Source organism: Panthera onca, chromosome A2 (assembly GCF_046562875.1).
Source record: "Panthera onca isolate mPanOnc1 chromosome A2, mPanOnc1 haplotype 2, whole genome shotgun sequence".
Lineage (NCBI taxonomy): Eukaryota > Metazoa > Chordata > Mammalia > Carnivora > Felidae > Panthera > Panthera onca.
This window is the reverse complement of record NC_138340.1, coordinates 152140675-152627240: the sequence shown is the minus strand read 5'-3', so window position 1 is coordinate 152627240 and position 486566 is coordinate 152140675. Positions and strand designations below refer to the sequence as shown.

Sequence of the window (486566 nt, the reverse complement as noted above, 5' to 3'; positions counted from 1 at the left end):
GCACTCAAGCAGAATAATGATCGTTCCATTGCAATTCCAGCATTCAAATTTAATTTTCTCCACCCAGAGAGAGTGAGGCTTCATTTGGCCTCAAAAAGAGTACCCAGGATGTTAAGAGATGAAGGCCATGGACTGGGCTTACCTAAAAAACACTTTTTTTTTTTTTTTTAAGCAGCATGTCCATCCCTGCTTTGGTCTCCAGGGTGTATTAGTCTCCTGTTGCCTTTCCCCTCAGAGCACCTTGACCTTCTCTTCTGATCCTACACAAGGGGCCTTTCCCTGTGAAAGCTTTTTAGTAACTAACAAGAAAGGGAATAAAGGACCAGATGCTGCATTACTGATGGGACTGGGAGGTGGGAGGGTGGTCAGTTTTGCCCTGAGTTACAGGAATTGAGAGGCTTGAGTAGGGAGGCAGCCGGCTGTGAGTGGTAGAGGCTAGATGCTGATTGCCCCTTGCACTGTATGAACAAATGTGTATTCTGGGGTCTCTTCTTCTTAGTCCGAGAGATAAACCTTCGTCCATCTCAAAAATTGTATCAGAAACTTTTTAGGGATCCCCTTTATATAAGCACTTGTGCTATACCTAAAGCTCTTTCACGTGCCATCTAATGTACTTGGAGATCATCCATGAGGAAAGTGAAGTCAGTATTGTCCTGTTGTTCAGTTGAGGAAATGGGGGCTGTGGAGACGTGAATGGCCCTACGTTAAGTTACACAGCGAGTGCAGAGCAGAATCACAAAGCAGCCGTCCTGATTTCTGTTCCAGTCCCAGTCCCATTAGCCACGTCTCATCTGGGCAGGTGACACTCTAGCTAAGTCATCCATGACCCCTCCAGTGGGATCGCTTTCAAGGTGCACCTCCATATTCTTTTCCCTAGAATTCTCAGAACTAAGACTTAGCTCAGATACATCTATTATATCTATAGATCTAGATCTATATTCTATAGATCTATATAGATCTAGATCTATATAGATATATATATATTCTATAGATCTATATAGATCTATATATATAGATCTATATCTATATAGATCTATATATATATATATCTATATAGATCTATATATATAGGCATATATAGGTATATATATCTACCTATATCTATATATATATAGATATAGATCTATATATATCTATATATAGGTATATATAGGTATATATATAGATCTATATATATAGATCTAGATCTATAGATATAAAAGGTGTATATATCTATTCCCCAAAGGCTCCTGGCTTTACAGAGAAGGGGGGACGGGGAGGAAGATGGCTCATCTGATTTTTTTACAAAATAATCCAAATCCCCATTTGAGAGGCTGGTTACCCTTAACCCCCTCATTATTTGATGAGCTTGGGCAGGTGGCACAAGTTGACCTTGTCTTCCGGGGGGCCCAGCTGCTGCTGCAGCTTCTGGCAACTTTAAAGAGTCCTGCCCCCTGCGGAGCGGGGTGTTCTCCTCCTCCCTCTGTGCTGTTGTTTTTAGACGGAGGAACAAAAATAACCATTGAGGAATACCGTGAAAGCTGCCAGAAAGGCTGTTGTGCTGTTCTCCCAGAGTCTGTTTCAAAATGTTTCATGTTTCTTAAGTGAAAAGTATTTGGGGACTGGGGCTGCCAGAGTGTTCATGAGTAATGTCCTCCCCAGTACTCCTGCTAAAGTCGCTGGTAAGCTGGGTTTCCTGATGCGTGCCTGAGAGGTTTGTGTGCTTGGGCTGGCTCAAAGAAAAACCCTTCCCCAGGAAAAAATGTAAATACACAACCACCCACATGCTTGGAGACCACGAGGACAGAAAAGGTGCCCTCAATCCCCAAGACGCTTCCTTTCTCGACTGAGTTGTCATTTAAATGCTTTCCACGGTTGATACAGCTTTTTATCATGGTTTGAGATGGTTTAAATTGTAAATAAAGGCAGCAAAGAAAATACAGTTGAAATGGTATGTGCAATATTACACACATAATTCCATAGAATGCCCCACCCCAGGGCCAGTACTTGACTGGGGGTATAAGTTGAACTAGGTTGGGTACTATAGGGAAAGTCAGATAGGGACCACATTATGGCATAACAGGGATAAGAAAGAAGTAGATAGAATGCTATTGGAGCCAATGGCAAAATTTTCCTGCAATACAATGAAATTTAAAAATATTGCGGTTATATTGTACGTAGCTAAAAACTTAAGGTACTAAAAAGCTCTTATGGAAAAGTAGCAGTCCATTTTTCTGTCTTTTCTATCCACCAGTCCTACTTCTTGAAAGTAACCAATTTCAATTTTTTTCATATTTACCTCTATAGTTCCAAATAATGGGTTTATGCTGTTAATACTTGGTATATCCATTTTAGAAATTTACCATTAGTTATTCTTACGGTTGTAAGAATTTTACCACCTCCAACACACACACACGTGCATTTCTCTCCCTATTTTCTTTCCATTTGGTCTCTCTGTCATGCTATCAGCCTCCCTCAAAGGTCTGATTGGCCACTGGCCATCATTGTACAATGGTGAATTATTCTAAATTTGAGAGTTAGGGGTAGGGGATATTCGTTTCCCTTTAGCCTAGTGTTCTTCAAACTGAGGGTCGAGGGGTTGGGAAATCAATTTAGTGTGTTTTGACCAACTAACAATTTAAAAAAGAAACGGAATGGAATAGAACAGAATGAGATGTGTTGGAATGGAATGAGATGGAATGGAATTGCACAGAGTAAAGTAGAAAATATAAGCATCCAGTGGAGGTTAACACTCTTTCATGTAACTTTAATTTCCATTGTGTGTGTGTACATGTGAATATTGTTCTGATCACAAAAGTTATACCTTTCTGAGGGTCACGATAAAAACGTTTTAAATTCTCAAAAAAAAAGCATGAATAATAACCTCACTTTTAAAGAATTAAAGAATTCTCTGTAAGGAGATAAGGTGACAAGTTAGGCTTTTTTTGTTACGGTTCCCAAAGGGTAGCATATGAATATCTGGCACCATTCAAGCCTCTCAAGAGGGGAACATTTCAGTCCTGATGGTAACTGCGCAGGGACCCTGGGATCAGCGTGGGGAACAGCACCAGGGAGAGTCAAAGTATTCAGTACATAGTTTAGTGAATCCTGTTTTGGCCCCATGCTTCACTTCTGCTTTCTTCTGTCTCTGGTGGCTTAAGCTGTGTTTTATTTGGATCATCTCAAAGAACCTCCAAGAATTTTCTAGATGACTCAGCACTTGCTGTCACCCCACCATTGCCTGATTGTTGTAGTAAAGGGCTAGCACCAAGGATTAACAATGAGTGAGTCGTCCTCTCCCCTGCCCCAACTCCGTCTCCCTCTGCCATGGCTAAGCCTTTCGTGGTCTCTCATTGCTGTTTTCAGTGCTCTACAAGTGCCTGAGTTTTTGCACAAACAGAGGCAAAATAGCTCTGCGTGTCTACAAGAATAAATGTCATTAATAATTAAGAGCTAGAACTTTTGGCACAAATTTTGAAACAGTTTTCATGCTGGGATCAAAAATATATTCGAAGCTGAACAGATCCTGCCTTAAGTGGGGGGAGAAGTTCATATGGCAAAGAGCGGACCAGGACTGCATGGCATTTCACACATCCTTGTAAGCTTTATTCCCTTTTCCTTTCTTGGATACCTGATTGCAGCAGCTTTGCAGGCAGAACTAAGAGGTAAAGTGGGTGGCAGCAGATAGCAGATCACTTGGTGATGGAATACCTATTTTTAGGGCCCAAACCTTACCTTTCCGAGAATAGGTTCAGGAAGCGCTGGCTTTGCGATATATCTAAAAGTTGCTGTTGTACATTAGGATGTGACTGTCAGGAAGTGAGTGCACTTAGAACCCGCTTCCGGTCAAAGGAAGCAAGAGTCCACTCTACCCTAGTCGATTCACATGTGTAGTATTTCAGGCAGTTCTGGCTATACGTTTTAAAAGCACGTTTCATAAACCTTCTTAGGTACTGACAATTTTTTATCAGAATTGTTATATCCGTGTATTTTTTTTTTTACATTTATTTATTCTTGAGAGACAGAGTGAGACAGTGCATGAGTGGGGGAGGGGCAGAGAGAAAAGGAGACACAGAATGCGAAGCAGGCTCCAGGCTCTGAGCTGTCAGCACAGAGCCCGCCATGGGGCTCGAACCCACGAACTGGGAGATCATGACCTGAGCTGAAGTCGGACGCTCAACCGACTGAGCCACCCAGGCACCCCATGTATCTGTTCATTCTTGCATCCGCAATATATGTGTTCCTGCTTCCCGGTACTAATATCAATGCTTGACTTTTTTTTTTTTTCAATTTTAATTTTCTCCAGTCTGATGGGTATAAAAATGGCATGTTGTGGTTGCTATTGTTTAAAGTAGAATACGTTGTATTTTTTTTCAAGCGCGCTATTTTAATTCTTTTCCTGCACATTTGACTTAAACATTTGAAATTAGTCAGTATGTTTACTTTTCTCTTGAACAACCTACAGACCTTGGCATGCCTTAATTCTGAGCAGCTCTTCTGTTTTCATGCAATTTCTGTGCAATATTTTAGTTGTAAAGTCGATCTTCATTATTCACAGATAGCTTGTTTGTGAATTCGCCTACTTGTTAAAATTTATCAGTAATCCCAAAATCAATGCTCACAGCACTTTAATGGTAATTCATGGACTTACACAGGACAGCAAAAAAAAAAAAAAATCTGAGTTGCCCGATGTACCTGTTCCCAGTGGAGGTCAAACAAGGTGATATTCTGCCTTTTTGTTTCAACTCTCATATTGTCAACAACTTTTGTGTTTTTGTTGGTGATCTTGCTGTTTAACTGCCCCCACAAGCATGTGCTGAAATTCTGTCTAGCGTTCCTAACTCAAAAAGCAGTGATGTGCTGTATGGAGAGAGTATGTATCATATAAGCTTCATTCAGGCATGAGTTATAGTACTGTTGGCCATAAGTTCAATGATGATAAATCAACAATACAGTATATCCAGAAAAGGAAGAGGAAATCCTGATCTGGATGTGAGGCTACTCTGAAAAGTGCTAAAGTAACCTCTGTAATGAATGATGATGCTATTGAAAAGATGGAAAAGCAGCTAAGTTTCTGGATTTATGAGATGAGGGTTCATTAAAAAAAAAAGCATAGTGGGCAGCATTGTTATGAAGTTGAAAGTCAAAGAAATTTATGGTCACATTAACTATAGTCGGGATAACGTTCAACCCTTTTCAGCTAGTGCTGGTTGGCTCACACATTTCAAAAAGCAATAAGGTGTGGAAATGTTAAGCTTGCAGGAGAGGCAGGTGCTATAGATCAGGAGGCTACAGAAGAATTTTTAAAATACCTGCTAAATGTTTCCCAGGAAAAGGGGTATGTGAGGGTCTCGTCTTTAATTTGTCTGTAATTATCTTTTATTCTTCCTAATCCTTAAAAGATAGTTTTGCTGGGTATACAATTTTATTTTTTACTGAGCTATAATTGACATACAGCACTGTGTAAGTTTAAGGTGTACAATATATTATTTTGATATGTTTATATATTATGATTTTCATAATAGCTAACACCTCTGTCATGTCACATAATTACCACTTGTTTTGATAATTTTAGATTGTCAGTTATCCTCTCTCAATATCTTGATTCCACCATCTTTAGGGTTCCAATTTTGCTACTGAGAAATCAGTTTTTTTAGTTCTTGATTATATGAAGGCAATCTAGCTTTTTCTTCTGGCTGATTTATGATCTTTTCTTTGTCTAATAATAAACTTGATGTATTTATGGATCATACTTGAGATTCATTGTGTTCCCTTAATCTGAGGATTGGTGTATTTCATCACTTTCAGAAATTCTCTGCCATTATCTTTTCAAGTATTTCCTCTTCCCCTTTGCCTCTATTAACTCCTAAAGGAATTCTGACTATTCTTTTTTTTTTTTTTTTAATTTAAATTAGTTAACATCTAGTGTAGTATTGGTTTCAGGAGTAGAATTTAGTGACTCATCATTTACATATATCACCCAATGCTCATCCCAACAAGTGCTCCCCTTAATGGCCATCCCCCATGTAGGCAACCCTCCCTGCCCCCACAATAACCCTCAATTTGTTCTCTGTACTTAAGAGTCTCTTATGGTTTGCCTCCCTCTCTGTTTTTTTTTTTTGTTTGTTTGTTTATTTATTTTTGGGAGGGGGGATGGGCAGAGAGAAAGGGAGACAGAGGATCTGACAGCTCAGAACCCTATGCAGGGTTCAAACTCACAAACTGCGAGATCATGACCTGAGTCGAAGTCGGATGCTTAACTGACTGAGCCACCCAGGTGCAACATGCTTCCCTCTCTGTTTTTTTATCTCATTTTATTTTTCCTTCCTTTCCCCTATGTTCATCTGTTTTGTTTCTTAAATTCCACATATTAGTGAAATCATATATTTGTCTTTCTCTGAATGGCTTATTTCACTTAGTTACATCCATGTTGAGGCAAATGGCAAGATTTCATTCTTTTTGATTGCCAAGTAGTATTCCAGTGTGTGTGTGTGTGTGTGTGTGTGTGTGTGTGTGTGTGTGTGTGTATACCACATCTTCTTTATCCACTCATCACTTGATGGACATTTGGGCTCTTTCCATAATTTTGCTATTTGTGATAGTGCTGCTATAAACATTGGGTGTATGTGCCCCTTTGAATCAGCATTTTTGTATCTTTTGGGTAAATACCTACTAGTGCAATTGCCAGGTCGTTGGGTAGCTCTACTTGTAATTTTTAGAGGAACATCCATACTGTTCTCCAGAGTGGCTACACCACTTTGCATTCCCACCAGCAGTGCAAAAGTGTTTCCCTTTCTCCCCATTCTTGCCAACATCTATTGTTTCCTGAGTTGTTAATTTTAGCTATTGTTTTATTTTTGAAAAAAAATTTTAACATTTATTCATTTTTGAGAGACAGAATGTGAGTGGGGAAGGTGCAGAGAGAGATGGAGACACAGAATCTGAAGCAGGCTCCAGGCTCTGAGCTGTCAGCACAGAGCCTGATGCAGGGCTCAAACTCATGAACCGCTAGATCATGACCTGAGGTTGGATGCTTAACCCACTGAGCCACCCAGGCACCCCAATTTTAGCTATTCTGGCGTGAAGTGGTATCTCATTGTGGTTTTCATTTGTATTTCCCTGGTGATGAGTGATGTTGAGCATTTTTTCATGTGTCTGTTGGCCATCTGGATGTCTTCTTTTGAAAACTGTCTATTCATGTCTTTTGTCCATTTCTTCACTGGATTATTTGTTTCTTGGGTGTTGAGTTTGATAAGTTCTTTATAGATTTTGGATACTACCCCTTATCTAGTAAGTCATTCACAAATATGTTCTCTAACTCTTCTCATTCCAGATCTTGTTTTTTCTGCAATGTCTCTTAACTCTCATATTTGTCTTTCTGTGGACTGTCATTTCAGATCTATTTTTCAAGTTAATAGGTCTCCTTATAATAGTGTCTCATCTTCTGTGTCATAGGTTGAGTTCTCTTGAAACAGATACTGTAACTGAATTTGGGGTATAGGCTGTTTATTAGAGATCAAAACCTATGAAAGGAGAGAACAAAGCAGAACTAGATGGAGGAATAAGGCAAACAGCAAAGGAGTCCTAACAAAGCCTTGGCTAATCCGTGAGGGAGCTCTGTCCCATCATAGTCGTCCTGCAGTGGGTTAAAACTGTCAGGGTCTTTGTATACCTCATCACTCAGTCACTGGATACAGGCTACTCCAGTGACCTTGGGAAAAGCAGCTGTTAGCACCTGAGACAAACTCTGAAGAAGCTGACCACTGGAGGCTGTCTGATGACATTTTTTGCAGTTGGATAAGTCCTTCCTTGAAGGGGAATCTTGGCACATTTGTGAGTCTACCACATGTTTAATCTGGCTGTTGCATTTCTATTTTTAATTATTATTTTTCCTGAAACTCCATTTGTTTTATTTTTGTTTTTGTTTTGGAAAATGATTAGTTGTTTTGATTGTCATTTGCTCTTATATCACATGTTCAATATCTTCTTTTATTTTTAAACATATTAAACATAATTATTTTATATTCTGTTTTTATATTTCTCAGATCTGAATTTTTTGCAGGATGATTCTGCTGTTTGTTTTTTGTGGTCTCTTTCTCGTGGTATTTTGCCTCTTTATGGCTTTTGTGATTTGATTGTGAGCTCAACTTTTTTGAAACTTCATCAATGGACATTCTTTGAGACTTAAGTTTAAACTGTGTCCCTCTAAAGAAAATCTGCTTTTGTTTCACAGGTGTCATGATTCTACCTACTTGGCATTAATACTTTGAGCTCTCAGTTTGTATTCATATAATTAGTGTGTTCATATGTTTAGTATGAATTCTCACCCCAAATTGGCACAAATATAATCAGAAATTTCCTGAGAATGCTTTTTTTATTTCACTTTTTCCACTCCTATCACCTTCTTCTCCTTCTTCCTCCTCTTCTCCTCCTCCTCCTTCTCCGTCTCTTCCTCCTCTTCCTCCTCCTCCTCCTTCTTTGGATACTTTTTTCTTATTTCATCTTTTCCTCTCCTACCACCTTTTTCCTCTTCCTCTTCCCCTCCTCCTTTTCTTCTTCTTCTTCTTCTTCTTCTTCTTCTTCTTCTTCTCCCTCTCCTTCTCCTCCTCCTCCCTCTTCTTCCTTTTCACTTTCTTCTTCTTCTTCTTCTTCTTCTTCTTCTTCTTCTCCTCCTCCTCCTCCTCCTCTTCTTCCTCTTCCTCCTCCACCCTCTCCTCCTGCTTCTTCTTCTTCTCTCCTCCACTGCCACTACTGTTGCTTTTCCTTCACTTCCTCCCCCTTCTCTCCTTTTCCTCCTCTTTCTTGTCTTCCACTTACTTTATTGTATTTTGTTGCTCACCAAGGATCCACATTGCACTCAACCCTACCAACTTCCTCTGTGATGTTGGTTTTTTCCCTAGATCTTCCACTGTGGATGCAATACATTGGGATCTTGGCTATGTGTGGGTCTTCAGTCCAACTTATCACCCTGTTTAGGCTTTATCTTCTATCCTCCAACTCCATAGTCCATTAATCATCCACTCCTAGTTAACAAGGGGTCAGCTTAATGAGTGAATCAGACATTTATTTTGTAAATGTTTTCTATATTTTATCGAGGATTATAGGTGGCCCACACCAAGGGAAATGTCTTTGGACAGCTAGTCCACTTTATTGCCAAGAATGAAGGTAATTAGCTGTGTAGCCTTGGAAATCTGTCAAATATTTTAGTTCTCAGTTTTGCCATCTTTAAAATGCAAGAAAAACACTGGTTGAAAAATGAGGCCGTTCCAGCCATAACATCCTATAATCCTAAATATATGAGTTCTTCATTATATGACAGATTTGTTCTCAAAGGGTTAAATTAGAACCCATAAACAGAGGTGAAAAAGAGGAAATGTTTAGCCTGGTTTAAGGAATTATACATGAATTAATTGGTTCTATAATGGGATTCTGCCCAAGAGATATACCTACTATCTTACAGTTACTTAAGGCATAGATCCTGGAGCCAGACATGCAGAGTTCAAAGCACTAACTCTGCAGTGCACTATCTTTATTATCCTGGGAAAATCTCAAGCTCTTTGCTTCAGTTCCTTTGTGGGAACTGAAAATGAGATTTAAAATATTACCTACCTTTCAGGTTATTGTGAATATAGTGAGTTAATACAAGTAATATGTTAGTAATTATTACACAGTATTCATTGCATATGTTAGCTATAACTATTATTGTGTATGTAAGATTTCTAGATAGAGATTCCTCATTGTATAGAACTGTACCTATAATTTTAAACCTTCTACAAATTATCACGTATGCCACAAAAGTTTCTTTAATGACTCTATCCATCCCAGAAATCTCTCCTGTCTGGAAACTGCTATAACCACCATTGGTTCTGCTGCAAGGGCGTTGGAAAACCATGCTACTTTATTAGATACTAACATTTGTGAATGTTAGTAATCCTATATCTATACTATACATGTCAAGTGCCCAGATTGTTGCACCCAGGAGAAAGCAACAAGCTTCCAGATCAATGTTTCTCAAACCTGCCTATCCATAAGAATTACTTGGGAAGTTTTTCTCAAAATGCCGATGACTGGGTTCCATTCCAATAGAATGAGAATAATTTGATCTGGGGTGAAGTTCAGTGATCAGTATTTATTACATGCTTCCATTGAGACACTCATTCTTTAAAACATGTAAACATTCTTGTCTAGCTTAATGGCTATCCATGTACAAAAGAATGCACAGGCAGGGAAGAGGAAAGAATTTTTTTGTTGGTTTTTGTTTTTTTAATTTTGTTGACATTTATTCATTATTGAGAGACAGAGAAAGACAGAGCATGAGCATGGCAGGGGCAGAGAGAGGGGGGAGACACAGAATCAGAAGCAGGCTCTAGTCTCTGAGCTGTCTGCACAGAGCCTGATGCGGGGCTCAAACTCACAAACCATGAGATCATGACCTGAGCCAAAGTCAGACGCTCAACTGACTGAGCCACCCAGGCACCTCTGTTTTTGTTGTTTTCATGGAAAAAAAAAAATGAGTAGTTGAATGGACGGGTAAGTGGCACAAGTCAAGCACCAGGAAATGAAAATAGGCATGTGAAATTGTGGGTGGAGCAGAAAATGAGAGAAACCAGTAAGTGAACCAGAGGTTCAAAGAATTCCTCAAAACCATTGTAACATTTCCCCAGCATTTTCTCAAGCTTTATGTTAAATTAATGCCCTGGAAGATTTGAGGGATATGATGAGTGTAGATTTCAGACTCCCTGACATTTCTGCTTTTTGCACAGGCAACTCAAACCACTAAAGTAACTGTGGCCAAACATTGGAGCTTGGTGGACAGTCCATACAGGATGATTCCTGAAATCAGGAACCTGAGGGACAGTCCAGATGGCCATACCCGATGGGATTATCTCCAAACCAGAAAGCTGCAAAGGAGGCCTGCAATCTTCTGAGGTACCTTGGGCAACCAACTGGACCATCTTGGAGCAGAGGCTGAAGAAGTTTCCTGGCTGGGAAGAAAGCTGCCTTTTCCTGCTTTCTCTGGCAAGAGCTTCCAGCATCAGAGGGGCATTTAGTGTTCCCTTCTTGACCAGCCTTTTTGCTGCAAGCCCACTGGAGAGAGAAATGATACCCTCATTACTTTCACTTCTTGACTATCCACTTCTATTTGAGCAGCCCAACAGCTTGATTGCACTGTTGTTGAGGATTACTATAGGCTGGCTGGCACAGGCAGGCAAAGAAACATTACTAGCCATTTAAGAGATATTTGAAAAAGGAAGTTCAGCCTGAATAATCAGATTAAGTACTTTCTATGGAAGAACTGAAGACGATGTTAATAAAAATGAAATGAGAGCTTTTCAGGATAGTTGCTTAAAGAACAAATTAGAGTTTCTGGAATCAAAAGAAATTCTGAATTTAAAAATTCATTAGAGACATACAAACTGTTCATTTTCTTTTGCTTTGTCCCCTGACACTCCCATGGACGTTCCCACAAAATAGTAATCGTTGGCCAATATCTTTATCCTTTTCAAACTCGAAAAGCATTTCTTATTCATTTCCCTATTTCTGTTTTTTTGGTGGTCTTTATTACTTGCACTGAACTCTTTTAATGTCTCCATATCTTCTTCTAAAGAGGGAGGACAATTTAACCAGCCCAGTGGAGCTACCGCGTTCAATGTGATTATATGTCTCTACAGAAAGGCAGAAGCTCCCACCTCATCAACTGTTGGAGTAACACTCTAAAAAAGTCAGCATTCACAGATTCAAAGCAAATGACCCAAGTCCATTTGGCACCTCCCGGGTTGTGAGGAACAAACACATCCTTTTTGCTTGAGTTACAACTTTCAGCATAATGCGTCCTTCCCTCTTCCTTTCTATTTCCTTCCGTCTCAAAGAACTTATCCAGAGTGGTTTTAATAGTATCATTTCTGTTATTGTTATTTAATGTTTATTGAGTAATGGAGCAGGAAACCCATCAGGGAACTCTTGGACTTTAGTCATCCATTAGCTTTGATGAAGTGATCTTTTGGAAATAGTTCAATGTTCAGATTGGCAAACATGCTCATGAAATTACTTTATGAGACAAAAAAAAAAAAACATCGAAAGGATCCATATCTGCTCCTCAGAGAAAGGGAACACACTGGTGTCTTTAAGAAGTTTCTGTAGTGTTCTTGGTGCCATTTCCCATTCTTCCCCGATGATGATAACTAAGGGAAGAATAAGAGAGAGGGAGAAATAAGAGAGAGGGAGAAATGGGGTGGGGGGAGAGATGTGAGAGAAAAACAGAATGATTGAGTAGTAAGGGTGTCATTCAGGCTGCTGTAGGACGACAAAATGTATGACACGATGGCAATCTACCTCAGCTCTCCAGTTTCTACTTCATTCACAGGTCTTGGATTCTTGAGGTGGGAAAGAATCTTAGAGAATATCTATTTCAACTCTTTCATTTTATAAATAAGAGAACTAATTATAAACAGAAGTTTGGTGACTTGCCCGAGGCCACACAACTACTTGGTGATAAAGGTAGAACAGACAGGGCGAGGCTGTCTCATCCAGCATCATTTCCATGACAAAGTCCTGAGATGGTGCTTTGACTATGAAAGGTATGGTTGTAGGTTTTCCCGGATTTGCCCTATTTAATTTAACTTATTTTTTTAAAAGAGGGCACACACCCTACTTTCTCTTTTTAAATTTTTTTTAATGTTTATCTCTGAGAGGGAGAGAGAGAGAGAGAGAGAGCGCGAGCGAGCGCTAGAGCTGGGAAGGAACAGAGAGAGAGGGAGACACAGACTCTGAAGCAGGGTCCAGGCTCTGAGCTGTCAGTACAGAGCCCTATGCGGGGCTCGAACTGACATACAGCGACATCATGACCTGAGGTGGAGTTGGACATGCTTAACCGACCAAGCCACCCAGGCGCCCCAGACTTACCCTATTTTAAATCTGGTTTCCACTTTCTAGCTAAGGATTTTAGTTGAATGAAAGTCAGGAAGTGTGAGTGCTCAGGTGTCCTGGTCTGAACACAGTGGTAAATGGACCAGTACCTGTAGTGCATCAAACAGAATCGAACCCATTTCCTGGGCAAAGTGGTAAGAATATCTTCTTTAACCCAGTGATCAACTGGTACAGATTCCAAAGCAGTAGATACTCAGGAAACCTGCATCAGTTCAGCAGCCTCTGAAGCAAGGAAACAATTGGTCAATTATAATTGGTGTCAGTGGGTGTAGTTTTATGGGTATAGGGAGAAGTCACAGAACCAAAGGACTTACTGCCCTCAGGTGACTGACAGGCAGACAGAGATAGATAGGAAACAAATGCTTTCTTGGGTATTAAGTAGATGCTGAGGGAGGGGTCGTGTAGAGTAATGTTCTTCAACTGATTCTAAGGACCTAGAGCTTCTGTTATTTCTCTTCCAAACTAAAAATTTTGCTTTCATTTATGTAGTTATCTAAAAAATTAATATAGTATATGCCAACTCTGCAAGACCTAGACTATCCTCTCAATACTAAAAGACCTGTGAATTCAAAAGCCCCATTACACTGATCACTTAGTAGCACTATTTTGCAACCGTGGGCCAAGGAGCAAAGAACAGAGTTGGAATTATTATGTAAATGATGCCTTGGTGCTAAGTAAGGCCAAATGGCCTCAGGACAGGCTGTATGAGCAAAAGTTTCACAGTAATTGCAATATAGAAATAAGACCCGAGAGCTGAATATGCTCAAAGCACCCATCTCAAAAGAACTTGCTCTGGAGCAAACAGGGCCATATTTTTGTTGAAGGTGGTGATTCGCTTTGAGGAAAACAACGTTATCCCTCATATATTGATACTGTGATTTTTGAATCCTTGGGTTGTGCGCTTTTGTATTATATTTGTTTATTGAGTAACGGATTTGGGGCTTATTGTTACGTAACTGATGTAAGGACTCGAGGCATTGTTTTGTAAAACAATTAAGATGATAATTGAAGGAAGGTAAATGAACCTGTAGAAGTCTGTAAGAATCTTTTTTTCCTCTGAGAGAGTTCAGGATATGAGTGACGCTTGAGAAACAGTCGTCGAAACTATCAGTCGGATAAAAAGTTCAAATAAATGTAGTAGGAAGTGTCTTCAAGTCCCTTGGACAGCAGAAGCAATGGTGGACTGAGAAGGTTAAATTACTGCAATTCAATTAACGACCTGACTCACTTGCAACAAACGGGGAGATGCGAATGTTCTCGTGTGCCGCCCCGACCGACCGGTGGGTTGGACTGCCTGCGTTTTGCTAATTGCACTCCGCACCCAAGAGGGACTGTGAATAACGATGACGAAAGCCATCCTCTGAACACGCCGTTCGTGCTGCGAGTAAGTTCTGATCCTAAGAGCTGGAGCATTTGTCCTCAGGGGACTTTTCCCACTCCAATCAGTATCATCTCAGAGTGGCAGAAAGTGGAAAACTCTAGTAATTCCACCCTGCGATCCTGCATTATCTTTGATTAATGAAGAGCAAAGAGCAAAGGCTCCAACCTACCGAAATCTGGCGCAGGGCTGGGCGCGGTCGGTAGCTTAGAGGGCTCCGTCGGGAAGTCGGTTCCTGCCTCGCCTTGCCCTGCCATTGCCCCCACCTGACTTCTGTTCGTTTGGACCCGTCTTCTTAGGAGAATTTATTCTTCTCGCTCATGGTCTGAGACTTAAAGTCAGACAAACTTCAATAATTTGTGGCCTCAGCATGAATTCATTTTTTATCCCCCCCCCACCCAAAACATGGCTTTTTTTTTAACCTTTGTTTCAGAGACTTTCCACAAGTTTGTTTTTAATTTTTATTGTGGTAAAAATGTATAATATAACATTCACCAGCTTACTCTATCTCCTTTCTTTCTCTTTCTTTCAGAAGCAGCTCCTTTGGGCCAATATTTTCAAATAATTTTTTTAATGATGTTTATATTTGAGAAAGAGACAGTGTGCGAGCAGAGGAGAGGCAGAGAGAGAGAGAGAGAGAGAGAGAGAGAGATGGAGACAGAATATGAAGCAGGCTCTAAGCTCTGAGTTACCAGCACAGAGCCCGACGCGGGCTCAAGCCGAGCTGTGAGATCATGACCTGAGCCAAAGTCAGACGCACTCAGCCAACTGAGCCAGCCAGGTGCCCCTGGGCCAGTTTTTTAAAAAAATGTTTATTTATTTTTGAGAGAGACAGAGAACACAAGCAAGGGAGGGGCAGAGCGAGAGGGAGACACAGAATCTGAAGCAGGTGTCAGGCTCCAAGCCATTAGCTCAGAGCCCAATGCGGGGCTCGAACCCACGAGGCCATGACCTGAGCCGAAGTCGGACACTCAACCGACTGAGCCACCCTGGTGCCCCTGGGCTTAATCCTTCTAAGCGTACAGCTCCAGAGTGGTAAGTATATTCACGCTGTTGTGCAAGCAACCTCTAGAACTCTTTCATCTTGCAAAACAGATACTTTGTCCCCCGTTAAACAACAGCTTTTCATTACTTGCCACACGCAGCCTCTGGCAATCGCCAGTCTACTTTCTGTTTCTGTGAATTTGAGTACACTAGGGTATGTCGTGTAAGTCAAATTGTACACTACTCGTCATTTTGTAACGGGCTTATTTTGCTTCGCAGCATGTGCTGAAGGTTCATCTATGTTGTGGCATGTGTCCGAATGCCCTTCCTTTTTAAGGCTGAATACTATTCCATTGTATGGACGGACCACATTTTGTTTACCTATTCATCCATCAGTGGACACGTAGGTGCTTCTACCTGTTAGCGCTTGTGAATGTTGTCTCCGCTATGAACGTGGGTCTGCAGGTCTTGCCTTCAGTTCTTCCGGATATATACCAGAAGTGGAATCGCTGGGTCATATGATGATTTTATTTTTAATTTTTTGAGGAACCGCCACACTATTTTCCACCGTGTGTGCACCATTTTTTTCTCCCAGCAACAGTGGACCTGTGTTCCAATTCGTCCACATTCTCACCAGTTCTTATTATTTCCTGGCATTTTGTTTTGCTTTGTTTGGCTTTTTTGATAGTAGCCATCCTAATGGGTGTGAGGTAATATCTCATTGTGGTTTTGATTTGCATTTCCCTAACGATTAGGGACATTGAGTGGATTTTCATATGCTTGTTGGCTATTTACATATCAGTCTGTCAATTTTTTACCCTTGTCGCTTGTAGTTTGGTGTCGTGTCTAGAAAATCCAACGTCATGAAGCTTTCTCTCTCTGTTTTCGTCTAAGAATTTAGTAGTTTTTTGCCTTGTGTTTCAATATTTGATCCATTGGAGTTCATTTCTGTGTCAGGTGTAAAGTGAATATTACAAATTGAATGTGTTCTCCCCGAGTTCATACACTGAAGCCCTAACCACCAATGGGATGGTGTTAGGAGGTGAGACTTTTGAAAGGCAATTGGGTTTACATGAGGTCATGAGGATAGAGCCCTCGTGATTGGATTCGTGCCCTCCGTCTAAGAAGCAAAGACACCACAGCTGCTTCTCTCCACCATGTGAGAATACAGATAGAAGGAGGCTGTCTGCAAGCCAGAAGAAGGGCGCTCATCAAGAACTGAATGGCCAGCACCTTGATCTTGGATTTCCCAGCTTCCAGTACTATGAGAAATAAATGTCTGTTATGTCATCCCCTCTATGATATTTTGTTCTAGCAACTTGAGCTGACTACGGGAGTACAGGTCCAAATTCATTCTTTTTTGCATATGGATGTCTTATTTTCCCAATACCACTTATTTAAAAGACTATCCTTTCTCCATCAAATGATATTAGCACCCTTGCTGAAAGTCATTTGACCATATATATGTAAGTTTATTTCTGAGCTCTTTTTTTCTATTCTGTTGTCTCTGTGTCTGCCTCGACACCAGTATTTCACAGTTTTGGTTACTGTAGCTCTATAATAAGTTTTGAAATCAGGAAGCGTGAGACCTCCAACTTTGTTCTTCTCTTTCAAGATTATTTTGGCTATTCAGGGTCCTTTGAGAATCTAAAATGTTTTAAGATGGGCTTTTCTATTTCAGCAAAAAAAAAAAAAATGCCTTTGGATTTTGATAGGGATTTCATTAAATCTGTAGATTGCTTTGGGTAGTATTGATATCTTAATAATACTAAGTCTTTTAATTCATGAACACTAGATCTATCTTTCCATTTATTGTGTCTTCTGTAATTTCTTTCAGCAACATTTTGTAGTTTTCAGTATACAGGTCTTTCCCCTCCTTGGTTAAGTTTATTGCTAAGTAGTATTTTATGCTTTCTGATGCTATTATTAATGGAATTTTCTTTTTTTCTGATTGTTAGTGTATGGAAACAACTGATTTTTGCATGCTGATTTTGTATCATAAAATTTTGCTGAATTCCTTTATTAATTCTGAGTGTGTGTGTGTGTGTGTGTGTGTGTGTAATCCAGGATTTTCTACACAGAAGATAATGTTGTCTGTGAACAGAGATAATTTTACTTCTTCTTTTTCAATTTGGACACCTTTTATTTCTTTTTCTTGCTTATTGCTCTGGTTAGGACGTGGCCATCTTTGTCTTGTCCTGATCTTAAAGGAAAAACTTTCAGACTTTGACTAATAAGTGTAATGTTGGCCATGGGGTTTTTACATGTGACTTTTACCACACTGAGGTAGTTTCCTTCTACCTCTAGTTTGTTAAGTGTTTTTTTTTCTTACCATGAAAAAGTGTTGGATTTTATCAAATGACTTTTCTACATCAAATCAATAACCATTTGGTTATGTGTTTTTAAAATTTCTTTATTCTGTTATTATGATGTGTTACATTGATTGATTTTCATATGTTGTACCATTCTTGCATTCTGGGAATAAATCCCATTTGGTCATGGAGTATAATTCTTTCAATGTGTTGAATTCTCTTTGCTAGTGTTTTGTTGAGAATTTTGTATCAATATTCATCAGGAGTATTGCTCTGTAGTTTTCTTATCTGGTGTCTTGTGTCTTGTCTGTTTTTGGGGCTCAGGATAATGCTGGCCTTGTAGGATAAGTTTGCAAGTATTTCCTCCTCTTCAGCTTTTTGGAAGAGTTTGAGGAGGTTTGGTATTCTTCTATAAATGTTTAGTAGAATTTACCAGTGAAGCCATTTGGTCCTGGGCTTTTCCTTGCTTGAGGATATTCTGATTACCAATGTAACTTCATTGGTAGATAGGTCAGCTCAGATTTTCTATTTCTTTGTGATTGTGTCTTTTTAAACATGACCGTTATTTTTTTATTTGAACTCTCCCTTGCATAATTCATGTTTGATTAATCAGGCACTTGGTATGCTAGATATGGAAGTTTTGAGCATGATATATAGTTAAGACTATGTTAAATTTACTAGGTTCTTTGTGTTATTAGAGTCTGCCTAGAATTTCTGGAACTAATTGTTGTATTCAGCCTTGATTCTACCATTTCCCTCATTCTCTATAATTAATCCATTAAATACCTTTGGTTCTATCTCGGTAATGTCTCTCAAATATTTCAGCAATATGTATTCCTCTCCCTAGCCACTGCCTTAGTTCAAGCCCTTGGTATTGCTTGCATGGATTATTTCAATAACCTCCTAATTTGTTTTTCTGCTTCTTCTTGTTCAGCTTTGTCCTCCACGCTTTGATAGCTTTCTGAAACTTATATTTAATCATACCATCTTCCATGCCTAGAAACAACCCGTGATTTTTATTTGCCTATTTCACAAAGTTCAAAATACTCAGAATAGAATAGAAGGACTTCTTAAAGTCTGTAACTTGCCTCCTTTACCTCTACTTCTCCCTTGCTCCTTCACTCCAAGTCTTTGCCATAGCAAAGTATTTGGTATTCTATAGCATAGTTCCTTCATTTTTCTGCGCTTTTGCAATGTGTTGTTTTGGATGGTGAAATTCCGCTCAAACCTTTAGAAACAAGGCAAAAGCCACTTCTTCCCTGGGACTCCTCAGATACAAATTATTAAATCTTCCGAGGTCATGTTCTAAGGTACTTGGAATCTAGTAGAACATAAGCACTTAGGTCAATATGTCTTATAATTATTATATTATTGCTTACCCCGTAAGACTCTGATCCCAGAAGAATCGTACATTCCTTAACTTTAATACAGTGCCTAACATTGTCCAGTACATGGTAGTACAGAGTAGCTACTTAATAAAAGCTTATTTAATGAAGAATTGTTTATTCTGGGGGATGAATAATGTTAAAGAAGGCCTGAACTGTACTCCTTCACTAACTATGTACCTGGCCTTCAGTGAATCATTCAACGTTTCTAGGTGTTAGTTTCTTCACTTGTGAGATGCAAGGTGGGAACAGATAATCTCTCAAATCCTTCCCAACCCAGACATTGTATCATTGCACGCTTTATTGGTACAAAAGCCAATCTAATCATTAACATAATTTTATTGTCCATGACATGCAAAGAAGACATAAACCCAAATCAAATTCTTTAACTCATTCGATTCCACATTTCATGTTCATTCTTGAGAGAAGGAACCAGTCTAATCCTAGCGAGCTTTCCTGATATTACAAATATTCACAACTGCACTGAATTAAAATCTTTTATGTTTATTTATTTAAATGAAATATATAGATTCGTTTATATTTCTAGCAACTCCAAACCAACAGTTTATGATACCTCTATCTTTGGTAGAGATAGAAAAAGTATTTTTGAAAGAAATGGTACTTAAGAAAATAATATTTATCTTTAAAATGTCTTATCATTGGGGGCACCTGGATGGCTCAGTCAGTTAAGCATCCAACTTTGGCTCAGATCATGATCTCATGGTTTGTAGGTTTGAGCCCTGCATGGGGCTCTGTGTTGACAGCTCAGAGCCTGGAGCCTGCTTTGGATTCTGTGTCTCTCTCTCTCTCTCTCCCTCTCTCTCTCTCTGCCCCTCCCCCGCTCATGCTCTGTCTCTCAAAAATAAATAAACATTAAAAAAATTTAAATGTCTTATAATGTAACCATATAAATAATTTTGAAAACAATTAAAAGTCATCTGAAAGAAAACTATTTTTCTAATTGTGCATTCCTTTTCTGTCTTATATACTCATACTTTATCTAATTTCCACTATGATGTCATTCAACTTTATGTCCTACTGTTTTCATTCAGCACATCATCAGCAGTTTGGATTGGTTCTATATTGACTCATAATTATTATTTTAGCAGTCTGCATAACATTCCTTCAATGGACATTGGAAAATTTACTTAATTATTTTCCTATTGTTGATTTCTTAGATCACTTACTCATCAATATAAACAATTCTACAACAAATATTTTCCTCTACTCAGGATCTGCCTACTAGGGATTTCTGCTTAGGATCCATTTCCAGAAATGGCATTATTTGCTTAAAGATTGTATTTTAACTTTATAGTTAATTTTGGAAATTATTTGGAAAAGTATGGTTTTGGGGGGATTTAGCCCAACTACCAAATTTGATTTAGGTTATTATAATATTTCAATTTTTTCCGGATTCATTTGTGCCAACTAAAAGTTATGAATGTATTTGGCTACAAGCAAATGAAAACATGAATTCAGTCAACAGTGGCTTAAATAGATTGGATTTTAATTTTTTCTTGTAATGAAAAGTCTAGTAGTAGGCGAGCTGTCCTAGGCCGGCAACTGCTCAAGAAGTCATTGAGGACCAAAGACCATTGCATCTAACTTTTCCATCCTTAGTAAATGGTTTTTTGTCTTCATGGTTGCAAGATGGCTATTACACCTCTAGGCATTGAATTGAAGGAAGAAGAAGGGTAAAGGACTAAAGGGGCATATTATCTTTCTGTACTAATAAAACACCTTCCCAGAAGCCCCATCTGGTTATTTTGGCTTTGATCTCATTGTTCAGAACCAGGTCACATAGTCGCACTTCACTGCAGGGCAGTTTGGGAAAGAGAGTATTTTATCTTTTGTATCTTTGTAGTCTAGGAAGATGAGGGAGAAAGGGGATGTGAATGGTTTTCAGTAAAAAGATCATGGTTTCTGCCATATTACTTTTATTACTTTCAGTGAAAAAGAAATGTGTTTCATTTATTACAATTAACTGGTAACCTTGTTCAGAGCATTTACTGAATCCATCTTCGAACCCTTAGTATTAGCATAGTTTCCACATAGAAGAGGCTCAAGAAGTGCGTGTAATATGTTGAAAAGTAAAGATATGGGGCGCCTGGGTGGCTCAGTTGGTTGAGCGTCTGACTTCGGCTCAGGTCATGATCTCACAGTCTGTGAGTTCGAGCCCCACGTCGGGCTCTGTGCTGACAGCTCAGAGCCTGGAGCCTGTTTCAGATTCTGTGTCTCCCTCTCTCTCTGACCCTCCCCCGTTCATGCTCTGTCTCTCTCTGTCTCAATAAAAATAAAATAAATAAAAAACATTAAAAAAAAAAAAAAGAAAAGTAAAGATATGATCCCTGGAAATGAGACTAGGTTAATTCAAATGTCATTTTGGATTACCCTCATTGTCTTTACTATGGTTTCTTGTCTGATATTCTGGGGAAATGCCATAGAAATAGTATTGGACATAGTCCCTCAACTGGACTTAGGGAAATATGGATTCTGTAAAAGTCCAACTTGTTTTAATTTGGATTTCAATAACTATTCACAAAAGTTACTGATTGGAGCACTAGAATGTTTAGCACCAAGAGAGAAGTCTTTAGGTTTTCCTTGGTGAATTGCTAATTGCCTGGGATGGTGTATATCACATGTAGACAATGAGTAACTACCTGTAAAACAAATGACTACCAGCCTAGAGTGAGGTTACTGGGGATACACCATGCGTTCCCAACCTTACACTTTTTGGGATGTTTATAGGTGAATTCACAGTATACTGCAGGTCAGATCTGTTCCTGATAAGGAACCGGGAGGGATTGTGAATGTAAGACGGACTTCAGATTCCAAAGAATTTTGGATGGTAAGTGGTGGTCAGATCACAGCAAGAGGAACTTGAATGGGAATAAATGTTAATTCCTTCAATTCGGCCTCCAAACAAGGTGCTTCAGAATAGGAACATCATAAATTATATTATTTGGGGAGGGGGGAGTGTACAACAATTAGAATAAGGAATGACAATTTAAAACTGGGAAGAATTTTGGGGCGCCTGGGTGGCTCAGTTAGTTAAGCGACCGACTTCAGCTCAGGTCTTAATCTCACTTTCATGAGTTCGAGCCCCGTATCGGGCTCTGTGCTAACAGCTCAGAGCCTGCTTCGGATTCTGTGTCTCCTTCTCTGTCTGCCCCTCCCCCACTCGTGCACGCATGCTCTCTCGCTCTCTCTCTTTCTCTCAAAAATAAATAAACATTTTTAAAAGATGGGAAGACTTTTATGAAATAACCTGTTGAAAATGACTGTGTTGACTGCTTCGTAACTTCAACTGTTCAAGGTTAAAATGTATCACATGAAGGGATGCTGTGGGAGCAGCAAGGATGGAAGGCCGGACTGAATGTCCTAAAGACTCCTTGCAACCTGGAGTGATAAGAGCTCTACTTTTAAAAAAAAAAATTTTTTTTACATTTTATTTATTTTTGAGAGACAGAGAGAGACAGAGCGTAAGCTGGGGAGAGGCGGAGAGAGAGGGAGACGCAGAATCTGAAGCAGGCTCCAAGCTCTGAGCTGTCAACACAGAGCCCATTGTGGGGGTCCAGGCAATAGACTGCGAGATCATGACCTGAGTAGAAGTTGGACACAACTGATTGAGCCACCCAGGTGGCTCTAGTTTTTTTTTTTTTTTTAATGTTTATTTATTTTTGAGGGAGAGAGAGAGAGAGAGAGAGCATGACTAGAGGAGGGGCAGAGACAGAGCGAGACAGAACCTGAAGCAGGCTCCAGGCTCTGAGCTGTCGGAACAGAGCCCAGTGCGGGGCTCAAACTCACAAACCACAAGATCATGATCTGAGCCAAAGCCGGATGCTTAACTGACTGAGCCACCCGGGGGGCCCTGATAGCTCTATTTTTATTTAATCGTAGCCCAGAGACTGATGTACTAGAACATTGCTACCAATTCCTGTCTGTAGAACCTGAAAGATCCTCTCCATTCTGATTCATCAGGCTTCGACTACAGCTCCATATTTTGTATGGCATTGCTGTGAGTGTGAGAATCTGGGCTTTAACACACATTCCTCATGTAGATCCCCTCTTCCCTTCCTGGCTGGTAAATTTACAATCCCAGAACCCTCCTGGCTCGTTCTCAGATTATCCTTCTAAGCAGATGAATGTTGGATAACATTTATTTATTCATTCAGTAAACATGTATGATGTGCCTAGCACAGTTTTGTGGAACACATTAAGTAACATAGAGCTTATGTTCTAATAAGAGGAGAAAGACAAGAGTAAACAGATGACACGACTTAGACAATGGGGCGTGCTATGAGGAAAACAAAACAAATAAAAAGAAAACAAAGTCGTATGTCAGCTATGACCGAGAAAGGCATTTTAGGGAGTGTCAGAGATACTCCTCTGAAAAGGTGACATGTAAAGTAAGACCTGCATGATGAGAAGAAGCAGAGTGTATGGGGCCCAGTTTCTAGGACCTCTCCAGAATGATGTGGCCCCGCCTGTCCTCCCACCCCTTTGTTCATTTTTTTGCCTAACAGTCCCTTCCACTGACATGGACATTGTCTCCTATCCTACCCCTGCCAGCTTTCTCAGCTTCCCCCAAGGAGGGACGAGCTCTGGCCCAGCCTCCACTGAGACGGCAGGAGACTCACCAGCAGCTTGGTGTTCAGGTCCAACCAGTCTCTATCCTTAGAGGTTCCTCCCATCACTTCCAGGAAGAGATGAGGAGTCATGCTGTGGGGTGGGTTCTGTGTTCCCAAACAGTTGCCATAATGAGCCAGTATCACAACCTGCAAGTGAGGGTGAGTTAATTCCTTGAGGGACAAACTTCAACCCGTGAGAGACAGGACCCAAGAAGGAAGTGGCAGAGAAATGCCTCTTTCTCCTGCAGACAGAGTGTTCCCAGCTGCAACGATGATGTAAAGCCTGCCTGGAAGAAGTTCTGGTGACCAAGCAACCAGGTGCATTTATTTGTGAGGATGCAGCCGTCTCATAACTCACCCTCTTGGATTTATTTCCCTCTTTTTCTGCCGTCTTCTCTTTTCCCTTCACAAAGTGCTGGGATTATAATTCCCCCTAACGCCTTGGCTTGTGAGATTTACATCAGGATCTCTTTGTAGGGGACCCACACGAACACAAACACCATGGAAACACTTGAGGGCAAAGCCACTGTTCCAAACTCTGCACGGAGGTGCTCAGGTTTCTGCAGTGAATTTACAGGGGCATTGCAGGATATTGTAAATTTTCAAGGGAAACGCAGTGATACTCAACAGCTGTCAGATGCCATGCAAACTACTAGCTCAAGGTAGCTGACAGCTTCAACAGTGGATCCACGTCCCTTTCTTTCCATGACATCATTATCTTGGCGGAGCTGGGTTTTCAGTGCTTGCTCTGATAAAAAGCATTCCCAGGTACAGGAAATGAGAGTGCTGGTATCTGACAGGGTTCCAAGGTTTGAGTTGTGCCATGCCCATTTCATCCCACTGATGAGTACTTGTGGCTATTTAAGAATGAGATACAAATATCATTATTGCTTTTCAATGTATGTGTACTGTTGTTTTTTTTTTTAAACAACTGCTAAAGAGACGCAACTGCTTAATAAATTGTTAGCACCTAACTCCCTAAGAAACAAAAATGTTAGCTTCTTTTTTTGGCTTAGTTTCCAGGAAAATTACTTACTGCGACGCTAAGGGTTATATGACCTGAGAAGGTTTGGGAAACCTCCGAGGTAGAGCATCGCAGGCAATGCAAATAGCAAGGCTAAAGATGGGAAAGCAGGAATAAGCCTGTACACATCAGCCCAACTTAGCTTTTTTCCTTTAGTGACAGTATTTTCAAAAGCTCTATTATCGTTTGGTTGGTCTACACATAACTGAGATCCTAAATGTGTGTGTTTGTGGGTTTATGTGTGTTACCGGCTTTTTAAAAATACACGATTCTGTGTTATTTCCTGAAAATTCTCCATCGCTACCAACATTTAAAAACACGTTAGCTATAACGTTCTCTTTATACTGGTCTTGCAGTCTTTTCTAAAGTCTAAAAAAAATTTGTTCTTTCTTTAAAATTCCACACTTGAAGACTTTTTGAACGGGCTGGCATTTGGAGACTCAAGTTTGGTATTTAAGACAGAGATGACACCTGTTTTAGAATGAACAGTGGTTGATAACAGAAAGGCGAAACAAGTAGGTTTAGATCCAGGGATGGAGAGATTGTCTAGGTGAGGTCTAGCATTAGGAGCACATGTTGCAACATGCTGGAAGAAGCTCATTTTCTTGTTTATGTACTTTGTTACTCAAAACACAAGATGAATTTTTAAGCCTGAATGTCAATTTCCTTTCCTGTCAATTTCCTGGAATGCTTTTGATCCATTTCTAAGGATTCCACTTTTTAGAGTCAAGGTAACCAAGAAGTTGAATGAATAATTTCAAGGTTGCTTAGTGACCATTGAAACCAAAAAGGAAAATAAATTGCCTGAAAGAATATTGATCTTTTAAGTAAATTCTTAGAAAACCACCTACAACAAGAATTCATTTGTTTTGTGCTGGAATTATTTGTACCTCTTAGGGATAAGGTTTCTCTCTTTCTCTCTATTAAAGTGGGCTGTGTATTCAATGTCCATTTTCTTAACCCTACTTTCCTTTGTTTAGCAGCCCCTCTTTGTTGATACACTCTTTAAAAATGCAAATACACAGCTTATTGGCCCAGCTGGCTTTCCTGTTAGCTGGGGAGACCTTCTGTCTCCTGTTGGCATGTATCGATTTAATTGAGTAAAACTCAAGATTCTACAACTAGGGCCACTCTAGTGTGAGTGTCACTGTTTTCTTCTATATCTTCCCTGAAATACTTTACCTGTAGCTATTCTCTTGTTTCTGTAAAGGATAGTATCCTAAGTACTCTGAACCGTGTTTCTCTTTTTTGAGCTAACATTTTTGAGATTGTTATGTATCAATATATATCAATTTGCCTTATTCCTCTCAATGGCTGCAGAGAATTCCATTGTTTGGATGAATAATAATTTAGGTAATCAGTCCTAAATTAACACTCAGGTTGTTTCAGTCTTCAATTTTTGGTGTGCAGCTACACAAATATCGGAGGACAAATTCCTAGAAGTGTACTTGCTAGGTTAATTAGGTTGTGCATTTCGTTTACTGATAGATAGTGGCAAATTTCGCATCAGAGACACTGTATCAAACTACACCAACAATTTGAGAAAGTGTTTGTCTTCCTAATCCCTCATCAATGCCATCTATTAGAGGGAGGGATGTGGAAAAGGAGGCAGCAGACCCATGCGTGCAAAGATGGGAGCAGGGAGTATCTGAGACTTATACATAGTCCAGTTCAGAGTGGCATTATCGAAATAGTAAGAAGGGGAGGTGGTCAGAGCTGGCACGCCACCCACTAACATGGCCTTGAAAATCAGTTCTGGGGTTGTTTGAACTTTGCCTTAATGACACCATGGCATAATTGCAAGATTTTCATATAGAGGATAACATATCGGAAGTATCTTAGGAGCTGAGCTAGAGAGTCGATTGGAGAAGTTCTGGTGGGCAGTTAGGAGGCCGTCCAATAATTCAGGTAAGATGATGGTTTTAAGATCATGTGGTTTTAATGATACACTATATATTCATATATCTCATTTAATCTTGCTATTGAAGAACGTAATTCTCCCAGGCCCCTCTGAAGATGAGGCAGACTGCACAGGGGTGAAGAGTAACCAGACAGCCTGGGTAGGATTCCTGTCTCTGCCAAGTTCTAGTTGCATGAGCAAGGTGTGTGTGTGTGTGTGTGTGTGTGTGTGGGTGTGTGTCGGGGGGTGGAGTTACTAACACATGAGGGGGGCTGTGAAAGTGTAGATATAGGCATTGGAGTGCTTAGCACCACACTTGTCATATAAAAATGAAGGCTTAATAACCACCACCTGTTTTTATCATTTTTATCGTTACCTTTCCTCATTCCACTCCGGAAATGTCCTGACCTTTGGCTTACTATAATGTGCATATAGAGAGAATTACACAATGTGGAGTTTCGGAGAGACTTGAGGTCTGTTGTTCCATCTCTTAATTGTAGTTATGAGAAAACAAAGGGAAAGAAATCAAGCAATCTGGGGTCCCCCAGCACCCACCTGCAATTCTTTTACCACAGGTACGTGTAGGTGTGTATTTTGGCGACTACACTTAGCCTTAAGTATGGATCTTTTTCCTATTTGTTAACAGCCGCGACTTCCGGAGTGGAAACCCTTAATTTGGAAAACAACCTGTCTTAGACACTTTGTAGCGCATCATTCAAATCCCATAGAGTTTTGGGTAGTAGGCTTAGAAGCAAAAACTCGGGGCGAGGTGGATGACTAAATCTATAGAGACTGCAAGCTTGGCGTGTTTTTTAGCAGTGGGGTCTGACGTGGCTCGAAACCCCTCCTTGGGCGAGCTCCTCCTCTCCCGGCTCGACCCGGCGCAAGCACCCTTTGCGCCCATCCTCACTTGCCTCCTGGGTTCTCTCAGTCTTGCCGTTCGTTTCCCTGGCGGCCCTCCGATCCCAGTCAATCGAATTCACAGCCGTTTAAGAAGACGGCTGCGTGTAAAGGAGACGATGGCCTGGCTGGGCGACTCAGGGATGAAGGGGTCCCAGCCCTTATCCGGGGAAGGGAGGGAGGCGCTTCGCCCGTAGCTTCAACTTGGCCTCCCCCCTCACCGCTTACTTTACACCGCGCACGACTGCTCCCCCGGTTCGCCCTGAACTCGCTCCTACACCCCCCTGAGGTTTCCAGCGTGGGGCGCCGTCTGCCTGGCTCGAGCTCAGCCCAAGCGGGGAGCGGGGACGGAGAGAACGCCGCCCCAGGCACCGGGCATCAGGGCACTCCCGGGGACCCAGGTGGGCGCTACCGCTCCAGGGCCGCCCGCCCGGGCAGGGCACCTCGCGCGTCCGGGTCCCCGCCTTCTCGTGTATTCACCGGGGCGCGGCACGCTCTCCTCCGAGTTTCCCTCCGGGGCTCTCCTCTCCCGACGCCGGGGTTCGCGCCCGGCGCCCTCCTGGCCCCCTCCCTCCGTGCTCCTCTCCGGCAGCCCCCGACGCCTCAGGGCAGAGTTCAGGTTCAGCTCTGGCCGGTGCCCCCGATTTAGGAAAAGGCCAGGGTTGGGGGCGGGGGGGGGGGGGGGCGGAGGACGGAGGGCGCGGGTTGGCGGCGGGGAGGCAGAGGGGGGCGGAGGGAGGTGGCCTCTGATTGGTCGGGGAGGGGGAGTGGAGGCACGGAGTTTCCCACAATGCCCCGGTGCGGTGCAGCGGCGGATGGATGCTGCGGGAAGGGGCTGCCATTTGCTGCCCCTGCCAGCGGCGCGCGGACCTGCTCGCTCTCCTGCGGTGGCGGCCGCCGCCCGCGCCGTCAGCCGGCCCGGCCTCTGCAGCGCCGCCGCCTCGGCTCCCTCCGCGGCCGCCGGAGCGGTCGCCATGAACCCCAGCTCCTCGGCGGGAGAGGAGAAGGGGGCGACGGGCGGCAGCGGCGGCGGCGGAAGCGGCGCCGGGAGTTGCTGCCTGGGCGCGGAGGGCGGCGCGGACCCGCGGGGCGCGGGGGCAGCGGCGGCGGCGGCGGCGGGGGCCGCTGCCCTGGAGGAGCCCGCGGCCGCCGGCGCGAAGGAGAAGGACGAGGCGCTGGAGGAGAAGCTCAGGAACTTAACTTTCCGGAAGCAGGTCTCTTACAGGTAGGCGCGGGCGCCCGGGCGACCGGGAGACAGGTGCCGCCGCGGGGCTGAGACCCGCTCTCGTCCGTCACACGGGCGCTTCCGCGGAGTTGGGGGCACCTGGCTCGCTGGCTCGCTCTCTGTTTCTCTCTCTTCTCTCTCTCTCTCTCTCTCTCTCTCTCCCTCTGTTTCTCTTTCTCTCTCCCCCTTGTGGGGAGACGTATTCTCTTCTCATCCTATCATTCTGGGCTGGAGGGAAGCTGGGTGCGCCCGGTTTCCCTCTGGAACAGGACCGAAGACTGGGTCTCTGAGATCAGAAAACAACAAAAATGCGTGTGTGCGCGGGAGGGGGGGGGGTGTGCAGACACAGACAAGAGATGCCTAGTTTTCTTAAGAGAAGTCCTCGAAGTTGTCCCTAAGGCGGTGTCATCTGTAACCACTCCCCCCTACCTTCCAGATTTCCTTGGATGAACCTTTGGCACTAACTTGGTAGTTGAGATCACCGTCCAGGCAGGAAAGAACAGCGCTGTCCTGAGGGGAGATCCTTGTGGAAGTCGGACCTGCAGGGAGACCTCCCGTGAAGGAAGGGACGGTGTGGATCGAAGTCTGTAGCTACTCAGCTGGTTAGGGGGTTACCCGTACCTGTGCTCTCTCCCTCTCTCCTGGGTGTGCCCAGCAGGAGGAGGTGGGCAGCCCGCTGGCCAGCCATGGAAGAGTGAGAGAATGGCACCATGCTTGCCCCTGAGGGTGGATGCATTTGTGAGACAAGGACGGTGTAGGCTAAATGGCCGCCAAATTATAATAAAAGATTAGCCCCAATTGTCTCAGGATCCAAAAAACGAGAACTGAGGATCCATTAGGTTCTCTGCTCCACCCCCAGCCCCCCACCCCCGGGGCAAGAATAAAAATGTCGAGAGATTCAGAGAGTTTCAGAGATTACCCTTACTGCTTTGTTAGTTTGAAAGTTCAGGTGATAAACGCAGCACAGAATGACGACAATTTGCACTTGCTAGGGGTTGGAGTATTTCTCGAAAAGGGGTCAGTAATAACAGTAGTGTGACCCTGTCCTTTGAACTAGCGGTCCTTTCCAGAAACCCCTATAAAGTATTAAGCCTGTCACACCATGTGCTGTTATGTAAGCAAAGGCAGATGACAGAGGTGTGTGGGTTTGTGAGGGTGTGTGTTGTATTTATGGGGGCATGTGTGTGAATCATTGGGATCCCCATAGGCATTGCCTGGACCGGAGGCCCCAGTCACTAGGGCATGTGCTGTGTGTCTAAGCGTTGGCTTCTGATGACTCTGAGACGGTCTTCCTGGTCAGGTTGTGGTTCCCGCATTCCTTGCGTGCATTTTGTTCTCTGTGCGTCGAGGGAGTTTCCCACTTGACTTGCTCTTTTAGTTACTAGCATAGATGAGGATCAAATGAATCTTTCTCTTTATATTTTTTGGTTTCCAAAAATAGGCAAGTGGTGGAGAGTGGGGTAGCTCTAGGGAGGTATGCTGGGACACAGGCAGCTCCACTTCCTCGTAATGATGGCCTGCCTGGCCCTTAGGGGAACAGGGACTACATTCAGCCTAATTTAGGAACTGTGAGTTGGAGGGGGCTCATTACATTCGGCACATTGTGGGTCTGGGCTCCTGAGCTGAGAAACTGGCCTGTGTTACTGGTATTCATCAGACTCCTCACTAGGTAGGGCTCCAGAGGCAGAGTTTGCAAGGGAAATCATTTCAGCTTGCCTCTTGGCAGGGGTCATTCTCTGAGCTTCTCTCCTGGCCACGGGTGCTGTGTGGGCCATGGCTTTCCCGGTTGCAAGCTCACACATGCATGTGTAAGTGTGTGCACACACAAACAGAGACATGAACACAACATTTTTCCATAAAGGAATAATAATCCTGCGTTTGCCTTACGAACCATAGAGGTGGGTCCTACTTTGTGAACATTCCCTTTTCAGTAAAGCTGTATAATCTCCAATTCAGGGAATCACCTCCATCAGCATCACCTCAGGTGGCTGGTTCAAAATGCCTGCCACCCCAGCCTTAGAAAATCAAACAGTCTGTGGGTGGGGATTTTTAACAGGCTCCCCGGGCAGTGCTTAAGCACACTAATATCTGAGGACCTATTTTTTCCCAAAGGCTGAACAATTGATCTTTGAGCTCATAAACGGTGCCTGGCCAAACAAGACCAGGCAGTCCCAAAGTCAGAGGAAAGACAGTGAAAAGATAGTTGATTTCATCTGGCACATGTTTGTCTTGGATAACCTGGAGAGTGTCTCCATTTTGATTCCCATTATTAGTTTTTTAGAGTCATGGTGAATGGTGGACCATTCACCGTGGGAGCCATTCCTGCCAGATTCAGACATAGCTGGGCCTCACCTTTTGCCGGTGGGTCAATAAATGGTCTGTAAGGAAGTACACCTCTGGCTGGAGTTGGGCATTGGCCCTTCAGTGGCGACCACCCCACCTCACTTCTGGGGGCACTCAAGGACAGTGACTGGTTGGAGTTCATGGAGAGAGGTTGGGAATACCTCACAGGATGGAGTCTGAGTGAAAGAATTCGGTTGGTGAATGAAATGTGGCTGCTTGTGTAAGGGTGGGGGGAGTCATTTGAGGTGGGAAAGAGGAGATTTGCAGGTAGGTAAAAAATATCTTTTGAAGAACATGGGTATTTGCAGAATGACACTTGACAGGAAAGAAGAAGGGGGCTTTGGGAGAGGGTGTGCGTGTGCGTGTGTGTAGGGGGGGTCTCATCTGCTCCTTCTGTTGCTAAGGAACATATAAGCTAGATTTTAAAAATAAATGAGGAGTGGGTGGGCATATGCAGTGACTCCTGTCTTTTTAGGAACTGGAGCCCTTTACAAAAAGCCTTTAAATAACCATTTCTGGAGGCAGATTATTCATTTTGCTTGACTTTTACTTTGTTAAGTAAAATAAACTCCTTTATATACCCCTAGATTTCCCCTCATTATCTTTTCTTTCTTGGCTGTTTTTGGGAACCATTTTTCCCATGAGAATTTTTCCTTTATTTCAGATTCTGCTCCCCTAGAGCAAATAGTCTCTGTAGACTGTAAAGCTGAAGGTTTTACAAGGCAATGCAAGTGAGCTGGTACTTTTCTCTTCAAATTACTACTTCCTTTTTCTTTGCAAATTATGGTGCTGCAACAGATACATATGTGCCAATGACTATATAATGTGTAGGAACTGTTTTTTTTTTTTTTTTTTTTTTTTCCGCTGTAAGAATTCCCTTTTAAGTTAGTAAAAAAAAAAAAAAAAAAGTCTTTCAGAAATGCACAGTGGAGGGGAAGGAGAAAGTAGCTGATGTTTATTGCCTTCTATGTACCAGGCACTGCAGTAAGTATTGTTGTATATTCCATCCTATTTACTCTTCGTGACCGTCCTATGGTATGATTATGGTTATGTCTATTTTATAGAAAATGAACGTGAGGTATAGAGCTTGGGTAGGAGGCAGAATTGAAACCCAGATCCAACTCTAAAGGACTCTCTCCTTAGACCACATTCTGCTTCTCTAAATATTCATTTCAGGTTGGAAGTCTCTCCGTGTGTATGTAAGTGTGTGTGTCCGTGCGTGTGCAGCATGAGCTGTTCTTTCGCCTCCTCTGTAATATGTAATACAGGTCATTATATATTATCTCTTGTACACTTTGGACCATATTCCTTTGTGTGATTTTAAGGATTTTCTCTACTATTTCAGAAAGAAAAATGAGTATAAATCCATGATCACCAAAGCTAATATTGGTTTCGCTTCATAGAACAAAACCACCTACATGACACCTGCCATCATTGTGGATACCCATGTTAGAGTTTTAGATGCTTTTGGATAAAATGACACAGATGTTGTGTAGGTGAACCTAGATCTGGCCCGTGTACCTCTTTGAGCACCCCCGAAAAAACGATGAGGTGTGATTTCACTTATAAGAAGGCCTGGGCGATTAATGGTACTTATAAAATGTTGATGACGTGGTTCAGCTTCTCTACTTATACACCAGAATAGTAGTACCAGACCCTCAAAGGGAGATTTTGGTACGAGACAGGCATAGCAGCAGGGAGTATTAAAATACTTAGGTTAGACAGCCAGGTAAAAAATCTTTTCTTATTTACACGTTGGTGATTAGAACGTGGTAGTATTTCCCTTTGTGTTTTGTCCTGCAAAGCAAGATTATGTGATTCTAAGAAAGACAAGTGGAGTGTAAGAAAGCCAGACAGGACAGCATGGGCATTTTTTCTCCTTGCGTGAGAATCAATCCTGGGAGCGGGGAGTTTTCTTCTTCCGAAAACCAGTGTGTCAATATCCTCCTTTGTAAATCAGTTTTAGTTATTTTATGTTTTTGTCTGTGCTTTATACATTTGTTCACTATTTCGAGCCTTTAGGGTCAGAGGAAAACTTTCGTTCTGATTTAATGTTTCCTTCCTCAGTAATCACTTCGGACTTAGCTAAAGGTAGACTTCCTCAATCCAGACACAAACTGGGCAAGATTGCACTTGAACTATTGTCCATAGTACTTCACCTGTTCGAGTTGACCTTTGAGAGCCTTGGTTTTTACCTGGGAGCGTGATGGCATCGGACCCTGTGGCATCAGGGGGTGGAGAAGTTGAAAGGAGTTTTGCTGGTGTTCATTTTTGCCGCGACAACCACAGCATTGCCTCATGGGGTCAAATCAAATTAGAGTAGAGTTAGCTCTTTGAAACATTTTACTGTCTAATAAGAGAAAATGAGGACTCTTAGTGAGGGCCCGGGCTTATTGCACCTTCCGCGTCCTTCTGGGCTGGGCTCTGGGATACGCACACCCTTTAGGCAACCCCGAATTGTTCTTAAAGTGGGCTGAGAGGCACTCACTCTGTGAAACTGGAAGCATCTAGAAGGACCACTGCCTAGATATTGTTGTGATGTTTGTTTTCTTACTTGGGTTTATGTGGGTTAACACCTGTCCAAACTATTTTTTCTGAGACCTTGTAATTTTTGCTTTAGGACAGCAGTTCCTCCAAATTAATGGTGGGTAACTGAGGGAAGAAGGTAAGGAGCGAAACAAAGTCTAAGCTGAAAGGTTTCTTTCTTTTTTCTTTGAAATTTAATTTGCATGACATAACTATAAATGTGGACTAATTTCTAATTGTTTGAACTGGCTGGAACCATTTGCACTGTTGGAATTGTTTGAACTGGTAGGAATGTTATGCCTGCTGCAAGGCCTAACAAACCAATGCAGTGCAGGAAAAGATGAAAGAAATTAAAATGGCGGGGTACCTGGGTGGCTCAGTGGGTTACGCGTTCGACTTGGCTCAGGTAATGATCTCGCGGTTCGTGAGTTCGAGCCCCGCGTCAGGTTCTGTGCTGACAGCTCAGAGCCCGGAGCCTGCTTCGGATTCTGTGTCACCCTTTCTCTCTGCCCGTCCCTTGCACATGCCCTGTCTCTCTCTGTCTCAAAAATAAATAAAACATTAAAAAAAAAAAAAAAAAGAAATTAAAATGGCAAGTTAGGTCTGCTTGAACATGCTGCTCCCTTAATTCCTCTCTGGCCTGTTCACCAGGCAGACTCCTCTTAGGATTGCTCAGAGGTGTCCACTTTCTGTGGTAGGTGGTCAGTCTTCCCATGTCCTCACACGGCACTTGCAAAAAGCCATGTTAGTAGGAGTCAGTTGTAATTTTCTGGTGTGGGAGCTTGACCGGGATTTAAACCTGGCACCTTCCCGCTGATCTTGGGCGTGTTGTGTAATCCCTTGCAGGCTCAGCATACTCCTCTCTGAAATGGGGGGAATCATAACACGTACCTTAGAAGTTTCTCATGAGATTTGAGTGAGTTACCTTATGCCCAGGGTGCAGCATAGCGCCTTGCAGCGAGTTAACTTTTCTAATTATTATTATTTCCTGCTAAGTTGTTAGCCCCTTAGAAGCCAGAGATTGCACCTTACCATTTGAATCCCTGAATCCTGTTCTCATTACTCAGTAGGTGTTGCATAAATATTTATGGATGAACGAATCTAATTGCCTTCTTTAAATAAACTACTGCTTTTACCATTCCCTGTCCATCTCGGGTTGTGATTTCGTTTCTCCTGAAAGAAAGCTTTGCCTTTTTTCTCATTTACACTTTGTCCAACAGCCCAGAACTGTGTTTCCGTTTACAGCTTCCTGTATGACTACCTGCACCAGCCGTTCGGCCAGCTGTTCGGGGCTGGAGAGGGGTGGCAGAGCTCTTACTTAACCAGCTATTTGCAGCTTGTCAAAGAAAAAGCCTTAATTTGCCTTCTGAGTAGCACTAATTAGCTCTCTGGCTCTCTTTCTGTCTGTCTCATCCCTTTCCAAGGGGGCATCATTGATTTCCTCCTCGGGGAATTTTCTGTTGACTTTTTTCCCTGTGATTAGAACTTAGAAAGGCACAAAGATGGCTGCCCCGCCGTCCTGGAATCTGGCCTGACCGCTGTCCAGCCAGCTGGAGGTTTTTACTCCCTTGGCGGCCTCTGCTCTGCAGTTCTTCGCTCTCTCCTTCCAGTTCACCCGACTGACTTTGGCGGAAAAGTTATTATAGGAAGAATTCCTTTGTCTCTTTGTAACTCTAAGCTTTTGCTTTGTTTTCAACTCGCTTAATGACAAATTCTGCAAAAAAGGGCCAGCTACTTTTTATGCACCTATATTTATAGCACACTTGAAGGGTGGCCGGTGAGTGTAGTGTTCAAAGAGAGGTGGCGGGAACGCTGCGGTGTTCTTTTAGAGAAAATCAGATCATCAGGTGTGTGTGCGCTGGCTGGCTGACGGAGGGGGCTGTGGTTGGGTAGAGGTGGGAAGAAGGGTCTTCGCAGATGAATTTTAATGTTCTTTCCTTGCAGCCCTGAGGTTTTGTGAGTCTCTGAAATGGAGCTGATACTGTTTTCTAAAGGCAACAGCTTTCTGACAGGGACTTGTGTGGTCCTTAACCTCTAGCCATTTTGCTTAAGTTTAGGAGATTTGCCGTTAGATTTTCAGATTCATAAATGATGCTCTGATAAGAGCCAATTCTGATTTAAGCTATAACATGATGGTCTGACTTGCTGGATTGCGGTTGGGGCGGGGGGTGGGTGGGAAACAACCAAAACTTAAAACAGTAAGAAAGAAACTGCAACCAAATCTCATTATTCTTACTCTTCAATGTCGTGAGAGACAGGTGGAATGATGGTTAAGAGCCCTGACTCTAGAGCCCTGCCACCGGCTTCAGTTCTCCCTCTATCTCTGCCTGCTGTGTGACCTTGGGCACGTTGCTTCATCGCTCTGTGCCTTAATTTCCCCTTGTATAAAATGGTAGTGACAGTGGGACCCTCCTTGTAGGACGGTTTGAAGGCTGACACGCATCATGCTCCCTGTCACAAAGTTAAGTTAAAATAAACACCCCGTGTTTATTCCGGTGGTATCACCCATCCTTAAGTCCAGTTAGGGAGATCTGTTTATTAATCTTCAATGTGTTGAACATTAGTCAGACGTCCGTGGCCAGTGATAAAATTATTCAGATAATAGGAAAATCAGATAGCTGTATACTTGGGAAAATAAAGGTACAGGTTTTGGCATTCACTGAGGTATGGGATCTGTACTTCTCCTTTCACAACTTGTTAAAAATCAGTTGACTCTCGCTAGAGGGTATGGAGAGGATCGAGCTGCCTCTGAGTGCTCTGGAAATCGGAGGAGGCAGGAAGCCAAGGTCGGAGAAGATGGGCATGGCCAGCGTGCAGAGGAATCAGCGTGCAGCGGCCCACACCCCCAAACTGGTCATCCGGGAGCAGGAAGCCAGACGCGGAGGATTGGGTAACAGGGTCTCAGAGCTTCGAGTGTCGGGAATAGATAAGTAGATAAAGACAGAGGTACTAGAAATAGAGTTGCCACCAGGGACTCCAGGACAGAGGTTATTTCTCCTCTGGCCCGGCTCGATGCCGTCTGCTTTGTGTGTCCAGACAATGGCCAGCTGCCGCGTCCTGGCAATCAGAGAAAAAGCTTCCTGGATGCTACCTGTCCTGGATTATTTCAGAAATTGAAGGCTCAGCCTTCTGGGATGTTATGTCAGTTTTCTCAACCAGGCCAAACAACAGAATTTACTTTTTAAAATTGTAGGTGATTATTATTAAATATTTGTTGAACAAATAAAACTGGCTCAGGACTGTGAAATAAGTACTGAGGAAGTAAATTCTTTTTTTTTTTTTCCTATAAAAGATAAAGGAAAGGCAGTTTGGTCACTTTTGTGTATCATGTAGATTTTCAGGAAATAGCCAGAAAATAGACTTCTTGAACACTCCAGAATACATTTTTAAAATGTGTCTTGCCTTTGTGTATCAGAAAGATGTAAAAAATCCTTTGGAAGAATACATTTTTGTTTTAAAAACACTTGAAAGCAGTTTGTTTAAAGGTGAAAGGGGTTTTATATAAGCGTATGTGGATGCAGTTGGAAAGGGTTCCATGTATCACTTTGAGACAAACTTCTGGAGCATTCTTCAAACCGAAAGGATTGTGTTCTCATCACTGTCCTTATGTCTGTAACTGGGTTTGAGGCAATCTCTCTCTGAGACAGAGAGCATTCCCTGTAGGGGTTTTTTGAGAAAAGAGCCTGATTTAAAACGGTTTCTTCCTTTTAAATTGGCCTCCTCTCCATGCAAAGACTAAGCCATGGCATATTTTTGTCTCTCTCCCATTGAAGCACTGTCCTCAGCATCTAAAGTGAGACAGGAAGTAGAGAAACCTTGAACTCCAGAAGCCTCCGAGCATGATCTTCTCTGGCAGAGTGAACACCCATGGGGCTGCTGAGCCTTCCCGGCCTACCCTGCCTTTTCTCACAGTGGCCAAAAAACAGCAGCCACCGCTGTTCTTGTCCTTCCCAGTGGCCTCTGACATACCATTCCCTGAGGCAGCAAAGACAGCCCATGTACTTCCCAAGTTTTCGTGCAGTGCAGCTAAGAGAAGAAAAATGCTCTCCTTGGTTCAGATCTGGGCTGCAAGTGTTAATTTACTTAACTCTCTACTTGTGAATATTAATCAGTGTGAGGTACTGATTTTAGTAAACATTTCCTCTGAGCCGTGAAACATTTTATTTATAGCATTTTCACTTAACCCTCAATTAAGTAGGGGCTATTATTATTTCCATTTTACAGATAAGGATATTGAGGCTTAGAGTTTAAGCAACTTGCGTGAGGTCATAAGGCTTATGGCAGAGTTCAGATCCAGTTCCATATTTGCCAACTGCTTCCCCAGTGCAGCTTTTTACTCTGGTTCTTTCACCCATTCCCACTTCCTATGTACAAATAGCCGTATTTGCACTATCTAGTGGTTTATTAGACCAACATCCTCTGAGAGGAGAGACCCGTGGGCCCATCGTTTTGGGGGGCCCAGCCAGTCCTAACACAGGACATAGATAGAGGTTGATTGGCCGAGAGACCAAGAATTCCTTCCCTGTCCAAGCATGGACTCGGCTCTGTGAATAGCTGTCTGCTACTGGCCATTGTAGGCAGGTGAAGACCGAGCTCTCCTTTCTGAAACTATATGATTTTTCTCCATGGCATGGGGTGGAGGAAAAAATCCAGTTTCCTGGGGCCAGGGAATGCTCTGCAGGGATTATAGCTCAATACGTGTCCCCTCCTTCAATATCTATCTCCAGTACAAGACCTTGTCATATGTTGTAAGCAGAGTGGAACTTGAGGGGCTGGTGGTTAATGGTACAATGGCGTGGGGTCCGGGGAAGAAGTTCGCACCGATTTATGTGTATTTTGTGTGGTTGAAGTGGCACAGTAAAAGCATCATCTGATTTTTTTTTTTTTTTTTTGAGTATCCTTAGAGTGGAGTCTTCACCTTTAACTGGAGGGCCTATTCAGGCTGTAAGTACTTTCAGTGTAAGTTTTTTCATAGCAACACCCTTCAGAATTCATAAGTATATGCATGTGTGCTGTTATAGTCACCTAGAAAGTTCCAAAGGATGATTTAAAAAACCTGAGTCATTTTTTCCTATTTGAAGAAAACCTTCAGAATTTCTTAGCAAAATAAATCTCTAGTTCAAAAATAAACGACAAAGCTATTTAAAGATTAAAACAGAAGCTTTCTATGAGCCAGTGTGGAATTATAACAAAATCTAAGGGATTTTTTTTTCTTAAAAGACAGATTTCTGGAGATTTCTTACACTGTTAATACCAACTAAATTTAAGTACTTCTAATAAAAACGTGTGTGGCGCTTTTAGGGCTTTGCCATTTATAAACTGCTTTCACCTGCTTGATCGAATTTTACTCTCAAAACACTTAGGCAACAGGTAGAGCGGGTATTGTTTTTTAGAGCCATTGTACATTTCCGGAAACAGGCGTGACCACTAGGTGACTTTCCCAAAGCCACAAGCCGGTAAGGGGCGCTGCCAGGCTTAGGCTAGTGTTTGGATTTGAAGTCCCATGTTCTTTTCACTTCATTACACTGCTTCCATGCACCGCCGTATGGAAAGGTAGATAGCAGCGTTTCCCTTTCGTTAATTTTATTTACTTGACTTTATCTCAGTTGTTAATCACAATGGACAGAGTTGGAATCAGTCACTGGCTGGCCTACGAAACCCATATGGCATTGATTTGGAGGATGACCTCATTGTCATCCTCGTGACTCTTTCTGTATATTAAAAAACATGGAACCCCCAGCAGCATGGTATATGTTTAATACACCTTCTGTTGGGGAGAAAAAAAAGAAAAACATTCAGGCTCTTCCTTTGCATTAGTTGCTAAGCAGCAGCCATTTCATTGTAAAGGAGATTCAGTTCAAGTAATGACATAGGTATTCCAAGAATAGCATTTCATTTTTACAGCAACTGCATTTCACGTCTCCATATAGCATATGCTCCTGTGGCTCAGCGATTTTAGGGGGAGCAGTGGGCACCTCAACACATTTGTTGAATATGTGGAGAAAATTCAATATAGCTGATCATCTAATAACCAAACTCCCATGGTCTGTGACTAAGATTGTGCAGCAAGCATGGGCTGCCTGCAGTTTTAAGGATTTGGAAGCGTCTCCAGAAAATACGACTGCCAAACAGGTATGTTTTTGAGGCCACATTTGACATTACTGAGAACATCTCGATGGAATACTCTGGATAATTTAGAATTCTAAAGGTTTTTTTCTTATTAAAAATTTTAAGATATTTATTTATTTATTTATTTATTTATTTATTTATTTAGAGAGTGAGAGCGAGCACGAGCAGGGAAGGTGCATGGAGGGAGGTTGAGACAGAGCATCCCAAGCAGGCAGTGAGCCCGACGCAGGGCTCGGTTTCCCCTGAGCTCATGACCTGAGCCGAAATCAAGGGTGGCACACTTAACTGACTGAGACACCCAGGTGCCCCTAGAATTCTAAGATTTTGAAGTAATATGACATAGAATATAATTTGGTTGCAGCAAGGAACTGGATTGTGGGCAAAATTTAATTGTATTGAGATATGGCTGGCAACTGAAGGCTCTTAAAAATGAAGATAAAAGCAAATCCTATGCAAACCTGGCAGAAGTCTAGGAGTTCAGTTTGATCAGCAAAAAGGGGGTGAGCATGGAGGAAGACGTGTGTAGGACGCGTGTGTGTATAATTCTTCTGTAGGTGTGTGTGTAAAAGAGGAGATTGTCAGATTACAGAGCTGCCAGGTGACATTTTTCTGATTGCACTATCATGAATTTTGGAGGGTGCATGATCTGTTTGTGGAAGTCCATGGCCCTGCTTCTCAAGGCATTTCTGTCATCTCTGTTCTAGCTGGTACTGGCTATTGTGAAACTTAGGGGTATGTAGACAAATAGATTTTCTTTAGCGAACTGCTTCGTGGGAATTGTTACAGGAGCAAACTTTGTTGTTTTCTAGGAGTGTGCTGCACCACCACCAACCCCCCTCCCCTGCCCCTCCCCAAGCCATTTGAGAGAAAATACCTCTTTCCGGGAGCAGATGGGATGCTTGGAAGCTGGTCTTTAACTTCCAGTAAATTGACCTCCCATTTATGGCAAAGTACTTCTTCCAGGAACTAAAAGTAATGTTCAGAAGAAATAATACATGGACGAATCCACAAATGGCGAACAGTTATTCCCACTGTGGCGTGGGTTCATTAGTATAGTTGTTCTTAGCATCTCTCCAGCAATTAGTGCTTCTCATCTATTTCATTGTGCACTTTTTACAATTACTCAAAACGGCTTTGGTGGAGCAGTTGTGGTGTTCTAGGAAACCATTATCTACATGGGGAAATCAAGTCAAGAGACCTGGGAAGGAGAGGTCTGGAGCCGCTGACTTCCCTCCTGGCATGAAACCACAGAGGAATAAGAGCCTAAGTGTCTTTCAGGAAAAGCACTTCTGAGAGGTGCTCAATGGTGTACCTTCAGCGTTAGTAATAGTAATATTACTAATAGCAGCAATAACATTTATTGAGGTCTTATTATATGTGCCAGGAACTGTGCTTAGCGATTAGCATACTTTATTCCAGTTAATTTTTACAACAACTTTATGAGGTAGGTACTCTTACTATTTACAGTTTTATAGAAGAGGAAACCAAGGCACAGGGTAATGAAGTGCCGTCTCAGTACGTCACAGCTAGCAAGCAGTGGAGCCAGGATTTGAATGTCAGAACTCCTTGGCCAGTGCACTTAAACATTGCTGTGTGCTATATCCCAGTATAAATCTGTAGATACACCCTGTTTCCGTATTGGAAATCACTTCTCCCCTGTTGTGTGCAATCTTGTGAGACTGTACATCCAGATACCTGGCTCTGTGCCATGGAGGCCAATGAGTTCTTTGGAAGGTGTCACAGGTGGCTTCCTCTTACTGCACTGAGACTACTGTAGGGCATATGACCTGAGCCGGTACATTCAGACTCTTTTGGGTCTGACCTCTTCAAGGCTATCACAGGGTGTGCCAGTTTGTTCGTATCCATTAGCAGTGCCCTCGTAGGACAGTTCCTCCTGCCCTCACTGCTGTCTATTCCCAACATGGATCCCCAGCTTTTCTTTTTTTTTTTTTTTTAATTTTTTTTTTAACGTTTATTTATTTTTTGAGACAGAGAGAGACACAGCATGAACGGGGGAGGGGCAGAGAGAGAGGGAGACACAGAATCGGAAGCAGGCTCCAGGCTCTGAGCTATCAGCCCAGAGCCCAACGCGGGGCTCGAACTCGTGGACCGTGAGATCGTGACCTGAGCTGAAGTCGGACGCTTAACCGACTGAGCCACCCAGGTGCCCCATCCCAGCTTTTCCACTAAATTGTGAACTATCCAACATCTTCCCAGTGAACTTCCTTGTTGTTTAAGTAAAACAAAAAAAACACCAAAAATGAAAAAACAATATAAAACAAACAGAAAAAACCCCCAAACACACAAAAACCCCACCAAAAAAACCCCAGTACCAAACACAGAAAAACAATGAAACGAAACAAAACAAAAAAACTCCAACCTAATTGATAAATATCATTGCCAAATGGTCCACCAGCAGAGGCTGGTGAAGGTCTTCCATGTTAGGAGTTCTTGGCTGCATTAGGGAGAGTGTTATACCATTGGTTAGGTCTGATTGTTGGAAAGTTTTTGTTATAGAGAAAATTAGGTATTACCATTTAATGAATATCTAGCATGACTTAGGTACTTTGTGCTTCCTGTTTTGTTGTTCTCCTATTTAATTATCACAACTGTCTAAATTAGTTATTTCTATTTTACAAACGAGGACACTAAGTCTTCCAGAGGGAAACAATTTGCTTAAACTCAAAGAGGTATTAGTTGAGTCAGAATTCAGACTCAGTTCTAAGTTGCCCAAGGCTTACATTTTCCTCATGATCCTGTGCTGCCTCCATGTTGAGGCTTAACCCAACTCCTTTATTTTTTACCTACTGGCATTTACATTTGCACTTCTGGGGGATATTCAGATTAACCCTCCCCTTTGTTTCCATATGATAGTCTTCAAATATTTGAAGTCAGGTATCACATTTCTCTTTGGGTCTCTTTTCCTTGAACTAAACCTTTTCCACTTTTATTCTTCAGTTATCCCTTATCTAAAGATGATTGCAACGCCATTGTTCTGTCTGTCCCTAATTTGACAGTGTACTGGTTTATACGTGGCTTTCTTCGTAAGAGTTCAGCAGTAAACTAAAAACATGGCCCTGGTCTACCATTAGCACATGTGGAGTCTTTGTTTGAATTAGAAACAGGTTCTAAGTCTAGGTGGACAGGTTAACAAAAATCTTCCCTTACTCCTGACCTCTGTCAGCCCCGGAGCCAGGATCTAGCATGTGGTGGGTGGCACTTAGGATAGGGTTCATTCTCCCACCCCCTCTGGGTGTCCTAGTGCAGGGCACAACCTGCGTGTATGTGTGTGTGTATATATACATATACATACATATATATACACACACACACACATATATACGTATATATGTACATACGTATGTATATATGTATATATGTATATATGTACATATGTACATATATATGTATATATGTGTGTGTGTGTATATACGTACATATATACGTATATACGTGTGTGTGTGTGTGTGTGTGTGTGTGTATATATATATATACATATATATATATATATGTATGGCTCTCAGGACTTAGTTCCTTTGCTGTGGTCATCGGCTGCCATGAGTATATGGATTAGCAAGGGTTCAGGCCAATTGCTGTAAAACTCATTCCAAGAGCCAGATTTCTAGATTGGCGATTCGACAAGTTACTGATGACATTTCCAGTGTCTTACTTAGATTGCAGCCATTTCACTTAAGGTTTGTGATTTCAGTTTGGCTACATGTTTATTTGTCACGTTTCGTATTTATTTCAGACACCAAGCACCTCTAGAATATTCAAGATTCCTTTTCCTTTTCTCTCTCCCTCCTTTTCTCCCTCCCTTTCTCTGTTCTTTCCTAAATAAGAAATGTCAAGCTCTCTCTTAAGAACTATTTACTGTTATCTCTATTTTTCAGACTTATGCCTTCATTGCCCTCCCCTTGACCCTGCTGCTGGTGGAGAAATGCCTGTGGTCAACCCTTCTAAAACTGGCTTAAGCTGTTTGAGAGGTTTTGGTGAACTTTCTTTTAGTGAGTTGACACAGAGCTTATAAAGAAATCCATCTGTACTTTGGCTAAACCTATATTTGGTGGCCAGGAAGATTACTTATTTTGTCCAGAGGATAGCGTTCTACTGTTTCAGATACGAGGGCTGCCCAGTACAGTAGATGGGAGCCACATGTGCCTATCAAAAGTAATTAAATACATTAAATTCAAATCAGTTCCTTAGTCACACTAGCCACACGTTAAGTGCTTCATAGCCACGGTGACTGGTAGCCACCATATTGAGCAGCACAGATACAAACCATTTGTATCACTGAAGACAGGTCTGTTGAACAGTGCTTCTTTGAGAGATTAGTGTCGAGTCATTATCAAACCTCTAGAAACCTCTAACCAGCCATCCTTAAATGACAACCTTGAAAGATATAGTTCTTGAATTAAGAAGTCTAGTTCTCTGATTAAAAAGTTACCCCTTAGAGGTATAAGTAGGAAGAAGAGAGCATTGAAGACAGGGGCAAATCATTGTTGGTGTTCTCCTTCATTTTGCTTGTCGTGTGTTCCTCCTCACTACAGTGGTGACTGATTTCCATAAGGGTAAGGACAGGAAATTTGTCTTCTTTGTAATCTTCATCTTCCTCTAAATTGCCAGACATATGGGGCTCTGTGTAGGAAGGAACAAGTTCTATAGCTTTGGTGTAGACTGGCTGTTTTGCCGTCAACAATACTTAGTTTGTAGTAGTTGTTATTTGGAAGTAGAGTGAAGGGTGGGGGAAGAGCATCACTGCTTCTCCATCAGGAGGTTCCTGAAATTTGGCAAAGGCATGGTCCAGGATGCAGGGTATGAACTTGGAATACGGATGTGCAGCTTTAGGTTCTATGTGGCAGAAATTGCTTATTGTGCTCCCTGTTTTATTCTTATATTAGTTCCCATCATGTTCAATAAATATTTAGTGTAAATTCACCAGGGAGGCATGGAAGTAAAAATGCATGGACTTGAACCTTTAATGTGGCTCACCTGGTTCTTATAGGAAAGACCATAGGAGTCTATGAAAAGGGCTTCAAGGACAAAGCAAAAGCCCCAGGAGAATCCTTGTGTTTGTGTGGATTCTCTGGTGCTTTGAACTGCCAATATTGCACACAAGGGTGTTCTAAAAATAACCTGAGTAATGTGCCTCCTCAGCTGAAGGGAGTGAGATAATTTGTGAGGATGATGAGAAATTGAAAAGGAGAGAAGCTTTAGAACATGAGAAATGAAATACATGAATCTCCCTGGTCTCTGAGGCTCTCCCACGCATCAAGTGCTTTCTTTGAAGTCTTGATATTGAAAATCAAGAAAAAAGTACTAAAAAAAAAAAGCATCAAGGGGAGAATCATTGGGTTTTTCTCACCTATGTTTTATAACATGAGCAGTTCCCTGGATAAAAACTTACCAGTTTCATAGGAATAGTTGTGGAATACTCACGCGCCGTATGTGCAAATCACTATTTCAAGCCCTTGTTGAGGAATCCAAAGTTGAATAACATGGTTTCTACCTTAAAATCATTTCAGATTGATTATAGCTTATTGGAGAAACAACAACAGCAATAACAACACGTGTTGAGTGCTTACTGTGTGCCAAATGCTATGCTAAGTGCTACAAATAAGAGAAGTAAGAAGTTCTGCTATGAAGAATGTATGGTCTAGGGAGGGAGAGGGACGGAGTTGACCCGTAACAGTACAGAGTGATAAGTTCAAAGGTGGAGGGATGGTTGGGGGCCCCAGAGGAAGGGTCCCTACATCAAATGGAAGAGTGGAAAAAGACCTTTAAGAGCAGATAATGGTTAAATGTGCTTTCAAGAAAGAAGAGGGGATGGCCAGGTGCAGATAAGTGTATTTATTCATATCACTGATACAGTGGAGGAAACATACCCTAAGTTCCAAATGGCAAACTAGAAACAATTTTGGAACACAGTACATTTGCTTCTTTTTTCAACAGCCCCTGAAATCAAACATTTGAGTTTTTTGGAGTGGAAGCTTTAAACAGGTTTCTAGCTTTAAACTACCTAGAAATTCACATATGAAGGGTCTTTACTAGGAGTTATATATCTTCTCTATACCTCTTAGACGTCAGAGCTTGAACAAAGGTAAACAACAGGCATAAAGTAATGCACATGACTATTTCTGAGTTGTAGAAAAACCAAAGTGGGGGAGAGAAGTTAGTTCTGCTTGGAGGTTTTCTTGAGATGTTGGCTTTGATGGTTTGGTAATATTCCAGCAAGAGGAAACAGGACACAAGGAGAGCAGGTATGGACAATCCAGGCAGAGGGATTGTCTGAGAAAGGACTTGGTGGATGGAAATGAATAATGTACTGGGGAAGCCATGTGAATTGTGGGATAATTTTGCTTTGAGCATGGAGATATGTAGTGAAAAGTCAGGCAAGAGAGGTAACTTAATACTCTTTATAGAAAGCCTTGAATGCCATTGGAGGAATTTTAATTTTGTAGTTAACAGAGAGCCATGGGAGATTTTGGGAGAAGAGAGGTGGTGGTCTGTACCCAAATGTGAGAAAGTCTTTGTTCTTGCTGGATCCATTGCTAATTCGTCTTTCTGGAGACACTGTTATTACTACAGAAGCCATTGCTGCAAAAGTGACACCTCTACCCTGCCCTGCCATGAAACATTCCAGAGTGGACAAGAGCTTCCCTCCCTTCCTCCCTCCCTCAGGACATGAAGAGGGAAGGGAGATCCCTGTTCTCTCTGCAGTGGCCATGGTGGCTGAGAGCCGTGTTCCTCTCATGCGTCTGGGACAATAGGAAGGAGGAAGGAGGACACGAGGAAGGAGGGTGAATCTCAAATCCATAAGAATCTGGGAAAGGTTGAGTAAGGAGAATGTGGGGTAGCCTCAGAACCTAAACATGAAACTAATTTTTACATAAAATAGTGTAACAAATGGTTAGATTTGATGTCATTAATTAATACTGTAGCTAGACAACCTTATCCTAAGTTCTAACCTGGTAACTATAGAGAAAATTGGGGAATTTAGATTGTCTTAGAGCTGGGAACTTTTTCTAGTCTGTTTAGAGAAACTCCCCAAATCACATCAGTGAACTTTTGTTAATGAAGTGGAAAGTTTTTTTCCAGATCCCAATACCTAGAAGTCACTGAACAAATTAATAGAGAAATGTGTGTTCTGAATGTATTAGAAAATAGTAGTCGAGCAGCTTAAACATTGTTCACTGTCAGAGGGCTGTGTTACTGTCTAACGCTATTACATGAATAGGGATTGGCTGGACCAGTTAATAGAAATACAGATAATTTTGCAGCTTGGAAAGATTTGCTTTCAGCTGCGAACTGCACACTCTTTTCAGACCTAATCTTCAGTAAATGGAGTGCAGCAATGTGGTGGAAAGTCAGTGTGACCAATTCTGTCCCCTGGCTTTCACGCCTGCTCCTGAAGGATCAGGACAATGCCCAGCTTATTCTGTGCATTATGTACGTTGCATTGCAAGGCTTGAGAGCTGGCCCACACTCTACATTTTGGAAAACCATTTTTCCCATATAAATGGAAAATAGAGAAAATTGGGTAGAACAGAGAGCACCTTTGAGATCAACTTTGAGCAACTTCTTTAATATGCAAGAAGGAATAGGGGCTCCGTTGAGGACCCCCCGGGAGTGATGAGTAGTCTTGGGCCCACAGGCACACATGACCTGTGTGACGTGAGGATGCAACCTGCAAACGAATTTCAGAATTAAGATTAGAAAACTCTCTTTGTCCACCTTTCAACAGACCCAGTTATTAATGATGTGGAGACCACCACTACCAAGCAGTGTGGTAATTCAGTCTGATAACAGTGAACTCCAAGACGCAAAACTTCGTATTCCTTTCCACGTTACTCAATGAAGCCACTTTTGTTTTAAATGAAAAAAATATAGATGACCCTCGATTTTTTTCCTGATAGCCTTCTTTCAAAAATGTTTATTCCTCACTCTCTTAGATCAACAGAGGCATAAATAAAATTAGAAAATAAGTCTGCTAACGTGACCTTGTTTACCCCTGTTACCGCGTGTGTGCGCGCACGCACACGTGCGCACGCTCACAAATGGAGTTGGATTGTTTGCGTGTCACTTGTTAACCCTCGGAGAGGTCTCACTCTCTCTGAAGTCCAGTGTCCTCGTTTGAAAAATGAGGCTGGTGATACTTGCTGCACAGCACGGTTGTCGAGGCCGCATTGAACGATGTAGGCACTTGGTAAATTATAAACCCTATTGAGATGCAAGACACTGCTGCCCTACCACCATGTAAATCATGTGTGTGCCATCTGCCGTGGACACATGGGAAGACCTTGTGAACTTCCCAGGGTAATTACGTTTCTTCACGACAGCTCCGGAGCATAGGTTTGCACATCATTTTGGAGAGGTGCTAACGCAGGTAGTGAGGATTAGCCAACTTTCTGCTTTAGTTTTTGAACATAATATTTATTTAAATCGAGTGGTACATAAGTACAGCTTAATGCACAGTTCATAGCTAGCACAGGCTTAGAGCAAAACCATGATCCTCTTCTCTGTGTTTCTCCCATATTCCCATTTCCCCACAGCTGGTATGACTTGTTAGCTGTTTCTTCTAGATTCGATATTTCTATTTATAAATAACATGTTTTGTAAACTCTCTCAACTGTTTCCTCTGAGAAGGTGAGGATATCATTCTTTTTTGTCCCACCTGCATGTATCCCTTCTTTCATCTCTCCAGTATGCTCAGATCACAATTTTATTTGAATCGTTCATATATGCTTCTGTTACCGACTTTGTAAATCTTATGTATGTCTGGGCCACCCAGTGGGCTACTGAAGACATTTCCTTCCTTCTATTATTGGTCACATTAAAAAAAAAAAAATTATGTGGACTTGTTCCTAATTCTTCCACAAACATCTATTTTTTTATAATTTGTTTTGGTTTTGGTTTTTGGTTTTTAAAGTTTATTTATTTTGAGAGAGAGCACGAGTGGAGGAAGGGCTGAGAGAAGGGGAGAGAGACAATCCCAAGCAGGCTCTGCACTGCCAGCACAGTGGTAGACACGGGGCTCGATGCCACAAATTGTTAGATCATGACCTGAGCCCAAATGAAGAGTCAAATGCTTAATGGACTCAGCCACTCAGGCACCCCTTCCACAAACTTCTTAAAAGAACCATACAACTTCTATGGCTTTTAAACATATCCAGAAATGTATCATTTTCCTTGTTTTTGAGTAGATGACCCTCCCAGGTCCCTCACATCTCCCCCTTTCTGGGCTGGTCGGGACCACAGCTCTCTTTCTTCCTCATTTTCTAGTTTTCCTAGATTTCGTCTTTGATTTATGCCTCATTTGGTGGAATATACGAGAATTTCAAGAGCAACAGTACCCACCACATTCTTGGTTGGGTTTTTTTTTTCCCATCATATTTTTCTTTATTTTTTTTATCTTTTATTTATTTTTTTCCCCATCATATTTTTAGATGACCAAGTGGAAAAAGTTTCCCAAGAGGTGGCTTCCTTGGACTGGGTGCATAGGAGGTAGATATTTTGAGTCCTTTCATGTCCCAGAATATCTTTTTTTTTTTTTCCTGACCTCACTCTTGATCAAGAGTTTTTCAGGGTATGGAGTTCTAGACCGGAAATACTTTTACCTCAGAGTGACGAGGGTGTTTCTGGGTTGCTGCTCTGCTTCCAAAAGTTGCAGTCGAGAAGTCCAAATCCATTTGGTTCTCAATAACTTTTATTTTCTCATTCTCTGTGGATTTAATTTTTTTTCTCCTTCTGGTTAAAGAGAATATGTGCCTTAGCATGGCTGCATATATTCATGGTGTGGGAACTTTTTAGATCTCTTCAATCTGAAAACTTTTAGTTCTAGGCAATTTTCTGGTTTTATTGTCTAGGGATCCTCCATTTTATCTGTTGGTTTTCTCTGGAATTTATATTATATAGTTACTTGTATCTAGTGGAATATTCTTCTAATTTTCTTTCCTATTAAAAGTTCTCTTTTCCTTTTATCTGCCCTCTTGGGAATTTCCTCATTTATTTTCAATCCTTATATTGATTTTTTAATTTTTTGTGATCCTACTTTTAATTTCTAAGAGTTCTTTCTTAATTTCTAGAGTTCTTTTTTTTATAGTACTCCATTTTTTTCTATGGCCTTAATATCTTCTTTTATTTCTCTAAGGATATTAATGATAATTTTTGGATGTTTTGTTTGGCCTAATATAAACTCTTTTTTTTTTCAAAAAAAATGTTTTTTTGTTTTGTTTTTTTGTCAGTACCTTCTTTTCATGTTGGAGTTTCTATTCAAGTATCTGATGATCCATTCATATTTAAGAGAGAGGCTCCAAAAGGCTGAATGGAAGCTCCATGTGTACATGTATGTGACTTGTGAGGCCACTAATCTTCATTACGGAGTGATTGATGAGGGACATGGTTGGTTTTATTAGGAAAACCCTAAACATTAATATTTTCTGTACAGTTCTCTGAGGAGAATGGTCTACTTTTGTTTTAAGAGGTTGATACCCATGGTTTCTCTGTGACCGGAACTTTCACTATTTGGCGCGTAGATTTTTGGTTGATCTTTCTGCCCTAGGTGGAAGGGCTCAGACTCAAACCCAGTTATGACTGGTGTTCCTGGTTCTCTCCGGTTTAGTCTCTTTAGGAACTAAATCTCCAGCTTCTTGGCCTTGTGCTGCAGGAGTAGCCACCAGGCCTCTCAGGGTGGGGATCTGAATGGTCTCTGTAAAGCCTACTTCAGGCCTTCTCCCACCCTCATGTTCAGGTATACCTGGCACCTCCCATCCAGAACTTTCCTGGAGCCCTGCAGGGGAACCCACCTCCCATTTGCTTCTCTTGCCTCTGCCCTGCCTGCACTCAGTCACCTCTACTCAGTTCCCTGTCCATCTTCCAAAAATCTTGTTGTCATCCCTTTTCTGTTCTTGTGAAATTATGTCTCTTATTTCCTTTACTTTCATTTTAGCAGGAGTTTCCAGAGGGAGTTGGGATAGAGGTATGTGTCCACCTCACCATGGCTAACTGGAAGTTGTTCACTCCGTTCTTCCTCAATAAGGACGATAGGAAATTTGACAAATCAGTACGTTCCTTTAGAATTTTTGAACAGACAGTAATGTTTTTGGTTCGTCTAAAAGTTTCAGTAGGTATTTCATGCTACCTCTCTGTGATGGGGGAAGGGATGGGTCATTTTACATCATTTTTCAAGCATCCAAGTAAAGGAGACACCTCCTGTCACATTCCTCAGGCATTTTGCCACAGCCCACCTGCATTCATTCAGCTCACCATTCACCTTGAGCCATCGACTTGAGTTTCATAATATCCCTTTGATTTCTAGAACCTCCTAACCTCCAACCATTGGTCACTGCCAGACACAGCGTTCTCTGTCTCCTGTTGGTAGCCTGTGCTCTCCTAGTTTTCTAGGAAGCCCTCAGACTTGTCATTCTAGCAGCTCAGATGCCATTCTCCCCAAGCACCCAGCTTTCATTTAGCACCAAGGAGGTGCTCAGTCTGGAATTTCTGAGGGACTGTCACTGGGGAGAGGCTGTTACTAATGAGGTGCAAATTGGCAGTAGCTGGGGAGGGGCTGCTCTCTCTGGGCTAGGCCCCATGGGAGGGGTGGATTGCTATGACACTTGCAGAGGAGGCTGGCTGTGGGCTGGAAAGACTGATTCCTGGCAACGGGAACCCCTTACACAGTGCTGGGAGATTGGTCTGGGCTCACACAGCCACACCCCTGGAGCGGCTGCCAGCTGGCTAATCTCTTGGCTGGTTTTCTTGGCCGGCTTTTCTTGCAAGTAGGAGAGGCCGTGCTCAGTCATGGGGCTTTCCCAGACAATGGAGAGACAGCCAGCAAGACCCACAGTCCCAGAGACTGTCCTTGGGGCTGGTATGCTGAAAGGTTAGGAGGTTGGGGTTTGGTAGTGGAATAGCGGTTCCGGGAGCAACTGATGGGAGAAGGGAGTGTATCTGTTGTTCTTGAGCTTTTGCCCACCAATCTTGCATGGAAGACTCTTATTCACTAAACTGCTCACCTGAGTGACCTCTTCAGCTGCTCTTCTAAGGCCCTAGAGGGTTCAGCCTTCTGACAGCCATTTTCACGTGCAAGTGTTCCCACCAGAGCTATGGCAGAGCTGTGGGTAGAAACTATGCTCAGCACCAGAAACGGTGTCCTGGTAGAGCGGAAATGGAGGGAGATGGGTGGATGTGGGATGTGGGATGTTGTATAGATGGCAAAGTGACTTTGTGCCTCCTGGGCTATATGACAGAGTGTGACTGATTAGAGTCCCTGGATGTGCAATCCGTGTGTCTGTTTGGATGATCTTGAGCAAATCTCTTAACTTCTCTGATTTTAGCGTCCACTGCCTTTTCTTCTATTTCTCTTTATCTCATTTCTTCTGACTTTATAAAGAACTCACTGGGTGTCAGTCTACACACACAAATGACAGAAATGAATGAAATAAGGCCCTATCTTCAAGGAACTCACCTTCTAGTGGCAGAAGACAGATATGCAAATAACATAGATTTACGCATGATGAGAGATGCACTATGTTAGAGGCATGTAAAAAGTGTCACGAATGATGGAGGAAGGGGCGATAATGCTTTCTGAAAGGGTCTGAGAATGCTCTAGAGCAGTGGGGATGCTCAAACAGATTGTTAAAGCTCCATTCTGTACAGGGACAAGGAATGAAAGTGTGCTCTAGAGAAGTCAGAGCATAGTCATGGTGGTTTGAAAAAGCATGGTATTTTCTAGGAAATTCAGGTTATTTGTTGATTCTGGAGTGCGGGTACAAAGTGCCTGGCAGACGGTGGGTCTGGAAATAGATAGGGTCAGATTATGGAGGGTGCTGCTCGCTAAAGGAGTTTGGACCTCACCTTATTGGTGATAGGGCACTGTGGTGGGTTGCAGAGAACTGAGATAACTTACTAAATGAGAAGGCAGGGCTAGATCAAGATCTCTTGTAGTCTGAAATCCTTGGATTCTCTGTGTGGGTACAAAGATGTGGGTCTGGGAACACGGCTTCGTTGAAGAGTGTTATCTGGTGTAACGTCTGTGAGTAGGTGTTTAAATGTGGGCTGGACTCAATAGCTATATTAAGAGGTAACATCAAGTGGGGTGTGGAGCTCCAGGTTTTGAGTTAAGCTAAAGTTTAAATATCCAAGTGTTACTTTATTGATCATGACTTTGATCCTGGCTAAAGCCCTTGACCTGTCTGTGCCTCAGGATGGCCACTTGTGAAATGGCACTTCACTAAAGTTGGAAGGGTTTTTTGTTGTTTGTTTTGCTTTTTGTTTTGGAATAGTTGCATTTGATAATAACTTTGCTGTGGCTTTGGGCATTTGAGGAAAGCAAGTTATTAAAAGTTTAGCATTATTTCCAATTGTATTTCTAGTTATCAGTGAGCATAGATATAAAAGCTATCTGTGCATGAATTTTGTGTTAGACACTTGTGATGAGTTTCTCTTGAGTTTTGGCTCATATTTAGAGTAGGAATCCATTGGGAGTTAGGGCAAGGAGATGGGAATATGTGCAAAACAGCACTGCAGAAACTAACTTAGTGAACCATACAGACACACGAAGCTTTAGCTTAGCGTTCCAGCTGGGCCATTTTAGGAATGTACTTGTGTGGCTGATGACACATTCCTGGACTCCTAAGTGTTAGTTTATGCTTGTTGAACTTTAAACCCCAGGGGATTATTATTTTCTGAAACCACATGACAAATACTTTGGCCTAATTCCAGAGCAGTTCCCACTCTCCAAGTTGCCTGTTTGCTTTTGAGTTGGGTGTATTTTCTGCAATTTTGCCTGAAGATTTTTTTGGTCACTAGCCTGTCCATTTTCTCAAATTACTCTCCAGTTAGCTCATCTTTGTAAATAAAGGGATAAATCGTTTCTGTGTGGTTTGGTCCTCCTGCTCCGAGACAGTGTCACTGATGATCTGACAGCCAAATATGGGTATAACCAAGAAGGATGTTCAAAATATGGAGCAACCAGCAAAATGTGGGCATGGACACTGGCTGTGGACAACTGATGGCTTCCTACCGGCATACACACTGTCTGGTGTCTGCCCTGCTCTGGCTCCAGAGGTGTGGGACACGCATACAGGGATAAAACTTAGTAGATGTTATATCGTAAAGAGACTGGGCATCAGAAGATAATTTTTGGCCCTGGCCTAATTCAGACACACAGCTCGGGTCCCCATATTCTTAGGGTTCTTAGCGTTGAAATACTTCGCTGATATCTGCAGGTTAGCTCTGCAGTGGGAGTGATCGTATGAACCACAAATATCCTCACATCTGGTCTGTGAGGCCTTTATTGATCACATGGTCTGTGACTATAGGAGTATGTTGGGGGATTGAAGGAGTTACAGTTTAACAGCATACAGTATTTACTTTGTTCTGTGCAAATGAGTAAATACTCAGTGGAAAGTAACTTTTCTTGAATCTGAACTCTAATAAAATTTTGTTGTTATTTCTCTTATGCCACGTTTTATTTTTTGTATTATTTGAGGGTTATATCTGCATCTATCTTGTTGGCCTCTAAGTGATTGTAGTATCCTTGAGGGCACAGCAGTTCATTTATTCAACAAACATTTATTAAGCACCAAGGATGTGTCAAGAACCCGGTGTGTTTTAGGCATCAAACATAAATGAATAAGATCCATTTCCAGACCAGGAGAATCTCACTGATTAGTAGAGGGAAATAAACAAGTCGACCGACAGTTATAACATATATATTATAGTGATAGAGATATGTACATGGGATACTTTAAGTATTAAAGGATGAGGAAGAACGATTCAATTGAAAAGGGTGGGAAGGGTCTTCCACAGAGGTCAAACGGTGAACATAAGCGAAAACGTGGCTTAGAAATGATATGATTGTATAGAAAATTACAAGTGAGTTGATAATCCGGGAATATAAAGTAATGGCTTGGGTCAATAAGTGAGACCAGATGATCGCAATTGTTATTCAATGAGTGTGATTTTGCCACAATCCTGGGGATGCCACTAGTATCTGTGGTTAGAGGTTAGGGGCACTGAGAAACATCCTACAATGCATAAGACAGTCCCTCACAAAAAATGTCAGTAGTGCTAAGATTGAGCACCCCTGCTCTTGACCTTTTCATGTCTGGCTTTTATCATTCAAGTCTTAGCTCAAAGACTTCTCCTTTGAGTGTTAGCTCTGAGCTCAGAATCTTCTTGAGTTTTTGAGTCTTAGCTCCAGGCCACTTTTTTGGGGGCTGCCTAGTCACCCCACCTGCCATAGGAAAGTTTGCCTCTTCCTCTCTGTCACTGTCTGTCATCCCTATTTTCTTTTCTTGGTACCTTTTGATGCTGTCTGATATTATATGACGTGTTTATTTATTTTCATTATCTGCCTCTTCCTCCCACTAAAATATAAACGTCGTGAGCTCTTTAATTTCTTTGCTGCTATGTCCCCCAAACCTAGGATAGTGTGGGGCACATAAGCAAATGCATGGAAAGGTTTGGTATCTGCGGGTTCTGAGTGGAGACGTGCAGCAAGTTAGATGCAGATTCTGTGGTGCTGGAATAATAACAGTGGTTAACATTTATTCTTACTATATATACACACCAGGCACTATTCTAAGCATTCTATGTATATTAACTCATTTATTTCCCAAAACAAGCCTCAGGAGTAGGCATTATAATTATTCCCATTCCACATATGAGAAAACTGAGATACTGACGTAGCAGTGCTAGGGAGGAATAACACGTCATGTGATCGTTGTGTATTGGCCCAAGCTCTTTATGGTTATTAGTCTGAGTATGCTGTAGGGGGTAGGTAGGGGCTTGTGAATCAGATCTGAGGAGTTTCAAATAAAAATGTGCCCCAAAACAGAGATGCCAGGTAAGATAGAAATTCGAGGGTTGAGTGGTTGGTGAACATAGGAGATTTAATAATGAAAAGATTGGTTCCTTGCCAAGGATGGAGTTTGCTACCCTAGTGAGGGCGTCTGCTGACCCAGATAGGTCAAAGCTATTCACTAGAGGGCTCTTGTTTAAAGGAATACCCTGGTTAGGAGGGCAGATACCATGAGCCCTGGCATCCATGACAATCCTGGGCTTGGGAAAAAATGTGTCTTAAGTAGTGGCATAATGCTGAGCAATGCTTCTGACGTAGGCCCATCAGAAGTTTCTACAGATCATTTCACTGTCAGGAATGAGCTACAGAGATAACTAGGATGCCAGCTTGGCTCAGAGGCAACCTCTGGGAGGGTCTCTGTGGCTAGGTAGCAGAGGATGCTTCTCATCACTGTGAGGTCGCTCCCTGCTTGCATCTACACACTTCCTGTCCTGGTGGCTCTGGAGTTCTCAGAACTAAGGACACACAGCTGGGTCATTTCATTCTACTTCCTGTGTGAGCACCCCAGCCTGTGTTTTGCAGGAGGCCGTGAATCTGACCTCCACAGATGACACTGCTGGCCTAGTGTGGCCCTGCTAGGATGGCAGTTGGTTACTGCTGTCCACTACCTGGAAACAAGGAACATGACAGCCTTGTCTCCTCCCCCTCCCCCTCCTTCTCCTCCCCAACTTCTTCTCCTCTTCTTCCTCCTCCTCCTCCTCCTCCTCCAGTTCTCCTTCACCTTCTCCTCCTCCTCCTCCTCCTTCTTCTTCTTCTTCTTCTTCTTCTTCTTCTTCTCCTTCTCCTTCTCCTCCTCCTCCTCCTCCCCCTCCTCCTCCTCCTTCTTTTCTTTTGCCAATGGTGGGACTGCAAGTGGGAGCTCAGTGAATTCTGGTGTAAATACATTTTATGGACAAAAAGAGGGGGGGGATTTCTGAGTCTTTAGTACATTTTACCTCTAGCTATTGGGGTTAATGGGGCAGGGCATATTGGGTTTTGAGTTTCTACCTTCTTCGCATGCAGTTAGACCTCATGACACTGGAGGGCACTATTAGGTTATGAGGAGGGGCAAAAGAGGGAGGTGGCTGTACCTGTATCAGTGGGGGCTGCTGGTACTGGAATATGAAGAGCTTGGGGCTCCGTTGTTGAAAGCTGCAATCTCCTCTACATCCAGTGGAGAATAGTTCAACTGGGGCAACATGTAGATGTAGGTGATAGTGGTGAGCTAGGACCACCGTGCTAGGCCTGAACCCAGAAAGGGTCTTGATGTTTATTCTGCATCATGGTTTTTCCTCATGTCTAAGTTGTGTCCCCAGAAACTGGAGCCGTTATGGGACTGGCTGGAACCAATGTGTAGCGGTGGAAGGCAGCATTGGAGACTTCCAGTCTGAGTTATCGGTATAGCTTGTCTGGATGCAAGGACTTAAGTCAAACTGAGTTTGTCAGACAGACGAAGTCTGGAAGAATAGAGTTGGGAGGTAAAGACTGGGAAATTCTTGTGAGAAAATTATGCAGAGGGAAAGCCCTTTATAAGAAGTCCTGGGCCCTGGAGGCTGATGCGAGGAGCACTGAGTACTAAAAATGGAGGATACGTTGCTTTTTTACAGCTGGTATAGGTGGCTGTACATAGCAAAAGGCTGGTAGAGCGAGGTTTAGATAAAGGAGTGCATCTTTCAGATTCATGTCTCAGATTATTCAAATGACTGCAGAGGATGGGTCAATAGAGAATCTTATGCCAGTGTAGCTGAGGGGAAATGGGGCAAGGACAGAGCTAGAAAATGGAGAGTATGGAGGAAGTCTTCAGAATTTAAAACAAAGAGCACTTACAGACCAAGTGAGTGAGATTTATTGGGAATGAAGGAAGAATCAAAGGTGACTTCCATGTTTCACATTTGGTTGGTTAGTGGAGCTAACACTTCAGATAAAGAGTAGAGGATGATGAACTACAGTGGATGGGGAAACGAATGAACAAAATGTCAGTCTTATTGCACGCAAGGTACCTGTGTACCAACAGGATGAGAAAATCTAATGTGCAAGGGAATCTGACATTCAAGAGAACAGTCTAGTCTGGATGTGTAGATTTTGTAGTGGGAGCTGAAATTACGAGAATGAACGTGATTGTCTAGGGAATAGTCTATAGGATGAGTAGAAAAAGGACATGGGGAGCACTTGAAGTCACGTCAACAGAAAAGAGCCTGTAAGGAGCCCACACGGGAAACAGAAAGAGCGTTAAGAGTCACATCAGTCTGGAGTCTCTCCTCTCTGTTATAGAATTAATTTTTCCTCACTTTGTTCTACCATCTTTTTTTAAATTTACGGTAGGATAAGTGATGTTATAGAAACTTTAGACGATAGCTAGTGTCATGAGTTTCATGCATGCTGCCTGTAAGCTTCTTTAGGCCTAGATCCTCATTGTTATCGATGTCCCTGGTATGAACTTGAGTGGCTCATGGGTAGTAGTAGGCTTTCAATAAATACATGAATTTGAAAATGTTTAATGAGAGAATGAATGCATCATTTTAGAGAATTTGTTTTTAACCCACATCAGAAGAATAAATTTATGGACCAATTACGTGTTTTTTTTTTTTTTCTCTCAATTTCACAATGAAATCAACCCCCAGTTGAGCAAACCAGTTAGCTAGTGTCTGAAATTAGCTAGATTGGTGCTGTCGTTTAGATCAGTACTATAGACTTTGGCAGAAGCTGAACCAGCCACCCCCAAAAATATGATCCTCTAAAAGGGATCAGGTGTGCTGGTTTCTCATATGCAGAAGGCTTTCACAGTCTCCTAGCTAGCTCTTAGGTGCGTACACCATTGTCTTTTCTTCACTTTTTCCAGGGCAAAAGAGGCAATGGCTTTTTAAAGATTTAGGGGAAAGAATGCAGCTTCTGTAAATACTCAAGAAAAGTAATGATAAAACAAATATTTCTACTTTCATGAACCAAAAGCCAGTGTTACTTAGTGCTGTTTATTACTGGGAGGCAAAAAGAGAACAGATCTTTTGGGTAATTATTGGTATTTCCATGTTTGCAGTGGGATTCAGACTAGCAAAGGAGAAGCTTACCTTCCACTGTCCAAACTTGGAGAAGTCTTAAGTAATCCAGTACTTGGAGAAACTGCTGCCCAAGGAATTGTTTTGTTTTAGTTTATATGCTTATTTGACCTAAGAGCAGCGTACCATTTGTTTTTAAATATAAATGATACACCTACATAGTTTGTTCTGCCTCTGAAATGTTTGTAGGCTCAGATTTCTTTCCATACGTCTTCTCGGGGGAGGCTTGCACCAGTTAATAACACTTAGTCTGGGGCACTTCTTAGTCTAGTTTCAAGGCTCAACTGTGTGCCAGGTTGCTTGGAACAGCTGAAATCCCTGTGGTCAGAGAAGCTAGAAGCTGTCAAATGGTCACAAGTGCAAGAGAGTCCCCCCTTCTAAGAGCGATGAAGTTGATGATGGAATTTTAACCCATTTCCCCATTTTGTACGCACAGTCTGCAGTGTTCCATTCCGGTGCCGAGAAGTTTTTCTTAACTCTTAAACGGAAAGCCCTGATATTAGAAAAGGCTTCATGAAGACTTTCGTCAATGGGGGTCATCATGCTTCACTGGTGGGTTCTCCTCATTCCTCTCCTCCAACCTTCATGTACCTCCATACCCACCCTTCCATCCCACTACGGAGAGCCTTTGAAAGCAGAGAATTGAAAAAACAAGCCATTGATCAAAAGAGGCAGCAAAGATGCCCTTTGGGGTTTAATAATGTGTCCTGCACTATTTTTGTATTTAGCAAAAATCAATTTTGCCTCATTATAAACGTATTTTCCCTTGGGCTTTCATTTCTGAGATTATTTCAAGGGAAATTATATCCATATATTAGTCTCATTTGTCCATATCTCACTCAATAACTATTAGAGTTATTAAATATCTTGAACCAGGAAGTTGTATATTGCCAGCATTAAATGCAGCTTGAAATTCTGAGATTCAATTTGGAGAAAAATCACTACATTTGAGTGGGTTAGAATATTGCCAAAAATGCATTTTCCATCTGTCTCAGGGTAAGAACTGTTTTAGCATTTGAAATTTATAGCCAAGGACTTTCTGCCATCTTTGCAAAGTGGTCTGGCACTGGAGAGTGTGACAAAGATTGTAGGTCCTTGGGAGCTGTCCTCATCGTGGAGGACAAAGTGGAGCGTAGAGGTCAGTTTTAGTTCCTTAAATGGTAGATGTCTTTGATGTCTCTAATACAGTCAAGCCAGCACCAGCACAGTCAACACCCAAGAGCGTGGTTCCCAGAGTGTTTGTGCTCAGAGCCTGCATATTCCCATGTGACGTGACCCACAGTGATGAGCATGGTTACTTCTCATCCTTTCTTCCTGACCTGCATCTGCCCTGGAAATGTTAGCGTTGGAGTCATCCTTACTCAGCGACTCTAACGCATGCAAAGAAGACTTTAAGTTTGCCAAAGCCAAATAAGAAACCAAAGGCCAAGTCAGGAATTGGTTTTTGGCCTCTTTGCTAATGTGGGCCCATATGCAGTTGTTCTGTATTGTCAGGTGACGCCCCTGAGAGCGATCTCTTCTCTTTGCATTGCCATGCTGATAAAGCTGTGAGTACCACTGCCTCCAACTGTAGCTGGTTCCCCGAAGTCTGTTCTTGTGTGGATGGATCCCGCCTCTTACCATTGTCAGTGGTCTATTTACCTGGCTTAAAAAGGGAGGCTCCCTTCCTTTTGAGTGTGTGTCAAGTTATGTCCCTGCCATACCTCACAGTGTCATTGTTTGGGGCTCTGCTGTGTAGAATTCTTGATCATTTCTACTGTTCTCACAAGTTATGCCTCACTTCATCATGCAATAACAACTTAAGAAACTGCGGTCTTTTGTTTTACACAGCATTTCACAACCTGTATTATTATTGCCTCCAATATTATTATACACCTAATCAATATTGCATAGAGGCAGTCTGGCAGAGTAGGTAGAATGCAGGCTTTCTGAAAGTAGATCTTGACTCTACCACTTTGTAGGTGTATGGAGTTGGACAAATTATCTAAGTGCTCTTGGCCTCAATTTCCTTATCTCCAAAATGGGGATGTTAACAGAATCTGACACAGAAGGTTACTGTGAGTGAAGATTAAATGAATTAGTACATGCCAATGGCTTGGTATAGTATCTTTCAGACATCAAGATACCAAATTTTAGAAGAGCAGGATTTCTTCATTAAGTCATTTTGCCCAGACACTTTACTGTTTATTGACTTCCAGAAAATATATGTAAAACTGCTTAAGAGGTTTGGTATAACTTTTGCCACAGTTAAATGCCTCTCCCCTTTATACTACATGGAACCTACATGATAATGATGTTGATGACAGCCAACATTTATGGAACTCTTATGATGTACCGGGGCCCATCCTACACATTATATATAATCTTACTTATTCTTCATGAAAACCACATGGTGGGAAGCTTCTCTCCACTTTACCATTGAGGAGGCTGCAACTCAAATCCTCAAATTTGTGTAGTCTTGGGGCTGGGTTCATACCCAGGTCAATTCTGCCCAAAGCCTTTTAGCATTATTATAAACCATTATTATTAACCATTATTAACCATTATTATAAACTACCTCTTTTGTATCAGTGGACTGGTTGTCCTTCAAAGCAGAAGCCTGGGGGAAAGGGAAGAGAAGTGGTTCTTTCTGGGATCTACTGCTTAGGAGCTATTGGATCTTGAGCAAGGCACTCAACTTCCCTGAAGTTCAGAGTTTTCAGCTGTATACTGAAGAAGACGATTACTTTGTAGGTTGTGAGAGATGTAGAACAGAGTAATATACGTAACAAAGCAAGAATAGGTGGGTACTTCGAGAGTTGCCCCCTACCTGGTTTTGCCAGGGCAATCAGAAATTATGAAGATTTTGTTTTATATACAGGTTTAATGTGTATGATGAAGGCAGGGCCGCTCATCCTGAGATTAGTTGACATTTGTCTCCACAGTGAAATCAGAGCTCAATGGCCATTAAACAGTATGACCTGGGGAATGATTTTGGTCCAAACTGGGTGCACATGTTGCAATTGTCCTGCACAGTCTGACTGATCTGGGAGGCTGTGACACAGCCATTATACTCAGTCTCAGACTTTGTCAATATCAAGGAATTTACCTGACAGATTTCAGTTCTGTCTGATAGGCTTTGCAAGAATGCTGGCACTTCTCAGTGTTTCTAACAGAATATTTTATGATTGTTTCCTTCTGAGGTTGGTCAGGAAATTATTTTGGGGGGAAGCTGGTTTTGTGGGCTGTGATTTTGGGTGATGGTGATGGGAGGGGGTGTATTAAATCCTTTTTGTCAGTTCTTGGTCAGAATGGGGCTTAGAATGGATTTTGCCATTTATGAAACCCATAACGCTTCCAAGGTAATACCATTAAAGAGCCTCCTGATATCAGTAGGGAAGGAGTAACTCAGGGGTGTTTCTGTTTAATCACTTCAGGCTCAATTTCATGTGTTTTTACATATCTATCCCCCTTCTTTATCATTTCATCTGTGGATAGCACACCATTACTTCAGAAGCAGAAATGCAGCAACAATTTTAGTTTCTTGACAATGAACATGTTAGATTGTCTGATCAAGTCTGATGCGTGAGCTTGATCTTTGGAATCGTGGTTAGTTAAAACAGGGCCAACTCTCCCACATCTCTGTGGTAGTCGTTGGTGCTGTTTGCTAAATATTCTGTCTGTCTTCACTCTGGAAGCATTGTAGGTTGTACTTCCTGGCTTTTTTATATTTGGGTGGGGCCATGTCAGTAGTTCTGGACAATATGTTGTGATTGTACATCATTCAGTCGTAATGTACTCCTACCGGGGATGGAATGTTTATTTGCCAACATGAGCCTATCCAAGGATCTCTTTTCCTTCTGTCATAGTTACAGACAACATTCTCGATTTTTGCCTTGGTCCCAGAGAGCCCCAGCCAACCCTTTATAGAAAGGCCGCCCTGACTGTGGTTATTTGAACAAATGAGATATTGGTTATGTGCCTGCAGGATATCCTACTCCTCTCTGTTAATGCAGTGATCCATAGTCAAGGGCTTGCACTTTTGGGGGCAGTCAAGATATAACCTTGATCAAATTTGTTTTCTCTGTTTTGCTTTTACCATAAAATCTGTCTAGTGGTCTGAGAAAATGTAACACCTTGATAATAAATGCTTTAGGGGCAATCAAACTTGCTTCATAGTATAACTGTTTTCTTTTTCTTAAAAAAATTTTTTTTTCCTGTATCTCTTTGCCCCAGCTCCTAATATTTTGCCTGGCACATAGCAGCCACTCAATAAATGAATCGTGAATGAATTTGTACAAAAATCTATTAATTTGAAGAGAACTTGCCATTAGCATTATAGAAGTCTTTGCCTTTTCTGAACTTACTGTCGCCAATTATTCTGTTACCAATTCAACCCTAAATCATACTATTTTCCATTTTCAGGGCTCCCCCAATAACAGGAGCCCTGCTCTGGCTTTATCAGTAGCTGCAGTGGCCTCTCTTGAGAGAGCAGCACAGGGCATCTCCAGTTTCTAAGCTCAGCAAACCCAGGAAATGTATGGGAGTCTTGCTCATGCAAGCAGGAAAATTCCTTTCTCTGGCATCATTTTTGGCCAAGGACACAGCACCTAAACTGCGGCCGGCTCTGGGAGAATTTTCACCTTTTTAAATTTTCAAATCTGTGTAGTTTCGATGCTGACCCTAGAGAGTCATGTCTCTAAACTTCTTCCCATTAGGACACACCTGAGATGTCTGTCAGACATGCTGAGAGGAAGAGGAACAGGGGTTAGGACAGCCCAAGACTTCAATCTGGTACCTGGGGACAAAATACCAATCTTTTTAACATTAAGCACATATCTTGCCCAATTATAGATCTCCCTTGAAGCAATTCCTTCTCTCCATTTCTCCTGACATCACTTCAGATCAGGCTCTCAAATCTGTTGATTGCACTATTAAATCAGAACAGTGCCTGGGACACCAGTAAGTACAAGCTATTATTATCTGTATTATTGCTATTTCGGCAGCCTCATGTGTCCACGTTTTCTACATTCTAATCCATACTCTGCATCTTCTAAAAATAGATCCAATTCTGTCATTTCCCCATTTCTAAAGCCCTCTGGTCTTCACTGCCTAGGGGATAAAGCCCACAGTTCTCAGCACATCGTACTTTTTCAGCGGGGACTGTCACTCATGGTGGCCATATTGGAAAACACTAAGGGAGCTTGTTAAACTCTCCATTCCCCAGCTGTCTTCTTCAGGAGATTCTGATGAACTTATGGGTGATGTGGAAGGGAGACACATTCCTGGGGTGGGGATGTGCAGTTTGAGAAAGGTTCCATACCTAGCAACCCCCACCTCCCCAGAGAAAATCACTGCCCCCACGCTGCTCTCCCACCATGCTGCCACGTGCAGTGTGGGTTCCAAGCTTCGGGGGCCTCCTCAACCTTACCATGCTCTGTCATACCCCCTTGCTCTGCACATGCATTATCATTTCCTTTTATGCTCTTCTACCTTTCTCTGCTTGGACCCATGGTTTTTGTTTCTGTTTTTTGTTTTTAAACATTTAGTTTGAATGTCAGTTCTTAGGCCTTTCCCAGTGCTATTGGATGGCTGTCTCCTCTCGTGGCAGTGTGCATTGACCTGCATTATTATACTTGCCAAAGTGCAACCTCATTATTTGTGCCTGCAGCTGCCTAGAGAGCAGAATAATGTCTTGTTCTGTGATCTTCTACAGATTTTAACTGAGTTTTGGTACCTGGTAGGTACTTAATGAGAGGCAGCTCTCTGTTGAAGTGTGAGCTTTGGAGGTTCCCCTGCTAGGGCCCTGTGACAATTAAATGAGACAGCGCACAAGGCAGCCCAGTGCCTGACTCTTAGTAAGTGATCGATAAATGGCACCTATAATTTTGAGAAATAAATGTTTAGCAGTCAGTATGTATGTAATTCTCTCATTCATATGCTGAATTGTCTGCACCTTAATACCCATACCAGGATGTGTATTTTTCTCATCCAGATAATCAACTCCCAAGAATTGATTTAGCAATACTGGTTGCTGTGGAGAGTATATTCTACATTATCTCTGCTTTCAAAGAGATACAACTAAACACCACCGACACCCACACAAACACATGCAAAATAGCCGCGAGGCAATCCTAGGCAGAGAGGTTAATTGTGTAACACACCTGGGCTATGAGTGCGCTGAGAATGAAAGGAGAATCAGCGAGGTCTCAGAGACAAGATTCACCCTTCTGGGAGCTACATTCACACGCACATCCCCACACTCACCCCTCAGGAAAAATGGCGGCAAGAGGGGGGTAGGGCTTGATGAGTAGGGGGAATACGGTAGAGCTGGCAAGTAGGCAGGTGAAAGGCTGGGCTGCACTGGGTAGGTATGGGTCAGGGGCTGCTGCTGAAGGGTGTCCGTGCAGGGCGGCATCGGCATTCCCTGGGAGCCTGCTAGAAGTACAGAGTTTCAGGCCCGCCCCCCAGCTCCCCTCCCCTGACCTGCCCATTTTAAAAGCATCCCCAGAAGACTCCTGAGCACATGAAAGTTTGAGAAGCAATGACCTACAGGATGCTCAGGAATTTGACTTTATTGGCGGCTCATTTAGGGTTCTCCCGCGAGGTGCTGGAGATTATAGGGGGTCTGTAAATCCATCTGCACTCCCAGTGCAGTCTGAAAACTGCCCAGACTATGTAGCTCAGGCATAAATGTAATATTTCTTTGTTCCAAGTGTACCTAGATGCTATTATGACAAAATGCAAAATTCACTTGGAAGTGTTACTGGTTCCTAGTAGCTTTTCATCATCATGTAGTTTCTTAGGCATCCAGATCTAAAAGAAAACAGCTCTTGAGTGAAGGTTTTTGAAACAATTCATATTAAAAAGAAGTTTCAGTATTTGAAAACCAGTATTGGGAAACAGATATACATTCAGTGCTGTGTGATGCACAGTATTTTGAGTCTTCGCAGACAGGCGTGGGAATCAAAAGTGAAATGCATCCCTTCGTGAAAGAGAACAAATCACCTAACATATAGCCTGTTGTTCCAGTGACTCTGGACTTAGGGGTTTGGCATAGTTTTTACATTTGTGCCTTGTACTGTGTGAGCTTTTCCTAGGGCTCCTGGGATAGGGGAAGCAAGTACCTGCACGGTCCAATTCCTTCCCCTTTCCCGGTGCCTTCTGTCCGTCAGGCTGGTAGTGATGATTGGTGTGTGGGAGTGGAAATTTAGGGATTTTATACAATTCACGTTCCACTTCTTGGTCTCGGTTGGGTTACTGGCTTGGACGATGTTATGCTTGGTGAGGAAGAGAGCAGAAGAGAAGTTTGGCTGTGTTAGTGATCTCGGTCCTGAGCAGAGTGTTAGCAGATGCAAAGTGTTAGCCCCTGGTTCTTCCCAGTCTCGTGGGGCCCTGACTTTGAAATCAGCTAGACCTCGCATCAAAACCTGTCTCCATCGCTTTGGGCTGGTTGCTTAGCCTCTCTCAGACTCACTTGCTTCATTTGTAAAATAGGAATAACAAATCTGATTCAGAGAGCTCTTCTAAAAAATGAAATGCAAGTTGCATGTCATTTGGCACATATTCACCTTCAGTAAGAGCCCCTACTATTGCTATATTCATTGTTACCGTTTGCTCTGCCTTCTAAAGACATCCCTTCACCTGTCTTTCAGGTAGGGGACCCTCCTGTGGTAAGTCAGAATGCTAAAGAAGAATAGGCAGGACAGGTAGAAAAGGGAGGCTGGGCAGTTACTCTTGCTCGCAAGTGACTCACAGTAGAGGCCAAGAAGAGGGAATGAAATACCCTGTCCCCTGGTGCTTACTCAGCTCAAGCCCTGCCTGTATGATCACTTAGCATCACAGAAATTATCTTCTCATGCTTTGTTTAGTTCACCCCAACTCAGGGCCACAGCGCTGACGTTGGCTTAGCCTTGACTGACCTGTCTGGACTCAAACAATTTCCTTCACCTTCCTTAGCCTCAGTTTCCTTATCTTTAAAATGAGACCGTGAACCTTTGTGATCTCAAAGTACTTCCAATTATAAAATTCTAAGAGATTATGCCCATCTGGGAGCAAGTGGAATTAATGAGATGAAGGGGAGCCCTCCAGGGGGAAATGCTGGAGATGAGAGCAAGAATAGATGTGAATCATCTCGGTTTTGGGGCTCAGGAAAGCTTATGGCAGGTTTTGTATTTGTCTGCCTGATTGCATACTTACGCACTGCCCTTGTTTGGCCTTGAAGAACCTGGTTTTTTTCCATTGTTTCTAGTGGGGACAATACTGTATTGTTACAAATCGTTGTGTCACGTCTGCTTGGGAAAGCAAGCGCGGCTGCGTCTCTTTGGATCCTTGTCCAGGAAGTTCTCAAGCCAGCAGATTGCCTCAACAATTCATGATGACTCCTGGTGGCTCCTCTCTGGCCAGAGACCTGTTCTCCCCACTGCCCCAGACGCCAGAGGGGATGGTAGGCGTTTTCTCTCCATTCACTCCCTCACCAGGAACGGCACTGGGGATTGTCAGGCAGGTAAGGAAAATGCTGTCATGCTCAATAGAGATGTCAGACCAGAAGTGAGTCAGTGTTAGCTTCCCCCAAGCACAGCTGAGAGACAAAGAAACGGATTTACTGGAGATGTACACAAACCAGAACCTATTGTGTTAAAAAACATAAATAAAATGAAAGAAAAGGCATACAGAGTGAAATTATCTTTTTAAATCATCTTGGCAAAATAGCGCTGAATACACATCAGTACAATGGTAGAGTCATCCATGTGTGTCAACCTGTAGTTTTTAATGACAGGGATGTATAAACAAGTAGGTAATATACAGCCCAGCTGCTTCTGGGGTTTTTCTTAACCTGCTCCCTTTAAGAATGAGTTGGTGGAAACACAGCTGAAAGCACAGACTTAGAAAATGAGTAATTTAAGTTCAACATAGAAAAGGAGACGTGGATGAAGATTTAGAAAGAATATCTATTCAACTCCATAAGCCTACAAAGTAAGATTAGGCTAAATAGAAATTTTACTCTGCTCTCAAAGGATAAATATCATTTTCCATTTCTTTTTTTTTAATTTTTTTTTTAACATTTATTTATTTTTGGGACAGAGAGAGACAGAGCATGAATGGGGGAGGGGCAGAGAGAGAGGGAGACACAGAATCGGAAGCAGGCTCCAGGCTCTGAGCCATCAGCCCAGAGCCCGACGCGGGGCTCGAACTCACAGACCGCGAGATCGTGACCTGAGCTGAAGTCGGACGCTTAACCGACTGAGCCACCCAGGCGCCCCTCATTTTCCATTTCTTTTGGTGGATAGGCAAAGCTATGTCGTGAACAATTTTTTTAATGCAGGATTCTTTATGAAAAGAAAAATACACCCCATTGTTTCTCCTTCCTGGTGTCCACTCGGGCTCTTAGCTCAGGAGTCCCTCTGTGTCTTCTCCTAGCCCGCCCCACTGCTAACACCCAGCACAGAAACACCAAAAAAGTTTAAATCTTGTGATTTTTTTCCGAGCCTGTGTTCTTACAGATAATTTGTAACAGCAGATGTGTTTTTATTTATGTTAAATGAATGTGTAGGGGGCCAAAGAGACTCATGGATGATAGACTGAGAAAGGGACTTCTCTTCCAGAGAGGAAAAAGGGCAAAGAACCAATATGAAGTTTTATTAAATCTTATTAAAGCAGATAAAACTTGCTTTTATTTATATGCCTAGAACATTCCAGATACTTTTCTTATAGGATCTCCTTACAGTACTTTAAAGTGGTAACTTTCTTCATTTTTGAAGAGAAAACTGATGCTCAGAGAAGGTAAATAAGTGGCAAAGCTCCCATATCCCATAGGGAGGCAGGTAGAGTGCAAGTACAGCGGCAGTGCCTCCTTGCTTCCTTTTTTTGACAACAAGATCAAAATTAGGCACTAGGCACCTACTGTGTGCCAGCCATTTTGATGGGAACTGGAGATGTGAAGAGAAAAAGAACCAAATATTTACTGTTGAGTGCTTCACAGAGCATTTATTGAGCGCTTGCTGTTTTGTTAGGCACTCCCACAAAAGGGATATTGCAGTCAAGCCTCACAGTAGATAATTGTGCAAAGTGCACATACTTATTAGCTTATTTTTTAGGCAATGAAAAGCACATGCTGAGACCATTTACCTTACACGGCTAAGATCATCCAGCGAATGAGTGTTAGAACTGAGGTCTGGATTCAGCTGTCTCTACGCCTCAACTCTTGCTCTTCTCCAGTATGAATTTATTTATCTATCTATTTATTTATTTGTTAAAATTTTAAACGTTTATTTTTTGAGAGAGAGACACACAGAATGTGAGCGGGGAGGGGCAGAGAGAGAGGGGGACACAGAATCGGAAGCAGGCTTCAGGTTCTGAGCTGTTAGGACAGAGCCTGATGTGGGGCTCGAACTCATGAACCACGAGATCATGACCTGAGCTAAAGTCAGACGCTCAACCAACTGAGCCACCCAGGTGCCCCTCCAATATGAATTTAATGCTTACTGAGTTCTCCCAAGATATTTGATATGGACTTGGTATGTTACACCTGCAGAATTTTTTGTATTTTAATAGGAGATCCTGTAGGTGAAACGGCGTTTGTAAGTAATTCATAGGTGGTAAGTTGGGGAAATCACTTTGCTCAGGGAAAAATGTTAAGAGTCATCAAAATGACACTCGGTGTCAACTCTATTAGACAAAGACACCTAAATGTGAAAGGTGGATTATCTTAGCTAGTAGACCACATAAAAAAATGACATCAAAAAGAAATAACATAACATACAAAAAAACTTTTTAAAAATATTTATTTATTTGGAGAGAGAGAGGGAGAAAGAGAGAGAGAGAGAGAGAGAGAGAGAGAGAGCATGCACCCACGTGAGTGAGCAAGGGGAAGAGAGAGGGAGAGAGAGAATCCTAAGCAGGGTCTTTTCTGTCAGTACAGACTCTGATGTGGGGCTCGAACCCACCAACCATGAGGTTGTGACCTGAGCTGAAATCAAGAGTCAGATGCTTAAGTGACTGAGCCACTCAGGCACCCAATGGTGATATAAATAGTATACATAACTCTTGAGAAAATTCGAAGTCAGTAAGGAGGATTCCTCTGAGGATCTATTTAATATACTCACTGATATTAGAATCATAAAATAGAGCTCCAGTCTTGGTACTTCCTTGTATGAGTACCTTATCTGACTATTACAAAAATCTCATCTTCTCACCATAATTTGAGATTTGTTGTCTTGCCTCAATTCCTCCTTTGGCTAGGACCCTTCCATCTTTTCTCTCCAAACGTAGAAACATTTTAACCCACTTCTGTCTCCAAGATGATTTGGCTGTTATTTCCTTACTGCAAGTGACCTGACGTGCCTTTCCTTTGGACTCCTGTTTGAAGCGTTGATACTCACCTAATGATCCTTATTTGCTTTGCTTTGTGTTAATTGCTTTTAGTATTCATTGTGCTTAACCTCCTAAACTGTAAGTTTCTTGAGGGTTTTTCTCATCTCTTTTTATTCTTTGTAGCATCTGGCAAAAGGGTTTCACAAGTTGTGTTAATGAATATCTGTAGGTATTAGTTAAATGAAACCCAATTAAATAAGGGCCAGAGTAAAATATGCAGGCAGAACAGCCATGCGTCAGACTTTCTCTGACTGGTGCATAACTTGCTTTGCAGCAAGGGGAGGAGTTGGAGGAGAGAGGAAGCCAGGAGAAGAAGGACCCTCTGTAATTTACAATGGAAAACCAGCATGTCTCCACAAAGCACCTTCACTCATCTGGTGAGGGAGAATATCTCCTCATGAGGCAGGATCTTACACAACTCAGCGGGAAAATCTCATAACCCCCTAAAGCCGGAACCCTACTGATGACAGCACATGTGGTTACGTAGCAACAATTATGGTATCACAAATGGAGTATTATTATGATTTCAAGTGCGAAAACAACTGCAACAGAGGATTAAAGTTAGTAACGAAAGAGAGAGATGTAGTAAATTTAGAACTAGAATAGAGTTCTTTCCAAAAACACATTTTGCATAAAGTTTCCCACATTTTGCAGTGACAAGGGGCACATCTGAAAGTTAAAGCTTTTCCTATACAGAGAGAGCTGAGGCCTGCAGGTTTTCCAGATAGCATATTTTGCAGACACAAACCCGTATTTGTTTCTTCCAGAACATTTACTAATCCTCTTCCTCCTGCCCTCACCCCCAGTGTGTGCATGGTTGGGCATGTAAACACACTTTATTCTTTACTATTCAGGATTAGGAATAATCTACATCATCAAAGAGAGTGGTCTTCGTTCGGTTCATAGAACTCGCTGTGAGGACTCAAATCACATTGTGCAGTAGGTGGCTGAAAGGGTGATAGTGTTGCTCACTATATAGTCAGTCATAGTAATTATCCATTTTGTGGTTGGTGAAACTGAGAGCTGAAACCTACAGTTTGACTTTTTCAAAATTGAATGGTTGAGAACTGGAGGGTCAAAGCTTTCTGCTCCTAGGACAAATGGGCTCATGTTTTTGTTGTTATTGCTCTTTGCTTTTGCCATGTACTTTATTTTTTTTTATTTTAAAAAATTTTTTATTTATTTATTGTTTTAACGTTTATTTATTTTTGAGACAGAGAGAGACAGAGCATGAATGGGGGAGGATCAGAGAGAGGGAGACACAGAATCTGAAACAGGCTCCAGGCTCTGAGCTGTCAGCACAGAGCCCGACGTGGGGCTCGAACTCACGGAGCGCGAGATCATGACCTGAGCCGAAGTCGGCTGCTCAACCGACTGAGCCACCCAGGCGCCCCTGCTTTTGCCATATACTTTAGAGCTAGAATGAGGTAAAAGACATTGTTGTTACTTTTTTGATATCCAGTCCTCCTTGCTTCTTCCAATCTTGATTTTTTCCCCCTAAATCATGAGATTCAGAAAAGCTGATCCCATTTCTAGCTCCAGGGAGTAGCTAGAGCTACTCTGAGCCCAGATGGGCCTGGAGAGGTGGTAGTTTCCTTCATTCTCTAGCTATTCTTCCATCCATTTACCATTGTTCTTTTTCTTCCTTTCCTTTTCTTCTTTTGTTTATTTATTTTTGCCTTCTTTCTTGTATGCTCAAAACAACATCAAGAATATCTTTGCAGGTTAAGAAGACGCCTCCATGTGAGGGGCACAGTACGAGAGCATAGAGAAGGAAGTTGGATGTTGACTTGAAAGTTAGGGGGTCATTTGACCTTCCAGCCTTTCAAGCATCAGCTGGTACTTCCTTTTCTTCTCTCGCTCATCCACGAGTCATGCCTCATCAAAAGTTTCCCAGGCCCCTGAGGTAAAAATGACAAATCAGTGGGTACGAGTGATAGGAGAAGTACAAGATTTCATTAGATGGAGTAGAGTGAAACACTGCAAAATGAAGAATTGTAAAGAGTACTGACACTTGTACTACAGAAAGGGCATCAGCACTTAGCTACCACTAAGCTTTGCATTTTAGGATGAAACCCTTGAAACTGAATATTATCTAAGGTGAGGCAGCAATTCTTTGCTGCAAGTTACACAAAATTCTTGCTTTAAAATCTGATGGTGGGGCTCCTGGGCGGCTTGGTCGGTTGGGCGTCCGACTTCGGCTCAGGTCATGATCTCACGGGCCGTGAGTTCGAGCCCCGCGTCGGGCTCTGTGCTGACAGCTCAGAGCCTGGAGCCTGTTTCGGATTCTGTGTCTCCCTCTCTCTCTGCCCCTCCCCTGTTCATGCTCTGTCTCTCTCTGTCTCAAAAATAAATAAACGTTTAAAAAAAAAAGTAAAATAAAATCTGATAGTGTATAATTGTTGAGGATCAACTGACAGTTGATTAGGCATCATGAGCATTGGATGGGGGCAGAGTATTTAAAGATAGTGCGAGATATCAAAGAATTTACAATTCCAAAATAAGACTTGAATATCAATAAGATTTAAGCCAGAAAGTTTGAAAAGAATCTCTGCTCTTCCATTCTTGTCCGGGTCTAGATTTATACTTATTAATGATGAGCACCAAACTGTTTTATTCCTTTCCTGAAACCAGTGAGAAGCCATCTGGATAGTGTATCACTAACTTGTTCTAAGGAGGTAGTAAATATTTGTCAGTTCTGTTGAGCGACAACCTCACACCCTATCCTGCCACATTCTCTAATGGAGAAGCTGGCACCCTCCTGTCTCCTGGGTACCTGAGATTTCTCATCCCTCTTATAAAAGTCCTGGAATTATTTATCTAAAACAACCATGCCCTGTGTTCCTGCTGTCTCTGGTACTTTCTTCCTGCTTTATTCCCAGCAGTCATCTGGAGACAAGCATGTTGAACAGTTGAAATAGGTGATTTCTGATGTCATTGAATACCAAAAATCAGTAAGGAACTGATCAGTACAGAAGGAAATTTCAAAAAATTAAAGCACATGGTTCATAATCACAGTGAGTTTAAAATCTAGTTAAAGATTCAAACTTGATGCATCTGACGGGAGAGTAGGCAGACTTATGTTGTATGGGAGGTATTGTAACTAATTTCTCTTTTGGTCATTATTTTATTCAAGCATCCCTTGACTGAGATGGATGAGGCTGATTGCTTTACCATTTCACATTGGCTTTCATGTTCTGATTTTAATTCTTGGAGGTTTCAAAATGTATTTTGATCCCTTTTCCTTAGGAAAATAGGTGATCAACTTCCTAACCAGTCTAGCCCAAAACTAATGAACCATAATGTCAAAGTGATTACTTTAAAAGGCATAAATTAGAGGCAGAATAACTGAACTCAATCTGTTCTTCTGAGGAATTTGGCTGTTATTTTTTTAATAGCAGCTTTATTGAAATACAATTTACATACCATAAAATTTACCCTTTTCAAGTATACACTTCGGTAGATTTTTAGTACTGTATATTCACAGAGTTGGGCAATCATCCACACTATCTATTTTTGGAACATTTTAATCATCCCCCAAAGAAACTCTGTACTCATTAGTAGTCTCTCTCCATATCCCTATTTCCTGCAGCTTTTGGCAACCTTAATCTACTTTCTGTCTATGTATTTGCCTATTCTGGACATTTGGAATAAATGGAATCATGCAATCTATGATATTTTGTGGCTTTCTTTCTTTCTTTCTTTCTTTCACTTAGCATGATGGTTTCAAGGTTCCTCCATGTTGTAGCATGTATGAGACTTCCTTCCTTTTAATTGTCAGCTAATATTCCATTGCATGGATATTCTGCATTTTGTTTGGCTATAATGTACTGCTCTGAACATTAATGTAAAAGTTTTTGTGTGGACTTAGGATTTCATTTCTCTTGGGTTTAAACCTAGGAGTGATATTGCTGGATCTCATTTGAAGAACTGCCAAACTGCTTTCTAAAGTGCTGCACCGTTTTATAATCTCACTAGTGATGAATGAGGGTTCTATTCCTCTACATCCTTGACAATCTATATATCTCTATATATTTCCATGTATATATCTGTATATCTCCTACTGGCTCTGTTTCTCTGGAGAACCCTGACTAGTACACAGGGTAATACTGGCCAAATAGAGTAAGCTGGAAAGGGCTTCTTAGTCTTCTAGTTTTTGCAAGATTTTTGAAAGACTGGTATTAATTCTTCTTTAAATGTTTGGTAGATTTCACCAATGAAGCCATCTGGGGCTAGGGATTTTTTTTTTTTCTGTATGTGAGAAGTTTTTAAATTACTAATTCAATCTCTTTACTTGTTATAGGTCTATTTAGATTTTCTGCTTTTTTCTTCAGTCTTTTTCAGTAGTTTGTTCCTCTCTAGGAATTTTTCCATTTCATCTAGGTTTTATAATTAGCATAGGGTTGTTTATAGTATTCCCTATATTTATGTGAGGTTAGTAGTAATGTCTTTCTTTTATTCCTGCTTTCTACAATTTCCTTCTTTTCTCTTGGTCAGTCTAGCTCAGGAATTTTCAGTTTTATTAATCTTTTCAAAAAAAATCATTTGATTTTGCAGATTTTCTCTATTATTTGACTAGTCCCTATTGCATTTATTTCTGCTCTAAACTTTATTCTTTCCCTCTGCTTGCTTTGGGTTTAGGCTTATTTTCCCCCTAGTTTATTAAGGTGGGAAGATAAATTATTGATTTGAGACCCTTCTTTATATATTTTTTGCTATTGTATTTCTTCATTACTGCCTTCTTTTTATTAAATATATATTTAAATATATATTTCTTAGTGTACCATTTTAATTACCTCCCATTTTAATGATATATTTTTTACTTATTTTCTTAGTGGTTGCTCGGGGGATTACAGTTAAAATCTTTTCTTATGAAATCTAGTTCAGATTAATACAAATTCAATTTCAATAGTACACAAAGACTTTGTTCATATGTAGCAGCTCAGCTCCCACCTTCTCTTTTGTGCTGTTATCATCATACAAATCACCTCCTATACATTATAGCCACACTAACACCATCTTGGAATTATTAATTGATGCAGTTCCCATTTAAATCCGATAGAAAGGGAGTTATGAATAAAAATACATTAGTACTATCTTTTGTATTTACCTATGTGGTTACTTTCACTGGTGATCTTTATTTCTTCATGTGTATTCAAGTTACTGTGTAACATCCTGTTATTTCAGCCAGAAGGACCCTCTTTAGTGTTTCTAGGGCAGGTCTGGTTGTGATGGGTTCTCTCAGTGTGCAGTTATCTGGGAATGTCTTTGTTTCTCCTTCAAATTGCAGGATGGTTTTACTGAATGTGGTATTCTTGTTGAGAGCTCTTTTAATAACATGTCATCCCATTGGCTTTTCGCCTCTACAATTTTGATGAGAAGTCACTGTTTATGTCATTCAAGACTGCTTGCATGTGATGGGTCAGTTTTCTTTTGCTGCTTTCAAGATTCTGGTGTTTTTTGGTTTTTGTTTTTTTTGTTTTTGTTTTTTTGTTTTGCTTTTGCAGTTTGTGAATCTCTAGATGTGGGTCTCTGAGTTTATCCTACTTGGAGTTCACTGAATTTCTTGAATGTGTACATTAATGTTTCCATAATTTGGGACATTTTGAGCTATGATTTTCTTCAACTACCCTCTATGCCCTTCTCCCTCCTTTCCTTTTGGGACTCCCATTTTGCATATGCTGGTATGATGTTCATGTCCCAGTCTCTGAGGCTCTGTTTGTTTTTATTATGTTCTCTTTCTGTTCCTCAACTGACCTGTCTTTAAGTTTGTTAATTCTTTCTTTTCCCCACTCAGTTGGGCTGTCGGTCCTCTCCAGCAAGCTTTTCACTTCTGTGATTGTATTTTTGAACTCTAAAATATCTGTTTGACTCTTTCATAATTTCTCTTTGTTAATATTGTCTGTTTGGTGAATTATCATTCTAATATTTTCCTTTAATTCTTTAGGCAAGATTTCCTTTAGTTCTTGGAACATACTTCTAATAGTTCATTTATAAGTTGCTGTAGTAACTCCCAACATCTGAGCTTTTCAGTAGTTTCTCTTGATGTTTTTCCTATTTATGGGCCACACTCTCCTATTTCATTATATGTGTCTTTTTTTATGTTTGTTTTTTGTTTTTTGGTTAATGAAATTGGGCTTTTAAAATAATTTAATGGGGCATCTCTAGGAGTCAGATTATCTCTGTGCCCCCCATACTCAGTTTGTTTTGTTGCTGCATGTAGCAGTGTCAGTTATTGTTATCAGGGCTATTTGTTTGATTAATGACTTTATTAATTTTTAAAGTCGATATTTCCTGTTCTATGCACCATCTAAAGCATCTGTTTAATTAGCTTAAAGGTCAGCTAATGAGTGGACATATATTTCCTTAAATTCCTTTAACTAATAAGTTCCCACCCTTTTGCTACAGATATATATGTGTGAATTGGGGCATGCCTTCAATTTTCTGGCAGTTTACAACTCTGCCTTAGCCTTCACCTACTTCGTGGCCAGCCATAGGTGAGAGATTAAAGCCTTCTCAGGTCTTTCCCAAGAATATGCACATCCCTGCACACACATATGGCTCTCTAGATTCCCAGGAATATGTCAGAACTTTACAGATCCCTCTATGGACATCTCATATCCTGGATATTTATTTTAAGTTTTTTGTTTTTTTCTTTTTTAATTAAGATAAATCCTATGGGTGGGACTTTCCAGGGAGCTGCCAGACAATGGTGATAATTCTCTGAAGATGGGGCTTTTGGGGGAGCTTCAGACCTATTCTCCTCTCTCAAATGGGTGGTAGAACACTGTTTTTCACAGCTATCATGTTTGTAAAGCTGCTGGTTTTCAAGGCTACAGTAATGCTGGGGAGAGGGAGATGGGAAAACAGCAAGTTTAAATGCCACAGGGCTTGCTGTTCTTCTATAGAAACAGCCATTTTTCTTTCCATCCTTTGGTTAACTCATAGAATTCTGAAAATGTTTATTTTGACTGTTTTGCCACTGCTCTCATTGTTTTGATGGAGCACCATCCTGGAAGTGTTTTTCTTCCGGAGTGACCTTGATATCAGGGCTGCTTTTGAGACCTAGATTTCAGACCCGAAAGTTGTTTGGTGAATACAGAGCCAGAAAAATGGAAATGGGTGTACTAGCAGGGTACAGCTGGATGATTAAGTCTGGTTCTTGTTTCCACTCTGGGGAGATTGATATTTATGTCTCCAGGGGAATGTTGTACCTCATCTTTCTGTGTACAAGAGCCACCATGATGAGATATTTCCCTTAAGCCTTGAGATCACAAAAGAGGAGGAGGGGCACTTGCTGCTGCTGAGAAAGTCTGAGTGGAAGTCTCAGCTGGGAACCCTAATAAGGCAGCAGAACAGAATTGTGGCAGTGAGGCTTTGGAACGGACGGGCTGATCGTGAGCTGTTGACTGGGGACCCTTGAGATGTGCCTGCTGTTGATTGGCTACTTGATGTGTAGCTCAGCAACCACAGCATCCGCAGCACCCGAGAGCTTGTTGGAAATGGAGAGTCTCAAATCCCACTCTGGTCTTGCTGAATCAGAATCTGCATTTTAACGAGGCAATTTGTGAACCTACTTAAGTTTGAGAACACATGCCTATAGCATATTTACATCTTTATGTGGTTGTCCTGGGAAGATTCCTGTAATTGGGGAGCCAATCACCATCTATTTCATGTGATTTTTATCAACCTAAATCCCTGATGTATGTCATCTGCTTTCCTAAAACTTCAGAGAATACCAGTCTTCACACAGTCTTGTCCTTGTAGTTTTTCATAGTGAAGATAAAGAGTTGAACTTCAAGATCGCAGAGAAGCAGAATGTGTGTGAGCTGGAGTGGTCCAGAAAGCGTTATTTAAGTTGGACTTTGAGGAAAGGAAGGGGAGGAGGTGAGTGCATATCAAGGAGATGACAGAACATGGGCCAGCCTACAGAGGTGGGAATTATCTGTCATAGGTAGTAGATCTTCAAACTGCAACATTTTGGAGGGTGTAGATTATGTCTTGTTCATATATACGTCCTCAGTGACTGGCATAGAGTAGGCACTCTATGAATTCTTTATGAACTAAACAGTGGGAAGATTGGCATCACCAGAGGTGAGGATTTATGTAAGAATTATGGGAACTGAGGGGCGCCTGGGTGGCTCAGTCGGTTAAGCGTCCGACTTCGGCTCAGGTCATGATCTCACGGTCTGTGAGTTCGAGCCCCGCGTCGGGCTCTGTGCTGACAGCTTAGAGCCTGGAGCCTGTTTCAGATTCTGTATCTCCCTCTCTCTCTGCCCCTCCCCTGTTCACGCTCTGTCTCTCTCTGTCTCAAAAATAAATAAACGTTAAAAAAAAATTAAAAAAAAAAAGAATTATGGGAACTGATACAAATTGCTTAGGATATGACCAGGTGATGGGGACCTTGAAAGCTTGGTAGGAGTTTGTATTTATGTTTGTTGGATAATTTTCAATAAGGCATGTGGAAATGGAAGGAGGCTTATTTGGGGCTTATTAGAAAAATGATTAAAAATTAAAAACTCTATTCAAACTGCAGAAAATAAAGCCTTCTAAAATCTTCTTGGCTCTTCTAGATATGCATAGGTTTGAGTGAGAATGTACTATGGGAATCACCCATTTAGGAGAAAGAAAATTGGAGAAGAATGGTAGACAGTAGTGGCACATTTCAACTTTTTGTGTGTTGTAAGATCTTAGGCGGGGGATGCAATGTGAAAAAATGATGTTTGGCAGTGATTAAAATGCAGCACAATGCTAGCTGGATTGGAATGGGAAGAGAATGGAGTCAGACGGATCAGCTAGAGGACTGTTTTCAGAAACTAGGGAAGAAGGCAGGTGGATGTAGACCAAGGTCTGCAGGGCAGAGGATAGTTGCTACTGGAAGTTCCTGGTTTTATAAAAGAGACAAATCTTATCAAGCAATTTGGGTCTTATATTAAAGAGAAAGAAGAAAGGAGAAAAGAGAGAAACTACCTGATGCAGTACGAGTTACAACCACTTTTCTTCACCATTCTTATAAGGCAATGGTAAGAATTAAATGAGCTAATTCTTGTAAGTTGCCTGGGTTAAAAGCCTGGCACAGAGTAAGCATTCAATGTAAATTTTAGGTCTTACCTATTGTTTCCTGAAAGAAGGGACCACCTGGTGCTGTTAAGTAGCACGTTTGTTCCTCAAAATCAGCAGCCAGCTCAGTGCTTATTTGTAATAGATGCATAATAAATATTTGATGAATGGGAAATAAAAATATCTGTTAACGTAGGAACTAAATATATTGATTCCAAATAAAGACACATTTTACTGTTGATATCTATTATAAAATATTATACCCCAGTGTAGGTTTGGGGGAAGGTGGTTATTTACCTCCCATCTTCTGCTCTCCAAACCAACTTTATCTCTTTCTCTTTCTCTGTTTGTCTACTCCCATCCTAATGGTTCCTGTCATAATACCCATAACTCCTGTAAGCCAGCTTTCCCTGTCTGTCTGTGTTTGACAGTAGGTGCTCAGTAAACATTTGTATTAATTGGTAAACCAATGTTTTCTAGACCTGTGGCTCACCCCTCACAGCATTGCTATCAATGCGAGAAAGATATCCTCGTTTCTTTGCCATATGTAATCCAGCCCTTTTAAATAGTTTGTCCTCTCTGAATGGTCAGTAAAATGTTTGGTACAACCAACTTAATGACTTGTGACTAAATTCCTCTATATCATGGGGCTGGAATACGTTGAACTGCACATTTGTGCATGAGCCTGAATCTCTAGAAGTTTCATGATTACTTGACAGGATAATTGAAGAAGAGGGAAAGGACTGAGTGGCTCATTTTTGCATATATTTTTTCACCCGCCACTAAAATAAAATATTTTCCTGAGCAAAAGTCAGGAACTTTTCCCACCCCTATCACTGTATGATGGCAAGTTGGAGCGTGGAATTAAAATAGAGTTATCTAGCAACCTTTTCCAAGAAGCTAAAAGTTCTTTTTATGCCTCACCAGAGAATCTCTGTGATAAAAAAGAGGTTTCCACATGTGGTGATGGCTGATTTTCATACGTGAGGAATCTTAGAGGATCTTACAACTTTGAAGGGACTTAGTTTCACTGGAAGTCTACAGAAACCTGAAGTCCAGCTCTTCTGATCTCTTTGAATCCATTTAAAGTTGGCTTGCCTTTTGCCATTAAACAATCCTTTTCTTTAATGCTTAACAATGGTGAGCTTTTTGGAAGAGATTTGCTATGGAGATTTTTGAACATGGGTAGAGCATCTATATCAGGGAAACCGACTCACCAAGAAAGATTAATTAGGTGCACTTAAGAAAGAGCAACCTAATTTAGGTTATTTGAAAGGAAATGTGAAATCATTAAATAAACATACTTTCTATCATGTCCAATTGAGAAAGGTGAGGCAGGAAACATAATGGAAGAAATAGAATGGATCAGAAGAAGGAAAAAAACAGAGGAAAATATGCACTCAGAAGTAAAGGATGCCCATAACTACAGAGAGGGACAGCAAGAAGGGAGGGGCTCTGTGAGTTCTGAGGTGAGATGCTTGTCCCATGCCATTGCTCACTTGGACTGATTTCTGTGCTAATGAGTTGTTTAAACATTGCTTATAGCTCCTTCTACAGCAGTTTGCCAGGAGGAAGAAAAAAAAGTGTTCTTTGGACTGTGGCAACACGGACCCAAGTGCTGTCTCTCTAAGAGAACAAATTAAATTAAGCCAAGAGCCGAAAGTTTGTCTGCTCTCTTGAAGGGAACGCAAGTGACACAGTTGAGCCCTTATTCTGTAGCACATGTTCTCCATAGGTTATCTCATTTAATCCTCAGTGAGTCCAGCAACAGGCATTGTTAGACCCATTCTACAGATGATAAGACAGTCAGTCATGCAAGGACTTGGCAGGCAGCACAACTACTTGAAGGAGGAGACGGAATCGTTACCATCCGTCTCCTGAGTCCTGTACTTTCTGTTTTTACCAGCTGTATCCAAGTGTCTTTCTAGAACTTAAAGGAACTTCAGAAAAGCATCCAGATTGGCAAATTGGTTGAAATTTCTCCAGGCTTCACACTGATAATAATTTGCGTTATTGAATAGAGATGCATCACTGGGCCCCATGCCATCTGGTCGGGCTTCTTATCCATTTAAAGTAGAACAGCATCCAGTTGGTTGTAGGGAGTATTGTACCTACCCTTCTCTGACAGATGGCTTTCTATTTGGCTTTTGAAATTTTTCTGGGAGGGAAGTTCACAGTTTCTCTCTGTAGCTTATTGCAGTCATTTCCAGAGTCCGTGTTAGGATCATCAATACGACAATCCCTTGTTCCTCCCTTTGAGTGCGGCACACTGTGTGGGCCTGGCTTTCCTGCTGGGCTAATGATGGTGGGACGGTGTTTCCCAGACACACAGAAACTGTGAGTTTACAAGGAATATGTGTGAATAATGAGTCAGCAAACTGTCACCCTTGGGCCTGATTTGGCTGGCTGTTTTTGCAAATAAAGTTTTATTGGAACACACTGTGCTTATTCATTTGTGTATTGTCTACAGTTGCTTTTATGCTTCAACAACTGAGTTTAGTTAAAGTTGTGACAGAGATTATGTGACCAGCGAATTCTAAAATACATATTACTTGCCTTTAAAGAAGAAATCTGTGACCCCTGCTATCGATTAACAAGTCACCTAGGGAATTCTTGAAGGGAAAAGGGAGCATGGATGTTACCTAGGCCACAGTACGATGAGAGTCTGCTATGTTTTGAAGGTGCCCCTGTTTGTTTGGGGGAATCCAAAAAGGGAGAGTTCTCTTGGCTATGCCCTCGTACTAAGGATCGAGAGTCCCCAGTAGAAATGTTACTTGTACAACAAAATACGGAGTTGTGCTGCTCTGTTCTGTGGTTCTTGTCCAGACAAGTTTGGAAACTGTGACTCCTTGAAACCATGTAGGAAGCCAAGTATTCCAGCTGATGTTTTGTGATTTTCCCCCCTTTGTTTAAAAATAAACTTTGTAGAATCTTTTTTTCTTTTTTTTCACGGCTCTCTAAATATTCTGTTTTGAAACATTTAATTACCCAGGTTACTTATATGGAAAGGTCTGATAATGTTTCTATGGGAGTCTGTTATTTATTTCTTTTGCTAAATTTTATATTAGGGGAAGGGCTGGTTGGTTACTATGACAACGTTCTCAAAACTGCAACAATCCTATTATGGATGCTAAAACTATAGTCATTCTGGTGGGAAGGCAGCATGGGTAGTGGGTGGTAGTCTTTTTATTTTTATTTTATATATTTTTTAAGAAAACCGCTCCCACTTCCAACTCTTTTGCATTCATTTATTTTAAGCTTTACTGTGTAGGGTACTGGAATGAGAAATGAACAGGAAAAAAAGGGTGTCCTGTCTGTCTCCATTAAATTTCTGTAGTCTTTATCTGCTCCATTTGTAAGGATACCCTGCTTTCTATCTGATCTTTTATTCATTTATGCCTTCATTTATTCACCACTCTTTATACTGAGGCATACTCTGGGATAGAAATGAATAAGACAGAATCTCTTCTCATTTCTTCTTTTAAATTACAAATTCCTTGAAGTCATTAATTCACTTCGCTTTAATTCAGTTAAATAAATATTTATGAGGACATATTCCAAACCAAGCCTCATGCTGGCATATAAAAAAAAGGGGGGTTTGGTCAAGGAACATTGTTTTGTTTTGTTGGGTAGCACGAGGAAGGGCGAACCATTATGCACTGAGGTGATTAAAATAAAATTTGATCACTGCTAACACAGAAGTATGTAATCCACTTAACTCTCCAGCCTGGAGATCAGAGGAAAGATTTTGCAAGGGAGGTAACATTTGGGCTGATTCAGAGACAAATGGACATTTTCCAGTTAGGGCCCTGGGGATGGGTAGGGCATTCCAAGCAACTCTGGACCAGCAAGAATGGGAGTATGGCGGTGAGGGAGCCCTTGGCAGTGTGCAGATGTTTAAAAACATGCAGACAAATGGTATTGGAATAATCTGGAGGTGGGGGTTAGACCCATCAAGAGATGTTATGTCTGGAACGTTGGATTTTGGAGATTGGGAGCCACTGAAAAAATACAGATAGAGTAGCAAATTGAATGTTCTGGTTTAAAAAAGATCTTTTTGTTAGTGGTGGGTGGGATAGTAGATAATGAAGGGAACGGAGCATATTGGGTTGGATAGAAAACACGGAGATTTGAAACGATGGCTGGTTTCCTCTTGGGATATGGTGAGCTTCAGATGAGCCCCACCAAATTGGACTGTCTAGTAAGCAGTTGGAAATACGGGTCCAAGAATGAAGGAAATGTGAGTGGGAGCCAGAGACCTGGGTGCTGTCAGAGGCTTGTGGGTGGGACGGAAGCAGCTAGAACAGGAGCTGTTCATTATTGTATCCTCATAGTGCCTAACTCGGTGTTGTACTTTGAGTAAAAGATTAATCATTTGAAAAAAAGATTCTGAAGGACTGATGTGACCAAAAGAAGAAGAGTCATTCGATTCACAATTCTTCAAGATTCACTTGGGACTTCTAAGCTCAACACATGAGACATAACCATAAAACAGGCTAGCTTTCTCCTTCCATTCCTTCTTTAAACAGAGGAATGTGGTCAGCTTCTTCTTGCTTTCCCCATGATGCCTTTTCACCTTTGTCTACTATTTGCTAGCGTCAGTTGCAGACCCCTCTCTAGCTGAAGCTGTACTGGCAGAGAGGAGGAGGGAGGCGACAGTTAAGTTCCTACTTGGCTAGTGATGGATTGTCCCCGTACAGTCAGTGCTCTCTGAATCTTGCAGATATGTAAGTTGATTTTTTTCTCTTTGGAGTTCTTCTGCAGAGTTTTTACAGTCTTCCCTTTGTCATTGCCGACAATCTCATATTTGCAGTTCCCTGAGACAAGGGCAATGCATTGCTCTCCTGGCTACAGTTTTCTCAACCCTTAGGATCCTGGTAGTGCTACTAGCCAAACTGCTGTGGTGTTTTAGGTAGTGTCTAAGCCAATCTTGAGATGACTGTCTCTAGCACAGAGCCCACACCTTGCTCCACGGGACACACAAGCATCCTCTTTTAGAATCTATTATCTCTTGTTTCTTGATGCCTCTCAGAGAGAATATTCATTGAAACATCTTGTTGCATATATATAACTGCTCTCTCCTTGTTTCCTTTAAACTTTCCAATCTTGTGGAGACAGTTTTGTTACACAGACGTAGGATTGACTGCTTCCGTGGTGGATTTAGTGGATGACAAGTTTGGAACCGGGTCATCATTGTGGGGCTTGTGTGCATACCTTCCGTGTAGATAGGGCGTCCTTAGATGATAAGCTGTGCATCTAATAGGAATGCAGTTTACAAGATTGATCTCCTCCTCTCTGCTAATGGGTCCCAATCTCTTTGCAGCCCAGACGTCTTCCTGAGATGCAGACCCATTTATCTGACAGCTTACTGGGCTTCTCTGATCAAAATGTTACAGACTTAACTCACATCATTACTATGAACCCCACTCTTTATCCTGAGTACCCGTTCATCTTCATGAAATTTCTCTTTAGTCTTAACAAATAGCCCCTAGAAAACTCACTTAACTGCTCAAATCAGAAACCTGGGAATGATCTATAAGTTCTTAAGCTCTTATGCACCATGGGTGCCCCCTTTAGCAATCTAGTGCAATCTATGGACACTTTTCAAAGTCATGTTTTTAAATATAGAGAACCATTATGGTGATATGAAAATACAGTTCTATTCTGGATGACTTGGAATCTATGAATTTCCCCTTTTCTTTTACCTCTCACCTGGGTTTAGTTTCAGCCACCAGTCACCTGGGTAGCGGTTAGACTCATTTCATCTTGTCTCACTTTACTGCTACTTTCTTCATTCAGACCTTCATCATCTCTCACTTGAATTGCTGCAGTTAAATTTTTAAAAGAATTTATACTGGAAAATTTCAAATATGTACAAAGTACACAAAATAGTATAATAAACCTACATATAACCGTCATCCAGTTTTGATAGTTATCAACATAACACCTCAACCCATTTTCCACTACCTGCTTGATGATGGTGATGATGATTTTATAAGTTTTTTGTTTGTTTGTTTTTAGAGAGAGAGAGAGAGAGCATGAGAAGGGGAGGGGCAGAGAGAAGAGAGGGAGAATCTTAAGCAGACTCTACACTCAGTGCAGAGCTTGTCGTGGGGCTCCATCTGATGACTAGGAGGTCATGACCTGAGCCGAAGTCAAGAGTTGGATGCTTAATTGACTGAGCCACCCAGGTGCTTGGCCCTTCAGAGGGAAACACTCTGATATATATATGTATATGTATATATGTATATATGTATATATGTATATGTGTGTGTGTGTGTGTGTGTGTGTGTGTGTGTGTGTGTGTGTATATATATATATATATATATATATTAATCTTAGTTTAGTTTTGCCTGTTCTAGAATTTCATATAAGTGGAATACAGGATATATTCTTTTGTTTTCAACGTCTTTCACTCAGCATAGTGTATGCAAGATTCATCTATGTTGCTGCCTGTATTGGTAGTTCATTCTTTATTAATGCTGAATACTATTCCATTATATGAATAAATTGCAATTTGCTTGTGGATCTTCTGTTGATGGACATTTTTAAATTTTTGTATATTGTGACACCTAGGTGGCTCAGTTAGGTAAGTGTCTGACTCTTGATTATCACTCAGGTCATGCATGATCTCAAGGTTTGTGAGATTGAGCCCCGCATCAGGCTCTGTGCTCACAGCAAGGAGCCTGCTTGGGATTCTTTCTCTCCCTCTACTGCCCCTCCCCCACCTGCATCACCTGCATTCACTCTCTCTCTCTGTCTCTCAAAATAAATAAATAAACTTAACAATTTGTGTATACTGTGTCCCTGAACATTCTTGAAATCTTTTTGTGGGGATATGTTTTCATTTCTTTTGGATAAATACCTAACAGTGGAATTTGGAAGTCAAAGGGTAGGAATAATGTTGATATTATTTAAAAAATGGCTAGATCTTTCCCAAAGGTACCATTTAGCTTCCCACCAGCAAGGTATGAGAGTTCTAGATTTTCCACATCCTCACCAATATTTGTTGTCAGTCTTTAAACCTGGCCATTTTGGTGGGTGTTAATAGCATCTCATTGGGGCTTTATTTTGCATTTTGCTGGTAATGTAAATGATATAAAGCATTCTTTCTCATTGAACATTCACATACATAATTTCTTTTCTGAAGCATTTTTTTGCCTATTTTAAGTTGTGTAAAAGTTTTTTTTATTAGTGAGTTTTAGGATCTTTAAAAAAATTCTCTATATAAGTCCCTTATCAGATATATGTTTGGTGAATATTTTCTCCCAGTCTGATATATATACCTATTCATTCATTTTCCTAATGTTAATTTTCTTTTAATTTTATTTATTTATCATGAGAGAGAGAGAGAGAGAGAGAGAGATGAATGTGCATGGGGGAGGAGCAGAGAGAGAGGGAGAGAGAGAGAATACCAAGCAGGCTCCATGCTGTCAGCCTGGAGCCCATCATGGGGTTTAAACCCAAGGACAGTGAGATCTGAACCTAAACTGAAATCAAGAGTCTGACATTTAACCGACTGAGCCACCCAGGTGCCCCTAACATTATTTTTAATAAGCAGATAATTTAAATTTTTCTTTTATGGTATTGCTTTATATATATATATATATATATATATATATATATATATATATATATATATTTTATTTTTTTTTTTCTTGTTTTTGTTTTCCATATTTTGTCTGAGAAAACTTTACCTTATCTTCAGGTCATGAAGATATTCTCCTCTGTTTTCTTCTAGAGATTTTATATATAAACTTTAATATTTAGATCTGTGATCCACCTTGAATTAATTTTTGTGCATAGTATGGGGTAGCAGTAGAGTCTCATTCTTTTTTCCACAAAGGATATTTAGCTGTTCCAGCATAATTTGCTTTGGTTTCAAAGTTTCCCATTTTGTTCTTTCTTCAAGACTGTCTTACTGTTCTAGATTCCTTACATCTCTATTTTTTAAGTATATTTTTTTATTTTAAGAGAAAGAGAGAGAGAGAGCTAGGGAGGAACAGAGATAGAGGAAGAGAGAGAGAATCCCTATGTGGGGCTTGAACTCAGGAACCATGAGAATATGACCTAAGCCGAAACCAAGAGTCAAGCCTTAACCAAATGAGCCACCCGGTGCCCCATTTTATATCTACATTATAAATTAGATTTTAGAATTAGCATGTCAATTTTTATTTTAAAAGGCACTGCTAGGGAAGAAGAAAAACAGTTCATACGCTGCTGGGATTATGATTGGTGTTGCATTGATTCCATAGGTTAATTTGCATGCATAGTTTATTGGTTAGCCAGGGATTTGGGGGAATTTTATTTGCAGACTTTTGGGCTCACTCCCTTTGACTTCCTCCCTTCCAACATTTCCTCCTAACTTTCTGACAGTTCTGCCTTCCCTGAAATCATCTGACATCTCAGTCAAGTAAGGAAGTTGTGGTTTTCTGCAGCCCCATCTTTGTGTGAATTGGGAGTGCCCTCAAGCAAGAATTTGCAAATTTGCACCTTTATCCTTTGCAGTTTGCCATTTAATAGTTATCTCTGCTCCAGTTTTTGCCTGACCTTGGTCACTTTTCAGTGCTTTTAGGTAATATTTTTTTAATAGTCCAGATTTTGTCATTGTTGTCTGTGGAACAGCTATTGTGCCCAAGGTGCTGTGTGCTGTGTGCAGGGGACGACCCCCTTCAACTGCCCTACAGTAGTTTTCTGGCCTCGTTTTTTTACCTCCATGAATCCACTTGTCCGTGGTCCCCAGAGTGATCTTTCAAAGATATAAACCTGAGCAAACCATTCCCTGACTTAAAGCCCATCAATGGCTCCTCATTACTTTCACTGTTCCTCATTGTTTTCCCATCTTTTTTTTTTTTTTTTAAGTTTATTTGTTTATTTTGAGAGAGAGAGCACAGCAGGGGAGAGGCAAAGAGGGTGGAATAGAGAGAATCCCAAGCAGGTTCTGTGCTGACCAGGGACTCCATCTCACAAACCATGAGGTTGTGACCTGAGAGGAAATCAAGAGTTTGGTGCTTAACCTGCTGAGCCACCCAGGCACCCCTCCCATCTCCTTTTTCTAGATTCATCCATGTTTATTCCATGAGCTTTGTAACTTTATTGAGCCATTAGGCATTCCTTAGACACATCATCCTACCCTTAAAAATCTCCCCTCCTTTGTACATGGTATGTTCCTGGACTGAAATGCCTCTACCTTCTTCATAACCTGACTAACTCCTAAGATCCTTTAAAAGTCAGCTCAAAGCATCAACACTTAAGAAAAGCTTCTTCAAACTGGGTTACTCATGCTTTCTTACATTCCCATTGTTCTTGTTATATTTTAGTGTCACAAAGCTTGTCAACTTGTATTTAATTGTTTAATCACTTGTTACCCCAACCGTCAAGGCTCTGAGGTCTTTGAGAATAGGGTTTTACTCACACTTGATTATCCATTGGGCTCTCTGCTGTCAGCACTAGCATTCATGTGAAGGAAAGACAGGAGAATGGATCGACTTAATAATTAAATTATGGTTGCATTATAAATTGTAGGTAACTGACCATCTCCAAATATTTCCCCTCAGTCCTTTTGCTCATGGGTCTGGATATTTAAATGTCAATAAGATACTAAGAAGATAAAGTTAGAACGACAAAAATACAGTAAAACTTTGGTTTGTGAGAAAAAGTTGTTCCAGAAACATGCATGTAATCCAAAGCACTTGTGTATCAAAGTGTATTTCCCCATAAGAAATAATGGAAACTCAGATGATTCGTTCCACAGCCCAAAAATATTCATATAAAAATTATTACAATACTGTAATATGATACAAAATAATAAGGGAAATACAAAGTATAAAGAAAAATAAACAAATTAACTTGCACTTACCTTTGAAAACTTTCATGGCTGGTATGAGGGAGACAAGAGAGAGTGGGTTATTGTGTAGGACGACTTTTACCATCACTAATGGAATCACTGCTATCTCTTGGCTCAGTGGAATCTTCTTCTGCATTGGGGACATGGTATACACTCGCATGGATGTTGAGTACAGTACAGTATTATTAAGTACGGTATATTGAGTACAGTCATAGACTGTATTAATGTGACTGGCAATAGGACAGCAAAGCAAAGGGTCTACATCTGCAGGCAGCCTGACCCAGAATGAAGCAAAGCATTCCTAAGCTTATTCTTATATGGAAAAGTGAAGGAATGTCCATGGGTGCTTGGAAATGACAAAAAATTCACTAGTGCCAGTTGTGGGCACTTTCCAATGTTCTGAGAAATCATTTATTTCTGCCAAACACCACGGCCTGAGACTGAGCACCTGAGCACGGGAGATAATCACCCATAATCCTGTAATGAGAGAGAGAAGCAGATAGTCAGACAAAGAAAAACCATTGGCTCGGTTGTGATCACATGACATTCGTCATCACGTACTACTCCTATTGCAAGACATTGCTCGTTTATCAAGTTAAAACTTATTAGAAATGTTTGCTCATCTTGTGGAACACTCACAGAACAAGTTACTTGGAATCCAAGGTTTTAATGTACCTCAGTTATCCAGTGTGTGTGTGTGTGTGTGTGTGTGTATACATCCAGAGGAAAAAAAATATAAAAATACATACACTGGGTGGCTCAGTCAGTTAAGCATCTTACTTCAGCTCAGGTCATGATCTCATGGTTCATGAGTTCAAGCCCCATGTTGGGCTCTCTGCTGTCAGCACTAAGCCTGCTTTGGTCTTCTGTCCCTCTCTCTCTGCTTCTCCCCTGTTTGCACTCTCTCTTTCTCTCATTCTCTCAAAAATAAATAAATAAACAAAAAAAAATACATACAGTTGATTACACATTTGTAAGTGTGTATGTGGGTTTGTACTCTTTTTTTAGCTTTAATTACAAAAACAATAAATATAAATAATAATATATACAGTATTATATACAATAATATATAGATACAGGGTATATAACATAATGATATATCACTATTATATAACTATGTATTTATAAATATATATATTTAAAGAGAATAAAGGACATCTATGAATAGAAAGCAGTGACAAAATAAAGAGCCAATGATGCAAAATATTTTGCCTGTTGAAATATGATTTAAACTATTGTGGACAGAAAGAAAAAGGTTGATAATGATTTCAGAAATAAAGCGGCTCTTGAAGCTTTAATCTACATGGCCAGCTATGTGATACAGGGGAACACTGACAGAAGCTTAACCATAGTTGACAGTCTTGTGGGACACAGGAGCACATTAACTTGGCCTTTTCAATCTTTATTCTTTCCTTTTCTCTTTCTTTTTGTACTGCTACATAATCATATAGGCATTACTTACTTTTAATTTTTTTAATGTTTTTATTTATTTTTGAAAGAGATAGAGGCAGAGTATGAGTGGGGGCAGTGCAGAGAGAGAGGGAGACACAAAATCTGAAGCAGGCTCCAGGCTGTCAGCACAGAACCCAATGTGGGACTTGAACTCGTGAACTGCAAGATCGTGACCTGGGCTGAAGTTGGATACTCAACCGACTGAGCCACCCAGGTGCCCCGGCATTACTTACTTTCAAATGGGTTCTTTCTTGGTGGAATCCCAATTTAAAATACTGCTTTCATGAGACGTCTGGGTGGCTCAGTCAGTTGAGTATCAGGCTCTTGATTTCGTCTCAGGTCATGACCCAGGGTTGTGAGATGGAGCCCCATGTCAGGATCTGTGCTGAGTGTGGAGCCTGTTTGAGATTCTCTCTCTCTGTCTCTCTGTCTCTCTCTCCCTGTCTCTCTCCCTCACTGTGCAGGAGCCCCCCCTCTCTCTAAAAGAGTTAAAATAAAAAATACTGCTTTCATATAAGTCATTTTTGGTGGGCAGTGACTTTTCCACTTAAAAATTTTTTATCCTTCCATATCACCATCTTGTGCAACAACTAACTTGAGAATTTCTCCCAGTTTTTCAAAGGCCTTTCCTTGCAATTAGATATGAACTCATTATTCCCCTTTTTCTTTTGCATTTTCCCCTTCTTCTCTCCTTAGAATAATCTGTGAAAATTACCTTTCTATGTTCATTCCACTTTTCCCTCAAGCCTTCCCACAGTACACCTGGACCTTCAGGTGACCCTTGTTTCATCGAGTTTTACAACGCAGATGCCCCATTTCCTCCATTAAGTTCACCTGCACTGATCATAAGTTGTTGATTGCCTGTTTCTAAGTGTGTACGGGGGTGTATGCTCTTTTAAAAAAAGCTTATAATTATATAAACAACAAATTTATTATTCATATCGAGTAGATAATAAAGAGTAAAAATGGAAAGTTTCTCCTGCCCCAAATGTATCTCTTCCCCCACCCCCAGGGATAACTGCATTACCTTTTGCAGTTGTGTGTCTTTCCATATTCTTTTCCTCAGCATCTGTGAATGCACACGTGCTTACATATAGGAAGATAATGATGAAAATACTTGCCCACTGGTATGGTAGTATAAATAAATATATTTAATTCAGCACTTAAAAACATGTTCTATTCTCTAAGTAAACTAACTACATATAAACTGTATATGGCTGCCAAGAGTTATAAGTTAGAGGGCAAATCATTCATGAAATCATAATGGTAATTTCCAAAGCATTTCTTGATTTGTAGCAGGTATGGTGCAGCTGTCTGTAGCTAAGTGCCAATGCTCTATGAACCATGATTTGAAACAGGGAAGCGCATGAATCTATTCTGGAATTTGCTTATTGCATTGATAAGCATCAGGTCCCTGAGCCTAGAGTTTTCTTATAGCCAGAAGGTGGCTGGACATGCGCCTGAATACAGGGACTTGTGCAGCTGCTGTCTTAGCCCCAGTGAATTGCCATCCTGGGCACTGCCTGCCCCTCTGTCTCACTAGTGCTGGTCTCCGGGACCTGGCCCAGTCACCTGCCTCCGTGGCCACCACTGGACGGTGTCACTGAGTGATTTGTAAACTCAATAAGCATAGGATTTCTGTTTCTAAATTGACATGAAGTATTTAAACAAATGGGCAACTGGTATGGTTGTACCAGTGTGTATAATCTGTATATAAACCTTGTGTATATTCTACATGTATTAAATTCTGTGTGTGTGTGTGTGTGTGTACACAAGCATTTATGCATCCACAGACCCCAAATCAGGGGCAGAAATAGGAATGGCAAAGCTACCTGTGCAGAAGGTAAGGGAGAAGAAGAAAGACTGCAGGTGCACAGAAGTGTCAGTATTTACCTGCCGGGAACGAGAGTCTGTCTGTTAAACTTTGGGAAAATTTCTTGAGTATTGTTGTTGTTCGTCATTGTCCTTCCAAGGATACTCTTTTTTTTTCTCTCAGCATTAAAGATCACAAACTCCTCTCCTTGATTTTTCAACTGGTTTTCCTCCCATATGTGAGAAGAACTAATCCTCAGCGAAGCATACATTTTCAGGAGTCAAGGAGTTAAAAAAAGAGAGAGAGAGAGAGAAGTGAGTCAGAGAGCTGCTGCCTGTGTGTCTGAGTCAGCTTAGTGTGTTAAAGAAAAAGAAAAAAAAAAAGCTGTATGCAGAGACCTGCCTGGAAAAACTGCTGAATGGAAAGACTTGAGCATAGCTTATAGACTCTGATGGTGAATTTTGATGTCTTTTCAGAAATGGTTAGCAGCCACTAATAACGCTCCATGACATCACAGAAATCTTGACTCCTGCTTGTCCTTCTCATGCTCTTATTAAGCCCATCCCACTTCCTTTTCATATAGGATTTCAGCACAAAGGGGTCAGGGAAAGAAGAGGAGGGAATCAGGCAGGTGCAGCTGCTATCCTACCTGGCAGCCCAGGTTTCCTCACAAATCAGGTGGTTTTTATTTCGGAGGCCATGGCCTTTGGTAAAAGTGATCTGTGAGTACTCGATGACTACCAGCAACTCGGACATGTGGGACCGCTGGAAAGAAAAACACCCCTGGATGGGGGGAAGGTTGAGTTGGATTTTGTGTTTTTATTGTGTGGGGGAGGGAGAGGGGGGAAGGGCAGGGGTAGATGTATCTGCTGTGGATGCATGAACACGCAGCAGAATAGTGGCTGCGACTTTATTATATTCATGCACATAAATGGGAACGTTCTAATTTTATTTACAGTAGAGGAAAAAAAAAACCTTCAGAGTTGAAGATTTGGTGACATGGAAATTGCATTGAAGCTCCTAGTTTCACTCTGTTTTCACCAACAAGTAACTTTCTGAGAAAAATGTCCCTTTTGACTGACCTGTTTGAAAGCTTGATTTTTAAGAAAGCAGTTTGGCAAATTAATCCCTCCTTTTGAAACAGTGAAATGCTTTCAGTGTGCTTTTCATGTTACCCAAATTATGACCATCAATTCTTTCTGATTCCATATTAAGTCTGTGGGAGAGTTTAAATACAGCCCACACGGAGGGCCTCCATTAACTGCTGTCTGCTTCACTATTTTGTTTTTGTGAAAAGTGGAATTTATCTTGTTTGAATTGGTGATTACTTTCCCCTCCAATGTTAACCAGCACAGTGTGCTGTGTCAGGTTCTGGGTCATTCCTCATTAGCTTGTCTTTAAGGGGTAGTTGAGTGTGTGTTACCACCTCTCCCATTAAATGACACGTGGAGGCTCCAGCCGAGGGCACAGACCCCCCAGAAGGCTTAATCGTACATGTTCTTCTTATTAAATGCTCTGTAAAACAGAGTTCACTTTTTTTTTTTTAGAAATAAAATTGCACTTGAATGTCAAAGATCCTCTAACCAGAATCTAGCAGAATTTTAAAACATTGGCCCAAATTAGTCACTCGGGAGGTATTTATTAGGCATTCAGTTAAGAAAGTAAGTTTAAGGGACTGAAAGTTGTCTGGTAAAGTTTCATGGAGACAGACTTGCTTATTTGTTTATAAACCTCAGAGGTATTACCATATAGGATGTCTATGCACTTAGGTATATGATTTTTCTCACCTTCCAGACGTCTGCCTTGCCATGACAGAAAGAACATGGATTTAGTGTTGAACAGTCTTGGATTTGAGTCACTATTAACTTCTGTAGCCCTGTAAGCCTTAGTTTCCTCATCTACAAAATGGAAATAATGTCTATAGGCTAGTATTGGGGTGAGGGTTATAGTAAGCTTCAGTTCCACTATGTTTTCTTGTTCCTTGGTTGTCATAATTTGTTTGTCTTTTTTTTGAGCCTTGCGTTTCTTCTCCAGTGTAGGTAGAAGGTGATTTTCTTGTAGTATTGAAATCTGGGTTCTGCTAACAGAATCTTTCTGAACTGGTCTCTTGTCTTCTCTCAACAAATAGCCACCCATTCAGCCCAGCTCTCTGATCAATATCTAGTTCCTCAGTTCCCGTGTGCCTCATTGAATCTATGGAGGCACCATTATAAGGGTGTCCCTCTGGGTCACCGTTGCAGGACTCCAGCATTTCCTGGGGTCTGGTCACCTTATCAGGCTGACTCTGTAAAACGGTAATCTGTTTGTCTGGCATAGAGCCTAATAGCGTCTTCTCTGCAAGTTAATCATATTTATTCACTCTGATCAGTGAGGATTTCCCCAAATTGTCATGTCTTTGCAGAGTGTTTCCTACCATTATGTGCTATAAATGTGGCATCATTTCATGTTCCTACTTGTTTTTGCTAATATTGGAGAAACCCCATTATAAATAATTCCAGGAGATTTTGCAGATTATTTTACTGGTTCAAAATAAGAGAACCGTTCCCTGGAATGTGGAGCTGCTATGGTTGACAGTTTGCAGATATGAAACGGGGTACAGTACGACTGCCCTGTGGGTTCCATCTTGTACAGAATGGCACCCGCTGGGAGAAAGTAAAAAGGGGAGAAGATCTGTGCATCTGGCAGTTCTCCTCCTGCACCATTAACTCCAAGCACTTTATCCCATTATGATACTGACTCACCCTTTCTCTCCACCCCCATTGTCTAGTTCTGATGTGCTCTGTCCCCACTAATTCTAGGGTTGCAGTGACTTATGCCTTCTGTGTCCTGAGGGGGCAAAAGCTGGTCTTTACTAATAAAAGTATGAAAACAGAAATGCCACCACTTCTGATGTGAACAATATATGTTTGTTGAATACATGAATACAACAACTTGGAACAACTGCCAGCAGTGTTTCCAAATATTTTGGGCCTATTTAAGTAGAGACATGAATAATTTGAAACTGGCACCCCTTTCTTCCTCTTCTTCTTCTCCTCCTCCTCCTCCTCCTCCTCCTCCTCCTCCTCCTCCTCTTCCTCCTCCTCCTCCCCCCTCGCCTTCCCCATCCCCTCCTCCCCCTCCTCCCCCCCCTCCTCCTTCTCCTTCTTCTTTTTCTTTTGTGTTAGCAATAAATATAATGAAACCTTAAAGAAAAACTTTCTCAGTTAAGACTGGTTGTCTCCAGGGGCGCCTGGGTGGCTCAGTTGGTTGAGTGTCCGACTTTGGCTCCAGTCATGATCTCGTGGTTCATGAGTTCCAGCCCCGCATTGGGCTCTGTGCTGACAGCTCAGAGCCTGGAGCCTGCTTCCCATTCTGTGTCTCCCTCTCTCTCTGCCCCTCCTCCACTCATGCTGTGTCTCTCTCTCAATAAATAAAAACATTAAAAAAAAAAGGAATGGTTGCCTCTGGGGACTAGAAGAGGGAATAGGTCTGGGGACTTAGGCTGTTCATGATAAACCATTCCGCACGCTTGTATGTATTACCTTTTTTTTTGGATACCTCCCTTAAGTAGGCTCAGTTCATTTAAAATGAAATCTATTGAGTACCTTGTGCCAGACATTGTGCTCATCTTCTGAACCTAAGGATGAATAAGGAATACCTCTTGCTTGTGAATTCACATTCTAGTTGGAGAGACAGAACAGGCCAGAGGCATATTTAAATAGATACGATTCTGACTTAGAGAGGGGTAACCATAAAGTTAAGTATCTTCCTCCCCAGATGTTTTATTCATACTTAAAAAAAATTCTGCCTTTACGATGAGTGTATCTCGACAGTGATCTAATGATCACCATTTTGGTTTTAGTGGAAAAAAATAGATGAGATCTTATCTTCACTTCCCCAACATGGAAGATTCTACAATGAGGCGGCACACTGCAAAGAGAGAGGCATAAAACCCATCACAAGTTTATTTTGCTACTTTCTTTCTGGGTGCAAGTGCACAATAGTGTAGAGCAGCCCTATGTCACAATTCAGGATGAGACTGTGTAAGTACCAGGACACTCTTTATTTCCTGAAGCACACAGCTGCCAATTCCTGTGTCCACACCCAGAGGTTTCCACCGCTTTTCAATGATTCTGGAGCACCCAGGAACAATGGCATCTTATTATTAGAAAGTGTTTCCAGCTTGAGTTGGAGGCAAGCTGAGCAGCTGTTTCGGGTGCTAAGTACTTCTGGTTTTCCCGACAAAGCTTCCAAATTCATCCAGGGTCTGTTAGACACATTTAATTCAATCTATCATAGTGTTCAGGAGTTGATGAACAAAGAGCAAAGCGACATCACTCTGCATATCATCAGAGTGTACCAAGTCATTTTGGAATCTATCATTAAAGTGTCATTCAAATAAAGATTTATGTTTTGTGGTGTCTATCCCTCTGTCTTGTTCAAGAGAAATTTACTTAATTTTGTATAAAAATGCTTTTTGGCTGACTTAGTTTTATCGGTTTGTGATTTCCACAAAACTAAAAATATCTGCAATGTGTCTGATGTAGTAGGACTCTTGTTTCCACTAACTGGTAGGTAAAGGCTTTGTTAGAGATTTAAGAAAGAGTTTGATTTGTGCAAAAATAAATGAATTGACTTTTTTTAATTTCAAAGGTAAAACGTAAACTCAGATGGGGAATAGAGAGCAGAATTGTACCAAAATGGAAGGTAATGATCATGTGGATTTAACCTTTACTTATTTCATTCAAGGGTTGCCTTAACATCACAAGTGCAGTAGGTAACTATTGGTGTTTTATCAGTTAGCCCTAAGATTATATGATACCAGGTCTTTAAATAAATAAACTTTAAAAACTCCTAACATACTGTAGCGCCTGGGTGGCTCAGTCGGTTAAGGGTCTGACTTCGGCTCAGGTCATGATCTCACAGTTTGTGGGTTCAAGCCCCATGTTGGACTCTGTGCTGACAGCTCAGAACCTAGAGCCTACTTCGGATTCTGTGTCTCCCTGTCTCTCTTCCCCTCCCCTGCTCATGTTCTGTCTCTCTCTCTCAAAAATGAGTAACACACACACACACACACACACACAATATGTATATAGGGGCACCTGGGTGGCTCGCTTGGTTAAGCATTCAACTCTTGATTTCAGGTCGGGTCATGATCTCATGGTTTGGGGTTTCAAGCCCCGCATTGGACTCTGGACTGACAGCTCAGAGCCTGGAGCCTGCTTCAGATTCTGTGTCTCCCTCTCTCTGCCCCTCCCTTGGTCATGCTCTGACTGTCTCTCAAAAATAAACATTAACAATTTTTTTTTTAAATAAAAACTCCTGACATAATTAAAATCTACTTGGGTAAAATTTATTACTTTTATTTTTTTTTAATTTATTTATTTTTTTTAAATTTATTACTTTTAAAAACTAATATTTAATTGTTACTAGGCAGTGAATAGTACTGGATTTATCTTCCCTAATTAGAATAACTGGTCACACAGTTCATTTTGAACCCATTTTTTTGGTTGCGATAATTTTCGTTCCAAAATTTCAGGTACATTTGGGGCCAAAATCTTTTTTTACTGAACTTTGCCTTCAGCTGCCCTGGCTGGAGTCTACCTCAGCCAGAGTTAATCTAACCATGTTTAATGTGCTCTGGCTTCTCTGTACTTGCTCTAGATTTCTTTTTCTTTTTGACAGTGGCAGAAGCAGAAAATGGAATTACTATCGTGTTGTTGGGCCCCATAATCAGAATGAATAATCCCTCTGCATAAATGCTGTCTTTTCTCAGAATTTCCTGACCCATTTTCCATTTTTTTTTAGAAGACAAAATTGTCTTTCTTGCCCTCCTGACTTCTTCAGAAATCTCTTATATTAACTTGTATTTTCGTTAGCTGGCACCTCAACTATTACAATGTGCTTCTCCGAGTACAGAGTGGCCACATTTTATCTTATAAAAGAAAGACTTTTTCTGCAAGAGTTAGTTTCTCTGATGAAACCACCATATGGATCATTTAATAGAAAACTCAAAAGTCTTGAGAGCACAATTTAACAGCCATTCAATCAAGCTGCAGCCATTTTTTTTTGTCCCTCAGTGTGAAGGAGGCACCCAGGGAAGGTTTGGTTTGGGAGGTGGAAGGCAGGAATACAAGAGTGGGTCCTGAGAAGGGAGGGAAGAATCAAGGCACATTGGTACACTAAGTACTGCGTGATTTTTCCCAGGGGGCTGCACACCAAGTCCAGGCCCTCCCTTTCCCCTGGAAACACTCCCTTTGCTTACTTTTTGTTTGAAGCAGCTGGAAAGATATTTTTTTTGCTCTGAGTCAGTGCTTAGCTTTGGAGAAGCTGCTTCTTCAAAGTCACCTATTGTCATCCTTCTGGGTGTCAGCTCAGTGTGATAAGGTTACTTAAATATGTGTGTGTTCTTAAATGGTTATGAAAATAAACTGTTGGTATCAGTGCGGCTCACCCCCTCCCCACTATTGAGTCTTGCTCTCCCCGGCAGCAACTTTCAGTTCTTCTGGCTGTTCGCGCTGGTATCCATTTATCTCTACATTTTTGGATACTGTGCGTGTTACTGTGACCTCATCTGCCATTGTAGACGGTGTATATATACTCTCTTCTTCCTCGGAATGATAAGGTTTCAGACTGACAGCCTTGTGCGTCATCTGATGTCCTTCCTCTTTCTCTCTCTTCCTCATATATGTGCATCAAAGTGTTGGGTTAAATTAGTGATTGTATTATTTGCACTGTGATATTTTATAACATTTGAAATCCTAGCTAACATTAATTGGTCACTTCCTAGGTGCTTTAGATACATACGAACTTACTGTTATAACAACAGTATCAACTAGGTCTATTTTTTTTTTTTTTTCATTTTGCAAACATGGACATTGAGACATAGATTAAATACTCTTTTGAAGTCCTACAGGTAGTAGTTGGTGGAGGCAGACTTCAAAGCAAAGTAAATCTGGCTCTAGAATCTGCTTTTAACTGCTGTACTCCTTAAATTACTAAGTTTTTATAAATATGACTCATAGAGGAACAATATGTATACTTTTTAAAAAAATTCATTTAATTTATTATCATTTCATGTTTTTTTCACTATTGCTTCATTTATTTTGTTTTGTTTTATTTTTCTTTTTGGACTCCTAGTAGCTGGAAGTTGTGTGTCCTGAATTAATCCTCGATATTTCAATCTTTGCATCATCAATATCTTTTGGCCTGTATTCTGGGAGATTGCCTAAACTTTGTCTTTTAACTCGTCTGTTGACTTTTCATCCCGTGATATTTTTAAATCCCAAGAGGTGTTTCTTTTTGGCATGTTCCTTTATTTTTCTTGTCCTTCTTCCTGACTTTGTATTTTGGTCCTGTCCTCTGTACTAGTGGTTTTCCTCCAGTGTCAGGAGATCTGTGGCCATCAGTTTGTATAGACGAGTGAGGCTTTAAGGAGCTGAAGGGATGTACTCTGAGGGTGGCCTGGGCTTATCAGCCCATTGGCCTCACTGCCAAGTGAACTAGAATCCACGTCTGTTCAGTTGGAGAATCCTCACGTGTCATCTGGAAGCTTTTCCCATGGGCAGGTCAGACCAGCCAGAATAGAATCTTGCAGACTTGTTCCTGGGAACACGTTCTGGCACAGGTGTTGTGGGAACCAAGTTGGGGAAAGGTGTTGACTTTCACTCACTTCTCCCTTTTCAGGCTCATACTTACCTTTTCAGTTTCTATAGAAAGAAAATCCCTCCTCTCCTGCACTGATGGGGAAGGCCTGGTCACATGCTGAGTGGGGAGTACGAGGGGGTCAGGAGGATTCTTTGCACCTTGCAGGGGTTCATGGTGCTACTTCTAATTACGTGGCCCTTCAAGGACCTGCATTATTGACTGTCTTGCCTTTCTGACTTGGCTCTTGGAGAGTTTTAGCTTTCTTTGTTCTAATAGGTAAGTTGTGCCTTGTTTATTCGATTTCCATCGTCTGGGAGACTGTTGACATGTCTTTCTTCCTGTTTCCACCTTTCCTTTTCTCTTTGTCCTTGTGGAGCTTTTTAAATTTAATCACTTTCCTTACACTGTTCGGGAAATTTGTTTCATTTTTGTATTAGGCTGGAGACCCCCACAGTAATTGTTTCAGGACAATAGGGTGGGTTTGCTTTTCTTTCTTCCTGGTTGAGTTTTCCTAATGTATACCTTTCTTCCTTTTTTCTCAGGTCTGTAAATCCTGTAGGATCCCTTAGCAATTTTCCCTAAAGATCTTCATCTGTAAATGAAGGGGACTGAGCATCAGGTTTCAGGAACCAGATCCAACATTCAGGGAAACTTGTGCAACAGGATTTTCTTGGCCTTTTCCTTTCAAGGACATGCTCTGAAAACATTTCAGTATCATACTGAGGTATAAATGTCAGCTATCAGCTTAAGGTAGAAAAGGTAGAAATGTAACTTCTTTTGGGAACGTGGATAAGGCCTTGGGGATGAAACTCCAATAATGAATTTTTCTCTCTTAGCCAGTTGGAGGGCTGGTCTGCTTGAGGACTTCAGGGCCTTTTTGGAAAATAAGTGAATTATTCAATGGTGCGATTCAGCTCCATCATTTCTAGGAAGATTCCCATGTTCACATTTCATTGCAGAAAACTGGGGAGAGATGGCTCTAACCTTTGACAAGGAAGTGCTTTCTGTAGGAACATTGCTTGGCACAGATAAGATGAGGAATGTCACCAGTAAAATCATTCTGAGATTTCTCCTTCTTGGGCTTATGCTGAGCAGTAACTTTACCAGCAGGTTGGAAGAAGACACTAGAGGCGTGTTGATCAAACTTGTAACCGAGCTGGAAAGAATGGCCAATGTAATCAATAACAAAAATACGTTTCAAAATGATCTGGATATGCTGGAATGCTGGGTTAAAAATAACAAGATGACATTTCAAAGAGATAAATGTAAAATCTGATTTGGAAGGTAAAAAAAAAATCAATGGAACTGATGGGAGAAAAAAATCTGGCAGTAGTTCTGGTAGAGAAAAAGACATTTAGGTTTTGTTTGACTGAAGGCTCAATATAAGCTGCTAAATCTGATGAGGCAACTAAAAAGCTGCATTAATGGAAACATAATGTATCGATCTCAGGAAGAAACACCTCCTTCAATGGTTAGATGGCACCCGGAGACTTGTGTTTACTGGTACCTTTGATTAGACAGAGCAAGTAAGAATTTGCCAGAGAAGAGCAATTAGCAAAGAGCCTGAGGGTCTGGAATCAGCGTCTCAGGAGAAACCATTGATGGAACTGGGTATATGTGGATGGATAAGAAAATTGCCTACTTCTTATTAGCTGTTAAAACTTCAGGCAAGTTGCTGCCTGTGCCTCAGTTGCCTTGTGTGTGAAAGGGGGAAGGGAGAGCATTTCTGTGTAGTAGGAATAGGGGGTGCATGGCAGGAATGCCTGAATGAGACTGGAGAGGTAGGAGGTGGGGACGCTGTTGTATCTCAGGACAAGGGATTTAAAGTTTATCTTGTGCTGTAAGTAAATTATAAGGTCATCCTGTCTATTATCTTCCAAACCACGACATTGAGAGTAAGGGGGGGGGGGGGGCGGCTTCCTAAGTTTTGAATCCATCAGATATAAAATGCTACTGGCAATGGTCAAAGGCACCCCAGGCAAACCGGTAATGCGCTATTGGGCGGGGAAGACTGTCTTTTGGGATGTAAATGACCTGCCTTCGGAGGCATTTAAACAGAGCAGAAGAACGTGTGTTTTGGATCAGCACTTCTGCTTTAGGTGGGGATGAACGAAATGAACTCAAGATCCTTTTTAACTACTGCTACAAGGGATGTTCAGTTGGGGGTGCACGAAGCACTTTAGACTGAAACCATCCTGCCCGCGTTCCCCGCCCCCAACTTTTCTAAACGTGTATATTTGGCAAAAAGAGGGCAGATAGTCCATTCTGAATTATGGAGCTCAAGTGTCAGAGTCTGATCACCTTGAACAATCATTCTAGCGTGTTGCAGGGAGCTTCTTAAAAACACTAATTCCCAGGGTGCCCCCCTGGACTCACCGAGTCAAAGTAGGGGTGGGTCACATCGGGAAGCATCATCTGTTCTAGACTGACACCATTCCCATCTGGGATGAGCAGCAAAACGCATTTATTAAATATTTGCTAGATCTGTGACAGGATTTGATCAGTCAGCCCAGGAGCCATCACTTGGCACCTTTACAGGCTTAAAATAAATATTATGATGAGGTGCAAACACTGAGCAAATGCCAAAGCAGTTGGACACCCTGTCACTTACTCAGCGCAGTGGTTCTCAGGCCCCGACTACTGTGTTCTTACCGGTTAGAGGTAGGACGGCATGCTTTTATCGTTGTTACCTGACAGTGAAGAGTGCTCCATGAAGGGTGGGGAGGGCTCCCCGGGGACCAGGAGCAGGCAGGCACGGCCTGTGGTGCTGGCAGATCTCATACACAGAACAGTTCCTCTTACACAGGCAGGGACCTGGACCTCTGCGCCGCCTTGATAGGAACGTAAACATCCAAGCAGGTCAGTGAAGAACACTGGCCTTCTCACGACTTCTCTCCCATCGAGCACTGAAGTCATTACCGTGTCCATGAACTGAACAGCGGACCTTGTAAAAGGCGGGGTTCCCTCAGTCCAAGAGATCCTATGTGACCTTCTCTTGCCTTTCGTTTGCACATGCGAAAGGGACTTTTCTTGAGAAGGAAGAGCTCTGCCCTTGAGGATGGGTGACACTGGACCTAAGAATTCTACACCTTCTAGTTTTTCAAATAGAAGGATTTTATCTCAAAGCCTAGAAAGGAGTGTGAAGGGAAATTAGAGAAAAAGGTCAAATATGCTGAAGAAAAGAACAATTCCCCGTGAAAGGCAAATCAAAATTCCCAGACTAATTATAATACAGTTTCTATTTCAGAAGGCTAGGGAAAAAAAAAGTGGTATTTTTTTTCCTTGAAACTTGAATATACCTCAGTGACCACAGGCATGTAGAAAGGCTTAAGAACTCACGGTCCATCCAAGTAATGGCTGGCGAGCTGACTTCTGTAAGGACTCGTATTCCTTCCTGTATCTCACACTTTAGCGGATCCAGCCTGACTTGGCTCATTAAGAAGCAAGGTCGCTGAAGCCCTGGGCACCCGAGCAACAGCTAATATACATTTCAGCTATTTTTGTATCTGAAAAATAGTTCTGAAAACTGAAGCAGGAATTAAAAGTTCAGAAAGCTTTGAACATTTCCGTCACAGACCCTCCTTAGGATGCCTTCAGATGTGGATGGATCTGTGTTTCAGGAACGCACAGCTGACGTGATGGCCCCCGAGGAGGGAAGAGCTCAGTACAGCAGGATTTGCCTGCCAGGAACTACACACCGTTCACCTGCTCTTTAAACTCTTGGCTTGTGGCTGTATCTGAGAGCTCTTAGTGGGGTCTGAGCCTCACGGTCTCCTTCTGCCATTGCTTAGCTCTATTCTAGGTAGTCTGTGTTGGTCTTTTTTTTTTTCCTTTATTTTCTACAGAGCCTTCCAGTATGCAAGGGGGTTTACCTTACTCAGGCGTTCATTGTGAACCTCACATCAAACGTGTTAAGAAAGTTAAGATCTATGGGTAGGTCGTTCCCAGCAGTTCTTTCGGGGAAGTCTGCCACACTGTGCTTGATGCGTTTAATTCTTCCTGTCATTTGACTCCTGACATTATTCTAGACCCTTTCGCATCAGGAATTATGTGCCCCAAATTACTCCTATGGCTTGAAGGAAGGCCTGGTGGCAATTTCGGTAGCAGGCGCCGTTTCTAGGAGCCTTTGTACTGATGTCTTAAAGCTATCCCCAAAGATAGAGTTATTGTTCTCCTTATTTTGAAAATGAAGAGATTGAGACTCATGGGGGTTAATTGTCTTGCCCATGGTGTAAGATGTAAGGCCACAAGGTAATGAAGCTTTGATTCTTACTTTTGGTCTTTCTGACTCCACTCCTTTCTGTGTGTGTGTGTGTGTGTGTGTGTGTGTGTGCATGTGGTTATACCACTCTGCTTGGGAAAATCAATGGATGATTGATTTGCCCAACTCTATGAAGTAACCATAGAAGAAAACTAGTCCTAGTCCTTTTTCTCAGATTCTCCCCGGATGAGCTACATGATTCAAGCCTGTTGGCCTGGATGAATTACATTCTAGATAATGTAGGGAACCAATTGAATTACTATTTAGAATCTTTGGAGAACCGTGGATAATAAATGGAACAGGAACTGGAAAACTGAGATAGATGTTTCTTAGTTTTCAAAAACAGGAGGACTCAGATGAGAGAGTCTGGCATCATTTCTACAAAGCATTCTTGAACAGGGTATGAAACAATTTGTAAGTCCTTGGATGGGAAAGAAGTAAACCTAAATGCAAATACTGGCTCACAGAGTACTTCTTATCCAGGTTACATGACTCCTTTTTAAGAAATTTAAAGTTGCAAAGCCTAAATAGAGTTAAATACAATAGATATGCTATAGGTGGGGTTCAGCAAGGCATTTGACACTGGCTGTGTCAGGTCATTTCACACCCAAAACTTCCTGGACAAGATTGATAAGTATGAACTGCATAAAAGGACAGTCAGATACATCATCTCCATTTGAATGACTTCTCCAGGGTCCTTACATTCAGTGCCTCACTGATGCACAGAGTTTTCTCAGGTGGATTCTGTGCGTTGGGTCCCCCATTTGAAACTTTATAATCATAACTTAAATGAGGATAAAGAGAACATGATACCAAAGTTTTAGGCGATCTGAATTTGCAGTGAATACTTTTGATGAGCTGATTAGGTTTCAAACAGATGTGAACAATTGTGACGATGGAGCTAAATCCTATGAGATCATTTGTCATTTACTCATCAATATTAAGTTCGCTGGTTGCTATGAATTGGACCAGAATCTAGGGTTAAGAAATACGCAGCCATAGGGGCTGTGGCTGGCTGAGCCTGGATGGCTAAGTCAGTTGAGCAACCGATTCTTGATTTTTGGCTCAAGTCATGATCTCAGGGTCGTGGGATCAAGTCCTGCACTGGGCTCCACCCTGAGCATGAAGCCTGCTTAAGAGTTTCTCTCTCCCTCCCTTTCTCTCTCTCAAAGAAAAGAAAGAAATACACAGTTACAGAAGGGAGAACCAGACACAGACAGGATCCTATAAAGGTGCTTTGGTGGAGGTAGACCCAGGATGCTGGAGGACCAGAGATTCAATGAACCCCACGAAGCCTGGGGGAGCTCCTCAACCAAGCAAGTCCTGGAGAAGGTGGTTATCACAGCAATTTTGAAGAATGAGGAGTTGTTGGCTGTGGAATCAATGTGGGTATGAGTGTGTTCCACATTCAGGGAACAGCATGAATGATGGTGTAGTGACCAGGAGCAGTAGGGACTGGGTATGAGACACCATGCAAAACCAGTTTACAAAGGTCATCAATGGTAGGGGCGCCTGGGGGGCCCAGTCTGTTGAGTGTCCGACTTAGGCTCGGGTCCTGATCTCACGGTTGTGGGTTCGAGCCCCGCGTCGGGCTCTGTGCTCAGGGCCTGCAGCCTGCTTTGGATTCTGTGTCTCCCTCTCTATCTCTGCACTTCCCCGGCTCATGCTCTGTCTCTCTCTCTCAAAAATAAATAAACATTAAAAAAAAAATAAAAAAAATCAAAAACAAAAAGAAAAACAAAGATTGTCACTGGCAGGGATCCAGAACAGAAAGATGTGTTACAGTTTCTTCACTTTTTTGCTGTTGGATTATAGAATGCCACTGATGGTTTTTTTAGTGCTTCTTGCGAGTGCATACTTTCCTGATCGTGTTACACGTGTTGCCTCACATAATCATCACAATAACCCACTGAGGTAGGTACTGTTATTACCTCAGTGGTACAGGAAGAAACTGAAGCAATAGAATGGTTACATACCTTGGCTAAAATCACCCAGCTGATAAACACTAGGGCCGAGATTTGAACATAAGTAAAAGGGCTCCAGGGGCCTATCTGTTAACCACCATGACCACTTATTGGGGAGTACAGCAGCTAGGAGACTAAAAAGTGTCCACTGAATTTAACGACAGTGAAGTTCCTCATAACCTGGCCTCTGCCATGGCGCTGGCGTGAGTTGATGCAAAACAAGGGAGTAAAGACGGGGAAAGGAAGATGAGCGGGCTTTACTCAGAGGGTAATGGGGTCAAAGCGGATTTTGTTTTAAGATGGGAAATGGTGTTTACATGCTGCAGGGGAAGAATAAGTAGAAGGAAATTGGTTTATGATTCAGGAGGCTGAGACATTTTGGTTGGATTAGATCCCTAAGTGTCCTTACCACACAAATGAACAAACAAAAAACAAAAGAAAAGAAAAAGGAAAAAAAGGAAGGAAGGAAGAAGGAAAGACAAGAGTAACTATGTGAAATCACTATGTTAATTAGCTTGATTGTGGTGATTATTTCACAATGTATGCACATGTCTATACATTGAGTTGCGCATCTTAAATATGTACAATTTTTAATGTTTCTCAGTAAACCTGGAATGGAAAAAGAAGTCCCGAGGGAAGCGGGAGGTAACAGAATCCAGAGCATCCAGAAAGGGCATTGCCCTGGACCACAGGAGGGAATGTCAGCCCTGTAGGCTGGAGGAAGGAGGGATGTAATGGGACAATGGGAAGAGATGGAATAGAATAGGATACAAGGTCTTGCTCCGAGGGGAGACCACTGGGTAGAGCGGCATGATCGGACCTCAGTAGGCTGAGCATGTAAGTCTTCTAGATGTCAGCCTCTTTTTGCCAACTGAAATAGCTCTCACTGGACTGACCCCTTCTTGCTCCTTTTTCTCCTTTTTCCCCCTCTCTTTCTAGAACTTGTGTAGAACCTTCCTTTCCAATCACTGGTTGTTTCTGACATGAGTGGCACTTTTCCATTTAGGAAGGTAATAGAAAACTCTCCTGATAAGATCTGGCAGACTGGGGGGGGTGGTGGGTGGCAAGGGAGTAGTTGAATGCATTTTCTTTTTATCCCCCAGGAAAGGAAGGACATGAGGACAGGGAAGGAGGGAAGCAATGAAGGACAAGGAGGTGGGGGTAACCCGGAGGTGGGTTGGAGTGAATGCAGCTTGTTTAACAAGCAAAGCAGATAAAGATTAGAGTAACCATGACAACAGCCTTCTGGCTAAGGCACTCAGGAATTGGGGAAGAAGGAGGGAGGTGGAGGGGAGGTGGAAGTTGTTGGCTGGGTATAAACCTAGAGTTTTGGAAAATGCCATTTCTTCCCTCAGAGCCCTTGGCAGTTACAGAAATCACCGTAGTCACCAACAGTGGCTGGTAGGGAGGAAAGGAAGTCCATCAGGAAAGATCAGCAGGTGCGATGGGTCCAGATGATTCAAAGAAAGAGGACTGTAACCCATATGGACTAAGCACGGTTCCTGATGGAAGGTACAGAAGAGGATTTGGGGTGGCCGCTATTTGGTGCCTCAGTCTACCCCTGTGTCTTCCAGGCACAGGTGCACTATCCAGTCCTGTTTCATCTCTTACGCTGTGGTAGCAAAGGTGGCACAGACCAAAATGCCTTTTGTCTTTAGCTTCTCAGGATATCACCTTTTCCACTTCTAAACAAGTGAGGTATAAGCCTCTCAAGACTCTTTGCTGAGGCCACTCAAAGTCTATGTGTGTGTGAGTGCGTGTGCACACACATCCACATGTGTGGATGTTTGTGAGTTCATATTTTTTACGTAGAATGCTTCCTTAGTTTCAGGGGTGCAACTTCGTGATTTGACCAGGTTACACATTATACTGTGCTCACAGGGGTAGCTAGCATCAGTCCCATACAGCACCATTACCATACCGTTGACCATTCCCTATGCTGTGCCATCTAGTCTATGCCTCATTCAGTCCTGTGAGTTCATGTTAACGCAGCTCTTCACACAGCCCAGGCCTGTAATTATCTAAGAACTTCTTGGAAGTCTTTTATCCCTGTTTTGTTGCCAACCACTTCTAAAGCTGCTGGAGAATCTCTATCAATATAGAGTATAGATGCTTTAAAATACGTGAATGCAGTTCCTTTCTGAGTAAGCTCAAAGCGCTTGAATGGGAAATGTATGAAATTGCCGTGATCCCCCAAAAATGATGCTTTTAGCCTAAGTATCTCCTCATCGCACCTCAGTAGCCCCCCCAGTAGCACTGTTGAGGATATACATGGCAGAGTTTCTCTTAGGCACCTTTAAAGCGATTTGCAAACACGGCCTTGAGAGTCCACTCCCTTCCTTCCTTTCCAACCAAGTCTTCCCCTACAGAGATGAAAGCTGGACCCACCATGGAATGGGCCATGTTCTGAGGTACAGAGTAACCTCCGGGGGATTGGAGCCCATGCCTCACCCAGGGGCTCTTAGAACCATGTTAGGGACGTGGATGTAGGTGTCACCGATGTCATTTCTGACATTTTGCAATTTTGACAGGGAAAGAGGTGATAAAGTAGATTTGTATCCAGTTCCCAATCTCTTTCCCTCCAAATAAGCATGTATAGCTCAAGCCATTGGAAAAAGAAGGTTCTTTTGCCCAAAGGGAAATTAAAACAAGAGACACAGGACTTGAGCTCTTTGTTCCAAGCTGTCATAAATAGCTGTGAGAAGAGAAAACAGAGGACTGATTTCCCCAGGGTGCAAAGATCTTTCTCAGAGCTGGAAAGAGTGTGCACAATTCTCCAGTTTTGCTATAAGCCTAAAGCTTCCCCTGGCCCTCCCCATTTTTAAAAAAAAATTTTTTTTTTTTTTTGAGAAAACAACTTCTGTCAGGTAGATAGAGCCATCTTGTTCTTCTTGGCTACATTGTAACTTGTAAACGTGTGTAGATCTGTTCAGAGGTGATCCAAAGCGTTCCCAGCCCCCTGGGGAACAGGCTCCACATTGAGATTTCAGTGCTTCTGAGGGACTTCCAGAACAAGTGACTTCAGTCTGGCCTCATGTTGTCAGTACCGGTCAAGGGAAGCAGGGCCACATGCAGTGGGAGGTAACTGGCTAAGTGCTCCCAGTTGAGGGAGCATAAAGGACGGCACTGTTACGAAACGATACAAGGTGATCCCCTTTGGGTGGGAACTACATTAGAAAAATTCAGGAGGATTTTGGGAGGGAATGGAGAAATGGTTCTATAAAAGAGTCTAAAGTGCATTGATTTACTCCATTGTCCCCACTTGCAAATAAATCTCATTGTATAGACACTCATGCACGTACAAACCAACACACATATCTGTGCACATGAACACCTGCGTGTAAATCCAGAGGCCAACAAGAAATTCAGTTTTGCTCATTTCATTTACTAGGTCATTAATTCACCCCACAAGCATTTGTTGGACATTTTCTAAGGGTGGATCCTGAGCTAGACCAAGAAAAAGCATGACGATGCGTGTGACACTGTTTCCGCTCCCAGGAGTTTATGGTTAGTACGTGAGAAGGAGCCACAAGCATGTAGTTTTATCACAGGATGGTGGATGCTATAATAGACGGGTAGTTGTACAAGCTATGAAAAAGCATGATCAGCTCTGTGGGGTGAGCAAGAGAGGGATTAAGGGAGGCATATTAGACCGCTCTGGATACCGTAACAAAATACTACACACTGGGTGGATTAAACAGCAGACATTTGTTTTTTCACAGTTCTGGAGGTTGGAAAACCCAAGATTAAGATTCCAGCCGTGTTTGGTTTCTGATAAGAGCTCTCTTCCTGGCTTGCAGACAGCCACCTTCCTGCTATGTCCTCACATGGCCCTTTCTCAAAGCATGTGTGTTGGATGGAGGGAGGGAGAGAGGGAGAGGGGACTCCCTAGTGTCCCTTCTTATAAGGACACTAATCCTTTGGGATTGTGGCCCTACCCTTATGACCTCATTTAACCATAATTACTTCCTTAAGGGCCCTACCTCCAAATACAGACACACTGGGGATTAGGATTCCAACATATGAAATGGGGGGAGGGGACACAAACGTTCATTCCATAATAGAAGGCTTCATGGAGCAGATGACAATTGAAATAACATTTTAAAAAGTTACCCGTATGAAGGAGAATGGGGATGCATTCCTGCCTCTGAAAAGGAATAGACAGGAAGGGATGGACTGACTTTATGCATTTTGGGGGGACTATAAATAATTTTAAGATATATGGAAGGTAGAAAGGGAAAGGGTAAGGGCATATCAAAGGGCTCCCATTTACCTTGTAATTGATATGGAGCCACTAATTCATGTTAAGGTGGGAGCAGCATGTATAGCCTCACTGGAAGCAGAGAGACAGGTGGGATGGGAAGAGACAACATCCCGTTACTGTGGCAGCAGCAGAGGGGAGGGAGGACTGGCTGGGTTTGGTGCCTGGATGTAAGAAATGAAGAAGAGTGGAGGGTTACACCTATTAAGCTGCTGTCCTGGCTTGAGCTATTTGTTCTCATAGGGAGTACGGGGCTGGGGTGCGGGGTGGGGGGGGGGGTTGGGGGGGAAGGCACAGGTGTGGAGGGACAGAGAACGGGTGTAGTTTTAGACAGCTTGAATATGAGCTGTTCACAGGTAGCTGGCCAGGAGGGAGGTCTCAGCAATGAAATGGGGGGCCTCCTGGCCATAGGGGAGTAGCCAGAGCATGAGGATAGGAAATGATGCAGAGGAGACAGGAGGGCTGGGCACCACAGCTGAGGAAGGAAAAAGAGAAGCCTGGGAAGGAGAAGGGTTAGGAAAATCAGGAATGCATCATGCCTGTAAGTCAAAGGAGGATATTGTGGTCAGGAGGAGGATTTGGTTCCCTGAGAGAGAAGTCAATAGAATCTGGCCCTTGAGGCAGAACTGGTGGCTTTGGTGAGAAGTTTCCCTCAAGTGGAGGAGGACGGAGGGGAAGGGGAGTCTGAGGACCTCCTATGAAGGAGTGAATCCAGTTCCAAAGGCAGCAGGATAGAGTGTAGGTACCCAGGAAAGCAGAGTTTGAAGTGTGAAAGGACAGCTTTCCTTTGTGTTAAAAGGGGCTCCTAGAGAATGTTTATTGATACGATTTAGAGGAGAAAAAATACAAAAGGGAAATATTAAAAAAACATTATATATGCAGAAATATATTCAAAATATATGGCACCCACATGGTTGAGAAAGATGGAAGGTAAGTAGATCTACTGGGGAGAAAGAAGCTGAAAACTGAAGGGGGTTGCAGGTCTTAGGGAAGGGAAGAGAGGGGAAGGGGGGAAGGGAAGATGTTGAGCGTTATGAACACTGTACAAGTCAACTCTTAAATCTACCCAATATAGTCTCTGAGGCAAGTTCATTTTAAAATTGGAATTTAAATAAAAAAAAAACCTCCACAAGTCTAAATACTTAGTCTTTTAGATCCTAGAGATGGATGAAGTTAAATAGCTCTTTTAAGAACAGCACTGCATGGAAAATAACTAGGTTTACCCAGCTAAGTTTAGCATATAAAGCTCTTTACTGAATGGCTTCTTTGTCAACCTCAGGCTGGAGGAGTTCAATTCCTTTTTATTTGGTGAATTCCTTAATTGGATTTTGTTTGCCGATCTTACTTTCTCACATTGTAAGATTTTAATAAATCATTATAATCATTCCCTTATGTCTTGCAAAAATAACCTTTCTGACAGTTCCCGAATGATTTTTTTCCCCCTGCGTTTGCATCATGGGATTATTAGTGTAGCTTACAAATGAATCAGAAAGGGCTGTGCAGCCAAGGGTATATTTCCATCATTTCCTAGGTGTGAACTGGGGCCATGATAACCAGGAGCCCCTGAGGTCATGCTTGGCTGGGAGGACACAGCAGGTCTTGGCATATTATCTCCTGTCTGGATTATTGATGAGATGCTCTGCTTGGAAACAGGGCAGAGATCGCCTATCTGCTTGGTTATTAAGGCCTCTGCAGGAAACAGGTGTATTGGTGATATAGGTACACTAATGTTTCTGTTGTGTTTTCAGCTCTGATTCCTCCCTCTCACTTATGGTTGATGGCTGGTTTAAGGAAGAACTTTTTCTTTGGTTTAACTGATGTGTTTGTTAAATGTCTGGCTTGAAGTATACCTTTCCTAAGACCCTTGCATGACTGATCTCTTTTGCTAGGAGGAGTTCAGGGGCGTTCTCAGTCACCCTTCAGGAACGGAGCCATGTGGACCCAAGCCTTTTCCTTCAAATTTCAGCGTATTCCACTTGGCTGCTTTGTTTGTAGACCCCAACACTTAGAGTTTATGTAGTCAGTATCAGTGATCCTGACATGTGGTGATCCTTACAGAGACTGGAATTGGTCGACTTTCTACAATTTCTGTCCACTTTCTTCCTTGCCCACTATTCTCCCAGACAGACCTGAAGTGAGCACAGGAGAGGGTCACCTTCTCAAGGCATGCACAACTTTCACTGCCTCCTCCTTGTGGGTGGAGCTTTGGGGAAGCTGGGTTTACTTTAGGGGGTGGGATTTTCCAGACTAGACTTGTTTATTTGGCAACTCAGTGCCCTCAGAGAATTAAAAGGCTTCAGATCGATTTGTTTCCAGTTTGTTCCACATGGGAGTAGCCAAGCCGAAGATCTCAGTGTTGACATAGAAGTAGTTTTTAAGCCCGAAAGTTCTGTTCATTTGCCTCTGTTCTCTGTTGCTTTCCCTTTGTTTCTGTCTCTCAAATTAAAGGCCACCATCTTGAGGCCATCTGAGAAAAAAAAAAAAAAAGGCTTGGTTGGGAAGGTGACACCTTCAGAGCCCTGGACTGGCTCCCTGTTTGGTGATGAGCTTGTCATAGGAGGTGTTGAGAAAGGCCTTGCATCCTTATAGTTTGTTCCATTTATATTTCAGTTTTGAATGGGTTTTTGCTACTTGTAACACAGAGATTCTCGATGAATGCTTCATGAGGCTGGAGGCTTTATTTTTCCTCTTTTATCTGCAGTGTCTAACATGTACCTCATTCATAGTCTCCCCGGGTACCGATTATGTATTTTTTTTTAAGTTTTTAAAATATTTTACTTATTTTTGAGAGAGAGAAAGAGAGCATGAGTGGGGGAGGGGTAGACAGAGGGGGAGACACAGAATCCGAAGCAGGCTCCAGGCTCCGAGCTGTCAGCACAGAGCTCGACGCGGGGCTTGAACTCACAAACCGTGAGATCAGGACCTGAGCTGAAGTCGGATGCTTAACCGATGAGCCACCCAGGAGCCCCCCGATTCTGTATTTGTTTACTTGTATGAACGTATATATGCCCTTGAGAGCAAAGTATAGAAATAAAGTTCCTAAACGCACACACACAAAAGAGAAAAAAGAGAATATGGGAGGAAGAAGGCAAACGTTTTAAAACATGTGTTGTTTGAGCTTCTCTGCCGCATCTGTCAAACAAGCCTACAAGTTCCCGCACGTGTGGTATTTTTAATTTTGCTCCCAAATGGGGAGAAGCATCGTCTTCCCAGCCCTCTGCTGCTAACCAAAGCAACTCGGCAGGGCTGCGGTTGCCAGAGTGAAGCCGGCTCTCCCAAGGACCCAGGGGGAGCTTCTGGTTCTGCTTCTGCCATTCTTTGCTCAAAAGTTGGCAAATGCTGGTCATGTCGTGGGTCTATTTATAGTAGGCACACGTCTAACCACCTTGTTCTTTTCTTAGCATCAGCTTGACATGCCATCAATTATCCATGAGGTGAATGACAACACCAGGGAAGTTATTTGAGGCAGGTGCCCTGAGGTGAGAGATAGAGGGGGCGGGGGTCACACTGGGACAGCTCCAGATGAAAAGGGCAAAATGGATATTCCTTGCCGTATCTAAGCCAGTGAATGGTTCCAGACAGCTGGGGTGGGGGACGGAAATCCTGAGCTGATAGCCCAGCTGACTCTTACTCTGCCCTTCTTACCTGTGTCTGCTTACATTTGAAAAGCCCATTTGAAAACTACAAGGAGCGGGAGGCGAAGACACGGTGATCTCCTTCCAGAGGTCGTTTTGTTACACTCCAGTCCCCAGAGGGATGGAGAGGCCCCAGCTAGGAAGCTGGGCGGTGGGGGTTGGAGTGGGTCAGGCAGGGGCTGGACACCCTCCCTTCCCCTGGAGCATTTCTGGTGAGAGGCAGCAGCCGGGAACAGAGGCAGGAGTTGCCCAGAGGCTGCTTTCTGAGCTGCCAAGACTGGCCCACGGTGGCTCCCCACCTCCTTCCTACACCCTCCCTTTGACCTCTCGGATTCTAGACTCGGTTTTGTCTTTTTGTTTGTTTTTGTTCTTGCTGCTCTTGTTTTGTTTCTCCTCGCTGACAATTTAGATTACGTTTTTGGAAACAATTTCTCTTCCTCTTCTTCCTCCTTTTTTTAAAAAAAAATATTGTTAACAGAGGGGCCCCTGGGTGGCTCAGTTGGTTAAGCGTCCGACTTTGGCTCAGGTCATGATCGCACGGTTCTGTTTGTGAGTTCGAGCCCCGTGTGGGGCTCTGTGCTGCCGGCTGGGAGCTTGGAGCCTGCTTCGGATTGTGTCTCTGTCTCTCTCTGCTCCTCCCCTGCTCGTGCTCTGTCTCTGTCTCTCAAATATAAATAAACATTTAAAAACAATATTGCAACAGGGGTGCCTGGGTGGCTCAGTCGGTTAAGCGTCTGACTTCAACTCAGGTCACCATCTCGCGGTCCGTGAGTTCGAGCCCTGCGTCGGGCTCTGGGCTGATGGCTCAGAGCCTGGAGCCTGCTTTGGATTCTGTGTCTTCTTCTCTCTCTCACCCTCCCCCACTCATGCTCTGTCTCTCTCTGTCTCAAAAATAAATAAACGTTAAAAAAAATTAAAAAAATATTGCAACAGAAACATTGATTGCCCCATTTCAGTGGGACTGGCTGCCCTGGTGTCGTCTACTGACTTACCTGCCCTTCATTTGGGCTGCTGTGCTGTAGGAGCACGTGTAATATGCCACCAGAGCTGTTCTGATGATGCTGACGTCATTGCTTTAGCTCCGGGAGTTGAGTTGCTCCCCGACATGCAGGGAGGGGGGCTTCTTTTCTGTAACCCCTCACTATCAGCCTTTTAGTCCCTGCCCTCTGCCCACCTTGGACTTTGGATCTGAATGAGAGAAAGACTGAGTTGGAGTCAAAGAGAATGGGAAGCGAGTTTGCAGAATCATTCTGTCAGCCTCGACTTCAGGTATTAAGTGACTCCAGTTTTACAGCCCATCCTTCTCTAAAGTTTCATGATTTTCTTCTTGCCGCCTCCCTACCATTTCCTTTGACCTTGAGGGATTAAACTGTCCCCTTCGTGTGTGCTCGCGAACTTCTGGGGGACACAGCGGCTGGGTCCTGAAGGGCCTTGGAATCCTTGCGAGGTTCCTAACTCTGTGTGGTGGGCACTGTGACGGTCACTGGCAGCCTCTCCCAGGGATCCCGGCCCCGGCTCTGTTACCATCTGTCCAGCGAATCCACTTTCCAGGCTGGTGCCTAGCGCCAGAGAGTGTCTGGGGCTGCGAGAGTCCTGGTGCCATTTAAACCGACTCCAGCTTCCCGGGGATCAGTTTGCAGCCTTCGTTATCTTTTGGCAGAGCTGCCCCGTCTTTTTCTTTCTCCTCCTCTTGGGAATTAGACCACTCAAATTGAACTTGGTTTATTATTTAGGGACTTGATGGGGAGGAGTTGAGACAGTCACTCTGAGCACAGAGCACTAAGCTTCCAGGCAGATATTCTGTGTGTGTGTGTGTGTGTGTGTGTGTGCGCGCCTGTGCACACTTGTGCACAAGCAGCACACCCAGGAGACCGGGGGTGCTCTTGACTGTCTTGGAAGGATGAGTCCAGGATGGATGGATGTTTTTTGTAGAAGCTGCCAGAACCAAGACAGGTGCACAACACCAGTGTCACAGGCCTCGGATGGCCGGTAAGTGAAGAGGAACTTCTTCCTTTTCGTTCTTTGTTGCAGGTAATAGCAAAAAATTTAGTTGACAAATATTAGATCTTCCTGTTTCCTCTTCACAGATGGAAGTTTGTGAACCAGAACCCCCTATTTATACTTGTGTGCGATTGTGTGATCTGAGTTTTTCTTTCTTTTTTTTTAAATTGTTGATCAAGTTATTCTCGAGTGGTGGGAGTTCACCACCCACAGTTTTGCATTGCTATTATTCACCCAACTTTTCTTCATTGTTTCCTCCAGCTTTTACTATCCAGGGGGAGATCTATTTGAAGATTTCTGGCTAGGGGAGGTTTCTTCTGGGGATAGGTTTTGGAAATAGCCAGATTTTTAGTGTGAAGGTTACTGTGGAAGGCCTTATGATTTTGCCACATGTTGATAAATTGTGTAGAGCGATGTGTTTAAATCCATGGTCAATCATAGATACATTGTAGTAAAATACAGCCGAATGATTGGCTAGTGCCTAGATATAATCAATAAACTGAGAGATGTTGCTCTTTGGTTTTTTTTGTTGTTGTTTTGTTATTGTCTCTTTTCTTAACCTGCTCATTAAGAGTCCATATCAGATCGAATCTTTCTTGTTGAGATTGGCAAAATGGTAATAAGTTGTTCTTACACTTGCTTTTCTGTTCCAAGATTTAACTTAGGAGTTGGAAAACTGTGGCCCACAGTCATTCTGGCCCATTGCCTGTTTTTATAAATAAAGTTTTATTGAAACATGGGCAGACTCATATATATGTAAATATACTATCTGTGGTTGTTTTTGTGTTACAATTGCAGAGTTAAGTAGTTGTGACAGAGACTCTATGGCCCCAAAGCCTAAAATATTTCATATTTGACCCATGCTCTAGTTTGATTTCCTCTTTTACATACTTTCAAGAGATCTACAGTGATATTAAATGGGGTGTCTTTAATGGAAGAATGAATACTAGCTGTACTCAGGGAGATTTTAAACCAATCAAAATAGGAGGAAAGATATGCCTGAAACATGTATAGGAACACATATGACAAAAATATATGAAAAACTACTCAACAGATATTTATAGGACTGACCAAGTGCAAGTAGCCTGTCAGGGGCTAGGAGAGATAACTCAAGTGAAGAGAATACAATCCTATTCTCAGAGTTAACTGTTCAATAGGAGAGATCTGCTAACATAACTAGAGTGTCTAACAGGCTTTACTAGTGGCTATAGAAAAAGACACATCATAATGGGATTCAAAGGAGGTATAAATGGCTTTTATAACCCAGTCTAGTAAGTAGGTAGAAACTTTGGAAGGGAAGTTTGGAAATGATAGTGATGATTGCTTCTTCTAACAACAAAGGAGATCTTCATCTGTAGCCTCCAGCTGTTTGCTGAAGTAGACCTTTGCTTCTCTAGTACAGGGAGCCTTGGTTTTCCAAAGAAAGGATAGGAAGAATCTTAGTTATTTGATATGAGATTCACAGTTATAATAGACTCAGAGATGCCTCATTTTAGGGAGTAGATAGAAACAAAAATATGATTAAAACCAAAGTTTGCCTGGACCTAGAAGTGATATGTAGAGATCATCTACTGGTACACCACTCCTTTTACAGCTAAAGAAACTGAGGCTAAGAGATCTAGTTAGTTGTACAAAATTGTCTCCGGAGCCTAGGATTTCTGACGTCTAGGTCTTTATTAAATGTCACTGTAGTTTTCTTTCCAGTTTTTAAGCCAGATTCTCTGTGGATGTGGAGAACATCTCAGAATTATCTGCATGAAGTCTTTATGGCCTTAAACACCTTCTTTAACATGCTTGTTCTTTCCTTGATCCTCCTGAATCCCCAAATCACAGATGGGGGAGTAAAGTCTTGACAAAGCCCCTTAGGACTCTACCTGCTCCCAGCTGCCCTGTGGGACTGCTTGTTGGGCAGACTTTTCCAGGCTGGGTTGGGTGTTCTGCTCTACTGGGGCACCATCTGTTTTATACTGCTGCTGATTGGACACCCACATCAGGGTTTATTATTATGGAGGAGGATAGGAGTGGGTAGGTGAGAAAATGACCCACAGGTAGTAACAGGGGAGGGCTTGATCTTCTATTAACTGCCAACTAGTGTTCATTGTGTGTTTATTTGACAAGTATTTATTAAACACCTACTTGATTCCAGGCTCTGTTTTAGGCACTTGGGATACAACAGTGGTCTAAACAGACAAGGATGTTCCCTTTATGGGTCTCACATTCAAGGGTGCTTCACGATGGGAGGACGTTTTTCACGGGGCCACAACTTGGAATGTGGACAAGTTGATGTGCTGAACCTGAGGTAGGAAGGCCTGGGTCTGAGCACAGCATCATCTTTTTGCCATCTCCATAAGTCTGTGCATCTCTTTACTCCTCATGTCCTTTCCCTGTTGCTGAGTGTCTGTCTCTATAATATCTTCACCCTGTTCCTCTAGGAATGTCTCCTCCCTGCCTTCTTTCCTGGTTCTACTCATTCTGCTTGACCTTGGGTTCTCCTGTTAGGTTCTCCTTTCATCTCTTGCTAGAGGCCCTGATGTCAGTTGTGTGTCCTTGTGCTGGCTTCTGTGATGCTGTGCTGTCTCAAGTTTTCCAGCACCAACCCAACCCTGCTAAACGTGTTTGGCTCTGGATCCAGGGTCCCACCCAAGGGTCAGCTCACCTCGGGGAACAGCTCCATCCCTGACTGTCTGTGATCAGGACTTTTATCAAGCTGTTTCCACTTCTGTGACGGTATTTATTCACTGTGTACTAATTCACTCATTTAACAATGTTTATCGGGGCCTCCTGGGTGGCTCAGTCGGTTGAGCGGCTGACTTCGGCTCAGGTCATGACTTCGTGGTTTGTGAGTTCAAGCCCCATGTCGGCGTCTGTGCTGGCAGTCAGATTCTGTGTCTCCCTCTCTCTCTGCCCCTTCCTCACTCATGCTCTGTCTCTCTCAAAAAAAAAAAATAAAATAAAAAATAAAAATAAAAAAATTAGAAACAAAACAATGTTTATCAGACACAATTCTAGGCAGGGACATAATGGCAAAGAAGGTCAAATCCCTGTTCTCATAGATCTCATATTTATGGATGACAAATCGGGGTTGAATTTTGGTTAAGTTCGGGGACTCATTCCTCATATGCAAAATGATGAGTTTGGAGTTTATAAACATCCTTTTTAGCTCAAACATCCATCCTTTTCAGCTCAACAATTTCTCCTTTTCAGTCACTCACTCTCTTACTTCCCACTCTCTTACTTCCTTTGCCTACAGCTGATTGATTATTATATTCAGTTAATCCTATAAAAATGACTGGGATTTTTAAAGGTGACCTAAATGAAGTGAAAGAGAGAGAAGAATGAGAATTCTTTACTTCCTGGATAAGACGGGCACCACGTGGATAGCAAAGTGGGAAGTGCTTGCCCTCCGACAGCTGGGAGTTGGGGTTCACCAGTGATTTGAGTGGGGACTCTGCCTGGGAAAAATTAACAGCGTCTACAGAAACGGTGGAGGGTGTAACAGCTGAGGGCAAGCGTGTAGTAGGGCAGGGAGCTCCGTGGTCCTCACCTTATTTTAGTGTTCTGCTCTTGTACATTTTGCAAATGGAGGAAACCCAAGCAGTGCATGTTTTATGGTTTGAGAAGAGGAAAGAGAAGACAGAGGAGCTGTTTGAGTTTATCTTAGGTGAAGTTAAGAATCTTGTTTTACTAGTTTGTTGGTAATAGAATGGCTAGAGCTGGAAAAGATGATTAAATTCATAAATACTCGATGATCATTCTGGATCTAGCAACCATGCATGCCAATTTCAAATAGCGTATTCTGTTGTCTCCATAAATAATCCTGTCGTCATAACCTGCATGTCAATATTTAGTTCAGAAAGTATAATGACTGGTTGCTATTATTGTCTACAAGGCATGCTACTAAATTATCTTGTCATCCAATTCAATTTTTACCATTATCTCTTTGGCAATTTTGTTGGAAGAAACTAGTAACTTGTAAATCATAAAAGGCTAATAATTCCAGGCGTAATTTCTTCCTTTACCAGGTGTCTTTAAGATGCCTTATATCAATTCTGACTACTGTTTTTCTAAAGGTTTTTAAAGGACGGGATCATGATTTGTATGATGGGATTAGGTGGAGAATGGTGGGTTTTAAATTAATTTCTGATAGTGTGTAAAGAGTATATTCCTTTGAGAGAATTGAAACCACAGAAAAACATACAGAGGAAAAGAAAATTTCCCATGCCTTGCCCTTTCCCAAGAAATAATACTGGAACGTAAGAGGACATGAGGAGGAGATACTGCCTGTCTTATTATGCTCTGTTTCTGTGCCAAGAAGTGCTTGGCAAACAGCAGACATGCAGTAAATATTTGTGGAATGAATAAATGACTGTTTTGTGTATTTCCTTCAAGTCTTTTTTTCTATATACATATGTATGAAGATTATATAATAATGATTACATTTACATCTTTGAATCATACTCTGTATTTCAGTTTTGTATCTCCCTTTTTTTCATTCCAACCAGGGGTGTGTTTATATTCAGGAGGTCTTTGAGGGATCAGAAGAAAGTACAATGAAAATAGCATTACATATGGAATGATTTAAGAATGCTTTGTTTATATTTCAACTCTTGGTGATTAAGAAATCTGAAGTTGATGCTTTTCTTTTGGGCTTTACTTCACCATCTATGCAACTGTGTTTGTAGAATCCTTACTTAGGTGCAGCTAGTTACTGTTCCACGATGATGGTGAGCTGGTGATGTATAGGCAAAGTTAAGAGCTCAGATTCTGAAGTCAGAAAAACCTAGATCTGAAATTTTTCTCTTCCAGAGGACGAGATTATGTGACCTTGGGCAAGTGTCTTGCACTTTATAAATCTTATTTCCCCGTCTGTAACATGGGTTTGCATTTATTAGATAGGCTAGCTAGAGTATGTTGCCATTAAAAAAAATAACCCCTGGAATCGAATTGGTTCAGGACAATGAGAGTATTTTTCGCTTACACAAGTCTGAGTCAGGTCTGGGCAGGTGGTGAGGGCAGGGAGGCTGGGGTGGAACGCTCTCCTCTTTCGAATGGCTCTGGATCCAGGTTACTTTCTTCTTGTGTTGCTGCCATCCCATCTCCGCGTGTGACCTTTAATGTCTCTGCAGCAAAGGAGGAGAGGGCCTGGTGTGGCACCCAGCTCTGAGCTGTCTCAACATCAAAGTTACACATTCGGTATCATCTCTGCTCACATGTCATTGTGTAGATCTAGGCATAGAGCCGCACTCAAGTACATGAACCGGAAGTAAAGTTTTCAGATGCCGAGGAAGAAAAGGAGACCCAGGCACAGGCGAGCGCTAGTAGGTTTTGCAACAGAACCTAATAGCTGTACCTTCAAAAAATGTTGGTATAATCCAAACCTTCACCAGCCTGTGATTGAAAAAGAAGATTAATGCTTTGGTTTTTAATCTTAAATTACTATGACAAGGGACCTCACTAGCCAAATTGCTAGAAATTAACCCCCCTCAAAATACCTTTCAGTGATTTGAGGAATTCTCGGGGTCCTACTCCTGGGTATTTTCTAAGAGGTCTTTTAGATTTCCCTGTCCTCGTGCCTCCTCTTACCCTTTGGCTAACTCTGCTACCATTGAGAGGACTGTGCCTGCCTGTCTGTCCTGCACTGGTCACTGCCACTAAGTCTTCTTCTCATGTTCTCCCTGGCTCCCTTTAGGACAGTCACCATGAGCCTCAGTTTATTTATGTATTTATTTTTTTAAATATGAAATTTATTGTCAAATTGGTTCCCGTACAACGCCCAGTGCTCATCCCAACAGGTGCCCTCCTCAATGCCCATCACCCACTTTCCCCTTCCTCCCACCCCCCATCAACCCTCAGTTTATTCTCAGTTTTTAAGAGTCTCTTATGGTTTGGCTCCCTCCCTCTCTAACTTTTTTTTTCCCCTTCCCCTCCCCCATAGTCTTCTGTTAAGTTTGTCAGGATCCGCATAACAATGAAAACATATGGTATCTGTCTTTCTCTGTAGGACTTATTTCACTTAGCATAACACTCTTCAGTTCCATCCATGTTGCTACAAAAGGCCATATTTCATTCTTTCTCTTTGCCAAGTAGTATTATATCGTATATATAAACCACAATTTCTTTATCCATTCATCAGTTGATGGACATTTAGGCTCTTTCCATAATCTGGCTATTGTTGAAAGTGCTGCTATAAACATTAGGGTACGAGTGCCGCTATGCGTCAGCACTCCTGTATCCCTTGGGGAAATTCCTAGCAGTGCTACAGATGGGTCATAGGGTATGTCTATTTTTAATTGTTTGAGGAACCTCCACACTGTTTTCCAGAGCGGCTGCACCAGTTTGCATTCCCACCAGCAGTGCAACAGGGTTCCCATTTCTCCACATCCTCTCCAGCATCTATAGACTCCTGATTTGTTCATCTTAGCCACTCTGACTGGCGTGAGGTGGTATCTCAGTGTGGTTTTGATTTGTATTTCCCTGATGAGGAGTGACATTGAGCATCTTTTCATGTGATGAGGCTCGGTTTATAGGGCCATACTGAAGCCTTGAGGGTAAAACAAGCAAGACCCAGAGAGTAGCTCATCCTCATTACCGGACGTCTTTGGACTCACGGAGATTCTGACCTAATCCTAACTTCAGAGTCTCGTGTTATGCTGATTCGGGGCTCGCCTCCACCTCTTCTCACTAGTTTAAGCCTCTTCATGCCTGAGAGTCAGACCCTTAGTGGCCTGGGGAGAGGACCAAATTAACAGACTTCCCTGCCCTATTTCAAGGCATTAAAACAAAACCAAACTAACAACAATAACAAAAAACCGTATTCTTCCCAGGATGGCTGCCAGTGAGAAACTCATTTCCCGTCAGGGTCGATTTCACAGTGTGGCTTGGCCCCCTTATCCCTGAGAATATGATGCAATAATTCACAGTGCATGAATCCAAATCTGGGTTATTTGCACTCAAATCATGTCACTCTGGAATCCAACAGCCTATCCATGTTGTTCTTGGTTAAGTCTGTATTACCTTCCCGTGGCTTTTCCTCCAGGGGCCAGACGAGGGAAGGTGGGGCCTTATCTCCTGTCCTGATATCCTGACTTCTGCTTCATCTCCCGAGAGCAGCTACCTGGACAATACAAGCATGGTATCTCAAGAACAAACCAGAATTTCAAGGATTGGTCAGTTCTAAATCAAACTTGGGAAAAACAAAAACAAAAAACAAAACCAGTTCTGTGTCTGCAGACACAGTTCTGTTAATGCAACCAATTTCCCATTATTAAATAGATGCCTAATATGTTAGAGTGAGTTTTCACCCTGGATGTCTTCTTTGGATTCAGGCTTTCCCAAGAAGAATGGGAAGGTATGTGTTGCCTTCCATCTGTGTCTATGAAGGGCTCACCAAAGCAATCCTTTCTGTAACAAAGATTCATGCTGCCCAAAAGATTAAAAAAAAGAAAACAAAACAACATTCTTCACTTTCTAAGGGAGAACCCCCAAAAACCCCTTTGGATGTTTTTACAAGCTTCATGTCAATTTTAGTCTGGTTTGTACCAGAACTCCCTTACATTAGGTATTATCATTATAATAAAACAGATTTACATTTTTCTTTCTTTGTCTTTCCCTGCATCACTTTATTTAGTCAACTCTGTTATATATAGAATTTTAGTCTTGCGAGTGGTTACTTCTGGGGTCGAGCCCTTTTTGCTCACACATACACTTAATTTTTTCTTCTCAACTCCAGTTTTTTTCTTAGTAACTTAATCCCCTTTCTTGTGGTAATATTGAGTAAAGCATAAGCTATTTATATCCCGGGGTCTTCATTCCATGAGCATTATGTTTGTGGTTTGCCTCTCAGTCTTGTCACGTGGGTCAGCCTGCCTCTGCACCCGGCTCTGTGTGCGAAGGTCCTGTGTGTCTGTGGGGCAGGGTGGAGGCAATGCAGAGCTCCCATAGATGTTCTCGTGCACATCTGGCCACCGTGCTGGGTTCCAGCACTTGGGTTTGCCAGCACTTGTCTAATTGAAGCTCTGTTTCTGCCCAGAGCGACTCTCAGGTTTACTGCTGCTGCTTCTAGTGCAAGGAGACCCTAACTAAGAAGGATTTTAAAGTCCTATTTCTTTCTGCTTTTTTCCCCCTTTTGGAGGTGAGAGCTCACCCACCACTGCCAGAGCTGACAGAATTGGAATGGCAGTAGGTGGGTGAGGGGGGTGGGGGTAACAAGAGAAATGGCAGTCATCAGTCTGGGAACAATCTCTGAGCCAGAGAACTGCCTTTGGCATATAAGAACAATATGAGAGAGTTTGTCTGTGCCTCCTTGGAAGGGGCTATGCTATAAATCCGACTCAAGCCAGGAACTGTTTATGGGAGATCATTATTAAAGAACATATACCTGCTTTTTCAATTAGTATGGGCTTGGTGAGATAAGGAGTTGGGCCACTAAGAACTGTTGTTCTTTGGTAACTTTCCCCAGCTATCCATAAGGCAAATCTAAATTCTCGACAGGAATCTTTTTCTGAGAATCAAGATAATGCTTATGTATTGCATTAGTAGGTGTAAAAGCACTAACAAACCTAGGGCTTTGTTGTTAGATGGCAGCCCTGTGTTTTTCAGCATGGCTGGAATAAAGAGGTTTTATTTGTGTTAACTGTTGACTGTGTTTTCCCAAGTCACCCAATGTTTCAGATTCATGAAATTGGAATGAGCTTCCACATTTGTCAAGAGAGTTAGAGTAACTGGATTCAACCCCTGAGCCCATAAGGGCCTGTCGTTCTCAGTGATTCAAATGGATATTTGGGTACAGGTGGGCATGTGTGGTAAGCAGGTGCCATGCAGATTCTGCACCTGTGGTTTGTTTGGTCTTATCAGGCAGGCACAGATGCCTCTTGGAGCGTCGACCGCATCGTGCTTGTGGATGAAACCTTTTTGCGGAAACCACGACCTCACCACGATCCTAACAAGAAGGAGTCCGTGTACAGAGGGATGTGACATATTAAGAATCAGAAGCTGGGATAAGCCAGAAGGAATCTTGTGGGATTAACTTTCTTCTTTAAGTTGGGTAATGTTTTTTACATACCCTCTTTTCAAGCTTCAGCATTTCACTTGTCCATCTGCATTTTCTCTAACTACTGCAAATGTCAGGTTTGTGTGAAGAGGCATCTGTAAAGCTGTTGGCATGAATAATACCCCTGATATTTATGTGCAGGAGAGAGTGCCTGTGGTGGGCTGACTTTCACACACTTACTATCTTTTACTAATTAGAACCAAGAAGATAGCGTACCAAGACCTTTAATGTGCACACCACCTCTGATGTGCAGAATTGGTTTTCTCCTTCTTGGTTTTTGTTTTGTTTTTTAATTTTCTAAATTGTTTTTATTATTTATTTTGAGAGAGAGAGAGAGAGAGAGAGAGAGACAGAGCGTGAGTGGAGGAGGGGCAGTGAGAGAAGGAGACAGAATCCCAAGCAGGCTCCAGGCTCTGAGCTGTCAGCACAGAACCCAATGCGGGGCTCGAACTCACAAACCGTGAGATCATGACCTGAGCTGAAGTCGAATCCTCAGCTGACTGAGGCACCCAGGCACCCCATCCTTTTCGGCATTTCTGATCGGGGAGGAGGCAAGATTGTCGAATGGCGTGCAGCAGGCTGCAGTGGTGATGTCCTGCTACTCTGGGACAACTCTTCACTGGTCTGCTGATGTGTATTTTTCTATCTCAAAATAACCCTGCAAGTGGGGATTTATTAGCCCTTTTTATAGATGAGGAAATTGAGGCTCAGAGAGGTTAACTAATTCACCCAATGATGCAGAATGTGATAGACTGGAATTTCGACCCAGAGCCACTTCTAAAGCCCATTCTCTTTATTTTTTTATATGTTTATTTAATTTGAGAGAGAGAGACAGAGACAGAGAGAGAGAGCATGCAAACTGTGGAGGGGCAGAGAAAGATGGAGACAGGCTCTGTCCTGTCAGTGGAGAGCCCCATATGGGGCTTGATTGCGTGAAGCGTGAGACTGTGACCTGAGACAAAAACAAGAGTCAGATGCTTAACTGACTGAGCCCTCCAGGCGACTCTGGAAGCCCATTCTGCTTCCAGTGTCATAGCTGCCTGACAAACAGTGTGGCGGGGTAGTCAAGGCAGCTTTTGCAGGAGAGAAGCCTCATTCTACGTGGATTTAGTGTATGTTGGATGGTTATTTAAAATTACAGTCATCAGCTGAGCATGGCAATACCAGCAAGTCACAGAAGCTTTCCAGAGATGTTTCCTTGGGCTGAATATTTGCACAACTTCTGAACACACTGAGCAACCGCGCCTGGAGCTGATTGTTGTGTAGGTGGAGAAGGACTGGGCCGGTCAAGGTAATTGCTAGTTTCCATTCCTTACGGTGAGACATTCTCTGATTCTTTAGTTTTGAGGCAGGGAGGAGTGTTTGCGGTGAATCCCAGGAGACAACTTGATGGACGTTCCCTCTACACCTGCCCCTGCTGAACCGCTTTGCTGGGGGCTGAAGTGGAGACACAGGGCAGCCAGGCTGATGCCCCCGGGGAGTTTCTTATGCAGCCTGACCTCAGGCATCCTCCCTGTGCAGATTCCTCACATCAGACATCTTGCATTCATGCCAAGCAATACTGATTCAGTCTCCCTCCCCCCCCCCCCCCCCAGAATAATGGGAATAAAAGCAGAAGCAGGAGATAGAGGAAGCTGGTCTTTCATCCAGAATTAATAAACCAAATAAATTTGTTTCTCAAGAATGTAGATTTCTACGGCGTGTCTCTCAGGTCTGCATAAACAGAATTTGTGCTTCAATTTCTCAGAGTCCTTCATTTCTAAATTGTCTCATGGGGCTCTAAGTAGAGGAGATCGCCAGATTTAACTTGCTGTGCAATGCCGTGTGGGTTTGCTCTTTGACTTTTATTCCACAGCAAGTGCTTAGTGGCTGTTGTCTGTGCAGTGAGATGCTTCTTTTTTCCTTGCCCAACCTTGAAAGTTGTGTTTGAGTGGAGCTGCTGGGCAATACCAGGAGGAAGAATTGAAAATTAGAGTAGTTAGTTCTCAGTAACCGGAGAGAGACCGCAGCATTGCCTTCTCTGGACTGTCGGTTCCATGCTGCAAGTCGCAAACACAGACTGGAAAGCAGATGCCCACTCGCATATACTCTATGGGCAAATAGGAAAAACAGGAAAGAAGGGACTTGGGAGGCATATCACCGAAACTAACTGTCTCCGGACAGTCTGGAGGATAAAAGCCACCGGGAGGACCTAATACACATATTCCTGTAAAAACATTGCACATTTTACATGTGCCCAGAACCTTCATAGCCACCTCTCGTTGGCCATTCTGACTCTGTCTGTTCTGTCGGCAAGAGGGATGAGAGCTGAAGGCAGCTCCTTGGGAAATTAGCAGGAGATCCAGAGATCAGTCCCCAGAGAAGTCCTGCACGAGGTCCCACACGAAGCCTCTGTGATCTCTAATTCCTGCTGTTTTATTATTTTTTTCTCTTAAATCACACTGCAGCTCTGAAAAATCCAGGGAAGACTAAGCTTTTTTAAGTTAGAGTTTTAAACATGGAAGGGGGCTTAGAACTTATTTTGTTCATCTTTTCATTTCAGAAATGAGGAAAATGAGACCCAGGGAGATGTGACTTTTACAGAGTTGAACAATGCTGAGGTCCCAGCTAGTCTATAAAATACCTGGTGTGAATTTACAAAAATGCACCATGGGAGAACACGGCCCTTCGGGGCACATGGCTTGGCAAGCTGAGGTGTCTTTGTGCAAAGGAAAAGATGCCCTTCTTTCAGGTGGACACAGAGCCAGGCAGGACATGTGGCTTAGATGGCTGAGCAATGGGACAGATCTCAGCTCCTGATCCCTGATTTGAGATGCACTAACTGCACATACTGTCTCAAGTGGTTCTGCATCGTTTTCCCAGTTCATTTAAAACAGATTTGGATGGAAAACAATACTGGGTGAGGGAGTAAGCTTTCCATTAGGTAGATGTGGGTGTCCATATGTCTACTAATTGCCCTCAGTTGGTATAAATCAATCAGACCCGGGACACAAGGGGTGAATCTTTCTTTCTTTGCAGTTATAGGCATGAATAATGAGGATGAAACCAGACCTGAATGTGCTGGTTTGACTGATGATCGACATTTTCAAATTGTAGCAAAGAAAAGAGACTTAATGAAAGTCTGGCAAACTTCACAATGAATATCTGGTGAATTGGATGTGAAAAGGAAAGGAAAAAACCCTCACCTTTTCAGTGTATTAAAAAAGAGCATTCATGCAAGACAGGGCTGGTAAGTTTGAAGAACTGTTTTCCAAGCTTCTATCAACACCAGAGAATTTTCTCTGGGGGCCAGAATCTGAATGGACAGTCAGGTTGGTGTCAGTGGTTCATGATGAAAGCTTATAAACATACCTCCCCTCCACCCACATTACTACAAATACATTTTACTAATAGGACATTTTATATTGGGAGACAGATGTCACTGTAACATTTACCAGTAGTGAATCATTCTTTGGGGGTGAAAATAGCCCCGCATTAGAGTGACTAGACCCTTCTCGTAAACTGCCTTCGAGTAGCCCAAAGTTCCCTTTTGTATAACTCTTTACTCTTTTAACGTCAACAATTATTTGTAGGTATGCATTTAGTGTGTGTCTTCCACAGTAGCCTGGAAAGGCCGTATAGCACAGTGCCTAAGGGTTTAGACTTCGAGGCGGTTTCAAAGCCACTTCTGTCACTCAGCAGCTGTGTGACACCAGTTAAGTCCCTTAATCTCTCTGTGCTTCATTCTGCACCTACAAAATGGTAATCCTCATAGGACATATTTCATAGGGCTGTATACTGGGTGTATTAAATGAGGCCGTCCTGTGATTGTTAGCCGCATGGCCGGAATGTGGAAGTCCCTGACAGAAGTGTCGGCTGCTACTGTTGATGGAACTGGAAGGGACTGTTTCTGTCTTAGGCCCTCTGTTATTCGCAGAGTGTGGGGCACATAGATAAACATTTGGTTGAATAAATTAATGGTCTCATTTCTTCGTAGCTCTAGTGCAGTGAAGCCTCAGATTGCCAACAATGTTACGTGTGAAATTAGCTCCCATGTGGCTGGGCCTTTTCCGCGGTTGGTGTATCTATTCTGTCACACTTCATTTAACTCCAGATTGATCTGCCCTCACATAAAGACAGTAATCTATAGGGAGCTGGAGCTCTGGTTCTTAGCTTCTTAAAAATTGACAGCTATTGTTAAGAGGTATTTCAAAATATGGTATCCAAATAATATGCAGGGAAATAGGAGATGTGTTTTGAGCTGATAAGTGCTGGAGAAAGGACCAAATCAGGGATTCTGGGTCGCAGTCCCAAGATCATCAGTGATTTCACTTCACCTGTTTAAACATAACTTTAGTTTTTAAATTTTTAAATTTTTTAAATGTATTTATTTTTAAATTTTTAAAATGTATTTATTTTGAGAGAGTGAGCAGGGGGAGACAGGGAGAGTGAGAGAGAGGGGGAGACAGGGAATCCCAAGCAGGCTTTGTGTTGTCAGCACAGAGCCTGACGTGGGGCTCAGACTCACGAACCGTGACATCGTGACCTGAGCTGAAATCGAGAGTGGGACACTTAACTGACTGAGCCACCCAGGCGCCCCAAACATGCCTTCATTTTTTTAAAATGAAGGATTGATTAACCTGTATGATCCTCAAGGGCTTTTCTTGTTTTTATATTTTATGATACTAAGGTTTTAGTTATTTTTGTTAATTCCTTAAGTGCACTGATACAGATACAGCTTTAAATAACAGATAGAATGCAGATTCGGTTTCTGCAAATAGTGTTTCTTTATATTCTGAGGAATCCTTCCATGAATATTTCCTGTCAATCAAGAATCTTTTCTAATGTGAATAGTTTTCTTCCAATGTCTCTGCTTTGAAAATTTGCATGCATTGTGTTTTTTTCTTAAATAAAGCCATCTAAATGTTTTCAAATAAATCTAACACCACTTAGTGAGTATATACATGACCAGCGTAAGAAGCTAAGTATTTTGGGATTTACATTTTTTAAAAAACACTGTCACATTTCTTGCCATCCAGTTCTGCTCCTGATCAGCATGGAGCTTCCTGACCAAGTGTTTTGGGCCTCTAGTTTTTGGAGTTGGTTCACAGATCGCTCCAACTTCTGGTTCACCCTGACTTACAAGAGATAAGAAATAAAGATCATTTAAAAGCACTATTATTGACGAGGTGAGGGCAGGTATTAAAAAAAACTGGACAGGGTGCTTATCGCTTCCTGCAGTCCATGTGACTTCTGATTAATTTAATCACAGCTCTGTATCTAATGTCAAGGGCCTGACACAAGGTCTTGATTGACAAAATCTATTTCCTCATATTCATTCAGGCCCCTTGGAAGCTAGGGACTTCTGATTAAATTAAGCTATTTTTTTTTAAAAGTTTATTTATTTTGAGAGAGAGTGAGAGAGCGAGTACACGAACGGGGGAGGGGGCAGAGAGAAAGAGAGAGAGAGAGGGAGAGAGAGAATCCCAAACAGCCTCCGCGCTGTCAGGGCAGAGCCCAACGCTGGGCTCGATCCCATGAACCAGGAGATCATGACCTGAGCTGAAATCGAGAGTTGGATGCTTAATCAACTGAGCCATGCAGGCACTCCTAAAATAAGCTATTTTTATAACCTGCAGAAGATCCTGTATGGTCAATCTCAAGTTCCCTTTGCTTCCAGTATTTGTCCTAGATGTTTGTATGCTTAGGACAAACATCTAGTATGCTATTTGTGGGTTTATTGTTTGACCTTCTCATATGAAAAGGTTTTAAGTGTTTTCTGTTTCCGCTATTTTAAAAGTTAAATTTATTGACTGCCAAACTCTTGGGTGTATTTTCTCCTTTATTCTTCAGAGCAACCTGATGAGGTAAGAATGACTGTTAATCCCATTTTACCTTTTCAAAAATAAGCTGCAGAAGAACTAAATAATTTTCCCACTGTCAAACAGCTAGTAAGAGGTTGGGCCAGATCTGAAATTCGGATTCATTTGTCTCCAAAACCCTTGCCTAAGCCTTAAGATAGAAACCTAGCCTCTTACAGAAACCTAGCTTATTAAGAGATTGCATCCTGGGTATATTCTGTTTTAATATTGGAAATGGTTTATTAATGTTCTCGGCATTTATATTGGTCAGGCTGCAAAATCTGTTTGGACATTTATTAAGAGAGTGAAGCCAAATTAATGATGTCTTCTCTGAATTTTCCCTTGGCTTATCTTGGGAGAAGTTAGAATAAGCCAAGCAGGGAAGGAGAAGCGGGAGGAGTGCGTGTGTGTGTGTGTGTGTGTGTGTGTGTGACGAGATTAAACAAGTTAACACCGTGTTCCCCAGAGTTGACTGGCCCCACACACAGCACATATGATCTGAGTGCCGAGCCCTGTGTAGTGTGGTCAGACACGGTCATTCTTTGTTTTTAGCCATTGTTCTATGCTGTGATCGCTGTGCCAGAGGCAGGGGCCAGGAGAGTCCAGCATCGCTGACATGGTGTTCTGCAGCCATCGGTATTCAGCATGGGTCACTATCCTGGGCTCCCAGTCCCTTCATTTTTCAGGAGTTGTTGCCCTTCCTGTTGTTGGGCTTGGAAGGACCCATAGTGTCTGTTCCGACTAGTGTTTTTAATGTCACATTTGGAGGACTGGGAGTTAGGGTTTTTGCTTCCTTCCTTCCCAGAATTCCTTTGGGCTTCATACATAATTTGGTCCACTTTCTTCATAGGGACCAGTTTTACATACTGGCACTTCTTAATCCCAAGAAAATGGCTTGCTATTCAATTGACATTTCAATACCTAAGAGGTGGCTTTGTGCCACCAAGAAAATATAATTTCTTTTAAAGAAAAAGTTAAAGGAAGAACCCCTCTACCTCATAGATACTATAAGTGTATAGCAGAAAGTGCTGGAACACAGGTATATCAGGGTCCCAGGAGAGCTCAGAAAGGGCCCCCTGACTAAATCTGGAGGACTCAGACGGAGCTTTCTGGAAGGATGACTTCTGATCTGGTCTTGAAGAATGATTAAGATTAAACAAGGTAGAAAAAGGTGGAAAGAGTTTTCAGGTAAGAGCACGGTGTGAACAAAGAAAAAGGAACAAACTGATGGTTTGTAAAACAAAATCAAAATAGATTAATATCACTAAAGCACAAAACACGTGGTAGAGGATGGCAGATAGGTTTGAACACATGGTAAAAGTTCTGATATGGAGCCCTAAAATGCAATGCCAATGAGACTGGAGTTTATTTTAGGCAATTGGACACCCCTGAAGGGTTGTCAGTGGGACAGATATGTTTTTCATGTTGATAACTCTAATGGTAGCGTAAAAGATGCATTTCAGGAGCAGTAGCTAGAGTAGAGGCAGAGAGACTTAGTTAAGAGATAGATGAGAAAGGGCCCACCCAAGTAGTGGTCATGGTGATGCAGAAGATTTTCAGATTATGTAGAAGGACTAATTGACAGGCCTTGATGATTGATTGCGATGTGTAAGGAGAGAGAGTAATTACCATATATTTATTGACCATTCTCCTTTGTGCCAAGCATTTTAAAGTTCTTGGGATGTAGAAGTCTGGAATTCTAAAAACCTAGAGAATAGTTGCAACATCTCCCCTTATGGATGAGTTATCTATCGCTTCATAAGAAGTAACTCCATGCATGGCATAGTAGAATAATTAAACTCTCAGCTTTCTGGCCAGTTAACTGAAAAAGGAAATCCCGTATAGCCAGAAAATAGTAAGGAAACAATGAAAAGGGAGAAGTTTTTAAAAAATGGCACCACAAAGTTGTTTATAAACTCCCAGGCTCACCCCCAAGCTATGAATGAAGGTGTCTGACCCTAGTCAGCACGCCAAAGTCTTTGAGAACTGAATTCACCGACAGAGCACCATTCAAATGTCAGAGTAGCCATTGGGTGGCACACGCTTGAGACAGGTCTAACTAGTGTGCTGCACACGTTTTGAGAACTGAACTAATTGAACTAACATTGAATCATATTACACAGAAGACACAAGCTTGTAGTAAGAATCTAATCAGGTTGATTGCCCATTAAACCTGATTATGTTCCACAGGATTCAAGTAAGAACCAAAATCTCATAACATAATATTCAAAGGGTCTAAGTTAAAAAAACGACTCCAAAACTTCGTGGCTGAAAAAAATCTATTTGTGGGTTAGGGATCCAGGAATGGCTTAGCTGGGGATCTCTGTCTCAGTGTTTCCCATGAGGTTGTAGTCAGCCTGTTGACTGGGCTAAAGTCATCTCAAAACTTAGCTGGATCTGGAGAATCTGCTTCCATATCACTCATGTGGCGAATGGCAGACCATGGTTGGTCTCTTGTCTTAGGGGCCTTCCCATGGGGCTGCATCATAATGTGACAGCTGATTCCCCAACAGTGGAAGCAATTGAGAGATGTGAGAAAGAGTGCCCAAGTCAGAAACTATAATCCCCATCTTGGAAATGACATCCTGTCACTGCGGCTGTATTCTCTTACAAGGAAGTCCATAAGTCCAGCTCACACATAAACAGAGGAAATCACACAAAGGCCTGAATGCCAGGAGATAGGAATCCCTGGGGACCATCTAAGGGGCTGCCTATCACACCTGTCTGAGTACAAGGCAAGACATTAACAAGATCAGGAGTACAATTGAAAAAGTAGATTTTAGGGGGCTAATGAGTTCTGTTTCATAAGTGAACTGTTGCCTATTCAAGTAGACATTTGCAGCAACATTAGTACTGGACATGTAGACTGGGGAGGGGGTAATAATTATGTTATAGGTGGATTTGAAGCTGTCAAAGTGGTGACCACCGTACCTTCTTCAGATCATTGCCCAGAGGACACCCTTCCAATGATGTCTCTCCTGACTAATCAAGTTAAAATTGTAACCCTTCTTTTTCACTCTCAATAGCTCACCTCACTTATTATCTTCTATCATGTTAATGCTTAATTATTTGTTTTTTGTCTTTTTTCCCCCACCTAGAATGCAAGCTCCACAAAAGCAGAGTTCTTTTTGTACACTGATATATCTTAGTGCTTAGTAGAGTACCTGATGTATAGTTAACAATAGTTCTGGAACAAAGGATAAAGTTTTCCACAGATACAGTATCCTAGCCAAAAGGTGGAAGCAACCCAGGTATCCACTGATGGATGAATGGATAAAAAAATGTAGTACCTACATACAATGGAATTTTACTCAGTCTTAGAAAGGAAGAAAATTCTGACACCTGTTATAGATGAACCTTGAAGATACTATGCTAAGTGAAAATAAGCCACTCACAAAAAGGACAAGTATTAGGTGATTCTAGTTACCTGAGGTACCTAGAGTAATCAAATTCACAGAGACAGAAAATAGAATGAGCATTGCCCAGGGCTGAGGCTAAGGAGGAATGCGGAATTAATGTTGAATGGGTAAGAGAGTTTCAGTTGGGGAAAATGAGAAGTTCTGGAGATGGACAGTGATGATGGTTTCACAAACAATGTGAATGTACTTAATACCACAGAACTATACACTTAAAAATGGTTAAATGGTACATTTTATGTATATTTTGGCACAAAAAAATTTCAGAGTTGTAAATGTACTTAAATAAGATAAGCACCAAGGATGCCTATTGGATTTACCAACACTGAGACCACTGGGGACCTTCATGAGAACAGGCTCAGTGGGTGCTCATAGTAGAGGCTAGATTGTAGTGGGTTGAGGAGGGATTGAGAAGCTGGGGGATACAAGCTGCAGGAGCCTTCTTTACAAAGGTTGAGTGAGATTTGAGAATGTTTTCAGCCTGGGGGGAGTAGTGGCAATGTGTGTAGTGTGTGTGTGTGTGTGTGTGTGTGTGTGTGTGTATGTGTGTGATGGAGAGAATCAGTGAAGGGTTGGGAGGCCACTTGGAGATACATCTACTAAATCATAAATGAACAATAATTTAAAGGTGGGTCAGAGAAAGCGAGGAAGGATACTAAAGCAACCTCTCACGTCCACCCTTTTGTACAATGTCCAAGCTTTCCAGATAGCTAGAGATGTGGTACATGGGGAGGTTCGAAGCAAATAGTATAGTGACTTCAGATGAGTCACACAGTCTGCATCATTCAGAGGGTGTCTGTCAGATCCCAGGAACTTCTTTTAAGTCTAAGCTCCACTGCACTGTGGACAGAGGTCATTGGTTTTGGGCAGTTAGGACCACAGGTAGTAGGGCAGTTGTCATAGTGAAAGCCTTTGATAGAAGTGAATAACCTATTGATCATTCTTCTAGTAGGTGATAATTGTGAGAGCCTCTGATTAAAATATTTTACCATAACAAATACATTCATTGTATGCAAAGTACTCAGGCGTTGCAAATCAGGCAAGGTTTAAAATGAGTCAGGATTACATTCCTGGTCTCTACCACACAGACTGCAACATGACCAAACTCAATTTAAAATGTTTTCGTAGAAGAGCTGTAAGACTCCACGGTATGAAAGGCATAAAAATGTACATTTACAAGTGTCTATTGAAAAGCAGTTATAAATACTATTGTGAGACTAGATCACTCTTTGGCCTACAAACTAGTATTTACATAACTAGCATTAGCTTAGCAGGTGCCAAATGCGATGGAATGACAAATGGCAGAACTACAGGTTTTTAAGAACTGTGAGTAGGTTTTTAAAGTATTGTTGTCAACAAATGGAAACTTTTACTAAGACATGAAATATTTACCACTGAATTAAAGACTGTTTGGTAAACATGCACGGTTCATTTAGAGTTACATGGTCCGACTAGAGCATGAGCAGTTAGTTGTAGGGAAGGCCTGACCAACCAGGGTTTATAATAGAGATATGGTCTGGGTTTTTATTGGGGGACCAGCAACCCTGGGGTTAATTTCAGCAGATTCTGGAGGGTCATATGGGCCAAACTCCACGTAGAAGATCTGTGGTCTGTTCAGTGGCCAGACTTAGGAAGCTGAGAAAGGAAACATCATGGGAACAACTAGTTCCAGAAATCAAGGTTAGGCAAGATCAAGGACTTGAGGAGAAAATGTAAGTTGAGATAATGGCATTGACATCAGAATACAGATGTTGGCCTGAATTTGGGAGGAAAGGAACTGGCCCACAGTTTATTTTAGAGTTGGGGGTTTAGTTGGTATGGCTGTGCTGGGGCACATCTGAGGATAACGATGATGACCAGCACATTACTGATAACGTCTGACATTTCTTAGGTCTGTTTCCTGTGCCAGGCACTGCTAATTCAACAAATATTTTTAGTACCTAGTCTGTGCCTAGTGCTGAAGAAACAATAAATAGACAGAGTTCTTGTTCTCATGAAGATTGACAATAAATGCATAGGCAAATGTATAGGAAATTGGAGAGTGATAAGCACTTTGAAAACCAGATGAAGCAGAGTGAACAGAACAGGGCTGGGGAAGGGGGAATAATCTCATGTAGGATGCTGAGGAAAAGCCTGGCATTTTGAACAAAGATTAAATATTAGTATGGGAACAAGCCAGACAGGGTTGGGGAAGCATGTTTTGAACAGAGGGAAGAACAGGCATTAAGACCCTACGGTGGGGAATTGCTGACAAATATGAGGAGCTGTGATGAGGTGAACCAGTAGGAAAGGAGGGCTAGATCCTGCAGTGCCTTGCTTGTGGTCATTTTAAGGGCTCTGTTTTTTAATCTAATGAAACAGGAAGCCATCGGAGGCTTCTCTAAGTTTTCTGAAACTTTAGCTATCTTATCCTCCCCAAACTTGTGTAACATAGACAACATTATTATCCCCTTCTTATTTTAAAGAAGAAGCTGAGACATAGAGAACTTAAGTGAATTGCCAAAGCAGCAACGAAGGTTTGGAACGAAGACGTTAACCCAGGCGGTCTGATTTTAGAGCACGTACAGGTTGCATAGGAGGGATTACAAGGAGATGCAAGGGAAATTTTGAGGGTTGTGAATATGTTCGTTATCTCGATGGTGGCGATAGTTTCATGCACGTAGATGTATGTTAACACTCATCAATTGTACACTTCCAATATGTGATGTTTGTTGTGAGTCAAATACACCTCAGTAAAGTTGTAAAGAAAAATGTTTTTAAAATGTGGGAGAGGCCCTCAAGTGTTTTAAAGCACAGGAGTCACATTCATATTTTGTGAAGGATGGACTTGAAATCAGTTAGAGACCCACCACAAATTGAGGAATTGAACTAAGGTAATATAGAGAGGAAGAGGAAGCGGGCTTGACTGGAGGGTTGACAAGACCTGGAGACTATTTGGAATGAGGGGAGAGAGAAAGAAGGATTCCGGAATGACTTCCAATTTGAGGGCTTCATCCGAAGTGAACTCTGGTGCCATTAACCACAATGTAAAACTGGATGTTCTGAAGAAAGATGGTGGCAGTTGTAGACATGCTGAAATTGGGGTGTCTGTTAGCTGTGCAGGCCAACAGATAGTTTAACTTGGGGAGACTTCTAATCTAGAAATAGAGGTTTGGGAGTCAGTATGTGAGGTTATTTAAACCATAGGGCAGAGGGGCGCCTGGGTGGCTCAGTCGGTTGAGCGTCTGACTTCGGCTCCGGTCACGATCTCACGGTTTGTGAGTTTGGGCCCCGTGTGCTGACAGCTCAGAGCCTGGAGCCTGCTTTCCATTCTGTGTCTCCCTCTCTCTCTGCCCCTCCCCTGCTCATATTCTGTCTCTCTCTGTCTCAAAAACAAATATAAACATTAAAAAAAATTTAAACCATAAGCAGAAATGACATGGTTCTGAGATGAGAAAGAAATGGAGGGGTAAGGCTCTGAGGCATATCAATACTTAAAATGAGATTAAAAAAAAAATTGGCATGCATTTTGCTCCATGCCTTTTTTCATGCTCATGAGAAACACTGCTCATCAATCATAACACTCTGTCCTTTAGAAATCTCTCAGCAGGGTGTTCTTAGAACCCAGTGCATTTGATCAGTGCCAGGAAGGAAGATGAGTACTCTTTTCCATCCCTGGTTTAAGCAGTGAGTATGAAACCGTTAAGGGAGGTGAAGGAGTGTGCCCTGGAAGCCAAGAAAACTTCAAGGAATAGGAAGTCTTCAGCATAGACCTTAATACTATAAGAACTGAAATGTATTCATTGGATTTAGCCATTAGAAGGGTAATAACCACGTTGAGAGCCATTTCAGTGGCATGTGAGGGCAGAGGCCAGATTCAAATGGAAGGAGGCATGAAAGGGACCGTTCCTCCCAGAAGCTCAGCACTGAAAGGAAGTAAGCATTTTATTGAAATAGCCTATATTAATTTTGTAAATTTCTTCCCCAAAGAGTTCAATTAGTTTTTGTAGATTATCTCATTTGTTTCTTAAATCTAGGACGATCCTTGGAATCTCTCTGTTAGGAGACTTGAGAGCGCAAGGCAGGTGCCCTTCTATCTGGGCAACATCCTGCCCTGTGGTCTGGGAGGAGACTGAGTGTTAGAGCCACTAGAATGGCTTCCCAAATGCTGGTCTGCCAGCCTGCACCCACCCCAGATCATACTGGAACAAAAAGAGGTGCTTGTGGTGCAAAGAAAAGGAAGAAAACTAGGGGCACCACCAGATTCTTAGATTGTCTTTTTTCTTGTTTGGATTAAAATATTTTTAGTTAATATTAGTAGATGATGTTTTTGTTCTTTTACTTATCATTTAATTTTTTTAATGTTTATTTATTTATTTTGAGAGAGAGACGGAGCACAATCAGGGAAGGGGCAGAGAGAGAGAGGGAGAGAGAAAATCTCAAGCAGGCTCTGTGCTGCTAGCAACAGAGCCCTACCTACATAGGGCTCCATCCCATGAACCATGAGATCATGACCTGAGCCAAAACCAAGAGTCGGACACTTAACAGACTGAGCCACCCAAGTGCTCCAATGCTATTTTTGTTCTTTTAAATGCTGTTATTCAGCAAAATAAGTAAGTTGGCAACCCTTGATCAGTCATCTTACTTTTTTCCTCAGTGATTTTAATTTCGTGTAAATAGCCATCTTTTAAAACATACTTATCTTTTCTGGGCCAGAATTAATTTGGACAAAGTTAACTAGCTAGGATAATGAAATCATTAGTCCTTGAGAGCTACTGACATGTAGCCTAGCTCCCAAGACCTTCAAAATAAAGGATATGAGATTACCCATGGAAATTGGATTTCAAAAGCTGTAGTAATGGAGAAGTAGAGTAGCTGTAGAAATAGAGTAATAGAGAAATAGAGAAAGTTAACTTAAAGATTCAGAATGGCTCCCCTGTCAGCCAGACTTGACTTTAATTGATTAAAACTATTAGTATGTTTAATGGAAGAATGTTTGATGAACAATGAGGCGGATTGGCCAAGGGAACATAGAGAAGCCACTGGGACAAAGCTGGTGGCGCCTGTCTGAACACTGATTAGACAACAAGAGCATGTCTTTGGGGACGGGATACACTGGCAGAGACTCTGTGGGTGCTTTGGGTCAGAGAGGCTGGGCTGTGTGAGCCTGATGTCAACCGTCCCAGTAACTGCATCTAACTGGCCTTCATCTATTTCTACCCTCTTTTTTCCTAGTTTTCTAAGTAGGAAGAGAATGCCATGGTGCTAGGGGGTGAGATATTACTTCCCTAACAGACTGACAATTCAAGGGCCTGTGTGGATCTTTCCTCAATAGAAATTAATAAACTGGCATTCTGGATTTATCCCTCAGTCTCACCCATGGGAAAAGGATTCTTTAATGTGCTGACAAAGTCTGGTTCCTGAGCCTGTGGGGGTGAGACTCTGGTGTTATCAGCCAACAGGACTCTGAGCTGTAACTCTCCCCAGGTGGGAACAAACTCTGGTGTCGCCACTGTTATTTTTTTGTTTTCTTCTCCCACCTTTATTGAGGAAAATTGACAAATACAATTACATGTTTTTAATATGTACAGTGTGATGCATTGGTATACATACACATTGTAGAAATATGGCCAAGATCAAGATAATTAACATACCCATCACCTCACACACTTAACTCGTGGGTGTATTGAAAATGTGAGATCTACTCTCAGCAACTTTCAAGTATACAGTACTGTATTAACTACAGTCACCATGCTGTACATTAGATCCTGAAAAATCGTTCTTCTTACAACTGAAAATTTGTACCCTTTGACCTGTATCTCTCCATTTTCCCCTTCCTCTAGTCTTTGGCACCCAGCATTCTATTCTCTGTTTCTATGAAATTGACTTTTTTTTCTTGATCCCACATATTAAGTGATACTATATATAGTATTTGTCTTTCTCTGGCTTATTTCACTTGAATTATGCTCTCCAGGCTCATCCATGTAGCCACATATGGCAGGATTTCCTTGTTTGTGGCTGAATAATATTCCACTGTAAATAAATAAATACACACACACACACACACACACACACACACACACACACACACACACCACATTTTCTTTATGCATGCATCTGTCAGGGGACACTTAGGTTATTTCCATGTCTTGGCTACTATGAGTAATGCTGCAGTCAACGTGGGGTTGCAGATATCTCTTCAAGATACTGATGAAGGGAACCCTTATACACTGTCGGGGGGAATGTAAATTGCCATGATGGAAGACAGTCTACTCCTGGGTGTATATCTGAAGGAAACATTGCCAGTGTTTTGGACTACATTGTGACTTGCCATAATTTTTCTTTTGGAGTTCCCTCCAAAATTACCATTTAGAAGAAAATACCAAATTAATAGAATGTTTATTGACCAGGCATTCTGCAGAAAATTGTGTTAAAGAATAACATTTGCCATTTTTCGTTGGGCAGTTAGTTTGCAGTCAAAAATTTTTTTCATTGTTTCTTATAGAGAATAGCTTCAAGCTTTTGTAAATTTTTTTTTTGCACATAATTTTTTTCACGTGATTTTGGATTCTGTGGTGATAACCCCAAGCTGGTTCCTCTTTCTTTGTCCTTAATTCTGACAGATTATTCGTCTTGCAGATCTTGAAGGAGGTGGGTAGAGAAGGGTATAATCATAACAAGATTATTCTTAGATACCCAGTTCTTATCACACACAAAATGTTTTAAGTTTTTGCTATAAAAAATTATATGCATTTTTCCTCACGGTTTTCAGATTATCTCACTCCTGAGGCTCAAGGCTGTTGACGTGACGTGGAACATTTGGGGGGGAAATTTTTAAAAATATAGTTATTTGAGAGTTTGACGTACATTTGGAAAAGTTCACACACTTGTAAACATTCTGCTTTGAGTTATTTGAGTTATTTCCCTACTTTCTTTTTTTTTTAATGTTTATTTTTTATTTTTGAGACAGAGAGAGACAGAGCACGAGCGGGGGAGGGGCAGAGAGAGAGGGAGACAGAGAATCCCAAGCAGGCTCCAGGCTCGGAGCTGTCAGCACAGAGCCTGACGCGGGGCTCAAACCCACAGTGAGCTCGTGATCTGAGCCAAAGTCACTCAACACTCAACTGACTGAGTCACCCAGGCGCCCTTCCCTACTTTCTTTATCTGCTCATTTGTCATTATGTAAATAGAGCCCTTCAGAGAAGGAGAGAGGGAAGTAATTTTTTGCCCAAATATCCCCTCTTTCTTTTTTTTCTTTCTTTTCTTTTCTTTTTCTTTTTTTTTGGATTTGATCAGAATGCCCTCTGTGCTTGATTCTGGGTGGGTATAGAGAGCTTTGTAGAGGAGCAGTGGGGTTAAGCCTGGGCCTTATGGGTGTTACCTAACCGGGCAGTTTGGAACAAAATCTTTTCTGGATGACAACCTTTTTGTCCTTTTCATATGATGTAATTAGAAATGAAAATAAGATGAAATACCAACTAGTTGAAGTCTGCTCTTCTCCTAGATGAGGGTCATGTAGGAAAGAGTAGCTAGTAATTTTTGTCCCCTTTTCTTTCTTTTATATGACTTTAGACACCTGATTATTAATGTCATCTCTGGCAAGGATAAAAGTCCTGTTTCCATGGAAATGGCATTAGGAAGGAGCTTTGGGAGCTAAACATCTCTTCATGAGATAATGTTTTGTTTTCTTTTGCAGATCTTGAAAACAGTAGTACCTTTAACTAGCAATATGCGTAAATCGATGCTTTGACACATAAAATAGAAGTATATAAAAACTATTTCATCAGAGTTTATATCAGACCTGTAATAACAAAGTAGCAAGATCATTTAGGAATGAGGAATGGACTCCCAGGGGAAGTCACAAAAGCTTTACCAGTATGCTTAAGATAAGAGGTTTTTGAGGAAATTAAAACAGAGGAAGCGATATACCATCATCATCTTTCATAAATGTGTCTGGTCAATGGTAGAGGTCAATAGGAATATAGCAACAATTATTGAACCTTAAAAGATATTTTTTAAAGGGATAAAGTTTTAGAAATCACCTCACTCTTAGGTGACTTCTTTAAGAAGTAAGGGTTGTTGATGATTTTGCCTGATATGTGAATCTTTCCCCCCACCCCCAACCCCCCCCCCCTCAAAGAACTCATAGTTAGAAGGACAAAGCTCATGACCATATCATGTGTGAATTATCAAATTAGAATCTGCATTTTTCTCAGATTTGTGGAATTCTCAGATCTTTTTAGCAATTAACATTGTAATGTAGTATCATTGTATTTTGATGAATGATTTTGGTCTGGCAGAGTTGTTTTTGGTAACCACGTTATTAGCTTACTTGATGTTATTTCTCAGAATGGTGCCCATGAGAAAAATATTTCGAGACTGTACTCAGACTGGAAGAAGAAAGTATAGAAGAGGAGAGACCAGTTAGGAAGTTTACCCAGTGATCTAAGTGAGGACGGCATGGATTGGTGGGGGCTGGGTGGGGGGGTGGAAAGAGGAGGTGTAGGGAATGGAGAGCTTCAAGACATGTTGTAGAGGTAGAACTGCCTGGATTTAGTGATGATTGGTTGTGGAGGTTGAACGTGCTAGAGTCCTCCAGGAGGATTCCTAGCAATTGAGCAGGTGAAACGATCACTAACTGAGACAGGGAAGGACCAAAAGTTGGGGCATGATCGATATAGGATCTTCAGAGTGAGACACAGCACACAATGGAAACTGAGTTGGAGCTTAAAAATCTATGTGACCACCAATATGGCATGTTACAACAGCTGACATTCAGTGAGGATTTGAGTATTCTATTTAGTGACTGATTTTAGGTACTATGTGACAGCTATAAAAATAAGAGATGATATAGTTGATAATAACCCTCCTCCTCCCCCCCCCCCAAAAAAAAAAAGAAAAGAAGGAAACACATCAGGTCAGGTCCAATAAAAATAGGTCAACTGGACTTGAAGAGAGTAAGAGAGGCTCAAAGAGAAATGTAAAAGTTTACCATTTTGTTCTCTTTTGGTTTGATTTACATAGAAATTCATGCTTGAGTGGGAAATAGACGCTGTCATCAGAAGTCAGGAAACAAAAGCAGAGGAAGAGCAATTAAACAGATTGCTTTACCACCAGTTTTGTTTTGCTAAGGTTAATTAAATCTATTTATGTTTTATAATGAGGAAAATGTAACAAAAGTTATTTTTTTAATGACACAACCATTTTTAAGTTATTTGAAATAGAAATACGTCTGTTAGAGCCTCTTTTTCTAGCTGAGAGGAAGTTTCTCAGCAAGCCTCAAAACTTGAATGGTATCCTGTGATGTCACCGGGTCACCTCAGGGACATAGTGATATAATAGGAAAAACCAAAGTGAGGATGTTATAGGCCAGAAAATGTAATGAATTGGGGGAAGATTTATTGGTGTAGGGAAACTATGCTTATTTCAACCATTTGCCAAGGTGGTCCTGCTTGTATCTCTGCCCAGAAGCATATATTTTAAATATCTTGAGCTATAGACTTATTTTTTTTAAAAAGTTTTTTTTAATGTTTATTCATTTTTGAGAGGGAAGAAAGAATGCATGTGTGGGGGAGGGGCAGAGAGAGAGAGAGAGAGGGAGACACAGAATCCAAAGCAGGGTCCACGCTGTCAGTAGGAGCCTGGTGTGGGGCTGGAATCCACCAACCTTGAGATCGTGACCTGAGCCAAAGTCCAATGATCAACTGACTGAGCCATCAGGCGCCCCTTGAGCTATAGACTTCTTACACAGAAACAAACAAACAAACAAACAAACAAAAAACAAACTCCAAGAGCAACAATTCCACTGATTTATCATTTCTTCTCTAGGTTGAGTTTTTGACCAGCTCTATTCTTGGCTTTGGTGTGTGCATGTTTGCACACACACACACACACACACACACACACACACATATTTAGCGCAGCAAAAATGGAGAAAGGGAAGAAGTATGGGGTATGCACCGGAGAGAAACCATGGACTATGGGAGGGAGTGTGATGAAAGAGCAGAGGGGACATGGTATTAGCCGAATACCCATGATGAGGTTTCCAGGAAACCTTCTCACCTCTCACCTGCTTCTTACCTTTGTGAATACTAACAACTTTTTTTCCACTCTGATTTTCCTCCTCCATCACCGGCTGCTCTTTTTAGCCTTTTTTGCTGGGACAGTCTTGCCTTTCCAACTTATAATTGTTCAGAGCCCCAGGAGTGGCATGAGCACTTCTGTTCCTCTCTGTCCTCAGATGCTCCCCCCCGGGACCTCACCTGGCCCAGTGACTTTACCTTTATGTGCTGAGGACAACGGGATGTTTGTTTCCAGTCCTTATCTGCCTCCTGAACTGCAGACTACCTACTGGACATCTTTGTTTATGTGTTTTACAGGCCTCTTAGACTTCATTTGTACAAAGCCAGATTCTTGGTTTCCGTGTCTCCCAGCCCTTGGTCTTCCCTCAGTGTTCCTATCTCAGTAAACGTCCTGCCCTTTGTCCTGAAACCTTGGGTCATCCTTGACTTCTTCTTTTTGTTCGTTTGTTTGGTTTGGTGTTTTAACTCATAATCCACCTTCAGTCCATTAGCAGACAGCTCTGCTTTCAAGATATATCTTGAATCTTAACTTCTTCTTGCAACTGATGCTGTTACCATTCTAATCCAAGTCACCATTGTCTGGACTATTGCAGTAGCCTCCTACATGCTTTCTCTGACGACACCTGTTCCCTCCCACAGACACTCAGATTTATTTTCTACGCACCAGCAAATGTGGTTCTTTAAAACATAATTCTGTACGTACCACTCCCTGGCTTTTTAATGGTTTCTTTCCATACTTCGAAAATCCAAAGTCCTTTTCATGGCCTAGGAAGCCCTATGTGTTCTGGCCCCAGATGCTGCCTCAGTGTCTTCCTGTGGCTCTTCCTCACTCACTGAGGTCTAGCTTCACTGACTTACTCGAACAGGACAAAAATCTGAAGTCCTTTGCCCCCCTGAGTTATGTCTGTCTGGTGTTCTTCTGGCTCTCTGTCACTTCATCTAAGGCTCTGCTCTCCTTCTCTGAGAGAACTTTGCTCACATCTTATCTAGAACAGCCTTTCTTACTCCGCTCTCATCCTTGTTTGCTACTGCTGCCGTTAGGATTTAAGTCTACATTCCAAGTGTGTTTCTGTTGTCTGACTCTCCAGCCAGTGGTAAGCTCTCTGAGCCTGGGGCTTGGTCAGGCTTTCCTGTTTCATGTGTCATATTCAAAAGACTGCCTGCACATGAGGCATAAGTGTTAGCTTTATAAATATTAGCTGTCTGAACAGCAAAATCGATAACCAGGGAGATAGGATTTGATGTGTGTGACTGCCTATTTTGGCAGCCCCTGGGAAAGATAAGTCTTCCCAGTGCTGGCAGGTGTCTAGCATGGTGCCTGGAGCAAAGTTTGCACATATAAATATGTGTTGAGTAAGTGAACAAATGATTAAGTGAGTGGATGAAGTCACGTTGGTAAATTACTTACCAGAACATCTTCGTCTGCTCTTTAGATCCATTCATTGTGGGAGGGTTAGTATTGCAAAGGAATGCAACCTTGTCTAAAGGGCCCGTGAAGACCTCTTTAAGGAGGGTAGATAATAGCATTCTTAATCTATCACGTACTGAGTGCTTATTGTGAGCCATCTGCTGTGCTTAGTGTCTTATGTGCCCTAACCAGTTTACCATCAGTCCCATTTTACAGATGGAGAAAATAAAGCACAGAGAAGTAGACTGATTTATTTCAAGATCTATGGCTAGTAACTGATAGAGGTAGACGCAGGCTGTCTAGTTCTAGAGACTGAAGTCTTCACTGTGGTGCTGTATGTCTAAGCAGAGGACAGAATAGAAGAGTATCTTGCTAGAAGGAGGGTTGCAGTTAGGTAGGAGTTAGTGTTCGGGCAAATGGAATAATATGTACCAAGGGCCAGATCATGACCAGTTCCATTAAGTACATAACAGAGACATGCAAGAGGCTAAGAGATGAGCTTTGTTATTAATCAGGGACCACATTGTGGAGGCCCACTAGGCTGTGGAAGGAGTTCAGACTTACCTTTGGCAAAGAGAAACATTAAGTGATTTTAAGCAGAAATGTTAGGTGTACAGATTTACCCTTTTAAATAGTCACGCTGGTGGCTCTGTGGAGGATAGGATGGATGGCAGGCAGGTGGAAGGCATGGAGACCAGTTAGAAAGGTCTTGCAATTGTTCTAGAAGGGATCATCAATACCTGGTCTAGTGTGGTGGTGGAGACCATGGAGAGGTACTGTAGATTTGAGGTTGAACCAACAGGCTCAGTGATAGGGTGAGAAAGAGGTAGGTAGGTAGTGTCATTTAGAGGGACCAGTTAATCACTTTGCTTCTAGGGCTTTATTCTATAGATGGAATAGTTATTGGTAATGTACACAGGCTGTATTTACAAGGATATTCATCGTAGGACTGTTTGTAATAGAATTAGACACAATTGCATGACTCCAAGGACTGCCATTCACAGAAGAGACAATGTGGAGGGCTCCCTGAATTGGGGCAAGTGGCGAATTAATTGCTAAGTTACATCCAAACAATGAAATATGATGCAGCAGTTAAAAAGAAAGGCTGCAACTCTTTGTGTATTGATGAATAATGACCTGCAAGATAATGTCATTAAGTAAAAAAAAAAAGGTTCAGAACAATGACTAGTTTGCTCTGATTTATATTATAACAATCTGTACACACTCAAGTGTATACCTATAAATGTGTAATGTAGTTCTGGAAAGATACATACAATCTTTTAATGTAAAGTTTTATATAAAACTCTAAAGGGATTGGAGGATAATAGTAGGAAGGAAATTAACTTCTTTGTGCTTTTTAAATTGTTTAAAAATTTTTATTGATTTTTAGAGAGAAGAGAGAAAGTGTGAGCAGGGGAGGGGCAGAGAGAGAGAGGAGAGAGAGAATCCCAAGCAGATTCTGTGCTTTCAGTGTAGAACCTGACATGGGACTTTATCTCACAAACTGCGAGATCATGACCTGAGCTAAAATCAAGTGTCAGACACTCAACTGACTGAGCCACCCAGGTGCCCCTTTGCACTTTTCAAAATCTATAGGTATTAACTATTAAAATAATGAAATTTAAAAGCAAATAATAGAGACTTTATGATAATGTACTGACAAATAATTAAGCAAATGGGAATAAAGCAAACATTATTACTAGTTGATAACCACTTTTCTATTTAAAAACCTCTGACACAATTAAAATTTAAACCTTAATTATAAATTTCAAAGCAGAATTAAATATGGTTGTAATAAATACGGGATTTGAAATAGTGTGGGTGGAAGGTCAGCATTTGAAATTTTGAAGTATATAATAAATTGTAACAAAAATTATAAATATAAAACATTTGTTATAGCATGTGAATGTAATTAATTGACTTTAAGGATTCAGGTGCACACACAGGATCAAGATTGGGAAGAAAAGAGCTGGAGTTAGAAATACCATCACAGAAACTTTAAGTGTCTAATAATTTTACCAGAAAGCCCACTTTGCGAATTACTGTAGGGACTTGAGGTTCTTTTAAGTGTGAGGATTCTTAAGATTGATGAATTTGAGATTATACTTTCAGGCCTAAGATAACATTAGTTCCTTGGGAGGTGTGCAGAGCTCAGCGTCCTGCACTAGGTACACAGCTGCTATCAGAGCTTTGAGGCTTTGCTGTGTTCACCAAGGCACGTGAGAGTCTTCTGCAAGATGAAGGTGCATCGTAAGCGAGAAGAGTACTGTGGGCAGGCCCAGAGTACTAGGCCATGTCTGCCATTCTGGACTCCTTTATATTCTTATCCTGTAAGTAATTGTGGCCTTTTGAGAAGGGACAGAGTTCACCAGCCCTCCTTATCTGTGTATCCACAAAAATGCTTTAGGACCAGGTTGGTGACTTTTTTCAGAACTTACCTGGGTTCTGGGTGAACTTGGAATTGTAAAACTTTACGGTGGCAGCAATAAAATTCCCTATTGGCATTATGTAGATGTCAGAAAACCTTAAAATTAGTTTTGAGGAAAAGGAATGACCAGTTAAAGGCAAATTCCCATTAGAAAATATTTTTTCTCCTCAAACTCAATTGAAAAAAATATATGTATATAATAAAAAATAAATATACTTGTCTGAGTATCATTTCTCTCTAATCATCCTTTCAGAGACAAAAGTCCTAACATTGTGATGGCCTTGTCAGAGTTATCAGCGTAATTGTCTGTGAAGAATGGTGGTTTATGCCATTTTAAATGCAGAGAGAAGCAGGAATGAAGCTTAGGGTCTTTCCTTGTGTCCTGACAATGAGTCCGTGTAGAATGCACAAACTTCTAAATTCCTGTCTTCAGCTTCTCACTAGGAATTCTTCTCTCTTGAGATCTCTTGGTTGGTCTTTCTCTTGCTACTGGTTGTCATAATCAGTGAGAACAGTGATGGTGGGTGGCATGAGATAAAAGGTGGTGGGGCACTTGGTGTACCTGAGTGAAAAAAAAGAGAAAACGATGGGCCAGGGTCTATTTCCTGTGAAGACCAAACAAACAGACACTTGGACATTTAAGGAACTCAAAAATATAAAATGCAACAATCTCGAAGGGTATAGGATATTTAAGTTATTCCCCAATTTTTAAAAAATGTTTGTTTATTTTTGAGAGAGAGAGGAAGAGCTGGGGAGGGGCAGAACGAGGGGGTGGGGCACAGAGGATCCGAAGCGGACTCTGTGCTGACAGCCAAGAGCCCAACGCGGGGCTTGAACCGTCGTGGGGCTCAAACCCATGAACCGTGAGATCATGGTCTGAGCTGAAGTCAGATGCCCAGCTGACTGAGCCACCCAGGCATCCAAGTTACCCCCAAATTTAAACTCCAGTGCTTCCTTTTGGGTCTGTCTTCAACCTATCTGTGGAGTTTGCTCTTCTGGAACCTATGCTGTGTGGGGGAAAGTGCTCAACTTTGGGGATTACATGGACAAACCTGGTTCAAAATGCTATTTGTACCTAATCAGATGTGTGAACTTGGGCATGTTCCAAAACTAATGTGAACCTCAGTTTCTGTATGAGTATAATGGGGTTAATAATCCTGTCTAAGTCAGAGAGGTCTGAGGACTGAGTGAGCGGATGTGTATCTATCTATCTATCAGTATATGTAAGTGGTCCCATTTAGTAGACATTCAGTAAGTGTTCATTCTTTCTTTTGGCCACCTCCTTTCCCCCACTAGGGCAGTGTGTTTTTTAGATGTGGTTTGTGGATAGCTGGCACCAGAACCTCCTGAGGCATTTATTGGAAATGTCAGTTTGTGGACATCCCCCACCCAAAAGCCACTGGGCCAGAATTCCCCTAAGGAACTGGGAATTTTGGGTTAACAAGCTCCCTTGGGGATTCTGATAGAAATAGTTTGGGGACCTTGGTGCTAAGGGGTGATGCCTTCCCAACCAGCCTCAGATGAATCCTGTCGAGGTCTCATTTGCCCACCTTTTTTCTATGGCCCATTCCATTTTGGGGCCTCCGGAGGAGTGAGCTCCACTGGAAACCTGGGTGAACTCAGCTCAGAAAGTGATGGATTCATGTTCAGGGGGAAATGGAGACATATTAACTCTTAAACTCTGTGATCTATTGACCAGATGCAGCAGGGCTCACCAAGAAAATCATCTGGTTTTAAGAGATAATCCTGGCAGAGTTGAGACGGTTGTAACTGGTCCTCGGCTGAGGAGGCTGCTGTGACACTTTGCTGTGGGAGGAGCTCCCTGAAGGGACAGTGTCCCCACTGCACCCCTTGCAGCTCTAAGTCCATCAAGGGATCTGGCAGCACACCCCTTTTTACAGAAAGTGTTTGTGTGCCAAGGATCCTAGCTGGGCTGCAAATAACAGGTGCCTTTTAGGGTACATTTGGTGTGGATTCAGGTTTTAGGTCCTGTTTAAATTTCAGTGGCATTTAGTAAAGGTAGGTATAGAGTAGCAACTGGATACAGCTAATCTAGTCATCTAAGATGTTAAAATATTATGCGCTGAAACCAAGAACTCTCTGCTGACCAAAAAAAAAAAAAAAAAAAAAAAAAAAAAAAAAAATTGACAAAGTAAAAGACCATGTCCCTTGTGTATTTTATACACAAGAAATCCATCCCAGTGAAAAATCTGGCCCTTTATATTGTGATCACACTTGTTATAAGTCCCTCCAACAGGAACATTTTTACATCACCAGCTCTGTGCTCTTAGAGTCACTGGTGCCTCTGCTAGAAGCTTCTTTGCTTCTTTATTGCTTAGGGCTGGGGAGACCACTACCAAAGTCCTAAAGACCACTGTTCTCATTTGGAGGAATTATGAGCCCCCTGAAACTGTGATTTTTCCCATGTTTTCCACCATCCTCCCTGGAGACTCTGGGTTTTCAGAGGATTTCCAGGGGCGGTGGGGAAGTCTGGCCTCAGCAAGTCTCCTGTTCTCCTGAGGCTTTGACTTGATGACTAGAGACGGGTTGGTTGGAACCTTGTGTGTTTTATAGAGGAAGCTCTCAGGTCCCTCAGACTGTCCTGAGTCAGAGAGAGTGCCCTCCCATTTTTAGTGGCATCGTTACTGTGCCTCTTCTTCACTGGTCTTGGTTCCTTTCTTAGCAACTGCTGACAACCTCCTGGCAGGGTGGCCTGTCTTCTCCAAGGGGCTGTCTTTGAGGTTCAAATCCCCACTCCATCCTTTTTTAACTTGCTAAGTTATGTAACCTCCCTGGGCATCATCATACTAATCCAGAAAGCTGCTCTAACAAGAATGATACCATTGCCTAGTGTCGAATAGAAGGTAGATGTTCAACTGCTCATCATCATTATCCTTACAAGGCTAGGAGCCATCGCCAGTCCAGTTGGTTCTTGGTCTTTTGTTTTGTTTTTAGTTTATTTGTATCTTATCAAGAGCTATCCCTGTCTCACATTTTCTACAAGTACAGAGAGTTTTCTTTTTTTTTTTTTTTAAGTTTATTTATTTTGAGAGAGGGAGACACAGTGCGAGCGGGGAAGGGGGAGAGAGAGAGAGAGGGAGACACAGAATCCTAAGCAGGGTCCAGGCTCTGAGCTGTCAGCATAGAGCCTGACATGAGGCTGAAACTCATGAACCACGAGATCATGACCTGAGCCAGTCAACTCACTGGGCCACCCAGGCGCCCCTCATTTTCATTCACTTGAGGTGCCACGAGTGGGTGGCAGCACACGACTAAGTCCTCACTCCTCATTCTATATGGGGCTGCTCTCTGAGCACATTCTCAGAAGGCAGCCTCTGAGGAGTTCCTCTGTCCTGGTGGAAGGGCGTTGAGCTCACAGTCCACTGGTGGGTTGCATCATTTACAACAAGGATGTTAAGGGGAAGTTTAAAGCCATTGGAAGTGGTACATATGGAAACAGTTTGATGCTGAGATGTTTTTCAGCCAGGAATGGCTGTTGGGCAGCAGGCTTTGTGTGAGAAGGCTTCATGAAGTGTGAAGGGGGGTGTGAACCCTGCTTGTCGTATTCCCTTGTCAGAATTTCCTCCTTTCCTCCTTCCTGCCTCATCGCCACCCCACATGATATTTCTCTTCTCCCTAATTTTCATGGAAACCTAATTTAACACTTCCAAATATCTATGTAAAAAATAAAAACAAGGAAATAAAGAATATTTCTGTATGACCTTGTACACACACACACACACACACACACACACACACACACACACACACAAAACGCGGCTGTTACTGAGTGGACCCATGCTTGATAATAAATGAACAACTTTAAGCCTTGCAGAGGCTCCATGGCATCTTCTAAAATGCTGATGTCACCTAAAATGTGCTTGTCTACTCTTTGATTTTATTTCATTTTTCATTTTCCTGAGAACTCATCCCTGCAACCAAAATGCCAAGTACTCAACAGAGTTCTGGTTTCTCCTTCTAAGTTACAGAAAGAAAAAAATACAATTTTTCTTTTCCTCCTTCTTGAGAGCCCAAAACGCATGTCTGAGCCATTTCTGGCCATGATTTAGTAATAGGGCCTCCACACCCCACAGAGTCTAAACCACCACATTGAAGAAGGCATCCCTGTTGGAGTTTCTCTGTGTACAAGGCAAATTTCTTCCTGTACTTCCAATCGCATTCACAAATGTTGGCCACCTAGTATTTGCTTCTCACTTCATTTCCCCGAATGAGACAAGACCCTGTCCCCAAGGATTCTATAATCTAATAAGAAAGGTTAGAAAAAGTGAATTGATCTTATAGTCTAAGTGGGATAGCACGAGTTCCACAAGAAGAGATAAGAGCCGGTCTTGAAGGAGAGACTCAAGTTAGCAGTGAGTAAAGGGTGTTGACATAATTTTCTGCAAGAGGCAGGCAGAAATGGAATAAAAACATTAGTGGAAAATTTTGCTTAAGCTGGGAGATAGAGCTGGTTGTTTGTTTTTGTTTTTGTTTTTTCTGTTTTGCTTTTTCAGAAGGAGAGGCAAAGGAGTAGGTCAGTAATGGTGCTGAAGCATGTTTAAAGTTGAGGAGGGAAAGATTAGGGAGGCATCCACTCGACCTTTGGGAGTTTGTGCAGAGCCTTTTTGCAAGGGGTGGGGATGAAGTTTGGGACTGGAGGAGAGAACCTTTCACGGTCAGTGATAAAATGTTCACTCTCAGTGTCCCCTTCAGTTTTCCAACACATGCTGTATGTATTCAAGAGTCTACATTATCATTTGCTTTTAAAGACCATTAAGAGAGTAGTGATTTCATTTTTAATTACCTCCCTGCTGAGTTTTCCTCCACTAGCGTCTTGTGCTTTACATTTGGCTTAACCTGTTCTGGATCCAGCTGTCTTTGGGTTACTGGTGTGAAGCAGAAGTGAGTGGCAGGCTATTATAGCATCGGAATGTGAGAGCAGTTGGGGATACCTGTGGGAATCGATCATGAGCTTGAACAGTGTGCGAGCTTCACTTAGGAAATTTTACAGTCATTTAAAGTCCTTTCGTGCAGCTTTTATTCTGACAACGAACCTTTTCATGAATGTTCACATTGTCTGAAGATGTTGCAAATTTGTACTAAGACAGTTGTAAGAATGTTCCGTGATCCCCAGGAAGCTATAACATTGAACATCCTATTTTGGTTCCATTGAAGTTCTATTAATAAGAAAGATTTGGCGGACCAGAATGAGAATGGGTTCTCTTATTTGGTGATTCCCATTGTCCGTGACCTCCCTAGTAGGCCATTCAAGGCTTCACTCTCTTGCCCTCAGCCATGCAATGCAGCTTTATGCTCTGTTTCTTTCCTTCATGTTCCCTACGAGTCCCCACAGTGACTCTTTGTACCAGCCCAAGACATTCGTGGTCACAGCTCTGGGCCTTTGCTATGCTTTCGCCGCTTCATAGCAAAGTTTGAACCTGATTCTTCATCTGGTGAAATTCTTCTCAGGCTGAGCTCAAATGCCATCTCATCCCTGAACCTTTCCTACTTCCTTTCCCGGCAGATTTCGCTCCCTCTTCTGTGCTCCTTGAAGACTAGCCATACCACTGATGTAACAACTTAGGGATTGTGTCATAGTTATGCGGTTCGTCTTCAGAGAGTATGGAGTGTTTCTGGGTAATGCATGTTTTTCCTAGTTGCTCTGCCTACTCTTCTTCTTTTTGTATTATTTTTTTTAAGTTTATTTATTTTGAGAGAGAGAGAGAGAGAGACACAGAGAGAGACAGAGAGAGACAGAGAGACAGAGAATCCCCAAGCAGGCTCCATGCTGTCAGTGCAGAGCCCAACTCTGGGTTCAAACTCATGAAATGTGAGATCATGACCTGAGCCCAGATCAGAATCAAGTTGGATGCTTAACTGACTGAGCCGCCCAGGCGCCCCTACTCCTCTTTTTCTTTTGCACAAAACAGGGCGCTTTTGCATGCGCCCACACTTGCTTATTCTGTTGAGCATATGTCACAGTGCCACTTTAAATGAAGTTGGGCCTTAAAAGTTTTTTTTAATGTTTATTATTATTTTTTTTTTGAGAGAGGGAAAGAGTGTGAGCGGGGAGGTGCAGAGAGAGAGGGAGACACCGAATCCAAAGCAGGCTCCAGGCTCTGAGCCGTCAGCACAGAGCCTGACACTGGGCTCAAACCCACTATCTGTAAGATCATGACCTGAGCTGAAGTCGGACTCTTAAGCAGTTGAGCCACTCAGGCACCCCTCACTGGGCCTTTATAATGACTTTATTGGCGGGGGGCGCCTGGGTGGCTCGGTCAGTTGAGCCTCTGACTTTGGATCAGGTCATGGTCTCACGGTTTGTGGGTTTGAGCCCCATGTCAGGCTCTGTGCTGACAGCTCAGAGCCTGGAGCCTGCTTCAGATTGTGTCTCCCTCTCTCTCTGTCCCTTCCCTGCTCCTGCTCTGTCTCAAAAATAAATAAACATTAAAAATTTAAAAAAAAAAAATAATGACCCGATAGGGCACCATGTAATACCCACATGTTTTGGAAGATGTTAAAAGGGCATTATTTCTGGACTTTCAGAATGAGAGGGAAGAGGTGAGTGGGCCTCATAGACTTCCACCCTTCTTCATCATGAGACTAGCATACTGTTTGGGCCTAGGTTTCTCAATTTAGGCCTGGTAAGAACTGTTTAATAATACAAATGCCTAGGCCTCAGAACTTCTAATCTGGTAGGTCTATGGATGACCCCTAATTAAGAGCATGTTTCCGAAGCTTGACTAGAGACTCTGTGCACAGCTGGACTGAGGAGCATTGATCCCACAGTGACTTTTATCCCTGGCTGCATATTAGATCCCCACAGGGAGGTTTTTCAAATATCAGGTCCTACCCACACCATTTAAATTAGAATCTTTAAAACCAAACCACTGATCTAAAATTTGGTTTTTATTTATTTATTTTTATTAAATAATTTTTAAAATGTTTATTTATTTTTGAGGGAGGGAGAGAGAGCACGAGCAGGGGAGGGACAGAGAGAGAGAGGGAGACACAGAATCCAGGCCCCAGGCTCTGAGTTGTCAGCGTAGATCCCGACACGGGGCTTGAACCCACAAACTGTGAGGTCATGACCTGAGCCAAAGTCGGATGCTTAACCAGCTGAGCCACCCAGGCGCCCCTAAAATTTAGTTTTAAATGTCCTCCTTTCTACCAAGAAAGAAGATATGGAAAGGAGCATAGCAGTAACCAGACAGGGGTGATTTTATTATAGGAAACCACAGAGGCTTATTCTTAGTAGTTTTTATGGTGGTTATTTTACTTTTTGTTTTCTGTAGGAAGGAGAAATGGAAGATAACAATATGAACAGCAAGAAGGTAAGGATAAGGCCATTTCAGGTGGCAAAATTAGTATTTGTGAAGGTATGGAAACGAGCGATTTACTTCAGCTGATGGAAGAACTAAATATGTGAATTAGCAAGGTAGACCCTTGCATGAATGGATGCAGGGATGCAGTGGGCAGGGAAACTCAAAGTCTGGGTTGAGAATGTGGATTTAATGTCAGAGTTACTTTGTTTTTCAGCGGGGAAGTAATTTTACATATAGCAGTTCATTTCAACAAGATATCTTATTGCTATGGGTAGGGTGTGTCTTAGCTCATGCTGCATAAAAAAATACCAGAGACTGGGTGGCGTAAATTACAGAAATTTATTTCTCATTGTTCTGGAGGTTGGGAAGTCCAAGGTCAGGGTGCTCCTTGATTCATTTTTTATAAGGACACTAATGCCATCATTGGACCTTATCTAAACCTCCCAAAGGCCCCACCTTCAAATACTATAACATTGGGAGTTTGTCTGATAGGTCATTTGCAAATATCTTTTCCCATTCCGTCGGTTGCCTTTTAGTTTTGTTGATTGTTTCCTTTGCAGTGCAGAAACTTTTTCTCTTCATGAGGTCCCAATAGTTCATTTTGGCTTTTAATTCCCTTGCCTTTGGAGATGTGTCAAGTAAGAAATTGCTGCGGCTGAGGTCAGAGAGGTTTTTTCCTGCTTTCTCCTCTAGGGTTTTGATGGTTTCCTGTCTCACATTCAGGTCCTTTATCCATTTTGAGTTTATTTTTGTGAATGGTGTAAGAAAGTGGTCTAGTTTCATTCCTCTGCATGTTGCTGTCCAGTTCTCCCAGCACCATTTGTTAAAGAGACTTTTTTCCTTTGGATTTTCTTTCCTGCTTTGTGAAAGATTAGTTGGCCATACTTTTGTGGGTCCAATTTTGGGGTCTCTATTCTATTCCATTGGTATGTGTGTCTGTTTTTGTGCCAATACCATGCTGTCTTGATGATTACAGCTTTGTAGTAGAGGCTAAAGTCTGGGATTGTGATGCCTACCGCTTTGGTCTTCTTCTTCAATATTACTTTGGCTATTTGGGACCTTTTGTGGTTCCACACAAATTTTAGGATTGTTTGTTCTAGCTTCGAGAAGAATGCTGGTGCAATTTTGATTGGGATTGCTTTGAGTGTGTAGATTGCTTTGGGTAGTATTGACATTTGTGTTGGATATTTTTAACACTTAGTACCCTTGAAAGAATCCTAAATTCTTTTTTTTTTAAATTTTTTAATTTTTTTAAATTTTTTTCATTTATTTTTTTTCAATATATGAAGTTTATTGTCAAATTGGATTCCATACAACACCCAGTGCTCATCCCAAAAGGTGCCCTCCTCAATACCCATCACCCACCCTCCCCTCCCTCCCACCCCCCATCAACCCTCAGTTTGTTCTCGGTTTTTAAGAGTCTCTTATGCTTTGGCTCTCTTCCACTCTAACCTCTTTTTTTTTTTTTCCTTCCCCTCCCCCATGGGTTTCTATTAAGTTTCTCAGGATCTACATAAGAGTGAAACCATATGGTATCTGTCTTTCTCTGTATGGCTTATTTCACTTAGCATAACACTCTCCAGTTGCATCCATGTTGCTACAAAGGGCCATATTTCATTTTTCTCATTGCCACGTAGTACTCCATTGTGTATATAAACCACAATTTCTTTATCCATTCATCAGTTGATGGACATTTAGGCTCTTTCCATAATTTGGCTATTGTTGAGAGTGCTGCTATAAACATTGGGGTACAAGTGCCCCTATGCATCAGTACTCCTGTATCCCTTGGGTAAATTCCTAGCAGTGCTATTGCTGGGTCATAGGGTAGGTCTATTTTGAATTTTTTGAGGAACCTCCACACTGTTTTCCAGAGTGGCTGCACCAGAAAGAATCCTAAATTCTAAGGAAAGTAATATTAGTATTTTATATCTATAATGGACATGAATTTTTGTCCAGTATTGCTTCAGATAATTCCTTTAGGGAGAATTATCTTAAAACTGGAAGAGAGGAATAAATATTGATAATATGAAAAATCCAAGATCAAAAAGAATGTATTTCAAAATAATCTATTTTTTTGAAGAGGTAAGCTTTCCACATTCAAGTAAATTATACACAGATAGAGATCTTGAAAATTTGATCATAGGACCATGGACCAATAATGTCTGAGAAATATTGAAAATGGTAGAGTTTCTGGAAGACTGGTGATAGGAAAATATTCTTATTGTCAAAACTGGGGAGGTGAATTTATAACTTAATAAGATTAACAGCAACCTCTACAAAATTCCTCTAAGAGTCCTTATATGAATGTTTTATGTAGACTTAGAAAGGAAAAATCACAATGAACTAGGCATGAGTTCCCTAAGAGAAATATATGAGGTTGGCCTCATTTCATTTATTGGACAAGGTTACTATAGTGATAGATTTGGGAAATTCCATAGATAAATTATATCTAGATTTTAGCAGTGCATCTGATAGTTCTTCCTGATTTCCCTATGGACAAGATGGAAACCATCCCCATGAATATTATTAATTAATTCCAAGCTGGAAGCAGGTTTATGTTTGAGGAGGACTTCTTTACTTGGTCATGTCCTGGTTGCTTCTTTCATTGATGACTTCGGTGAATCATACAGGCATGCTTATCAACTTATCGCCTTGCACTTTTTTTCCTCTGGGAACTAGAGTCAGTGCACAAGATGATGGAAATCAGATTTAGATACCTATAAACTGGAATAATGGACCAACAGTAACCCACAAAATATAACAAAAGATTATACATTTAGAAAATGTGGCGATTAGATTAATTGGTAAATATTCACGCTCATTACCACTGGTGTCCTAGGGTATTTTGTTGTAGTTTGTGCTACTTGGAAATTCCAAACTGAAGCTTGGTGATCATTTATCAGGATTCTTGGTACAACTAGTTTCTGAGTTGGGGGGAAAGTTGCATTAGATTACTTGGTTTGCCCCAAAAGTCTGTTATTCTTTGGAATTACTTTGAGAAGCTGTTTTATGAAGCACATTGTCACCTCACTTATCTATTATAGAACTAAATTTCCCATCTCATCCATCACATTTGATTTCAAGTAGCTTGTTGCTGTTTGACGAAAATAAAATCTATCCTCAAAGGATAAGGACTGTTACCAGTGAGACCGTCAGAAGAACGGCTGCAGGTTCAGAAGACATTTCCAAAAAAAGAGGAATCTCTAAACTTGCGAACAAGATATGAGAATCTCTGGAAAATACTATGTGTTATTGAGGGGAATTTGTGCCTATTTTCTAGGGTGGCAACTTCGAGTGGACAGTAGTAACCTGACTGTATAAGGACTCTCCTGTCCCTTTTCTGCTTCTAATTTTATAAGGCTTAAAAATCCTTTTTTATTGGGGTGCCTGATTAAGCATCCACCTTCAGCTCAGGTCATGATCTCATGGTTCTTGAGTTCGAGCCCTGCATCGGGCTCTGTGCTGACAGCTCAGAGCCTGGAGCCTGCAGCCTGCTTCCTATTCTGTGTCTCCCTCTCTCTTTGCTCTTCCCCTGCTCATGCTCTGTCTCTCTCTCAAAAATAAACATTAAAAAATTGTTTAAAAATGCTTTTTATTGAAGAGAGAGGACATAAAATATAACAAAATATGTATAAAATGTAAGTTATGGGGAATAATAACCAATAAATATTTGAATATTCATTATCTGTTTTAATAACACAGGGTGCTACCATGACCTCTGAAGTCCACATAGATATCTTCGTTAGTCCATCTCTTAGCCTCCTCTAATTGGCCTGAAATTTTTCCTTATTCCCTTGTTTTTCATTATTTTTTTCACCACGTATTTATAACTTACATGATGATGGCAGTGTAAAACCTTGATATATAGTGTTTTGTGTGTTCCAGACACTCCTAAGTGCCCTATTCTTACTTAACCCTGTAACAATCCTGATAGGTAGGTAGACCAGTATCCCCATTTTACAGATGAGGAAATGGAAATGGAAGTATATAGAGGTTAAATAACTGTCCAGTCATATAGTTAGTAAGTGTGGTAACCAGAATTCCAACCTTGTGGAATGTTTTCTCTTAACCTCTATGTCATGCCACCTCTCAAGAACCTCTTGCAGTCAGCCAAGAAATAGAAATAAAAGATGTCCAGATTGAAAAGTAAGAACTAACCAAAATGAAAGCAAGAAAGCAACCATAGTTATTCACAGATGATATAATTATCCTTGTGGAAAATTTTGTGGAATCTCCAAATAGGCTACTATAACAAATAAGTGAGTTGATCACGGTTGCAGTATACAAAGCAATGTATGAACATCAATTGTATTTCTGTATGCTAGCAATGAACAACTACAAGTTGATATATAAAAGGTCAGTAACATTTACAGTAGCATGAAAAATATAAAGTACTTAGAAATAAATCTGACAAAAATGTGGAAGAGCTACATACCGAAAACTATGAAATACTGCTATAAGTTAAAGAAGATCTAAATAAACGGAAGTATATATATATATATATATATATATATATATATATATATATATACACACCTTGTACATGGGTCAGGAGACTCAATATTGTTAAGATACCATACTTCAGGGGTGTCTGGGTGGTTCAGTCAGTTAACCATCTGTTTTTGGCTCAGGTCATGATCTCATAGTTTGTGAGTTCGAGTGCCACGTCAAGCTCTGTGCTGACAGCTCAGAGCCTGAAGACTGCTTTGGATCTGTGTCTCCCTCTCTCTCTGTCCCTGTCCTGCTCTCTCTCTCTCTCTCTCTCTCAAAAATAAATAAGCATTTAAAAAATTTTAAAAAAAGATACCATACTTCAGAAATACAGATTTAACATAGATTCAATACAGTCCCAATCAAAATCCTAGCAGGCTAGTGTGTGTGTGTGTGTGTGTGTGTGTGTGTGTGTGTGTGTGTAAGTTGACAAGCTGATTCTAGAATTTCTTTAGAACCCTAAAATATATACAGTAGTCAAAATAACTCAGCAAAAGATGAACATATTTGGAGGACTAACATTATTTGATTTCAGGAATTCTAAAGTTGCAGTCATCAAGACAGTGTGTTTTTGACATTAAAATATACAATAAATCAATGATAAAGAATTTGTATCCTGAATATATAAAGAATGTTTAAAGTTCAACAATAAGAAAACAAAGAATCCAGTTGGAAGACAGAGAAAAGACACGGACATATATTTTACTGAAGAGGGCATATAGCTGGCAAATATGAAAATGGAAAGATGTTCAATATCGTTAGACATTTGGGAAATGCAAGTTAAAACCACAATATCACAATCACTACACACCTATTAGAACAGTTACAATAAAACAGTAGAGGTAACACCAAATTCTGGCACTGATGCCGAGAAACTGGATCTCTCACACATTGCTGGCGGTAATGTATAATGTCTCAGCCATCCTGAAAAAGTTTGCCAGTTTTTTATAAAAGTAAACATGCAATTACCATACAGTTTAGTAATTTCATTCTCGAGCATTTATCCCAGGGAAATGAATTTATGTTCACACAAAAACCCATACAGAAGTGTTAATAGCAGCTTTATTTGTAATAATCCCCAACCAGAAATTACCCAAATGTCCATCAGAGGGTGAATGGTTAAATAAACTGAGAGACATCTGTCCCATGGGATGCTACAAAACAGTACCAGGGATCAAATTGTTGATATGCAGTAACTTGGATGGATCTCAAAGGAATTCTGTCAAATGAGTAAAGCCATTGCCGAAAGATTGCATACTGTATGGCTCCATTTATATAACATTCTTGCAACAATGAAATTTTAGAGATGGAGAGCAGATTAGTGGTTGTCAGGGGTTAAGACTGGAGTAGGATGAAGGGAGGTGAATGTGTTTATAACAGGACAACATGAAGGCATCTTCATGGTGATTGAACTGTTGTATATCCGTTGCTGAGTGTGTGGACCTATGCGTGTGATAAAATTGTATAGAACTAAATACACACACGCATATACAAAAGAAAACATACTGTAGCTCTGTTTGCAGTTTTTAAATGTCACGTACATGAAATACAACTATGGTATTCTGTAATTGGCGTTTCTCAATCACCACTGTTCTGGAGTTTCATCTGAAGTTCATTTGTTTTCATTGCTACAGAGTATCATTTTATTGCATGACTATAATGTATTTATCCATTCTGCTTTCATTGGACATTTGGGCAGTTTCCATATTTTTCTATGATAAGCAGTGCAGATATGATGCTTTTGACATCCATGTGTGCCAGAGATATCTACTATCTGTAACTTGGAGCGTGACTGGTAATCTTTTGCTTTGTGCACCTTTCGCACTCCCACGTAACACCAGTTTGTTTTCTAAAGTGATTGTGCCTTGTTGTACTCCTTCGAACAGTATGTAAGTTCCCCATCATTCCAAGAGTTAATATTGTCACACTTTTTAATTTTTGCCAGGCTGTCGGTTTTGAAGTAGTAGAGAGAGGAATGGGGTGGAGAGGAGGTAAATTTCCATTTCTCTGACTACTAATGAATTTGATCATGTCCCCCCCCCCCCCCCCCTTTTGGTATATGGGTTTCCCCATTGTTAAAATCTTTGGTCCATTTTTTGGGAGGGGAATTCTTTTTCTTTTGCTTATTGATTTCTACTAATTCTTTGTCAGTTATAATTGTTGAAAATAACTTTTTCTATTTTGTGCCTTGTCTTTTTACTTTCTTCATAATGTTTTGATAAACAGAATTACTTAACTTAATTGGATTTATAACTCCTTCCTTTTAGGATATCTGCATTTTGTGTGTGTTTATTAATTAAATTCTTCCATTTTTATAAAAAAAAGACTCTTGTATTCTCTTCTAAAAGTTACATAGGTTTTAATTTCACTTTACCATATTTCATCTCCCTTGGATCAGTTTTTATGTATCATTTGAGGTAGGCTCAGTTTGATTTTTTTCTATAAGGATAATCTATTTTTTCTGGGACCATTTATTGAAAAATGTATCTTTCCTCACTATTCTTCAGTGCCAGTTCTGTCATAACTCAAGTTTTCATATATTTTTTGGTTTGTTTCCTTTATTTTATAGCCCCCCCCCCCCCCCATCGGTCAGTTTGTCTATTACTGTGTCGATACCACAGTGTATTAATTGTTAGCACTTTGTAACAAGTCTTGATATCTGTTAATGCAAGCCTACTTGCTTCTTTTGGTTCTCCAGGAGTCTTGGCTACTTTTGTTCTTTGTTCTTCTATGTATGTCATACAGTTAACCTGTTACGTTCTTCCAAAAGCCTATAGGAATTTTGATTGGAATTTTATGAGTCCATAGATCATTCAATGGAGAACTAACATCTTTACAATATTGTCTTCCAGCAAATGAACAGAGCTCTCCTTTTATTGGGGTGCTTTTAATGGCTTCCTAATATGTCTTTAAATATTGCCTCTACTCAGTTCTTCCTTTTCTCTTTCTGAAACTCTAACAGACGTGTTAGATTTAGTTTCTCACTGTTCCCTATGTTTCCTAACTTTCCTTTCCTTTCATATTTTCTATTTCTATTATGCATTCCGGTCATTTCTTCTTCTTCTTCTCCTTCTTCTTCTTCTTCTTCTTCTTCTTCTTCTTCTTCTTCTTCTTTTTTAAATACTTATTTATTTTTGAGAGAGAGAGAGAGCAGGTGCGTGAGTAGGGGAGAGGCAGAGATCCAAAGCAGGCTCCCTGCCTGACAGCAGTGACCCCATGTGGAGCTTGAACTCATGAATGGGGAGATAATGACTTGAGCCAAAGTGGGATGCTTAACTGGCTAAGCAAACCACCCAGGTGCCCCCTTGGGTCATTTCTTTAGATCTGCATTGTAGTTTACTCATTTTTCTTTTCTGTTTCTTCTATATGCCGTCTACTCATTTATACTTTTCTTTTAATTTTATTGTTTTGTTTATTAAAAGTTATTTTTATTCCTTAAACAACAATTACTTGTAGTCTCTTGTTCTTCAATTTTAACTCCATCATTTATTCCTTTAAAGCCATCAGACATAATTATTTTATACTCTATTTATGACAGTTTTAATATTCTAGAATCTGTTGTTTTTGCTGGCTTGTACTCATCGAGTCCTTTTTATTTTCCTGTGTTTGAGATTTTTGACGAAGATTTCCTGTGTTCTTGGTACTTATTTGGAATTCTCTAAGACCTGGTTTGCAAATTGGTCTCTCGAAGGAGGATTTGTATTTGCTTCTTAAGCACTCAGGGAAATTTACTGAACCATAGCCATTTTATACAAAATATTTGGATTGAAGTCTTTTGGACATCTCAGGATCCAACTCAGGTAAAGGCTACTTTGTAGTTAAAGATCCAAGGGAAGTCTTCATTTTCTTCCACCGCGTAGTGCCAGTATTCAAGACAGAGTTTTTTTTTATTGTAGACCCCATGGAGCTTTACAAATAAACATTTTTATTTTATTTAGGCTCTGTAAGCTGCTGTCTTCTCTTTTACAGTAGAGAAAAAGAAAGCTCAGAGCAGTTACATGGCTTCCTCAGAGTTACGATGTTAATAAATGTTGAATCTGGTTGTTTTGTTTTGTTTTTGTCCAGGATTCGCATTTAGCGAATCCTGTATTTAGCGGTAGCAGTTGCCTTTTAAAAACCTTTGCTGTGTTCCAGGAAAGTCATAGGAGAAAGATGCATTTCATATTCTTACTTAACTGAATCTTCACAACAACCCTGTGTGGTAAAAATTATTCTTCCTGTTTCACAGATGAGGAAACCGAGACATTAAGTAATAGGGAGATCACGATGTCTTTATTAAATGAGAGAGAGTGAAGCGTCCAGTCCAGGTTACTTAAATATTTTTTTTAATGTTTCATTTATTTTTAAGACAGGGAGAGACAGAGCATGAGTGGAGATGGAGCAGAGAGAGAGAGGGAGGGAGGGAGGGAGGGAGAGAGACACAGAATCCGAAGCAGGCTCCAGGCTCCGAGCTGTCAGCACAGAGCCTGATGTGGGGCTTGAGCTCATGAACGGTGAGATCATGACCTGAGCCGAAGTCGGAGGCTCAACCAACTGAGCCACCCGGGTGCCCCAAGTCCAGGTTACTTTAAACCCTGTTTCTGTTGCCTGCTCAGCGTCACCGGTCCTATTCACCGTAATTCCCATTGTCTGCCACTTCTTCCTGTTGTACCCTTCACAGTAGTTACAGCTATCGGCCATCCATCATATGTTTGCTTATTTATCTATTGCCCGTTTTCTTCGTCAGGATCATAAGCCCAACGAGAAGAGGGATGATGTGTACTTTATTTACTTCTGCACAACCGGCAATTAGTTTAGAGCCTAAAATGTAGTAGGCATTGAAGAAAAATACTGAATGCCTGAAAGTCTGATTTTGAAACTCATTTTATGTTTGCTAAATACACTGCCTCCTCATTTCTTAAAAACCCTTATTGATTAGAGTTTTTCCCGTTATCTTGGAATTATAGCCAAGTCCCAAAGCTCAAGAGGACAAACGTATTAAGTATCCCACATTCTAAGTTTAGAGAGCTGCCAGTGGCTATGGCCACACACCTATGACCAGAAAATTATTCTACGAAGCCTTCACCTCCACCCTTGTAAATCAAATGTAATATAAACGGAGGGTGGAAGACAAGATGTCAGTCCATCTGGAATAGGGTGTTGGTGAGGAAAGTTTGTTTGCTTCCCATACTCTGTTGCTTCCCCTAAGGGTAAAGGCAGAAGGCTCAAAGAGAAGAATCACACAACTTAGGGGTGGCTGCTAGAAGGTACCATAGACATTTCAACTCCCATTAGGGCATATGCTCAGCTCGTGGACTTGGCCAACTGGCGATCTAGTAGAAGGAAAGAAATGGTGAAAAGATGTCTTGGTGGGATACTCCCAGGCACAAATGAAGCACGAGCTGGGTTCTCTCAAGTTCCGAGTTACCGCACATTTTGGAAGATTGATCCCACCCATGCTTTAAGGCCCAGGTAGAGACTTTGATTTGATTTGATTTTTAGTGGAGGCTTTGGTTCGGAGAAGAGGGGAATCTAGCCTTGTTAGTATCATCACAATTTTGCGTGAGTTGGAGGCAAACGCAACAACAACAAAACCTGATGCATTAGAAGGCTGAGACCCAGCTGCTGCCAACCTCTTCCACTCAAATGGTCATTTCCAGAGTTCTGAAAAAAGCAATTTTGACAATTTTTGCTAGTGTTCTTACTGCTTTTATGAAGGAACATCTTTTCAGAATTCCTGGCACGGGAATGGGAGTGGCAGAGTGAGTCGTGGTATCTTTTGATACGTCTTTTGATAAGTGGGTTTTTTATTTTTTATGAAGTTCAGTTTATCAGTTTCTTCTTTTATGGTTAGAACTTCCTGCATCCTATCTAAAAACATTGTCTACTCCAGTGCATGAAGTTATTTTCTTCTGTTTTCTTTTAGAAGATTTATAGTTGTAGATTTTAGGTTTGTATCTGTGATGCCTCCTGAAGAATTATTCGTATACAGTGTGAGTTAGGGGTCAAGATTAATTTTTCCCCCCAATATGAATAACCAGTTTTCCCAGCATCATTTGTTTAAAGAATATTCTTTTCTCCAGTGATTTGTTTCAGCATCTCTTTTAAAGCTGTATATGTGTGGATCTGTTTCTGGAATCCTTTTTTTTTTCTATTGACCTGTCAATTCTTTCTTCAATAATCATATACTGGATCTGTTTGTCTTTATAGTGAGTCTTGAAATTGGGCAATGAAAGTTCTCCAACTTTTTTTTTCAACATTACTTGACTATTTTGTGTCATTTTCATTTCTGTAAAATTTTAAAATCAACTGGGTTGTGATAGGGATTGTGTTGTATCTATGTATCATTTTGTGAAAATTTGACATCTTAACAATATCAGGTCCTTAAATACACAAATACAATACTTTTATTCATTTACAACTTTGTTACTTTTTCTCAGCAATGTTTTCTAGCTTTTAGTGTAAGGTCTTATACCTGTTTTACTAAATTTAGCTCTTAATACTTCATGTTCTTAAATGCCATTGTTAGTGATATTTTGAAATTTTTATTTTTCAGTTTGTAGTTGCTTATTATAGGAATACAGTTGAATTTTTTTATAGAGCTTCCATGTACTATGACTGTAAAGTCACATATTAATTCTAGTAGATTTTTGTAGATTACTAGGATTTTACATCGTAATATAATCTGAAAATGAAGACAGTTTTATTTTTTTATTCCGAGTCTGTATGCTTTATTTTCTCTGCTTTTTCTCCCCCTCTCTTACTACACTGGCTGTGACTTCCAGTGCATTGCTGAACAGAAGTGGTGCAAGCAGACATCCTTAGTCTGTTTCAGTCTCAGGGAGAAAGTGTTTGGTCTGTAACTATCATGTATGATATTATGTGTAGATTTTTCATACATACATTTATCACATTGAGGACATTTTTTTCCCTCTCTTTGGCTTGTTCAAAGTTTTTATCATTATTTCTTTTCTTTCTTCCTTTCCTTTCCCTTCCTTCCTTCCTTCCTCCTTCCTCCCCCCCACACTTCCTTCCTTCGTTCGTTCCTTCATTCCTTCATTCGTTCTTTCCTTCCTGCCTGCCTTCCTGCCTTCCTTCCTTCCTTCCTTCCTCCTTCCTTCCCCCCCCCCCCCCCCAATTCCTTTGTTCCTTCGTTCATTCGTTCCTTCCTACCATAGTTCTACAGGACACAAATGAGACATGAAGATCTGGGTAGTGATGAGAAATGAAAAGAACATGTACACCTATAAGGCCATACTGGATACGATGGACAAAAGCCATAGAATGATAATAGAAACAAACTGGGATGGGTGAAGAGATCGAATTTCTATTCCTGACTCTGCCACCCTCAGATACAGCCTTCGCTCTCTACCTAGCACTCAGAGATACAGCTGAGAGCCAAGTAGATCTCAGAGAGGATTTAGTAGAGTTGCAAATGTGACTAAAAGATTTGAAAAATAAGAAATATCAGAACGGATTGATGTGCCTCAGCTTCTTTTGTCTGCCAAAGAGAAGGCTAAGATTTGGATTCGTTTTATACTAATTCTGGTTTACTGCACCAAGACCACCATTTGCCTATTCTCTGGTTTCACGGTGCCTTGATACCCCTTTTCTCCTGTACCACTGGCTCTCGGTTTCTTTAGCTTTATTGTAGGTTTTGAGATTAGATAGTGGTTTGCTCCCTAATCCTACCTTTAACCACTTGCTTTATTAAAGTCTCTTCATTGGAACAACCTGAGGTGAATTCTTTTTTTTTTCTTTTTTCCTGCCAAGACCCTTCCCCCACTGATACAAGTTAGCAATGTCTTCTTAATATCTAGGTATGTTTTTGGGTCTCTCTGTAAACCTAACCATTATGCCTCAGGCTGACCTCAAGGTAGGTAGTTAGGTCTCTGCTTGTGACCCTGAGAACCCACACATACCTCATCTGTGTTTACGATATTTTGGATTGTGCCTTAGGAAAATTATTTTAACTACTTTGAATGTCATTTGACTCTATTCCTTTGGGTCATGCAAGTTTTTGCATTTTTATGAGTCCCTTTTGAGAACGCAGATACCCTTATGAGGAACATATCCTAAACTGCCTTCAGTTGACAAAACTGTGTTGAGTGATCTGTTCAGTAATACCACCAGCCAAGCAGGATTGTGGTTGAGGCAGCACACGTGCCAGGGCTATGGAAATCGAAGGAGCTGGGGAATGGTGTGCTAGACGGAAATGGAGAGTGAGGCTCTTAACATTAAACTTTTCCTGTCGCTAGTTTTACTGGGAAGAACCCGATGGAAATCCAAATCCTTTCGCCTAAAATTTCTGTGAATTCCCAGAGGGCTTATGTTCTTAAGGTTATTTCTGTTCTCAGGCTCATGCTTTTTCTAAATTTGTTCAATTTCGGATTATCTTTCTATTCCAGTAGGCAATGTCTATTTTGTATTCATTGACCTAGATGTAAAATTCAGCCGCTTCAATTTCCACATTCATAAAACTCCACTGCCTTTAAGGCAAGGAGTAGACTTCCCTGAAGATTTAGGTGCAGGTGGGAAATATGGAGGAGGAGACAAAGAAAGCATTTCCATCACAGCGTATAACAACTTCCAATTGCACATCAGACAGTATTCTTAAGATGTCCTTCAGCCACGCTGACACCAGGACATCTCACTGGCCGTTTCAGTCCACTGCACACCCACGCCTTGTGCTGTGTCTGGATCCTTCTCTTCTCTCTCTCTCCCTTTCAGAGAGAATGCAGAGTGATGGTCTTTGGAGCCAGACATCTGGGCTCCAGTCTTGGCCTTATTACTTATTAGCTGTACGGCTTATATAAGTTATTCAAACTGTGTAATGTCGGTTTTTCCATTAGCAAAATGGGCATGATAAAATTACCCGTTTCGTAAGTGTGTCATGAGTATTAGAAGCGTGTAATGGAGGCTGTGTTTTGCTGCCCACATGTCTTCTCGGGACCAAAGTGCTCATCTTTCCAGCTTCTAGGAGCATTGGCTCCCAGTGGTCTACAGCTGTACCCCTTCTCAGGCATGGCCCCTATGTAAGAGAATCTCTTACCGGTGGCTACTCTCTCCCAAGGGGCTGCCCATCCAAAGACTGGTGGGTGTGGACTTGTAAGATCTCATCTCTGCCTGAAATTAGAACAACTCTGAGGGGCCATTCCAGCTCCAGAACCTCATGTTCCATCACCTGCAGCCTCTGTGGCAATTGTATCATGGTTCAACTTCTCACTTTGCTGGTTCTGCTTCCCTCACAAACTCTCCCCACATACTTTCCAGTAACCCTGAACACTCCTGGCTGAGAATCTTTTCCAACCTAAGAGAAAAGAGTTAAAATTGTGGAAATTGAAGGAGGTAGGAACAGATTATTATTATTATTATTATTATTATTATTATTATTGTCTGGAGAGTAAGATAATTTATCTTAGGAGCCTTTCTAGAATATTCCAGACATATATAGAGATACACAAGGTGTACAATATAGTGGTTCAACACTTCCATACATCATCCTGTGCTCATCACAACAGGTGCCTTCCTAAATCCCCCTGTACCCCCTCCCCACCTCCTTTCTGGTAACCATTTAACCCATTACCCCTACCCAGCTACTTTCTGGTAACCATCAGTTCTCTATAGTTAAGAGTCTGTTTCTTGGTTTGCCCCCCCCCCCACCCTTTTTTCCTCTTTGCTCGTTTGTTTTATTTAACAGTCTTTTTAGGTATTTCTTTTCTGACTATCATAAGCTGCAATTTCTTAGACACACTTTTGATTTTGCATTTATCTTCATTGCTGGCTACCTCCTTAATGAGTTAAATAAAACTTTGTCAGGGGGTGCCTGGGTGGCTCAGTTGGTTAAGCGTCCAACTTCAGCTCATGATAACAGTGTTTTTAAGTTCGAGCCCCACGTAGAGCTCTGTGCAGACAGCTCAGAGCCTGGAGCCTGCTTTGGATTCTGTGTCTCCCTCTCTCTCTCTGCGTCTCCCCTGCTCATGCTCTGTATCTGTCTCCTTCAAAAATAAACAGACATTAAAAAAATTTAAAAAAATTCATCAGATGCTTAGTATTTATAGGAGAATGTTGTCCTTAACAGTGGCTTTTCATAGGAATGCGTATCTGTTTATTATTAGTTTCTGAAGGGTAGCACTATGATAGGAAGGTACCTAAAGTTCCATGGGGACAATTGGAAAAGGGAACTCAACATTTTGAAGTTAGCCAAACCCTATCATACTATATCCAAACTTTGGGTCTAGTTTTGAAGTATGTGTATTTGCCAGTATGTGTATTTGAAGTATGTGTATTTGCTGTAATGAAGTAACACATTAAGTGGCTTAAACAACAGAAATTTAGGGGCATCTGGGTGTCTCAGTTGGTTGAGCATCTGACTCTTGGTTTCGGCTCAGGTCATGATCTCAAGGTTCGTTGGTTCGAGCCCTGTGTCAGGCTTTGCACTTAACAGTGTGGAGCCTGCTCAGGATTCTCTGTCTCTCCCTTTCTCTCTCTACCTCTCCCCCGATCAAGCATGTGCTTTCTCTCTCTTTCTCTCTCTCTCTCAAAATAAATAAATAAATAAACTTTAAGAATACCCCAGAAATATATTGTCACACAGTTTGGAGACTACAAGTCTGAGATGAAGGTCCTGGCAGAGTTGGTTCGTTCTGGGGTCTGTGACGAAGAATCTGTTTGGGACCTCTCTCCCTGAGCTGCTGCTGGTTGGCTGGCAACCTTGGTCTTCCTTGGCTTGTAGACACATCACCCTGGTCTCTGTCGTCATCTTTACATGGTTTTCTCACCGTGTGAGTGTCTGTGTCCACATTTCCCCTTTTTATAAAGGCATCAGTCGTATTGGATTAGGACCCACCCTAATGGCCTCATTTTAACTTGAGGTCTGCAAATAAGGTCATGGTTCACCCCATAACAGTATGATTACTTTTTTTCCATGCACAGGTTTACTTTTTTCCCTCAACTGATACCTTCAGAAGAATGCCATTAACTGCTGATGAATCCCAGTTGAGAAATCTCTCTCCCTGTTTGAAAATCAGGTTTATTAAAAAAAAATGAGGTTTATTGCCACATCTCATGACAAGTCCATGCTGGCATTGCCTTAGGAATGTAGTTACGATGAATTAGGCTTGGGAAATAAATCCTGTTTAATAGATGAGTTCCCAGGTTCTCAGGGGCATTTAGCAACCAGTGTGCTTTACAGATTCAATCACACACAAAAATGCCTTTTTTGGCATTGCATTCATTTACATGAAGATAATTAAATAAATAATTTTAATGGCATTTAAAAAATATGTTGGTAAATTCGTCTTAGGGGAAAGTGTGGTGCTTTTTAATTTTGCACTGGGCAGGTAGGCAAGTTGTGGGGGAAGAACGATTCCTTTGGCAAACGTGGAATTATTTACCATGACTAGAAGAAGAGCCTTCTGTTTAAATAACCCCTTCGAACTGCCTGACACATAATGGAAGCTTGTTAAATGTTTATTGAATGAACAGAAGTGTCCGGGGAACTTGGAATATTTGAGAGGAATCAAGTAAAAAGCACATATTTATTCAGAGATTTACTATCTACCTAGCTTTGGCTAGATGCTGTGGGGCTGCCAGTATGTGTGAGAATAATAATAGCAGTGACTATTTTTTGTGCTTACTATGTGCCAAGCATCCTGCACACTGCTTTTTTTTTTTTTTTAATTCAAGTTAGCTAACATACAGTGTAGTGTTGATTTCAGGAGTAGAATGTAGTGATTCATCACTTATATATAACACCCAGTGCTCATCCCAACAGGTGCCCTCCTTAATGCCCATCCCCCATTTAGCCCATCCCCCCCACCCCCCAACCTCCCCTCCAGCAACCCTTAGTTTGTTCTCTGTATTTAAGAGTCTCTTACGGTTTCCTTCCTCTCTGTTTTTCTTATTTTTCCTTTTCTTTCTGCTATGTGCCAAGCATCCTGCATACTGCTTTTTAAAACTATCTCAGCTACTCCCTGAGTTGGGTAATACTGTTTTTATTGTACATAAAAGGATGCCAAGGCTAAGACAGTTCAAGCAATTTGACTACATAGCTGGTGATTGGTAAGGTAAAGTGTGCTCTTAATCTGTACACTTGAATCCTCCCAGACCGGCCTCTTTCTAGGAGAAGCTTATGTTCTTGTGGAGATGGGACATTTATAAGTGAGGCAATTGGCAATTTGGCATAGTAAGAGCCTAGCTGTCTTGTAAGTCTCTTTTGCTATGTAGTGTGTGCTATCAAAATTTCGTAAAAGTATGAGCTGTGTCGTAGTTAAGTATGTACAATGTGGATTTAGATGCCTGGATCCATAATTTTTTTAATGTTTATTTATTTTTGAGAGAGAGGGAGAGAGAGTGCATGCGAGCAGGGGAGGGACAGAGGCGGGGGGGGGGGGTGGTGGGTACAGAGGATCCAAAGCAGGCTCTTCACTGTCAGCAGTGAGCCCAGTGCGGGGCTTGAACCCACAAACCATGAAATCACCACCTGAGCCAAGTTGCTCAACCGACTGAGCCACCCAGGCACCCCTAGACGCCTGGATTCAAATTCCACTGGGACTTCTTTCTATCTGTGTGATTTGGGACATACAGCTTAACAATTCTGTACTATCATTTTTATTTTAATTATAAAATAGGGCATAATAAAACTACCTCCCTCAGTGTTGTGAGGAGTACGTAAGATATGTAAAATGGTTCTGTACCTGGCAAAATGTATTTCCTGCTAGAATATAAGCTTCACAAAGGCAGCGATTTATGTCTGTTTTATTCATTCATGCATCTTACACATTTAGAATAGTGCTTGGTTATAAAACAGACATTCAGTAAATACGTTGTTGGATGAATGAATATATTTCAATGTGTAAATGCCAGGGCTTAGTCACATTTGCAGACATAATGAAGTACTCACATGCTTGCACATTTATGTAGAACAGTGTTTCTCAGCCCAGGATACTCATTAGAACTACCTGGAAGGCTTTTAAATAGAGTGATGTTAAGCTCCACCACAGGCAAAGGTTGAACACCACTCTTGGAGAATCACCCTGAAAATAACTGCTATAAACATAAAGTGATACAGGCATACTGTATTGAAGATTCAATACCAGAAGCAATTTTTTAAAATGGCTTAGAACCTTTAGGAAACGAAAGAGAACCTCTGTTTCAATAGTAATTATGTTCTTGAAAACTTCAATGCACATTAAAATTGTCAAAAACTACTTTGAGTTCATATGTAATATGGATTGGGATTTAGGCTCAAATAATTACAAAAGGTTTGCTTCCCTAAGTAAATCTCTGGTGGGATACTTGGAGTTTGTGTGGGGTTTGGGACAATTTTCTTTTTATCATGTGGACTATCCTTAACATTGCAGGCAGCTTGTGTAAATCAACCAAGAAGCACTGTGGGCTGCTTTGAATATAAACAAAGTTAGTGCCAAAATAGCATATGGAAAAAAGCACACCAACACATACACAATGATTAAGATCCCTCTTGAGGCATTTGGGGGAATTAAACCAAGGTACAGAGTACCTTTTTAGACAGCTGCTGCCTTTTCTAAAACGAAGAGATGAGTTCACCAGTTTCTAATGTGTCAGTTGCTTATCTCAGGAGACTTCCTGGCTACGGGAACCTCCAAATTCTCTGGTGCTTCTTTGCTCAGCAGGAAGGGGGCCTCATGCTGTTCTATTCATAGAATCTCCCAGAAAGGGAGTGGGCAAGATGGGGATGGATTGAATATGGGAGCCATATAAACTTGGAATCAGAGTGGAACCAGAGCCAGTTGAGAGAAAATTGCAAAATGGATAATTAGAGGCTGTCCCGGCTGAATACCCACCTACATGTTTTCCTGTAAATTTTTAAAAATTCTCTTCATGAAGAGCCTGTGCTGCATGTTTCTTTCAATGAATACATTACAAAAATATTAACACTCTCCTATGCCCTTTACAAATGTTATACCATTAGGGTTTTATTTTACGTTGATCACAAAGCCTTTTTGAGGTCTCTTAGGCTTCTTAACCCTGAGTTCTACCTCTTCTGCCTTTTTCTTTCAAGAGCAGCTTTGAAGGATTTCTGGCCCTCTCCAGAAAGTAGATCACTGAAACGCACAGCCTGGGATATAATTCAAATCTTCCTAATCAGATTTCTCAATCCCTGATCTAATCAGCAAGCTGTTTTGCTTAGCTTTTTGGTCAAGTTCATTCATTAACTCAGAAAGCATTTATTGAATATATGCTGGGTCTACCCCTGGGCTAGAATGTAATAAGATTAGTAGATGAATTGAGCCCTGTCCTTTAGGAGTTTGTAGTCTTATTGAATGAAGTAAAGGAAATAATAGAATGCTATTTAAAATGTATGATGGCTTTTATACTTTAAATATGTTAGAGGTCTTTCACGGCAGGTAATTGACATTAACTGTGACTTTGTGCGCCTGAAACTGCGTTATAGAATATTTTCTTTTCGTATCTATTTCACAGTTAATATTGCAGTTTTCCTTTTCAAAGATTCTTTTGCCATTATAGTCATCCCAACAAAGTGTTGTTGCAAAATTAATAGGAAGGATTGCTGGCATTTCACTGTTTCACTGACTGTAGGCTTGGGAGGATTCTGGGCAGAAGGAAAGAATAAGTTGAAACCCCATTGATTTTTTTACTGGAGCATATTGTAACATAGAACCCCTGCCATTTCAACACGCCCCAAACGCTACCCCTCTGAAATGTCATTTTCTACAACCAGGACGAACCCACACAGAAAAATAACTTACACTAATTTTATTTGAGGTCTGATAAATGATGAAATTGTTTTTGTATTTTGGAACAAAATGTATATACCTACATGAGCTATTAGAGAAAAGGATTTTCTCACGTGGTTGTTGAGAAATATGGAGAAAGCTACAATCAGAAGTTACTTCCTACTCTGGTTTGGTACCTACGGATATTTTCCCTGTTCTTCTTATGTGATATCCTCTTGTAAGGCCCATTTACAGTTAGGAACTTGGAGCCACTTTGATATTTCCTACTTATTTTCCTTCTACTAAGTGTTTATCTGTGTCATAGATACACAGTTTTCCTCTATTAATGTTACGGAAAACCAACCTTAAATTTGCATCCACAGTGAGGAATAGATAACCAGCAAAAGCCCTTATTTAATCGTTTCTCTTCACAGGCTGGGGAAGAGTGTCACTTTGGCTGTGATTTCACTGCAGGGCTTAGTCGGGTTGAAGGTTTGGATGTCTTCTTACTGCCACGTTGCTCTTCAAGAGACGCGTGCCTCCCTTGCACCCTGATTTAGTTACTTCAGCAGTTTGCCCTCCTGTCTGTTCTAATCAGGAACGTAGGTTTTGGTGGTCAGTCAGTCTGCAACTTCTGGTGAGTTGGACTCATTTGTCCTGTGGTTTCTACTGTGCGAGGAGAATTTTATTCCCTTTCTTCTTTTTTATTCCGATCCCAGCTCTGGGACTGTTCGTGAAAAGATGAAAGACTTGTATTTTTCTCATTTACCCAAGATTTAAGAATTCTTCAGCTCTTCCAAGGCCTTGAGCATCGGCACCGTTTATTTTTTGTTAGAACACTTAAATTTAGGTTATGTGTTAAGGAATCCAAGGTGGAACTTGTAATTTCTGACTCCGCAGAGATCTCATTTTCTTGGGACGAAAGCTGTGACTTAGGATCACGTACCAGCTCCTTCAAAGCCAGAGAAAAGTCCTAAAGAAAAATGTTGCAGAAGTTCCTTGAACCCAGGTGGAGAAAAATGCATGGGCCATGAAGGAGCACAGTATAAGAATCTTGAGTGTTCTTCTCCTATTGCTTGGTGGAATGGAAAATACTTCGGGGTGAAGGGCTGAGATATTGTGATTTATGAGAAATATATATCTAGCCATCTGAATGACCAGATATATATTTCTCATATGAATTTGGTCTTCATCCATGGATCTCTGCTCACAACTCCTGGAACCTGTGATAAGGGTGAAAAAGGTATTTTTTGTTGTGTTAACGAAGGTGACTTTGTACCCCACTCAAGGGTGGGGGGCTGTTTGCCAGGAGGACCAATCTTGTGATGAGAGGGTTGGAACTTTCAGTCCTCTGGGGAGGGAAGAGGGGCCAAAGGTTGAATCAATTGCCACTGGCCAGTGTTTTAATGAATCATGCCTATACAATGAAGCCTCCATCAAAACCCAAAAGGATGGGGTTCAGAGAGCTTTTGGCTTGGCGAGCATGTGTGTGGAGGTGTGAGAGAGGCCCCTTGAGAGGACACTGAAGCTCTGCACCCCTCCCTCATACTTCACCCTCTGTATCTCTTCATCTGAATGTTGATACCTATCCTTTATCATATCCTTTAATAAACGGGTAACTGTTAAGCATTCCCATAAGTTCTGTGAGCTACTTTAACAAATTAATCAAACCTAAGGAGGACATCATTGGACCCTCCAATCTGTAGCTGGTTGGCCAGAAGCCTCACAGCCTGGGGCTTGAGACTGGCATCTGAAGTGGGGGATGGGTGCAGTCCTGTAGGCCTGAACTCTGAACCTGTGGAATCTGATGCTAGCTCTGGGTAGATAGTGTCAGAATTGTGTTGAATTCTTGGGCACCCTGCTGGTGTCTGAGAATCGCTTGATGTTGGGGGAACCCCAACCACTCCTGCTCCCTACCCTCAACCTATGTGCCATTTTTGGAATTAGCTCTGGGAACTCAAAAAAGTTGGTGTCAGTGAAGAGGCCAAAATTGATGTTAATTATTTGCCTTGATGAAAGGGAGGAAAGGGAATATTGTGTCATCAGAGGGTTTCATTAAAGGTCTACATACTTGTAATGACTCTTTGGGGGGTTCCATAAAGCAACTACATTGTGTGCTATCCAGGTGGAGCTTCTGAAAGTAGGCTATAGGCAAGCTTCATGTGATGACTTCCGACTACTAAAACCGTTTACGTTCTTTCTAAGACTTCCTGTGTGGGAATATAAGAGAGGGGGAAAAAGGGCTAGGCACTTGCTGAGCTCTTAGACATACTTGGCCATTTATCAGTGTCTGCAAGATCTTAGATTCTTTTGTTGATTCTACCAAGCCTTTCGTTGGATTTTGAGGCTACTGTTTGTCTTGGTCAACTACAAATTCCATTTCTGGGTGGAGTTTGCAGAGATCAGTGAACAGAAAAGAGATATCATCTGCTTCTAGATTCCAACAGAGCTTTTACATTTTGCTCTTATTCCTCTCCCCTTCCCAGGCAAGTTCCTTTCCCTCCACTGGCTCCATCATTATGGGATTCACTGTACATTGGGCCATCACTGCCTTCCTTTTCCCCATCTCCCCATCTGTAGCCTTGTTCCTCTGTATAGAGAGATGGGTAAAGGAGTCTGAGGATCCGGGGCTCCCTGGGGACCCCATGTGTCTGCAGGTCCAGTGTCCAAGATGGCAGATTCTTACTACAGTGTTCACGTCCTGTGAGATAGGATGCTGAGAGCTAATGGGGGTAAAGTGCGTAATGAAGTTGCTGATGCTTTTCTTTAGGGCTTCCCCCTCAATGGGCCTGGGTAAGTTAGTGCTCCCCCACCTACACAAATGTACTTGCTCTTGTCAACCTAAATAAAGAGGTAAACCAAGGCAAGCTTGAATTACCAGAAATTGAATTTATTTGGGAATAGGAGAGAAGTTGCAACTCAGGATATGAAAACTGTAGCAGGCTACAGGTGAGTCCTTTAACAGTTTGGAGTAGGCTATTTTTATGGCCAGGAGTGCAAAGAGCAGGGAGTCTAGCCTGAGTCCGAGCAGCAAGTTCATTGGCTTGAGGATGGGGAGACAATCTTGGTGTTTGTTCATTGGTTGAGGGATAGGTTTCCAGTCTTCAGCGAATCAGTCTCTTAAGTTCTAAGTTCAACTTGCCTGAGGGAAATTCATTTCATACCCTCTTTAGATTAAAGCCCTTCCACACTCCAATAGAGCAATTTGAAAACTTGAGCTCACAGAAGGAAGCACATGGGCAGCATGTGTGAATGCAGATTCCTGGGCCTCACCCGTAGACCTATTCAAGGCTCAGCTGCAGGATCACAAGACCCACCTGATTCTAGTTCAGGTAATTCTTAAAGCACATGTAGACACTCCAGTAAAGGGAAAACTCTCCTTTCCAGGAAGCCACTTAGTTGATTCGTGAATCAGCACTTATATTTCAGCTTGAGACCCTTGTCTGGCATTTTTCATGGAGCTGTTCAGAAACTTAACCTACATTGTTAATGATGATACCACAAGATCTTGCCACTTTCTTCCTTTCTCTTGCTGTTTGCATTCTCTCCACCAGGCTCTAATCTACCCTCCCTTCCCTTCACCCTAAAGCTAAAACAACTCCTCTTATTTCTTATCTTTGAAGACCAAGGTCAGGGCTGACTTTCTCAACCTCTCCTGATTTATTCCCTCCTTTCTGACCTGCACTCTGTTATGTTCCATTCAACAAACCTAATCTAAGCAACATATTTTGATTTTATTGTTCCGTGGGCCTTGGTGAGACACTGGTCTTTCAGCGTGTGCCATTTCTTGCCAGATACAAATCAGTCTTTTCCCATTCTGAATCTCAAGCTATCTGCAGAAGTCCTCTGCAAGGATGAGGGAGGATGTTCTTAAGAGGAGCAAGGCTGAATTTGGAGCCGTGACCAACTTGGAGAGCACTTTGTTGGGAAATGGAGGAATTTCAATAGAAGACCCCCGAGTCTGCTTTTGTTGCCGTTAGTCTCTGGCAGCTTTAAAATTGTCCAAGTATTGTGACCATCCAAGCCCTAGGTCTTTTTCTGTAAACGGAGAGACCTGCATTCTGCCTTCTACCCTGAATAGGGGCATCTAGAAATTCCATTTCTGGTCCTGAAGCAACATTGCCCCCCAAATGGTCCCCTCAATCTCCCTGTCTTTTGAGACTTGCCACCCAGTATCTTCACCATACACTTTAGAGACATAGACTCCAATACATTTGCAAAGGCTTTTGCATGCAGAAGACTAACTCAGACGTTGTTTTTACTCCAGGGGAAATTTTTAGCTCTGTTTACCTTCTGATGTTGGTTTTTCTTTGTGTTTTTTCTTCTGGCTGCAGGAAAGCAATCTCCCGGGCAGGCCTGCAGCACCTGGCTCCTGCACATCCCCTCAGCCTTCCTGTGGCAAATGGTCCAGCGAAGGAGCCCAGAGCGACTCTGGACTGGAGTGTAGGTGTTGGCTTTTTCATCTAAACATAATTCAATTGCATGTGTGTCTTTCTCATTCTTAGGATCCCTATGGCTACAAAGCAAGACTTAATAATTTTCAGTATTGCTCACTGATCAATCTTCAGATACCTAGGCCAGAGCTCCATTCTCAAACTCCCGGCAACATAGTTCCTTTATATGAAATCAGATGTGTTTCAGACTAAAATAAAAACTTCATGAATCATTTGAAGCGTTACTGCCTGGGTTTGCAGCTGTGCGATGAAAAGTACCTCTGTGCACATGCTTTATTGGTTCTTGCCAAGTTGATGATGAATAGAGCGTCCCCTTAGCAACATCCTGGAATCTAAGCTTGATTTCCTCAGATCAAGCTACCTTCTTTTCTTTTTTGGTGCTTTTTTTCCCCCCTGACAAAAGATGACTTCACTTTATGTTTTAGGCACTTCATGCCCTCCTGTCTGATATGCTTCTTCCCCTAACACAAAGGTAGATTGGTCTTGTAAAAGTGGTTTGGGTATAGTAGCCAATTTTAACCAAAAACGCATCCACAGAAACTATTACCTTGAGCTGAAGATTGCATTCTGAAATTCTTAAGCTAGTTAGAATACATTTATTGAGGGTGTTCAGTGACTCAAGTTCTTGGTGAAAACATCTATAACTGTGGCCTGAAAGGCTTTGTCTCTTCCTGAAGGAATGAGTATAGGGAACAGCGTGAAGGTGGAGGAGGGCTGCCCTGAAATTCTTCCAGTCTGGTCTTGATGGTGATTTTTGTTTAGCATTTTTCAGTTGAGTTGAACAATGGGGATAATTCACGTTCTCCCATATGAAAGCGCATGGCGGGATGGGGGAAAGGAGAAGAGTTGTTTTTCATTCATTTAATTTTTTATTTTTAGCCCATATGTCATGATTTAACGTCCTTTTATATTAAAACAATTCTTTGTCTCTCCCAAGAACACACTTACTGACATTCTTATTTTACATTCTGGGCACATGCCAATGTAGGCTGCCTACATTCATGAAGTACTAGGCAGAAGACTGGACTTAATTGAGATGCAGCTTCTTCCTTGATACAGCCCTGAGAATGCTCCAGTATCACCTGTGCGTGCTGAATGGGCACTCAGGAAGAATGCTCCTTTCCTGGAATTTCCCTTTATTCTAGGAAAATTACTTAATAAACTCTTAAACCATGAGAGAGTATAGAATTTATTGGTACCAGTGTTTACATAATTAAAAAGAATTAAATGTGTAAACAAGCAGGTGAAGAAGATCAAAGAACAACATTTCCTGGACTAATGATGAGAATGTTATGAATCAGGGACCCAAGTCAGTTAGTTTCACATTCATGATACCCAGTCTTCTGACCTAAAGTAGCAGGACCCTATGGGGGGCAAGATTCTAATGAGGGAGAGTTTAAATCATTTAGATGGCAAAAGTCATTAAATCCTTTTGCCCCTTGTGTGACATCACTGAAGTCACTGATCTCTTTCGGCCTCAGCATCCTCATCTACAGATAGGGACAATTGTGGCCCCTCCCCGAGGGGGACTTCCTGGTGTTATTAGGATCAGATGTGGAAGTAAGTGTGCAAGTTCTTTGTAAACTGTGCAGCCTGCAGATTTATTTAATCAGAAAAGAAAATAATCAACGAATTCATTAATTCATCACCCAGTTGAGCCCCTGCTTTGTGCCAGGGCCTCTGTTGCTTCCTGGGGATTCTGAGGTGAGGAAAATGGGGTTTCTGCCTTCCAGAAGCTTAGGATGCAGTCAGCAGAGAAGAAAGCAACAGCAAAAATACCTAGAATAGAGGAGCCCAGCATCAGGGAGTGTCAGGAAGGATGCTCCATCCTTATTTGATGGTGGAAATAGTTACCAGAAAAGGCTTTTAAAAAGAAGTGTCCTGCTTGAGCCGAAGCTTGGCAAGAAGGTATTATTTTCTGATTCCTGTAGAGATGTATGCACTCTAATATTTCATCAAAATGGTATTTTGGGCTAGTGGTAGGAGGCTGCACTACACAGCGGGGGAAGAGAGAGTAGGAACTAAGTTCTTTCTTCCTCTGTCCCCTTTGATTGTGGGTGCCCTGTCATGGCGCCCTGGTGAAATCATGGCATGGCAGGAAACACTTTGGGGATGTTTAACAACGGAGAGAGCACTGAAATCCTCCTCTTTAGACACTCCATCTGAGGGCATATTTGAAGATCTGACATGTAAGGAGCTGGAAAGATGTTGACTCTGAAAAAAATTAATGAACTATGGGCTGTTATTGCTATTAGCGAACAGAAGCCAAACAGTGACCAACACTACAATTCCTTGTTATGATCATGAAGAACATTTTTCTCAGAAGGGAGGAAGAAGCAGGTTGTTAAAAACATTTTAGACACCTTTATTTTTTTTTTAATTTTTTTTTGTGCTAAGACTTGCCCTTGCTTCACAGTTTTTGGCTTTTCCTAACAAATATGCTTTTCACCAGTTTCATTTAGGTCACCGTAGTTTGCTGTTCTGTTCAAGTTGCTGAGCCAGGATTTTCTTTGTTCTGCTGAAAGTGGAAGCCCGGGCCACTGGCTTGACCAGTCCTGCCATTCCCCCATCCCAAGCCCTGCCTGGCTCCCTGTGGAAAAGCGGCATGACCGTCTGTTCCCTCTACCAGCCCACTTTTCTGGACTAAAGTCATTGAAAGGATCAATTTTCACTTATTCACTCTTACTATTCACTGAACTCTGCTTTTGACTTGGAGCCTTGTACGAGTCTCCCAAATGAGGAGGCAGGTTTAGGGGGACCAGGGTCATCTCAAAGTCCTGTAGGACCATGACCCCCTGACTTAGGTCAACTCCCCTCTCTGCATGTCACCAGTCAGAAAACAGATACAGAAGTTGTTCGTGGAGCATCGGAAGATGCAAGACAAATCAGGCTGAATTAAAGCTGGAATTAAAAGTTTAGTCCCTATGTTTCCTACCTGTTCTAGAATCCCAAAGGGGTCCTTGTTTTGACTCTGATATATGTGCCAAAGTCTTTCAAAGAGGCACAGCTCTTTCCTAAAGATTTTTTGTGCAAAGGGCTTTGAAGAGCAGCCTGCTTGTGGGGGTGCCTGAGACGCAGGAGGGCACTGGCTTGGTGAGCCCAGACCATAGGCACCTGTGCATTTCGGCCAGGTGTATACTGTTGCAGGAGTCAGTTTTACGTGTTAGGTACACAAACTTAATAGTTTCTGTCAAGTATTCATGTTCTCATTTCCCTGCTCAGTGATACATGCTATCTCTCTCTTATTTTTAGCTGTTCCTCAAGGTCCTAAAACTTCTCTCTTGCTGTGATTTGCTCAAATAGTTATTATGACGTCTAGGATTCCCTGTCTCACATGATCTCATTTTCTCGGTGACCCTTCATCAACATTCACTCCTGCCGCCTGAGCACGAGCCTGCCCCTCCACGCGTGTCTGGGATAGAAGCCTGAACGTTGATGTGCGGGGAGTAGTCGTGTCTTCAGAATGGCGCCCCAGCCTCCGGTTGACAACAGTAGACACGTGGAAATTGCTGTTTCCTGTAGAGATTTCCTCTGGCTCTCTGCCAGGTCATGCTCATCTTTTCAGCTGAACTAATTCTGTTTATTTTATTCACTTTTTGCTTTGTTTCCTCACAATATCTCTACATGCGGTGCATTGTCTTATAAATCTTAGAACCAAATTGGTGGTATTTAGTCGCTTTTTAAATTCTAGGTCCTCAGTTTGATTTCAGGCTCCTTGAAGGGAGGGGCAATGTTTTCTGCTTAGATTTTCTTCTTCACAGTGGAGAGGATGGCCTCGTGGGCCTACCCGCTGTCTGGCTACTGATGCTAGGGGACAAATTGATTGTAGCTTTTCCGTTAGTCAGTGAGAAGGGGATATTTCACCGGGAGTTGAACGGCACTCAGATAATCTCCAGTTCCTTGAAAGGCTTGGTAAGCAAGAGTCCATAGCCTGCTTGAAAAACAAATACATTTATGCTATTTGAATCTTTTAAAATTTCCTTCCTAGTATGGTGCATTGTGTTAAGTTTTAAAGCACAGCAGTGGTCCGATCTCATTCCTCCCAACTACCCCTCTTTCACCTTCACGGTGACAACCTGCAGGGGCTGCTCCCGTGGACACCATGCCATGTGTGTCAGCGAAGCCACTTTTGGGGGAAAATAAGCTAAATTGCCAGAAAGGGAGTAATGTTCAAAAAGGCAAAAAAAAAAAAAAAAAAAAAAAAAAAAAATCTCATCTCCATGGCTGGAATCCAAGTTTCTGGTTTAGAGTGAGTGAGCCCCTTTAGAAGTGTGTCTGTTGCATAGATAATGTGTGTCTTCTCTTAAATGTCACATGCCTTTTCCACAGTGGAGACTTAATTTGGATTTAAGAGATTTCTTCCTTGTTTTCAGTGGTATAGCAGGGAGCATAGGAGATCGGCCTTACTCTGTCTCTGCTGTTGTATAATTTGCTTTTGCCCATTACACTGCCTAAAACAACTTTCAAAGCAATGGTGGAAAAGCCACCCAGATCTTTCTTAAAGGGCATGTTGGTTTTAACATCGATTTTAATTTCAGTTCGTTTTTTTTTTTCCTTCCTCTTTTGAAAATTTCCTCCAGTTCTGAGGGCTATGGAAAATAGCTTCAACACAAACAAAGCCAGGTTCTAAATCCAGACCACATTTTCTTTCCTCTAGTTGATGATGCTAAGAAAAGAAGTGCTTTCTCCTAGGCAGGTAGAAACATAACATAGTTATACACCACCTCACCATTTGGTTCAGGGACAAGATTAGGGAAACAGAGTCTTTGTGCGAGATTGGTTTAAACTGGGTTATGAAACTAGGTCATCTTATCTTTAGAAACCTTGAATGAAGAGCCAGGAGGAGCCAGGTGAGTATGTGTGCGTGCGTGTGTTCTCATTTCAGTCTTATTTCAGGTGGCACGTCCTAACAGTCCTGTGCCGTCAGGCTTCAGCTCTTGTACCTTCAGGTTTGGGTGTTGTCCCTGAGAGGGACTCTCACCTCAGTGTTTTTCCCACTCCTAGCCCCATTTCAAACACTGTTAAGTCAGGTTAATCAAGGTGTCAGATGGCTGAGAGGTCATGAGGAGCTAACGACCTATAAATTTTTCCTATAAATCAGTGGAGGTCTTGCCCCTGGTCAACCCTGTTAGTAGTGGGACAGACATAGCTTCATGCTATGATCTCATGCACCTGCACTAGTCCTTTATTTCCCCAAATTGTGAGAATTTTAAATTCAGTCACGCTGGCTCCTGGGGGATATCATAGAATCCTATAATCTCACAGGACACTGAGAAACATCCAAGTCTAAATTTCTGCCTCTAAGTAAGTGCTTATCTAAACTAACACTGCCCAAAAGAAACGTATGTGAGCCATAAAGTAATTCTAAATTTTTAGTAGCCACATTTAAAGAATTTTTTAAAAATTTTTTAAAAATCAAAAATGTTAGTACCATATTTTGTTTAAGCAAATAAATCAAAAATATTACCATCTCAATATGTAATCAGTACAAAAATTATCAGCGAGATGGTTTGCATTCTTTTTTTTTCACAGTGAGTAAAGTCTGCTGTGAATTTTACACTGATGGCACATCTCAGTTAGTGTTAACCACATTTCAAGTTTTCAATAGCCATATGCTTATTGGGCAGCACGGATCTAAACCATCTTAGACAACTTCTACCTATTATTATCTTGGAGATTTTTAGGGAGAGATAGTCCAGATTTCTTTTCCTTTCTGAATTTGTAAGGACATTTACATGAGATATGTATTTATAACTTTCTTATTATTTCAAAATATTTTTATAAGCAAATGCTTTCCTTTTGTGTAGATTATTTTCTTCTAGTGTCAGTATACTCTATCTGTATTATTCATAGTCTGTAAACTCCTCCATATCAATACATACATTTTTATCTTTTTACCTATAACCATTACTAGGACTTCAGTAGAACTTGAGACCAAGGAATCATATATGTATGTATAAATCTATTTCTGTATCTACCTAGATGAATCTCTACTCTTAGGTAGTTAGATCTGTCTTTATATACAGATCAATCTGTATGTATGTATATCATGAAATTTGTCTCAGCACTCACAAATACAGAAGAAATATTATGTTCATTTAGAAATGGTCGAGAGCTATTTATTTTTTTCTGTCTGGCACAGATGGATTCTCTGAGTTGCATATTGTTTGAGATGGTATTTCAAGGTGGTTGTGTAGAGGAGAAGGAAAGAGGATCCTGGGTGAGGAGAATGGACTAAACAAAAAACATGGCACAAAAGAAGGAAGATATGGCTATATTTAGAGAAAAAAGAAGAATAAAGAAAGTATACAAAGATGAATACATGGAAGGTTAAGGGTAGATTGGGGTCATCAATGGAAGGTCTAGTATGTGAGATTAAATTCGGATTTCATTTTATAAATAACAGGGCATATTTAAGCCTCCTGAGCAAGAGAGAGAGGCATAATCATAGTTATGTTCTAGAGGAATTAATTCTGCAGCAGTGTAAAATATCAGGGAGAATGTCAGAATTACGAGTTCAGAGCAGAAGAAACTAGGACTCAGATTAGACATGCTCTTCAGTACATGATAAGTAGCTGGGGGGCGGGGGTACAGGTAGATAATGAAAGGAAATCCAGACAAAAATATGAGGCCTGTATTAGTTGAGGTAGACTAGGCTGCAGTAAATAAAATAGACCTATAATTGCTCTATAGAAGTATATTTCTCCCTCACGTAACAGACCAGGACTCTTCCGGGTAGGTTGAGTGGGAGGTGGGTCCTGTTCCACAGTTATTCCATGCCCCAGATAGTTGCTCTTACATCTTCACCAGATGGCTTCTGAAATCATCCCAAAGGTTCACTTCTCAAGTATCCAGTACGGGAAAAGAGAATGGAGGAGTGCATGTGGGAGGTTTCAATTGGCCAAGTCTGAAAACAGTACATGTCACTTATGCTTATGTTCCATTGGTTAGATCTTGGTCACATGGCCACATCTAAGTACACAGGAGGCTGGGTTATATGTTCTAGCTGTATGTCCAGGAAGAAGAAAATAATAATTTTGATGAATGGCTAGCAGTCTTGGCTACAAAGACCAAGGAGAGAAACTCGGATAATGCTAACATCTGTGGGTTAGAAGGGAAGGAAAACTGGAAAGTGTCCACCTTAAAACTGCCAGTTATTTTACCAGCAAAGTGGGTTTATTTGTGACTAGCAGAATTGCAACTTGGGACATGTAAACTATGGCTAACCATAGGTGAGTCTGGAGATCAAAGGAAAGGAATGTTACTTTATAGAGGAAAGGAGGAAGTTGGGAGGGGCTGCTTTGAATGGAAGTCCATTGGAGGAAAGTGAGAGTTCGGGGAGATGATGACTTCTTGTTAGCTGAGTTGTGGTATTTTCATATTGGCTGAGCTTGTTGCTGGGCAAGAAGAAATTCTTTTCTCCCACTGGAGTGGTAATGTAGGCTTCTTCCTGTTGAGAATGCAAGGTAAGTCTCTTCCTTTTGGGGGTCTGCAATTAATGCAAGTGGTAGAGTGTGACCATCAGGCCTCCTGATTCCATTTTAAATGAGGTTTCCTTTATTCAGTTTCATAAAAGTAATCACAACAATAATAATACAAACTGTATTGAACACCTATTAACTTCTTATTGTGTGCAAGACATTGAAATTTATGCATTTTCACATTTAAATATCACTATGATCTTGTGAGTGAAGTACAATTATTATTATAATTTTAATGGTGAGTAAACTGAGGTTAAGGAGAGTTAGAGAGGCCCTACATACAGAAGAGGTACATGGTGCAGCACCCAGGAGTGTTTCACAGGTGGGGCTTTCAAGTGTATTTGTGGACAGTGCTAACCTCTCCTAGCAACTATAAGTGACAATACATATAGCATATTGCCAACGGATCTGAACCTTAGCGTCCAGAGTATTAACAGGGGGTCATGTAGACATGGCCGATTCCTACATGGTTGACCTTAATCTCAAGCTTCTCTGGAGGTTGAGCTGATATACGGCTCTCCGCCCCACCATAAGTCATTGTTCTCTTAGACCATCTGGCATGTCCCAAGGCCCCAAGGTAAACGGATACTCTTATCAGGCAGGACATTCCAAGCACTTAGAGAGATGACCTTCCTAGAGTTGAGGGCCAAGTCCAGACTTCCCTTTGGGTAAGTTTACTTCTTTATTATGTACTTTATTAAGCATCAGACAAGATAGATGTGCAAGAAAAGGATGAGACACGGGAAAAATGTAGTGTAGCAAAAGGTATGCTTCATCATTGTTTCATATGACTTTTTTTTAAAGGCTTCTCTTCTGTTTGTGATTTTACAAGACTGTCATGTTTCTATTAAGCACCCATGTTGACTTATCACAGTTTATTATTCCAGACTAATGGACAGATAAATATAATTATCCCTTTCTACCTTTTGGAATTGCATATAACAAAAATGTGCATTCATTCATTTATTCATTGATTCTTAATCTTTCCAATTCCTAAAATTTATTTGTCATCTATTTTCCAGACTCTTAGTCAAGTGCTGGACAGTCAGTGTTCACATAGAGCTTAGAATCTAGTAAACGAGGAAACATTAATCAAATAATTATGCCAATTAATGGATAGTTGCCAACAGAGGGAAAGGGAATATGGTTTTATGAGAGAAACTAACAAAATAACTTGACTTAGACTTTGGGGTCACTGATGGCTTCTTGGAGGAAGTAACACTTGATCTGGTGACCAGAAAGTGAATAGAAATGAACCACACAGAATCAGAATGGAGAGGAATAAACAATTCAGATATAATAAACATCATATACAGTGAATGGCCTTTGATGATGGGCTATTGGGACATTCGAAGCCAGAGATTATGGAGGATCAGGTGGTAAAGTAGAAATGGTAAGTAACTGAGTTTCATACCCCCTTTGAAACTGGAGTCAGTAACATTAGCTGATGGATAGGAATGAGAAAGAGAGATCTAGAATGACTCCAATGTTTTTAGCAAATATTTGCAGCTGTAGGAATGGAAATACCATTTGCTGAAAATCTAGGGAGAAGATTAGGGTAAGAACAGATTTAAGGAGTATATCACAAACTGAGTTTGAGACTAAAATTTTGAGATGCCTATTGGTTTTAAGTGGAGATAATGAGAGGGCAGGTTTGTTTTTTTTTTTATGGATCTGAAGTTCAAAGAAGGGGTTTGTAGTGTATGAATAATTTGGGGGATAACAATTAATTGATGGAATCTAAAACCATGAGAACTAAATGCAATAACCTTTGGACTGGGTGTATGGAGAAGAGTAAAGATCTGAGAGCGAGCTGTGGAACACTCTTAATATTTGGAGTTTGGGAATTTGGGAAAGGTCCAAGGATGAAGACTGATGGAGTGGCCATTGAGGTACAACAAAAACACGAAAGGAGTATATAGGGTTTCCAGGAAGCAAGTGTCCCTAAAGGAAAGGAATGATCATCTGTGTCAAAAGCTGTTGATTAAGATAAAGACTGAGAATCAGCCACTGGATTTAGCCATGTGAAGTCACTGATGATCTTGACAAAAGTAGTTACAGTGGAATGAGAAGAAAGAAAGCCTGATGGAATTGGGTTCAAGAAGTAATGAGTAGAAAGGAAGTAGAGGCAGCAAATAAAACTCTTTTTTGAACTTTGCCAGTAAAGGAAAAGAACAAGTAGAAATAACGAAAAGCAATGTGTGGGTCCAGAAATCAAACTACGGATATATTATAATTTTTTCAGCTCTTACTTGTATATAGAGTTGTGATCATAATATACAGGTAGTTTTGAATTTTATTTTTATTTGACTTTACATCATATAGTTTTCCATGTGGCCAATCTTCATAATTGTACTTCTTGATGACTTTATAATATTCCATATCATGTATATTCTACTAAACATTCTTCTCCACTGGGCATTTGTGATATTTCCAATTTTTGATTATTGCAAGGTAGAAATAAACTTCTTAATGTAAATAGTTTTTCCTTGCCGTTAGGATTATTTCCTTAGGGTACATTCCTAAAGTGTGATTATTAGATAAGTGTATGAAATTTTAATTTATTCTGTTGCTTCTTTAAAGGCTTATGTGTTGGGGCGCCTGGGTGGCGCAGTCGGTTAAGCGTCCGGCTTCAGCCAGGTCACGATCTTGCGGTCCGTGAGTTCGAGCCCCGCGTCAGGCTCTGGGCTGATGGCTCGGAGCCTGGAGCCTGTTTCCGATTCTGTGTCTCCCTCTCTCTCTGCCCCTCCCCCGTTCATGCTCTGTCTCTCTCTGTCCCAAAAATAAATAAAAAACGTTGAAAAAAAAAAAATTAAAAAAAAAAAAATAAATAAAGGCTTATGTGTTGACAACTTTCCCCTTATCCCCAGGATCTGTCTTGTTGACCTTGAGCCTTCTCACTATGTATCCATAGTTTCATGTCTATTTGCTTAAAATCTCGCTGGACTACCTTATGCCTCATCTCCCTTCTTCTCTTACCTTTTTTCTCTGGTGACTGTACAAGGGTAGAAAAGTATCAAGTCTGATAGATCAGTCATAAACACGTTCTAGAATCTATTATTTGATAAGTTGATGGGGTAGGATAGGGTCCACTGGATTACGGGGCCTCAAACTCTATGCACATGAGTCACTTCAGAACGTTGAAAACTCATGATGTCCAGGTTTCACTTCATGTTAGTTAAAATAGACTCTCTGGGGGTGGTACCCAGGTAGTCTTAAAAACTCACCAGGTGATTTTAATGAGCAGTTAAACTTGAGAACCAGCAGGTCAGAACCACGGTGGCAGGAAGCCTCTAGTCTTTTTTTTCCCTCTTCCCTTACAAAGGACAGTCTTTCTAATCACATCTCCACTGCAGAGTGAGGTGAGCTAATCCTAGCAGCCCTGCTGTGCCTGACTCTGAGTCAAGGTTTATCAGCAAGGCTCTGAGCGCTTGCTGGGTATGTATTCAGAGGGCAAATAGCCCCTAGCCCAGAGGAAGCCTACCTGCCAGCCCATGAGTTAGTGGGGTGCTTGCAAATCGGAGTCCCTGGGTCTTGACTGTTCCTGCCTGCTGTTGTTGACCTACCAGAAATTAATTTCTGGCCAGCCTAGTTTTTGGTGTTTGTTATCAATGACTTTTGACCATATGACCCGCTGTAGCATATTATTCGTAACTTTCTAAAACTTTTGGCAGGATTTTAGCATTTTTGCTTTCCCTAACATTTCATGCTATAATTACATGTTTAGTTTGCATGTATATATGAATATATATATATATATATATATATATATATATATATATGTATTCATGTATATATGTATGTATAAGATAAATGTATATATACTGTCCTCATCCATTCCTATCTGAAAATTTTTAGGGTCTAAACCTATAGCTGTTCTTTTCTTCCTTCTGTTGTTTTTCTACAAGATTGACTATGAGGGGAATCCCATTTTCCCATTGACTTCCATAAAAAATGATGAACATGACTTTCTACAGGAAAAAATGACTAATAGAGAAGAAAAAGTTTTGGTGAAAAGATTAGTCACCCTTTGACATGGAGGGTGATGATTCTCATTAACATTGCTTTCTTTTTTAGAATGGTTTTGAGGCACTCTGAGATATGCAGGGCACCCCTCCCCCCCCCCCCCCCCCCCCCCCCGCCCCGAGAGTTTCCTTGTCCATTGTTCGTGATCCCTCAGTATCTGTATGACTTGTGAATTTTTCCTGCCCCTCACTTTCCTTGAGTGTTCTGAGAGTTGGTGTCACCTTTCCTGGATTGTGAAGCACCTATAACCATTGGTTATTCTTACCTGAAAATCATTTGAGCTATAGGATCTGAAAGGAAAAGTATTGTATTGGAATCTGAAGAAATAAATTTAAGAAATAGATGACACTTTGTTAATTTTTTTTCTCCTTGGTGTACATTTCTGCTACTTCGCGTTCAGCTTTGGGATTCAGAGGGCTGTCATGTGGACATTTCTGGAGTCGGTTACTATAAAGATGACTCACATACAAGATAGAGTTCTAAATTGCTTGGTTTTTCTATAAAGCTCCTTATTAAAGTCATTTAACAAAACACCATAGCCTGGGTGGCTTAAACAACAGGAATTTATTTCTCACAGTTCTGGAGGCTGGGAAGTCCAAGATCAAGGCACTGGTAGATTTAGTGCCTGATAAGAACCCACTTCCTGGCTTGTAGACGGCTGCCTTCTTGCTGTGTTCCACATGACCTTTCCCCAGTGTATGCGTGAAGAGAGAGAAAGATCCCTCTCATGTCTCTTCTTATAAGGGCACTCTAATCCCAATCATGAGGGCTCTGTCCCCGTGACCCAATTACCTCCCAAAGGCCTCATCTTCAAATACCATCACACCGTGGAGTAGGGCTTCAACATATGAATTTGAGGGGAATCACAATTCAGTCTGTAGCATCTCCCACGGAAGCCGATTACATGCCCCGCTGATGAAACAGATAAAAACGAGAGCAATTTTCCTGTAAGATCAGTAGACGTCATCTCTTTATGGTTAAGCCAATACAGTGCTTTCCTTACGAGCTCAGGGTCTTTTTCAAGCCAGTGAACAAAATACACAATTAATACATAAATCCATTATGTTTCCAAGGTAGTGTGCCAGAAGAAGGAATATGGAATCCTATTCATCATCCTGTTTAAGCAATATTCCACTCCTCCCCCGACCCCAACGAAACATTGTGCGTTCCTGAACATCAGATTGTTGCGCTGGTGTCGCCTGGCACAGCATGTCTGTTTGCCATCAGAAGTACGTGGCTATTTTTGGAAGCAGGGAAATCATTCAGTTAGAGAAATCTAGAATTCTATGGGCGAAGGCCCTACTGAAGCAGGACAAGTGAGAATTAGTAGGAATTTATTATGCTTTGAGTACATAGTGACTTGAATTAAGTTTTAAGAAGCCTCTGTCTTAGAATATAATTTACCCATTACTGATATAAATGTAAATATGTCTTCAGTCTTTAAAGTGCTTTAATACTACTATCCTTCTTCTTAGCTAATTTGCTAAGTAAAGGCAACTTTTAATAGGATTTTAGTCTCAATTGTCATGGAATCTACAGTGTTGGGCCTTGATAAATATGGCCTTACAGTGAACAATCTGAGGGAGTTTTTTCCTCATTTGTTTAATATATGTTTCACAGATTACCACATCTCTGGATAAAGCATTTATAGACCTAATGTCCATTTTAGTTATGGCTCAAAGTTCTCCCAAACACCTTATTCTGTTTCTAGAACTTTGGTAGGATCAATGCCAACAGTATTTTCAGGGGTAAAATGAGAGGTGTTTAAACTGTGCGGGTTCACTTACTTTCTTGCCTCCAGAATCTAAATTTGAGATCTCCCCCTTTCATACCTGAAAAGAAAACTGAAATCAGGTGGGTCTTTCCCTTCCAGGAGAATGCCGTGAATGGAGAGCACCTGTGGCTGGAGACCAACGTCTCAGGAGACCTGTGTTACCTGGGAGAGGAGAACTGCCAAGTCAGATTTGCAGTGAGTGTGCTCCTCAGATCTCTGGGTTCTGCCCTTCCCTGGGGAAGGCTTCCAAGTTGAGTCTGACAGCCTGAGGAGGCCCGAATTTCCAAAGAGGCCACTGTGCCTGAATTTACAAGGAGAGGTTTGAAAGAGCCTGTCCCTTGTGAGACAGTTGACAGTTAACATGGCTTTCAAGGGGGTTGGTTTTAATGGCTTGAGGGCTTGGCTATGCAGGTTGAACTTTGGTATAATGTGCCACTTTATGATGATTCCCAGCGTTGGTTTTTATTTGTGTGTTGGAGGGAAGGGAAAGGGTAAATGTGCATGAGTGCTTCCGGAGGGGGTGTCTGTGTGGGGGGAAGGTCTGAGTGTGGGGGAGGTGCGTCTGTGGGAGAGACCAGTCGGTCCGACAAGTTGGTCTTGTAGAAGAGCGTGTATGGTGGAGGGGATTGCTGGTGCGTGAGAATGGGGATGGTGAAACACCTGTCTGGTGCTGGCATAGGCTAGCAAATACAGGCATGCCTTGTTTTCTGATGCTTTGCTTTATGGGGCGTCACAGACCCTGTGTTTTTGGTGTTTTTTTTATATACAAATTAAAGGTCTGTGGCAACCCTACCCAGGCGCCATTTTTCCAACAACATTTGCTTACTTTGTGGTAATTCTCACAATATTTCTGACTACTTCGTTGTTATATTTGTTATGGTCATCTGTGATCAGTGAACATGACTGGCTGAAAGTGGACATAATGGTAAGCATTTGTAGCAATGAAGTAATTTTTAATTGAGGTATGCACTTTTTTTAGACATAATGGTATATTGCACACTTACTAGACTGCGGTATAGTATAAATGGTAACTTTTATATGCACTGGGAAGCAAAAAAATTCATTTGACTCGCTTTATTGTGATACTCACTTTATTGCAGTGGTCTGGAACCGAACCCACGATATCTCTGGGTTGTGCCTGCAATTCAGATCAAGTTGTGGAGGATAAAATTCTAGAAACTAGACAATTAATAAACACATTGGAATATCCCTTGCTTTTTATTTATTTTAATGTTTATTTTATTTATTTTGAGAGAGAGTGTGTGTTTGTGAGCGGGGCAGGGCAGAGAGAGAGAGGGGGAGAGAATCCAAAGCAGGCTCAAACCCATGAACCATGAGATCGTGGCCTGAGCCAAAACCAAGAGTCAGACGTTGAACCAACAGAGCCACCCAGGCACCTCTTTCTTGCTTTTTAAAATTTGCTTTGTATGGCTATTTAGAACCACCAGTTTAAATGTCAAAATTGTCTTTATTCTGTGAAAAGAACACCGTTGCCAGGCGTTGAGTCGTAAGGAACTAAAATTTTATTGTTGAGAAAGTGAACTTAAAATTTTTGTGTAATTGAAAATTGTTGGTTTGAAAAGAGTAATGGGAAACATAGAATAGTAAAGAAGAAAGAAGTGTTCTTTCTTACTTGGGGAAATGAGCCCTGTAAAGACATAATGCATTTTTTTCCTTTTTCATTATATTTGTTTATTATGTGAAAGAAAGGTTTGTGGTAGAATGCAGGACTTTGGAATTACAAGTGAATATTTTTCTATTAATAACTAATAAGAAAGAAATTGAATTTCCACTAAAGCTTACAGAAGAATATAGCCCTCAGGGACTTTTATCCGGCTGCCAGAATTGCAAAGCTCATGGAACAAAACTTTAAAAATTGCGTTAGCTGTTTTGACGACTGGTTTATAGGTTTTGTTGGGAAAACTTCATGAGAGTTTAGAAGACCAGGGTGTACTTGAGTGAAGTTAGGAGTAAAGATCAGTGAAAGGCCCAGCTGTACAAGGTCTCAGTTTGAATCTCACTGTTACCACTCACTGATATTGAGAACTCCTGTCTCTTGGGTGCTGGCTACCTTCTTCGAAAAAGAGAATAGGATGAAATTATTTTAAATTATGCTTCCAACCCAGGTCTGTACTTAGCTGTTTGCATTTCTCTTAATCTTGTAAATTCATTTGATCTAAATATCAGGATTTCCACTTTATGCATATGTATTTTTAATTAAAGTATAATTGCATAAAATTTGATTAAATTAACCAAAGACCAAGAAATGCTCAGCTGTTTGGACTAAAATGCTATAAATAATGAATTAACATTAGGATCTTAGTTAATTGCATAAACACTGGTCGTGGACTATCAGATAATATGAAATGGAAAAAATGAAAGCCAAGTTTACTTGCATACATGCTTTTGAACTATTTCTGCTGATACTGCTGTCATCTGATGGACTGTAATTTGTTACAGAGTTCTGCATTATTTCCAAATTACTCCCTTTGATCCTTTTCTGGTATCTTTTACTGTCAGTCACATACTACCTCTCTTGGCAAATATATATACAGATACATCCACTCTTTCTAAACCTTGTATCAGCAAATGGCATCACTATTTACTGACTGATTATACCTGGGTCACTATTACCTCTAGACAGGGAAAAACAACAAAGAATAAGGGAAATTTATAAGTAGGATGAAACAGAGTTGTGACAACCCCTGGTGCTCTTCTGAATCTTTCTGCTAATTTTATCCCCAATACTTGGCTCTATTAACTCACTTCACAAAGTGTCTGGAAGATGAAGAGCTCTCCTCCAAAGAAAGGTCGGTGAAAGAAGGAATGAATCAGCGAGGAAGCAGAAGACCTGTTGGCTCATTCTAGGCTCCCAAAGGCTCAGTGTGTTCACCCATGAAGTGGGGCAAATGTTGGGAGCATTAGATGAGATAATGCATTGAAAGAATTTACTTGCCAGAGCAACTGGCACAATGAATTAAAAGGGAAAAACAAACCAACATAGAAAAGGTGGAAGCAGACCATTCATGAAAGAACCACCATTGGCCAATATAGATCTTAAAAATATTTTAAAAAGGCACCCGGGGCGCGCCTGGGTGGCTCAGTCGGTGAAGCGTCAGACTGTAGCTCAGGTCATGATCTAGTGGTTCATGAGTTCTAGCCTCGCATCGGGCTCTGTGCTGACAGGTCAGAGCCTGGAGCCTGCTTTGGATTCTGTCTCCCTCTCTCTCTGCCCCTCCCCCACTCGTGTTCTGTCTCTCTCTCTATGTCAAAAATAAATAAAAACATTAAAAACAATTTTTTTAAAGGCACCCAAAATAAAACAACTACGAGGAGTCAGCATCAGGTGCCTATTTGAAATAGCAAAGATTTACAAAATGATACCACCTGCTTGTTAGTGAAGCCTAAGTGGTATTCTCACTGCCACCTGGTAGGAGTGTAAATTGATGTGTGCACGGTTGACCCTTGAACAACATGGGTTTGAACTGTGTAGGTCCACTTATATGTGGAATTTTTCTGGTAAAAACTACTATAAATGTATTTTGTTTTATGACTTTCTTAATATTTTCTATAGCTTACTGTATTATAAGCATACAGTATATAATAGAGAATACAAAATATGTGTTAATTAACTGTTTATGTTATCAGTAAGGCTTCCGGTCAATTTTGGGAGTAGTCAATTTCCGGTTAATTTTGGGGAGTTAACACTTATATCTGAATTTTCAACTGCACAGAGGGTCAGTGTCCCCTAACATCCACATTGTCCGAGGGTCAATTGTCAGTATGTAGTAAAGCATTACAAATCTAGCTGTCTCTAATTTATGCATCACATTTGGGTGGGGTGGGAACATTGGCAAGCAGGAGAGAACGGGGAGAAGTGTGCTCAACTTGATTCAGGGTAGTAGGAGGAAGAGTGAAGTAACCTGGGTTGAAAAAGAATATTAACAAGGGGAAGTAGAGAGAACTGACGTCTTCCAGTGTTTAAAGAACTGCCTTGAAGAAAAGGAAGGGTCTTGCTCTCCATAGTTAGGAAGGTAGAATTAAGTTCTAGGTATAGAATCCACTGCCTCTAGCATCGAATCTTACATGTTTAATAAACATCACCTGGAAAGCCTGTTAACAATGTAGATTACTATTTCTCTCCTTGCTCCAAATGCTGATTCAATATGCCAAAGCTTGACTTGGGAATCTGTGATTTTAGCATGCACCTCAAATAACTATGGAGCAGATGGTCCACAGACTTAACTTTGAGAAAGGCTCTATTATAAGGAAGAACCTTAACAACTAGAGCTGTCCAGCAAGACATCAAGGTATCTGGAGAGATGGGCATAAAAGATGTGTTTGCCAACAAGTTGGATGGCCATCTTTCAAGGATGCTGTGGCGGGGGGCGGGGGTGGGATGGGGTGGGGGGAGGATGCACACCTGCTTTGGGTAACAGGTCAGGCAAGTTAATCTCCAGGAGAGCCTCCAGTTTAAATGTTCTTTTTGCAGCTTTCTTAGAATCGAACAACAGTTTTGTAAGAAAAAAGCATGTGCAAATGGATTATGCATTATATTCTCCTTTCTTTTAATGAAGCACCTTTGAAGATAGCCAACCTGTTGAGATAAGGACCAAATTACCATTACCAGGTACTACCTGCAGGCTTCTAAACAATGGGCAGGCAAGGCATTTGGAGGAGGAGTGAATCCATCACCAAAGATATGCCTTTCACTTCTTACCTTATTTTAGCAAAGCAAATGTCATGGGTATAAGTTAAGAGAAGGGAGAAATCAGTGTGGGTTGAGGTAGACAGAGGCGGCTTCATGGCAGTGGGGCTTGAGCACAGTTTGAAAGATGGCTAAGATTTACATAAAGGGAGTGGGGCAGGAGAACATTTCAGCAAGGGAGAGGAACATTAGCAAACTCAGAGTCAGGAGCAAGCTTTGAACGAGGGAGGAGGCAATCATCAGGCACGCATGAGCACACCAAAGGGCATGTGTTAGGTAAGAATGGAAATAAGGACAGATGGGGGCTGTGTGTGTCCATGTGCTCTGAACGGAAACTCAGAGTGCATGTTATAAATGTCTGTGTGCTTACGAAGCATGGCCATATAATATATCATCTCAAGCAAGACAGTTTTCTGAGGGAGAGGCTGCTGGTAGGTATAGTGCTGTGACATTAAGCACAAACCAGAGCTGCATCGGGGACACTGAGACAGTCACCCTAACTTAGAGGGACGTTACAAAAGTCTATTGAAAACCAAGGCGAACCTGCACATCCAGGACTTCCTGCTGCCATGTGGACTGATACTTGGGGCCCCTGTTGAAGGGGATTGAAAGCAAGGCTGTGACATCACAGGACACGAAGATATTTGTAGGAGAGTTTGCTCCAAAGTCTTGGGGCTGAACCAGATGACCTTTAAAATCCTTCCTCTTCTGCATTTCTCTGGTGGCAACATTTAATACGGTAGAATGTCTATGAGCAGAAATGTAATGGGATTAAAGTTGTTCCTAAATCAGAGACAGTCCCCAGATTAGTACCTGTTTCTTTTTCTGGTCTAGAGAGGAGAATGGGATGCACCAGTAATGACATCGGAGCAGAAGGGTCACTGTTTCCCAACGTGATTATGGGGGGGAAAACTGAAATAAAATTCCAACTAGGACCACTCTCATTTGGTGCTGTTTATTGGGGTGGAGATTACTTCATTCATTTATTATGTAAGTGTTCACAGGCTGAGTGCCCTGTGCCACAAAGTGCAGACAGTGTTGAGAATGACGGTGAATTGTAAGTGACAGTATCAGTTTGGTAGGTGCACTCTGTGGAAACCCTTCTCAGCCTTTCTTGATAGTATATGCAAAGATGTTGAGCCACATGTTTGCTCCTAAAGAAATTCTTGGCTCCATTAATAATCAGTCGGGCACATACCAGTGCACACGTATCTTTACACTGAAATGACACTTGTCTATGTTGCTGTATTGATGCACACAACAACCATGGCCATTGTCCGCAACCTGCCTTGAGACGTGTAGACAGAGATAGGCCACCTGGAAAGTGGGAAGGAAGTGGGTTTTGTGAGACTGACCTGGGTTTGAAAGCCTGCTGTTTGTGTACTGAGTGAACTTTGGACAAATTGCACCCACTTCCTCATTTAAAGTATTGTCATTAAGATCAGCCTCAGTGATTCTTATTTCTGGATGAGCATGGTGAACTTAGAACACTTTACTTTTCCATTTTATTTTTTAGAGTGGTTGGTCCCAGCCCAGATCTGCCACATCTGGGTCTCTGTTGAGTGGCACCAGGTATGAATATGTTAAAAAAAATAAATAAAAAGACCCAGAACTCTACAGATGGACTCTCTGCTGTCACACATAGGTACAGAAGGACACTGTTCTACTTCACAAAGAGTGTCAGGACCCAACCAAGTGGACTGGTCTCAGGGCCTGGAGCATAGTGTCTGTTATGGGTTGAATTGTGTACCCCAGAAAGATGCTGAGGCCCTAAACCCCAGTCCCTCAGGATATGACATTATTGGGAAATAGGGTTGTTTCAGATATGATCAGTTAAGATGAGGTCACACTGGAGTGGGGGTGGGCCTTACTCGAATATGACAAGTGGACTTCTAGGAAGAGGAAGACACACATGCACACAGGGAAGGAGGCAGAGACTGGAGCGATGGAGCTGTAACCCAGGGACCGCCAAGGACCACAGGCTGTCATCAGAAGCTGGGAGAGAGGCACGGGATGGATTCTCCCTCAGAGCCCTGGGAACAGTATCAACCCTGTGGATACCTTGATATCAGACGTCGAGTCCCCAGAACCGTGAGCAAATACATTTCTGTTGTTTTAAGCTACCCACTTTGTGGTACTTTGTTAGGGTAGCCCCGTGAGACCAGTGCAGTCGCGTCCTGTTAGGTCAGTGATCTCATCTTGGCCACATGGCTACCTCCACGAGGCTCACAGATGCACAAACACCCAGAGGTATCTTTGAAAATGCCTTGATTGAGGATTTCGTTGAGACATTTGTGGCTTTCTGTATAAGTGAGCAGACAGGCAGGGGGGTGCCCGCAGCTGAGAAGCGTGAGGAGAGGAGTAGCTAGATGGTTAGGTGAGTGAGAATGTGTAGGTTGGGTGAGAGAAAAAAGGAACCGTCAGACTTCAGAGTGCTGTTACCAGATATCTTTTCTATTTCTAAACATGCTCATGTCACCTTGTTTGTGTGGGTAGGCTGGTGGATACTGTTTTCCTTTCGTTATTGTTTTGTTCATGTGTTTTGCTTTCATCTTTTCCTTGCGGGTAAGGTTTGGCAAAACTGGCCAACCCCACCTGACCTCTTACTTCTATGATGTCTTCCAATACTGCTTGCAGCTTAACAAATCTAGTTTTATTGAGTAAATGAATGAATTGCATGAGGGAGGCCATGTGATATGGGGGTGGGCAGTCTGGAGAGTGAGAAACCATGCAGATCCAGAGGCCAAGAGATCTGGATAAAAATCCTGGCTCTGCCTGGCTTCTCTGAGCCTCAAGTCCTTCCATAAAATAGTGATGATTATGCCTGCCTCTCGGAATTGGGAGAAGGATTAAATTAGTTGACAAGCATTAATGTCCTTTCTTCTTTTATCCTGTTCCTAACTTCCATTTCAGTGTCATTAAGCTGAATGAGCTAATTAGTACTTTGGTTGGACTTTACTTTCAACAAGACCTTATGTTTGGGATTCTTCTGCTAACCCCACTGCTGACACTTAAACTTTTATCCATCATTTTACTGCTGTGTGTAATATCCATCGTCTACTAGGTCATGGGTGGGACCAAGTGAATGCGGCAAATTGAAGTAACCCATTCTGGAAAGCATCTTGTAGGCTGTATCTTTTTACTGGTGGGTCAGAAGCCTCATTGCTCTATCGCAGCCTCTGCTCACAAGGAGGCTGGCCGCATCATCGCTGGATCCTTGGGAGAGACTTGTAAGAGTACAAGGGCAGTAGCGCTCTCTGCCCTATTTGAAGAAAACTTTTAGCTTTCTGTTGTTTAAAAGAAAAAACAAGATGCAGAACCTGGTCACACGTTGTTTGTTTCCTCTGTGGAGTATGGACGCCCTGGACAGCAGCCTGCGCGGATGCTGCTTCGTGTGTATCTCTGTGCTGTGGGCGGACAGGCAAGTCAGTGCCCCACACACATTGCTGGGGACTTTGTGCCCATCGGTGTGTGCGGGTCTGGCAGGTGTGTACCACAGAGCACCAACACTGGACTCGAGCCTCAGATTGCATCAGGACTGGCTGCTTGCTGATCCCTCGCATGCCAGTTGTCCAGCATGGCAGATGGATGGGCCGCACCCCAGATGGCGACTTGGCTGAGTGGGGTGTGGGCTGTCAGAGGGAACGATGAGTGTGGCAGTAAAGCCCCAGAGGCTAAGCCAGCTTGCTGTTGTTTGGGTGCCAGCCTTGAAGACGCCATCTCCAGGGAGCTGCCAAAGCTGTGCTCTGCCAGAGGTCTCTCCCACTGTTAGGATATTGAGGAGCTAACGAACCAAGATGACTCAGGGAGAACAGAGCCATCGACGGAAATTGGCGTAGACAGATTCTCTGCTCCTGACCCCCTTGTCAGCGGATGTGAGTGGAGGAAAGGGCTGGGGTGTTCCCGTGGGTGCAAGTGATGGTGCTCCGTATGTGTCTGGCCAGACGGTTGGGCATTTGCGTGAGATCATCCAAGGGCACACTTAGAACTGTGTCTCACGTGTGGCAGGGCCTCGGTAAATGTTAGCCATTGCTACTATTACAGCTATTGTTGTCGTCGTGAGGGTCCTTATTTGGTGCAGAGTGCTGCCCATACACTTGTAGGGAATTTAATACCGATCCTGCCCACTTCATGCCGCAGAGCTGGAGATGGGTCACGGAGCCCAGGGATCTTGAGGATTCTGTACTCCTAGGTGACCTTGGATCAACAGTATCGTTGGCTTTTTGCACAGTCTACTTTAAAAAAAAGTCGTGTTCTGGAGACCACTAACAATACGGGGTATTGTTCATTAAAGCGGTGTTATGACCAAATAAGTTTAGAAAACACTGAACACCTTTAGTGTACAAATATGTGTAATGAAGCTGTAAGAAAGACATAAGGTATGCAGGATTTCCTAGTTTTTTCCTCGGGGAAGGGATACTTGTTGAATCTATTATTAGTCCCACAGAACATTTATTGGCATCTTGCGGGATCTCAGTATTCAGTGGAAAACTGTTTGAGAAATGCTCACATAATGTCATTTTCCTAGGCCTTGTCAAGTCAATAACAGGAAGAGGCAGTTTCCTCCCACCTAAAGGTAAAGGAATGTCAGAGAGGCTTAATCACCACCCAGAGTTTCATACCTTTTCTTTGTCTTTGTGCAATTATGTTGCCTTTATACTAAACTTTCATTGAGCCAAGCTGTGTGTGTGTGTGTGTGTGTGTGTGTGCACGTGTATTTTATTCTTAGAGTTTGAGCCTCTGAGAATAATTGTCTTCTCTTCTGCAATGATAATTTTAGATTGAGGCTATGTTTGTATGTGGGTATATGTTTGTGTGGAGAGGTTTTGTTGTTATTAAATATTGGCACAGTCCTGTTACTTAATGAAAATAATTTGCATCTGATTGAACATAGGGTTTACATCTCACCTAGGCAATGCCCAGGTATATAGAAATGTTTTCCCTTTTTCCAGTGTTCCCTAGTGTAGAGATCTAGAACAATAGAATTTAACCAACATTCTCACTGCTCCAAGGCCCCAGTCTTGGCTGAAGCATTATTTGCATTAGCAGTTACCCAGAACTACTGCTGACCCCTACGTGGACATTGTCTCTGTTTGTTAGAATTTTAATGTTGTTTCTGGTTCCTCCCTCACACATGAGGCAGATAGAGATTTTAGAGGGTAATGCCCTAAGAACATGAGGAAATGGAAAAACCTGCTTTGATGCCTTCATTTGAGGAGGTGTGTGGGCTTTGGAATCAAAAGGTGGCTTGGCTTTGAATCCAGGCTCTGGGATTTTCTAATTGTGTGATGTTGATCATCGTTTTAACTTCTTGTAGCTTCAGTTTCACATCTTCAAAGTGTGGGCAATTCCTGCATCTTACTGTTGCTGTGAAACTTAAATGAGATAATGTATAGACAGCAATTAACAGCTTGGCAAGTCACAGACACATACCAAAAATCAGCCCCTGCAATGGATGTTTCTCCTTCAGGGAGAAGTGACTGCAATGGATTGTCAGAAACTGATCCCCAAAAGGCAATGCCAGAGTACAGACCTTGGAGCACCTTATAACCAGCACCCCTCGCTCAGTGAATAAAAGAGAGGATGGGTCTCACAGAGTGAAACAACTAGCCCAGCTCGCAGGCTGTCCCTCAACTCTGGCCCTTCTCCATTCTCTTGATCTTCTATAGCACACATCACTTTCTATTATTAAAAAAAAATTGCTCGCCTGCTTACCTGTGTCTCCACCGCTAGAACATAAGTTCCATTTAGTTCAGGGTCTATGCCTGTGTTGTACTGTCCTAGATCCTCAGCATTGAGCACAGTGAATGCAGTGAGGAGTTATCCTGCCATTTTTCATGGAATGAATGAATGAATGAATGAGTTCAGGGATGTGATTGTTGAGAGAGACACACATACACACATGGACACCTGTCACTAGATCAAACTCTGCCATTTATTTAAGTATCATTATACTTAGCCTCCAGGATGTTTGAATTCCTGCCTTACTTTTCAGGCTCTTCGCAGGGAGGTTCAACACTCACTGCTAGTAGGCTCTTGTGGGTTTTTTTTTTTTTTTTTCAACGTTTATTTATTTTTGGGACAGAGAGAGACAGAGCATGAACGGGGGAGGGGCAGAGAGAGAGGGAGACACAGAATTGGAAACAGGCTCCAGGCTCTGAGCCATCAGCCCAGAGCCTGACGCGGGGCTCGAACTCACGGACCGCGAGATCGTGACCTGGCTGAAGTCGGACGCTTAACCGACTGCGCCACCCAGGCGCCCCTCTTGTGGGGTTTTAAGCCCTGGCCTAGCCAGTGTCATGCCTATTGTGGCCCATCTTATTTGATTCTCATGGAGGATAGAGACTGCTGTTTACCATTCTTGGCACAGGGGGTCATGGAATTGTCTGTAGTCCGTCGCTTATGGGCTCTTCCGAGAATGGATCACCTGAAGCAATCATGTCAATTATGTCTATTTTCATCAGTCTTGTCCCCCTAACTTTTCACTAGTAAGTAAAGTGAGGGGGAAGTAGTAAGTTGTAATAGAAAGAGATAGCTTTGAGTCAGAAAGACTTGGGTTTCACTCCTAGCTAATTTATCTTGGGCGAGTTGCTCAATCTCATAGGGTCTCCGCTCCTTGGCTATAAAATGGGTGAAGTACCTGCGTTGTATGGCTGAAATGAGCTGTATTTACAGTATACATAATATGGATATCATACTAGCAGCCATACTGGTAAATACTGTCTGTGGTAGTGATGTCCTCACTGAAAAATGGTATGGGTAGGTGTGTGTATGCGAATGGAAATCACACTGCAAACTGGGGATGTAGCATTGAGTGTACCGCGACTGAAACGATGGTCTTCTTGGCTGGACTTGGGAAGACTTTCTCTTAATTATGTCACCAAGAGCTTGGGATGTAGGAAATGGCAACGAAAGAATGGCTCATTTACCACAGCTTGATATGGCTTCTTAAGTGAGTAGAGTATTCCATATTAAAGCAAATGTATCTAAATTATTTTTTAGAAACCTCAAGCTGTGAACTATAAACAACAAATTCCTTGATTTCTACAAAGTAAACTGATAATGAGGACATGTTAGGGTGCATGCTGCGGGTTAGGAAGTGTATATGGTGCCATCACACCAGCAAGGACCGAAAGGCAAGCCTTGGTGTTTTCTGGTTTATACTGAGCCTCAGTTCTCTACACACTTGATATACTACCTTAGTATTAGAGCCATTAAGATAACATAGGTACACCGTTTCCTGTTAATTTGTCTTCATTATGACTTTCGTAGTATATCCAGCCCATTTTTATATCTGTCTTCTTGAAATTCATAAATGTACATCTCTTTGGCTATGTAGGCCTCTAGTTGCATGAATACTTATTAGTGTCTGTGTACTTATAATCCTATTTATGTACATTTTTTTGCACATATAGTTAACACTTCGGGTAATCTATAAGATACATGGAAACTTTGACCTGAGATCACTTGAAAAGAGTATAAAAATTCAACAGGTCACAAAATCGTCTGGAAAGAACCAAAGATAGGAAGATAGCACACAATAAAGTTAAAGCCATTGACTGGCCGCGGTCATATAAGCAGGACCTTCTTGCATCTAAGCTGAGAAGCATAGAGAAAATGAATGGGACAGAAAGATAGAAGAGAGAAGACAAGCAGGCAGAAGGGGAAAAAAAGAAGGAAAAACAAGAGCTGAGGCAACAAAGCACAGAGAAAGTAAAATAACAACCAAGAGTAAGAAATGGAATTAGGATTTTCAAAGAGTTCTTCCAGTTCATTAGGCTGAAATCCTTTTTTTTAATGTTTATTTAGAGAGAGGGTGAGCATGTACACAAGGGAGGGGTAGGGAGAGGGAGAGAGAGAAGAGAGGGAGAATGAATCCCAATCAGGCTTCATGCTGACAGCGCAGAGCCCAATGCAGGGCTCAATCCCACCAACTGTGAGATCATGACCTGATCCAAAATCAAGAGTTGGTGCTCAACGGACGGAGCCACCCAGGCACCCCTGAAATCCCTTTTTAATGCATCAGGATCATGAAAGAGGTGGCAGAAAGAATGCCTAAGCAGCGTAGCCGTCTCGTGCCCGTCACCGGACGCACACACTCAGTATCCCACAGTCCGGTGGTCTCCCAGAGCTGTGCAGTATTGGCATCTTTCCATCAGACGTGTGCACATTTCTCAGACCGCACATTATGGTTTCCATAAGTGACAGCTACAACATATATTTGTGTCATCTCTCAATAACTACACCTGAATTTTACACAGGGTTATAAAAGATAGTAGTGGTGTGTACCAGTTAAACTCAATTGAGTTCCAACATGTAGACTCCACCTAAGACTTTCATGTAGCTTTCTATTACAACCAATCAGTACCTATGACTCTTTTTTTTTCATTAGAAAACAATGCCTTGAAATCACGAACACAAGCCACTCGTAGAAGAACTTGGTACAGATTTTATTGTAAGTGTGAACTACTGAGATTCAGCCAAGTATCTTCCCCTCTACTCCCACATTTAAAATGAATCTTGTGCCATTCTGACCATAGTTTTTACCAGTCTTAAGATAATGTTCAAAAAATGATGAGGTACCACTCTTTATAACCAACCATCAACTTGAGCTTTGAATTAACACGAGTTCTGGCAATTTGGTTTTTACCAAATGGTTTCTCCGGTGAGCCCCGATTGCCTGTTTCACAGGAGGAGGAGAGGTTTTTGTAAGATGTTTCTGTTCTCCTCTTCAGGCTTGCAAAGTCTGTCCCCTTTAGTTTTCTGCTCTAAGATTTGGGCTTGCTTTCTCTTCAAATGAAAAATGGACACCAACAGTTGAGGAAATAGAGAACCTTTATTTGTGCAGAAATAGTCCTGAGAAGGCACTTTTCTCCTTTATGTGTCTCCAGGGAAGCTGTGGAATCAACACGTCTGTGCCTTAGCTCAGGTGGCTACTGTTTACCCTCTAGATTTACAGGCATATCCAAGCTTCCTCGGGGGACGGTGTCTCTAGAAACATGGACACTTCACGTACACATTGCTTCACATAAACGTGTTCTTTAGAACACAACAAAATATGCTGTTCGAAAAGCATATTGAGTTTTATTGCAGGACGTTAGAGGCATCTCCACCGTAACAGAGTATGAGATTGTAGGATGTGTAGTCAGCCGGTACTCACAAGCAGCAGGCTGGCCAACATGTGGGTGTGAAGCCATCCTGGGCTGTCAATTACACTATTCGGATGCCTAAGGCCCACGTAGAAGACAAGCGTGTTAAGCTTAATGGAAGTCTGCGTGTGACCGGAGAGGGGTCTCCTTTATCACTTGATCACTCGTGTGCCTCAGCCTTCCGTATTAGGGTGTCACTCTCATTCAGGCTCTAATTGCCTAATACGTGAGTTACCGCTGCAGACTCTGATTATTTCTTCTCTTTCAGAGAAAGCATGTGTCTTAACCATGATTTGCAAGATCCCGTATGATCTGGCCTTCTGGTATTGTCTGGCCTCATCTCTACCTAGTTTTCTCCAACCACACTGGCCCCTTTGTCACTTTTTAAACACCCCAGGGCCCTCATGCCTCTGGGCTTTGCACTTGCTGTTGACCCCTTTGCCCAGAATGCTTTCCTCCCCAGATATCTGTGTGACAAACCTGTACACTTCCTTCTGGCATTTCGCAGAATGTATCTGCTTGTTGAGACCTTTCCTGGCCAAATTCCCTCTACTCTTGGTATCTCTCCTATTCCTTATTCTCTCTTTAATTTTTCTCTTTAGCACTTATTTCCATCAACATAATATATATATATATATATATATATATATATATATATATATACACACGTACATATATATAGGTATTAGGAAAAAAAATATATATTTATGTATCATATATATCGTATATCATATATATATATATATATATATATATATATATATATATATATATTTATGTATCATTTTATTGTCTGTCTCTACTAGGACTCAGTAATCTCCATGAGATTAAAACAGTTTTTGTTAGTATTTTGTTCACTGCTGTATCCCCAGTGCTTGGCACCTACTAGGTGCTTGGCATTTACTGATTGACCCTGTTAATAAATTACTTCTCTCATTTCCTTTTGCCTTCCTTCTGCTTTCGGGTAGTGCTACCTAATGCGACCAGATTAAGTGATGATTTTTGGGCACTTTAGTCTCAACAACTCTGTCCGTATTCCATTGCCCATTAGATTAAAATTCGTGTTTTTCAGCCTAGATTTAAGAACTTCAGCAGTCTTTTCCTGGCTCACCCTTCTAGCCTGATCTGCATCACCTAACCGGGACTTCTATTTGGGAAGACTGGCCTACTTGCTGGCCCCAATTTTGTCTGGCATGTTTCCTCCCCACCCCCATAACCATTACCCAAGTACAGATTCCAGTTTAACTAGCCTGTAGATACAGGTAGAGTAACGTGAGCAGCAGTAACACAGACTTTCTGTTCTCTACCCACTAAGACCTCAGTCTTCTGTACGGTAACCTTCCCATCCAGGGTCCCCAAGGCTCCCAGAAGGCGTCTCATTTGCGACCCAAAAAGTAGTGCAGCTGTAATCACCACGAAGCCTCTGTGCTGTTTTCCCTCTCTGTGCAGAGGTCTCCTGTTCCTCAAACACCTGTAAGGTAGCTCATTTTTTCTTTTGGGGTTGCCTGCTGTGAGAATGCCTGCGTCCTGGTGGACATTTTGTCTCATAATCCCAAGGCCACCAGTTCTCCAGACTGGGGCTGGGGCAGGGGCTTGAAAGGGAGAATGCCCTTCACTGCAAATCCTTCCTCTTTCCTCCCTCCCTTCCTTCTGGAATGTCTACTGGGCTCCTACAGTGTTTAACCAGGGCCTCTTGGGGATAGTTCTTTGCCATTTTTCTGACAGTCCCTCATGACACAGCTCCTCTGGCCTGTTCACACAGCCAGCGGCCCCACTGCTCACCTCTGTGCATGCCCTACTCACCTGATCTCCACCTGGGCACACACAGAAGCCTCCACACTCCAGCTTCCGACCTGGCACCCAAGAACTCATGCCAGTAGACACCTGTGAGCCCAGTGACTCTGTACCCCAACAGACGTGCCCAAGCCAGTCTCCGTTCCTTTGGGAGACGTCAGTGTGCGCTACATAATGAGATTTTGGCTTGCTCTCTTTTGGGGTGTCCTTGATTTTTGAAACGTTTATCTTTTAAGGCCCAATTCAAGAATTTGCTTTTCTGTCAGGTCCTTTTTACTGACTCAGCCTCTGAGAGCTTATCCTCCTCTAAGTGATGACTTTCGCTGTCTGAGCTGCTCATTTAGCATTTAGCTATGTGTGGCCTTCTCCGTTAATGACTGTTTTTTTTTTTTGGTTTTCTTTTTTTTTCCGAATCCTTCCTATCTCTTCAAGTGGCTTGCCAGCTTTTCCTAGGAAAGATAGAAGCTCCTCCCTCTTTACTTCCTGTACTGCATGTAGCATTGTCTTAACCTTCGTAGGCATGGTTAAAATTGTTTATTGACTAAACACGTTCATACATATCCTTTAGAAAAGTCGGGGGTTAGCATTGTTTCGGCCGCACGGAAAACTCATTTGTGTAGGGCATCTCAGACCATCGTGACTCCAGAGGACAAGCATATGCAGGTTTAGGTGTACTTGAGCGTAGCACGAGTATTTTTGTGCACCCATTTACATGAGTCCTCGACCCAGCCTCCTGTTGTTCCTGCACCTTTTCTTTCAGATATTCTGGGGTACATCTGGCATTTAGAATCTAGGGTGTCAACGGTGAAAAGCAGCTATCTCAGAGGGATTCAGCCCTCACCAAGACGTTGTCTGCCCAGAGGACACAGGGCACAGACACACAGGACCTTGGCAAATGAAGGTCTTGACCTTCCAACATGGGCCAACAGTCCTCATGCTGAGGGCTGGCCCCTTTAACACAAAGCGAGGTCTCTTTGCAGTAGATCCTATGCGGCAGCTTTGAGATTACCTTTGAGCCTCAAGCTCCTCGAGATGTCCGGCGTTTTTGCTCCTTGGCCCGGGATTTTTGAAATCTTGTTGTCCTAGACTTACTTGATGTAATGAGGAACCACAATAGGGGTGCACTGGGACTTCAGCTGAGCCACCCTCCTGATTTGTCCGAAATGTCCTGTGTTCTGTTGGAGGAAAAGAGGAGCCAGCGTGAGTGACCGTGGAGGCTGTGCTTGGCTCTGAAATCGTATTAATGGAACTTCCAGATAATGTCATTCTTCATTTTTCCCTAATACCAATTTACAGATTGCATCCCAGGCTCCCCAGAGAAGCAGAACCTGCCAAGTATGCTTGTCATTTCTTCTAATTAGGTTTTTAAATAAATCAAAGAATCTTGTTTTCATTTACCTTGGATTATACAGCGACAGTGTTCTTGTTCCTGTGCCCATAGAGGCATTCCCCACTGAAAGGACACCGAATTCCTGACGCTCCAGAAGCTGAGGAGCCCCTTCCCTCCTCTCTCCTGAGCACTCCGTTCTCCCACCCCTGGAGAGGAAATGGCCTTACCCAAGCCCTGTTGCCTCTCCTGTTTCCCCCTCCCACCAAAGTGCCCCATAGACTGAGCTCTGTGGCTGAAAGGGAGCAAGAAGGAAGGATATAATTCTTCTTGCCTTACTTGCTCTTTCCCCTTTTCCTGATCTCCAGCCCTTCCACGTATCTATTCCTTTTGGCATGATTCTTTGGATCTGGGATAAGCAAAGGAGCTAAGTAATCACGGAGAAGAAGAGAGCTGGCCAGAGCCTGATGCTAAGCCCATTCCCCCAGCCCCAGCCCCCCATCTTTTTCTGGCTCTGTGCCCCATCCGGGTCCTTTCCCCAGAGTGCCTTCTCTGCCCCTTTCCCTGCTCCCAGCATGATTGGGTCTCTGCCTGGAGGAACCCTTCGCTGTCCATTCATCCTTTCATCACTGTGGCCTCATTGTTAGAGGTGGAGCTCCAGAGAGCAGTGATTCCTTGCGTTGGGTCTGTCTGGGAACCCTGTCTGGAGAGAGGTGCTCCGAGCCCGAACTTTGGCCCTCAGCGGTTCTGGTCTCTAAGCTCTCCTGAAACAGGGAGACCAAGACAGGGCTGCCATGCCAGCTTTGAGGACTCTTGGGTATTTCCTCCCACTTCTCCGCTCCTGATCTGGTCCGGACCTGTGGGTTTGCATGGGGGTGACAGCAGGGGGTGTATCCTTAAGAACACAGCAGGAGAGATAAGGTCAGCCGGCAGGTAAATTTGGTCCATCTTCAGGGACAAACAGGTTTGGTGTATGTCTTGTTGGGAAGGGGCACAGCCGGCCTTGTACATGCTTCTTGGGGTCAAAGTTCAGGCTGTTAGGGGTAATAATTCAATTGCCTTGGGCACTAAGAAGCCCCAGCCCTTTTACAAACCAGAGGCCTGTACAGCTGGGTCTCCTTTCCCTTCCCTCCCCTTCCCTCCTCCCTCATCTCTCTTTTCTTTCTATCAAACCTCGTTCACTATCACCAGATATTCATTGCTACTTAGAGAAAATCACATCTCTGGCTCAGAGGAAGAAACTATAGCTTTCTTGGTGGTGCATATGAATCAGGGACTTAGGACCAAAGGTGGTAGGTGGGTGGGATGGTGTTAGATCTTGAACTCCTCCACCACTGCTTGCCTCGGATCCTTCTGTCCCAGGCCCAGCTCCCGTGGTCTCAGGCTGAGATAACGTCACTTCTGTGCTTGATAGGAGCTGAAGTTGGGGAAAGGGCTGTCACTGCTTTGAATGCCAGAGTGCTTGCAGCATGGGGAAACATGGAGGGCCAAGTCAGAAGTTAGAGTGTTGTTTTACAGTCACTATTAGTCTGCTAGTTGGATTGTGTCCACTGTCGGGAAGTACAGCCTATCTTTGTGTTAGTGTTATTTGAAAGATGTTGGTCATGATGTGATAAGATACCATCTGCATTATATCCTCTATTGTCTTAATTTTCATAGATGTTATGTGCGTGTACATACACACACACACACACACACACACACACACACACACACAATTTACAACCTAATGGATTTCCTTTGGATGCTAACATTGAAGTAACTCTACGTGATATTTAAAACATTGGCCTTTAAATTCATTGAAGAGAGTGAAGTTTTAAAATTTTTAAATTTCAATTTGCAAACGTGTGGAATGACTTAATGACTTTTTAAAAGTTTATTTATTTTGAGACCAGAAAGAGAGAGAGAGGGAGAGAGCATGCATGCATGTGCAAGAGTGAGGCAGGGGAAAAGACAGAGGGAGAGAGAGAGAATCCCAAGCAGGCTCCACCGTGGCAGCACAGAGTCCGAAAGGGGGCTCGATCGCACCATCTGTGACATCATGGCCTGAGTGAAAATTAAGAGTCAGATACTCAGCCAGCCAAGCCCCCTAGGTGCCCCTTAATGACTTTTTTTTTTAAAATTTTTTTTTAACGTTTATTCATTTTTGAGACAGAGAGAGACAGAGCATGAATGGGGGAAGGTCAGAGAGAGAGGGAGACAGAATCTGAAACAGGCTCCAGGCTCTGAGCTGTCAGCACAGAGCTCGACGTGGGGCTGGAACTCACGGACTGCGAGATCATGACCTGAGCCAAAGTCGGGCGCTTAACCGACTGAGCCACCCAGGCGCCCCAACTTTTTTTTTTTTTTTACTTACCACTTTTCATAGTGAATGAAACATTGGTTTAAATAACTGATTAAGAGATTTTGGGCTTTTTTTTTTTTTTTAAAGGAAAAGTAAATACAGTCTAGATTCTGACATTTTGACTTTGTATTTAGTTTACATCCTCAAATAAAAACTAACATAACCAAGCACAAAAATTATTTCTTTTCTGAGCAATTTCTGCCCAGAAGCTTATTATCCACCTACTTTGAATAACTTTGACCAATTGAAACACATAAACCAAGAAGTCAGCAGTTAAAATCTGATTCACTGAAACAATTTTTATTAGTTGAGGGACTAAAATCCATGTATATTTTATTACTATGGGAAAAGACCTTAGGCCTTCACCCAGAATTTACTTAATTTTACATATGATTATAAACCTTAATTACCTGATTCCTCAGATTATAAACTATTTAGAAACTGTCATTTAAGAAATTAAGGACAACAAAAGATAAGCACAGTGACACCTGAAGGGATCTCTAGTTTGTTAGAAAAATAACCGTTTTTTGTAGTAAAATGCATCATGTTGATTCAAGGAACAACAGATGTTGGTGAGGATGCAGAGAGAGAGGATCTCTTTTGCGCTGTTGGTGGGAATGCAAGCTGGTGCAGCCACTCTGGAAGACCGTATGGAGGTTCCTCAAAAAACTAAAAATAGAACTACCCTACGACCCAGCAATTGCACTACTAGGCATTTATCCAAGGGATACAAGTGTGCTGTTTCGAAGGGACACATGCACCCCCATGTTTATAGCAGCACTATCAACAATAGCCAAAGTATGGAAAGAGCCCAAATGTCCATTGACAGATGGATGGATAAAGAAGATATGGTTTATATATACAGTGGAGTATTACTCGGCAACGAAAAAGAACAAAATCTTGCCGTTTGCAACAACATGGATGGAACTAGAGGGTGTTAACGCTAAGCGAAATTAGTCAGAGAAAGACAAATGTCATATGACTTCACTCATGTGGAATTTAAGATACAAAACAGATGAACATAAGGGAAGGAAAGCAAAAATGCTATAAAAACAAGGAGGGGGACAAAACATAAGAGACTCAAAACACAGAGAACATTATTATTGCACTATATATATGCTAACTAACTTGAATATAAATTAAAAAAAATAAGTAATTTAAAAAAATGCATCGTGTTGTAGTGTTTATGAAGAAAAATTCAGATTATGGTCTGTATATTCTGGCTCTAAAGGCATGAGAGTATATATTTTCTGATGGTCTTTTAAAATTCAATATCATTTAAATAAAGTTGGCTTTATAACTGAAGCACTTGACTTCATACGTTATCATCTGGAGAACATGCCATACTGAATTGTTCATATGAATGATGTTGGTATATTTACATGTTATCCCAGAAAGCTGAGAGAGGACATGTCTTAACCTTGTGGTTGTCAAACTCTTACTATTAGCCCACATCCCTTTTTCAAAAGAGATTATGATTTAGAATCCTGATATGGAAAACAAGGAAAGGAAGAGGTATTCTGGTTTCACAGAGTATGCACGGGCCCCTCCGCCTGCTTGGTGCTCTTGCTACAATCCTCAGTGACCTCTGAGGAGCCTCTTAGAGTCCCTGGAGCCCTACAGGCGCAAAGCCAGATCGGAGCAGGGGTTATTGGTAAGGAAGGAGGCTTTTCAGGCATCCTTCAATCATACCCATCAGTGATCACCTACAATGAGTGGAATTGCTGTGTTTGTCTGCAGCGTGATCTCCCACGGGGTTGGTGGATAGTGTGTAGCCTGGAATTCACTCCAGTTTCCTTAGCATCACTGCAATCCTGAGGAGCGGCAGGACTCAGGTGCCCCATGCACTTTCTGCAGGTGGTGCTGCATCAGTGATCTGAACCAGGAGATCTGAAGGAAACAGGAGAGCAGCACAAATTTGCTTGCGGGAAATCTGCTCGTGAAAATTTGCAAACTAGAATTTTCTTATTGTTGCCTTGAGTGCTGCTGCTACTTCCGCTACTGTTACTTCCTCACCCCCCTCCCCCCTCTCCCTCCTCTCTTTTTAGTAGTAGAGCGGAGACACTTTGCAGTAGTGTAACTAGATGCCTGGATCTCCCTTATCTTTTGCTCTTTGAAAATTCAGTGGATTGTCCAACTTACTTCATGTTCCAGAACGTGTTCTCTCCCCAGGCAGAGGAGAGCCGTCTGCAGGCAGGGTCCCTAACCCGTTCCCGGCAGGGTGAGACCGCAGGTTGGGTTGCCCCAGTCCCGCACGGTTCTAGGCACTTTGTGGGAGTCAGACACCACCGTGCATACCCCGCGTGGAGCGAGTGGAAGCATCCAGGAGGCAGGAGGCTCGAGTTGCATTCCTGATAACTGTCCCTTTCGGGGAGGGGGTGGGGGGGCGGATTGCAGTCCCTTCTAGTCTTCTTTGGTAATCGTAATACTTCAAGTTTTGGCTCAAAAGTGATTATCTCAGCAAGGGAAGCCACACATCAGAAGAGGGCAGTTTGCCAACAATCTATACTAGCACCTTTCCCAAGAAAGGCAAGGCCTTTCACGCTCGAATGCTTTGATTCACTATTTTACAGATTAGCTTTGTTATAATAAGCTGCTTTCAGTGCTCAAAGCCCACAGTTATTCCTGCAGACCTACCTTCTAGCCTGTGCTTTGCAGGGAGGCCTGAGCATTCCCAGCTAGGATTTCCGTGGAGCTGGCAGTGTTAAGATTCCACCTGTTCCTCTTTGACCCTGCTGCTCGTTTTGTATTGTTAGAGAAAAGATACACCTCAGAAAGTATATTTATTGGTCGTTGAAACTGGCAGTGCCTGTCAGAGAGGCCAAATTGTGTGATGCTCACAATCTTGTGAGCTCAGAGCTAGACTCCCCGGCTGTGCTGTGTCCTAATTACGAGACCTTGGGCACATCACTTACCGCGCCACAGCTTTGTCATCTGTAAAATGGGTGTAAAACTGCTACCTATTTCTTAGGGTTGTGGAGATTGAATGAGTTACAATTTGTAAAGTGCTTCTAAGAGTGCCTGACTCATAATGAGTACTACATTCATGTTAGCTGCCACTGCTGGTATTGTTACTACTTATTGTTATTATCAGGCGTGAGAGTTAGGTTTTCCTCTTAGTTTCCCCAAGATGTGGGTGAAGACCCAAGTAGCTTAGTGTAGATTTGTGGCTGGGATAGAAGCCTGAAGCTATTGGCCTCTTGAAATGTCAACTCTTGGCAGTTGGGAAAGAGTGCCTGTTTTGAACTTAGACCTCATTCTGGATGTTGGTCCTGCTGCTTAACTACTAGAGTAAAAATGTAAAAATGTAAAAAAACAAAAACCAGAGGATACTAATGCCTGCGGTTGTTAGGTTATAAAACTTAGAAATGACAGAATAAAGAGCCTCGTTCATATTATATGTTCTACTAGTTCTATATAGCAGCTATTATCTTTATTATATTCTGGAGAGGAAATCTAGGATGCCCTGAGTCATGGAGATATGGAGGTAGTAGGTAGGTCAAGAAGGACTGTTGAAGTTTGCCCTATTATCGAATGCTTAAGATGACGTTTTAAATTTGCTTACGTTTGCTTTGTTTATGTATACTCTCTTTACTACCAGGGAACTCTTCAGAACAGACTGTTAATATTTCTTCTTGTATTTTGAATTGAATGTTGTAGAAATCGGCCCTCAGGAGGAAGTGTGCGGTCTGTAAAATCGTCGTCCACACCGCCTGCATTGAACAGCTAGAAAAGGTGAGACACCGCCACCTGCTGTAGTGTTGGCTACACTGCAAATATTTGGACTTCAAAGACCAGGTGTCCTTTCTTATTTCCACCTTTTTCAAGAGAGTGCCCTTTAAAAAAACTGGAAGACCAACATTATTACTGGATTAGTAATAGAAAAGCAGTGCTTAAGGTTAATTTGTTCGATTGCCTCCCAAAGGAAAACTTGGTATCATTCTATGTTGCCTCTTGGGAGGAGGAATGGTAAGGTTAGAGAGAAAAGACTAGTACGCACTAATTTTCTTTACAATGACAGACATCGTTACTCACCCATTGGATATTTCACAAGATTTTTTTTTAAGAAAAAAATCCATAAGCTCTTTAAAATGATCATTTAGATTCGCCTGATGTTTGTGAGTTTCTTTTTCCTAAAGTGGCTGCAAGGAAGACAACCAGGCCAGAAGCCAGCTCTCCTTCCTTTCTTGGGGTGGTGTTCTGCTTGCACAGCATGAATGTGTGGGTGGCCGGAGGTGACATCCCCATGGTGTGCTGCCTCCAGAAGAAGTAGATTCTGTAGAGTCCATTTAGCGGTCGTTTGTGGGAACGGGAAGGCTCTAGTCATGAGCCAAACGCTGTCCTCTTTCGTGCCTCTCCTTTATTGCCATGTGTGGGTCTCTGGGTTATCTATGTTCTTGAACTGCCATGTGTAAATGTGTTGAAATATTGTAATCCCCTGAGACATGCATTATTTCACAAACATATTACCAGTTGTTGCCAACTGGTATTTTGTGGGGACGAGTACTAACATTTTTTTTCTCTCTGTCTCTTTATCTATCTATAGTTTGTTGGGTTTTTTTTGTCGTTGTTGTTGTTGTTTGTTGCTGTTCCAACCCCATTTACTTATCTCCTCCTTCATTTCTGTATTCCCTTCACTTTATCAAGTAGCTAAAGAAGATGTCCATGTTTCCAGGAGGCCTGCCCACCTAAAAGAAAGGCAGGACTGCAGACTTAAAGAAAATTTGTGCATGTGAAATCATAATCATCATAGTAAAAATTTCTCAAGTTTATGTTGCCCTACTTTTAAAATCTGCAGCATAGCTGCGTGATTTCAGCTGCCTTGTATGTTTTTTTCTTACTCTATCTCTTTTCCTCAAGTTTACAGTGTAAGAGCACTATTGTTTAAAGATCTGTTGCTTTCATCAATGAGAATGAAGAGATGTGGACTGGAGATATAGGATCACTTGGGACCCCTATAGATTATCTGGGGTGATGATTTCAAGTGTTAAACCGTGGGGCTTTTGTTTTGTAGTCTTACTATGTGTATCATTGTTGATTTGTTCAAGTAAGTCAGTCTAGTCTGATGCTTATCCCTAATATAATGCACTTTTCTTTTTAAATGACAGATTAATTTCAGATGTAAACCAACATTTCGAGAAGGGGGCTCAAGATCGCCAAGAGAAGTGAGTGTTTCAGAACTCGACTTCATATGCCACCTTTTGTTTCCCATTGATTCACTGGATTAACAGATATTCGCCTGGATTCAGAACCAAAGTCTAGCTCTGTCCATTCCACATCGGTTTCTTATTAACACATCCGTAAATACCACCAGTAAAATCTCCCAGTGTCCTCAGCACGTGTACATTGCCCTTTAGTATTTTCATGAAATGCACTGGGGATGAAGGTTTTAATGATCAGGTAGGAGGCAGTGGTAGAACTGAAGAGGTAAGAAATACATGGCATTTTATTGTGCTGTGGTCCATTTTCATTTCATTTTTTTTCAATTTTGAGTGGGTAGAAGCTATTCAGGGGGGCAGCATAGTTACTGAGTATTCCCATGAACACTGAAGCCAAACTGGTTTCCATACCAGTCTTGATGCTGTATGATTTGAGGTATCTCACCTAATCTTTCTGAATTGCAATGTTTTCATCTGATAAGTGAGTAAGTGGGTAGGTAGATAGGTAGAGAGATCCATGGAAGGACTACATTCAGTGCTCAGTCCTTGACTTCACGGCCCAGTAGTGAAGACAAAGAGGTAAATGGGAAATCATAAGGAAGAGCAATTGCCCTGTTAGTTGTAAGCAGAGGGGAGGATAGGAGAAGAGCTGCATTTAGACCTAATTTGTCTGTTTAGTTCTTCTTCGAAGAGACTGAGTACATGTTGAAAAGTTAGAGAAGGAAGACAGTTAGTAGAGGTTCTCAGCCCTCCTGTGTTATCCTGGATAGTTTATCTCCTGGCCCCAAACTGCACTCTCCAATTGGCAAAACAAAAGGCTGCAGTGAGCCCATCCTCCCTGGAACAGAGTTGAACTTTCCAGGTGTTACCATTGTATATGGTGCTTTCAATAAGAGAAAGTGGAGGAAATGCCATTTTTGTAAAATATACTTGCTCCATTTCACTTAGCTTCCTGGTGAGATTATTTTCAGTTCTAAATATAGGTTTGTCCTCTTGGAAACCTTCCCAGCTGGTGTACTCCTCAAACTAGCTCTGTGCACTGATGAATGGGTGAGAGAGGTTAAGACACCAGAGAAAGGACTTCCTGGAAGAGGTAGCAAGTAAACTGAGACCCAGAGGAGTTATCTTAAGTGAAGGTGTGGTTAGAGGGAGGGTAAGTAGGAGGTGAGTGACAGCCTCCTAGACAGAAAGAGCACATGCTCACAAGCACAAAAGTGAGAAAGCATAGCAAGTAAGATGTGAAATTCAAGAGATAAGCAGGAGGTAGGCCATGAAGGTCCTTGTAAGCCACATTACAAGTTGAGTGTTTTATCATCATGGTAATTTGCGGGAGGGCGGGACATTAAACTATTTTAAGCAGAATATATTATTTTGGCTGCAGTGTGGAAGGAATACCATATAGTTCAAGAGCAGCCATATTGAAGTCATGGAGAGAATTTAAGGAGCTGTTCTGGTGGTGATCTGAACTATGAGTAATCCTGAGGGTGAAGAAAATTAGTGGATAGGAACTTGAAGGAAATAAAGTTGACAGGATGTAATAATTGGTTGGATTAAGGACACAAAGAGGAGTCCAGAGTAAACCAGCCTTCTGTCCTAGAAAACCGATGAAATGTTGGAAAATGAGTTGATCTGAGAATGGGTTGGGGAGTTGATGAGTTTAGTTGTAGGATTTTCAAGTGTGTGGTGTCCTTGAGGCCCCAGCTGGAGATGTCCAGTAGACAGCTGAGTGGGTATGTGTGTTTGGAGCTTAAGAAGGAGATTGGGTTAGAGGTAAGACATTGGTGAATCGTCAGCATGCAGTAAGTAAAATTGTGAGAATAGATGAATGTGTAGAAAAGGAAAAGAAGCCGTGTGAGTACAGACTGTGAATACGGAGAGAGTCGCTGACATCTTATTGACAAATAATGAAAACGACAGTGTGAAAAAAGACATCTCATTGTTACTAATACAAGAAGATTAGGAGAAAACATGAAACGGAGTACATTGGGAGTGGAGGTTGTGGAGAGAGGAAGAATAATTGTCCCTGTCCCTTGTCCTCTCCCACTGTGTTTGGCCATTATATCAGCAATAGGAAGGGTATGGGTCATACATAAGGTGAGGAGAGTGCAAGAAAAACGATAGGCTTGTGGGTACCCTTAATGCCACCCAAGTGCACTATAGCATTGGCCAGAAGATAACTCAGTAAGTACTCTAATGAAGGAGAAGATTCCTTTAGGACAGTAGATGGAATAGTTTTGTGTTTTTAACAAGAACTTAGTGAATTTCCAATCAGGGGATCCATATGTCCAGTCTTAGCTTCCCCATCCTTTAATTTCTCTCTTTCTCTAAATAGATAGTGGTAATTGTTGTGCACCATTTTCTACTGCAAGGGGTTATATATTGTTTTAGTTTTTAATAGTGGTATCATTTCTCTTCTGTGAAGCCAGACCCTCCTCCATAAGTGCTTTGAACACCTTTTTGTCTTTGTAGCAAGGGCTTGATATATTTTTCATTCCTAAATTTTTACCTCTTTCACCCCTCCTCTAGATTATTTCCATCACCGCGAACATGCTCTGACATCTCCCATCTTAAAATAAATGAATGAAAATATTCCTTAACCACCAACTGTGTCTTAGCTGCTGTTCAATTCTCATTTTTGCATTCACTGCTAGACTTCCAGAAAGTGTTGTCTATATAATTGTTTTGATTATATCACCTCCTAGTCATTTTAACCTGTTCTGATCTGGTTTCCACTCTATCTATTCACTGAAATTGCTTTTTTCAACATCTCTTACGTACCAAATCCATTAGATATGTTTCCATTCTCTTCTTATTTAATCTTTCAGATATATTCAAATTATTCACGTTCAAATATATTTCAAATATTTTCAAATCCCCTTCTTAAAATTCTCTCCTGCCTTGACCTCTTTCCTAATTTCTTCTTATTTCATTGGATAGTCCTCCCCACTCTCTTTCATTATTCAATCCTCCTGATGTCTGTGTATTTCTCGGGGCTTGGTATTTGGTCATGTATTCTCTCAGCCCACTCTTGTTGAGAGAACTCATCCAATTTCATGGCTTTGAAAATGATGTCTGAGCTGACAACTCCTAATGTAGCAGTTCCAGTCCACACTTCTTGGAGTTCTGTTTGGCCTGTCCATTGAATGTATCACAGTCACATCAACTATAACACATTAAAACCAAACTATTTATTAACATCACCATAAAAACTTTTTTTTTTCAATTTTTTTTACACCTCAGAAAATGAGATGGCTATTGATCCAGCTCCTCGGTCAAAAAGACTGGGGGATCATTGATTCCTTCTCTCATATATTCCACACATCTAATTCTTTTGCCAGCCCTATCAATTTTATTTATAAAACAGATTTCAAACCATCTACTTATCTTTGTTTCTGTTTTTAGCACCCTAGACTAGGACACCATGATCTCTCTTGACTACTACATTAGCTTCTTCATGATTCCTTGATTTTCCCCTTCAGTCCATCTGAATTTGAGAGAGTGATTTTTAAAATGGAAATCAGATCCTGTAATTTTTCCACTGGTTTTCACAGCAGTTAGAATAAAGCCCAATTCTTTATGAAAAGGCCTGTGTAGTCTTGCTCAAGCACACCTCTTCAAACCCATCCAGCTGCCATGTGGACTTTCTTTTAGTTCTTGAGGCATGGACCAAGGTATTCCCCACAGATATTTATTGTACAACAGTACAATATTGTACAACAGTATTTCACTGTTGTACTAGAAGTCTCTTTATGGCTAACCGTTTCTTAGAGTCAGGCCTCAGCTCCAATATCATCCCCTCTGAGGTTTTCCTTAATGATCTCCTCTAAATAGATTGCACATAGTTCTTTATCAAAGTACCTTGTTCTGCCCCCTCAGAGTACTTTGCATGTCATAATTGTTTATGGATATTACTCATTTGCTTGTTTGTCACCGCCCCCCTCCCCCCCCCCCCCCCCCCCCCCGAAGTGTAAGCCTGGGGAGGTCACTCAGGGAATTCGTCCCAAACTCATTGTACCAGGACACAAAGGGTGTGATTTGTTGACTGTCTGTTGACTAAAAGCATTTATAAATGAGTTAATTTCTCCCCAAATGCCTAAGAACTCTTGTTGTAAGAGGACAGTTTGAAGATGAAACTTATGGTAGGCATGACTCATTTGAAATTCTTAATTAAGAGACCTTAGGTAGTTTACTGAATATAAATGAAAGAACAGTCACTTTAGAAATAGTTTGGCTTGGGTTCAAATGATATTTCTGCTACTTTCCACTCTGGGTATCTCTAGTTCAGGGATCTAGGGCAGGGATTGTTGACCACAGTACCTTATGCTTTGTGGAATGTCTGACCTATGGAAGTTTTTAAATGAATGTTGGTTGAACATCTCTAAGATGAATCTTTCTGGACCTCAGTTTTCTAAGATATAAGCTATCTGGATTAGGTTATAATTTCTAAGATTCTTTCAAGCAGTCTATGAATAATGTTAGGAATTAAACTTGTCGTTTGAAAAATAAGTGAGCAATTGTGTTATGTATGTCTGCTAATGATACTGAATTATAAACCCTGAAGTGATGTATCACAGATTTTGAATACCCATAAGTAATAGTCCTTTCCTTCCCCAGTACTTGAAGATAGTATATGAATAATTCAGAGATTATCGACGAATAATACAAAGATGTCATGGTGTTAGAAGCCTTACTTTGCTATATTAACAGCAGTATGTCAACACTCGTATTTGTAGTAGAAGGATCCTGAGTCTAATTTCAGTTCCATAATTTAGGAGATGTGAAAAATAGCCAAAAGGAAATAGTGTGAAAAATGAAGGTGGTTGGTAATGAAGGTTAGAAAAGAGAAGTGTTTCTGTAGAAATTGTTTTTTCTTCGCCCTCTGATTGATATTGTGATTGATAACCCTCCCAAGTGGCAACTACATGATTGAATCATCAAAAATTAGGTTGATAATTCCATTCCACTCAACACATGTTTTTGGATATTTGTTCAAACTATATTAAAGCAGCAGCACAAGAAGTTTCTTTTAGGCCTGTGAAGACCTCTTAATAAAAGGATGCTTGACCTCTCAAATCAGAGCTATGGATGGGAGACAGTTATTCAGTTTCTTCTAAAGTAGTGCTTTTGTTTAAGTTACTTTATCTGTGTCTTAATTTGCAGCCTATTTTCTAGAAAAATGATATTAAAAATATTTCACAACTTTCTGAGTCATATGTTAATATTTAAATAAACAATTTAAAAATGTTCCTTTCTATTCCCTAAGTAGGTTAAACTACATGGTATTATAAATCTGTGTACCAAATGACACATGTTGCAACCATAAATGATTCATTAAGTCAGTCTTATAATTTCTAAATAATTGTTGATTCCTGGAAATTGTTGGTTTAATCTTTTGATTAGAGCTGTCACTAGCTAAATAACCCCATGAGTCAGCCATGATTTCATAGGCAATTGCATCAAATTCTTCCAACATTTCCCTCCTTAAATTGATAGTCATTAGGTGATGTATAATCTCTGTAAGTGGAAAATTTCTCTACCATCAATGATATTGTTCATTTTCCCACAGCTTTTGCTAAACTAACAGCAATTACAGTAAATTTTTCTCTCTTATAGTACTGATGTTTTTGTATATTCAGTGTTTCGACTACTGTCATTGAAATCATTTACTGAAGGAGCTTGATCCCGAGCTTTCGGAGCAGAGGAAAGGCACAGCAACATGGTGGTTAAGAGCATAGGCTCCTTTGCCAGCCTGCCTGGGTTGGAATCCTTGTTCTCACCCTTACATCTGAAGTATCTGCTCAATTCCTTAGCTTTGTAATTTGTGAAAGGAGGGTGATCATGATAATTCAGGTAAAAACCTCCGATAATGTGCTCTATGGTGTTGTGAATTGAGATAGGGTGTAGTTGGCAACTGGCCCAGTCCTCCCCAGCCCTATTCTTAGGCAGTGGGCTGGAGGGCCAGCAGGGTCCAGCAACTTCAGCCCCAGTGGGTACTTTGGGCACTGATAACTGGGCAGATTTCTGACTTGCTGCCGCTCTCCTGGAAGCCACAGCCAGCCATGGGACCCAGCATCGTTTGTATGATATTGAAGTTCATACAGACAACCACCACCAGTTGAGCACAGCCCAGGATTCTGGGTTTGCTCAGGCAACGTGATTTGTTTTCAAAAGAGCGCTCATTGGAGGAGGATCCTGGAGACCTTTTATGTCAAAAACGAACATTCTAGTTGATTAATAGTAAGAGGGGGTAGAAATGGCTTCCAGTGTTGAGGAGGTAGGGTGAGGTGCTGTGGCATTCGGGGAGGAGCCAGGAGGATGGTGGGGGAACTAAACTAATTTATCAACAAATATAGGAATATTTCAGTATTTTCACAACAAATGGGATTTTTCTGGTACATACTGACTGGCATCTCTACTGATAGAAATTTTCATGAAAATTAAAATAATTATTGCATTTAAAGTATCTTAAAAGTGCCAGGCACACAGTTAGTACTCAAGAATATTATTACTAGCTTCTTTCTGAGAACAATATGAGAATTGTGTCCTTGTGTTAATTAAATTGCCTCGGTGGGGAAAGCAAGACAAAAATTAGACTAATTAGTGGGACCGTTATGCTTCTTTATATCTTATTACATTTAAAACACCATTATTCCTCCAGGCTCTTTGTTTAAGCTTTAGCTTGAATTGATTTGACATTATGAAGAGAAACAGAGGTGGCGTTTTAGAACTGATAATGCTAATGTTTGTCAGAGGTAGTTTTGTCACTCTGGATTTCATGTGTTGATATAACGTTTGTTTTTCCTAACACGGATCTATTTCCTGTATACCTGTATACTTAAAACAGTGCCTGCCAGATAGTAGACATCTAGTTAAGTATTTGCTGAATGACTGGATATATATTAGAGGGCCTTTCAAAGGGAAAATACGGGTTGTGGCCTGATGATGGACATGTTAATATAGGCTCAAGGGTGTTTTCTCAGAAAAGGACAGGAGGAAAAAAGAAGTATTTTAGGTGTATTGGTATAAGAGGGATGAGTTGTATGTAAGTTTATCCATACCATTGGGCCTGAAGACAACTTTCTCTCCTATGATATATCCTAACAGCAGTGGTAATGGGTCTCCTTGACTCCCTGCCCGAGGAGTGACTGTCTATTTGGGAGGAAAAGGGCTTTCATTGTTTCCTAGGGCCCAAGATAAGAATAGACCTTGAAAGCTGATCTTGTTTAGAGAACCCAAGGACAGTTGAAACACAATGTCATTGCAAAAACGTCACAATGGGCCCATATCTCTTGCCGTCTTCGTCATCTTTCTCCTTCATCTTTTCTTTGCCTTCACTTTTGCGAGTGAAAGATTCTCATCCTCTGTGTCCTGAATGAGGAGATCTGTTTTTTTTTTTTTTTTTTTTTTTCTGAGAATTTAATTTCTTAAAGTTCTTCCTAGCGTGGATGTTTAATACAGTGCCTCCCTGGCATATATAAAGTATTCAGTACATATTTGTTTTTAAAAATAGATGGGGTTTCATCTTCCCTTCACCTTTCACTTCTCTGATGGCATTTCAGTCACCTCCCACATCTGCACAGCATTTTACTAGGAAGAAAGCAGAGGAAGAGCTTCACAATGTGGCCACGAGGAAGACGTGGAGGGAGGACACGATTCATGATTTCTACAAATACGGAAGATCCCTGGGCATGGGGGTAGCTTTGGGTTTTCCAAGTGGATTCATATTTATTATCAAACAAGTCATACATACACGTGTTTGGTATTGTGCTAATACGGGCTTAGGTTATAGTTTAAGGAACTCTATATGCTTAAACATTTAAAAAACTAATAATGGGCTTTGCAGATTTAAACGTACTCTTTTACTTTTGTTTTCCCACAGAACTTTGTGCGTCATCACTGGGTGCACAGGCGTCGGCAGGAGGGAAAATGTAAGCAGTGTGGTAAGGTAAGGGGCCCGGCACCCCATGGCCACCGTAGGAGGCTCCCCAGGCCTTTACAAACGCCCCAGGTAGATACATCCTGTCACCCGAATCCAGTGCTCAGTACCTGTCTTCATTTCTGAAAGGCTTTATATCTCCAGGTCCCTTTCCTTAGGAGGGGTTTTAGTCGTTGTGGAACTCACTGCAAAAGTCAGGGGTCTTAATACCGGTAGTAGCACTTTTTAAGACAGATGGATACACTTTTACAGTGAATTTCCTTGTTGATGGCTAAAAAAAAAAAAAAAAAAAAAAAAAATAACACTTCCTATTTTGTGACCCCCTTCTGAGGACTGCTGGCCCATCACACTCCTTGCTCAGCAGCAGAAAATCAGTGGGTTGTTGAGTAGCACTATTTTTGTTGACACATTATTGTGTTGAACAGAACTCAACACAGGAAGGACGACACAGAGGCAAGAAATGTATTCTGGTTCCTGGAAAGAGATGGCTTCCTCATCTGTGGCTATTTATGTCTACTCTGTCTCTTGGTGTGACCTGTGAAAGGCCTCTTGGGGTGCAGGGCCGCTGGGAAAAGGAAGGTGGGAGTGGGTCCTAAGACCACATGCTGTGAAACTCCCTCGATGCCACATGTTAGTGACCCCAGCAGATTTGGGTTATGGCTCTTTTCATTGTACAGAGATCTACTTTAGGAATAAAAGGACCCTCTGGGAAGGTTAAACTGGTGGTGAATCACACTACAAAGATTTTTTTTAGATGTTTCTCTATTTGTTTTGAGACGGAGTGAGAATGTGAGTGGTGGGGAGGGGAAGAGGGAGAGAGAGAGAATCCCAAGAAAGCTCCACACTGTCAGCAGAGAGCCCATCACGGGGCTGGAACTCAAGAATCATGAGATCATAACCTGAGCCAAAATCAAAAGTCGGACACTTAACAGACTGAGCCACCTAGGCGCCCCACAGATTAATCAATAGTAAGCTGAACTCAGTAAAGGGAAGTTCTGCTTTGGTAAAGTAAGATAATTGGGGGGAATATTTTACTCATCAATTAATTCCTAATTTGTTGATTTATTCATGTGACTTTTTTGGATCACATGCTGGGATGAACTGACCCGTATAGCACTTTTCACCATAGAGGGATACAAGGAAATATTGGCTATCTGAGGTAGGGATATTGACGATGAGTGAGGCCTGGAAAAAGATTAATTTTGCTGTTTTGCCTGGTGCTGAAAGAGAATATCATCCTGTAGCCTCAGTTACCAAGTTTTTCTTTGGAAGGCTACATACCTTTGCTTCCAGGGTATGGCCTTCCATTGTAATTGGATTATCTACTCAGTTCACGGTGACTTGTAGCTGGTTCCTTTCTAGCCTGTAAAGAGGCGAGATGAAATAGGTTGAAAAGGGAAGGAGGTGAAAGGAAGAGAAGGAGGAGGAAGTAAAACAATTCTTATTCTTAGCCATTTTAAGTGGTTGGGAAGAAGCAGGTTGGTCTTCTGTTCTTTCATGACCTTCCTTCATTGGCTCCATCTACCCTACCCTTTATGATGGTGTCTTGGGGCTTGTGGACTTTCTCTTGCTTAGTGGATTGTAGACTATCAACAACTTTCCCATGAGAGAGAGAGAGAGAGAGAGAGAGAGAGAGAGAGAGAGGGATGTGCAAGAAACTGGTAGACAGGCACAGCCAACTTTGAGGTTAGAGATGTGAAAGGTAGGAAGGATCTGGACGATCAAGCTTTTTGCCTTGCAAGCATATCTTCACTGGACATTCTAGTAGCTGGTACTACCCCAATAACTTTCAGGCCATAGTAGAGTTGGAAGAATTACATTAAAAGAAAATCAATAAACGTTATATTTTGTGACAGGTATTCCCTGGTGTCACATTATGCTCCATTTTCTGGTCTTATGTTCTGTTGGCATGATCAACCAAATGGGGAAGACTGGACTCCCCGTACCCTGAATTGCTGTGGCCATGTCTCCTTCTCCGCTTCCGTTCTCAGGCGGCAGTCTTGGAGTGCTCGAAGCTCTCTGCACATGATAGCTATTAGCTGAGAAGCCAGTGATCCCAACTCTTCACATAATGTTCCCATAATAATGAACTACTATATCCAGTCCCTGTGTATAATCCAGCTACTCACAAATTCTCAGAGACTCAAGCACTCATGGGATGGGACGGGATGGTCTTTGACCTGTGTGTCTCTTGCTGGACAGTAAATAATCCTTTGGATACTGGCTTGTAGTCAGGTTTAGAGGAAAGTTAGTCGCTGTATTTCCATTTACAGATTAGGTGACTAGAAATCAATTTCAAACTCTGGTGCTATGCCTAATTTTCATCAGTAGGGATGTACAGTCTTACATATCCAGGGATTCTAAACCAACACACACATCCCCAATACACACATGTCCCTTATGCATTATTCATAATTTATCCATTGGGATGGGGTGAAAGATAATCACTTCAATTAGCAAAACTTTTTGTTTCATCTGGTAGTTTGTAAAAGTTTGGGGTTGTTAGGGAGTGTTTATAGTTAAAGAGTGTTTGTGGTTTTAGTTTCTAGTTTAAAAAATCAGAATAAAGTAAATATTTGGGCTGCCTTTCTCTTGAGCCTTGAATATGTGTTTGGCTGAGCGTGTGTGGCACTTAATGGATATCAGATGAGAGAGCTCATGGTTCAGTTGCTCCGTGCTTTAACATTTGCTGACTGGCCGCCATGTTTATGAACATTATATCATTTCACATTGTTTTCATTCATAGTCTCGTATTACATAAGAGTTAGGGTTCAGTCAGAAAAGAGATGGCACACTGAACCTTAAATCATGTAATTTGATGAGTATTTAACAGAGAGAATATTTAAAAAGTGTGAGCAGAGTATAGAGAGAGGGAATCCGAAGCAGGCTCCAGGCTCTGAGCTGTCAGCACAGAGTCCGACGCGGGGCTCGAACTCACGGACTGTGAGATCATGACCTGAGCTGACGTCAGACGCCCAACTGACTGAGCCACCCAGGTGCCCCAAAAACTACTCTTTAATGAATATTGTTAAAAATGAATTTAAAATGAAGTTATGGTACGATATTTGAGACATATACAACTAAAGGAAGTATATTTAATAGAATTTTTTTTTTATTGCAAAAAGGAGAAAATGTTTAAAACCATCCCATGGGCGTATGGTTGAGATATTATATGAATAGTGAAAGGGATTAGAGAAAAATAATGGAGATAAAATCAAAATAATGGAGAAAACTGACTTGGGATTATGGGAGATGTTCCCTTACCACCTTAAATAAGGCACCATTCTCCACTAATCTGAAAATGTGTGTGCCCTGGGGTCAGCTATCAAGAGACCCTGCAAGGTTAGGAACAAGGAATGGAAGTTCAAGAGTAAGGATGTATGCACTGGTTAGGCAGTTTGTGTTTGCTATAACAGTGGAATCTTCTGCCCTTAGCTTCAGGAGGATCAATGAGGAGGTGTAGAGTGGGTAATACAACCAGGGCAAAGAAATCAAGCCTCTCCATGGAGCCCTTGACAATGGAGCTGCTGGAAGCCTGGCTTTTCTTTTTGTCCTTGGCTGAGTATCAAGAAAAGAGACAAGGGCAGTCAGCATTCTGCTCTCTTCTTCTATGTGTTTGACTGTTTTTAGTTTCTCATATAAGTGGTATCATATAGTATTTGTCTTTCTGTGTCTGGCTTATTTCACTGAGCATTAATGTCCTCCAGATTCATCCAGGAAGGGAAATGGGGAAGTATTAGTCAAAAGGAACAAAGTTTTAGTTATGCAGGACAAAATGAATCCTTGAGATCTGTACCACAGAGTCCCCGTCGGGAACAGCACAGTATTGTAGACTTAAAATTTTGCTAAAGGGTTAGATATTATGTTAAGTTCTTATCACAAAATAATACCTACTAATGAGGGCAGGAGGAAACTTTTGAAGGTGATGGACATGTTTATGGCATAGATTGTGGTGATGGTTTCATAAGTGTATACTTATCTCCAAACTCATCAAGTTGTACACATTAAATATGTACAGCTTTTTGTATGTCAATCATACCTCAATAAAGTGGTTTAAAAAAAAAAAGAAAGGGGACATGGGGGTGAGGGCTCAGAAGTAGTGCACTGCAGGCCCCAGTGGTTAAGTCTCTCAGCGTCTCCTCTGTAGGGCCACTTTGCTACTGCCACTGTTCCCTAGTCTTTGGCATGGTCAGTGTCCTGGTAGTCGTAGCTAATGCAGTGCTTGGTCAGTCTGGTCCCTGTTGCTCTATCTTCAGAAATGCCTTCACTATGAAGGCCCTAGGATTGTGCAGAGGGACGAGTTGAACTGCAGAAAGGATGCCCCAGTGGGTAATCCGGGTGCCAGATATATTCTTCTTGCCTGTATTGTTAAATGACAACTGTACCTCCACTTAACGATTGGGATCAATTACTCCTGCCAAAATTGTGACTCCTTCCTGTGCCTGCTACTCTCTTGACACAAAGATCTCAGCGTCAGTAGCTGCAGTGGTAGTTTAAGGTTTAAGGGCCTCCTATTATGTCCTGTGGTGGGGATGTTCCCCTGATGGGATTCAGACCCTCAGAGCCCAGAGTTCTAGGGATGGGAAACACAAATTCCCCAAGCAGGCCAGTGGGATGATGGTAGGCATGGCTGCTCCTAGTCTTACTCCTTGGGTTCTGCATCCATATATTTTACCCTGGAAACAAAAACACCACGAAATGATCCTGGATTTAGTGAGTACAATGAGACTGGAGGATGGTGCTCATAGGGTGTCCTCTGAAAGCTAGTGTCTGTTAACACCTTCAAAAGCCGTTCCATCTCTCTTTTAGGCCTGCAGCTTCTGGATGCTGTGGGATGTGATGGCACCAGTGTATTTCATGGCTGTATGCTCACTCATGCACCTCCACTGTTGGAAAATAGTTTCTCCAGTCTGACACAATGTTATGCAGGATCCAGTGTTGGTGGGTCACACACTCTGTAAGCCTTTATATGGTGGTGTCAGCCGAAGCCCAGTCAACAGCTGCGTGATGGCAAATTGATCCCACTGAATCCTTTCCACTGTGGAAGGAAGGGGCAGCAACTTATCTTGACTAGAATTAACATATGTTCTGGGTATGGGCTTACCTTTCCCTTCTTCTGGGCTGACTGAAGCCCATCCCCTTTGAGGGATGGTGCCACATTGGATGCTCAGCCTTGGAATCTTTTGCTGGAAGGTTAGACATTCAGCAGGGGCAGTAGCCAGCTCAGTTTTAGAATCCTTTAATGTTGGATCCAAACAACATTCATCACTGGTATCATGGTGCTACATGGACAGAAGTCCATGGATGGCTCATGACAGTGTGCAGTCTGAGTTACTGTGTCTGAGTTTTTAGTTCTTACAAACTGAGTGCTCTCTGGTGGGCATTAATATGTAATATAGGGATCCTCACTCCTTATACTTACTTTCATATGTGCATCCATATGCCTCTTCCCCACACCTCCCTGTTTGCTTCCGAGTCTTTGATCAACTAGCCAAGCCATTCACCATTGCCTGTAAGTCATTATGTATTCGTATATCAGGCTACCTATCTTTTCACACAAAGTGGGTCACCAGATGCTCTACCTGAAGTAATGTTGATTGGGAGGATTTCTTCCTACTTACATTTCTCTGGGCCATTCCGGAGTGGGCTGAGTAGGCTTTAGGGAAGCAGTAGTACATGTTTGCCCTGGACTCATATGCCAAGTTGACCCATCTGCAAACCAATTTCAGCTTTTTCCTTTCTCTTTCAGATGATCATTAGAGACTTCCTTATTTCCATAGGTGTGAGTCAGATGAGAGGCTTGGCAGTGGGGTGGGAGGGGGGGGTGGGGGGGTGGGGGGTGCCCGGATGGCTCGGTTGAGCGTCGTACTCTTGGTTTTGGCTTAGGTCATGATCTCATGGTTCATGAGTTCGAGACCTGCTTTGGGCACTGCGCTGGCAGCCCGGAGCCTGCTTGGGATCCTCTCTCTCTCTGTCTCCCTGCCCCTCCCCTTCTCACTCACTCTCTCTCTCTCAAAATAAATAAATAAACTTAAAAAAAAAGAGGCCTGGTACGATGTATAAGAGATGATGTAGAGAGTCTGAGTTACCCACCCATATGTTGTACTTGTGCTCTTTCAAACCGCTCATGCTGGATCCAGATGGTCCCAGTTAAATGTGATGATGGATGGCAGCTGGGTCCACCCAACCTTATGGCTTAGTGATCTGACAGGACCCGAGTCACGACCTCCTGGTGATTTGTAGTCAGGCATTCTTCCAGCACAGCATAGGAGTAGAAGAGCGGTTTTTTGAGAGACATACGGTTCTCTTCTGCACAACCTTGTTTCATAATCCAATCTGTGTTGCGATTCTCCCGTTGGTGTTTGCCATAAACTCCAGAGGGCATCTCCTCTCCTGCCTAATATCTCTAGTAGCATGGGGTCTTCTTGGTTGTATGGCCCAACTGACAGGGCCTACTTTCTTTGCAGACTGCACCTGGTCCAGAGTTGTTTTCTGCTCTAGGCTCCATTCTAAGCTAGAAGCATTTAATGTCATCCAGTAAATGGATCAGGACAGTATTCCTCAGTGTAGAGTATGCTGCCTCCAGAACCCAAAGAGGCCTACTGACTGCTGTGGTTCACTGCTAGTAGTCAAGCTTGTGAAATGCAATCGTCTTTCCTTTAAATTGGATAGGATATTCTAGCATGCTCTTAACCACTAACCCTAGATGCTTCACTGATGTGTGGGATCTCTGATTTCTCATAGTGGTTATCTCCCCACCTTCTGTCTTATTTTAAAAAATTTAATGTTTATTTTTGAGACACACACACACACACACACACACACACACACACACACACAGTGTGAGCAGGGGAAGGGCAGAAAGGCAGAGAGGGAGACACAGAATCGAAAGCAGGTTCCAGGCTCCAAGATGTCAGCACAGAGAACCCGACATGGGGCTCAACCTCATGAACCATGAGATCATGACCTGAGCTGAAGTCGGATGCTTAACCGACTAAGTCACCCAGGAGCCCCACCCACTGTCTTATTAAGTACCCTCTGGTGTACTTGCCATTTCTTGCTCATCCATTTTGACATAATGTGATCGATATAGTGAATCAAGTGGTGTTCTTCAGAATGTTCAAATGGTTCAGGTCCCTTTGTACTACATTTGGATAGGATTCAGAGGGTTAAAAGCCCTGTTAACTCTACCAAGTGAATGTAAACAATTTTTGATTCCCGTTCCAGAAGGGATGGAAAAGAATTCATTTGTCACATTAGTGACTGCATGTCATACACTCAAGGCCAGAAGATGCCCAATTTGGTACAGTAGCTGCATTTAGATACACCGGGTTGAATTTCCAGTAGTCCAGCATTATTGTCCAATGTAATGTCTGGTTTTGTAGGAGCTCCACACGTGAACTAAATGGAGATATTTTGGGGAACACCACCACTGCTTCTTTTAGTCTTTCAGGGTGGCATGTAAAGAGATAATAACTTTAAAAAATGTAAATATGATACCATTATTATAACTTAAAAATTAATCATTTAATATCACCTAATACCTATTACTTTTGAGAATGTGGCATTGGTTTTGATTTAGCTATGACTGAGAGGATGGTGTGGGGTTTCATGTGGGTTTCCTCTCTGTGCTGGCTCTTACACAACAGACTAGGAAGCCAATAAACGGAGTTCCTCCAAATATACAAGATATGTTCACTCCAATTACACAATTAGGGACCAGGGAAATTAACTCTGGTGGATTTGTGGACCAATAGACTCTCTGTGAGCCAGTCTTGGTCCAGGACTTCATTTTTTTTTTAATTGGCCTTGTACATCCATACTCTAACAGGGCACCAAGATGTTGCTTCATACCTAGGTTGTTGGGTACACATACCAACTTGGACTCTAGTCCAGTAGTCTTTAGAATATTTGGACAGTTCTGCCCAGTGTACATCTTCCCAAATAAATGTCTATAGATCCTTTTAGTTAGAAGCTGGGGAAATGTTGCCATAGACCATTGCTAGGATGTTGCAGGATTTTTCTCCTGCGGACTTGCTCTCTCTAATCAGTGAGTTTTCCCTTTGAAAACTGGTGTGAGTCCAGAAATGAGGCAAAAGATTATGACTCATTATGGGAGCGTTTGTCCTCCCATCTCTTGATCCTCCATTCTTGATTTCTTTGGATTGTATTGGTTGAGTCATACCCATTTTATCTGATAATCCATCTTGTCTCTAGAGAGGTCATGCTATATTAACCATTTGATAGCTCTCTGTAGGTCAAGCCCCTTGGCTGCAACTTCAGTGTTGCAGTAATTGTACCCACATTGCTTCAGTGGTTAAGTGCTGCCACACGGTCTCTATGATCTTGAGATTCCGTAATTCCACTTGCTGTCAGAGTACTCATTCTGTTAGCCATTTCCTACCCTTAGATGTAACCTCCAGGGAAGAGCTGCTCACCAATGATGGTGTCCTTCTTGCCAGTTTTTCATTGCTTTTTTGAGAGGAGTATCCTTTTCATCCTCTCGCAGAACAGAGTCAACTAATGGATTTTCTAGCTGTACCTAATATAGCAACTCTATTGTGCCTACTTCTGTGAGATTTTCATCACTTCCTCTATCACAGTGATTCTGGCATTTCCATTTCACTTAACACGAATCTTTCTTTATTCAAGTTTTCAGAATGCTGTCAAGTGTTAGTAGCATGATCTTCTGAGGTTCCTGATAATGTGTTAAATGCTCTATTGTAGAGGAACACTCCCACATTGAGAGACTCCTTTATCCAGCTTGAAGTCCTGCCCCTTTTATTCTGAACCTTCAGAATGCAGTCCCATACACATGTTCCCATTCCAGCTGGTACATACTGGTGAGGTCCTGCAGCTAGACCTCTTGAGATGAAATCTGTTCTTCCTTTGTGCCTATACACCTCCCTGGCTGGGCATGCTGGGGTGAAAAATAATTAGGCCATTTGTAGTACTACCAGGAAGAGTAATGTAACACTCTATGGTGTTTGAAAACTTAACCACAACAACAACAAAAACAATATCAGTCCATGTTAAGTGGGGTAGAAATGCCAGAATTGCTGTAATAGAAGAAAAAACAATAAAAATGTTACAGAAATAGTTGATATATGAGGCATAGCTGGAAAATCCATCAATTGACTGTTAAACCCTTAAAATGAAGTCAAGACTCTTTCTAGGCAGCAGAATCCTTTCTTTCTCTAAGCATACAGCATATGGTAATAGTACTTTGACATACATTCATGAAACCGGGGTGGGGGAGGGCGCAATTTGAGTAATTTTGGCAACTTTTATAAGTGTCTTTCTCAACTGTCTGAGAGCCATTATAGCAAAATAGCCCAAGTTTACACAAAAACAAAGTGTAGTTAGTTCTGCCGGCAGACCATTTTCCTCTTTTAGTTAAGGGTAAAAGTATAACCACTTATTTCCTGGAATGTCATACTGTCAGCAGGATTGTAGATTATATGGCTTCTCTGAAAAGCTGCAGTGATTTGTATTGGTAACTGTAGTAACATCAGTCCCATCTTTAGGAAAAGTTGTTTTCAAATAAAACAACCTGTGTGGTGAATATTATCAGTGTTATAATTTTATTGGTAAGTGTATCAATTATGGGACAATCAGATGAAATTAATTTTCATGGATGATCATTACCATGATTAGCTGCTTGTATCATTAGGAAAGTACTTTCATGTAAGGAACTTGCCTTGTATTCTAGGACTAACATAAAAACAATGGTTAACATTTTATATGCAGTTTTGGACATACTGAGTATAACACTAAGTACTTGTATAAAGTATTTTTGTCCTAGAATCAGGATAGTCATAAAAATATGAACTATAAATATCACAGTTAAAAATAGTTACCATGTAAATCAATTCCCATTCTTGTAGAATTATTCTAATTATTCCTTAATTACAATATTCTGAGGTCTGCTTCCATAAAGTCATCTGTCTCTGAAATGACTAAGTTCTGGAAATCAAGTCTTAAGCTCTTCAGACAGTCTGACAAGTTCATAGTAACTGTTAACTTTACTAAGAAGACTGCCCCAAATTTTGCTTCCCGCCTGCTCAGGATATTTAATTTATGATCTGTAGTTCATTTGTTTTAATGTTTATTTATTTAATTTGAGAGAGAGAGAGAAAGAGAGCGCACATGTGCACGAGCAGCAGAGGGACAGAGAGGGATGGTAGAGAGAACCCAAGCAAGCTTGGCACTCAGCGCAGAGCCCAACACAGGGTTTGATCTCATGACTGAGAGATCATGACCTGAGGTGAAATCAAGAGTCAAACGCTTAGTCGACTGAACCACCCAGGCACCCCTGATTTGTAGTTTATAGCAGGGGCCTTCAGTTAAATTGATGGAAAAAGCTGAAACTATGAGAATAATGAGACTGACTCTGATTCATGTGTTGTAATTCTAGCAATAGTAGAATGGAAGGACACAGAATGTTTTATTGAAAAATAATACAGTGTCAATCTGTGTGTAAGTCAGCGATTACCCTGGAGTGAGAGCATATTATGGACAATAAGGTCATTGATAAATGTTCAGAACCTTTAAATAATGCTGTTATAATAAGCCCGATAGACAAGAATTTAAGATTCTTCAAAGATAATTGTAATAAAGTCACTGTAGATTCTTAATCTGCAGCACTGTCAGAAGTTATAAAGACATCGCTTGCTTTAATTCCATTTATAAAGACTTCACTTATTATAATTCAATTTAGATGACCACATGGGTTTACATTATGAAAATATTGAATATTCATAAAAATTTTAGCTTAAGACTAGTAAAATCGGCATGGGAGATTTAGGAAGTTCAGGTAGATTAGATTTTCTATGAGTAAATAAACTATCGTTGCATAAGCTAGAATATTAGCGTTGCCCTTTTTTCTATATTTTTTGTTTTCTTATTAGAGTACAGTTGACACAGGGTTGTATTAGTTTCACGTATAACATAGTGATTGGACAAGTCTATCTGCTGTGCTCATCAAGTGTGGCTACCATCTGTCACCATACAACACTATTACAAACCATTGCCTATATTCCCTATGCTGTACCTTTTATTCCTGTGACTGACTTATTTCCTAACTAGAAGCCTGTACCTTCACTCCCCTTGACCTATTTTGCACATCCACCCACACCTCTGTCCTTTTGCAACCACCACTTCTCTGTTTACAGGTCTGTTTCTGTTTTTCATTTGTTTTGTTTTTTAGATTCCTCACGTAAGTGAAATTCTCTGTTTGACGTAGCTTGCTTAGCATAATACCCTGTAGTCTATCCATGTTATCTCAATGGCAACTTCTCATTCTTTTTTATGGCTGAGTAATATTCCATAGTGCACGTGCACACGTGTTCTCTATCCATTCATCCATCGATGGACACCTAGGTTACTTCCATGTCTTGGCTATTATAAAGCTGCACTAACCATAAGGGTGCACATATCAATGCTACCAAATTCTCACTGAGAAGAGCAAGGAAAAAGGCACATTGTAGAAGTAGCCTAACATCTGCTGATTCACATTGTCAGGCAAGGGTGCACACATCAGTGAAAGACTGGAATGAATAGTTCCTTGAGGGGGAAAATGTCAACAACATCTGTGCACTAGGAAAGGGATTGGTTTATGGTGGTTTTGTTAACTGAAAATTAAAGGTTGTTGTATGTAAGTGATGAATCACAGGAATCTACCCCCGAAACCAAGAGCACACTGTATACACTATATGTTAGCTAACTTGACAATAAATTATATTAAAAAAAAAAATTAAAGGTTGCACTCTGGAGAGGGCAGTATTACTCTGTGAGTCTGTAGATAGTTGGTTAAAACAAGTGTCATTTTTTATTAGAAGTTTTTCGATCGGTTAGATTAGGTTGCTGTGGGTCCGTGCTGGGGTCAGTCTAAGGTCAAAGAAGTACCATTTTTTTTAGTGGCTAAAAAGATGTTTTCAGTTAGGTTGGTGTGGGTCTACTCTGGAGTCACTCAAAGGTCTTAGTTATTTATCAGCTTCAGCTGGTGGTGCTCTACTGTCACAGTTGTTTGTGAGCCTAAGCTGGTTAAAAGCAGTTGCACTGAACCCACACCACCAGTTTGAGATCTTCAGCGAGGTACTGCCGTGATCGGAAATGTTCCCTTTTTTATTGTATTAAATCGCCATGGTATTCATATCTCGTTGGATAAGTTTACAACTTACAACTTTACAACAGTTTTATTTTATTTTATTTTTCTAGAAATAATGAACTTGCATCTAACTTCCGAACGTTTTAGATGTTAAATCTAGAAAGTGTAAAAGTATATCTATTTTTCAAAAATTCTAGAAAGTACTTGAGCAAAAATGCTTCAAGTTCTGTTTTGAGATAAATATTGACTTACTCTTATCATTCCCTTGGGTTTGCCTTTTGCAATACTTTGTGAATCTTGGACATGGGAACGATACAGGGAGGTTTGGTTTGTTTTTGTTGTTTAAAAGTTTGGAGGCAAGGGAAGTATCAACAATTCTGTTGGATAAAATGAAGTCAAACAGGGACTCAGATGGTGGTCGGGAGTTTCCCTTACCCAAACCTCGGTTAAATACATAAACAGTAAAATAATTTCAGTTCATTTCAAATAAAGCCCTTTTTTTCCCCTGGTTTAAGCCAAGGCTGTGGAACTGACTGCCATTGGGTATATCCCTTAGATTGCAGAAGAAAAATAGATAGCAAAGTTTTAGCTGCTCAGAATAAATGTTGTTTAAATTGTATTCCAAAGGTTTAATTCCATTAAAAAAATCAACCAAAAAGAGGTTCATGGCATTTATAATTCTGAAGCCCGTTAGATCTAAAGCATCTGGCCCTCCCATCCCCATTTTCCTTTGTGATAGTGATGAACAAAATAGTCCTTAAAAATCCTAGTCAGTTGAAATTCAGTAGGGGCATCTGTCAGTACCATAATATTAGATTTGGGCCAGCATTTTAAAATGGGTAATTAGGAATCTGGCTCTTTTTGCTGTGCTGAGATCCCGGCCAAAACCTCCCCATCACAGGTGGTCTGTGGGAACTTGGTGCATGAAGGCTCTGATGTGGTTCTATTTATGTCTCTATGTTAGACAATAACCCTGAAGCCGAAGCTGCTGTGACTGTGTCAGACTAGCATTCAAAACAAAGAACAGACCTCGTTTCCAAGGGACCCACTACAATTCTATATGAGCAGAGTGCCCAGAGCCCTAGTTGTTTGTTTCTGGTACCGTCCTGGCTGTTGGGACTACAGTGGATTGTGTCTGTTTCTCTCTGAAGCCAGAAGGCCAATATGCAGTAGAGGGCTGGGCTAATACGCATACTCTGTACCATCAAATAGAGTATTACTAGTCCTTTTAGTCACTGGGGGACTTCATCAGCAAGGTGGTGGGAGAGGTTCCTGTTGATGGATCTTAGCAATAAAAATATTCTTTCATTTATTCTTACTGTGTTATAAAGATCTTTCAGGTAAATCGCCTTATTTGATAAATAAACCTATCTTGTGGTATAGGAGAAGTTTGTATTTTTATTCTCATTTTCAGGTGAAGGGAGAAACTGGAAGTGTTAAGTGATTTGCCTGAGATCACCAGGCCAGTAATTAGAAGAGCCAAGAACTATTCTTAGCTTTGCCGACTCTCCATAGGCTTCTATTTGATATACCATCATCTGTTGTGTGAATTGATAGAATAGTGGCTGGGTAATAGTGTTTAAGACTCTGTCCACTTATACATTTGGCACAGAACAGTCCAACTTCTAGTTGGGGCTACTGCTCTTCTGTCTCCAATTCTACCATACTGGTTTTCAGCCGTGCAATATGTCGATGTCACAGATTTAAGAAATGAAAATTAGAATCCCAGTATGCTTCCCATGCCTATAGGAGTTGAGGAAAATTATGTAAGGGGCATGTTTTCAGGTGGTTTGGGTTAGGTTTTTAAGGTCTGGGTAGCACAAAATTCATAACTGGATCATGATGTGGTAGCAGTGACTTTCTTCTTCCATTAGAAAATATACCCTACCTATGATTTTCAAAGCACTATGCTGGATTGTAGAGATCTGTCAAGAAATATTATAAGCGCTTCTCTCAAAGAGCTCATAATTCCATTGGAGAGATAATTCATGTGCATATAAAATAAGCAGCAACTTAGGGCACTTCATCAATGCCAGGTGAGGGCCAGGTGGAAAGGCTTATAATCCAGGAGGAGCCATCACAGTGAATTCAGGTGATCTTAGAAGACTTGGAACTTTGTAGTGCAAGTAAAGTTCAGATGCTGTATGTGAAATATTGGTAGGCATTCTAGATGGTGGCTTGAAGAGAACAGAGAAAAAAATGGGCAAAAACATGGAAATGAACAAAGCATGTTGAAAATATAACGAAATCCATCCTACTAAACACAGGAACTTATAATAGGCATGGGAGATGGGTGTCGAAAAATTGGGAAGATTATGGGTGGCTCTAGATGCCAGTGTGAATAGTTGATCCTATAATTTGGGGAAAGAAGTCGCTATTTGAGTATTTTGAGATAGCCACTGCTATGTAAGAAGCAGTATTTTCCCTGGAGGCCATGCCCAGGATAGGGTGAAGAATATAGGGGAAAACAGACCATCCCAGGAGAAACAAATTAGAAAATGGAGCAGACATCCAGATGTGGAGTGACCAATCTGTGGAGCCTGATGGCTGCTGGACACGGGGTGCAGGATAGAAGGGCCTAGCTTCATGGCCAAGACTGGCCTCAGGAGCTCCTGCACAGGCACTGCACCAGCATCAGTAGCCTTGCTCTTGGCTGCTAGCTTTACTTCCTCCCGCAGTCACAGGTTGTTTCGCTGGCTCTAAAGAGAAGTTTTATTCATCTCTCTTTGGCCCAGTCCATCAAGAGTGCCTTGAGAGATGAGGAGGAACTTGGCAGACACCTCCCATGTGAATTCATTCCTTCAGATTTGGTGCCATCATATACCACATTGACTCCTATTGAATGGAATTCTATCCCACTGAGTTGAAAAGACCTGCATACCTAACCCTTTGGCCCCCGGACTTGCTGTCCTCTCTGTAAGCTGTTTCTGTCTGGCCGTTCTAAGTCTCCGTGTTGGGGGCTGTGTGGGTTGTTGGTGGCCACACAGCACTGAACTCCACACCTGTCCTCATAATTCAGTCCACGTGTGTTTTACAAACAGTGTGTCATTTCCTGGGGGAAAATGATAGTATCATTGGCAGAAAGAGGCATTATTTGGGGAGAGGTGAGTGTGTTATGGTCTGTAAGACCACCTGTGTCGAAGATTCATTAGGATTACTCCTAGGACTCAGTATGTATTACAGCTCTGATTTATCACAATGAAAGGATCCAAAGCAAAATCAGCAAAAGAAAAGGCACATGGGGCAAAACCTGGAGGAAACTGGGTGCAGGCTTCTCTGAAAGTCCTCTCCTAACAGAGTCACACAGGGTGTGCTTAATTCCTCCCATGTGAGTTGTGACCACACTTGTGAAATGTTGTCCTCCAGTCTCATTAGAGGCACAGTGCACAGAGTTTTTACTGGGGGCTGGTTACATAAGCACCTTCTGCGTGGCACATATCCACATCCCAGAGTCTCAAAAGGAAAGCAGGTGTTTAGAATAAACCACATCATTTGTACCAACATTTTAGGTGCAGCGAGCCACTCTTAACTGTTGGGGGAATGGGGAACCCCTCTGGAAGTCCAAGTTTCTAGATGCCAGCCAAGGGCCAGGCTTGCAAGCAGCTGTGTAAGGAGAGTGGTCACCCCTCCTGCTGTGTTCACTTCTCTGCACTTGGAATGATTGTTATCACTTAAATTGATGAGAAAGGGATATTGAAGGAGAGATTTTTCAAAATCCAGGAGAGTCTGATGTTAAGTCATGTTTCTGGAATTGAGATTTGAGTTTGGGGCAAAAGAAAGGGATTAAAGGAGGAATCACAGAGTACAGAGGACTGAAAGCGGTTCTGGTCTTATATCGTGTGCAGGGGACCAGAGAAGCAGGTGGAGAACGTGACTGTGTTTTAGGAGCCCAAGAAGAGGGAGAGGCTCAAAATGGAGAAAACGCTCCATGGTATTTAAAATGCTACAGATTGGTAGGAATTCTGGGGACTGCACAAAATGCCATTGAGAATTCTTTTAATAATGTGTAAATTGATTTTTTTTCTTAAGATTATCTGTACACATTAAAGCAAAACTTTTCAGCCAATGTCTTAATAGCTTCCCTGCCTATCACATCTTTGTGTTTTCTTTTGATCACTTTACAAAATCCCTTTACAATTTTTTTTTTGTCATTGCTTTGCATTACTTTATTCGAGTATAGATGTCAAGGAAGATAGAAATGGAAGAGCTTTGGGAAGGCTAAACGAAATTCTTTGAGCATTACTGCGTACTTACTTCTCTCTGATAATTCTTTAAGGATAGCAACAGCCAAAAAGCGCCTCTTCCATTCTTGATTGAAAAGTAATTGTTTGTTCATTTAAAAGGATTGTGTTTGCCATTCCATTAATCTCTTTCCTGCTTGCTGGTGAAGAATAAACATTGAAAGCTGCTTGTTTGGAGCCCCAAGGGGGATGGTGAAAGTGTTTGAAAATCCTCCTACACCCTCGGACTCTTCCACACCCCTGCTTCTAGGTCCTAACTCTGATACTTAATTTCTCTCTCTGTGCATTCTCAGATGTTAAGGTTGCATAGCAGCTCTGAGATGGATGCCCATCATTGAAAAGAACTATGTGGCCCAATAGTGGCTTTTCTTTTGTTTGTAATAAAACCCTATCCAAACCACATTTATTTGGGGGAAAAGAAACAACTCTCTTTGTGGCTGGCTTGAGTACTTAGTGGCACAGCAAATATTGGTGCCTCCTCTCACACTCCAGATGATTCAGGGGTGGAAACTCTTACATGGCAGAGGGTGGGACGTAAGTGCTGAATGTGGCATTGGCAGTCCCAGTCACCTTGAGTGGTGGGGACACATCTGGCCTTCCTCACTTCATTGGACTTCAGGAGGGCAAATGCGTGCCGTGATTGAAGTGGTTTTAAATTCTCTATCTCTTGTCCTAACCTCCCAGGGCTTCCAGCAAAAGTTCTCCTTCCACAGTAAAGAGATTGTGGCTATCAGCTGTTCCTGGTGCAAACAGGCGGTAAGTTTGGGAACGAAATGAAACAAAGTGGGCTCTTGTTTTATCAAAATGAACCTATGTCATTACTTGAGTTGCTGTCTGTAAACGGAAGGTCATTCTAATTTATGTATTATTTCTCTCACATAGGATCCTTGAAGGATTAGATTAAACCATAGGACTAATGCCTCTATGAAATGGGAGAAACTAGAGATTCAAGTAACCCTTTAATTTATACACACTGAAGCCTAGGATCAGAGCCTGGGAAATCCTTCCCTGTTCCTACCCTGGGTCTAGACTCGAGGACTTCTCACCCCCTAGCATGCATTTCTTCCATTGCACTAGATTGTTGACAACTCCTCTATGGTTGGAAGTTGCACCATTGGATAATCCTTCTAACACCGGAATCAAGCCATCTTGGTTCTTCTGTTTTTGATGTGGGTGCCTTTTTTATGGGGCTCTACTGGGGTAAGGAGTGGTCTTGTACCCTTCTTTAGGTTTGGATATTGTTATAGCTCTTTGTATAGCTGTTCCTTACATTTGAACATATATATGTTCGTTAGGATCCAGTGATGTTTTCCCTATTTTCCTCTTTTGTCTATCCTTTTGACATTTTTTTTAAATACCCCTTTTTAACCAGAGGGTTCATTTTCTTATTTGCCTACATACCTGTTCTTTTTTTAACCAGACAATGCTAACTTGTGGATTGGCCAGCTGTGGCCCATAGGCTAAATCTGACTGTTGCCTGTTCTTATAAATAACATTTTACTGGAACACAGCCATGCCCATCCATTGATGTATTGTCCATGGCTACTTTCATGCTACAATAGCAAAGTTGATAGTTGTCACAGAGACAGTATGGCCCCATAAAGCTCAACTATTTACTATCCGGGCCTTTTAATAGAAAAAGTTTCCAGACCCCTGCTCTAATCTCTCAGTTCACCTACTTTGTTGAATGACAGTGTAATTGGGACAGAGTCTGTTCATTGCACAGACAACCTGAAAAGACAGGGCTGCAGTATTTCAGCTAAAGGTTTGCAGGAAGACTTTGGCCCCCTACACACATGAGATTTAATGAGCCAACCTAGCCCACAGGGCCAGAGCAGATGAATTTAGGTGACACACATAAAAGTGACATGTTTGTAGGTCAGCTGCTTTTGAACTTTGGGAATTTTATAAAGTTTGACCCAGTCTCTGTAGCATAATTTCCCTAGGCCCCCACATATCAGGAGAACCTATTGTCAGTAGATAGGGTTGCACTAGTCTGGAAAGCTCAGTGCTTGCTGTGTCCCTATCCTGCCACATATTCTAGGCATTTCCATCTCCTTTCAGTTAATTTTTACACAAATAATCTTTGTTCAAGAATCTGCTCACAAATATAAGGTCATCCTAGGTCTTGAATGAAACTATCCTATTCCATCAAGGTACTATCTCCACCTAGAGACAAAGAAGCTGATTCAGGTTTCAGGTGTCCCTAACAGTATATGTGCTGCTGATTTCCCTGATCTGTTGAGACGCCACCTGTGGGAGAGTACTGGCAGCGTGGGCTCCTATAGGCTGCATCTGTTCCGATGCTGGAGCTTCCAGGCTGTGGTGAGATGGTTTATCCAGAGTCCATTAATTTGGGAACTCAGTCCCACTTCACCCGGAGCACGTGTTGTCTTTACATTAATTCATAATCCAGTTGAATCCCATTGTAGGTGATTTTGCAAGAACTAGAAATATAAAAATTTAAGACAAATTACATTGGTGATATATTTCAGCCCTACAGGTAATTCCTTCTAGAATATCTGATGTCAAATAAGTGCCCTCTGTAGGCACTTCCGGCAGCAGGAAAAAACAAACAAACAAACAAACTGGATTTGAGAGCTGGGCTTTTGGGTTTAGGCTCTGACTCCACCTTGTAAAAGTTATGCACTTTTGGACGTAGCTCTCTGTCTAGATTGGAGACGACACAAGTACAAATTAGGAGTAGAAACAGGCTGTCTCGGAGATCCTGGCCATTTTAGAAATGCAATGAAAATGGGCATTTATGGGTTTATCTGAATTGCTGAAAGAAAATCAGTTTTTAAAGAAGGTATTCAAATAATATTTCTCTAGTGTGTCATAGTTTGGAGGTCACAAATAACTGATGGTAGGGGAAATTAATAATTTATTTTGTATTTATACTTAATTAGTAATTTTCTACTGGACCACATCAGACCTTGACGATAGGCAGAAATGAAGGCAGATTCTCTCTATGACAGGATTGGGGTGGCCATATTGGCCAGTTTTTCAGAGAGCGACCAAATTTATGTCTTTTGTTGCAACGTAATTATTATTAGTGCTCCCTTCCATTCTTAAAATTGTTCCAGTTCTGATGACAAATTACGGTTTCATTAAGTATAATGTGATAGAAACTGATGTTAAGGTTTTTAAAAAATCCCTGATTAAAACTTTAAGGCCCATAATTATTGTAGCATGTGGATTTTGTTTATTAGGAAAATATTATTACCACACATCACTATCACTTTACACACAAAAGAGGATTGAAAATGTGATTGGCCTATGGTCACTTAGTCTATTGGTACAGAGTTTAACCACTAATCCTGAAGTATTGCTACGATCATCAGTCTACATTTACTTCCTTCCTATCAAAAACAGGCAGCATTTTAGATTTGCCAAGTGTAATAGGTTCGTTGTATTTTTCAGCAGCCCCAAACAAACCCAGCAGAGGCAATCTCTTTGTTTCCCCTTGAGTTAAGAACTCTCTAGAAGAGACCTCTTGCTTCTTTCCTGGGTGTCCTAAACTGGAGGGACTACCCGGGGTGGATTTACATCTATGATTAGCAAAAAGAGAGGAACTGCTTTTCTGCTTGCCTTCATTTCCTCCTCAACATTGTTTCCCGTCTAGTCTGTGACCAGTACAAGTCAAGTGCAACAAAATTATATGCAGGGTTAGGATTAATAGAAGCATTCGAGACCTCGTTATGTAAATATCCTATTAAAAGCTTATAAAGTTTTAGCTGGCCTTGACCTACAAGATTGATTTCTTTATCTGTTTGTAAAGTGGAACGAATTCAAAATTTGCTCACTTCCGGGGCTGTTCCGGGTAGTGATAAGGAGCGTGTGTCCTCAGTGTCTGTGCCTGTGGGCGAGTGTGCACCTGCACATGTACTTATCCTTGTGCCCATGTACGATTCCTGGATTTGTTTACTGGCCTATTTTTCTCCTCAGTTTCACAATAAGGTGACCTGCTTCATGCTGCATCACATTGAAGAACCCTGCTCCCTGGGGGCTCATGCTGCTGTCATTGTCCCGCCCACCTGGATCATTAAGGTGAAGAAACCTCAGGTAACTTCTGGGACCCTGGTGCTGCTGGGCCTGTGCAGAGAAAAAGGAACTGCTGCTTCTTGCTTTTCTTGCCCTGACTTTTTTTGGGGGTTCCTAAAATCTCTGCTCACTCATCCCCACAGCCCCATGCTCAGCTTCCCCGGTACATTCCATTAGCCCATCACTTTACTGCAGTTGGGCTCTCTCATGGAACCAGCCTCCCTTTCCCAAAGAAATCAAAGTTCCACAGCAGGAATGTTTCCTTCCCATTCATGTGCTAATGATATTCTCTTTGGGTGTTCTCCTGAATTCATTAAATACAAGTGGTGGGTGCAGCTAATTTCTTACACAACTCTCTTCTCTTCCAGCCTGGGCATCCCCAGGGAGTGAATGTGAGGGCAAACTGTGCAGGCTTCCGTGTTTGGTTGAGATTACCACCACTTCCAACCTGACCGGCAGACTGTGGGTCATGACCTTCCTAAATACACAAGGCCTGCTCAGAGAGCAACACTCTTTTCTTAAGGCAAAGTAGAATTTATCCTCTTAATACCTAATCTCATTCTGTATTCAATTCTTGTTGTACATTCTGTCCTAGAGCGTCTCTGCAATATTCTGGGAAACCTTAGTGGTTTCTCAACAAGGTCGTAATCTTTGACAGCAAAATTTCTACCTTTGTACTAGACATCTTAGACCATTAGCTCCAAGGTATGGGATGGCAGACTTTTAATGTGATGGGGGAAAGGTGGTACCTCCCCTGGGGATGCAGCTGCTTTAGGATGTCCTACTGAGTGTGATATCTTTATAACCTGTGGCAGTCCTACTTTATATGGTCTTCAGAATCATCATGCATTTTATTCTCATTGACTCAGTTTTATTTTAAAAACTGGTGGATCATGGACACTTTTGCTTTGTGTGTTTTTATTTAAGTTCAGCTTCTGTTGATGAGTAACACTTAGTAATAATCTTTCCATGTTACAATCCGTGAAAGCCCTTGGGAAATCTTTTCCAGAGGCAAGTGCAAGATCTGTACATTAAAAAATGGGAGCCTTAGCTTTCTCATTTTACATTTTAGAGCCAAATGCTAAGAGCTGTTAAAGGAGGTGCCCAAGGTGATAGCAAGTATAGTACTGTGTTTGAAATTCAAGTGTACCGATGTTCAATTTAGTGTTAACTTAAAAAATCTAACCTTTTTACTTCTTTACTACCCTTTGGTTCCCCAACCCCTTAAATTCAGTAGTGTCTCCAAGAACTTTATATTAAATTTTCAGTGCAACCAATATGTTTTCACTGAAAACCTTGATGGTTTCGGGAAAGCTACTAGGCATTGTGATGTAATATGTGGTGATCCTTGCTCTGAAGAACTATGTAGTTCTCTTAAGGAAAGATCAGGGCGAGAGCCTCATGAAGGAGGTGGGTTTTATTCTACCTCTTTAAAGATGGGTGGGATTTAGATCGATGGAGAAGAGGGGAAAGAACAGGCAGGAGAATGGCACCAGCAAGGGTGCTGTATCCAAAATTATACTCGTGAGGCTGTGAGACTAGTTTGCACTACATCGGGGTGGTGTATTTCTGTAGTGTTGCTTTCAAAGGAACAGAATATGAGATTGTTCACTCTTAGCTCTAAGACTCATCAATGAGTTCTGGAGCTATCCTTTTAAGCCATCTATTAAAAAGTTGTCCATGAGCCTTTCATCTGTTTGATCCGTTAAGGATGATTACCTAACTTATTATTATTTTATTAGAGGTTACCAAGAGGTGGTTTTTCTAATTTGTACTCTTCTTTATTTTTCTGCTGGTAATAAGGGAACTAAAAAATAAAGCTAATACATGACAAATGCTTGAGTATTTACCTTTATTTGTAAATTTTCAGAATAATTGCTTGGTACCTTAGCAACTTTATTAGTTGGCTAATGATGGTGGTGGTGGTGGTGGTTTGTGGAAAGTATCTTTATGAATTATTAACTTACCTCATGTGAGATATATATATATATATATATATATATATATATATATATATATATATATATCAATCACATATAATGTTTCAGTCCATTGGCATCATTTTTTTTATATTCATATTGTTTTATCTTTTACCAGTTAGAACCCCTTCCAGATGGCTTTTATCTCCATTTTTCATAAGCCATGATGTTTTTGATACCTTCTTTTGTTTCACGAATCACACCATGTTCCAGGATCATCTTAAGCATTTCCTGTTCATACCTGCAAGCAGCCATTTCTCTAAGGAATCTTGGTTACTTTTAATGGAGGATGGTAGATACAGTTCACAGTCTGTTTTCATCACACATGTTTTTATTGTCCTTTTATGATTCAGAACAGTGTAATAATGAGAACAAGGATAGCTAACACTTATGAATGCTTTTATATGTATTACGAACTATTTCAAGTACTTTACTTTCAGTATCTCGTTTCACCATCATAGAACCCTATGAGGCAGGTATCCTAATCCCATGTTGTAGCTGAGAAGTGAGGAATTGGAGGCAAATAAATTATCCAGGGCCATAAAGTTATTAACTAGTTTGAGGTAATATTTAAACCCAGGAATTCTGAGACTGGAAACCAAGCTCATTTGCTGCCTCACTGTCTTACTATAACAATCCTTGCTAAGTCACCTATCTTTAAAAATTTTGGTATCCCTCGTCCTATGGACCTCAAAAAAGAAGTAATCAATTAACTAAATTCTCTTTGAAATCTGGTGTATGATGAGCTTGGGGGGCAATACAGTAGTGCTTAAGAGCTCTAGCTTATGAGTCAGATCGCCTAGATTCATATGCTTGCTCTGCTATTTAATAACTTACACAATCTCAAAGAATTAAAACTCCTCAACTTTTCATCTTCAAAATGTAAATAATACTAGTACCTAATTCATAGGGTTTTCATGAGGTCTAATGAGCTAAAAAGTAAAAAAAAAAAAAAAGCATGTAGAACAGCACCTAGCTCACTGTAAGTCTCAATAAATGTTAACTCTTGTTATTTTCCTTGTTGAGTATAGGATATCAAATAAAGTTCTACATCAACAGAGGTGAACCTTGAACAGTCACACGGGGGTCAGGACAGAAGTTATTGTTCCCTGACCCGTCCGTATTACAATGAGAGGAAATGGGAAAAGGAATCTCATGGGGAGAGAGGCAGCGTAGGGGCCACAGCCTGTTGTCTGGTACCCTGTTGTCTGTGCTCTCGAGTGGCCCTTGAAATGCCACTGTAACTGTTGTATTATATACTGTAGTGGGATTGTGTGTTCACTAGCATGATTCTTATCCCATGGGAGAGAGTCAAGAGCTATTCATTTACTGAACTGGAGAACTGAAGCAGACCGGGTGAGCATCTACAACAAGAAAGTGAAAGGAGGAAGAGAATCCTACAAAACAGGGAGAGAACACAGAGTTTCATTATTAAAAACAGAAAGAAAAAGAGGGCAGTCATCAATGTGAAATTCTGAAGACGTTAAAAAATCATGGATTGAGAAAAGTCTTTGTGTTTTGGACTAGATCATTGATGACCATGAAACTATGGTTTGAGGGGTGCGGGTGGCAAGCTGTTAGCGATGGTGTGGAAGCAGGCAGTTTAAAGAGTTCATTGGGGACTTTGAGAAACAATTTAAAAAAGAATTTGGAAATTAGATGGAGGACAGCAGACAAAATGTTTTTCCTACTTATAGAATTCATGTATATTTTTTTCTGTATATTTGTATATTGGAAGATACTGCTTAAAAACAAGAAGATACTCTGAACTGAACGAAGTAGATATTTAAGTACATTCACGGATGCCACTATGTGCAGTGGGAGGCCCAGAGATGAATCAGATATTCACCTGATGTCCACAAAGAGTGGACATAGAAGAGTGAACTAAATCATTAGGCAGAGAATTTGTGGATTCTGGAAGAGGAATTCAGCCACACGTAAATCCTTAATGAAAAGAGTGGTCTCACATAACGGGAAGGTTTGCCTTTGTCATCGGTGTGCATCTTTTAGGAGGGATCCGCACAGAGTGGTGGCAAGAAGAGATCCCACAGGTTGGTGGAACTAGCCATGGTCTGTGAGAGGCCACAGGGAGTGGAAGTGTGACCTGAGGTGTAGGAACGAGGCGGAAACATGAAGCAGACTTGAGCAATTTGGGTTCTGGGGATCATTGTAGGTTAAACAGAAAATGTTGTTTGTGCTTGGTTTTGGAGGATGTGAGGGACCTCACTGGGAAGAGGGATGAGGAACGACAGTACAGGTTTATAGAACATACTGAGAAGAACAGTTAAGGTGGATCCCCAAATAAAGCCAGCTTTATTTGTGATGTTTATGTCTAAACAAATGACTCTAGAGAGGAAGAAACCAACTTTGAGTGTATAAAGGTCAGGAAAAGCAGGCTGCAAAGAGGTGGATTTAAACCATGTATTTTCCTGATCTGTTAGAAGATGGCTGCTTCTGAGTAGATCGTCACTCTGTGACCAGCTGTGTGGAGCCTTGATGGTAAGGGGAGTGAGGGCTGGTCTGGATGGTTTGCTGGGTTTCATCACCAAATTATTTGGAGGGACCTAGAAAATAAAAGATGATAGATTTTATTTTATTTTATTTTTTTAATTTTTTTTTTTAACGTTTATTTTTGAGACAGAGAGAGACAGAGCATGAACGGGGGAGGGTCAGAGAGAGGGAGACACAGAATCTGAAACAGGCTCCAGGCTCCAGGCTCCGAGCTGTCAGCACAGAGCCCAACGCGGGGCTCGAACTCACGGACCGCGAGATCATGACCTGAGCCGAAGTCGGCCGCCCAACCGACTGAGCCACCCAGGCGCCCCAAAGATGATAGATTTTAGATGACAGTAAAGAATTAAAAGAAAACCAAATTTTAAGAACCAAGCACAAATCTGTTCATGCATTTAATGAAGTCAACGTTACAGTTCATGTTACAGATGTCAGGGCTTTTCCTCTCGACAGGAAGTGTTAGAGGATAATATTTTGATCAGATAAACAAATTAAAGATGTTGAACTACTAGTGCAAGCACTTGGAGCTGATGGAGAAAGACCTGGGTTACATGAATTTTTGCTGGGGTCAAGTTATAGGAGACCAGAGGTATGTGTTTTTAATAAATGGCATTGTTCGTATATAATACTTTAAAACTGGCCTTTCCTCATTAAGAATGATCTTGAGCAAAAGTCTATATTAATACATCTAGATTTAACTTCTTTTTAAACTGCTGTATGTATTTCATACCGTGAATATATTACAGTTTATTTAACCAACTCCCCACTGATGGATATTTGTACTGTTTCTAATGGCCTACTTACAAAAAATGCTGCAGTCAACTCCTTCCTAGCCTGTATGGGCTTTCTTCATGTTTCTTCATGTCCCTGTTCCTTATTGGATAATGCTGAAATGCTGGAGACTGAGACCCAGGATATGTAACAGCTATGACCAACTGTATCTATCAGAATTTCTCGGGCCATTTCCTTTGGTCAGTTCTAAAGGTTAGCCAACACTTGCTGTAATTTAACCAAACATGTCTGAGAAATGGCTGAGACCCTGTCCTTATCTTTTGGAATTAGTTTTCTTTATTTCTCTGCTTGCCTGTCCTCAGGACAACTCCTGTCCCAGTGTTACAGCTAGAACAGGGCAGAGTAAGAACGCTCTCTAATAGACCCAAGTCCATGCCTCTCCTGTAATCCATCAGAGTTTTGTCTGGTGTACAATGAGAGAAGGCTTCATTTGGGATGATGAAGTGTGAGATGTCTTCTGTTTAGATCTCTTGTTATAACCAGTCCTTTGTGATCTCATAACCTGGGAAAATCCCTGAAGAGTAATAACAGGTAGTTAAGTTTTATTCACAGTTGAGTGATTTACCCACAGGCATTTTTCAACAGCCCAAGAAGGAGTCCTAACTATGATAGAGACTTTGTTGGTAGGATTATTTCTGTAGCAAAATAATACTGCCTCAATACCTGGTTATTAAAAAAAAAAACACCTTTATTCTTAGGACTTGAACAAAAGAGTGGGCACATAACATAGAGTGGTAGATGCAGTTACAATCTGAAGAATGCAAAAATCCACATGAGGGTACAGCATTTCACCGTTTGGATGGTATTGAACTTGCTAAATGAAGCCTTTGTATCACTGAGTTAGCTGCCCTTGATGCCGGGGATGCTTTGTTTTTGAATGCAGTACATGCACCGCTGGTTTCTTGAATAACAGCACCAACAATTCGAAAATATAACTTCTTGGCATAATTTTTATGTTCTTGAAAAGCCTGCTATTTTAACTCTCACAACAAGACTGACCCAGGCAGGATGAGCAATGTCTTAGATTAGCAAGATGAGGTGACTTATCTTGTCATGGCTGAAACACAACCCAAATCTGCTTTCACATCCATCTGTTATGATACTTTCTAAAAGAAGTTCTATGTTGGGACCGAGATACATATATACACATGAACAGAAGGAAGCCTCAAGAATTTCAAGGTGTGCTGTGAAATTCCATACTGCTTATCTTTTGCTATTTGACTATCCATAGGGCTGTAAGCTTAACTCAGAGCTCACATAGAAGCATCCAGGTACTGTAAGTCAATCACTGTGCTTCATCTTGGCTCCCTTTTTGTTCTGTGAGATGAAGAGGACCTCACGTGCATTTGGCTCCATGAGGCCCAGAAGCATTTGTATTTGCTGCATCTGTGTTAAAAAGGCCATTGTGTATGTCTGTTCCCTATTAGAGTTGAGTTCCTTGCCTGCTCTGTTTTCAGACATCAAGTCTTTTGATGTGTTTTGCTAACTCTGTTTCCCAAACATGCTTGATCAGCAGAATCACCTGGAGAACTGTGATTTCTGTGATGAGGCAAGTTTGGGAAACAATCTTAGCCTGATCCATTAGACTTCTCTCTTAGAGTTTAGTTACTGACTCGTGCCAGGAACCAAGGCCTGTAGCGTGTTCCTGAAAGCACTTGGCTCCCTACCTTGCTCTGGGTGATAAATGAACTAAAACGACAAAGAAGCTAGGAGGCAAGCATTCACTTCCAGGGGATCCTTTCCAATATCAGGAAAGACTCAGTAAGTGCTGGGAATTACAATACTGATTCATTTCAACAATGACTCGAGTGCATACTCGGTGCCAGGCATTTGGGCTCAGTGCTGGGGATATACAGCTGTGAATGAGGCCACATTGATGGAAGTGCTTATCATGGGCTGACACCAAGCTAACTGCTTCACATACCTTTTTTCCTTTAAACTTCACAACTGTCCCATGAGGTAGGTATTATCATCTTCATTTTAAAAATTAAGAGACTGTCATTTCAAGAGCTTGACTTCCTTGGCCAAGGTCCTAGATCTCGTAACCGGAAGACCCAGAACTAACATCCAGCAGGTCAGATTCCACAGCTCATGCTCCTCATCCCATTGGTATTGTGCTTTAGTGCAGTATGTATGTCTCCTCACTTTTCCCTTTGACTTCAGAGGTTCTCAGCTCTGGCTACGCACTGGAGTTGCCTGGGGAGCTTTTGAAAAGTATGTTTGCCTGGGCTTCACCCCAAACAAAAGAGTATTTGGAGGTCCACGTGTCAGCATTTTTAAAAGAACCCTGGATGAGGCCAACGTGTGTGATTGGTTGAGAACCACGCAGTATCATTAATTGCCATCCTAACAGTCTCTAGGATTCTTCTTGGGACATTTGGCCAATTAAGTGTTTAAAATTTCCAGATGGTTTTTTCCAGATGGTTTTTCTTGCCTTTTTAAACAAAGTAGTTAAAATATGGGAAAGACTTTAATAATGCGAAAGTTTTTCCAAAGTGGAACGTGATAGTAGACCCATTTAAAGAGGAATTCAGAAACTTGAAGATCTTTTTGCAGGAGAAGTATAGTCTACAGTGAGTGGTGAGAAATGACCTTTGGTCTAAAGCACCCATGAACTTCTGGATCTCTCTCCTCTGGTGAGACTCAGAGCCTGAAAACTCTTTTAATCTGATGGGGGAAGAAAACTTTGGGACAAATGGTGCTTCAAGAAAATTTCCTTCATCCTCGACGAGCTCCAGCTACAGAGCAGCGTGTTTTTGTTTTTGTTTTTTTATGGTCCATATGAAAGTAAAATAAAAGTTAAATAGCTTCATTCTTGCTAATTCAAATGTGTTAATATGTGTACTCTAGAGTAAGGTTTATTTTGAATGCTCTAAGAAAAGAAATACCCCACAAAGTAAAAAAGTAGGTCTCTAAGTTTCTTGAAGCTGTTTGAGAATCTTTAACTGCTCAAGCAATGCATGTGTGTATGCTCATATAAACTTTTAAGTTAAGAATTCTGTGTTTCAGGCTTTCAACATTTGTTAAACATCTATGATGTGATAGTAACATCTTGCCTTTGTGAAGATGGCAATCTAGTTAATTACTGACTCTCCACTAATTAAGCCAGTGAGTTGTGACTGTCCCCTAAGAGAGGTTCTTCGCGAAGCATCTGTATCATATATTAAGAGTTAGTTGAAGTAATCAGAAAGTTGTGGTCTGTATAATTCCTAGAAAGAGAAAAACAGGGAAAGTAAATTTGGGGGTCACTGTATTTCAACAAGTTGGAGGCACTTCTATGAGAAGGACAAATCAAGGCTACCAGGGGAGGGAAGACATTTTTTTTTTTTTTAATTTTTTAATGTTTATTTATTTTTGAGAGAGAGAGAGACAGAGCATGAGCGGGGAGGAGCAGAGAGAGAGGGAGACACAGAATCTGAAACAGGTTCCAGGCTCTGAGCTGTCAGCACAGAGCCCGACGCGGGGCTCGAACTCACGGACCGTGAGATCATGACCTGAGCTAAAGCTGGACGCTCAACTGACTGAGCCACCCAGGCGCCCCAAGACATTTTAAACCAATAGGTCTTTAGAGAAAGAGAGCACTGACTGTCACTCTAGTAATAGAAGTAACTTACGGTGAGTCTTATCTCTGCATTTTAAAACTTAGCCATCAGTGCTGATAGGATAGTTGAATCATAATGTTCCCTTAGGGTTCAATCACTGTATGACTATTACTAGAAAGGTCATTACCAAAAAAAGTAAACAGAAAAAAAAAAAAAGAAAATAGAAAAACATGAAAAATGGCCTCCTTTTTTACATTTCCACATAGGTGATCTCCATACCAGGAGATGAACTTGAACTTGGTTGGGCGGGAGACGGACCTGGTTGGGCGGGAGACTGGAGCCCCTCAGAGAATTTGGGATTCTTCCATTTTTACTGGGAGGGTTGGCAGGTATAACATGTGTTGTTATGTGAGTCCATGAGAGCCTCCAGGGTTCTAACTCCCTGCCTCTCCGTGTGGTGGGGAGTCAGTCGCTCACTCTGAAGCACTCGACTGGTTTCTGTCTGTGGCTTACCCATGAACAGTGGCTTGGAAGTGTCAAAGCATGAGAAGCATGCGTGGAACAGCATGTGCTGCCCTCACCTTCTACATGGTTCTGCATGGGAAGCTCCTGGGCTGTCTGCCTCTGGGCTCAGGTGTTTCTTTCTTTCCCTACAGAACTCGCTGAAGGCTTCAAATCGGAAGAAGAAGAGAACAAGCTTTAAAAGAAAAGCCAGTAAAAGAGGAACTGAAGTAAGTGTTTCAGGACTGTGTCGCGGTGAACTACATCCTCCTTACTGTAGCCACCCCTGTCCGATGTGATCTGGCCCAAGCTTATTTTTCTGATAAGTTTTCTACCCTTCTTCCCTCCTTCTCTACGCTGTGACCACATTGGAATCTTCTCTGTTTCTTTAAGATGTCTCCCTCTCTATAACCTCCTGCTGCTTCAGAATCAGAGCGTTTGCACTTGTCCATGGAAATGTCATCCCAAAGATGATGAAGATAAAGATGAAGAGCTAACATTTCTAGAATGCTCAGAGTGTACAGAGTCAAATCAGAAGCATGCTTACTTCCCAAGGGAAAATTATAGCTTGAGATCCTTTTTCTAAGCTTTATATGGACTGTCTTTTTTAGAGTAAGCCGTGTAAAACAAGATGTAGCTTTTTTTATTTTGGAGGAGCAAGGGTTAGGGCCGGTGGGGGTTCTGGTAATTACTCCCTTCTGTTGCTTCCAGGCCACTTGTCTGAGTCATGGATGGATGTCTCAATAGTGTTGCTTTCTTCCTTCAGCAGGAAAACAAAGGTCGACCTTTTGTGATAAAACCTATCTCTTCTCCTCTCATGAAGCCCTTGCTTGTGTTTGTGAACCCCAAGAGCGGAGGCAACCAGGTGAGTCGTTTTCATGAGTTTAACTTGAAAATAGTTCTCTTGAAAATAGTTCTCCATAATTTCTGCTTCTGTTTCCTTTAGGTGTGCATTAGATTTTGTATTTGGGATTTTTCTTGTTTCTTGAGATAGGCCTGGATTGCAATGTATTTTCCTCTCAGGACTGCTTTCGCTGCATCCCATAGTGTTTAAATGTCCATCAACTGATGAATGGATAAAGAAATTGTGGTTTATATACACAATGGAATACTACATGGCAATGAGAAAGAATGAAATATGGCCTTTTGTAGCAACATGGATGGAACTGGAGAGTGTTATGCTAAGTGAAATAAGTCATACAGAGAAGGACAGATTCCAGATGTTTTCACTCCTATGTGGATCCTGAGAAACTTAACAGAAGACCATGGGGGAGGGGAAGGGGGGAAATAAAGTTAGAGAGGGAGGGAGCCAAACCATAAGAGACTCTTAAAAACTGAGAATAGGGGCGCCTGGGTGGCTCAGTCGGTTGAGCGGCCGACTTGGGCTTAGGTCACGATCTCGCGGTCCGTGAGTTCGAGCCCCGCGTCGGGCTCTGTGCTGACAGCTCGGAGCCTGGAGCCTGTTTCAGATTCTGTGTCTCCCTCTCTCTGACCCTCCCCCCTTCATGCTCTGTCTCTCTCTGTCTCACAAATAAATAAACATTAAAAAAAAATTAAAAAAAAACTGAGAATAAACTGAGAGTTGATGGGGAGTGGGAGGGAGAGGAGGGTGGGCGAGGGGGACTGAGGAGGGCACCTGTTGGGATGAGCATTGGGTGTTACATGGAAACCCATTTGACAATAAACTTCATATTTAAAAAAAAAGAAAATAGTTCTCAACACCAATTTAAAACAGTACCACCTAGGACAAGCAATGGAAGACAACCAGTTTCTCAGGGACATGGTGACTGTTGCTGCAGTAGGGGACAGCCATCCATGTTTCCGGGTTAGGCAAAACCTAGAGGTTCTATGATTTATCCCTCAGCTTCCACTATACCAGAGATGCACCAGAAGCCTAACTGCTCACATCTCCCTTACAGATTTTTAAAAAAGGTCATCCCCAAATCTCTTAGTTAATATGTTTCAGAATTTCTTAACTCTTATAGTTAAGAAACTCTTAACGAACTTCTCTTTATTGCTTCTTGTTGTAGGTTAGACCTGACCACTTTTGTCCCTCTCCTCAGAGGAGAGTGAGAACAGTGAATCACTCATCATTCCCAATGATCATTAACAACAAATGCCACCAATACTATCAAAAATATCACCACCTAAAGGTTTCATTTGGTCTCTGCCCAAATCTTGTAGCATAATTAATAACAACCTCATTCGAGGATAAATAAGTAGCCCAAGAACACTTATGTGTAATGATATACCTGAAGTAACACAGATCTTTAGAGGACAAAATTTGTTCTGGAATCTAGGCTTTTGTCTCCTCATATACTTCTCTACCTCCTCTGAGGCTTCTTATCAAGACTCTTCACTGGCTTTGATTTTTTTTCTATTTTCATGTGAGATTGGATGGTAAAATATTTTCTCTGTCCACTAAGTGCACATTTTACATTTTGAGGTGAGAACCCTTGAAGTTTCACACTTAAAAAGTAAAGATTTGAAACTGTTTGGTTACCCCACATAAGGAGGGGAATCATATAATTAGGGTTGACCCAACAGTCCAGAATGATGTTCTTACTACTAGGGATATTGGGCATTTTCCAGAATGGATTAATTATAATAAAGCTTCTCTTATGAGAGCTTGTGATATAAAGACAATATTTTTTCTCCCTTTCTTTCTTTCCTTTAAAATTCTTGATAACTTGTTCTGTTAAAAATCTTTGGGGGCGCCTGGGTGGCGCAGTCGGTTAAGCGTCCGACTTCAGCCAGGTCACGATCTCGCGGTCCGTGAGTTCGAGCCCCGCGTCAGGCTCTGGGCTGATGGCTCGGAGCCTGGAGCCTATTTCCGATTCTGTGTCTCCCTCTCTCTCTGCCCCTCCCCCGTTCATGCTCTGTCTCTCTCTGTCCCAAAAATAAATAAAAAACGTTGGGAAAAAATTTAAAAAAAAAAAAAAAAATCTTTGAACATTGTGGACAACAGGGCAATGGGTTATAAGCAGATACCTAATTTCAGCATCCTGCTTTTTTAAGTTGGTGAGTGATGATCTTCATACGGTAATGACCCTAAGACTGGATCTAATCACTGGAGGAGATTTTCAGGAGTGAAAATAGCCTCATGAGGGTTGGGGGTTTGTTTGGGGACCATAGAACAGAGCAAAGCTAATGTAATGGACTCTGTGATTTGGGCCACTTGAATACCACATGCTAATTTCCAATATATTTTTCCATGAGATTCATTCTAGAAGATGTACTCCTTAAACCATACGTCTTTTTCCTAGGGCATTTAGAAACTTGCAGGTGATCCTGCCTTTCAGGAGCAGACAGTTCAGTAAAGGTAGAGCCCATTCCTGTTGGAATCTCTGTATAAATTGGTAATGCCACGGAGTTCAGAGATGATCTGATGTTGCTACCTATTTCACTAAATAGAAAACAGCTCAAGAGAGCTTAAGTAAATTTTCTAAGGACATCTTGTTAATGACACCAAAAGGGCAAATGGGAAAAATAATTCAAGCAACATTAACAATATATGAGTTCTAAATTGAGTGGATCAAACTGAGAGTGCTCTGGAATTTCAGAGGCAAACAGTGACTTGGGAGTGGTAAGGAAATGGTGCCACTGAAGTAGCTGAATTAAAGATGGACTACTTAGTTGTGCAGAGAGAGAAAGCTGGAGTAATGCCCCTTGCCTTCTCTCTTGGTGGCAAATTCCTGTTCATCCTTTAAGGGTTGGTAGCACTTTTCTGAACCATTTCTCAAAATTAATCACCCTGTCCACCGTGCTCCCTTAACCCTCAGAACAAACTTGTATTTTGTGAATTGAAACATAAGTGTTCTGTTAAGATACAGGCTCTCTACTGCCCAGGGCTGTACCTTCCAACCTCTGATTTCTAGTATGTGGCATATAGAAGTGAACAAATAGTTGTATAACAAGCAACCAGCGTTCTACAGAAGATTATCAGGACAGTGGCTTTATTACTGATGAGTATTCAGGAAGGGGAAGAATTATTTTGGAAAAAAAGTTATGACGTGTTTGAGGAGCTACAAGGGACAGCGACATATTCAAATAAAAAAATGCCCAGTTTAATTAGAGACAAAAGACTGAAGTGATTTGCTCTCATTTTGTGCTTTTTGGCTTATGAGGTTACTTCTAGACAATCTAGGATTCTCAGAAGTATGGCTAACCAAATCAGAATGAATGTTGAATAACTTGACATTTCTACATACTTTCTCCATAAAGTAGAATTCCGTACTAAGCCTAATCACTGTAAAGAGCATTGTTTCTAAGTGCAGTGTGACATGTTGAGAAAGCTTTAAAGAAATCCAAATCCCTACGGGCAATCGGAATCATTCAAACTGATCTCCGTCTTCAGTCTTAGGAAGGCACAGCTGAATCCTCAGTTGTAGTGAGTAGGGAAGGGCCACGGTCGGAGATGATCCACCTCCCCCGTTAGGGCTAGCCTCTTCCTATGCTGTGGCTGTCCTGTGCCTTCACATCGCCAATGAGGGTAGATTCAGCCATGTAATGGGGAGTCAGCAGGTGAATAGTGAAGCAGTTTCTCATTTCTCGGCTCCCTTGAATCTTGTTTCCTCCATCATTTTGCCCTCCCCCACCCACCACCTTAGTTGAGACTAAAAGGTCAAAAGAGAACAGGGTGGCAGTGAAAACAGGGCATGTGGACCCCAGGCAGGTGGCCCTAAGATTATGCTTTTCTAAGAGGCTCTCAGGCGGGTGTTACTGCTACTCAGAGACCACACTCTGATTAGCCAGGGTTACTGCAATCAATGGAGAAATAGTTCATTGTTGTTGTTAAATCCTGTTTTGTTTTGTTTTGTTTTTTGCCTTTTAATAACTGATTTATTTTGCTTATCATTTTGTAGATATAAAGCACTCCATCTCGGAAGCTTAGGCTTCAAACCTTTATTTAAATTTGCTTGGGCAGCAAAATTTAGTTTCTCTTAAGTAAATAACTAGACTGTATCGCCATCTTCTGGCAAGAAAGATGCCTACAGCTTTTATAATTTCCGTATTTTTTTGTGTGTACAGAAATTCGCCCAACACTTTGCAGGCATATATATTGAGATGAACACATTTGATACTGCTTCCATGACCTTTTGAAACAATAATTTGTTTTAAACAGATATTTTATAATAATTGTTTTTCCAACACTTAAGGGTAGAGATGATTCTGGGTGTTTTGAAAGTTTTTGAGATCGGCAGCACTATCGTGGGTCGGATCTGAATCATTCGGGGAAACAGGAACTGGAATCAGGGACCCCTGCATTATGTTTGAGTGTCTCCTGTGGAGCAGACGTAATACCTGGGAGATAGAGTTTTACCCCGGCAAGTCCCCTCCTCTGTGTGGAAACTTGAGGACTCAAGCCATAGGCCCTCCCTTATACTCACCTCTGCTGTAACTTTAGAAGTTAGTGTTTGTCTTGGGTGTCCCTGACTCATTAACATCTTTTTTCTGAGTCTTACAGACATTTCTGACGTCTCCTGATGTCATTTCACACAGTGTCTCCTGCAGGCTCCATCTCAGGACTTCATTTCCATTGACTTAGGTTACAGGTTCAGGGTTAAACAGGTATTCTGACCACTAGAGTGATTCCACCTAGTCAATCCTGTGACGGTCAAGGGCATCCGGACCCTGGCTTCTCACACTGTTGAGCGTGAAATCCCAGGTTGAGGGGTGGCATGAGTTGAATACCTGACTTGGATTCCCAGGGACCTTATCAGTAGGTGACAAGAGGAAAGGGGTATCCAGTTGGTGGACAGGCTCATGCTGAGCACACACCATCATCTCAGGATAGGCCGCCTCAGTCCAGGGTCATCCCCACCCCCAGGTCAGGCTCAAGTCAACCATGGTGGGAGAAGGAGACAAAAAGGCAATAACCTCAAATGTTTGAGTCCCCAAACTTTCTAAATACTTGGCCAAACAACCTTAATTATTTTCTGTGATGTTCAACCTGGGGATAAATCAAGAACCATGATGTCTAGATAAAATTTAGGCTCCTAATGCTTAGAATAGGCTGGGAGGTGGGCAGAAGGGTAGGCAGTAGATGTTCTTCTTGTCAAGCCAGCCTCAACAGATGGAATTAAAACAACTAAACAGTAAATCTGTGGGAAGTCCCTTTTCTAAGTTACAGTACTGGTGGGAGTGTGGGGGTAGCTGTCTTGGTCTACCCAGGCTGCTATAACTGAATCCCATAGACTAGGTGGCTTAAATAACAGGAATTCCTTTCTTAAACGTTTCTCGGGGCTGGGAAGTCTATGATTAAGGCATCAGCAGATACTGTGGCTGGTGAGTTCCACTTCCTGGTTGGGAGGGCCATCCTCTCGCTGTGTCCTCTTGCTGTATCTTCATGTGGCAGAAGCGATGAGGGACCTCTTTGGGGTCTCTTTTATCAGGGGGCTAATCCCATTCATGAGGGCTATGCTTCCCCAAGGCCCCACCTCCTTTGCTATGGGTAGGGCCCCCCTGGATGTCTACGTTCTTAGTCAAGGTGTGAGTGGTTCCCCGGACTAAAACATTTCTGTGACTCTTCTTGCCTATAAAATAAAGCCCAAGCCCCTTAGCAACTTAATCTACAAACTCACTTGGGCAGTTTCATCTCCCAGCACTCCTGCCTCATGGTGCAGAGACTGAACAGAATGGAGTGTCCCCATGGCATGTCTTGTGTTTTGTATGTCATGTGCCTTCACTGTTCTCTTCCCCACATACAGAGAAATGGTTAACTCGTCTTCCAAGAAACGGTTCAGATATCATATATAGATGCCTTCATCTAATCCCCAAATTTGGTCTTAAGAGTATCTGCTCTGGCCGCTCCTACTTCTCAGTAGGCATCTCTCCCGTAGCATTCGCCGTCTTCAGTGGACTGATTTCTTCTACATCTGTCTCCTTCTGAGCCTCCTGAGCATACACATGTGCACAGAGGAGGAGCCTAATATGTTTAAATAAACCAGGTATTCTTTTGGGATTGTTGGAAGCCAGTTTGAAATAATGATGTCTGAATCTCTCTTTTCCGCTAGCTTTTATTGTCCTCAGGACTTTCTGGGCAGCTTTTGCCGTGATCTAGATACTACCTCTGTGACATAAACCAAGGCATGCTTACTTAGTAAGCTACCAGACTGTTGCGGGCTACAGGACAGTTTTGGTGCTTCTGTTTGAGCTGATTCATTCTGAATGGGCCCTCCATACCACTAAGTCATTATCATATTTTTTTTTATGAATAACACATAGAACTTCCTCTGGGGGGCAAGATCTCTGTTTTGTCCATTTCTCTCTCTCTTCTCACCTAAGACTGTACCTGGCACCTAGTAGGTGAGTAGATGAAACCTGTTTATTTCCCTCTAGAACAGTCTGCCTGTTTTCTGGGAAGTTGTTTTCTCCTGTCCCAGCCTGTTCCCCAATGCCTGGAGCCAGGAAGAACAGACTCATCACTCCATTGGAGATACCCAGTCTCCCAATATCTTAGCAGGCGCTGTAGTCGATGAGGAGGTATGCCTACAACCATGTGTCTGAGGACCTCCCACCATGGGTTGCAATTGACGTTCAAGCGATTTTTTTCATTTAGAGAGATGTATAATACTCTTGCAGAAAGTTGCAGCTTTTTTCAAGAATAAAACAAAAGAAACAAACCAAAACCCCTGAGTAACCAGTATCTGAGGCTTACAAGGGCCCAAGCCTAAAAGTTGTAGCCCATGAACCCTCTACCTCCTTCCCCGCTTACTAATTGTATGACGTTAATGTGACGTAATAGAGGACTCTGTGTTCACTGTTGGCACACGTTGTGTCTTTCTTTCCTCCTAGATTTTGATGAACTTTAGGGCAGTTTTGTGTTTATCTTTGTAGTCCTGGGGTTTAACTTAGTGGCTTGCTCTTTCCATGCTATAGCAGGAGTGAAAGCTAGGAGGAAAGGCAGGTACATGGGGAGAGTGGGGGGAAGGGCCGGAAGAACAAACTGGCAGAATAGGCTACCAAAAAAGAAACAAATGTTGCAGCTTTTGCATTTGTCATGTTGGGTCTCAGGACTGGGAGCCTGTTTGGGACTCCTTAGTGAATGGCAGTTGTGTCAATGACTGGTAGGTTTAATCCTGTCAGTGAGAGAGAAATTACCCCTTTCCTGGTGAATTAGCATTTGTCAAACCATTCAGTTCTATTGAATAAATTACCTAAGCCTGAAAGTAGCTCATCCCAGAGGTAACCGCTGAGTGAACAGAAGGGACTTAGATGTGTTAGACCTTTTCTGTCTCCGCCCACCACGGCTGATTTAAAACAATGCAGCCCTTTTCAGACCCTTACCGTTTTCGCTAAGGAATGTATTTTAGAAAGACTACTTTTAAAAGAAGTAATTGTATCACACCTGAATGTAAACTCTGAAAGGGTCGCCGTGTATGGTTATGCACCTCATCACTACCCAGCACCAGAGCACGGTCTTGTGATAGGCTGTGCTATCGACGGCGCCTCCTAGAGGTGTTCAGTGCAAAACTCGCCAGCCTCGATTCCCCTTCCTCAAAAGGATAAATGTAGATAAGCAGGTGTCCCCATGAACAGACTGACAATGAGCAAAAACAAGACTGTGTGGTCACTCAAACCTTTCAGAGAAGTCTAGTCGAAGACAAACCACATCTCAGTGCCTTTTGTTTTATTTGTGGAGGGTGTTCATTACCTGGCATTGTATGCATAATAGAAGCGACATTAGCCAGAAGTGGAAAAGAGTAATTAACATTAACCGGTCCTATCTATCGCTCTAGGAATTTAAAACTGAAAAATTAATTTTCTAGCAAGTCAGTGGAAATTGTTTATAAATTGGTCATTAAAATGACTCTGGTGTTACCTATTAAACATAAAAGATTGCTCAAGATAATCCCCAGCTGACGTGCTAGCAAGGCCCAGCATGGGAAGAGAGAGAACAATTCGGTGTTTAGTTAGTATTTTGTATCTCAATCAGTTTCTGAATTTTATGGGAAGCAAAATGTGTCCTTTGGTGAAAGTGAAGGATCAGTTGTGACAATTAAGGATAGAATGTGATTCCTAAATTTATAGCAAGCACATGATAAAGCAGAACTTCTAAATTACAGGTTTGGATGAAATGTGGAACAAAAGACCTGCATTGGCCTCTGTAACAACTGGCATAACAATGTGATAATTATAAGCTATACTTTAGCCCTCACATCCTCAAGTGCAATTTAATGAATAGATTAACAAGGAGCAACAAAGAAAGGGACTAACCTTTATGAAGGCTATTTTGTGCCACATACTGTGTTAGATCCATAACTATTACTGATTCATTTAATTCTCATTATCCCCCAGGAAAGGAGCTGTTGCCCTTCTATTTAATATGCTGGATTTCTGCAGGATTTTAAATGCTTATGCTCACCTAATGAGAACATCCAAGTTATTACAGATGCAAATACCATACTATTTCTGCTAAACTAGAATGACTCTCAAATACAGCATAGTAGGTGTACAAACTTGGGAATATTTTAAGGAAGAGCAATCTTGATATCTAATAAAGGAACTGTAATTATAGGCAAGAAGCACTGCCCAAATGATGAAATGTTATTTGCTCTGGCTGGTAATGACCTAAAATGAGGCACCCTACTAGGTTTTCAAGCTCTTTTGATGCTGCTTAATAAAAAACTTTCATTTTTTTCTTTGCTCAATGCACTATTAAGAAATGATCTCCTTAGGGGCACCTGGGTCGCTCAGTAAGTTGAGTATCAGACTCTGGATTTCAGCTCAGGTCATGATTCCGGGATCTTGGGATAGAGCCCCCATCTGGCTCCACACTGAGCATGGAGCCTGCTTGGGATTCTCATTCTCTCTCTCTCTCTCTTTCTCTCTCTCTCTCTCTCTCTCTCTCTCTCTCTCTTCCTTCCTCTCTCTCTCCCTCCTACCCTCCCCCTCCCTCTGTCCCTCTCCCATGTGCGCTCTCTCTCTCTCTCTCTCTTCCTCTCTCCCTCCCTCCCTCCCTCCTACCCTCCCCCTCCCTCTGCCCCTCTCCCGTGTGCTCTCTCTCTCTTAAAAAAAAAAGGTCTCTGGAACTGCCTTATCTTTTCCATGGTGATCTGTTCTATAAATGTCAATTATAAATTATTTAAATCATTCAAAAATGTTCATGTGAGAACTGTTGGACTTAGGTAGGGACACAGAAATGGGAACACATCAAAGTAAGATATAACTAAGGAAGTTAAATATATATATCTATCTCCTAAATAATAGGAGCCTCTGTTCTTTTGCTTCAGTTTAGAAAAATCATTTCAATAAAATCATACTTTGCAGACACCGACTATATTCACATTATGCAAAGATAAAAGTAAGCTGTGCAATGAAGTAAAAATTAATCTTAAATTACATGGACTGAAAAATAATTTCCCTACATGGATTTTTATGTTGAGTGATGGTAACACCAGTAGATACCATTCATTACACACTTAATCGATGTGCCCCTCAAATGTTACTGCATTTCATCCTTGCAACAAGTCTGTGAACTAGGCATTCTTGTCTCCACATTAAAGAGAAGGAAGCTGGGGTGCCTGGGCGGCTCAGTCGGCTAAGCGTCCAGTTCTTGATTTTGGCTCAGGTCATGATCTCATGGGTGTGAGACACAGCCAAAGGTCAGGGTCCACACCGAGAGCGCCGAGCCTGCTGGGGATTCTCTCTCTCCCTCTCTCTCTCTGTCCCTCTCTTCTGCATATGTGCGCTCTCTCTCACTCTCAAAATAAAAAAACTTAAAAAAAAAAAAACCCTCATAAAAAGGAGGCAGCTAAGCTTAATGAAATTGAGGAACTTGGCCAGAGTAACACAGGTTGGATAAAAACCTCACTTGGACATTCAACCTACATATTGATGGCCAAAGCCCCTGATTTTTTTTTTTTTTAATGTTTATTTATTTTTAAGAGAGACAGAGACAGAATGCAAGTTGGTTGGGGCAGAGAGAGAGGGAGGCACAGAATCTGAAGCAGGCTCCAGGCTCCGAGCTGTCAGCACAGAGCCTGATGCGGAGCTTGAACTCACAAGCTGTGAGACCATGACCTGAGCCAAAGTCGGCACGCAACCGACTGAGCCACCGAGGCGCGCCTAAAGCCCCTGATTTTAACTACTACTTTATACTGTTTATAATTAGGTGGTATTTTAGATAAGAGGACTTATTTTTATTTTTTTTTAATTTACTAAAAATATTCTTTTTAATGTTTATTTATTTTTGAGAGGGAGAGAGACAGAGCATGAGTGGAGGAGGGCAGAAAGAGAGGGAGACACAGAATCCAATGCAGGCTCCAGGCCCTGAGCTGTTAGCACAGAGCCCGATGCGGAGATCGAACTCACAAACTGTGAGATCATGACTTGAGCCAAAGTCAGACTCTTAACCAACTGAGCCACCTAGGTGCCCCCATTTTTATTTATTTATTTACTTATTTTTAAATCTTTATTTTTTAAATGATCAGCTCATATTTGGAAGTTTCTGCCTATTGCCTTTTTTTTTCTTTTTTTTCTTACAGGGAACCAAAGTCCTGCAGATGTTCATGTGGTACCTGAATCCACGACAGGTCTTTGATCTATCTCAGGAAGGGCCAAAAGATGCGTAAGTCTGGAAATAATCCCCCATGATCCATACTGCTTTGGGCAAGCGAGAAGGACTTCTGCTGTGGAGTCAAGCTTCATTATTAGATTGCCTTGTGAAATATTTTCTGACCATCCCTCATTTATTTTCTCACCTGTATTCCTCTCCCTTAAAACTTCATCTGATGTTTCTCCTCCTACTCTTCATTGTGTAATTCCCTTCAAAACCAGCTACTTTGTTGTCAACTCAGGGCATACTTCGAGTGTGTTTGCTGCTTATGTACATGCACCTAGAGATTATTTACACGTCTGCATTGAGAAAAGATTTGTCCTTTTTCTATGTATGCACCTACAACTTTAGCGATGTACGTTAGGAAGAACGTAAGTATATCTTTGGAGAGTGGCCATATTTGTTTATGAGTATGTTCGTGTATGTAAATTACAGGTTGTGCATGTGCATCAGTGTCTATTTGAGACAGATTACTTGATTATGCCTATTGATTCTACACCAGAGTGGGAAGACATTGTAATTCCCGCTCAATCCCTTTTCCAAACTTCTCAGAAATTTCATTCTATTTTTGTTAGAAACATTGAAAATAAAGTTTAGCCATAGGTAACAGGTATCCTGTATCTTCCCTTTGGTGATGGTGATGGGGTACATGATGGGAAAGAACAGGGCTCTTTCTGCTACTGTCTGATTCCCTTTTCAAAACCCATGTATTGGGGTTCCTGGGTGGCTTATTCAGTTAAGCGTTCCGACTTCAGCTCAGGTCATGATCTTACGGTTCATGAGTTCAAGGCCCATGATGGGCTCTGTGCTGACAGCTCAGAGCCTGGAGCCTGCTTCAGATTCTGTGTCTCCCTCTCTGCCCCTCCCCCACTTGTGCGTGTGCGTGCGCTCGCTCTCTCTCTCTCTCTCTCAAATAAACATTAAAAAAAAAAAATGAAAAAACCCCCATGTATTAAGATAGTTTGGATGTCATCTGGGAAACATTAGAACTTAAGGGATACTAATTATTTTTGAATAAGTAGCAATATCAGAGGCAAAGAAACATCAAGTCAGATAATTTCTAGAGAAATAATATTCCTGTGTAAAATGGAAAAGTTGTATATTTGAAGCATTCAGGAGAACATTACATATAAAAATTAATTTCTCCTGTCATTCTTTTAATCTGTGAACTTCTTTGCCACTAGAGTTCGCTATAAAACTTCTGTATTTTTTTCTGTATTTGGATGGACTCAGGCATATCTGTTACCTTGGCGTCTGCCCCGTCAGAAGGGCAAAATCGTAAAATCTTACCACTTTGGTTACACTTTAGGTAGAGACTTCATAGATCATCATGAAGAATGTGACCAGATAGGAGATATTTTCAGAAAAAAACAAAACAAAACAAAACAAAACCAAGATTTACAAGGTGATGTCTTCTAGAACAGAGGCGTTTAATCGCTTTGCTTAAGCAAATGTTTTAGCCGGGGGGGGTGGGGTGGGGGTCTAATTGTATTTTCTCAAGAGCCAGCATGAAAAATGATCTAACTTTAAGCAGACAAATTTTAAATAAAGAAAGTCAGTAAGTCTTCCCTCTTTGGGCCGAGGAGTATAAATTTGGTTCTCTCTCTGAAGAGAGAGAGCTGGGATTGTAGGTGTGGCCATGTTACTAGTAGGTATCCTCCCAGCACCCTGTCTCTCTGAAAAGGTTTACTGGGATTAAGTGTAGAAAGTAGAAGGTTTCAAGAAGGTTTCTACTTTTTGTTTGTTTCAAAAAAAAAAAAAAACAAAACAAAACAATCCAGGAAAAGCTTATAAAGTATGAGGAGGAGACATACAATCAGCATTGACTATTGATTCATGATGATTTCCTTTGAGAAAGGAGGGAAGGGTATGATGGGAAAAGAAAAGGAAGTCGAAACTAACTAGGGAAATGACATGAGTTGATGCATTAATAGCGATTGTGGGAAATGAAACCCTGGGACATCCTGAAATCCCATTCCAATGTCAGCCATTTAAAAATTGACTTTTGCTGCCAACTTCTGATGCAGTTGTTGGGGTCTCTTCCCTCGTGATGACTTGGTAACTAGTTTTGACGACATTACATTGATTATACATTTTCTCCAGTGGATATCCCAGAGCCCTCTGGTGCCCTGGGTTTTCTCTCTACGATGGCCAGTGATGTGCTCGTGTTTAATTTGTCTTCTATCTCCTCTACAGGCTTGAGTTATACAGGAAGGTACCAAATCTGCGAATTCTGGCCTGTGGTGGGGATGGAACGGTAGGTCCTTGAAATAGAATCCAGTTGTCTCCTTTATTTCTTCCATCTTTCTTTTGTTTTCCCTATGACAGTTCTCCTTATTTATTCCCACCTCACCTCTTTCCAGTCCCCTAAAACATAGGTCTCTGTCATGTGAAGCATAGCCCATAAAGGGTTATAAGAGACTTGATTATTGTTCTCATGGATTCATACTTGGTCTTAGTAAATTATGTTTTACTCCCTCAGCTTGACTATATCCTTTCCTATTCCACAAGGTAAGGATGTGGTCGTATTATTAGAATGAAGGTTATAGATGACTAGATTCTTTAAAAAAAAAACCCTTATTTAATTTGTTCTTAATTGGTCACAATTAAGGAGAAGTATATGGACAAAATTATTGTCTTCATTCTTTTACAAGTGGAAATAGAACTTAAAATGCTGACATTGGTTTGCCTTAAAGATCATTGATTGGTATCCTTTGTATTCATTTTTGAAGAAAAGATGGAATTGGGCTGAAGTTTAATATTGTCACATTTTCCTCTCTTTGCCTCATCTGTCTCTCCATTTGCCCTCTACTTACGTTGGTATATTTAGCAAAGGCAAAGAATTGAGAACCATGACATTTAGATGCTGCTGTCCAGTGTCTTTTTCTTCTGTATTTGGAGTCTGCTCTCCCAGGATCTAGGATTTTATTATGAACTCTCTTTGACTTTTCTCTAATCTCCCTAATTAGAATGTTTTATTCTCAAAGGTAGCAACAAAATCTTCTAACTCTTTCTCATAGCAAGTGAGCACTTAATGTAGCATTGGATACATATTATGCACCGGTAAATGCAACTGGGGAAAAAAATAGAAGTGTTTCCACCGGTCCCTTAAGTTACTCCATGGAGAAGAAAACATTTTGCAGTTGGGAAAACAGTGTTTACTGTTTGTTAAGATTCACAATACACATTATTAGCTTATAAAATTCAATGTAAAGTCTTATAGCTGAGAAGCCAAACCTATTTCACTTTGTTTAACCCAGCGTTGTCCAAAATTATTTGACCAGGGAATTTTTTTCTGCTACAATACCCAATTAAATCTCAAGCATTTGTAGTGTTCTAGGGAAATATACTTAGGGATGGGCTGCTGTGAAAATTTCCCAACCTTTTTTAGTAGAATTATATCCAAACAAATCCTCTGAGGAGATAACATATATGTGTATACATATATGTGTGTATATATATATATATATATATATCACATCATATATATGATAATACACATTAATTGATGTGTCTGATATAATATACATTGGATACATATATAGTGTGTATTTATATACATATATACATTCATTTAATTTATTACATTTCACTTACACACACATCGTGTTCTTCTTAGCTCAGTGTGTCTTTTATAGATACAATAAATATATATTATGTTTAACGTACATGCACACACATTCCTAGCTCAGCTGTCCCCAGATAGTTATCTTAATTAAGGTATAAACTTATTGTGACCCTTTACTATAGTGCTCTTCCTTGTTTTAGAATCTCCTTGTCTTCCTATATGACTTCAGTATTTGCGCCCATCTTTTCTCCCTCTCTAAATCTCAGTGACAGCAGCAGACCAGGTGCTATCCTGAATTCATAGTTCTTATCCTTTTTTAACCTACGTGTCCGTGACCTCAAATCCACATCCCCTTCCTATTCCATCTCTAAATCTTGAGCTTTACCATTGATCGAGCACCACGCCTTCCAAACTTCTCCCATCATCGCCGAGCCTCGTGGCAGCTTGCTCTCGGTTCTCCTTTCTTGTCCCTTTCCTCTACTCAGCGGGTTTGTGTAGGAAGGACATTCTAGGCTGTATGGTTTGAGGCATTCCCTGCAACTAGAGAAGGATTTGGAAACCTGGGGTTTTAAAGCCTAAAGGACAAGGACAAGAGAGCCAAGTCCGGACATTTGTGAAAGAACTGCAGTTAGGGAGTCCGGGCCAAAGTTCAAAAGGAAAATGGAAAAAACAGACGTAGAAAAGACCACCCGTAGTTCATTCTGTCAAGAAAAAAAACCAAATAAAAAAAAAACACAAAGGAGTTTCAAAGAAGGAGGCAGTGGTTATATCCTAGAGGAGAGACTGCAGAATTATCATTGATTTTGGAGACTAGGGTGTCACTAGTGGTTTTCAAGAAGCTTATCTGGGACAAAACCAGAATGATGAGCAAATGAGACTTGGGAGATTGCTAATGGATCCTGAAGACCAGGCCCGATTACAGTGTTGAATATCTGTGAATACGCCCTTGTGCCATTAATAACACCTTTTGACATGAAGACTGTCTGGTTCTCCTACTTAGCCTGTCTTTCCTAGCATCCTTTCTTTAAATACGCCATAATTAATAGGTGCTTCACAAGGCTAGATACTACTTTTATGTTCCAGGTAGGTTTTCCTCCTAGGGACCACATCTATGTTCCTGACTTCGTTTTTCACATCCTTCCACGTAACTCACAAATGCACTAGATGTTTACCCTCGGTCCCTTGCAACAGGCACGCCCCAAGGAAAGTAGTAGAGTTACCTTAGAGCTGGTAAATTACTTTAATGCCCAAAGGGAAAGTAGCCCATTTACCTTAGAATTGGTGCATGCTTTTGTGTTAATTATTTTCTCAATAGTAACCTGTGTACTTTAATCACTCAGGATCAAAACTCTGTGTATCTTGTACCTTACGCAAGACCAAGTTTTAGTTTACTTTACTTGGTTAAAATGGATGTTTTGTGAAAGATGCATGGAATTTGAAATATTTTTTCTAGGTCAGTGATTGATACTTTTAATTTTATTAGTTTAGAATATGAAACTTTAAATTTTGAGTGGGGACAGAGTTTATATATAAAGACAAGGCCTCCTGATGGATTTATGAAGAAAGATTGCTGGCTTTAGGCAAGTGAAGAATGGTTCCTGAGAGTGTCAGGTATACATTTGACTTAAGGCACTCAGCCTTTACTCAGTGAGCATATCTATCACCATAAGCCGTCAGAATTCTGTCAGTGCAGTGACAAGGTTCCAGGGAGAATCAGGAATGGAATTTCTTTTGACTGATTAGGAGGGGGGTGTATTAACCCTTAACTGCATCAGTTTGTGCACAAAATATTAACGTATAGATGTCTTGCATTGATTTGGAAACAATTACCTTTTTTTATTAAAAAAATTTTTTTTTAACGTTTATTTAGTTTTGAGAGACAGAGCACGAACAGGGGAGGGGCAGAGAGGGAGACACAGAATCTGAAGCAGGCTCCAGGCTCTGAGCTGTCAGCACAGAGCCCGATGCAGGGCTCGAACTCATGAACCCTGAGATCATGACCTGAGCCAAAGTCGGACACTCAACCAGCTGAGCCACCCGGGCGCCCCAGTTTGGAAACAAGTTCTTAGGCTTCAGTACTCCTTTTGTGTTGCTCTGCCTCCTTGCACTTTTAAATAGCCCATCTTCCTGCATTCCACTTGAAGGCAGAAGACCCTGTTGGGTGCCTGTATTTCCGTCACTTTCAGCAGGTTCCTTACCCTCCTTTGAGACCTTCTAAATCTGCAAGGGGATACATTTGCATCCCTAAGGGTCTTCATAGCTGTAGCATTACAATAGCATAGACCATTGCTGTTCAAGAGAACTACAATACAAGCCACATTTTTAAGTTTTCTAGAAGGTACTTAAAGTCAGAAGCAGGTGAAATTAATTTTATACTACATTTTATTTAAGCGAGTATCTCCAAAATATTATCACTTCAACATGCAGTCCTAGAAGAATCACTCATGAGATTATTTTATATTCTATTTGCGCTATCTCCAAAATCCAGCATCTATTTTGACTTAGAGCCCCTCCGGTTTGTAGTAGGCACATTCTTGTGCCCAGTCGCCGCATGTGGCCAGTGGATGCTGCAGGGGACAGTACAAATGTCATCTTTTTTGTAACTGGTTAGCATAATCCTAAGGCTGTCACACGGTTGTCACATCTTCTCAAGGCCCTAGGAAAACTCCCCTAACTCAAGAATGATCTCAGACCCTCGTGTTTGTCAACCAGCTGCTCTTGGGTTATGCAGTAAATTTGTATTTTTTCCCTTCATTGGGCACATCTCTACCTGTCCAGCTCCCCGTAGCTGTCATTTTGCTCGAATAGTGAAGGGCACGTGGACCAAGAGCCTAGAGGCGCCCGTGCCCTCCCCTCCTTATGGCTCCTTACGGTGCAGTGTGGTCCCTACCTGTCTGACCTCTGACCTCGATAACGGGGCTGGAACAGCAGGTCCACCTTTAACCGCCTTGCCCTCTTTCCGGAGGCCTGGAGTTAAACTCTGTAGCCAGCTCCTTCATGCTTATTTCTTGATCAGTTGGCTTCCCTAGATGAGGATACACCCTAAACAGAAGGCACCTCCTTGCTGGACTTTGTGCAGCCACAGCAGGGAAGAAAGTACTGTTTCCCTTTAAGTGATAGTGCCAAGCACATCATCCCAAACCCCTTTTCTCCCGAAGTGCTATAGCCTAGCTATATCCCTCCCCCACCCATTTCTCTCACCTTCTGTCTTGATTTCTTTAGGGCTGATTTTAAACAGTGATTTTCATATATTTTTATTTGAAAAATGTATGTTAATTCATTTTTTTGAGAGAAAAAGAGAGCGAGAGAGCATGTGTGTGCACACAAGTGGGAGAGGGACACAGAGAAGGAGAGACAGAATCCCAAGCAGGCTCTGTACCATCAGAGCAGAGCCCGAGAAGGGGCTCAAACCCATGAACTATGAGATCATGACCTGAGCTGAGATCAAAGTCAGACGGTCAACCAACTGTGACACCCAGGTGCCCCTTAAACAGTTCTTTTTAACACATGATGACCTAAAAACTATTAAGTACAAATATAAATGAAAACATCAGAAGAATCCTAATGTACATACTAGAAAGGGACACCCAGTCGTTAAATGCCGTCTTGATGATCTTTCAGTTCAGAAATGTTCTACGTCTTTTGATTTCTCAACATGCACATCCTTCGCTTTTTGCCAGCATATGAGGAACTACGTGTATTGGGTCTGTTCGAAAAAAATGTCAATTCACTGTTCTTGCCACCCCTCAGCCACCTCTGATGTTAGTACCTTGCAGAATGAAAATATTGCTCGCAGTGCACTGGGGACACATGCAGTGACAGAGCATAGTGTGGACAGGGGTGGCAGCATTGGCCAGCTGTGGGGACAGTACTGTGGGGCTGCTCAGGGACAGATCCCAGGACCGTGCTGTTTCAGATCCCTCAGCCCTGCTCCTCCTAACACAAAGGCAGGAAAGAACCTTGCAAACTCAGAAATGATTTCACCCAATCTGGATAGTTTTCTTCAGCTGTGGTGGAAAATATGCCAAGTGCCGTTTTGAAATTAATTAAATATAACTGAAGGAGTGCTGGATGAGCCGGTGGAGATGATTTGGTGAAATGTGATGGCCTAGCAAACATAATCCCTGCTAAGAACCTGAAGCCTGGACTTCCAGAAGGAACAGGTTGCTGGTAAGCGAGAGGCCCCAAGAACAGCTTTGGGCCTGAAGATCCTTTGTATAATTTTGCTTTTATAAGGACAGATACAGATTATTACTCAAGGTCTTTTCTGTCTCCTGCTATTGTAAGTGTATTTGTTCTCTCTCTCTCTCTCTCTCTCTCTCTCTCTCTCTCTCTCTCTCTCTCTCCCATCCCTTCCTCTTTTGTAGCACCTCTCTGCTTCAGTACAGCTTGGCTTTTCTGTCTTTGATAGTGTGTGAAAGACTTTGTGATTGATGGCAGTCAAAGGTGGGATTGATTTGTGAACTTGAGGTTCAGCGTTAAGCGGAGAAAAAGGAAGAGGGCATTTTGCTTCTAGGAAACTGGACCTTCATAGAGGAAGTGAAGAGGAAGAAAAATAAAGCCTAATCACAGCAGCTAATGTTAATTAAGCATCTCCTATTTGCCAAGCTAAGAAATGTCTACATGGTGTTTAACTGATAACATACCCCTAACAGGCTTGAGAGACAGATGAGAGAACTTGGAGTGACGGAGTCACTTGCTTAAACTCACCCAGCCCATGTATGATGGAGCGGGGTTCACTGAGCTCTGTCTCCCTACACCCTACGTTCTGTTGCCTTTTGGGGAAGCTGCTGTTGAGTAATGTGGCTCTCGGATGAGAAACGCTATTGAGGACTATGAGAAAAGATCCAGACCCTCCTCTGCTAAAAGAACTACTAGCCTACTGGTGGCACTTAAGAGAACTTCATGACACGTCTTGGTTATGAAAGGCAGGTGACATTTGATGGCCCTAAGGTTAGGTAATAATGGGTTACTAAACCTACCTGGTTGTATTCAGAAGAAAATATTTGGCTATTGGAAAAAGAAAGTAGAATGTATTTATGCAATTCTTGATCAAGGGAGATAAGTAGCTGCCCATCCCTCTTTTTAAATCATGTTTATCTAATTTTGAGAGAGAGAGAGCACGCGATCCAGGGAAGGGCAGAGAGAGACAGGGCAGAGGATCTGAAACAGCCTCTGTGCTGACAGCAGCAAGCCTGATGTGGGGCTTGAACTCATGAACTGTGAGATCATGACCTGAGCCAAAGTCAGACGCTTAATCAACTGAGCCACCGAGGCACTCTTACATTTATGCAGTTCTTAAATCATTTAATAAGAAAGGGGGAGATCCTTTAATTCAAATCAGTTATACATTTTCCTCTTCTGTTTAGGGCAAGTGTGAGAGAAAAGGAGATGGTGAGAAATCCAGGGGACCTGAGGGCTCCTGCCATTCTGAGGAACTATATCACAGTATGGTGTCGATTCTTGGCAACTTTTTTTGAGAAAACAGGAACGGCTTAAGAAGATTTGAATGAAGGCTGTTATACCGATAAAAGAATTATTAGAAGATACCCCATCAGGGGCACCTGGGTAGCTCAGTCAGTTCAGTGTCCAACTCATGGTTCATGAGATCAAGTCCTGTGTCAGGCTCTGGGCTGGCAGTGCTGGGCTTGCTTGGGGTTTCTCTCTCTCTCTCTCTCTCTCTCTCTCTCTCAAAATAAATAAATAAACATTAAAAAATTCTTTAAGAAGATACCCCATCAATTCATGGAAATTACAGGACACTCATTTCAGTTATTTGAAAAGTATTTGTATTTCACACACTGTGGACTGATCCTTCCTATTCCCGTCCATCTTGGTATTAATGTTCTTCCTGCGATTTAGAATTTTTCTTTGCAGGGTCCTCTTCAGAGGAAGTTATTTTGTTGTGTTTGGTCTTTCCCTTTTCTTTCTCTGCATCCTATCACTATCCCTTCCTAGTCCTTTGCATGGTCTCCAGCACTCTGAGACTCGAGTGGGTTTTCCTTAGATGACTAAGGCACCCATCCTGAGGAGGTGTTGGATGTTTGAGGTACGTCAGCAAGCCATGGGGAAGGTGAGCCCACTGCTGGTGGCTTTCTCCCTCCAGCTGCAAGGGGTCTCCCTGTCTTTGGGCTGTGGCCTCAGGCAGGGGTTCTCACATTCTTTTCCAGCCTCTCTCCCGCTGGCCAAGAGGGACCCTTATTCATACATGGCTCCCTGTCAGGAGGGGTAAACTTCTACTCCCTGTTATCAGACAGAAGCCAAACTCCTGGCTTCATCTGCTTGCCATTTTGTGTTTGCTTTGCTTCTGGTCCCTGAGGATTTATTTTTCCTATCGTTGGTGTCTGGAGTGCATTGGGCATCGGAAATGTGAACACATGACATTATCCTAACAAGAAAAGAGAGACCTGTTTCAACTATGCATAAGAAACGAATTTCCAATTTAAATCTACCTGAAAGAAAGTAGACAGATTTGTGAGTACAGTTCATAAGGGGGAGACACAGTGATCATCTCTTAGAAAAGTTGTAAAGAGATTGCCTTCTTTATATGGGATGTTGAGTTCGAATTTCTAGAGTTCCATTGTATTTCTGAGTCTCTAGTTCTCAGGGCTATTTGCATCTGCAATCAGTGACCCCCGATTGTTGGGATTTCTGAGTTTTCATGTCTTGTAGTTTACTAGAGGGATCTGCTTCTACTGTGTGTAGTTTGTGCACAGGTAGCTGAGCAAGAACGGTATCTAGCATAGTCATCAGATCTATTTTAGCATCTGACTCTTTTTCCCCTTACACTTCATTAGCAAGCTTTGTTTGTACTGTGTGTAAGACAACTAAGAAAGTGTTAGGTCAGAACCTAAGAAGTTGTCTGGGAGGGAATTGCCCAGGGAGTGGAGGGATTTTTGGACACTTCTTTAGATCTGGATTTTTAGTTCATCATATTGGGTGAACACGGGGGTATGCCTTTCTAGAAGGTAAGCACAATTTCAGGCTTCTTGATGGACGGTCAAGTTTTACATCCTGGAAGGAATACTGTGGTATGAAAGGATTTTAGATGGAGTCAAGAGACCTGATAAGATCATGACATTGACACTCCTAATTATCTAGTCTTGAGCAAATTGCTTGACCTCTTTGCACCGCAGTTAATAAATCTGCAAATTAACTGAATTGGTTTGAGCAATTTCTAAGGTTTCTCCAGCATTCCAGAGATTCCAAAAGTATATGCCTCTGTCTTCAGCATGGTCAGGCCCTATCCGGAACAGGGTTTGGGTCTTTACTGAAAGGCTCTCTGTCCCAGAGTGGCTAAGAGGTCAGCCTTGGGGTTTAGCATACCTAATTTTGAATGCGATCTGTACTACATAAATGGTATGATATTACCATAGTAATGGTATGATATTACCAAGTTTTGGCCTCCTTATCTATTACATGGAGATGAGACTTCTACCTACCTTACAGAGTCATTTTGAAGTTTAATAATAAGAGAACTTTGCTCAGAAGTCAGCACATGGAAAGCAGTGATTGTCTCTTTCCTTGTTCCTTGTAAGCTCCTTGGGAGCAGGCATCCAGTCTAACTTACCTTGTTCCAGCTCATTCATCTTATTTCAGTTGCTTAGTTCTGTGTTTTATATGTAGTGTGCACTACATATACTGTTAAAGTACTATTAAAAAAAAATAAAATAGGACTCATACAAATGTAGAATGAATGCATGTCAAATTTATTTAGTTCTTTGACGAAGAGCTTAGCTCAAATTTATTTAGCTCCTCGCATCCAGCAAGATGATAGAGTTGACTTATTGGAGAAGTAGAGGGAAAGGATTATGTAGTTTATTCCAAAACAATTTTTCTAAATGTGAGATAAAATCGGTTTATGGCCATATGGGGGAATAAAACCATAACCTTTAACATAATCTTCTATTCTCGATCTTTGTGTATCCACAGGACAGAAATATTCCAGTTAGCCTACAGTTATAAAGTTCTTAGGCCTGTAAAATGCCACCTTAGTAGGACTTTGTGAGGATATGCAAGTTTCTTTTTGCCATTTCCAGGTTTTGGGTAATTATTCTAAATAGTTATAAGACCAAACCTAAAGTATTATTTATCTTAGAAAAAGATTAAATGGGAATATGATTCTAGTATATAAGTATCTATTTTCTGCCTGAACTTATAATAAGTACTAGGACCATGCATAATTATGTTTTCATAATGTTTCATTACAGAGAATATGGGGATCGTTAGGAAAATGCTACTAATTTCTAAGATGGTGTTATGGAGGGTAACCATTTAATTAGTGCTTTCATAGACCATATTAAGGGCTTTATATGCATTTTAGTTTAATCTGTAAACAGTCTTGTGAGGTAGGCATTATCTCCATTTTGAAAATCAGGTAAATAAATCTCAGTGAGGTTAAATAATTTAATCAAGATGATGTAGCGAGTGTGACCAAAATTGAAATTCAGTCTGATTGTAAGTCTTGTATTGTCTCCAATGCCTATATTGTAAACCTCCCCAGATTTTAAACTGGTCTAAATTTGAAGGTAGATCTCAAGTTAAACATACAGATGAGTGGGTCCAGTTTTGCTTATATGACAGCATAAACAAAATGGTCCTTCTCCCTTTAGGGACTCACCATTTTGAAACTGTTTGAGATAAGTGGTCTGTTTCTTGACTACCAGATTAAACCGTACATATTTTGAAGAAAAGTCAAACTATATCATTTGCTTTTTAAAGCTTCCTTCTCTCAGGTTGTCTTTGTAACTTACCTGTCTGTCTCATATCTCTTCTGGCCCCCGAAATGTCTGTAGGTGGGCTGGATCCTTTCTATTCTGGATGAACTGCAACTGAGCCCTCAGCCTCCCGTCGGGGTCCTTCCACTGGGAACTGGGAACGACCTGGCTCGAACTCTCAATTGGGGAGGGGTAAGAACTGTTCCCAGGGACCACCCATGCCATCAAGCAGGGGGGTCCCTGAATCCACAGATGTTCTAACGGGAAGGGAATATGCTACTGTTGTCCAAAGAATAAGTTAGAATGGAGAATTAGGGTGCCCCTGCTTCATGGTTTTATCTGGGACCTTCTTCAGTTCAAATTTAGAATCATCTAGAGAAGAAAGTATGGTATAAAAAGTGGGGGTTGGTACACAGGCCTGGGGCTTCTTGAGGTATCCATTGAAAGGTGGTGGGTGGGTTGGCCTCAAGTCTTTATGTAAAACAAGCACAGGGACCTGAATTGATCCTGACCCTCAGTCTTGGCCAGAAGAGCAAATCTGGTTCAGATTACAGTCCTTTGTTTAAGAGAGTTACGGGTTTTATTGAGCATTTTGTTTTTCTGCTTGGTGTTATCATGGCTTTGTGAAACAGATAGCCAACTGTCCTTCCCACCATACAGCCAACTTTAGTTAAGCTTAGTGGAAGAAGTTTACCTGTCACTCACCAGCTCTTTTATTAACATTTTTACAGTGTTAAGATAGTAAGGAGGCACAATATGCTAACATATGCAGCCCCACCAGCTTTTTATCTGCTCATATGAGAGATTGGACTGGGCTCCATGAAAATTCTCTTCAGATATTAGCAGATATGAATTTGACCTTTGGGTGAATTGTCCTCCATTAGGTTTTAATTCTCTTCAGATATTAGCAGATATGAATTTGGCATTGGGTGAATTGACCTCCTACAGTGAGCATAGTATAAATGATAATAAATTAGTTGCTTCATGTAAATATATTTATCACTGTTGACTCCTCACATCCAAATCAGAGACTTGACTATCCTTAATAATCATGCTGCCAGTAAATACATGCTCAGGTATTAAGTGGTTGCATAATAGGGCTGTGCCTCAGACAGACTTGCCTTCAGCCATGGAAAGAACGGTGTCCCACTGCAAGGTTAGGGAGGTGAAGTGTAATGTTAATTGAAAAAGTTGTCTCTCATATGCCACCTGGATTCCTTTCCTCCTTTTCCACACATACTTGTCCTATGTGTCTCTCAAATTCCTCTAGTAGGAGACCTGGGGAGTCCTCTTGTCACTCTGATGGAAGCAGCTATCCAGCATGGCCCTCAAATGCCTACCGGTGACTACTGGTTCTTGGTGCTGGCAAAAATTACTAAGCTCAAACCAGTTGAGCAGTATCTCTATGCACGTTACCTGTGACTTTTGTCTTAGATTCTAAGTACCTCAAGGAAAACAGTGTACTTTCCCAGCCTTGCTAATCGCAAAATAAACAGAGCTACAGCAGAAGGGCTCTTGCTTGCATGAAATACCTTTGGCTGTACTGTTCGCTACTCCAGATGGCAGTGGGTATATTCTTTGATTCCTTAGGGCTACACTGATGAACCTGTTTCGAAGATCCTTTGCCAAGTCGAAGACGGGACAATTGTACAGCTGGATCGCTGGAACCTCCACGTGGAAAGAAACCCAGACTTGCCTCCAGAAGAACTTGAAGATGGTGTGTGTAAGGTGAGAGAGCTCTTTCTTCAGCAGAGAGGAATCCTGGAGCATGTGCCTGAGTGACAGGAAATATACTCCTGGCTGGAGAATCATATGCTGATTCCTTCCTATGAGATAACAGGATAATGTTTGAGTTTATGGCCCCGGGGGCTAGGAGTCTAACGCTACTCAATGATTCTGCCTCATTGACTTCTAAAGACTGAGATCTCCTACTCCTTGTCTTCCACACCAGAAATACATATATTCATTTTCTGATCTCTCAAGCACTGCATCTCAGAACCTATGGGATGGTGAAAAAATATGGATATTCTGAAGCATTAGGCATATGGTTTTTTGATAGAAAGATAACCTCCTGAGATGTCTTGTCTGATACTAAATATCTCTTACGTTTAGGAAGTATTAACTGAGCCAGTTTCATCACTTGGTTGGGACTTGAAGATGCCTAAATAAATGTTTTGATTTCATATTTTTCCTTCAGTGATGAAGCTTTCATTTCCACCCAAGACAAATGAAAAGACACAATTGTACACATGTTAGTGCAGAGTTTTGGTGGTAAATTTGGTTCGAAGTTCGCACCTCAATTTCATATAAATTTGACAGGTTGCCAAGTAAACTCTCCTTGCATATTACTTTCCACTTTTCTTCTATGAGAGTGTTTACAAAGTTTTTCATGCATAAGAAACTCCACATGTGTCCGTGAAACATGCAGATTATGGGGCCCAGTCTCCATCGATTCTGCTGAAGTAAATGCAGGTTGAAGGATCAGAATCTGTACTTTAAATTTTTAAAAAATTTTTTCTTATTAAATTTTTTAATGTTTATTTTTGAGAGAGAGAGAGAGAGAGCAAGGGAGGGTCAGGAGAGAGGGAGACACAGAATCCATAGCAGGCTCCAGGCTCTGTGCTGACAGGGGGGCTCACACTCATGAACCGTGAGATCATGACCTGAGCCCAGGTTGGAAGCTTAACTGACTCAGCCACCCAGGTGCCCCTAAATTTTTTTTAACGTTTACTTATTTTTGAGAGATAGAGAGAGAGCATGAGCGGGGAAGGGGCACAGAATCCAAAGTAGGGTCCAGGCTCTGAGTGTCAGCACAGAGCCCGACATGGGGGCTCAAACTCCTGGATTGGAAGATGATGCTGAAGTCAGCTGAGCTGAAGTCAGACGCTTAACTGACTGAGCCACCCAGGTGGCTCTCGGAATCTGTACTTTAAATGACATCTCTGCTTTATTGGATTATGCCATTGATTGAGGTCAAGATTGTCTTGGGTATTTTCTTTTCTTTTCTTTTCTTTTCTTTTCTTTTCTTTTCTTTTCTTTTCTTTTCTTTTCTTTCTTTCTTTCACATTTATTGTCATGGGCATTGCTGCTTTAAAATAAATTGAACCAGCTATCCTTTTGAACCCAACCAAAATCTATTTATTTATCGACACCATGATCCTAACCAACTGTGATAAACACTCAAGTTTCTTATTTGGCTAATATAAGTGAAAATACGTTTTATCTTCTCTTCATGTTTTTTCCCCTAAACCATGATCCAGAAATTATAAGGTTTCTAGTAGATACCATGACTGCTTAGTTGATTTGCATTCATAATGTCACAATGTTGCTTAAACTGCAGGTATCATCTTGGGATATGATACTTTCTAATGTATCTGACCTATAGAAATTGGGTAGAAAATAGCCAAAGTGAAAAAATAATTGTATGGAAATTTAAGGTCCTTTCTCCACCAATCTTAGAATGCTTAGGCCCTCAAGAGAAATCTCTATTTGCATCTCTTCCTGACAGCTTAAGAAATGGAAAGACTCCTTGGTGCAGCCAGGAAACATTAATCCAGATAATTAAAGGGCTTTGAAAAATTGGATTTTTGAGATGTGTAGAAAATTGAGGCAATTTTTCCTGAAAGATGTGAATAAGAATTTAATAAAAGTCTAAACTGGGGTATTATTTAGGGGATGGTAACCAAATGTTCTCCTGAGTTATCAGTGAATGCTAAGACATGGGTTAGAATTGTAGCCAAGAAAACATAAATGGTAGAGATGAACCTATCTGTGCTTTTGGCAAGATCACCAACCCTTGCTCTCATTACACAGGCTTGGTATTTTGATTAAGTGCAGGAACTGGACATTCTCAAATATGAAGCCAGGAGAATAAGACATGATTTTGGCACTGCTCTGTATTTATTTTCTCCCCTGTTCTGGAGTCAGTTGTAGCCATTTCTAAGGGGGCTGATTTGACCTCTGAATTGTTACAAGCTCTAACTCGGGACCTCCCATCGGGGTTGGGGGTGGGGAGCCTTCATTCTTTCCTTCCATTGGAAGCCAAGGCAATCTGGTTTTTTTTTTTTTTTTTTTCTGTATTAATATCTCTTTCTGTTCCTCTCCCTCTCATTTCATTTATCTCTTAATGGGACAAGGTCCACATTCTAGTCAAACAAAATCTTGCTGATCAAGGGACGCATAAAACAGTGCAATAAACTTACTTTTGGGATCTTGAGGGTTAAACACTTATTTCTAACAGAAGACAAGTATATTTCTGTCTGGAGTCTAAACCTGATAATTATCTGGAAACATTATCCAAGCTGAGATAAAATTGCCTATTTAATTTAACATTTACTTTCCACTCTGAGCTGTCGAAGGAAAAGTGGAAGAACTACAGTTTCCTTTCTAGCACTTTCCACATGCTTTTCTGATTGTTCTAACATTGAAGCCTTAAAAGCACATGAATTTTGCACTTTTGATGAAGGATTTTAGTTTGTATTGTCCTCTCCTTTATGGAGCTGGCATTGCTAACAGCCAGGGACCCAGAGGACTCTAGGAAGGCTTGTGTATGTCCCTGCATGTGTATCTGCATGTTTCATGATCATATTAAAGATCCAAGGTCTGATAGACTGAATAGAAATCTGGATGATACTGACAAATATGTACACACATGTATATTTCTTTCCCTATAAATCAAGGATAGCTGAATGTTTACCACTGCATAATTGCTTATGACCTATGTCAAAATAGATTTTAAAAAACCAAAGAGTAAGCATATTAAATGTTATTCATTTTAAGTTGCAATATTAATATGGTGAACATAAATTCTCAAAAAAGTATATCCTCTAATTAAGTAGCTTGCACATGATCCTTGCAATTGAATCGACTAAGTTTGTTTAGTGAATTAATTCTTTTAAAAAAATTTTTTTAGTGTTAAATATTTTTTTAATGTTTATTTATTTTTGAGATAGAGAGTGAGCAGGGGAGGAGCAGAGAGAGAGAGGGGGACACAGAATGCGAAGCAGGCTCCAGGCTCTGAGCTGTCAGCACAGAGCTCAATGCAGGGCTCGAACTCACAGACCGTGAGATCATGACCTGAGCCCAAGTTGGACGCCTAACCAACTGAGCCACCCAGGCACCCCACTTAGTGAATCATTCTTTGTAACTTAAAAAAAATTTTTTTTACTGTTTGTTTATTTTTGAGAGAGAGAGAGAGACAGAGCATGAGCAAGGGAAGGGCAGAGAGAGAGACACACACAGAATCTGAAGCAGGCTCCAGGCTCCGAGCTGTCAGCACAGAGCCTGATGTGGGGCTCGAACTCACAAACTGTGAGATCATGACCTGAGCTGAAGTCGGATGCTTAATCAACTGAGTCACCCAGGCGCCCCGATTCTTTGTAACTATTGTACATGTGTTTCCCTGAGCTGAATTTGGCTCTCTTACTAATATCTGCAAGACCAGTTCTCATTTAATAATTTGTATTTGTGTCACTTGTTTCCTATCCTATTTAAAATCCTTGGGAGTGTTATTTGATTTGAGCTTTCGCTAATGAATTCAAAAATCTGTGTTCTTTCTACACAAAACCTTGTCCCTCGGGTTACGGCTTCTCTCTCTCCCAGGGATTGCTCCAGAGACAGGTGCCTGGCATCAGGCTTTCCTTGATTCTGTCTGGTTACACACCACTTCACCTCTACTTTGTTCATCATTGCAGCTTCCTCTGAATGTTTTCAATAATTACTTCAGCCTTGGATTTGATGCCCACGTCACACTGGAGTTCCATGAATCCAGAGGTGAGGACAACGTCCCATTTCCATCTCCCAGGGAGGAAGTTTCCAGCAGGTGTTTTGCATGTTCCCTTCTGTTTGCATATCACCTAAGTGTTGACAGTGGGCTTCAGTGTTGCTTCATTTTAACTTTCATGGCAACCTTGGGAGCTAGCGAGATAGGAGCTTCTTTCAAATAGGTCCCTGAGACCCACTTATTTAGAGTCTCAAAGATGGTAAAGGACGGCACTAGGTGTACGTTCCAGGTCTCGGACTACTAATTTTAAAGTTTGACTAGAAACTTTGAAGTTAGTGAACTACTAGGAAGTGATGAAGATTCTTTCACTAGAGTCATTAGGATCTTCACAGCTTCCGGAAACACCAGTTGTTAAAGTCCAACACTTCATATAAACCAGGGCCATTGAAATCTGGTAGCAAAAACATTCAAGTCCTCTTTGTGTGCGTAAGAGAGACAAAAGGCATTTTAGAACAATAGGGGAAACTGATAGGTGGTTTGGGTTGAAAGAAATGGTATGGTGGTGATTTGATTGGTTGCAGAGGTGTGGGGAATACCCATCGGATGAGAAAGAGGAGTGAATGAGACCCAGTAGTAGTTTCAGGGGCTAAAAGAGATGGGGTCACAATTAGGGAACAAAACCACTTTTGAAAGAGATAAGATGAAATAATGTCAAGGAGTTAAACACTTCGTAAAAAGATTTCTCATGCCATTCAGAGCTGGGAAAGTTTAGGATTTGAGCTTATGTTTTGAATCTCCAATCTTCTGTGCTCATGCTCACTCAGTGTCTCTTCATCTCTCTCTTAAAATCTCTTCTTAGTAGTATAATATGTACATCTGTGTCTTTGCCTGGATCTATGTCTGTACCTAGTCCCTTGTGAATATGTTAATATATAACCAAAATAGTGCCTCACTACAGGTTAGTATAAGTGCGTTGTGAGATAAAAGGCATAAATGAGAGGATTATTTTACTTCTTTTTCTCCAGATTCTTCAAGAGCAGAAGTGGTTTTAACTCCTAGCATTTGAAATACAGAGACCTTAAGGCTAGAATTCAAATGTTCGGATTCTAGTATTAACACAGAGAAAATTCTGATAACACTCTTAGGCACTAAAGGTCAAGAGTGAAGTTGTGGGATTAAGGGTGTTACAATGCAAAATCTAAGTGAAGTCCAAACTTGTAAGTCTCAAATTGAATTCAGGAATTTTGGTAGGCTTTGCCTTCCTGCTTTCATGAGGCTTGGAAGGTCAAATGCTGTGTGAAGTAAAAGCAATACTGACCAAAGAGAGAGCCATAGTTTGACTTTTGTCTCTGAAAAGTTGGTTGATTACAGAACCACAAATATCAAATACCCAGATCAGGAACACCACCACCCTCCCACCGCCCTGCCATAGACAACTATTCAGATATGCAGAGTCCTACGTTAGGGACCACATTTATAGTCTGTTGGTCTCTCTATATTTAAGGAGACTTAATTTGGGGAAGTAAATGGAAATTACTTTCCTCATTTCTTAACCCATTTTTTTCCCTCATATTCTTCAGGAGACTCTGGATCTGGGCTTCCTAATAAAATCCTTAAGTTTCTTAATAATACTTATAATTATCACCAATGCGTGAATCTTCCAAAACAGACATCCTGGCATGAAAAGAGGCCTAAATGAGTAAGTGGCAAACAATGAGCTCATTTTAGGGAGCCAAATATTTTGTCTAATTAATCTGACAATCTCCTAATGACACACTTCCTTGTACTATGATGAAACTTCTGCGTCTCAGAGTGAAAAAAGCAGAAAGAAACGTCAAGGTGGAAACACCAGGCTTAGAATTCTTAAAGGAAAGTGATTCTTTTTTTTTTCTTGAAGTTATGGGACTATTTCATTTGAGAGAGGAGTACGCAAACTGTGGTATATGTATATGTACATCGTTTAGTATGTGTGTGATTACAAAACAATTGGTTACAAGATGCCAAGCATTGGTCTTCAAATAGTTTATTGTTGAGGCTTAGCATAGTGCTTTCATGCAGCATGAAATGGAACCGCAGTCATCTGCTCTGCATGGAAGCTCAAGCCCTTGAAAACCAACCCCTGAAGGGCTGATGGGGGGAACTGATGTTGACTGAGACAAAGGGCTGCAATATTTGTGAAGATGATAGGGAAATAAGTATTCACAAAATGCAGGAACCAGATTTGCTGGTTGATAGACCTAGACCAGAGGTGTGGACTTCTTAATATCTGTTTATCTATTCATTTTGCATTAATTCATGATGAAAAGTATAATTACCCATGGTGGTAGTGGTGGTGGTTCTTCCTCCTCCTCCTCCTCCTCCTCCTCCTCCTCCTCCTCCTCCTCTTCTTCTTCTTCTTCTTCTTCTTCTTCTTCTCTCCTCTTCCTCCTCCTCCTCCTTCTTCTTTTCTTCTTCTTTTCTTCTTTCCTCCTCCTTCTTCTTCTTCTTTTCTTCTTCTTCTTCTTCTTCTTCTTCTTCTTCTTCTTCTTCTTTCCTCCTCGTTGTTGTTGTTGTTCTTCTTCTTCTTCCTCTTCTTCTTCCTCTTCTTCTTTTCCTTCTTCTCACTTTTTACTGTTTTCTGTTTGGATTTTCCCCATATTTTTTACCTGGATAGTCAAGAGATCTAAGTTCACTTGCAGAAGGAAAAGATAATCTGGCCACATTTTCAATAGGTGCAGACTTTCTTATTTCATTGGTTATTCTCTTGGCTGTTCTCAAGCCAAGAACACTTAAGAGTTGAGATTTCATACTGTTCTCAAATGCAGACACTCACAGTTTGAGGGGTCATGACAAAACTTGTATCATTTGCCATGAAATAGTTGGAGGGTGACTCAAAGCCTCATGAGAGCCATTATAAAGAATGAGCTGGGATAGAATAACCTATTAGGTATTAGTGAACACACACACACACACACACACACACACACACACACATGGGCAGTGAAAGGATTATTTTACTTCTTTTTCTCCAGATGTGTGTGTGTGTATTTGGGAATCATACTAATCTATCTATATGAAATGGGTCATAAATACAGATCTCACTAAGGCAGAGTCTTTAAAATTGTAATTGCTGAAACAGTTTTTGGCATAAATGTGAAATAGCCCATCAAATAGAGGGGATAATTAAAGACATTTGAGATAGTTTCTTAGTGACATTACTGTGTAAGTGCTTTTAGAATTACTGGTAGTAAAGCAGGGAATAAAGATAGTCTTAACATTTTGACTGACTTTGTACATAAAGAATGCAAACATTTGAATAATTTGGGTTTCTATATTTGATCAGAAGGTAGGTTTAGTTCATTTTATTGGAAGATAGAGATGGCTTCTTATTAAAGTGGCTACACCATGCACGGTTGAACTGTTGCTTGCATATCAGCAAGTGCAGTCATTTGGAACAGGATTTGGAGATGTAATAGACTTGGTCATTTAATTGTCAGTTGGAATCTTGCCCAGAACTTTAATAATTACTGCATTATGACAGTGCTTGAGGAAGTACATTGAAAATATTCCCATCTATTAATGTATAGCCATGTTAACAATGATTATGGTTATCAGGTGGCAAAGTTAGGTCTCCCTTTGCCAGGTAAATGAATTAGATGGTCATTTTTTTTTTGAACATGAAGGATATTCAGCACCTCAAACTTTTAACCTGAGATGTGATGCTTAAATTTTACTGCCTCACTGAAATTACCTATTCAGCAGAGTTGAACCTTATGCTTCAATGTCAGGAAAATACAGTTATGACTCTAGAGGAGGCAGTATTTAAATTTGACTTAAGATTTACTATTTTCACTGAATATACAGAAACATGCAGATCAGCATGTTTCCAAGGATTATGAATGTTTCATAAATGAACAGATTTCCTTAAAAAGATATTTCAATGGCTTGCTAAATTTCATCATCACTGCAAAGGACATACTACCAGTCTCATGTGTAGGTACTGAGACTCAAGCACGATTTGCTCTGGAGAAACTGTCACTGTCCAAGGTTCTCTGTAAAATTATTTTCCATTTTGAACCTCTGTATGGCACTCACTCTTCGTTCAAGAATCAAGTGTACCTGCCTCTGGAACACTTTTTTGATCATTCCCTTTACGTGGGACTCTGACTTCATCTGATCTGTGTATGGCATATAAAATGTGATGTTTTACTTTGATTTTCAAACCCATCTCCTCCACTCTAAACTCATGAGGGCAAAAGACCGTATCTTCTTATATTCCCTGTGCCAAGTCTATGGCTATCTCAATAAGTGTTACAATAATGGAAAGTGCAATTGGGAGATAGGCCCCATATATAATATAAAAGGCAACAGTAGAAAGGAGGATATAGTAAGGACAAGATTAGTTGTATAGGCAGCAAATAATATAGGAGTTTGCCAGAAAAAAAGATATTGGGGTAAAATTTCCAGAAAGGGTAGGAGGGAGCTGAGAGATAAAGGAAGAGTGTGATATATGTAGAAAAGAGCTAAAGTTGGTGAGGGCATTTCAGACAGCATAGGAACAAATGCGCTTGTGGTAAAGATGGGTTAGGATGTCCAATTAATACATAATGAAAGATTTTTTTCAATGGTGTTAAAAAATGAATAATGTCGGTAAAATATTTGTCCTTAATGGGAGATGACATTGGAAGAAAAGATCTTTTTGATGCATATGATTTGAATTGAAGGTGGTGTTGTTATTGTGGGCATAGATTTTGGAATCATTTATGTATACTTAGCTGAAGTCTTAAGATTAGGTACATATCTAATACAGAGAATATGGAAACTGTGAGTTCTGTGGAGTTCAAATTGCTTATTGATTTTCATAAACATAGAGTTGAACTCATATTTATGAATATCTCCCTTAATATGCCAGACCAATTACAGACAAAAGTAGGTTTTAGGATCCTGTTCTGGTGGCACAGATATTACTGTGTTGTACATAAAGATAGGATTAATATATTAAATCAATGGAATTGATTATACCCAGAGCCTTATTATCATTACAACTGGCTTATATCTAAAGCCAAATCATTTAGGTGATTTAGATGTTGAGATTTGAGAAGTTTGAGCTAATAAGATTTAGGTGAGATTTTTAGATTTTGAGTTAATTCCCTAATGGGGATGAGACCTTTGGGGATCTTGGAGGGAATGAATGTTTTTCATATAGGAAGGATGTGAATCATGGGGGCCAGATGGTGGGCGATGGTAGGTAGAATTTTGGCTCTATGACCTTTGCCATTTGGTGTCATGCTTGTTGGTTAGGTTATTTTACTTGGCAAAAAGACTTTTTTAATGTTACTGAGGTTAATAATTAGCTAACCTTAAGATGGGAAGATAATTCTGGATTATCAGAGTGGGCCCAACATAATACCATGAGCCCTTAAAAGGGTAAGTGGAAAGTTGTACAGGAAGTTAGAGGGATGTGGCAGAGTTGGATAGATCTGAAGTGTGAGGACTTGATGTGCCACTGCTGGCTTTGATGGTGGAGGGGATCCCAAGCCAAGGTCTGCAGGAGGGCTCTAGAAGTTGGGAATGAACCCTAGCCAACAACAGCATGGAAGAAGAACTTCATTCCTTCAACCATAAGGAAATAGATTTAGCCAACTACTGAATAAGGTCTGAAGTGAATCCTTTTTAGAGCCTCCAGAGAAGAGTCCTGCAGACTGACGCCTTGATTTTGGTCTTATAAGACCCAAAGTAGAGGGCTCAGGAGAGCCCCGTCCAGATATTGGCCCAGAGAATAAGAAAATAAATGATATTTTAAGCTGCCAAGTTTTCAGGAATAGAAAACTAATACAATTAATGTTGGTGTCCAGACAGGTTATAAATAGGTTAATGGCCTAGACATACACAGTGAGTGTTTAGATCTCACTTGGTTACACCCTATTCTTGTGGAAGAGGAAGATGGGCAGTCAAAGAACTTCAGCAATAAGCCACGGATACTTCCACTCTTGGAGTCTTGGTATACTTTGAGGATTATTGGCATTTCTTGAGAATGGCCTTTCATGGTTGACCTCATACCAATTAGCAGATACAACTCCCTTAAGGATCAAGAATGCTTAAACTTTCTTCCTGGCCCTGTCCCAATTCTGTATGTCCCCTTTTCTTGATACAGCTAGGGTCTATGTTCCTTGGTCCTCCTCAAAGACCTGTCATTTCTTACACATACACATAGACATATTCAGCCACTCAACCCTTTAAGAGCCACTAAGGAATGATTAAGTACTGTTTTTTGCAAGCTACCCCTTGCTTTCCTATGGCCTGGCTTCTGCAAGGAGTAGCAAAGCTCTAAAGCTAGCTGACTGACATCTGTCTCAGCTCCAGGCAGCCGTTGTTTCTGAGGCTATTTGGAATAGGGGAGATATTAAAATGGAAACAGGGTTTAACTATCAGGGCAGGTTCAATCAGGGAGCTCACAGTGTGATACCATTATACTATGAGGAGAGATAACAGAATTTACCTCCACCTTTTCTGTTCTCTAGGCTAAAGCACATGTGTGACTTCCCTACTGTTATCCCTCTGACACCTCTTTAAATGCTAGTGTCTTGATCTTGTTTAGTTTTGCATATTAATTGAATTTAATCTAGGTAAATTACATCTGAAGTGACTCTTTTCATCAGCTGTGTCAATGGAATCACCAAATACTCCGTTTATTTTTTCATTTTCTTCTAGTCTGTTTGGGTCTTACAGAGCATTCTCTTTCTCTTGAGATGAAACTATTTTTTTTAAAGAGAAAAAAACCTTAGGCTCATAGGAAACCTCCTAAGAATGTGAATCTTTCCAAACCATAATTAATGTTTTTAAAAAGTAAATGTTAATAGTTGATATATAATTTACTTAATAGCTGTGGATGTTGGTGCCCTCAAAAAACTCTGCCAGAAATGTGTGTGCTGTTTTCAGTTCTTTATTATAACTTGCTTGATAGCCAGATCTGACTTTATTTCTTTCATTCTTTTTAAAATTAGGGACTATGTACCCATGATAAATTGCATAACAACAAAAATTCTAATTTTGCCTCTGATTCCATAAAAGCAAGAAAGAGTTAACGGAATTGAAAATGACACCCAGCCAAATCTGGGTTAAGAAAGGTAAAAGCAAACAAACAAACAAACAAACAAACAAAAAACCAGTGTTACTCAGCAGCCAAATTTATCCTAAAGGCCCAGACTGTAAAAAATGGTGAATTCTGGGTCCACAAATGGGGACCAGGGAGATAGAGCATTTTAGTACCACTTTGATCTTTTTTTCGCTTAGGATAACCTGCAAGTTAGCCTTTAACTTGTTTTATTTTGTTTCCAGGGTTTAGAGTACTTAATTCAATAGAACAGAGTGAATATTTAAGGAAAGATGTGAGATACAGAAACCTAAATATACCAAAACTCTTAAGAGCCGATGTACAAAATACTACCTTTTTAAAGTTTGCAAGCTTTCACCCCGTTTCCCTGTCATGTGCTAATAATATAGTCTAATAATCATGAGAATAACCTAGTAATCCCTTGTCTTGGATTATTTCCTGAAATCGTGTAGCTCGTATTCTGCCCAATCATAGTGAGTGAGCTCTTTGCTATTTTCTTCATCTAGACAGTTGTTGAGATTTGCTGTTCAAACATAGGTCCAGGACTTGAACCGTTTTAAGCTAGTCATCCAGCTGCCTGATGAGAAACAATTTGAAGAGAGACCTTGCCCTAAGAAGACATTAATGAGCATATGGGATAAAATAGCAGAATGAAAAACATTGACAGTAGGTCCCTTTGGAATGTCTCCGAATTCTACTAGAAAGAATGTAAGGAAATAATACTTCACTTAGGGATTTTATAATCCCTTGAATTCATGTCAGCGTTCTCTGACGCAGAATCTTGTTTAGCCTTTTTGTAGTCTTCAACTTATATGATAAACAGGATCAAAATCAAAATTAAACCACTTTTCAGCCTTCTATGTCCTGAGTCCAGTTAGCAGTTCACCTGCATATATGTATATTTATAGATCTCCAGTAAATCAGATAATTTTTCAAAGCCTGTTGCCAACAAGAGCACAGATGGTAGTTTGGAGTTTTAGAAAAATGTAAAAGCAAATTATCTATTACAATTTTTATCCAAATTTTCCATATTTAATTACATTTGGAAGCTGCGTGAATAGTTGATAGAAGACATGCCCTATAGAAGTCAAAGCAAATAATCACCCCTCAACACCCTCCCTTTGTCCTATCACCCCTGTCCTATGTCCCTGCCAACCCTCTATTCTGAATAAATAAATATTTATTTTGAGATAGAGAGCGAGAGCGAGTGAGTGCAGCAGCATGGGAGGAGCAGAGAGAAAAGGAGAGAGAGAAGCCCAAGCAGGCTCAGCACTGTCAGCACAGAGCCTGACGTGGGGCTTGACCCCACCAACTGTGAGGTTATGACCTGAACTGAAATCGAGTGGGACGCTTAGCAGACTGAGCCACCCAGGCACCCCAGAGTGTCTGAATTTTTAATGTACATGCAAATCAACTAGAGAACTTGTTAAGTCATGATTCCTAGACACCGTCCTCTAAGCATTATAATTCAGTAGGTCTGGGGCAGAGTCTAATAACTTGCATTTCTAACAAGCTTCCAATTGATGCTGATGCTGCCATTTGGGGGCTATACTTTTGTAGCACTGGACAACTTTACCAACTGGCGTATAACTGAGGAAAAGATGATAAGGCTCTTGAGTCTGATGGATCTGTGGGGTGGGGAGGGAGGGGGAGGAAGAGTGCTGATGGAGGCCATTACCTTTAATGAGGTCTCTATAACAAAACTACCTGTCTCCTTTTACAGAAGCAAATCCAGAGAAATTCAACAGTCGTTTTCGAAATAAAATGTTCTATGCAGGGGTAAGTATACATTACACTTAAAATTATTACATGTTATTTAATACTAATTCACTATTGGTAATAAGGATACTTAACTATATTAAAAATAATTACACGTCTCGGATGTTTACAAGGATGTCTATATAATGCTTAAGGTTTAATGTCTTGGCTTAAAAGTAAATATACTTATTAAGTTGGTAGAAAGAGAGCTGGTGTTCATCATCTTTGAACTTTAAAGCCTTAAAGCTTCATGTTGACTGAGGAGATGACATTCAAGGAGTGATGTGAAAAACATCAAAGCCAATTGAGAGAATGGGGGAGTTAGGCAGCCTGAAAGATGCGTGGAAAAGCCTGGGTTGGAATGTGGTGTGCACAGCAGTACATATGCATGGATGTTTGGATGAGAAATTGACGGAAGGTGTAGCTCCTCATGGAAGCTTATATATGAGTAAATTGGGTCTTGTTTCCTTCTTCTCAGGAACATCCCTGGGGATGAATGGCTAGGCAGAGGGGAGGCGGAAGTCCTCCAAAACACTGATTTTAAAGAAAATGTAGTTAATTTACACCACTGCATAGAGAGAATTGAAATGAAAAGGGAGAGGGTGAAGCCAGACATTCTTAATGGCAAGTTAAAGATGATTTCAGCACCCTATAGTCAAGTAAGAGGTCAAGAAAGGTTGTCAAAATACATCTTCAAATTGACCCTTGGAATTATCTACTCTTTTACTTTTCTACTGTGTTCTTAAATTGTATTATAGGTTGTAGTTTGAAAACAAAGAAAGTTTTCATCTTGACAGCCACTGCATTTTGTTTTGGATTCAGAAAAAAAACCCTTGTTTTATATTTTTGAATAATTCAGAAGCAATAGGAACTATCTATAATACATAAGCAAGGATTTGGCATAACCATGTGATTAAGTTTATTTTTCCCCCTTTTTCTCCTTGTGGTTGTAGGCAGCTTTTTCTGATTTTCTACAGAGAAGCTCTAGAGATCTTTCCAAACATGTTAAAGTTGTTGTAAGTACTGAATGTATTGACTCGTTTCATTTGGGTTTTTTTTGTTGTTGTTGTTTTTTTATCATGTATTTATTTAAATTCAAGTTAGTTAACATACAGTGTAGTATTGGTTTCAGGAGTAGAACCCAGTGATTCATCATCACTTACATATAACACCCAGTGCTCATCCCAACAAGTGCCCTCCTCAATGCCCTTCATCCGTTTTTCCCTCTCCCCTCTCCCCTCCATCAACCCTCAGTTTGTTCTCTGTATTTAAGAGTCTCTTATGGTTTGCCTTCCCCTCTTTTTATCATATTTTTTCCTTCATTTCATTTGAATATAAATATGCGGCAAAAAATGTACCCCAAATACCAGGTTATATACTTAGATTAATCAATGGGCCACATTAATTTCAGAGATGATTTCATATAGTTCATTCAACCAACATTTCTGAGAATTTAGCTCTGTGTTGGGAAATGTCTTAGTCTCGTGGATGGATGGACAGCTAGTTTCACTCCTGAAGAAAATCAACAGTTCAGTTGCAGAAATGGGCATGTAAGTCATTGCATAATACTATTTAATTAATGTTGTTGACAATGTATGCATTATGGTGGTGGCACAAAGAAGGAAATGGAAACCGACCATGGTGGGTTCAGGGAAACTTCATCAAAGTAGTGATGTCGAGCTGAGTCTTGATGTAGAAATAGATGCTCACCAAACAAATATCTTTATTCCAGGGCTATTTGAGGAGTCTCCATTTTAGAAAAACGTATTTATTTAATTATTTTGTAATGATTCCCTCTGTAGCCTGTAGCCTGGCCAAGGTTCTTCACCACTAAATGGTTGGTTAGTTTGTTTTTGGTGCTGTTTCTATCTCAGGTTTTAGACACACACTCCTTGGAGGCATGAGAGAAGGAAAGTTACCTTTTCTCTAGGAGCTATATTTTAAAATATCATATTATTAGTTATTAAGAAAGACATAAAATGTTTCCTTATAGTAACCAAGTTAAAAAAGGAGCACAGGTGACTTTGTTGTATATAACTGTCTAAAGAAAAAGAAATGAGAAAGAAGTGGGATATAGCAATGCATGAATTTATCGTAGCATAGATAAAGAATAGGATATGTGATGAGAGGGGACAAAATAACAGAAATACATTAGAATAGAGAAAAATATATATGAGTATGGAGAGGATCAGGAGAGGGATATAAATTAAAATTTGTAATCACCATGCAGCAAAAACAGTTCTAAGAGGGAAGTTTATACCAATACAGACCGATCTCAAAAAACAAGAAAAATTTCAGGCAACCTAACTTGACATCTAAAGGAGCTAGAAGAAGAACAACAAAGCCCAGAGCCAATAGAATGAAGGAAATAACAAAGATTGGAGCAGAAATAAATGAAATAGAGACTAAAAAGGCAATAGAAAAAAGATCAATAAAATGGGGAGCTGGTTATTTGAAAAGATAAACAAAATCGAGACACTTTTAGTGAGACTCATCAAGACAAAAAGAGAGAGAACTCAAATAAACAAAATCAGAGATGAAGGAGGAGGAATAACAACCAACACCACAGAAATACAAAGGATTTTAAGAGAATATTATGAAAAATTATATGCCAACAAATTGGACAAGTCAGTTGAAAGAAGAGACAGAGGCTATTACCACTGCTGTCCACGACCCTTGGCATCACATTCAGGTAATTCAGTTCTCTTGCAATAGCAGTGAAAACAAGCATCTCTTAGTCATAAAGACTCTTGAAAATGGAGGTTCTGCCTTCTTAAAGCTAGAGGCAAGAAAGACAATGAATGGTCCACTGAGCTATGAAGCTCTTTTATTGATAAAATTATGGCTATAAAATTTAAATAGCTTAAAATTTAAGCAACCTCCCATCAAACTTCCCCTGTTTCTTCAGCTCCTGGCAACCCAGCCAAAAATAAACTTGCCCTGTTTTTCCAGTATTTTTCACACTAAGAGGAATGGCGGTGGCACATGCCCAGGGGCAGTGTCCATATTGAATGGCGTTGACTGTTGAAGTCAGCTGCAGTGAAATTAAACTCTATATACTCCCTAACCACTAGACAGTTTGTTTCCCACATCTAACAGCCCCCTTGTTGATGAATGTCTCACTCCCAGGTGGCTTATATAGCAGGAATTAAAGGAAGCTTACAGAGAAGTGAAAATGGCGGCCAAGTTACTAGGGAAGATTTGATATCAGCCAGTACAGGAAAAATTCCAGGTGGATTTGTTTGTGTAACCCTATCTTTTTTGTATGGAGGAGAAAAAATATTAGAAACAAGATCTAAATGTTTGGGATTCAGTCCTAGGTCTACCTTTATGAGGTATATGACCTTGGAGGAATCATGTAATCTTTCAGAAGAGTTTGCTTCCCTTGTTTAAAACAGGTCTTTGAAACAACAATTACTGACCAGTGTGATGTATTACACAGGGACCCAGGATATTTCTATAAGGACATCATTCTATGTTTTCTTGAGTGAGAGATGAAAAGGATAGAAGATTAGCTAGTGATCCGATGTGTAGATACCAACAGACCATTTCATTTTTGCCACAGGATGAAGTCATTGTTAATCTCTCCCACAAATGTAAAGTGTTTGTATGAATACTATATCAAAAAAAGCATAGGACAGGGGTGCCTGGGTGGCTCAGTCGGTTAAGCGGCCGACTTAGGCTCAGGTCATGCTCTCGTGGTCCGTGAGTTCAAGCCCCGCGTCGGGCTCTTTGCTGACAGCTCAGAGCCTGGAGCCTGTTTCAGATTCTGTGTCTCCCTGTCTCTGACCCTCCCCCATTCATGCCCTGTCTCTCTCTGTCTCAAAAATAAATAAACGTTAAAAAAAAATTTAAAAAAAAGCATAGGACAATAACAAAATCCTACATACAGCATTCTCTATTCTCCTTATGATTTATCAATACGTGAACTTTTGTACAGGAACTATTTTATATGCGGATATTTTCCTTTGTGTGTTTGAAGTAGGAGAAGGTGAAAGCTGCTGTTCTAAAAAGACAAAATTTAAAGGTAGTAATATGTAAGAAAACTTGATAAAGCATGATACATTGTAAGGTACCCATCTTTATGTAATTTGACGAATTCCCAGAGTCGCTGATACATTTTCCAGGAAGAAAAAGTAGAAAATTAGAAAAGATTTCTGTTCTAAATACAATAATTTTATAGTTTCTTTCTGTAAGGCAAATAATACTGCTTTGTATGAAATTAATGTATCAAGTCCTATTTTTTTAAATTTTCAAATGTATATTTGTCTTTGAGAGAGAGAGAGAAAGAGAGAGAGACAGAGTGCCAGTGGGGGAGGGGTAGAGAGAGAGGGAGACACAGAATCCGAAGCAGGCTCCAGGCTCTGAGCTGTCAGCATGGAGCCTGATGTAGGCCTCAAACTCACAGACTGAGAGAGCATAACCTGAGATGAAGTCAGATGCTGAACCCACTGAGCCACCCAGGTGCCCCATCACATCCTAGTTTTTAAGATTTTAGTTACTTACAACACTCAGTTTTGATAATGTAAAATATCTTCCTTGGTGTAGTCATCTGTCAACTCATTTCAAGTCCTTAAATTAGGAGACTTCAGATTTTCTAACTACCTGAGAGTATTGTAAAAACACCTTCAATCAATACCTAGAATTTGATTTCTTCCTAAGTAACATTTAAAAATGTAGTCTATTTAGGGCTAAATGTTTCCTGGAAACAATTTTTGGAGCATGCTCATGAAAATTGGGCTGTGTTAAGATCAGCTGGGAAAAGATTGAGACAATAATGCTAGTAGAATCATTGTTCTTAGATTGAAAACTCTTTTTAAAGAAATCTGTAAACATTTGCAGGGAGCTTGGGAATACATTACTCTGCACTCCAAGGGAGAAGATGATGGGGAATTCTGTGATGAGGGTATGGAGAGAGCAAGTACAAAAGTACACCTTTGACATTGAGAAGTCTGTAGTCGTGACTAGAGTTTTCTTCTTTTGGCTTTTGTCACCTGTGGGAAATGGGAAGGGGCATGAAAGCCTTTTCTTTGATTAGTCAGAGGATACTCAAGGCAAGTGCTAACTGGTGAGGGAAACTCTGCACAGAGGTATTGAGGCCAGGCCAGCCTGAGGCCCTTGAGACACCCAGGGTTGCGTCCAGATCCAGGAAAGCAAGTTTTGTCAGGAGACCAGTCAAGTCTATAAGACATTAAATGTGTAAGAGCAAATCCCTAATGGAGATACCACTAATTTATAATAGTTTTTAAAAGCTTGCAGTATATATTCCTCTTAAGGAGTTTTCAAAAAGTTAGTGTTTAACATTTTCAAAATAAAAATTGAGCTCAGACAGCAAATAGAATAAATGATTAGATTCATCCCCATTGTTTGGGTCAGATAACTATGGTGGAGATCACTACTGCCTGAAGTTGAGGCTTCCTTTTTTATTTCCTTAAGGGTTCATAAATATTTTAATGTTGATACTCGAATTCAAAATACCTAATAATCCAAGGTTGAGAATGACGGCAGTTCTTTTGTTTGTGAGACCAGGAAAAAAACTGTTTTGATCAAATGGCAGCTTTGTTTTTACATTAAAACAAAACCATGCTCTGAACCCTGGGTCTGCTAAAGTTAAAATCAGAGTACATTTTCAGTCATGGTACTGAACATTCACTTAAGCAGCAGTGGGGGCAAGGGGAACACCACATGATATATCCCATTGTATCAACCTAGTTATCTTTTGATAAAGTTTTTAGAATTGTGACCACTTCAAACCCCCTTTTCTGCTTTGATTGTTGCAGTGTGATGGAACAGATCTCACTCCAAAGATTCAGGAACTGAAGTTCCAGTGTATAGTATTTTTAAATATACCCAGGTAAGCTCTGTTCATACTTTTTCTTTGGTTTTATGTGAGCTCTGTTTGACTTGAGGTTATTGGTTTTCATTATAGAAAATTTCCAGGTACAAACAATGAAAGTAAGTCATCTTAGTGGCTTATTAGGGGTTTCTAGGTCTGATAATTTTGTTCTAGTTGGTTTGTTTAGTGTTCTCTGTGGTGGGTGGTTTTTATTTTGTTTGTTTGTTTGTTTTTAATGTGATGTGGCATGCATGGGATACACATCCGTCATTAAGAAACCCAGGCACCCCTATTTACTGGAACATTTTAATGTAATTCTCAATTACTGATTCCCTCTCTCTCCCAAGAATAATAGGCTTGAATAAATCCCTGTTCTCAGTTTCCCAAAAGCTGTTAGGAAACCATCCAGCCTGATTTTAGTATGGAACACATTCAAAATTGTTGCTAGATGATTGCCTTGAAAAAAATAGGATCAATTAGAGTAGCATTTTCTAGCCAGGATGTCAACTCTCTTTGGTGCTATTATATATCTCAGGAGAAAGGGATATTTAAGATTAACTAGACTCAAAATAAGCACATTATCTCAGAGGTACAAAATTAGAGTCTAGGTTCCCAAGCCAAGATTTTGGAAGGGATGGATCTATGGCCCTTTGTTATTCACAAACCACACAACTCAAGACACAAAATCTGCAGATAAGTTGTATTTAGACTGAATTTAACTGAAATGAGAGTTGTATGTAAATCCATAGCTAGGAAAATATACTATAATCTCTTGATTATTTTTGGCAATGCTCAGTATAGTTACCTACAATCCTTTTCCAGAAGGATTTTCATCTTTGTTATTTAAGTAAAAGACCTAGATGGGGTACCTGAGTGGCTCAGTTGGTTGAGCTTCCGACTGTTGATTTCAGCTCAGGTCATTATCCAAGGGTTGTGGGATCAAGCCCTATGTTGAGGTCCATGCTGAACACATAGCCTGCTTGAAAGTCTCTCTCTCTCCCTCTGATCCTCCCCCCAGCTCATGCTCTTTTTCTCTAAAATAAATTAAAAAATTAAGTAAAAGACCAAGATTCTCAGGAAACATTGTTTATTAGCTTTCTTTAATTTTTTCTTTTTTTTCTTCTTGCTTTCTCTCCATTCCTCTTCCTCTACTTTTCTAATTCCCTTTATTTCACCTTCTTTTTCTTAATCTTTTACTTTTTCCGCATATCTTTCTCACTCTTCTTCAGTTACCTTTCTCTGCTTACCTTCCCAGTGGTTATTTATTATCTTAGTTCTACATATAATAACCAATGCTTACCCACCATGGTTTCCCTTCCCTTTTCTACTGGCATGCAGTGTCTCCCTCCAAGACCCAATTCTGGAACTCATGGCATATCATAGAAGAGACATAATGGATCACTGAGTGAGAAATGTTAATAAATAATGGGTGAGGAGAAAGTTGGACACACAGGACACCACACCTGTGGTCCATTTTCACAGATTGATATTTGGAAATGATAAATCCATTTTCTTTTCTACTGGAAGGTATGCACCAAGAACAGAAAACTATTCTTAGGTGAGATACACATTGGATCTCACTGTGAGGTAATACCTAATATCAGTCATGAGGGGAATGGAATAAATGTAATTCTTTTTTTAATGTCCTCTTGCAGATATTGTGCTGGCACAATGCCCTGGGGGAACCCAGGAGATCACCATGATTTTGAACCTCAGCGTCATGATGATGGTTATATTGAAGTAATTGGATTCACTATGGCCTCTTTGGTGAGCAATACGATGTTATTGAAATGAAATACATTTCAGTCACAGAGTTTATTCATTCATAGATTTTTGGTTTTCAGTCTTCAGTTTTCTCTCCTGCTTTACCAATTTATAAACTTTATGCAATACAGAATTGCTTGGGGAAAACAAGAACAAAAGAACAATTCTTTATGTCACTAAGGAAATTGTGCACAATTGTAAGGACTTCAATAATAAATATTATTTGCTAATTATCCTGGTGAATTTTCTACCAGAATGAAATACACAGCTTATGGAAATTAAAAAGCATTATGCCACCGACATATTCCAGCATTCATGCAGAAACCTTGCCATTGGATACCTTTTTGTTTCACTAAGGACTAGAGTGTTAAGGTAGAAAGGAAGGCAGTTATTTGCATTCATTTTTATCATCACAAAATACCTGAATAAAGAAAGACATCATTATTGTGACATTAATGAATATTCATTTGCTACAGTATTGACATTACCTTTGCATTTTAATTTTGTTTACACACATCAAATTGTGAATTGTGGTGTAAGGGCAGTTTCCAGCAGGTTTTCGCTGTGTATTTTACCCTATTATTGAATGAGGAGGAAACCAGTTAAAAATTACACGTATCACCTTACGTGGTGTAAATCAGGCTGCACTATCAGTTTATAAAGTGAATTAAAAAATTTAAAGCTTCTTGCGGCCCATGGTTAGCACTTGGTTTGTGTTATGCCTGATGCCTGCCGGTGAGAAGGTTGTATCTCTTGTTCTAAACAAGCCAAAACGGCTCTCTTTGTATCTCATCTTGTGGATTCCTACTGACTTTTCCTCAATCACTTCGGGTTGCTGAGATCTAACAGAATAGCCTCTAGTGGTTGTGGCAAGAATGCCCATCACCTGAGATGGTGATATTGCTCATTAAATCTGCCATCTCTGGGATGAAATGATTGTTAAGTGTGGAAGATTGGTCTGGATGGATCTAATTTTCAGGGTTTTAGCTCATACACAGCTCTTTCTCTCCAAAGGTCTTTATGCTAATTACAGGCAAAGAGATTCAGGCAAGAGTAAACATGGGAATCAATTCAAGGAGCATGTATGCAAGGTAGAATTCTTGGAGGTGACCAGAAAAACCTTAAACCTGGCCATGTGTGTTTCACTCATTCATTTATTTGTGGATTCAGTGAACATTTATTGAATGTTTACCAATGTGCCAGAGCTTCCTAGTCATGACTATGTGGTGGCAGAAGGCTGTCGGGGAATGTGTAAGAGAAGACGATTCTTCACATAGGCTTAGGAGGGCAGGAAGAATATTGGATATTTCCCCATCACTCTCAGAATCAAAATCTAAGTGTAGGCCTGCAAGATGGAGTTTCTCTCTAATTCTCCAGCCTTTCCCACTGCCCTCTTTGCTTTGTAGCTCAATTAGCCTCTCCAGTCAAGCTTAGCTTTGAACACCTCTTGTTGCTTTTGTACCGCCGGGCCGTTGCATATGCCGTTTCTCTCTAAAATGTTCTTGAACTGTCCATCTTCTATAACTTCGCAGTCCATATCTATGCCAGATCATTCTTACAGTTTTATTTCGGTTATTTTTGTTTACAATTGTATCGTGCCTGGACAGGAGAGAGATAGCCGGCTGAGACTGGGTAATTAGAGGAGAGTTTATGGAGGGACTCTACAAATAGTGAACTTGATTTGTGAGAAGGAGCATTGGATGGTGTGGATTCCTGACCTGAAGGTGCAAAGGTAAGGAAGCAGTCAGCTGTACCCGAAGGACAACTATTTGGGAAGGACCACCTGATAGTGTTTGCTAGGCAGAAGCAGTCAGCCAGTGCCAACCTGGCAGGCAGAGAGCTGGAGCCCTAGATACAGTGACCTTACTCTTCTTGGCCCTCTAGATCTTCTGCTGGTGCCTTCCTCTGGAGAAGTCTAACCAGAAGCTAGAGGACAAGGCAGCCACTGATACAGTATAAATGGGTCAGGCTCACAAGGCAAGAAGGGCAGGAAAGGGTGGGGTGACAGCCAGGAGTGGCAAGTGGCGGATATCCGTCATTCCAGTGTGTGTCTGCCACACGGCAGACAGCCTGATATCCGGGGTTGGCAAGAGCAAATGTGGCAGAGTGGGTGAATTTTGCCGGGAGAAGAAGAGTGGGATTTGGAATTCTGTAGAAAGCTAAATTCATATACACTTGCGGGTATGAGGGATCCTAGTCCTCAAAATAATATATTGAATCCATCACCCAGCTTCTGTAATGTTCAACTGATAGGCAGTCTTCTATCTGTCCCCACCTGCTTTGTACTAACGTGAGGCATATCTCAGATGTTGTATCAGTTATTTGCAAACACTTCTGAAGGTGCTTTTAAAAGATAAGACTTTGTTTTATGAGCACGACTACACCCTTACATCTGAAAAAAATAAGACAGTAGCATCTGACTATCACCGTTTACTGAGTGCTTAAATCTCCAGTTGCCTTGCAAATATCCCTTGTTTTCTTATGCTCTGTTAGTTTGAGCCAGGACCCAAGTTAAATTTAGTTGTTGTGATTGATTGATAGGACTCTTAAGTATCTATGGGTTTCTGTCCATCTCTTCATCTTCTTCATTTATTTATTGAAAAAAATAGTCTTTTGTCTTGTGAAGTTTCCTTGAGTCTGAATTGTGCTGATAACATCTCTTAGGTCTCAATTAACATGTTCTTCTGTCTTGCTGTTTCCTTTAAGTTGATAGTTGGATGTAGACGTACCACTTTCATCCCCCCCTCCGCCCAACAAATCTACTTTGTGGGTAGTGTTTTCTTCTTCCAAAAGATGATAGGTAATATCTGCTTTTCCCTCTATTTTGGTTAATAGTCCTTGAGGGTCATTGTCTGGATCTAGCAATCATTGGAGGTTGGCAGAGTAGCGATATTCTAATTCTACCCTTCTTCATTCATTAACTGGAATATTTCTATAAAGAGTAATTTCACCTAATACTTGGTTATTTAGTTATATAGTTTGTGTAGGAAAAGCAGGATAACTGATTCTTTTTCTTTATTTATACACTTTCGAAATAAGTAATTTACTAGCATCTTCTGATGGTGGCTGGTTTTAAATGCATTCTGAGTTTTTGGACACTTACCCCATTACGAGTTTGGGTCTATGCACCATCCCCTGGAATCTGGGTGAGCTTACAAATACTTGGCAAATCAGGTACAGTGGAAGTAACACTAGGTAACTTGTGATGCTGGATCCTGAATGGCCATGCAGCATATGAGAAATACAGGCAATACTGACGCCTCTAATTAATAGGAATTTTCTAAATTCTAGTGATATTTGTTATTAAAAATATCTCCCTGCTTTCATGCATTTAATGTCAGTCATAAGTATTTATTGAAAATTTAATGAACCCACAAATGCTTATTGAATTCACTCTGCTATGTGAAATGATTATGAAATGGGCCAAGAGACAAACCCTGTCCTCAGGGTACCCACAGTTCAGTGTTGTGGGGGGAACATGAAAAACAGAAGCAATTGCCATCTGGCATAATAAATTCTAGGAGAAAGGCACGTGTAAAGAGAAGAAGAAGAATTGAAAGCAGAACAGTGTTCATAAAATGGGGAAATCAGCAAAAATTGCACAGAGGAGGCAAGAGCATCTGTGGATGAGATTGTAAGCGTCCGTTCCATGCAAGATGAGCCTAAGAGCTCATCTTGGTATTCTAGAGCTCCCTGGTGGCTCAGTGATGACACATATGGTGAAGAAAGACATTGATGTGGAGAAAGATAGGACAGAAGGGTTTTGTTTTGTTTTTGGACCTGTTAAATGGGGGAGGTTGAGAGAGATGGAATGAGACAGAATCAGATTTGCAGTTTAGAAAGAATACCTGGATGTCTGTGTGGAAGGTGACCAGAATCTCTACTGCTGGAGGCAGATAGACAAAGCAGGATGTTGGTACCTAAGTCCAGGTGAAGAAATGAAGAAGCCTAGAAGCCTGCTGTAAAGAAAGTGGTAATGAAGATGGGGGCGGAGGGGGATTGGCAACTTCAAGAGTTATTCAGACACGTTGACTTACTGTGAAGGGTGAAAAAGGAGTATGCGTGAATCCCGGCTGGGTAGCATAGGCCATTAGGTAAACAGTGACTACATTAGAGATGTAGGGAAAATAGAAGAAAGATAATATTACCAAAAAATGAATTGTGGTTTTTTTACTATATTTTGAAATTATATTTGAATTCCATTCTACTTAACGTACAGTGTTAAATTAGTTTCAGGTTTACAGTATAGTGATTTAACAGTTCTGTATATTACCAAGTGCTCACTTGTGTTTTATATAAGTTAAGTTTGAAACCCCTGTAAGACATTTAAGGAGATAGAGGCAATTTGAAATACATGTTTAGAGCTCAGAGGATCCCTCCAGGTTGTTAGAGAGGAGTCTATCAGATTTCTTTCTCTTCCATACCATCATTGGTAGGAAAAGGAGAAAAATAATAGTTGATGAGAGTTGGTGAAGAGCAAATGGAATACTAAAATTATGTCCATTCTTTCTCTTTATACGATACGAGTCATGTAAAAATGGATACTAGGCTAGCATCAAATGTGTGATTGGAGCTCAGATTCTGGTGACTTTAGATTGCTCCCAAGATTAAAAAAAAGTTCTACTTGAAAAAAAGCAGAGTTAAATGTAGTTTATACTGTACAGTTTTGAACACCCTATGCTCTCTAAAGAATAGGGGCATATGTGTCTATTTTCAAACACATCTCACCTGACTGCTCATATAACAGTACACCATTGTTCAAGAAGAGAGAATCTAATTTGCAGGACTCTAGTTTCACATTTCTTGAAACTATTATACTGATTATGTTTCTAAGAACATAAATTATTTGAAAATTACATGTGTGTAAGATGATCGTATAAACAGAAGAGTGTGGTTATTTGGGTATATGTGTGTATTTTTTTGTGTATTTTAAAATATTCAGAGTGGCACTTGAATAGATGAGAGATTCAAATAGAATTACTAGATGGGAATAGATGTCGTTTCTTTTAGACTCTTTATCTTCCAATTGCAAATTTCATGGCTTAAGTCTTCAATTCACTCTCCTGGTTGAAATGCATTCTTACGAATTATGATGATTCTTCATTGGGTGCTTGGTAACCTGATTACCTTTTGGGTTCTCCACAGACCATAACCAGGCATTGTAAGTTGTATTTATTTCCACCACAATTTTTTTTTGCCTTTGTGGTTTTGAAGGTCTTTTCATCTTGAGTCTGTTTCTAAGTAATCTAAAACTCTTTAAGATAGTTCAAAGCATTCATTATTCAGATTGAGGAGCTGGTAGCCTAATTTGCTATGCAGTGTGAAATCCAAAGATTTCAGTCTTCTCAGCTTTAAATAAAGTATAGCCAGCTTTCTTTTTGTTAATTGAAATTGGAATATGTGATGTCTTTTATATTTATGAATTAGAAATACAAAAAGTTACTCAATGAGAAAAATTACATGGAGAAATTTCCAGGGCTGAAGTTTTACACATACTAGATAGTATAATTTTTACTTTTTATGAAAAAATGTCAAATGTTTGCTTATTTTGATAATATACATAAGAACTGAAAGTAAAAATATTAGTCATAATTACATGATCTGTAACTATTTACATTTTGATGCATTTTCTTCCAATTGCCTTATTTCTGTTTTTAAATATATAGGAAATCATGTTATTATAAGTAAAACCCATAATACAAATGGCTGACTACTCTTTCATACATAAATACCTCAATTTATATAATAATTATTCCTTTATGGAAAGACCCCTTTATGAAATGTTTAAGTTTCTGGATGTTTGGTGGTATAAATAATCCTGTAATTAACATAATTACTCATAGACCTGTGTTCATATTTTAGAATATTGTCTTATGACATATCCCCGCAAAAGAAATTGAGTCAATGACATAAATATTTTAAAACCTCTAATAATGGTTATAAAACTGCTTTCTAGAAATGTTGTATTGTTTACTTGCCCAATAGCAATGTGGGAGAGTACCTGGTAAGAAGGAATATCCCACAGGTGCTGGAAATGTGTTAACAGAAACGAAAAGCTATTAGAATATTGCACTTGAGGAAACAGAAGAAGAAATGAGAATAAAATTACATCCCTAGAGAGAAACAAAGAAATCATGTATGTTTTGTATAGTCCATTAAGTCCTCCTAAACAGCAAAAAAATGAGAGTAAGGACACGTTGTTCAACTTTATTGTTACCTTGCATGGTTTTTCGAAGTGTGGTTTTTTTGCATATTTTAGTAGGCTCTTTGTCTTTTCTTGTTGAATTGCAGGTGTTATTTATATATTCTGAATACAGGTTGCTTGACAGATATATTTAGTGCAAAAGATTTTCCATCTATTTTTATTTCCTTAAGTTTGTTTTGATGAAGAAGTTCTTCTGAATTCTAGTTTTATAAGGCAGGCATATATCACATTAGGGCTTTTTGTGCCCTTTTTAAGAAACCTTGCTTATTCCAAGATAAGATATTCTCCTATGTTTTCTTTTTGAAGATTTATAGTTTTACCTTTTATGTATAAGTATGTATTTCAACTCAAATTAATTTATGTGGATTGTGTAAGTGATTCAAGATTTAGTTTTTAGAAATCCTTTTTTTTTCCAGCGTTCTTTGTTGATTAGACTTGTGTATAGAATTACCTTGGTTGCCTTCACCCCTCGGTTGTATGTGGTTCTATTCCTGTACTCTATCCTGTCCCATTGACTTATTTCTTTACACTTATGGTAGTACCACACTGTTTTGATTATTATGGGTTTAGAGTAAGCCTTCATACTCGTAATATGAAGCATTTCACTTTGCACTTCTAAGAATGTTTTGGTTATTCTGTCTTTTGTATTTGTAAATAAATTTTAGAATTAGTTTGACTGTGTTTGCAAAAAAAAAAAAACCTGATAGGATTTTATTTTTTTTTAATTTTTGGATACGTATTTATTTATTTATTTTAATTTTAATTTTTAAAAATTTACATTTAAATTAGTTAGCATCTAATGCAACAATGATTTCAGGAGTAGAGTCCTTAGTGCCTCTTACCCATTTACCCCACCCCCCCTCCCACAACCCTTCCAGTAACCCTCAGTTTGTTCTCCATATTTATGAGTCTCTTCTGTTTTGTCCCCCTCCCTGTTTTTGTATTATTTTTGTTTCCCTTCCCTTATGTTCATCTGTTTTGTCTCTTAAAGTCCTCATGTGAGTGAAGTCATAGGATTTTTGTCTTTCTCTGATGGACTAATTTCACTTAGCATAATACCCTCCAGTTCCATCCACGTAGTTGCAAATGGCAAGATTTCATTTTTTTTTTTTTTTTGATTGCCGAATAATACTCCATTGTATATATACACCACATCTTTATCCATCCATCCATCGATGGATGTTTGGGCTCTTTCCGTGCTTTGGCTATTGTTGATAGTGCTGCTATAAACATGGGGTGCATGTGTCCCTTAGAAACAGCACGCCTGTATCCCGTGGATAAATGCCTAGTAGTGCAATTGCTGGGTTGTAGGGTAGTTCTATTTTTAGTTTTTTGAGGAACCTCCATACTGTCTTCCAGAGTGGCTGCACCAGCTTGCATTCCCACCAACAATGCAAAAGAGATCCTCTTTCTCCGCATCCTCGCCAACATCTGTTGTGATTTTAATTGGGACTGCTTTGAATCTATAAATTAGGGAGAATTGACATATTAACAACAGTATGGAGTGTTCCAGTCTACAGACCTATCTTTCTCCATTTATTTAGCTGTTGTTTAATTTCTCTTAGCAAAGTTTTACAGTTTCCTAGTTTCAGTGACGTTTTCAGGTTCTTGCATATGCTTTACTAAAGTTGTTCCTAAGTATTTTATGTTTTCTTCTCTGCCCCTGTCAACCCAGAATTGTCCATGATTTTCATCGGACAGCAAGTAGAATAAGGGCTTGAGTAGTAAGAAAGAAGGTGAGGCTTTTGGGGGAAGATGGAGGCAAGTATTATGGGGATAGTGTGGAGAGACCAAAAGTCTCAAGCCATACACCTGTGGCATGAAGGAAAGTCATGGTCCGGGTCACAGGGCGATAAATGGAGGTAAGTGGATGCACTTAGTTCAGGGGCTTTCTTTGTTTTCCTGTCAAGTCCTATTCTATCAGAAAGGCAGTATTGGAAGTTTTCACAGGAGTAATATATGCTGGATTGAACAAATAATTGAATGTCTGTCATTAATAAGCCACCATATTATTACTAATAAATAATTATCTCCAGCAAATTATGGGGGTATTTGTGGTTAAGCCTAGACCATTCTGAGTGATGAAAAAAAAACCCACTGTTTCATTTTCTTTAATTTTTAAGTTTATTTATTTATTTTGAGAGAGACAGAGACAGCATGAGTGGGGGAGGGGCAGAGAGAGAGGGAGAGAGAGAATCCCAAGCAGGCTCCACACTGCCAGCACAGAGCCTGATGTGGAGCTCGAACCCCCAAAATCGTGAGATCGTGACCTGAGCCGAAACTAAGAGTCAGACAGACGCTTAACCGACTGAGCCGCCCAGGCACCCTGAAATATAACTATTTCTAATAAGTATTTAAAATATTACCTTTATTCTAACTTGTTCCAAAAATAATGTGGCTGTGCTAACAGGAATAGAACTGTTTTTATCCCAAAAAGCTCTTTACTGTAATTCCCCTTGTGCCTGTGCAGTGATCTTGGATTGATTCTGAAATATCAGCGGGACTGCCGTTGACAGCTATTTACATGTTTGTGGTATTGCTGTGTTCTTTTTTTGAGGCTGAGAAGATGACTTAAAAGTGCTCTACAGTACTGTGTATGCCTTCTACATACCAAGGGGTTGGGAAGTATTTAAAACAGAATTGAAACAGTTTCAATTCTGTGAAACTCAGAGGACTAAGTTCTCACCTGGAAGGTCCTGCATTTTTGTTTGTCATTAGGTCTAGTCAAGGTGGGGGAGGGGGGAGGGTAGAGAGAAGAAGAAAATGATGTTTCCAGAACAGTGGATGAAGAGATACATTCTCAGCTGCAAGTACTTGAAGTCAAGGGGAATATATTGGAAACGTTCTGGAGATGAGATAGTGACTCTGATCCATTGACTTAAGTGGAGCATTTGAGTACAGCCAAGAAAAACTTTCAGCGGAATAACAAAGGACTGGGTGATAGGCCAAGACGAATTATACTAAATTCTCACTGCATTCTGCTCTGCTTTTCTAGTTTTCTCAACCAGTTTGAGAAAATTGTATGCAAAGTACACAATGGGATGCTTTTAACATTACAGGTGATCAATGAAAAGTTCTTCTCAGTTTTTACTTTTTGTCCCTTTGTGCTTCTTTTCTCTTTGCATTTATAGACAATCAGGTTTCTATTGTTCAAATTAATGCAAATGGAAAAAAAGAAATTCAAAGCATCAGATAAATATGAATATCTGGCAACCAAATAAGGGGATGTTGACATCACAAGTCTCAGTTCAAAGTTTATCCCTCATTCACAGAAAAGAGACACATGGAAATAAGTTGATTGTATGTTTTAATCTTTTAGATTTTGAGCAAGTTAGTATTAAAATCCTTTTTTCTATTTATTATAAACAAATTGGTAACTCAAAAGGCATAATATAACCTTAGTGAAAAATTATTTAGCAGTATCTGCCAAAGTTAACTATACATCTAAACTTAGTGGCATAGCAATTCTTCTCATGTATGTAGCCAAGAGAGTATGTATCTACCAAGAGATTCATACAGGAAAGTTTACGTCAACAATAGCTACAAACTGGAAACAACCAAATGTTTATCAGCAAAAGAGTAAATAAATACATTCTGCTATATATTACTCAAAAATAATGATGAGAAAAAGATGCCAGAGACAGAAGAGTCATCTCATATGGTTCGTATGAAGTTCAATTTCAAACAAATTGAATCTATGGTAATAGAAGTCAGGGTATTGGTTACTAACTAGTTGGTGGGAAGGGTATAAAAAGACTGAGAAAGAGCACATATGAACTTGTAAATTATCTAAAGCTTGATCTGGATGGAGATACACAATGTGTATTCAGATTGTATACTTTGTGGATTCTTTTACAACCAAACATGTATTATTTTCATTCATCCCTAAAAGGGTAAAGGAGATATGTGTGTGTGTGTGTGTGTGTGTGTGTGTGTGTGTACACACACACACACACACACACACACACACATACGCACACTAATATATATAACATAAAAATATATAGCATAAAAATAATATAATATAATGACATAAAATATATAATACGCACATACATTTTAACTAATGAGGGAAAGCTCTATTGATTTGTTCTTCTCAACAATAGGCTTTTAGTGTTGGATTGACTTTCCATTCTGTGGCCACAATGGTGAACTGAACTCTGTGTTTGATTTTGATCCTCAAAGCTGTTATACTTTTCACAATGCTTTTAATCAAGTAGTTAATATTATTTTGCATTCTATAGATCTTATACAGACTGGAGTTCGCTTAAGGAGGTTTTAGGTAAAAAAAAAAGCCTGCCCACGTTTGCAAATTAACCAAGGGTGGGCTGCATATTTAAGTATGAATATATTTAATATATAATACATAGTTACATCTTATAGCACGTTTGTGTATACCTGTTATGCATACATATATGTTATGTAACTATTATGTATTTATATTTAAATAATATATATTATAATATACACATATTTAAACATAGTATAAAAGCTGTCTTAAACTGTGCTTTATCTGTTTTATTTTCTTTTTTCTCCTTATATTGGTTATTCAGTGGGACTGACTAGATAACACAAAGAACAACTTTTGTGTTAAAGTAACATGATTAAATTAATACCGAAATTTGGCTATCGATGAAAATTTGTGGTCAAGCTCATCAAAAGTTTAGAAATTTTAGTTTATTTTTGTTAAGGTGATTTATCCAAGGTTTCCCATTCTGCTCCTGGCTAGCAATTTTCAACATGTTTATCAAAGGCCTTTTGGTTATATATAGAGGACTTGGGGTTTCTAGCTTTCCTGACTCTTAAGAACTGACTTCTAGCTTCCTTTTGACTCTTGAATTTACAGGCTGCCCTGCAAGTTGGGGGCCATGGGGAAAGGCTACACCAGTGTCGGGAGGTCGTGCTGCTCACTTACAAACCCATCCCCATGCAAGTGGATGGGGAGCCCTGTAGGTTGGCCCCAGCTATGATTCGGATCTCCTTGAGGAATCAAGCCAACATGGTGCAGAAGAGCAAGAGGAGAACATCCATGCCTTTACTCAATGAGTGAGTTTGCCCCTTGCCTACCTTTGTGAACACAAAGATCGTAGAACGCCAGGCGTGTGCATGGTCTAGGGGTCTTACTGTGTTGAGAAAGGAACAAAGTCCAAGAAACAGCAGTTCCCTCGTCTCTCTCACATATTTTTCTTCATGTTTATTACACAGTGACCACACTCTTCTTGTAGAACCAATTGCTGTATTGAATACTAGATAGATCACTCTTCTTCATTGATCACTTTGCTGTATATTTATTGGGAACAGCAGAAAATCATTAAAGAGTGATTCTAGGGTCATAAAATGCATCAACCTAAACATGTTCCATTTTGTTTTAAGAAGGCATGGTGTTGGCCTTCTCTTTACCCAGGTCACTTAGAGAGTGTTGGGTTCCCCAATAGTGGGGAGGTTGGCAGAGCTGGATTTTTGGAGCTCACCTCTCTCCACGTTGTATTCCCTTCTGCCTGTTAGTGACTTATCACTTTCCTGATGCCCCATTTTGGGGTCCTGAGTCCTCTGGTGCTTCAACTCAATTTCGCTGTTCTGAGTGGCATCCTATTGTCTAAATATAACCTAATTCACTATTCAACACCTAAATAAAATGTATCCCTCTTGGACCCTTTCTTTCCTTAGGTGTGTTGATGAGCTGATTTGAGATAAGGTGGTAATAACTAGATATTTTGAGTGTATTCATTTTATAGCACCCTTTAAGTTTTTGATGGAGATGTCTGTCTGGGATGGAGAAGGATGGGGACTTGGGGCCCCTTTATGAGTATCTTCTATATTTAATGCCCATATGCCTAATCTAACTCAAGGTAAGGCTGTTTTCAGACTCAGCCTTGGGTCATCACTCTGTCATAGTGAGGGACCCTCCAAGGTGCGACTCCTGTTTGTGGCCTGTGATGCATGGTTACCTATTTGTATTGAATGGCTGGCTTCTTGCAGTGCCTGTGAAGCAAGGGTATGCTTTGCCACGTATTTATGGAATCACGATGATAGTCTTCAGAAATGCCTAGAATAAGCCAATAACCCAGGTGCCGTAGCTCACTGCCAGAACCTGACTTCACCTCTCTTCCTCAGATGGCATATGTTGAGAAATAGCGTTAGACAGGTCTCTTAAAGTGTTTGCATTTTTGGCATCTGCTTTGAAGTCTGAGGCTGGAATGAGAGCTCCTCTCTCCTCTGCTTCCTCCCTTCCCAGAGTCACTCTGAACATCAGAGTCACTCAGCACTTTGCTCAGATCATTATCCAGACAACTTGTTCAGTTGGATTCCTTATTTCATTTACATTTTGCAGCTGGTGAAACCCCTCGCTCATTCCTGATGGCTTTGTTTTCTCCCTGCCTTTACCTTCAATTAGGTTGAATATACAACTGGCAAGTATGTATGTTAAAAAGGTATGGTGTCAGCAATGATATGTGGTTGACCGTACTCTCTCTGGAAACGTTAGAGTCCATCCATGAACCATTGGTCTGGGAGAAAGCTTTGGAAAACTAAATGAAAAGCCATTTCGGAGATAGTATGGCAGCTCAGGTCGTTTTGGGTCACTTGTATATAGTTAAGAACTATAATAAAACTAAAAGTGCTTAATATCTACAGGCAAAGGCCTCCCATTCTCATGCCTGGCCGTGCTGTATTTAATAACCTTACCAGATGTGAAATTGTCTCCAGGTGCTAGTTTCAAATAGTTCTTGCCCTTGAGCTGAGAAAGAATTTGTATTTGCTCAGCCACTGTATTGTTAAGAATTCATTTGCGCTTTCTTCACATACAAAAACAAATATGAATAGTTGTTTTCTTTTTGTACTTAGAGTTTATATGGCACATGATGTGACGGCATCGATTTAGCTGTGAGGGTGTTCAAGAAACAACCTCAACTCAAAAATAATGACTTCCCACCAGGGGGCAGTGGTGTGTCCATGTAAGCAGCCTCAGGCCTCTGGAAGTATCTATGTGAAATGGCAATCGCCTGCTTTTCAGTTCCAAAAAGGATACTTGTAAAACTTAACAAAGGTATTTGTTACTACTTAGGATGAATAACTATCAGAACACTATATTTTTTAGAAAATCGATCCAGATAGTACATTTTCAAAGGAAAACACCTAGTTATCATGTCACACTTGTTCACTAAGGCCTCGAGTGCTCTCCCTTACTGCTCTTGCTTACCCTCTGCAATTAGATTTCTTGTGCCTGTTTTACTAGAAACCTTGTTTTCAAATCTAACCTTTCCTGCTGGATTTCCAAAGTAGAGTTTCCAGTGTGAGGGTTGTCTGGACAATAAGACCTTTCTACAAGTTTTCTCCAACCTTCTGAGTCCTCCAGGTTTTTTGTGTTTCAGCCATGGTTGTGCCAAGTTCACTTCTGCAGCCAAGGCAGAGAGATATTTATTTCCTCCCCCACTCCCTCCGTCCCTCCCTTCTTCTCTCTCTCCCCCCCCTCCCTTTCTTTCTTTCTTTCTTTCTTTCTTTCTTTCTTTCTTTGTTTCTTTCTTTGTTTCTTTCTTTCTTTCTTTCCTTCTTTCTTTCTTTCTCCTTTTCTCATTGTTTACTAGGATTATCTGTTTCTTCTGTTCCATTTGCCCGTCTTCTTTCAGAAGAAAGAAAACTGGTTTTCAGAAGAAAGAAAACTGGTTAAAAATATGTAGAGAATTTGTTTAGAAACCTCCGTGTGTGATGGGCTAGGGAATTAACTAAATATTGGAGAAGGAGGCATTGTGGTTCCCTAAACAACTGGCTCCCTTTTCCACTTGAGCAATGGTGTTCCTCACCGGTTTGCCTTTCTCTGGGAGATCACATCTATACCCCAGATGTCATCTATGACTTATACGTGAATAGATCTCACATCCATGTCTTCTATCCAGGCATTCCTTTAGAAGCTAAGACTCGCACCCAGATATCTTAGCCGACATCTTTAGCTGGATATCCGCTAGCAACCTCAGACTGCAGGCTAAAAATGCGCTTGTAATTTTCTTTCTCTGCTCATCAGCCAATGAGCCCCTGGAGTCGTCACAATCACCTGCACTGTTACACACCCCATGTGGCCTTAGAGGTCTACCTTCTATTTATTTCCCATGTCTTTAACCACCTACCTCCTCTGCTAGTGTAATATGGCTTTTGTTCAAAGGCTGTAGAAGCTACCTCTTCACAGCATCACTAAACTATGCTCATAATTCCTTGTCTCCAGTGTCCCTGCCCTTCACACAATACTTTTTTCCAAAAGACTGATTGGAAGGATCTTTCTAGAAATGTTAAGCTTATATTCCTTAACTTTGCATGCCCTTGTGATCATTGTCTTCATCGTTCTCTTCCTGTGCTCCAGAGATCATTGCTCTTCTGGAGCAGTGGCCTGCCTCGTGCATCATCATACTTTTGCAGTTCTGATGCCTTTCTTGCAGTACCTTCCTTTCTGCCTTTTTGTCTGTTGACTCTTGCTCAAGTTCAAGACTCCACTGAAGTATAACTTTCCCTAAGAATTCTTTTCTATCTACTTCTAGCCATTAGATACTCCTATGTTACATTTATCACACCATTTACCAATAACAGTGTAGTCCTTGGTTGACTTATCTCTTTACCCTGCTTAGAGTTTTCCTCTTTGGGTCCTCAGGGCCTACCAGTATGTCTGAGACATGTTTATGTGTTAAATAATGGCTGGCACATGGATCAGTTCTGTTAATACTGTATCTGTTAACATTTGTCCAGGATTGTTTCTAAAATAACATAAATCTAAAACCCATGAATCTAAAACTAATAGAGATAATGTCTTGATAACATTTGATGTTAATAAATGGATGATACATACGAATTTTAAGATCTGGTTTGCACGGATGAGGGGCAGATTCCCATGAGAAATGGTTAAAGTAGGCCCTCATGATGCCATTAGATCTTCACTTAGGCAAAAAAAGAAAATTATTCCCCCCCAAAAAATAATCCAAGTTGCTATTACTACATAGAAACTGAAGGGCTAGCTCCATTGTGTTCAGTCAACCCCCCACCCCACTAGTACAGAAACATATCTCATTTTATAAAGTGAAAACTGCAATACATATCTTTCCCAAAAAAAGTAATAGAGGAGATTTATCTAGGTTCATATTCACGTACTAGTAACATGGTGGCCAGATAAATTTGATTATACTGTTTGAAAGGCACCTGTGAAAGAGATTAGAAATTTCAAATTTCTCAGGTGTGTAAGGAGATGTTAAGTTGGCTATAATCCTGAGCTCAATGGTAATTAAGACTACACTGTGAAAAGCAATCATGTTATTCAGGGGCAAGATTTCTAGTTGGTGAACTTTGAATTGGGCAGTGCAGTTGATTGGATTCCATCATCCTGGCTGCTCAAAAGTATTGTTGGTTGTAACCGATGGTCCTTTGAGGAAAACAAGGAGTTGATTCATAGGACTTCATACGAGAATTTGCGTACCCAGCAGAAAACAGGGATCAGGGAGCTATGTCTGCTGCAGTTCCTTTGAAGCTCTTCAAATCGTCTAAGAGAGTAGAGAGAATGGCTATGTAAAGGTGACAACACATTTTTTATTTAGTTTCTTCAAATTTACATTTCATCTTTTCCAACAGCAACCAAAGGTTCTCTCTTTTATAAAAGAAGAGAGAAAAGGGGGACGTCTGTGGTTTCACTCTTCTACCAAGAGTAGAGTGAAATTTTGGCATCACCGTGATGAATTTAGGCTTTCTTGGTATTACCTTCAGGGTCGTTAAAGTTTTTGTCAAGCCACTCTTTGCAAGATGGTTGTACTTTGACACAGGTTTCCTACAGACTTTGGAATCATGAGGACTATGGTAAAGGATTAAATTTACCTTGACTCTCCTCAAAGATGAGTTTACTATGCCAGCCTACCCCCCTCTCTAGTGAGTGTGTGTGTGTATGTGTGTGTGTGTGTACTTGTGCACATGCGCGCATCCTCTCGTTGGATGTCTCGAATGACCTAGAGCGAGAGAGGACCACGATGCCTCCTGCCCGCAGCCCTGCCCAGTGTCCACGCTTCGGATGCATCTGCCCGCGCCCTGCCCTGCGCTCCAGTCTGTGGCTTGCCGTAGAGCCAGCCCTTGCCCTGTGTCCTGTTGGCTTCATTGCTATCACCGGCTTTTTGGATTATGTCCGTGGCTGGCTGGACTTTCCTTTTCTTTTCACTCACTGTTTGGTGACGCGCTCATTTAATTTTTGTTTAAATTTTGTGTGTCTCTCTTTCTCTCTCCTGGCTTGTTCCCTGTCTGTCCACGCTGTTGTGCTGACTGTCTTCGCTGCTCATTCCCTGCTGCCTCTAGTATCCATCAGGTGCCAGCTGCCGACCTGCGGAGAGTATCTGCTCCCCCTGGCTCCTTCACCACGTGAGTACAAAGCCGGTCTGTTTCTACACCTTGTCGAGCACCCTCATCACCTCCTCAGGGTTAGACGACCTGCCTCCTTTTCCCTCACAGGTCTGCTACTCAGACAAGGACCCGCCAACCCTAATTGTCCTCATTACCCCTTTGTGATTTGAGACGGAGCTGTCTAGTTCTTTGTGTTCTATTTGTCTCAGTCCTCTAAGGGTTCAGGTTTAAATTTTTGATGAGATAAGTTAGGGCCAAAATTGCATGAGGTTGTAGAAAGTTCCATCGTAAGCATGATTTTTGATGGAAAGTCTGTGAGAGCAACAGATCATTCTGTTATCTATAGCTCAGGGATGATGTTGAAGATGATGTCGAAGGTGTGCCTGCCGACCTTAATTTGTGAATGGACCCCTAAAATTTTGTGTGGAGTTTTGAGTGCATGCAGGCATCTGGGCCTTATTTGGGTTGAGGATCCATGGTTGAAGTAAAAGATCAGTGGTCCCAAACTGTCACTGAGTTAGCGAAACACACTTTATCCATAGTTAGTAATTCATACTTAACGTATTCTATGCTTTTATTTTTTTCTGGGGACAAAAATTGTTTTTAGCACTTCGGGACTTCTTTTTTATGTTGTTGCCCTTTCTTTTCATTTATCATACACATACGTAGCTTCTGTTAAGGTTCAGGTACTGTTACAGGCACTTTACGTTAACTACTTAACTAATTACCCCCCTCCCCTCTCCCCCCTACCCCCCACAGCTCTCTGCCACCTGTGGTATTGTAGTGAGGAAGCTGATGCACAAAGAGGTTAACTAACTTGCTTAAGGTCACACAGCTAACAAGGGGTAGACTGGGTTGCAAACTCAGATGGTCTGGCTTCAAAGATCAAACCTCCGACGATTTATAATTTGCCTCCTTTCCTCTATGAGGATCCTATGTATTTCTTAAGCCCTAGTCGAATCATTGGTTCTTCAAAGAATTCTCTGTGGCTTCTTGTTGCATTAGTTACCTTCTCATTGGACCTCACTGTTGATATACTCATTACCGCTCTCAAGGTATAACAGGCTGGTATTAATTATGTTGGCTCTGTATGTGTGTGCATGTGTCGCACACTAGGCTTAGGCTACTTGAGATCATTGACCATATCCTTTTTGAATTTTCGTGTCCCCAGCCCTGATCACAGATCTTAACGCAAAGTATTCTGAAACCAAACAGAGTTGTCAGTTGGCAGAATGAATGAAAGAAAGAATTTATGTCTACGTTGAACTGTACAATATCTAACGTCTAGGGATATGCCAAAGTGATTCCTAAAGTTCAATCATGTAATTTTACCTTCAGTCCTAGTCTTATAGATACACATTTATTTATTCACTTATTACAATACATTTTTTTCAAAAGCATTACTTTATACTTGCTCTCTGTCCACTGTTTTGTGCTTGGAATCTAATGGTGGGCACAGTAGAACATTGCCTTCGTGGAAGATAAAATTGAGTGGTCAGAGAAAGAGGAAAATAACTTCTAATTTTCAATTTGGAGCTTATTCTGGGGTATAGCCTACATTCTACAAAAGGCTTCTTCAGTAAACTGGAGTCTAAGGAATGGGGTTCGGTGGTTATTTTCAGTGGCTCTGTTGATAGTGTTCAAAGAATCAAGAATGTCGACAATAGAGGTGCGTGTAGAATTAGTCACATTTCTATTACAGTTTAAGTTTGGGTCGTGTTTTAAGTTTTAGTTATATAATTTAAATGGGGCTCTTTTTTTCTTATTGTAGGTACATACACTACTACAGTAAGGTAAACTGTCCTGTTTTGGTTGGGTGTATCAGGCAGAGTGCCTATGTGTGGCCACTTTAAAACTTGAACATGGCTCTAAAATATTTTATATCTATATATGATATATCAAATATTATGTATTATAGATGTTAGATTTATGTGTCCCTGAAATATTTCTGTAATAAAAATTTATTAAAATAGAACATTTTAAAGGACATGTAAAAAAACACTGTCAAGGAGCTTGGGAGAAAAAACCAAGAACAACAATAAGTATTGTGTCTTTATATATTATGGCAGTGGTTAACAGTTTTGACCCATTCTTATGTATTTTCAGCAGTGTTTAATAATCACATTAATGTTACTTTAGTCCTCATGAAACTCAGGGCCCAGTATCTTGAACTCTCAGCTTGTCTTTTTTTTTTTTTTTTTTTTTTTGACTCTTGGTCAGCCATTTATTGCAGAGAAAAACTCTTCTGTAGATGATCCCTTCTGGGGAGAAGCCTCTCTTTCTACTGTTCCTGTAGGAAATGTTGGTTTCCTTAAGCAACTTGCATGATCTTTCTTTCTCTCTAGCTTTCTAATAACTTTGTTTTTCTTTTTCTTTTTCTTTTCCTTTTTCTTTTTCTTTTTCTTTTTCTTTTCTTTTCTCTTTTCTTTTCTTTTCTTTTCTTTGGTTGGAAGAAAGTTATGGTGGTGACAGTGTAATGCATGGACTATTAAGAATTACGACATACTGGGGCGCCTGGGTGACTCAGTTGGGCGTCTGACTTCGGCTCAGGTCATGATCTCATGGTCTGTGGGTTCGGGCCCGTGTTGGGCTCTATACTGACAGCTCTGAGCCTGGAGCCTGCTTCCAATTCTGTGTCTCCCTCTCTCTCTGCCCCTCCTCTGCTTGTGCTCTATCTCTCTCTTTCAAAAACGAACATTAAAAAATTTTTAAAAACCAAAGCAAATAGAATACTTCACTGCACATATTGTGCATGTAGCTTAATGAATTATTAGGGCAATACCTCAATTGAAAAAATTCTTTGTAATTGACTTCATAGTAAAGTCCTCACTGAAGGGCACATATGCACACTGAAATCATGAATATTCATGCTAAATGTTCCAACTACTAGCTTCTGTTCAGTTAATGCCAAAAATAACACAAAGGTGTGTAATTGTAAAATGTCTTTCTAAAGCTTTAATCCTTTAGTGACTTCTTATTAAATTCCATTTTATACTTGTTCTTCTCCACCAAAATGAAATAATGTAAACCATTTATGCCTAATTTAGTCAACTTTTCATCTTTCAAAAAATATTGAGTGCTTTCTTTCAATACCAGGAGTTCTCTTTATACTGGAGATACAGAGATTATAAAGCTAGGGTTTCTGTCCTAGAGAAATGGACATGCCAGGGATAGACCTAGTTTGTTGCTTACAGTACAATTACAATGCCACGTGACAAGTATTCAAGTACAGATTCTGGTTGTATTTCCATGTGAATACCTGAGTATTGATTACATTTGTTTTTATTTTTTAGTATTTAAAATCAATGTACACTGAAATAGACTTTTTTGGCATACAGTTGGGAGTTTTAAGACAGATACAGATTCATAGAGCCAACACCCTAATCAGGATACAGAACCATTCTACCACCCAAGAAATCTGTCTAATCCTCGCATCTCCCATCTCAACCTCTGGCAACCACTAATCACTATAGTTTTGTATTTTTGAGATTACCACATAAATGGGATCGTACAGTATGTAACCCTTTGCAATTGGCTTATTTCGACATAACATCTTTGAGATTTATCAACATTTTTGCATATATTAATCTTGTGTTCCTTTGTATTGCCGAGCAGTATTCTGTTGTATGGATGTTTCCATTTATTTACCCATCTACTTGTTGAAGGACATCTGGGTCATTTTCAGTTTTAGGCAATTGTGAATAAAGCTGCTCTAATCATTGATGAACAAGTTTTGTGTAAATATAAATTTTCATTTCTCTAGGTTAAACACCTAGGAAGGGAATTCCTGGGTCATATGGTAAGTGTATGTTTAACTTCATAAGAAACTGGCAAATTATTTTCTAGAGTACAGATCTTGCATTTCTACCAGCAGTGTATAAGAGAGAGAGTTCCAGTTTGTCTCCATCCCTGCCAGCATTTGGTATGGCCAGCACTTTAAAATTTTAATCATTTAGTCACGAGTGTCTTTTCATTATTTGCCATCTATCTTATACTCTTTGATGACACATCTGCTCAAGTCCTTTGCCTGTTTTTAAATTGGGCCCAGTTGTTTTTTTTCCTTTGACTTTTGAGATTTTGCCACATATTCTGGATCCAAGTCCTTTGTTACAGATGTACTTTGCAAATGTTTTCTCTTGGCACATGTCTTGTCTTTTCATTCTCTTTACAGAGTCCAAATTCTCAAAGATTTCTTCATATGTCTGTATTTTTGATATTATGTTCAAGAACTCTTGGTTCAATCCTAGGTCATAAACATTTTCTCCTTTGCTTTCTTCTAGAAGTTTTGTAGTTTTATGTTTTGCATTCAGTTCTATGATTTGAGTTAATTTTTGTATAAGATGTGAGGTTTAGGTTAGTGTTTTATTTTGTTTTTACATATAAACATTCAGTGGGTCTAGCATCATCTGTTGAAAAGACTATTTTTTTTTTCATTGAATTTCCTTTACATCTTTATCAAAAATCAATTGGATGTATATATGGGGGGGTATGGATATATATGGATGGATAGATATCAATTTCTGTACTCTCTGTTCTGTTCCATTGATGTATATATTTGTGCCTTTGTCAATGCCATGTTCTTTTGATTATTGTATCTTTATGTTAAATCTTAAAATCAAGTTGTGCTATTTTTTCACTTTATTTTTTATTTTAAAAGTTGTCTTGGCTATTCAAGTTTCTTTACCTTTCCATATAAATTTTAGAATAAACTTACCTATTGTGTTGAATCTATAGATCAATTTGGGGATATAGACATCTTTACCAGGATGAGACTTCCAATCCATGAATACTGTATGTCTCTCCATTTATTTATTTTGTGCATCATTGTTTTATAGTTTTCAACATACAGATCTTGTATATATTTTGTTGCATATATGCCTGTGTTAGATATGTGTTAGTTTTCAATTACGATTGCTAGTATGTAAAACTACATTGGATTTTCATGTATTGTCCTTGTATCCTGTGGCCTTACTAAAATCACTTTTTATTACAAGGAATTAGATTGCACCCTTGGGTTTTTCTGCATAGTCATTCTTGTCATCTGTGAATAGGAGTGGTTTTGTCCCAATCCATATGCCATTTATTTATTTATTTACAATAAATATAATAATATAATAAATAAATAAAAATATAATAATAAATAAATAGCACTAGCTATTATTGCTAGTATGATACTGAATATGAATAGATAGAGTCGATATCCTTGCTTTGCTTCTTATATGAAGGGAAATCATTCCTTTTTTTCACCATAAAGTATGATTCTTTGTTGTAGATTTATTTGTTAAAGTATATTTATTAGGACATCTGGGAAAGATTAGAGAGAAATGGAATTATTTATCCTCTACATGTATGTTAGAATTTTCCAAGAAACCATCTAGTCCTCATGATTTCTTTTTACCCTTTTTAATGGTAAGTTCAATTACTCTAGGACTTATAAGAGTACTTGGGTTATCTATTTCATTGTAGTTGAATTTTAGTGGATTTTTTTGTTTGTTTTGTTCATTGTTTTTTAGTTTATTGAAGTTTTTCAGGAGTTACCCATTTCATTCCAGGTGTTAAGAAATATAGAATTATTGGTAGTATTTATGCTTTTAATTTCTTTGGGATCTGCATTGATAGTTCCCTTTTATTCGTGGAATTAGTAATTTGTATTTTTTCCCCTTGACATTCTTAGTAAAGGATCCATTTTTTAAAAAATATGAAATTTATTGTCAAATTGGTTTCCATACAACACCCAGTGCTCATCCCAATAGGTGCCCTCCTCAATGCCCATCACCCACTTTCCCCTCCCTCCCACCTCCCCAACAACCCTCAGTTTATTCTCAGTTTTTAAGAGTCTCTTATAGTTTGGCTCCCTCCCTCTCTAACTTTTTTTTCCCTTCCCCTCCCCCATGGTCTTCTGTTAAGTTTCTCAGGATCCACCTAAGAGTGAAAACATATGGTATCTGTTTTTGTCTGTATGACTTATTTCACTTAGCATAACACTCTCCAGTTCCATCCATGTTGCTACAAAAGGCCATATTTTATTCTTTCTCATTGCCAAGTAGTATTCCATTTTGTATATAAATGGCAGTTTCTTTATCCATTCATCAGTTGATGGACATTTAGGCTCTTTCCATAATCTGGCTATTGTTGAAAGTGCTGCTATACCATTGGGGTACAAGTGCCCCTATGCATCAGCACTCCTGTATCCCTTCAGTAAATTCCTAGCGGTGCTATTGCTGGGTCATAGGTAGATCTATTTTTAATTTTTTGAGGAACCTCCACACTCTTTTCCAGCATGGCTGCACCAGTTTGCATTCCCACCAACAGTGCAAGAGGGTTCCCATTTCTCCACATCCTCTCCAGCATCTATAGCCTCCTGATTTGTTCATTTTAGCCACTTAGACTGGCGTGAGGTGATATCTGAGTGTGGTTTTGATTTGTATTTCCCTGATGAGGAGTGACGTTGAGCATCTTTTCATGTGCCTGTTGGCCATCAGGATATCTTCTTTAGAAGTGTCTATTCATGTCTTCTGCCTGTTTCTTCACTGGATTGTTTTTGGTGAGTTCTTTATAGATTTGGATACTAGCCCTTTGTCCAATATGTCATTTGCATATATCTTTTCCCATTCCACTGGTTGCCTTTTAGTTTTGTTGATTGTTTCCTTGGCAGTGCAGAAGCTTTTTATCTTCATGAGGTCCCAATAGTTCATTTTGCTTTTAATTCCCTCACCTTTGGAGGTGTGTCCAGTAAGAAATTGCTGCGGCTGAGGTCAGAGAGGTTTTTCCTTGCTTTCTCCTCTAGGGTTTTGATGATTTCCTGTCTCACATTCAGGTCCTTTATCCATTTTGAGTTTATTTTTGTGAATGGTGTAAGAAAGTGGTCTAGTTTCATTCTTCTGCATGTTGCTGTCCGGTTCTCCCAGCACCATTAGTTAAACAGACCGTCTTTTTTCCATTGGATACTCTTTCCTACTTTGTGAAAGATTAGTTGGCCGTAATTTTGTGGGTCCACTTCTGGAGTCCCTATTCTATTCCATTGGTCTATGTGTCTGTTTTTGTGCCAATACCATGCTGTCCTGATGATTACAGCTTTTGGGGCACCTGGGTGGCTCAGTCGGTTGAGCATCCGACTTTGGTGCAGGTCATGATCTCATATCTTGTGAGTTTGAGCCCCATACCAGGCTTACTGCTGTCAGTGCAGAGCTAGCTTCCGACCCTACGTCCCTCTTTCTGTCCCTCCCCGACTCGTGCGCGTGCTCTTTCTCTCAAAGATAAAACATTTTAAAAAATCAGCTTTTGTTTTTGTTGATTTTTCACCCTTGTTTTTCTATTTGCATTTTCATTGATTTATGTCCCTATATTATTTTCTTTTTCTGTTTACTTTGGGTCCATTTTGCTCTCTTCTCCCCCCCCCCCCCCCCCCCCCCCCCCCGCCTAATTCTTTAAAGAAGAAGCTTAATTATTTAAGTAATCAATTGACCCAGTTGAGTTCAGGCTACAAGGTCTGACTTACCTTCTGAGAGTTGTGGCTACAATGTTAATTCTGTTTTCGAAGCCGTTGCAGTGCTGTTTATATCTGTCTGGGGTGTATGTACCACCAAGTTGCCACTATGGGACCTTGGTTATAGGATCTGTTCTGTAGTTTAATTCCTAAAGTCTTTGGTATAGATGCTGACGGCCAGATTCACCCATTGGCAGCCTAGAGATGAACCTGAGAGTTCATGAACATCTTTATGGAGCTGTTTTCCTGAGCCCTCCTTCTCCTTTGTCATCCTGGTACTTTCCTCTTCTCTGGAGCTCCTCATTTTGGTCTTTCAGCCAGAAAGCTAAAGTTTTAGCTACCTTGCTCTATTGCATACCTCCTGCAACTGTGTTAACGTGCAGGACCAAGCAATGATATGGCAGAAAGAGAGGGAATACAAGCAATTGGTTTATCCCATGCTCTTGGGATCATGCTCCTTTTATCAGAGAGGACAGCTCTCTTCCATTACAATTTTAAGCACCTGAAGGCTTTTGTCAATGCCACTGCCCAGTGTGAATGCTGGTGTGTAGGAAAATGGTGAAGGGTAAATGTCCCTGAGTTTCTCTGTGCATTCAGAGTCCCTTTTCCTTAAGCCAGAACTCAAGGGCTCTCCTGGGGCTTGCTCTACCTCAATTTGGTGTTCATGTCAAGCTTTCTGCTGCCTGGGAGTCCACACCAGGGTTTATTGCAGGGAAAAAGAAGGAAGAGCTTACCACCATTTGATAGTATTTTAAGTTCAGGTTTTAGTCTGCTCCTATCATTTACTTTTCAGATCCTCAAATAGCTGCTTTATGAATTCTGGCCAGATTTTATAGCTGTATTCATTGGAGTGGGAGGGGGCGGGGGTTGGAGAAAGAATCGTGTGTGCATATTCACTTCACCCAGAACCAGATGTTCTCTACTGCAGAGAGCTGTGATACTGTATCCCTTTTTCTCCCACTGCAGTTTAGTACCATAGCTAAACTCAGCAAAACAAATCTGCAGAGAAATCACTGTATTTTGAACTACAATCAACATATTTTAAGTGTCATATGCCATCTTGCACAACAGTTACAATTTAAACATAAACAAGATACTTCCCACTGCTAAGTCGTGTGGCTTTGCTGGTTACCTTTGGGAAGGCAGAGTTGGACACAGACCCATGGAAAAAGCATGAATTGTCATGTTTGACTACAAGCTGAATATGATTCAGCATTCTAAGATTGGTTTCAGTAAATGAAGTCTTCATGGTAAAGGATGAAAGTAAATTGATTTTTATTCCAAGGAGAGAGGGAGTTTTACTAAGAGAAAGAGAAATATTTTTGATATGCCTTTTTTTTTATGGTTCTCTTTTGGGTTGAGTTTAAGAATTTTATTATAGGATAGAGCCAAGAATCTTCAACCTTCATGACTGATGAGAACACAAACTGGTCATAGGTGGTTTAACATTTGCATGCTGGCCAGCAAAGCAAACTAGATGATTTTTTGAAGTGCTTTTCTAAAAATGCTGCAATTCTATTCTTCCAACTGGTCACATCAAAAAATTTTTTAACACTTTTATGAATTTGTCTAATGCACTATCTAATGTGTTTGTTTATTTTGTTTGTTTAATATTGGACCTTTAATTAGAAAATAAGATGTGACCTGTTTTTATTTAGACCCTTTCTCTTTTCCTTGGTTTTTTGTATAAACTTCACTCTGCTACATACTAGACTCTATCAGGGAGCAGCAAAAACATTGCCAAAGTAGAAATTTACATGTACGCCTCTGTAAATTGTGAGGGTTACCTCTAAGTTGCCAAGAAGATCCATCATACATACTTTGCCTAAGAATGAATTCAGTTGATGGTGGCTGACACACAGATCTTCTTGAGAAGCTCAGGATGAAAAGTAGTCCTGGACCATTGCAGCCTCCCGAATGATGCTTCATGTCTGGGGCAGAAATCTGTCCCGATTCTGATTGCATAGAATGTAATTTTTAGGTCGTGGTTTCTGGACCCCAAACCAATTGTGAGGATTGCAAAAGGGCCTAAGCACTCAAGAAATTATGAATATATTTGTTGTTGATGCTTTTGTTGTTCTGTATCCTGGGGTGATTATCTCTGAGTGACAGGATTATAGATAATATTTTATTGACTTCCTGTATTTTTGGATTGATTTTGATGAACATGCATTACTTCTAAAAGGGAGAAAAATTGGGGCGCCAGGTGGTTCAGTCCGTTAAGCATCCAGCTTCGGCTCAGGTCACGATTTCATGGTTCATGAGTTTGAACCCCTAGTCGGGCTCTGCACTGACAGCTCAGAACCTGGAGCCTGCTTCGGATTCTGTGTCTCCCTCTCTCTCTGCCCCTCCCATGCTATGCTCTGTTTCTCTCTCTGTCTCTCAGGGATAAATAAACATTTAAAAGTTTTTTTTAAAAAATTAAAGGGAGAAAACTTAAAAGTTTATTTTATTTTATTTATTTTAATTAATTAATTAATTTGTTTTGTGTGTGAGAGAGAGAGAGGAGAGAGAGAGGGAGAGAGAGAGAAAGTGTGGGTGTACCTGAGCAGGAGAGGGGCAGAGAGAAAGGGAGAGAATAGTAAGCAACTTCCACACCCCGTGGGTGTTCAGTCTCATTACTGTGAGATAATGACCTGAGTAAAATCAAGAGTCAGATGCTTAACCTACTGAGCCACCCAGGCATCCGAAAGTTCATATTTTAAAAAGGGTACAAGAGAATTGCTACATGCACAGAACAGGAAAAAATGCCATTTACCGAATCTCAGAGTCAGAAAGGGAAGCAACAGAGTTAGCTTGAGGCTTTCTGGAATGCAAAGCTGTTTGCTCTCTGAACCACTGAGCAGAGGAAACTGCTAACATCGGCCTTCTCTCTTGCTCCCACTCACATTTTCTGGGTTATCTTCTGAGTGATTTAACTTTCCAGTACCCATTTTCTTGACCTTCAATAATGTCAAAATGTCATGTTTTCCTTTCTTTTTATGATACCCCCTCCGTTGGTTGCATAAAACAGATAAACCAATTTGAGAATTCCAAAGAAAGGTAGGGAAGTGTTGCTTGAGCTTCCCCTCCTGTCACTTATCAGACTTGAGCCCAGGCTGCAGCACCGGTGGTGGTGGCTTTCTTCCTTGCACTCTGCAACTTTCCCCCAAGAGTTGCCCCTCTCCACTTGAGGTTTTATTCCCACTCACATGGCCAGAGTGGCCTAGTGCCTTAAAGAAAAGGGGCAGCAGGAACAGACACAGGTCTCTAACTGGAGTGCAGGAACAGACACAGGTCTCTAACTGGAGCGTCTTCCTCCTTATTTTGTAGCACCCCCATGGTAACATTCTACTCTTTTGGGTGTCAGGGGGAGCTCTCTTTTTGTGGTATGACATTGACCAAGTGTTAACCTCTTTGCATTCTGCTTTTTCAAATATTAAAAAAAGAAATGCAGTTGTTCCCCTGGATTTCTATCAGCTCTGAAGTCATGTTATGCTAAAATTCAGGGCATGACCCTAGATTCTATGAAAATCTGCCCCAAAGGGATCTGAGACTTGAAGTAGGCAAAACTCTTCATGGGACATTCATCCTTTATCCTAAGACTGATCAGGAGGCCAGGCCCTGTACTGTTTTGGTACCTTTAATGGAGGTTTTACCTTTCTCTCAGCAAGAACTCAAGTGTGTTTTTTCATTTAGCCAGAAAGATAACATGTGTCTGATATTATGCTAATAAGCACCTTGGCTTGTGATCAATTTTAACATCTCGATAACTGTGAGGACAATTGCCATTATTCCCATTCCATGGTTGGCAAGACTGAGAATAAGAAGTTTTCGGAAACTTAACTAAGATTGTATGCTAGAAAGTAATAAAGTTAACACCCAGGGCTTTCTGCTTTGGAGACAGCATTTGAGACTCTACACTCTACTATTGCAATAACCTCTGATCATTTTCTTGTGTGTGTGTGTGTGTGTTTATTTTCGTAGATATGATTTATATATTTTATTCAATCATGCTGTGCAAACTTCTTCCTTTTTCAAAGAAAACTTGGAAAGGAGTGATGACTTACAATTCAGTTTTGAGTGTTTCAAATGTGTGACTCTTTAGTGTTACAGGTTTGCAGTTCAAGTGTTATAAGAAAAACGTCAGAATGACAATCCTGGTTAAAAATAAGTTCTAGTACAGCTAAGGAACCCAGAGAGTCTTTTAGACGTGTTAGTGATGGCGTTTGGTCTGGGAACGTGGCTCCTCAGGAAGGGTCATGCCCGCAGCTGTGGGGGGCGGATGGCACCTGTGTTCTTCTCTTAGCAGAGGTAAACACAGACAGCAGCCTCTGGTACAGTTATGTAAGGCATAATACATTTAGGACTCCCTCAACACTTAAAATTATATCTCGTTGCTTTTAAAATTTATTTTCGGAGATGAATTATTCATGTCTGCGTAGGCGTAGAAACAGTCTTACACTTAGGAGTCAGCACTTCTCGTAAAGTAAAAGGTCACTTCAGAACTTAAGGGCATTTTCACTCAGGTGTTGTTGGCTTGAGGTGCAGGGCCTAACGAGGCTTCAGGGGCAAGGGGAGAGTCTGCAGGAAGGTTCGGGTGCGGCGTGTGCCCCAGGCCCATTGGGCAGGACAAAGGAGGAGGAAAATGTATGAATTCCTTCGTTTGTATGTTTAATGGAAATAAACTTTAAGCAATCAAAATTAAAAAATGACCTTAGCAGTAACATTAGTTCAAGAAACACAACTCTATATATATTTAGATTATTCTATGCACCTTGACTTTTAGGAGAAGCAGAAATTAAGGTCTGAATATCCTAAATAGAGATGTCAAGCCAGGTTGGAATTTTGGAAAGCGATGCATTAGACGCCTCTTATTCTTCCACTTATGTTACCTTTTATAAGCAGTAGTTGTAGGATCAAAATAAAATCTATTCATTCTCCTAGTGATTCTCTTTAGTAGGCATTCGTGTAGTTTGCTTGGGCTGCCATAATAAAGTACTACAGACTGAGTGGTTTAAACCGCCGAAATTTACGTCCTCACAGGCTAGAGGCCAGAAGCCTGAAATCAAGGTGTTGGCAGCCTTGGTTTCTCCTGAGGCCTCTCCCCTTGACTTACAGCTGGAGGTTGTCTTCCTGTGTCTTCCACAGTCTTCCCTCTGTGTGTGTCTGTCCCAATCTCTTTTTATACGGACACCAGTCAGATTGGACTAGGGTCCACCCACCTGACCTTGTTTTAACTTAATTCCTCCTTAAAGACCCTCTCTTCACACACAGTTCCATTCTGAGGGGTTGGAGTTAGGACTTCAGAGCATGAATGTGGGGGGGGGGAGGGGTGCCCAACCCAGCCCATAAGAGCATCATACTAGATAAATTTGACTACATTTTAGTTTTCTTTTCCTATCACCAGCTGTATAAAGACTGAACTTTGTGTATCTGACTTGTATTGATGGTTTAGTTCTTTAAAATCTTTTTTTATTAAATGGTAGAAGAAGGGCTGCAGAACATTGCTCTTTTATTTATAGCAAATTGTTGGTATTAGCTATATGGGTACAACAAATTTGTTGTTGACCTCTCTGGACCCGAATTCAATTTCTGTAAAATAAGGTGGTCAAACAATATGACCTTTAAATTTTTGTTCATCTATGAATTTCTAAAACATTATTGGAATAGAAGCGACTATAGAAATACAGACTACAAATGGAAGGAGAGGGGAGTCATTTTGCTAGTCTTTGTGAGGAAAAGATTTACTTACAAATGTAGGAAAAAAACCCTAAATACTTCCGGAAAGTGGTGTGTGTATATATATATACATATATATACACACACATATATATATACATATGTATATATATGTATATATATTTACTGTAGATATACATACGTGTATATCTATCTATATAGATAGATAGATAGTAGATAAACTACAGTCTGCAGAGTTTTTAATAGATTTACTGCTTTCAGAAAGAAAGAGAAACCTTTCACTCCAGTATTACAATAACAGCTGATATATATTCCACCATGGAGTGGGAAGAACATATCAATAACAAAGAAATCTAGACATTTGTTTTGAGCGTGCCAACAGGGTGTTTCTTTTGGATTGTTGTGCTCAGGTAGCAATAAGCTGCAATGCACATTTCATTTGGAGAATTTTAATGTAATTATACCAGTGTGATTGACTTTCCTGGTCTGTCATGACACCCTGAAACACTAACAGGAAATGGAAAGGGAATACATTGTTAAAGGGAGAAAGAAGAATTCCATGTTGCTGCTGCACTCGGTTGATCCCTAGCCCTCATCACATTTTGTGTCAGAAAATGAAATTCTAAAAATGAGTTCAGCACGTTTCAAAGTTGTACCTAAGATATTTGACTAAAATGGGAGTGGTGCTAGAAGAATTATAAATGGAACAAAAAGGCCAAAGTTTTCAGCTTTGTAACAGAGAGAACTATAATTAGTTTCTTTTTCTTCATCATTTAGACTCTCCTGCTCTCACGAGAGCTGATTTATGTTCTCTAATTGGGACATAAATCTTTTGGCCCGATGATATTTTGTTGCTCAGGCAAAGTAAAACAATTAACATGTTTTCCTGATGAGAGGCTCTTGGCTTATGAAATGTTAAAATACTGCCTTTGGTAGAGGCTTGATCTGTAATATGGTAAGTGAAAGAGAGAAGAGAGTGGACAGTGGGCCCAGGCAAAAGCACCCCAGATTATTTTCATATTCTGTCATGAAGTTCTCAGCAGAAACCATTCTTTTACTTCTGTCATTTTTTTTTCTTTTTAGCTTTATTTTAACTAATTGTTTTGTGTTTGTTCTTCATCATCCAAACACTGTTACTAGTCTCGGACTAAAAGTTTATCTTATGGGACTTCTTCTTCTCAAGTTTACTATCAAATTTTACAAAGTTATTTTTGTAAAATTATTAGCAGTTGCAGTGATAGAACTATATGAGTCCTATTTGGGCAAGGTGTCTTTGTTCTGTCCATTTTGACACCAATAAGATGAATGATTTAAAAATTAAAAAAAAAAATTCCTCTGTTCATTGGATTAGGGTTTAGAGAATGGTGATGACAGTTTCTGCCTAATTGGCTCAATTTACTGAGTTGGAAAGGGGAGTTGGATTTAGGGGACTTTGATTTGTTCTTGAATCTCTGACAAGGAAACAGGAGGTGACAGGAGCACATCTGTGAGCAGGGGACTCAGCTTTCCCCCAGCTGTAAGTGGATGACTAGGACAGACGTGGTGTCCTTTCCCTCTCCAGAGGGACGTGGAGCACTACTGAAATATTCCAGACCTTGGCGAGCCATCGTGAACCAAAAGGGAAAAAGGAGTTGAAACGTAACATGGTAAACTAACAATGACCAATATGAAACATAGCTTTGTGAATTTTCTTAAATACCCACATTTTAAGAAAGTACATGTGTCCTTTTTAAACTGTTTTATGTAGAGAGCTAAAGCCATTTAAGGAAATGTTTCTTATGTAATGCCATTTATTGTTAGGCCAATACTTAACTTTTTTATTTTCTTGATCTAAACCCAACACAGACTCTCTTTCTTACTGAGTCTGTTCCCTGGGGATGCAGAGTTACCTCCACATAATTTGCACACAAGCTTTTCAGTAGGAACACAGCTGTGGTAATTCGTGCGTTCAGTCTTTTCTCAAATAAAGTGGGGTTACATTTCTCCATTTTAATAAGATGGCCATGTTTATTTTCACACCATTATTGCCTTATGCATTTTTGGATTCTGCTTTGTTGGTTCTTTTTTCTTTTTTTTTAATTTTTAAAAAATGTTTATTTATTTTTGACAGAGAGAGAGAGACAGACAGACAGAGCATGAGTGGGAGAGGGGCAGAGAGAGAGGGAGACACAGAATCCAAAGCAGGCTCCAGGTTCTGAGCTGTCAGCACAAAGCCCGATGTGGGGCTCGAACTCACAGACCATGAGATCATGACCTGAGCCGAAGTTGGATGCTCAACGGACTAAGCCACCCAGGCGCCCCGGTTATTTTTTCTTAAAAAATTACCAATTTTATTTTTTTTCCTGTAGGTTCATAAGTGTTTAAAAATTTTAAAATATACATGTAATCTAGGTTTTTTTAAATAAAAATACTGTTTTCATGGTACCCTCACTCAAATACCACCACTTGATTCATCAAAGTGCGTAGGGTTACTAGAAGATGAGTAAATATATTAGTAGTTGCAGCCTAATTTAGTCCTTCATGATGTATGTGAAGGGCCACACATTTCTTTTGTGAAATGACACTTTTTTTTAATGTTTATTTTATTTTTGAGAGACAGAGAGAAAGAGAGCGCTGGGGAGAAGCAGAGAGAGAGGGAGATACAGAATCCGAAGCAGACTCCAGGCTCTGAGCTGTCAGCACACAGCCAGACGCGGGGCTCAAACCCACGAACCCTGAGAACATGACCTGAGCCGAAGTCGGATGCTTAACCGACTGAGCCATCTACGCGCTTCTAAAATAACACTTTTTTAAACTATACAAATCCCAGTCCTTGCTCCACACCCCTTTCCAACCAAGAAAGTCAGTTTATCAGTTGCAAATATGAACAGGATATCCTAGCTTGTGATTGCAAACCCAAGGCATTTTAGCAGTTAAATAACAAATAAATGTAAGATTTTTCCTTTTGTTTGATACATAGAAATTGAAACCTGAAGTAAAAAAATCTCTCCCTTTCTGAGCACATGAGATCTGAAGCCATTTAGGTGGCTTGAGAGTAACATTATCCTGTTATATCTCGTTGGTTCAGGCCCAGTGGTTCCTTACTCCATTGGAGATAGTAATTAATGGACTCCTGGACAATCACAGCAGCGAAAGTCTTCTGCAAGCCACTTCAGGCTATGCTACTAAAAGCAGCCCATGTTAGTATTTTATGATAGAATCTTTAGTCCTTTTTAATAGCCAGGAAACCTCCATTAAATGGACTTCTCTCATGGAGTGGAAATGATTCTCGCCCACTGTGATGAAAGACTGGCCTTGAGTTCTTGTTCCCTTTCCAGCTGTTCTTAACTCTTCTTTATTTAGCAATTTGAATATTCAGAATTCTACAAAAATGCATGTTCCCTCTACCTCTAATTTCAGTCCCTCTGTATTTCCTGGGGTATTTGCTTCCTTTACCTTTCCCTGTGATAATTTGTCCCAACTCCTTTAAACATAAAAGAGTATAAATAAGAATACAAGTGGGAACTTCAGGTCTGAAACTCCTATAAAGTTTTCTGAAAGAACGTCCTCTCTAGTTGCCAACTGAGCAAATATTAGGGCAGGAGACTCTCGGGAGATTTAACTCTGTAGGTGGTATCTAATTACAAGTAGAAATTTCTCTCCACTTGTATTAACCAGAGGTAAGCCAGAGAATCAACCGCAGCTGTGAGGGTAGCATGAGCATTGAGATTATTTTTTGTTTGTTGGTTTAGTAATGGGAATAGATTTTTCCCTTGAACCAAATTCTGTTCACTGGTTCCCATCCTAGCCAATGGTGCAATTACATAGCACACACGATTAGGTGGGATAAAGGGGCACCTGGGTGGCTCAGTCGGTTGAGTGTCCATCTTCGGCTCAGGTCATGATCTCACAGTGTATGCGTTTGTGATATGGAGCCCCACATCAGGCGCTCTGTTGTCAGCACAGAGCCCATTTCAGATCTTCTGTCTTTCTGTCTCTCTACCCCTCCCCGGCTGCCCCGCTCTCTTGCTCTGTCTCTGTCTCAAAAATAAACATTAAAAAAAAGAGAGAGGGAGAGAGAGAGATTAGGTGGAATGAAGAATGTAGTTAGTTGTCATGAAAAATAGTTTTTCTCATTTCAAAATTAGTAAGTCCATATGGGAAGCAGCTCAACAAAGATAGGTCTAGCTGAGCCTCCTGTGCTCAAAGAGCTCATGATTTAATGGGGGAGCAAAGTCACCAAGTCATGATCGCATTTACATTTCACACCGAGTGCTTTGTCTGCAGCAATGGGTCTAGGAGCAAGATGCTAATAACTTGGTCTGTGGGGATTTTACTGGAGGGTGGAGAGAGGCATACGTATTTGAACACCATTCAGAGGAGAAGGAATTGGAGGGCAGATAAAGAAGGAGCAGATGGAAATTTAGTTGGGAAATCAGAAGTATTCTGAACTGAAATCCAGAGAAAAGGAGCAGGCAGTTAACCAGAGTGTGGAATGCTGCTGAAGGGGGATTGGAGTGAGGACTGAGAAGTGGATTTAGTGAGGTGGAATAAAGAGAAAGGAGAAGGGGGAAAGACAGCATGATCTTCTGTAGAGGAAAGTTGGAGGGTCTATGACTTAAAAAATAAATCTGTGACTCTGGTGCCTAGAAGTTGTCATGTATATGTGGGGCGGTTCCACCTAAAAGTCTCGGAGTTGGTGACTGAGTCAGTAACAGCTGTGACATTCACTAGCAGAAAAGGAAATGGATGGTTAGGAGAATTTGAAATATAGATCGAGGCAGTTGGCCTGTTTGTTTTCCTTTTTTAAATGTTTATTTATTTTTGAGAGAGAGAGAGCATCAGCAGGGGAGGGGCAGAGAAAAAGGGAGACACAGAGGTGGGGACTTCTTAATATCTGTTAATCGATTCATTTTGCCTTAATTCGAAGTCATTAATTCAGGATGAAAAGTATAATCACCCAAGCTTGTTATTATTATTCTCTTTGCTTTTTATTGTTTTCTGTTTATTTGGGCTTTCCCCATATTTTTTACCTGGATAGTCAAGAGATCTCTCCAGCTCACTTGCAGAAGGAAAAGTTAGTATGGCCACATTTGCAGTAGGGGCAGACTTAGCTCTCTCATTGGTTCTTCTGTCAGCGCGGAGCCCGGCGCGGGGCTCAAACGCACAAACCGCGAGCTCGTGACCCAGGCTGAAGTTGGACTGAACCGCGAGCTCATGACCCGAGCCGAAGTTGGACGCTTAACTGCCTGAGACCCCAGGAGCCCCTCGTTTGCTTTAAAGCAGTAATGAAGCTGACATGTTTGTGGGGCTGCTTTGCAGTGCCACCAAGTGAAACCACTCCCAGTTCTTTGTCTTTGCTTCTCCTCTGCATGCCGGGAACCTGACGCCCAGCAGAAGAGACTGTCTAGAATAACCACATACTAATTTCACTCTGCTGCATGTTCATTTATTATAATTTCAAAAGCATAACAATTTATCTCAATAGAAAGCATGAAAATGTGCACTTCGATGTGCATTTGAAGAGCTCAAGAGAACTTAAAAATTTTTGGTTTCAACCAATGGCGTAAAAGCTCTCTCATATTTGGTCCTTAAAATAACCATTTTTTAATCTGTTAGCCATGAAGTCAGCAAACGGTTTCTTTGATATGTGTCTGTCTCTGGTGCTTCACGTGTGCATTCTTTTGCCATGAGTGTCTGTGGCTGATTATCTCAGCGACTTAAAACCCAATTCTGACCCAAATAGTAGAAGAAAAGCCCATAAACTATGGAGACAGAGAGAGAGAGATTCCTTAGGTAGAATTCACAAATGCTTAGAGTCGTCTGAACAAGGAATAGGGCACTTCTGTCTTGCACCTTCCACGCCTGATGAGGGTCAAGCAGAGACAGAGCAGCCATTTAAAGATGCAATCATAGCATAATAACAATCAGAGGGAGTAGCAGATAGTGAATTAGTGAACCTCTAAGCTTTCTTCCAACTCTATAATGCTTTAATCCCATGATCTTGTTGGAGGTGTGGAGGTGTCTCAAATAATTTGTAACTCTGACATATTAATCACCTCACAAAGGGATGCCTTAAGTCAAGAACTTATTCAACTTCTATTGAAAAAGAATTAACAACCTTTACAAGTACTGTCTATTTTGGAAGGGGAAAAGCAAGTACTGTCTCTAGAAAAACATGTTGGACAGTGGCAGCTTGTGATTGCTGCTGATGTGATGTTGGTTTATCCTTGGTCCCAAATTCAAAAACTCCTTTGCAATTTTTTTTCACATTTCTGAGGCATTGTTCTCTACTCCAGGCAGAAGACAACTGAATTATTAGAGTTCTCTTTGAACCCAGCAGGTGTCCAAAATCCATTTTAAATCTCTGTTCAGAAGCCTTGATTCAATTTGATTTTACTGCTCCCTGCAAAGAGGCCCACTTGAATGTGTTTTTGGATAGGCTGTTGTCAGTGGCAGCTTGAGAATGTCCCAGGGTAAATTGCAGCAATTTCTAGGAAGCCACTGAAGGAAACTATTGAGTATAATTATTTCTAAAGAAGGCCCAGTTGTTATCTGATGAGAGAATGGGTGCGGTAGATGTTTCTCATTCACTGTTATTTAATTGAAGAACAGGCAGTCCTGAAATGGTTTACAGACTTTTTTGGCAGGGACATCTACTATTTGTATGTTCCTTTCTCTCTATTTGTGCTGATCCCCCTAGAGATAAGATGCCAAGGAACGTAATCCAGCATGGATTACCTCCAGATCTCAGAGAGCTGGATGGAAAAAGGACAGAAATGGACAGCCCGATCAGGGTTTGCCTTAGGACTCACAAAGAGAAAAACTGCTATGGGGTGGCTCAGAGATGCTCTCTTGTCACACTGTGCTAAGCTGCAAGGCCATGTGTAGTCCAGGGGAATTCAGCTCTCTTGCATTTCATTCATTCATTTGTTTTAAACATTTATTATAAACAACATGGGGCAGACTCTTTTAGGTACTGGAGTTGTAACAACGATGACTAGTCTTTTGTGCCACGAATTCACACCAAAGTCCATTCATAAAACACAGGCCAGTTCAAGTGAGTCCTATTAAAGATTAGTTAGAAATAGACTTTATTGGGGCACCTGGGTGGCTCAGTTGGTTGGGTGTCTGACTTCGGCTCAGATCATGGTCTTACTCTTTGTGAGTTCGAGCCCCACATCGGGCTCTGGGCTGACAGCTCGGAGCCTGGAGCCTGCTTTGGAATCTGTGTCTCCCTCTCCCTCTGCCCCTTCCCTGCTCTTTCTCTCTCTCTCAAAAATAAATAAGCATTAAAATTTTTTTTTTTAAAAAGAAATATACTTTATTACATCTTAGGTTATGATTGGGTAGAATCTCACGTTTGAAAGAAATGAAAGCAATGTATCAGTATTGAATCAGACTTGGAAGGAGAAAGGCAGACAAAGATGTGATGTTTTCTGCCTTACAAAGGACAACTAACTGTATAGGAGTAGTGAATTCCTGGCTAAATTACAGTTCATCATAAAAATGAGTGAGTCTGCATAATGAATGTTTTTTTAAGTTTATTTATTTTGAGAGAGAGAAAGAGCAGGGAGTGTTGTTGGGGGGTGCAGAGAGGGAGAGGGAGAGAGAGAATCCCAAACAGGCTCCACACTGTCAGCGCAGAGCCCAACGTGGGGCTTGACTCCTGAACCATGAGATCATGACCTGAGCCAAATCAAGAGTCAGACACTTACCTGACTAAACCACCCAGGCAACCCCATAATGAATGTTTTAAGGGGCAGGTCTTACACTGAACCATTGAAGAATGTTAATGAAAATTGGACATTTACAAAGTACAAAATGTAGAGTAATTATATAACTTTAAGGGTCTCAATGAGGATTTATATTCTCAGTATAATTTTTTTAAGATTTTATTGTATTAAAATTTTTTTTAATGTTTATTTTTGAGAGAGACAGAGCATGAGTGGGGCAGTGGCAGAGAGAGAGGGAGACACAGAATCCGAAGCAGGCTCCAGGCTTTGAGCTGTCAGCACAGAGCCCAACATGGGGCTCCAAGTCACGAGCCCTGAGATCATGACCTGAGCTGTAGTTGGACGCTTAACCGACTGAGCCACCCACGCACCTCTAAAGATTGTATTTTTAAGTAATTTCTACACAGTGTGGGGTTTGAACTTAGAACCCTGAGATCAAGAGTGGTACACTCTTCTGACTGAGCCAGACAGGTGCCCCCATATTCTTAGTATCTTTAAGATATTTTGAAACATTCACAGCCCCTACTTGGATTCTTGTCCAACAGACTATATATGGCTATGTAACTCTGAATTTTTGTGTCCCCGCCTTGTGTTATCAAACTGTCATTCTGCTAAGGTTTGGTATTTGCTGACCCCTACTTAGATCTGTGACTGTGGCTTCTGCTATGATATTATCTAGGATTAAATTAAAAAACTTTTTAAACATTTATTTATTTTTGAGAGACACACAGAGCATGAGTGGGGGAGGGGCAGAGAGAGAGGGAGACATAGAATCTGAAGCAGGCTCCAGGCTCTGAGCTGTCAGCACAGAGCCCGACATGGGGCTCAAACTCACAAATCAGGAGATCATGACCTGAGCCAAAGTCGGATTCTTAACCGACTGAGCTACCCAGACACCCCTATCTAGGATTAAATTAAAAAAAAAAAAAAAAGGTTTGTAGAAGTTGAAGCCTCAGGGTATTAAAAAATACAACAACATTATATTCAACACTTATTCTTTACTAGGGATGTGCTAACTGCCTTACATATATTTTCTCATTCACTGTTCACTATATTCGTATTATCAGTTCCATTTTCAGATCAGAAAATGGTTTGGCCAAGGTAACTTCACAGTTCTCAATGCCAAACATGTATTAATTGACAGAGTTCAGATTGGAACTGAGATATTTCTGAGCTTACATCTTGCTTTGCACACTGGCTATAGTGTCTTAATATTAAAGGATATGATTCCCATATTATGCATGTTACCAATGAGTGGTGTTGCTGGTCTGGTCTGGTTATGTGGTGTTGCTGGTCTGGAAGTGACCCTGGGGAACAAAAGCACCCAACTCATTCTCTTTGTCCGTAAACGGTATCCATGTGAGAAGATTGGAATGAGGGGAGTCTGTTATCAGACTAAAAGAAACGTGTAGTAAAGAAACTGAAAGCGTGAAGGTTGAAGAGAGAGGAATGAGAACTGGGTGTAAGTTGAATAGCAGTGAGCATTCTGGGAGTTGTCTCGATCGCACTTCCAACTCCCCCCAGCCCCCAGCATCTCAGTGTAACAGGTGTGTGCAATGTGAATATGAGAAGGTGTGGTCTGGAGCCCAAGTGAGTGAATTTATTGCTTTCGTTGTAGTTCTTGAGGGAGTTGTCAGGGAGACTTTTGGGAGTTACATTCAGAGCCATGCACTTCTGACGTGCACAAAAAACTCAATCTTGACGTTTCACAGGAAATTTGTGAGAAGATAATAGGTTGAGGCCACTGTCTGGGTTGCGGAGAGAATTCAAATATTGCTGAGTCCCTTTTAGGAACCTTCAGTGACTCCTTGGAAGTCTGCTTTAGAACCCCCCATACAGAGCCAAATTCTGCATAAGAAGAGTTTGTGGTAGATGTTGGCGTGGAGGCAAATTCAGTTTAACCAGGACGTTTATCTCTTCTCTGCTCCACTAACTTTCTTGGAAAAATTGGATTTTAGAAAACTAATGGCACTGCTATTCCCCAGACTCTAAGGAACAGCTTTGTCATCGTCCACCTCCACTCAGCCATTAATGGGACATTAATATATTTTGACATAAAGGGACACAATTGAATTACTTGGCTTTCATTTAACATCTGTGTATTTTCTCTTTCCCCTGTTCTTGTTGTCTGTTTTCATGTTATTGGTTGGCCTGTAAAATACCTGTGGGAGGAGATCCAGGAGAATGATGACATTGTCGAGGCTAGACAGTTTCCCCAGCAGCTTGCACAGGTGCCTAGGGAGGCTCCTGCATATGTCCTGACCTTCTTCCATGACCCAGCAGCAGCCGATTCTATTGTTTATTAGCAGAACCTTATGTAGGGGAGCGGTTTTCAGAATAATAATTATGCCGGTGATAGCTGGTATCCTGAGCACTTTCAACGTGCCAGACTTTTTTCTCAGCACGTTACCCGTATTGACCCATTTAATCCTCATAGTAGGTCTGTGAGGTGGATCCTCTCATCATCTCCGCCTTACCTACGAGGGAGCTGGAGCACAAGGTTACCTGATTAACCAATAATTGGAGGAGCTTTACTTCCCATCCGGGCAATCTGACTCAGAGTCTGAGCTCTTAGACTTGGCTGAGCTGCCTACCCTTCACGCCAGGATCCAAAATTACTCCAAGCAGATTTCCATCATGGACCCCGTGGTTGCTCTAAAATTTGCTGGTGGGCCTCAACACTTGATAGCAAGCCAAGCCCCAGGTCCCCTAGTCAGAAGAGTGGGTTTAAGCAAGCTGCTGCTGGTGGGAACATGGGATGCATTGTAAGTCCTCAGGAACAGACGGGAGCGGCCCGCAAGAGAGAGGGGGTGTGTAAGAAGGTGGGATGGGGGAGAGTGATAAGCGGTGAGTTTTCTTCTGCCTGGCTGATCACTCTGGAGATGAAGTGAGATAATATGTGAATTCATTTGGATTCTGGAAAGTTCCATTCAAATGACAGTTCATGTTGCACGTGCATGGTGGGCCACCCATAAGGAAGGTCGGTGGAGGCCGTGGCTCAGGAGGCAGCAGTGTGTGGCTGGAATGGGTGGGCGCCGACACAAAGCTGGGAGGTGGAAGCCTGTGGACAGGGAGCGGGCACTGGTGGACTGTGAGAAAGGTGGTAAACACTGGTTAGCTAGTGGGGGGCCCCTGGGACAAGGCCGTATAGCGACTGGTCTCTAGTCATTCCTTCAACCCCATTGTCCACGCTACAGCTACTGCTGGAGCCAGGTCTTAGTCCTGACATCTCCAGCCCATTGGAGAAGACTAGACTTCACTGTCATTAGACCTACTGTAATCTTGAAATGTATGGAAGTAGAGGTCTTTCAACCTGCATCCTTCCCCCCCCCCCCCCCCGGAGGGTATGGTGGGCCACTACATTCTGTGCTTCCAGCTTCCCTCTTACCTGATGTACTTGTGGGGAAATGTTTGCTAAGTACAGTCTTGGCAGGTCACTGGGGTGAACTTGAAAATAAAAAGATCAGACCCCTCTTAATTTGGGGATAAGCATTTGATACACTGTATGGTCACTCTGTCAGTTGCTTAAGTTCTTTCCTATCCTTTCCTATCTCTTTATGTCTAATACCTAACACCCTTTGCTGTAACTCTTATTTTTACTCTGGCTCGGAGTTACCATTTATTTACATATTGACATACTTTTAAAATATTTTCCTAAAAAGGATGATTCTCAGTGTGAAATAATCCCTAAATCCCATCATGTAGAGGTAACTGCTTGGGATAGCTTACTGAACATTTTCTCCGGACACTTGTGTACCTTTACAGATGCCGAGGTTCCACAGTTTACATGAAGGAGATTATTCCAGACATAATTTTCTCTAACTTTTTTTTCACTTCATAATGTTATAGTCGAACTTCCCTCCAAACAAAGGCGGATCTGCACACTCATTTGTACTGTTTGCCCAGTGTTCTCTTGTTTCAGTGCACCAGAGTTTACCGAGCTATCCCTCCACTCACTGCTTATTGATAAGAGTCTGAACACCACATAGAGATCATTCGACTTTGTTAATTCAGGCTCTGTGGTTTTGCCATCAAACCCATGGGATTCTTGGCCCCGTATAATAGAACAAGCACGAAACCTATGAGTGAAGAGTCCAAGACTCTGCTCCCAGCTCTGCCACTTAGTAGCTCTGTGACCATAAAATCACTTTACCTTTCTGCACCTCAGCCTTCCTCTCTATAAAAGATGACATGGTATGCATGATATTTAAGGTATGTTCTAGCTTACAAATATGCCTTCAAATCATATCTCCCATCACTGCTTATGTCAGTTTTATTTATCAAAGCCGATGCCATGTCCGGCGCAATGCCTGTTACAAAGTGGACACCCAACAGACACACTTTGAACGGACCGATGTATTGATGTGTCTTCTCAAAACGTTCCCTCGCAAATATCAATCTTGTCATTTCATATTGGCTTAGTTTTTAGCCCAGTGAACCTCAGACATTTTTGTTTGTCCACCATCTCTCTTTAGAATTTATGCACGTCTATCTAAATATCTTTGTGTGGGAGGGGGAAGGAAGAGGACTATGTATGAGTATGCACATATGTGTCCATAGCTGGATATATATGTTGTTTTAAGGTATTAGAGTGGGAATCTACCTGTAGGGAGTTACTACTATACTTTGCCCTACGATGAAGCATTAGACAATAGAATGAGATTGAATTATTTCCCCCTCCTTCTTCCAGAGTTGCAGTGAAATTCCATACATGTGTGTGTGAGAGGTGGGGTGGGGGGTCTCAGTATCCAGATAATATTTAATCACTCCCTCCTCCCTCCTTCCATCTATCTTTTTCTTCTTCCTTCCCTCTTTTTCTTCTCTTTTTCCCCTTCTTTCCCTTTTCCATTCCTTCCCTTCTTTACTGAAATGAAGAGTAATGCTATTCTTTCTCCTTGGGTCAGTGGTGACTTTTATCCCATAATACAAGACAGGGGAAGCAATCCTTTATTTTCTAAAATTATCTGAACCAATGAAATCTAAGTATAGGGAAACAGTGAAGGATGAATGGGATTGTGCTCTATTAATCCATTGAAGAAATGTTTTGATCCGTAGGAGTGCTGGCGAAAATTACATTGTTTCGCTCAGCTAATGCCAGTGGTTAAACTAACCTGAAAATATTACTTAGTCCATGGAATCCAGGTAAAGAAATTCTGTGGGGAAACAGGATGCTTCAGAAAGCTTGGCACTACCCCCTTTCGTTTAACATGTGTCGCAAATTTTGTTAAAATGAATTACAACTTCATTCCCTTTCTAAAGAAAGTACCTTAGACATATTTTCATTTTTTTCCTTCATTTTGCGGCATTCAGAATCCCCACCACCGACAGCATTTATTGTCATAAACTTTGACTGAGAGGTGCCGTTAGACTGTTGGAGCCATTTTGAGCTCAGCCCTGTGTTTTCTCAATTCTTGGTCTGCTTTTTATAGTTTTTGTTTATTTGTTTCTTCTGAGGGTCAAACTGTCATAAGAGGCTGGTATGGACATACCTATCTACAGCAGTTTTTTATATGTCTACACCGCTTCTCACTATTTCAGATTAGCTGTGTCTAATTTATCATGGAACTAAACACATGATCTTACTAGACTTTTTAACACATTAAAAGCAAATAGGATTGGAGGAGCTTCCAGAAGCTTTTTCTGAGTATTTCCACGTTCTTACCTAAATTCCAGAAACTTGAGGTTTCTGTAGATGTATTCTCCAGATAATGGCTGTTTTCTGGTGTGAATGAGAACTTTTTCTTCCAAGCATGAAGAGATGTTTTGCCTTTAGTCCTTCCAGGTGCATGTGGCTCTCAATTCTACCCTTTCATTTATGTCTGACTACTCGGTTCTTGTTTTGCAGTCCCCAATCTGTCCCAGACCGCCTGAGGATCCGGGTGAACAAAATCAGTTTACAAGACTATGAAGGATTCCACTATGACAAAGAGAAACTTCGGGAAGCTTGTAAGTTGGAAGTGCTTTGTTGATTTCATGTGATCAGCCTGTCTTCAGCTTCTCGATCCTCCTTGGTTTGGATAGATTCATCTTGTGTCTGAAAACAATGGTTAGAGAAATAATGGAAAGTGTAGTAATACGTGAATGCCGAGTGGTGATTTATGGCTGAAGGAAATGGAACTGGAGAAAGGAAAGCAGCAGAATAAAATTATTATGTGGAAGATGCCAAATTAGGATCTCCTGGTGTATTAACCACTTCAGTCTCAAGTTTACCTAAAATGAGAAAGCGGAAGGCTGGCGAATGTCATGTGGTATAGTAACATGTAGAAAACTCTTGGGACAGCATGAGTCTTTCCCTGGAGCCAGTATTACCAAATATTATCCTCATTCTTTATGCAGATGTGACATCGTTATCTATAAAGACATGTCTAACACTTCTAGCTATTATGTGATTGCATAATGTAAAAGGCCCACAGAATACCCAATGCCAGGATAAAGTGATTGATGGATGGTGAAATCCTGAAATCTTAAACTGACTCAACATATGAATGTTTCTCAATGTTCATATTTTCCATATGTTTCTTTAAATGGATAACTAATTTTAGTTCATCTTGTCTATCATTTAGTATTTATTGAGCACTTTTTATATTCCAGTCACTATTTTAGATCCCTGTCTGTATTGTGATACATGAGCTAACCAGGTAACATAGGCCGGAAGATGTTAAGACCACAGGTATGTTAGATAGTGGTGTTCTTGGCTCCCCCCTAATTGTGGAGGACGGCAGTCAAGTACAGTAAATTCAGAGACGATCAGGTCCAGTGTCCAAGGACACAGGCAGGGATGCTAACAGAAAGGAAGGAGTTTGATACGGAACCAGAGGTTTATGAACTAACACCCCATACTAGCTCTAAGCACAGACCTACCTAGAGTTGTAGAAGACACAAATAGCTAACACTGGCAGGAATACAGTAGGGACACGTTCCTGGGATAATGTCTTCCAGGCTCTGATTTCTGAACCTGTGATCCTGGAGTGGGGTTTAGTGGATGGAAATCTTGAAATCTAGGGTCAGTTTAAGGGGTGGGTGCAGGGACGTTCCAATCTGGAAGTGGCATTGAGTGAGGATCCATTTTCCTGGTAGTCCATCCAATCACTGAGCCTCCCAGAGAATTCTGTGTGAAATTTCTCCTTTCTCAATTCTCTCCACCACTTTAGCTTCCTTAACCCTTCTGGTTCTTTTCATTAAACATCAGTACCTTCTAGCTTCTCCTCAGCCTTCCCCCCAACCTCTGTCCCTCACTTTCATTTCCTTGGATGGGAAAGTTTTTTTTTTTTTAAATGTTTGTTTATTTTTGAGATAGAGTAAGGGAGGGAGGGGCAGAGAGAGGGAGACAGAGGATCCGAAGCAGGCTCTGTGCTGACAGCAGAGAGCCCGACATAGGGCTCGGCCTCACTAACTGTGAGATCATGACCTACGCCGAAGTCGGACTCTTAACTGACCGACTGAGCCACCAGGTGCTCCATGATAGGAACGTTTGAAGTGGAGAAGGAGCAATTCCCTGAACTTTTGCATTTCTGCCTTCTATAAATGGCAGGTTATATTTTCCAGTATAAATGAGATTATAAATAACAGACCAGCACAAATCTAATGTAACTTGTGACATGATGGGCATGTATGTTTGCCTTGGGAGGTGTAGCTCACAGTGTAAGTTAAACTGACTTTTGGAGGCTGCTAATTACAAAGAGGAGTGTTTTATGTTCTTTCTCGTTTCACGCTTGTACCCACATAGCTTATAATTTTTGAAAAATTAAACATAATAATGGATCTCAAGTCAGTAATGTTTTTCAGTTTGCCATCAACTCTGAAGAAAGTCAGTTGGGAGTAGGGAAACATTTGAAATTTGGAGCTGAAATGAGATTTGAGGCTTATCTGTGGATTTCAATTATCTGTTCTATCTTTTCTGTAGCATTATCTGTCCACCATTGCCAGAGGTAATTGTGATTTGAGTTTTTACAAGAAGATGACATTTCTTGGCAAGTGCTTTACTCATCATATCTTATGTGATAAAACTTCTCTGTGAGGAAACTTCTTATCTCAAACTGGGGAGGTAACTTGGTATAAGTATAAATCCAATAAATTCAGGTGTCTCTGGGTCCCAGAAGGACACAAAAACATTCCAAGAAGGAATCAGAGAGTTACCTAATTCTAAATATTTGAGTTTGAAGGAAACAATATATTAATTAGAAGTAAAGATGGCCAACTCAGGCATCCCACATTGAATATGTAGTTATGATGCATCTAAAATGTGGTTGCTCAGGGAAGTTTGTCCTTTGGGGTTAAATATTTGATCCTTACCCTCACTCTCTTGCCTGATTCCAACTTGTAACCAACTACAGATTCAGTGGAAGGCTGGCAGAGCTCACACTGAGCATAAAGACAAAAACCAGCTCAAGTCCATATGTGATACACAATGCCAAAATAGATCTGTGATTTCAGAAGCATTAATTAAATAAAATACATAGAAAACATATATAAAAGGGATTTGAGGACAGTACTCTGACCTGCATCCCAAAGGGAGCGAATCCTCTTAGGCCATTTATTTATTGTCAACATACAAAGCCTAAAACTAAGGCAGTACTGCATTACCAGGTTTAAAAAATTAGTTCTCTTTCTTGATGATAACACTGAGTGATTCATCCAGGCAGCATGTGGCTGTTTCCCATCACTGTTTAATAGATCTTGCTCATGTGTCTGGATTGTTTTTTGTATTAGATTACAACTCCAATGTTTGTTGTCTAACAAAACCCCACTTCCGTCCGTAAGGCAGGTTTCCTTGGTCATTACAGATGGCAGCTCTTTTAATTACCTTGCTTATTTTAGCATAGAGAAAGATGACTACATTATTTCAAAGATTTGTCATCCCCCTTCCATTTAGCTCCAACTCGCCTGGGGGTCATTCCCCCTAAAGTAATGCACAAAGAGGGTTAGTCTAGGCCAGTCCCTTCCTTGGCTCTTGCTGGTAAATTTCAGACTTATGTAAAAGTAATTAGAATCTCATTACTGGATTTATGAATTATTAACCATCAAGATAGTGGCTATGATGTCCAAGAGGAAAGTCTATTCAGCTTAAAAGGTAGAACGTAAAGTGGTCATGTTAGAAAAAATTCTTAATGAAATCCATAAAGATAGCTGACACTTACTCCCATGATCTGAATCAAATCTATTAAATGAGTCCTTAATAAAGCATGTAATCATATAGTCTAGGAAAAGGATGATGAGTTTTTGAAAATCTTTTATATTTCTAACTCCAAAGGAGTTTCACTGATGCGACATACATTTTTTTTTTTTTTTTATCTAGAATAACTTGATACTGGCCGAGATTTAACTCTTATCTCATGTAAACTGGCTAAACTTGACTTCTGGCATTAGCTTCTCTGCCCTTTTGAATTGCCCTGATAATTCATACAAGTCTAGGCCCTAAATCAGAAGCAAAAACAAGGTTGGAATTTATTGAAAATAGGTGTAGCCTATTAAGGTAGGAGAGGACTAACATTTGCTGTATATCAGGTATAGTGTTCATAACCCCTTTACATTTTTTTCAATGTAATGGAAATTATATGGATGTTCATGCGTATATATAATAAATATATAATATCTCAGTATATTATTCTCTGGCTTACATTAATGATATTAGGATCGTAGCTTAGACAATTGTTTTTATGAAATTCCCTTGTCTTTGGTTTACCGATTTAGTGGAAGGGTCAGAAATATCTGTGTTGGAATTGCAGTTGCAACCTTGACCACGTAGTTAATCTCTCTGATGATCCTAACTCTCATCTCCAAAACGGGAATAGAATTGCGGCAGGAATGGGAGAGTGAAATGTAATCTTGCGGGTGAAACTGTGGTGCAAAGGATGGCACGCTACCATGCTTTCCCAAAATGGTAGCTGTGATTGTTGTGCTTGCTGTTGCTCAGGACACGCTCCAGGCCCGCTGGCTGCCCTTCGGTCTGCAGGTCGGGAGGCCAGCTGACCTCTTCCACACGTGGCTCCCACTTGAATGTGCACGTGCTTCCGACCCACTGTCTCACTTTCAAAAACAGCATTGAAAACACCGATAGATATCACAGAAAGATTATGGCAAGAGAATACGATTAATCATTTGATTTACATTTATTGTGTCTGCCAGTACAAGAGTGCTCTGATGGCTGGATGTATAAACATGAGATGTGTAAACACTGCCCATATTTGGTGATCTGGCCAGATATCTGCACACTTCATTAAAAAAAAATTTTTTTTTTTATCTTAGAGAGTGAAAGAGAGAGAGGAAGAGAGAGAGAATCTTAATCAGGCTCCATGCTCAGTGCAGAGCCCAGTGCAGGGCTCAATCCCACCACCTGGGATCATGACCTGAGCTGAAATCAAGAGTTGGATGCTCACCCGAGCCACTCAGGTGCCCTGTGTACTTCTTTCTTTAAGTCCCAAGATGGTTTCATATGTATATCATCTGGTATCCAGCACTGATTAAAAAAAAACAACTTATTTTGGAATAATTTTAGATTTCTAAACAAGTTACGAAGATACTACTGGGAGTTCCTGTACACCCTTTACCCTATTATGTTCCCTATTGTTGAACATTGTATATTGCCGTGGTACCCGTGTCAAAGAAACTCATATTTGCTTCATTATTCTTAACTAAACTCTGGACTTTCTATTCTAGGATCCAGTCCAGGATATCACCTTGCATTGGGTAGACATGGCATATCTTCCCAGGCTCCTTTGATCTGTTTCTCAAGTTCTCAGTCTTTTTTTTTTTCTCCCCATAATGGTCTTGAGGAATACTGGCCAGGTATCCTATAGACTATCCCCCAATCTGGCTTTGCCTATTATTTTACTCATAACTAGACTGGAGTTGTGGGCTCTTGAAAAACAAATACTGCAGAGCTGAAGTCTCTTTTTGTCCCATTATCTTAGGGGTATATGATATCCACATGACATCCGTGATGATGGTAACCTGATCATTTGGCTAAGGTTGTATTTGCTAGGTTTCTCCACTGCAAAGCTACTAATTTTTTTCCCCTTTCCCTATGTTACTTTTTGTAAGTCACCAAGTTTAACCTGTCCTCAAACTTGGGGGAGGTGGATCACTTGAATTTTCATGCTTTCCAGTTTCCATATTTGACCTCAAGTGAATGTAACACATTTGTCAAAATGGTGGAGCCATTCAGTCAAGATGCATTCATGCTTCCAAAAACTGTATATTTGCAACAAATATATGCCAGATACCATGTTAGATGCTAAGCATTAGAAGATGAAACTGGGACATTGAACATTACGGTATCATTTATTCAATACACATTTATTGAGTGCTTACTCCAAGCAAACCATGGTGGAGGAAAAAAGCCAAAACAGAAATAGTCCCTGCTTCACTGGAATTTTTTTCTCATGTGATGAGAATTGCAGTAGGGCTATGGAAGTACTAGGTACCTATTTTCCCAGCAAACACCACTTAAATAACTAAAGAAAGGGATAGGAATTTATAAGTGAGAATGAGAAAAGCCAATTTAAGCACTAATTAGTTGTATGACCCTGGACAATACATTTATCCTCTTCAGGCTTTAGGTGCTTTATCTGCGAAATGCAGTGGTTAAACTAGGTGTTAGTTTAGAAAACTAACATTAGAAAATTGTGAACGTTAGAAAATTGTGTGTATGCATTTTGCTTCATGAATTTGCTATAAATACTGACTTTTCTTTCTGTTGATTACTTCATCTAAAATTGAATATTTCCCCCTCATTTAACAAGTTGATAACTGGGGTATTCAGTAGAGATAAGGCCTCCATTTGGTGGGGGTAGGTGTTCCATTTTGAAATCTCTCTCAGGAGTTAAATGGTTTCAGTCTGTTCTCTGAAGGGCACTGTCCATCCCTTTGTGAGTGTTTGTCTTTTCCTATTTTCATGGGTTGGCATTTACCCAGAGTGCTTATGTTCTTTACTGTCTTCTCCATCTTTTGTCTGTATCTTATATTTCTCTTTTCATTTAAAATGTAATAATAAGTAAAAATAATAGTCAACTCATAGTGCACTATCACTGTGAGCAAGGAAATGTCTTAACATTTCTACTCCTATCATATAATTTAATTCTCCCCCAAATTCTGAGGTTTTGGGCTGAGCAACTTGGTAAATAGAGGTAGGGGACATGTAGAGGACCCACAGTGACCAAGAAGCAGCACGTGGTGAGCTAGAAAACAAACAAACAGACAGCCTGTTGATTGCAAGCCTAGAGAAGAAAAATGTTTTATGAAAGAACAGTGAGAGAACGCTGTGAAAGCCCCAGAGTCAGAGAGGTGGAGGAAGAATTGCATGCTAAGAGCTGATCATTGGATTTGGGCAGAGGGCAGTTATTAGTCACCTCACGAGAGGTTAAGGGTGAAAAGATGAATAGAGTTGGTGCATGTCCACACCGGAGTGAGGGAAGTAAGTCTGCACAGGTTGCTCTTGTCAGATGTTTAGCTATAAAGGGGAGGAGAGAACGGGCTGGTGGCTGGAAGGGGATGTGGTATCCAGGGAGGACATCTTTCTACTTGTCAGATAGTGCAGCTGTCTCTGCTGATGGGGCGCTTTACTGGAGAGAGAGAACTCGATTGAAGAGAGAAGGTCAGCTCCAGGGGGAATGGCTTTGTGTGGGTGGAGATGGGACCTAGGGCCCAGTGAGAGCTGGAGGCAGGCTCTGCAGAGTACAGAGCAGGAAGGCAGAGGAGCGATACACAGGGAGGTAAGTTGAAGGTTTGGGTACTCGGGAGAAGACGTCCCGTTCTGATGATTTTTATTTTCTCAGTGAAATAAGAAGCAAGGCTACGGGCTAATGGTTGGGATAGGAGGGTATCAGTGTTCAGAAAGAGCAGAGAAAGTTGGAAATAATCAATTTGAGGAGCAACACAATGAATGGACCAGGCAGGATTGCTGAGCATCACTTTAGATATAGATGATTTAATTCACTGGCTTTTCATAAGAATGTGTGGAGTCTGACTCATCAGTTCCTAGGGGTCTTGACTTAAAAATGAGTGCACTCTCAGGGGCACCTGGGTGGCTCAGTCCCTTAAACATCCAACTTCGGCTCAGGTCATGATCTCATAGTTTGTGGGTTTGAGCCCCGTGTCACTCCCTGCTGGCAGCTCAGAGCCTGGAGCCTGCTTCAGATTCTGTGTCTCCCTCTCTCTCCGACCCTCCCCTGCTCGGGCTCTATCTGTCTCTTTCTCTCTCAAAAATAAGCAAACATTAAAAAGAATTTAAAAAACAAACAAACAAACAAAAACGAGTGCATTCTCTTTCTTTCCAACTCCAGAGATTCAGATGCCAGGAGAATATTAGACATGAAGATGATAATCTTATTTTTAATATAAATCCCTTTGTAATCTAACTCTGATTATCATCCAAAGCCTTGCTTTGTTTACAAGAAAAGACGCTTCCAGAACTGTGGTGAGGTCGATGCTGATGACCTGAAGTCTCAGGCTAGGAAATAAGCCTAAAGTGTTGATATTTATTTGGTCCTTCTTTCATTGTTGAAACTTAGCATTTGGTAATGAGAACCGTCAACTCCAGGTATAGCTTCAAGTCTCCACCCAAAGGAATATTTTTCATTTTCATTAGTTTATTCTGTGCACACGCACAAAATAATGACCAGTTCTTACTGCTTACACAGCATCCCAGTTTGTTTTGTTGGGACCTTCCTGGGTGGACAACTGTAGGGTATCAGCTCAGATGGCAGGTAGGCTTCTCTTTAAAGACTTCCTTCTAAGAGCTTTGTATAAAATTTTTGCTTTTTAATCCTCATGTTAACATGTGAGTGGTGTGGGATCAGCCGCTGCAGTCATGGCATCATATTTAATAATAAAAACACCTAGTGTTTGCCCGCTGCATCATGGTTTACAGAGGGCTTCTCTATGTGCTGTGTGCATGTGTTTTCATGGGGACACTTTGATTCATCACACCGTGACAGGATTTGAATTTACATGTCTCTTCTAATCCAGTACACTGTCCTTTTTTTTTTTTTTAAGTTTATTTATTTTTGAGAGAGACGAGAGAGCACAAGCAGGGGAGGAGCAGAGACAGAGGGGGGACAGAGGATCTGAAGCAGGCTCCGTGCTGACAGCAGAGAGCCCGATGCAGGGCTTGAACCCATGAACAGTGAGATCATGACCTGAGCCGAAGTCAGATGCTTCACCAACTGAGCCACCCAGGCGCCCCTAGAAATGTGTTTTAAAAAAGAGTTTGGGATCATAGTTTTTGTTGTTGGTTGGGTTTCCTCAGAAACAGACTCTGAGGCTTTTGAGTTTTACACGTATGAGGCTTATTGGGGATTCTCCAAGAGGGAACAGCAGTTGTGAAAAGGGAGAAAAGTAGCGTCAGGCCGAGGAGGAAGTTGAGCTGTAATAGTTGCCAGAGGGACGTTTCCATCTGGGATGGCCATTTAGGATTGTCCCAGTTGAAACAAGGATTGTTTCCTTGGGAGGAAGCAAACCCTGAGTAGGGTAGCTTCCTTCCTGGAGAGGAACTCAGCCATGAGCTATGAGTAGAGCCAACAGCCAACACTTCAGCGGCTGAGGGAACGAGCGCCTCAGTCCCATCGTGGATCCGGGTGGGGCACTTCACTTCCGAAAGCCTCATCTCGTTTATGTAACTGAGCTCCTGATTTTTAAACTAAGGCCAGGAAGGAACCACCTACATGCTAGAAATCCTTGAGTTCATTCACTCACTTCTTCATTAACAACTATTTACCGAATACCTACCATGTACCAAGTGCTGTTCTAGGTGCTAGGGATTAGACTCATACGATCACTAGCCTCCAAAGTTTTCTTTGTATTTTTTGATCCTACCATTCCAAATTCAGGGAATTGGAATATAAGTTACCTTCTTTTGATGTGTCAGAATTTGGTAAAAAAAACCACAAAATGTTAATGATGACCTTTTCTTAACAGTTCTTTTTTGACATGAACTATTATTAAGCTAAATATTCTCCACTTGGAATTTGAGTGATTAAAATTGGAAACTGAAATGCAAGGCAATCTAAATTTCAGGCTATTTCTAGCCTAACACTGGAGTCAGAATTAACTCCAGAGTTTGATCTTCAACAAGATGGACATTTCTTCTCTGTATTCTTCCAGTTTATTGGTAAAACTATTGAACTGAATAGACCTAAGGACAGAAATGTGTGCTAATGTGAAAATAACCTCTTTGCAGATTGACTCAGAACGACAATTGTATGTGCTACTAACATTAGGTAAAAGATGTAGGCTTTTCATAGTTCATCCTGGGGAAAGCACTCTTTTTTAATAATACTTAGTGGGTTTCCTGAATGACTGATCCATGGCACTATTTGGGAGTCACTGATAAATAGAATTAGAGAGTCCCCTGGGTTGTCAGATTCTAAGGATGTGTTTGCTTAAATCTGCCCTATTTCACATCTCTCCGTTAGCGGGTGTCTACTTGTAATTAGTTTATTCTTTTTGCTTCCAGAAAGAGATTTAGGCCTCTTCAGAAGATTTTAGGAAATCTGTCATTAATTCTGCACATGTATCCAATGAACTCAGAAATTCACAGCTGCATGACTGAATGCGTCCTCAGTATCTAACTGTTGGTGACCTTGCCCATCACCATACAGTACAATGGACAGTATGATATGCAAAAAAAAAAAAAAAAAATGTGAAAACATTTGAAGTTGTGTCGCTAACTATAATTTTGAGTATTTAAGTTTTGGAACAGTTAGGAATCTTTGCTTTTGGATACTTAATGTTTCATTTGACTTCTGTATTTATATGGCTGGTCGGGGCACATAACCAAGATTCCATTGTCATAACCAAGTATTTGTTAGCTCCTAAATACTAGAGCACTGGCTCTCATCAGTTATCAGTGATGGTTCTTCTCTGTAGCTAGGAATTTTGCAAATACTACCTTACGGATAAATGTACCTGGGAAAAAATTATGTTGTTTTCTAGTGTGCATCATCAAGTATATTCTAGAACTCACCATTAAAAGCTGCTATTACATTTCACACTGGGAATAACTCCCAAGGGATTTTATAACACATTTTGTCGTTGCAGAATTTCACTAGAATTTCTTTGTGTGTGATATTAGGAATTTTCATTGAAATGGAGTTCTTACCATCAAAAATAGAAATTTACATCATTGTTGGTAAATTTCGATATTAAGTTGGAAGATTATGACATTTCATAAAATTGTTTCATCTGGACCTTTGGTTTGTATTATAGTAAGAGTATTGGGCCTTTGCCCATACTTTCCCCTAGATTATCACTGGTAATATAAGAGCCAAATTCATCAGAAGTAGGGAAAAAGAAAGCTTGTGCAATTTTAAACATATTAGCCATTATTGGGTTGCATTCTCCATCTGACTTCTATTTTGGTTCAGAAGACTGTTGTAACTTTTTTTTTTCTGGATTTCTCTTTCTTCTGCTTTTCCATTGATTATGCCTGTATGCTGGTGATTACAAAGAGGAAAAGAAAAGGATCTATTGCTGCCTAATTCTGATTTCCTGAGGGTCTGTATTACGGGCTTTGGATGGATGTCTGGGGGTTAGGACATGGTCTTTCTTCCTCCTTCCTTCCTCTATTCTTGGTTCTCCAGGCATGAGAATATTTTCTAAAAAAAACTTTAATGCTTATTTATTTATTTATTTATTTATTTATTTATTTTTAATGTTATTTAGTTTTGAGAGAGAGAGAGACAGAGCATGAGTGGGGGAGAGGCAGAATGAGAGGGAGACACAGAATCCGGAGCAGGCTTCAGGCTACGAGCTGTCAGCACAGAGCCTGATGCGGCGCTCGAACTCACAGACTGCGAGATCATGACCTGAGCCGAAGTCAGATGCTTAACCGACAGAGCCACCCAGGTGCCCCAGTGCTTATTTATTTTTAAGAGAGAGAAAAACAGAGAAAGAGACAGAGCCTGAATGGGGGAGGGCCAGAAAGAGAGGGAGACACAGAATCGGAAGCAGGCTCCGGGCTCTGGGCTGTCAGCACAGAGCCCCATGCGGGGCTTGAACTCACGAACCGCGAGATCATGACCCGAGCTGAAGTCTGATGCTTAACTGACTGAACTACCCAGGCACCCCTAGTCTTGAGAATATTCTTAAGAATTCTGCCAGTAACAACATGCTAACTCAGAAACCCCTTTCAGATAGTTTAGGTGTTATCAACTGCCTTTGAGGCATTTATAAGTGGTCTTTGTTGTCCATCATTACAAAAGACACTTTTATGTTGTTTTCATAACCAAACCACCCATCTCTCCCTCTCTTTCTCTCTTGATGTCCCTCCTCCCAGCCCTCCCTGACCCTTCATCTCACCATCTGTTTCCTCCACTCTCTCACGAGCTCAACAGGCACCAGTCCACTGTGGCATTAGGGAGGTTACAAGGAGGTTATAGCTGCCATGGCCACTCTAAACAACCTTGAGGCTCCCTTGTGTCTTTTCCTTTTCACTCCCCAATTGTTCACAGAGTTGATTGCTTGACTTTAATCTCTCTCCCACATGTCTCTCTCCCACAGTCTTCTCTTCTGGGCTTCACCATTGCTCTTCTCCTTGAACGCTAAAGCTCTTCCTAACTCACCTTCCTGCCACTCACCTTGTCTTCCACATCTCCTCCAATGATTTTTCTAAAACGTCAAAGAAAAATTGCCCTGGAACAATTAAACAGGGGAGGAAGGATTTATTCAAGAGTATTGCAATAGAGAACCAAGAGTCAACTCTGCTGTGACAAAAGGCGGGGAATTTTTAAGCCCTGGGGTGAGTGGGTAGAAAAGTAGCAGAGGATATTAGCAGGACGCTAGTCAGTGTGATCAGGCCATCCGTGCTTGCTGCTGATTAGCAGTACTTGGTTAGGCTCCTACCCACCCACGGAGCCTTGAAAAGCAGGACACAATCTTCCTTGAAGGCATCAGAGAGATGCCTCCCAGATCTTTGAGAAAGACATTCTAGGGTTGCAAAAGTCTGAGAGGCTGGGAGAAGATTGACATCTTAAAAAGACAGAGAAATAATTTACAATTGAAAGTCTTCTAAATAAGAACTGAGAGGTCAGGCACCGTGTCAAGTATAGTCAAGCCAAGGGTCACATTAAGGCCTTCTAGGTTGATGTAAATCTGAAACCTTTACCATCTGTTGGAAACCCTATAATATCTGCCCATCTTTTGAGAATAAGGCTCCACTCCTTAGTATAAAAAACCCCCACAAGCTTCTGGCCTTGACCTCACCTCCTTGTACTCTTTACCCACTTATTTTTGTAAGTCCTAAACATTTTCATGCCTTGGTTTCTTAGAATCTAAGGATGGTCTAAGACTGAGACTTTCCTGTGCCTGAGAAATTCTTGTCTCTGTTGCTAAACTCCCTTACTGTCTTCATTTGGGGTAACTTTTTGTGAAGTGCGTCCTGTCCTAAGAAATGGGCAGCTTCTCTGCGTCCTATGCACACTAGATTCTCATTGGTCAGAATTGAAGTCACAAGGTCTATAATGGAGAGGATGTATTTAATGTCCCTCTTCCTTTCCCGGTCTGTAACACCTTGAGGGCAGGTACTGAGTCTTAGTGTTGCTTCTCACCTCCTAGCACCAGTTGTCTCTGGAAGAAGAAAATCCTTAAAACTTGTGTGCTGAATGATTAAGTGGAGGACTTGTAGGCCTGAAAAATATTTTCATACGCTATCTGTTACACAATTGCCTAGTTAAGTAAAAGTGAATATTAGGAGTTGTTATGTGAGATTATGAACGACAAAACATTTAAGAGGATTTTTAAAAAAGTGGGTTGGATGTCCCTTGGGTTGCCTTCTCAGGTAGTTTATAATTGGGATAAGAAGCAGAATTGGATCTGTAGTTTGAAACCCAGATTTGTAGAGAAACTACTACTTTGTAGAAAGCACACCTTGAAAATACTGTCCTCACATAGAATACAGTAAAAACTACATAGTTTCCTTCTATCTTGGGGATGACACTTGGAACTAACTGTGGAAAGGTTAAGCTCAAGCTACAGAGTCCAAACTCTAGGATCACTGTTAATCACACGAACCAGGTGTCATGAAACCTTTTACAGAGGCCAGCTCTGCCATGGTGAAGTATGAAGTTCTTAGGATCTTGTGTTTCCTTTTGAATGCTAATATGCCTATTAATTTCCCTGTTTGTTCCATTTGAGCTGTGGCAGTTAATGACGACAAGTTGTTGTAAAACAGACCTGTGGCACCTAGGGAGAAAAATTGAATTGAAACATTGCCAACTCATTCTCTTTAATTATTGTCAGCCATCAAGTTCGAACTTTAGTTCCCTGATAACCCTGACACATTCAAAACTAATGAGAACCACAGGAAGATTCCACTCATCCCCTCCCATCCTCCCTTAGGGCTTTGCTTCCTTTCTCTAGAGTCCCCTGCCTTCCTCCTTGATTTTTACTTCTAGTCCCTTCTTCCCATCATCTTGAATAGTGTTAAAACTATGGCCAAGAAAGTAGATAATATTTGTTTTTCTTTATGTAAGTGGATTCTCTGATATGAGCAAAGTATCTGTATATAGGAAACTCAGAGCCTATTTTTTCTTTTCTCTTGTGTTTCTATTTTTTTAATTAATAGACTTTATTTTTTAGAACACTTTTATGTTTACAAAAAGATCAAGTGGAAAGTACACAGAGTTTCATATATCCCCTCACCGTACACCCTCCACCCCCACCCCCACAGTCTCTCCTGTTATTAACATCTTGCTTTAGTATGGTGCATTTCTTGTTAGAATCGATGAGCCATTGTTAACGCATTAGTACTAACTGAAGTCCATACTCTGCATTAGGATTCGTGCTTGTGCTCTATACTATAGTTTTATGGGTTTTCACGGATGTGTGACGCATATTCACCAGGACAGTATCATTCAGAGTAGTTTCACTACACTAAGTAACCCCTGGGCTGTACCTATTAACCATCCCTTATCTGTAACCCTTAGCAACCACTATTTTTTTTTTTTTTAACTCTCCATAGTTTTACCTTGTCCAGAATACCATGTAGTTGGAATCATGAAGGGTGTGACCTTTTCAGACGAACTTCTTTTACTTAGCGGTCTGCCTTTAAGCTTCCTCCATTGTCTTTTGTGGCTTGAAAACTCATGTCTCTTTGTTGCTGAATGACATCCCATTGTATGCTAATGAGTTTGTTCATTCATTCACCAACTGAAGGGCATGTTTGTTGCTTACAAGTTTTGGCAATTATGAATAAAGCTGCTGTAAACATTCATGTGCAAATTTTTGTGGAGACATAATTTTCAGCTGGTAAGAATTTGTTTAGTTTTGTAAGAAACTGCCAAGCTATCTTCCAAAGTGGGTGCACCATGTTGCATTCCCATCTGTGATGAATGAAAGTTCCTGTCGCTCCACATTCTCCCTAGCATTTGGTGGTGTCGGATTTTTTTTTTTGTTTTCAATTTTAGCTATTCTAATAGATCTATAACAGTATCCCATTGTTTTAATTTGCAGTTCCCTAATGGCATATGATGTTGAGCACCTTTTTCATGTGCTTACTTGCCATTTATTTGTCTTCTTTGGTAAGATGTCTGTTCAGATCTTACCTTAGTTTTTAATTGACTGTTACTGCTTTAAGAATTCTTTGCATATTTTGAATGCCAGTCTTTTATTTATGTGTTCTGCAAAGGTTTCCCCCCCCCCCCCCCAATCTGTTTGGTCTTTTCATTTTTTAAAAGTATCTTTGACAGAGTAGACGTTTTAATTAAATGAATTCCAACTTACCACTTTTCTCTTTCGTGGATCATGCTTTTGGTGTTGTATCTAAACCGTCTTTGCCAAACCCAAGCTTGCCTAGCTTTTCTCTGGTGTTATTTTCTAGGGAACAGTTTCTTTTTCAGACTATTGGTTTCTAAAGCTGTGTATAAGTTGATAGAAAGAGAGTGGGTTTTGGACATAAACTGTATAGATTATGTCAATAAATCTAAAATTGATGCTTAAGGAAATGTCAGGTTTTAAAAAGGGTATTTCTGAATAGCATTAACATAAAATAAATGCATTTTAATATTATCTATGTTTTTGATGACTTCCCATATTATTCATAATGCTTCCCTATTTTATGAATTTTTGACACTGATTTATTCTTTTCAGGACACGACTGTCTTTTTATTTAACCTCAAGACTCTGCAATTCTAATATTTTTATGTATATATTTAGGACTTATAACTCAATCTTTGCAAATCTGTCCGTTTTCTGAGAAGCTTTTCTCTAAGGTCTCATACCTTCTTTTAATGATCCCACTGGAGATAGTTTTGTTTGTGTTTTGAATAGGTTAACAGCCCCATTCAGCCGCAATTCTGTTCTAACAGGAATTACACCGTAATAAATAGAGATAGAGATAGACTGGCTGACCAACTTAAACTTCACCATGTAAGGAAAAGATGATGATTTCACTTTTAGATGAAGACTCTCAGGAGAGATGGAAGGAGTCTCTGCATCACTGTGTGTCTTCAGCTTCTCTGAGAGTGAGAGTGCACATGAGCCCATTGTAAGAGGATTTAGGGGACAAGGTAATGATTGAATTCTGAGAAACATTGGTGAGGGTGTTAGGGTGCATTCTAGATATCAAGCAGAAATATGGTTAGAGGGAATGAACTTTGAATTCTTCTGCTCCACCGTAACTTAACTGTTGCTCTCAAAAGCAGGTTAAGTTACGGATCTTGGGTGATCCGGTGTTGTTGGTGTGTGTGTGTGTGTGTGTACGTGTGTATATGTATGTGTACATACATATATATATATAAAAGAAACTGGTTCAGACTCTCCTGGGCTCTACCCTTGCATTGAAAACTAACTCCAAGGATGATGAAATTTTTTTAAGTTTATTTATTTTTGAGAGACTGAGACAGAGCATGAGCAGGGGAGGGGCAGAGAGAGAGAAGGAGACACAGAATCCGAAGCAGGCTCCAGGCTCTGAGCCGTCAGCACAGAGCCCGACGCAGGGCTCGAACCCATGGAGTGCGAGATCATGACCTGAGCCGAAGTCAGACGCGTAACTGACTGAGCCACCCAGGCGCCCCTGAAAATTTCAATGATGATAGCTGTCCACATAGCAGTCTTGTGAGTCACAGTGCTCCAGTATATATTGTTTGGCGGCCCGACGGATTTGTCACCCTGGGCTTGTCTAGCCCCACCTAGGAGGTTTACTTTGGTTCCTCTTCTGTGTTGTGTTCCCCATGTGTTACGTTACATGCATTCCTCAACGTTTTGCAAACTCAGACTTTTGTTAGAGGAAGTATTGCAATAGTTCCTTGAAAGAGAATGTGCCTTTCATTCATCCTTGCACTTGTTTGATAGCATGGATCATGTGTAAAAGTCTAGAACGCTGAAGGCATTGTTTCATTGCCTGCCCGACCATGCAGTGGCCTGTATAGTTTAAGACCATCTAATCCCTGATCCTTTATATACCATCTAGTTATTCCTCTCTGGAAAGTCATAGATACTTCTTTGTCCCCAATATTGTTAAATTTTAAAATACAGTGTCTTTCTCTTGTTTTATTTTCATCTTGCTGGGCACCTGTCGGGCCATTTTAGTTTGAAGCTAATGTTCTTCAGTCTAAGAAAAATTTTTTATTTGGTTTATTTCTGGTAATTATTCCTTTCTCTTTTCTCTGGTTTTTGAAATTGCTATTATTTGAATGTTCAGCCACTTGGCTGAGTCTTATTTTTCTTAGCATTTCTCTTGTATTTTATGCCTCCTTGTATTTTTGCTCTACTTTTATGGCAATTTCCTCAACTTTGTCTTCTATTATTTCTATTAAACTGTATTTATTCTATCAATTTTTTATTTTCAAGAATTTTTTTTTTTCTGAATGGTGTTCCTTCTCCTTTTTCTTCCTCCTATTACTTATTTTTAAATAGTTTTTTAAAAATGTTTATTTATTTTTGAGGGAGAGACAAAGCATGAGTGGGGGAGAGACACAGGGAGAGAGGAAGACACAGAATCTGAAGCAGTTCGAGGCTCCGAGCTGTCAGCACAGAGCCCGATGCAGGGCTCGAACCCACGAACCACGAGATCATGACCTGAGCCGAAGTCGGACGCTTAACCGACTGAGCCTCTCAGGCGCCCCCCTCCTATTCTTTATCTTCTTTTAATACAATCTGTTTATATTTCATAGATGGAATATTTTATTTTAACTCTTTGAGGATTCCCCAAGAGGAGGCTTCAGATCTCTTTCCAAAAAGGCAGGGTTCTGGCTACTAGCTTTGGAGAGCCTAGTGAGGGAAGAAGTCTGGGGATCTGTATTCTGCAGATAGTCAGTAAGTCCCCATTGTCTATAAAGTAATTGTACCTGCTAAGAGTGGCTGGTGGAATCTAGTGATCTATTTTAGCTGCCCCCTCCACCCTCAGTTCTTGAGGCATGTGATGCTGACAGTTTGCAAGATTTCTGAGGGTTTTACTGTAAAAATCATGTTGGTTCTCATCATTCCCATCCATGGTTTAGGACTGGACTCTATAGGGGCTGTGGGTCATTTACCAATTTTCCATCTGCTTTATCTGTTACTATCTTCTCACTGTTTCTCCTCTTTTTTTTCTTGGTTTATGTCTTTAAAAAACCCATTTACTGTAATTTAGTAGCATTTCGGACAAGAGAAAAGGAAGTATTAAATCTGTCGTCAGAATTGAAAAACCAGCTTGGTTTTTATTGCTTAAAACCTATAAATTCCATTTGATCCCTGCAATACAAGTTCCATTATGTAGGCTGAGTATTGGTTGTTGCTTATTGGAGTCGAATAAAATCTTTAAGGCCAAAATAAGATGAATCATCAGGATTGGGGATAATGACTCTAATGCTCAAGTGACAACCACCTTCTTTGCTCTCAATTAATATGAAGGAAACTTCCCTGAAGTGGTAGTTAGTTGTCAGTATTGTAAAATGAAGGTGATAATTTTCTCTAAATTTCTTTCGCCATCATGTCCAGCCCCAGATGGAACTGTCAGATTACAATATTTTTATACTACAGTTATTTTTCCCATTACGGAAATACAGCGTTGCATTTAATCTTCATAAAATCCTAGAAGAAACCCATCCTAAATACCATAGTCTTCACTTTAAGGATCGGAGGAATTGAGTAACTTGCAGGACCAAAGAGCTAATGTGAGTAATTCCGTAAGATTAAAGCAGTGCTGAGATTTGAATTCAAGAGGGAATGACTATACACCCTTTCTACTGCACACTGCTCCTTTCATAGGATATATTTGACAGCAAATTGTCAGTAATCATGGTATGAAATTGTGGCAGAGAATGCCCTTTTTTTTAAGCCCAATTAATAGCTAACATCAATCAAAAGCACTCTTTCTCTTACTTGACTTCTAGAGGAATAATGCAAAGTAGCTGATTTTATACTTATAGTAGAAACAAATGACAGATCTTTGAGAACTTTTTCCCAGCTCTGCCTTCTTCATTCTAGGTCTGGAATATCTACTGTCTAATTGTAGTTTGAAATATCTGCTCGAAGTACATTGAATTTGTGACCGGTTTAACTCCAAGCATTGATAATAGAAGGAAATCAGAGACGTTCACAGGATTCCTGCATTTCTATAAAACGTGTCTCTTAATTCAAGTAAATAGATGATATTGACAAATTTTATTTCTCTACGTTGGCACGTTTGAAATTAAGAGAAAACATCGAGCCTGGGTGGCCCAGTCAATTGGGCAGCCGACTTTGGCTCAGGTCATGATCTCACAGTCTGTGAGTCGGTGAGTTCAAGCCCTGTGTTGGGCTCTGTGCTGACAGCTCGGAGCCTGGAGCCCGCTTTGAGTTCTGTGTCTGCCTCTCTCTCTGCACCTCCCCTACTCTCACTCTGTCTCTGTCCTCTCAAAAATGGATCAACATTAAAAAAATTAAAAACAGAGAGTAAACATCACTGAACAAGATTCTAACATGGGCTATATCATGTTAGTTACGGCTGTATTTTATTTCCACAACATTTGACTGACTTCTAGGCAAAAATTCTAGATTTTCCTCCTCATTCCTCAAGCGATAGAAATCTTTATTCTCTCCTTACTTCGGTAGGTAACCTATGTAGGCTAGCTGAGGATGATTACTTTAATCAGTACTTTTAGGAATCTCCTCACTGAATTTCCCTTCCATTTCATTTAAAGATGCATGATTACCATGCTAATGGCTTTTCTAATGTTTCTGTTTATATTCAAAGAAAAGAGACAAGGTATTTCTCCAGATTATTATTTCCTCCAAACATGGGACACTTTACAGGGCTCCTCATGCTTTTGCCTACTGACTGTGTTGCTTAGCTTCTGAAAGAACAGGTAAAGGCAAGCCCCGGGTCCAGTACATGCTCCCTCTCCTACTGCAAACCTTTGTTTCTTTGCCTCCCCTGGAAAGCTGACTCAGCCCTGAAAGACATACTTTCTCTTTCACGCTCGAACATGCTCTAAGCCCTTCTCCCTCTTTTCATAAACTTTTTCTGAATGTCTACCGTGGCTCTACCAGACATTATGGTTGTGAAGGCAAATGAGCATTCCTGATGAGAGAGTTCATACTGAGTCATATGCCTACATAATTCTACAAGATGATGGACGCTTTCAAGACTTACGTATGCAGGACGTGGTTTCCACTAGAGAGGTCCGTACCACACCCCGTTCCTCCAGGTTGCCAGTCTAGGAGGTAATACTGAGAAACAAGTGATTTCTTTATCTCTAGACTACCCTCGCTTCTCTAACTAAAAGAGCCAGTGGGGCTTCATATCTTATGGAGAGCCTAAAACTACCCTTAGGCAAGAATTAGTCTCTCTGTCCTGTAGTTTTCAAATGACTAAGCTCATACTTTTATATACCCTATTACAGTTATTATTTTTTGTGTATCTGCATGTCTTCTCTACTACTTTGTGAGTTCCTCAAGATTTTTCCATACATTTTAAATGTATTTTATTTCTCTATTGTTAATTTTTAATGCCCTCCTGTTTTGCGCTTTCAGACCTGTATTGATGATGAGGCTTTAAAAAGTCAGTGAGTGAAAGATGTTAGAAAATCTTCAGTGAACACCACTGGCATATCATGTGCTTGCCAGTCTCTAGTTGGTTAATTCAAAATTTTGAAGGGTGTTTGTTATGTTATAAATTTAATAGTGTCACCATACTTTTAAAATTAGAAATAGGCAATACATTTTTTTAAGTTTGGGGAAGGAGGCTGTTTTTCAGTACTGCAGGAATCTTATGGTTATATCTGAGGGGGGAGGTTCTAGCCATCAAAGTCCTTGTATAACATTTACCACCTCCTAAATATATAGGCTGTTTAAGGCACATAAGAGCTTTTCCTGTTTCCTGAAGCCCTGTTGCTATCATGTTTACACTGGCCGTCTTTAAGATCAGTTGGATTTTTAAGCTGTAAACCTAGGAGCTTTTTTGTTTTTGTTTTTTAAACATTTTATGCCTATTTAGTTCTGGTGGTGGCCAGCAGGTGGCAGCACCTCCGGGAGGGAGTCTCTTGACTAGGGAACCATTGCAAACTGACAGAAAGACTAAGCCCGGTGCATTCAGGAGGGAAAGGGAGTAAGTGTCCAGAATCATGATTTTTAAATTACTCTCTGGTGGTACATTGACTATTGAAAATGCAGGCATTGATGATTAGCTGGCTGTGAGCCCCCTCCTGGTCCTGCCAATCCACTGTTTCCATGACATTACCCTCCATACCTGGGCCACCAAGACAAAAGGAAGGCTGGCCAGGTGGCCAGGGACAGCACAGATCATGCAAGGAAGGGAAGGACAACTGCAGAAATAAAGAGACTGGGTCACAAGGAAGGCTTAAGGAGAATTTTGGATAATGAAATGTCCAAAACACTAACATTTCTGAGATACTTTTTTAACCATAAGAAACACATTTTGCCAATCTAGAAAAATCAAATATGTTATTTTAGACTTTTCTCTTTCCTTCACCCTTAGCTATCCCTCTGGGTATTCTAGTTGTGCGTGGAGACTGTGACTTGGAGACTTGCCGTATGTACATAGATCGCCTACAGGAGGTGAGTTTCTTTAGCCAATTGTTTACTCTCAGTTTTCCATTTCTGTAAGCAATTACCAACCGTATATATTTGCTTCTGAAATGATGCATTTGAGAAGGAAATGGAAACGTGGTGTCCTTGTCTTTTAAGCATCGACCAGATCGTCTCTCTCCCCAGCCCCCACTGCTATTTTCCCTCCTCCCGTGGTTGAAATGGGAAAGAAGGTTGCTCTAGTGTGATCCATAACTATAGCTTGGAACTTCTTGTCTTCTTGCCACACTGCGTATCTGTATTTTTTGAGCTATGTTGAATTTCAAAGGGCCCTGATGAATAATGAAGGAAAACAGAGAGTTAGGTGGTTTAATGTTTTGTATCTAGCACAGACTTCTGTCAGAGATCGCTACATTTTTTAAAAATATAACTTCTACAGGAAAGAAAAATCTTCTATACCTCAGAGAAATTTGTGTCAGAACACAGAGGAATTCTCGATTCTTTCCCTCAATCTGGCTTACCATAGAGGAAGACAATGGAGGAGTCCTCATAAATCGCATTCTCATGAATTTGAATTGCACCAGCAAAGCCAGGGACCCAAAGCCATCCCTGCAGTGGTCACTGATTGTTCTTGCAGTACTTTGACGGGGAGTATTCCCTGTCTTTATTCTACAAATGGCGAAAGCATAAACAATCACTTCTTTCATTGTTTTTTTTTATTTTTTTTGATGAAAGATGCACATTAAAACATTTATTTTCTGGATGTGGTCTAGACATTGCTATTTTTAAAGCTACTGGGTAATTATGATAGATACCACAAGATGAACAACTCCCTTCTAGACGACACATTCTACATAAGTAAATATCACAAATAAAGAAGATATATAGAACTTAAAATCCCTTCAAATTGTAGCCACTTAGCTTTGAACATTAGATTCTATTTCTCCTGATAGAAATAAATACAGGCAGAAGGCATAAAGTAAGGTGAAAAATTATGACTTTTTTTCTTCACCATTTTTAAGGATAGAAATGGAATTGTGAATACAATATATTTTGATGTAGATACCAGATTTTGAATACTGATATGGGTGAGAGAAGAAAAGTCAACAAATTTTACCCTTGTGGTTTCATTTGGCTGTTTTTACCAAGGATAACTTTAACATGTTAAAATTTGTGGACTTTGTAGTGTGTGACTCAGGCCCCAATAAATATTCCTGGAACACAAAATGTCTCATTTTTCAAAATAATGGTTTTATGTTATTGTGAAACCTCACTCAAAAAACCTGCAATAAAAAGGCAAATCACAAACGATACCAAACCTTTTTTTTTTTTAACTCATAGGTAATTTAAGATTTCACAGTAGCAAACTACATGACTGATGGATTGACTTTGTTGAAAACTAACTTATTAGCATGCTTATAATACCAATATTCAACTAAAAGTAGGATTAAAAAAAAAAGAATGAATGAACTCAAAGAGAAATTTTAAAACTAAGTTAGACACAGAGAAAGTTGGTAAAGCCCCGTGGGAAGCAGGTATGGGGACAAAGGAACCCAGGATTGCCGACATCTGTAAATAGAATCACTACACTCATTAACAAGGAAACCTTCAGGACATGACCACGGTGACAACTTGGTTATAAAACTTTATAAAGGGATTCAGACTCTCAGAATCTGCCAGCAAAACCTCATTAGTTTCAGAAACCCTATTAATTTGCACTTCGTGATAATGCAGAGGTGGCCAACGATTTTCTCTTCACCGACTATGAAAACCCATGTTTGCCTAGTACTTCTCGGTATAAACGCAATTACTGTGACAGCTTGTATTAGGTCTAAGATGAATAAATTCTTCCTAAGTACTTAGAGGAATTTTAGAGACTTTCTTCATAAGCCAAAAGTTCAGGTGCAAATTAAATATGACCTCTTTTTTATTAAAATGGGCTGTTTTTTACTTTTGGTCTTCTTGATCCTTGGCATTCTATCACTAGACATCTAAACCATTCTATCACATCTAAACCATTTAAAATTTACAGATTTCAGTAGCTAAATGGCCTTTCTTCTCTCAGTCCAGCTTGATATGCTTTTGTTATTTGGGGCATTATCTTCTTTGTTTAACCTGGATGCATTTGGAAGAGTTAGATACTTTCTAGCGGAGTTTAATAATATTAAATTGGGCGTTCAGTTGATAGAGTGGTAGAGACAACTTGTTAAAACTCATTTTAAGGTATGGATTTTTTTTTTTTCCCATTTTCCCATTAGGACCTGCAGTCAGTTTCTTCTGGCTCCCAGAGAGTTCATTACCAGGTAACACATAATTGAACCCCCTTCTTTTTTTTACCCCCTTATCCCCCAAAAAAGAAGGTCCATCTTTCAATCAATGCTTCATTTGGATTAGAGGCCACATCTTCCCTAGGGATAGAGTTTACTCTAAGAATCAAGTGAAGTGGACATTCTGATTCTTTTACAATTTCCTGGTTTTGGACAATCCTAGTATAGCACAAATTTGGATTGTGAACTTTCTCCCAGATCATTTAGAAAAGATTATAAAATGAAGTGCTTTTAATGACAAATATTAGAAACTCAATTCACACTAGTTTGACGGGGAAAGTGTCTATTAGTTCACATCAGCAAAAAAGTTCAGATCAAGGGTGGATTTAACATACGGTTTGGCCATGCTTCATGCTCCATTTTTCTGCTGGTCTTTCTGCTCTGTTCTCTTCTTTCTGTCAATTTCACCTCTGAACTAGATGTTTCCGTGTCCAAGATGGCTGCCATTAGCAACCAGGGCTGCATGTGTCTTCTTCACATCCAGGAAAGTGAGTTCTCTGTTTCCCACAACCATCAAGCAGATGTTCTAAAATGCAGTCTGACTGGTGCATCCTGGTCTTTTGGACAGGATCTAAGAAACCCAGCCTGCCTGTCTCTCGTGATCCACATCAAGTCCACAGGAGAACACTCAGATATCCTTTGCCCCAACAGTCTCTGGGAGGGCTGTTACCTCCCCACTTCCCTGCCCCTACTCTGCTGTACAGGCCTCTCCAGCCATCCTCTTAGAAATTAGATTTCTCAGGCACGGTTCAGATCCCATTGTGCAGTATACCCCAGACTACGGGGGGCAAACTCAAAGCTCTGAGCAGTCCCGGTAAAGTCCTTTGCTCTGAGAGGTCAGTCCCCTTCCCTGCGGGAGGGTGTGTGGGAGTCAGAGCATGCCAAGACTCCCTCCAAATACCCTGTCCTAGACCTTTTCATAACTCCATGTGGGGGACAGGTGTTTAAAGATGTCTAAATCTGTGAATCCTGGTTTAGCACCTCACATTTGTTTTTGGTTTCTTTTATGCTGCACCTGAAATTTGCACCTGAATATCTTTTTGTGTAAACAACAATGTTTAAAAACTTTATACCTTGTAACATCTTGGTAGCTTCTCCGCCTGCCAGTGGATAATGCCCTGGGTCCAGGCAGCCTAATTATCCTGATGCTTAATGACAGAAATAGCCTTGGTGTTCTTGTTTGTTTGTGGGTTTAAGTTTCAAACAAAGTATCCCACTATTCAAGAGTCCTTTCTTCCATCTGGCTGCAATAAAAGGGATAGGAATTCACTTAGGGTGTGTTTACATTGAGGAACAAAAAAACAACTCTAGTTCTGAGACTGTTGTTTATCAACCACGAAAGGGTAAATTTCCACTTTATTTTTAGATAGAGCACAACATTCCTCCCAGTCGCTACTTGCATATTTACCTAAAGCCACTATTTCAGTTTCATTTTATTTTTAAAAGTTCAGTACTTTTAGAGGCTAGGGCTGATCTCTGCTCTTTAAAAATTGACCTATTACGCATAAGATTTTGCGAGTCTGTTTGTGTTTTTAAAGAGTTTGTACTCTTTTCTCATGGATGTTTTGCATCTTTGCATTTTTATTTAGACATTTCAGATATTTATTCTAACTAGTTTTATGAGACCAATACTATTTATTACCCTGGCTTATTTGATACAGTTATTTTGCTGTGAGAGTTGTGACAGGTAGATATTTTGTACTGTGTTTTCTCTATACCACGTTTGTGTGTGTTTGTGCAGAGATCAGGAGGTGGTTGTTTCATTTATTATTTGGTAACAAAAACGTGCAGAAGAATTAGTGGTATTTATTGACCATATCAAAAGTTTGCTGTGTTTTTGTTTGCTTGCAGTCAAGTCAAACTTGGGTGTCAAAACTGTTGTATTATCAATGTCACTTCAGAAGATTTTATGCACTGACCATACAGGCTAGCCAAGGCAGTGGCCAAACTTCAGTGTCTGGAGTATTATGTGCCCCCACCCCTCCTTGCAGAATTATAAAAATCAGGGGCCTTTGGGTATTAAGGGAGGAGTGGAAAAAAGATCTAGGGCCTAAGCCCAAGATCTGCTCACTGAACAGGCAGCTTAAGTGAGAGAGACTGTTGGAATTAACATGGCCAGAGAGTAGGGAGAGGGTGGTGAGGAAATTTCCTGAGTGGAACAAAGGAGAGCTGGTTAAGGGAAGGAGTTGGGGGAAGATGAATGTACATGTTTGCTTGGGATCTTGGGCAGTCAGGAGGAGGAGGAGTGAGTGAGTGAGAGGGGTGGTGAATAGAGAGTTCTGTTTTAGCCACACTGATTTTGTTATGCCAATTAGATCCAAGAAGTTTGGGTGTGTAGGAAATTAGATGTATACATTTTAAAGCTCGAAAAATTCAGGCCTGGAAATAGAAATTTGCACATTGTTAGGAAATGGATGGTATTTAAATGATGAGGCTGGAGGACATCACCCAGGGAGAGTTTAGATAAAGAGGAGGGCTTGAAGTCATAACACCATGTACTAATGGGTCGGAGGTGGTATCGTGAAAGCCAGGAGTGAAATGTGTTTTAGAGAAAGAGGAAACGGTGAATTGTGTCATTGCTGCTGAGAGGCTGAGATGAAGGAGACTGGATTCTAAAATACTCTGAGGATGTGTAGAAAAACCATGGGATAGAGGTGCTGTTAGCTTTTTTTTTTTTTAATGTTTATTCATTTTGCGGGAGAGCAAGGGTGCAAGTGGGGGAAGGGCAGAGAGCGAGAATCCCAAGCAGGATCCATGCTATCAGCTCAGAGCCTTTTGTAGGGCTCGATCCCATGACCATGAGATCACAACCAGAGCCAAAATCAAGGCACGCTATGATGCTTAACCAACTGAGCCACCCAGGCACCCTGAGGTGCTATTAGTGTTAAGAAGAAAGTGACCAAACCAACTGGCAGGAAATGATTAAACTGGCAGGTAATATTTTTTAAGATTTTTTTTTTAAGTTTATTTTCAAAGAGACAGGGACAGTGTGAGCAGGAGAGGGGCAGAGAGTGAGGGAGACACAGAATCCCAAGCAGGCTCCGTGCTGCTGCCAGCCCAGAGCCCAACGCAGGGCTTGAACTCATGAAACCGTGAGATCATGACCTGAGCTGAAACCAAGGGTTGGATGCCTAACCAACTAAGCTGCCCGGGCGCCCCTAAATATTTGTTTCCTAATGCAGAAACTGATCATGTCAGACTCTGTAGTCTGTCTTGGTGTAGGGGTGTGGGGGGTGATGTAAGAGAGAGAGAGACCTGTCAGAATGTCTTAAATGCTTTGAAATGGACTTTTTTGTGGATGAGATGGCACTAAATAAACTTGGAGAATTAACTGTGACAGAATGAATAAATACAAGTAAGTTAAATAAAAAAAACAACTTCAGAAATTCCTATCAGCTCACTAATGGGCAGTTGGCATTTTAGCTGTTTTCTAACGCTAGGAAAAATTCAACAGAAAGCACAGCATTCTGTATGAGTATGAGTGCCCAAGTCACCTTATTAGCGAGGCATATGGCAGTTCCTAGCCATTTAGGCATGTCATTGCTTTGGTTTCTTCTTTTACTAAATTCAGAGTGAATTGCCAACAAAGCACGAAGGCTCAAAAATGACACCTTGTATTAACCTAACAAGGCATTATGGGTTATCCAAGAATGTGCTGGATATTTATAGCCTGCTGAAAATCCCTGCCTGCACTGTCTCTGAGGCCCAAATACAAAGCCCCTCCATCTTAATGGCATCTCTTGTAACCTGTAACTCATAAGTTAGACAAGCAAAATGCACGGTGCTGGCAGATTCAGGATATTCCTGAGCTTCACAGATAAAGGAGAAGTCAGAGAGAAATTGAACTCTGCCTACCTAGTTGATAGAAATGCCTCTTGAGGCCACCTGACTATGAGATAATTCCTTCTCTGCTGCTGCCCTGGTCTTCACATATCCCATTTTAACCCCAAGTCATTAAGCGAAGGAGCAGAAGTGGACGCAACTGTTCTAGCGATTCTCAACAAGGGGGAGATTTTGCTCCTTTCTATGGGACATTTGGCAGTTTGGACATTTTTGTGTGTCACATTTAGGAGAGGTGATGCTGCTGGAGTCTGTTGAGTAAAGGCCAGGGATGCTGCTAAACACGTTACAATGCACAGGACAGCCGTTCACACAGCAAGGAATTATCTGTCCCCCTACTGTCAACAGTGAGGGCCTTGAGAAGCTCTGAGTCATTCTAATGGCTCTCAGGACATGACTGGGGACCACGGGCAGATGTAAGTTCTAGATGAGAAGAGGAAAAGAAAAAGGAGCAGGAAGAGAAAAAATAGTGCAGGCAAACAGAGGCATCTGTGGATATGGCAGAGAAGAATAAACAGAGAACCATGGGTAATAGAACCAGGAACAGTTAAGGTTTTTTATAGACACTTAGTTTCCCATTTCCCCTGGGTAGTGCTCCATGAGGTACTGATGTAGTTGCCACACAGGAGCGTGCCTTCCAAAATATTATGAGCTAACAATTTGAGCTGTAAAAAAAAAAAAATACAATAGGATTCAAAAGCAGCTGCAAAAAAGGAATCCATCCAGGTGATTCTTCTTAAGAATTAATTTACTTAGGGGCACCTGGATGGTTCAATGGGTTAAATGTCCAACTTCAGCTCAGGTCATGATCTCATAGTTCGGGAGTTTGAGCCCCACATGGGGCTCTGTGCTAATGGCTCCAAGACTGGAGCCTGCTTCAGATTCTGTGACTCCTCTCTCTCTGCCCCTCCCCTGCTCACTCTCTCTCTCTCTCTCTCTCCCCCCCTCCCCCCCTCCCTCTCTCCCTCTCTCCCTCTCTGTCTCAAGAAGAAATAAACATTTTAAAAAAGGATCTAAAATATTTTTAAAAAGAATTAATTTCCTTAAAACTAACACCAGAATGGCTGGAATATTTCAAAATAGATGGAACATTTTTAGAAAGTTCTTTCATCCTTTAGAAATGTCTGTCACTTCCATAAGAAAAAACTCTTGGTCACATCTGAGTCTGTATCAATTTGTTCATCCTCTGATCCTTTTCCCCCACTTTACATAACTACGTGATCTTCTGGGAGATAGATCTATATATGCCATCAGAGGCTATCCTAGACAGACAGCCTTTGCCCACAAATACTTGATCTGTTTCTCCTCTCTTCGTATTGACTATCCTTATTCATCTCTCTCCTTTCTCTGAAGCCTCTTTCTCCTTAATTTGTTTTCTGGATTTTAGAAGTCTTTCAATGGATGGGTTAAAACAAGTTTAAAGGAGTCGTCCTGGGAATTAATTTATCTTGTCTTAGAGAAGGACAGGGGCTAGCTAGGAACTTAGTATTGTTCCTTCAAGCTAGATCAAAGCTGTCAGCCATGGATCAAATGAAGAATTAAAATAAGACTTGCCTGGGGCCAGGTCTGTTGCAAGTGAAGGCAATACTGCTAACGACACATGCACACAGTAGTTGTTGTGAATAGAGGACTTTCTCACACGAAAGAGCTCTTAAAAATGTTTGAATATCTCTCATTTTCATCTACTACCATCATTATTTCTTCATTTTTCAAAGCTACTTTTGGAAACGGGCATCCCATTTCTATTTCTGCTGCTGTAGGAGCCATAGTAAAGTAGGTTTGAGGAGGAAGGGTCGCTTATTTTTTAATTTTTAAAAAATTTATTTATTTATTTTGAGAGAGAGAGAGCACGAGTAGGGGAGAGGCGGAGAGACAGGAATAGAGAGAATGCTCTGCTCTGTCAGCACAGAGCCCAAAGTGGGGCTCTAACCCATGAACCATGAGATCATGACCTGCGCTTAAATCAAGAGTCAGGTGCTTAACCGACTGAGCCACCCAGGCGCCCTGAAGACAAAGAGTTTTGAAAGATAAAAATAATAGTAGCAAGTCTATTAATTGGGATTATAGTTGGATGGAGATGTTTAAACATGTGTTTGTAATCCCTCATGGATCTGTTCACCGAGGATGAAGAGAGATGTTTATACAACTTGGTGATGAATGGAGAAAAAAAAATGAATAGATGGGTTGGGCCGGAAGATGATCAATGTAAAAGTAAAGTGGTTATTGACTGGACATTATTGAATAAAGCAAGGATTCCCAGCCCAAAGGGACTTCTGGTTTGCCTCTTTGCCTCTTCCATCTTCCCTGAGTTGTATGAAAGGAAAAAAACATTCCTTCACAGGGAAAGTATAGTTAAATGCTAGGTGAATACTGCTTAATTGAATTAACTACTGGAGTGTGTAACGGGGCTGCTGTGCCTTCATTAAATTATGCGCGCATCAGCTATGAGTCATTGAATGTAAATTAAGGGCAAGTTTGCCATATGCGTGCCAAATAGCGGTTCAGATAATTTCCTTATCAATTACATGTAATTGATGCCAGTTGACTTTCAAAAATATATATGTATGAGAAATAACAGGTTTACTTTTGTGCACGTGGCTGTATTTTTAGCATGAGAAACTGGTTTGCCATTAGCATACATACATTTAGCATACATACATTTAGCATACATACATGCTAATGTATGCCATTAGCATACATTTAAAAAATTCATATTATCAGGGATTGTTTTGAAATGAATCTGTTAATATTATTCATTGAAGGAGCATGCAATTTTAGGAGATTATTACACTTAAAACAGAGAGGAGCGTGGGATGTCCAGGGCTACATGATGCAGCCTGCGTTACAAGATAAGGACAGTCGTATTCCTCTACGTCACACCATTTATATGAAGAAAATACCAGAACATAAAATGAGCAAGTATCTTATCTCTTTGATGAATCGAAGATTTGATGATGTCGTTTGAGAGGACTGAAGAGACTAGAAGCCCTGAATTAGCACCAGAAGCATCGGTGGCATTGTCAGGTTCATCATGTGAATCTCCCGTGCAGTGTTGCTACATTCACACAATTGCGTTTCTTAACTGTCTACAGCCAGATTGCTTTCGAAAGGTGCATGTTTTTAAGCTCGTTCTTGCTTCTATCAGAAATTGAGTCTCTTTACATTTATTTTCGTGCGCAGCATTCACAAAGCCAACATCTTCCCGGCCACTCTTGTTTAGTGACGTGGATGTTGCCGTGTTCACCCTAGAGGGTCCATGAAGCCCAGGTCTGCCCTTGGGGCCAATATTCGCCCTCCTGTGAGGGGCTGTTTTGTTTTTCTCACTTCCCCTTTCCAGCTCCAGTCTGACTTATAGTCTGCACTGCACCGTTGGTCACCCTCCTGCCGCCCCTAAATCCAGGATTCCCTAATGCCAGGGCCACCTGCTCTACCTGTGTGCCAGGCCCAGTGTGAGGATACGGTGAGCTGTTGACGTGATATGAGGTACATCCCCCGCAACGTGTTAGCAATACCAGTTAATTTCAAACAAAATTATTTCAAATTCAATATTACCTCCATACTATCACTTGTATTTCGATTCTCTCTCCTTTTTTTCTTTTTTTTTTTTTTTTTTTTTGAGTAGGAGAGAAAGGGATGTAGATAGACAAGATGTAGGAATTATCTGAATTGTGGTCACCTAGTCACGAATGTGGTCCATCAGTAGTGCAGAACGTCCGTGTAGGAAGAAGTTTATGGACCCTGGCTTTAAGTTACTGTGAATTATTTGTCAATAATCATCTCTTTATTCCTGCTCCAATTTTAATCCATCCACATAGGCATTGGTCTTTGATACTAATGTCCTCAAGGTATTCCTCTTTGACTTCCATTAGCTACTTAAGTAGTGAAGTCTGACAGATTTTATGATCTTGGCTTATCTTAATTTTCCGATTATGTATAATTCTAGACTTCTCTTTGGTTTTTAAATCTCCACTCAAAGTAGACCTTAGGACTACACCTTTCTAGTGTGCACCTTTTGGTACCTTTCTGCAAGTTTGTACAAACACAGGCATACCTGGATACATATTTGGTTTTTCTCTTTTTGATAAAAATGGATTTGCCTTCTTTGTACTTATTTTTAATAGTAATATACCGTGGAGATTATGCTTTGCTAATAAATGAAGCTCTAACTCAGTTTTTAAAACTACTACTCTATTCCATGGTATGTATTAACACTGTCTCTCTGGATAGAAATTTAGGTTATATACAGTTTTTGCCATTGTTTTTCTAAACAAAATTGCAGTAAGCATAGTTGTGCAGATTTGAAAATAAAGTTGTAACAGAAGTGATAATCACGTCACATGCTAAACAATCTGTTAATATTGGTCATTCCTATGGAGTTGAGAATTGCAACCAGGTAACTCTTACAGCAAACTTCTCTTACACTATGTAATCATAATGTCACTTACATGAATTTTGTTTCAGTTTCTCCTCTCTGGATTGTGGTTCACTGTACTCATTGATTGCCATATTTAGGTGGGATTCTTAAGCACATGGAAATGTGGGGATGGAAAGTGCTCAAACAATGTGACCAGAGAATTTGAGAGAGGAAGAATTCTGAGTTACCAGGCAGTGAACTCTGATAAGAAATACAGATTAGTTTGACAGTTAAGGAAGGCTGAAACTATGAAAAATCCTTCAATGCCATTTGATCATTTCAAATTTCTTCATGTTTTTGCTTGAGCTGAGTCAAAAAACAACTTCTCTCAAACTTGACCTGCATAAATTCCACCCACCCCTCAAAACCCCCAGTAATTCCTCTAGAAGCCATAAAACTAAGTATATAAGACCATGAGCTTTGAAGTACAAGAGGCCTGTGTTTGAATCGCACCACTAAATAGCTGGGTAATTCTGAGAGTTTACTTAAACTCTCAGAGCTACCGCTCATTTACAGCTCACTTTTAGGTAATGGAGAGAAAGTTCAGGAAGAGTAGTGGGGATAGGGGCGTCTGGGTGGCTAAGTTGGTTAAGGCTCTGACTTTGTCTCAGATCATGATCTCACGGTTCATGAGCTTGAGCCCTGTGTCAGGCTCTGTGCTGACAGCCCAGAGCCTGGAGCCTGTTTCGGATTCTGTGTCTCCCTCTCTCTCTGCCCTCCCCCGCTCACGTTCTGTCTCTCTCTCTCAAACATAAATAAACATTTAAAAAATTAAAAAAAAAAGAGAGTAGTGGGGCTAGATGCTAGGAGAAGTGGACAGGGGCTAGATCATACAGCCTTCTTAATGACACCCTGGACGTGCCCCAAGAACATGGCTTAAAATCAGCATACCGAATGCGACAGTAGCCTAATATTCCTAAATGAACTCTGTGGAAGTGGCCAGGGAACCCTAAAACCAAGAGGATGGTTCTGTGAATTTGATATAATCTCTCCCATACATATATACTTCTAAGGGGAAATGTTTCCAAATATAGACTATTAAGTAGATACAACAACATAAAAAGATTGGTGGTCTAGGTTTTATTCAGTACAGAGCCACCAAGGAATACAGAAGTAGAGTTATGTTGATGTAAAACTCTCCAAAGTGAAAAAAGAACATACTGTAAAAGGAGGAAAGGAAGGAAAGTTTACCAGTCACCAAATGGTTACTCACTGAGTAGTTGACGGTTGAGATTATTGTTTCATATCCTTTAGTGACAGACGACGGGCGATGAGTCAGGGCAGGGGCAGTAGGTGGAGGGCTTCAAGTAGCAGGAAGGATTGAAGGACATCAAGAGCCAACAACATTCTGCTCTGTTTGACATCATGGCCCCATGTGAGTGGCCCGTATGATTCGGGACTGTGCCTCTCAGCACATCTTCGCTGTATGTCAGCGTATGGCTACCTAGGACCAAAGACTGTTAGCCCCACATTTCAGACCTGAAAGGAAAGGGCCTTCTCAAATGTGAGCTGAGCCTTCCATTTGCTTTCCCTGTTAATATCTTCTGCGATCTTTATTACCAGGCTCCTGTTCTTTGGGCAGCCGACTCAAAATCCGCTTCCCAAAATCGGTGGCTTTTGACAGTATCTAGGAAATAAAATCACAATTAAAATAGCCGTGTCTTGAAAAAAAAAAAGGTGTTGGAATCTGGCAATGCAGACATATAGCTACTCCAAAAACTGAAATGAGAAGGTGACTTGGGGGCATCCAGGCTGCTTCTCAGGGCAGTGGTCACCCTCGGGAGACACAATCCATGCTTTGTTCATCTTTGTGGCCCTCACATCACATGCCTTGCACTTCATTCGCTTTAATAAATAAAAACTGAAAAAATCAAATAGGGATAAGAGTAATCAAAAGGGTAAGAGTAATATAGAGCCGTGTGACCCCTGACAGTCCAAATCAGTGAATGAAAAGATAACAATTTTGGTGAAACTAAGTGAATATCAGACACAGTTACTATTGAGTGGGGAAAGGGCGGTAAAGAGAAGTGTTCTGAAAAATATTGCTGTTGGTGACAGGAGACATTCAGGGTTAAAGACGATACTGTGTATTTAAGACAATTTATAGCTTCTAATACTGTGAAAAGAGGTGCTGGGTCGCTGATAAATAAAAGCCATGCAAGCAGCAAACCAAAATAGCATGATTTCAGCCCCCGTTTGATGTCGTTCTTTTTTTTAAAAATTTTTTTTTTTTAACGTTTATTTATTTTTGAGACAGAGAGAGACAGAGCATGAACGGGGGAGGGGCAGAGAGAGAGGGAGACACAGAACCGGAAGCAGGCTCCAGGCTCTGAGCCATCAGCCCAGAGCCTGACGCGGGGCTCGAACTCACGGACCACGAGATCGTGACCTGAGCCGAAGTCGGACGCTTAACCGACTGAGCCACCCAGGCGCCCCGATGTCGTTCTTTTTTGCGTGTCTTCTCATACATATCTGTTCGATTTCTGTTCTTGAAAATCCACATTCCGAGCACAAATACATTTATGGATAAAACAATTTTGTGCTGGTGTAGCATCATCTGAATGATCTGGTCTGAGATGTGGTTTGTGTTCCATGAGCCCCAAAGGTGATTAAAGGTCAGAATGGTGTTTAGGTTAAAAAAAAAAAAAAAGTCCCAGCTGCCCCAATATTACTTCTGTAGCATAATAATATCAGCCTATCAACATGTGCCGGCCAGTGGGTTAAGCATTTTACATATCCTTTCATCTGTTTCTTAGAACTCTTTACAGTATATACTTGGGTAGCCATTTTACAAATGAGGTATCTAAGGTACAGAATAGATAGGAAATCTCATAGTTAGTAGGTGGTAAAGTCCAGGATTGTCATGTGCACAGGCTGGTGCTCTTGGCCACCAGAATTCTACTGCCTCTGGGCTTGCTATTTGAGGCTGGATCCTGGGCCATTGATTGTACTATTAATTGCTTCTCAATCATACATCTACCTTTCCTAAACACCTCAAGGGCAGAAACACTTTCGTTGTCTCATTTCTTAGTCTGATGATGTCATCCTACAAAAATGAGTTTTCCACCCCACCACTATGCCTGTTGACTTAACTTTTCGATATTAAGAATTTATAGTGTGATTATCTTTACTGCTGTCTTTAGGATTTTATTACTCAAGGGTGGCCAGTGAAAAATCCCTGGTAGTCTATGGATGAGATTCAACATAAGGAGTTTCCTTACCCAAGGTACCTCTCCCTCCTGAGTTCCACTTACAAAATTTTGACATAATTGACATAATTCACAAGGTCAGCTAAAAATGGACCTGTTGGGGAAGACAATTTCCATTAAATCTAAATGTAATGTAATCACACAACAAACAGTCTTGTAATGATGGCAACCCCAGGTCTGAAAAACTACCCCTCAAGTACCAAATCCAGCCTGCTGCCTGTTTTTCTTTTGTAGCCTGTGAATTAAGAATGGCTTTTAGACATTTAAATGCCTGGAAAAACCCGAAGGAATATTTCATGATTCATACAAATGAACATAAATTAAATTTCAGTGTCCACAAATAAACTCGTATCAGAACACATACGTACACACAAGATCAGTTTCCCAAAGCAGACTTCTCACTAAAAGTAGCTTTTTGCTCAGTTTTTCAACTCAAGTGGAATACAACAACCTCAGCCACCACCAGATTTCCTGTCCCTAGCCTGCTCTTTACCTCCCGTTTTCCCTCCGGTCGTTTAGATGTCCTAGCGCTCAGTTGTGTTGAGTGGCTAGATTTCTTTGTACCTTATTTTATAGATTATTGGTATATTTTGTGGGTGTGCTTTAATTTTGTTCAATCTGCCACATCAAAACATCATTTTAACACTGATTTCAAGTAATTTCCAACTTTTAGGGTTGTGATGCAAGTGAGACCTTTCATCTGTATGTATCTATACATGTGGACTACATTAGATCCAAGGGGAAATTTTTGTTGAGACTTGATGGCTTTTATGTATCTTTTTGACATGTTAAATTTTGAAATAAGAGTTTAATTGCATTGCATTATAAATCCTTCCCAGAATGAGGTAGATAGTAATTGCATTTTTACTTTGGAATTCAAATGCCTTTTAACATAGGACCTCATTATATTAATAATCGTCTCTTTAAGAGCTCACGATTTTTTTTTTCGAACAAGGTTGAAAGAGCTTTACAAAAGGAGGGAGAGGATGCAAACCTAGTTCAGGGGAGCTATGTCAGAGAAGTTAGGGCTTTCCTGCACTCCTCTAACCACCTTCTAAGAAAGGCTGCTGTTTAATATGCAGGTGACCAGGAAAGTATCCAATTATTGTTCAATGACATTTTTTTCCGTGAGATTTTGGGATTCCAGGTCACTCTGATAATCTGTAGAAAGCAGTGAAAAATGCACATACACACAGACACACTGAATTTAGCATAAAATTTCAGGGAGTTAAGGATTGTTGAATTTACTTGAAGAGCCATTTGAACCTATTTAAAATATTTGAAAGATCTCTATCCTCTGGCAGCCAATGTGTTTTCACAGGGCAAACTGGTAACATTCTCTTTAAATGGCACTTCCTTAAGGGATTTGAGTTGTAGCAAATGCTTGTGAATCAAGGCATAGAGAAAAGAAATGAACAGAAAATACATAAAATAAATAGTTAAGCACCTGTATAAAACTCCCAAGACACAGACGTTCCTACCTAAAAAGGTGCACAGCTATACCAATATTGCTTCACCTGCGTGTGGGAAGCTGGTCACGTGGCTGAGGCAATATATCAGTCTGCATTTTAGTAACCTAGACTAAATAATATACAATATTCTCCAATTGGAATACTCCAGCAATAACACTATCCATCTTTAGGTTTTTAAAATGATAAATCCAGCATTTCTGTGTTCTTTCAGAGTACATTTTTCCCGAGGGAAATGTGATTGTGTGTGTGTGTGTGTGTGTGTGTGTGTGTGTGTGTTGCTCTCCCTGTAGCAAGCACATTTGACATCCAGTTTCAGAAACTGTCCTTGGTGTCTAAGCCATGTTTATCTCTAGCAAAAACAGCCATGCTTCTGTTTAATATCTTTGCCTAGTAGCTTTCATAGTTGTCACTAAATATTTCAAGCCACATTTAAATTTCTTGGCTCATTACATGTCACACCAAACTGACATGTTGGTAACCTTACATGTTCTATAAAAATATATTAAGAACGTTAAGTTTCTGTCAAGCAATATATCACATGTGTCAAAATGTAATTCTCAAAATGATACACACAATTCTCGTACAAATAGGTACTGAGCACGTGTCAAGATTTCATTTGGGGCAATCAGCAAAGCCAGTTCAGAAAAGAGATAAATATCTCTGTATCCACAGCTCCATATATATCCATATCGATATATATTTATAGCTGTATCAATTCTATTTACATACATATAAATTTTGGTATTACACCTGAGACCAATGTTTTCTTTATCAAGTTATTAATTTAACTTGCAGAATCCACTCATATTAAAAATTCCATATACCCAAGACTTCTAATAATAAAATGGATCCCTCTTGTTAGGCCTGTGCTTTTAAACCTTTAATGTATATCACTTTCACCTGAAAGATTGCTGTCTTCCACTCCCAGAATTTCTGTAACTCTAGGTGGTGCCAGGGAATTTGTATTTCTAACAAGTTTCCAGTGGCTGCTGCTGTTCCACAGTTCACACTTTGAGAACCGCTGATCCAAGCATAGGCTTTGCCTGAGGATCAAGTGAGGCCTCAGGGACTGTTGGTCAAAACCCCAAGGAAATCAGTGCAACCTCCGATTGGTTCTCTTATTGTCCATCTTACATTATCCCCATTTCCTTCTCCTGCCCCGCTCAGTGCACACCAGATCATCCACACCCAGCTGCACCCCAGGGATGCTCCCTATATTGGAGCATCTCAAATCCTAATGTGGGTCAAACTCCCAATGCCTTCTCCACAGAGATCTAGCCTCCCTCCTCATTTGTCCTATTTCTGTCAGTGATTTCAATTTCATGATGAGCCAGGGATAGAATGCTCCAAATCATGTATTGTAAACTAGAATGTGCTTTTTATTTTTAAATTATCATTGACAAGAGTTTCTCTTAGGGAAGATTTTTAGTGTTTGAAAGTTTGGAATCATAAAGAGATAATCCCTTCTGCTTTCAATCTGCCAGTTCCCTAGTCTGTTCCTCTGTGATGTGGCCTTAATTCCTTGTAAGAAATAAAAGCTTCAGAGATATTCAGAAGCTTGGGAACTGACAGTGGTATTAAATCAGGAAGGATGCTGGCCCTGGTGATCTCTTGGTGAGGAAGGATGCTAGTCCTGGTGATCCCTCCTGGTGAAGGGCAGCTTTCAAAGAATGTCTCATCAGAAGCTAGCCTTCTAGAGATTGGGCCAAAATGGTTAAGAGGTAGCTGGAGGCAGGAATTACTAAAAGCATGAGTCAGGAGTTTGGCAGGGCAAGGAAGGAAAGATGAATTTTCAAAAGCTATAACAGGGTCATTTAAGGGAATTTGTTTTGGAGAGGGGGAACCATTGAAAGCAGAAAAGTTAGTGAATTTCTGGGTAGCGGAGAGGGTTTCATTAAGAATACAGAACTAAGTTCGAAAGGAAAGAAGAAGGTAATCTGGAGAGTAGATGAAGTGGTTAGCTTTGAACAGGAAACAAATCTTTTTGTCTAAGCCTAGAGGGAAGAATATGGTTCTCAGATGGCCTTGAGATCACACCTGAGAGGGAGGGAGGACCAGGCATCTGAGAAAGCGAGAAAGCTGGAGAATGCCAAGGTGGATGAGTATGTCGTTGGCTAAGTCAGTGTTGGACAGATCATATTGTCATCAGCCAGCCTGGTAAAACTTTTTTCCTCCTTGTCCACTACTCTGCAGTCAGGTTCAGTGGGATAAGGCTGAGGTAATAATGGCCTCAACATATGCATTGATTTTCTTTGCTTTCATGCAGACAAATTGTCCTGTGTAACAGATGCTACTCTAGTTACAAGGAGATTCAATACTGCATATGGATGGCCTCTTGTGTTTCTTAGATGCTAGAAGTCCATTCTCACCAGGAGATGAGGCTCAATTCTTCCCCATTTTGTTACATGCGTAACCCAAGTGTAAATGGCAGCCAGCTGCCGCTAGTTCCTCAGTTTCACAAAGGGAAGGAAATTCCCTAAAGGAGGTAAATGTCCCCAGTCATATCACTTACGGATGCTTAACAGAACAGTTGAAAACTTCTTGCGTGATTTTTAAAATGGTTTTGACATTTACTTTATTTTTGAGAGAGAGACAGAGACAGAACACGAGTGGGGGAGAGGCAGAGAGAGAGACACACACAGAATCGGAAGCAGGCTCCAGGCTCCGAGCTGCTAGCACAGAGCCTGACGCGGGGCTCGAACCCACGAACCGTGAGATCATGACCTGAGCTGAAGTCGGATGCTTAACCGACTGAGCCACCCAGGCGCCCCTTCCTGGATGTTTAATGTGAGAGTTGTTTTAAAGGTTCTATTGAAGTAATTTATTTCAAAGCAGAGCCTCTCTTTCTAGTAAAAATATGATTTGGTCTCTCACCAGTATTTGGTTTAAGACAGGATGCTCACTCCTACAAGTAGTTGATATGATACAGTGGTTAAATCCCTCAGGTTATTCATATGGAGTCAGGAGGATATATGTGTCTCTTTCCAGGACCACGAAACCTCCTTTCCCAGGGCGCTCTCAGCCCAGAGACTTTCCCCGCGGTGGTGCTTTCTAGATGGTGAGTGTTTCTATATTTCATGGAGTGGTGGGATGGTGGAAGCAGCAGGACAATGCGTTGATAGATGGAGTGGCTGGACCCTAGTTTTCCAAGGGATTATTCAGAAAACCTTCACGTGGCCCTACAGGGTTGGCATTTGCATCCCAAACGATGTGTTGCCACACACTTTCCTGAAGTCATTTTTCTCAAAGAAAATTGGTGAGCTTGGGCTGAACTTCACAGCATGACATTTCCCTCTCAGTGGCCGCCCCCCCCCCCCCCCCCGCCGCCTTTTTCCAAAAACATGTTGAATGCTTATCTTAAATTCAGACCAGTAGATGGATCCAGTACATAGGTACTAATTCCTCTGTTGTTTGCTTATGGTGGAACTTCCATATATTTTCATTAGCCATCATTTCAGTAAGATGTATACATTTTTACAAAAATGTAGAAATTCTCTGTTGCATTCAGATCTGTGCCTCTGAGCATGACCTATTGAATGCATATTATTTTTGTTATTTACCGATCAGTTAATGGGTCCATTTTACATCGCAAGCATCACTTACTCCCTAGATGCTGCTTAACCGTGCTTTTCTATCCAGTTACCCGTATAACAGTACACTTCCTGCTTACAGCGTATCTACTACCCAGTATCTCTCTTGTCTGTGTAGACATGTGTTTTTCACTGTAGACATTTCTTTAGTAGATCTGTATATGCATCAGAGAGGATATAAATGTGGACAAGAGTGTGACAGGATGTGTGAGTGATCTAACCCGTGTGAAGCATGACATAGGTTTTCATTAATAGCTTGTCAGCTGCCTCTGAAGATAATTTCTACTACTTCTCCTCCAGCTCCTTTATTCCCTTGTGATGAGAAGCACAATCATTTGTTTTTCCTGAATCTACAAACAACTTATATTTGAGAAAATTTTGAAAATGTCTGTGAATTGTTCTATATCCAGTCTATTCCATATACATTCTTAGATGAAATTACAAGTGTGGGTGGTAGTGTTAACCCAGATATTAGTTAAATTCCATAGATAAAAATCCTTTAAAAAGTGATCGCATTCATGGTTACAAAGAACAAAGTAAAGCAAGTCCTTCTCAGATAGATTTTACTCCCCTGTTGCTTTTAGGGGGCAGCAACCATGATTATCTTGTTTCTTAGCTCATTTCCTTTGGAGAGAAGCTACTCATTAAATATTTATGATTTTGAATGGTTATTTGCATTTTGAGTTATTCCCTTGAGTACTCTGTACTTTGCAGAAAATCTATTTATAATATATAGAATCTGTTAGATAGATTTAGGTGAGGAGGAACATAATTCTTTGGAGTATTAAGAATAATCAGAATAGTTTCTAGAAACCCAAAGTTTGCAAGTTTTTCCCTCAAACCACAGATGCAGCCCAGTCCCTTTTAGGAATGGTTAAATAATTATTTTTACTGTTTTGGCTTTCTTTAGACATGGCTTAGGGGACTCGGTCTTGAAGTGAAATGAATCCTTTAATACCAGATGTGGTCCCTGGCTCAGCATCTTCAAGATTTTTTTCAAAATGAGAACCGCTTCCTTGGAAAGTCTGGCTACTGAACATTTTTTCCCTCCTAACTTCATTTACTTAATAAATACGTACCGAGTCTCAGCTCTGTTTAAGGTCTTGTGCTAATGTCTGGAGACATAAAAAAGTCAATGAAACACAGACCTTTAAAGAGGCAGATATCTCATAGTTATTTGTGAAGGTAGTTTCTGTAAGAAGTATAAACACAATGTAAATATGCATAAAGGCAGGAACAAAGAATTCTGTCTGGGGTAGGGAGGATGGGATTGAGGAATGTTTCACAGAGGAGGCAGCACATAAGTTGGTCCTTAAGAGACAAGTAAGATTAGCGGTGGGGGAAGAGGGGAGGAGACGGAACGGGGGAAGGGCATAGCAGTAGTAGAGACGTGGAAATCCTGTTTTTCTAAATAGATTTAGGAACTGGCTGGTGGTCCGGCATGGTTGGAATATAAAGCTTTTGAGTGGCATAATGGCAGAGAAGGTTGTACATCTGATGCCAGGTCACAGGACTCTGAATGCTGTGTACATTTTTTTTTTTTTCCTAGCAACTTCTGCTGATCGCTTTTACCGAATAGACAGATCTCAGGTAAGCTTTCTTGAGCCTATCTGTGAAAGCGAAAAACTCCCACATAAATATACTTTACTGGTGGCTAATCTTAGAATTTTTTATAATGTAAACACTAAAACATTTACAAATCCTGGAATGGTACTCATGGACTGAGCTATGAGCTTTTTATTTGTCTTCACACGTTTTGTGATTTGTGGACTCAAGATGATGTTGCTTGACCTTGCGAATGAGTACAGAAAATAACTAGGCTTGTAGATATTATCACCAGCCTGAACTCCAAATTTTCTCTCACACAGCTACTTTTACTACTTCCTAGCCCAATTTTATGGCATTTTAAATTTATTTTAGTTAGCAAGCTTGACACCTCAAGTGTATGTTCATGCTACCTACTTGCAGCTCATCAATTCCCAGAGTTCCATAATGAGACAAAAAAATGCTTGGGCCCAATGGTAATAAGTGTTCCCACTGTCCAAATTCTCCTGAAAAAATAAAAGAAGGAGAAGAAAATGCAGCATGGAATCCAGTGATACAATCAGTTGTTAATCATGCCACTTGGCTTTGGCCAGGTCCTGGGGATCCAGGTTCAGCTTATTGCACAACTCATGCTGGACCAAGCTGCATGTGGGGTGTTGCTTCTTTGATGATATTTGGGAAGAAGAGGCAAGACCATCCTTGGTGGTACCTGACAGGATCCTGGTCAAGTAGGAACCCCAAACCAAGAGGGATTCAGCTTTTCCCCTCACCAGCCTCTTGCTACAGTGTTGCTTCAGGGACGGATGTCCACTGATTGGACCTCTGAAAACACAGTGTGGTTGTTTGATATGTCATAGACTTCCATTATATCCTCATGACCAAGAATGCTTTGTTCTGTTACTTATCGGATGACAGGTTTGAGTGTCCTGTCCATCATCTGACAGACTTCTTTTTTCTTGCTTAAGGAACATTTGCACTTTGTGATGGAGATTTCCCAAGATGAGATTTTTATTCTGGACCCCGATATGGTATTGTCACAGCAGGCAGGGACACCTCCCGGAATGCCCGACCTGGTGGTAGAGCAAGCCTCAGGGTGAGTGTGCTGCTTCTTTGGCGATGTGGTGGTGAGGGGAGGCTGGCCACAGGGTGGCATCCATGTCTGACTTCGCTTTGCACTTGACATGTCTAATGACCTCAACCTATTTTAAAATAGAGGTTTTCTTGTTGGGTTTCATTAGAGTGTTCCATGGCTGGTCTGTATTATGCATAGGTGTGTAGAACTACCCTTCCCCACCACAATTTGCACCACATTTGAGCCTTCTTTATTCACCACATGCACACTTTTTACCAAACTATGAAATACTAGTGTTTGCATTTGTGTGCGTACATCTATAATGCTTGTATGATCCAACTGAAAATGGGCGCAGGTGGTTTGACGGTTATTTTTCTCCTCCGCCTCTTCCTCCTCCCCCCTTTTTTGGGCTATATCCAGGCAGCCTGAGACCTATCGATTGTATAACAATAGCTATGATGCATCAGGCACTTACTATGAGCCACATGCTGTCCTCAATGCCTTTCTTAAATCCCTACCACCACTTTCTAGTGACCTAATCATCAGAAGGACTCTGTGCTTATTTCCTGATGTGTAAAATGGAAATAAAACCTGCTCATAGAATTGTTTGAAAATTAAATAAGTTGATACATGTGAAGTATTGAGGATGGTTCTTGAAACTTGGTAGACACTCATTAAATATGATGTTATTGAAATAATCGTCATCATCACCATCATGCCACAATGCCCTGCAGATCTGGTACTATTATTATCCTAAACCCTTAGATAACAAAATTGAGGCTTAGAGGGTTTTTGTAACTTTGCCAGTATTGCACAGAAAATAAATGGCAAAATTGAGATTCGGTCACAGGTTTTATTGCTAACGTGCATGCATGGAACCACCAAGATATTGTTAATATTTCTAGCGTACTTCAGCAATTCCAAAATATTTATTTATAGAGCTCTTTATGTGCCAGAACTAGTGTAAGCACGTAGGAAACAACAGAGCAGAAATAAAATTTGAAAAATCTCTGCCCTTGCAAAGAATGAACTTCAACAACGTGCTGGTACATGGAGGCCAAATAGTTAAAATAAGAATTTCCCTGGAAAGCACACACACATGCACTCAACTAGCATTTGCATGTTGTGTACACACACACACACACACACACACACACACACACACACACAAGATGCTTAATAAGCAGACAAGTTACTCCCCTGCCCTAATTCATTTGACCGTTGCTGTTATTTCTGAGTATCGTCCACTCTGCCAGGGACAGCTGATACCAGTGGGATGTATCAAGTCAAGGGAAGACAGAAGTGGCAGGAAAGGGCAGGTGTACAGCTGTGTTAGGAAGCCAGAGCCAGTGGTATCAGATACACGTCCCTGGGTGTCCCCCAAGGGGCTAGAGATGCCCATCTCCACGGTGCCTATACTGTAAATCCAGCCTGTCAGCTGTGGGGAAAGCAAGTGAGGAGATGCTGGGTCCTCCTGCAGTAGCAGTGGGCACTAGAGTCTCGGTGTCCTGTCATCCACCCGTCCTGATCTAGGCCACAGTCTTCAGTCTGGTAGAGTGAACCAGTTCTGCCATGCCCACCCCAGTCTTGGCCTTCTCAGTCATTCTCTCAATGTCAGATAACGGCCGAAAGAAATGGCTTAGTCCTCGGCTGGGCCTCTCTGTTAGCCTTACCTCCAAAAACAAAGGAGCCTGAAAATCCACCAGAACTTGAATCAGTGTTGCCCCTCCGGAAATGAACTAGGACAGGAAAGCCGTGAAACAGGGTGGGCTTTGTTCTTTCCTAATTTGCATTTCTACATCAGGCTCTATTTTTTCTTCCTTGACGTCACATTTAAAATTCCTTATTCTTGAAATGCAATTTTCTCGTCTGTAAAGAGGGCAGAAACATACAGAATAGTTCAAGACGGTTGAGAAAATGAAATAATAGATGTGAAGAAGTAACTAGTAAATACCCAATCAAGAGGCCTCTCCCATCTCCTGTTGAGAGGAGAATCCTCTTGAGGAAGAGCAGAGCGAATCCTGTGGCTGAGTTTGAGTTTGAGTGCCTAAATGCCTGGTGCCCTTCTTCCCCCCAGAGTGGCAGACTGGTGGAACCCTGCCCTACGGAAACGCATGCTGAGCGACAGCGGGCTGGGAATGATAACTCCGCATTATGAAGACTCAGATTTGAGGGACCTCAGCCACTCCCGCGTGCTACAGTAAGGGCTCTCTCTCCTTTCTTTCCCTGCCCGCCCCTGTGATGGCTGGGAGGGATTACTGGCTGTCTCAACAGTGGCAACGGTTCTCTTTTCCTTGGTGCTTCTCCTGTCCCCGGTGCCAACCTGTGCTCCCACCTTTAGTCACTTTGCTGACTTGTCCCACCCCCAAGCTCCCGATGGAGCTTTGCTTCCCGTTTCTGTAGCTCCTGAGCCACACTGAGACCTGGCACGTGTGTCTATAAATACTCTGAACCTCACCAGTGTTTGCTTTACTGCAGTCCGGGGTGTACTAGGTGTTCCTGTGTTTGCACGTCACGAAGACATGCATGAGAGAGGTCATGAGCAGATTGGAAGTGGTGTATACGTTCTTCATTTGTGTGAACGGTTCCACTTGCTGTGATGACGCTCATTCGTTTGTCTCCAGTCCTGAGCCTCTGGGGGTGTGCTCTGCGTAGCATAGCCAGGTGGTTGTGTTGGCCAACGTGGAGCTGCTCAAGGTTGTGGTTTGAGAGTCTCTGGGCAAACGATGCAGCATTTGTTCATAGATTGAGAGCGGTAGGTGTGCTTTCTTCTGGGGTCTCATCACGGCCAGAAAGGAGGGTGAGTGTTGGAGTTTTGCGACAGTGTTGGCACATTTATGTCTGGGGAGCCTTTTCTCCCTGTCTTACCTCCTTGCAGGAAGAGATTAACGGACAAGGTCTTTGACGCCTGAGGACAGTCACCCCACTTCAGGGGTTGTGCGAATTTGCTGCAATTCATGATTAGGCTGGTTTCCAATCCTATCCAAGATCCTAATTGAATAGGGACAATGGCCGTGTTACCATGTAGTCTTACAAACATTTTTACCAAGTAAAGAGAGTAAGATTCTTAGAAGCCTAGGGTTCAGTGAAGAGGGATTGTTTCTGAAGGAAGACCGCAACCACTTTGGTATGACACAGGGGGAAAAAGTGAGAAATCTGGAACTAATTACTTCACTGGTGAAGGTTCGACTCAGACATCCCAGGGGCAAAAGGCGACTCCGTTTTCATTGCTTCTCTGTACTACCTCTTTTGTTGTGTGAAGAGCAGAAAGGAAAACATGAATCACTACGGATTTTCCTTTTTAATCAAACCATATAGTTAGGTTTTGATCACATTTTAATTGCTTACAACTCAGCGTATTTTTCCATTTCTTTTTTATATGGAATTGAGGCTTGCGAACCACAATGAGTCAGCTATCCATTGATGGAGAAAAACGTGGCCATGTAGCTGCAGGCAGATTTATTTGAAAATTAGAGGTTATTTAGCCACAGAAATAGAAACTATGCCTCGACAAACCAGATGAATATCGTAGTTGTTCTTATATACAGGCTGTTTCCAAAAAAGTAGAGTATATACTCACTCTCACTCTGGTTTCCTATACCCTGATTTTTCTATATGGAATATATTAAACTATGTACCTTGATATGTGAAGTGATTGTTCCTAAGGTAGTAAATGTTCTTCCCAAATCAAAAATAAACGTACCACTTTATATAATAGCCAAGTTCTTAAAGCCCTGTACAAAAGTCAACTCTTATTCGTTATTCGGGTTATATTATCCTTTCAGAGATTTCTCTTAATTTTTTTATTGATCTTCACTTGGCTGCTGCCATTTGTTCTGGTCGTTTATGTGACCTGAGCTCTCCAGTGCACGAGAGCAGCTAACTGTAAATTTTTTTTTTCTGCCGAATCACCCGGAAAGCAAAGCCATATTCAGACACTCACCCCTAGCCTTTGAGTCTGTCTAACTGAACCTCCAAACATGGAGCAGACACAAGTTATCACTCCTGGGTTCCCTCTGCATCTCTGACTCACAGAATATAGGAGCAGAACAAAAATGGTTGTTTTAAATCACTAAAAAAAAGGTAAATCCTGTACCTTACCCGATTTTGCCTATTCATTCTTTAAATTTTTTGTTATTCTTATGTCCATTAATTCCTTAGGAAGAACATCTCTTTATTTCCTTCATAGATCATCTCTGATGCAAAGAAGTATAATTGCAGTTATAGAATAATTCAATTATATAATACATAGATATTATATACCATGTTAGTAATAGTTGGTATTGATAGAATGTCGTCTTCTTGCTTTGTGCCACAGCTAAATTATCTTCAATTCTTTTTTTATTTTTATTTATTTTTATTTTTTTATTTAACGTTTATTTATTTTTGAGACAGAGACAGACAGAGCATGAATGGGGGAGGGTCAGAGAGAGGGAGACACAGAATCTGAAACAGGCTCCGGGCTCTGAGCTGTCAGCACAGGGGCCCGACGCGGGGCTCGAACTCACGGACCGCGAGATCGTGACCTGAGCCGAAGTCGGCGCTCAACCAACTGAGCCACCCAGGCGCCCCTCTTCAATTCTTTTTTTAAAAGTTTATTTATTTATTTTGAAAGACAGAGAGAGTGTTGGGGAGGGGCAGACAGAGGTAGAGAGAGAATCCCAAGCAGGCTCTATGTTGTCAGTGTAGAGCCCAGTGCAGGGTTCTAGCTCACGAACCCTGAGATCATGACCTGAGCCCAAATCAGGAGTCAGACGCTCAAGGACTGAGTCACCTGGGGGCCCCTGTCTTTAGTTCTTCTAATGCCTTTTAAATCTTGCCATTGCTTAACAGATAAGTAAACTGAGGCTTAAGGAGATTAAAAGATTCATCTTGGTGGGGCACCTGGGTGGCTCAGGCCTTTGAGTGTGGAAATTGAATGGAAATTGTGGTTTAAGTCAGGTTGGCTAGACTTCTGACTTCATGCTTTTTCTGACCATACTATACTATCTTCCCCAAGGGCTGGTGCAAAGGCATTGCGCCCAGAGCCCCGTGGCCCAAGAAAGGTTTATTTTGGTCTCTACATATGCAAATATACATAGGCAAATAGTCTCCCTATGTAGAGTTTTTCACTTTATATGTATTATTATATATATATTTATATTATTATATGTATTTAGCTCAAATTAACCCAGAAGTAAATATGGTTGAGAATGAATTTTAAAGCAATTTTATTGCATTTATTTATTTATTTATTTATTTAATATAAGGAGATTCTTTAAAAAAATTTTTTTTAATGTTTATTATTTTTATTTTTTTTTTGAGAGAGAGAGAAACAGAGCACAAGCAGGGGAGGGGCAGAGAGAGACAGAAATACAGAATTGGATGCAGGCTTCAGACTCTGAGCTGTCAGCACAGAGCCTGACATGGGGCTCGAATTTGTGAGCGGTGACATCCTGACCTGAGCCAAGGTCAGATGCTTAACCGACTGAGCCACCCAGGTGCCCCTGTTTTATTGCTTTTAAAAAAGATTGCAATTTTAAAAAATGACAAACTTACATTTAAAAAATAATTAAATATATATTACATTTGCCTCAATCTAAATAGGTATAAAAATTATATGAAAGGTACTCATGTGCCAAAGAGCCTGAAATGTTATGTTGTTGTATGTTATTATTTTCATTAGGTCTATCAGTCCACAAACAATATACAGTAGCATTAAGGCATATATTGTTTTATTGACTTTTTTGTTTGTATTATCTTTTCACTTTTCATTACCTGTATTTTACAATGCATACACTTTTCACACTTGCCATTTCATTCAATGTCCTGTTTTTAAAATTTGTTCATGTTGATACATATGGTTTTTGATTAACTTTATTTAATATAGAATATTGCATCATGAATATCCCATAACTTATTTCTCCATTTTGGTAGTGATTTCTAATATTGTATTATTTAAACAATGCAGTGAATATCCTGCAGCATGTGTCCTGTGTGCCAGGGTGTATGTGGGTATACAGTTTCAACTTGGCTTGATGTTTCTATGAGGAATATTAAAAATAAGTATGGAAAAAAAGTCCTGAGGAATTATTGTAATATTTTGGGTACAACTGACATCTGTTGCTTTCAGCTTTGAAGCCCCAGTCAGCTCGGAGCTAGGAAAAGTCCAAATTTAACATCATGTTCACAATATTAAAAAACCCACTATATAAATAAATCAAAAGGGAAATTTTAAATGCTTAGAACTGAAAATACTATCAAGAGTTTGCAGAAACAACCAAAGCCTTAGTCACAGAGTGATTTATGACTCTAAATTCACTTATCGAAGGAAAAAATGATTCATACAAATAAAGCATTCAGTTTGATAAACTGAATCCCAGAATAGAAAACAAAGAAACAAGGGGGAAGAATAATAATAAAGACAAAAATGAATGACAAGGAGAATAAAACAAAGAAATGATTAACCAAGACTAAAATGTTATAATATCGATTCTTTAAAAAGGTAGAGAAGAGACAAAATTCTGAGAAGACTGACTTTAAAAATAATAAATATGGGAAACTGGGAGGAATGTAACTATATGCTTTGTCAGCTCATTCTTCCTCAGGGACACCCAGTCTGCACCTGCTCAAGGTGACCCTCTCCCCTCCACCCTCCAAATGACCCACCCCCCGGGATCTCCTTAGAGTTGTCTCGTAGTTTTAACTTTGGTTTCTAAGATCCATCAACCTCCCTCCTACTTCAGGGAGAGTGAGATGGAATGGACAAATAGAATGAACTAGATTTTTATTATTACTGGAACTGATTACATTTATATTATAATTCCATTAAGAAACACCTTATACATTTTTAAAGAAGGTGTGTGTGTGTGTGTGTGTGTGTGTGTGTGTGTGTGTGTGTTGTCCACTTATACACAGGTCCCTTAGGAGAGACTATAATTACAAACAAGTATGTACAACACATATAGGGTCTTCAAAACCTATGAACATAGTAAAAAACAATCTTTAAGAACCAATTTTGAGATAAATTGGTAAGAGGTGGTTGACCACATTATTATTTCTTGAACTGCAATGAATTTGTCTTTAAGTTCAAAAAATGTTTTCAGTGTCTAAGAAAGTTCTACTTAAAATAACATGATCCTGGAAATACTTTTGCTCTTATCATTAATTATACCACCACAACTAGTGACAAGGCTATTTTTCATTTTGGCAGATTTGTAAGGAAGGAATTTAACTGAAATTTTAGCAAACAGAATCTCAGTCCTAAGGAAGACTTTTCCCGACTCCAGGATCTATGATACTTCAAAAAAAGAAAGAAAGAAAGAAAGAAAGAAAGAAAGAAAGAAAGAAAGAAAGCACTGAATGAAAACTCTAGTATATTCTCAACAAGTTATTTTTTGAGAAGGACAGACTTAACCTGAGTCAGATGGGTTAAGGGAAAACAGGTAAAGGACTTGGGAGGAATTTAATTTCTGAATAAGAATAATCTCTTCTCGGGGCACTGGGTGGCTCAGTCTGTTGAGCACCCTCGATTTTGGCTCAGGTCATGATCTCACGATTGGTGGGGTCAACCCCACATTGGGCTCTCTCCCTTTCTCTCTCTACCCCTCGCCCACTTGCACACACACACTCTCTCTCTCAAAATAAATAAATGAACTAAAAAAAAGAATTTTTTTAAAATTTTTAAAATTTTAAATTTTAAAATTTTAAAATTTTAATTTTAAAAATTTTTAAAAAATTCTTTTTTTTAGTTCATTTATTTATTTTGATTTATGTGAAACCCCTCAAACTGACCGCAAGAAATGCACTTTTTCTTAGTATCTCCAAATCCTAAATCTGAAAGAACTCAGATAAAGGTCACACAGGCAAAAATAGAATATCTTGCCACAGGGCTAAGACAAGGGGGAAACAGTGTAGTGAACCACCTCAAGGCGGACATTCAATCCAGTCATCTGTGTCTAGGCAAGTATCTGTCATCTGATCAGCTAAGCAGGGCGGCTGGATTTTTACGATGGGCAGTATATTTCTGTCTCTAACAAGAGATAATGTTATCAAACATTGAACTGTGATGTATCTGGTCTGATTACTTGATTTTCATTGGGATTCTAAGAAACAGGCAGGGCCATTTAGTTAGTCATTCATTTATTGAGCAAATAAATATTGAGCACCTTGTAGATAGAAACTGTATATACAGTATATGTATATATATACACACACTCATACACACATAGGCAGTGAAGATGTAAAGCTAAATTCACAATTATTATTGCCTTGAAGAGCTTATATTCAAAGGGGAAGTATTACACAAACCGATTATTATGGTTCCCTCTGCTAAGTGCTGTATGGAGATAGGCATGAAGTGTTCTGGAAACAAGAGGAATAGAATTTGCTGCTGCCTCCAGATTTCATCTTTTTATTTTTATAGGAAAAGAATGAATATTTAAATAATTAAAATGGTAGCCTCAAAGGAAAGACGCTTTTTTAAGAGTGCTCCATGCTTATTTTCTTCAACCTTTGTACATGAGCAGATAAGTATCTGCTTTTCATCATTATATAACCAGAGGTGCTCCTCAAATAACTGAATGTACTCGGTGAGAGTTTAGCATCACTCTACCCAACGTGTGCTTAAAGAATTTTGTACAACTAGCAAGTTATTTGGGGATATCTAAAACACCTATTAATACTTTAAAAATTGGCTTTTTCATGTAGTCTGAAATTCTGAACCACCATATCAAGAAGATAACCCTGAAACCTCCCCCTTCCAGAAACTCAGAAGTTCTTGGCTGAACATAGGAGTAAGAGCTTCATTCCCCTCTCGTCCTCAACTATTTCGTTTACCCAGCTTCCTGGGGAACAATAGGTGATGGCCTGACTCTAATAAAAAGGATAATTGTGCTTATTGTCACGGCTCCAAGTTCTCAACAGGAGGACAGACCATTGGCCAGTGATGGGGTTGTGGAAATATTCTTTCAGCATCACGATCAGATAAGAGGGAGAAAATTAATCTTCTTAGTGGGATGTGGGTTTGGCTGGAATCTATCTTAGAGATGAAATCAATGCTGTCTGGATGGAGGCACAGTCCCTTGCATCTGTTTCACTAAGATAGTTGATTCCCATCCCACTTACCTTTGACTGGTCTGAATCTTGTTCTCCCTGCCTAATCACTGAAGCTGGAAAAACTACAGTTTATCTGACGTGTATCTTCCTTCCTTCTTTTTCTCCCTGCCTTACCTCCAGTTGTTAACCTCCCAGTTTAGCCACGTACATAGTACTCTGTTCCTCAGTGTGTGCAAAACATTTAATGAGAAATTTTGCTCTGTTCTTTCTAAAATTGCTCCTGAAACAGTTATGCATATGGAGTCCCTAAATCTTTTGTCAGACAGGGAGTTCCATTTTCAAGTTCACTTAGTGGCAGAACCAGAATAGAATCCTTTCTACGTCAAGACTTTATTTTAACTGACATTACGATGTTGTTTTTCTACAGAAAAAAAAAAACTTGCTGAGGTAAACAAGCTTTAATATTAAACACCACTCTATTTAAAATGGTGCCAAGAAACTCTACCCTTCCATTTTGAGTTGAAGTTCAACCAGTGATTGCAGCATGGAGAAATGCTCCTTGAAGTGGCTCTCTCTTGTCACTGGTAAAAGAAGTGGTGGCTTTACCTCCTCATGCTTGAGGGACATGGTGCATGAGGGGAAGTTGATCAGATCCTTTTTTAAAGCATGTGAGTTCCTTGGATGAACAAACCGTACTGCTCGCTCTGTATCTACAGCACTTTGCACCATGCCGGAGACAGCAGGCATCCAGTGAGGCAGGCTTGTGGGATGAATGGATGAATGTGGGACGTTAGAGAGAAGGCGCTCTATCAAACCTAAGCAGAGATATCTATTTATAATACTGCAGCAGACCTGGTTCTAATCACATAACGGTTGTAAGCAAATGACACATTAAAGGTCAAACATTTTTGGTAGGCGGTGGAATCGGTTTATATATTTCAAACTTTAACACAAATGTTTGACCCAAGGGATCGACGTTAAAATAATAAAGACGTATTGAATCGCTGACTCAGAGGTTACTTTTCTACAAGTGAGAAAGGCAATGATGGTGAACACAGAGAATTGTAGGCACTGTGGATGAGCACAAAGGTGAGATGGGGGGCAGGGGATGGAGGGGAGGGATCCTATCTAGAACTCTGTGCATTGGGAGGCCAGCATGTCCCCCATGTCTGATCTCTGAATTTTTTTGGGTTATACCAGAAAAGTTGAGTGCTTGAAGAGGTTTCGGATATTCTTTGGATGGAGGGGAAGAAAGTTGGCAAGTGGGAAACCATCAACTGTTGAAATGTCATGAATGGAAGAGAATTCTGGGATTTCCCAAGGATTTCCAACCCAAAGAGACAAGACAAAGCCAGAGCATGCAGGAATAGGGAGGCAATATGTGCAGAAGAAAAGCAATTTTCTTGAGTTCCTTTAACAAGCGGGGAACAGTAGAAAGGGCCTCTCAGGAAATTATCAGAATCTTCTTTAAAAGTGAAACAGGAGATTTTTCTCTCTCATTCTAACAACACACTCTAGGGCATTAAGGAAAGCTAGGCCAGGGGAACGGAGTCTCTGATGACCGAAGTGCTTAGGTGCCATTCTGAAACTGGGAAAATAACCCCATCTCCCTCTGTGCTCAGAAGTGAGGGCAGGGGTTGTTAAGCCACTAGAGGAATGGGAATTTTTCTTGTTTTCGGGGGCTATGCCACAAGTAGAGCCTTGGGTGCACCGGAGATCTCTTCGCGTTCCTGTCTTGTGTACCCTGGGAGTAGCACGTGCAGGTGGCTGGCTCGCTGTGCCTTGCACTTTTGCACAGTTGGTCCTCTCTTGTCTGAACCGGTCCCTGGATCTTCTTTAAGGGCTTGCCATTGAAATCTCATCAGTTTGGTACAGGGTTTTAGGGTATGTTGAATGGACCCAAGCTATAAAAACAAAAAGCAAAAAGGGTGTAGGGGCTGTTAGATGTTAGTCCTACAAAATGATGGCACATCTGTCCTTGAAGGGCCAGTTTTTCTAAGCATCAGGATTAAAGTTTCGTCAAGAGCGATAAGAATCCTCTCCCAGAGCCTGCTGGGAAAATGTTCGGACTGTCAGGCAATTGTGCAGTGTCTGGGGACTGAGAGATCGATCAATGATCTTTCCTTCCTTCCTGAAAGAGTGTAAAGTCCAGAGCTGGGTCTTCTGTCATGTCGTCCCCAGAGGGTCCCACTCTGTGGGGCTCTCGTTCCTTGGGACATGAGCTAGGTCCTCGTGCGTCTGTAGCAGGCTTTGGCAAGAGGAGGGAAGACGGGACGCAGCTTCTCTTTCCCACAGATTCTCGTTTAATAAGTAAGGGTGCCTCGCAGGATCTGGGCTGAATGTTTGTTTCTAATTTGAACAGTCAGAGTAGAGAGAAGAGGCCATAGTTTTTCCTGAATATGGTGTTGGTACACCTCCCTGTGACATGAAATATTTCTGCATCTAAGTCCTCTTTCCTGACCATGGGTCCTGGGACTCACCCTTCAAAGGTGGCCCTCCTCCCCACCCAATCCTCGGAAGGTCCCAGAGGAATTAGCTCAGGCCCTGCCGCCTCATTCCCTCCTCCTCACCTGCGCACAGAGGGGGAAGCCCTCAGGGAACACAGGTGAAGGGGTGCTGCGGAGAGCAGGGCCGTCTGCCTGACTCTCCAGTCCTGCCTTTCCGCTCCTCATCCCATCGGTCCTGCTTCTCTAAGTCCCGGGCATTCGGTGTTCAAGAGTCTGTTTTAAGGTTTCAACTGACTTCCAAAATAGCCTGTTCATCCTTTTGCACCTTTCTCAAACTGCCACCCAAACGCTTCTTTTCTCAGTGCCTCTGCCTTAGATGAGTAATTTGATTAAACTGGTTTAAAGTATGGGTGATAAATTTGAAATCCTTCCAAAAATATTTGCCCATGAATCTCACGTTGGGGGGATATTGATACTAGTAATTGCTCAGTATGTGCAGGCGTGGGGTCAGGGTGGGTTCAGGGTCAGGGTGGGGTCAGTCATGGCGTCAGGGTGGGAAGGGACTTCTTTATTGCCTTTAGAAATGCGAGGGTAGGTGTAGGGGGTGGAACTTCTCTCAGGAACCTCTGGGGACCCCTGAACCCACCATCCCGAGGAGACCAGCACAAGAAAAATCTCTCCAAGGTAGAGAAACTGCTTGCTTGGAATCCAGGGAGACGGTGACCACATTTTCCCTTTTTCCTAACTTCCCCGGCTCTTGTGCTAATCATCAAGCATAAGAACACTAACAACAAAAATTGCCTCACAGTTTTCTCCAATTCTCTCTTTGATGTTAGTCTTACTCCATAAACCCCTTGGAGTCTCCTTAAAAGTGGGATAAAATGTTGTAAGTTCTGTATCTCTGACACTTCCTGAAATGGAGTTAAGTTTATAGCAATGGTTGATATTCACACATGGAATTATTTATTCTCCAAGATAGAGTCTGGGGAGCCCACTTTCACTTCTTGTTCTCACTATTACTGTAATATATTTGTGTTAATTTATCATTTTCTCATAGAGCTCATTTATGATTTTGTGTTGTTTCTAATATATTACTCAGAAACTGTCCTGCCCTTGGACACAGAAGCGTGGGGAGGAGACAGACACTTTTCAGATTCTGTCTCCCATGCCAGTGTCTTGAATATGAATCCCCTCTTCTGAGAAGGGGGTGAAATGGGAGATGTTGATAGGAAAATTTCTGGAATGTATTGTAGTTATCTTCAGGAGAAGTGCCAAAGCACTGTCCAAACCTCACCTCTTTTTTTTCCTCTTCCATTTTCTAAAGCTGGATTCAGAAGTTCTTATATTTTTTTAAACTTTAGTGATTTGAGAGAGAGAGAGAGTGCATGGGAGGGGCAGGGAGAAGGAGAGAGAGAGAGAGAGAGAGAGAGAGAGAGAGAGAGAGAGAGAGAGAATCCCAAGCAGGCTCTGCACTGTCCGTGCAGAGAACACCGTGGGGCTCGAACTCACAAACTGTGGGATCATGACCTGAGCCAAAATCAAGAGTTAGAAGCTTAACCAACTGAACCACCCAGACACCCCCAGAAGTCCTTATTTAATGAAAGTAAAATTAGTTGTGGGTAAGCCTTTGCTTAATTACCATGGCCCCACAAGGTAGATATTGCGTATCCTAAGTATTATAATATGTGTGATGGCCTTTTGTGTAAGTTTCCTGTGTTACCACTAAATGTAGCACTCATGTGATTTGCCTTCAGAGCCCAGAACTTCATTTCAATTTACGCTTAAAAAAAAAAAAGTCCACATTCACAAAACTCCTCGTTGATCTAGCCTCAACAGGACCTGTTGGTCAGCATTTCCCAAGTCACTAAGCTTTAAGAGCCATCGGCATGCTAGTGGTCTCTCCCTGCTGATACTCCCTATTGGCTCTTTGCAGGTGTATCTCCCTTGGTTTGAGTTCAGAGTAACGCGCCTTTTCTACTCCTTTATTCCCCCCCTCCACCTTTTTTAGGAATTAAGCAGGCAACTATATTGCAAAAACTGATTTCTAACGTGAAGTATCACCTCTTTTGTAACTGCACGGCTGCACTGTGTCTATTACACAATTAGTTTCATGTTTTCAAAACACTGACATGCTTCCTAGGCATGTTCATAGTTTAGGTAATAAAAAGTGCGATATTCAAGTTTTCATGTTGAATGAACTTGGTCAGTATTGGTTTCGTCAACACTACCTCTTTCATCTGTTTCTTCCCTTTGTCCACTGCCCACTTTTGCCCATTCGCCCTCATCTTTACCAGTGGATTTCAAAAACACCTTTCCCATCATTTTGTTGCAGTTCTTAGGGATGAACATGAGGTGGCAGTACAATTTCAAGCTCAAAGGGTACTTAGGGGCTTCCTGCTCAGCAAACTGATTGTGGAGGGTGGATAAGAGAAATCGAATTGTGAAATCACAAGCCACTGGTGAAACAGTGATATTTAAAAAAAAAAAAAAAAAAAAAAAAAAAAAAAAAAAAAAAGCCAACTAAATACAGGAGCTTAAAAAAAAAAAACAGAAGAGATTTTAAGAATTGCTCATGTGGGGATCATCAGGTATATAGTTGAGCAAGAGAGTCTCAAAGAATAAGAAATTAGGAGCCTGAAGGGAATTAAGGAAATTTACATCAAATGAAGAACTTACCAAACAGCCTTTATTATTTAAGTTCTGGGTCTTATTTCTTTACCTCCACACAATTATCCATCTCTCTCTACTTCCTTGGAGTTTGCTCTTTCCTCAGCCCTTCCCTCTGTGGTGAATGTTACCTTTGAGGCTATTTGGCATTCCCTGAATGGGTTTGTGACCACTTGAATAGAGAATGTATTTGTCTTTCTCATCTCAATGCCACTTTGTATGGTTGCTGTAACTTTCATCTCTCTGGCTCTCGTTCTCTGTAGCTCTTTTTTACTGTATGTGCTTTGTTCATTGTCTTCATAGCAATATTCATAATTAGAGGAAAGAAAAGCAAACAGAGAGAGGATTGTATGGTTGATGGAAATTCTCAGTGCCAAGGGATTTCAGTTCTGTTTTACCTAGTTAGGGATGCTTTGGTGCTAGAATAATGGCCATGGAGTGGTCACCTAGATCTGTGATCTCACTATTTCTCCCTCAAACTCTCAAAATGATGTCATAGGCTAGACATAATAGTCCTCTAGGCAGTGCGTATCCTTGAGGGAAGCTCAAGGGAAAAAAGCCGTTGCCAGAGATGATAATCTATAGCCATGCTTTCAAATCACATTAAATCATCCCTTTGTTTACTTAAATGAAAATTCTTTGTCTACCAACAGTTTCAGAAAATAAATTGAATTTGTGTATCCTCATGACTTCAAGGTAAAACAAAGGAAAAATAAAACAGAGTTTCTGCAGCAGTGGTGTAGACTCTTGAAATGTGTCTGGAAGGGATGTCCAGCTGGGAAACCAGCTCCCATTTGGGCTACTTCTTGGGAGTTTGTTAACCGACATATAGCAGTGATAGTTTAGGCAGGGAACAGCATCCAACCCAGGGAACTTTGCCCAAGCCTGAATGTTGCTGATGCTCTGCACTTGGAACAACAGCATTAATTAGCACGTGATGAGAGGCTGTGTCAAAGAAAGATGGGATTCTACCAAAATGTGAGAAAGGTGGATGAGATAAGCCCTGGGAAGGATCAGCGCTGTCGTGAGGAGGAAAGAGAAATAAAAGTAGAATGGTGAGAGGGAGAGGGGCAGAACATTCCGAATTGACATAAATAGCTACAAACCAGAGTCCTCTATTTTCTCTTCCTCTTCCTGAGTAGGATGGATGGTCACCTTTGCTTATTGAAAGGGGTATTTTTGCTGCGGTCCTCCTGTCTAAAGCTGGAGGGTAAAGAGGGAAAGCAGACAGAAAAAGGAACATTGATAAAATACTCGGAGAGAGAGTTGCTTTCAATATGTGGACATGGGCTGCCTTCCTGTAGTGCACCGAGTGGACTGTAGATGTCGCATAGCTTCTGGCTCACCTTACCACCTCATTTGCTTTCTATTATCATTCCGTGTTAGTAAGCAGGAAATAAAGGGGCCCTGGCTCTTCTGGCCAGGTCTATGAGTTGGTATGAGTATTTCAGATTTTCCCTCCCCCATCCACAATTATAGAAAGATTCTATTGCTCAGTATTTTCAGAATATGGATCTCTGCTTTTGTGTCTATTCAGACTTAGTTCTTATACCTGTCCTGTATGTTTATTCCAACTTCATCTCTATGTGGTAACCTCCTTCCTTGACCTCGCCTCTATCAGGTGATGGTTTAGAAATGCTAAGTAGAGGGTGTATGGATTGGGGATACTGGGAAGGGAAATTGACATTTATTTATGAGTGATTCTCTCCAAAAAGTAATGGAGCCATGCAGATGGGTCCCCAGTATTCATTTAATCCGTCTTTAAGAAAAATTTTATCTAAACTGGACAATCTGTGGATCTCCTACCCTCCTCCTAGGAAGGAAATGATACAGACATTCTAAGAAGGGCCAAGTAGGAAAGCCATGGATGCTATTGAATTAAAGCCATGAGATGAAAAGAAAACAAAATACTGTATAGAGGCTTTAAAAATAGAGTCAGGATAGTATTATTCAAATAAAAAGATCTAGTATTAGGATGAGCTTGCAGGTTTAGAGCATTTCATGAAGGTTGCCAAGAAAATGCGTTCTTCTAAGATGTCTTGCAAAGCATCGTACCATATCCCACAGGCTGAAATGGTCGTGACGTTCATCATCTCAGTTCCAGATTTATGATTAAAAACAATAAAACATCACAAGAGAAGTGTAGTACTTCTTAAAGACCTTTGCCTTGATAAATATATTACTCTTTGGCTCCCATGTGTTACATTGCTGGTTGAAGACTGCACATTTTTCAGTGTCTTTAAGCCTTGTAATTGATCTACTTGAAAGATTAGAGGTCTTAAAAGGAAACTTGCTGATAGAAGGAAATCTAAATAACTATCTTTGATTTTCTTAGAGATTCCTAGTGTCTTGGTGGCTGACAATAGGATCTACAAGCTGTGCTCTTCAGTACAATAGCAACTAGCCAATGTGTGCCTGACGTCTCATTCCTTCAGGTTCTTTATATGTACATACATTATCCTGATAAAATTATTTATTCCAAAATGTCATAGCTGTGTATAGTTTCATGTTTTCGGACTTGGAAACACTCCTATTCTGAAGGGGAACAAACTCACTCCATTGAGGCCTTGGGGACAGTGCCTGAGGCCGACTGCCACAAACACAGATTTTGTTTTTTAAGTTTATTGTTTTATTTACAAAGTCAAGTGACCTTTGCTCTGGGATCCATAATATGTCAGTGCTGGTTTCAGTAGAAAATAATATTTTAATTTTTACCAGGTAAATTACATAATCCCCCCTCTAAAAGTAGTGTGTTGTTTTGCCTGGGACTTCCCTTATTTTCAAGTTCCCATGTATATCCTAGTTTGAGAAGTATTGCCTTCATTTAAAAGGAGAGAAAAGTATGAATATTCTACTTAGCAGGGTTAACATTGGGAAGAGAACTGATATTTTATCAGCAAATCCGCAAATTGAAATTCATAGTGAAAGTCGATGTAATTCTTGGAAGTTAGCCATGGAGTAGGAGGACCCTAGGCTTGCCTTGTCCCCTGATTACAAGTAGGTAGATATCAGTCATCCTAAATACCCCAGAAATTGACCTGAAGAATGGCAGAACAAACTCCGAAACTACAGGTAGAGAAGAGGCCATGTCAAAGAAGGTAGGAAGTGCAGAGACATGGTTTGGGAAATAAACATGTGGCTGCTGTGGAAAGGAGGGAGCCATAGTCATGCAGAAGGCCAAGAGACAGATTAACACACAGGGGGAGTGCATGGGGAAAACAAATTCTCATAGCAATTGGCTTGGGAAGCAAGGGGAAACAAATTTCATGAGCTCTTGCAACCAGCATGCTGGTCTTAAAGCCTGCAGTTTTAAAGGTCAACAGGCTTGGCTGGGATAGAGCCTAGAGAGCATTGCACTGCTCTTGGAGAAAAGGCAAAGCAAACAGCCCACAGACATATAGCATGGAAACAGCAATCAGAAGACCACCTGGGGCACACAATGGGGAGGTTATTCACTCATCTTGGAGCATGTCCCAGAGGGACAGCATTCATGGAGAGATACCTCTGGGAACAAAAGAACTGCCCAGTCCCATTTCCCTCCCTCTCCCCTCAGCATAAGTGCAGGGCCACCTGCAGGAACCAGTACAGGACTGACACTCACTACTTGCTTACATCAAGCACCACCTGCTGGTGGAACCACACCTCCCAGTCACACTTACCTCAGTGCCAGCCCAGAGGGGACCCCTCCCCCGAGTGCCTAAGCCCCTACTCACACTCTCTCCCAGCATGGGAGTTTTATAGAGCCTCAGTTTGGGCAGCAGTGGTGACAATTCTCATTTCATAAACAGATCAGAGCAAACCTAGTTAAAACACATCACATTCAGGCCAGGGACCAAACACTGCTCACAACAGACAAAGAGAGCCTCTGCAGATGACTGGCCTGAAGGATGAAGGACCAAGACAAAACAGCAGAGCACATACAGCGCACATTAGAGATACTCCTAGAAGCTCCAGGCCCTGGGACACAGGGAACCCTACATGGCAGGGCACTACAGGACCTCTTCTCTATAAGGCCATTACCCTCAAGAATAGGATATATAGCTGACTTTCCTAATACAGAGAAACAAGCACAGAGACTTAGACAAATAAGAAGACAGATAAATTTATCCCAAATGAAAGAACAGGACAAAGCCACAGCCAGGCATCTAGGTGAAATAGATATAAGTGACATACCTGATGGAGTATTTAAAGCATTGATCATAAGGATACTCACTGGACTTGAGAAAAGAGTGGAAGATATGAGTGAGACCCTTAACACAGAGATAAAGAGTAACATAGCAGAGATGAAGGTTCAATAAATGAAATGAGAAACATGCTTGATGGAATAAACAGCAGACTGGAAGAAGCAGAGGAATGAATTAATGACCTAGAAGACAAATTAATGGAAAGCAATCAAGTTGAACAAAGAGAGAGCAAAGAATTACGCAAAACAAGAATAGTTTTAGGGAACTCAGTGATTCTCATCAAACATAATGACATTCACATTATAGGAGTCCCAGAAGAGCAAGAGAGAAAGGGAGGGGGGGCATAAAATATATTTGAAGAAATAAAAGCTGAAAACTTTCATTAATCTGGGGAAGGAAACAGATATCCAGATCCAGGAGGCACAGAGAACTTGCATCAGAATCAACAAAAGCAGATAGACCCCAAGACAAGTTGTAATTGGCAAAATATAGTGATAAGAAAAAATTTTTGAAGCAGCAAAACAAAAGAAGACCGTAGCTTACAAGGCAAAACCCATAAGGCTAGCAGGGGATTTTTCGGCAGAAACTTTCCAAGTCAGAAGGGAGTGGCACGATATAGTGAAAGTGCTGGATGGGAAAAATCTCCAACCAAGAATACTGTATCCAGCAAGGCTATATCATTCAGAATAGATGGAGAAATAAAGCGTTTCCTAGATAAACAAAAACGAAAGGAGTGCATGACTGCTGAACCAGCCCTGCAAGGAATATTAAAGGGGATTCTTGGAGTGGAAAGGAGAGACCAAAAGTGACAGGATAAAGTTAGGAAACTGAAGGACTAAAAATGATTATTTATGTAAAAAATCAGTCAAGGAACTCACAAAATAAAAGGATGTAAAATATAACAACATATACCTAAAACATGGGGAGGAGAAGAGTAAAGAATGGGTTCAAACTTACACTACCATCAACTTAATATAAACAGCCATATGCAGAGGAGATTATGTACAAACCTAATGGTAACCACATACTAATAAATATGCAAAGAATAAAGAGAAAGAATTCTAAGTATATCACTAAAGAAAGTCAGCAAAACATGAAAGACAAGAAAGGATAAGAGAAAATCTTCAGAAACAACCACAAAACAAATAGTAAAATGACAATAAATACATAGCAGTCAATAATTACTTTGAATGTAAATGAACTAAATGTTCCAATAAAAAGACATAGGGTGTCAGAATGGATTAAAAAAACAAGACCCATCTATATGGCAAAAGGCACTCATTTTAAACCTAAAGACACCTGCAGATTGAAAGTGAGGGGATGGAGAAAATCTGTCATGCTAATGGATGTCAAAAGAAAGCTGGAGTAGCAATACTTACATTGGACAAAATAGACTTTAACACAATGACTACAACAAGAGACAAAAGGACACTGTATAATAATAAGAGAGAACAATCAACAAGAAGATATAACAATTGTAAATATTTGTGCACCCAACAAAGATGCACCCAAATACATAAAACAGCTAATAGCAAACAATGAACTAATTGATAATAATACAGTAATAGTATGGGACTTTAATACCCCACTTACATCAATGGACAGATTATTTAAACAGAAAATAAACAAGGAAACAATGGCTTTTTAAAAAGTTTATTTGTTCATTTTCAGAGAGAGAGAGAAAGAGGGAGAAAGAGAGAGAGAATCCCAAGTGCGCTCCTCACTGTCAGTGCAGAGGCTGATGTTGGGCTGGAGCTCACGAACCATTAGATAATGACCTAAGCCAAATTCATGAGTTAGGCACTTAACCAACTGAGCCACCCAGGTGCCCCAGGAAACAGTGGCTTTGAAGGACATACTGTCCCAGATGGATTTAACAGATCTATTCTGAACTTTCCATCCTAAAACAGAATGCACATTCTTTTCAAGTGTACATGGGACATTCTTCAGAATGGATCACATATTAGCCCATAAAATAAGCCTCAACAAATTCAAGAAGATCAAAGTCATACCACGCATCTTTTCTGACCACAGCACTATGAAACTAGAAGTCAACCGCAAGAAAAAAAAATCTGGAAAGACCACAAATACATGGATCAGATAACATGCCACTGAACAATGAATAGGTCAACCAGGAAATAAAAGGAGAAATTAAAAAATACATAGAAACAAGTGAAAACAAAAACATTAGGGTCCGAAACCTTTCTGATGCAAGAAAAGCAGTCATCAGAGGGAAGTTTATAGCAATACAGGAAGCAAGAAAAATCTCAAAATAACCCAACCTTATACCTAAAGGAGCTAGAACAACAACAATAAACAAAACCTAATACTGGCAGGAGGGAGGACATAATAAAGACTAGAGCAGAATTAAATGATATAGAAACTACAAAATAATAGAACAGATTAATAAAACCAGGAGCTGGTTCCTTGAAAAAAAAATCAGTAAAATTGATATATCTCTAGGCAGACTTAACCAGAAAAAACAAAAACAAAGGAGTCAAATAAATAAAATCACAAATGAGAGAGGAGAAAAAACAACCAACACCACAAAAATACTAACCACTTCAAGAGAATATTATGAAAAACTACATGCCAACAAATTGGACAAGTTAGAAGGAATGGATAAATTACTACAAACATATCAGCTACCAAAATGGAAGCAGGAAGAAATAGAAAATTTGACCAGATCAGTAGCCAGCAAAGAAATTGAATTAGTAATCAAAAAGCTCCCAACAAACACAAGTCCAGAGCCCTATGGCTTCATAGGCTAATTCTGCCAAACACTTAAAGATGAGTTAATACCCATTCTTCTAAAACTATTCCAAAAAATAGAAGAGGAAGGAAAACTTCCGAATTTATTCTATGAGGCCAACATTACCCTGATACCTAAACTAAATAAAGACACACTAAAAAGGAGAACTACAGGCCAGTATCCCTGATGAATGTAAACGCAACACTCCTCAACAAAATACTAGCAAATACAAACCAACAATATATTAAAAAAAATCATCTACCATGATCAAGTGGGATTTATTCCTAGGTTGACAGGATGGTTCAGTATTCACAAATCAACCAACATGATACATCACATCAATCAGAGAAAGGATAAAAACCAGGTGATCATTTCAGTAGATGCAGAAAAAAACATTTGACAAAGTACAACATCCATTCATGATAGAAGACCTCAACAAAGTAGGTTTAGAGGCAACATATCTCAACATTACAAAGGCTATGTATGAAAAACCCACAGCTTACATCATCCTTAATAGGGAAAAATGAAGAGCTTTTCCCCTAAGGTCAGGAACAAAACAAATTTATCCATTCTCACCACTTTTATTCAACATAGTACTGGACGTCCTAGCAATCAGACAGCAAAAAGAAATAAAAGGCATCCAAATTGGCAAGGAAGAAGTAAAACTTTCACTATTTGCAGATGACATTATGCTATATATAAAAAACTTGAAAGACTCCACCAAAAAGTTGCTAGAACTGATAAGCAAATTAAAGTTGCAGGATACAAAATCAACGTACAGAATTCTATTGCATTTTTATGCACCAATAATGAGGCATCAGAAAGAGAAATTTTGAAAACAATACCATTTACAGTTGCACCAAAAATAATAAGATACCTAGGAATAAACCTAACCAAAGAGGTCAAAGACCTGTAGTCCAAAAACCATAAAACACTGATGAAAGAAACTGAAGATGATGCAAAGAAATGGAAAGACATTCCATGGTCATGGATTGGAAGAATAAATATTGTTAAAATGTCTATACTATTCAAAGCAATCTACAAATGTAATGCAATCCCTATCAAAATACCAATAGCATTTTTCACAGAGTTAGAACAAAGAATTCAAAAATTTGTATGGAACCACAAAAGACATTGAATGGCCAAAGCAGTCTTGACCAAGAAAGGCAAAGCTGGAGGTATCACAATTCCATACTTCAACATATTACAAAGCTGTAGTAATCAAAACAGAGTATGGTAGCGAAACAAAAAATAGACACATAGATCAGTGAAACAATAGAAAATCTAGAAATAAACCCACAACTATATTGTCAAATAATCTTCAGGAAAGCAGGAAATAATATTCAGCGAGATAAAGGCAATCTCTTCAGCAAATGATGTTTACAAAACTGGACAGTAACATGCAAAAGAAAGAAACTGGACCACTTTCTTACACCATATGCAAAAATAAATTCAAAATGAATTAAGGACCTAAATGTGAGACCTGATACCATAAAAATCCTAGAAAAGAGCAAAGGCAGTTACTTCTCTGACATTGTCTGTAGCAACATTTTTCTAGATGGTTCTCCTGAGCAAGGGAAACAAAAGCAAAAATAAACTATTGGGACTACATCAAAATGAAAATCTTCTGCACAGAGAAGGAATCACTCGACAAAACTAAAAAGCAAACTACTGAATGGAAGAAGATATTTGCAAATGACATTCCAATAAAGGGTTAGTTGTACAAAATACATAAAGAACTTACACAACTCAACACCCAAAAAATAAAAAGCAGACACTTCTCCAGCGAAGACCTACAAAGGGCCAACAGACATGTGAAAAGATGTTTATCATCACTTACCATCAGTTATGATGCAAATCATAACTATAATGAGATATCACCTCACACCTGTCAGAATGGCTAAAATCAACAACACCAGAAACAACAATTGTTGGTGAGGACATAGAGAAAAAGGACCCCTCGTGCATTTTTGTTAGGAATGCAAACTGGTGCAGCCACTGTGGAAAACAGTACAGAGGTTTCCTCAAAAAGTTAAAAATAGAACCATCCTACAGTTCAGCAATCACACTACCAGATACTTACCCAAAGAATACAAAAACACTCATTCAAAAGGATATATGCACCTCTGTGTTTACTGCAGCATTATTTATAATAGCCAAACTTAGGAAGCAGCCCAAGTGTCCATCGATTCATCATCAGTGGATAAAGATGTAATGTATATATACAATGGAATATTGTTCAATCATAAAAAAGGATGAAATCTTGCCATTTGCAATGACATGGATGGAGCTAGAGAGAATAAAGCTAAGCAAAATAAGCTAGTCAGAGAAAGACAAATATCACATGATTTCACTCATGTGGAAGTTAAGACACAAGATAAGCAAAGAGAAAATAAAAGAGGGAAAGTGACAAATCAAGAAACAGACTCCTAACTATAGAGAACAAATTGATGGTTACCAGCGTGGAGGTGGGTGGGGGGTTAAATAGGTGATTGGTATTAAGGAGGGCGCTTGTTATGATGAGCATGGTGTATTGTTTGGAAGTGTTGAATCACTCTATAGTATGCCTGAAACTACTATAACACTATATGTTAACTAACTGGGATTAAAATAAAAACTTTAAAAAGCCAGAAAAAATTTACAGAAAAATAAAGTGAAAAACAGCAAGACACTTCCACAAAGCAGATACTTGAATGGGTGAATAAATGAATAGATTATATCTTAATATATATTTTAGTTATTAGTCACCTTTCAACCTCCTTTTAATATTCCTCTCCCAGTGCAGTGGTGACACAGTGGAAAGAACCCTCAAGCTTTTCCTATAATTTACTGGTTCAAAAACTCTGGACCAACTTTTGCTCTTTTCTTCTGCTGTGGTACTAGGACTGTTTCATAATTATTGTGTTTCTTCTTTATGTTTCTGTTTGCGGAGGCCCTATTCCATCCTTTATTCCTTCCTTCCCCTGCTCCCTCCTTCCCTTTTTCCATTTCTGAATTTCATAGAAATCTGTTAACAGCTGTCACGTGCCCCCACCATTATCTTTTTAGTGCACTCCCACCTTCAGTTCTGTTTGTCAGCAGATCCTTATTCTACTTTCTTCTTGGAGTATTTTCTTGTGGATATCATGCTGGTTCCTTTTTACTTATTACTCATATTTGTACCGGAGGAGTTCTTTTTGGAACCACTAGTTTGGAACAGATAATTAGGGATAGTGGGTCAGTGTGTTTCTGGAAACTTGACTCTGGGTCTGTTTTCAACTTCTTCTTCTTTTTTTTTTTTTTTTTTTTTTTAGCAACAATACCCTATGGAGTTCCATTCTGCTTTTAGCTAGCAAGACACCTGGCTCAGAGCGGAGGGCTTTCTGCCAGCTTTTGTGGTACATTGTATAACTTACATCATTTAAGTGATCTGAGATCAAAATACTCTTTCCCTGTCTCCCTGAAACTTGGTCCAATTTTTACTGTACTTGGTAGCTCTTCTTTATAGATGATTTTGGTTTATAGGCATCTTCTAGTTTAGTCAAAGATAATGTTTCCTTTTGTTTCTCCTTCTCCCTGTTATGTTTCATGAATTTCAAAAAGAAGAACAGAAGGTTTGCAATAATAGTTTTTAACGTCTTCTGCCTTTATTCTTACGTTTTCGTTCTACACTGTGCACCCTGCCTGGTCAGAAGCACAAATGGGAATGTGTGACTTCCTGCTTCAGAACCTTCATTTAGCTTAGAAGGTTAAATTACCAACACTTTGAAATGGGCCGTCAGGCCCTGTATGTAACAGCCCCTGCCTTTTCTGTCTCTAGTCCCAGCCAATTACTCCTTTACATTTTAGCAACACGGAGTTACTTGCCTGTCTGATAGCATATTATGAAATTTCCTGTCTGAATTCCTTCTCATATGCCTGGTGTTTCTCCCTAGGCTTCTTCTCCTTTCTTACTTACCTAACAAGCTTCTGCTTCTCCTTCCAAGCCTGGCTTACATGGTCCTTGCTTGTTGAAAGACCTTACTATTTTGGGACAGAATGGGTCTCTCTCCCATGCTCCCTCTTTACTTTGTACATGTTTTGATGATTATACTGTTTTCACTGTAGTCAGGTGTTTACATATTTTTCTCCTTCACTAGGTTGAATTCCTTGAAATTGGTATCTTGTTCATCTTTATATCCCTGTCACAAGGCACAGGGCCTGGTACCTAATAGGGGCTCAAATAATAATTACCATTTAGGTTTGGGTCATCGTAAGTAGAAAGATTGAAAATAGGAGGGAGATTTTAAAGTCCAGGACTTGAGTTCTTGTTTTTATTATTTTACTTTGCTGAATTTGAATGAAATATTAATAAAATGTTCAAAAAAAAAAGGGGAGGGTGCCTGGGTGGCTCAGTCTGTTAAGCGTCTGACTCTGGCCCAGGTCATGATCTCACGGTTCACGAGTTCGAGCCCTGCGTCAGCCTCCGTGCTGACAGCTCAGAACCTGGAGCCTGCTTCGAAATCTGTGTCTCCCTCTCTCTCTGTCCTACCCCCACTAGTACTGTGCTTCTCTCTCTCTCTCAAAAACAAATAAAGCATTAAATTTTTTTTAATGTAAAAAGAACCTCACAAAACAAATAAAACTAGGCAAAATCAAGTGCAGATACTCTGTGGACCATAATAAAAGACCAGTACTGAGGAAAGAGGTGAGGAAGACCCGAAATCCTGGCGTTACTTGAATGCTAGTCCTACTTTGCGTTATACGAGCAGATGCTATCTCCGGGATAAAGTGTACCTGGAGGAGAAACGAAGAGTCTGCAACCGAGCCACAAGTCTTGCAGGTGCAGTGGGAGGAAAACGCAGTGAGCTTTCCTGCATTCCTCAGTTGTCAGGTTGAGGAAGATTATCTGTTCCTGGGGCTCAACCTCTCTGTTTTAAAAATAACTACTTACATTGCTGATTTCATGAATTTCCCTCTCTCCTGAGCTAAGTTCTGTAAAACTTTTTATGCCCATTTCCAGCAATAATGGATGATGTGCGTGTCTCAGTAGTATAATTTAGTGACTCGTTAAGAGTGAAAGGTGAAATACTGAGTGAGGATTGAAATACTCCATATGTCTTAAAATTCCACAAATCCAGGCATGTGGGAGACATTCAGCACAGAAAACTCAACATGACTAATCCTTCGAAAACACTCTGAAATTGATAGTTCTTCCCCACTGCCTGGACGTACCGCAGAATGCATCCCCTTGGGACTTGAACGAAGCCATCTGGAATTTTTCAGATTTAATATTAGTGCTTTGCCTTCACAGAAAGGCATTGAAAGCTCTGCTTTGCAAGCCTTCCACCTGAGGCATTTAGTCGTCTGTTGGCATGGATTTTTCTTTGTTCCTATAGCGCTGTGAGAAATTAATTGCAAACAATCCAAGATGTGTTTTTGCTTAATTCCCGTCACAAAACGCCGGGGCTGAAGATGTTACCTTGTTGCTGGCTCTTTTTGATGCCCTAGAAATCTTAAGAAATTATCTTATTTCAAATACATGCTTCTCAGTAGACTCAACTTCCAATCCCATTCAGCTCTATTCAGCTCTATTCAGCACTCTCTCCCTGCTGCGTTTTTCCTAATCGTTAAGGCAGATTGTGGGTCTCTTTTGCTGGGTGCACTGGATGTCTTTTGGCTCTTCGAGTGCTCACATTATCCCCATTCCAGAGCTTGGAGCTTGTCTCCTCCATAGGCCCTTCCCTCATGGCTGGCCTAGGAGCTGGCAAACCCGTCTGGCAGACAGTTTGCAGGGGACATGATGATTTTTTGAGGAGCTCCAGAATGTGTCTGAGTCTAAACACCAGTGTGGTGGGGCTGACATTAATTCAACTCAACACATTTCAGTCAGGGGCCTATTCTATACTAAGTAAGACATGGTCCTATTTTTCTTTTTGCTCACAACTCAGTGGGGAAGACTAGTGTGTGGATGGTATAAAATAGGGCACTTTCAAGGAGAGCATAGATTGTCTTCCCTTGGGGAGGCCAGTGGCATTTCTCAGGCAGCAAACTCTGCGGGGGACTGGCCGGGGGTGGGGGGTAGCCTGTAGCAGGTTCCCTTTCAGTGCTCCCTGTGTCCATGACCCCGATGTCAAGTTTTCCCCCTACCAAATCTGGGGACCCTCTATTGTTTTCACATGCAGAAGTTTACTTGACAAGACAGGTAAGGTTGAAATGATTTACCACGTTGCCCCTAACAGAAATCGAAGGCTTTCTCACCATGACTGCTGTGTCTTTATACTTTACTGATCACTCACATAATGAACAGGAATATTAACAATCAGTAGATAAAGTAAAGCATTATCAAGCATCCCAAAGTAGCTAAAATCTTCCTTCCACCTCTGTGCATCCGCCAAATCATTCTTGTCCCAACATTTGTCATCATGTCTTATAAATACTAGTTATATTACTGGGTAGATTACCGAACTCTTGTGCTAGGCTTTGGTCCCCTCCGTGCTACAGATTCCAGCAGGCTGGTCATTTAGAAGAGGGTGCTTCCCGGCATTTCCCTTCAAAATTCCGTGCATACAGAATTGTATGTCTCACTTTATCCTATGAAAAGGACGAGCTGGTGGAGTCAAGACTGTCTTTTAAGCCTGAGGGGAATTCATCTTCAGGGTTGTGTCTGTACCGTTCAGAGCAACTCAATGAGTAGTGAGCTGCGGAAGAAAGAAGGATCTTTGTCGTGAAGGGCTCGATAAGATGCTTCATCGGTGCCTTCCTCAAGTGGTGTGAAGAAGTCATAAAAGTCATTGATTTATAAAAGCTCTATGCGACCCCAGTGGTTTCCCTCTTGCCTCAAACTGGTTCTTCCAGGTTTAGAACTACGAGTCTGGCACGCAGAGGGCCTATGGCATGCTCACTTAAACATTCAATTCCACAAAGAATGGAAACAAAAACCAATAATGAGAAGGGTACATACCATTTATTTTACTTACGTCTCATTTTTTACCGTCCCAAGTAGATTTCTTTTTACTCACACTCCATCTGGTGCTTATTTTCATCCCTGGCATTTTCTTTGGAAGCCTGGCCTTGGGCATTTGGTGACATCACAGGATTCCATCCATTACCACATTTCTCTGACTTTTCTGTTTGTCTGTGATAAATGCAGACTTCACTAAGTTTGTTGCAGTCCTATAACAGCATGCAGTAGACTGAAATTATATGAACTCCAATCACCCAACCAATCCGGGTAAGCTTTGAGAGTTATTGATTAGAATAAACTATTTGACCAACAAATTAATTATACTATCTACTGTATTGACTTTCTGTTTAACTGAATTTGGGGGGCATTATTTCTAGGAGTTTATTCTTGATCGGTATTGCATTTATAAAGTGTCATTTACAAAATACTTATCATGCTTATTATCTCGTTTTAGGTCACCAGTCTCTTCAGAAGATCATGGTAAGAATCTGTTTTACTTATACTAATTCAGGATTAAAAGTTGAGCGCCGTTCTTGCATTTCATTGTCAGAGGCAAGAATTATCTGAGAAAATGTTTCTAAGACGTTGGCCTCATGTATTTTTTGTGTGTGAAATGTCAAGCACTTTAAAAACTCAATGCATCCTAGCTAAGTGTGATATCTTACAGTGTCTTCAAATCTGTATATAACCATTTTGGTGGACGAATATTACAAAGCTTAATTTATCTGCCTGATTTCTGTCCCATCACTGGATCCTTTTTGTGACTTGGGGCTAGCTGTGTAACATCTCTGAATCACAGATTTATATCTTTTAAAATGAGGGTTTGTAGTAGATATTCCCAAAAGTCCCTTCAGGATTGGATGTTGGAATTTGCTAAGTCTGAAATGAACCTAATTGGTAATGGTCTGAATTATTACCCAGCCAAGGTGAGTTATTTGCATTTATGACACAATCATTCCATTCAAAGGATAAAATGTATAGTTTTGTCGCATTTAACTTTGAGAGTTGTTCATTTTTTCCTTCAGTCATACAAAAATGTTCACTGAGTGTCTACCATGGGTCCGTTCTGTTATATAATCATGTTATACAAATATGCTGTTGGGGGCTATATGCAGGGACAATGTGGTATATGGCAGAATTGTCCCCCTCAAGGAACTTTATGAGTCTTGTGGCGAAGGGGTGGAGGAATGACACATACCTCTCGCAATATAAAGTGAGATGTGACTAATCTTATAAAAGAGAAATACACCAGGACCCTGGAACTACCAACATTCCTCCTCCTGCCATCCCCAGGTTGGCCAAGGGCACCATTACCCCCTCAGCCAGCTAAGTAAAGCACATGAAGGCGCTGTAAACTTCCCCCCTCATCCCCTCGTTCTGTGTTTGGTCACCAAATGCTATTAACTCTGGTTTTTATATTCTTTTATCTCTATTCTCTTTTCCATCCCATGGCTATAGCTTGGGGCCTCTCCATGTCTTACTTGGACTTTTAAAATTGTCTTATTAACTGACATCCATGTCCTAGTTTTCCATCCTCCAGTTCACTGTAGACTTAGCACCACACTTGACCGTTCTACAGCAAAAATCTACTCCCATTGCTTATGGGAGGAAATCTTACCAGTAGACAAATCATTGTATTCAGCTTTCCAATATTGTATCTTCACATGGAATAGAAATAGTAAATGATGAAATCTTTGTCTACCTCTACTGCTTATTGCTTCTTTTGGCCTGTGTCCCCCTTTCTGCTACCCATGCTGTATCCTCTCGCCATGTAGTATCAAATTTCTAGACCTCACCATGTTTTCATGTTTCCCTGCTTTTATCGGTGCTGTTGTTTGTGACAGGAAGCTACTCCACTTTTTTGCAAGTTACACAGTTTATACTTACCATTTGAGACCTTGTTAATCATCTCATTTTCCCCGAGAGCTTTCTGACCGACTTCTCATTTGCAAGAAATATATTTCTTCTAGAATCTGACACATAGATTTGATGCTTGATTTACCTGTCTCCCCTGCTAGACTGTGAGTTCTTTGATATAGATCCCAACAAATAGCCAACATTCAACAGATGTTCATTAAATGAATGACTTAGGACAAAGAGAGGGAGTTTTAGGCAGGCCTGTTCTGTCATATCATAAGATCTCTCATAATACTGAAATGAAGATGTATCACATTCTCTGAAGATCACAGCACAAATAATGTTTAGACCTGTTAAGTAAGAATTAGGAAACCAATCACCAAATAATGACCTATTATGGTATGCTGTTTTGCTCATCGGTGTTGGTACGACCAGGTTTTTTATTGCATGGTTCCAGGTCCTTGGGCCTCCGAGTTCCAATGACTCAAAGCTTGGGTTCTGGTTTTTATTTTGAACTAGGGTCCCTCTAAATGGCTCTTGCTTGTTTTGACCTTCCAGTCTATTAGAACTTATCTTATCCCCTATTCCAAAAAAAAGGGGTATGTGGAGAGACTTCTGAATTGCAATTCTGTAGTTTGCTAGAAATTCTTAAGGAGTTATGAGCCATCAGTGAGCATTGGTGGTGACCTTGGAAGTCCTTGAAAAATGATTACCACCAGAAAGACTTGCTCAGTATAAATAGTACTTCAGAATTGATCATTTTAAGACCCCATATAACTGGTTCTTAACTAGTATTAAGTACTTAACTAGTACTAGTAGAACTAGTTAAAGAAATATTAACCAAATTTGAGGGGTTTTTATTCTCATGGCTTCAAAAAACTTACTATAAAACCATGCCTCTTAGTTTGAGTCTGTAACTTCCAAAAATCTCTGCGAATATGTAATTTGAAATTACAGGGCTGATTTTTGTAATCTTATTAATTTTCCATCATCTTCTAGCTCATGTAACCTTGGAAACATATTCTTGTCCTTTTCTTTATCACCAGGATTTTCTTTTTTTTTTTTTAATTCTTTTTTTTTTTTAATGTTTATTTATTTTTGAGACAGAGAGAGACAGAGCATGAATGGGGGAGGGGCAGAGAGAGAGGGAGACACAGAACAGGAAGCAGGCTCCAGGCTCTGAGTCATCAGCCCAGAGCCTGACGCGGGGCTCGAACTCACGAACCGTGAGATCGTGACGTGAGCTGAAGTCGGCCGCTCAACCGACTGAGCCACCCAGGCGCCCCTATCACCAGGATTTTCTGTTAGCACTTAAAATATGTTTTCTCATGTTTATGCATTTTTAAATGTTCATTTTTTCTGTGGTTCACATTAAACCTCCTGAATATTCTGTCATCCAGTTTACATTTGGACACGATGATGACATTGCAATATGTGTGCTTTTAAAAATGGTAAGAAGTGACATTTTTACTTTCTCAAACTTAGTGATAGAAAAATTGAGGCTTGTTGAGCAAATGGAGAGTGAAATTGGCATATAAAACCCCATGCCTCTTGACTGTTTTGTTAGCTTACTACCAATGACCTTTCTTTTCTCTTTAGTAATCGGTTACTCTGGATATCTTCAAAACAGACTTTGTTCTTGAGAAAATCTAATTTTCCGAAGTCTGATATCTCTGGCGTTCTCAATTCCCACAGATTACCTTTCATAGAAAATAAGCTTGAATATCATGGCTCTTCATTTATCATCTATTAGCTTTTACTTCCTTATCTGTGAGGTGGAGCTATTCAGGTCTACCCTGCCTGTGTCATGGAATTATGAGTTCAAGTGGGAGATCATCTGCGAAATCACTTTCCAGTTTGTTAAAAGTACCCCAAACACAATGCTATTATTGTCCAGGCAGTCAGTGCGGAGGTGTGAGTTGATTAGTGATATTTACTCAGCACTGCATACTTTGATAAGGTAAAAGAGAGGTGTTTGGGTGGCTCATTCCGTTAAGCATCCAACTCTTCGTTTCAGCTCGGGTCATGATCTCGCAGTTTGTGAGTGAGCCCTGCATCAGGGATTCTCTCTCTCTCCCTCTCTCTCTCTGTCCCTCCCATTCAATCTCTCTCTCTCTCTCTCTCTCTCTCTCTCTCTCTCTCTCTCAAAAATAAATTCTCTCTCTCTCTCTCAAAAATAAATAAACTTAAAAAATAGAGAAGTTAAAAGATGTCCTGGGGGTGGAAGAGGGGCAGAAATCCGTTTCCTTCAACATTATCATTAGATACTGAATTTACATTGGAAACCTTTTTATATCGGGATGAGGAAGAGTGAAATGGTTTACACACAATGTAGCTTGTGGTGGCAAAGTAAAGATACAGTTCATGATTAGATGTGGGGTTGCATAGAAAACGGACCATATACGGCATAAATGAAATGTAACATGTTTCTATTTATATAATATGGAATCAGAGTCATTAAGAATAAAGGCTAAAATTTATTGAGCACTTTTTGTACAGAGGCACCATACTAAAGTGCTTCAACCATATGAGAGTTCATCTCATCCCACAGTAGATGTGTTATTCTCAATTTTTTAGTGGAGGAAACAGACTCACAGTGCCTAACTAACTTGCTTAAGATCACACAGCTAGTGAGTGGTAGAGTTAATTTTCAAACCCAGTTCTAACACTCAGCCCTTGCTTATTTATGTCCCCCGTCTCTGGAAAACAAAAGAAATGATTGTCAGCATTAAGGTGAATTGATAGAATTATAGAAGGAAAGGAAAACCTCCCTTTAACAAGAGTTTATTTACTACTGTGTAAATAATCTCTTTTTAATGACAAAACAAAACAGAACAAAAATAACAACCTGTCTCTCCTGCTGGGAATGATTTGTCCCTGTAGGAAAAGTAAATACCAATGTCACATTCTCTCATAATTAGTTAACTGAGTGAAACCGAAGCTTCAGGGAAACCTGCCACGCTAAATCCCAGTGGGAACATTACATTTTAATGTTACAGCTGCAAGCTGGAGTCCTCCCCCTTGTCGGGAGATAAGCTTGGCAGGGATCGATCGCCCTGTCCTCGGAGTTCCCTTTGCATTTAGTGCCTCTCACCTCATTGTTCAAATCGCTCCGGGAGCCAACTGCTGTGCCCAGGCGGCTTTGCCTGAGCCCTCAGATTCTGTTCTGTCATCTTAGCCTGCTTATTTTATGGGCCTCTTAGGATGCCTGTCTCCCGACACTGCCTACGCCAGTGCACTGGCAGACTCATCTTCCAACTGATGTCTGTTCACGTAAAAATACAGAACAGTGGGGGCGCTTGGGTGGCTCAGTCGATTGAGTGTCCGACTTCGGCTCAGGTCGTGATCTCACAGTCCGTGGGTTCAAGCCCGAGGCTCTGGGCTGACAGCTCGGAGCCTGGAGCCTGCTTCGGATTCTGTGTCTCCGTCTCTCTGTCTGTCTCTCTCTCTCAAAAATAAATAAACAACAACAACAACAAAAATACAGGACAGTAACTGACTCTTTTTTATTTAAAAGTTTTAGGTTTATGTATTTATTTTGAGAGAGAGAGAGAGACAGCATGAGTGGGGGAAGGGCAGAGAGAGAGAATCCCACGCAGGCTCCACACTGCCAGCTGAGGAGCCCAATGCAGGGCTCGAACCCACAGACCGTGAGTGTAACTGATTCTTTAGCGAGGAAGTGCCAGCAATCTGTTAGATTCCCCTGGAGTGTCTGAAGCAGGCATCTCCTTACTGTCTTACCTCCTAGACCTGTTGGCAGTAATGGTTCTTACAGAATATGGTAGCTTTTTTTGTTGCAGCAGTAACACAGTGGACAAGGATGAGGGAGTGGCGGATATTTGGAAATGGAATTTTGAGAACCACAATAACTAGTGTAAGTGCCCAAGGATGCATCCTCTATCAGGCTCGGAGGCAGTATTTCTTTGCAGTAGGTTGTGCAAAAAGACACATTGTGGGGTGGCCTAATGCTCTTTCATATATCAATAGCTGTCTCTTGGCTCAAATGTCATAGATTCTTTTTTTTCCCCCTAATATAAACATGTGTATGTACAGTTTTACTGACATAGATAATATTCATAAAAATGAACAAAATTCATCAGCTCAGTTTAAATGATAACCAAAAGGAGCTACTGCCTGCCCAGCCCCCAGCCTAAGAAATAAAGTATTTGTAGCAATTTAGAACCTTCCTGTTTGTCTTTCTGTTTGCATTCTCTTCCCTTTCCTGCAGATAACTTTATTCTGCTTTTTTGTGAAGAATTTCGTTTCTTCTGATCATTTTACTACATGTACACATATTCCCCATAAGAGTGTGTGTGTGTATATATGTATTCCAGATATATGTGTGTCTATGTAGATAGATATGCTTATTTTGAAGTGTTATAAATTGAATCCTGTTGTAAACTCTTCTGTGATTTGCTTCTTTTGTTCAGAATGTTTTTGCGATGCATCCTTATTGAGTGCCATTTTCACTTTACTAATTTTTCATGTTGTATAGCATTCTGTTGTATGAATATATAACAATTTGTATATCCAAATCCTGATGAATGTTTACGTAGACTCTGGGGGTTTTAGTTTTGTTTTTGTTTTTTGCTGTTGCAAGCAGTCTCATTACGAACATTCTTTTTCATAACGCCTCTTGCGTCCATGTGCCAGAATTTTTCTAGGGTTTAAACCTGGGGATAGTATAGTTAGGTGGTAGGTTATATGCCTACTTAAGGTATCACATAATGACAAGTTGTTTTCCAAAGTAATTATTCTAATTTACTCTCCCAGCTACAGTCAAGAAGAGTTCTCATTCATTCACATCCTTGCCAACACTTGATAGTAACTAATGAAAAATATTTTGCCAATTTGGTTGGAATATCAAAGGGTTCTTGGGGTTTGAATTTATGTTAAATTATTACACATCATATTAAGCATTTTCATATATTTATAAGCTGTTTGTATTTACTTTTCTATGAAATGTCACTTTATTTCTTTTGTCCATTTCCCCCCCACTGGGCTTTTTCTTAATGGTTAATAAATATCTTTGTGACTTCTGGGTAAAGGTTTTTTATCGACTCTGCATGTCGCAAATTTATTCCAGTTTGTGATTTATCTTTCTAAACTCTTTTGAGGAATTATATATTCTTTAATTTAATGTAATCAATCGTTAATATTTTCTCTCTGGTTTATACCTTTGGTATGTTTTTTAAGAACTCCTTTTGGGGCGCCTGGGTGGCGCAGTCGGTTAAGCGTCCGACTTCAGCCAAGTCACGATCTCGCGGTCCGTGAGTTCGAGCCCCGCGTCAGGCTCTGGGCTGATGGCTCGGAGCCTGGAGCCTGTTTCCGATTCTGCGTCTCCCTCTCTCTCTGCCCCTCCCCCGTTCATGCTCTGTCTCTCTCTGTCCCAAAAATAAATAAAAAACGTTGAAAGAAAAAAAGAACTCCTTTCATAGCACAATCCTTCTTCCATTATCTCTTCTGCCATTTTTATAGTGTTAACCTTCATTTGTCTCTATTATCTTAGAAATGATTTTGTGGTTTGATGGGAGGTAAATGTCCAGTTTCGTTTTGATTTTTTTAGTATATATAACCAATCATTATCATTTATTTCCGTCACTGCCTTGCAAAGGGCCCATATGTGTAGATTTCTAAATTCTCTGTTCTGTTTTATTGATCCATATATCTATTCCTGTACAATGCACATTGTTTTAATTGCTGTAATTTTGGTATAAATCTTGCTATCTGGGAGAACACATACTCTAAAATTTGTTCTTCTTCAATGTCTAAATTGTACTTGGACCTTTGCTCCTTCCTATAAGTTTTAGAATCACCTTATCAAGTTTTGTGTTGCAATTTTCATGGAAATTAAATGAATCTATAAATCAGTATATAAAGGGAATTGGTATTATGACAACAATCCTTTCCATTTCAAACCATATCTCTTTACATTTAATTGGGATTTTTTTTTAAGACTAATTGTCCTTTTGAAAGGACTCTCAGTAGAATTTCATAATTTTCTTCATGAAGAGTTTGGCCATCTGTTGTTCAATGTATTCCTAGGTACTTTACATTTAAAAAGATTATATTTTATGTTTTAAAAATTGTATTTTCTAGTGATCATTGTTGGCATAGTAAAATGAAGTTGGCTTAGAGTCTTGTTTCAAGATTCTTGCTTCAAAATATTGAATCAAGGGACACCTGGGTGGCTAAGTTGGTTGTGCACCTGGCTCTTGATTTCAGCTCAGGTCATGATCCCAGGGTCATGGGATTGAGCCCACACTGAGTGTGGAGCCTACTTAAGATTCTCTCTCCCTCCTTCTTCCTCTCCCTCTCTCTCCTTCTTCCTCTCTCTCTCCTTCTTCCTCTCTCTCTTCTTCTTTCTCTCTCTCTCTCCCTCTCCCCTTCCCCCTCCCCTGCCTCTCTCCCCAGCTTGAGTGTGCTCTCTCTCTCTTCTCTCTTTCTAAAAATAAATAGATAGGTAGGTAGGTAGGTAGGTAGATAGATTGATCGATCTTGAATCAAGATTCCTGCTAAGGTTTTAAATTCACAAACTTTACTTGAAGGGTCTTTTGTGAGGAAGGAATTCTGCAGGGGCATCTGCAGTAATGAGAATTTTGTTTCATCCTTTCAGTGATTATGCTTTGTGTTTTTAAAAAAATTTTTTTAACATTTATTCATTTTTGAAAGACAGGGAGAGACAGAGCCTGAATGGGGGAGGGGCAGAGAGAGAGGGAGACACAAAAACAGAAGCAGCCTCCGGCTCTGAGCAGTCAGCACAGAGCCTGACGCAGGGCTCGAACTCACGGACCGCGAGATCATGACCTGAGCTGAAGTCGGATGCTTAGCTTGGTCCTTTCTGTGCTGATTAGAACCTTCGCTATACTACTGAACAAAAGTAGAGATAGCATTGTTGATTTGTCCTGATCTCAGAGTGGATACCATCCACAAGTCACCAGTGAGAACTTCCCTGCCAGGAACAGCACTGGTGGTGTTGGTTGTTTGCTGACAGCCTCTTAAGGATTTTCCCTTTCATCCAAATGTGTTTAATTCAACAGGTATTAGAATTTTACTGAATCCTTTTTTCCTCATCTTTTGAGATAATCATTTTTCTTCTTTGGTGTTATGGTGGACTTCATGTCCTAGAAGAAACCAATGTTTTGCATGAGATGAACTCAGGTTAGTTATATTTATCTTCTTTACATATTCTGAGGTTCAGTTTGCTCAAATTCTGTTCAGCATTTTTGCATCCATGTCTGTCTGTATGATTGGTCTCTCATTTTCCTTCCTGCTGTACAGAGCATGTGTGATAGTCCTAGTGATAAAGGGAATTATAAAGTGTTGCCTTGTTTTCTAATCTCTGGAAGACTTAGTATAACATTTGACTTACCAATCTCTGGAATATCTTAGAAGATCCCATCAGTAAGACTCTCTGGGGTTGGCATTTCCCTGGTGGGAAACATTTTAATCACAGATTATTATTATTTGTTTATAGGGCTAGTCAGATTCTCTATTTCTCCTTGAATCAGTATTGATAGCTGGGTGTGTGTGTGTGTGTGTGTGTGTGTGTGTGTGTGTGTTTTAGGAATTCATCTATTAATGTTTTTCATTTTTGGGCATGAATTTTTATATCTTGTTTTCTGTGTACTTTCTGTGAGATCTGACGTTCCCTCTGTCCTTTTTTCAATATTTTTAATTTTTTATATTTTTAATATTGTTTGTGCCACCTTCTCTCTTTTGTGTCTCTCCCCCCATGCCCCACAAAGCCTTGGAACTCTCTCTTTTTTTTTTTCAAGAAACTTTTTAAAGTTCATTGGTCCTCTGTATTATGTGTTTTCTGTTTCAATAGTTGCTTATCTTTAGAATTTCCTTTATTCTAATCATTTGACTCATTTTTATTATTTATTCTACTTTTTTCTAACATAGAAAATTTAAGTATAGATGTTATCTGAATGCTTTTTTTTCTCTTTATATCTCCTTCTGGAATCTGTTTAGATGTATTGTAGACCTTTTCATGCCATCCTGTATGTGTCCCACTCTCTTCTATATGTTACTTCCTCTCGTTTTTGTGGAGTGCATCCTGGATAATTTCTTCAAAGTCATTTTCTTATTTTTTACTAATTTATATTTATGTGTTTTCGATTATTCTTTAAGCCACTCATTTCCTTGGACCTTTTTGCATGAGAATTCTTTAAGTCCTGCAGAGAGGCTTACCAGTCACCAAAGAAAACTACCAAACTTGGTTAATTTAAATTAAATTCTCCTTTGGTGTGTGTGTGTGTGTGCATGCGTGTGTGCGTGCACGCTTGTTTGTTTCTTCTTTAAGATACGTGGGGAACACAGAGACATTAATTCGGAGTACATAGTATTCAGTTGATGGCAATAAATTCACTTAAGAGTTTTTTTTGTTTTTGTTTTTAAGCCCACAGAGCATCAAGTTTTCTTGTTAAATCCTTTATAGGCTTTATTTATTATTCATTCTATCCTGATTTAGCTCTTCAGGGGCACAAATTTACATGGGGGGGCATCTATTTGGGTGTGTTCCAGCCTTTATCTTCTGTCTCCCATGCCTCACACAGCCTTCAAAGAGTGGCTCAAAATCCTCAGGGTTTGGCAGAAACCTTTAGAAAGTCAGGTAGTTTGGGCACCTGTTCACCAGCTAGGTTCAGTGAATTCACTTTGTTTAATGGATTTTATAGATTCCTAACTGTCTTTCTTAACAGTAGGGAATGTGTGTGTATGATGAGTTTTTAAAGGTACTTTATTTTTGTTGTAAAATAAAACACAATGTATAGCTTAGCACATTATTATCATGGTAACACCCTCATACCCATCACACAGGCCAGAAAATGGCATTCCTTCCAGATGTCTCCATCCTCGTTGCATCTCTCCAGGCCTCTAAAAATAACTACTATCTTGACTTCTATAGTATTTTTTGCATATCTATAAAATCTTATCAATCACTCTGTTTTATCTAGCACACTGTAGATACTATAGTTTAATCTTGCCCCATTTAAAAATATATAGTATGTCTTTTATGTTTCTTTTAAATACACATTCTCCATCTATCCCTTTCTTTTACTTAGAATTCATTTGTGAAATGCACAGGCCATTTGAACTACAGACTTGCACACAGGCTGGATTTTGCTGAGGGCTCACTACTGTAAGGAGGCTTGATGAAACTCCAAGATTCATGATCTCTTTGGCGAGTCTATTGGTTTTCATGTATTCTTTTTTTCAGGGGCAAATGATATCTGTATTTCACTGTTTTGTTGGTATCCAATACCTAGATTTAGTAATTAGGGTTATAAGATAGTGCCGTTCTAATTCTAGCACTGGAGTTTTTCCAATTCCATCATTTTATAAAGAGCCATGTCATCCCCTCTACTATTTGATTATTCAGTGAAACAGTGCCATATAGGAAAACAGAATGTTTGTCTGTCCTTTTATTTATGTGGTTATCAAGATAATGAATTGATTCCTTATCACTGTAAAAAATCATCCATTTCCAAAAATCTTAAAAATTTTTTTCTTAATTTTTATTTATTTTTGAGAGAGACACAGTACACAAGCGGGGGAGGGGCAGAGAGAGAGGGAGATACAGAATCCAAAGCAGGCTCCAGGCTCTGAGTGGTCAGCACAGAGCCCGACGCGGGGCTTGAACCCACAAACCGTGAGATCACGACCTGAGCAGAAGTCGGATGCTTAACCCACTGAGCCACCCAAGCACCTCGATGGTTAATCTTTTATTTTACTCCCACACAATTAGGATTACTGAAAAGAATTAAAACATATTTCCTTGGATTTTTATTGATATGATACAGTGGTATTAAGATCATACAGCCACCGCATACTTTTTTTTTTTCAATATATGAAGTTTATTGTCAAATTGGTTTCCATACAACACCCAGTGCTCATCCCAAAAGGTGCCCTCCTCAATACCCATCACCCACCCTCCCCTCCCTCCCACCCCCCATCAACCCTCAGTTTGTTCTCAGTTTTTAACAGTCTCTTATGCTTTGGCTCTCTCCCACTCTAACCTCTTTTTTTTTTTTTTCTTCCCCTCCCCCATGGGTTTCTGTTAAGTTTCTCAGGATCCACATAAGACTGAAACCATATGGTATCTGTCTTTCTCTGTATGGCTTATTTCACTTAGCATCACACTCTCCAGTTCCATCCACGTTGCTACAAAAGGCCATATTTCATTCTTTCTCATTGCCATGTAGTATTCCATTGTGTATATAAACCACAATTTCTTTATCCATTCATCAGTTGATGGACATTTAGGCTCTTTCCATAATTTGGCTATTGTTGAGAGTGCTGCTATAAACATTGGGGTACAAGTGCCCCTATGCATCAGTACTCCTGTATCCCTTGGGTAAATTCCTAGCGGTACTATTGCTGGGTCATAGGGTAGGTCTATTTTTAATTTTCTGAGGAACCTCCACACTGCTTTCCAGAGCGGCTGCACCAATTTGCATTCCCACCAGCAGTGCAAGAGGGTTCCCGTTTCTCCACATCCTCTCCAGCATCTATAGTCTTCTGATTTGTTCATCTTAGCCACTCTGACTGGCGTGAGGTGATATCTGAGTGTGGTTTTGATTTGTATTTCCCTGATAAGGAGCGATGTTGAACATCTTTTCATGTGCCTGTTGGCCATCCGGATGTCTTCTTTAGAGAAGTGTCTATTCATGTTTTCTGCCCATTTCTTCACTGGGTTATTTGTTTTTTGGGTGTGGAGTTTGGTGAGCTCTTTATAGATTTTGGATACTAGCCCTTTGTCCGATATGTCATTTGCAAATATCTTTTCCCATTCCGTTGGTTGCCTTTTAGTTTTGTTGGTTGTTTCCTTTGCTGTGCAGAAGCTTTTTATCTTCATAAGGTCCCAGTAATTCAGTTTTGCTTTTAATTCCCTTGCCTTTGGGGATGTGTCGAGTAAGAGATTGCTAAGGCTGAGGTCAGAGAGGTCTTTTCCTGCTTTCTCCTCTAAGATTTTGATGGTTTCCTGTCTCACATTCAGGTCCTTTATCCATTTTGAGTTTATTTTTGTGAATGGTGTGAGAAAGTGATCTAGTTTCAACCTTCTGCATGTTGCTGTCCAGTTCTCCCAGCACCATTTGTTAAAGAGACTGTCTTTTTTCCATTGGATGTTCTTTCCTGCTTTGTCAAAGATAAGTTGGCCATACGTTTGTGGGTCTAGTTCTGGGGTTTCTATTCTATTCCATTGGTCTATGTGTCTGTTTTTGTGCCAGTACAATGCTGTCTTGATGATTACAGCTTTGTAGTAGAGGCTAAAGTCTGGGATTGTGATGCCTCCTGCTTTGGTCTTCTTCAAAATTACTTTGGCTATTCGGGGCCTTTTGTGGTTCCATATGAATTTTAGGATGGCTTGTTCTAGTTTCGAGAAGAATGCTGGTGCAATTTTGATTGGGATTGCATTGAATGTATAGATAGCTTTGGGTAGTATTGACATTTTGACAATATTTATTCTTCCAATCCATGAGCAGGGAATGTCTTTCCATTTCTTTAAATCTTCTTCAATTACCTTCATAAGCTTTCTATAGTTTTCAGCATACAGATCTTTTACATCTTTTGTTAGATTTATTCCTAGGTATTTTATGCTTCTTGGTGCAATTGTGAATGGGATCAGTTTCTTTATTTGTCTTTCTGTTGCTTCATTGTTAGTGTATAAGAATTCAACTGATTTCTGTACATTGATTTTGTATCCTGCAACTTTGCTGAATTCATGTATCAGTTCTAGCAGACTTTTGGTGGAGTCTATCGGATTTTCCATGTATAATATCATGTCATCTGCAAAAAGCGAAAGCTTGACTTCATCTTTGCCAATTTTGATGCCTTTGATTTCCTTTTGTTGTCTGATTGCTGATGCTAGAATTTCCAACACTATGTTAAACAACAGCGGTGAGAGTGGGCATCTCTGTCGTGTTCCTGATCTCAGGGAAAAAGCTCTCAGTTTTTCCCCATTGAGGATGATGTTAGCTGTGGGCTTTTCATAAATGGCTTTTATGATGTGTAAGTATGTTCCTTCTATCCCGACTTTCTCAAGGGTTTTTATTAAGAAAGGGTGCTGGATTTTGTCAAAGGCCTTTTCTGCATCGATTGACAGGATCATATGGTCCTTCTCTTTTTTTTTTTTATTAATGTGATGTATCACATTGATTGATTTGCGAATGTTGAACCAGCCCTGCATCCCAGGAATGAATCCCACTTGATCATGATGAATAATTCTTTTTATATGCTGTTGAATTTGATTTGCTAGTATCTTATTGAGAATTTTTGCATCCATATTCATCAGGGATATTGGCCTGTAGTTCTCTTTTTTTACTGGGTCTCTGTCCGGTTTAGGAATCAAAGTAATACTGGCTTCATAGAATGAGTCTGGAAGTTTTCCTTCCCTTTCTATTTCTTGGAATAGCTTGAGAAGGATAGGTATTATCTCTGCTTTAAACGTCTGGTAGAACTCCCCTGGGAAGCCATCTGGTCCTGGACTCTTATTTGTTGGGAGATTTTTGATAACCGATTCAATTTCTTCGCTGGTTATGGGTCTGTTCAAGCTTTCTATTTCCTCCTGATTGAGTTTTGGAAGAGTGTGGGTGTTTAGGAATTTGTCCATTTCTTCCAGGTTGTCCAATTTGTTGGCATATAATTTTTCATAGTATTCCCTGATAATTGTTTGTATCTCTGAGGGATTGGTTGTAATAATTCCATTTTCATTCATGATTTTATCTATTTGGGTCATCTCCCTTTTCTTTTTGAGAAGCCTGGCTAGAGGTTTGTCAATTTTGTTTATTTTTTCAAAAAACCAACTCTTGGTTTCGTTGATCTGCTCTACCGTTTTTTTAGATTCTATATTGTTTATTTCTGCTCTGATATTTATTATTTCTCTTCTTCTGCTGGGTTTAGGCTGTCTTTGCTGTTCTGCTTCTATTTCCTTTAGGTGTGCTGTTGGATTTTGTATTTGGGATTTTTCTTGTTTCTTGAGATAGGCCTGGATTGCGATGTATTTTCCTCTCAGGACTGCCTTCGCTGCCTCCCAAAGCGTCTGGATTGTTGTATTTTCATTTTCGTTTGTTTCCATATATTTTTTAATTTCTTCTCTAATTGCCTGGTTGACCCACTCATTCTTTAGTAGGATGTTCTTTAACCTCCATGTTTTTGGAGGTTTTCCAGACTTTTTCCTGTGGTTGATTTCAAGGTTCATAGTATTGTGGTCTGAAAGTATGCATGGTATAATTTCAATTTTTGTAAACTTATGAAGGGCTGTTTTATGACCCAGTATATGATCTGTCTTGGAGAATGTTCCATGTGCACTCGAGAAGAAAGTATATTCTGTTGCTTTGGGATGCAGAGTTCTAAATATATCTGTCAAGTCCATCTGATCCAATGTATCATTCAGGGCCCTTGTTTCTTTATTGACCGTGTGTCTAGATGATCTATCCATTTCTGTAAGTGGAGTGTTAAAGTCCCCTGCAATTACCACATTCTTATCAATAAGGTTGCTTATGTTTATGAGTAATTGTTTTATATATTTGAGGGTTCCGGTATTCGGTGCATAGACATTTATAATTGTTAGCTCTTCCTGATGGATAGACTCTGTAATTATTATATAATGCCCTTCTTCATCTCTTGTTACAGCCTTTAATTTAAAGTCTAGTTTGTCTGATATAAGTATGGCTACTCCAGCTTTCTTTTGGCTTCCAGTAGCATGATAAATAGTTCTCCATCCCCTCACTCTCAATCTAAAGGTGTCCTCAGATCTAAAATGAGTCTCTTGTAGACAGCAAATAGATGGGTCTTGTTTTTTTTATCCATTCTGATACCCTATGTCTTTTGGTTGGCGCATTTAATCCATTTACATTCAGTGTTATTATAGAAAGATACGGGTTTAGAGTCATTGTGATGTCTGTATGTTTTATGCTTGTGGTGATGTCTCTGGTACTTTGTCTCACAGGATCCCCCTTAGGATCTCTTGTAGGGCTGGTTTCGTGGTGACAAATTCCTTCAGTTTTTGTTTGTTTGGGAAGACCTTTATCTCTCCTTCTATTCTAAATGACAGACTTGCTGGATAAAGGATTCTCGGCTGCATATTTTTTCTGTTTAGCACACTGAAGATATCGTGCCAATCCTTTCTGGCCTGCCAAGTTTCAAAAGAGAGATCAGTCACGAGTCTTATAGGTCTCCCTTTATATGTGAGGGAACGTTTATCCCTTGCTGCTTTCAGAATTTTCTCTTTATCCTTGTATTTTGCCAGTTTCACTATGATCTGTCTTGCAGAAGATCGATTCAAGTACGTCTGAAGGGAGTTCTCTGTGCCTCTTGGATTTCAATGCCTTTTTCCTTCCCCAGTTCAGGGAAGTTCTCAGCTATTATTTCTTCAAGTACCCCTTCAGCACCTTTCCCTCTCTCTTCCTCCTCTGGGATACCAATTATGCGTATATTATTTCTTTTTAGTGTATCACTTAGTTCTCTAATTTTCCCCTCATACTCCTGGATTTTTTTATCTCTCTTTCTCTCAGCTTCCTCTTTTTCCATAACTCTATCTTCTAGTTCACCTATTCTCTCCTCTGCCTCTTCAATCCGAGCCGTCGTCGTTTCCATTTTGTTTTGCATTTCGTTTAAAGCGTTTTTCAGCTCCTCGTGACTGTTCCTTAGTCCCTTGATCTCTGTAGCAAGAGATTCTCTGCTGTCCTCTATACTGTTTTCAAGCCCAGCGATTAATTTTATGACTATTATTCTAAATTCACTTTCTGTTATATTATTTAAATCCTTTTTGATCAGTTCATTAGCTGTTGTTATTTCCTGGAGATTCTTCTGAGGGGAATTCTTCCGTTTGGTCATTTTGGATAGTCCCTGGAGTGGTGGGGACCTGCAGGGCACTTCCCCTGTGCTGTGGTGTATAACTGGAGTTGGTGGGCAGGGCCACAGTCAGACTGGTGTGTGCCTTCTCTTCCCCTCTCCTAGGGGCGGGATTCACTGTGGGGTGGCGTGGCCCGTCTGGGCTACTTGCACACTGCCAGGCTTGTGGTGCTGGGGATCTGGCGTATTAGCTGGGGTGGGTAGGCAAGGTGCACGGGGGCAGGAGGGGCAGGCTTAGCTCGCTTCTCCTTAGGTGATCCACTTCAGGAGGGGCCCTGTGGCAGCGGGAGGGAGTCAGACCCGCTGCCGGAGGGGTGGCTCCGCAGAAGCACAGCATTGGGTATTTGCGCGGAGCGAGCAAGTTCCCTGGCAGGAACTGGTTCCCTTTGGGATTTTGGCTGGGGGATGGGCGAGGGAGATGGCGCTGGTGAGCGCCTTTGTTCCCCGCCAAATAGCTCTGTCGTCTCGGGGCTCAGCAACTCTCCCTCCCTTTGTCCTCCAGCCTTCCCGCTTTCCGAACAGAGCTGTTAACTTATGACCTCCCAGATGCTAAGTCGCGCTTGCTGTCGGAACACACTCCGTCCAGCCCCTCCGCTTCCTCCAGCCAGACTCGGGGGCTCTGCTTGGCCGGCCGGCCGCCCCTCCGCCCCAGCTCCCTCCTGCCAGTCCGTGGAGCGCGCACCGCCTCACTGCCCTTCCTACCCTCTTCCGTGGGCCTCTCGTCTACGCTTGGCTCTCGAGACTCCGTTCTGCTGATCCTCTGGCGGTTTTCTGGGTTATTTAGGCAGGTGTAGGTGGAATCTAAGTGATCAGCAGGACGCGCGGTGAGCCCAGCGTCCTCCTACGCCGCCATCTTCCCTGAAGACCGCCCCAAAAAAAAGGCCACCGCATACTCTTAATATCCTCCTTTAATATTCATTTTTGACTTAGTTGCGAAAGTAATTAATGCCCAGCATGAATCATTACGTTGAAGTCTCTCTAGTGATGTTAATTGTCTGAACCATATTTTCTGCTAGATCCCTTAGGAAAAATCTCCTGAAAACAGTATTTTTTAGAGTTGTTTCATGTAATAGCTTGTGTGGGTCTTTTATCCTTAAAGATTAGTTGTGCTTCATACGAGCTCATTGTGTGACATGTTCTTTCCTTGATATTTTAATTTTTCCATTTTCTCCTGGCATAAAGCATTGCTGTTAAAGTCTAATGATGATAGTCTTCTTATTGTCTTATATTGTCTAATACTGTCAATATTTTTCTTTAATGTCCTGTACCTTTATGAAATTACACCTTGGTGTAGATCACTTTGAGACATTAATGTTCTCAGATACATGATACATTTAAATGTGTGGTTCATTTTTTTAAATTTCAGAACAGTATTCTTTCTTTAACATTTTATTTTTTTAAGTTTATTTATTCTCAGAGAGAGCGAGCGAGCACAAGTCAGGAGGGGCAGAGAGAGAGAGATGGAATCGCAGGCAGGCTCTGCACTACCAACATGGAGTCCAGTGAACTTGAACTCATGTTCTGTGGACTTGAACTCATGAACTGTGAGATCATGACCTGAGCCAAAACCACAATGCAGATACTTAACTGACTGAGCCACCCACCCAGGCATCCCCAGAACAGTGTTCTTGAATTAAGTGTTTATATTTGTTCTATTCTCTTGCTTTGGTTTTCTTCTTCAGGAACTCATTTTACATGTTTGATCTTCACCTGTCTTTAACATTGGCCATTTTTCTCACTTTCTTTTTACCCCTTTCCTTATTTCTTAAGGTTTTTTTTTTTTTTATTTGTATCTTCTACTTTTCTTAAAGCTTTATTGGTTGAATTTATTTGTTCTTGTGTTTCTTTTAGTTTGCCTTGTTTGGAAAATGATTTTATTTCTAGTTCTTTGTTATCATCTCATTTCTGAATTATTGTAGTTCTGACTCATGCCATTCTGAATATTGTGTGTCACTTTACTAATGCCTTTAAGCTTATTTGAGACAGTATGCTATTCTTTTTTTGTGGGAGGTTTTTGTGGTACACTTTCATTGCCTACAGGAATGTTATTCTGTTCTTTGTTCTTTTTTTCCCTAAAATAACTTCATATGAGATTTTACCTTTTTCTTTGCTATTTTTATATGAAATGCACTTTTTCTGAATTTTGGAGAGAAAAATAAGTTCAGTTAGCTATTCTCATTTCAGTGGGCTCTTTGTTGGTTTTGTGCACTGCTGAAAATGTGGTAGCTTGCTTTCTCAGACTTCCTGGTTTTGATCAGTGTCCTTATTTTTATCCAGACCTCTTCCTTTAGTCCTGTTAGCCCTACTCAGCTCAGTGTGTGTTCTCCTCAAAAAGTCATCCTCAGACTGGGTCCTGTCTTGAAGGGGTGTCCTGGGTGGTTAGCGTTAAGAGTTAACAGGAGCTACAACCTTCTAGGTATTTCAGTTTTTACTGGGGGGCTCTCGCACTAATTTGCCAAGGGAATGGGAAAAACTCGTAAGGCTGTTCTCCTACTGTCACCCTCTGCTTTTCAGGGACCGCCTGTTGGCTCTTGGTGGCATTCTTGCCATTGGGTACACCAGCTGTCCACTGCTTCCCTACACTCTCCCAAAGCAGACAGTGGTAGAAGGCAGGTCCTTCGCTGTCAATGGCTTCTCCCAGCTGTTTGTAATCTCGAAGTTTATAAGGATACCTTGTTACCTTGTTTTAAGTATGGACCATGTGTTTTGGTTCTTTCACCAACTTTCTATTTCTCTGTGGAGGTTCAGATATGTATAATGGAGGGCACTTTGAGGTGAGCGCTGGGCTTTGAATGTAAGTGATGAATCACTAAATTCCACGCCTAAAACTAATATGACACTGTATGTTAATTAACTGGAATTTAAAACTTGGGGGGTGGGGGTAAAAACCCTAAACAACAAGAAAGAAGTATTCAAAAAGTGTGCTGTGACTATTACCATCATCTTCCTGTATTTCCAGATTTTTAAAAATCCATTATTTTAGCCTAACTTGTTAGGGAAAGTTAGTGTCTGTGATTCTTCTTACTATCAAAAAGAGAACCCTTTATTCATCTTTATTCAAATAAAACTTAAACTTCTGGAAGGTTCTATGTATTTTTACATTTCTGCTATCTCCTGAAATTGAAAAATTGAAATGCGAATAGTTGATTTTGAGAAACTGAGGACGGAGGGATTAATGGTTTGGGTCCTTGTATTTTAGCAAAATAATTTCAACTACTCCTTGGAATTATTTGGAATAATATATCCTTACATGTACTTAAAACCTTAAAAAGGTCCGTGTTGATTAAAACTTAATCAGTGCCAAGCATTGTCCTATGGTGTGTTCTGTTGAAATTAAGTAGTTTCTTCATGGTCACAGCACATTGTTACATACTGAACCGACTACTACAGATGTTTTACATATGTTGAATCTACAAAACAATCCTAGCAATACTACTAGCCCTCCCATTTTACAGGTGAGGAAACTAAGGCACAAACCTTTTAGCTGACTTGCCCAAGGTCCCATGCACAGCTAGGAAGGGTTAGAATTTGGATTTACACTCAGGTAATCTAGATCCCGTTCTTAGCCACTCCTCCATACTGTCCCTCCATAGCATTGCTAAAGGTTGAACTCATGTAGTAGGAAATCTTGATTCTTTTGGTTGAATGGAGGTCTCCTAATTATTGGGCAGGAGTTCATCATTCAAAACGAGGTATGTATATTTTTTTCATATCAGTGACCAGTACCCTTGACACAGAACAATTCAAAGACGTGTTGTTGATCCCGCTTCTCCTATCCTCATATTTCACCATCAAGGAAACAGGGATCTAATATCCTGTCAGTAGCCTCCATTTGTAAAAAAGGTAGAATTCTCGATAGGTAGCTATTTCCTCAAGTAAATATCACAACGGGTAGACAATAAGACGACCAGAATGGTAGAGTAGATTAAGAAAGTTAGATGTTTTTCCTTTAATTTTCTATAAGCTGTTAATTAGTAAAATGTGGTGAGTAAACTCGGCTGATCATACAGATGGAAACCTCACAGATCTGTAATTGCCTCACTGGGAAGGGTTTTCAACGTTGGCCATCACAGTATGCCACTTTGCAATGACTTTGGACTAGTAATGCAAAGTTGCTAGAGTGTTCTTTTTTGCCCCATATTCTGTTTCTGGCTATGAAATCCCCCATTGGCTTTTTAATTAGATTCAAACATTTCAGTGCTCACTTCTGAGGCCCTTTCTTAGCCTGGTTTAGCTCATGTTGTTTAGTGAATTATTTCTACTCCCCAGCTTGTGGGCCCCTCTCCAGGTTCATCTCCTTTGTATTCACCCAGCCATATGGTCTGTATCACCTCCTACCACCTCTCTGGCAGACCACCTTCACTGTCTTTCATTCAAGTCCCTCCTTGGTGCTCATTAATTCTTGCGTGTTGGAACCACCTGCATAGATTCTAAGGACAAACAATGATGAATTTTCCTGACAACTCAAATGCCCCCAATTTCTCCTTCCCTATTCACTTACTGTTTTTTTGAGTGTATTCCAAATTTTTTCCCCATGGGTGGTGTTGCCCTTCTTATTTGACTATGAACCCAGTGAATAGAGATGTTGCCCCGTTCGATGCTGTTCCCTGGCACAGAATTGATTTTCTCTATACAAGTCTCATTGTTACATTTGCTGCAGTATATGGTGTTGGCAAACAGAAACTTTCAATACACATCTTTGAATTCCGTTGTAGCCTCATTAACATTGTTCCTGTTAGTCCTGGAAGATAGGTTAGTCCTGGACCTTTTCCAAAGAAATTCAGTTGGTAATGTGCTGAAAAAATGGCCTTTTATGGTGGTCTCACTGGGTGCTCCCTAAGGACTGTGTGAAAGGAAAGGAATAAAAATGACAGCATGCTTTTCTTTGGCTAGCCTTCTTTCGCATTTCATAGGAAAACAGACCATCGCTGCTGATTAAAAAACAAAATAAAACAGAACAAGCAAACAAAACAAAACAAAAACCCCTGGGCTTTCCAAAATCAGGTTATATCGCTTTCTATGTGTCCTGACCCTGCTCTTTTCTCTCCACCCCCTTTGTGAAATCTCACTATTGATTGTAACCATATCATCCTTTGATCCTTCTGGTTTCTTTGGAATGCTTTGTTGGGGATCATTATCTAATTATCTTTTGAAGCCCTGTTATAGCTGAGTGTATGTTGAGAGGGAAGGGTGCTCTTTACTGAGATTCACTTACAACTTGGCTCGACGTTCTCTGGCCTCAGAGAATATGTTAAGCATTTAAAACATTGCCAAATAAGAAAGTAACAAGAGGGGCGCCTGTGTGGCTGGGTCGTTTAAACGCCTGACTCTTCATTTCGGCTCAGGTCATGATCTCACGGTTGGTGAGTTCAAGCCCCCCATTGGGCTCTGTGCTGACAGCAGAGAGGAAGAGCCTGCTTGGGATTCTCTCTCTCTCTCTCTCTGCCCCTCACCCACTCTCTCTCTCTCTCAAAATAAATAAATAAGAAAGTAACGAGAGAGTTAGGAAGGGAGAAGGCTAACCTGGTTGGCTGGTAAGTGGACAGTTCAGAAGAGGTCACCATGTGTCACGGCTCCTCTGGCAGCAGATGAAGCCATCACAGATTCCGTTCCTGCAGATCCGTCACTTATCCTACAGGTAAGTGTGTGAAAGGGAATGGAAAGTGCCTGATTTGGCCTCTGTGTCATCACCTGTAAGAGCAGAAATGAAAAATCAAATTGTGCTAACTTTTTAAAAGTTTACTGGGTTGATTTATGCTTTTTACTGTGTGAAATGGTAGGATCTGAGCTATATTAACACCCATGTCTCCAAGGGGCCAGGCAGGTACACTGATAGCTACCATAGTCCTTATTTGAAGATCATTGTTACTCCATTTGTCTGTCGTCTACTTGACTACAAAGCCCAATATCCAATGAACGCCTGTCCCCCAGTAAGCTCCACCTAAAGCTTATTTTTCCTTTTGATGACTTCTTCCTGCAAATAATGAGATGGGTGCTGGTGACTCGTTTCCCTTAATGACGGTCTGGGCCTAAGCATCTCTTACCATGATTACTGGTTGCAAAATACTAGAACACACTGTCACTTTTTCAGTTGGTCCCTGGAAGATTAGCCCTGGATATTTTACGGTATGTTCCATACTGGAATGTTCCAGTTGGAAGCATTTTTTTTCTGCGTGAATTTCTGTTTGCCCAGGCTGTCTACTCTAGCTCCTTAGGCCTGTGCTGTCCTGCATAGAGCTGTGGACATAGCCATCAGTCCGGCTTGTTTTCAAGATCATGAAGTCAAATAAATGCTGCCTTGTTTTGCCAGACTTCTGAATCAGTCCTCATTTTCTGGGTCCACTTTGGGTGCCCTGCATGTCAGGGTACGACTTTCTTATCCCCATGCGGCTGTCCTTCCGTCAGCATGACTCCACATGGGGCCTCTCCGTGGCTCATTACTACCCACTCCCTTCCCTACCGCTGCAACCTTCCTTTCTGTAGCATCCCTCATCAGAGCCAGAGAAGCATAGGGCGTGCAGACACTAAAACTGCATTCCTGGCTGACCAGGGAGAAGATGGGAAGAGAGGACCTTGTTTTACCACCTGATGACTAAGGGAGGCAGTGTAGTGCCCCGTCCTACATACCAGTGTTTCCCATCCTGGCGTTGCTGTGTATTAGCCATGTGGCCTCCAGCGAATGACTTAACCTCACTAAACCTCGGTTTTTCATCCTTAAACAGGGGTGCTGACAGTGACAGGACCTATCTAGTACATGTATAGTGAGGATTAAATTAGATAATATTAGCTCGGTGCCTAGCACAGAGTTTGCTTGCAAGAAAGGGACAGAGCGGGAGAGTAGACATGCAGGGGAGGGCGAGAGAAGTGATCAAACAACCAAAATGGGAATAGGTCTTTCTAGAAGTAGACCTGCAATTTCCTGCTTGTGGCATGGACTTGAGATACTATCCAAGCCTGTCATTTTCTAGATTTGCTGGCCCTAAACATGTCCTTCAAGTTACAACCCAATGGCCAAAGAGTGTATCCCTCCTGCACTTGAGCGTGGTTGGTAGCATCGGGCAAGGGCAGGAGCCTTTTCTCAGAGTGGGGAGACCAGGCCTGGCCCTGGCTGCACTCTCTACTGGGTGGGGAGCTTGGGCAGATCGTTTCCTTCGGGCTCGGTCTCTTCAGAGAGCAGGCTGAGGTGGCTGATATCTGAGGCTTCTTCTGTTCTCTGGACTCAGGCCTCTGAGGCAGACAAGAATACTAGGCAATGAGATCACACGGGAAAAAACCCAAAATGTCACCTTCGGTTTGGGAAGGGTCTTTAGGAGACACCGATGTCCTGCTTTCCACGGGGCGTGCATATGGATTCCTGCAGATGGGTGCCAGTCTGTTAACATTCCTGCTCGTGATGACACACGGCACTTTATTTCCACACCTCACCAGGTACTCGCCTTCTGAAAAGAAAGGAAATCAACTTTACCAGTGCATAAATGCCGCAGGCAGCTTTCACACTGGTAGCTTTCTTTAACAAGGTAACAAAATACATTACTATTTAATTATGCAGCTTCCAGCTTTTCTCCTGACAAAGCAACGCCCCCGGTGCTTATTGAAAAGGGGATTTGTAATCAGCCAAAATCGACTCAGTTTTGCTCAGTCTCATGACATTTCCATCCCCTCTTGCACCCTACCAAGTAAAGGCAATTTTTCAGCCGTTGCCAAAAAGTTAGAGGTGGTGTTTTATAAGACCACAAAAAAGTCATTGAAACCATACTCTTTGTGTAGCTGTTTGTTCCGTTCCTCTGACCATGTGCCTCACTGGGCCCCATATCTTCCCCAGCTAACTCTGTGGGCTCCTTCTCATTCTCAGAAATCCTGGCTCACCCAGAGATGTTCCTTGGGCATCTGATTTCCCAGCGATCTTTCTAGTTAAGCTCCTTTTATATTTGAGGGAGAGAGTGATAGTCTTGGCCCATGTTGTATTCTGAAAATGGAGTTGGTGAGTGATTTTCCGTGACATTAAAAAAAAAAAGTTTTTGGATTCACATTACTCTCTGAATCTTGGAAGCTGTTCTCCTGGGATGCCCTTTTCACTCCCTTCTCGACTCCTTTCCCCCTACCCCCGTTTCAGACATCCCACTTTATCAAGTGAAGCCCCCTACTCCTTGTCCCCCCATGCCTCTACACCAGCTGGTCTTTTCCACAGAAAACTCCCCACCCATATTTTCTGCCAATGCAGATCTTCCCTTTTTGGGCAATTTCACTTCTCTGAAATGAAATGCTTAATTTTTCTATGTTTTCAATTAATATCTGTCCTATGCCAATATGGGGAAGGTTCAAAATTAGCCTTTTATTATAACCTAGTTACAAGTACAAATTGTCTGCATTTACAGTTACAAGTGAGAGCAGGCTCTAGAAACTATCTTTTAAAAAAAAATTGTACACATTTGCTTTATGTGCATTTGTTGATCTATGTCCCTGAAAGTGACCTTTGTTGTGTTAACGCCTCCCTGGTTACTTGTGTTTCGGTGAGGAGGGTTTTGGCTACACCCGTTCTTAGTTCAACAGGCCTTCATCATACAGAGTGGCCAGTGTCCTGGCAGGCGTTGACAAGGCACTTACTGAGCATCCCGATGACCGGATGACCCATAAACCCATCATCTTTATGAGCTCCCGAGCACACTCATTTGTACTTGGATCCTGGCCTTAAACACCATTTCCCAGCTGCAGTCTTGATGTTTGGGTAAAACCAGTAACCATCCATTGCTTCCAGGCCACATCGCATCTGCTTGCGGCTATCACTGAATGAAATATGAAGGCAGCTTTTCAACCTAAGTTCCTTTTAGAGATCCTGAAGGACACGGCTAGAGTACATCAGATGAGTTCAGGGAGACCTATCACAGGAGGAAGGGGGCCCCAAGTTGAGAGGCGGGATGAAGCCAAGGTTCTGAGGCTATCTCTGAGGTCCTCGGGGAAAGTCATTATGAGCCGAGCCCAGTGGCCATGCTGCTTCTACTTAGCACCTTCCCCTCACCTGTGAGGCGAACAAGACCCTTATTTATTAGTTCTTCCATTTCTCATAGTCTCTTAGGAAGATAGCTTTACCATCCAGATGCTGGGAAAGCAAAAATAAAGTTCATCATTCTAAGTCAAATTCTCTGGACATTCTAGAGATGGAATACTTGTGGAGAATACAGAAACAGTCCGAATGTACTGAGAACTTGAATATCTGTTACTTTATTCAAATGTTAAGGAGGAGAAACAGTGTTATTGTATGCTATGATTATTTGAGGTTCATGAATTTAGTAAGGTGTAACCAGATTAAAACCCTTTATGTATGTATAAAAAACCTTCCCTGTTGGTGGAAGCTTAATATTTATTGAACAAAAATGGTTGATGGGATTCTGTAATATTAGTACTAAAAAGGAATTTCTATTTTCCTAGATTTAAGGGAACAGTTAGATATGACTTTAGAAGGTGGTACTATATATTTTTCTAAATGCTTATTTATTTTTGAGAGAGAGAGAGAGAGCATGAGTGGGAAGGAGCAGAGAGAGGGAGAGAGAGAATCTCAAGCAGGTCCTGTGCTGCCAGCCCAGAGACTGACATGGGGCCCCATCTCATGGCTCAGAGAGATCAGGACCTGAGCCAAAATCAAGAGTTGGGTGCTTAAGCAACTGAGCCACCCAGGCACGCTGGCACTCTGTTTTTTAAAGTGTTGGCCACTACATCCAAAAATGGTAATATTAATATATTATCACTAGAAAAAACATTAAATTTGAGTTGCATAGATTCTCAAAAGATATTTTCAGGAACCTCTCTCATCCCCCCTGGGACTGTTGGCACATAACCTACGATGTTGTGGAAGACTGAGGAAGACCTATGAACTTGTCTTCTCTAACCCAGGACTCAAAGCAAATTCACCCATGAAATTTCTCTTAACATTGACCTAAGGTTTACCACTGATGTTCTAGGAAATAATTATTGCCTGGTATAGGGCTCTAATTTGACCCATAAGATAAATATTTATGATTTATTGAGATACTTACAATGTTGTTTTGCTGCATCTAATAAACACTAGATACCTAAAGAGATTAGATTAGATTAGGTGCCTAAAAAGACATGAAAATATTTTCAGCTCCAAAACCAACTGCCAGGTATAGCAGGAGCCAGTAAAGTGGGTTTTCCTCCACTCCTTACAATGTCTTCCTTGATTCAGGGTTTGAAGATTGAATGATAGCTCAATCACTAGACCACAAGTATCAACCGAGTATTTATTAAGCCTTCATATATTTCTCGTGCTATAGTTTTTATTGAAAGACAGAATATAGATAAAATAAAAAGGAGCAAAGTTAAAATGCAGTCCCTGTGCTTGTGGCTTAAGTGCAGATATGGGGCTTTCACACGTGAAACAACCAGAGAACAATTTCGCAACCACAGGTAAACAAATGGGGTGTTTGGGAGAGACATCTGGTCCCCACACTGTTTGTAGCTAATTCCAGGGGAGAAATAAGAGAAATGGAACGAACTGCTTCTAAAGGGAGCACGTCCTGGTCCTCTGGCAGCAAGGTGGAAGTTTTCTGCCAGGAGGGAACACTGGATAGGGGGCTGTTTGTTTTTTCTCCAAACAGGAAACTCCTTCCATGCCAATAGTATCTTCAAAAAGATTGCTGCAGCAGATGGAAAGAACCCCTATGCATTCATGCATTCAATTAGCAGGGACTAATTCAATCTGAGGATTAACTCTGTCATTAGAGAGAAACAAAACCTATTTATGTCTCCCATCTATGGTTACACCCTCTGAGCGCCATTGGCACAGGTGGTGGTTGAACGTTAGACCACTGTAGCATTTTTTGGTCTTCAGATGCTGCTGATGGATGAATCCCAATGATGAGGAGATATCTGAAGTGTGTGTGCTCTGAGCCCTCCACTCCATTTCTCGGCAGTGGGGGAGACGATGGTAGATGGGGTGTGAAGGACATGGGACTAGAGTTGGGTGAGTGATCGCTTGCTTGGCTGGAGGAGAAAGAGGAGGAGGCACAGTGTTTTTTCTTACATCTGATTATTAAAGAGAAGTTCAGGGTAAAGTCTACCTTAGATGGAATTCTTAATTCAACTCAACAAACATCTGTTGTCTTCATCATCTTCTACTTGCGTTTCTTCCTCCCACTCCTAAAAGCTGACCCTTCAGATAAGCAGTTGTCAACCTTTTGTATTTTTCAGTGACACTGTATGCAAAATACATTCCCATGGGTGACTCCCGTAAGAAAACTGTTGTTCGTGGCCATTTCCCAATGCTGACTAAAAGTCACCATCAACCCTCTTACTCAAAGTATGTCACAGTGCAAGTGTATGATGGGACAGACTGGATTTTCCAAAAACAGCCACAGCATGATCTCCCATCCCACACATTCTTCTTGCAATATGACTTTGACATTCTTTTCATTGAGATGTGGGGTCTGTGTTTTCTTGAATATGGACCAACTTAGGACTGTAGCAGCAGAAGTGACTCCATGTGATTTCCAAGACAAGGTGACTTCCACTAGGCTTTCTTGGGGTGGTTGCTTTTGAAACCCAGTCACCATTTCAGAAGGAAGTTCAAACGGCTCACAGAATGTCATGCACGAGGAACTAAAACTCCCAGCTGAAACCAGCACCCAGTTATCAGTACTATGTAGTCGTCTTGAAAGTAGATCTTTGAGGTTTCCATGGAGCTGCCCCACCTGATGTCAGGTGGAGAGGAGACAAACTTTCAGCTGACCCCGATCCAAATTGCAGATTTTTGAACAAAACAAATAATTGTTCTTTTTGAAGCCACTATGTTTTGGGATGGTTTGATGTACAGTAACACCTGATCCCAGATTTGTGTATCATTCTAAGAATAATCTTGGATTTGTTCCAGGATATTAAAAACCCTCTGTATTTTAGCTATTAACAAATGACTTGGCACATAGCTGATTATCAATTGTCAAAACCTCCTCTAGGCTTATATTAAAATGCAGAGGTCTTTTGCAACATCTAATTCCTCCTTTCTCTCACTTCATCTTGTTCAGTATGACTATGTAAAATAATACTAATTAGAGTCATCCTCATGAGCTGCTTCTCACTTATGCCTAATTACTATAATTCCCAGTAGTTATCCATACCATTAAATAAGTGTTAGCTACCTTTGCTGTATTTGATGATTATGCTAAGTTCCATTTTGGGGAGCTAAGCCTTCACAGTTTGTTACTCATGTACCATGACTGACTGCTTACAAAGTAGAAAAATTGGACAGAATGCTTCTGATAAGGAAAATACGGGAAAAGCTCTGCAGAAATATATATCTCAAAGAAATAGACTCTTGGGCAGCTGACAGTGCAACCTCTCTGGTGGCTAAGCAGTAGGTCACTTTGAATAAAGGAGAAGTAGGCAGATGCCCATTGTCTTCCGGTCAACACAATGGTGAACGCAACATCTGCCATGGGTGCGCTCAGGGTCTCCCTCGGCATAAGAAGAGTTGGACCTTAAAGCCATAAACTGACTTCATTTTCCATGTAATGCATTCATGAAACTTTTATTGGAGGTTGTTTCTATTTTTTCCCACCTTGCTCCAGGTTAAAGGGGTAACAGCATGGTGGAAGGAATTCTAACATGGATCATACACAATAATGTTAAAGAAAATATAAAAGAAACAAAGAAAAAAATAAGAGTCCCTTTGTCAGCTGGATTGCTAGCTATCTGTGTGACCTTGGAAAAGTGTGGTTACCTCTCAAGCCCCAGTTTTCTCATCTGTGAAATGAGAGGGTTAGGGTGGGGTCAGAAATAGCCCTGGAATGTAGAATATGCCCATTTCTGAAGGAATAGTTCTAGGATATGCTGCTTGCATTGCAGATGAAATATTGAGGAGTAAAAAGTGTGCAGAAGTTGGCAAAGCCTTATATATGTTTATACTTTCAGTGCATCAACTGGTTTCTCTCCCAACCCGAGGACAAGCTACTCTGTTCAACATCTGTTGTTTGTACTTTTAATTTTTTTCTTCAACAGTTTTTTAAAAACAGATTTAAGTGACTGCTATCATTAGTAGGTGACAAACTGTCTTGTAATAGAATATTAATTTAAGAACTGAGAAATAACACGAAAGATTAAAGTTTTTAAATAGACATAAGTGTTCAGAGTTGAAACTATATGATGTAGTTATTTGATTTATTGAGAACTACATGCACAAGGCTTTGCCAAGTCCTGCATGCTTTTTATTAAATATTTTCGTTGGCATAGCAAAAACCACAACCTTAAACTATCCCTTTGGAAGTAGTCATATGCCAAACTCTACAGCTGTAATTGGCCTTCTGTAATCTTACCTTTTCCTTTCATAGGTGAGAAACGGTTCTTTTTCTGTATAATGAGGTCAAAAACATTCAGTATTCCATGGTGTTCTACAAAGAAGATCGTAACAGTCAGATCCTCTGTTCCTTGAGCTTATTTGCAGAGTCTCAAAAAGAACCGATTTTATTTCATTTTTCTAATGAGAAAACTGAAGTTTGGTAAAGTTTACAGCTAGTTAATCATGCTCACAGGGCTTAAATTCAGGCATCCTGAATCAGTTCCCATATATGCCTTCCTAATTTGGACTTCTTGCCAAAACATCAGTTTCTGGCAAGGGGTGGAGTTTGCCTTGTGCAGTGGTATCCCCAGAACCTCAAACAGGGTGTGGCTCTGCAGGGAAGGTGGCCAGCCAGTGACCCCAGGGATTGTTTTCTCCCTCTCCTGATTCCAGTGGATAGCATTGTTCCTTCCATGTGCAGATTTCTGAGGATATCCAGACCCTTGGGAATTGAGACCCAAGACTGAGAAGGAAGACGGGGATTCCTTCCTTGCAATTCTGACTTGTCAGTTCCAGTTTTCTGTCTTATGATGTTTACTGGATAGCAGTTTACTGGAAGGGGTAGCACTGAAGGGAAAAGCAACCACTTCACATAAATTAATGATTCTGTTTCTAAGCTCTAAAAACGACAAACTTCTCAGTTCTCTACTCCCTTACTCTCCTGTCTAACTGTGTAAGTTTATGTGATTTGATTGTCCAGAAAACTTACTATCCATCCACTCAATAACCTTTACCTCCCCCTAGAAATTTGACTTCCCTTCTTTGTATTTGGGAGCATGATTTCCCCAGTTGGGGAGAGTTTTGGAAAAGGCAGGAAGGCAAGCTTAGGGACTGAGAAATAATAAAGAACAATACAATAATCATAACAACTCATTATTTGTTTTTTTAAGCTTGATCTTTCAGAAGGTACGGTCTGGAGTTGAATACTAATAGATGCAAGCTCTCTGTATGCAGAAGAAATCTTAAACAGTAGTGGTCATGGTGAAGGACATTAATCAGGAGAGAGAAGTGAGCCTTGAGCCTAATAATGTTTGCATAATAGCTACCCTTGCGTGTATTGCTTGACTTAAAAATAAATATCCACGCTTTCCATCTCCAGTACAATTGGAAATTATTTGTGGTTATGATTCTCTTACATGATTCTCTACCTGTTCATGGGGACTTTAAACCAGGAAGCTGCTGGAAACCAACAAACATAGCAGTGCTTCTGAATGAGTCTGGGGTAGGCATTTAAAGAGGCTATAATGTGGGCAATCTGTAGAAAATGAGCAGAGAGCAGGTCATAACTCTGTTTCCAGGAGGGGAAGGGTAAGATCAAACTGGCATGGTTGACATTTATATGCTTTCCTGGTTTACTTTGAACTCTGCAATAGTTTCTCATCACCTGCAGGATAAACCCCAAGTGCCTTATCTTGACAGAAGAGGTGCTCACTGTGGCGGGGGGGATCCTTTGGTCTCTGAAGCATCTTATCTGAGACCACTCCTCACCTCAGGGAGGATAATATACAGCGTTTTGCAGCTTCCCTTAGACATCTCAACTTAACTTCCATGTCTTTGTTCAGGATCTTCCAAATCCTCTTTGCTCATTAATTCTGCTTACCATGAAGAGTTGGCTTAAACTTCACCTCCTCCAAGAAATCTTTGAACTCTACAGCTAGCCAGTAAGTTTTCCCCCAGCTTCTAATATTTTTCTCTCTTTTCTTTCTTTCTATCTTCCCTTTCTTCCCTTTTCCTTTCTTCCCTTCCTGGTTCTCCTTAAATAGACTTTGTCCTGGGGAATTTCTTTATTGTCTTGATTTATTGCTTGTATGCCCCAAATGTTATTACACAAGTGCTTTAAATTAATGAATTCATTTTTCTTCTTTTCTCTATTTCTCTTTTCTTTTTCTTTGGATTTCTGGGAAATGTTTTAAAATCTTGAAAAGAATAGGCTCTATAACTGTTTTTGAAGCTCTGTGTTATTTCAAGCCCTGCATTAACTGCCCCCGGACTCAGGCAATTGCCCTAACCTTATTCCTATCCTAATATGGATATTCTACTTCAGTCAGGAGAACATCCTATAGTATAAAGATCTGAACTGATTTGTTCTTGCAGACTTGTGATTGGCTAATATTTTCTCCTGCTTCTCCCTCCCTGTCCTCTGATATAGGGTTTACATCGTAGGGTTAAGCAGTACCCACTGACTCCTTCATCCATGCCTCTCCTCTCATAGGTGCTATATTCACAAGATATGTCTCCTCGACTTCCCATACCAATTTCACCCTTCCTTTCTAGGCTCTTTCCGCAGTGTCTATCCATATGTCTTCAGATACTTAAGTACAGTCGCAAAAGTACTGAAAATGACCCCTTCTGTTGACATATCTACTTATAAAGCTTTTGTTTTTTTGTTTGTTTGTTTTATCCTTACTATAGACAGATGAGCAGCTATTACTTTTATTTTACAAAAAAGAAAATTGGTTCACAATCATTGACTTGTTAAGCTTACATGTCTCCTAAGTTAAGTTTAGAATTACACTCTAATCCAGTGCCCTTTTGCAACACTATAAAGGCTTGATAACCTATAAAGACTACTTTCTTTCCTTTTCTCCAGGCGTCACAGAGCCTGGGGGAGCTCTGCCTGGGGAGCTCCCAGAGGGCACTGGACAGAGGACTGGACTGGACACTGACCTGCATTATGGCCGCGATTGGGCCACTACTGGCTCTGTGCCCCGAGACAGTCACTTTACTCTGAACTCCAGTGTCCTCATCTATAGCAAGAAGAGTGAGGCATGTGTTTTCTTTGGATTCTTCTGACATTAATTTCCTTTCTGTTTCTATCTCTCTCCCATCTGGCTCCTTTTCTCTTTCTGCCTTCAGTCAGTTCTGCAACTAATCGTTGCACATCAATACCGTACAGAGCATTGTGCTAGGAACCCTAGGGAGAGGCTTGCAGCTCATTATGGAAAGGGGAACATTCTTTCCTCTTTCCCATTCTCCTCCTTTTTATGTCTGTCTTTCTGTCTGTGTCTTCCTCGAGTGCTCAAGTGGCCCTCCTTATTTCCATGGGTTTTCATGGTTTCTGCTGTGGTCAAGGGCAGGGCCTTCAGCCCTGGGCCAGTGAATGGGTTTAACCTGCCTGTGGTGCATCCAATCACTCGGGACTGGTAAGTACTCAGTATGAAAACCTGGAGGGCCTTGTCAGTGCTGCTCCAGGGCTCTGTGCATTTGGATGCACAACACAGCATTTTTGGCTAACTCTATATGAGAGTAAATGAGAATAAAATGCCACTCTGAGAAATTTAAAATTTAAGTTACTCTCTTCTAAAATTCTATGCCATTCATGCCTTAAAATAATCTTTTTTTTTTTTTGAGTAGTTTTAGAATCTAGGTATTTATTTTTCTAAAGGGACCATTTCCAACCTAAGACAAATGTTCCCTTGGGGAATCATTGCTGTCATTAGATGCTCACATCTTCTTGCCCTTGTTAATCAGTTTTCTCTTCTCATTCCCCTTTTGTCTCCCACATAACCTGTATGTACATGCACTTCTAGTTTTGCCCCTAAAGCTACATATTTTTATAATTAGTTTAGGTTTCCTAAGACTCTCAGAGTTCTTTCCATTTGAGTTGCCAGTGGATGAGATGCTGACCACATGATCATTTTCCTCGGAACAGAATTCAAGTATACACGTCCCCTCTCTACTACCTTTAGTCTTCTTTATTTCCATAGAAGTAGATAGTTGTTTCTCATTACATAACAAAATTACTAGTAATTTTTGGAACTCCAAGAGGATACAGTAGAAGGAACTGGAAAGAAAGGAGCAAAAAAATCATGGTTAGGCATCTAGCCTGCCTCAGTAGATGAGTTGAGAACATTCATAGGGTTTAATCATTTCAGTAATTCTGTAAGATTTAAACTTGATGTTTATGTGGAAACTGGATTCAGAGGGGTTCCATGATCTACCCATTGTTCCACAGCTTGTGAAAGAGCTGAGAACTGAACCTAATCTCTGTGACTCCAAATTTGATGAGGGGGTGTTGAGGTAGACTCTAGAATGTTGGACAGAATGGGTGTCTGGGCAGGGAAGGGGTGAAGAGAAGGCTTTAGCCTGATGCAAGATTCTTGGCATGCTTCTCTTTCCCTGATTCCTACCCCAAATGTAGACTATTTTGGCAAAATATAGATCCAGCCCTTTGTGGTATTTTGATGAGAGGGTCTTCTACTAATGGGACATCTCTCTTTTGTCTTTCACAGCAATTTTACAGGCAGTAATAGCTGGTGATCTTATGAAGGTAAGCTATCTTCCTACCAAAATTTTTGGTGATTCTTTAACAACTTTAACCTCATTTCTCACCGCATTTTCATGATCTCTCGTATGTCATCTATCATCCATCCCTCTGCTGTGCTAGCCGACTCGAAAGGGGAAGGATGTTCTTTGGGGAAATGGACAGAGAGGGCCAGAGGAGTCTTCATAGCATCTCCACATTTCCTAACAGCAAAGGATGTGTGCAGGGGTACTGCGCTGGTTGCCTCCACTCATAACATGGACTGCATGTTCCCAGGCTGCAATGCTCACAGTGCCCCAAATTCCCGCTATCTAGGAGCTGATATTTGGAGTTTTAAGGTTTCTTTTTAGACAGGTCTTGAAGTGAATGCATTATATGGATAATAGCCAGAAATACACTCTCCGGGCCAGAGCCTCCAGCTTCTAACATTATTATAGTTTTGTCCTTCAGGGATCACAATTAACCAAAAGAAGATGCTTGGTCTGATCTCCTTTGAACATTTTCATTTCTGCGTATATTTTCTTAGTTCAGAGGGAAGGAAGTAGTCACTGCTGCCTCTGGAGTGAATATAGATTCGGGAGTCAGACTGCCCGCGTTCAAATCTTGGCTCTGCCATTCATTGTATGTGTGACTGTATTTAATTCTCTCTGTGCCTCAGTTTCTTCATCTGTAAAACTGAATAATGTTGCCTCTATCCTTTGTCATAAGAATTGAACGTAACGATACACGTAAAGCTCTTAAGACTGTTTTTATTACATAGAAGCGGCTCTGAAATGCCAGCTAGTAGTGTTAGTCTGTGTCTTTTTAATAAACATAGTGGAGATGCAAATATTGTTATAAAGTGTGTACAGTCTATAAGTATTCTAAAAGTTATATTTAGTTTCATGTCATTTTCAGGCATTGGGACTTAGGACGACCTGCATATCCCTCTGTAACCCACACTGGCTTGATCTGCTCTGTAATATTGGCACCTGCGGGAGACAGAGGCTCTACCCGCCAGCCTGTGGAGAAGGGTGCCATTGCAGATTGAGAAACCAAAAGCCTTAAAAGAAAGCTGAGAAGCACTGACCTTGCGTGCAACTTCTTCTGAAGTGCATCTATTGAATGCATATAAACTGAGAACCCCCTGTGCGACAGTATGAAGAGGTTACTAATAGGAAACAAACAGTCAGAAGGTCCCAAGCATCCTGATAAACTGCCGTCTTAGGCACATAATCCTGGAAGTGGTGCCTGTACCACTGTCTGGGTCATAATGTTACCAGCCATTGTCACCCACAAGAGAAAAGTGCTCTCCAAGTGGTGAACCTAGGAGTTTGATGCTGTTGCCCTGCAGTGGATTAAACCAATATTATCCTATACTCCCTGCAAAGCCTTATGCGAGATGCTTTGGGCAGTAAGATGTGATTCCTGCTCTTAAAGAGCTTCTAAGCCACAAATTATTTGCAAAACTACTAAATTTGAAATCCTTTTTGATTTTTCCTCTGCTTTTAGCCTAGGCAACATAGTTTCCAGGTCCCTGGGTATATAGCCACATTTTTTTCATACTTAATGGAGAACTATTTGAAATATGGGAAATTACTATATTCAGTGGATTGTCTTATTACCTTCTCTGTTATAATCATTTCCTAAGTGCCTGAGAAGTTACTTAACCTTATTTATTGGGAGATGAAATATAATGACTTAGGGTGTTTCTTTCTCATTCTTTTACATTCTTTCCCTCCCAAGTATTTTTCTTCCCCTTTTCTTTCTTCTTCCCCATCTTCTTCTATGTCTCTATTCCATGCAGAAAGCACAGTACACATTAACTATTAAACTGTGTGTATGTAAGAGAGAAAGTGCACGCCAAATAGCAGAGAACAGAAGAACCCAGGAGTCGGTGTGAAGGCTGTTGGGCGTGGTTGCTGTGTAACTCAGCGGCATAAGATACCCATGGACTAACTGAAGGGCCACAGTGTCAAAAACACTACAGAAAGGCACAATCAAGGCAGCTGATGGATGGGTCTGTGCTTCTCTGTTAAGCCTGAATCCTTTGTGCCTCTGCCTACAAAGAAAGGGAGTATCATTTTAAGACTATTGTCGAGCAGTACTGGACATGTTTAGATTCTTTGTGGAAAACCATTAGCTACCTCTTGCTGTTCTGTAGCCTTGTACTTTAGAGATAAAAGTCCCCGTATGTTCTTTACATCCATTCAACTATTCCTTTTTGATCTATTTTCTGGAAAGTCTTCTGTGACTCTTCTTTACCCGTTAATAACCTCCTCATGTTGTTCTCCATTCCTGTGTCTGTCTTTGCACATCGGTCTCCCCTATGGACTGCGAGGTCTTGAGGCCAGTGACTGAGTCCTGTTTATACTTGTTTCCCTGGAATCTGGCACATGGCAGTTCCATGGTTGGATTTGACTGAAATCATGAATTATGAGTTGCCTCTTTGACCTTATGAGATTGAGATGTTTGATTATATATATATATATATATATATATATATATATATATATATATACACTGCCATCTAATTCTTTCTTGGTGATAGTTACATTCCTTTTGCTTGGTACCTTCTGGATTATTTTATTCTTATTTTCCCTAAAACTACCCTTTATAAGCTGCAGAAAGACTCTGTGTCCTGCTGTACTGCAGTTTGGAGAACAGAAACCCACTTACACTTTCTATAATGTTCAGTATTTCATGAAATTAGACCATATCCTCACTTCACCACATTATTCCCAGGCTACAAAATCTGTGGGGTTTTTTCTAGTCTGTTCTCACAGGTGTTTTAGGTGTCTACTACTACATTCCCTGAATCCTTTTGGTTCTCACCCTGTGGGTCATCTCTAGCCTTCTTGGGTATGGGTTGGATGGTTAACAGAAGGCGAGAGGCTGGACGGCAGATCAGGGTGAAGAAGTGAGGCCGTGCAGATGTGTGCCCGTGTCTGCTACGTGCACGTGTGCTGTGACCTCCCGCAGGAAAATGGGAAGCAGCTTCTGGATTTGGTAGCTGGGTTCATTAGAGGTTGAAGAAAAACTGGGGGCGAGGAAAGGCGCTTAGCTACGGGACACCAAGCTATTCCTGTCTGCAGCCTTAATTATCCTTTCACTCAGGAGAGAGCTCAGCCAACAGAGGAAAACGTTTATTCTCTTCGCTGCCCTTCACTCCCTTGGGACAGAGAGCAGTGCCCAGAAAAGAAAGAGACATAAAGCAGAAAAGAAATAAGTAACTCAGCATGTTTCAGTTTCCTTGGGCTGTTCAGTGCCCACAGACCCTCTCCCGAGTCAGGTGAGATGCTGGCCATCTATTTGAGTGATAACACAGACCGGGAATGTTACTTCCTCCCTTTGACTTTTCTGTGTCCTCTGCGGCTAGAAACGTTTGTGGTTTGCTCCATCACTCTTCTTTTTATCACCGGTTAACTGTTTTCCTTGTTCCGGACCCTGCCTGAGCTTCTTTTCCTATGTCTCTTTTGCAGCTAATAGAAAGCTATAAAAATGGAGGGAGTCTGCTAATTCAGGGACCAGACCACTGTTCACTCCTTCACCATGCAGCTAAAACCGGCAATGGGGAGATTGTGAAATATATCCTTGACCACGGTGAGTAGGTACAGTGAACCAAGGATCACTTCTCCATGCAATAATTGAATTTTCTAAATCGACTTTCTTCCAGGCTATGTTCAGAATGGTAGAGATGCTCTCCAAATTTTAGCTCACTCCCCCTGCTTATTGGAGGCAGACAGAATTGCAGACCACTGACATATGTCGGTCACCATAATCAAACATTTCATAGAAATAATTTTCATATCAAGGTCTTTGCAGGATATTTTTGAGCTAAGTAAAAAATAAAAGACAAAATCAAATGCCACCTGATGTAATATGCTGTATTGTTTTGTGAAGAGCGTTAAGTTGACTGGTTGGGACGAGGTACCAAATTCGTGGGGATAGCATGATAAGCATGTGTTGTTGTTTTTTTCCCCAGCTTCCTGGCTTCTCTCTCTCCCTCCCTCTCTCTCTCTCTTTCTCTTGCTCTCTTTTTCCAGTTTGAATCTCATTCATCTATCAAATTAAGCCACATTTCATTCTCTTTGAAAACATCTGGTACTCGTGTGTCTTCTGTGATTAGGTGATTTCGACATGTAGCATGAACATTAGCATCTTCCCCTAATGGCCCTTTAAAGGCATAAACACATGAACGGACACCAAATCTTGACCATTACTTTCAGCTTCCCATGTTTATAGTGTGTCTAGGAATAAAGAACAGGAGTAAAGGGGAAAAAATCTGCTTGGCTTGGGTGTTTTTGAGGAAGCAGGAGTGGAGTAGCCTCTAGCTCTGCTAGGTATAGGTACACAGAGACCTTGGAAGATTTTCTGTGAGCCCCGGCAGTGACCCTGTGGCATCCAAATTCAGGCCATAAATAGTAAGCATATTAGTAGACATGCACATTTGCACATTACTTTTTACTCCTCTTTTATTCAGTTCAACACACGTCTTACTCCTTTCAGTCATTCCACAGATGTTTGTGGAGTGCCTAACAGGAACTACCTGTTATTGACCAGTGGACACACACACACACACACACACACACACACACACATGCACACGCACGATACAGTCACTAGTTCCAGGCAATTTCTGGCAAAAAAATATAATCATATGCAGAGTGAAATTGAAAACAGTTCTATATAGATGGTTTAAGTCCTATTGTAAAGCCACAGGTAGATAACACAGCTGCCATTTGTCACACACTTCTCATATTTCAGATGCTTCTACTAAACATATCCTATGTCGGGATGTGACACATCGATTGTCAGTTACATTTGACACACCTTGTTTTGTCCTCAGTTCCTCCTCACCATGAAGAGTTTACTTGAAACCTTGGCCCGAGTGATGGTGGAAAGAATAGCTTAGGAAAAAGAAAAGGTGTTTGAAGTCGGATGGTGGTTATTAGAGCATTTCTTGCCCCCTGCACGCTGGGCCTGAAAGTCCCAAGCCAGTGTACTTTGGAAAGCCTAGGTGGTTGGCTGTGTTCTTGGTACTGTGTCTGCGGTGTGCGTCTTTTCATCTCCTGTCCCCCTGCCCATTCTACCGCCTGCAATGAAAGCGTTTCTCTTTGGGCAAGACTTACAAAGCAATGGCGGCATGATCTCTGCTTGCCTCCTTCACACATGCGCGCACACACACACACACACACACACGCACGCACACTCAAAATCATAGGTGTTTTTCTTTTCCCCGTAGTGACTTCTCCCAAAGCTAGTGAGAGGCAAAAGCAAATGTTAGAACCCGGCCCCACGGGCAATGAAGCACAGAGCTTCTGTGATTATTTTTGTCTTAATAGAAAAGAGCTCAGGGTTTCTATTGCACAAAATGCAGATGTGCTTTAGATATACATACTGTCAGTTTGTCTTTAGCTCAAGTGAAGGTGCTCCTGGTTGCTGTCTTCTTGACCATTCTCAATCCTTTCTTACTCATTTGTCCTTTACCCAATGGGATTGAATGTTTGCTCACATATCTTAAGCTGTTCAATACCCACATCTCCTCTCTGGAGTTAGGTGTGAGACTGGCCATCTGTTTGAATGCTAACGCAATTTAGGGTCTCTGTCTCTCTCTCTTCCTCTACCTCTCCTGAAGAGCTAGAATTCCATCTCCACGTCCCCCTCACCCCCGCCACGGGTTCTGGAACCCTCTATCAGTTACCTGTTGGTATCTCACTTGGTCTCACTCAAGAGGCTGCAGGGAACCGCACTTGTGACTGAGTCTGTATTGAAGAGGGACTCCCCAACATGTTGGGGGCTCTCAGCTGAGATGGCTGGGATGCCCGGGACACCTGGAGCCTTTCTCTATACCTATCCTTTTATCCCAGGCTTCTTCATGCCATGACAGTCCTAGGGCTCCAGGAAGATGGAAGCTTCCAGACGTCCTGTGGGCAGACTGGAAAGTTCTGCATCATCTCTATAGTATTCTGTCCGCTAAAACGGTCACAGGGCTGGCCCTGACTCATGGAGGGGGGAAATGACCCCCACTGCTCTGTGAGAGGAGCTGCAAATAATTTGTGGCCAGATTTAACCTACCACCTCCCTAACTCTATCTTCTTCAGTTGAAAATGGTGAGCCTACCTTCTCAGTGTCCTGAACTACTGTGTCACCCAGAATCCCCTGGGCCTCTGCTTTTATATGTTCCTTTGGTTCTCAGTCCTAAGGTTGACTAGCAACAATAATTCTTTGAATTTGCAAGTTCTTTAACAACAGTTTCCGCTCTTTTTAGCATAAGCATGACCCATGTAATATTTGGGACATACTTATACCAAAAACAAAAACAAAACCCCTTTCCTCCGTTGCATGTCCCCAGGGGCATGAGATGATATTGGTCTAGACCCATGAATTTTCACTCCCCCACTTTTTCCACTGCCTTAAATAAGAGGGCCTCTAAAAGCTTGCTGTGGACTGGTGCACGCCTACTTTGCCTGGTGTGAAATCAAGCTGCTACTTTCGTTAGTCTCTTCGTGCTGTAACCAAAGCCTGACACCCCAGTACTCAACTTGTGTCTCTTCCACCCCCAGCACCTCTTGCAAAGCGTGAGTCACACAATACAGCTCTCTCTGTCAAAATGGAAGGACACAAAGCAAAATTAACATAATTTTGGGGGAGGGGGTGTTTATTTTTCCAGGATTATTTTTGGTTCGATTTTAATAATATGTTTAATAACTATGATAATGAGGGAAAAAAACCCTTGAGATTCCAAACATCTCTACTTGCCTCATGGGCAAGCCATTCCCAAGGTCACGGGAGGCATCTGATACCCTCCCCGCCTCACCAGGATCTCTCATTGGCCGGTACATACCTGAGAGTGAGACTGGAGATACGAAGCACAATCCATCTTTCTGTTGGGAAATAAAGTCTCATTATGCTCTCTAGTCCCAGAATCACTGCAATTTTGAAGGATGGTGATTTTTAACCTTTTAGTACCATAGCCAAATAATAGGAACTAAATTGCAGTTGATTTTTATTGAAATTAGTACTAGCCAACCTGATAGGCCTCATCAATTCCATCTCCCTAACACTGATCTCATTATTTCTCTTTATTCAGGAATACACATGCGAAATCTTTTGGCATAGCCAGGCTAATCCAGCAGGTTCTTAAGAGCTAAGCGCTTCAGCTCAACTGTCTTTATTGTTGCTGTTTGTTTTAGTATCTTTAGGTGCTGATATAATTTCATTAGCCTGTGCATTTTGAAAAACGCATCTCTTTTAAGTTATAGAAACCTCTGTAAATTATAGTGTTCTTGAAGTCAAGGATAAGCACACGGGAAACATGACCCTTTCTCTTCTCTGTACCCATTACCTTAATGTGATCTCTGTTCAGTGAAATAGTCTCTCCTAATTTAATATGATGGTGGCTCTAGAATCCCCTTGGTCTGACAAGGAAAATAGCCTTTTCTAAGAGAATTTAGTGAGCTGGGGTTCAGGATGTGTATCAGACTGTGGCATTATGTTTATAAGCTAGCATCAGTTTTGTGGCAGACAGGTCTGATCAGTATGAATTCATGTAAATGGGGAAAAAAGTGGAAATTTTACACTGCACCAGAGTTGGAGAGGGACATTCCTCCTCATCTCTCGAATGCTCCAGATCTTTTGAAGTTTTAGTTTTTTCTTTTCTTTTTTTTTTTTTAATTTGGTTTAAGTCTTTCCTGTGACTTCATATGCCATAAATCCTAAAACCCGTTCGAAGACCTGACTGTAAAGATGTGCTAATGACAGGGCTCTGGAGAAATCGGTAGGCACTTTGCAAGTTGCTTGAGAGCATACTGGCTGGTTTTCTGTCCTGCATCCTTGCTCAGGTGGGAGCCCCTCTCCCCTCTGCTTTGCCCACCTCTTCGCTGGTTATTGTGGTGAGCAGTGGGGTCCACAGTCGGGAGGGCGCCCCCTGAGCCGGAGTCGTGAGAGTTTAGCCGTTCCCCCAGACACCACAGTAAACAACACATTTCTGTCCTAAGTGTTCTCTGGAAACCGGGCTGTGGGGCTAGGGGCAGGAGATGTGTGGTGAGTTCTGAAAAGCCACAGGAGGCTGGAATTGTTTTCTGTCCTCCTTCTTCTTTGGGACTTTTTCTCTCAAATACACAACCTGCTGTTTTCCTTTCTGAAAAACTGGAATTTGGGCATTTGGAGGGTTGCAGAGAGAATGGAAGAGGAAGACAGAGAGCAATCCCACAGGGCCAGGGTGGAGAGGAAAGGACGCGAGGGGCTCCATTCCCGGGCCCCCAGTGGCTCCCGCTTTTCAGCTCCTTTCAACCATATTTTCTCCCCACTCCTTCCTCCCTCCTTGAACCCCTCCGAGGGACTTTTGTGTTGTTTTAGGCTTTTACCACCCCGCACATCTCGCCCCTTTGTTTTTATCCCCCCCACTCCCACCCCTCTGCCCCCCTACTGCGCGTCCTGATAGAAATCTCACTCATGCATTTCCTTTTTGATTTCAATGGCTTATTTTGTCTTCTCTCCTTTTCTGTCTTCAGTCTTTCTTTTCTTTTCTTTTATTTTTACCCCCCCTTTTTCTGCCTCTGGTCCCCGAGAGAAAGGACCACCGTCCCGCTGGGACAGGATGACGGTGCGGTTCGAGTTCCCAGTGCCAGCTCTCCCCACATCTGTGCAGCTTTTGTCCTGGGGCAGAGGAGGATTTGGAATGGTCTGCTGGCAGCGTGGGGGAGACTAATGGGAAATGAGGTCCCGGACAGAGAGGCCACGGAGAGGTGGAAGGGATAGCAAGGGGGGTTTGGATGCCTTGGTGTGGGAAGCAAATTAAAGGATGCGTGCGACAAAGGACACATCATATATAATACAAGCACAATATTGATGATAGGGTTGTAGCAGCAAGAGCGCGGGGCGGAGGGGGGGGGGAGTATCCAACGGAAGAGCCAATGGAATGAGCCCGGGCAGAAGACTTGCTGTTTAGAAGGCTTGACTACTTAACCTCACTGTTCACTTTCTCACGTTGAGAGATTTGTGAAATTTTGCTTCCTTTCGCATTCCCCGGCTTCACTGGAATACTGATGCGTAGATCTTCTCAATACGTCTGTTCCCCCCTGATTTTTCAGAGCATTTCCCGTATAGCACAGTCTTTTGAATCCATGTTATGTTTATGGGTCTTTCTCTGAGAAAAAAAATACAATACTGGCTGGGATCCACATTGATTTTTAATGGCTTTCATTCATTCATTCAATAAAAAAATGAATTCTGTCCCATGAACTTTTGAGAAAAAATGTTAGAGTAATAGTCACTGCTAACTTTGATTGCTCTAAATGCTTCGTATGTATTCACATACTTAATTCTTAAAACAATCCTATGTAGGGGGTTCTCTTCTCTCCACCTGACGGGTGGTGAAAACCGAAGCAGAGTGAGGTCAGGTTACCTGCCAAGACTCACGTGTAACATCTGGTCTCTGCCCTCCATATTTCTAAACCCCGGTGAGGGAAATGAAACACAACCACCTCGCAGGGTAGTTTGATATAAGCATTACCTGCAGAGTTCCAATGACAGCTAATGCAGGGCTCTGAAGGGACAGCGATCGTCTGCCTCTGAAAACTTCATGGAGAAATTTGCACACATGCCCCTTGAGTCAGATTTTAACAGTTGTTTTCTGGTACAAGTCAAATGTGGGATTGAGTGTGGACATTGTAGAAAACCCTAGGAGGCAGCAGTGAACCGAGACTTGGTTTTATATTCAGGGAATAACTGAGTTCACTGCTAACAACGTAACGGTACTCCTTCAGATTCCCGAAGGGACATGGCGTGATGTTCACAGTGTAGATCTAAAATATAAAATAAGTTCTAGGTCCAAATATTCACCATTGATCTAAACTGAAAGAATTCCATCCTCTTTTCTTTCTCTTGTTCTCTCCCTTATTAGTGACACTCAAATGAACTTTCCCAAAAAATCATAGATGCTATTTATTATTATTTATTTATTTATTTATTTATTTATTATTTTATATTTAGTTTTATTTCGGAGAGAGCAGGAGAGAGCACTAGCCAGGGGAGAGCAGAGAGAGAGGGGAACAAGAGGGATCCCAGGTGGGCTCGGTGCTGACAGCAGAGAGCCCAACGTGGGGCTCGAACTCATGAACCATGAGTTCATGACCCAAGCCGAAGTTGGACACACAACCAACTGAGCCACCCAGGCATCCCGGTGCTATTTTTAAAATAGTGTTTCCTTTAAAGAGCATTTTTGCAGTCTGTGCAGATGATTTTTGTTTCTCTGGCCATGCCCCCTCTCTGCAGACCTTATATTGACGCTGCTAACCTGCACAGGGCACTAGTAAACAGCCTGAAATACTACAGCTCCCAGCAGGCCACTAGAAGCAGCATAGGGAGGGAAACTCCAGCCTCTTCTTGGGCTGTACCTGGCACTCAGTCCTCTTCTCAGCTCCTCCTCCGCCACCCTCTTCTTGCTAGCATTATGCCAACACGGTTATTTTAAAGCGGGTTAAGACATTGCTAGAAAAGCTACCTGTACTGCTAAAAATAGCTCCCTACGCCTGTCTGTCATCAGTTCACTGCCACCCTTCCCTCTGCATTGGGGATTCACCTGCCAGCATGCAAAATGTTCTGCTCTTTTTGTGATTATCTGTACTGGTGGAAAGAGGAGGAAGGTTTGGGTTAATTAAGTCCATCATTCCAGAGCCCATTTCATTCCAGAAACCTGTAATTGGAGTTTCATCAGATTTTAATTAAGCAAAAGTATCCTGTTTTAAGATCAGCACCTCTTCCTCTCACCCCTGTCTGCTGCAGCAGGTCCAAAGGAGAGAAGGGGGAAGTGATAAGCAGCTACAGGCTTGCCTGACTCATAAATTGGATAATCAGCTCTGGGATTGTTCTGCATTGGCTACATTTGTGGTGATTCTTGTCAGAAACTTGAGGAACAAGGTCCTTTCTCTTCCTTGTCCCCCCTTTCAGAGTGTCAAACAATTGCCATTTTATCGCAGATTGAGTTGGTTCCACAAACTCTCATATGGCGGCAGGGATCCTGGAGTCCGTGGACCCCCCATGGGTGCAGCCCTGAGCACAGAATGAAGGGGGAAAGGAGGCGGGGCCTCTGGTGCCTAAATCCGCATGCACTCAGCAGTAATGGTGGGAACAGAGCTGCCAGTGAGGCTGGGTTGCTGGTATTCATGGAATTCCTTTCCACATGAATTGCTCCAAGGGTTTGCCGAAGAGGGCATTGGGCCCTGTAAGCCTTCTTGTTCCTAGCCTTGCAGAGAATGCCCTGCCCGCAACTGAGGAGGTCTGGAGTATTGGTTCTCAGGACATCAAATTTGAATCAGCAAGTGGCTTCAGAAATAAATGGAAGGAAATGCAGAGTCCGGTACACTTCCTTCCTTTACTGATGGTCCACATTTTGATTTAGTGTAACCTCCTGGATTATGCCAGAGAATAGGACACTTAATATCTAACCTTCAGGCATGTAGTGTGCCAGGACTGAGAGATTAAATGAACTTGCACAAGGTCCAGTAAGTGGTAGGTAGAGCCAGAATTTTGGAGCAAGGAGATTCAGCTCTAGGACCCATCATGGCGCTATACTGCTCTGTACTTCTTCGGGTGTTTGTTGTGGGAATTATTTGTTTGTCGTGAGAATTATTGTTCATTTTTCCTTAGAAAAATGTTCCTAGTTTGTTGAGGGACAAAAATAAATGAGTTAAGTCTTTGTTAAATCCTTAATGTAGGATAGCTGCTAGAGGGATATGATAATGCTAGAGAGAAATAATAAATATTCTTACACTGCAGAGATTTAGAAGAATTTGTTTAGGGAGACAAGGCATATGACTGAAAATCAAATACATGGCAAAAGGGTAGAATCAAGTAAGTGCTACAGGCTTTCAGAGAAAGGGATAGATCCCTTCTGTGAAGACTGGTCTTTTCAGAAGACTTTGTCACAGATTGGGCTTTACAGAATGGGTAAGACTTAGGTATGTGTCTAGAAAAGGGAAGGCTGTTTCAGATCGGGAGAGTGGAGGGAACAAGCTCTGGGAACCGGGAGGGCCTGAGAAATGGGTGGGTAATGGTGCAGTTACCAGATTAGCTAATGTGAAAAACGGAACCTGGGAACAAATTGAATAAGGGCAGTTCCAGATGAAAGACGGTGAACTTTCATGTTTAAATACTTGGGAGTAAGCAGTCAATATGCTAAATTGGAAACCTGGAAATCTGAATGATATGAGACTTTTCACTTTTCTTAATGTTTTCACTTTTCTTATGCTCCAGACAGAGACCTATTAGGAAGCCTGTTTGTCAAATAGGACAAAGAGGAGACACAAATAGGGCAGATGGTGCAAGAGAAGATTCACCTGGCCTTGATGGCCAGTTTCTGTGAAAGAGGAGGTAAAGGTGATGAGGTAGCTCTCGGATGACCAGGAGGCTTGTGAAGGTCCCATAACATCTCAGCCATCTTCTTGGCCAGTGACTTTCATGGTTGGGAAGTCCTGACCTCTTCCCTTTCTTCTTTTTTATGTAATAAGTAATCACCTAAGCACATTTTCAATAATAATGATATCTGACAGTAAAGACAGCAGATCAACAGGATAGTATTTCTAAAGACTAAAATGCTCAATACCTAGAACTGTGCTTGGCGTGTCTAAGCACACTTATTCATTAATTCACCCCAACATTTAAGCATCTCCTTGGTACTAGGTTCAATGCCAGGCACCAAGGAAGGATATAGTGGTGGATGAGGCATAGGCCACGATGTCAGGGGATTTACCAGAGACTAGTGGAGGGACACATCAGCAGGTGGCTTTGATATGGCTTAAATGTCTTGATCAATAAGGTAATTGTATAGCCCCACCTGTGTGGTATAGTCTCAATTTAGATGACGAATTATATTACCCTCCCAATTACAGAACATAGGCTTGGTGTCCAAAGTGGGAGTGCACATACATAGGCCACTTAATGCAGTATTTGGAGTGGGCTCATGCAGAGTTTGATGCAAAATGTGTCTCAGCTGATACCTGCAGGCCAATTAGAGTTAGGGAGGGTTGGGGAGGAAAGCAGTGGTGCAGAGAGTGGAAAGGTGGTCATTCCAAGAATTGTTTGCAGATTGAATGAATTAGTTGGTGAACAAATAAAACATCAGCAGTGCACAAACTCACCAAACATCTCAATTCCTAACGAAGTATCTATAATCATTGGGTGTTTATGTATAACATTTCTTCCAGGTCTTGGAAGGGAAATTTTTTGAAAACTATAATGTTACTCTGTTTCTAAAATACAGATGTTAGACTGGATGATATCTATGGTATTTTATAGTTTTAAAAGTCTGTATAAAACCCCATCTCAAACAACCTGCCACTGGAGAATGATAACGCTTCAAGCCCACTGAACTGTCCCCTTTCTCCCAAGGTAGCCACTTAGTTATTTCTCACTTATTCTATTCCAATTAATTTTATTCCTTCAAGTTGACTGAAAGCTGCTTTACAGGCAGAGACTGTATCATTCCTATGCAGCTCCCATTTCACACATGTTGGCTGGTGGGGGTTGGGAGGTTGGTGAGGGGGAATAGAGAAGTCCTTTCTTTTCTGGGGGTGGGGGCAAGGGAGGCAGTCTTATTATCCCTATCACCAAATGGCTCTTCCTTATTCAGCTTGTCAAGGCATTATAACTCTGTGATTACAGATTTTTTTGTTAATGGTTATTTTTTCAACTTTTTTTGATGGACATCTTACTTTCCTCTTATTTAGGACCTTCTGAGTTATTGGATATGGCAGACAGCGAAACGTGAGTATTGCCTTCCATTACATAGTCTAGATTATTTTCTTTAGATATGTTCTTTAGAACCTATCTAGGAGAAGAATGTAGTCTATAGGGCATACAATAGATCATTGAAATGTCAGTGATAAAGAGTTCAGTTTCTTTTTTTTTAACGTTTACTTATTTTTGAGAGAGAGAGAGAGAGGGAGACCATGAGTAGGGGAGGGGCAGAGAGAGAGGGAGACACAAACTCCGAGGCAGGCTCCAGGCTCCAAGCTCTCAGCACAGAGCCCAACCCAGGGCTCGAACTCACGAGCTGTGAGATCATGACCTGAACCAAGGTCAGACGCTTAACCGACTGAGCTACGCAGGCGCCCTAAGAGTTCACTTTCAATAGTACATATAACTGTGCAGGGCTAATCTCCTAAACCAATAATTACACAATAAAAATTGATGACAAGAATCCTAATGATTACGTGCACAGGCATTGCTATTCATCATTTAGAGCTTCCTACAGGCAAGGAAGTTCTGCACTGGTACATCTTGGACTCCTGAGAAATCTAAATAAATACATTTACGTTTTTTTTATTTACTCTTTCTCAACTGGGATTTGTGAGAAAATGAAGTCCTAATACCCTATGGCATCCTTTGTTTGTAATGAAACCTCTACACTGAGTCTAGAATGGAAGAAGTTACATACAACCATTGGAGAATTAAGAATATGGGAATTCCAATCATTGTTATGTTCTGTGGTTCAGATGGGAAACCCTGGTTGAGAAAATCATCCACTTTGGGGTGGCCCCCAAACCGATAATGTTTGTCTTCAGCTTTTTTTTTGTTGTTGTTCTTCAGGCAACAAAAATAGCTACTGCTCCCCAAATAGGAACAAAGAAAGGGTAAATGTCTAACTCTGAAAGCCATATGGAAGCACCGTAAAACTTGACAGAAATTTGAAAAGAGTGAAAGATAGATGGGGAGTAGCGAAGTAGGTCTGGAGGGGGAAAAGTAGGAATGAATAGAGCAAATGAGTAGGAAGGGGATAGTTACATAGTTATGAGTTACTAAACATGGAAGAAACTGTCCGTTGTTGCAAAGAGTTTGTCCACATACCACGTCCTATTGACAAGATCGTCACCCATTTGTCTTGTCTAAGCCCTGCATTTGATTCTTCGTGATAAGCTTTGGCATGGAACATCGTTTCCATTTTGGACTCAATTGAAATATCTTCTTCCCTGTACTGCCCGTGAGAGGGGGTAGAAATAGTTACTTGGCCTCACCCTCTTCCTAGACCGAGTGGCTGGCCTCAGGACTGCTGCCAACAGGGGAAAGCTCGTGTCCCCACCTCTCCCGGATATACTCTGTGGCTGCCCACACCCTCCCACCTGCCAGTCACATGAAATCAGTAGGTAGGGCAGCTTGTGTCGACCTGGTCCTTCAAAGTTGAGTCCCCAAGAGATACTCCACTGAGGACCCCAGGGCGGTCTGCCAAGCACTGTGTGATCTACCTGAAGGGCCTGTGGTTTTCCATCACTGTTCCGTGTGTACCATATCCAGTGCCCCTGTGTTCTGCCCAGATGTGTCCACAGAGAAAACTGTCCCACAGTGCTCAGACACATCCGTACTTATCAGTCTGTTTAATAGTGCTGTTGAGTATTTCCTAAATCAAGCATTAGTGGTTGAAAACAAAATCACTCAGCCTAGTTAACACTCTTTAGAAAAGAGATTGGAGTCAGAGATTACGGTTAGTTGATGACTAACTGAAGACGTTTTTAGATACCCCGACGTCCATCCCCCCCTCTCCCCCCCCGAATGTGCCCAGCAGCCGCGGGCTCAGCTGCAGATAGCGAAGGAGGCCGAGGAGCACAGAACTTCAGCAGCAGGGATAGGAGGCCACCCTCACCCCCTCCCTGCCGCCTCCACCCCCACTCCCACCCCTGCCCCCAACCCTTTTATGGGTGGTTTCCCATTTCATCTTTGATTTAGGGGTGAGACCGCACTGCACAAGGCTGCCTGCCAGCGGAACCGGGCTGTGTGCCAGCTTCTGGTGGATGCAGGAGCATCTCTGAGAAAGACGGACTCCAAGGTAACTTGATGAGTGAGTGCAAACATCCTCCCACTGGGCAAGACCACCGGCACCATTGCCTTCACTTGTGCTCATAGCAAAGGCATCCTTTCTGTGCTTATGGAAGTGCCTGGGGCTTTGGAAAAAGGAGGAAAAAATAAAGTGCTTCATTTAGAGTAACTGTAGTTTAAACGTATAAGCACAAAGGGAAGGGTGTGTGCTTGCCTATGGGACTTTATAAACCCCTGAATGGGCTGGCCTTAGGACTTTGGGGGTTGTCCTGCTGAATGCCAGCAGCCAAGTTGCGGAGAGGTGAGGTTCAAACCCTACGAGAAGGGGTAAAAGACATTGGCCTGCTACTGAGAGCCCCTTCTCCTTCAGCTACTTTATCTAGTGTAGCTTAAAATCTGTGATTTATGTGGCCCCTACATGGGTGCCCAAGTGATTAGCGGCCACAGTGGTCAGCCCTGACTTTGAAAGGGTTATAATCTTAAACCTGATATGTTTATGTTGGCTTTTTATTTTTCAAAGGTTCTTCCTATTTGTTTTCTTATATTTTCCCCTAAAAGTTAACCTGTGAAGTTAGGGTGGGAATTACTAATTACTCTCATTGATGCGAGAACTGAAACTAAAAGAGAGTTCTATGCCCTTAGACCGGTAGCTGAGCCCAAATCCAGTTTCAGCTCTTTTGACGCCCAGTGTTGTTTCAGCAGATCAGTCATTCTCACTTGGTGACAGAATACCACCGCCACCCCTGCTCCCCCCCCCCCCCCCCCCGCAAACTGGATCCAACAGGATGAAGAGTGGCAACCTAGTAATAAAATTGGGTTTTGTATAAATCTGGATTCAAAGTGTGTTAATGTCTTAATGAGAGGGCACTGAGGCTAGAAATTGATAGAGGGACATATCTGCCAACTTTGATCAGAAAAACATCAACAGGTAGAGGTAAGGAGGAGACACTCAGTTGAGGAGAACTGACTTCAGGCTGCACCGTGAGTTGGTCATTTACAGAAAGCACCAAAAAAAGGGCTGAAAGCTAGAGTGAGGGAAGAGGTGTAGCTCAGTAGCATTTACCTGGGACTGCAGCCCAGGAGACGGGGAGATACCGAATGTAGGAGATCAGTGTCACAGAGGAGCCTGATGAGGTCTGAGAAAACACCACCGAGAAACCCTCAGAAAGGACAAACCATTTAACTGTAGAGGGTTGCAGAGAAGAATTTTAACATACAGATGAGGATTTCATTATGCAGGCATTGAATAAATAGCCTACGTTTGGGGCCGGTGAATATAGCCAAGGAACACAGACATATGACTTACATGACTTGAGCCCCGTTTCGTTAAACTTATTTAAGTGACTAGCCACTGATTATATGCAGTTTGCCTCCTGGGGTTTCCCCAAACCGCAGTGAACACTATGAAATAACTTTTTCTCCTGTGTGGACCTCTTTTTCTGCCCCGAGCCAGTTCTGAGCCAGTGGTGTGGCGTGATGGTCCACTCCCCTAGCAGCCCACCAGATCCTTGCTCTCTGCCTGAGGTCCCCGGCCACCTCCGTTCCTCCCTTAGGCTGTTACACATGTTAAGCTGCATCTTGGTTTCTAGCGGGTCTGTTACCTGACTGGTTAGCTGAGTGGGTGTGGGATTTCAAATGGTTTGCTCAGCGTGCTATTCTTCCCAGCTGATATTTGCACTGAAAGTGTCTTTGTTGCATAACCTGATTGAAAAACACACACCAGGTAGGCAGGATCAGTGGAGGCCATGATTTCAGGTAGGGTTGGCCTTGTTGGGACCACTCACTCTACAGCATGGAAATTGCCTGCTTACCACACAACAGACTGGCTTACACTCAACTCCGAATATAAAAAGAAAGGGAGGACAACATGAAGTAGACAAAAGACTGGGCGGGAGACCTGGCCCCTGAGCCGATTGCTCTTTTTTTTTTTTTTTTTTTTTTTTTTTAATCTTTCCAAGTTTCTGAATCCAATAAATGAGCTCAACATTCCTTGAGATTTCTTCCTATTTTGTGTTATGTATATGTGTGCTTTTTTTCAAAACACAGCTTCATTATTTTTATGGTGATGAGTAGAGTACATTCTTATATGGAAAACTCTAGCAATGCAAAAAATATATAAAAAGATAAAAATCACTAGAAATCCCACACTGTAGACCTATATACTATTAAAATTTTAATGATCCCACTTCACATGCAGGTATGCCTGTTTTCCCCTCTCATTTGTTTAAGTAGGTGAAGTCATACTATTCATGTTATTGTAGAATGCAAATTTTCACCCAACATTATGTTCTAGAGGCCTTACCATATGAAGCAGTATGAGTCTGAGTCATCCTTTTGGGGATCTGTTCATTTTTCCATTTTGTAATTTTATGCTAAGTGAAAGCAGAGCATGATAATTACGACTGGATATTCTAGAATTTTTTTTTTTTTTAATTTGGAGAGAAGCATATCTTGAGAATTTCTCTTGATACAGGACATTTCCTTTAAAATCAACTCAAGGGTCACCCCAGTCCTCCTCTCTGAATATTTAGAAACTAGTAATTCTATATACCTCATTAATATTGAGGTAAAGACCAGATAGTCTACTAATACTGTAAGCAAGTTGGGAAAAATTATTACAGGAATTTCAAGCTGGTGGTTAAATATTAAATCCCAGCTAAATAAGTGAAATTTTAGAAAGAATCCAGAGCCACTGCTACTTTCCTTTTATCCTCTGCCCACGTACCCTTGTAGGCTGCCAGAAGCAGGTTTAATTAAATTTGACACTCTCCATTGCAGTGATTCAGATGGAGGCTGAGAAGCCTTCAGTAATTTTTGTAATACTCGTGTGCATTTATACGTGTGGGGCTGTTTCTTTAGTACAATGATCATGCCTCTGTCTTTTCCCTAGAACTTAGTATCACTTTTTAAATAGATAAAACCATATCATTGAACAAAAATTAGAAGTTTCAAGGAGTGTTAAGTAATATCTATAAACATTCAAAAGAATGGAGACCTTCCTGCCTTCTGCTGAATTCTATTCATCGACCTGATCCCCAAAATATTATGTGTGTGTATAAATATACACACGGCATTATAGTAGGCTGCAAGAAATGATACAGTCGTTAAGATGGTGTAGAAGATCACTGAATGATGGAAAAGATTTGATGTATTAGGGGAAAAAGCATGTGATAGAATAGTATATAAACAGTGTGGTTTTCTTTTTTTTTTTTTTTTTTAATATATGAAATTTATTGTCAAATTGGTTTCCATACAACACCCAGTGCTCATCCCAAAAGGTGCCCTCCTCAATACCCATCACCCACCCTCCCCTCCCTCCCACCCCCCATCAACCCTCAGTTTGTTCTCAGTTTTTAAGAGTCTCTTATGCTTTGGCTCTCTCCCTCTCTAACCTCTTTTTTTTTTTTCCTTCCCCTCCTCCATGGGTTTCTGTTAAGTTTCTCAGGATCCACATAAGAGTGAACACATATGGTATCTGTCTTTCTCTGTATGGCTTATTTCACTTAGCATCACACTCTCCAGTTCCATCCACGTTGCTACAAAGGGCCATATTTTGTTCTTTCTCATTGCCACGTAGTACTCCATTGTGTATATAAACCACAATTTCTTTATCCATTCATCAGTTGATGGGCATTTAGGCTCTTTCCATAATTTGGCTATTGTTGAGAGTGCTGCTATAAACATTGGGGTACAAGTGCCCCAATGCATCAGTACTCCTGTATCCCTTGGATAAATTCCCAGCAGTGCTATTGCTGGGTCATACGGTAGGTCTATTTTTAATTTTCTGAGGAACCTCCACACTGCTTTCCAGAGCGGCTGCACCAATTTGCATTCCCACCAACAGTGCAAGAGGGTTCCCGTTTCTCCACATCCTCTCCAGCATCTATAGTCTTCTGATTTGTTCATTTTGGCCACTCTGACTGGCGTGAGGTGATATCTGAGTGTGGTTTTGATTTGTATTTCCCTGATAAGGAGCGACGTTGAACATCTTTTCATGTGCCTGTTGGCCATCCGGATGTCTTCTTTAGAGAAGTGTCTATTCATGTTTTCTGCCCATTTCTTCACTGGGTTATTTGTTTTTTGGGTGTGGAGTTTGGTGAGCTCTTTATAGATTTTGGATACAAGCCCTTTGTCCCATATGTCATTTGCAAATATCTTCTCCCATTCCGTTGGTTGCCTTTTAGTTTTGTTGGTTGTTTCCTTTGCTGTGCAGAAGCTTTTTATCTTCATAAGGTCCCAGTAATTCAGTTTTGCTTTTAATTCCCTTGCCTTTGGGGATGTGTCGAGTAAGAGATTGCTAAGGCTGAGGTCAGAGAGGTCTTTTCCTGCTTTCTCCTCTAAGATTTTGATGGTTTCCTGTCTCACATTCAGGTCCTTTATCCATTTTGAGTTTATTTTTGTGAATGGTGTGAGAAAGTGGTCTAGTTTCAACCTTCTGCATGTTGCTGTCCAGTTCTCCCAGCACCATTTGTTAAAGAGACTGTCTTTTTTCCATTGGATGTTCTTTCCTGCTTTGTCAAAGATGAGTTGGCCATACGTTTGTGGGTCTAGTTCTGGGGTTTCTATTCTATTCCATTGGTCTATGTGTCTGTTTTTGTGCCATGGTTTTCTTTTTATACAAATAATTATGTGTAGAGCTCCAGGAAAAGACACAGCAGTCACTCTGCAGAAGGTTAACAGTGGTTATCTTAGTGTAGTATAGAAATTATTGGTGAGTTTTATTTTCTTCTTTATGCTTTTGTACTTTTCCAAGTTTATTTTTAATCCACACCTGTCACTTTTATAGTCAGAAATTAACTCACTTTTTGGAGAGATGAGATAGTTTTGAATTAGGGGGAACCTAACTGAAGGCTTTAAAACCAGCAAAGAAGCATCCCTAGATCACTTATGCCCATCCCATGCTATCATTTTCTACTTGCTGCTTCCCAGAGTTTAGTATAATAGAAAGAATCCCAAATCAGAAATTGGAATGCCTGCTCTCCTGCTTTTCTGTTCAGCGATTTCTATTGCTGAAGCATCTGGGTTCCAAAGCTCACTGTGCCACACTGTGTCCTGCTGTGGACCCAGTTACCCTGAACCTCTGTTTCCTCAGATGTAAGCCCCAGCTGTCGAGTGATAGTCTCTTTCTCTTAAACTTACCTATCTCACATTTTAATGTGATAATAGATTTGAAAGTGTCTTGTGAACTCTAAAACCATAAGCGTGGAAAAACCCTTTAGTGAGTTATCTTTGAATACCTCTGTTTCTGCATTTAAAAAAAATTCTCATCCCAAGTATTTGTGTCTCCTTCCTTCCCACTGTTACCTGTAGGGTAAGACGCCTCAAGAGAGAGCACAGCAAGCTGGAGACCCAGATTTGGCTGCTTACCTAGAAAGCCGCCAGAACTATAAGATCATTGGCCACGAGGACCTGGAAACTGCTGTTTGACCCTGGTAGATCACAAAGAGAACTTGAGCGAGCATATCACCTATGCCCTCCCGGTGATCGGGCAGCTCCCCTGGAAGAAGCTGATGGAATCCATAAATCTGTCTCTCTCCTGCAAGAATCAATCTGATACCATGTCACCAGTTGTTAAGGGCTACCAAGACGTCCAACAGAACATGATAGCCCACCGAGGAAGAGGCAGGATACCTGGAGATTTGTGGAATACAAGTTCCACGAAATTTGATCCTTATTGCTTCCAGCAAGTAGCATGAACTTCTGTGTTCACCTGTATAATTTATTTTCAAGATTCAAAGGATGTTCGTATACATGGCACTGCTCCCGCCTCCCCCTGTGCATTCATGACTCCCCTGTACCACACAATTCTACTGTAACTACTCACCATTCGAAAAATATGATCTGTTCTCTTTACATTCAGTCTTTGAAGACCACAAGACCATCTGAAGGTCTTTGAAAACCCTCTGGATGTCCTGCAGAAACACAACTGTAAAGCTGCTTCCATTTCCCAGATGAAATATACCAAGACTATTAGTGACTTTTTGCATGTTCCCTCCCTCCCACCCAACCACCCACCCAATCCCTTGTCATTAACTAGGAGCTGGGATGTGCCACATGGATAATGTCAACTTGTGTGCTCTTTTCTCTGAGGTATGGTGAGGTGGCATGGGAGGGAACCCAGGGGCCGGCCCGGGGTTGTGGGGCTGTTGCTGATAGCCCCGAGGACTGGTTCAGCTTGGGCTGTTTGCACAGCTCCGTACTGCCTACGTGTAGCCATCTTTGCCTTTTGCCGCAATAGAGACGAGCGAAGGATTAAACAAAGGCCCATGGCTGGTTTGCAGAACCACTGGATTTTTAAGTGCAATTGAAGTTGCCCGAGCAGAAAACCATGTGCAAGAGCTGCGATAACAGGAAATGGAGCACTGTGACAGCGTTTACGTGTAGACTTTCTTGAGTGATAATAGAAAGCAGGCTAATTGACTTGAAATGAAACAGCCAATGCAAAAGTGGCAACATATTGAGTCAAAATAACTCACTTAAGCAAGAAAATGGTCACTGGAATATTGCACAGAGGCTATTAAGTATAGACTCTTAGGTGCAGTGGTGGAAGGGGGGGGCCTTTTAGCTTTTCCTTCTAAGGTTTTGGTTTTCATTACCCCCAAATAAGCCTTGTCCCAAGGATAAAGCCTTGTTTTATGAGTTCCACTGCCAGATTTCCAGGATGGCTGGATCTTTCTGATGGATGCCTCACCTTTTACTTGTCCAGTCCCAGGTTATGCTTGATAGCACTACAGCCCCATTTCTTCTGTACGGGGTAGTCTAATATATTCTCTTCTCTGTTTTCCTCTGCTGGAAAATTCTTAGTACAAACCGCTGTGGGAGCCTAGCCAGAAATGTGTCTCTAAAATTGGAATTGCAACTTCTAATCCTGCCACAGATCCGTGGGTCCACACAGGTCCCTCTACTGGGGATTCTGTGATAACTACGATAGCAAGAGAAAAAGTCTAACTTTCAGTGAAGATATCTATTCGACTTGGGTGTAAGTGAGAAATGAAAGCGGGTGATTAAGGGTTGTTTCAGACTAAAACCGATGTCTTCTGAGCTTTCTTCCATTTTGCTCTTAGACACAAGCAAAGTGCTTCTCTGGTGTTTCTGCATGTGAACATATAAATGATGGTTTTTCTACATTTACTGAAAAGGTCCAGTGGTGACGCATTGCTTATCTGAATTTCGTCTGGTCACATAACATTTTGAAAGGACAGCTATGAATAAAGGATTAAGTAGGAGCAGCTTCTCAGTGGATGGGAACGTCGTTCCAAAGTCAAATCGTTGGTGTTGTTTCCAGCTGTGGGAGAAGAGGTTGGTCATGAGGAATCTGTTGTCATCTAACAGTCTTAGTAATGGAATTATCTGTTGGGTTTTATGGTGAAGGGAAGGAGGACTGCAGTAGGTTGTTTCCAGAAGCTGGAAAAAATATGCTCCAGGAGATTTTCATCACTGGGCTTCATCTGGGAGTTTTCCAGTTGGTGGCACCATCAAAGAGATGTTGTGATGACAGAAATATAATCTCTAAAACCGACTGGAGTCTGGCCTTGAATGGTGCCTTCCATTCCCTAGATTTAGCCAAACAGTCGACCACACCATTGGTTACCCAGCTGCCATTTCTGGGATGAAGGACTATTTTCACCAACTACCATCTCACATTTCTTTGTGATGCTTCAAAGCAGCCCAGAGAAAATTGAGGGTATAGATGGCTATGGGCCAATTCAAATAGGTCCAACTGAAGTCACAAGTAAATTCCTGGTATGAAAGTAGATTAGCTAATGATTACTGTAGGAGTTCTGGTACATTTGAAAATAATTCCAAGCCAAAAAAAAAAAAAAGCTCTATGTTGTTGATGGGAAGCATACAACCAAGGCAAATAACTCTTTGAAAAAGCAAATGCCCTCAGGACTTGGGTTTTCCAAGAAAAGAACATCAAAAATGAGCAGAACAGTTATATATTCAATGGATTCGATATTAAACCTACCTCCTGTAGCATTTTTAAAAATTGATCTCTGCATGTGACAGTCCTGGGCTTTAGAAAGGCCATATGTTCCAGCAGTTTCCAGCTCAGCCTGAGTATATCTTCTCACCTTTAATAGGCCATCAGAAAGTATAGAAGCAAATGGTCTGGCCCTGGTCTTTAAACCCACATGCATTTAATTTAAAATACATAAAACTATATACTTATAGAAATAGCAATTTCTACAAAACCTCCTGAGACAGTACTGGAGAGAGGCTGCCTTAGCTGGCATTCATTCCTCTGTGTTTGGCTCAGAAGAGCCCCTCACGTGGTGGTGCTTTCTGCTCTGGGATTCCATTTTTAGGTTAGGCTGACAGGGAGGGGTATGAGAAATGGCGAGTTATTACAAGACAACATCATAGAACCCTGAAGGTAGCCATTTTTGAGGCCGTAGATTCCAGTTGTACACATTTAATGAAATAGAACCCAGCTAAGCTGTGCTTTATCACATTCAAGGACTTGATAAAAAACAGAAGCCAAGAAGGAAATAAACACCATGGCTGCGAATTTCACTTGGAGGGTTCTGGTTACCTCTTGTGGAGGCTTTAACTTAAAACCAATGCAATTTCTGAAAAAGAGATCTTAGCTGGCAAGTGCACAGCCATGAAGTTAGCGACAGCTGATGGGAAACCTCGCCCACCCCGTGGCTCCCTAGGCCATCATGGGAGCTGGCCCTAGCGCTTAGGCAAATCTTTTTGCATTGAGAGATACTCAGCAGGTAGCTTTTGTTTGGACCTCATAACCATTTCTTTGCCTAAAGTGTTTCTGAAATGTATTTACCAGACTTCTCATAATGTCCATGTTTTACAATATGTGGGGCAGCAGTTTTAAGTTTTTATGGGTCTCTTTTATTTAAATTGTTTAATTTTATTTAGATCGTTTAATTTATAGAAGTCAAACATGCTTTTTATCAGAAGTTCGAATAGCACAGATGAGAATCACGGGCAAGGTCAAGGTGTTCCTCTGTGCTGGTGTAGTGTCCTCAGCCCCCTCCCCAGAGATAAGCGGCATTAACACCAATAAACATTGTCGCTTGTATGTTGTCAGAAATACTGTGTACGCAAGCCCCCCCACCCACGTATAGAAATATATTTATTTGTATACGTGTGTGTATATCTGTACTATACACACGCTATTGCATAGGCTTATAATAGAACATTTTAGAAGCATGTTAATCATCTCTGTGTATAGTTAACACCGACAGGCAAAGACAGGCTAACAGAAAGTTCTCATTTATTCTTTGTTGTTTTTACCGTTGCTAAGCTTGGTTCTTTTACTGCAGCACTCCAGCTACACATGGCATTTGCTGTGTGTCATAAAATCCATGACCAAGAGGTCTTATAATGGTTTATGTTACCTTATGTGAAGCATGAAACCTACGTGAGCCCAGAGCCTTGTCTGCGCTATTTTTGGATCTCACATGGAGAGTTTCTTTCTCTGTCCTGCTCACTCCACTTTCCAAGGCTGAGTTTGCAGGGCTAATAACACTCCATACACTGCCTGATGATATTTAATTAGGGCCAGCTACTGACAGGAAGGTGTAGTAACCTGGATATGGGCTGGGGTCTGAAGAGCTTGGCTTCCTTCCAGTAGGAGTAGCTAATGAAATCACTGAAAACAGTGTGATCTTTTACTCAATTATGCTGTTTAAAAATAAAATAGATCATTGTTGAAATGACTCCTGGTAGCCATCAAATAAAACTAACTGCTCTACTTAAATGGATTATCTTCATTTTAGCTAAGAAAAAAAGTAGAACATCTATTCAATGAGAAGACTTTTCTAACTAACCTTTAGCACTTGTGTAAAATAGTCTCTGTCCAGGTCTCCCTAGAACCTTCTTTTAATCTCTCTACTTTCTCATTCTCTGAATTCCATATTCAGCTGACTGGTGTAGGTTTTTCTCTGCCGAGCCTCTCAGATTGACTTTGGCCCCAACCTTTTCTGCGACCAGGTCATCATCTATCTCTGGTCCCTCTAATTTTTCTGACCATGGCAGTAGTCCTCCTTGACTTTCCGCCACTACCTTCGTAATTTTGTCATACAGCTGCCCAGATTTTCCCCAGGCATTATGCTCAAAATGGATCAAAATGAAATGACCCTCTGGGACAAGTATCCATTTTGCCTGAAGGACAAATAGATGTCCACTGACCTTGATTATCTTATAGAGTTACAACAAGCCTTATTCTGAAAAGTCATCTGCCACAGAGGTTTAGCACACGTCTGTCTTGGCGTCCTCAGTCATGGCAGCTTCTTCCACATCTGGTGATGTAAACCACGTGCTCCCCGAAGTTACCTAGATGACTGGATTATATACGTGTTAACCCCTACTGGCCACCTGTGGATTTTTAGGCCGTCTCCCCACAGTTTAGTGAGAAACCTAAATACAGGAACTAAGAAGGAGTAGTGCCCTTGGACAACCCACTCTCCCAGGACACATAGCAGTGACCTGGTCTCAAAAAGAAAGCAGAAAAAATGATTCTTAGGCTGTTGAGGCATTGTCTTTTAAAGCAGAGATTTGAATATTGAATAATATCCTCATGGTAGACAGATTCCAGAGTCTTTATATGTCTTCAGGCATCCTGCGGGCAACCATAAGTTCATGAGCCAATCATACCTTTGGGTATTTAACCATTTATTTCAAAAATATATTTATCCCTTACTCTGATGCAAGCAGCTTGCTAAGGATCTAAGAATCAGTGAGAGAGCCCAACCTCTTGTGTCCACGGAGCTGGCGGCCTAGGAGAAAAGACGGATTCCCGTGTGATCAGTTGGGCATGGGAGAAGCACAGGGTGCCAGGAAAGCATGCAATGGGGTGTCCATCAGGCCTTTATTGTGCCTGTCACTCTTCAGCCCGCAAGATTTTAGTTTTATGAAATACGAAATGAGAATATGAAGGGGATGATATTTTGCATTTCCTTTTCCTTCGAGTCTTGGTAGTGTTCTTAAAAATGTATTTGCGACCAATACTTCCAGATGAGACAGAAACACTACCGAAATGACAGCTAAAACTCATGCTATTTCTCAAGAATGAAACTAGAAGCAATAGGCAAAATTGGCAGTGGGTTTCGACCTAAATACAAAAATGAAGTAAAAACCATCAAACAGTGGAGTGGACACCCTGGTGGAATTGCACACTTCTGGACCCTGGGACTGTTTGAACACTACTTGACCACCTGGAGGGATGATGCTGTGATTAGGAACGTTTATCGAAGGGGCTGGAATCAGATTCTGTGAGTTTTTAAAGTTTTATTTTTAATGTGGATGGCAGGATTTCAGTCTTAAAATTTATGAAAGTCTTGATTTTAATCTTTAAAACACCATTTTGAGAGGGAAAATCTTGGAGAGAATGACTTTTAGTTATCATTAAAAAATTTTAAACCAGCTAAGCATGAATTTAAGAGCTAGTGAAAACATATTACGACGTCTAACTCCAGAATACTTCTGGAAGCATCATGGATTTTGATACATGTTCTTAGGCATCCTTAAGTCATCTTAGAAATCTGTTTTACTGTCTGTCCAATGTAAAAAACAAAAAACAAAAAAGTGGCGTGATTTGGTATTCTTACAGTTAAACGTAATCTATAACCGCAGAAGAAAATTTTGCCTAAAAGATATTGGGGATCCACACAAGGCAATCATGGAAACTCCCACTTGTTTTCGCTGCAGGCGTGAGAGCTGCAAGGGAGGGTCCACCCATGGAAACAAGTGATGATTCTGAATGTTTTCCCAAGGTTTACTGTTTAGAGCCAAATGGCATCTGAAAGGAGTCCCTTAATGGTGGGAAGAACTGAAACTGTCTCGTTTCTCAGTCCTTCGGTGAAACACATGTGTCTTTCAATAGAAAATAGTTTATACGACTCAAATCTATACCATTTACTGTCAATTATACTGTTTATTGTAATTTCAGTAATTTTTAAACAAAGATCTCTAGACATGACAGGCTAACACCCCCACGGTAGATGTTCGCTAAGTAAACAGTGTCCCGCCATTGCCTCCAGTGCTGTTTTACGTTGTTTCGATTTCCACAATTTAGAAGGTGCCTCCTTGAAAAGATATTGACTTAGCATCCCACAGCAAGAGTTGGGTAGAACTGAGGAATAGGAAGTTAAAAAGTCAGAGTTTTTGCTCTCAGAGGCTTCTCAGGTTGGGTAAATGTCCAAGGGAAAAAAAGGGTCAAATGTTTGGTGCCATGGTGGACTTCATGAAAAAAACTAATACTGAGGGTGACTTCTGGCTTGTTTATGATTCTCAACATTTAAAAAATGTTAGTACTGTTTTCTCTCCTTGGAAGTCGCTATTGGGATGATATTTTAGAATGCTGTACCAAAAAGTGTTGAAAGTGGGCTTGCCATTCAAGATTCCATTGCTCTCATGGGTATGGAAGCCATATCTGCCACACAGTCACATACACAGAGGTCTGATACACCTGTGGGAAGTTCTGCACTTGAAGCAGAACGAATAAGCAGGCCTGAGAGATTCTCCAATGCTGGATCTCTTCTTTTACAGAGCACCTCTACAGGCAGATCAGTGTATACGTAGAAGGCGGCTATTTGATCTGGAAAGAGAACAAACTAAGATTAGGAACAGGAATGTTTGGAGGAGACAGGTGAAGTAGGACTATGTAATTCAAGTTCTGTAGGGCAAATAGTTTGCGAATTAAAGCAAGGACAGAAGAGTTCAGAACAAACATGAAAAGGAGGTAGCTTTATTGTTTATAGGATTTCTTTTTTCCTACACATCTATCCAGAAAAATGGACTGGGCTTTCTAAAAAAACAACGTGACTTTATTGCAGCTAGGGTTTCTTCCACTATTTAAGCGAAAATTGAACAGCCAAATCAGTGATCATGAAAAAGCAATTCCTTTATTGTGAGGGAGCTTAGACTAAAAGACTTATGTGATATTTTCTAGTTTTAGATTTCTTTGATTTTGGACTCAAGCAGCACTGTTAGAGTCCCCACCACCTCTCGGTTCCTGCCACGTAGATGGCAGTTACAGCTTTTTTTAACAGTGTCAGTCATTGCAAATATATCCCAGGTCATTTAGAAGCAGGTATTTCATGACCCTAAAACAATTTGCTTTGCTTATGTACACACATGCACGCGCACGCGCACACACACACACACACACACACACACACACTGTCCATTGCTAGCCAATTCCCAAATCTCCCAAGTAGAATAGGTGTTTGTACTAAGGCAGAGCAGGCTCAGGTTCAGGAATTAAAGAGGAAAAAAGGATCTAGTGTTCATTTTCTTTCTACCCATTTGTCATTTGGGGTGTATGGCTGTGGCTGGGGCCTGGACAAATGACAGATCTCTGTTTTCTGGTGAAGAGCCATAGAGGCATTTTTTTTTTTTTTTTTTTTTATTTTTGGGACAGAGAGAGACAGAGCATGAACGGGGGAGGGGCAGAGAGAGAGGGAGACACAGAATCGGAAACAGGCTCCAGGCTCCGAGCCATCAGCCCAGAGCCTGACGCGGGGCTCGAACTCACGGACCGCGAGATCGTGACCTGGCTGAAGTCGGACGCTTAACCGACTGCGCCACCCAGGCGCCCCCATAGAGGCATTTTTTAAATGACTTATTGTCATTAAGTAGGACTTAACCTTGTATTGCTAGACTAATGTTGCTACAATGTTTGTGGACTATAGGTTTAATAGCCCATCCCCCCTTCCATAATAAGAAGACCTGAATTCTTGGAATTCAGGTTGGCTGGATGGGAGTCACTCTTGAGATAATCTTTAAAAATAGACCATTATCTGGAGTTTTGCTGAGAAAATGCCCCCCCCACCCCCTCCCCGGCTTCCCCTTCTTCCCCACCTTGTCTTTGTTCCTGGCTTGGGAAGGGAAAGGAAGAGCAGAGAGTTATGGGAAAGGAAAAAAGATTCTCAAGAGCAGTACAATAATAAGGCTCTAGTCTTCACACAAATTGCCATGGCAACCCACAAATAAATAATATATATTCTCAGTAAACTGATCCTCATGAAAAGCAAATCCAGAAGATGTAGAAAAAAATTGAACTTGTTCAAAGTGTCTTCGAGGAATATCATGAAATTTTCAATCTATGCAGCTTAGAAGAATTATGTGTGGAATTTAGGAGAAGAGACAGTTCTAGAAAGAGCTTTCTAATATAGCTTTCCTAAGGATTAGGTTGTTTTTGGAAGGAGTTTCTCTAAGTGCTCCTAGGAGGTTAGACCTGTCCATAGATTTGTGATTGTCTATGATAAAATTTGCAAGAAATAAGGACAATTTAGTTTTTTTTCATAAATCTAAATATATTCAACCCTTAAAAATTTAAAGACAAACTTTTTTTATCTTGGGGTTTACATGTAACCTTAAAATTATAGAGATAGGAGATGTTTACAAATTGTCTTTACTTATAAAAGTAAACCAATGACAGCTGTAAATTGGTTTACTCTATATTTTGTTTTAAATTTATGGGTAACTCTGAGATATGTTGGTGAGATTGATCATTTTTAATATACTATCTGGCTTTGATATTTACTGTACCTTGTATAATGAAACCAAATGGTTCCTAACCTTTTGGGTCTTATTAGCACTAAAATTTTTCATTCACTGACCTCCATCCCTTCTTGGTTGGACTGAGGTTCTGACCACATGCATAATTTTCATCGCAATTAGAATTCAGATCGATGTTTGCTCACATTCTGATTGTGGGCTGGGAAGTGTGGGTTTCTTGCCATCCTGGGAAATGAGTTTCAGAACTTCAACAGACAAAATATTCTAGCACAATAGAATATTTTGCAAAGCACATCTTTGAAATTTACAGTCCAGTTAGTTTCACTAAAGGCTAGCTAGGCTGGGTTCTTATTTATTTATTTATTACAAATGGTTAAGTGGCAATCGCGAATCTGAATATTATATGGATCATAGCTGATTGAAAGTGGGGAAAACCATTCCTGTAGAGAGTTCAGGAATAGAGGACAATGTCCATTCCATAAGAATGAATATATTTCATTTCATTTGATTTCTGAGTGGGAAAAGATTCTTGGGCATCCGGAGTACCCTTGGCTGTGGGTAATTCACTCTCAAAGGCTACATCTGTATGAAGAGTTGCAGTCACATTATAAAGGGCTCTTTCATGATTTCTGATTCTGCCCTATCACATCCCAGAGCCATGCTTTTGCAAAGCTGCCAGCTGGCAGGTGGAATCCCCCCCAAAAAAGTAGCAGCTGTGGCAGTAGGTTGATGAAGTTTTATTTCCAGGTGAAGTGGGATCCAGATAATATGAAATGGAGGGAGGGAGGGTGGGTGGGAAGGGTGGGCTGGGGAAGGGAAGAATGGAGTTTTTTGTAACAAAGTCATAAAGTATTTTTCCCTAATTTTCTTGCATTTCCTATTTATATAAAGTATCTTGATCACTGTGTTGCTCTACAGAGATTTTCAACGGAATTAATTTGGGAGACTGAACTAATCTCTGAAAAAGAAATTGACTAGTTACAGTTACTTTTTGGACACTTTTTCTGTATTGTGAATTGTGTGGAAATGTACAGAATAAAAATTAAGAAACATAACTCGTTTCTTTTCTTCTGTTACTGGCTGTTGGATGTAATTGGTGTGAGTGCTATTCTTAATGGTGGTTAAGTTAAATTTTTGATACCAGGAGGTAAACAAAGATTGGCTATTAGGCAGGAACTAAAAGGGATCCCTGATAAGGCAGAAATTTAAAAAAAAAATTTCTGCTTTCAAGATAGACTAATAGAGGCCAGATTTACCCTCCCACCTGAATAAAGAACGTCCCTATAAAAAACAGTGATTGTTAACACACCAGGTGTCAGGCAAAAAAAGACCGTGATCCCTAAGAGATGGAAGTTAGCTGCATGATTACCCCAGTTTACGGCCTTCAGAGTTTCCAGGCAGTGGCTCAGGGAAGGGTAATTCAGGCACAGCCTGGCAGATTTCCTGACTTGGGCAGACCAAGGCAACTAGAATTTACAGAGAAGAGGATCGGGAACCTGCACAGAGAGAGAACCCCACAGATCTGCAGAGACCTGTACCTAGGTATTCAGTAAAACACTTGCCAGTGGATCCACTTGAGGAAGGTACGCAGAATTTGGAGAGCCGTCCAAAGTGCTTAGAAGGAACAACGACCAGTGCTCGCACGCGGCTGGGAATAACATCCTTTGCCACTGGCCACACTGCGCCCTTACCGTCCACTCTGCCACAGCTTTTGTTCCTTAACAAAACATCACAGATCTGTTTTCCCACGCTGGTCCCTTTTCCTCCCACCTCTGGCCACAGTGGCAATCACCGTGATGGTTTTGTGTGAATCTTAACACGTCCCCATTCTTCTCCCCTCTTCCACTTCTCAACTTCTGTTAACTCTATTCCATGTCACAGATGTACATTTTATTTGATTTCTTAAAGTTTTGCATTTTAATGCCAGTCGAGTTAACATACAGTGTTATATTAGTTTCAGGTATACAATATAGTGATTCAACACTTCTGCACATTACTTGGTGCTCATCATGGTAAGTGTAATCGTAATCCCCATGCCCTGTGTCATTCATTCCGTCCCCCCTCCCCTCTGGTAACCACCAGTTTGTTCTCTATACTTAAGAGTCTGTTTCTTGTTTTACCTCTCTCTTTTTGTCCTTTGTTTTGTTTCTTAAATTCCACATATAAGTGCAATCATATGGTAGTTGTCTTTGGCTTCTTTCACTTAGCATTGTACTCTCTAGCTCATTCCATCTTATTGCAAATGGCAAGATTTCATTCATTTTATTATGGCTGAGTAATACACACACACACACACATACACACACACACTATCTCTTCTTTATCCATTCATCTATTGATGGACACTTGGGTTGCTTCCATAACTTGTCTATTGTAAATAATGCTGCAATAAACATAGGGGTGCACATATGCTTTCAAATTATTTTTTTTTGTATTCTTTGGATAAATATCCAGAAGTGCAATTACTGGATTGTAGGGTAGTTCTGTTTTTAATTTTTTGAGGAACCTCCATACTGTTTTCCACAGTGGCTGCACCACTTTGCATTCCCACCAACAGTGTATGTAGGTTCCTTTTTCTCCACATTCTCACCAAAACTTGTTGGCTTGTTGTGTTTTTGATTTTAGCCATTCTGACAGGTGTGTGATCATATCTCATTGTAGTTTTGATTTGCATTTCCCTGATGCTGAGTGATACTGAAAATCTTTTCATGTATCTGTCGGTCATCAATACGTCTTCTTTTGGAGAAATGCCTGTTCATGTCTTCTGCCCATTTTTTTAATGTTTATTTTTATTTTTGAGAGAGAGAGAAAGGAGGGGAGGGGCAGAGAGAGAAGGAGATACAGAATCTGAAGCAGGCTCCAGGCTCTGAGCTGTAAGCACAGATCTTCTGCCCATTTTTAATTGGGTTATTTGGTTTTTTGAGTGTTGAGTTGTATTAGTATATATTTTGGATACTACCCCTTAATTGGATATGTTACTTGCAAGTGTCTTATACCGTTCAGTAGGTTGTCTTTTATTTTCATTGATTGTTTCCTTCACTGTGCCAGAGTTTTTATTTTGATGTAGTAGTATACGGATGTACATTTTACATTCTATTTTGTACCGATGTTACAAGTTCTTTGTGTTGCTGATTTTTTAATTCTAAGATTTGAAAGTTAAGCACATGGAGATGCATTAGCATGGCATGTTAATGCATACCTCAGAGGCAAATAGTAAGCTGCAATTACAAGTTTCTTCTGACAGTTTTCAAGGCAAGCACTCCAATGACAATGAAAGACAATGTTTCTATTATTCAGATCAAAACACTTTTCTTACCATTTTTTTTTAGATAGGTCTCTTTCGTATTTGGACCTTTTCATGCTGTTTTTCTTTCTCTTGGTGTTGGTCATCTGTGTTTTTGTTGAAAGATACAACACACATTTTTTTCAGTATGTCTCTAGTATCATCGGGCTCCCTTGTCATTCTGGAATCCATTTCATTCTTCCTCCTAACGGCATTCTCAGAGTCCACTGGCTTCCTGTTCTAATTTTGATGAATATTTTTCCCAGTCAGTCTGTACCATTATCACCTTAGGCTTTTCTTCTTTGGACGGCTGCATTTGTCTTATCACTTTTGACTCACATATTTCTTAGTTTCTTGATTTTCTGGAGCATGGTCACAAATTACTTCTGAAAACTAAGCACTAGGGAAATAAATTCTTGGAATTCTTGTGTGTCTGAAAATGGCTGTTTTGTCCTTTACTTAGAGTTTGTCTTTGGGATTCTGATTCCAACATCATTTGTCGTTAGAAATCTGGAGAATCTGAGGAAAAAGAAGACCCGTGTGCTTTGTGAGAAGTAGAAACGAATTCGCCAATACATTAAAATCATCGAGTCACATGTTAGGGGAACAAAATGACACTGGAAACCATGTTGAATAACTTTATTTTGCACAGAAGAAAGCCAAGGGTCAAAGAGATTGAAAATATTCCTCAGCTTACTGGGACGGGGAGACCTCACCAAAGCTCTGGTGCTCCTTTTGTGCAACTTGTATCGCAGTAACATGTTCAAATGCTGTAGATGCCACCTGAAGGAGCTACTGGGGTGAAAAAAAGAGATGTTTGTAGCAGGAGAGAATACACTGGAGTCCAGCCCCAGATCTGCTCCTGAAAAGCTATGCTTCTTACCGTCCTTAGGCCCAGCTCTCCTCATCTGCAAAACAAGACTGTACAACTGGTGGTCTCTGGAGGGCCCCTTTCTTCTCTCAAATGGTAGGATTCTCTGAAGGGGATATATATATATATATTTTTTTTTTTTTTTAAATTTTTTTAATTTTTAAAATCTATTTATTTTGAAAGAGATCACGAGCAGAGGAGAGTCAGAGAGAGAGGGAGTGAGAGAGAATCCCAAAGCAGGCTCCGTGTCGTCAGTGCAGAGCCTGATGTGGGGCTCGATCTCGTGACCATGAGATCATGACCTGAACCAAAACCGAGAGTCAGACGCTTAACCAACTGAGCCATCCAGGTGTCCCTGAAGGGTTCTTTTAATAGCAGGTCATTATAAAGATTTAAAAGCTTCAAAATGATCTCTATTCAAGGTCCTCCCTTTGGAAAACTTCATTAAAGCTACCCCCAAAACATACTGTTTGAACTCTATTTGCCATAGCATTCATGGTCGGTTGGCATTTTTAAAATCTAAAACAAATGCCTTTTGTAATAAGATATCTATGGCTCCAGCCCTTGAGAATTTGTGTGTGTGCTTATTTTCAGAAATCGGTACAGTGAGTCACAGGTTGCTAGCTGCCCGACTCTACAGGCTATCCCTTCAGAGGTGTAAAGATAATTAGCTCAGTTTGACACAGATGGAAAGGACCAGAACTTACATGGAGCACGGATGCTTAATAACTCTCAGGTATTATTACAACTACATGGCAGCTATGGTAATGATAACGAGGAAGGATGTTTCTCTTTCACGGATCAATCTCATTAGGTCATGGGGTTTCTTTTTCTGCTTGGCATTGTCTGACTCCGTGTGGACCGCCCTGGGTTTGGCACCTATGTTCCTGATTACAAGCGGGGTGAACTTGGTCACGGAACACTCTCAGCCTCAGCGTCCTCATCAGAAATGGAGAAAACAATACCACCAACCGAATGGAGTTTTTGTGGACAGGAAACGAGAGTTTGGCTAGAAAAACACTTAGAACAACGCCTAGCACATAGTCGGTGCTCAAAAAGTTGTATCTATGAAACCGTGCTGGGGAGGATTTCACTGACGGCATGCTCATCCCATGTCCCACACGTTCCCTGCACTGTGGGGTAGGGGGCAGGCAGAGAGAAAGGGGCCTGTACGTCCTCACCTCAGATGATACAGTTTACTTAACTGTCTTTGCGGTGACGTTAAAGTTCCCGACCTAGAGTCGGCCTCAATCCTTTTTCTCCCTCGGGCTTGTAAAAATGCCTTAAAAAACACGCTTTGACAGTGTTAAATAGGGCCCATTTGTGAAAATTTGAATGGAGAGAATATATGGAATAAATAGACCCAAAAGCATGAACTGAGAATGGAAAAAAAAATCCGTCAGCTTGTCCAAAGTCTTAGCTTCACATGATACCAGTCTGGGGGCGTTGCTGGTTTAAGAAGGCACCAATGGGCTGTCTCTTCTAGCATAGGGCCTGCGCACATAACCCGCATTATCAGTTTATTTAAGTCTAGGGATAGTTTTCTTGTTTTAATTTGCCTGTTTTTAAACTTCGTTCTTCTGAAAATCACCACATTTCCAAACTCAGATGGCATAGGGCCAAACTTGTGAAGATTTTTTCATAACATGAAAACCTCTGTCAATGTATAAGCTGTAGGGATATTCTGTATGTTCTCCCGATGATCCGCACCGTTCAGTTGTGGTTTCTATGTCTCCCACTGCCTGAAGCCTCTCTTTAAACGTCCTCTGTCCATAACTTTTACTCTCAGCTTTGGGATTACATTGGGTCTGGCTTCTCTGAATTCAGGGTTCTGGGGATTTGTTTTTGGTTTTGTTTTTGTTTTGTACTCTACAGAAAGGAAAATGCGTCTTCAGCCCAAACCTACGGTTTGCCCTGAAGACCATGATATAGTCCCATGAATTAGGACCTTTCATTGTCACTGATGGTGGGTATGAAATACAGGCGTCCAAGCTGTTTTTAATCATCCGTATAGAAAAATCAATGGCCGCAGTTTTCACTGGCTCAGTGAGCGGCTGGCTCTTTGCAGGAAGAGATGACAGCTGGTCTGTCTGCCAACGACACCCTCGTTCCTCTGCCAGAGGCCATCAGGAGTGACATCCTCACCTCCGTTAGCAGTAGCCTCTGGTGAAAAGTACAGGCTTAATTACCAAATGTGAAATGGCCATTGAGGTTGTCAAGAGAAGGGCGATACCGATGGAATGGAATTTTCTTGCTCTAACCCAAACCCAACTCATATTTTTCATTCTCTTTATCTTGTCTGAAAAGAAGTAGGGAGTAAAGGTTGGATGAGCAACAAATACCAAATATCATGCATGGGGTTTGTGCTGGAATAATGTGCTAGTCATTTGACTGAATGGCTCCACTCAAGAAAACTGGATCTTTCAGAAATTTCTTGGTTCTGTTGTCATTTTTATTTTCAAGGAACAAAACATAGGCTGTGGGTGCCTGGATCAGAAGCTTTTCTAGTGTCCTCACGAGGATAAATTAAACCAGAGATCCCATACTGGTGTGTCTGGTTGATTGTTATTTTGTGACTCCAATGAACCCCGCCTCCTGATGTCAATGTCCTGTATAGTCTGCTTCCACACTGCTTTGCGTTTGTCCCTTTTGCTAGTGTCCCTGTTCGCTGGTGTAAAGCAAGTGGCGGTTTGACGGGCACTTGCACACTGGGGCTGGTCCCCCTGGTGCTCCTTCTTGGGACCCGGCACCGTTGTGACAAATCCCAAGTTAGCCACATGGGGAGGCATGCAGAGAGCGAAAGCTGTCGAGCCAGCCCCTATCTGTTTCAGCCACCCCCAAGGAACCCATCCAATGTGTGATGGAAGAGGGTATCTAGGATGTTCTAGTCCCAGTGTGGGGCAGAGCAGAGCTGCCCTGACAAGTCCAGTCCAAGCTGCAGAAACACGAGCAAGTTAATGATGGCTTATTTTTAAAGCCACTAAGTTTTGGGTGGTTTGTAAGAAATCAATGGATAAGTGAATCAGCGTCTCAGTATCTGAAAAGACATAGCTGGATTGGCTTGACCATTTGTGGTCCATTCCCTTCTGTTAGTGAAGCCAGGAGAGGGGACAATTATGTGATTTTTTTTTTTTTAGTTCAACCGGTAACCGAATTTGTGCATTGAAACGGCCCATACAACGCTATAGAATCAGAAACATGGAGTTGGAGAGCTCTCCCAAAGTATCTACTTGTATTTTCAAAATCTCTACTTCGAAAATTCAAAAAAAAATATATTGGAGTCCACGAAAGGTAAGCTAGGAATAGAATTCAAGCCTCATGATTCTCCCAGTATCTGTATTTTGTTGACTCCAGTGGTTTCCAACACTCTCAGGGACACGGACCACTGACCGGAACATAGTAAATGCTAAATTAATGTGAATTAATTTGTTTGCTTTATTGTAATTTTTCTAGTGTTGATCTAAAGCTGTGAGATCCATGGCTATATCCATATCAGAGAACATAGTATACGCTGATAATTAGGTCT

The 486566-nt window shown here is 41.0% G+C and overlaps 1 protein-coding gene across 8 annotated transcripts; it reads left to right on the top strand.

Annotated features, from left to right (window-relative positions):
* The first annotated feature begins 28211 nt into the window (after nucleotides 1-28211).
* On the top strand, nucleotides 28212-475817 carry DGKI (diacylglycerol kinase iota). 8 transcript variants are annotated; one of them, XM_078438884.1, is made up of 35 exons: nucleotides 28212-28645; nucleotides 178864-178972; nucleotides 192364-192459; nucleotides 215247-215321; nucleotides 216695-216751; nucleotides 224625-224690; nucleotides 241716-241787; nucleotides 244980-245096; nucleotides 254166-254288; nucleotides 254556-254630; nucleotides 255170-255265; nucleotides 265890-265972; nucleotides 268157-268217; nucleotides 278324-278437; nucleotides 279836-279973; nucleotides 283939-284017; nucleotides 292784-292839; nucleotides 293772-293834; nucleotides 298599-298672; nucleotides 300310-300421; nucleotides 311470-311669; nucleotides 316935-316997; nucleotides 343708-343808; nucleotides 364753-364832; nucleotides 367061-367105; nucleotides 383053-383122; nucleotides 385204-385244; nucleotides 386165-386292; nucleotides 388349-388471; nucleotides 414737-414762; nucleotides 448576-448613; nucleotides 452069-452189; nucleotides 462317-462353; nucleotides 464310-464409; nucleotides 469710-475817. In XM_078438884.1, exons 1-35 carry the CDS (start codon nucleotides 28236-28238, stop codon nucleotides 469824-469826), a joined length of 3366 nt encoding a protein of 1121 aa, XP_078295010.1. In that variant the 5' UTR covers nucleotides 28212-28235; the 3' UTR covers nucleotides 469827-475817. The 8 variants fall into 8 exon arrangements, with proteins under 8 accessions (XP_078295010.1, XP_078295005.1, XP_078295023.1 ...); XM_078438879.1 differs by having other exon boundaries at nucleotides 255167-255265; XM_078438897.1 differs by lacking the exon at nucleotides 254166-254288 and having other exon boundaries at nucleotides 244980-245081; nucleotides 255167-255265.
* The last annotated feature ends 10749 nt before the right edge of the window (nucleotides 475818-486566 follow it).

Bases quoted from the DNA above. Each gene is read 5' to 3' on its own strand.
- DGKI (XM_078438879.1), top strand. From the start codon at position 28,236: ATGGATGCTGCGGGAAGGGGCTGCCATTTGCTGCCCCTGCCAGCGGCG. The intron at 278,438-279,835 runs GTAAGAACTGTT...TTGATTCCTTAG, and splicing joins GAACTCTCAATTGGGGAGGG to GGCTACACTGATGAACCTGT. The intron at 386,293-388,348 runs GTGAGTGTGCTG...TCTTCCCCCCAG, and splicing joins GTGGTAGAGCAAGCCTCAGG to AGTGGCAGACTGGTGGAACC.